Raw genomic sequence first — 566,171 nt, forward strand, 5'->3', positions numbered from 1 at the left:
TAAAAATATGTCTATGGAAAAAGTATTCCTGCATTTGAATAGAAAGTGTGACCCATACTATCTAGTCTCCTGATCATATAGAGCCCAGTAATTAACCTAGTGCATTTGAAGAAAAAAATAAATTTTTAGATTCTAATAAACCTTTAATTCTTACTTGATCACTTGCAAGCATACATACATCTGTCTGTATATACACATGTATATCACTGCAATTAAATGATCAAGAAGAAAAAATGTAGGGACCAATTTTATTTTATTTTTATTTTTTTTACAGAGTCAGAGAAAGGGATAGATAGGAACAGACAGACAGACAGGAATGGAGAGAGATGAGAAGCATCAATCATCAGTTTCTCGTTGCGACACCTTAGTTGTTCATTGATTGCTCTCTCATATGTGCCTTGACTGTGGGGCTACAGCCAACCGAGTATCCCATTGCTCAAGCCAGCAACCTTGGGCTCAAGTTGGTGAGCCTTTCTCAAACCAGATGAGCCCGCCTCAAGCTGGCGACCTCGGGGTCTCAAACCTGGGTCCTCCACATCTCACTCTGACGCTCTATCCACTGAGCCTCCGCCTGGTCAGGCGGGACTGATTTTATTAAAGGATCAAGGAGACAACTATTTTTTGGAATTAGCATACCCATCTAATTCCAATCAACATCACTTTCTACTTAGGTTTAGTGGAACTAACAGATTTGATTTTTTTGGAAGCATTTTTCTTGTAACACCTGAGATTTAAAATTTTAAGACAACTTGCCCCCCATTCCTGTTTTTGTAAAATTTTTAAAACATAAAAGTGTTTGTTTCTGTGATATTGTTACCATAATTTGATGTATATAGTTTCCAAATCGATTTGGAAATTTAGTATAATATTTATTAATGACTGAAATCTTTTGTCTTCTTTGGTATATAGTTTCCCATGCTATATTATGATAGGCCAAGATAATATCCTGACGACTCTTTAAGCCCCAGTGCATCCAGACAGCAGTGGGTCAGGTAACCCTATGGCAGTGACACAAGCAAACTGGCATTTAAATAAAGCCCTGGGACCACTGAGTATATAGCCTCTTGTCTTAAATGTATTTCTCATAGTGGTGTAAAGGAGGTAAGACTTATGGGTCAGTTTTGTACAGCCTTACTTACATTTGATTTTTAAAAACAGACTCAGGGAACATACTAAACCAAAATCTCTTATTTGACTTTTGTGTTTTCCATAGTTTTTGTTTTTTTTATTTTAATTGTTTTATTGAAATGTTTTTATAATGGAATAACATACTGTGACAGTTTGGTAGTTCTTCACATTTCTTAATGTTTTTCCATCGTGGCCTTTTATTTCATAAGTTTCTGAAGTCTGAATTTCAGCTTTTTACCAATTTAATTTGAATGTTTAACTGCTTTAAATTTATACAAGTAGAGTATTGTAAACTTGAGATGAAAAATGTGTTTTCACAGGATCTATATTGTTGTGAACTAAACTAAGCATACTTTTTTGTTTCTTTATTGTGATGTGTCAGTGAGAAATATATGTAATTAAGTATGTTTAAATGTGTGTGTGCTTTTTAAAAAAATAGTGATGTTTAGTGCATTATGGTGAACAGCACAGTGAGTCATGTCCCATCCATACCTGGCACCAGCTAGTCAGATCTTATTTCTCTAATCCAGGCCTTTCAATAAGTAGGCTATCTATTATGAATTGGGGAAAATGGCTGACTGAGTAGGAAGGACAAATAAAGTAATTAAAGTGCAGTGCTAAGCAAGCACTATGATAGTGGCCAGTTCTATGGAAACACTAGTGGGAATAGGGAGAGTGTCTCAGAAGAGGTGTGTGTGGGTGCATGCGCAATGGGGAAGTTTTTTAATTCAAATTCAAGTTGGTAAATGAATACACTGTGGTATATCCAGACAATGGAATATTTATTCAGTCCTTAAAAGAACTGAACTATCAAGCCATGAAAAGACATGGAGGAAACTTAAATGCATGTTCCTAAATGAAAGAAGGCAATTTGAGAAGGCTACAATACTGTATGGTTCCAACTATATGATATTCTAAAAAGGCAGAGCTATGGAGACAATAAAAGACCAGTGATCGCCAGGAGCTAGGGGAGAGAAGTGGGGATGAACAGGCAGAGCACAGAATATTTAGGACAGTGGAACTATAGTTGAACTTTGGGTTTGAACAGGTTCACTCATGCTGTTTGTTTTTTTCCAATAAATACAAGTATTCTATTCTCTCAACTTTTTTTCCTCTAGCTTATTTTATTGTAAGAATACAGTACGTAATACATGTAACATACAAAATGTTATTAATCAACTATTTATGTTACTGGTAAGGCTTCTTTCAGGTCAACAGTAGGCTGTTGGTAGTTAAGTTTTGTGGGAGTCCAAAGTTAATGCAGGTTTCCAACTGTGCAGAGGGTTGGCGCCCCTAACCCCCATGTTGTTCAAGGGTCAGCTGTACTTTGTATGATACTATAATGTCATTATATATTTGTACAAACACACAGACTCTACAACACCAAGAGTGAACCCTAATGTAAACCAGACTTTGGGTGATAATGGTGTGTCAACTTAGGTTCAACAATATACCACTCTAGTGGGGGATGTTGACAATGGAGGAAGCTCTTCATATGAGGTAGCACAGGGTACATGAGAACTCAGTACCTTCCATTCAGTTTTGCTGTGAACCTAAAAGTACCCTAAAAAATAGTCTATTGTAAAATAAACTTTCCAGGGTCCCTAAAAAGTAAAAAAAAAGAATCAAAATATTTATATTATATGCATATACTTTAGAAGTTAGAAAAGAAAGGTCGCTGGCCTCTCCTGTCTTCTTCAGTGCATCCACATTTAAATATTTTTCTGTTTTAATCTATAAGTTTCAAGTAATTAACATACTATTTCTTTTTCTTTTTTTAAAAACTTATTTATTGCCCTGGCCGGTTGGCTCAGTGGTAGAGCGTCGGCCTAGCGTGCGGAGGACCCGGGTTCGATTCCCGGCCAGGGCACACAGGAGAAGCGCCCATTTGCTTCTCCACCCCTCCGCCGCGCTTTCCTCTCTGTCTCTCTCTTCCCCTCCCGCAGCCAAGGCTCCGTTGGAGCAGAGATGGCCCGGGCGCTGGGGATGGCTCTGTGGCCTCTGCCTCAGGCGCTAGAGTGGCTCTGGTCGCAAAATGGCGACGCCCAGGATGGGCAGAGCATCGCCCCCTGGTGGGCAGAGCGTCGCCCCTGGTGGGCGTGCCGGGTGGATTCCGGTCGGGCGCATGCGGGAGTCTGTCTGACTGTCTCTCCCCGTTTCCAGCTTCAGAAAAATGAAAAAAATTTTAAAAAAAACAACAAAAAAACCCCCACTTATTTATTGATTTTACAGAGAGGGGATGGGACAGAGAGAGGGAGACAGGAACATCAACCTATTCCTGTATGTACCCTGACCAGGGATCCAGCCAGCAAACTCCAAGCTTGGGGGATGATGCTCTAACCCACTGAACTATCTGGCTAGGGCTTACCTCATATTATTTTTTACTGTAGCAATTTTAGACATCTCTTTCTCCTGCTCTGGAATTTAGCAAAGAATGCTTTAACACGTAGGCTTAACCATTCAATCATTTTAATGTTATTGCCCCTGAAAATGTCCTAGAGCCTCACTTGAATCTCTAATGCCTTTTTGCTTTGGATTTCAAATAAAGGCATACGTTGGAGATTTGCAGCTTTGGTTCCAGACCACCACAATAAAGCGAGTCTAATCTTTTTTGCTGGTGGAGGGTCTTTCCTTTTATTTGCAAAGACCAGAATAGCTGTGAGGTGCAGTCAAGTGAAGCACAATAAAATGCCATGTGCCTGTACAGCCTAGTCAACTCTAAAGAGAATTGGCTTCCTGTTTCTTGAAGAGGTCAGAATGAAAATCCAGGCCTTTAGAAAAAGCTGCATGATCCTTAGGAAGACATTTTAGAGTAAGCTGCGTATGCAATGTAAATTTATGTTTTTGTGTGCAGAAATTCTCTTTAGTGACTAAGAAGTTGTTGGATGACAAGAGCTAATGCTTTTAACCTTTTGGAAAATAACAGTATTTACCATAATACTAAATTCCCTACACTGTGACAAAATGCAAAATGACTGTACAGAGGAGACCCACACGGGCCCTTGTACTCTTCCTCAGTCACTGAATTTGCTTCATTGAAAATTGTTTCTTTTCATTTTTGACATATTGATGGATATGTTGGATGTGATGGTTAATTTTACATGTCAACTTAACTTGTTTGTGGCACCCAGTTTATTTAGACACCAACCTAACTGTTGCAAAGGTACTTTTTGGATGTGATTAATTTAAATCAGTAGACTTTGAATAAACCAGATTATCCTTCATAATGTGGGTGGGTCTCATCCAGTCAGTTGAAGGCCTTAAGAACACAGGTGGAGGTTTCCTGAAGAAGACAGAATTCTCAAAATTGCAGCATAGAAACCCTGCCAGAGTTTCCAATCTACTGGCCTATCCTACAGATTTCAGACTTGCCAGCCACCACAATTGTGTAAGCCAGCATCTTAAAATATCTATCTATCTATCTATATGTGTGTGTGTATTCTATTGTTTCTATTGTTATATTCTATTGTTTCTGTTTCTAGGCTCACTCTTACCAACAACATGACCTCCCTCACCCTCCACTCTTCATTAGGCACCCACAGACTTTCTCTCTGCCTTCAACTGGGCAGCTGAGTATTATTAGAGTAAATCATACAGCACACCAACACACCATTATCCCAATTGTGTATGTGCTACAATGCATATAACATATCTAATCTTGTCTTGAGGTAGTGTGATATTGTGATTTCTAATAAGAAATATATATTTGGTATTTGTCCCATTTCTGACACAGAAATCCTAAACTTGGGGTTTATTTTTATTTATTTATTTATAATTTTTTTTTTACGGAGAGAGAGTCAGAGAGAGGGATACATAGAGACAGGCAGATAGGAATGGAGAGAGATGAGAAGCATCAATCACCAGTTTTTCGTTGCGACACCTTAGCTGTTTATTGATTGCTCCCTCACATATGCCTTGACCGTGGGCCCTCAGCAGACCAAGTAACCCCTTGCTCAAGCCAGTGACCCTGAGTCCAAGCTGGTGAGCTCTGCTCAAACCAGATGATCCGGCTCTCAAGCTGGTGACCTCGGAGTCTTGAACCTGGGTCCTCTGCATCCCAGTCTGACGCTCCATCCACTGCGCCACCGCTTGGTCAGGCAAACTTGGGATTTCTTAAATTATAGCAAACCCCTTTCAACTGCACCTGAGTTTATGTCAATGAAGTGACTTGGAAAACACGTAAGCATTGGGGCTGATTGCCATTAGAACTAATCGTGTGATCAGAGGGTAGGAACTTTCAGTCCCCCAGTGCCTTAACCTCCAGGGAGAGGAGCAGGGCTTGTGCTAACTGTCAGAGATTTAATTAATTACCGTATTTCCTAATATATAAGATGCAATTCCCTTCCCCCCCCGAAAAATTTGGGGTCTAAAAACTGGGTGCGTCTTATACAGTGGTTGTAGTTTTTACTTGCATTTCCCACTTTTTTGCGCTTGTTTGCCCTCGTTGAAGACAGTGATTTGTCTTCAGACACAGATGAGGACAAGCTAATGGATGTGAGTTTTAACAGTGATGAGGGGTTGTATGAATTTTATGATGAATAAAACGAGTTCAATAACTCTAATACTTTTTTATTTTTTTCAAATTTCAGTGCCCTAAAGTAAGGTGCGTCTTAAACATGGGGAAATACGGTATTCTTATGTGATGAAGCCTCCATAAAAACCCAGGACAGGGTTTGGAGAACTTCAGGCCGGTGACGAGGAGATTCAGGGAGAATGGTGCACTGAACATGGAAATTCTGTGCCCCCTTCCCACGTACCTTGCCCTAAACAGCTCTTCCACCTGGCTGTTCCTGAGTTAATTGTTTGGTGGTATAGGGGGAAAGGAACCCCACACATTGAAAGTGAGATCAAGGATTTTCAAAAAAAAATTTTTTTATTTTTGAAAGTAACATTGATAACTGAGATGAATAGGGAATCAGATGAAGAGAAGCAGCAAAATTAGAATATACCAGGGGCTGGCCGATAGCTCAGTTGGTTAGAGCATCATCCTGATATGCCAAGGTTACAGGTTAGATCCCCAGTCAGGGCACATACAAGCATCAACCAATGAATGCATACATAAATGTACCAGCAAATCAACAGCTCTTTGTCCCTCCTTCCCTCCCTCCCTCCCTTCCCCTTTCTCTCTAAAATCAATTTGAAAAAGAATGTACCAATAAATGTGCAAATGATGAGCAAGGTACTGCATAGGTATTTGATACTTCCCAGAAACTGGAAAACTATTGGAGATGAATGAAAAAAAGAGTTGGGGAAATAGATTCATAAGACCTGAATCCCTGCTTTCAAGGTACTTTAAAGTCAAACTTGGAAATAATGTGGCTGTTACAGATTCTATGAGAAGTGTAAGTTACCATTTGGGAAGGTTAATAAGCTATCCTGTTACTGCTTTGTTGACAGTAGTCATGAAGTTCCTGGGGCAAAAACATAGAACTTGATTACTTATGGTAAAAGAATTAGCCAGGAGTTCATATTTGCATCAGTTCCCCATGCTTCCCAATTCCCACTGGGGTGAGGGAGTCTGGCAGAGATGAAGGGGCAGCATTACAGGAAAAGAATACTAACTGGGATTTGCTGCTTTTATAGTAAAGTAGAAACAAGCTTGCTCCTTGAGAAAGACAGTACTTCAGCTCTGGTAATCGATCACCCCAAACAACCCTAAAAAATGACCCAGATAAAGAGCAGTCAGCATCTTGCATTCTTGGCTACCCAGCAAGAATTTGCAGGGACACCCCTAGCCCATGGCAGACATGCCGCTCCCAACAGTTTGCTGGGTCATGGGTTGGGGTTGAGGATGGGTGTTGTTGGGCAGATAAAATGTATTATGCTCACTTTGTTAAAGAGGCCGTTGCCCAGGTGATATTAATGTGTGTTGAGAATTGTTGTAGCATGAGGCTTGGTTTTGGGATTAAGCCTTTCCCACCCTTTTTGATGAGGGGTGGTACAATCCAATCATGCCTCAGAGAAGTGACTTTGTATTAGAGACTTCCCTATTTTGTATATTGGATTAGAGGTTGTGAAGCTACACTATAAAATAGGGGTAGAACGGGAACTTGCCGCTTGGTTCCTGAGGTTAGCATGAGAGAGCAGAGAGAATAGAGCCAGCAGCGGGAGGAGGCCACGTGGAGGAGGCCAGGAGAAGCAGCCAAGATGGCGGAGTGCTGAGTGAGATGCCAGTTTGTGTAGAGTTTGTATCTGGGATAAGGAAAGGAGATGGGGAACTGAGGAGAATAAGGCTGTTGAGCTAGAAACCTTTGATTCTAGGAAACTCGGATAAATCAGTAGCTTTGTGAGCACTGAATGTGACTGGGTTTTGGAGCCCAGTGTGTATTTTTACTTGCCCGCCGGGTGCAAGCTAGATTAAAGATGACACAGCCCATCAGTTTTTGGCTCCATGGTTTCTTTACCGACTGTCCGAATCCAATGCGAACCTGCAAGGGCTGGGCTGCTCTGATAGTGGCCCTGGCTGTGGCTCCTGGCTTTACAGCCATAGTCTTTAATCCTAGCTTGCACCCGGCGGGCAAGTAAAAACATACACTGGGCTCCAAAACCCAGTCACATTCAGTGCTCACAAAGCCACTGACTTATCCGAGTTTCCTAGAATCAAAGGTTTCTAGCTCACCAGACTCATTCACCTCTGTTCCCCATCTCCTTTCCTTATCCCAGATACAAACTCTACACAAACTGGCATCTCACTCAGCACTCCGCCATCTTGGCTGCTTCTCCTAGCCTCCTCCACGTGGCCTTTCTCTGCTCTCTGCTCTGCTCCCTCTGCTCTCTCATGCTAACCATCCCAGGAACCAAGAGCGCAAGCTCTTGTTCTGCCTCCATTTTATAGTGTAGATTCAAAACCTTTAATCCAATATACAAAATAGGGAAGTCTCTAATACAAAGTCACTTCTCTGAGGCATGATTGGATTGTACCGCCCCACATCAAAAAGGGTGGGAAAGGCTTAATCCCAAAACCAAGCCCCAGGCTACAAGGATTCTGCCTGCCCAGAGAGACATATTAATATCACCTGGGCAATGGCCTCCACGTGCGTGGGCAGTGCCACTTTAACAAAGTGAGCATAATACATTTTATCTGCCCAACAATGGGTAAATTCTCTTGCTAGGCTTGAATAAAGGTATTGAGGAGGTGTTGTTTAAGCTGTGTTTTCTGATGAGTAAATGTTCAAGCAGGCACGGGGGGGGGGGGGGGGGGGAGAAAAGGTATTTCAGCCTGAGACCCAGCCAAAGCACAGGTGTGGAAACTTGATAGGTATGCTCAGAAGACTTCCTAGAGTCTCATAGCCAGAGCTTAGTGTAATAGGTGTGGCTAATGAGGAGGATGGGGGTTGGAGAGCTGTGATCCACTGAGATCAGGCTAGAAAAATAATGAACCATCTTGTTTACCTTGCTAACAAGCCTGAAGGTCATGCAGGCCACCAGGGACCACTGAAGCTTTTTAAGCAGAGAATGCTGTGACCTGGTTTGTGTTTTAGAATGATCACTCTAGATTACCAGGTAAAAATGTTATCTTGAACATAGTCTACATTTTTCAGACCCCCTGAAAAATTACAGTAAAGAGATTTTTAAAAAAGAGTCATAAATCCTCAAGGATAAAGGGAAAAAAAATAACATTCTGGAATCAAAAGCAAAGGGCTCAGTTGATTTGGAAAAGCTAAATTCTAAACCAGCAATGAGCATAGTCAATAAGCAATCCTATTCACCTCACAGAATCTCTAAAATCTCAGAAACTGGCTTCTGGAAATAGGATTGAAGGAGAATTACTAAAAAGATGTATCAGTACCCATCACCCTCGCAACAGCCTAATTCTGACGGCCATTTTTTTGTTGTTCAGGAGAGGGTAAACAGAGGGCCCCTGTATTGGAGGACAACAAGCACAATTGGAGAGTTAAATGATAAGTTTTATGCTTAATTCTGAGACTTCCCAACTGAGTCTTTCTCTCACTTGATTTTCAAACTTATCTCATCGACTCAGAGCTTTCAATAAACTTATAAGCCCCACTTTTAAATGTGAACAGATGATCAAGGATTACCAGAGACACCCCAAAAACCTGCAACATGAAAGATAAGAGTCCTAAACCAAAAGAAGAAAAATGTAGACTGCAAGGAAAAAAACTAAAAAAAAGCTACCAATACCAGAGTTGGAAGATGATATTGTAATAATGAAACAGGAACTCTAGTAGGAACTCAGAGTCAATTGAAACCAAGCAAGACTGAAAAGGCTTTAGGGAAAAGCTGACTAAAAGGATCTGAACTATGGCAGCAGTAGTGGAGATGATGATAGCATTCTAAAAATGCAGATTGTTGGCCTGACCTGTGATGGCACAGTGGATAAAACATCGACCTGGCAATGCTGAGGTCGCCGGTTCGAAACCCTGGGCTTGCCTGGTCAAGGCACATATGGGAGTTGATGCTTCCAGCTCCTCCCCCCTTCTCTCTCTCTCTGTCTCTCTCTCTCTCTCCCTCTCTCTGTCCTCTCTAAAAATGAATTAAAAATGCAGATTGTTGACCCTTCAGGACCTCTGGGGATAGAGGTCTAGGAATGTGGATCTGTGTAATTGGGGACTGGAGAGAGTCTAAATGGGTAGAAGGGATGGGGGTGTCTAGGTTTCTTTACCTAGACAGGATGATAGTACTGTCAAGCAATGGTCTTTGGTGCCAATTCAATGCTACAGTAATCCCCAATTTGGAGTGCAGTGGTACAGGATGCCCACGAAAACAGCAGGCCATGGAATAGCTCTCCAGTGAGTCCTCATTACATAGTTTCTAGTCTCCCGTGGAAAGTGTGCTCCCTGAACCTGAGGGGAGCTGTCCTATGAAGACATAAGTTCTGCTTCTGGTCCCTGATTGGTCTATCCACATGCAAACGAGAACTCCACATGCAAACGAGAACTCCAAATCGTCACAGTTTGACTGGTCAGAGCTGCACAGCTCTGATTGGATGGGGTAAATGTTAGTCCTATTGGTTGAAATAGGACTCCCGGAATTGGAGGGCTGGTTCAGATGGCAGAAACAGTACAGGCAGGCAGCCCAGAGGCTTCTCCACAAAGTGTAATTTATAGGAGAGGTCCCTGTGCAGAAATGGCTGCTAGGCTCTAGTTTTGTTTGTTTGTTTTGTGACAGAGACAGAGAGAGAGCCAGAGAAAGGGACAGACAGGGACAAACAGGAAGGGAAAGAGATGAGAAGCATTAATTCTTTGTTGCAGCATCTTAGTTGTTTATTAATTGCTTTCTCATTATGTGCCTTGATTGGGGGGGGGGGGGGTAAAGCAGACCAAGTAACCCTTTGCTTAAGCCAGCGAGCTTGGGCTCAAGCCAGCAACCATGGAGTCATGTCTATGATCCCAAACTCAAGCCAGCAACCCAACACTCAAACTGATGAGCCCACACTCAAGGCAGCAACCTTGGGGTTTCAAACCTGGGTCCTCTGCGTCCCAGTCTGACACTCTATTTACTGCGCCACCTCCTGGTCAGGCTGTTTTGTGTTTTGTTTTAACCCAACTAGCCAGCAGGAGCCCTTCTTAGGCCTCAGAGTTCACATTCTCCCCCCTTTCATTCAGAACCTGTCAGCAGACAGCATTGATGATAACATCATGTGTCCCATGTTGGTGCCAGAGTGCACTCATTTGTTTTATGCCAATCAAATAGGGTTCTTTTACAATCTAAACTTGAGCTTACAACTCACTCTTTGGCAATACCATCTAGCAATAGAAACCTAGCTTATCCATTACATAAGCACACAAACACACAGACAGCACAATAATACAGAACCCAAAAGACAAATTATGGATCCAAAAGTAAAGGGGCCAATTTTCCTGAGGGAGAGATTGACAAATGGCCTCAGAGGTGAAGCCTGAGCATCAGATGGCTGTGGCCTATCTGGAGACGAAGCTGGAAGGCAGTAGAAGGTAGAGGGTAGGCAAGGTGAGGGGCTGGAAACCGAGGGATCTGGGGTTGTTACAATAAACTTGGTGTTTGAGTTGCAAGCACAAGGGTAAAAGGAAAAGTTTTCCAGTGATCCTTCTTTTGTTCCAGTTTTGCAAGTGCAAAGCAGTTTCCCTTTTAATTTGTCAAGGCATATACTTAATTTAGATTTTTCCCCCCTAAGGGAGGTGCTAGTAGCCTCTTGATTTCCTTAAGAGCTCCTTTTAAAATTATTTTATTGATTGATTATAGAGATAGAGGAAGGAGGAGGAGTGAGTCAGAGAGAGAGAGAGATTGATCCACTTAATTTATGCATTCATTGGTTGATTCTTGTATGTGCCCTTACTGGGGATCAAACCTGCAATTTGGTGTATCAGGATTATGCTCTAACCAACTGAGCTATCTGGTTAAGATCCCAGTTCAAAAACAACAACAAAAACCAGAAAAACCTTTCCATTGTTTCTGGAATGTACAGAATTTTCTTTTTTTATAACTGAACACACAAATAAATAAGCTTTGTGGTTGCAAAGGAAGCCCATCTTGGCCAGCAAAGCCTGATTTTCGTCCAGAGGCCTAGCCAATTGCAATTCTCTGGACCATAATTTTGATACATATAATCAACCAAAGTCCCAAATGGTGGCTGATTAGTACATGAAAATTTAGAGCACAGGTTACCCATGTCGCACTCCTCCTTTTGGGTGGCAGTCCCCATCCCTGACTGTTAGTATGAGTGTCCTCACAAACCTTATGGACAAGGCCTAGTCCCAAGCTGGAGGATACCCTCCCTAGGTACCAAATGTGACAAAGGAAAGCCCCCCTGGAGGATATACCCTCGCTGATGCCAAATGCAACTGAGGGATGCCCCTCTTAGGTACCAAACCCGAATGATATGGAGGGGTCCCCTTGGTCCAAACACATGGACTGAGATCACCAGATGAGAGTTCCTCACATAAACTGAATAAAGCCCAACCTGTAGGGCACAGTGGCTAAAGCATGGGCCTGGAATGCTGAAGTCTCTTGTTCAAAATCCCAGGCTTGTCCCATCAAGGCACATACTAGAGACAAGCTACTTCTACGAGTTGATGCTTACTGTTCCTCCCCCCTTTTTTCTCTCCAATCAATAAATAAAATCTTTAAATTGAATAAAGTCGCCCTGGCCGGTTGGGTCAGCGGTAGAGCGTCGGCCTGGCATGCGGGGGGACCCGGGTTCGATTCCCGGCCAGAGCACATAGGAGAAGCGCCCTTTTGCTTCTCCACCCCGCCCCCCTCCTTCCTCTCTGTCTCTCTCTTCCCCTCCCGCAGCCAAGGCTCCATTGGAGCAAAGATGGCCCGGGTGCTGGGGATGGCTCCTTGGCCTCTGCCCCAGGCGCTAGAGTGGCTGTGGTCGCGGCAGAGCGACGCCCGGGAGGGGCAGAGCATCGCCCCCTGGTGGGCAGAGCGTCGCCCCTGGTGGGCGTGCCGGGTGGATCCTGGTTGGGCGCATGCGGGAGTCTGTCTGTCTCTCCCCGTTTCCAGCTTCAGAAAAAAAAAATACAAAAAAAAAAAAAAATTGAATAAAGTCTCCAAGACCTCAACTGTAGCATGGGAGGTCTTGGATCTGGGAGGTCTTACCTGAGATCCTCAGGTGCCTCCAGAAAGATGACTCGAGCCCAAGGGGTTTTACAGGTGCCAGACAAGTTGGTTTCAGGATGGTGTCAGGAGATTGGTTTCAGTGCCCCAGATGGGCACTAAGGAATGTCTACCAGTGGTAATTGACGCCAATTCAACACCAACAGAGGACAACCCCCATCCCACCCCTAATTTGGGGGTGTGGTAAAGAAGGAAACTTTATTCAATGCAATGTTTACTCAGCACACCATGGAACAACTCTGGGGCCACTGACCCTCTAGCTAGCAGCAGTGTTTCAGCTTCAGCCAGCGAAACACAATCATAGTTTTTCCATGGAAAAAGCCCTCTTTATCCATAGGGGAGTTGGCTTATATAGACAGAAGTCCCTACCTCTGGTCCCCGATTGGCCCATACGCATGCAAATGAGGTCTGAATCTTCACAGTTTTATTGGTCCAAAGACAATGTCCTGATTGATCAGAATAGAGTCACTCTGATTGGTCAAAGCCGCACAGCTTCCATGGGTGATTAAAATAGGACTCCAGGAAATTCTTTATAAGGGCTGGCTCATAGGCAGAAACAACCTTGCAGGCAGTTTGGCATAGAGGCAGTTTAGGCTGTGTGAGAGTCCCCACCCCAACCCAGTATCCTGTATCCTGCAGAAATCGCTGCTAGGCTCTGCTTTTTTTTTTTTTTTTTTTTTTTTTTTTTAATTTGAGCCCAGTTAGCCACCAGGTTCCCTTTACAGTATGTATTCCCAAATATATAAACAAAGATAAGTTACACATATTCTTCCCCAAAGCAACATGATAGTTAAGAGACTTGTGATACATTCTGGAGGTTTCACGAGTAACTGGACATAGCTCTTGGATTGCTGCTAGTTTCTTGCCAGTAACATCTGACACCAGGACATCCTATGCCTTTTTCAAGTTTCATTGTCCATGCTAGGCTGCCTTCTCAGTCCTCCTCCCATCCAAAACATCCTCTCTGCCAAAATCTCATCATTATTGCCCTCTGACACTTGTAGTGATTTACATGTCTATAATAACTCTCTTGGGCCTGACCAGGCGGTGGCGCAGTGGAAAGAGCATCAAACTGGGATGCCGAGGACCCAGGTTCGAGACCCCGAGGTTGCCAGCTTGAGTGCGGGCTCATCTGGTTTGAGCAAAAGCTCACCAGCTTGGACTCAAGGTCGCTGGCTCAAGCAAGGGGTTACTCTGTCTGCTGAAGGCCCGCGGTCAAGGCACATATGAGAAAGCAATCAATGAACAACTAAGGTGTCGCAACGAAAAACTAATGATTGATGCTTCTCATCTCTCTCCGTTCCTGTCTGTCTGTCTCTATCTATCCCTCTCTCTGACTCTCTCTCTGTTCCTGTAATTAAAAAAAAATAACTCTCTTGGGAAACAGATTATTATTTAGGTGTATAGCTTATGTAACTCCCCCTCGAATCTGTATTTTCTTTTATAGCTCCTATTGAAAGTTAAAATTTTCTTAGTTATCGTTTAAATCCGTCTCTTCTAATGAAAATGTCAGCCTTTTAATGACAAGGACTTCATTTGCAGGTTTCATCGCTAGTCTAGTGCAGATTCTCAGAATATGTCGAATGGGTGACATTTACGCACTCTCACGTTTGACAACGATTTTACCTTCCTTCACAACAACCCTAGGAGATATCTTTATCTCCACTCTATGAACACGGAGACCACGAATCAGAATTCAAATATTTGCCCCGACTTTCCTGGCAAACATGAAAGGGTACGGCCCCAAAGTCCTGGCAACCCCTATCCAAAACTCATCACGACCACAACCGGTGTCTGAGCCGAGAACCCTCACCTGCACCGGTTCTCCCCGGGTTGGCTCCAAAGCTTCCGGAGGGGGCGGGGCGGCGCGACAGCGCCTGCTCGGGGTCGCTCGCGCTGACGTCAGTGGAGCGACTCTGAAGATGTCCCGGCTAGCAGGCTCCTCCTGGATCCCGGCGGGCGGCGCAGTGGGCTCTATAAGGCTTTGTGGTGACTGCTTTTTGGTTCTGTGTGGCTAGGTATCTTGAGTGGGCTGCCAGGAGAAGGGTTTGGACAGTCTCGGATCTCCCGCCACCACCTAAGGCCTTCAGAATGGGAGGTGGCAGGAGATGCCATCCGGCAGGGGCTTGTGTGAAGGAGGTGAGTCAGGTACAGACAGACCTGGGGCTGGCTGTGCACAGATCCGCTCAGCTGCCGAACGACCGCTGTGCGTCCGGTTTGAGTCAGTGGTGTCTGGCCGACTGATGTGGTGCAAACACTAAACCGACCTGTGTAATCGGCGGGGTCACCCAGCCATGGACCCTCTATTCTTTAATTCAGATGAAAATAACCCTGCCCCGCCTCCCGCCTAGCCTTATTTCAAAGAGTAAATGAAAAAGTGTTTTGGAAGTTATTATTAAACGTAGTTGATAATGTAAGTAAAGAAGTGATGGATAGGGGGAAAACAAGTTTCTAATCACCGTATTTCCCCATGTATAAGACGCACCCTTTTCCAAAAAATTTGGGGTAAAAAAACTGGGTGCATCTTATACAGTGGTTGTAGATATTTTTTACTTGCACTTCCCGCTTTTTTGCACTTGTTTTTACACTTATTAAAGACAGTCATTCGTCATCAGACACAGATGAGGACAAGCTAATGGATGGGAGTTTTGAGTGATGAGGAGTTGTATGAATTTTATGATGAATAAAACTTGAGTTCAATAACTTTATGTAATACATTTTTTTTTCTTCAAATTTTGGGTCCCCAAGTTAAGGTGCGTCTTATCCATAGGAGCGTCTTATACATGGGGAAATATGGTACTTTGCCGTCTTTAAGACAGCCAGTAAGCATGGGAGGGTCTGCAAAGCAAGAGAATTCGTTGGCACTCCTGTGATGGCTAAATAGCTTCTGCATTTGTAAAATAAGAAATATCTTAAACTAAGTGATCCCATTACTTATACATCATACCTACCAGATTTTGCTTATTTCTTATTCTTGAAATATCCAAGAAATGTCTGAGCATCCAATAAATACGGTATTCTTTGTTGCAGAGAATGTATACTGCTCACAAAAATTAGGGGATATTTCAAAATGAATATGAACATGCAGATACTCCAGTACTTTCAACCTTTTGTATAGTGCATTTTCACCAATGAAATAAAAGCTGGTTTTGCATCTCATTTGTGTAATTGAACCGCTTTCTTTGACTTCTTTGTTTTTCTGATGTTCTTGTTTAATAAAAAAAATCAAATGCTTCTTTTTATCATTTCATGTTCATTTTGAAATATCCCCTAATTTTTGTGAGCAGTGTATTTGATATAGTTAATGAAAATGAAAACCTTAAGAATAGATTTTATCTTAATTTTCTGTAACAACTGGGAAACTAAAAAATAGAAAAACATCTTTATTGTGTGTTGAGTGTTGTGATTTGTCATAAAAATAGCATTAAAAACAATTTAACTCATTTTATAATCTTGACCTTTATTTTGATGTCAAGTAATTTTGGAGTATAACATTGAGTAGATTGTCCTCCAGTGGAAAATTAACTGCTGTCTGTGTTTTTGTATTTAAAAATGCAAATTTTGTTTTGCATTTAAGCTACATATATTTGTAAAAATACTTTAATATATTCTATAGTGCAGGCAGTTTGTTATATATATAATATTTGGCGAGAGTAGCAGAAGATAGTCCTTTGTACTGTTTCTTGCAAAGAAGTCATTCCACATAATTTTAATGCATGCTGTGGAAAGTTTTCCTTATATTTGTCCAGTGATCATTTGTATGTATGAGGAAAGCCTAAAATTTTTATCTTGTGCATCATAAAATAGCTAGTATTTGTAGAAAAACTTACTAAAAACAAACTGTACATACTTAAGTTATATTTTTAAACTTTACATTTAGAAATCATAGTGTTTCCTAACATGAATCTCAGCAGTTATTTGTTCATTTTGCTCTCTGTAGGAATGTCTTATCAATGTTCTCTAATTGATATTAACTAAATGACATGGATGAAAATGTATTTTGAATCAGTAGGGAAATCAGTGCAAACAAGTATGAACAAATTAAAAACCTTGAATAATTAAAATCTTATTTGCTTCTTTTTTTTTTTTTTTTTTTTTTTACAGGGACAGAGAGAGAGTCAGAGAGAGGGATAGACAGACAGGAACGGAGAGAGATGAGAAGCATCAATCATCAGTTTTTCGTTGCGACACCTTAGTTGTTCATTGATTGCTTTCTTATATGTGCCTTGACTGCGGGCCTTCAGCAGACCGAGTAACCCCTTGCTGGAGCCAGCGACCTTGGGTCCAAGCTGGTGAGCTTTTTGCTCAAGCCAGATGAGCCCGTGCTCAAGCTGGCGACCTCGGGATCTCAAACCTGGGTCCTTCCACATCCCAGTCCGACGCCCTATCCACTGCACTACCACCTGGTCAGGCTTTATTTGCTTTGAAATCTGGAATGTAGGGTTCAGAAAACATCACTTTCCCTTCAAGGAAGTACTCATATTTTTTTACTTTTTTATAAAAATTAGTGATTCTTAAAATTTCTTTGATGAAATAATTTCAAATCTTTTTACTTAATCTGCATGGAGAAGCCATGAGAACATTGACTTGATGCAATGTTTTACTGAGTTGTAATACTACATTTAGAGTCTAACTTTAAATGAATTCATTGGCAATTTAAATATCAAATAGAGCAGGAAGAGCTTACTTTTTAACAATTACAAAATGAATTGATGTGACCTGTGTAAAGTATTATACTAAATAGTAAATAGCACAGTTTATATATAATGGACCAAAACTGGATGGATTGTAGGTAGATTTTTTTTCCTTTTTTCTGTGAAAGGTTGATTTTGCTTTCTCCTAAGTTCAGTTCCTAAACACAGACTTTATTTGCATTTGGCAGGTTTTAACCACTTTATCTTAATCAATTTGTAACAATACTAAAAATAAAAAAACATGTGGTACTTTATATTTGGTCTTATTGGTTAAATATATATGTGTGTGTGTGTATATATATATGTGTATATATATATGTGTGTATATATATATACACACACACAATATAATAGGTTAAAGATATATATTTACATTGTAGTCAGAAGAGAGAGAATTCTATATTTCTACCTGTTTCACCCTCATCTGTGTGTACCACTCGGCTCCCAAATTTTCTTCCAGCTGTGACCCAGCATTAGGATAACTGTATCAGATTAATTTTTAGCATCATTGTCCTCAGCAAAGTTACCATAAATAATTCATAAGTTCAGTGATTCGTTAATTGTATGTCTTCAATATATAATTATTTTTGTGAGGAGTGACTATAGAAGTTTCTCTCTTTTCTTCTCCCTCTACCAGGCTCCCTAAAACTCCCTGTTTCCGCACTTCTGTTACCAATGATATTTAAGTAAATTTTGGTGAAATGACTCTTCAGGAACTGGTGCATCAGGCTGCCTCCACTTATTCCAATAAAATAGCTGTATGTTTTGATGAATGTAATGAGCGGCCTCCAGTTTATTACACCTACAAGACTCTAGTTAATGCTGCTTCAGAATTATCAGATTTTCTGCTATCACACTGTGACTTTCAAGGAATTCGGGAAATTGGTCTCTACTGCCATCCTGGGATAAACATACCCTCTTGGATTTTAGGGTAATATATTTTAAAACTAAAAATTTGATATACTCTAACCTAATTTATAATCCTTTAATACGTAGACTATATTTCAGGTTACTGTTCTGTTTACTATTGGATTTTTCTGTATTGCTTGATCAATTCTAGAGAGGCTAAAGGAGTTCATATTTTCCCTAGGATTATTTTTAATTAATTCATCTAAGTTTATTTAGGAGAGACTAGAAGTTTCACTAATAGAACATTTAAATATCTCCAAAATATAAGGGCTTCTTTAGTCTGCCAAAAGAAAAGTCATAAGTTCTGTTGTTAGATAAAAGAAAACAAGAATTTTAGATAATATAACTATATACTTTCCTCTAAGACTTAATTTTTGGTATGCAAGTATTCAGTAAGTGAATGAGTGAATAGTTGAGAGTTTTGGATAATGCTCCATAAAAATTGAGATATGAATTTTGGAAGATACTAATTCAAACAAATATCTGTGTCCTGGTCAGGTGGCTCATTGGATAAAGCATCTTTCCAGTGCACCAGGTCATGGGTTCAACCCCTGGTCGTGGCACACAGGAGAAGCAATGAATACACAACTAAATGGAACAACTAAGTTGATGCTTCTCTCTCTCTTTCTCTTGTTCCCCCTCTCTCAAATCAATGGAAAAAATTTAAAAATATATTTTCAAAATGTTCAATTTAAAATTTTTCCAGAATATTATTCTCATATAGGGATTTCCATATTAGGGTTCTACAGTAAATAAAAGCTGTAAAGACGTTGATATTCATCCCACGATACAGGTGTTAGTAGATTGATTATATAAATGTAAAACAAAAAAAGTTTAATTTTTTTTATTCCATCACTGGCAAGAATTTATTGAGGGGTTGTTTTTGTGTGTGTATGTGTATGAGAAACAAGGTTTTTAATTTTTTTAAATTGGTTTTAGAGAAGAAAGGGAGGAAGAGAAAGAGAGAAACATCAATTTGTTCCACTTATTTATGTATTCATTGGTTGATTCTTGTATGTGCCCTGACAAGGGATTGAACCCTTGGCCTATCAGGATGACACTCTGATAGATCTACTGAACTACCCAGGCAGGGCTATTGAGATTTTATTATGTGCAAAGATCTAGTGTCCACAAAGTGTAACTTCAAAGTACTTTTAGTTAAAACAACTAAGTTATCTTTGATATTTATGCAAGTATTGTCACTTACAAATCTATTTTTTACCTTTTAAGCATACTGATTTTGGTGACATCTCTTTTTTAGTGTGCAGAGTAATAGAATCTGCATACTAATAAGTTGCATGTGGGTATTTAGCTTATTTTATGTTACCCTACATAGATGAAGAAATAACAGTGCTACCTGTTTGGTATCTTTGTTGTATACAGTTAACCAAGTATATTTATGTAATACATTAGCTTTAAAAAAAAATCTTAGATTTTGTCCCGGTTGGGCAGCTCAGATGGTTAGAGCATTGTCTCCATATATCAAGGTTGTGGGTTTGACCCCAGTCAGGCACATACAGGAATCAACCAATGATTATATAAATTAGGAGAACAACAAATCAATATTTCTCTCTCTCTCTAAAATCTATAAACAAAAATAAAAATATTTTTTAAAAATGTAGATTTCTCTAGATTAAGTAATGTTAATTTAAGATAGTAAACACTCAAAATATTCAGTCTTAAGAATCAGGTAAAAATAACTACTTACAAAAATGTGTCAACAAACAAAACCATTGGGAATTTCTGATAAAGTCAATAGTAAATAAAGTACATAGAGAAACAGAAATGCTTAAAGATTATTTTCAACATATATTGTGTGCTGTTTCCTTTGTTTCTTTAGAATCCTTCAAGTCCCTGCTGCATATGCTCCCATTGATCCAGATTCACCACCAGCATTATCAGTTCATTTTATAAAAAACTGTAATCTAAAGTATATCCTTGTTGAGAAACAGCAAATTACTGTAAGTGTATCTATTTAAATTGTTTTTTTATGTATTACATTTTTCTTTCAATTGAAGGGTCTCCCCTTTATCTCCTCTTGATTTCTAAATTTCCTGACTCTGCAGGGTTTCTCAGTCTCAGCATTGTTGACGTTTTGGGCTGGGTAATTCTTTGTTGTGAGGAGTGTCCTGTACATTATGGGATATACAGCAATACCCCTGGTGTCCAGCCACCAGATGTCAGTAGCACCCCCCAGTTCTGACGACCAAAGTTGTCCCCAGACACTGTCAGATGTCTGCTGGAAGTGCCCTTCACCCCCACACTGTTGGGGAACACTGCTCACAGCATGAACCTATCTTGTAGCTTTATAATAATATATTGTGCGTGTTTTAAATTTCCTTTCTCTTTCCACAGTTGTTCCTATACTAGGAAGATTTGTAATACTTGAAACTTTTATATATTTATGACAATTTACAATGGCCAACAACATTAAAGAATTATAAGCAAGCTTAGATTTTGTAAAAGAAATTGGTATGTAGACCAAACTTTTCTAGAAAATTAAATTCATTATATTTTTAAATTTTTTGCCAACCAAAGATCTAGCTCAAAAATACTGCATTAGCCTGAGCTGGTGGTGGTGCAGTGGACAGAGCATCCCAGTGGACTGGGATGCAGAGGACCCAGGTTTGAAACCCTGAGCCTTGAGCGCGGGCTCACTGGCTTGAGCATGGGATCATAGACATGACCCCATGGTTGCTGGCTTGAGCCCAAAGTCCGCTGGCTTGAAGCACAAGGGCTCTGGCTTAAGCCCAAGGCTTGAGCAAGGGTCACTGGCTTGGCTGGAGCCCCCCCAGTCAAGACACATATGAGAAAGCAATCAGTGAACAACTAAGGTGATGCATCGAAGAATTGATGCTTCTCATCTCTCTCCCTTCTGCCTCTCTGTCCCTATCTGCCCCTATCTCTGTCTCTCACTCTCTGTCACACACACACACATACACACAAACAAAATACTACTTTAGGGACAAGCATTAGTAGTATATGTTCAGGAAGCTGCAGCCCATATTTCATTATTATTTTTTTATTTCTTGTTTATGAAATATTGTTTTGCCAAAAAGAAAGGAAGAGCATATAGAACATATATTCAATTCAGCCTGTTTTTACCCATTTCTTATCTGAATTTATATATTTGGGGATGACATAAATATATTTCACTTTTGTGCATGTGTGTGCATCTCTGTCTGTATATAGATAACCATAAGAAGCTATCAAGAGCCTGAGATAGATGGAGAACTCTATAGAGAATCATGGATATTTGAGTAAAGCCTCCAGAATGAGACTACTAATGTATTCATTTGGTTAATAAATAATTTCTAAATAAAAATATATTAGTGTCTGCTCCTCAAACTGATTATTCCTGTTGTTGATGTAAGCAAAACTAAAATGAGGGTGTGACATTCATATTTCTAAACAACCTCAGTGAAAATTTTATAAAAGAGGTGATTGGGTGTGAAAATTAAATAACTCCTTATAGGAAGGAATTGAGCACAGAAAAACCCCATAGAAAGTACCTTACTTCTCGCTGCATGACTTTGGCACTGGTATAAGTGTTCCTCCTTCACTTAATATAGGAGCAATGGGGAAGTATTTACAGTTGATGGGGAACATCAACTGTATATGCCCAGCATCCTCTGGTTCTCAGCTGGGGGTGGTTTTTCTCCAAGGAGACATTTCGCAATGTCTGGTGTTTTTTATTGTCATGATGGCAGTGGGGTGCTACTGGTATCAGTGGGTAGAGGGCAGGGATGCTGTTAAAAATCCTACAAGGAACAAGACAGCTCCCCTCAAAGATTTCTCTGGTCCAGAATGCCAGCGTTGAGCTCGAGAAACCCTGCAGTAGAGTCAGGTTGTCTGGGAGGCCTTGGTATGCGAAAGAAGCCAAAAACCTAATTCTTGCCCCTCAACTTCTTATAATTTAGTTGAGGAGAAAAGGTTAATACTTCCAAACCAATAAGGTCTACATAGTATGATATTGTCCTAAGTGAAGTAAATGCAACCTAGTAGAGATAGGAAAATTTTAATGGCAGGTGTTTTTGAGCTAAATCTTTAGAATATGTAGGTATCTAATTATTTGACTATTACACATCACACCCCACCCCTAATATACACACACCAAAAGAACAGAAAACACTATAGGCTTCTGGGTTTTGACCTTTTTCTCTCATTTATATTGATTTCTTTTCCCTTTTCCCTTTTTTTTTTAGTGAGAGAGAGACAGACAGACAGGAAGGTAGAGAAATGAGAAGCGTCAACTCATAGTTGTGGTTCTTTTAGTTGTTCATTGATTGCTTTCTCATATGTGCCTTAATCAGAGGGCTGCAGCTGAGCCAGTGACCTCTTGCTCAAGCCAGTGACCTTGGGCTCAAGCTAGTGACCTTGGGCTTCAAGCCAGCGACCTTTATGCACAAGCCAGTGACCATAGGGTCATGTCTATGATCCCATGCTCAAGCCAGTGACCCCGTGTTCAAGCTGGATGACCTCGAGGTTTCAAACTTGGGACTTCAGTGTCCCAGGTTGACACTTTATCCACTGTGTCACCACTGGTCAGGCTATATATATTGATTTCTTTAATGAGAAAACTTAAGTTATATTTCATTAAGCTGATTTTTATCAACCTAAAAGGATACGTTCAAAGGAACTTCACTGTTGGCATGTACAAGCTGAACCTAGCATCTTGTTATCCGAAATCAGTTCTGTATTAATCTATTTTTATCTACCAGTGCCTGACACAGAAACTCAGTCTTCTTGGGCTCACTCTCTATACTGAAAGTGACCAAGCCCTACTGATGCATTGCTCACAGACCCTCTCTCTCCTCTCAGGTTGCAATCCCGTTAGCTCAGGCCCATACTGCATATCTGAATTGTTGCAAAAAGTTCATTAAATGGCTCGTACTTATCAGACTCTTGACAGAGTAAAGTCTATTCTGTGTTGTTGCCACCTTCAATTGGATCCCATTGCTTACAGATTAAGGTCTAAACTCCTTAGTGTTGCATATGCAGAGTTATTAAGGGTTACTTACTCATCTTCTGTTAACAGTACTACTTACCTTCTTCCCCTCTCCCAGTTCTGCACCTTGGTGGATGCTTAATGCTCTCCACAACAGCGTTTGGCTGTAATGGCTGTTTGCCTGAAGTATCCCTTCTCTTTATTTGGACAATAACTGCTTATAAACACAAATATTACATAAGAGGAAACAATCTCTGACCTAGGCAGTGAAGCCTCCTCCGTTCCCATTAACAGGTCAAGCATATTTCATGGTCACACTTGACCACACTATACTGCAGTTGTGCTTTTATATGTCTGTTTATTTTGAGGGCACCTTTGAAAGTAAGGACAGCACTTAACCCTTGGAGGCTTCTAATTTATTTATTTTTATCCCTGGATATATAGCAAGTTCTCAAAAAAAAAAAAAAATTTAAAAAGCCACAATGAGCCTGACCTGTGGTGGCACAGTAGATAAAGTGTCAACCTGGAATGCTGAGGTCGCTGGTTTGAAACCCCAGGCTTGCCTGGTCAAGGCACATATGGGAGTTGATGCTTCCTGCTCCTCCTCCCTTCTCTCTCTCTCTCTCTCTCTCTCTCTCTCTCTCCTCTCCTCTCTGAAATGAATAAATAAAATAAAAAATTTTAAAAGCCACAATGAACGAATAATGAATATATTACTTCTATGTAAAAAAGACTTTTAACATTTGGAAATTTTGTTCTCCATTGAACAGAAATTCAAATCTTCCTATGAAACACTGTTGAATTATGACACATTTACAGTAGAACATAATGACCTAGTACTCTTCAGACTTCACTGGAAAAATGTCGGAGTGAACTTAATGTTAAATGATAGAAAAGAGAAATGCAAAAAAGAAAAAATGGCAAACAGCACAAGCTCTGAGAACAGCAGTGAAGACAAGTCAGAAGAGCACATGGATGTGAGGTTAAAGCATTGCTTAGCCTACGTTCTGCATACATCAGGCACCACGGGGACACCCAAGATTGTCAGGGTTCCTCATGCATGCATAGTGCCGAACATCCAGCATTTTCGGTAAGTTCTGTCCTTAGAGTCCTTCAGAACTTGTAACCCCCTGCATTATTCAAGGGTCAGCTATACAAGTTTCATGTGACCTAGGACCCTTCTAAGGAATTAAGACCCAACGACAAGGCCAAATCTGCTTGCTTTTATTATATATTTGGTTGAACAGAGTCAATTGTGGAAAAGTGGCTGAACTATGTGGGGAGACGGAGGGAAGATAAGTATTTTAACAAGGTCTGTTTGTAGACTTCTCTGACTCGCAGCTTCTAGTCCTTTTTTTTTTTTTTGCAACAGAGACAGAGAGTCAGAGAGAGGGACAGACAGACAGGAAGGGAGAGAGATGAGAAGCATCAACTCTTTGTTGCATCACCTTAGTTATTCATTGACTCCTTTCTCATATGTGCCTTGACGGGGGGGGGGGGTACAGCAGACTGACTGAGTGACCCCTTGCTTGAGCCAGTGACCTTGGGCTCAAGCTGGTGATCTTTGCTCAAATTAGAGCAGCCCCCACTCAAGCTGGCGACCTCAGGGTCTCGAACCCGGGTCCTCCACATCCCAGTCCGACGCTCCATCCACTGCGCCACCGCCTGGTCAGGCTCAGCTTCTAGTCCTTAATGACAAGAATGTTACTTCTGGTATAGGAATGACATCCTTCATATGGGAATTGCAGCTCCTATTTTTATGGAAAAAGAGAAAAAGAAGGAACATCAGAGTGTTTTTCCTGTTTTATGCTGTTTTTCAAGTGCCTTCAACTCAAAATAGTCAATATGCCAGAGCAGCAAAGTTTGGGTAGCATGTTCTGAACTTCAGCATTAAAAGGTTGAAACTGGAAGGCTGATTTACCTACCTTGGTAGGGAAAAAGGAGGGTAAGAAAGGTTTCTGTGGGAAGAACAAATACATTTCTTTACAAAAAGCAAAGAGAAGTAAACTTTGTGATAATGTTGATCTGTGCAGGTGAGAATAGTCTTTCCTGCTTCAGGGCCATACAAGTCCCCAGAGGGGATTCTGGTGGGTTTACTCTGTGGTCTTGCTGGGAGGAAAAGCCACCCTGAAGAGGAATTTATGGTCGCCTCACTTCCCAGACGTTGCTGCTGTTAGTCAGATAAGGGATGTTCCAAGAAGGCGCTTTTTTTTTCAACTCTAGGGTTGTGAATGGGGCCCCACAGTCCCACCTGAAAATATTTTGAAGTTAAGGTAATCCCTGCTTTGAGATAGAATGGGTTTTGTATGTTCAAATTGAAATAGTGCCATAGGCTCAACACTGACTACGCATGCTCTACAATATCCTAACTGTGTATTCTCTTCGGCTCTCTGTTCAGCTACTGAGAGAAAATGCCAAGTAGTGGGAAAAGGGAGTCACAGGTCTCTCTTAAGCATCTTTGAATATGTAGGGTAGTCCATATTCCTACCAGGAAGGAAGGAAGAACCAAGAGGATATGTCAGATTTATCAAAAGGAATTGGGTTACAGTTGTGGGGACTGGCCGAGTAACACCGATGTCCGTAGGGTAGTCAAGCAGAAAGGGATGATCTTGAGCAGGCCGGAACCTCATTGGCATGTGCTTGTCCACAAGCAAGTCAGAAAAAAGATCCAGTGGGTAGGGAGAGTAATTGCAGACTCAGCTGCTGTTTTGGAGTCACCAGAAAAGACCACATTCTTTTCAAGGCCTTCAAACTGACTAAATCCAGCCAACCCAGGATAAACTTTAATCATTAAAGGGAAAAATCCCTTCACAACAGCACCTAGATTAGTATTTTAATAACTGAGCTAAAGATTGAGTGCTATCGAGTGCAGCTGTCTTCCTCTGTCTTCTAGTGCTCAAGAGAGAATATCCTTTGTCTTCTACCCTGATGAGAAACAGACTAGAAAGGGAATTCTGGGGACTGTAGTTCAGTCCAGCCAAGCTGACCCATCAGAAAGCGGTGACAGCCCTGGCTGGATAGCTGGGTTGGTTATAGCATTGTTCTGAAGCACAGAGGTTGCTGGTTTGATCCCCGGTTAAGGCACATACAAGAAGAGATCAATGTGCCTGTCTCTCTCTCCCTTTCTCTCACTCTCAAGTCGATAAAAACTTTAAAAAACAACAACAAAGAAAGCTATGACAGATGATGAACTATGTCATGGTAAAGAAGTATATATTGCTTTAAATGGCTTTTAATCCTTATGTTTATAAAGAAGAGTTCTAGAATTAATAGCACCATTTTGGTTAATCTAAGAAAAATAAAAAGCTGGCCTGGATCCAAAAATTTAATAGTTATAAATACTTTGTTAGGATATGTGTTTACCAAATGTCAGAGAATTCTCATAACCACCTTCTATTTTGCCATAGGATACTTTTTGAGATCACACAAGAAGATGTTTTGTTTCTGGCTTCACCTCTGACCTTTGATCCTTCAGTTGTGGAAATATTTGTTGCTCTGTCTAGTGGTGCCTCCCTGCTAATCGTACCAACTTCTGTCAAAGTGCTCCCATCCAAGTTAGCTGCTGTTCTCTTTTCCCACCACCGAGTGACTATTTTGCAGGTACATTTTAGGAACAAGTGAAATGTTTAGTCCTTTATTATTCAATATTTTAAGTGTATAAAAGGATATTTTGCATTCCTGCAGTTCTTTACAGTGGATTAATGATAATCTAGTTAGAGCAGCGATTTTCAACTGGTGTGCGACAGCGGGCATATTGGTGTGCCACAAGAATTTTTAAAACATGCACTACCTGACTACTTAGGGCACTGGCCTCTTCTCCCTTAGATTGTCAAATTAAAAAAATGACAACAGCCAACACAACAATAGCTGTCTGGTGTGAATGAATCAAAATTATACCTATTTTTTTTTTGGTCAGATTGACAAAAAATATATTTTTTGCTGTGCTGCAGAATTTTAGTAGTTTATGTGTGCCATGAGATGAAAATGGTTGAAAATCACAAAGTTAGATTATCAACGCTTGTCTCCTGATTTCATTTGTTTGAGAATGTAAAAAAATAAAATTGTTAATTCTGCTGAGAAAATTATTTTATTATGCATTTTGTACATACTGTAATAACTAAAGGAACTTGACATTTGTTATGATTTAGAGAAATTTAACTTTGTAGTAAGAGTTTGCTTTGCAACTTTTGGAAAATCTATAAACATATGTGAAGTTATTTTTTATTTCTTTTTTAGTGGTGGTTGGAGAGACAGGAAGGGAGAGAGATGAGAAGCATTAACTTGTAGTGTGGCACTTTAGTTGTTCTTTGATTGCTTCTCATATATGCTTTGACCAGGGGCTCTAGGTGAGCCAGTGACAGCTTGCTCAAGCCAGCAATCTTGGGCTTTAAATTATTGACCTTTGGGCTCAAACCAGCAACCATGGGATCATTTTGATGACGCTATGCTCAAGCCAGTGACCCTGCGCTCAAGCCAGCAACCTCAGGGTTTCAAACCTGGGGCTTCAGTGTCCCAGGTTAACCCTTTATCCACTATGCCACCACCAGTCAGGCTCAATTTTTTTCTTTTTTATATTGAATTTATTAGGGTAACATTAGTTACTAAAATTATGTAGGTTTCAGGGATACAATTCTATAATTTATTATTTGTATACCGTATTGTGTGTTCACCACCTGAAGTCAAGTTTCCTTCCATCACCATAAAAGCAAAATTGATACCCACTTTAAGAAGATAATACTGTCGCAGGAGTTTCCCAAATATAATTTGCCATTTAATAAACATAGGCTTAATTTCCATGTGCACTTCTAATATTAAGCTTTGAACCAATCATTGCAGTGTTTACCTTTTTAAAGAAGTGAAGGGAAGAAATAATTTATTTTCGATGTTTTTACAGGCAACGCCCACATTGCTTAGAAGATTCGGATCTCAGCTTATCAAGTCAACTGTTTTATCAGCCAGTACTTCTCTTCGAGTACTAGCCCTTGGTGGTGAAGCATTTCCATCACTGGCTGTTCTCAAAAGCTGGAGAGAAGTAGGCAACAGGACACAAATATTTAATATTTATGGTGTCACAGAGGTATCAAGTTGGGCAACTTTTTACAGGATTCCAGAGAAGAGTCTTAATTCTACTTTCAAGTAAGAGTTTAATTACTAAATATGGTGGGGAGAAACTATTTTTCCAGTATCTTAATACTAACAGTGGTTTTGATAGGCACTGGGGTAATAATTTTAGAACACTATTTTATCTAGAATTTTAAGCTGGAAATTCAGAACCTTTCTTATTATAACTAGTGCTATAGATCCTGCTAGAATATTTTGGGACCAAACAGCAACCAATAACAGATGATAACCTTTCCATCCAACTTTTTATGCTTGACAGTCTTCGAATAATAGTATAACAAAAACTTTTGTTTCTTTATTTGATACAATGCAATTTAAACACATTGGAAAATATTCTAGTCCAATGAAAAATTTTAAATCTGGTTTGGGTTGTTGTGTCTTCGTAGATGTGAATTGCCTGTACAACTGGGATTTCCACTGCTTGGAACAGTAGTTGAAGTCAGAGATACTAATGGTTTCAGAATCCAAGAAGGCAATGGCCAAGTATTTTTAGGTTGTTTTACATTTGTTGACTGGGAATAATTTTTTTTCAAGGAAAAAATCTGTTAATTTTATTATTTCTCCAGTTTTTCTTATGTCTAATATTCTTTTTCAGTGATAATAATTTTTAATCTAATTTTCACAGTGATGAAACATTTAATAAGTTACCATAATTATTTCAAATGACAATGTGTAATACTCTAAGGGAAGATACAAAAGTAATTTAGAAACTGTTACTTGGGCCTTTATATTTATAGCCAAAATTCTTTTTAATCAGTGTTTAAGGATTTTTAAAATCACATTTATGTTTTTAGAAATAAATTCTTTTTATCCTTTTCTTATTTTACTTGAGGTTATTATATCTAATTTTACAATATTTAAAAGTGAGCTTCCACTTTTCTTATTAAAAATTTGAAACTGAACTTTTGGAGATATTATTGATTTGATGGTTTTTAGAGTATTTTACATGGATAACTTTTATTACATTGGTGTTTATATTTTGTGAAGGTGGCCGAAATAGAGTATGTTTTCTTGATGGCGAAATGACAGTGCCACTTGGTACAATGCGAGCCACAGGAGACTTTGCGACTGTGAAAGATGGAGGATTATATTTTTTGGGACGAAAAGACAGTCAGATCAAACGTCACGGCAAACGTCTTAACATTGAACTTGTGCAACAGGTAGAACTATTTAAATGTTAAATATCTATTAATATACAGTATGTAGGGATGAGAGGCAGCCGCCACCAATTTTCTGTGCCAGGATTCTCTATCAGTATCATTTAAACCGAAGATTTTTATATTAGTGATGAATTACAATATAAGTTGTAGATAATTCAGTGTGCCCTTTATTGCCAGCATGAAGAGATAGTTTTTTAAAAATATAAGTGACAAAATGGATTTTGATAACTGAAAATTAATTGGTTTATTTTGCTATAAAAGCTATTAAATGTTAAGAACTCTGTGTGCTGGTAATAGTAATAGCACAATTTAAAAAATCTCTAGTGTATTTCACAATTTAATTTGTGCTGATTTCAGACATGATAAATTTGAGCATTTAGGAAGTTTGCTTTTAAATGTCCTGATTGGCAAATTGGAATAATCTCTCTCATAGGTTGCTGAAGGACTTCAGCAAGTGGAGTCCTGTGCAGTTATATGGTATAATCAGGATAAATTAATTCTGTTCATGGTGTCCAAAAATGAGTTAGTAAAGGATCACATCTTTAAAGAACTGGCGAAACATCTTCCAAGCCACGCAATCCCGGATGAGCTTGTGCTGATTGATTCTCTGCCATTCACATCTCATGGTAAAATAATTTGAAGCAGATGTGTTTTAGTGCCAAGTGATACTAATTGTATTCAAAAATAGTTTAAAGGCCACATAAATTCTTATTATAAGTAATATGGACTATATAGTGGTAAATCCTCTGTTAAATGCTTTGTATAATTAACTCATTTTATCTCCAGAAAATCTTATGAGTGGGTTTAATTATTCCCATTTACAGATGTGGAAAGTAGGCAAGTAATTTTCCCCAAATTACATTACTGGTTATTAGTAGAGTTGAAATTCTGTGTAGGGTTGTTTGACTTCAAAACATTTGCTCTTAATTACAATATTATATTGCCTTCCCAATTTTATCTTTATTTAATAGTGTATTTACTTCAAAATGCAATAATAATTGCTCAGTTAATAGTATCATTTCTTTAATTCTTTAAATGAGAAACATTAGTTAATCATTTTTTCTTTCTTATTTATATATTTATTACCCACTGTATTCTTTATAGCATAGGACTCCCTTTTTTAGAATTGATTATGACAAACTATTTTATAAGATTTCTAGCCTTTACACTGAAAAATGTGTTTATTCTTGTGACTAAGAAAGATAGAAAAAAGCCTGAACAGAAATTTAGGAATTATTTCTCTTCTGTATTAAGGCAAAATTGATGTTTCGGAGTTAAACAAGATTTATTTAAACTACACAAACTTGAAGTCTGAAAATAAGCTCAATGGAAAAGAGGAACTTTGGGAAAAATTACAGCATTTGTGGAAGGTACAACTTTTAAGATACAAGTTTGTTATTGTAAAGAGGTTATTTTAATATCTTTAAGTAATGATAGCATACTAATAAGTCTGATAAAATTTTTTAAGAATATTAATCCTGCCCAGGTGGTAACAGTCTTATCAGAGTTGAGAAATTAGCTAAATCCTGGTATAGCCTGACCAGGCGGTGGCACAGTGGATAGAGCATCGGACTGGGATGCGGAGGACCCAGGTTCAAGACCCGAGGTTGTCAGCTTGAGTGAGAGCTCATCTGGTTTGAGCACAGCTCACCAGCTTAGACCCAGGGTCTCTGGCTTGAGCAAGGGGTTACTCGGTGTGCTGTAGCCCCATGGTCAAGGCACATATGAGAAAGCAATCAATGAACAACTAAGGTGTCGCAATGAAGAACTCATGATTGATGCTTCTCATCTCTCTGTGTTCCTGTCTGTCTGTCCCTATCTCTCCCTCTCTCTGACTCTCTCTCTGTCTCTAAAAAAATTTATTATAATTATTAAAAATACTTATTTTGTATGTCTTATGTTCATATCATTAAGGTACATATTGTTATCTCTCCATATATTACCCTGTAAATGTTGAGTTCTTTTGGTTTTAGGCCTTTATTTCACCATATTTCTCCCTTCTCTCATCTGTAGTCTATTCTGAGTCCCTCAGAAGATTCTCTGGAGGTTCCTGATGAGTCGCTCTTCTTACGTAGCGGTGGAGACTCCTTCAAGTCTGTGCGGCTCCTCAGTGAGATTGAAACACTTGTCGGCACGTCCGTACCTGGGCTCCTGGAAGTGATCCTCAGCAGGTCCATTCTAGAGATCTACAATCACACCCTTCACACTGTGTTTCCAGGGGAAGATCTGACATTCAGCAAGACTTGTGCCACAAAAAGAAAATTCAGCGACATTAATCAAGAAGAAACCAGTGGAAAATCTTTACATCAGAAATCAGTGATGCCTTTAAATTTAGACAGTGAGAGAAATGCTTTTATGGCACTGAGCAGAGGGAGTCAGATTTTGTCTCTGAATACTACTAGGTTTTTAACCAAGTTAGGACATTGCCCTTCAGCCTATTCTTCCGATTTAACTTTACAGACTAATATTCAAAAAGTGAAAAGCTTACATCCTCCATCTCTTACTGGGAAGTCAGAAGATTCGACCTGTGTTGAAAGAACTGAAGATGGAACTCCTGTGATCGGGGCCGAGGCAGTGGGGTTACACGTGAGGTGGAAGTCAGACACGGGCAAATGTGTAGATGCGTCACCTCTGGTTGTAATACCTGCTAATGATAAGCCATCTGCAACGGTATACATCGGCTCCCATTCTCACAGAATGATGGCGATCGACCTTTACTCTGGGAAGGTGAAATGGCAGCAGATTTTGGGAGATCGAATTGAATCCTCTGCATGTGTGTCTAAGTGTGGAAACTTTATTGCAGTGGGTAAGTTTCTGAATTTGAGGCTTATAGAGTTAAATTTAATTACTATATGGTAATGCTAGTTAAGACTAAGTTAAATTTTAAAAACTTACATATGGTGGATATTGTTGCTGTCAAAGAATAGTTGACCATGTGCCGTCTCACTGTGTGGGCTGTGGGATCAGACTCCCTGGATTTGAACCCAGCTCTAAAGCTGTTAGCAGCTCTGGGGCCTTTGTCAAGTTGCTGAACCTCTTAGAACTTCACTTTTCTCTTGAGTTTATAGAAATAATAAATCATGTTGCTGCATCACAAATTGTCCCCAAACTTAATGATGTACAGTAACAAACATTTATTAAACCTCACAGTTTCTGTGGGTCAGGAAGTTAGGAGCAGTTTAGCTGGAAGTTCTGGCTCAAGGCCTCCCGTGTGGCTGCAGCCCCTGAAGGCTTGACCTGGGCTGGAAAAGCGGCTCACTCCCGTTGCTGCTAGAGGAGGCTTTTGTTCTGTGCTGGATCTTGGAAGGAGGCTTCAGTTTCTTGCCACGTGGCCTTTCCGTAGGCTGCTGGAACACTCTCACAGTACAGCAGCTAACTTCCCTCAGAGTGCGCCACCCAGAGAGGAGGAACGCAGTACTTTTATGACTTGGTCTCCAAAGTCGTACACCATTATTTTTGCTCTATTCTGTTTATTAAATCTGTCCCACACTCAAAGCGTGGGAAGTGGGGTGGGGATTAGGCCTTCGAAAAGAAGAATATCAAATAATTTGTAGACAGATTTTAAAACCACCAGTCATCATTGAGCTTTTGAGAGGATTAAATGAGATAACTGCTTATGAATCTGTTAGTACATTGCTAGTCACTAAGGACTAAGTAAATGCTCATTAGGTGTTAACTGCTACTCAGTTTCATGAAAGTATGGGTAACTTTTCCTTTACTAGGAATATGAGGGTCCCAGTGTAATGCCTCTTCTTTTTTTTTTATTATTTTTTTTTAATTTTAGATTTTATTTATTCATTTTAGAGAGAGAGAGACAGAGAGAGAAGGGAGGGAGGAGCAGAAAGGATCAACTCCCATATGTGCCTTGACCAGGGAAGCCCAGGGTTTTGAACCAGCGACCTCAGTGTTCCAGGTCGATGCTTTTACCCACTGTGCCACCACAGGTCAGGCAATGCCTCTTCTTTTTACTCCCCTACTACCTTAGGTTTCACTTTATATGGATCTGGAATCTGTTAGCAAAGCTTTTCAGATTAAGTACTTAGAAATTTATCTCCCTACGTGTGCTATCCTAGCTGGGATATACTTGAATCTGCGTGTGATCCTTCCCTTTTGAACACCTACATTTTGAAAATTGTTCTGCAGGAGACTTCCAGTTCCATGTGAATGATCACGAGCAATCCCCATCCATGTTAGTCAGTTCACTGAGGTTACTCTTTGCGTCCCACGTGTCTCGTCTTGAAGCTTGTGGCACATGGTGGTCACTTAGTACTTTAAACATTTTTAAAATTAATGTATAATTTATACACAGTAAAACTCACCCTTTTTAGTATATATTCTGTGTTTTGACAACTGCATACCTACATATAGCCACCACCACAATCAAGAGTCCATTTTTCCAAAACGTCCGTGATACGTTGTAGTCCTCTTTCCTCCTCCCCCTCACACCCAGGTAACCACGGAGCTGTGTTCCGTCCCTCTAGCTTTGCTTTTTCCAGAAAGTCTATATAAATGAAATCATACAGTATATAGCTTTTCAGTCTGGCTTTCTTACTGAGCATAATGTATTTGAGATCCGTCCATATTATTGCATCTATAGTTTCTTTTTTATTATTGACTATTTCATTGTGTGGATGTACCACAGTTTGCTTATCCATTCACATTTTGGTTATTTCCAGTTTTTAGTAATTATGAATAATTACAATAAGCATATGTGAACATATGTGAATATAAGTATTTCACTTGGGTCAGTACCTTGGAGGAGGATGTTGTATGGTAAATGTAGGTTTTAATTTATAAAAAACAGCCATGTTATTTTCCTAAGTGATTGAGCCACTTTGCATTCCTACCATCAACTTATGAAAGGGTCAGTTGGTCCACATCCTTATCAGCATTTGGTATTGTCAGTTTAAAAAGTTGTTTTGTTTTTTTTAATAATAGCCGTCCTGAAAGGTATGAGGTGATATCTCATTGTGATTTTATTTGTATTTCTCTGATGATCAGTGGTGTTAAACACCTTTTCATATACCATTTAGGCATTTATATGTCTTTGTGTGTGTGTATGCTTTTAAGTGTATTCAGGTCCTTAGCCCATTTTTTTATTTGGGTTGTTTGATTTTTGTTCATATATTGTTTTCTCAGTTTCATTGAATTATCTATGTTCTTTTGTAGCTCTTTGAGCTTCTTTAAAACAGTTGCTTTGAATTCTTTGTCAAAGAACTTGTAGATTCCCATTTCTCTTGAATCAGTCACTGTAAATTTGCTGTGTGGTGTCATGTTTCCTTGATATTTCATGTGCCTTGTAGTCTTACTTGGTGTCTTCACATTTGAAGAAGTATCCATGTCTTCTAGACTTTATGGACTGGTTTCTTTTTTTGTTTTTGTTTTTTTGTTTTTTTGTTTTTTTACAGAGACAGAGAGTGAGTCAGAGAGAGGGATAGACAGGAACAGATAGACAGGAACAAAGAGAGATGAGAAGCATCAATCATTAGTTTTTCATTGCGCATTGCAACACCTTAGTTGTTCATTGATTGCTTTCTCATATGTGCCTTGACCGCGGGCCTTCAGCAGACCGAGCAACCCCTTGTTGGAGCCAGCGACCTTGGGTCCAAGCTGGTGGACTTTTGCTCAAACCAGATGAGCCCGCGCTCAAGCTGGCGACCTCAGGGTCTCGAACCTGGGTCCTCGGCATCCCAGTCTGTCGCTCTTTCCACTGCGCCACCGCCTGGTCAGGCTGGACTGGTTTCTTTAGGAAAAGATCTTAACTTTTGCATTGGTGTGAGGGCACTGGCTTGATGAAGTGCACTGTTGTGCCAGGTATGGTGCTGGGTGCAGGGTCGTTGGGGATGTCAGTTCTGGGGGCACCAGCTCCAAGGGTGTGCATGTGCGGCAATGCCAGTGCCGGGGGAAGCATGGTGGCGCTGGCTCCGGGGGCAGAGTGGCATGGGCTCTGGGAAGCTCTGGCAGCTGTAGTCACATTGTTGAAAATTTTTATTATTTTAGTCATTAAGATACTTATGATGTGGTATTTTATTGTGGTTTAGTTTGCATTTCCCTGGAGACTATAAATGTTGCACCTCTTTTTAGGAGCTATTTGCCATCTGTATATCTTATTGTCTGTTCAGATCTTTTACCCATTTCTTTTGTTGACAGAGACAGAGAGAGGGACAGACAGGGACAGACAGTCAGGAAGAGAGAGATGAGAAGCATCAATTCTTCATTGCAGCATCTTAGTTCTTTGATTGCTTATTCATTGATTGCTTTTCATTGATTGCTTTTTCATATGTGCTTTGACTGGGGGACTACAGCAGAGCTAGTGACTCCTTGCTTAAGCCAGCGACCTTGCGCTCAAGCCAGCAACCTTGGGCTTCAAGCCAGCAACCTTGGGCTTCAAGCCAGCGACCTTTGGGCTCAAGCCAGCAACCATGGGGTCATGTCTATGATCCCATACTCAAGCCAGTGACCCTGCGCTCAAGCTGGTGAGCCTGCACTGAAGCCTGCGACCTTGGGGTTTTGAACCTGGGTCCTCCGCGTCCCAGTCCGACACTCTTTCCACTGTGCCACTGCCTGGTCAGGCTACCCATTTTTTTATTGTTATGTTTGTTTACTTAGTGTGTTTTGAGAATTCTTTATGTATTCTGGATACATATTTGTCAGATGTTTTGCATGTTTCCTCCCAGTCTGCGGCTTGTCTTTTCAGTCCCTTACCATAAGTGTCTTTTGAAAAGAAATTCTTAATGAAGTCCAGTGTATCATTTTTTTTTCTTTTATGGGTCATGCTTTTGACATCATCACATTTAAGAAATCTTTGCCTAACCCAGGTCACTACATTTTTTTCTGGAATTGAACAGAAAGAGATTTTCATTGCCCTGCTCAGTCCTGAGGTGTTTCACTATGTAGGAACTTCTCTTCGCCACATTTAAGCAGACTGTTGGGCAAATGAGTTTGTAAAATTTATGTTTTTTGAGTTTGCTCACTTTTATTGTTAAAAATGGAGCTGGTCTGTGAGGTTGCTGATTGCCTTCCTGCTTGGGAAGGGCCATTGTTATGCTAATGTGTGCTGGAGGAGGGGTTCTGCACCAAAAAGTTTTAAAAAGATCGGAGAAGAAAGAAGAAGGAGGAAACTATTTTTGCAGAGTAGGAAGCTAAGATGGCCAGGTGCTGCAGGAGAAGCCAGTTTGTGTAGAAAGGAGAAGGGAGAAGGTGTGCAGATGGGGAACTGGGGATGACTAAGGCTGGTGGAGACGTTTGATTCTAGGAAAAACCGGAAGAGTTAGTGGCTTTGGGAGCCCTGAGTGGAAAGGGAAGTGTTTTTTCCCCTATGTTTGTTGTTACTCGCTGGCCGGTTGTGAGGCTAGAATAAAGGAATGGCCCACTATTTTTTGGTTCCACTGTTTCTTTACCATCTGTCCGAATATAATGGGAACCTGCACCTGCATGGTCACAGCAGTGACGGCCATGACTACTGGCCATACACAGACCATTCTCTTGGTACAAGTAGGAACTACCAGGAAAACAAAACAAAACCAGTACAGCAGGTGTTCTGGACATAGGGCCTCAAATAAGCAGCCATGATTAAAACCATAGGCAGAACCATCTAGGGCAGTGGTCCCCAACCCCCGGGGCCGTGGACCGGTACCGGTCTGTGGGCCATTTAGTACTGGTCCACAGAGAAAGAATAAATAACTTACATTATTATTTCTGTTTTATTTATATTTAAGTCTGAACGATGTTTTATTTTTTAAAAATGACCAGATTCCCTCTGTTACATCTGTCTAAAACTCATCCTTGACGCCTGTCTCGGTCACGTAATACATTTATCCGTCCCACCCTAAAGGCCGGTCCGTGAAAATATTTTCTGACATTAAACCGGTCTGTGGCCCAGAAAAGGTTGGGGACCACTGATCTAGGGTGTGGTGGGCCAATGCCCAAATTCATCTTCCTCTGGTTTACATGAAGTCCAGGGAATGTGAATGATCTTTGCTTTGTCAATTTTGGCCACTCCTACTTCCACCCGGGTCATTTTGGTTACACCAAGTCAGGAACTCCTGCCCGATCTTCTCATTCAAACCAGCAGTTTGGGAAAAGCAGTCTGGTGTAGCTGTTAAGGATACAGGCTCTGGAGCTTGATTTTTTAGATTCGAAATCTTCGCTGCTATGTTAGCTGAGTAGTTCTGCCCTAGTAGTTTAATTTCTGTGCTTCAATTTTGTCATCTATAAAATGTGATAGAATAGCACTTCATGGTGAGGATTACATGAGTTAATAGATGTAAAATTCTTAGAATAGCACTATTCACAATGTAAAAGCTCAATATATGTTGGTTATTGTTAATGTTAGCATTTCTGAGTACCTCCTTTGCACTGGGCGTTTATCCACATTATATTATTTTAATTGTTGCAATAACCTTGGAAGTAGATGTATCCACATGCAACAGAAAAATAATCCGAGGCTTAGTGACCCTGGGTAATTTGCTCACAGATGGCCAGGACAAGGTTGGAGTCCAGGTCTGTGCAAGCCTCTCTCCACAGCAGCATGCTTCATCGTTTCCTCGGTGGGGAGGCACTTTATAGTACTTTGAAGCAATAAGGTGTACCTGCTAAATAGGTATTTTACACAAGTGATTGCTGTTCAGTGTCTGCTTTACATTGCTGATATTTATTTATTTCTGACAGAGACAGAGAGAAGGACAGATTCGGACAGACAGGAAGGGAGAGAGATGTGAAGCATCAATTCTTCTTGTGGCTCCTTAGTCTCCTTAGTTGTTCATTGATTGCTTTCTCATATGTTCCTTGACGGGAGGGGGGTGGGGTGGACTACAGCAGACCATGTGACCTCTTGCTCAAGCCAGCGCGACCTTTGGGCTTCATCCAGTAACCTTTGGGCTCAAGCCAGGGACCATGGGGTCATGTCTATGATCCCACGCTCAAGCCAGCAACCCCGCGCTCAAGCTGGGTGAGCCCGCGCTCAAGCTAGTGACCTCAGGGTTTCGAACCTGAGTCCTCTGCGTCCCAGTCTGACGCTCTATCCACTGCACCACCGCCTGGTCAGGCTTGCTGATATTTAAATCCGAGCTGAACATAGAGCCCAAGTACACATGAAGAGCAAGTACAAACTGTTATGATTTAGACTAAAGAATTATTTTCTGGGGTGGGGGTTGAGGTAGGGGAGGGGGGAAATGGGGAATGGAAAGAGACTTTGCATGGGGCATGTCAGGGCATGATGTGGCGTGTGGATGGTGTTATATTGAATGGAACACTTGAAATTATGTCAACACAATAAAATCAAAAAGGAATGATTTTCCAGTGAAATACCTAAATCTCATCTTTTATATTTTGTTTCCCAACAGGTTGTTATAATGGGTTAGTTTATGTTCTGAAAAGTAATAATGGAGAAAAATACTGGATGTTTACTACTGAGGATGCTGTCAAAAGCTCGGCAACCGTGGATCCGACCACAGGATTACTTTACTTCGGCTCTCATGACCAACACGCATATGCTTTGGATATTTATGTAAGAACTTACCTCATCAGTCTCATAGGTAGAAGTGTGTGAAAGTGTTAGATGCTCTGGCCTAGGAGCAGGCGGTAACTATTTTCCAAGTTTAGCATTGTAGTCTGGGAAGAATAAGGAGTGAATAAGTCATATCTTAAGACATTTTTACCTTTCTTACCAAGTTTTCACAAGTAAATTTGCTACTCAGAATTATGAAATACAAAGAATTTAGAATTACTGTCTTGACAATAGAAAAGAGTCACAAAGGAAAATATCAATAAGAATGGATTACATGAAAATAAAAAAAAAATTAGAATGACAAAATTTAAAAGAAATAAGTTGGGGGAAAAATGAAACAAATATGACTGTTAAAACTAATTTATATTTATAAATATGAATGAAAATAAAGAGCAAATACAAATTTATAAAGACATAGATTCAGATAGAAAAATAAGTAAAGGACTCCAAAGAAGAAATGGCTAGGAAATGTATTGAAATGTTTTAATTGTTTAATAATCAAAGGAGTGAAAATTAAAAACTATGAGAAATAAATGGTTCAGATTAGAATAATAGTGAATACTGATGAGAGCAGTGGGAGGTTGTAACTAGGGAAGCCTTTGCGGACAGTTTTGCCATAGGCAACAATTTCATATCCTTTGATTCAGTAAGTTATTCTTCTAGGAATCTATCCTAGCAAAATAATCAGAAACATGGACAGATATGTGCACCATGATGTCTGTGTCAGAGTTGTTTATAATTCCAAGTTAGTTCCAAACAATTTCCAATGATAGGGTAGAGAGATAAATTATTTTATGTTCCTATGGGATATTAAGCATTAAATTAACATTTCAAGTTTTACCAAATAAGTGAGCTAAATTAGATACCAAGTGTATATTCAGAATGATCTCAACTCTATTAAACTCTTTGTGTATGTATGTGTGTATCAAAAAGATCCAAGGGAGAATGCTAAAATGTTAACAGTTGATGGCCTTGGTCTTCTTTATATTAATCTGATTTTTCACAGTAAGCATGTATTACTTTTTTATATATTAAAAATAAAAACTTACATTAAATAGACATAACATATAATAGACAGGCTAAGTGAATCTGTTAACCACCAGCAGAAACCAATTCATTTGCTTTCTTATTTGTAGGAAAAGAAGTGTGTTTGGAAGTTAAAATGTGGAGGAGCTATCTTTTCTTCGCCTTGTTTGAACTTGATTCCACATCACTTGTATTTTGCTACATTGGGAGGACTTTTACTGGCTGTAAATCCTGTAGGCATAAAATAATGTATATTTATTTTATTACCTATTTTTCTTTAGTATTCTTTTATTTTCTTTGAATTCTGAAAATTGGAGGTAGTTTCTGTTAGATATAGTCCAGATATCACTGAACCAGAACTCATTAAGAGTGACTGACATGAAGTCTAGAAAGATGAGAAACATCAGTGTTCTGGGCATATCTTTTACCTATTTTTTAAATTGACAGAATTTTCTCATTGATTTTAGAAATTAGAATATCTAAGAATAGACACTTTGTGCTAGTTCTTTCCTGGTTTTATTGCAAGTTTTATCTTAGTTCTCATAAATAGGACTGATTAATTTTATAGCTGTGCATATGTGTACTAGTTTCATTTATAATGTCAGCATGTCATTATAGCATTTTCTGATGTTTTATAGCTTTGCCTCCAGGAGAGTTATGAGTTTGTTGTATACCGGGTAATTGATTAGAATGATTGAAATGCTATGAATTGCTCTTTGCCCATGACAGGCCACTGGGACTAGAGTGTGGAAACATTCCTGTGGGAAACCACTCTTCTCTTCGCCACAGTGCTGCCTACAATATGTTTGTATTGGCTGTGTAGATGGGAATTTACTTTGCTTTACTCACTTTGGAGAACAGGTAAACTTGTCTAGTTCTATTTTATGTATCTTTCTCAAAGAAATAGAAACTGGTTACAACTGAAGTAAAACTTTAAAAAAATTTTTCCCATTGATTTGAGGGGGGATGGGAAGCGGGGAAGGAGGTGGGGGAGGAAAGTGTGTGTGAGAGAGAAGCATCAACTCACTGTTCCACTTAGTTGTTCCATTTTTTAGCTGTGCACTCACTGTTCGTTTCTTGTATGTGCCCTGACTGGGGATCGAACCTGTGGCCTCCACATGCGGGAAGGAAGCTCTATCTACTGACCCACCTGGCCAGGACCTGAAGTAAAACTTTAAATGTCACTATTCAACTCGTGTTGAAAACTATTTCCATTTAGTCAGCTCATAGGTTTATTAATTGGTGAATGGTGCAATAGATTTAAAATATTCTATCCAAATATTGTTATACTTGTGCCATTCCCGTCCCTCAATTTAAAAAATTTACAGTTTTAAGCCAATTTTATTGTAACTTCTGTTGAGGTTCTGAACATTTATTTTTTTTTTTTTTTTTTTTTTTTTTTAATTTTAATGGTTTTTTTTTTTTAATTTTTTATTTATTCATTTTTAGAGAGGAGAGGGAGAGACAGAGAGGAGAAAGAGAGAGAGAGAGAGAAGGGGGGAGGAGCTGGAAGCATCAACTCCCATATGTGCCTTGACCAGGCAAGCCCAGGGTTTCGAACCGGCGACCTCAGCATTTCCAGGTCGACGCTTTATCCACTGCGCCACCACAGGTCAGGCCGAGGTTCTGAACATTTAAAGAAGCCCCTACTTTTTCTATGGAAACCAAAATCTATTGTGTAACCCAAACTTCACTGCACGGAGGTCCCATTTTCAACTTCATGACTGGCAGGGTGGGTTCCTTCTGGCTTGTCTTGTTGGGAACAGTGTCTCCACTTCCTTAAGTCCCATGACTATCATTTATGGCACAACTGCAACTGTGGTTTTGATTTGGGGGATTACTTTGTGCAGTGCACTCGCTCCAGCACAAGTTGGCCCACTGATGGCTAGAGTTGATTCTATGTGCTCTTCATTCTACAGTCACCCTTCATTGCCTACTGTTTTGCTCTGTACAATAATCACTTTTTGATGAAGGCTTTCATTTTGTTCACATAATGTTTTTATTTACAAAGTAATTTGAATATATTTTCCAAGGAGTAAGAAAAGGCAAATGCTATTACTCCTATTTTGATGAACCATAGAAAGATTAAAGTGACTGGGTCCAAGTCAGAGACACAACTGAGAGTATAAATCATACTTCATGAGTATGCCCATTCTTCATTATGCTGTTGTTACTGTGCATTTGTAAACACTACCTTAGACTTGTGCCTTTTCTTCCTGTGTCTTCAGAATGTTGGCCAGTAAGTTTTTCTCTAGTACTGTAGTAGATATATCTACAAATAGTATATATCCATAGGTCAGACACGTTTCATAGCTTCTTGTTTACAGCTTTAAGTTATTGAACTCTTCCTTTCAGTCTACTTCCTTCCTTCTCCCTACATGGGTAGACTACAGTAAGATACAGTTTTTGATAAGATACATTGAAAACTCAATGCAGTTTTGTTTTCGAACTCAGTGTCTCTGAACACAATACTAATAACTCTTGAATGGGGTTCAAATTAATTTTATTTCATATAACGCATACCAATGACTGATGTAAGGACACCTGGTGTATTTTGTGCTAGATTTTACTACTGGGACATAGGTCTAATCTGAGGGTGCTACTTTTTGGAAAAAGCCATTCTTTCTGTATATAGTTACCATTTAATAGCCTATATCTCTCATTTTCATGAAGAATTTCATAAAGCTTTAATGTACAGAATTGTTAAAATGAGATGAATGAATCCTTTTGCCTTTATTGCCCTTCAGGTTTGGCAGTTCTCTACCAGTGAGCCAATCTTTTCATCCCCATGTACTTCCATATCAGAGCAAGAAATATTTTTTGGTTCCCATGATTGCTTTATCTACTGCTGTAGCATGGAAGGCCACCTTCAATGGAAATTTGAAACTACCTCAAGGGTGTATTCAACACCATTTGCTTTCCATAACCGCAATCGTAGCAATGAAATGTTACTGGCAACAGCATCTACTGATGGGAAACTGTGGATCTTGGAATCTAAGAGTGGACAATTGCAAAGTGTATTTGAACTTCCCGGAGAAGTGTTCTCTTCTCCTGTGGTCTGGGAATCAATGCTTATTATTGGATGTAGAAATAATTATGTTTATTGTCTGGATTTATTGGGTAGCAGTGAAAAGTAATCAAGTATAGTCTTTATTAGAATATATCTATGTTTGAAAATATTTACCATTATAAAGTATGTGGCTAGTCCAATTTTATGATAAAAATTATATTTAAAGAAACTTCTCTGTTACACTTCATTGGAAAACAATCTTATTTTATTTCCTGTAGCAACAACAAATATTTTTAAAAGGAGTTATAAAACAAAACACATCAAAATATTTAGTAGCACTTTCTAAAAATTAGGCTACAGATATTTTGTTTTTAATAGAAGACCTCTGGAAGAAAAAATATACCAGAATATACTTGGTGTTTTAAAACCTTATTCTGTGAGGTAGTCGTTTAAAAATTTAGTTTGTGAGGGAATAAATCATTTATTCATTTACACTGAGATTCATAACAAAATATTTTTAAAGGTAGGACCTATTCATCAAATTAGGTTTCTTATTGAGTAATTTTAATTTTTAAAATTTAGTTTATTGGGGTAACATTAGTTAAAACATGAATTTCAGTTGTACAACTTTATCACATGTCATCTATATACTCTATTGTGTGCTCACCATCTGAAGTCTAGTGTCCTGTCACCAATATATGTATATTTTACCCTCTTCATCCTTGTCCACTCTGATAACCACCATTCTGTTGTCTATATTTCTGAGTTTGTATGTTTTCTTTATTTGTTGCTTTTGGTTTTATATTCCACAAATGCATGAAATCATATGGTTCTTGTCTTTTTCCATCTGACTTATTTCACTTAGCATAATACTCTCAAAATTCATCCATGTTGGGCGAATGGTATTCCATTGTATACATGTATCACTTTTTTTTAAGTATAAAAGAAAGTTTATTTAGAAAGTTACAGAGGCAGACAGGCCCTTGGAGCTAAGAAAAGTACACTCGAAAAGAAAATTTGAGTGGGCATGCTTGGGGGGGAGAGAAAGAGTATACTATATGTACTACATTTTTATCCAATCATCCATTGAAGGACACTTAGGTTGTTTCTAAATCTTGACTATAGACTATATATAGAATCATGTCATCTGTAAATAGTGATGGTTTTACTTCTTCATTTCCAATTTGGATGCCTTTTCTTCTTTCCTAATTGCTCTGACTAGGACTTCCAGTACTTTGTTGAACAGCAATGGCAAGAAGGTCATCCTTGTCTTATTCCTGATCTTAGAAAAGGTGAAGCTTTCCATTTTTCACCTTTGAGTATATTAGTTGTGGGTCTGTCATATATGGCCTTTATTGTGTTGAGATACTTCTATACCCATTTTATTTAAGAGTTTTAACATAAATGGATATTGTATCTTGTCAGATGCTTTTTCTGCCTCTATTGGTGTGATCATATGACTTGTGCTTTTTATTTTGTTCATGTGGTATATCAACATTGATAATATACCACATGATTTGCATATGTTGAACTATCCTTGTATCCCTGGAATGAACGCCACTTGATCACGATGTATTATCTTTTTAATGTATTGCTAGTACAGGGGCTCCTCGGGTTACAACAGCCTCAACATACAACATTCTGAGTTTATGATGCTCACTTCCACAAAAAACTTTAAAAAATTGAGTTTCGGCTTATACTGTTAGCACTGTACTTACAGACTATGTGGGTGAACTAGTTTGGCTGCACACGGCAGAAGAATATGCAGTACAGTGTACAGTACGGTATACTTATGTCCTTTTCCATTTTCTGTGGCTTAGTTATGTTTTTATGTTCTAGATTATGATTTTACAACTGTGTTAGGAGAGGTAAGTGACTTAGGCTAGAATGTATTTTGACTTAACACCAAAATTCAGGTTATATCCCTGTCATAGGAACAGAATAAGGTCGTAACATGAGGACCCCCTGTATTTTGTTTAGGATTTCTGTATCAATGTTCTGCAGCAATATTTTTCTGTTGGTTTAAAATTCTCTATTTTGCTTATTTCCACTATGATCTTTATTATTTCCTTCCTTATACTCTCTCTGGGTTTTTTGTTTGTTTTTGTTCTTTTCTAGTTCCTTTAGGTATAAAGTTAGATTGTTTATTTGGGATATTTCTTGTTTGAGGTACATCTGTATAGCTATGAACTTTCCTCTTAGAACTTCTTTTGCTGCATCCTATACATTTTGGAAATGTGTCTTCATTTTCAATTGTCTCAAAGTGGTTTCTTATTGCCTGTTTCATTTCCTCTTTGATACATTGGTTATTTAGGAGCAAGTTATTTAATCTTCATGTATTTGTGTTGTTTCCAGTTTTCTTCCTGTGGTAGATTTCTAGTTTCATGCCATTGTCATCAGAAAATATGCTTGATATAACTCCAGTCTTCTTGAATTTATTGAAGCTTGTTTTGTGGCCTAATATGTGCTCTTTCCTGGAAAATGTTCCATATGCACTTGAGAAAAATGTGTAATCTGCTGCTAGGTAGATGAAATGTTCTATGTATGTCTGTTTAGTTGATCTGGTCTAATGTGGCATGTAAGGCCATTATTTCCTTATTAATTTTCGGTTTGCATAATTTATCCATTGAGGTCAGTGCAGTGGTGGGATTCAAATAGTTTAATAACCAGTTCTTTGCCCTAATGACTGTCTTAAGTGTTAAAAAAAAGATATACCAAAAGGCAGTTTATTATTCTGTGAATTTAATACTTAAATAAGAACAATAAAAGAGGCACACAAAACTAGATATCATTAAAAATGTTTTAAAATTTTAATAAAAAAATACCTAACAAAAAACAATAAAACTGTTATATGAGATATTTCCATATTGTTGACTGGTGTCCTCACTTATAATTTGCTTTGCTTTTTATCCAAGCATCTTCAGCTGTATGATTTATCCTGAACCATCTTTTCACTGTAGGAATAGAGTCCCATTTCTTAAGGGTAGGCCAATTAGACTAACAGTCATTGTGCTTGATATATTAGAAACAGTTAAATATGACAAGCATACTTCCGTCAAATTTTTTCACCTATGGATGGAATGAACATTACTACAGGTGCTTAGAATACACTGTTGGGTAGATGAATGTTAAAAAAGAGTAAGGAATGTAAATTTGTGACTTCTATGTTGGATGGCTGCCCAGGCACCCACCTTAGCGAGAACCCTGATTTTAAGTGCCATTTTAACAACCAGTTCACCGAACTCAAAAAAATTAGGTATTGGTTCTGCTGAAGTGGTGCGAACCGGCTGAATCCCACCACTGGATCAATGAGGTATTTATTAAAGGCCCCAGCTATTATTGTATTACTATTAATTTTGCCATTATGTCCATTAATATTTGCTTTATATAATATATATGTGGATGCTCCTATGATGGGTATGAAGATATTACTATTGGCATATCCTCTTTTTGGATTGATACCTCAATCATTATGTAATGTCCTTTGTCTTTTTAAAAATTCTTAGTTTAAAACCTATTTTGTCAATAAGAGTATTGCTACCTCAGGTTTTTTTGTTCCTCTTATATATGGAATATCTTTTTCCATCCTTTCACTTTTAATCCAGGTGTGTCTTTTTATCTAAAGTAAATTTCTTTGGGTGGTGAGCACACAATGGAGCATGCAAATAATGTATTACAGAGTCGTACACTTGAAAGCTGTATGATTTTATTTACCATTGTCACCCCAATAAATTAAAAAAAAGAAAATGTGAATCTCTTGCAGGCAGCATATAGATGGATCCTGTTGGTTTTTTTATCCCTTCTGCCATATTTTGTCTTTTGATTGGGACATAAAGTCTATTTACATTTAAAGTAATTATTAATATTGATAGTATGTGCTTAATGCCATTTTATTAATTGTGTTTTGTTTTTGTTTTTTCTTGTTCCTTTCTTCTTGACCTTTTTCCTTTTGATTAGCTGATTTTCTTTAGTGTTTGGTTTGGACTCCTTTCACTTTTAATTTTTTTGTAGGTTTTTGGTTGCCATGAGGTTCATCTATATCAGTGGTAGTCAACTTGGTCCCTACCGTCCACTAGTGGGCATTCCAGCTTTCATGGTGGGCGGTAGCGGAGCAACTAAAGTATAAATAAAAAGATAGATTTAACTATAGTAAGTTGTTTTATAAAGATTTATTCTGCCAAACTTAGCGAAAATCCAAAATAAAGTACTTGGTAGCTAATTATTATAATATGCTTTAACTTGCTGCAACTCTGCTTTATAAATTTTATAAGTAAAATTACTTCTCCACTTTATAAATCACCATTACTGTGGAACTGGTGGGCGGTTAGATAATTTTACTACTAACAGATACAAAAGTGGGCGGTAGGTATAAAAAGGTTGACTACCCCTGATCTATAGCAGTTTAACTAGATAGGCATTTAAGTTCAAACTCATTCTAAAAGCACTACAGTTTTACTTCCCCTTCTAGTTTGTTTCTGATGTCACGTTTTGTATCTCTTTGTTTTGTGCAACCCTTGACTTTGTTTATTTATTTATGACAGAGACAGAGAGAGGGAGAGAGAGGGAGAGAGATGAGAAGCATCAATTCTTCATTGCAGAACCTTAGTTGTTCATTGATTGCTTTCTCATATGTGCCTTGACGGGGGGCTACAGCAGAATGACTCCTTGCTCAAGCCAGCAACCTTTGGGCTCAAGCCAGTGACCATGGGGTCATGTCTATAATCCCACACTCAAGCCAGTGAGCCCGCGCTCAAGCTGCTGAGCCCATGCTCAAGCCGGGTGAGCCCACACTCAAGCTGCTGACCTCAGGATTTTGAACCTGCGTCCTCCGCATCTCAGTCCGATGCTCTATCCACTGCACCACCATCTGGTCAGGCCCCCATGACTATTTAGTTACAGTTAATTTAGCTATTTTTGTCTTTTAACCTTTATATTAACTTTTTTTTTTAAGATTTTTAAAGTTGATTTCAGAGAGAAGTGGGGAAAAGAGTGGGAAGCATTAACTTATAGCTGCCTCTTGAGGTAAGCTCAGGGCCTCGAACCAGCGACCTCAGCATTCCAGGTTGACACTCCGTCCACTGTGTCACCACAGGCCAGGCCTTCAATACTAACTTTTTATGTGTGAGTCATTATGTTTATTATGTATTTGTCTTTACCTGTGATATTTTCTTCTTTCCTGTATTTTCTTATTTCTGGTTATGGCCTTTTCTGCATAAAAAAGACCCTCTAACAGTTTCTTGTAAAGCTGGTTTAGTGGTGGTGAACTATAGTTTTTGCTTGTCTGGGAAATTCTTTATCTCTCCTTCAATTATGAGTAGCGTTGCCAGGTACGGTGTGTAAGGTTGTACGTTCCTTTATTTGAGCACTCCCTTCTGGCCTTTAAAGTTGGTGCTATGAAATCACTTGATAGCCTTATAGGGTTTCCATTGTATTTATATGTGACACGGGGCCTCCTTGCTGCCTTCAAGATATCTCTGTATACTTATCACCGTATGTCTTGGTGTGGGCCTCTTTGGTTCATCTTGTTTGCAACTTTCTGTGCTTTCTGAACCTGGATGTCTGTTTCCTCTCCTAGATTAGGAAAAGTTCAAGCCATTATTTCTTCAAATATACTTTCTACCCTTTTTCTCATCCTTCTGGAATCCCTATAATGTGAAAGTTAAACTGCTTAACATTTTCTCACAGGTCCCTTATACTCTTTATTTTTAAAAAGTCTTTTTCATTTTGCTGTTCTGATTGGATGATTCCCACTATTCTGTATTCCAGGTTGCTCATCTGTTTTTGGGTATTAACTAATCCCATTCTTATGTATTAACTAATCTAATATTGATTCTCTCTAGTGTATTCTTCACTTCAGGTACTGTATTCTTCATCTCATACTGGTTCTTTAACATACTTTCTAATTCTTTGTTGAAGTTCTGAGTTTCTCTATTCTACTCTCAAGTTTGTTCAGTGTTCTTATGGCCATTTGTTTGAATTCCTTATCAGGTAAATTACTTACCTGTTTTACTGGAGATTTTTTCTTGTTCTTTCACTTGGTGCCTATTTTTCTGTCTCCCCATTTTGTTTGACTCTGTTCTTATGAGTTAGATGAAATGGCTATCTTTCCCAGTCTTGCAAGAGTAGCCTCTGTGTAGACTGTTGATGGATGGATGGGTTTGGCAGGCTGACTGTAGTTGGAGTGGGCATTTGTGGTGCCTGGTGTGCCATCTAGCCAGAAGGAGCTGGTTCCAGGTGGGGCTGCCCAGTGTGCCCACAGCACACCCTGTTGCTTTATCTAATGTCCGAGCCTGGTCTGGGTGGGGCTGCTGAGTTTGCACGGTGTAGCGCCCGACTGGTTCCACACTTACCTTGGGCAGGGCAGCCCGATGTGCTCACATAGCACTGCCCCACCAGTTCTGCACCCTCTCCAAGAAGGCAGCCCTGTGTGTGAGTACCGCATGGGTTGCTGGTTCCTCACCCTCCCCGGGCAGAGGAGTCCCACATGTGTGTGCAGTCCGGTGGGTGCACGCATCAGCGCTCTGTCATACCACTGTATCAGTCTCGACGCGGAGGAGCCCCGTGTGTGTGGGCTGTGGCACCCTCCTGACCCTGCTGGACCTAGGTCCGGGCAGGGTGGCTAGCGGCATGCTGAAGCGGCCCTGCAGGTCATCCAGAGAGCCTGGAGAGAAGTCCTGCCCGCCCTCCAAGTGCAGGGGAAATGTAAACGGGTGCTCACCAGTTCCTCCGCTCTCGGAGAGCCCTTATGTTTCCCCAACCTTTTCTATGTGGTCTCTCGTTTGTTGTGAAGCGTCCAGCTGGCTCTCAGGAAGCACTGCTCTTAGACATACATTTGATGTATTCTTGGACCTGTCTCCAAAACAGTATTTATCTTAAGGTGGGTTTTTTTGCACCCAATGCAAGTACCTCACTCACATCACTCACTTCAACCTGGTCCAGCCATGTGGGTCAGCAGGTTCTGGCCCGGGGCCCTACGCTGTGTTTCGCACCTGCTTTCAGCTTCTGTCCACGCTGCTGTTCCGTGACCCACACTGAGTGAGGAAGTTGTAGGATCCTCTTGTCTGAGACACAGACCATTTGATTCCAACTTAGGATTGAAAGAAACATTCTATTTGACCCTATTCATTTTTTCTCCAAAAACATCTAATAAAAAATATAAGGTACCATATAAAATGCCTTGAAAATTTTCTTTCTCAACAAATACTATATAAATATGAGCTTGCTTGAAATTAGTAAAAATGTCAACTTGAAAAGGAAATTGTCAGTGCTGGAAATCTCATGGGTATTTTTTATTGAAAGACCATTTTCCTTGAATAAAGAACATTTTACATGAAAACTTTATACAACCAAAATCTCAAAAATAATATTAAAATCACACTAAAGTATTTTCATGGTTAAGTTTCTACTTAACTTTATTGTTGGTAAAAATATTGCAAGACACCTGTAACTCTAGTATTTCTGCTTTAAAATAAGCAATTGAACTAAACTTCACAAGAGACAATGAATATATACTACAATTTGCTGATTAACTGGCTAAAATTATAATAGTAATTTATGTATAAGAAACAATTGCACTTGAAAAATTAAAAAAGTAAACAAAAAACTCTAGTTTTATATATATATCAATATATGTCTATGAACAGAGGTTAATTATCTATGACCTTGCCAGGAGAAGTGTTTGTTTTAATTAAAAAAAAAAAAAAAAAGCTGTGTATTTAACATAGCAATAAGATTTTCTTAAAAGTCTTGAATTTTGTTTTTACAGAATTTCCCCCAGAGCTTGTTGACGAGAAAAGACTGCAACATGACTAAAGCGAAATAACACTTCACTGGTAGTTAGTGCAAATCTGGAGTGATTTTCACATGAAATATTCAACACGTGGCCTTTAGAATTTGTTGGAAGTGCTGTGACTGTGCTTGCTTCAGTATACTCTCTTCTTTTAAAGATTTTGAAGGAAACTTTTTAACTGCAGTATTTCTCCTACTTTGTATGGACTTTGTGGTAGGTGGGCCAGTTCAGAGTGGACTCATCTGCCATTCTTTGTTAATAATCTGATTTCTTTGCTTGTTCCCTGCCATTACTGTGATAGTGCCCAAAGCTGGCAGGACGAAAGAAAAGGTCAATTCAGAAGAATTACTGCAGCACTACAATTCCAGGACTTTAGGCAGAAAAATCCCTATAAAAGTGAGGAAATCATTAAAACTACCAAAGGCCTACGTATTTGAATCAGAAATAAACATCAGTTGGAAAACGTGCAGTGTAATATTGCTTCCCATAGTAATAAAAAATTAAAGTTACATCGATTCTTAACAGTTGGAAGGTCCAGTATATATTAAATCCAACTTGCAAGAGTACAACTATCCAAATGACCACATACGCCAGCTGCTACCATCATTTCTAGAAAGAAAATGCCTTCTATATGGTAAATAACTTTGCTGTTATCCTTTTTTTCCTTTTAAATTTTTTCCCATTGATTTGAGAGAGAGAGAAAGAGAAAGGAAGAGAAAAAGAGAGAAGCATCTACTTGTTCCACTTAGCTGTTCCATTTAGTTACGCACTCATTGGTTGCTTCTCATACATGCCTGACCAGGGATTGAACTCGTGACCTCTGAGCACCAGGATGATGCTCTATTCAGTGAGCAACCCGGCCAGGGACACTGCCATCCTTTCTTTAAGGTAAATGATAGAATAACAGCACAGAAAAACAGCGCATTACCTACTACTGAGCGAGCGTAAAGGAATGATGTATACTAAAAAAATGTGGTTTTGTAGGAAATGAAAAAGGATGTAATCCTCTCCGCACTGGGCAAAAAGATCTGTACTGAGACTCTAGAGTCAGAGCTAAGAAAACGGGACTATGCCAACACCATGAAGTGTGAAGTGAGTAGCAGCAGTGTGTGGGTCTGCTGTGTGTCTGTGTGTCATGTAAAGCAAATTCAGGGAAATAAGTGAATACATGTGGCTTTTAAATTCCCAGGTCCCTTCTTTGTATCACATGTGTATAATAACAAGGCCACTTAAAACTCTGCGATGTTGTTTAAAGGTAGCAAGGTGAATGCTCTAAATTATAAATGCTATTGAATATTTGACTCTAAATATGAATTACTCAATTATGGTACAGAAAGAAACTTCCCACCAGAGGTTCTTAGTACAAAGGCTCCAAATCTGATCTTCCCGTTAACTTTCCCTAAAGATTGAAGGGGATTTTCAGAGATACGCAGTGTCAGCAGCCCCCGGATCTGGTAATAAACAGCTGGTTCGAGGAGGGGGGGTGTTATTATTTTTCCAGTCTCACTTTTGCTTCTTTGGATGAAGTGCATCTCCCCTTCAGAGTTTTAGAAACTAGATTACATTGGAAGCAGTGTACCCAAGGTTCTCAACCTTTGGATATCTCAGAATTCATCTGATGAGTTTTTGCCAGAATACACATTTCTGGCCCTGTCCTCACAATAGGCCTGGGGATGGAGCCTGGACATCTGAACTACAACTGCACCAGATGGGGATTCTCAGACAGAAGGAGAATTTGTAGCTTCTTTTCTTTATCATATTAAATAAAAATGTTCCCTAAGAGCCAAATGGGCCAAATGTTTAACTTATCCTTAGGGAGAGTACCGGTAATAACTGGGACCTAGAGACCACCAGTGTGGTAGAAGTGCGCATGGATTTGCTTTCTGTGTTACAGTTTCAGGTTGGGGAAAATTCATGAAAGCAGACAGGAGCGCAGAGCTGGGAGCGAGACTGTTCCTAGCTATTCGTAGGTACTTGCTACATTCTTATTTCTATCTACATATGATCCTTTCACCATAACTGTAGGAAAAGGCTGAGATCCCCAAACATATGGCCGAGTAAATGTTTTAGTCAAAAGAAATTGGAGTATGGAATCAAGAACCCGTTACAAAGATTGGCAACAGTACATGTTGGATGGTGCATGGGTGTTTCTGTGTGGAGGGCTATGGAAGGGGTGTGGCAGTTTCTCCTGAGGACTTTTAGTCTGGAGATTTTGCTTCACGTGGTCCCTTGGACAGAATCTTCTCTTTAGAACTAGGAGGAGCTCAAGGCACCAGGACCTAGGGTTGTGCAAATACACTCTTTACAAGGAACACCATCAGTTCAGTTTCTAAACATTATTCGAGAGCCTATAAAACATGCTTCTTTTCCCTAGCTTGGTTTCTTTACCTTATATAAAAAATAAATAAATAAAAAGGGCAAGAGAGGAGCCAATAAGTGGGAATAGGAATGGAGAAGAGTCACTCTTTACTTAATAATCTGTGGGCAGTCGCTCCAGGCCTTGGCTTTCCTTTTGGCCAAAGCCAGCCAGGCTGGTTCTGTTGACACGGGGGCAGCGTCGGGGCTGGAAAACCTCTTTGTGACTTCTTTCACCAGCGGTGCTGGGGGAGTCGGATCTGAGATCTCCACTGGATTGCAGTTTGAAGAAAAAGAAGAAAGGTGTAAGTCAGAGCCACATTCTGATTTATCACACATGTGGGATTCAGAAAGGAAACTCAGAAACACTGGGCATCTTCAGTGAGAAGAATGAGGGAAAGGAATCTGTGATCATAAGTGTTACATGCAACATTACAGTGATCACAGCGCAGTCAATTCTCAGTTCAGAGTATTTCTAGAAGTGTTTTATTTTCTGTGCACAGAAGCTATGCCTTCATGATAATAAAACAGCAAAAGGTAGATTTTGTGATTCTAGTCATACAGCCTATCAATTTCTTGAAGAAAAATATCGAGCCGGCTGTTTGAATTTATCAAGCGACTAAGGTTGAAAGTAGCTGCCCCCACCAGACCTGCCCGGCCCTCCCCACTGCGGCCCCAGACCCCGCCGGCTCAGGACGCTCCGCCTTGTCTCACATCTTGTCCTCTGCATCATACCGCTTTCTGTACCACCCCACAAAGGCTTCTAAGGTGAGGGCTCCCATCTTAATTTTGAGTCCAATTTAGTGCCTGTTTCAATGGCCTACACATAGCAGGACTCAGGAAATACTGACAGAGATACAAATACTTCACAAGGAAGTCTTGCTTAATTAACCTGAACCACTCTGAATTGCATAAACCCTTTGGAACGTCTAACAAATCAGGCAGAAAAAGTTGTAATCTCTTTGACTTTGGAGCTTGCACTTTATTTTGAATTAATTCTCTCTGACACACATAATGGATACAACCCTTAGTTCCTATATATTAAAATCAAATGAAATAATACTTATGGAAGAGGTTCTTGCGAAATTGTACAGTGCTCCAAAGTGGTTTTCAAAATATTTTTTCTTCTCACCAAATAGTAAATATAACTTGAATGGTGAGACCTCTTACATTTCCAGAACTCAGCAAGCAGATAACCAAGGCATACAAAAATCCTGGGTCTGGACGCTGCGTGTCCTCCCGAGAACTGAGCTGCCCCATGGGGAAACAGATGCCCTGTTAATGCCCCTAGAGGGAACCTGTTTAGATTCATCCATCCTCCAGGTGATTGTAATAAGCAAATAGTTGGGAACATTATTGGATCATTTTACCTTTTATCAGAATAAAGAATTTTTTTTTAAACAGTGTATGTGTTTTGATGTGTCATGACCATAAAAACAATGCTGTTGATAATTAACATAAAGGACTTTGAGCTGAGTAGCCTTGCTCACTGAGGTCACAGCTGGGTCAGACACATGTCATTTCAAATCGCATCAGTGCAAGGGACCATCCCACTTTGCCTGGAGCAGCTGAGCCACCGGGGTTACTCTTTCAGAAACACAGCTTCTTCTCACCCCAGGTGCAGAGCTCCAGGCAGGGGTTTTCTGATACAGCTGTCACATTTATTTTAACTTTGTAGTGTCAAAGCAAACTGAGTCCACTTTTGAGCTCAGGCTTGATGTCAACCCCTATATGTACACTATACAACCGTGCTTTGTGTTAAGCCTACCAAAACACTGCTCCGTTTCAATTTTACCTAGACTTTGCCCTTTTCCCCAAATCCTGTTATAATCTCTCTTCCTTTGTTTTGAGGTCCCTTTGGTATGTAGTCTCCCTTACTACAGCAAGTTAATCAACCCAGTTCTATTTATTGCACTGTAGGCAGTGGGGCGTTGGAGATGGATCATATCACCTGTTCACTGCTCAGGGATTTAGCAAACCATATTTATAGCCTGACATTGGCCATGGTGGGAATATTTACACAACAGTAAATGGCAAGTACTACATATCAGAGGTCTCTCTACTCCCAGAAGAGCTGATTGTTAAACAGTTACCATCACACCACTGACAGTGGGTATCTGGTGATCTTGAGGAGATGAGCTTTGTCAGTGTCAAAGTTTATAAATGGGGTTGTGAAACAGCCTATGCCTCATGTGCTGTATTATTACACTGGAGGAAGTAAAGCATGCTGTAAGAAGAAACACCTGTAGCCACGGTTAAGTAGAAATGTTCCTGCTCCCACTACCTGTCACAGACGTAGGAAGGGTGTTGGCCTTTTTCAGCTGGTCTCTGCGCTCAAGCCTGGACGCTGCCGTCTCCGCTTTCTTCTCCTCTGGCTGAGCTGGGGGCTTGTGCAGGGAACCGGCTCTGCTGACACTGCTGCTTCCCGGCTGGGGACTGACACTGACCTGCGTGGGCAGAGACAGGCGGGAAAAGTATGTTTTCAACCTAAGCACATGGAAAGACTGACTGCAAGGCACTGGGGCTTCTGCCTGTCAGCCCCTACCTGCTCCCTGACCCCAATCACGAGGCAGCTCAGTACAGATGCCCCTAAAAGGGAACATTACCGTACTTTCCTAGAAAAGCCCATCAAATTAACTATAAAAGCAGGGTCACGGAGGAAGAAGGATATCCCCCCAACTCCCTGCTCTGATACAATCATTTTCACTCTTCTCACATAGCTGCTATACGTGGATCTCTGCTCCTGATTACATCGTGAATTCTGCCAAATCAAGTTACCCTCACAGCGTAGGAAACGGAATCAAATTTCTAACTGAAAATGCTTCCTGGTCTCGCAGCGGTTAATGTTTATTACTCTACCCTTTCTAAACATTCTACGCCACTCCAGCCAGCCCTGCTTGCTTGCTTGCTTCTTTTTTAAAACCCTTGCAGCCACTCAGAAAGAGAGAGCCAAGCTCAGAAAGGCGAAGTTAGAGCTGAAGACCAGGAGACTCACGCTGTCTCTGGAGAGCTTTTCCGCCTGCTTGGCCTCCCTGGCTTGCTTCCTCTCCTCTCGCGTGGCCTGCTGCTCCCGGAAGCCCTTCTGCTTCTGCAGCGCCAGCGTTATCCACAGCGGCTGCGCGGTTTCGGCCTTCTCCGCCACTTTGGACCCATCTAATGAGTGTCTGCTCTGAAGCACCGGCTTTTCTGTGGGGAAAAGAAGACTGATATTGTGATTCAGAGTAAGACAGGTATATTTGGTCTTGGCCTGTTTCTGTCACGGAGCTCCTAAGTGATGACAGCATAAAGGTGCCTCATGTTATGTTAACGAGGCTATTTTGGGACCACACTTAAGGGTGGGGGGCTGGCTGCCCAGTGAACCAGCTATGTGATAAGAGGTTTGGGAGTTTCAGTCCCTCCCTCCACCCTCCCCTCCTGGGAAGGGGAGAGGGCTGAAAGTTGACTCAACTGCCAATGGCCAAAGAAACAGTCAATCGTGCCTATGTAATGAAGTCTCCATAAAAAACTGACAGGAGCCTGACCGGGTGGTGGCGCAGTGGATGGAGCGTCAGACTGGGATGTGGAAGGACCCAGGTTCGAGACCCCGAGGTCGCCAGCTTGAGCGCGGGCTCATCTGGCTTGAGCAAAGAGCTCACCAGCTTGGACCCAGGGTCGCTGGCTCCAGCGGGGGGTTGCTCGGTCTGCTGAAGGCCCGCGGTCAAGGCACATGTGAGAAAGCAATCAATGAACAACTAAGAAGTCGCAACGCGCAACGAGAAACTGATGATTGATGCTTCTCATCTCTCTCCGTTCCTGTCTGTCTGTCCCTGTCTATCTCTGCCTCTGTAAAAACAAACAAACAAACAAACAAAAACAAAACAAACAAAAAAACCCCGACAGGACAGGGTTGGGCCAGCCCCTGGGATGGTGGACATCTGGAGGTGCTGGGAGGGGGGCCACACAGAGGAAGCCGGCACCTCTGCGCCCTGTCCCCTACCTTGTCCGAGGCATCTCTTCCTCTGGCTGTTCCTGGGTCATGTCCTTTTACAATAAACCAGTGAGCTAGTAAGTAAAATGTTTCTGAGTCCTGTGAGCCACTCCAGCAAATTAATTAAATTCAAGGAGGGGGTTTGTGCGAACCTCTGATTTTGACCCGTCGGATGCACCTGGATTTGAAGACTGAGCCTCAACCTGTAGAATCTGACACTATCGAATTGAATCGCAAGACACCCAGCTGGTGTCTGAGAATTGCTTGGTGGTGTGGGAGCCCCTTCTCCCCAACACATACCTTGGGATTGTGATCAGAATTAGTAAAGACAAAAACTGGCTTGCAGTGAAACTCACTGTGCTCTCATCTCAGGACCTGCCCCATAAAACGTGTGTCATGTCAATCAGCCCACTAAACACTCTGTTGTCCCTTTCAAATACAAACTGCTGAAGACGGACTGACTCCACTGGGCAGGAAAGGAATATCGCTGATCCACAGAAAACAAGAGCATTTCTCTTCCCTCGGAATAGAGAAAAATATCTCCAGTGTCATAAAATCCCAGCGTTAAAGGGGACCCAGGCAGTTATTTTGATTCATTTTTCATTGCTTTTTAAATTTTATTTTTGTAATAACTTTCCCCCCCTACAAACAATAACCTGTCTGGAACCCCAAAGTGTCAAAAAGGAAAATGGGGCACTGCTCTGCCTCAAAAGACTGCGGAGGGCAGTGGGGCTCTGGGAAACGCAGTGGGAAACAGTGATTTCGGTTCTTTGGCTCAGTGCCCTCCTTTGATGGATGTGAGTCCATAGGGTCCACAGCCATTAAGTGCCGTGCAGTTCATGTACAAGCTGAAGTTTGAATCTAGGGCTTCTGACCTCCAGTCTGTGCTTCCCTGATGGTGACCGTCTTGTCTACGCAACTGGGAGTAAACACACCTCACAGGTGGGTGGTAGCAGAGGCTGCGCTCTGGAACTGAGCAGACGTGCGTCTGACATTATGTGACCTGAGTAAAGCTGCTTAACCCTCTAAGCTTGAGTTTTCTAATCCATAAAGTGGAGGTGACAATGGCACATGCCTCAGCAGGCTGCCATGAAGATGACAGGGCTCCTGGGTATCAGGAATATTCAGAACAGGGCGCGGCAATAGAAACCACTCTGCACAAGGGACTGTTCTTATTGTGTCTGTGAGACAATGATCCCTTCTTTCCTTTCGGTAAAAAATATGCACATTTAGAGACCAGCATTCTGGTGTTTGAATCCTTTACTATCTTCAAAGGAAAAGAGTTCATTAGAGTCCTGTTCTTTTGAAACCCAGTAGAAGTTTACACTTTTTTTTTTAATTTGGACAGAGACAAAGAAAGAGAGAGAGGGACAGATAGGGACAGACAGACAGGAAGGGAGAGAGATGAGAATCATCAATTCTTTGTTGCGGCACCTTAGTTGTTCATTGATTGCTTTCTCATATGTGCCTTGACCGGGGAGCTACAGCAGAGCAAGTGATCCCTTGCTCAAGCCTGTGACCTTGGGCTTCAAGCTAGCAACCTTGGGCTCAAGCCAGCGACCCTGGAGTCATGTCATCCCACGTTCAAGCCAGCAACCCCTCACTCAAGCTGGGGAGCCTCCGCTCAAGCTGGCGAGCTTGGGGTTTCAAACCTGGGTACTCCGCATCCCAATCCAATGCTCTCTATTCACTGCACCACCGCCTGGTCAGGCAGAAGTTTACACTTTGATCATCCAGACCTCACCAACCAGGGCTCTCTCAGCTGAACTTTACACTGAGAAGAAAGAGCCATAATCAATTCGAATTAGGAATTCAAACACAAGAAAAGGCCAAGTCTGCTTAATATTCCATACCTTTTAGATCTACAGTGCTATACAAAGGAATTCAAATTCATAACAAGCCTTTGGCATTGCAATACACTAATCATCAAAGAAAGATTCAGTTATGATTGAACATGGGAAAGGAAGTATTTAAAAACTGAAACTTCAAAGGCCCTCTGCTTAACCCAAGTCTTACATGTGCTGGGACTAACAGTGACTGAAGGTTCTTTTTTTACTCGAGGGCAGTGTAACACCTGTTTGTAAAATATCTGAAAACTAAATTGCCAAGACCTAAATGATTTCTGTTTAAAGCTAATACGTAAAAGAGAATCCGCGACTAAACTTCTATCTGACCTTGCTTAGAAAGGTCATCAAAGCAACTGGCCAGTTTCCTGCCAGCAACACTGAACGGTGGTTATCACAAGGGTCAAAATATCCTTAAAATAGAATTCCCCCAAATTTATAATTGACTGAAATAACCTGAAAAGACAAATTTCTAGCCAGATTTTAGTTTTCTTAGAACTGTAGTTTGGATAACTCATCCTGGAGATATAGGCCAGGTGTTAAAAAAGATTATAACACACTGTGTAAACCCCACCCTGGGGGTTGCAACTCCCAACCCTGAGGGGTAAAGTGTGGGGCCCCACATTTGGTGACCCAAATTTTAAGACCTCTCTGCCTGAGAGACAGGCCCCCAAACACCTAGCTCTGAAACAAGGGGCCTGTGTCCACGAGACCCACAGGTTACAGGGAGCTGAGGGCCCCTTCGTGATTGGCTGTATCCTTAGGGGCCTGCATGGAGCGTAAAAGAAAAACCACAAACTGAACGTGGGCTCCTCATGGTCAGGACAGACAGAAACCACTAGGGAGAAATAGTGTGGAAGCTGCTAACACGCAGGTCCCAGAACCCAGGCAGCTTGGCCAACAGGATGACAGGGTCTTAGGTAAGGGCAGCAACCAGACCAGGTGTCTCCCGAGGCATAGCTCTTACCTCTGTAACAATCACCTGAACCGAAACAACTAAACAAGAGAAGTAAAAACAATTCCTCCCTAAAACACCTCAGGGGAGAATCTGACCCACACCTGACTTACTGTATAATACAGAAAAGAGAAAGTATCAGATAAAGGTTCCCAGGGGCCCCCAAGCCATCCATGGGCCACAGGACCACGGAGCTGTCCCAAACATCGGGCACAAAGAGACACCAGGGCAGCAAAGAGTAAGGTGGCGCTAAAATTCCTTTGGCGCAGCAGGGATGCATTTGCAGAGCATTGTGCATAAAACGGAGACCAAGCCAGTTCTTCACACAAGGCTCCCCAGGCTGGAGCTGCTGAAAGCCCCCTAACCTCCCACTGTGGCACTGCTACTGCCCAGAGACAGAAGAGCCACTGGTCTAGGAAATCCCAGTCTTTACCACCACTGCCCCTCCCAATGATTAGGGACATCTTCCTAAATTAGGATACTTTATTTCCGCTGGCATCTTTAACTTCTTTCTTTAAAAAAAAAAAGTGAGGAGGGGAGATAGTGAAACAGACTCCTGCAAGTGCCCTGACTGGGATCCACCCAGCAATCCCAGTCTTGGGCTGACGTTCGAATCAACCGAGTTATCTTCAGCACCCGAGCTGATGCTGAACCAATTGAGCCACTGGCTGCGGGAGTGGAAAGGGAGAGAGGGGGGAGGGGGAGAGAAGCCATGGTTGCTTCTCGTATGTGCCCTGACTGGGAATCAAACCCAGGATGTCCATATGCTGGGCCGATGCTCTACCCACTCAGACAACCGGCCAGGGCCAGCTTATTTCTTGTGTTAAGTAAATATCATTAATGGGTATGAGCTGCAGATACACAGCAGTCTGTTAGTATTTTCAAAATGGCAGAGTGGAAAAGTGACGAGAAAAATTTTGAGGTGTCCTAAATTAAATTCGAGTGGGCTGGAGAAGGGGGGAGAGATCTGAGGGAGGCTTGCCAGTTAATGACTGTGGGCAGAAACAAAGGCTGCCTCCATTCCTGAATGAACATGGAAACACTGAGTCAGCATCCAGGTGGCTCCTTCAGCTTTTAACTAGAAGGACTTAGCCAACCGTCCAGATGCCACCACATCTTGCTTAGGCATGAACTTTAGGATTTGTTGCCCCTAGTCAATCCAAAAGTAGCAGATACTCCTTACTAAGGGATTCTGCATCTATCCCAGAACTATCTCTACTTCACCTTTTCAGCTTATCTATAGCCAATGTGAATTCTTTCAAAACCAGCCCTGGCCTGTAGCTCAGTGGATAGAACGTTGGCCCAATGTCCCAGGTTCGATTCCTGGTCAGAACACACAGGAGAAGTGACCATCTGCTTCTCTCCATCTCCATGTCCCCCTTCTCTCCCTCTTCCTTTCCATAGCCAGTGGCTTGATTGGTTCGAGCTTGGTCCCAGGTGCTGCGGATAACTTGGTTGGTCCTAGCACAGCAGCCTCAGGTGCTAAAAATAGCTTAGTACTCGAGCATTGGCCCCCAATGGGGGTTGCTGGGTGGATCCTGGTTGGGATGCATGCCGGAATTGGCCTCACTATCTCCCCTCCTCTCACCTAAAAAGAAAAGTCTTTGAAAACAAGACACATTTGTCCTCTCCACCTAGCCTTGTTGCTGGTGGTTCAGAATGCACGGCCCAGGACCTAGTCCTTCTGGCTAGCATGTGGCTCAATAAACTCTTTCTTTCAGAAAATCTTTGGGCTGCAAAGGCGTTAACAAAAGTAAAAAGCCTCACTAAGACTTATTCCCTCCAGGAATAGCAAATGAGTCTCTCTCTAAGAGAAGTGCTCCAACACCAGCTCCACCGGCTCCTTCCAGCCCCGGGCAGTTCTGTCTTTAGTCGTCATATAGACAATGAGTTGGACAGAAGCAGAGTTTCCCGACCAACAGCTACGTACCTTTCCGCCCGGCCTCAGGTGTTTGGGAAGGCTTCTCTTGTGCGGCTGCAGGCAGAGCTGGGGAAGCAGGCTTCCTCTCTGTTTCCACCTCTTCCTCCTCATCCCTCTTCTGGGCCTTCCTCTCTTCAGGGGGTGCTGGCGAGAGTGCCTGAGGGTCACCACTCTCCTGGCCCTCCTTGCAGGGCTCACTGGGCTCTGGGTCAGGCTTCCCTGGCCGCCGGGCCAGCAGCTCTACCAGGTAGGGCCTGCTCAGCTTGCAGAGTGGGGAGGACGGAGGGGTCTGACCGGCGGGCTTGGGCGCCAGGGCTGGCTTCTGCACCAATGGCACTCTGTTTGCTGCCTTGTGCTCTTGAGCCGGGGTCTGGCTGCTGACCGAGGGGGGCCCGGGCTGGGCTGCAGGAGAGTGGCTGTAAGGGCTTTCAGCAGAGTCCTTCCAGGTGGACGGGGCTTGCTTCCTCTCTGGGGGTAGGGACGGGCCCTGCCTGACAGTCACACCCTCTGTCTCTTTCTCTCCATTTGTGCTCCCTGGTGAAGGCGGCCCCTCATCAGCACTGTCCGCAGTGCTGCTGTTCCTTTTCTTCTTCTTCTGTTCCGTCTGTTGGTCGCAGTGGAAACGCAAGGAATAGTTGGTCCTTCTCAACTTTATTCCAAAAGGTGATGCTTTTTCCTCCCCACCTGGCATCAAGGGGTCTGGCTTTCCTACACCACCAGTGGTCTCGCTGTCCGATGTGGTCACAGGTTCTGCACGGGCCACTGCTTTCTGCAGAGGGTAAGGAAGGCTTGGAACGAGGAAAGATGGAAGGTCTTTGGCAAATTTGCAACCCTCAGTGGTGTCGGCTGGCTCCTGCTGTGCCCCCAGATTCTCTGCAGCCTTCAGGTGCTCGTGACTATCAGCAGCTGGGGGCGGGGGTGCTGCCTCGTCGCCAGCTCCTGGCACGGGTCTTTTTCTCATGTTTTCGGCCTCTGTGTTCTGTTTGGAGGTCTCCGTGCCCCCATCAGAGAATTTCTGCCAGGCAGGCATGATAGAAAACTTTGCATTTACTGGCGGGGTCTTCCGCAGGTTCCCGCGGGAATCACATCGGCCCCTGGGAGGAAGCTCCTCACCAGGCTGAGGCTGGTCTCGCTGACTACGCTGGTCACTGTCTGCATTCTTCAGGATTCTGGACCGAATGGAAGCCCATTCGGCCAGGGCAGCTGCACTACTTGGAGACTCCTGGGGGGCCCTGGCCTTCCCAATGCCTGCCCTGGGGTCTGCGGGAGCTCGGGGCGGGGTCTCCAGGGTGGGGACATCCACGTGCTTCTTTTCTTCTGACAAACCTAGGAGAGACTTGCACGCGGTGTCCTTGATCTGGCTCAGGTTGACAGCGGGGCCGCACAGCTGTGCTCCAGTGACCAGAATGGCCGTGTGGGGGATGCTCAGCGAGGAGGGCAGAGCGTGGGGGGCAGGGCTGGCTTTGGGGGCCTTTGGCTCGTGGGGGGCAGAGGCAAGTCCTGCGTCTTTCACAGGTGTCACTGGGCTCAGGTTGACTTTGGGGAAGAGAATCTGTTTCCCTCCTGATGACACCTGGAAAGTGTAGGGTCTGGGCATGGTCTGCCTCTCATCCACCTCCTGCCACCGCAGCTCCTCCACCTTCCTGTCCGTCTCCGGAGCGGCGCCTTCCCTCCGCCCGGCCGCAGCCGGCACCTCTTGTTTCTGGGGCGCGGCTATGTCAGGTTCTCTCTTTTCCTGACATGCGCCTCCGCCACCTTCTTGCCAGTGAGCGTCGCCCCGCTTTCCCGGCTGTTCTCCCAGCCGCTTGGCCTCTTGGCTCTGCTTCCAGCCAACACTGGGTTCCCCGGCATCTTCCCGTTGCTTCTCGGGTTTCGGGTGTTCTCGTTCTGGGCTCTGTGCACAGGCCCTCTGGGGCGGGCCCCTGTCCTCCGGCTCCTGCTGCCTCTCCTCTCCAGCTCTCGGGGCTTCCAGGGGCTCCCTTCCTGCTCCCTGCTGCTTCTGCGCCTCCACTTCCTCCGGCCTTTGTCTCAGCTCTTCCCGCCTCTGTGCCTTCTCCTCCTCCTCCCGCTGCCTCTGCGCCTCCAGCTCCTGCTGCTGCCTGAGCTCCTCCAGCCTCCGCTTCTCTTCCTCCAGCCTCCGCTTCTCCTCTTCCTCCAGCCTCTTCCTCTCCTCCTCTTCCTCCAGCCTCTTCTTCTCCTCTTCCTCCAGCCTCTTCCTCTCCTCTTCCTCCAACCTCTTCTTCTCCTCTTCCTCCAGCCTCTTCCTTTCCTCCTCTTCCTCCAGCATCTTCCTCTCCTCTTCCTCCAGCCTCTTCCTCTCTTCCTCCAGCTTCCGCTTCCTCTCCTCTTCCTCCAGCTTCCGCTTCCTCTCCTCTTCCTCCAGCTTCCGCTTCCTCTCTTCCTCCAGCTTCCGCTTCCTCTCTTCCTCCAGCTTCCGCTTCCTCCCCTCTTCCTCCAGCCGCTGCTCCTCGGCTTCCTGCCTCTGCTCCTCCGGCCCCTCCAGCCCGCCGAGTTCCTTCAGTTCCTTTTCCTCGCTGTCCCGCTGCGGCTTCCCGGGCCCCTGCCTGCCCCGCATCTGCCGCTCTCCCGGCCGCGCCAGGTTCTGCGGACGTTCAGCCTCCTCCCCTGGACGCTTCTGCTCTTCAGCCTCCTGGGCCCTTCCTCCCTCTGGCTCCGTCTGCTCCTGGCCTTGGCCGCCATGCTCCTCCAGCCTCCTCCTCTCCTCTGCGCCCTGCCTCTTTCCTGCCTCTAGCTGTGGTTCTCTCTCCTCGCCCTCCTCTTCCTCTCCTTCCTCCTCCAAGAGCTCCTGCCTTCTGTTCTCCTCCCACAGCCGCCTCTCCAGAGCCTGGAGCCTCTGCTCTTCCAGGCGTCTCCTCTCGGCTGCTTCAGCCTTCTGCCGTCTGCACTTGGCCTCCAGTTCTCGCCAGTATTCTTCCTGGCGTCTCTTCTCTTCCTCCGAGTCCAGCGGCTCTGGCTCCTCCTCGTGACACAGTGGCTTGTCTTCTCCAGGGTGTCCGTTCTGGTCCAGGGACAGCTGATGCAGAAGGCCGCCTTGTTCACTCAGTCGAGCCTAACGTTGACAAAGGAAACAGAATTAGCCTCCTCCTTCCGCACAGGCGACAGTCACCCATCCTAGTCACAACAGAGGTGGCTCTTCATCTCAGAAGAAGCAGCACTTCTCCTGGTTTGGGGTAAACTTTGAAATGCCCTTGCGTACCCTCCGAGAGCCCTGGGCCCTGGCTGCCCTGCTGCCCTGGGACTGCGGCAAGAGGGCGCCCTTTGCTTTTCCAGACACAGGTCCAGGAACTCAGCCGAGCCCCCTGCCCTTTTAGGTGACTCTTGAGGGTCTCCACTGCTTTTTTTCTCACTTAACAGTAGGACATCTCTTTTGTTACTGCGCAGAGTTGTTTCTCTTTTCTTGGGGGGGGGGGCGTCAAAACTTGGTCATTTTCTCCACGGGTTAACCATGATTTCACTAGGCTAGGCTCCAGGTGCTGTTAGGACAGGGGTGTTTTTTATTCTGTGCTATCGCTAGTGCCTAGACCAGTGTCTGGTGTGTATACAGCGGGTGCTCACTAAAATGTGTTCAGTGAGAAAAATAAAAAAGAAGGGGCAGTTCTCAGTACAGAGGTAGGTAAACTCGGGCTGCGGCACCGAGAGGAAACTGTGGGGTGGAGGGAAGGACTTCATGTTTGCTCTCTAGTCCCTTTATTCCTCGTTCTCCAATTCCCTTAATATGAACAATCGCAGGAAAAGCGAGTCCAGCATTAGAAAGAAGAAAATTAGATTTACACTTCATGTATGTCCCCTGAACCTTGTGCCTTAGAAGTCCACTTTAATTAAATGGAAGAACCTTTTGCTGAAGCCACGCCGAGGAAGGCTGGGCCACCTTGCTACTGCATGGCAAACGCAGTTTCCGGATCCCCTGAAAAGGCAGCCTCTCTCTTTGTGATCCACCGCTCCCCAGCCCCCATCACACCCCCAGAGGCCGTGTGAGAAAGGAGGAGGGAACGTAAATGGGCCTGCTTACCCACAGACACTGCGGCACACTCGGGCCCCAGGGGGGGAGACCCAGCCCCCTTACAGGCCCCTCGCACCACCACCCCACGTGGCAGAGTTACTGCCCGGCATGCAAGGGCAGCTGTCCCGTCTCCCAGGATGGGCTCCACATACCCCGGCAAGTCCAAGCCGCCTGTGCTTCTTTGACACCCTCTGGTTTTTTGGCTTGACGGACAGTTTGTGCTTGGCGGCACTGTTGTCCAGGCGAGCGATGGCCAGGGGGATAGCGTCTAGGTTGACACTTTCGATGGTGCCAGCAGAAGACAAGTGCCTTTTTGGCCGAGACGGTTTAGATGGAGCTACCTATGGTGGAGATTAAAAATATACAGTCAGTTCGGATCAGAAAGCAACCTGCGGGGAACCCGAAGGGGAAGTGCTCTCTGGTGCCCGCGCCTTGCCCAGCCTGGTCCTGGGAAGGCCGGTGAGCAGAGAAGGCTCGCCGGTGTAAGTAATGAGCACTGCTTTTGGCATTAGGAGACAGGGCACTGGTGACTTATTCTGCCAATGTTATTTGCATTAACTCGTAATGGTTACTGAACCTTTCAGGGACTAATCTTCCTACTCTGAACAATATGGAGATTAGATCAGGGTTGACAAAACTTGAACCCTGCCTGCAGCCTGTTTTGGTACAGCCTTGCTGGCACACGACACGCCCATCGTCACTGTCCCTGGCTACTCTCCTGCTACAAAGGAGAACAGAATGGATTGTCTCAAGGTTGGACCTTCTGGCCACAAAGCCTAAAATAAGCAGTAGTTTGCTGAGCCTTGGACAAGCTCATCTCTATACAAAGAACTCTAAGAGCACGCCCACTACCTCTGACACCGGTGAACATACCCCCTCACTGCCTAGCAGGACTGTGTCTTTTTGATCTTCATATCAGCGCCCCTTATGCCCAAGTGGCAAAACTCGTTTGGCCAGTGCTCAATACATATTTGTTGAAGGAATGAAGGGACAATCGTATAACATCTCTGATTAGGGCAGGACATTTCTAACCCACAAAAATGTTTTAGCAGCGTTGCTCCAAAGTCACAGATTGCCAAGTGTCCTGAGAAGCTAAAGGGAGGAGTGGAAACGTGGCCCACGCCAGGGCAGAGGGCAGTTCTTTGGAGGACACACCGTGGCACCTGCTTGCCTGCCGTCTGTAATACAGACGTGATCACTTAAGCACCCCAACCTCAGCCAAACTGTACAGATTCAGGGAGGTTGGAGAGACCTTAGCTCAGCCTGAACCCAGAGGCCACCGTGAGTCAGATGTAAGAAGCCACACCTGTAACCATAGAGCGTGGACAGGTAGGCAGCCAAGGAAGAGCTTGTGGCCGCACTGCACACCACCCTGGCGGGCAGCAGAGGGCGCTCACAGCCCAATGCATCTGACTGAGCTCTGCGTGCAGCATCAGTGGGTTTAACCAAGGGCTCTGCTTTTTGCAATGACCTTGCATATGTATGTACGCAAGAAAGCTGAAGCACCGAGCTCACTCCAAGAGCAAGAGGGATGCTCAGTAAATAGTAATTTATGACTAGAAGCACAGAAGTAAGGAAAAATAATTCCAGCCTTTGGTCCCCTAGCATTTATTTATTTACAGTTGTCTTCATAATACATATCAAATTCCAAACTACTGTTGAAAAGGGAGAGATTAAACATTTATTTCCATCACCTAACAGACACATGAGTGGAAGGAGCTCAAGCCAAACGCGACAGATTTAAGACACAGATGAGCACTAGAAGCTGAGGTTTAAACGCAATGCTTGGTTTCTACTCCTTCCAGCTGGGCCTCCTCATTGTCTGGGGTGGCCCTGTCTTGGGCCATCTCCTTCAGAAAAGCTGGGGACATACTCTACTCACGGTGCTGTCTGGCAGACCCCGGGGGGACCCCTGGACCTCTGTGCAGGTGAAAAGCCCTCATGAGAGTGGACTGGCCTCCACGGGGTCCCCTAGACTCCTGCCGGTGAAGACCGAGGTTTCAGTCTTCACCTGCACACAGAAAAGTTAAAAGGCAAGAACACGTACTATATTGGCAGAGAAATGGTAGATAGGGTTCTTTTGGGGGCCTCTCTAAACAGAATGAGACTTTTTTCCTATAAGACTTGAGTACCTTCAGGAACGTCGTTTGCAAGAAAAGAGTCTTGAAATACACGATACGTTTAGGAAAACTAACAATGTCTATCTAGTCCTCCAAATGCAGGCATGCTGGGAAGATGGCTCATTTTCAGAGCAGGATTCCGTTCCAGCAATTGCATTGCCGTGGAAACAGACACTCCAATATCTACCAGTCGTTGCATTTTGAAGAAATTTAAAGTAATGGTTGAAGGCAGCGTTGATAAATGGGAACATGAGACAAATTTGTAAAAAAAAAAGGGGGGGTAATAAGGAAGCTAAATATCTAAATTTAAATCCCATTACCTTCTCTTCCATCTCACTTCTGGCTCCGGGCAGATTCAGAGGACTCGGGGAACTTGGTGTGTCACTAGACTGCAAAGGTAAAGACAACACGTAAGTCACACACCAGAACAAGCAGTTCTGGGCACCTAAGGAGACAGCGGGTAAGCCTGGAAAGGGCCGCCCCTCCTCCACACAGGGTGCAGCTGGCTTCAAAGGGCCAGCAGGAGTCACGGTGGGGGCCCTGCGAGTGGCCAGATGCCACAGGCACTCCTCAGGCACAGGGTGTGCACTGCCCTCCCCCAAATGTGACCCACTTCCCATCTGGTGCTCTCCACGCTCAGTCTCGCTGTCCTCCCTCCTGCCCAGACAACCTGGGTGCTGACCTACAGCCCCCTTCCCTGGGAAGCAGGCCCCCAGCCTTAGAGCTTCTGCTTTGCTAACTGCCTTCCACTCCCCTCACCTGCCAAACCTCTGGCCTCGGAGCCAGACCTCTTCTCCAGGAGAAAAGAAGGCCAACCACCAATGCCCCATGCAAAGGACTGAGCTGAGAGGTTGAGTGCCAGAAGAGGCAAAACAACTCAGGAAAGAAGGAAGGGAAAGAAAAAGGCTGAAGATCCACCCCGCCCCCCGTCCTGCCCTGGGAACCCCGCACCACGTCACCGCCACCTTCCTGATGGCCCGCTACACCCTCTGTTGCATCGCCAACATTTACAAAAGGGCCTTCCTGTCCCAGGGCGGCAATGCCAGCTCGCCCTCCCTCAGTCTGTTTTCTGCACCACATTTAGAAGCATCTTCAGAAAACACAAATCAGATTATGTCACCACCCCACTTCCGATTGCTCAGAGGCTTCTTATAACGTCCAGAGTAGAATCCACCCACTTCCCATGGTCTCCACGATGGGCCCCTACACCACACTCTCCCCTCCCGCCATCCGTCCCCCATGGTCCAGTGGGCCACCCTGACCCGCTCCTCCTTCAGGAAGCACAGTCCCTTCTCCGGCCCAGGCCTTGCTCCTCCCTCTGCCTAGAACACACCCCATCCCCAGGTCTGCCCAGGGCAGCCCTGACCTCATCGTTCCACCTCTCCCCAGTAAGTCGCATACTCTTCCATCACCCGGCTTTATTTTCTGGGTGACATCTTTCCTGATCTGAAATTATTGACCTATTTATTGACTTATATGTCATCTGTCCTCCTCATCTTGTTCGTCTCTGTGACACCCACAGCTGGGGTAGCGGCCGGCTGAACAAATGAGCCTTCTCTCCCAGGCCGCCGTAACCTGTAAGTATGAGTTTATCAGTAACAGTGAAGTTGCTTGTCCTTGGGAAACCGCTGCCTCCAGGCCGATGGCCCAGCTGCTGCACTGGAGTGGTCGGAGGGGGAGGGACGGCCCCTCCCTGCGTCATCCGCCACCCACAGGTGTGAGTGCTGCGTGTCATCAGGGCAGGCCTGGGCAGAGACGGGCAACAGGTAGGGGCAGTCCTGGCCCTTCCTTCCCCTCTGCGCTCTGCATACCACTCACCCTTTATTCCTACCCTTAGGACATGGTAGCCATAACAAGCATGGCTGCTTGGAGGGGTGGCATGCCCATTTTATTTTTTTTATTTTTTTATTTTTTTATTTTTATTTTTTTTCATTTTTCTGAAGCTGGAAACAGGGAGAGACAGTCAGACAGACTCCCGCATGCGCCCGACCGGGATCCACCCGGCACGCCCACCAGGGGGCGACGCTCTGCCCACCAGGGGGCGATGCTCTGCCCATCCTGGGCGTCGCCATGTTGCGACCCTCCTGGGTGTCGCCATATTGCGACCAGAGCCACTCTAGCGCCTGGGGCAGAGGCCACAGAGCCATCCCCAGCGCCCGGGCCATCTTTTGCTCCAATGGAGCCTTGGCTGCGGGAGGGGAAGAGAGAGACAGAGAGGAAGGCGCGGCGGAGGGGTGGAGAAGCAAATGGGCGCTTCTCCTATGTGCCCTGGCCGGGAATCGAACCCGGGTCCTCCGCACGCTAGGCCGACGCTCTACCGCTGAGCCAACCGGCCAGGGCGGCATGCCCATTTTAATAGCACTCAAGGTAATTCCAGGCGCCTTGGCAGGCAGAGCACAGAGTGCGTTAGGACGGAAGATTCGGTGCCTCGCCTGGGGAACTCCTACTCCAGCTACAGGTCGGGCCTTTCCTCCTGTTGCCATGAGCACTGACGTGTCTTCTGCTGCTGGAAGGGCTCTCGTGTTAGGATATGCTCATAGTGTTGTTTTGTGTTGTTTTTAGTGTCAAAAGGCCAATTAAAGAGAGGACAGTGCTGGACCACTGTGACTTTCCACACTAAGTAGACTTCAGCTGGTCTGTGTAATATGTTATGTCTTGTTGACCCACTTCTTTCTTTTCTTATTTCCCTTTAAATAAGTCCAATCTAACAAATAATTACTCTGTGCTACTAAGTAATCACTAGCAAAGTCTGGGGCAGGGGTACAGAGATGTGTAAGATCCAGTTTTGTCCTCAAGGAATTCAGCGTTTAGAGATGGAGAGAAAACAGTGAGGTGGGCAGAGGAACAGGTGGGCTTCGGGTGTGTAAGAAGAGCTAAGGACGCACAGCGAAGGCATGGAGGAGACAGTCCATCCTGGGAGTGAGGCCGGGTAAGCTTTCCCAGGAGAGGTGGGCCAACCGGAGTCTCAAAGGGTAAGGGGAAGACACTGGGAAGAGCATGTGCAAATGGCCTGTCTCCTCTCTCTCCCTCACCTCCAGGGTGGTCCCACTGCAGATCTTGTCCATGAAGTAATCTCCAGGCCTGAGCTACTCATCAGAAAAGCTCCTCCCACTGCTTCCCCTGCACTGCAGACCCAAGGTCACTGGCTGCCCCTGTCCACTGCCCAACGCCCTCCGGGCTTACTCGCAATCACGCCATCGCCTGGAGGAGCCTTACTCTGTTCTCGGTGTCTGAGAGGATGATGTCCTGTTGAGTCACAGCTTCCATGGGACTGGTCAGGAACAGCTCCTCCTCTAAGCTAGCCTCTCCACTGTCTGCCTTCTTCATGGGATTGGCATGGGGTGGTGGCTGCCCAAACTTGAGGTTCTTGCCCAACTGTCGCTGGAGAGAAACAAGAAAAAGACGTTCTGAAGCAGTGAAGCGGATCAGAGTACCCACAGCCGGGTTCTCCTGCATGCCCAGTGGGCGCCGAGGCATACTCTGCACGCAGCTGCTCTGCAGACAGCGTGCTGCCTCCCCCCGCCCCCGCCCCCGCCCCCGCCCGGCAGTCCTGGAGGGAGCGGGCGTGCTTCCCAACTTCGTCCTTTCCCTTCCCCACCTCTGAGCTGTAGCTTTTCCGTCCAGCCACCTCTTTCCTGGAGATGGCACTTTTCCAGGGGGTAGAAGGACCCATTTCTGAATCCAAAGTTGGGATATATGTCATGACAAAAAATTTTCTGATTGACCTCTAAATTAATTTATATAAAAGTCTTTTAAAAGTATAAAAATTGTATAGAAAATACTACATGGAATGCAGGAACCACTGGGGGAAAGTAGGCCCTTGTGACTGCTGCAACAAGAGAAATCTCAGGCCTCCTTTGGACACATTCCCCCGAATGTTGATGCTTCAACTGCCCTCCCCACCAGCCCCAGGCTTGACTCTCGTGTTCTGGTCACAGGGGGCTCCAAAGCCACGGTGAAGAAGGCCCAGGGCCAGCACGCTCTCCATGATCAGTGCTGAAACCAGGGAAGGGAGAGAATGCTGTCCTGCCGCCAGGACCTCCTCTTTGCCTTGCTGTCACTGCCCACTGTGAACGAGGGGACAGAAGCCACCATGTGGGGAAGGGACAAGATGTAGGCAGCAGAAAAGCACCAAGGGGGGGCTGCTACCCGCAGATGGTATCTAACAGGCCAGGGAAAAGGGATGGAAAAACAGGGGTTAGAAATTAGGAAGGAAGTAGTATTTGGAATTAGAGAAAAGCCAGACCGGAAAAGGAAATATATTTGCTAAAGAAAACTGTATGAATACAATAGCTAAAGACGGGGCAAAATATTTAGAGGGCTGCGGCAGAGCGAATGAGCGGCATTCAGGCAGAAAATGAGTATGCCATCGTCATCTGAAAGACCACTGAACTGGGTGCCTGTACAAGTACTGAGTGTCTGACCTGCAGCACGGTTTCTCTACCTCAGCGCTATGGACCTTTGGGGCCAGATAATTCTTTGTTGTGGGAGCTGTCCTGTGCATGACAGGATGTTTGGCAGCACCCATGTCCTCTGGACACTAGATGACAGGAGCAATCCCTCTTCCCCCTGTGGAGACAACCAAACTTTTCCCAATGTCCCGTGGGGGGTAAAAGCACCTCCCGCTGAGAACCGCTGCTCTGGACTGGGGTACTTGGTTTTGATAGTCCTTTTATACCTCAAACAAAGAAAGAGTACATTATCTGACATTTATCTTTAACAGAGCTAATAGTTAACCCCACAGAATTGCAATGCACTCTAGCAAGTATATAGTCCAAACCATCACTTTGCAAAAAGAAAATTCAGAGGTCCAGTAGGGAGAGGTGACTGGCCCAAGCTTAAGGAAAGAATGAGTGACCCCAGAGGAATTTGAATTTAGGTCTTCTAAAACCACACTGTTATTTCATTGCACTGTATTGCAATGCATTGCACTGTATTTTCATTGCATTGCATTGTTCTTGTAAATCTGACATCACATTTCCTTCTTATGGGGCCAGGAATAAAAACATGATGCAGTATTTTTATACCTTACTGAAGATTTCCTAGCCAAGAACCCTTCAAGGGAAACGTCCCTTCTCCCTCAGAACTCAGGTACCAAATCCACCCGCCCGCCATGTCCAGCTCCCCCTCAGCCTTGCATGGTGGACGGTGAAACTGCAGAGACATGAAAGAGATGAGCCGAAGACTCTCCCCCCACACCCCTAGCACCCCAGCATGCCAATCAGGAGCACAGAAAGACAAGGACTTGTATTTGATCTGCTGGTATTTCAGCCTGAGCCTGGCTCTCCCGACACCACAGGGAAGGCGCACATATGGAAAGCCTGAAGTCAGCCAATGAAGTACAGCTGCGCAGCCTGGAAGGGTTGCAGGGAAGAGACGGCTGAGAAAGGCTGTCTTCTAAACACGAGTTTAGCAGGAAGCAGCAGTTAGTATCTACTCGAAGCAGACCAATAGCAGGCATGGTTAGAAGAGCTGACGGAGTTAGACAGGGGGACACGGTGTAAGAAAGTCACTCTGCTGCCCTGCGGGGAAGGGACAGGAGCCTGGGCGGACCAGTGAGAGCGGCTCCTGTGTGGGACTCCCAGCCCAGCCTTGGGTTTACCAGCTCCCCCTCCTCGGGAGGTGCTGGCTGAGAGCTGGAACTGCTCTAAATCCCGAGAAGAGACCTGCGGGGGTCAGGCTCTGCCGTCTACTAACGCTCCGGAGTGACTAAACGAGGGGGCTTCTACTGCTTACAGGGGAAAGAATAGATCTGCAATGAGCTTCCAGGGAGAACCTGGCCTACCATTATAATGCCACTGAGTTAGGGCAGGAGTCCCCAAACTACGGCCCGCGGGCCACATGCGGCCCCCTGAGGCCATTTATCCGGTCCCCGCCGCACTTCTGGAAGGGGCACCTCTTTCATTAGTGGTCATCTGCATCCTGTGCTCCTGGAGTCCTGTATGTGGCGGCATCACTCACGTACAGTACTACTTCCAGTGACGCGGGATGCACGCGTCACGGCTCCGGAAGCGCGTCATATCACTTGTTACGGCTAGCAGTGACAAATATGGAACCGGACATGGGCCATTTTATTAGCCAAAAGCAGGCCCATAGTTCCCATTGAAATACTGGTCAGTTTGTTGATTTAAATTTATTTATTTATTTTTTTAGAGAAGAGAGGAGGAGAGAGAGAGAGAGAGAGAGAGAAGAGACAGAGAGAGAGAAGGGGGGAGGAGCTGGAAGCATCAACTCCCATATGTGCCTTGACCAGGCAAGCCCAGGGTTTTGAACCAGTGACCTCAGCATTCCAGGTCAACGCTTTATCCACTGCGCCACCACAGGTCAGGCAGTTTGTTGATTTAAATTTACTTGTTCTTTATTTTAAATATTGTATTTGTTCCCGTTTTGTTTTTTTACTTTAAAATAAGATATGTGCAGTGTGCATAGGGATTTGTTCATAGTTTTTTTTATAGTCCGGCCCTCCAATGGTCTGAGGGACAGTGAACTGGCCCCCTGTGTAAAAAGTTTGGGAACCCCTGAGTTAGGATTTCTGCCACCATCACAAAACGGAATGAGCGTGCTGATATTTTACTTGATTAGGCCCTTTTTAGAACACTGATGTGGGTCTACCCTGATACATAGGGGACAAAAAAGAATATGGCAAAATGTAATCACAGTCTCCATTGTGGCCATCGTGGCTACTGATGGAAAAAGAAAGAGAAAATGGAGGGAAAAGAAAACTGAGTAAGAACAGGAGAAATATGGTCCATGGGACAAAGCTGGGAAACGCAGGGAGTGATGTTAAGAAATGAGGTAGAATGTTAGAGCAACCGAGAGGAAGGAGGTGCAGGGGCAGAGGAGACGCACGGAGAGGAGAGCGGCGAGGGCCCCGGCGAAGGAGACGCGCGGAGGGGAGAGCGGCGAGGGCCCCGGCGAAGGAGACGCGCGGAGGGGAGAGCGGCGAGGGCCCGGGCAGAGCCACACACCCTGCGGAGGGTACAGTGGCTGAGGGCAGGGGCACGGGGCAGGCGTGTTGGGGGACGATGTGTGTGGCATCAAAGGGTTAATTTATGTCACAGATATGTTCATGCTGGCAAAAGATGGCTAGGTGGCTTAGGAGGACGGGAGGACACAGGAGGACCAAAGAAACAATGGCCACTGTTTAGGGACAGGGCTGCAAACCTCTCTATCCAAAGGACTGTCTTCACAGACACATCCTGCAGCTGTCAGAAATGAGACCCTGAGGCCAGTTAGGATGGAGGGTCCCAGGCCATGGTGAGTGGTCCTCAAGCTGGCGAGGTCAAGGCTCCCACACCTGCACATTTTCCCGTCTCTGTGGCTTCTGCTCCAAATGCTTCCTTTAGCTGACCCAAAAAAGACTGGGCTGTTGCCACACTGTGCGAATTAGTGGCAATTAAAATGTTACTGCTAAAACCTATTTGGTGATCTTAGGCATTGTATGAATTGAACGCAGGAATAAATGTGGCTTCTTTTGTGACTTTAATTCTGCCCACTGCTCACACTGTTCAGGCACTGCTACCTAGAAACTGTGACACGAGCGATCACTGAAAAACAGACTGCTAAGATGAGCTTGCCCTTAAGTTTCCGGAGAAAGAAACTACTACCACTCCTCCATTTTTTTTTTTTAAGACCCATAGATCCTTACACATATGTGATTATAACCAGAGGGGAGCGGGGAGAGTTGTGCCTATGCTGCGAGTCCACGTAGCTCGTGGCTATGAATGGTGTTACTGTTCAGACTGGAATGTGAGCGAAAAGGGACTATATTTTATTCATTGAAACTGGGCCATTTTGTTGTGATATGGAATGCTGGAGAATGACGTTATAGGAATGCACATCCATATTTATGAGGCCTTTTTTATGGCGTGCCGATTCCAAGCATATCATACTCGGCAGCCCTCACACTGCCAGTGTTTAGAGTGCCCTACATTTTCCATTCTTCAGACCATGCCTGTAAGAATAAAGCAGAGGGAACACAGAGCTGCTGTCTTCCTCAGTGAACTATAGATACTCCCACACTTAAAACATGATTGTTTAAAAAAAAAAAAAAAGAAATGCAAAAGAAAAAGCATACAGATTTAAAGACATCTGCTCTGGAGATGTGGCTAAGAGCAGGTATTTGTTCTTTGTACCCTGGACAGCTGCATGAGGTGTCAAAATCCTCAAGCGTGTGACGCCTTGGCATTTTTGCATGAAATCCAGCTCAGCAGGAGAGAGTAGCTGCTGAGGATGGAGGTTTTCCTCCTGAGCTGAATGGTCTGTGGACTAATGGACTAAGCATTTTCTGACAAAGGTGTGGTATAATTCTAAAAATTACCTGCAGGCGTAGACTGTGGTGTTCCTGAGGTTCTGGTTTTTGGTGTTTTTTTTGTTTTGTTTTGTTTTGTTTTTTTTACAGAGACAGAGAGAGAGAGTCAGAGAGAGGGATAGATAGGGACAGACAGACAGGAACAGAGAGAGATGAAAAGCATCAATCATTAGTTTTTCGTTGCGAAACCTTAGTTGTTCATTGATTGCTTTCTCATATGTGCCTTGACCACGGGCCTTCAGCAGACCGAGTAACCCCTTGCTCGAGCCAGCGACCTTGGGCTCAAGCTGGTGAGCTTTTGCTCAAACCAGATGAGCCCACACTCAAGCTGGAGACCTCGGGATCTTGAACCTGGGTCTTCCACATCCCAGTCCAATGCTCTATCCACTGTGCCACCGCCTGGCCAGGCTGTGGTGTGAGTTTTATCATTGGTTGGTAGATACTTCACAGCCTAGTCTGATCTAAAATAAACAGGTACTTCCCAGATCTGTGCTCTGGGCAGCCATAGGAACGGTCAAGGTCATTGTAGTCCAAATGCAAAGAAGTGCAAACCTTACGAAGCTACTCCATGCTATACCAGATGAACAGTGGTGCAATCATTTTGCCACAGAAGTTTTTGTAGGTGGTTGATTCACTTTACTCAGAAAAGTGTGGGCTTATCTATGCAGTATTCAGTCATCCTGTACTCAATAGAGAGATACTAAGCGCCTACGGTGCAGCAGCATGACTGTTTTCACTGAGATGACTACATGTGGCCAGTAGAGGGCAACCTTTCCAAATGCAGCCATTACAGGCACAGTCTGTGGGCTTCCAAGGGCTGGGAAGTTTCTTAAGTTAGAAAAAAAAATGTTTTTGTTTCGTTCAGTTTTGTTTTAAGTGGCATACCAGTAGAAATCTCATTTCAAAAAATGTCTTAATAACGGTGGCTAATCAGCTTGCCAGGACATTCACTATCAAATAGGTTTTTGTCCCTTACTTCTCTCTCTCTAAAATAAATATATACAGATACACAAAGACAATTCAGACATAAAAAAACATACATGCCTCTGAGTAACTGAACACCCTCATTCCATGCCGGAGTCTACGAGGAGGGGTCTTTTATGCTGCTTACTAAGCACCAATACCAGCATAACATTACAGAAAGATGCAAAGCATTCATGCAATTTAATAAAGGTAACTACTATTTCTATGACTTACCAGGAACATACTGCTTAGTCGACTGAAAAATAAAGCACAGTCCTTTGGGGGTGATACAGTTATAGCTTATGTCATCTTATGTCACTCCAAAAATTACATTTTCTATGATAATGGTCCCTGTTTCATTGAAGAGCAAAGCCTTTAATTTAATAGTTGAACTTATTGGGGTGACACTGATTAAGGTTACACAAGTCTGTAATAAATGCACCATCTGTACACTGTGCCGAGGGGTCACCACCCCGAGTCAGGTCTCCATCGCCATCTTCCCTTGGCCTTCTTCTGCCTCCCCTCAACTGCTTTCCCTCCTGAGATCCCCGTACAGGGGTCTCCTTACATTGACTTTTATTAAAAATATAACTATAGGCCCTGGCCGGTTGGCTCAGCGGTAGAGCGTCGGCCTAGCGTGCGGAGGACCCGGGTTCGATTCCCGGCCAGGGCACACAGGAGAAGCACCCATTTGCTTCTCCACCCCTCCGCCGCGCTTTCCTCTCTGTCTCTCTCTTCCCCTCCCGCAGCCAAGGCTCCATTGGAGCAAAAATGGCCCGGGCGCTGGGGATGGCTCTGTGGCCTCTGCCTCAGGTGCTAGAGTGGCTCTGGTCGCAACATGGCGACGCCCAGGATGGGCAGAGCATCGTCCCCTGGTGGGCAGAGCATCGCCCCATGGTGGGCATGCCGGGTGGATCCCGGTCGGGCGCATGCGGGAGTCTGTCTGACTGTATCTCCCTGTTTCCAGCTTCAGAAAAATGCAAAAAAAAAAAAAAAAAAAAAAAAAAAAAAAAAAAAAAAAAAAAAATATATATATATATATATATATATATATATATATATAACTATAAGGCTATAAGTAAGCTTGTGAATCCATACAGCAGAAGCAAAATTAGGAAAGCCTCATAGGAGGAGATACTGTCAAAAGACAGCACCCAAATTAGATAGTTATTCTGCTTCACTCATATTTCTCTTCTGTATTAATAGAGTTGTAGCTTCAGGGAAGTTGGTTGTTTTATATTTTATTAATCATGAGATCAGACTCTTTAAAATTATGCCGTACTGTTTCACAGGACTAGCAGGCAGTCACATGTTTTAGTGAGTTTCTATGTCTTCCATACCGTAGAATTATGTATCATTCACAGCTCCAAATCCACTTCTTGGAGTGGCAGTGGCATATGCCGTGATGTGATAGAGTAGGTACCATTTCAGGTAATAAATGAACTGTTGCTTAATTTTTAATAAACTCCTAGAAAGCCCTCATAAAATACAGCTGTTCTGTGGACTGCGATCTGTAAGTCACTCCTCTCAGAAAGCAGATCTAACCAGCGCTTCGGAACTCCTAAGGAGGAATAATAATATTCCAGGAATCTTTATGACTTCAAGAAGGAAGGGGGCAGGGCAGTGTCCAAGTTTTCTTTGGCCATCACCACACTCCCCGCTTCTTCCATCTGTGAGAGGTGACAGTTTGCCTTTTCTTCGGAGTCTATAGAACGTGTCACAGCACAGCCAGCGAGAACCAAGAATGCAGCCTGGTTGGGAAACGCTGGGCCTGGAAGGAGGCGCCTAGCTTAGCTCTGAGGGCAGGACTATGGCCGGGGCAGCGGGACCAGCAGGTGGAAAGATCTAGGCAAGTGTGGGCGTGGTCCCAGGGTGTTGGCTAGTTCCCTGCTGGCCATATGCTGTACTCAGCTGAGTGTGTGTGTGGAATATGTGACCTAACCCTGATTACGAAATAGGTAGGTAATGTTCAATAGAAACAAGAACATTCCAAGTCAACAGAAAATTTTGAATAAAATGCTTCATCGTGTCAGTAGCTACTCAAGCCAGCTGTTTTTTGTTCATTTGTTTTGCGCACTCATTCACTCACTCACTCATTCACCGTTGTAGAGTCAGAGACAGATGGAAGCCAGCAAACCAGAGTCCCCTGTTGATAGTCTGGATCGCCTCCAGGCACTCCTGTCTCAGAGAAGTTCCTGCTTAGGCACTTCTGCCGGGTGAGTGAATTCTTCCAAGCCATCGGGCAAACCTGCACAGTCAGATCCCAGGTGTCTTTTCCTGGAATCTCACGATCTGAGTCACATTTAGTGAAGAATTCTTTTATTATACAGTTGACCCTTGAACAATGCAGGGGTTTGGGGCACCACCCCCCATGCGACTAAAAATCCACACAGAACTCTGACTCCCCCCAAACTTGACAACTGTTAGCTTCCTGTTGGTCAGAAGCCTTAGTAAACATATAACCTGTGTTTACTAACACACACTTTGTATGTTATATGTATTATATACTGTATTCTGACAAGAGAGTAAGCTAGAGAAAAGAAAAATGTTATTAAGGGAATCATAAGGGAGAGAAAACATACTTACATAATTGATAAGTTTGTGTATAAGCGGGCCCATGTAGCTAAAAAACGTGCTGTGCAAGGGTCAACTCTATTTTCATTATGAAGGAGTTATACCTAGGTCAATTTTACGTCGGAAAACTGCCCAGTTCTGCAGTGGGAACGGGGGGAGAGGTAAGAGCTTCATGGCACTCCTCTGAGACAAGGGGGCTCAGGGAGCCAGGTTTATAAACACGACAGAGTCAAGTCTCACTCACTGTCTGAGCAGGGAGACACCCGCTGTGCAAACCCTCAGCGGACAGTCGGCCCCGCCCGGTACTTGAGGCTCATGGCCTACACTTAATGGTTAAGAACGCTTCCCTCCCGTGTGAGTCATGCAACTTCTTGTCTTCATGATGTCCACTTAAAAATGAGGGGAACATCTCAGAGAAAGGCGAGGGGGTGTTATGAAGGTGGGTACAATGGTGACAATGTACCTCTCACAGGTGGACAGAAGGCTTAGAGAATTGACTCAGGTTCAAAGGAGCAAAACTTCTCCCCAGGAGCTCCCTCTGGACCCCCCAGTCCCCTCCGCCAGCCCGGGCTGGGCTTTCCCCCCTTCCCTCCACAGCCGGGCCCCCTCCTGCGCTCTGACCTGCTCATCTCAAGCTGTCTTACCTGAAGAGTTTTGACTTTGCCCAGGATGTTGTCCTGTGACATTGCTTGAACTGTCTGCTCACTTTCTGCTCCCCCATCAGGGATAAAAATACTGTCATGGGAAAACGCCCGGCTTCCCATAGAATAGTTGAAGGACCTGGAATGCAAATCATGTGCTTCATTTTATTAGGATGATAAAATGTTTTTGGCCATTAGTTTCCTGTTCCTCCTGATTTGGGGACTCCACCCACATCCCCTGTCTCGCCCGGCACTGTGTCCTTTTCTGCTATGGGTCAGCCAAGTAGCTGGGTAGATGGAAGGTTCCCCCAGGAATAAGGGGGCATGTCTCCAACACAACATCTTAGCGCCACTCACTGACATCTCGGGCAGTTACTGATTTTGTAGAGGACCCGGGACCAGAGCGTTACAGCAAGTTTAATGGGAGGAGCCTTTCTCCTGACGAGCTGTCACTACCAGTTCTACCCAGGTATGTCCTGTCAACCAGAACTTTGTAAGTAACATCTGGATTTGGAACTAAGAGGCAAGAGTTTCTTTTGGAACACAATCAAACCGGAAGACAGATATACACATCTAAACCGAGGACCAGACCTGCTGATAGGGACCACAGGAATAAAGAAGCTCTCACTCAAGCCTCCAGGAGTTCAGAGAATGGGGGGAGAAAAGTATGTTAGGGCAATTCTGCTGGGCCTCGTGCACACTGCTCAGCTTACAGGCAGTGGGTACCCGACAATAAACACGTCAGTTGAAGGCTCGAACTTCAAGAAGTCCAGACTTCTACCTGACAGGATGGTGCAGGCAGGGTGAGCTGCAGGAAGAGGAAGCAGCGAAGCCAGCTGTTCTTACTTGACCTTGGACACAAAGTTATTTCTGGGAAGGAGTACACATGTAGGCTGTCCACAGGGCAGGCAGCAGCGCACCCCCTCCCCCCCCCCCGTGGGGCAGGGCAGGCAGGGTGACGGAGTGCCACCTCTCCCTCTCCCGTCCCCAGAAAGGGGCCCACCTGGAGGCTGGATCAGTGACCAAGTGCCAAATGCAATGGGCAAGGTCCCAAACAAGTGCAGACCTGGCTGGGCAGACTGAGTACTACATTTAATTTGCCAAATTACAGGCAGCAGGGTTTAAAAAAAAAAAAAAAAGCATATGAGGTTAAGAAACAGAGGACTTGGATGTGAGCCTCCTGGTTCCATGATCTTAGGCAACAGCAGCAACAACGGCCATCCTTTCCTTCGATGAAAATACTGTGCTGAGTCTCCCTTGTATCATCTCTCCAACATCTTGTTCCAGAGGGACTCGGGATAGATAACGCTAGCTAAAGTCATCCAAATAGAAGCAGTAGAGAGAGAAACTGAATTCAGATCTGGTGAATACCATCCCATGCTAGCTAGCTGAAGTGTCTTCAAGTGCTGGAAGGTCCTAGAGTATTCTATCCCACGAAGGAAAGGGAGAGGGGTGGGTCAGTGGGAGAGGAGGACAGGATGGAAGTGCCATGTGGGAGGGCTGATGGGAGGGCTGAGGCTACTCGACAGCTAGAATCATGGGCAAGCCTTCAGCTGCCTAGCACCAGACGCCACAGAGCAGCAGCCCACTTTGTGGAATATGGAGCATCATTCTGGGATAAGAATATGAACATGGAGGCAGATGAAACATATCACTGTCTCCCTGTCCTCAGAGAATTTGTGATCTAGATTACAAAATGAACTTCCAGGTTCATCTAAAGATGCTATGAAATATACTTTTCTAAATTATGGAATCAGGCTGTTTAGTACTCTTCTGCCAAAACTTTTCTCCCAGATTCCTGGTCATGATTCAGATGGGAGAAGAGGTAACTGACTTCCTTTCTATACATGGTGTCTTTACAGAGGACTTCTACACACACACACACACACACACACACACACACACACACACAGGCTCTCAGCTATTCGCGCAAACGTACGTACGCACAAGTCCATTTTAGATGCTCAATAAATGTTTAATGATGTCTCACAGTTGTGTGCACACAACTTACACCAGTGCTATGCCAAGTTCCCTTCCGGTTTCTAAGTCAAACTCAACAGAATCACGACGTTCATCTCCCTGCTCCCGTACTTTTTCCCAAATAGGCTCAGAACCGACACTCGCTGCTCTTCTCTGCTGCCCCAAATGTCCTGGTTGCCAACCAGGATTTAATGTCGATCTATTTCAGATGATCACGTTGAAAAATAGAGAAAATGAACACTAAGAAAGATAATAGTAAAGTAATAATTATAATAATAGTGCTAGTCACAGCTAAATTTAGTACTAGCTAAATGTGATCAAGGATTTGCCATGTACCTTGCACATGTTAACCTCTTTAATATAATACTAAATCATTATCATCTGTAACTTTATGTGGTAGGTACTATTATTAAGTCTATTTTACAGATGAGGAAGCTAAAGCTTAAAGACAGTGAGTGACTTGCATAAATGGTTTCCGGCCTCTGTTCCATCGGTCTACATGTGTGCGTGTGTGTTAGCAATTATCTCACACTACAGCAGCGGTTCTCAACCGGTGGGTCGCGACCCCGGCTGGGGTCGAACGACCAAAACACAGGGGTCGCCTAAAGCCATCGGAAATACATATTTTATTTAAAAATGTATTGTATAATAAATATGTGGGTCGTGCCCCACATGTTGAGAACCACTGCACTACAGCTTTTTTTTTTTTAGTATAAGATGCTCTGTGTTTTTGCTATTTTATCTATTTTTTGAGATATAACTCATATAAAGTGCTAACATCGTAAGTACATAGGTGATAAATTTTTACACATGTATGCAATTGTGTAACCCCGGCAAAGATCAAAATATAGCTATTTGCTTCCCCCCAAAGGTTTCCTAGTACTTTTTTTTTAGAGGAAAAAATCCTCAACTATTATTCTGGTAACCACTATTCTGTGGTTTAATGCTACAGATTAAACTATAGCTTTTTTAAAAATTGAATTTATTGGGGTATAGGTTTCAGGTGTGCAACTCAATAAAACACCACCTGCCCACGCATCATGTGCCCATCGCCCCAAGCTGTCCCATTTCCACCCACTTTGCCCAACACCACCTGCCCCTCCTGTCCCTCTGGCTGTCCCCACACTGTTGTCTGTGTCTATGTTATACTATAGGTTTTTTTTTTGTTTTTGTTTTTGTTTTGTTTTGTTTTGTTTTATAATTAACACCCATAAACTCCATTCCTAATTTTTTTTTAAAATTCATTTTGAGAGGAGAAAGAGAGAATGAGAGAGAGAGAGAGAAAGGGGGGAGGAGCAGGAAGCATCAACTCCCATATGTGCCTTAGACCAGGCAAGTGCAGGGTATTGAACCAGCGACCTCAGCATTCCAGGTCAATGCTTTATCCACTGCGCCACCACAGGTCAGGCATACTATAGGTTTTTAATGAGTCTTAGTATCTCCTAGTTTAAGTTCTACGGCTTTGATTCTTTTTTTCAAGATGGCTCTTTTTATCTCTTGGTATTTCTACAATCAGGTTGCCTGGGACAAAGGAAAATTTTTAGCCAGGATCTTCATACAATGTTGAAGAGAAGTGGTAATGATAGACTTTGGCATGTTCTCAAACTGAGCAAGAAAGCATTCAATATTTTACCATTAAGTTACCATATCATCTATGGAATTCTTGTTGATTATATTGCTGCTTCTTTGAAAAGACTGGCAGTCTATCTTTTATTTATAGCTGATTTTAAGATTTTTTTTGTTTGCCTTTGGTTTTCAGCAGTTGTGGCTAGGTGTGTATTTCTTTTTTTATTTTATTATTATTTTTTTTGGTATTTTTCTGAAGCTGGAAACGGGGAGAGACAGTCAGATAGACTCCCGCATGCGCCCGACCGGGATCCACCTGGCACGCCCACCAGGGGCGATGCTCTGCCCACCAGGGGGCGATGCTCTGCCCCTCCGGGGCATCACTCTGCCGCGACCAGAGCCACTGTAGCGCCTGGGGCAGAGGCCAAGGAGCCATCCCCAGCGCCTGGGCCATCTTTGCTCTAATGGAGCCTTGGCTGCGGGAGGGGAAGAGAGAGACAGAGAGGAAGGAGGGGGGGGTGGAGAAGCAAATGGGCGCTTCTCCTATGTGCCCTGGCCAGGAATCGAACCCGGGTCCCCCACACGCCAGGCCGACGCTCTACCGCTGAGCCAACCGGCCAGAGCCTAGGTGTGTATTTCTTATAATTTACTCAGGTGGGGGTATGTATTACTGCTTAAACATGTAGCTTGGTGTCTTTCATCAGTTTTGGAAAATTCTCAGCTATTACCTCTTTGAACACTGCTCCTGCCCCATTTTTCCTTTAGTCCTCCTCTGATTCTTCATTGTTAGAACCTCTCACCATAAGCCATACATCTTTATGTTGTTTTCTGTATCTGTCATTCTTTTCACTTAATATGATTCAGGCTAGATTTTTTTCTAGCAACTTAGCCTTCAACTCATTAACTCTCATTAGTTGTGTCCAATCTGCTGTTAAAACTACCAATTGAGTTCTTAATTTCACTAGTGCTTTTCAGATATAAAATTTTCATTTGATTCTTTTTAATAGATTCCAGTTCTCTGGTGAAATTCTCCATCTTGCCAACTGCTTTGTTAAAGATATTCATCTTAATTATTTTAAAGGCTCTGTCTGAAACTGCAGTATCTTAGTCCCCTTTGGGTTTATTTGTATTATGGTTTTCCTCATAGTCTGTTTCTTAGCTGCCCAGTTATTTTTAATCAAATTCTATACATCATGAATGAAAAACTGGGTTATTTTCTCCTTCCAGAGAGGATTCACTGACTTCTCTAGTGACCTCAATCCATTGATCGCAATCCAATCAGGGACTGAACTAATCAAGGCTGGTAAGCAATCCTGGTAAGGCTCAGATTACCTCTGTCTTGTCCCCACTTCTAGGGTATAGACCTCCAGGAATCTCAACTAACAACCTGGGTTATTTCCTAAGGTCCTCCTCCTGGGTGGGTCCCAAACTCCACTTACTGTCTTTCCAGTACCAGAGACAGCCAGAGAATTCTGTCCTGCTTTTCATCTTCTAACCCATCAACAAATGCCTCAAAAGGAAAATTGTTGTATAGATTTATGTTCAGTCTTCTAGTCTTCCTTTCTCTTGGGGATATTAATGCTACAAATCCTGGCTGTCTGGACAGCTGCTAACTCTTACGTGTTGTGTTCCCAGCCCCATGAGATGGCCCACAGCTATGCTGCCTTCTCCACCTCTTGGAAGTCATCTTTCTGGTCTCTTGCCCTGCACCAAGAGTCAACTAATGCCCACAGGAGAGAAGCAATATGCAGAAAGTTGGGCTCAACTCAACGGGCTTCCCTTCTCTCCAGGATCTCATTGCTCAAGCCTGGTACCTCAGCAGCAATCTGATGCCTTCAAACAGATGTCTTTACTATCCTGTCCATATTTCCAGTTGTTCTTGGTGGAAGCACTGATTTGTTCCAAGCTACTTCATCAAAGCTATAAGTAGAAGTAAATAAACTTTCGGACATTTATTAAGTTTTTATACGTCAGAACATATTTGTTGATATGGCTCTTAAGAGGATTACTTTACAAAGTGACCAAAAATATTTGTACCTTTTTCCTTTTATATTTGGTTTTTGTCCCATTTTAAAGCTCTGACAAGAAACAGTAGAGGAGAATGGTTATCGGTTTATTTAGTTGCAAGAATGAACAATGTCTTCTAAATAATTCAGTTTACATAATGCAAATCAACATTAGATCCTCGTCGGCCCTGGCCGGTTGGCTCAGTGGTAGAGCATCAGCCTGGTGTGCAGGAGTCTCAGGTTCGATTCCTGGCCAGGGCACACAGGAGAGGCACCCATTTGCTTCTCCACCCCTCCCCCTCTCCTTTCTCTCTGTCTCTCTCTTCCCCTCCCGCAGCCAAGGCTCCACTGGAGCAAAGTTTGCCCGGGTGCTGAGGATGGCTCTGTGGCCTCTGCCTCAGGTGCTAGAATGGCTCTGGTTGCGACAGAGCAACGCCCCAGATGGGCAGAGCATCGGCCCCTGGTGGGCATTCTGGGTGGATCCCGGTTGGGCACATGCGGGAGTCTGTCTGACTGCCTCCCCGTTTCCAGCTTCAGAAAAAATACCAAAAAATAAAAAATAAAAAAATAAAACATTAGATCCTTGTCAGTTTGGTTCATTTAAAATATTTGGCAATCATGGTTACCAGTCTTGGCTCCAAATAACCCTACAATATAGTTTATTTCCTATTTTCCAATGGGGAAGCTCAAAGAGTGGGTAGAAACATTGCCCAAAGTTCCAGAGTTTGAGGCAGGGCTGGCATTGAAACCGAACAGTCCACGTGTAGAGATCTCAGCGTGAAGCTATGTTCCCATGAACAAAGAACCTGGTGGAGTCAGTGTCCTTAACCAGCTGAGAACTGCGAATTACATGAGTGGGAGAGGAAGGTTAATTCACCACAAATTGTACCTTAGCAGCGTTCAGCTGGACTTCTTCATTCTTGACATTTAAGGATCTTTCACAAATGATTACAAAGCAGGTCTCTCCTCCCCCTCCTTTTCTTATGAGTAAGCCAAGAGGTGAGGGGCCTCTAAACCTCAATGCTGCAGCCCTCAGACTTCTACAGTGTGTCTGTAAAGTCATGGTGCACTTTTGACCAGTCACAGGAAAGCAACAAAAGACGATAGAAATGTGAAATCACCAAATAAAAGGAAAACTCTCCCAGTTTCTGTAGGATGATGCGGCAGCATGTGTGCATGCGCAGAGGATGACATAACACTGTGTATACAGCCATGCCAGTCGAGATGTGGACGGTACAGAGGAAAGTTCAGTGTGTTCTGTGGCTCACTAAATTCAAATCTGTGACCAAAGTGCAACGTGAATATGGGCACGTTTATAATGAAGCGCCACCACATAGGAATAACATTACTCGTGGGATAAGCAGTTGAAGGAAACCGGCAGTTTGGTGGAGAAACCCCGTTCTGGTAGGCCATCAGTCAGTGACGAGTCTATAGAGGCTATACGGGATAGCTACCTAAGGAGCCCTAAAAAATCTGTGCGTGAGCCCACATTGATCTGCACTGAACAGGTATGAAACTGGGAGAGTTTTCCTTTTATTTGGTGCAGATTTCACATTTCTATCATCTTTTGTTGCTTTCCTGTGACCGGTCAAAAGTGCACCAGGACTTTACGGACACACTGTATATGCTCAAATGGAAGGAATAAAGCTTGTCTGTCGGAACCTCCTCTTCTGATGCTGAGAACACAGAGCAGCCTCTTAATCATGAGGAGAGATGTAGAAAGACCTCTAAAATCCCCCAGATTTTTTAACTTCCAACTGGAGGGTTGCTGATACAGCCATATAACAGTCATTTTGATTTAACTGAGGTTTTTAGTCAAATGCAAGCATATGTGGGAAAAGCAAACTCTAGGAGGGCAAAAGAGACCCACTCAGGAACTTTAGAACAACACCGGTCTCTGAGGAACAGTTTTCAGAAACTTAAGAGAAGAATCACAGACATGACTTAAAGAGGCCAGAAAAATGGTCCTTTTGTACTTGGAGGTCCAGGTAGCAGTTCCTGGGGCCTTCTGGACAGAAGGGAGCTGGCTAAGATGTTGCAATTCTTGCTTCTATATTTCTGTCCTGGCTCTGTTGTTGTCATTGATACTGTTATTGGTAGAGAGGTTTGGATTCCAAACACCTAAAGAGGCTTCTAATCAGCCCATAAAGACAGACAAGCTTTTGGTGTTTCCCCTCAACTCTGCGCGGACTCCTGCGGTTGTCTTCGCAAAGGCATTGAGGCAGAACAGCCTGAGGCTACTCTTCTGGCTTTAACAGTCACTTTTAATAACTGTCTCTCTGACCCCCAAACTACCCTCTCTTCTTCTGCCCACATGTCTCCATCTCCTTACTGGACACTAGGATGTGACTATCCTACTGTCTCTGTAAGCTCAATGTGAATAAAACCAAACTCATCCGAGTTTTCCCTAAAACTCCCATCTTTCCTATATCTTTGTTACTATCACCCCTGAGACTCTGTACTATACGATTTTATAAATGAGGCCAGACTGAGGTTAGGGAATTGGTGTAATATCATTTGTCCTTTCACATTCAAAAGTCCTTCAAAAATAATATAGTATTGCAAATCCTAAGCTCCTGAACCCATTTTAAGGCTGCACTCGACCTTCCTGTCCACACTCTTCTACGACTGTGCCTGGGGCCTGGGCTGCTGCTCTCCACATCTCTGGAAGGTCCTACAAGGAAACTGGGACCAGATGGGGCACTGCTAGTCCAGAGCTGCATCAGCTACGAGGGATGGCATGCAGTCCTCACACAGCCTGCAGTCATTGCTGACTCGGTGGGCTATGATCAGAGTCCACAACTTGACTCCTTACGGACGAATATGAGGTCCAGGATTGTGAAGAGAGGGGCTTGATCAAGACAGAACTGAAACGAGAACTCAGGCTCCTCACTTGCAGCTGATCGAGTCTTCCACGTTAACGCAGTGTTCACAGATGTTTAGATTTCTTCAGGAACAAAGATGCTATGTAAACCACAGCTGCTGGACCATGACAGGACCCTTGGTTTAGAGAGTCCCAGTTCACCCACAGCTGCAAACCTTATACAAAAGGTGAACTAATTCCACTGTTTAAACAGGATGCCAGCATCCATGAATTTTTTCATATTTACATAATATTGACTGAGACTTTTTTATTGTGGTAAAATATATACATCATAAAATTTACCATTTTAATTATTTTTAAGTATACAGTTTACCCATTAAGTACATTCACTTTGTTACACAACGACCACCATCATCCCAAACTGCAACTCCACACTGATTCAACAATAGCTCTTCATCCCCCCTCCTCCCAGCCCTGGAGACCAGTATTCTCTTTCCTAGCTCTGTGAATTAGACTACTCCATGTACCGCATATAAGTGGAATAATATTTGTCCTTTCGTGTTGGCTTCTTTTTTGTGTGTGACAGAGACAGAGACAGAGAGAGGGACAGATAGGGACAGGCAGGCAGGAAGGGAGACAGATGAGAAGCATCAATTCTTTGTTGCAGCACCTTAGTTGTTCATTGATTGCTTTCTCATATGTGCCTTGCCCGGGGGCTACAGCAGACCAAGTGACCCCTTGCTCAAGTCACTGACCTTGGGCTTTAAGCCAGCGACCTTGGGCTTCAAGCCAGCGACTTTTGGGCTCAAGCCAGCAACCATGTGGTCATGTCTATGATCCCATGCTCAATCCAGCGACCCTGAGCTCAAGCTGGTGGCCTCAGGGATTTGAACCTGGGTTCTCTGTGTCCCAGTCAGGTGTGTTGGCTTATTTCACTTAGCATAATATCTCCAAGGTTCATCCATGTTGTAGAACGTATCAGAATTTCATTTCTTTTTAAGGTTGCATAATATTCCACTGTTTGTAAGAATATATATACATGAATGTGCTATATATTTATATATATTTCATTTATAAATTCATTTAATTTCAGTTATGCATTCATTTGTCAATGGACATTTGAGTCATTTCTGCCTTTTGGCGGTTGTGAATAATGCTGCTGTGGACACTGGTGTATTCATCAAGATTTTTAAATAATGTATGAATGTAGCATGATGACTCATAACTAGGTGTAGACATGGCTGAAAGAGTAAGTTGGTGTCCCATAAAGCCCTCATTTCACACCAAAGATCTGACATCACTTCCATATCTTCCAACCAAATTAAACAGTCACTATCTATAAAGGTTAGCAGAGACTAACAGGACAAGAGAAGGAAAAGGAGGAGGGGGAGGGAGAGAATGAGAAAAAGAAGGAGGGGAGTGAAAGGAGGTGGAGGAAAATGAGAAGAGAGAGAAGGAAAAGGAAGAGAATTCCTTCATTTTGCCTAAAACCATGGGAAATTTTGAAGTGCAGTGCTTGAGAAGCTGATCCTGGGGTCTGATTCACAGAGCAACAGCCCCGCCTTCCCACCCCTCCCCGCCCATCTCAGGGGATTTAAGCAACAGGAACTATTAACTGGGGACCAGAGGTTTCTATTCTAAGAGACGGTGTGTTGTAGTAGCACTTACACCCACCTGCAGTGGCTGAGGGGTTCTCTATCTTATTACATTTAAGCCCTTGCACCTAAGTCATTATGGCAGTGGTTCTCAAAGTTTTTGAAGTTGAGGTGCATTTAAAATCCTACAAATAATTGTAGGCGCACTATATACAAATTTATGAGAAATACGTTATAATAATTAAGTCAAATATTAAAGAAAAAAATATAAAGTCCAAGTGTGCTCTTCTGGTAATTAAACGAAATAAATATGACAAAATTAAATTTATTCTGACATTAAAAAACATTTTTATGTTACATTTTTTGAGTTATGCTTTTTAGAATTCGTAAAAAAGAAGGGTTAAAAAATAAAAAAAAAACGACAAAAAAGTTATCTCTTTATATATATAGATACATTCTTAGTAAGATTTTGTAAATTCGGCAGGTCCCGATGTGAATGTGTTAAATTTTTCATTCCTGTGTTTGTGAGAAACATGAGCTGGATGTGTCCTAGCAATTTCTTCAATGTTTGGGCATATATTTGAAAGGCAAACTCTCATTTCCTTGTCAATACATTGAAGAATTCCTCCCTTTTACTCTTAATTGTGTTGAGTGCAGAAAACCCCCACCATACATATCATCTTAACTTTACACCAAACAAAAAGAAACTTGCCTCCAATCTGTCCAGGGAACATGGGGGGTAGTGTAAACAATCCAGCACCATAGTTTAACAGCCTTTTGCAACCTAATCAGGCAAGTGAGGTGGGGGTTTGGGCAGACTGTCAGCTTACAGCCAATTCCACATACCTCTGTCCCCCAAAAATCTAAACTCCAAAAACCCTGTTGGTTTTTTGGTCCCCAACATGCACATATTTCTCTGGAATACCATAGGACGCACCTGGAAATCTTCTAGGGCGCACACTTTGAGAACCACTACGTTATGGCTTGGGGAGGACAGGAGGAAAGAGACGCATGCTGTTTTTCCCTACTCTACCTCCTTCTCTTTCACTTACTCAGAGACAGCTGGACTGACTGTCATCATTCTACCTAGAAACCCTAAGAAGTTATTTAGGAATCAATAATATAGTACTTGCGGGCACACTTTGGCAGCACATAGACCGAAACACAGGGTTGTTCTGAAGGACCTACAAGTTGTGAATGATTGTAGGAACCCCGGCCGAGGCCTGGGCGGGTTATGGATTATCCCCCTGTGCTCTAACACAGTGGTCCCCAATATTTTTTTGGCCACAGACCGGTTTAATGTCAGAAAATATTTTCACGGACCGGCCTTTAGGGTGGGACGAATAAATGTATCACGTGACCGAGACAAGCGTCAAGAGTCTTAGACAGATGTAACAGAGGGAATCTGGTCATTTAAAAAAAATAAAACATTATTCAGACTTAAATATAAATAAAATGGAAATAATGTAAGTTATTTACTCTTTCTCTGCAGACCGGTTCCAAATGGCCACAGACCAGTACCGGTCCGCGGCCCGGGGGTTGGGGACAACCCGGGGGTTGGGGACCACTGCTCTAACACACAGCCTGGATTATTATGCTAATGACCGTGCCAAAAGCAAAAATAAAGTTCATACTTTTTAAGCTTTGCTCAGGAGAGGTTTTTATTTTCATCATTATTTTTTCTACGTTGAAAGCATTTAAGACTTACACAAACACTGAGAGTACAGTATGAAGAGCTTTTGTTTTCCTAGACCATTTTCTAGACCATTTGAGAGTAAGTTGCTGGCATGATGGTCTTGGCCCTGAGCCAGGCAGACAGGGGAGCCTCATACAACTTGTTCTTAAGCACACGGGAAGATGTGAGTGAGAAACCTCAGGAAGGAGTGGAGGGATCTCGGAGGGCAGCTGAAGGGCCAGTGAGTGTATCGTGGTCGCCGCTGCCTGGGTTTCACCTGCAGCCCACTGTAACACGATTAACATCCGAGGATGGTCTCCAACTGAGGTCCTCTTCAATTCTGTTCTCTCTAACCATGTTAATCTTGAAGCACTTAATGTGCCAGCTCAGAAACTTTTGCCAAAATCCTACCAGAGGAAGCTGCAATAGGTGCTTGCCATGCAATAGGTTCTTCATGGCATGGCCCTAAAGGACTCTGGGCAGGCCTCAGTTTCCTTATCTGTGAACGGGATGACAAGCGGACCTACCTCATAGGGAGGATTTCCGTGAGTTACGATACATAAAGAACTTAGAGCAGTGTACGTGCCGGTGTAAGTGTCACCCATGGTTATCAAATGCCAGCTTACTTCCAACCCAGCCACTCAGCCCCCTAGACACCCTCTCTGGGCTCCATCACTGCCAGGCTCTTCCTCTCCGGAAACAGCCCGACACCGATCTCTCAGCGCATGTCCTCCCCACGCTTCCAAGTCCAGCTCACACTTATCACTCCACACGGCCTTTCCTGCTTCCCTGGAAGGAAGGGTTCTCTCCTCCCACCGAGAGCCCCGGGCGGGTCTCCCTCGCCGTTTCATGTTATGGTCACTATAATCATGCCTCAAACGAGAGAAAAAATAAAAGGGTTTGGCATATTGTAAAGTGCTAGGCAGATGTGGCTCTGATAATAACGGTATCTTCTTATCCCCACCGCAGTACCGTGAGCTGCAGCAGGGCAGGGGTCACGTGTGTGATCTTTGTTTCTCCCAAAGTGCTTTGTACAATAAAATTTGTGAGGAAATTTTTTCAATGGAGGAGTAAATGATTAATATTGTAGGGTAGTTAGTTGATCAGATGGGTTTCCCAGGGAGAGGTCACTGAGGGAACGCAAAGCATGACGCAAACGTGTTGACGGAAGGAGGGGCATATTTTCAGACCGTGGGTGTGTTGCAGGCAGGCAGGCTGTGCAGGAGGCCATGCGGAGAGCTCTGGGAGGCCACCGGCTGGACAGGGCAAGAGGATGTTCAGCACCTCATCTCTAAAGGTTTCTCCTATACCTTCTTTTCAACTCAAATTAGGAACCTGCTCTAGGCTTTGCTTTCCACCCTCTGTTTCAAACCTCCCTCTCATCAACTTTTCCTGAGTTCATTCCGCGTCAGTTACAGTTTTTAGTTGCAAGTAACAGAAATATGTCTTGCCCAACCAAAAGAAAATTTAAGGGAAGAACAGTTGGGGGACAACAAGAACGGAAGCTAGCCACCAGGCTTGGAAAAAGACAGGATAAAAGAGAGCTCTAGCGGTCTGGGCATCAGGACCCACAGCAACCACCATGGTGCAGGAGAAGCCTAGGTACAGAAGGTCCTCCTGGTTGTCTCCTGTACATCCTCATCCCACCTGCCAAGCCAAAGCCCAGGAGAGAGAGACTGTTGGCCAGGCCAGGTCACGTGCTCATGCCAGGCTGCAGGGGGAGAGGAAGTGGCCCTTTGGCTTCTATCGAGGAACTGATTCCTTGAAAGGAAATCTGGGTGCTGTTGAGAAGAGGAACCAGATGCTAACAGCTCAATTACCAAAAACAGCCACCACACTGCGCTTTTAGATCTGTGCCCCGATTCTCCTTTCCAGCCTAGCCATTTGGGAGGGCAACTATTTGTACAGCTTGCTGGTGTTTTGATTCTACCTCTCTCTCTTTTAAATTCTTTTATTGATTGATTTTAGAGACAGAGGCAAGGATAAATAGATAGATAGAAAGAGAGAAAGAGAGAGAGGAACAGAGATCTGCTCTTGTATGTGCCCTGACCGGGGATCGAACCGGCAACCTCTCCATGCTTCAGGATAAAGCTCTAAACAACCACGCTATCCAGCCATGGCATTCTACTTCTCTTTTAAGAGGTTGCCTTTCTTTCCTGGTGGCACGTGATGCTGCCTGTGAGCAAAGGCTGCCATACTCCATGCTACTGGGATGCCCAGGCCCAGGTCCAGTGTCCTATGCCCATGCTTATCAGCAGAAGTGACAGAGATAAGACACAGTGCCTGGTGGCCTGTGCCCTAGCGCTCAGGGCGCTGGAAGGTCACAGTGGAGAGAGGGTGAGAAGCAAAGAGAATCACAGGTAGCCCTGCAGTCACGCTATTCCACATGGTGCTGAGGGGAGCAGGAGGAGGTGCGAAGAGCCATGTGCATTTCAAGTTGTGTTTTCTGGAACTGCTGTCTGAGGCAGGGTCTGAGGCAAAAGGAACAGCGGAGAGCTGGGGGAGACGTTCCTGGAAAAGTCCTCCTCATTCCCAAATGATGACACCAGACAGGTAGAGTCCCCTTTCTGTCACAGCTTTCTGTCACCTGCAGTGACACCTGGAACTGTGGGGGGCCATCATGGGTCATAAGGAGATAAACCTGAGAATAAGACCCTACTCCCCGCAGATAAGAAAAGAAGGGGTCAGATTAGATCTTGATGATGTTGCTGGGATGCCTCATTAATGAACTTTGAAGTTTAGAATGTGCTCCAGACTTTCATATACATCAGATAATCATTTCGTTACTGCTAGTAGTGGTGCTTTCTGTTACAGCTGAAATCATCCTACCTGACACAGCCTTCTAGCCACTACTTCGGGCACTGAACACATTCTGAGACCCACGCGGACACCATCTAACCTTGGAGCCTACAGCAGGAAGTTCTCCCCCCTACACACAAAAGGGAGGAGCTTTCTGCAGCTGCCTACTCAACAGGAGTCTCAGGCCAGCCCTCCACCCCCTCCTTATCCTTTGTCTTTCTGGACAAGCTTCAAGTAATTTGGGGTCATAGATATTGGGGAATTACCATAGCAATGATTAGGGATTCACTTCAGGAATAAGGAAATATAATTACAGTCCCATCGCAGCTTGTTTCCATGACAACAGGGGTAATTGCAATCGATCAGCACTTTTCTTCCTAAACAGATCCCTGAGTCTCATTCAAATGAAATGCTAAAGAGCAATTAGCTATCCTCATCAAACAAACTAGAGCTGCTGAAAGAGACTGAAGGAGTCGCATCAAATTCTATGTGGCATCTTGGAGGCTCATCCCCAACTTGAGTATTCTATGAATTTATATGGTACCCAACAGGCTACACAGAGTACCCACATACCTAATAATTACAACAGACACAGGATACATCATAAAAAATTCAAGGGAGAGGAGAAAGCTTAGAACCTTAAAACAGAGACACTTAGAACTGCAAGCCAAAGGTTCCTGTCCTCTAGCCTCCAGGCCGAGTCCTACTACACACAGGACAAGCCATCATCCAACTTGCTTCTACAGCTCTGCCAGGACTCTGGGGGCTCCGTGCTCCCTGCGCTACTCCTCCACGGCCCCACCTGGACAGGCACCTCTTCATAAACATGTTTAGCCATCATCTGAATCAACTAAAGTCTTGGTTTATGCTCTGGAGATAGAAAACTAGTTGTCAACCTCCTCTTTATCTCAGTTAATATTACCCTGCATTTGTAAAGTGCTATCTTAGAACAGAGTATAATGTCACATGCTTTTGTTGTTGTTGTCATAACCATCCTGGGAGATAGCATATCCATGTAACACATAAATGAGCTGGCTTGGCAAAGGGCACACTGCTCACGAGTGAAAACACCTGCACTCACAAGTGGACCCTGGCTCCTGATCTCTTCTCTCCCACATACTGGATCTTCAACAACGCTGTCACTGATTCATCTACCCCCTTTCCCTCTAGACTTATACAGCCCACCTTTATTAATTCTCCTGCTTAGTCCCTAATTTTTATTCATTTAGTGGTTTCTGTACCTCTTCTCTAGTCCCTGTTCAATTTTGGCACATGCCGGGTTTCTGCGGATAGAAGACAACAAGACCAAGTAAGATAAGACCTTCCTGACTTCATCTTCTGGTCAGCAGAAGGCCGAGCGACCTCCGGCACACTCTGGTGGTCAGGGAGCCTGAGCGTCTCTGTAAATTCAATAGTCACATGTGGTCTCATTACACCAGCCGTGTAATTTTCCTTTTCCAGCAGGTCAGAGGGACAGCGAGAAACTAAAGGCTAACTCCAGACAAACACTGACTTGTCCAGTGGGAAGAGTCCAGCAGTAAAAAGCGCAGTATTCATGAACTCATTCATTGAATGATTACTGAATGCCTGCTGTGTGCCAGGCACTGCTCTAGATGCTAGAAGCACAGTGAAAGGCAAGCTGTACAGGCTTATCCTTCTGGCAAGGGAAAGGAAGCTCTGAGAACAATGGCCCAGGCTGAGGGGGGCAGAGAAAGCTTGTTCCACTGAGGAAGGCACATTTGTACAACAAAAAATGAAGGATGACAATGCATTAGCTGGAAGGAGGTAAGAATAAGGGGTGGGGTTGTTCTAGACAAGGGGATTACCATGTGCAAAACCAGCTAACTTGGATTCTAACCACTCTAACACTAATAGCACTGTGACCTCTGAGTCTCAGTCTCCCCGTTTGTAAACTGAAGGTATTAGATCAGGACTAGACATTGCCTTCAACCTTCAACACTGATGCGTGTGTGTCCACTGAATAAGGGTATCAGGTTAGAGCAGGATTTATATTCGCTTGGGGGGGGCAGTGGAGTGCATGAGGTCAACCACAGGCACATAGTTTAAGTAGGCAGTTTCAAACGTGACCTGTCTCTCTTTCCCCATCTCCTCTCTCCACTCGGGTTCCCCACCTGCCAGCCAGCCATGTAGCAGCTCAAGGCCTGTCAGCAAACAGGAGCAGCTGTCGGCCCTTCCAAGCTGGCCTGCTCTACTCCGCAGTGATGTCTTACTTCAACATGGCGCCTTTTTGTTCCATCTCAAACTTTCACCTCCTCTTATAGGGCTTTTGGGGAAGAAAATAAACCCCTACATTCCCCTACAACAGGGGTCCCCAAACTACGGCCCGCGGGCCACATGCGGCCCCCTGAGGCCATTTATCCGGCCCCCGCTGCACTTCCGGAAGGGGCACCTCTTTCATTGGTGGTCAATGAAAGGAGCACATTGACCATCTCATTAGCCAAAAGCAGGCCCATAGTTCCCATTGAAATACTGATCAGTTTCTTGATTTAAATTTACTTGTTTTTTATTTTAAATATTGTATTTGTTCCCGTTTTGTATTTTTACTTTAAAATAAGATATGTGCAGTGTGCATAGGGATTTGTTCATAGTTTTTTTTTATAGTCTGGCCCTCCAACGGTCTGAGGGACAGTGAACTGGCCCCATGTGTAAAAAGTTTGGGGACCCTTGCCCTACAATAAAATTCAGCCTTTTAAAGGTACATTTCAATGATTTTTAGTACAGTCACAGAATTGTGCAACCTTCATAACCACCTAAGTTTAGGAGATATTTTATCATACAATAGGCAGTCTTGTTTAACTGGCATCTGTAGATTAGCATAATGTTTTCAAAGTTTACTCATGTCTTAACAAGGATCAGGATTTCATTCTTTTTTATTCCCAAATAATATTCCACTGTATGGATATATATATATATACACCACATTGTATCCATCCATTCATCTTTTGATGGACATTTGCATTGTTTCAACTTTTTGGCTATTATGAATAATGCTGCTGTAAACATTTGTGTACAAGTTTTTGTGTGGACATCTGCTTTCATTTCTTTTGGGTTTATACCTAGGAGTCGAACTGCTGGGTCATATGGGACCTATGCTTAACATTTCAGGGAACTCTCCAACTGCTGTCCAAGGCAGCTGCAGCATTTTACGTTCCTACCAGCAATGTAAGAGGGCTTCAATTTCTCTACCTCTTCACCCTTACTACTGGATTTGAAGTGATATCTCATTGTGCTTTGATTTGCATTTTTCTAATGGCTAATGATGTTGAGCAAGTGTGTTTTCATATGTTAATGGAATTTTTTATATCTTTGGAGAGATGTCCATTCAAATCCTTTGCCCATTTTTAAAACTTTTCTTTTTTGGGGGGTCTTTTTATATTAAGTTATAAGAATACTTTATTCTGGATACAGTCTTGCCAGATAAGTCATATGCAAATGTTTTCTTCCATTCTGAGAATTATCTTTTCATTTATGGTATTGTTAGTACAAAAGTTATTTTTGATGAAGTCCAATTTATCAGTTTTTCTTTTGTCACTTATGCTTTTTGGTACCTAAGAAATCCTTGCCTAATCCAAGGTCATGAATTTGCTCCTTTGTTTTCTTCCAAGAGGTTTATAATTTTAGATCTTCCATTTAGATGTTATCCATTTTGAGTTCATTTTTGTGAATGGTATAAGAAAAGGGTCCAACTTTATTCACTTGTATGTGGCTATCCAATTGCCCCAGCACCATCTGTTGAAAAGTCTATTCTTTGTCCATTGACTCGTCTTGGCACTCTTATTGAAAATCAGCAGACCACAAATGTAAGGGTTTATTTTTGGAACTCTCAATTCAAATCCATTGATCTATATAGCCACGACCACATTGTTTAGATTACTGTAGCATCATTGCAAGCTTTTAACTCAGGATGTGTGAGCCCTTCAAGGTTGCTTCGGCTATTCTGGGTCCTTTGCATTTCCACCTGAGTTTTAGGACCCACATGTCAATTTCTGCAGAAAAGGCAGGTAAGTTTCGACAGGGACTATAATGAATCTGTAGATCAATTTGGGTAGTACTGCCATCTAAATATTAAGTTTTCTGATCCATCTATTACAGATGCTTTCCATCTGTTTAGAGCTTCTTTAATTTCTTTTTTTTTTATTTGAGTACATACTTAAGTAACTTTTTAAAAATTAATTAATTAATTAATTAATTATGACAGAGACAGAGAGAGTTAGAGAGAGGGACAGATAGGGACAGACAGACAGGAAGGGACAGAGATGAGAAGCATCGATTCTTTGTTGTGGCACCCTAGTTGTTCATTGATTGCTTTCTCATATGTTCCTTGACCAGCGGGGGTGGGGGGCTATAGCAGAGTGAGTGATCCCTTGCTTAAGTCAGTGACCTTTGGGCTTAAGTCAGCGACCATGGGTTCATGTCTATGATCTCATGCTCAAGCCAGTAACCCCATGCTCATGCTGGTGAGCCCGCACTCAAAGCTGGTGAGCTCCAGCAGCGACCTCAGGGTTTTGAACCTCGGTCCTCGGCATCCCAGTCTGATACTCTATCCATTGCACCACTGCCTAGTCAGACTTTGTTAAATTTATCCCTAAGTATTTTATTCCTTTTGATGCTATTGAAAATGAAATTGTTTTCCTAAATTCATTTTTGGATAGATTATTGCTAGTAAATAGAAATACAACTGAACAACAAAAACTCCTATTATGTACCCTGCAACCTTGACCAACCTTGTTTATTAGTCTAATAGTTCTTTAAGTGGATTCTTTAGAATTTTCTACATATAAGATCATGGCATATGTAAATAAAGATAGTTTTACTTTTTCCCTTGCAAGTTTGATGTTTTTTATTTCTTTTTCTTGCCTAATTGTCCTAGCTTTAACTTACACTATAGTACAATACAATATTGAAGAGATATCTTATTCCTGGTCTTAAGGAGAACACATTTATTTCTTTCACCCTTAAGTATATTAGCTCTGAATTTTCTGTAGCTGCCCTTTGTTTCTTTCAATACTTTTTTTTTTTTTTTTTTACAGAGACAGAGAGAATCAGAGAGAGGGATAGATAGGGACAGACAGGAACGGAGAGAGGTGAGAAGCATCAATCATCAGTTTTTTGTTGCAACACCTTAGTTGTTCATTGATTGCTTTCTCATATGTGCCTTGACTGTGGGCCTTCAGCAGACTGAGTAACCCCTTGCTCAAGCCAGGGACCTTGGATCCAAGCTGGTGAGCTTTTGTTCAAACCAGATGAGCCCGCGCTCAAGCTGGCGACCTCGGGGTCTTGAACCTGGGTCCTCAGCATCCCAGTCCGAAGCTCTATCCACTGCGCCACCACCTGGTCAGGCTCTTTCAATACTTTTAAAACTATTTTTATTGATTGGTTTTAGAGAGAGAGGGAAAGAGAGAGAAACACTGATTTGTTGTTTTACTTATTTATGCCTTCATTGGTTGATTCTTCTATGTGCCCTAACTAGGACTGAACCTGCAACCTTGCAACCTTGGAGTATCAGGACAATGCTCTAAACCAACTGAGCTACCTGGCCAGGGAGTGGCTGCCTTTTATTTATTTATATATTTATGTATTTTAGTGAGAGAGAGAGAGAGAGAGAGAGAGAGAGAGAGAGAGAGAGAGAGAAAGAGGGAGGGAGGGACAGACAGGAAGGGAGAGAAATAAGAGCATCAACTTGTTGTAGCGCTTTAGTTGTTCATTGATTGTTTCACATATGTGCCTTGACCAGGGCATGTGGGGCTCCAGCCGAGTCAGTGACCCCTTGCTTAAGCCACTGACCTTGGGCTCAAGCCAGCGACCATAGACATGACTCCATGCTCAAGCTGGTGAGCCCATGCTCAAACCAGATGAGCCCGGCTCACGCCAGTGACCTCGGGGTTTTGAACCTGGGTCCTCAGCATTCCAGGTCGATGCTCTAGCCACTGTGCCAACACCTGGTCAGGCGGTAGCTACTTTTTATTAAGCTGAAGATGTTCCCTTCAATTCTATTTGAATGTTTTTATCATGAAGGGTTTTGGATTTTGTCAAATGCTTTTTCTGCTTCTATTGAGATGATCATGTGCTTTTTGTCCTTTATTTTATTAATATGGTGGGTTATATAGAATGATTTTGGTATGTTAAACTAACCTTGTCATCCTGGGATAAATCCCACTTGATCATGGTGTATAATTCTTTTTAATATTGCTGGATTCAGTTTGCTAGAATTTGTTGAGGATTTTTATATCATTTTTCATAAAGGATACTGGTCTGCAGTTTTTTGTCTTTGCCTGGTTTTTGTATTAGGGTAACACTGGCGTCATAGAGTTGAAAAGTCCCCTCCCATTCTATTTGCCATATTCATTCTTACATGGAAGTCTCTGCTCCTGCCATTCTGGATCTGAATGTCTGTGCCTCGTCTCTTAGCACTCCAAATCCTGCCCCTCATTTGGAGCCAGCTGAAGGGTTCCTGATTCCTGATTCCAGACTCCCCTCCTGACAGCTCCAGTCCCGGAGTGACTCACTGCCCTGGGAGCCCCTTCGGTTCTCACCATGGCTTACAGACGGCCAGTCACTCCAAAGCGCTGCAGCTGTGCAAGCTCCAGCAGATGCTGGGAAGGAGGCAGAGGCTGGAAGCAGGCCGAGTGCAGTCCCAGTGAGCAGGAGAGGAGCCTCAGTCAGGCAGCGCAAAGCAGGAAGACACCTGAGCCTGGTGAGTCGGGACCAGCAAGACACCTGAGGGCCATGCAACCGGCTGCCTAGGAAGGCTGCAGCAGAACAGTGGAAGGTTAAGAATGGACTCTTCACCACGTGAATAGTGGTTCAGCAATTTACCAGCGAGTCAGTCTCTGGCCTCAGTTTTCTCATCTTTGAAAAGGGGATAATAATGCCAATTTCTGAGTGTCTTGATAAATATTCAGTGAGTTCGTCTAGACGAAGCATGCGGTATTAAGTTCAATAAGTGGCCGCTTGAATATATACTACAGGATATTCTCTGGGAAAAAAGGGTTTGTGGTTAACACAGCCTTGGAAACGCTCTACATCACATCCTTCTTCTTGCAGATTCCTAGGGCACATTAGCATAGTGAAGGCTCTCAAAAGTCCCATGTAAAGGATCCTATTTAATTTGTTTTGGCCCAGAATTTCCCAAACCAATTTGCCAAAACGACCCTTTCTCCCTTTTTAAATGTAACATCCATTTAACACACTTTGGGAAACACAACATTAGTTGATTTTAATTAATAAAGGAAGTCACATTAAGTTGTTAAAAATGGATCAAGCTTTACTGTTTTGCTTTTCCCACAGGCATGTATAATTTAAAAGCAGCAGCCTAGGAAAAATGAAGGCTTTTGACCCAGAGAAAGAACAGGATGCTTTAAAAGCCCGAAGGAAATGAGAAATTTCAGGCAGAAGGAGCAGATCAATAATGAACTATTTTTGGCTAGGAAGACATTTCTAGAATTACAGATTCTTGGAGTTAAAGTTCAGCTCCTTTAAATTCCCACTAGCGCCAAAATTCCCCTTCATCACCCCGAACTCTGCTGGCACACGCTCTGTCTTCCCATTTTTACACAGCTCTAGTAATGAGGAAATTCTCCCTCACATTGGGCTAAAATCTGCCTCCTGAAAATCTTTACTCAATATCATGTTAATGGATTTTGTGTGTCGGTGAGGGCTATCCATTTGGGAGATGGCAAATAGAATATGCAGAAATTTTGTGAATCATTACGTAGTGTAAAATAACAAATCCACTGTCGGAGCAGTAAACTGAAAGTAAGAATTGTTGGAAACAACATCTTCCATTTTCTCCATCCATAAACAGGACAAATAATCAGAAGTTCAGCTACACTATAAGCAATAAATGTAATGTTTACTTTGTTGGGTGGACTCATATGGTAAGTGTCAATTTCCTAGGAGAAAGGTGGAATACATTTTTAAAGACTTCTATAGTCCCATCTTTTTTCATTTTAAAAGTATTTAAGGCCCTGCCTGGTTGGCTCAGTGGTAGAGCATCCACCTGGAGTGTGGATGTCCCGGGTTTGATTCCAGGTCAGGGCATACAGGAGAAGCAACCATCTGCTTCTCCACCCCTCCCCCTTCTCTCTCTCTCTCTCTCTTTTCCTCTAGTAGCCATGGCTCAATTGGTTTGAGTGCATCGGCCCTGGGCACTTAGGATGGCTCCATAGAGCCTTCACCTCAGGTGCTAAAAATAGCTCAGTTACAAGCATGGCCCCAGATGGGCAGAGCATTGACCCCAGACAGGGGTTGCCAGGTGGATCCCAACCAAGGTATATGTGGGAGTCTGTCTCTCTGTCTCCCCTCCTCTCACTAAGAAAAAGAAGAAAAAAATATATATTAAAAGAGGCATTTTAAAAAACTTTTTCCAAAGATTATCCTTCTAGTTTCATCATAAAGATAAGTTTTAATGAAAATATAGCACGTTTCATAAATGTAGGTTTGTCACCAAGAGACAATAATAAGAACAGGTGACAGACATAATCTATATTTTATAGAAATGTAGCTGTTTGATCCCAAGGCTTTGTAAAACTTAAAACCTAAAGGAAGTGTCAAGGGGCAAAGGGACAGAACCTAAATGGAAAGAGGACAGCCAGGGTCCAGGTGTAGCTCAGCAAGCCATCAGGGCCTGGGCACACCCACGACAAGGAAGAGCCGTGTTTTCATAGGACAGACCTTCCAGAGAAGAACTTTCTAACAGCTTTGCCATAACTAGGAAACAGATGCTCATATGAATATACATGAACTTTGCTTTTTTAATGTCTACCCAAGAACCCCCAGCTTTTCCTGACAGAATGCCAAGATCTTTTATTGGAATTCTTTTTCCCCCCCAATTAATATTTGGAAAACTTCTCCCTCCTACCCGAGTTAGGCCAAAAAGGATGTTTACTCCCTGGAACTGAATGAGAGCGACATGATAAAGACAGAAAATGTTTGGCCTTCTCTTCTGAGAACCAGCCTCCAGATCGGTGTCTCCTTGGGCAAGTCCATTGTTGCGGTTCTTGTTCCATTGTTTCTAACACTGCCTTGGTTCCCATCTGTTCTCAAGCCCAGGTCTTCAGGCTCCTATACATTCTCTGAGCTCACTCTATCTGTCCAATAAATAAGTAAGTAAATAAATAAATAAATAAATAAAGTCCCCCCCCCAAAAAAAAAAAGAAGAAAAAAGAAGAACTTTATACACTCAGTACCATTTTGCATCAAACGACTTGGTGACATTTTCATATCTGTACCTCATTCTGATACTGTGATGCAAAAAGGTTCAACTGAAGAAACCGAAGTGAAATCAAAACTGACTCATGCTGGACGATGCTCAGTGATGACCAGTCCTGGCATCCGAGCCACTGGGGGAGCTCCGTGCTAGCTTGTGTTCGCCCTCCAGGAAAATACTTTCCTTCAGTTAACTTTGACAGTTTTCCTGCTAGAGACGCTGGAAAGCAAATACCGGTCTGTGCAGGAAAAGGGTCTGTATCGGGATTAACACTGCCAGTGAGCACTGGCAGAGCTTACACACTCTGCTTGCCTGAGGATTTTGTAACTTGTGCTCAACTGTGGTTCCTATTAGAATTTGCTTATTGACACACACCACGGAGGATGTTTTCATCCCTGTCCTTGAAATATAGTAAGAATATCATAGATTACATCATCTATTCCTTCAACATGTACTATAGGACATCACATGGTCGATAGATTCTTAGAAACTGCAAATTTAAGTGAAACAACACATACGGAGACCAACTGTATTACAGGCTGATATAAACAAGAGGTAACGTCCATATTTCTGGTCACAAAAACAGCACTAAGCTCCTAAATAAAGGTCCCAAACACTTCTAACATTAAACATTGAAATAAATGTGAGCTATACAGACATTTTTAAAAAATTAACAACAATGAGTAAAATCATCCTTTTCCAACCCATTTATTCCAGCTCAGGGTGGTGGGTAGATAGAGCCTATTCCTGCAGCTCAGGGTACAAAGCAGGACGCAGCCCTGGACAAGACGCTCTCCTATCAAAGGGCTACTCACAGCCACACTCACACCCACGCCCACTCAGACTGAAGACACGCCAGTTCCCCTGGGGTGTGCGTCTTTGGGAGTCCCTGGGGGAAACGCACACAGGCCTGGGGAGAGGTGTAAACTCCATACACACAGCGGCCTGATGAGGCACCTCTAGTTTTTCCTGGTCAATGTTACAATGAAACGATGTTGAAGGGAACGTTACCCAAGCTCTCGCTGTACCCTATCAGGGCAATTTACACGGTGCCAGGCACTCAGAGGAGACATTTCTGAGCGCCTAAGATGAGGCTGAATAAAACCTGGTCCCTCACTTCACAGAACTAGCAGTCGAGTGAGAGACAGACAAGCAAATCAATAATTCCATACAAGGTGACAAGTGCCAGCTAGTGCCAGGCATGTGGTGCTAGGAAAATGCAGGCAGGGGCGAGCAAATCAGATAGGGGGTGGGGGTGGGGAGCGGGGTGGGCAAGGGCTTTTCAGAGGAGCTGCCTCCTAGGCGGGCAGCAGCAGGACTGAGCCATCTCTGACTCCGACTCCGATTCCCAGCGCTCAGGTGAGAAACTACCTTCGGACCCTGTTTCTTTGAGTTCCTTACACTGTCCCGGTCAGATTTCGTGCCTGCGTTTGCTCTGAGAAAGGGAGGCAGAGGGAGAGAGGAGCACAGGATAGACAGAGCAGAGGTTGAGAGCTCCCTGCAGACAGGTTCTGGAAGCTGCTGGAGATGGCCGGGGGGGGGGGGGGATGACAGGTGACATGAGTGTAACATCTGATCAGTGCCCACCCTTTCTCTTTGCCAAACAAGGAGACACAGAAATGAGGTCTTCTTCGCTCCCGGGAAACTTGCTGAGCCAAGCCAATGCCACGCTGCCTCCTACCACCGGTGAGGGCAGCAAAATGAAGGCACAACCTCTGTGCCGTCCCGGAAAGCGAGGCCACCCTCCTTCACCAACTCCCCAAGGTGACTTCTCCACAGGACACACCCAGCACCCCAAGTCCTCCACCGCCCCAGAGAGGGAACACATCTATGACTCGGCTCCTGCCTCCTGCCTCCTGCCTCCTGCGGGATCCCACTCCCCACCCGGAACTCCACCAAAGTATTAAAAAAAAGAGAGAGAGAGGTGTGAGTTATTACCTTAGACTGTCTTCCAGGGTCTCCTCATCGGAAGAGAAGGTGCCATTGCTGATGCTCTGGGGAGAGTGACCATGCCTTCCTGCTGACACCTCCCGGGAGAACACAGCGTCTTTCTTTTTCCTTTTGCCAAACAACTTCTTAAAAGGCTGGAATTTGCCTCCCTTCTTCTTGTCTGTGGATTACAAGATAAATAGTCGCTGCAGTTTGACAGGGCTGCACCTCCGAGCCTGAGAGCAAATTACAACCGAGCTGCCTGCAGCCAGGGAGCCGGCCGGGGCAAAGGGCAGCCATGGGAGTGAATGCGCGACCAAGCCCCTTGCCAGGAACGCCCGGCCGCCCCTGTCTGCACACAGCAGGCGCAGACAAGCCAACGGCTCGGCCCGTCTTCTGCCGCCTGGGCTCCCAAGAAGCACCTGGGCGCCACATGAAGGGGCTGCAAGCTTCATGGGGGCTGGCACAGCACCCCCTTGTACTTGCCACACAAAGAGAGCGTCTGCTTTCTGTAACAAAGCAGATGGCCTGTGCCCTTCTCCACAGAAGAAGTTGAGAGCAACACGTAAGCCAGACAGTTGTTTAAGAAAATTTGTGTATGTGTATCATCTCTTCTGAGAGTCACTCTGGCTTAGCCTTTAGACAACAGAAGAAAACTGTTAACTTGGTATAAACTTTGGCCCCCAATTCCCTCCATCCCTGTATATTTCTAGTTTCCCTCTCTTGTCTCCTTTTCAAACTACTATAGAGAGCTCCAAAGGAACTGCTATGAACATCCTTCCATACATTACTTCATCCAGTCAGGACCCAGGCTCACGGCCAGCGTGTCCTACAGATATTTCCGGTCAAGCTTTCAGTTAGGGTTCTGCAGACACAAATTCCTTCCTATCACACCATTCCCATCTCGGAAAAGAAAGTATAAATCACCCCACACCAGAAGCATCTTCTCAGATCTTTTCTTTAAGAAGTTTTAAAGAGCCACTTACCCAGTGGTCAGCTTTCTTAAATTATTTAACCCTTACTATGCATCACTGCTCTGAGAATTTTACAACTATGGACTCAATCCTTGCTCCAATTCTCTACGGTAGATACTATTAACACCCTCATTTTACAGATGAGAAGACTGAGGCACAGAGAGATTAAATAACTTGTCTCTGTCATGGGAAACATCTTCGAAGCTGGAGTCAGGAGCTTTGAGGGAAAAGGAAAGTTGAAAATGTACACAATATGTATAGAAAAATACCTGTACAAAACACAAAGGTATGGGCCCCCAACTTACTATCAGAGCCCCCTAGAACTTTGCTGGCCAGAGTCTGCAGAGAGATCTGGGTATAAAAATGAGGTTAATGATGTTCAAGGTAGTCATCTCATTTCCTCTGGGGATCTTCAGTGCTGGCCTTTTGAAGAGAAAATCCGAAGTGAGGAAGAAGTGTTTCAAACCACTTTGCCTTCAGCAGTGGCATCAAACAGCGAGGATGCAGATAAAATAATCACCGATTACAAGAAGACATAGATTGGGGTCCTTAGCACAGGTGCAAACAGACCTTCAAACTTTGGCGGTCCCTGAAACAATGCTGGATTATGTCACTTGTGAAAGGAAAGCAGATTTCTAACATACGAGGCGCCTCCCATGCCCAAGGTTTTGTGCTAGGCACAAAAAAGTTAAACTTTCACTATGTATTACTTAAAAGACAAAGTGTGCAATACAACTGAAATTATATATATATTTTTTATGTGCCTTGATTGCGGGCCTTCAGCAGACCAAGTAACCCCTTGCTTGAGCCAGCGACGTTGGGCTCAAGCTGGTGAGCTTTTTGCTCAAACCAGATGAGCCCTCGCTCAAGCTGGCGACCTCGGGATCTCAAACCTGGGTCCTCTGCATCCCAGTCCGATGCTCTATCCACTGCGCCACTGCCTGGTCAGGCCAATTGAAATTATAATGGTAAAAAATGGTAAAAAAAAAAATCAGAAGGTTTGATTTCAGAGTGTGCGTATACTTTCAGTAGTTACTTATTTAGGAGTACAAGCCCAAGGTTTTCATGACACCTACTTTGGTTCTTAGGAGTAAAAAATCTCCAATGGATCATTTTGAAAAATTATCACTAGTGGATTTTGAAGACCACCAAAGAACATTAGGCAAGTGTTAAAAGAACTGACCTTATGTAAAAGGTCAGTTAATTTATGTAAAAATTAATTAAACATTTTAAATTTAAAAATTTCTGGAAGGAGTCACAGGTATCATTGCATTGTTATATAATTGTTCTTTGGCACTGACTGATAAAATAAGTGAATATTTTCTCTATGTCTGTCCAAGGCTTCAAATATGTAAATGACTCCATTATTGTAAACGGTCATTATAAATGGTCAAATAGCAATTTATGCTACATTTCACTTATTTCTGAGATAAATTCTTCCTTTCTGCCTTTGTATCAGTTGCCTTTTTCCCACTGCAGAAACATCTATCCCAAATTCTCTAATCACAAATATTCTAAAACACCATAGCAAAATTCTAAAAACACCAGTTATGACATCATTACTCCCAGTCTGGGCCCACTAATTCAGCTTTTAAGCTAACTGGAGAATTTTAGATTATGTCAAAATTTGACAGGGGGGTAAAAAACACAGCATAATTTGCTTTACAGTCCAGGCGGATTTGGTGGTGTTCAGTTAAGCTGGAACCAAGGGAGTTAATGACTCTTGAACAGGTTACTTGTGGATTCAACTAACGGTGACATAGTCAGTCAAGAAGGCTGACGACGCCCTTGGAATTGCCTTGGAGTCCAGAATAGTGGCAGCCACCGTATAAAGTATTTGTTAGATTGGTCATATACATCGTTGGGGGAGACGGTGAACAGGACCTGGAGAGAGCTGGATACAAACACAGGGATGGGACACAAACCGCCTTGGGAAGGATGCCGGGACACAGAAGAAGCCTTAGCTCGGAGGACTCGGTGGGCTGCACGCAAGCTCAGAATGGCCGCCTTCAGGGAGGTGAGAGCTCTCGCCTGTGGAGCTGGCCCCTGTGAGGACTGCTTGTGAACCACGCATTCCACCTTGTGCTGTACGTTTTATGGGCAGTGACTTGGCACAGACACATACATATCATCCTGGAAGACGTGCCGAAGTCCGGATGTCAGAGAGCATTCTCCCCAGAAGTGCTTGGGCAAGGCTGTTTCAGCAGCACCTTCGTGATTATCAGGAAGGTACAGGAGCAGTAAACCTACCTGCACTACCCATCCAGCAGCCACACCTCACACAACGAGAGAAAGGGCTTCTGAGTCCTAAGGACACCAGACTCTCCGGAGCAGGGGTCAGAACACAGAGGTTTACCAGTATGCTCCCAAGCCAGGGTCTGGTCACCTCAGTTGTCAAAAGTCATTTCCTGCTTCCTTGTTTTCAAAATCAATAATACACTTTCCTGTCAGAACTCTTTTTACATGTTAAATACAATTTAAAAGTTTATCTTTATGATATGTTTACTGTGGACTGTGACAATTTATTAATTTTCCAGGGTTAACTTTATGAAAAGTCCTAGGAACTACATTTAGGCTTACCCTAAATTCAGACGGCACACTGTGATTCAGCAGCACCAACAGGAAGTGAAACTTGATAAATCAGAGGAGTTAATCCTCTTCCTTACTGACCCCCCAATTTTAATCTCAAAGTTCAGTATATATAAAAAAAAACAAGTGGCCCTGGCCGGTTGGCTCAGTGGTAGAGTGTTGGCCCGGCGTGTGGAAGTCCCAGGTTTGATTCCCAGTCAGGGCACACAGGAGAAGCACCCATCTGCTTCTCCACCCCTCCCCCTCTCCTTCCTCTCTGTCTCTCTCTTCCCCTCCCGCAGCCAAGGCTCCACTGGAGCAAAGTTAGCCGGGACACTGAGGATGGCTCCATGGCCTCTGCCTCAGGTGCTAGAATGGCTCCGGCTGCAACAGAGCGACACCCCAGATGGGCAGACCATCGCCCCCTGGTGGGCATGCTGGGTGGATCCCCATCAGGCGCATGCAGGAGTCTGTCTGTCTGCCTCCCCACTTCTAACTTTGGAAAAAAAGAACATACAAAACGTCCCCCCCAAAAAAAACAAGTACCTAAATTTTAGGAAACATTTGCAATTCTATGCCATGACAACCATTATGAAAACCTGAGCAGTGTCTATAAATATGCATTAAATAAACTATTTTGTGATTAATTAATGATTTGGGGGCTGTATTGAGTCTGTCTCCACAGAATCAACTGGATTAGGTGCACAGTCCTCACCAGCAGCTATTTTCTTGACAAATAACACCCGCAAGTTTTGTGATTATTTTTGTACACATGGGGCCTAAAAGATCAAAGCAATTTTAACAATGCAGTTAAACAGAGCGCTTCTGCAATGCTAATGTAAAATACTCCCAAATACAACTGCCAGGTAGAGGGAGTATCATTTAGCAAAGTTTTCTCCAAAATTAAGAGTATTTGAGATGGCACTGTAGAATTTTACAACACAAATGTACTTTTCTTAGGTGGTTGGTGCAGTGGGGAGAAGCGGAAAGGGGGAAGGAAGAAATGTTCCCTCTATTAAATTGTCTTTATAATTGGCTACAGCTCTAATCAGTTAGGGGTTAAGTATATGGGACCCAGAGATAAGAATAGTTTTGGCCCAAATCCTGATCCCATCTCTTACTGGTTATGAAACATCTGCTTACCAGCCTCTCTGGAAATGTACCATCTTAAGATGTAAGACTGACTTTATTGGGGTGCCACGTGGTCTTAATATTTCATCATTTCTGTGTTGTAATTTCTCACACGAAAGAACCTATATGCGCATATATACTTCCTTCACAGATCATGGTAATGTTCATTCTCTAAGTACTGAAATGAATTAACTTATTTTCATCATCCAATAATTTCTTTAGGAGACTTTTTTCATTAAAAATAGTGCTCATTATCCATTACTTCATAGATATAATTATATACTGTTTTCTGGCTGCATCATCATAATTGCTAGTTTACAGAGAAGATTCTAAAAATTAAAGATCACTGGGCAAGTCAAGCAAATCTGATTTATTTTCCATTTGTCATAAGGATGCAACTCTTACATTCTCATTTCTAAACTTAAAATAATAAAGGCACACAAGTTGTCTTCACTGGATTATTTATATGGTACTACTCCAAAGGAGAAACAGGTTCCTAGCCTAGTTCATCTGGTGCATCATTCACGTTTTAGCCTGCGGTTTCTCAGACTGCTCTGTGTGTTGATAGCAGGTTCTTATGCAAAGACCAGTACATTTGAGAATCCAGGTAAAATAAAGTTAAATATGTCTCTTTACCATGGGACTTTTCAGAGTCTTTGGTATATTGATGTCATTATTGCTCTCTGAAAGAGCAGACAATATGTAGTGCTTCCTAAACTTGTTTGACCATGGGAACTTGACTTTCTAGACATCTATTATGACTAGTGTTCCACTGAACAGACGCTGGGAAAAGCTTTTCTTCCTTTCCTCCCTCCCTCCCTCCCTCCCTCCCTCCCTCCCTCCCTCCCTCCCTCCCTCCCTCTTTCCCTCCCTGCATCCTTCCATCTCTCCATCCCTCTCTCCCTTTCTTCTTCCTTTTAGTTGGGGCGGGGGAGAGATGAGAAGCATCAACTCCTAGTTGCATCACTTTAGTTGTTCACTCACTGCTTCTCATACAATGCCTGACTGGGAGGTTCAATCATGCCAGCAACCTTGGGCTCAGGCCAGTGACCACGGGATCATGTCAATGGTCCCATGCTCAAACTGGCGACCCTGCGCTCAAGCCAGTGATCCTGCACTCAAGGCAGCAACCCCGTGCTTAAGCTGGATGAGCCTCCACTCAAGCCGGCGACCTCAGGGTTTTGAGTCTGGGACTCAGCATCCCTCGTCAACTCTCTCTCCACGTTCTTCTCAATGTGATGAAATTCTATTCAAAGACCTAGGTCCTTGAAGTTTTTCCCAAGTCCCCAAGCTTAGTGATAATCACACCTCCCTCTGGCTTCCGTGCCCTTTGCTCATGCTTCTGTTGTGCCACACCATGTGTCAGCAGCTGAACTGTGTCCCCAAAAAGTCATATGTTGAAGTCCTGAGCCCTAAGCATCTCAGAATGTGGCTGTACAGGAGTCCTCAGGTAACGACAGTCTCAACATACAACGTTTTGAGTTTACCATGCTCACTCCCATAAAAACTTTAAAAATTGAGACGCGAGTGTTTTGGCTTACACCATTAGCATCATACTTATAAACTATGTGGACAAATTAGTTTGGCTATGGCAGCAGAAGATTACACAGTAACATGGCCTTTGAGTGAGGGAGTTGGTGTCCCCCAGTACGCCTACCTGTGCCATTTTGGATTGTTAAAAACGCAAGTGTCCTGTTTGTGTTTTTATGCTCTAGATTATGACTTTACAACTGTGTTAGGATAGACAAGTGACTTAGGCTAGGGTGTGTTTTGACTTACTCCAAAATTTGGGTTACATCACTGTCGTAGGAACGGAACTGGGTCATAACCCACGGACCCCCTGTATTTAGAGAATGGATCTTTAAAGAGATAATTAAGGTAAACTAAGTGGGCCCTAAACTATATGACTAGTGTCCTTATAAGAAGACATGAGGACAAAGACACGTACAGAGGCAGGACACTGAGGGACACGGGGAGAAGATGGCCATCTACAAGCCAAGAAAAGAGGCCTCAGAAGACACTGATGACACTGATTTTAGACTTCTGTGGCCCTTTGTTATGCAGCCCCAGCAAACCACTACACCACATCAGAGCTGTCTGACACTGAAGAGATCACTTCGGACTGCTGTTTCATGCCTTTGTGCCTTCACACCTTTAAACATGTTCTTCTCTACCTGCAATGGCTTTCTCCGTTTGCCTAGAGAACATCTAACACCTTCCAGGTGTACCTTCTCTTGAAAGACATCCTTGAACACTCAGGCCAGAAGGGCGACACCCTCTTCGGTTCTCTGTCTGTGCGCGTACAGACATCTACTGCAACAGCACAGAACATGCTCCAGCTCTGAGCCCACGAGTTCCCTGGGTCCGGGGACTCAGCTTTGTTGATGCTGCCTCTACAGCACCCATCATAATGCCCGACACAGTGCAGACGAACATTAATATCAATCTGATGTTCCCTACCCCTTAGATAGGTTTTAGAAATCAGAATTTTTCAGGGTGTACAAAAGTATATTTAGACTCCAGTGGGGGCCATGAGAACACTGTATAACCAAATGCAGTATTTCTGGAAAACATCACTATTCACATTGAGTTTTGTTACCAAATGAACTTGTGCCAAACTTACAAAGGACTCAGGGGATGGTGATCTCTTTACACAGTACAGACATTCCTGTAATCACACTTGCTTTGAAAATGCAAATTTGTTCCAATGTGATGGATCTATGCTATCTCATCCATGAGAAACACCAGGTGAATGAGGAATATTGCACCCAGCTGAACTGAGGTGTGTAGAAACACACAAAATTCACACACTCATATACACCTCAAATATGTACCAGTTACCCCAGATGGCCGCCTGTTATGAGATACAGCCACACATGTGGTGTTACAGCTTATGACCCAGTTCGGATAACCCTCTTCCCACCGGCTCACAATAACTCACAAGCTGTCACCCTCCAATGGTTTCCTCATTTCACAAGCAGACTTCAAGTCTTTTTCAAGGCAAGGTGCTGTATTTGTTGTAGTATTTATGAATTTCATTACTATTTAACATGTAAAACGGCTATATTTTTAAAGTTAGGTTACTATCCCTTTAAAATGTCACTGATAAAGTTATCTTATATTGTGCTCTTATCCCAGTTCTTCCATTAGCCCTTGGTTTCATTTTGTGGTTTGCGTAACATGTTGATTTTTAGCAACGCATATGTCACATTATAGCAGAACTGTCTATATCTAAATAGAACCCACTGAAATATGTTTGGTCTATATGCAGTATGCTAGGTCCATACAAGGACCTATCAATTAAAATGACCTGGCTGTTTATTGGGCCCTCTATTTCTTGAAGCCACAGCAATTTTTAATTTTTCTAGTTTTTTCCACTGGTCTATCTCAGAATCCCCTTTTATATGTTTCACATAAAAAAGACATAGTATTTAGAAATAGTAATAGAGGCAGATAGGACTTTTATTATTTTTTTGGCTCAACGACCTTGTTTTCCCACTCTTTCATGCCACCAACAGAAGGGGGCTGACCATAGAACAGTAAGGTTTCCACATGTCACATTTTTAGCCTCCATCAGGTCTCACCTGTGGCTTGGGGAACTCACAGAAAGACAAGGTTGTACAACCCCAGAACTTTTCTTTTGGCAGCCAACAATTGGTCACATTGCACGTTTCAAGGTTACAGAGCCCCCCACCCCCAAACATGGGGCAGGAGCAGACAATTCTTGCTCAGAGCTTTACAGTAAAGCCAGAGCAAGTGTTCCAGAAGCTGACATCAGGAAGGCAACCTCTGGAAGCACGTACCCAAGGGACTCCAGAAAACCCTTCACTCTTGGGCCTTTAGGGCTCTTCACTTTAGGTCCTCCTTCTTGGGCATCGGAAAGCCTTTTCTGGACCGCAGAGGGAGGGATGTGCAGCTCAGACAGCTAAGGTGGGCGGGTGGGGAAGCGGAGGAGGAAAGCGGTCCCTTCGGACCCCAGCAGAGGTAGACCATGGAAGGCGAAGGGTTCAAGTCAGGAAAGGCCATTTTCTGGAGTCTGCCCTCTTTCTCCGGTTAAAAACGAAAGCCCGTGATGATAAAGATTATGAGGAGAAGGAAGATTAAAGCCGTGCCTCGGGTCTCGTCCCAGCGGAAGCCCTTCTTAGCCCGATCCTCCTGCTGCTTGCGAAGGGCCTCACGCCGGGCCCTCCGGCGGCGTTCGCGCTCCAGCTGTTCTCCGCAGTGCGCCTGGCAGAAGGCGTCAAAGCTGAACGTGCGGCTGGTGCCTGTCGCGGCCTGACCACGGTCGTGGGGCCGAGCGGCGGGCGGCGGGGTGTGAGGTGCGGAGTCTGCTGAGGGAGTCTGGTAGGGCTGGACGCCAGGTCCGCGCAGGTCCACATGCTGAGTAGGCCGTGGTCATACTTGCGGCACAGGGTGGCACTGCCCAGCGCCTCGTGTGCCTGGGAGATACGGTCACACTTGCGGCGCAGGGTGGCACTGCCCAGCGCCTCGTGTGCCTGGGAGATACGGTCACACTTGCGGCGCAGGGTGGCACTGCCCAGCGCCACGCGTGCCTGGGAGATACGGTCACACTTGCGGCGCAGGGTGGCACTGCCCAGCGCCACGCGTGCCTGGGAGATACGGTCACACTTGCGGCGCAGGGTGGCACTGCCCAGCGCCACGCGTGCCTGGGAGATACGGTCACACTTGCGGCGCAGGGTGGCACTGCCCAGCGCCACGCGTGCCTGGAAGATACGGTCACACTTGCGGCGCAGGGTGGCACTGCCCAGAGCCACATGTGCCTGGGAGATACGGTCACACTTGCGGCCAGGGTGGCACTGCCCAGCACCACGTGTGCCTGGGAGACACGTGTAAAGCGCGGCAGCCCCGGTGCTCCCAGAGTTGCGGTCCCGGTGGTAGAGGAAGCTCTGCCGGTAGTAGGCGGCCTGGATTTGCGCCTGCGTGTCGGTGGAGGGGACGCCCAGCAGCTCATACAGCGGTTGCGCGAGTACGGGCCGTCGCCCCGAGAATAAGTCCTCGCTTCTAGGCCCAGGGATGATATTCGGCTTTGTGGAGTCCCCCGAGTCTGCCATAACCTCCACAATAACAGCCACGGCAACCTCAGATTGTGCTTGGCAGCCATCCTGAATCGCAGATAGGACTTTTAATGAAAAGTCTCAGCGTTCGGCCACATTTCTTCCACACACTAGATGATGTGTGGGTGCTGACTTTTTTCACTGCCCATTTCTGCCACTTGAATTTCGGAGGGTGCTGTGAATCACTGGCCAACTCTGAGTAAAACATCATGGTGGGCGAGCTGCCTGCTACCTGGACTGGCACACTAACTTAGTGCAGAAGCAAACCACCGCGACAAAGGAGAGCCCGAGGAGGGCTGAACACATTCAGTTCATTTCAGTTCAGCACACTGAACACCCAGCACCTGTAGGATTGGTGCGGGCCTGGCTGACAGCACTGATGGATAAAACAGTCTTTAGGGACACCTGAGGCTGTATTGACCAGGGTTTAATTATAGAAGCAGAACCAATAGGAGAGGGAGGGAGGCTGTGTGTGTGTGTGTGTGTGTGTGTGTGTGTGTGTGTGTATTTCATATATATTAGGAAATTGACTGCAGGAATTGGTTAAGGAATTGGCTGAGCAAGCCTGAAACGCACAGAGCAGGTCAGTGGGAAGGGCAGGCTGGAGATCGCAGGCACAAGTTGAAACGGCTGTTCCAGGCGGACTTGCTCCTGTTAGGGCCGCCTCAGCCATATTTTTAATTTACTGAATCAGGCCCACTCAGATTATCTTGAAAAATCTCCCTTACTTAAATCAACAAATTATGGGCTTTAATTACTTCTGCAAAATACCTTCAGAGCAACAGCTCAATTAAGTAATATTTGTGTTTGATTTTTAAATATGGGGACTATAGCCTAGCCAAGTAGATGACACATCAGAATGATCATTACATTCTATCCTTTGTCAACTTGGCGTCCATACACATATCCTTAAACCATACTCATCCTCAAATAAAGTCAATAACAAAATAATATAATCTCTACTAACATGATACAAATATCCCATGTATATCTGAAAACACACTAACACGTTTCCCAGATGAGGCTGCAAAACCCCTGATGATGTTCACACTCCTCCTGTAACATACATACTGAGATACAGAGTTCTTATTTTTTTTTAAATTTTATTTATTTATTTATTCATTTTAGAGAGGAGAGGGAGGGAGAGACAAAGAGAGAGAGAGAGAGAGAGGAGAGACAGAGAGAGAGAAGTGGGGGAGGAACTGGAAGCATCAACTCCCATATGTGCCTTGACCAGGCAAGCCCAGGGTTTCGAACGGGCAACCTCAGCATTTCCAGGTCGACGCTTTATCCACTGCGCCACCACAGGTCAGGCCAGAGTTCTTATTTAATACATCTTATGTCAGATTATAAGAATATGAGAGGAAAAAACAAAATATTTGTTTAATATGGCTACAAACATATTCATAACAAAATAAAGAAGAAACACCCATAACTACCAGAGTTCTTTTTCTGCAGCTGGTCCTGTGGCCGTAGCTGGCCTTTATAACTATCTGCTCCCATTACCTATGCCACATTCCTTTTACCCTCAGCAAGGACAGAGTGGTTCTTTGCCTGGTGAGGTGAGTTAAATGTGGGTTCCTGGAGAACCTGGCCGTTAGCTGTCCTGAATTGGGTTGTTTTGATTACTCCACAGAACACGGGAGTGCTAGAGATGCCCTAAGCCGGGAATCTCTGTATGCCAGGCACGCTCTTCCTTACTTCCACTGTGTAAGAGCAGCCTGACTTTCTCTCGGTAGTCAGGATCAATCACGCTGGTGAGTACAGTCACCCCCCTCTTTGCCTGCCGATTGAGAGGTACGGGGAGCTCAACGGGGCTTGTTGGCAGTCTCAACCACCAGGTCAATGGAATCAGCGCTGTGTCTCCTGCTGAAAGCACGCCTCCCATTGGAACTCAGAACTCTAGACAAGCAGAACCTAAAGTCAGGGGGATGGGAGGCAAGAGTTTTCCTAGAGGTTCACTAAGGTAATAGTGAATGGAGCCACTATCATGTCTACCATTTGATTCCTGGTCCCACGACGCCCGGTTATGAGAGAAATGTCAACATAGATTGGATACTGACTTATACCTCACCCTAGCGGACAGTCCAGCCTTACAAAGTATTGCCGTCTAGCCAGCACTATAACCGAGTCTTCTAAAGGCCACTCCACCATTTGGTCAAGCCAGCAGCTTCAGGATGATGGTGAATTCCATGAGCACAGCCTATCAAGTTCCTTGATCAGAAGTGATGTCTGTGTGAAATACCAATATAGTGATATTACTTAGTCCCATAAGTCCACGGATGATAGTTTTGACAGAAGCACTGCACACAGAAAAGGCAAACCCATAGCCAGGTAAGTATCTACTTTAGTAAGAGCAAAGCACCATTCCTTTCATGATGGAAGTGGTCCAGTGTAATGAATCTGTATGAGGTAGGTAGCTGACCACCCCAGGGAATGATGCTAAACTGAGGACTCAATGTTGGTTTCTGTTGGCCTTGGTGAGTGGGTTAATGTGGCTGAGCTCATGAATAACTTCTATCCCTGCCACCATGGCCATTTTCCATAGGCCCATTGACAAGTGGCTAGGTAAAGAGGCTGACAAACACAGAATAGATCCTCCAATGGACCTAATTATTAAAATCCTACCAAAGTCATCCTTAGGGGAGCATTCACATAAGACACAACTATCCTTAAATCCTTTGCCCATTCCGAAAGGTCTATCTACATCAGGGGTCCCCAAACTACGGCCCGCGGGCCACATATGGCCCCCTGAGGCCATTTATCCGGCCCCCGCTGCACTTCCAGAAGGGGCACCTCTTTCATTGGTGGTCAATGAAAGGAGCACATTGACCATCTCATTAGCCAAAAGCAGGCCCATAGTTCCCATTGAAATACTGGTCAGTTTCTTGATTTAAATTTACTTGTTTTTTATTTTAAATATTGTATTTGTTCCCGTTTTGTTTTTTTACTTTAAAATAAGATATGTGCAGCCTGACCAGGTGGTGGCGCAGTGGATAGAGTGTCGGACTGGGATGCAGAGGATCCAGGTTCGAGACCCCAAGGTCGCCAGCTTAAGCGCGAGATCATCAGGTTAGAGCAAAAGCTCACCAGCTTGGACCCAAGGTCGCTGGCTCAAGCAAGGGGTTACTCGGTTTGCTGAAGGTCCGTGGTCAAGGCACATATGAGAAAGCAATCAATGAACAACTAAGGTGTCACAACGAAAAACTGATGATTGATGCTTCTCATCCCTCTCTGTTCCTGTCTGTCTGTCCCTATCTATCCCTCTTTCTGACTCTCTGTCTCTGTAAAAAATAAAAAATAAAATAAGATATGTGCAGTGTGCATAGGGATTTGTTCATAGTTTTTTTTATAGTCCGGCCCTCCAACGGTCTGAGGGACAGTGAACTGGCCCCCTGTGTAAAAAGTTTGGGGACCCCTGATCTACATTCCTCTTCCCTAGACCTCTTTGCCACCAGATTTTCTGTTCATATTCCTTCTAAGTCCATGACCATCTAGTCAAACCACCTACGAATTGTTATAGACTTGTACCTCCGGCCATTTCTTTTTATAAGCAAAATGAACAATCAGAGCCACCGACTGAAGTTCTGGCCCCTGGGGAGAAATTCCTATCATCACTGCTTTTCAAGGCTGTCCCAGAATGGGGCTAAGGCTCACAGTTTTCAACTGGTGCCTGAATACCACGCAAAACCATCCATAAACCAGGCTGAGAGTTCTCTTTCTCAGTCAACTAGTCATAGAACTGCCCATGAGGTCACAGGTGCAGGCTGGGAGGAGGCAGTGTAGCAGGAGTGGGGATCACGGGTACTTCCACTTCTCTGTGTAACTTATGTGCCTTCAGGGCCTCCTTGAATCTCATCTCATATATACCACTTCCTTAAAAAAAAGTCACAAATTTCATTTTAAAAAACTTCAGTGTACAACACAGAACGAGAATGAGGTAACTGGGTCTTAGTTTAAATAACCAAGACTTGGGATTGGAGCTGACCCCAGGGCATTAGTTTCCTAGGGCTGCTGTTAAAAACAACCACAAACTGGGCAGCTTAAAAACACAGAAATGTATTCTCTCACAGATCTGGTGTCTAGAAGTCCAACGTCAAGGTGTCGGCAGGGCCACAGTCATTCTGAAGGCTCTGGGGAGAATCTTCCTCACCTCTCCTACGTTCTGGTGTTGCTGCACACCACCTCCTCTTGATAAGGGAGCACTGCTGTGCACGCCCAGATTTACGGTGTGGTGGTCAGACAACAACCGGGTCGTGATGGGCTGCTCAGGTCACGTGGCAACTTGGTGGCCCAGGTTTAAGCCTTCAGTATCTACTAATACCCATTAACAGGACAAAGCTGTTTCTCAAAAGGTGAGTAGTTATCTGCAGGGTATGGTGGGGTCTTGCTCCAAAACCATAAGGGCCTGTGCTGTGATTAACCCACAGGAACTGCCCGAAGGCTCCAAATGGCACCAGTGGATCTGCTGGGTCCTATCGCCCAAACAGCAGAGCAGTTTGCACAGCAGCCTGGAGCTGCTGCAGAACCTTCTCCTAGTCCAGACACTATTTTTTAACAAGGAGAAATGTTCTTCATTTCAAGTGGTTGTGTGAAGGTGGGGAAATGTGCCCCGGAATCTTAAAGATCTGTTGTTTATTTAATCATCTCTGCCACTTTCCAGTTTCTTGGAACTTCAGTTTCCACTCCTGTACAATGGGGCAACTAAACTGTATACTATCAAAAGTCTCTCTCTGGGCCCTGGCCGGATGGCTCAGTGGTAGAGCGTCGGCCTGGCGTGCAGAAGTCCCGGGTTTGATTCCTGGCCAGGGCACACAGGAGAAGCGCCCATCTGCTTCTCCACCCCTCCCCCTCTCCTTCCTCTCTCTCTCTTCCCCTCCCGCAGCGAGGCTCCATTGGAGCAAAGATGGCCTGGGTGCTGGGGATGACTCCTTGGCCTCTGCCCCAGGCGCTAGAGTGGCTCTGGTTGCAACAGAGTGACGCCCTGGAGGGGCAGAGCATCGCCCCCTGGTGGGCGTGCCAGGTGGATCCCGGTCGGGCGCATGCGGGAGTCTGTCTATCCTGGTTTCCAGCTTCAGAAAAATACAAAAAAAAAAAAAAAGGCCCTCTCTGTTCTAAAATTCTACAAACTGTTTCTTTAAAAAAACTAGACAAGTTTAGAATATAGTCTGGCTCATAAAACGTATTACTTTTTTCATAAATTATCTATTAATCATATTCACATGCTTTCTCCATTCCTGTCTGGTCTGTGACCATCATACTTATTTAGCAAAAGCAAGGACCTTCAGGGCTTGGCAGAGGCGATTACATAGTCTGCAAGTTGGTGAAAGACAGCCAAGTCATTCCATCTCTTCACGTCAGGATCCAGGTCCCTATTTGTAGGAATGACGATGCTGATGGAGAAGGAAGTGTCACAGTCCTAGAATCTGAATCCCCAGCCTCCACCGCCCCACTGCCATCCTGGGGTCGGACTCAGTGAGATTTTTCTGAGAAAGGTAACTAACGTGTGAGCCTCAGAGCTGGGCAAAACATGTAGACCTGCCTTCAGATACACTTCTAGGACATCAGAGCTGATGTTAGTCACTCAGAGTTCTGAGGGACAAAGTCAGAAGGGCCCGAGACAGCCTCAGACATGATACAAAAAAAGACCATTTTAGTTGCTGACAAATTCTGCCCCAAGAGATTCAGATTTTGCTAGCCCTGATTTGTCTGTCTGCTTACCTTGGGGTCTTGTATATTCAGGAATGTATGCCCTACCTGGACTCTTACTCCACCTTACAATCCTGCAATTTTACATCCTGTCTACTAAACTCAGCTCATCTATGGTAAAGCAATGTCATGCTGTCTAACACGGGTCAGCACTGCCTCTACCAGGGCCCTGTTGCCATGGTAGCCAGTGCAGGTCAGGGACTATGGCTGATCAACAAATATGTACTGCGGTCTTACTGTGTGCAGAGCACTGAGTTAGCACTGGCACATCACACGAGTCATTGAGTTCCTGATGATAGCTAAGAGGAGGAATTAGTCAATTTAATAAAAAGAAATTAATAAGTTGATTTTCAAATTCACAGAGTTTTCAGGATTCTGGCCTCCTATGAGGAAAAGTGGAGTCTTGCTAGAAGAAAAAATCCTGCTAGCAGCTGATGGGGCTCTGCCTGCCTGAGGGTCCGCAGGGCTTGGCAGTAGTGTTGGTCATGATGGTGGTCTGTGTGGGCACGGGGGCCGAGCCACAAAGAGAGTGTCAAGTCTTTCCTCGGGGGCATGTGAAGTGCAGGCAGGTTTGGACAAAAGGAAATCCTAAAGCCAGTGTGTTTCAAAATAGTGGGTGACAGTCCATTTAATGGACCCTGCAATCAATTTAGTGGGCCACAAATAAGAATCCTTGAAAACTAAGTAGGAAAGAAGAGAATGGAGTGGAATACAGAATTGAGTGAGTACTATTTCATGACATTTTGTTTCTAGTTTATGTGTGTGAATACACAACTTGATACACACATCTGTTCTGAGAGAACACATCTTTCTTGCTCTAGATCCAAGTCAAAAGTATCTGAGAAATGCTACTCAAGAAAAATGACACTTCCCGTTAAGTCAGGCATTTCGATGCAAGAGTCAATAACTGTTTATCAACACAAGCCACTGCCTATGTGGCAGTCACTTTGGCTACATGAAGATGAGAAAGCATTGCATGCAAACACAAGCCAAGAGCTGCCAAAGCCATTAACTAAGCTTCCAGACATTGCCAAAGCCGGAGCCCCTGCCTGTGCTGCTGAAATCTCTGCTTTGGCTTTGATCATTTCGATTCTCAAGTACTGAAACTCCATCTCAGAGACCAACAGAACCTCCCATTTCCTAACTGAAGAAGGAAGAAGGCGTTATTAAACGAAAGACGTTGTGGCTGCCGAGCTTGGTTTTGGAGCATAACTTAAAAACTCAGAATTTGGGGCCTAACTTTTAAAAAAGGGTTATGTTTTACCTTTTGTATATGCTCTCCCTTCAATATAAAATTTCATGCAGGAAATCAAATCTGCACGCACCAGATATGTTTCTGCTGAATCTCATCACTTGATATTTTTCAAGTCCCTTTCATAGGACATTTTCAAAGAGTTGGGAGTGCCAGAGAAGTCACTACTTGCTCACCACATCAGATTAGAGAAGCTGAGCTGGCTGAGCAAGGTCAGGTGCCGAGCGAAGAAACCAGGTCCCTGAACTCTGAGCCTGATCTCCAACTGTCCAGCGAGGCAGGTGCTCAGGTCAGAAGACAGACGGCTGAGGAAAACTATTCCTCTCCATCAGTTTCTCAGGGACCACTTCCCTAGACCAATATCCAAAGTACCGATGAAGTCCTAGGGGCGTCAGGCAGAAGACTGAAGAAAAGATCATTGTGGCATTATGGAAGTGCTGTATAAAGCTCCTTCACACATTGTGTGAAAAACTTTAGGACTTGTTATTAACCTCCAGAACTGCACTGAATAAAGACAGGAGTGGATTCAAGAAATCTTTAGATACATTCATTAATGATAAATTCCCAATAGTTATGGAGGACACAAAGATATTTCATAATATGTCTGTAATTAAGTGAAGTTGATACCAGAAGGGGCAAAGGTTCTTTTCCCCATAAATAATAATACTAGTAAACATTATCAAACTCTGGGTAAGTGCTAGGCTTCAAGTTTTACATGTACTATTTCACAATCGCTCTATAAGTTCTTTCCCACTTTTTTTTCCCTTTTCTTATTTTTATCTTATTTTTTTTTGAGAGAGAGGCAGGGAGGGAGAGACAGGAACATCGAGCTGCTCCTGTATGAGCCCTGACTGGGTATCAAACCCGCAACCTAGTTATTTCAGGACGACACTCTTAACTGACTGAGTTAACCGGCTGGGCTCTTTCCCACATTTTATAGATAATGGAGGCTCAGGGAGGTGAAATGATTTGCCCAGTGTTACACTGCAATAAAGCAGCAGTGCTGAGATTCAAACCGAGTCTGTTTAATTCTAAAGACCACACCCTTGCCATCTTGCTGCTTTCTGGAAGTACCATGCTATTTGACTGAGGGCTCACTCTATGTGAGCTCTGCAGTCAGACACTGGGTTTGAGTCTCAATTCACTTACTTATTAGCTGTGAGACTTTGGGCAAGTTCCAGAATCTCTTAAGTCTCTTGCCTGTTAACTAGAGATAATAACAATATACAGCTTACTAACCTGTAAGGATTAAGTTAAATACTGCATAGAAAACATTGAGCAGAATGTCATGTATATAGCAAGTATGAAAAAAAAACTATTATAATGCTTGCTAGTATTAAGAAATCCATTGATTTGTAAAGTATATGATTGTCTAATTACACTATATACCTGAAACTACAAAATAGCACTGAATGTAAACTATAATTGAAAATTTTTAAAAATAAAGAAATTGATTGAATTAATGAATGGATATGTGTTGACCACTAAGGTATTCCTTAGTTATTGTGAAAAAGAGAAAAGAGATGAAGAAAGAAGAGTGGGAAATATGGAAGTGAAATGAGGAAGAGAAGAGAATGAAGAGGAAAAATTAAGAGTTACAGAGCTTTCGATATTTTTCAGAATAACTCAAATTTACTCCGAGATGAAAAAAAGTGTTTTTTATCTTATTTCACGCCCCATCTGAGAATATGCAATCTCGCTGGCATGTGACAGTATTCTGGATAGTGAAAGAATAACAACTCTTTCAGTTGTCTATAATTCTAGACAAACACATAAACAAGTAATGTTTGTAACAGATCAGATACTGAAGTCATAGGAGATACTTATATAATTTAAAATGAAAGTTCAAAGAATCACAATTTAGGGTATTCCTTTTTCTAGGAGGGCTAGAAACCAATCCATGTCCTAAATGCTCTCACTCCACAGGTACGAGGCAGGACTCTGGGGGGAAGGGTGAACAGATGGGTTCTGAGAGGCATCCTTCTCCCTCTAAAATGATCCGAGGGGTCTTCGTAGAGATGGAGACTTCAGCTGAGTCTGAAAGACAACTGCCAAGGTAGGCACCTGGTATTTTAGTGAAATGTAGTGTCTCTAAATAATTAATTGAGCCTTGATTGCATTTTAATATTTAAAAATCCATGCTTATCTCTTCAAGCTGAGTGTAATGTCCATGAGGGCAGTGTTCCTCGGACCCTTTACGTCAGCGGTCCTCAACCTTTTTTGGGCCACGGACCGGTTTAATGTCAGAAAATATTTTCATGGACCAGCCTTTAGGTTGGAACGGATAAATGTATCACGTGACCGAGACAAGCGTCAAGAGTGAGTCTTAGATGGATGTAACAGAGGGAATCTGGTCATTTTTTAAAAATAAAACATTGTTCAGACTTAAATGTATTCAATAAATAAAATGGAAATAATGTAAGTTATTTATTCTTTCTCTGCGGATCGGTACCAAATGGCCCGTGGCCCGGGGGGTTGGGGACCCCTGCTTTACATGACTGACCTACCTGTGGTGTTAGCAAACAGACACTTAATAACCACTTCCTGGCTAAATGGTAGCTCTAGCTCATTGAAAGTGAGCAGCTCCCCAAGGTTTAAAACTCAACCTTTGGTGTCTGAGCGACACTAGTTCCCTCAAATGTGCATTTTTCTCAGGAAGACGCCAGTTCTGACTCAGGACAAGTTATTTCAAGAAATATTTTCTAATGACTCAAATGAAGGAAGCTGTCTGCAAACAAATGGCACTGCGCTGTTCTCTGTGACTCTCCTGACTTTCCAGTGGGAAACAAATTACGCTCCTGGTTTGTGTGCAAGAGGAGCCTGCAGCAGGATGATAAGCTGAGAGTCCTCTAATGGGATCCCACAGCCCTGCCACTTGAAAGATTAATTCCACATTCTGGCGCTGCTGTGATGTTTTATTCATTTACTTATTTATTTTGGGGGGTGTACCACATAGAGTCCTCAGCCTCGCAGACGCCACTCTCCCGTATTATTCATCTTGATAAAATACTGTGGCATGCTGTCAGTACGAAGTTCCCCCCGCGAAACCCAACAGAACTCTCTAGGCGAGTTTCCCTCTCCCTGTTATTAATTGAAAGGCTTCCACCTATGGGGGCTGGGGGAGAGGAAAGGAGTGGAGAGCCCACATGTAACTCAGAAAGCCAAAATGGGCTTTTGCTTTAGATTCCAGTTACTGTCAGCTGCCGCTCCACACTGCTAGGTCATACAACTGCAAAAGTAGCTGATACATATTATCAGTCGCTCACAACCCAGGAAATAAAGCCAGGTGAGAAAAGGCTATCATTGGGCAGGTTGGATCTAGCAAGAGAGACTCAAGAACTTCAAAAGATCCTGATGACATCTGGGCTCCGACTCTTAGCTTATGAGGCCAAAGAGAGCAAACAGTCGGCAGAAGGGGCTCCCGCCACAGGGGTGTTTAGCCTTTCCTTCCCCACCAGCCCCAGGACAGATGGTCGCCGCAGAGCGCACAGCGAGGATCACACGCCACGCCCTTGCCCTAGTGACGGTGCATCTCTGACTCTCACATTCAGTGAAGCTCAGAAAAGGCAGGTAAATTGGAAGGACTTACAAAGGGGCTAACTCTGAATGCATTGCTTTTTTGAGAATTTAGGTACTTGACTGATAATAACAGTGCCTGCGGGATGCACCTTTGTAGAAAATTGCCGTGAAAGAGGCAAGAAGCTAGAGGTCATTCTCTGATATCATTAGGGGAGGAACAAGGAGGGCCTATTTTCTCATTTCCCAATCTCAGAGGATGAGTCCAGGGCCTTTTCTTCACATTCAACACATTTACCTTCTGCGCTGACTGACATCTGAAGTTTCCAAACAAGAGACTCTCCCATCTGTAAATTATCCTAGTCAAAGGCACTGCAATATGGGAAGATGCATGCAAAGCCCCCTTGTTGAGCTCAGTAGGGCATTTGGTATGTTGTAATTAAAATGTCTGCAGTAGGACTCAGGGTAGGTCCAGGCACTGTTGAGTTGGCTTTTGACATAGTTCTAATTCCAGTAAGGAGAAAACGGCCAATGGAGTCTTCAACTCAGGATTCTACCTCTGACAGTTGCTCTGAGAAACACTGTGAACAACAGCATAACTGCCCTCCACACTCCTGAGCCCACTTTCCTTCCCGCCCCTCCCCCCCCCAATTATCTCTACCTCAACTACCTTCATTTCCACTCCCCTCCCACATACGGCCCCAGGTGAAGATACATTACCTTTTCATTAAAAGAGATCAGTGAAGAAGGAAGGAAAGTGAGAGAGATGAGATTAGATGCTTGAGTTCCATTCAGCATTTTCTAGCTTCAGAGGATAGGAAAAAGAGCATCTCAGGGAAATTCTATTTCCCTTCTGTAAGACATAAGAAAGCTTCGCTGAGATCTGCATTGCCGGGCAGGAGACCTGGGGGTGCTCAGGCCAGCAGGGTGGGGCTGGCGATCAAAGCCTTAGGACCCTGCAGGTCTGGCTAATGCCTCCTGCCCAGCCCTCTCCACCAGAACCTACCTAGGGCAAATGCCAGACACTGCTTCCAGGCAAAACGGACCGACCAGAACCTACCTAGGCCAAATGCCAGACACTGCTTCCAGGCAAAACGGACCGACCAGAACCTACCTAGGCCAAATGCCAGACACTGCTTCCAGGCAAAACGGACCGACCAGAACCTACCTACGGCAAATGCCAGACACTGCTTCCAGGCAAAACGGACTGAGTCAGAGTCGTCACGTGAGGAACATATCATAGCCAATATTTTGCCTGAATCTTATTTAAAAGAAGAAAGAAAAAGCAATTAGCTGAATGCTAGGAAGGAAAAATCTGTCTAGACACCAACGACCTTAAGTACAAATTATTTGCAACCTCAACCACTGAAAATTCGATTTTTTACTTCTCTTGTATGAAGGGCATCAGAAGAGTGTTAGAGATCGTTGGTTGCAAGGTACCATTAGGTATTCTGCTCTTGTGCCTGGCCTCAGGAAACACTTGTCCCAGCCAGAGCAATGACTCATCCTCTGTTGCCAGTGTCACAATAGGAGCCTGATTTACTGCAGTCCAGCAAACAGTGCAACACTCCTTAGAAGAAAAACTCTGCTCTAGCATTTCGGAAGGATTTAATTAAAATCAGTGCAGAAAATGGAAAATTACTACCACCATTTTACATTAGAGAGATGACCAAAACACCACTTAAGAGTACCAAAAGCTTTAGTTCAGAAAATCAGCAAACATTTCTGCATTTGTTTGTTTTTGGTTGTTATTTATTTACTTATTGGCATGCAGTGAAATATTATATTAGAGGAATTAGGCCCAGAGAGATGATGAGGAAACCTAAGATTATTCTACACAGCCATTCTAAAGAAGTGATGAAACTCCTAGAAACTATATACCAAAGATAATTGCTAGAGTCCTTTAATTTCAATTCATACTTTCATTTACTCAGCAATTAATTGCCTATCCACTATGAGAAACACTAAATAGAAAGGACAGACCTATCCCCAATACAAGACAGGAAGTGGTATGTTCCAGGAGAAGGGGATGGTTGTTTCAAGGAGGGAATTATTTCAAGACCGGAAAGGCTTTCTGGTAGAAGGGGAAAATGAATGGGCCCTTGAAAGATAAATAAAACATGAGTGTTCAGAAGTCAGGGAAAACTTTCTGAATAAGGAACACAAAGACACGAAGGTGAGAATATGGAAGGAGTCAGGAGGCAGTGAGTAGATCAGACGGCCGGAAGCAATTCGTCAGGACTTAGAAGGAACGGTACCAGGTTTGTGGAAGGTGCTGACACAGGCCAAGCACTTGGATATGTGGGAAATGTGTTCAGCCTTCAGGAACCGGAGGCAAGTTAAATGAAAAAACTGCAGCAATCAGAGCAAACAGGACAGCCACAGGCTAGACACAGGGTCCGTGTGTTAACCTTGGGGCCATGTGTTAACCTGTTAGTCGCTGGAATGTGAGGTGTTGTGGGGCACATCAAGGAAGGGTTACCACAGGAGGGTGCTGGGGGAGGGAGGCCCTCAGGGGGGTGGGAGATGGGGATCCAGAGTATGTATCGGTGAGTGCAGAGTGTTTCTGAATTTTACCAACCAGTACGCCATTCTGGTGTATAGTAGCTGAATTTCAGTTCTGTCTCTGGTATATATACATATACATATACATATACATATACATATACATATACATATATATGCAAAAAGCTAATAAAAGCTTTTGTTTTTAAGATCTGTAGACTAAACCTTTACTTGGATGTCAAACTCAGTATGTCCAAAACTGAACCCATCATATTCCTTACTAAACATGCACCATTTTATGATTACATCAGGAATTGGCACCACGAGCTACTCAGGCACTCATTTGAGAGATCTGGGAGTCGTTACCAGCCTCTAACAGCACTGCCAGCACATGGTCTCCCTTTACCATTGTGGGAACCATCACCGTGGGGATTCTGACGGGGAACCAAGGCCACTTGCTCTTCTTGCCCCCAGCTTCTGACTTTTTGGTCAACTTATATACATATAATATCTTAGGGATTTGGCTGAAATACAGTCAACTGTATTAAATTAAAATATGTTAATTTAAAACAGATTAATTTAATTATGTCTATACATTTAATTAAATACTATTTCAACCTGGAAATACTACTCAACCCTGACATTTTATAATAATATACAAACTGTTTTTGATAATATTTTGGTAATTACCCTTGCTCCTTTCTCACTGTTTTGGAAACTCAGATTAGTCATTAATGCAATATTCTTCACTTTTCTTATTTTTCTCACCATTGCCCATCCTTCTGTTTTCAATTTTACTTTTTGGGAAATTTCGGCAACTTCATCTTCCACATAGTTTTTACTGAACTATCTGACTCTTAAATGATTACTTCCAAGAGTTCTTTATTCTCTGAATGAATAACATCCTGCTTTTTTGTTGGTTTTTTTCCTGTACACAGTATCTTCCTTTTCTCTGTGCGAATTTGAATCTATTCCCTTTGAAGTCTTCTTCTCTTCCCTGCATTGCTCTGATTCCCGAGTTCCCTCTTCCTGTCTCTTCAGTGGGGTTTGCTGACTTTCATGCTGGAAGCTTTCATCAAATGTCTGCTGATTCTTAGCTGTTCTTCCATATTTAATAAGGAAGTACATGGTAGGCTTCACTATAGAAGTATATAGACAAAAAGCCACATTTTCTTTTTAATGTATGTAAGTTAGGTTACATACTAAATTGCTTCAACAAAGAGGCCCCCACACAGAGTGACTCAAACAGGACTTCACTTCTTTCTCCTTTAACATTCCATAGTTGATGGGTGGTGCGGGGCCAGTGGCTGCTGCTACTGCTCTTTCTATTCTATGTGTTGCTCCCCTGACACCGGGGTCCTGTTCTTGCCTGACCAGCACCACATCCACATCCACATCCCATCTGGAAGGGAATGACAGAGAGCGGAAGAAAAGCAAGTTTCTTTAAAGACAGTAAAGTAGAAGCTGCTCGTATCACGGATAAAGAATTTAGCTAGTGGTCAGACTTCACTGCTGTGGGAACCTGAGAAATGTAGTCCTATCTAGGAAGCCAGGTTTCTTGCCCAAACTTGGGGGTGCTCTATTAGTAAAAGGTATAAGAAGGAGAACGGACACGAGGGGACATTAGAGTCTTCTCCAACTTAGGGACTCTCGGGAGTATCTCCAGGTTCTTCTCCGGTGTGGTTCGTTTTCTCTAGAGGCGGGTCCTCCATCTTCTTCTGCATGTTCAGGCTGCTGTTGACCGTCAAGTGTACAAACTAGGGCCCCTCACCCCTACCTCCTCTGGGCCTGAAATCTCAGAGTCTGTCTTCTGGTTTACTTCCTCCAAAAGATAAACTTCTGACTTTAGATGGGGGGGAGGAGGCCCGGTTGCCTGTGTGTGGTACAGGGTACAACTGCTCCTTGGACAGATTTGTCCCCTGAAATCCTCATTCTTGGCTCCCCATGTCATCGCCCTGTCTCCTGGGGGCCCCCAATGCCTCCACTTCTAAGGTTTTCACAAGCTCTTTGGGTACCTGTACTGTGGGAGCTTAGACTTGACCTTTTCGCTTTATCATTCCTCTACCGCTTGTTAATTTCACAAATTCCAGCTCAAGGTTACACACATTTCCTAGCATCCTCAAAGGTGACGTCCGCTTTTCTGTTCCTTGTTCTCTTTATTCTTGAGGGTGTGTGAGAAAGGAGAAGGAAGTGAAAATGGCTTTACTATCCTGAAACTAAAAATGTTTTTTCATCTGGACATGATGCTATCACTGGAAATTTTATCTCAAGCCGCAAACATCCATTTGCTTAAAATTAGAACAGTTTTATTTTTACGTTCGTCCTGTGGGCATATACTCATGATTCTCCACAGAGTAACCACTAATTGTGTTTCATTTTAAAGTGATTTCTAAAAGGCTTATTTGCCATGATATTTAAGACTTGCAGTTGTGAAGTCATTTCCCACTCGCATCCCCCCAAATACTTACTTAATCTATATTGAATTTCTTTGCTTCTTTTGTCAAATGACCTATATAAAAATACAAACCAGCAGTGACAGAGGCAGCTATGGGTTACTGTGTCTTTCCCTAAACAATTGTCTGTAGTTCAAAGTAAAGTCATTGAGAGAGTGCTCTGTCATATAAAAGGTTTTTGAAGACCTGCACATAAGTCAGCTCTCTTTGTTCTGAAAGAGAATTCTAGGAACAAAACTTGATATAAAAACTATAGTTTGGCATAAAAACTGGACCCTCTTTCACTTTCTTTTCCTTTCTTTTATTATTATTATTTTTGGCCTATGTTAGGTCACTTACAGGGCACCCCTCCTTCAGCTTCTTCCTCTGGCTGCCTCCCATTCATCCTTCAAAACTCATTTCTAGTGTCAGCTCCTACAAGAAGCCTTCCTTGACTACCTCCCACAGCTCTCCCAGAGCTGATCACGTGCAGCACCTGTGTATGTCCATAGCGCCCAGAATTTTTACTATATTGTAATCACCAGTTTATATGTTGGTTTCCCCCACCGAACTGTCTATGGGCTCCGGGAGGGCAAGGTCCATGCCTTACTTATCTTTATATTCCTGGCATCTGTCAACCAAGCCTGGAACACAGCAGGTGCTAGTCATAGCTTTACTTACTGAGTGAATAAGAGAAAGGCTCATTTTCAATTAGAAATAAAAATCCCTCAATGAAATCAGAAGCAGAGAAATCAGGAAGAAGAATTCACCTTGGTTACTTTTAATCACTCATTCCTTAATGGCTAAATATTAACTGAGCAAAGAATAGAAACACGTCTTCTACAAGACTCAAGTAAATGGATTTCAGAACTAGATACACCTGGGAGATTGAAGCCGCTGTCTTGCTGGCTAGATAAAAAGATGCATAAACTTGTACTTTGGGTATTTGTTTTAGTCAAGGCCCTTCAGTTGCAATGAATAGAAATCCACCCAGGTTAAAAATGTGGGGTTGGCCCTGGCCGGTTGGCTCAGTGGTAGAGCATCGGCCCAGCGTGTGGAAGTCCTGGGTTCGGTTCCCAGCCAGGGCACACAGGAGAAGTGCCCATCTGCTTCTCCACCCTCCCTCTCTTTCCTTTCTATCTCTCTCTTCCCCTTCCATAGCTAAGGCTCCATTGGAGCAAAGTTGGCCCGGGCGCTGAGGATGGCTGCATGGCCTCCACCTCAGGCACTAGAATGGCTCCAGTTGCAACGGAGCAATGGCCCAGATGGGCAGAGCATCGCCCCCTAGTGGGCATGCCGGGTGGATCCCGGTCGGGTGCTTGCAGAAGTCTGTCTCTGACTCCCTGCTTCTCACTTCAGAAAAATTTTTTAAAAATGTGGGGTTAATGAAACCAGGAAACACAAAAGTTCTGTAATGATCAGTCACACTGGGGAGAGGCCACAGAGGGTAAGCACTCTGGTTCACAGTCTGGCCTTTTCCATATGTCAACCAGATACAGGAAGAAAACAGCAGCTGCTCTTACTTGGACTTTGACTTGTAGATTTTGTTTTTGTTTTGGAGAAGCAGCAAAAGTTAGACTCAGGAGACTATTTCTGTCTTTGCCTGCAATGTAGTTGACACAGGTTCACTGTGATAACTATAATAATTTTACAAGCCAATAGCATACAGGATAATCTGTCTTAATAAGACAAATAAAGAAATACTCCAAACAAATGACAATTAACCACACTACTGTTCCAGGGAAGGGGAGGTGAAGGAATACAGTCCAAATGTAATGAGGTGTACCTTTTTATACAAGGAGGCAGTCGGGACAGCTGGCGACCCACCACGGAGCTGATTTCCAGAGTTGGGAGGTGCGCAGATGAGGAGGGCCCGCCCAAGGCAGAAGCAAATGGCCCAAGGGTCTTTGGAGAGAGAGCTTTCAGGTTAGCAAAGAGTCGCCTTGCCCAAACCAAAATTCTCAGTCTCACAAAGTCTCAGTATTTATAGTCCAAATGCTCCCCTGCCATGGTTCCTTCCCACATGTTCCTATCGATAAGCCCCTAGCGGGGCCCCTCCGCAGCTGGGCTGCACACTGCTTATCAGTGACAACAGGTACAGAATGATGACATCCTGGCACGGCTTACTTCATTCTCCTGTCAAAGTTTTTATTTTTAAAAAATGTTTTCTTCTGTCTTTGTCACTGTCATTAACAAATGGATGCAAGCAACTTCACTTAAGTCACAAACAAGTGAATTTGAAATCATATGAAACCTACACACAACCCAGACTTAACAGCTGACAGGAGACCTGAGCTCCTTCACTGGTTTCACCCATGAGGTGCCATGAAATAGACCCGTGCAGCCAATGTCCCCCAAACCCTGGCAGATGTGCAGATGGACTTAATCCCTGTTGCACTAACAAAACTCTTGGGGGCAGGCAACATATGAATAAGTTTCTAAGATGTAGAGAAATAGGCTAAAGGAGCAGAAGACACACTTCAAAATCTTTTTGTGTGTGTGTATGTGTGTGTGTGTGATAGAAACAGAGACAGAGAGAGGAACAGACAGACTGGAAGGGTGAGAGATGAGAAGCATCAATTCTTCGTTGCAGCATCTTAGTTTCTCATTGATTACTTTCTCATATGTGCCTTGACCAGGGGGCTATAGCAGACCAAGTGACCCCTTACTCAAGCCAGCGACCTTGGGCTCAAGCTGGTGAGCCTTGCTCAAACCAGATGAGCCCATGCTCAAGCCAGCAACCTTGGAGTTTTGAACCTGGGTCCTTTGCATCCCAGTCCAAAGCTCTATCCACTGAGCCATCACCTGGTCAGACTAGAAATATTCCTTTTAAAACTCACAGCTCAATGGAAGAGGACCTCTGTGACTGAGCCTATCCACCTATCCTCTGCTTTGAGTGTGGGTAGTCTGACCAAGCTATCAAGAGGCCAATAGAGCAAAACCTAAAACACATGCTGAGTAAGACTGTGTTGACAATTTTAGTGTGGCCTATTCATTCTTCTCTGGGGTGCCTGCTCCCCACCCCAGTTCGTGCTAGGTGTTCCCCTGGGCCACCCTGTGATACGGCAGACCTTCGGCATATTTCTGCCAGGGTTTGTATTGTCAGCATCCTTGCTGATCTTCCCCGCTTTCTTGAGGTTGGGAATGACATTTATTATAAACCATTTCATACACCTTTCGATGTAAGGAAGGATAGACACATTTAATACATGAATAAATGCCCTACAGCTCTGTATTCTCAGAGCCTAGTATGTGCCTGGATCATCTCAGACAAGTGAATAATAGTAAAAAAAGAATGAATGAAATTAAAATATCTGGACTTGAATTGCTTTAAAAATGTTCTGTACTGCCTGACCTGTGGTGGCGCAGTGGATAAAAGCATAGACCTGGAACACTGAGGTCGCCGGTTCAAAGCCCTGGGCTTGCCTGGTCACGGCACATATGGGAGTTGATGCTTCCTGCTCCTCCTCACCCCGCCTTCTCTCTCCTCTCTCTAAAAAAAAAAAAAATAATAAATAAAATCTAAAAAAATATATTTATATATATAAAAATGTTCTGTACTGAGTCATAGGTTTAATAATTTCTCATGACTTTTCATCTAGTTTAATTTTACACATCAACATCAACAGAACAGATGTTCATCTGTCCTTTTTGAAATTCTTGTATTTCAGAAATTGGTAAGTTTTGAGGTAATTACAAGAAAAGCTTTGTATTTTGGTCTGGTGTTCTTAACACATAGGAGACTGGGGTAGGGAATGGGGGTGGGGTCCGTGGTTTCCTGAAGCTGAATGCTAATTGACCCTGATGGTGGCTGTTTATCACAACGGTTGATTTCACCCGACAACTAGATCTAGGCCTTTTTTTTAGGTGCAAAGATGGCTTGAATTTATTCCAGGTTCAGTCCTGCTTAAATGCACATAGGTGGCATTTAGGCATTTAGGCCACTGCTCATTTCAGCTAAACTTGGAGAAAAGGAAGTTTTGATGTCTCTCTTTATCATTCTTCTATGAAAACAGAGAGTACATATTGATGTTTTACATTAAATATCAATGTCTATATCTGTGAACTGAGCACGACCACACCCATCTCCTGGGGCCACGGTGAGGGATAAATGAGAAGATGGCGTTCACACAGTGCTCCGTACGCAGTAGGTTCTTGGTACACTTTTGCAGATCTGAATTGATTTAATTAAACAGGAATTCTAGTCCAGAGATTTTTTTTTTTTTTTCCTCATGGAAGGCAACTTTTCTTACAAAGAATTTCTTTCTCAGGAGATTGCAGCCGAGAAAATCAGAAGTTTTGATAAAACAATGGGGAACATCAAGTCTGAAACACAGAAAATCTGTATATCATTCCCATTTTCCTCTGAACTGCTCCAAATACACTCAATTCTATTCTGTTTTTTAAACTGAATTTATTGGGGTGACAGTGGTTAACACAGCTACACAAGTTTTGGGAGCCCGATTCTATAACACATCATCTGTGCACCCGCATTGTGTGTTCATCCCCAAAGTCCAGTTACCGTCCATCACCGTTTACCTCCCCTGGGTCCTCTTCCCCCTCCCCCTTCCGCCCCCCCCCCTGCAATCATCACACTGTTGTTCATGTCTGTAAGGTCTTTTTCATTCTTTTTTGCTCGATCCCTCCCCCTCCCTTACCTAGCCCCAACCCCCACCAAACCACTGTCAGTCTGCTCTCTATGTATGAGCCTGTCTCTATTTTGCTTGCTAATTCATTTTGTTCGGTAGATAAATGAATAACAAAGGCTTTGATACATTTACACAATAGATTATTATGCATCCATAAAAAAGAAGGAAACCCTACCTTTCATGACAGCATGGATGGACCTGGAGAGCATTATTTTAAGTGAAATTATCCGGTCAGAGAAAGTCACCACATGACTTCACTCACATGTGGAATTTAATGATTCCACATTCTGTTGAGAAACCCTCGGTCGCCTCCTGCTACTTCTCCTGTCCCAGGGAGTGATGAGAAGACCAAGAGGAGCCAGAGGCATCTTTTCCTCCCTTGTCTGCCAGAGCAACAGATTAGAAAACCATGCTTCACTCTGGGCAGCCTCAGCATCACACAGCCATGCTGAAGTCACTCTGACGTCTTAGTGATGGATTTAGAAGAGGACACTATCAATAAGAATTGAACACTCCAGTGTCCTGTGATACACAAAGAATCAAAGACCATACTGAGGCCCTGGCCGGTTGGCTCAGTGGTAGAGCGTCGGCCTGGCGTGCAGGAGTCCTGGGTTCGATTCCCGGCCAGGGCACACAGGAGAAGCGCCCATATGCTTCTCCACCCGCCTCTTCCTCTCTGTCTCTCTCTTCCCCTCCCACAGCTGAGGCTCCATTGGAGCAAGGATGGCCCGGGCGCTGGGGATGGCTCCTTGGCCTCTGCCCCAGGCGCTAGAGTGGCTCTGGTGGCCACAGAGCAATGCCCCGGAGGGGCAGAGCATCGCCCCCTAGTGGGCATGCCGGGTGGATCCCGGTCGGGCGCATGAGGGAGTCTGTCTGACTGCCTTCCCGTTTCCAGCTTCAGATAAAAAAAAAAAGACCATACTGAAATGTGACCCAAAAAAAAGTCTAGTAACTCTATGTCCAGAGACCATCAGTACCCTTGTCCGGGACATTCACTTTTGCCTGGATGACTCTAATTCACTTATATGCTTCCACCTCCAGCCCTTTCTCAGCACTGTAACCAAGGGATCTTTTAACGAGGTGGTCTGAGGCAGTCCAGATCTCCAGCATTGCTCACCTGCCCTGGCCTTACCTGCCCTCCAGCCGCATCTCTGCTCACTCCCCTCTGGTCACAGCAGTTTCCTTTCAGCTCCTCAAACACATCAGAGTTCCTCTTTTCTTTGCTGCCTCAATGAAAATCTTGCCCCTAACTCTTGCCTAGATATCTCCTACCCGGCTTTCAGGTTTCAGCTAAGTGACACTTCCTTAATGACATTTAAACAGACCCCCTACTTTGTGCTTCACACATCCTGCACTTTTCCTTCACAACCCACTGTTTTCTATTTATGTTTCCCATGGTCACCAGCAGCGGAAAGGCTCCCTGAGGGCAGAGTCCGGTCCACATAGTGTGCCCTGGCCAGGGCTGTCTGCCCAGGTCCAACACAGCGCTTGACTCAACGCTGAGTAAGAGGAAGCAAAAGGCATTTGTCATTCCTATACAGTTTTGTTGGGGATACACTTTGGAACGGTACTGAGAGCTTTTCTAAGATACATTATATACATAAGATCTTCTTCATACACACAGGGTTCCTTTTTACATTTCTGCAAGAATGTTATTTTCAATCCACCATAGTTCCAAATGGAAAATTATTTTAATCACTGCCACATTCACCCAAAGTGTTTACTATCAATTCGACAGTACAGTTTTTTTTAGTTGCAAAGATGACTTGAATCAATTCAAAGTGCTGAGTTACCTGACATAAGCTTTGCATGAGTTTAGAGAACGTTGAATCACTTTGTATCACTGTACAATATTTGGAGTGGCAATATGTATCAAAATCTTAAAAAATGAATGATGCAGATTGTATTTTTCAAAGATGAGAACACAAATGTAACCTTTCATCCCATATGCTCTTCCTACAATGTTGGTTCTCCCTCCAGTGAGAGGAGGGAGTCCTGTGTGTCCTCCTCAGCCTGGGTGGGCTTGTGTAATGGAAGTAGTGTTGCATGGTTTCCAAGGCTAAGCTAGAAAAAGTGACAATGCTTCCACCTGGCGCTCTACTGATATGCTCTATGCTGCTGTGTAACAAGTCTAACTACCCTGAAGTCGACATGCTAGAGAGACCACATCCAAAAGGAAGAAGATATCTGAGGAGGCCCAGCTGTTCCAGCTCCCAGCTGTTTGACCCTGCCCTGCCCAAGCACCACATATGTGAGTGAAAGCCTTCGGAAGATTCCAGCCTCTTACCTTCAAGCCCCCCAGCCTATACCAAGTGGGACAGAAATAACCATGGCAACTGAGCCCTGCCCAGACTGCAGATTCATAAGTAAAATAAGCACTGTTGTTTGAAGTGCTAAGTTCTGGGTAGTTTGTCATGCAGCACTAGGTAACTAGAACATTATATACATATATACTGCTGGGTTAAAAAGATATCTATATACCTATTCATATGTATACATATATAGATACAGAGTTCTAAGGTAGTTTGTCATCTAGTACCAAATAACTAGCTTATTATATATAATATATAAAAATACATATTGCTAGGATAAAAGTGACCTATATCTCTATACATTTATATATGTATATCTGTCTACATACATATAGGTGTACATACAGTCAATTTTTTAACAGCAAATTCAGTTCTAGGAATTAATGCTAAGAAAATATTTGGAAAGTATACAAAAATGGCTACATAGCATTATTAATAAAACAAAATGTTTTGAAACCGTCTAAAATGTTCAGCTACACAGCTGATTAAATATATGATTTTATATTCACAGTCAATTGCCAGGTTGCCGCACAGCAGTGTGGTGAAGTGGAGCTGCACTTCCTGGCAAGACGGTGAGTCATGAATCAAAAATGATCCCTAATCCAATTCTTTGCACCAAGTCCATTTTTCTTATAATGTTTTATAAGACTTTATGTGCAAATAAATGAATGTTAGGTGCAAAAAAACAGACTAATGATGCTCATTATTGGTTCATGCTTGGCTCTCTTTATTTATACAAAGATACTAAAGCATAATGATTGTTTTTTTCTTTTTAACAAAAAGGAATGAAACTCTACAAATTACTCTTTGATTTTCTTTTCTGTTTCATAATATATCATATATACGTTATTCCTCCGGGTCATAGATGTAGACTTAACTCATTCTTTCTAATAGCTGTATCATTTCATTTAACCTTTCTCCCATTAATGGACATTCAGGTTGTTCCAGTTTTTCTTTTACGTCACTATCAGCAGTGCTAAAATAAGTATTTTGGTTCATTTATCTTTAGGCACTGATGCTTTTATTTCTGTAACTTAAGTTCTGAAGAATGGCATTGCTGGGTCAGTGTATACTTAAATTTTATATTCACACAGTCAACTGCCAAAATGTACATTGCTAGATTATTTTCCAAAAAGGTTCTATCGCTCATATTCCTACCAGCAGATTTTATGGATGAGAAATCCCTGCACCCTAAACAGCAACATATTTTCCCTCCCTCCGTCTCTCTCTCTCTCTCTCTCTTTCTCTCTAATGGGTAGAAAATGGTCTAGATGTTATACACTTTTTATATATTTAAGATATAAACCACATGTCTTATGTTGCAAGCTTTTTGTTTTTTTTGCCTTTACACTTTTCTCATGGCATAGTTTGCAGCACAAAAGTTTTAAATTTTATATGGTCAAGTCTAGCAATCTTTTTCCTTCATGGCTGCTTAGACCTTTGTTTTCAAAACTGAATACTGCCAGTGAATTCGCACTTCCGGACATGGGAGTGGCTAACTAAACTCACCGAGCACCTGCAGGATGACCTTCAGCTAGGACTTTGCTGCCACTGTCCAGGGAGACTATACTTGTGTGACTGAGTTCTAGAAGTGGTTTGTCTGATACCTTTGTTCAAAATGAGCAATTCCATTCCTCAAAGAACTGAGCTGTACTGATGGATGTGAGCTGGCAGTTAATGAGTCTGCAGTACTACTAAAAATGCTCATCTATTTCTTGTTCCCCCTAAGGAAACAAAACTCATCTTCAAAATACTCTTTCCATATATCTCACAAAAGGCAAGTTTCTAAATCCCATAATACTTCATTTTTCCTAAACAGAAGCCTTTAGTGGTTATGCAAATCCAGGTTGCTCTGGCTCTGTAAGTCTTATCTGGTTTTGATGAAAGCCCTGACTTTACAAACAGCCTAAGATTTATTGCTTTACAGCACTGGTCAGATACGAGTTAAGTGCTTTCACAGTTTCTTACCCTACTCTTTTTGTGTCTTTTCAAGCCTATAATCTTGCATTTTTTACCTATCTAATGAAAATATGGTGAGGCATTTTATTATTATTTTCAACCCACAGTTTGTAGACACCTTAAAAGTCTATTTTATCATGAAAATATAAATTTGTCAATGAACTGTTGAAAACCGTGCCCTTAAACACAATAGGACTCTACTCTGTGAGTAAGACTGGGGGGCAGGGCCGAGGGCAGAGGGCGTAATTCCCTAGTCGGGCCTGAGAGGAAACCAGAGTGCTCCCCTGGCTTAGTACTGCTTCGGTCATTTCTATACTTTCACTCTTTAAGATTTCACCTAAGTTTTTTGTCTACCAAAACTTTTCCACTTCATTCAAGTCATATAAAAGCAAATTAATTAACATCTCTACCATCTCCCCATTTCAGTCCATGGTAACTCGGGCTTTAGCCTTTACCCCTACCTTCCATTCGCCCCATCAAATCCTGTTGACTTTTCAACCATGTACCGTATTTCCCCATGTACAAGATGCAACTTTTTTGAAAAATTTTGCGTCTAAAAACTGAGTGCGTCTTATACAGTGGTTATAGATTTTTTTATTTGCATTCCCTGCTTTTTTGCATTTGTTTTTGTGCTCATTGTTGAAGACAGTGATTCGTCATCAGACATAGACGAGGACAAGCTAATGGATGAGAGTTTTGACAGTGATGAGGAGTTGTATGAATTTTATGATAGATAAAACTTGAGTTCAATAACTTTATGTAATTTTTTTTTCAAATTTCAGGCCCCCAAATTAAGGTGCATCTTATACATGGGAGTGTCTTATACATGGGGAAATAAGGTATTTATTCAACAAACACTTATTGCACATCTACATTTTTATTGTGATAAAACTACGTAACACCACCATCAATTTCCAGAACCTTTCCATCATCCCAAACTGAAAATCTGTATCCATTAAACAATAACTCCCCATTCCTGCCTCCCTCCTTCCCGACCTGAGGCAGGGCCAGGCAACCACTATTTTACTTCCTGTCTTTAGGAATTTGACTACTCTAGGTACATGATGTAAGTAGAATCATACAGCATCTATCCTTTTGTGACTGCCTTCTTTGACTTAGCATGATGCTATGAAGGTTCATCCTTGTGGTCCCATGTGTCAGAATTTCCTTCCTTTTAAAGACTAACACCCTGCTGTGTATAAACCCCATTTTGCTGTTCCATTCATCTGTCAATGGTTTTTTGAGTTGCTTCCTCGTTTTGGCTACTGTGCATCATGCTGCTATGAACATGAGCGAACAAATACCTATTTACGTTCCTGCTTTCATTTGGGGGGGGCAAATATCCAGAAGTGGAATAGCTGAAGCATATGGTACTTGTTAATTTTGATGACTTGCCATACCCTTTTCCAAAGCAGATGCCTCATTATACATTGCCACCGGTAAAGCACATGGCTCCAATTTCTCCACAGTCTCATCAACAGTTGCTATTTTTTAATATAGCAGTCATCCTAATGGGTATAAAGTAGTATTTTGTTATTTAGATTTGCATTTCCCTAATTATTAGTGATGTTGAGCATCATTTCATGTGTTTATTGGCCATTCATATATCTTTTTTTGAGGAATGTTTAAGTCTTTTGCCCATTTTCTACTCAGGTTTTTGTTGTTGTTGTTGTTATTGAGTTGCAGTTCTTTATATATGCTGGATATCGATCCTTTATCAGACATACGACTTGCAAAATATTTTCTCCTCTTCTACAAGCTATTTTTTAACTTAAGTATCCTTTGCTGCTTAAAAGTTCTTAATTTTTTAAAATTTTTTTAAATTTTAAATTATTTTTATTTTTATTCATTCATTTTAGAGAGGAGAGAGAGAGGGAGAGAGAGAGACAGAGAGAGAGACACAGAGAGAGAGAGAGACAGGGGGAAGGAGCTGGAAGCATCAACTTCCATATGTGCCTTGACCAGGCAAGTCCAGGGGTTCAAATAGGCGACCTCAGCCTTTCCAGGTTGACGCTTTATCCACTGTGCCACCACAGGTCAGGCCAAAAGTTTTTAATTTTGATGAAGTCCAATTTATCTATTTTTTCTTTGTTGACTGTGCTTTTAGTGTCATATCTAAGAAATCACAGCAACAAACATACAAACAATCCAATAAAAAATGGGGAGAGGACATGAAAAGACACTTCTCCCAAGAAGAAATACAAATGGTCAATCAATATATGAAAAGATGCTCATCTTCACTAGCTATTAGAGAAATGCAAATCAAAACTACGATGAGATACCATCTCACACCTGTTATATTAGCTATTATCAACAAGACAGATAATAACAAGTGTTGGAGAGGCTGTGGAGAAAAAGGAATCCTCAATTCACTGTTGGTGGGAATGTAAATTAGTACAACCACTATGAAAGAAAGTATGGTGGTTCCTCAAAAAATTAAGGATAGAACTACCATATGACCCAGCAATCCCTCTACTGGGTATATACCACCAAACTCAAAATCATTGGTACGTAAAGACACATTCACGCCCATGTTCATCACAGCATTATTCACAGTAGCCGAGATATGAAAACAGCTGAAATGCCCTTCAATAGAGGATTGGATAAAGATGTGGTACATATATACTATGGAATACTTCTCAGCCATAAGAAATGATGACATAGTATCATTTATGACAACATGGATGGAACTTGATAACATTATGCTGAGTGAAATAAGTAAATCAGAAAAAGCTAAGAACTATATTATTCTATACATAGGTGGGACACAAAATTGAGACTCATGGACATAAATAGGAATGCAGTGGTTCCCAGGGGGAGGGTGAAGGGGGAGCTGGGAGAGAATGGGGGAGAGGAGGGACATAAAGAGGTACAAGAATCAGGTGATGGAGAATGATCTAACTTTGGGTGATGGGTATACAACATAATCAACTGTCCAAATGATGTGGAATAAAAGTGAAACTAAGAGACATTGATAAGAGTGTGGTGGTTACGGGGGGAGGGGGGAGAGGGAGAGGGAAAGGGGGAGGGGGAGGGGCACAAAGAAAACTAGATAGAAGGTGACAGAGGACAATCTGACTTTGGGTGATGGGTATGCAACATAAGTGAATGACAAGATAACCTGGACTTGTTATCTTTGAATATATGTATCCTGATTTATTGATGTCGCCCCATTAAAAATAAAATTATTAAAAAAAATTGATGTGGAGATATTTGCCCAAAACCTATGTACTCTATGTGACCAATATCACCTTGTTAAATTTAACATCTAAATAAAAAATTTTAAATATTAAAAAAATAATAACTGCAAAATTCAATACCATTAAACTTTTCCTTTTGTTTTAAGTTTTATAGTTTTTTAAGTTGTTTTCTTGGGGTGAAACTGGTTAAGTTTTACAGTTTTAACTCTTATATTGATCCATTTTGAGTTAATTTTTCTATATGATGTGAGGTAAAGCTCCATCTTCATTTCTTTGCATTTAAACATCAAGTTTTCCCAGCCTCATCTGTTGAAAAGACTGCCCTTGCTCCTTTGAATAGTCTTGGCACCCCTGTTAAAAATCATATAACCATATATACAAGGGTTTATTTCTGAGCCCTTCATTCTAGTCCAGTGGTAGTCAACCTGGTCCCTACCGCCCACTAGTGGGTGTTCCAGCTTTCATGGTGGGCTCAACCAAATTGCGGAGCAACCAAAATTTGGTTGCTCAACCAAATAGCGGAGCAACCAAATTATAAATAAAAAGATAGATTTAACTATAGTAAGTTGTTTTATAAAGATTTATTCTGTCAAACTTAGCGAAAATCCGACATAAAGTATTTGGTAAGTAATTATTATTATACACTTTAACTTGCTGTAACTCTGCTTTATAAATTTTATAAATTAAAGTTACTTCCCTACTTTATAAATCACCATTACTGTGGATTCGGTGGGCAGTTAGAAAATATTACTACTAACAGAGATACAAAAGCGGGAGGTAGGTATAAAAAGGTTGACTACTCCTGGTTCTAGTCTGTTAGTCTAGAGGTCTGTCTTTATACCAGTTCCTCACTGTTTTTTATTTTTATTTTTATTTTTTACAGGGACAGAGAAAGAGTCAGAGAGAGGGACAGATAGGGACAAACAGACATGAATGGAGAGAGATGAGAAGCATCAATCATCAGTTTTTCATTGCGACACCTTAGTTGTTCATTGATTGCTTTCTCATATGTGCCTTGACCACGGGCCTTCAGCAGACCAAGTAACCCTTTGCTCGAGCCAGTGACCTTGGGTCCAAGCTGGTGAGCTTTTTGCTCAAGCCAGATGAGCCTGCGCTCAAGCTGGCAGCCTCGGGGTCTTGAACCTGGGTCCTCGGCATTCCAGTCTGACGCTCTATCCACAGTGCCACCACCTGGTCAGGCAGTACCACACTGTTTTGTTTACTGTAACTTTATAGTATGTTTTTTCTAGTTTTATTGAGATAATTAATATACATCACAGTATACATTTAAGGCAGACAGCAGATGGTTTGATTTCCATATATTGTGAAAATTAGAATAGGTTTAGTTAACATCCATCATTTCATATAGCTACAATAAATGAAAAAGAAAAAAAATTCTCTTTGTGATGAGAACTATTAGGCTCTATTCTCTTAACAACTTACCTATACATCATACAGCAGAGGTAAATATAATCATTATGTTGTACACTACACATCCCTAGTACTTATTTATTTTATAACTGGAAGTTTATACATTTTGGCCATCTTCTTCCAACTCCCCACCCCTACACTGTTTTGATAAGAAAGTGTGAGACCTCCAACTCTGTTCTTTTTCAAGATTCCTTTCGTTATTCTGAGACTCTTGAGATTCCACATGCATTTTAGGATGGATTTTTTTCTACTTTTGCAAAAGAAATTGTTGGGATTGCACATCTACTATACTTAAGGCAGTGTTACTTGTACTTATTCCTTACTTTCACTTTCATTGGAAACCTTCTGAATATGATACAATACTCTCCTTGCTAGTATAGGAGGTCCTGGAAAAATGTTTCATTCTAATGTTGATGAGATGCTGTAAAAACTTAACTCTAGTTTACATTAATTAGCCTAGGGTAAAACTGGTATTACTATAGTCGTTACACTTAAAGTTGCAGAACCTATTGATAGTGTTATGAGAACTTAACTATTTTCCTCTCACAACTCTCCACATTTCAATACATTGTATACACTGCTATAAGTATTCCTAAAACATCACATTATTATGTTACTCAGTGGATTAAAGACATATGGTGCTTCTTAGTGCCTGAATATCCATGTCCATGCACTTCTGCTTGGCGTTTAAGATCCTTCATCATGCCCTTGATCTACTTACAGTATTTATTTTCTACCACTTCTTGGCACCAAGCCTTGGCTCCAGTCACTGTGCTTTCCCTCCCCTGTGTTCTCCTGTCATCTGAAATAACCACACTGTCCCCCCCCCCCGCCATGTTTCTACATAACCTGACCCATCCTATGAGGCCATTTCTAGTCCCACTTCTTCTTTTAACTCATCAGTGACAGTACTATGCTCTTCTCTTTTTCTCTCACTATTTTCTCTGTTTTACAAAAAGAAAATTTTGTGTTTTTCTGAAGTGAGAAGTGGGGAAGCAGAGAGACAGACTCTCCCATGCACCAAACTGGGATCCACTCGGCAAGCTCGCTGAGGGCGATGCTCTGCCCATCTGGGGCGTTGCTCTGTTGCAGCTGGAGCCACTCAAGTGCCTGAGGCAGAGGTCATGGAGCCATCCTCAGAGCCCGGGCCGACTTTGCTCCAATGGAGCCTTGGCTGCGGGAGAGGAAGAGAGACATAGAGAGAAAGGAGAGGGGGAAGGGTGGAGAAGCAGATGGGTGCTTTTCCTGTGTGCCCTGGCCAGGAATCAAACCTAGTACTTCCTCATGCCAAGCCAACGCTCTACCACTGAGCCAACCGGCCAGGGCCCAAAAAGAAATATTTTTATTGTAACAACCTAAGTTTAAAATTAATGGAATCACCACACAAAAACTTGTATACAAATGTTCATAGCAGCATTATGGATAATAGTTTAAGAGTAGACACAATAAAATTGTCCAACTGATTTATTTATTTATTTTTTTGTATTTTTCTGAAGCTGAAAACGGGGAGAGACAGTCAGACAGATTCCCGCATGCGCCCGACTGGGATCCACCCAGTATGCCCACCAGGGGCGACGCTCTGCCCACCAGGGGGCGATGCTCTGCCCCTCCGGGGCGTCGCTCTGTTGCGACCAGAGCCACTCTAGCTCCTGGGGCAGAGGCCAAGGAGCCATCCCCAGCGCCTAGGCCATCTTTGCTCCAATGGAGCCTTGGCTGCGGGAGGGGAAGAGAGAGACAGAGAGGAAGGAGAGGGGGAGGGGTGGAGAAGCAGATGGGTTCTTCTCCTCTGTGCCCTGGTGGGAATAGAACCCGGGACTTCTGCATGCCAGGCTGACGCTCTACCACTGAGCCAACCAGCCAGGGCCTGTCCAACTGATTTAAAAATTCATATAATGCAATATTATTCAGCTACAACATGAATGAACCTTGAAAACATCATGTTAATTGAAAGAAGCCAGTAACAAAAGGGTATTTTTAAGTGACATTCTGGAAAAGACAAAACTAAATGCACAGGAAACATATCAATGATTGCCAGGGGCCATGGAGTAGGGAGTAATGAGGAATGATTGCAAAAGGGTATTCATTTGTTTTGGGGGAGGGATGATGAAAATTTTCTAAAATTAGAGAATGGCAATGTTACATGACACCTTGAATGTACTAAAAACACTGAATGGTATACTTTCAAAGAGTGAACTTTATAATATGTGAATTGTATCTCAAAACTTACTAAATTACGGAAACTATTAATAAGCTATTAGGACTAGTAGAAGAGTCTAGCAAGACTGCAGGATACAAGATCAATATAAAAATCAATTGTATTTGATAGTGACAATCAGAAAAATGATGAAAACAACATCATTTGTAAAATACAACCTACTTAAAATAAATCTAAAAAAGGTGCAAAAGACCTGTACACTGAAAAACTATAAAACACTGATGAGAAAAATTAAAGATGACTTAAATAATCAGAGTGATATTCCAGATACACAGATTGGAAGATTCAGTATTGTTGTCAATTTTTCCTTTATAGATTCAACACAATCCCAACCAAATTCTCATCAGGATTTTTTGTTGTGTCGACTGATTCTAAAACTCGTATGAAAATGCAAAGTATCTAGAGTTGCTAAAACAACTTTTAAAAAGATTAACAAAATTGAAGAAATAACACTGCTTGCTTTAAAGACTCATAAAATTACAGTCGTTAAGAAGTGCGGCATAAACATAAACAAATAGATAAAAGATAAACAAGAAGGTTGAAGAGATAAACAGAATAGAGTCCAACTCATATATAAATATACAGACAACTTATTTTTGATAAAGGTGTAAAGAAAGGCAGTTTAATTAAAAAATGTTAGCCTTTTCAAAAAATGATTCTAGAAAATGTGGATATTCATATGTAAAAAATTAACTTTGATCCACATCTCACACCATATATAAAAATGAGGTCAAAATGGAACAGAGACCTAACTATAAAACCTAAAACTATAAATTTCTAGAAGAAAAGAGGAAACCTTGAGAGCTCAGACTTGGCAAAAATGCCTTTAAATACAACATCAAAAGCATGATCAATAAAATAACACATTGGCAAGATGGACTTAATCAAAATTAAAAATTGTTCTTCAGAAGATACTGTTACAAGAATAAAATAAGTCACAGATGGGAAGAAAATATGTTCAAATCATATATCTGATAAAGGATTTGTGTCTAAATTATACAAAAAATTTTGCACCTAAATAATAAGAAAACAAGTCACCCAATTAAAAAAATGGGAAAAGAACTAAAGATTTCACCAAAGTAGATATACAAAAGGTAATTAAACACATGAAATATGTTCAACAAAATTAGTTATGAAAGAACGCATATTTTAAGGCACAGTGAGACACCACTACACACCTATTACATTCACTAAAATTAAATGGACTGAACATACCAACTGCTGACAAGTGGGGCAATTGGAACCATGTACTGCTGGGGGAATCAACTCTGGAAAACACTTTGGCAGTTTCTTCAAAGTTAAGTATACATATCAGCCATTTCACTCCTAGGAATTTCCCCAAGAGAAATGAAAATATACCCAAGAGAAGTGAAAGACTTACACTAGAATGTTCATCCACAGCAGTCCCAAAAGGGAAACAGCTCAATGTGTGTCAACCAGTGAATGGATAAACAAACATGACTGCATCCATAGCACTCAGCAGTTCCACGTGGCAATGGAAAGGAAAGCTATTCATGCACGCTGTAACAGGTGAATCTGAGTTATTCTCAATAATTTGATTGTTTAAAGAAGCCATACAAAAAGGAGAACAAACATACAGTATGATTCCATATTATAATATTCTAGAAAATCTAAACTAATATATTGTGACAGAAAGCAGATTAGCCTGACCAGGCAGTGGCACAGTGGATAAAGCATCAGACTGGGACACAGAGGACCCAGGTTCAAAATCCTGAGGTCGCCAGCTTGAGTGTCGGCTCATCTGGCTTGAGCGAGGACTCACCAGCTCATGGGACATGACCCCATGGTCGCTGACTTGAGCACAAGTTGTTGGCTTGAGCCCAAGGTCACTGGCTTGAGCAAGGTGTTATGGTTCAGCTGGAGCCTTCCGGTCAAGGCAGAAATGGGAAAGCAATCAATGAACAACTAAGGTGTCATAACTATGAACTGATTCTTCTTAGCTCTCTACCTTCCTGTCTGTCTATCCTTCTTTCTCTCTCTAGCCAATACAAACAAACAAACAAACAAACAAACAAACGAAACCTAATATATAAAAGCAAGAGACTTAGAACATTGGGAAGAGGCCTCGATAGCCAGACCCCTACCTACTTAGCCCTGTAAGGTAAACAGGTCCTAAATGTCAAAAATCTTTAAGAGACACTGTTAGAAAACCCTGACTCGATTCAATCCATTCATTTCCCAGAGAATGAAGTTTAAGCAAGGCCATAAAGCAAGTTAGCTGCAGAGTCAGATCTTTTGACATGGAGTCTAAGCTTTTCCAACACAACACTGTTTTTCAATTGAACACCATGCTCTCTAATTACAAGAACAATGCCTTATGCCCCTGTCTCCCACCCAGGCCAGCAGAGACAGCAGTGCTAAAGGCAACTTTTTTAATCAGACAAATGATGTATGGCTGTTATTCAACTGGAAAAGAAGAGGTTACCACCAGGGTTAATTATACACAGAAAAAGCGATGTATATTTCTTGAAAAAGGAGCTAAGGATTATTTCAGTCTTTATACCTAACCTCAGTGGCACCAAAGACATTTTCCAATACCAATAAGAGGAAGATTAAGAAGTTAAACAAAACAAAATAAAAGAAATTAAACAATAAAGCAGTTGAGGTATGTAACGGACTTAAAAATCAAAAGCAGGAAAAGATATACACTGAAGGCACTTCTTCCTGCCCAGAGCAATTAATGTGGTGAACAGATGGTGAGGGAAGCAAATTATTTTCAAGCTTTAAAGAGAAGATAAAAGGCTTGCAGAAATAATAAGCAGTAATCCCACAGGGCATGGGCAAACAGGAGGGCATGTTTTTCTTTCTTCCAGAAGATATTTTTATTGCTGGCAGTAATTGGTCAAAGTTTTATCCTGTTAGTTGTTTTCCATCAATTATGGAGAGATAGTAAGACATCCAGAGAGAAATTGCACAGCAGAGACATCAATGCCAGCAATGGGGGTGAAAACAAGCTCCTGAAATCTGGTACAGGTCTCACCCCCAGCTGAGTTTATATAAAAGCAAGTTTCCCATTACTAAGAAGGTACCACACGTTCTCTAAGAATTGACGCTTGTAATGATGATTATGAAGTGGCACTTGTATCAGGGAAGAAACCTCAGGGTACCTGTTCACTTACGTTTGGGGATTTTCTATTGTGTTGGAGTTACTCCTCCAAACCACACACAGCACAGTACCAGCCCTCTTCTGCCCATTCACACGCTACTGGAACAAGCTCAGCTCCTCTGTCTAGTGTCTCCCCTTACATTCCTTTTGCTCATACCTACCTGCGTATGCATCCTGATTCACCACTGTCATAGTATCCCTGCGCTTTCTGACACAATAGAGAACTTTTTTAATGACTTTGAAAACATGTTTCACATCTATTTTCTCATTTTACCTTCATGACATCTCTGTGATGGGTGCTTGCATGTGACGGATAAATAAATTTAGACTCCAGGACTGTAAATGATGACTCCAAGAATTCATGGTTAATAAGGGTCAAAATGGAAACCTTGAACCTCTGGTTTTCAGTCCATCATTCTTTTACTACAACTTACTTTCCACTAACCACACAAAACACCATCAAATGTCCCTTACTGTCCTGATAGACTGCCCAGCCTCAGAGACGCCCCACCTGGCGCCTTTCCCTGTCTACCCTTCTCTCGCCCTTCTCTCCGACATACACTTGCTGCTTGTTCGTAACAGCACTTTCACCTAAAATGTCCTCCTTTATTCCATTGTAGTAAATTCTATTTAGTCTTCAGGGCTCGAGAAGGGTCTAGTAGATATAATTTTCCAACAAAAGCAATTTATGTCTGAATCACACATTTTCACATTTAATTATATTCAATATAATTTTTAGTAAGGCAGAGATGTTAAATTATATTATACCACGAGTTAAATTATTTTATATTTAATTGTTTAATGTCTTAAAGTCTGGTTTCTGTTAAAGACCACACCTGTTGGTGGTAAAGACAGGCACCATATACATTTACTCACAAGCATGTACCAATGTTTAGAACAGGGTAGGTACTCAATAACAAAGAGTAATGACTTTTTTTTTTTCTTTCAATACAGCGTCTAGCATTATATGAAAAAATTGTCACTGAAATGATGTGGGTAAGGAGAATAAGGCAGAATTTTAGTCTTAGAGGAACTGGGGTACCAGGAGGACTTGCAAATAGGGTTTTAAAACCTGAAACTGGGTACCAGTGAATGCAGCCAGGCAGCGGGCTGAGCCGACACTCTGTGTATGTCTCCTGCTTAAGGCAGAAGACTGGCTTCAGCACTGGGCTAGGACGGAGCACAGGTGGAGGGTAAGCAGCCCCTCAGAGACACAGAGAGCAAGGGGGAGATAAAAAGAGAAAGTGATTAGGTAGTCATTGACGGGCTGTGTCCTAGAAAACAGTTATCTTCTAAAACAGTTTGTGTGTATGATATACGACACCTGTTCCTGATCATGGGAAATGGGATGATCATTTCAAAATTCCACTCTTGTCTTTTTCAAATAAAGTTTTATGGGGACATATCCACACCCTTTTGCGTAAGCACGGACTATGCCTACTTTTACACTAAGAGGATGGAGTAGTTGCAGCAGACCTTAAAATATCTGACCCTGTACAGACATTTGCTGACTTCTGCTCTAAAATTCAGTTCTGCTTCTTATAAGATGATCACAAAGCAACTTTTGGCAAGGAGGACCCAGAAACTATCAGTAGATTCAGAAAGGCCAGATCTTTTCCTTCTGTTACTGACAATTCATTGCTCTGGCCTATGAACCCATCACTTGACCATTCTGTCTTACTGTATTTATTTGTGATGCTGAGATTATTCTATCCATTCCTGAGTCTTGGGTCTGAAGTTTTCTAGCACTTGCACATTGTCTAGCTATGATTATTCCCTAATGCTCATGTTCTTATGAAATGTTAGGGCAGAAAAAAAAACGAGTTGTTTAGCTTGACCAGGTAGTGATGCAGTGAATAGAGTGTTGGTCTCGGAAGCAGAGGATACAGAGGATCCAGGTTCAAAACCATGAGGTTGTTGGCTTAAACATGGGCTCACCAGCTTAAGAGTGGGTTCACTGGCTTGAGCCTAGAGATTACTGACTTGAAGCCCAAGGTCACTGGCTTGAGTAAGGGGTCACTGTCTTGGCTGGAGTACCCTGGTCAAGGCACATATGAGAAGGCAATCAATGAACAACTAAGGTGCCGCAACGAATAACTGATTCTTCTCATCTCTCTCCCTTCCTGTCTGTCTGTCCCTATTTGTCCCTCTCTCTATTCCTCTTGCTAAAAAAAAAAGTGTTTATATATTGGTCAGTAAAAGTAGTTAGAGCCACAACTTTCTTATCTGCTCATAAAAAAGTAGCAGACTTTCTGAGTTTACAAAAGTATATCCTTGAACATTATTATTTTTATTTTATTTTATTTTATTTTCATTTTTCTGAAGCTGGAAACAGGGAGAGACAGTCAGACAGACTCCCGCATGCGCCCGACCGGGATCCACCCGGCACGCCCACCAGGGGCGGTGCTCTGCCCACCAGGGGGCGATGCTCTGCCCATCCTGGGCGCCACCATGTTGCGACCAGAGCCACTCTAGCGCCTGAGGCAAAGGCCACAGAGCCATCCCCAGCGCCCGGGCCATCTTTGCTCCAATGGAGCCTTGGCTGCGGGAGGGGAAGAGAGAGAGAGGAAAGCGTGGTGGAGGGGTGGAGAAGCAAATGGGCACTTCTCCTGTGTGCCCTGGCCGGGAATCGAACCCGGGTCCTCCACACGCTAGGCCGACGCTCTACCGCTGAGCCAACTGGCCAGGGCATTATGTTTATTTTACCACTTCCAGTAGAATCCTTTCTTAAATGGATTTCTTAAAGTATCTCTTAGCAAGAGTATATAAAATATAATTTAATCTTTTTCTTTTCTTTTTCTTTCCTGGCTCAGAATCATCATAATGAAATTATTGCATTACAACCCCCTGGGGCTACTAAAGAATGGAGGTTAATTGAACCAACACAAAAGAGCCAAGAAAACTGATTTCATAGTTTTTTTATCTGCTTTTCTCTTTTGTTCACTCTCAGGAGTCATTCTGCAGTGGATTGCCAAGACTAGAAGGTGACCTAAACCACCAATCTCATGCCAAAATGCCTAGATTAAAACAAAACAGTGCCCATTTAATGGAATGGTCTTCGTCTTGGTCTGTTTGGCTGCTATAACAAAAACCAGAGACTGGATGGCTTATAAGCAACAGAAATTTATTTCTCACAGTTCTAGAGACTGGAAATGTGAGCTCAGGGTGCCAGCACGTTTGGGTGAGGGCCTCTCATCGTAGTCTCACACAGTGGAAGGGGCAGGGATATCTCTAGGGTCTCTTTTATAAAGGTACTCATCATCCCATTTATGAAGGCTCCGCCTCATGACCTAATCACCTCCCAAAGGCCCCGCTTCCCCAAACTGTCATGTTGGACATTAGGATTTCGACATACAGATTTCTGGGAGAAGACATAAACATTTAGACTATAGCAGTCTGATCTGGTTTGATTCACCAAATCATCAAATATTTATAATATGCCTCCTCTGGGCCAGTCATAATCTTATTCAAAGATGATTAAGATGTGGTTTCTGTGCTTATGAAGCATAAGATTTCAACCTTCGTAGAAAGCCCGATGTTCTCCTACAAGATTATAGATAGATAAGAAGGGCCCCGCTTTGTATAGCTTCACATTTTGCTATCTGATAAAGCCATCTTGCTTTACCATATCCACGCATGTGTTCTATTTTCTAACGACATTGAGCAATGTCTAAATAGATAAGAAAGTTCATGAGCAGTTAGCATACTTGCTTCTCCACGATCAGGATTTTGTCTCACCAAGAGCTTTGAGATATGGTTTCCAAGAATAAGTACTAGCTAAGAAGGAAGACTGCTTTGTATTACTCAGCACAACTTCAAAGAATTGTTTTACAACGACTAATGTTCTGATCATGAAGGACTTGCTAAAGGTCCAAGAGGACATTAGGTAGACTTTGACATAACGCTTCCACAGTACTAATTTAAAAATTCTTGTCTTCATTTCACAACAGTGCGCTAAAAGAAAGTCCTAAATATTTCTACTACTCAACAAAGCACGGTAAATCCAGCGGTAAGAATTTTCCTTTATAAAAAGAATTTAACCACACCACGACTCAAAACCAAATATAATACAAAGAATATGGGCTACCTGAGAAAGAGAAAGATGGAAGAGAGAGAAGACAGAAATAAATGAAAGAGAGGTAAGAAGAAATGGCACAGGAAGGCAGAGAAAAATGGAGGCAAGAAGAAAGAAGATAGGATCAAGAAGAAAAAGCCATAAAAGATAAATATTTCATCAAGATGTCTTTATTTAAAAACTCACAATGCTGTGAGAAGATCACAAATGAAGAGCTATTTACCCAATTTCCTTACAAGAATAAGGGTGTGGAGAGTCTAGGCTGGGACTGAAAGGCATGACCTAAGGCTGCACCCTCAGACTCCCAGCCCTCTCTAGATCTGGTACCAGTTGATTACACCTAGCTCCCAGCTCCAGGGCAAAGGAGCCGGTCTGTCACCTGCTGCCTGCTGGTGCCAGAAAAGCTGGATTTAAGCCAAAAGCTATGTGGTAAAATAGTACTGTATTAGCAACTATTTGAGGAAATAACAGATTTGAATCGGAACTAAGAAAGGACTACATCAGACTAAGAAGTTTTTGCTCAGCAAGAGAAACTGATAACAAGATAAACAGAAAGCCAACTAATTGGGAAATGATATTTTTAAACACCTGCTCAGATAAGGGCCTAATATCCAAAATATACAAAGAACTCATAAAACTCAACAACAAACAAACAAACAATCCAATAAAAAAATGGGAAGAGGATATGAACAGACACTTCTCCCAGGAAGAAGTACAAATGGCCAACAGATATATGAAAAGATGCTCATCTTCTTTAGTTATTAGAGAAATGCAAATCAAAACTGCAATGAGATACCAACTCACACCTGTTAGAATAGCTATTATTAACAAGACAGGTAATAGCAAATGTTGGAGAGGTTGTGGAAAAAAAGGACCCTCATCCACTGTTGGTGGGAATGTAAAGTAGTACAACCATTATGGAAGAAAGTATGGTGGTTCCTCAAAAAACTGAAAATAGAACTACCTTATAACCCAGCAATCCCTCTACTGGGTATATACCCCCAAAACTCAGAAACATTGATTCGTAAAGACACATGCAGCCCCATGTTCATTGCAGCATTGTTCACAGTGGCCAGGACATGGAAACAACCAAAAAAACCCGTCAATAGATGACTGGATAAAGAAGATGTGGCACATATACACTATGGAATACTACTCAGCCATAAGAAATGATGACATCAGATCATTTACAGCAAAATGGTGGGATCTTGATAACATTATACGGAGTGAAATAAGTAAATCAGAAAAAACCAGGAACTGCATTATTCCATACATAGATGGGACATAAAAGTGAGACCAAGAGACATTGATAAGAGTGTGGTGGTTACGGGGGGAGGGGGGAGAGGGAGAGGAAAGGGGGGAGGGGGAGGGGCACAAAGAGAACTAGATAGAAGGTGACAGAGGATAATCTGACTTTGGGTGATGGGTATGCAACATAATTGAACGACAAGATAACCTGGACATGTTATCTTTGAATATATGTATCTTGATTTACTGATGTCACCCCATTAAAAATAAATAAATAAATAAATAAAATTATTTAAAAAAAAACTTTAAAGAAAGGAGAAGGTTTAGCCAACACAAAACAAAGGAATTATATGGATAAAAGACTGAAAAAGGGTAGGTTAAATTATCACTATTTATAGATGATATGATGGAAAACCCAAGAAAGTCCATGAAAACCTAGTAAAACAGAAGAGAATTTAGCAAATGTGATGGAGTATGAATCAAGGCCATTCATAATCAACAAACAGAAGGTGTATGGATAAAAAGACTTCAATTATAATAACAGCCAAAACAACAAAATGCCTAGGAATTAAATTACTAGAAATGTGAAGAAAATATATGAAAAAACTTCAAGATACGTTTAAAGGACAGGCAAATGGCCCGAAGGAAAGGCACACCCTGGTCTTGGGTAGGAAATTGACATCATGGAGATATCATTCTCTTTAATTTAACCCAGAAGTCAAATGCCAATTACAATAAAAATGAAGTAAGAAAAGCTCTGGGAAGTGGGGGGAGAGTAATAAAGGAAAACTAGCCCTATCAGACATTAACATGTTTATAGAGTCTCAATAAGTAAAATACTATGACATTACTGCATGAATATACAGATAGATCAATAGAACAGAATAGTAAGCCCCCAAAATAGACTCAAATACATTTGGGGATTTATGATATGAATGGCATTTTAAAACCAGTGAGGAAGATAGACCATTCAAAATACTCTATGTTTTTGGGATAGCTGGATAGATAACTGGAACAAGAGAAATTTGGAATCATGCTCACACTATACACCAAGATAAACTCTAAGTGAAGCAAAGATTAAAACGTTAGAAATGGAAGAAGACATCACCTATGATGTAATCTTGAAAAAAATAATCAAATCTAAATGTGATAGCACCTGGCTCGATCCAACTACCAATTTAAAGAAAATATAGAGAACAGAGAAACATATAAACTACACTTCGAGAATGCAAACAGCAAAATCAGACTATGAAAGACTACAGGACACACTCATGGTGTAATACTGAAGTAAAAAAAGCAAGAAGAGTATGTCTGGTATACATATTTATCATTAGGGCGAGAAGAATATAGATTAGTATATTCTGGTGTATTCATAATTTTTTTTAAAAGAGAGATTCAGAGAAAACTAAAAACATTGGTATCTTGGAGCGGGAGAAATTGGCATGAGAAATGTGGTGGAAAGGAGACTTCACTTTATTTCTTTCAAGCTTCTGAATTTTTGGCCCATGGAAATTTATTACCTATTTAAAAATTAAAGAAAGAAGGAAAAGTTAAAGAACCAATGAATTTGAAAAGAAAAAACAGCAGCTCTTAACCTTGTAATGACCATGATAAAACCTCCTGTGTAGAAGTTACTGAAGAGGTTAACAGCATGCAAAGAATAATGAGCCCCTGAACTAAGGGAATGTGTCTTACTTTTTCACTGGAGTCTTGCTATAGTTTCCAGATTTATTTTCCTGACTTATTTTGCACTTTCCAAACCATATTCCACATGGCTATTGGGATGATCTTCCTAAAATGCATGTTTAAAACTTTCCAGGCTTTCCTCAAAAAAATAAAAACCAACTACCATATGATCTAGCAATTCCATTTCTGAAACTGAAAACAAAATTAAACTTCTGAAAAAAATGAAAACACTTATCTAAAAAGATATCTGCATCCCTATGGTCACTGCAGCATTATTTACAATAGTCAAGATATGGAAACAACTTAAGTGTCCACTGATGGTGAATGGATAAAGAAAATGTGGTGTGCAACACACACATATACACAAATACATCTACAATGGAATACTATTCAGTCATGAAAAAGAAGAAAATCTTGTCATTTGCAACAACATAGGTGCCATTTTAAACAAGGTGAAACTCAAGGACATTATACTAAGTAAAATAAGTCAGACAGAGGAAGACAAATACTTTATGATCTCATTTCGATATAGAATCTAAAAAAAGAAAAAAAATAACCCAAGTTCATGGATACAGAGAACAGATTGGTGAATGCCAGAGGCGAGGAATAAGTAAAATGGGTGAAGGGGTCAAAGGTACAAACTTCCAGGTATAAAATAAGTAAGTCATGGGGATGTAATGTACAGCACAGTGACTATAATCAATAATACTGTATTGCATATGTGAAAGTTCCTATGCAATTAGATCTTAAAAGTTTTCATCACACACAAAAACATTGTTAACTATGGTGACAGATATTAACCAGACTTCTTGTGGCCATCATTTCATAATGTATACAAATATTGAATCATTATGTTGTACATCTGAATCCAATATAATGTTATATGTCAATTATTTCTCAAAAGAAAAAACTTTCAGTGTCTCTCTCTTACCTACAGAATCAAGTCCAACTCTCTAGCATGGCGCAACATTTAACATCTTTCGTAATCTAGCCTAATCTACAGATTTTCAAGAGGTTTGCCGTCACTTTTCACTACAAATTTCTACCCCAATCCCCTCTGAATTACTGATATGGCCAAAATGCTGCATCCTTCGGGCATCCTGTCCTCACTTGCTCAAGCAGCAGTCCCAGGGACCATGCTCCCCTAGTAGAACTAATTTCCCCCTTCCACAAGGTTCACAGAGTGCTTTGTTCAAACACATAATATACTGCATGTCACAGCATGTTGTAACTATTATTTGTTCTAGTCAGTATTTAATAAACAGATAATCATGCCTTATGGCCAATCCAACTCCTTTTCCAAAGGTCCTAAGTTCAAAGAAAAGGATTCCGAAAAAGAATATAAAAAATCAGGCTTGCAAAAAAAGAGAAAAATTACTGGTCCATTGAAATGAATTTATCGGCTCGTCTTCATTCCAGATGGTCCTTGAAATCAACATCCGTAGTGTTCGCACAGCATACCAAGAGCTGCGGCCAGGCTGTGTTCCTCCTCAGCAGGCGCCAGCAGGCTAGCTGACTCCTTCAAACAAGAGCAAGTTCCCTCAGGCTTTTACCAACTAAAAGCCCACCATCTGTTTTCTAGGGAGCAGAGTGAAACTCAAAGAGCTTGTTTATAGACTCGAGTTGGTCATAAGTGCAGAAACTAGACATCACAAGTGCTACTAATTAGATCCCTGTGCTCATCTAGAAAGCAAAGGAAGCCTGCAGTCTTACTGCTTTTTTCTTGCATGTCTGTCCAGGATATATGGGTCGATGGGGAAAGTAACGATTTGGCTGCAGAAACACACAGGAAAGTGGTAAAGATGTAGGTGTGGCTGATGATCCAAGTGCTGGAGCAGACACCCCCCCCCCACACCGCATCCCCCCCCCACACCGGTACCTGCCTACTTACTGTCTCTATGCAAGGTTTATGAGCATTTTCTTGTTTGCACCCAAATACAATCTTCCATGCTCCTCTCTCATATCTCTTACAGCCAAATTTCCCTAGTTAGTTTTCTCATTGCACCTCCCTGCATGCAGTATAACACGGAGACTCAATGCACTGAATAATCACTTATGTTTTTGCAGATTATGCTGAATCTCTTACGCAACACCTTTTAAGACTTCACCCAACACATATATTTGAGCACTGACCTATATCATTACTATCTAACAGTAACACTGGAATCACAGGACTTCAATTGGAAGCTATCTGAGAGACCACTAGGTGATCCGAAGCCCACACTATTCAGTTAGTGTCCAAGATCACGTTACTTAACTGCGAAACAATGATCAGTCTGCTTTTCTACTATCTAATGCAGTTACTTCTGTCACATCAGGCAATTCCCATTCATTCCATTTTATTTCCTTAGTTTTAGATATGGTTTTCCAATTTCTGTTTCATAATAAACTGTGGTCTAGACACCAGAATCCTCAGAGGAATTTCCCGATACCAGGAGCATCTTCTTGAATTCTATTCATACTCCTTCTTGCAGCGTGGAGTAGAAGTGGGGGCAGGGAAAGAACTGAGGGTGTGAGGAGACCTGTGTTACTCATCTTCAATGACACGAATTCATTTTCAATTCATCTACCAGTTACACAGTTTGCAGTGACCTGCCGTCATTGATTTTTTCCTAGTATCTGACATTCAGTAAGCTGTATGTAGGGCAGTGAAGGTCAACAAGCATGCCGGATTCCACCACAAGCACTTGGCCAGATGCAAGGAAAGACTGTAGATTTAATTACTCTGTGTTACAGCCCAAAAGAAATGAAAGGAACAGCATCATTCTAAAATAAATAATTCTTGTGAGGTCTTCCTGTAATTATCCAAAAACAGTTCAGGGCACAAATTATTTGCAACCATTACAAGAAAAAATTTACTGCATATTCAAAAAGGACATCTGTTGTGGGTTGAACTGTGTCCCCCTCAAAAATACATATATGTTGCAGTACTAACCCCAGCACCTCAGAACGTGACCTTATTTGAAGACAGAGCCTTTACAGAAGTAATCAAGTTAAAATAAGGTCATTAGGGCGGGCCCTAATCCAATATGACTGATGTCCTTATACAAAGGGGACATCTGCACAGAGGCTCACGCACCAAGGGAGACACTTTGAAGATACAGGGAAAGCATCATGTCCAAGCACATACATGCTATGATAAGGTTATCATACACCAGGAAAGAGGAATGAAACACATTCTCCTTCACAGCACTCAGAAGGAATCAACCCTGCCAGCACATTGATTTTGAACTTCTAGCCTCCAGAACAATGAAACAATCAATTTCTGTGGTTTAAGCCACCCAGTCCATGGTAATTTCTTATGGCAGCCCTAGCAAACTAATACAACAGCTGATGACTAATGGGTTCCAAAACTCACCCCCGACTCCCACCAATGACGGCAGGAATCAACTTCAGGTTAACAGAGGGACTACCTCTGAACGTTAACGGAAGGTATAAGCAGCTTATTGCAGAAAATAAACCCAAGAGTTTTTCCACTTCAGAATAATTGACTAATTTATACAAAGGCCAATAAATACCACACTGCCACTTTGGCGAACCAGAGTACAGAAAGTGGCCACACACACACACACACACACACACGTGAAGAATATCCCTGGATTTGGCCTTGAATAGATCGGAAGTTCCCACAGTTGCTGGGACTATGATTCCAATAATTCCTGTCAGTTTAGCAGATGAGATTGGAGCAGCTGCATCTTCAATACACATCATTGTCTTAAAAAGATGCTCAGAGTGAATTACAATTAAATTACAGAGCTGTCAAAGAGGGTTATAATTATAGCATTTATTCAGCACATCTACAAGGCCAGAGACATACACACAAAAAGAACTGAAAGCTGAAGAAAGAAAACCCACTCCACATTACTTACCTCAGCAGGAAATCTGGTGGAGGGGAGTGGAGGGGCGAGTTACCATGCAAAGAGCCCGCTGACTGCAACAGCAGTGCTTTGTGTTTCCAGAGGGCCTTCCATTCCAGAAGTCGGAGGCACTTTAAGACATCATCTGGTAGCAACTCATTTCTCTTTCACAACTGGGAAAAGGGGTGCCAGCAAGGTGGCCATGACTCACTGACAGTTACAGACAAGCCAGGGAGGGGCCGGGACCCGAACCAAGAGCAAGGTGACTCCCGCCCGTGGGCTGAACAGGGGAAGCAGCACAAGGGACAGCCAGACCTGCCCCTGTGGTGCTCTCGTCTGGAAGAGGATATTAATTTGACCAGAAACTATTGATCACACAGCTCTTGAAGAGGCCTGAAAATTGTCCTTCACTTCTCCTGCCAAAACCACACAAGGGAAGAGAGAGGAAGAAAATCTTCACCTGACATTTATGCTAGTCAGTTCTGCCCCTAATCAATAATGTATTCAGAACTACCGGAAGAAGGGTACAATTCACTCAGTCATCTTTAAACTCAGTGTGCAAAAAAGAAATTGAGTATAGTAATGCTTATGCAGTCAGCAAACTCCTTGAATAAAAATAAAAATAAAAAAAGCAAGCTCATTTGAGCACCATACACAGTTTCAATCCAGCAATCAACAACGATCTCTTGCACTGTCTCTCTGTGTAAGATATCGTGCTGGAGACTGTTAGGGACACACAGAGGTGTCACATTTAGACTTGTTTCTCAGAGTTCGTAGTTAAAGAGACACAAAGAGAGAAAGTAAAACAGGGCAACACACACACAGTATTTTAAACTACTAATTCAGTCATACAAACAAGTTCTCAGTCATACAAACAAGTTCAGAGCAAGGAGAAAATGAATTCTTTCCAATCTTTTTTTCACCCCTTTCCCCCTGAATATGACCACATAATGATGGCTTTTTGATGTCTTTAGGTGTACCTGAGTGTTCTAAAAATGTATTTCAATTGGTAATTTAAATAAACCTTTCTTTCCACTGTGTGTGCAACATGGCGTTGAGTTGGTTCTGACTCCTGGTGACCCTCTGAGTGAGTCCTGAGCAGCTCTGCTCAACTCCTATCCATTCATGCCTACGGCTTCCTTTCCTGAGCAGCTCTGCTCAACTCCTACCCACTCATGCCTGCGGCTTCCTTTCCCGAACAGCTCTGCTCAACTCCTATCCACTCGTGCCTACGGCTTCCTTTCCCGAGCAGCTCTGCTCAACTCCTATCCACTCGTGCCTACGGCTTCCTTTCCCGAGCAGCTCTGCTCAACTCCTACCCACTCGTGCCTACGGCTTCCTTTCCCGAACAGCTCTGCTCAACTCCTACCCACTCGTGCCTACGGCTTCCTTTCCCGAACAGCTCTGCTCAACTCCTACCCACTCATGCCTACGGCTTCCTTTCCTGAACAGCTCTGCTCAACTCCTATCCACTCATGCCTACGGCTTCCTTCATAGAGTCAATCCATCTGTATTTGGTCTCCTTCTTCTCCTGCTGCCTTCCAGTTTTCACAGCATTACTGTCTTTTCTGAAAGAATTGTCTTCTGATGATGTGCAAAGTAGGACAGCTTCAGTTTTGTCACTTTCTCCTCCAGCAAGGTTACAGGCTTTTTCGTCTTTCTGGAGGTCTGGATAGCCATTGAGCTCTCCTCCAATACCATATTTCAAATGGATCATTTTTTCCCCTATCAGCCTTCTTCCCTGTCCAAATTTCTATCGGTTCATAGAAATTAGGAATACGAGGGTGTGGATGATCTTAGCCTTGATCTCTAGTGACACATCTTTGCTCTTGGTGATCTTACCTAACTCTTTCATTGCTGCCCTTCGAGTTTCAGTCTTCTTTTGGTTTCTTGGCTGCAGTCCCCATGTGAATTAATAAGTTAACCAAGGTAAGCGAAATCTTCAACAATTTCAGTGTCTCCATTTTCTATGTTAATGTTGTGTATTTCTCCTACAGCATGATTTGTGTCTCTAGATGTCCAATCCAAGTGCAGCCCTGCTTTGGCACCTTCTTCTTTCACCTTCATCAGAAGTCATTTACAATCATTGCCCCTTTCTGCCAGTAAGATGGTGTCATCTGCATATCTTAAGCTATTAATATTTCTCCCATCAATTTTTCACTCCTTCCTCTGAGTCTAGCCCAGTTATTTTTCCTCCCTCCCTCCCTTCTTTCCTTCCAGTGAGAGGAGGAGAGATAGACGGACTCCTGCATGTACCTTGACTGGGATCTACCAGGCAACGCTGTCTGGGGCCAATGCTCAAATCAACCAGGCTATCCTCAGTGCCTGAGGCTGATGCTCGGACCAACTGAACTATCCTCAGCACCCAGGGCGACACTCAAACCATTCAAGCCACTGGCTGTGGGAGGGGAAGAGGGAGAGAAGAGGAAGGAGGGGGAGGGCAACATTTCTCCTGTGTGCCCTGACTGGGGAGAGAACCTGGGACATCCACCCTGGGCCAATGCTCTATCCACTGAGTCACCAGCCAGAGCCCCATTTTTCTTACGATATATTCTACATACAGATGAAACAAACAGGGAGATAACACACACTCCTGTCTGATGCCTTTGCCTACAGGAAACCATTGTCTCTCTATATTCTGTCCTGACTTGGCTTCCTGTCCCCAGTACAGGACACTCACCGGGGCAATCCAGTTCTAAGGCATGCTCATTCCAGAATAACCCCCAGCATTTCATGATCCACACAATGTCTTTACTGTAGTCTATAAAACACAGACTAAACTTCTTCCAAAATCTTTGGTATTACCATGTTATATAAATTCCCAGTCATCCCTCAATTTAAATGTTTGCTGGCAGTGGAATGAATCAGTGGGGGAAAAAAGAAAGCATCTCTAACTGCAAGGCTGATAATAAAATCTTAATAATAGAAGTCCTTTCCTGAGTTAAAACTAAGTACAGCAAATACATGACATTATTCTCCTATCCCATGCCCAGGGCAGGTATCACTAATTGATCATGTAATTATTGCCCTGCTCAGTGTGAGGACAGCCCTACTATCCTGCTCAGTACCACAGGAGCCACTGGCTAATGACCAAAATCTACTTGGGAAACGGAGGCCATCTGCAATCAAAGTCAGATTTTTGTGTCTAACTTCCTAGTGTGCTAATTATGCCACACAACATGTAGTGTTCTAGGTTCGAAATGTAATGAGCAGGATATGACCTCAAAGAAAAGTGTGACAGAGGCTATGCCCCAGTGTCTGTTCTCCATTTCCTCAGTGATGTTAAAGTGCATGATTTTCTTTTTCCTTTATTCCTTAACTTTTTTAACTGCATGATTTTCATCTGCGTACCTGACTGTCCACCAAAAAGTTTACGGCTACGTTCTGGCTAGTGGGATGGAGGCAATTTCCAAAATGTGTGTTTAATGGAAAGGCATATGCTAGTTTTGTTCCCCTTCCCCCATCCTGGTGCCCAGGACATGGATGTGGCGGCAAGCCAACTTGGCCCACATGGGGGAACACACACTAGGGATGACCGAGCGGCAAGTAGAAGAAACGCAGGTCCTACGGAATAGAGCCACTGCTATATTGTCCCTGAACTGTCTGGCCCTGAGTAGTTACAAGAGAGAGAAGTAAATTTCGATCATCTTTAAGTTACAGTTATTTTGGGCCTTGCTCTTCATGGTCAATCTTACATCCAAACTAGTGAAATAAACACATATTAATTTACACTAACCTAGAAATTCTTTTATCAGTAACAAAGCGACATGGAAGAGTAAAAGGTAATTTCTAAATAAAAATCAAGAAAATATTCCTCTAGTCTGCCTTAAATATATATTTTTTTATTTTTCCGAAGTGAAAAGTGAGGAGGCAGACTAGATCCCGCATGTGCCTCACTGGGATCTACCCGGCACGCCCACTAGGTGGCGATGCTCTGCCCATCTGGGGCGTTGCTCAGTTGGGGCTGGAACCATTCTAGCGCCTGAGGTGGAGGCCATGGAGCCGTCTTCAGTGCCCAGGGCCAACTTTGCTCCAATGGAGCCTTGGCTGCAGGAGGGGAAGAGAGAGACAGAGAGGAAGGAGAGGGGGAAGGGTGGAGAAGCAGATGGGAGCTTCTCCTGTGTGCCCTGGCTGGGAATCAAACCCAGGACTTCCACACGGCAGGCCAATACTCTACCACTGAGTAAACCAGCCAGGGCCTGCCTTAAATATTTTTAATGGTAAGAATATTATATTCCTATAAATTCTAGATTTATCTAGAGAAAAGATGGCCAGGTACACATGCACACATATTATATATCTTTGTTTATAAATCAGTATACATATAATATGTCTACATTCACAGGCACAATGCTGAGCCATGGGAGTACTGAGCTCTGTTTCAAAACCACAAACTCTGAATTTTTGTCACAAAAATGACAGGCAAATCTGAAACAAACCTGAGGATCTAAGCAAGTATGTAATATATAGCTGACATATTAAAGAATTGTACACCTGAAACATGTATAATTTTATTAAGCAACGTCACCCTAATAAATTCAATACAATTTTTTCTAAAAAGAAAGTTTTTCCTACAAGTACTGAAATTTTAGTTTCTAGCCCTCTCCCCAACACACACACACACACACACACACACACACACACACACACACACACACAAAAACATTTAAATGCGTTTTAAGAGTTTAGAAAAGTTCACGGGGACTTTGTAATCAGTTTTGGGTTATTTTGGCTCTTTAAAGTACACCCCTGGCCTTGGCCAGGTTGCTCAGTTGGTTAGAGTGTCACCATGATAAACCAAGGTTGCAAGCTCAATACCTGGTCAGGGCATATATAGGAATCAATCAATGAATACATAAATAAGTGGAACAACAAATCTCTCTCTCTCTTTCCCTCTCACCCTCTCCCTCCCTTCCTTTCTCTCTAAAGTCAATTAAAAATTTTTTAAAAATTCCAGTATATCCCCGTAGTCCCTGTCCCAGCTCAGTCTACTCCTAGGTGCTACCGCCATCTGCCAACCAGGCTGGATGGTCACATAGCCGCTCGTGTGGCCCTTCCGCTACTTCAAGATCATTCCATGGGAGGAATATACACGGAGTTTAAAAAGCCAATATAAACCGATTTCCATCGCCCATAACTGCTTCTGGGCGTGTGCATTATTTATTTTTGGTGGGTGTGAAAAGGAAGGGAATCTGATGTCCTTTTAATTTTTAACATCAGAGCTTGATTATAAAAAAGCCTCTCAGAACCTGACTTCGCTTGCTCTTTTCCTTTTTCCCCAGTCCTCACCATTCCCTGGCTTATTTTCAGGTAAAGCTGGGCAGGAATTACAGAAGGCTATAAAGATTGTAATTGTTCATTTTTATCTTTTTATATTTCATTACTTTTTACATAGACATATGTTACTTTAGGAGTGAGACCTAAAGGCCCATCGACTCAGAACCGAAAGCTGGCAGAAGAGCCAACTGGACCTGCAGCCTGCTACCCCAGACACCCACTCAGCGAGGCTCGGCAGGGTGACCGGACCTGCAGCCTGCTACCCCAGACACCCACTCAGCGAGGCTCGGCAGGGTGACCGGACCTGCAGCCTGCTACCACAAACACCCACTCAGCGAGGCTCGGCAGGGTGACCGGACCTGCAGCCTGCTACCACAGACACCCACTCAGCGAGGCTCAGCAGGGTGACCGGACCTGCAGCCTGCTACCCCAGACACCCACTCAGCGAGGCTCGGCAGGGTGACCGGACCTGCAGCCTGCTACCCCAGACACCCACTCAGCGAGGCTCGGCAGGGTGACCGGACCTGCAGCCTGCTACCCCAGACACCCACTCAGCGAGGCTCGGCAGGGTGACCGGACCTGCAGCCTGCTACCCCAGACACCCACTCAGCGAGGCTCGGCAGGGTGACCGGACCTGCAGCCTGCTACCCCAGACACCCACTCAGCGAGGCTCGGCAGGGTGACCGGACCTGCAGCCTGCTACCCCAGACACCCACTCAGCGAGGCTCGGCAGGGTGACCGGACCTGCAGCCTGCTACCACAGACACCCACTCAGCGAGGCTCGGCAGGGTGACCGGACCTGCAGCCTGCTACCACAGACACCCACTCAGCGAGGCTCGGCAGGGTGACCGGACCTGCAGCCTGCTACCACAGACACCCACTCAGCGAGGCTCGGCAGGGTGACCGGACCTGCAGCCTGCTACCCCAGACACCCACTCAGCGAGGCTCGGCAGGGTGACCGCCAGATTACAACAATAACCATTTTTCATCACAGGAAAGGGGATTTTAAAAACAAGTGAGCAAAACCAACCAATAAAAACGGTGAAGAGCTACAGCCATGAGTGCAAACCAGAGAAGCCTCGGTCCTTAGGGACCCCACATCAAGGGCTTTGGAATAGCATGTGGCAACTATTAAGAAGAAAGAACATTTCAGCCTGGTGATCTTGCCATTCGGAGCAAGGGAGCAGCCAGATTGTCCCCTAGGCAAGGCAACTTAAGTAGGATTATGTAGGCTGTTTTGTGCATGAGGACGCCCAGCCAGGCATGCTGGAGGTGAATGAAATCCCGCCTGCCTGCCAATCACCAAGTGCCAGGTAGGGCAGTTTTTAAATTATGCACAAGGTTTCAAGTCATGGGCCTGGGTGGGGGGCTTCATCTGCCCAGAGAAGACACTGTAGGATAGCAGAAAATGCCATCACATAATTTACAAAGGTGACCCTCCCCACCCTACACACACACACACACACACACACACACACACACACACACACACACACACCAGAAGAACATGTGTTAACTATTAGAGATAACTTTAGGCTCTCATCAACCTGGAGATGGCACCAGAAGAATTTACATAACAAATCGTACTAACTAGCTCTTATCATCCATTAGTTTCCTCATATATTTGCCTTCCAGCATTTGCTGCTCCTAGAAACTCAAAGACCTTTCCTTTGTATTCTTGTAAACATTTACAGTTCCTTTGCTAAGATGCTACATAAGTCAAAGTTCTAACCACCTCTTGGAGTTAGTCATTTCTGGGTATTCCCATGTGAATGCCACAATGCACGTGTTAATAAATGTGTTTGGTTTTTTCTTGTTAATCTTTTGTCAGTCTAATTTATAAGGCCTCGGACAGAGAACACAGGAGGGTAGTAGGAAAAAGAGCGTTTCCCTTCCCCTACAATGCCTGTCCCTCATTCTCAGAGTAGTTTTGTCCCAAGGTTTAGAAAGCCGGTAGCCCCATTAGGAGGTAAGCACTAGATGACATCAAAACAGGAAAGCAGGCCCTGGCCGGTTGGCTCAGCGGTAGAGCGTCGGCCTGGCGTGCGGGGGACCCAGGTTCGATTCCCGGCCAGGGCACATAGGAGAAGCGCCCATTTGCTTCTCCACCCCCCACCCCCTCCTTCCTCTCTGTCTCTCTCTTCCCCTCCCGCAGCCAAGGCTCCATTGGAGCGGAGATGGCCTGGGCGCTGGGGATGGCTCCATGGCCTCTGCCCCAGGCGCTAGAGTGGCTCTGGTCGCAGCGGAGCGATGCCCCGGAGGGACAGAGCATCGCCCCCTGGTGGGCGTGCCGGGTGGATCTCGGTCAGGCACATGCGGGAGTCTGTCTGACTGTCTCTCCCCGTTTCCAGCTTCAGAAAAATACAAAAAAAAAAAAAGGAAAGCAGGAGGACTGGGATACTATCAATGCACCCTCTCTCAGTGATAGAATCCCCTTGGTCAGGAGGTAAGGTTCAAGTGACCAGAGCCAGATTCTTGGGCATGCAACATATGTAGTCCCCAAGAGTCCCACACTTGTTTTAATGCTTTGCCTGTACTGTCTTACAATTCTTAACCCTTTGAGTAGTGAGTTTTTTTCATGCTCACTGACCCCTGGGAGTGAGCTTTTTTCAAAAAATAAAATTAGTTCCAGTTTTATTAAGTTAAAATCATGTTTGTTTGATAACTAATTTATGAAAACAAGAAGAACATATATTTGTCTTTTCTTAATGTTGCCTTACACATGTACGATCATATTCTGGATTGTCAGGAGGCACAAGGATGTACATGGATGTTTGTACTACTCAAAGGGTTAACTTTTAAACAATAGCCATCACATTTCCATGTTGCACTGGACCCACAAATTATGTCCTCCTTAAGTGCTGAGAAGTTAGAATCTACTCAATGCTGGACAGAATTCAATATGCAATTCTGGCCTTGGGGGTAAAGGGGGGGAAAGGACCCACCTGAAATCTAAGAGCGGATGGTGACAGAGCACCCCAGGGCCTGTCATGGAAAAGGGAAGACTTAAGATGCACTCCAGGGTGAGGAGCTTAAGGTAGTTAACTTTGTAATCCAATTGCTCTTCCTATAATTATGAATATATTGTGAGGATTTGAAACCCTCAGCGAATTACTCTCCACCAAATCATACAACTATTTCAGGTCAGTGACGGTCCTTCCCATTGTCACCAGCCCCTTGATTACTGGCAGGCTGCCAGAACAAGACAGTGAGAGAGGAGCAACAAAGAGAAATTTCTTCACTGGCTGGTTTGGTCACAGATACTTTTACTCCCTTCTTTGGTTGACAACATGAAAATTTAGGATTAGATTGTCACACTTGTCTATCCTCTTAGCTCCTTCTTTCTACCTTTCAGCATTTCTATCCTATTTCTTATTAATAATGTGCAATGTTACTGAAACTAATTATTGATAGGAAAAATTCAGGGAACTTCATGAAGATTGTATGTATACCCCCCATCCCAAGGCTTCAGCAATTTAGACAGCTGACTAGGGTGAAGCATACTCTCATCATGAAAATAAAATCTTTCTAAAATTTCAAAGTGATAACAGAAAGAAAGTTTTAAAATTCAGCCTACCGGCCCTGGCCGGTTGGTTCAGAGGTAGAGCATCAACCCAGCGTGTGGAAGTCCTGGGTTTGATTCCCAGACAGAGCACACAGGAGAAGCGCCCATCTGCTTCTCCACCCCTCCCCCTCTCCTTTCTCTTTGTCTCTCTCTTCCCCTTCTGCAGCCAAGGCTCCATGGGAGCAAAGTTGGCCCAGGCGCTGAGGATGGCTCCATGGCTTCCGCCTGAGCCTCAGGTGCCAGAATGGTTCTGGTTGCAGCAAAGCAATAGCCCACATGGGCAGAGCATCGCCCCCTGGTGGGCATAATGGGTGGATCCTGGTCAGGTGTATGTGGGAGTCTGTTTGCCACCCTCCACTTCTCACTTTGGAAAAATACAAAATAAAAAAAATAAAACTCAGCCTACTATTATCTCTAAGTGATAGAATTAGAGGTAATTTTTAATTAACTTATTTATACTCTTATTTTTTCAAAATATCTTATAATGATATTTACCTTTATGATTAGAAAAAAAATTATTTCAAAAGATTATAGAAACATCTTTTTCTGTAAAATATTTCAACATACTAGTTAGAAATCATTTTTACCTGTTCCTTAAAACTAGCTCCTAAACAACTTCTCATTGACAATACTTTGACATGTCAGCTCAAACTGTTGTATTCTTTCATACTGAAAGCTTAATTAAGAATGTCACTTAATTTTTCAAATTTTGAGTTTGAAGAACACAGATTGGGAAAAAAGTAAAAAAGCACTCATAATTCAATCAATTGAGAGCTCTTATAAAATAAAAAGTAAATTATCTCCCAGTCCCAAAGTTTTCCTACACACAAACAGACATATCTACGAATGCACTCTTTTTTAAATAAAGGGGTGATTTTAATATTTCACATATACTTTTTTCACATAAAAGTATGCACTGAGAAGTACATACATATGTATGTACCTGTCCTTTTCAATGACAGTCTGAACCATGATATACAGTGTGTCCATAAAGTCATGGCGCACTTTTGACCGGTCACAGGAAAGCAACAAAAGATGACAGAAATGTGAAGTCTGCACCAAATAAAAGGAAAACCCTCCCAGTTTCATACCTATGCAGTGCAGTTCGATGTGGGCTCACACACAGATTTTTTAGGGCTCCTTAGGTAGCTATCCCGTATAGCCTCTACAGACTTGTCACTGACTGATGGCCTACCAGAACGGGGTTTCTCCACCAAACTGCTGGTTTCCTTCAACTGCTTATCCCACCGAGTAATGTTATTCCTATGTGGTGGCGCTTCGTTATAAACGCGCCAATATTCACGTTGCACTTTGGTCATGGATTCGAATTTAGCGAGCCACAGAACACACTGAACTCTCCTCTGTACCGTCCACATCTGGACTGGCATGGCCGTGGGCTGCTCCGCTGTACACATGGTGTTACGTCATCATCTGCGCATGCGCACATGCTGCCACATCATCCTACAGAAACTGGGAGGGTTTTCCTTTTTTTTTTTTTTTTTTTTACAGAGGCAGAGATAGACAGGGACAGACAGACAGGAACAGAGAGAGATGAGAAGCATCAATCATCAGTTTCTCGTTACGCATTGCGACTTCTTAGTTGTTCATTGATTGCTTTCTCACATGTGCCTTGACCGTGGGCCTTTAGCAGACCGAGTAACCCCTTGCTGGAGCCAGCGACCTTGGGTCCAAGCTGGCGAGCTCTTGGCTCAAGCCAGATGAGCCCGCGCGGGACCTCGGAGACTTGAACCTGGGTACTTCCGCATCCCAGTCCGACGCTCTATCCACTGTGCCACCGCCTGGTCAGGCAGGGTTTTCCTTTTATTTGGTGCAGATTTCACATTTCTATCGTCTTTTGTTGCTTTCCTGTGACCGGTCAAAAGTGTACCATGACTTTACGGACACACTGTATTTAGCCAAGTTTCCTACTGCTGAGCAATAGACTGTTAACAGTTTCTTGCTATTGTAAACATGGCTTCAACGAACATCTCTTACATATTTTTTATATAATGCTATCATATCACTTCTGCAGAATTCTTAAGAGTGTTATTCTTCAATTAAAGAGGACAGACATTTTGAATCTTAATAAATGCCATCAAATTAGCCTCTTAAAGGTTAATCAATTACACTCTCAAACCATATAAGTACCCCATTTCCACATCCTTTATTGCACTTAACATTATCAATTTTTTTCAACCATTCTTAATCTGATTCTAGAAAAAAATTTTCATTCACATCTCCCGAGCATCTTTTCACATTATTTCGGGCCATCTGTAACACTTCTGTAAATGCGTTCAGACCCACTGCCTATGTTTCTACTGACTGGCTTTCTCTTGTTCACTCATACACTCATTGCTGCGTCCCTCCCACCGATGCTCGGTGAAATCACTCCTTCCAATGTCCAGCGCGGAGTCTGTCTTTAGTTTGAGGGAAGAGCATCATCTAAGGACACACGGGCGTTACTAATTAATGTAAGCTTTCAATGTTTTCACACCTTAGCCCAAAGGAGTAAAAGATATCTATCCACTACTAATGACCAAAAGTCTGAAGCTGCAAGCCGAATTCTGGAACGCTCAATACTAAGAGCGCTGCCTTAATGGAAAACACCACACCACCGCACACGCAGCCATGAAATTATTTTCTTTGCTTGAATAATTTCATGTGCACACACAGCAGTAAGAATCACAGCACACCTCATCACACTGTGAGCAGCGTTAAAGAGACAGAGCCATTAGTTCTCACAAGAAGAGTTTAAAATAAGTGCATAGAACATTCTCATCATTCTCTGTAAAATTATCTGGATAAATAAAAAAACTACAACAAAATACACGAAAAATAGACAAAAAAGTTGGGTTAGAATGGCGAGTTTGGGGATAGTTTTTCTCCTTGTCTTTAAATGTTCTAAATGGTAGTTTAATTTTGTTATTGAAAAGAAAAACTTTAATTTTGAAATTAGAGAGGGATCATGGGGTTGCATAACTCTGTGAATATACTGAAATACACAGACTTGTACACTTTAAAATGGTAATTTTATAAAATGTGTGTTGTATCTCAATAAAGTTGTTGTTTTTCTAAAAGTGAAATGGTTTGGTTCAAGTACTACACTGCGGGGCAAGAAGTAGATGGGCAGGCACTCTGTGCTTTCTGCTCAATTTTGCTGTGAACCTAAACGGCTCTAAAATATATATAGTTTATATATTTTAAACTATATATATTTAAATATAGTTTAAATAATTAAACTGCTAAATAATATAGTTCCTTCTTGGTTAATTTCCCATTAATTTTATGTTTAAAATTCTGGAGGGCAGTACAGTATGTAAAAGCTACAGTCTGGCAAGCCTGTCGCAACCCCTTACACTTGGCAATGGTGTCTCATGAGCAGCTGAAAGTGGCTTCTTGAAGTATCAGTGAAATGAGCATCAGCACATTCAAAAACCTGCCGGGGGACTTTTATCCTGGAACCACTTAGAGACCCTGTGCAGAGTGATCTGTGCTCCCACTCCACTTATTAGAATTAATGATGTTCATTTTTTTGGGGGGGATAGCTATTCCTTCTCACTCTATTCTGGCTTGGCTCTGGGGTCACAGTTGATAATTAATGAAAACTTCATTGAAAAAAATTGTTCTAGGTTAATTAAAAACCCGCAGAGAATAAATTAGTTTCATTTATCACTAGTGTAATGTGATGGATGAGAGCACTCAGGGGGGTGGGAGGAATGTTCTTTTAGAACTTTCTACTTGAGCGCTAAGCCAAAAAGGAAGGGAGAACTTACGACAAATGTCCCATCTAGGATGCTAGATAAGAAGCCAGAGTGACATTAAGATGTAAGTAAGGCCCTGGCCCGTTGGCTCAGTGGTAGGGCGTCGGCCTGGCGTGCGGAAGTGTTGGGTTCGATCCCTGGCCAGGGCACACAGGAGAGGCGCCCATCTGCTTCTCCACCCCTCCTCCTCTCCATCTCTCTCTTCCCCTCCCGCAGCCGAGGCTCCACTGGAGCAAAGATGGCCCAGGCGCTGGGGATGGCTCCTCAGCCTCTGCCCCAGGCGCTAGAGTGGCTCTGGTCACAACAGAGCAACGCCCCAGAGGGGCAGAGCATCGCCCCCTGGTGGGTGTGTCGGGTGGATCCCGGTCGGGCGCATGCGGGAGTCTGTCTGACTGTCTCTTCCCATTTCCGGCTTCAGAAAAATACAGAAAAAAAAATGTAAGTAAGACTGTTTCTTTATAATGAATTTGGTCAAAACAGACTTCCAAATGTTTTAACGTTTCTACTCTTTGAAAGGAAGTAAAACTAAAATCCACTTTTATTCCCCAATGATGAATGGGAAGAGAATATGTTATGATAGGTTCTGGTCTGTGAAAAGTGTCCCTAACTCCCACTTGAGGTCACAAAAGTCAGCAGTTTAAATTAACTTTCAGTGATGTGAAATCTGTTCCCTGAAGCTCCGGGGGAGACTTCTTTCTGGAAGGAAACATGAGAAGTTCTTGGGGAGTGAAGCATAAATCACAACAAAATGTCACTGACCTCAAAGTTAGGGCATAAAGAAATGTCAAGGTGTCTAACCAAGCCTGTTGCTCGCACCTAAATTAATGTACTGCTAAAAGCATAAGAAAGACCTAAACAAGATTTTCCACAAATTTTCAGCACTTCTTTTATTTTCAGTTTTCTTCCTTGATAGTATATTTTGGGCTATCCCTCAGTCACGTGGTTGCTTTTTCGGGTCCTCTCCCCGACAGTGTAACTGAGGGGGGCACCTGTGACTGCAGACAACTGTCTTTAGGATTTGCCTTGTTTGCTACTCATCAAGCTGTGGAGGCTGACCTGCCCAAAAGGCCACTCTGCTCGGGAAAAGCTGAGAAAGAGCCCAAAAAACACAAGCAAAACCCCAGAAGCTGATGAAATACAAGGGGATCCATCTGATGAATGAAAATGTAGGAAACTTTTGACTAACCTAAGCAATCTGTGGCCACTCAGGTTATACTAAATCTGAATCGCCAGTCACCAAGACAAAACTGGTAGCCTGAGGCTAATACTTTGATCTCATTTTAAAGTAATTAATTTTTCTATGATATTTATTTTCCCCTTCAATTTCAAGGTCACAAATCTAGTCTGTCTTTTTTTTTTTTTAAGCCAGCATGGGAAAGAGACAAATTTTCTTTTCTATCCTGTGGACACTAAAAGAACATGGTTCTAAGAAAAATAATACTTGTGAAGTAATGCTAGAGCACAGTGCCTGGCACACTGTAGTTAATGAACTCTCATAAGCAGAGAACCAAAGCTCTGCTTATGAAGGCTTTATGTGTCTAGTTCTTCACAGGTACTAAGTAGTTCGGTTCTCCCTCCCTCCCTCCTTCCTTCCTCCCTCCTTCCCTCCTTCCCTCCTTCCCTCCCTCCCTCCCTCCCTCCTTCCTTCCTTCCTCCCTCCCTCCCTTCCTTCCTTCAGGTTTCTATTCTAAATACTACCCCCTACCCCATCCAAGAAACAGAAATTTCTTGCTGTATCACAGGAGAGTAGGAATGTAATCATTATGGGTCTGTTTCTTCCACAATTAAATACTAAAGTCAACTTCTAATGTCAGAGACCTATGTGATGTTACAACTAATGGAATGGCTGCGTGAAACGATCTGATGCTTCTCTCTCTCTCTCTTTCTCCCTTCCTCTCTCTCTCTCTCTTTCTTAGATCAATGGAAAAATTAAAAGAAAATAAAGACCTATGATAATACAACTTCCCTCAGGAGAACGTGGTCAGTGGGCTACACAATTTCTTATGCCTCAAAGAAATGACAACTGAAAACATGTCAGGGGTGCTGCTTTTAGCTATATGGCAGTATGGATACATTTCTTCCTAACCCAAAATGAAATCTGGTTTATTTGGGGTTTAGATAAGAGAAACCTGAGGAATCGACTCCTTTATACCCCAAATAACAACAAATAACAGTAGCGCTGTGTAGATAAATCACACAGCAATGTAAACCTGTGATTTCCAATGAGGAAAGAAGAAATAATGTAGTCAGGGAATCATCTAAACAAGACAAATAAATACATTTCTTAGAAAAAATCAACCTATACAATAAGGAAATAAGGAGATCTAATAGATTTTGTAGCCTCCCTAGAGATGCAGTAAAAGCTTCACAGTAGGAGTCACGTACATTATTCTGGGACCAGGCTTTCAGAAACACACAGTCAGGCATGCTGGCCGAGGGCGTGTGCAGCTGAGCCGTGGGTCAGGAGGGAGGAAGAGATCACTGCCCGCATAATGCAGCATGTTTCTAAAGCTCGCATTCACCCTCGTTTTTAAAAAATTGATTTTTTAAGAGAGAGGAATGAGGGGAGAGAGAGAGAAAAAGAGGGGGGAGAAGCAGGAAGCATCAACTCATAGTTGCTTCCTGTATCTGCCCTGACCAGGCAAGCCCAGGGTTTCAAACAGGCAACCTCAGCATTCGAGGTCGACACGTCATCCACTGCACAGCCACAGGTGAGGCCAGCCTCATTCTGGTGCATACTTTCCAAAAGAGAGAAGTGTATAACATCCAAATAAGCTAACTTCAGCCTACCATCTTTTTAAAGGGAGAGAGACTGCTCTGCATAAAACAAAAGCATATAACACCCAGGAAATTAACAAGCAAGAATGGACTAGTATACACATATCTTTTTATGGTGGCCAAGATAAGGGGGTGGGGTAAATCCAGTCATTGGTGGTTTCCATTTAACTCATTTGAAAGAATTTGGGGGAAAAATTAAAATCGGAATGTTCTGATAAGCAGTAATAAAAATAGATGTATGTTAGGGCTCAGTCAATACATTATATTTGGATAATTCTTATTTATATGGTATTATTGAAGGATAAGGCTAACTAAATGTTATCCCTATGAGTATCAAAATTTTTAAAAACAAAAGCATTTTAAATAGAAATTTTTATATAATAGGTCATGTAACAAATAGAATGTACACTGTTCTTGATATTTCAGGGATATTACTATGAAATTTAGATGCAATACAATTATATCTTGAGGAGAAACGGAAGCAGAAGTAGGAAACTGATAATCAAGCACGACAGAATTAGAGAATTTCTCAGTGTAGAGCGAAAGCCTAAGATGGTTCCCCCAGTCAGAGGATGAATGGCATCTGTCCTGGCTGCCTCTGCTTTGCTTCGCTCACTGCTGGGTGCTCTGGCTGCGCCCCAGATGGTGGAGGTTAATGGACAAGTCATTTATGGTTAAATCCAGGTATTTCTGTACACTAAACACAACAGGGAAAAGATGGCTACTGTCTCTTTAAGGTGCAACTCAGAGTTTGTACCATACCTGAAACATTGGCACTCAGAGCCTCATTATGGACATCCTGTGTAAGTTTAATTTCCTCCATGGCCATGGCTTTGTTAAGTGTGACTGAAATAAAAAAGCACAGCATGCAGTCTATGAGCACAAAGCTTGTAACACGGGGAGGAAAGCACCCCACACTTACACGGTCTCGTCTGCCCTATCTCCCACTTCCGAGAAAGAGAAGCACTTTATCTTTCAGCAAGTTGATGCAGGTAATATGTCATAAAATGGAAGAGATGGAGGAAACAAAGTGATACCTATAATAAAACACTGAAATTATGATTATATTTCACAGTCTATAAAAACTGCACATTCACTGAATCACAGTTTCCATCAAAATTGCTGACTCTTGCACCGGAGAGACACTGGCGGTGTTTCTCAGACCTGAAAAGGAAAGGCCAGGATGAGTTCAGCGATGTTTCCCTTCTTAGCAGTAAGAGAGTCAATGTTTATCCTGGAGGGAACAACACAATTCCCAAACTATACATAAGAAGACTAGATCTTGCCATATTGACAACCCCCTCGCATTTCATCTCTTCAAAGTGCTCTCTAAAACCCAAAGATACATATTCCGTTATTACAATCTAATTTTTTCATAGTATTTTAGGATAGCGCAATAGGTTTATATCATCATCATCGTAATTCTTTTGTTCCTGCATTGTTTTCCAAGTAATTCAAAATTCTGTCCAGATATTTATTCTCATAGAGGTTGTTTATTAGAGAAAAAATATCCTGTATTGACAACTAAGGCAAAAATTATTTTTGAAACATTTAATTTATATAAAGCCGAATCTTATCCTCCTACTGTGCCAGGTATAACGCATTTCCATTTTAAGTTCTGTTTCTTTAGGAAAATTGAAATTCATGTGCTTTTCTAGCTTATGCCCGTAGGTCCCTTTGACATCCTTCTTCCTATGTGGTATGAATAATCTAAATTGTCTTAATGTTACAATGTCATATGTTTGATCTTCCTTAACATTTTTCCAGGTACATTAGTGAAGCATTCATTTCTCTGCATTTCTGTAAATTTTCTTTTCTTTTTTTTCTATTAATTTATTCATTTTAGAGAGGAGAGGAAGAGACAGAGAGAGAGAGAGAGAGAGAGAGAGAGAGAGAGAGGAGAGACAGAGAGAGAGAAGGGGGGGAGGACCTGGAAGCATCAACTCCCATATGTGTCTTGACCAGGCAAGCCCAGGGTTTCGAACCGGTGACCTCAGCATTTCCAGGTCGACGCTTTATCCACTGCGCTACCACAGGTCAGGCCGCATTTCTGTAAATTTTCAAGTCTTGATCTTTGTCATCTGTACAGCTTTTATGAGCTACACAACATTTTACCATGAAGTATTTGTGCATCTTTCTCCTATCATAGCCATGTGTTGAAAATGCTCCCTTTTGTGCCTTGAAACGCCCATAGTCTGGCCCAGTGGCTGCACTAAGCAAGCTGTAGATGCTCCTTGAACTAAAAACATCCTTTTCATGGCCTGTTCCCTTCCCAGGTCTTATCTTTGAAACCAAATCACTCACCAAAAAATATCCTCCAAAAACATAAAGATGAAAATGAATACCTTTCTTATACTTTTTATCAGCATCACAACAAAAATCTCTTCCTTTAAAAATTCCTAAATTTATTACTTCCATCTTTCTCTTAATGTTATTGAATTTATTGCTATGACAACAAAATCTCAACACAAATGTCATCTCTCCATTTAGACTTAGCCAGATCTAAGAGGTTCAAACCATTGGAGGAGGTCAATCAACTTTCAGAGAACTATCCCTTTCCTGTGTTTTCACTTCTCATTTTGAAACAAACTATAACATTAATGGATCCTGTTTCAATTTTGACTCCCCTTATGTCTCTCTTAGCTGTTTCCTTAGCTTAATTACTCTGTTAGTGGTACCCTGAAACCCCATTATTACTGAAGAACTGAAGCTTTGGAAGCTTCACTATTCTTTTTAAAATTTGTTACCACTATCATATTGCTGTGAATACCACAATTTTTCTCTTGAATGCAATTTCCTGGGCCTGACTTACAAATGTCCTTTATTAGATTGGCCTGAGATCAGTTACTGTTTTCTACTATGGGATCTGTCAATTTGTCTTTTATAATTTATTCCTCTGATCACGAAATGTTAGCCAAGAGTCGGGAAAATACATCAATAGAGTTCATTGCATATGGGAATGTGTTTCTAATAATTTTATGCCTATCCTTTAGAAAAATAGAATTCCATGTGCTCATACTGGTATGTTTTTCTATTTAATCAAAGTCATCAACTACTTATTGAGTGCCCATAAAGTCACAATATTATACTATGCAAATTGGGGATAAAAAAATAAGCATAAATCATAATCTGTTCTCAGCAAATATATAATCTCAACAGAGCCAGGACAGAGAATAAGCTTGTACTAGAATATAAAAAAAAAGAGACATTCTTCCTCCTGATCTTCTAAATCAAACACAGTAGCCTAAAAACACTCTTGATTTAGTATTGCCAATATGATTATTTACAAATGATTCCCTGAGAATACGTATACAAGAGCAAGCAGACAAGAAATAGCAATTTGCGATTTAGTTGAAGAATGATTCTCATTACTTAATATCAACATCTGAATCTCAATATACTTTTGTTGTTCTCTACTCATAATGCATATGGTTTTCAGTGGAAAATTGTATGATGCACTGAAATGAACAATTTGGGAATGAAGAAAATTTCGAGATGTGTCCTTTGAAAATCTCAATAGTCTACTTCATGTCACACTTGTTATCTTTCTTCTCTCATATGCCCCATCCCTTGTCAGTTTCTTTTAAATACTTTTCCCTAAATGAATCAGTGCTGTGGTGTGCATAAGGGATTAACTTTGCAATCATTTCACTTGGTGTTCAACAAACTTGATGGCAACATGCCAAACTATGTGCTAGGGTTGGGGACTCCAAGATTAATAAAATGTTGTCCCTACCCTGGAGGAACTCACAGTTTTATGAGTCATTGTTTTCTGTGTCTGTTGAAGGGAGGCTAATATTAACCAATCTTTTTTTAAAAAAATAGACTTTATTTTTTTAAATGATTTTATTTATTCATTTTAGAGAGGAGGGGGGGGAGAGAGAGAGAGAGAAGGAGGGGAGGGGCAAGAAGCATCACGTCCCAGGGTTTCGAACCAGCAACTTTAGCATTCTACGTCGATGCTTTATCCACTGCGCCACCACAGGCAGGCTGGTATTAATCAATCTTATACCACTCCCCTTTAGTGTCTGACATCATAATTCTATGTGGAATTTCAAAGATCTTTTATGCTTCTATTTTGTAAGATAAAGTTCACTTTTATTGAGACTAGGAAAAAAGACTTCTCGCTCTATGTATTTGAAATCAAATACCTTCCTATGTTACTTGGTTTCCTCTGCACAGGACAATATTTATGTTTATTTTCCCCAAAGCCTTTTAAAACATGACTCATGCCCTGACCGGTTTGCTCAATGGTAGAGTGTCAGCCCAGCATGTGGATGTCCCGGGTTCAATTCCTGGACAGGGCACACAGAAGACCATCTGCTTCTCTACCCTTCCCCTTCCCCTTCCCCTTCTCCCTCTTTTTCTCTTCCCCTCCCGCAGCCATGGCTCAATTGATTCCAGGTATTTTTCTATCCCTTGGTCAGCTTTCTTTTCTTCTCTTGTTAATTTCTCTACTTTTCCTCATAGTCAACCTCTTCCCATAAGTCTTCACAACATCATTAACCTCATCACTGGAGCATGCAGTTGAAATCTATGGGTCAGTGGGCATGGCGTTGTTAAGAGCAAGACTGCCAGCACAATACACCTGAACAAAGAGTAAACACTCATTACAAAATGATGAGTTTTGCTCTTCTTTCAACGTATAGTAGGTTCGTATTTATGTAGACTTTAAAGGTCTTGAAAAACTCTGACAGGAAAAAATCCTAATGGGCATTTCTATCACACGATTTGTCTTATGTACAGTATTGCGAAAACAAGGACTATATATCTGGGACTGTGAGAGAAGAGAGGTTAAGCAGATTCATGTTCAGGAAGGCCAGTCGTGATCTTTACTGTTACGACTGCTGCTGGTAACAATTTAAAAAGTTCACAGTTATCCACTGTTGTATATCAGATGTGTATTTGTTTTGTATCACAACTTAGAATTATTTGCCCTTACAAATAATGTTGTAAGCAGTGGTTGTGGTGTGCCACCCAGATCTCCATCGAGGAACGTAGGGCTTCTTTCCCTAACCTCTACAGAGCACAGATGCTGGGGTAGGTAGAACACTGGCCCCGCACTGGCCACTCTCTAATCCCTGGAAACTGGGACTATGTTACGTTCTACGGCAAACGGACTTTGCAGATTCGATTAAGTTAAGAATGTTGAGATGGGAAGATCATCCTGAATTTCACATGTAAACCCAATGCAATCACAACCATCCCTTTAAAAGGGTGGCAAGAATGTCAGGAGTCACAGGAGGAGATGCAATGACAGAAGCAGAGGTCAGAGAAACAGAGATTAGAAAACACTACATTGCTGGCTCTGAGGGTGGAGGAAGGGGCTACCAGGCAAGGAAAGCAGTTGCCCCCAGAGGCTGGAGAAGGCAAGGAAAGGGATGCTCACCTCAGTGTCTAAGGAACCTCGCCCTGCTGACTCATTTTAGACTTCTGACCTCCAAAACTATGCAATAATAAAATTGTGTTGTTTCGAGCCACTAACTTTATGGTAAGTTGTTATAGCAGCAAACAGGAAACTGATATACACCCTGAAAAAAATTTCCCAGGTTTCTGAGTTCAAACAATTTTGGGGAGCTTTCTTCACTACATATCCTTCACAATGCCTACAGTTTGAGAAGTCCTCTAATGAAGAATCTTGTTTACCTTTGTTTAAACCGGTCCATCAACATTTTTTTTTTTTTTTTTTTTTTTTTTTTTTTTTTTTTTTTACAGAGCCAGAGAGAGAGAGGGATAGACAGACAGGAACGGAGAGATGAGAAGCATCAATCATTAGTTTTTTGTTGCGTGTTGCGACACCTTAGTTGTTCATTGATTGCTTTCTCATATGTGCCTTGACCGTGGGCCTTCAGCAGACCGAGTAACCCCTTGCTCGAGCCAGCGACCTTGGGTTCAAGCTGGTGGGCTTTTGCTCAAACCAGATGAGGCCGCGCTCAAGCTGGCAACCTTGGGGTCTTGAACCTGGGTCCTCTGCATCCCAGTCTGACGCTCTATCCACTGCGCCACCGCCTGGTCAGGCCCGTCAACATTTTAAGGACTATCTTTTAACATTTCTAGGAATTACTGTTCACGGCACCTACCTAAGGAAACAATGGTTTAAGGATTTAAGTGATCGATGTCAGAGAATGAATTATGAAAGAGCTGGCATTTGAATTTGTCCTTTAGGAACTAGGCTCATGACAGAGAGAGACAGAGAGAGAGAGAGAGAGAGAGAGAGAGAGAGAGAGAAAGAGAGAGAGAGGAGAGGGAGGGCATCCTCAAACCACAGCAGCAGGGTGAGCAATCCTACCTATTACAGGTACTGGCCCACTCCGGACCAACGTGAGGAAAGCCAGACAAGCCTCAATAAACCACATAGTTTTCTGTGTGATAATCAGAATTCTAAATGGGGCTTCCAGTTCTAGAAAATTAAATCCCACAAAACACCAATATTTATCACAAATAAATAAAAATAAAATGATACACAGATGCTTTTGAAATACATAAGTGTATATAACCAGATATTTAGTATAAAATTTAAGTTCAGTCTTAAATGCTCCTTTTGGGAGTATTTTCCTGCATGGAATGGACTTTCTAAGGTTCCTTAAAATATGCATCCAATAAAGTTCAGACTGAAAATGATTTTTTCCTTGTCCTGGTAAATCTTTCTGTGGTAAGTATAGCTTTTTTCACGATTCCTTGGACCTCTGAACTTTCAGTTCAGAAGTAGAGTCATCTGTTTAAAAACGTTTCAATGACAATTCTGTGTGCGTGGATGTAACCAAAAGTCTTTGCTTTAACAGTGAATGGTGCAGGAGCTGTGCTGCCATCAGCTTCTGTTTGGTGTCAATTTAGCCTCCCTGGGAGCAGAAACGATCTCACAGTTGGTTCTCTGTAAGCCCAGAGCCCAGCGCAGGGCCTTGGTGTGCGAGAGCCTCAGGGCACGCTTAGAGAAACAGTGAGGGGGTCGCAGAAGTCGACAGGACTTGGGCAGCCCCCCCCCACCCCGAGCCCCAGAATGCACCAACCTGGCACGTGGGTTATTTCCAGCGGAAGACAATCAAGGCCCAGCAGACTGAAGGAGAGCTTTCCCTTCCCCTTGTTTTCCCTAAGACAGGGGTCCCCAAACTACGGCCCGCGGGCCACATGCGGCCCCCTGAGGCCATTTATCCGGCCCCCACCGCACTTCCGGAAGGGGCACCTCTTTCATTGGTGGTCAGTGAGAGGAGCATAGTTCCCATTGAAATACTGGTCAGTTGGTTGATTTAAATTTACTTGTTCTTTATTTTAAATATTGTATTTGTTCCCATTTTGGGTTTTTTTTACTTTAAAATAAGATCTGTGCAGTGTGCATAGGGATTTGTTCATAGTTTTTTTTATAGTCTGGCCCTCTAATGGTCTGAGGGACAGTGAATTGGTCCCCTGTTAAAAAGTTTGGGGACCCCTGCCCTAAGAGAACTGGGATAGGGCCTGTACCAGCAGGAACGCTGTAACCAGGGAAACATGTATCAAAGAGATGTATCTGCGTGGCATGGCAAATGTTTGTTCACCAAACATTTGCTCTTCCCATCTTCCCATGAACCACTTCCCTCCCCCTGAAGTCCCACACCCGACCCCTTCTCCTGAGCTCAGGATGGCACAGAAGCCTCCAGTGCCTGACTGTCTGCGAGCCTCTCAAGTCTCTGTGGGGCTCCTGTGTGTGCAAAACTACATGTGCCTTCCTCCGGTTAATCTGCTTTCTGTCAGTTCAATCACTAGGCCAGCCGAAGAACCTAGCCGGGAAAGAGGGAAAAGGCGTCCTCCTCTCCGCAGTGAAATCTTGGCTCCACTTGAACCAGTTCAGACGAGGACATACAATTGTTTTTCCATTTACTTCAATAAGGAAAAGGAAGGTTCAAATAGATGGTATTCTAAGGGTAAAGAATCCAATAGAATGTTTTGGTGTGGGAGGGGCTTTCAGCCCCTAGAAGAAACAAGGAAGGAAAAGAGTTTTTGGAAGAGATGCATATATTGTCTCTGGGCTTGATCCAAAGCTACTGGCGAATCAAGCAGTTATTTCCTGAAGTTTCATTAAAGAAAGGGCAGGATTCAGGGGATCAAAGGCCCCCCCCCAAAAAAACCACTCCTGTGACCTCTGGAGATTGTGCGCCACCCTTGCTTGTCTGGCAAACACCTTCTCATCTTTCAAGACAGCTCAAATGACGCCTCTGGGAGGCCCCTGGCTCCTTCCGGCTGTTGTTTGCTCTGCCCTTTGTGCCTCCCAGCACTCCGCGTAAAACTCTCTCGAATATCACTAATCACATTTTATCCGGTTATCTGTTTACATATCTGGATTCAATTCAATAAAGTTCTGCTCAGTCAATGCTGGATCCAACACTCACAGGCAGGAAGGACTCTGGCCTTTCAAAGCTACTTCCTACTCTGGGAGACAGACAAGTACACAACTACAGCTCTGTGTAACAGCAGAACATAATGCAGTAGACAGAGAATAGGAAGGAGCGAGTGACCCAGGCTCCTGGGTGCCAGGGTCTTACTGCATATCCTTAACCCTTCTCAAGGTGTCTGGCACTTAACAAGCTCCATGCATGCTAACGAAGAAAGGGAGAAGAGAAGGAGGGAAGACAGGAGGGAGAGAGGGAAAAGGAATCAACAAAAACACCCCACCCCCCTTCACTCTGCAGCTGTTGTCAAACCCACTAATTACGCTCAAGGTGCTATTTTTTTCTGGCTCCTGGAAGAGGTATTTTGGAGCAGATAGTTGGTGATTAAGTCACACCTGGCACATAATACAGTACCTGATAATTACCATTTGAAGGCGACAAGCCATAATTTGTCCTATATGTAACTGTCGGGCCATAGTCCATGTTAATAACACTCCCAGGGGGTCTAAAAAGACTCACAGAGGTTGTGCTGGCTGAACCTACTAGCACTGCACCAATTAATTCTTGGGTTTTGCACTCTTAGACCAACAGGCTCTTGTGCTCCTGCAAAAGGATTTAACTAGAATTTTGGTCCCCTCAGAACCTTGTTTGCCATCCAGTTCGCCATTTCTCTGCCAGCTTCATCTGTGCAGCTCTTCTTGGGTTACGTCTGGCAGATGGAGAGAGGACTCTCATTTCAGGCCTCCGCCGTCTGCATAGCAGAGCCCGCCCTGAGCAGCCTCTATTTCACCGGGGAGAGAAGAGAAGAGGGGGGGGGGTGATCAGCCTCCCCAAGAGATGAGAGTGTAAAGTATTTCTCAAATTTTCATCTTCAACGGCTGGTATCATTTAACTCCCTAGGGGGGGAACCATGCTTTGTTGCTTAAGCTAGCAATATAATCTCCAGCTATCCCAATGCCAAAATATCAATTACAGGTTCATCTGGATGATGGGATAAACTGATGTTCAGACCACTAGACAATGACATAAACTGGAGGTGGGGGGAGAAGGTCCGGGAGGAGGCTGAGTCTCAGGATAGAAAGGGCACTAGGTAAAGTTGAATTCTTCATATCCCTGCAAACTAATTCAATTCTAAACTGCCATTTGTCTCACGAAGAGAACGCACCAGCAACAAACCTGAAGCAGGTTGTTGGGCAAATAAGTTTGTAATATTTGTGGTATTTGGTTTTGCTTGCTTTTATTAAAAATGGTGCTGACCATGTGGGGTGGCTGATTGCCTTCATGCTTGGGAAGGGGCTTGGTTATGCTAATGTGTGCTGGAGAAGGGGGTTGTCCTGCGGAAAAATTTTAAAAGGAGGAGCTAGGAGGCCATTTTGGAGGAGACTACATTGTTGCAGAGAGGAGAGACCATGTTGTTCCAGGAGAGAAAGGTGGTTAGAGGAGGAGGCAGCAAAAATGGAGGCATGTAGAGGGGACTGAGTGAGGCTAATGAGACCTTTGATTCTAGGAGAAACCAGAGAAAGTCAGTGCCTTTGGGAGCCCTGAATGGAAAGGGAAGTGTTTTCCTGCTGTGTGTATTTTCTTGCCTGCTGGTTGCGAGCAGGAATAAAGGTAATGGCCCACCAGTTCTTGGTTCTGTTGTTTCATTACCGTCTGTCCGAATCTAATGCGAACCTGCATGGGCCAGGCGGCTGTGATGGTGGCCACGACTACTGGCTTTACACAGGTATTCCTGAAGAGGTTTTCTTCTTGGAGGTTCTAATTAGAGAGATGCCAATACTCCCGTAAGAGAAGACTGAAATGAAAAATAAATCTCTCATGCAACATAGGGAATCAGATAGTGATTGTTGTTGCTTTTTTTTTTGTTTGTTTGTTTTTGAGAGAGAGAGGCAGGGAGAGAGAGAGAGACATGAAAATTGGCTGCTCCTATACATGTCCTGACTGAGGAATCGAACTGGCAATTTCCATGCTCCAGAACAACACTCCAACCAGCTGGCCTATCTGGCCAAGGCTTAATTTTTATTGACTCTTAGAAAGACAGAGAGTAAGGAAGATGGGGGGGGGGGGGGCGTTCATCCATTGATCCATTGTTCCACTCAGTTGTGCATTCTTTGCCTGCTTCCTGGGTGTGTCCTGACCAGGGATCAAACCTGCAACCTTGTCATTTCAGGACCACACTCTTAACCAACTAAGCTAACTGGCCAGAGCTGAAATATAGAAAAGAAAGGCCCTTAGCATGAATAAGTCTTAGCAGAACTTACTTTCTCTAAAACAAAGAGACTTTTAGCAGGACTTACTTTTCTAAGAAGACTCCCTATTCCTGGCCTTGAGGCTGGCCTCCCAGACTGTGGCCTTGGGCTAGCTTTGCAAGGTTGCAGGTGTTCTCAGAATGTTTCTCCCTGAATTAATCCTACAGATAAACATTGTAAGCAAGCTTGTTTCACTGCTGTGTCCTACTGCTATGCTTCCCCTCCTCCCCACTCCTCAATCAGTATGTAACGTTGTCCTTAAAAGTTAGCCCAGAACTGTGTTCAGGGATGCATTGATTTGAACGATTTAGGTCTCCATGCGGTCACGCCGGCATTAATTAAAGATTCCTTAATTTGGCTACTTAATTGTGTGTGTGGCAAGAGGTCTGTATCTCGCTGTTCCGATACAACAGGGCCATGCTTGATTCCATTAATATAAAATAGCCAGAACAGGTAAATCCATAGGAACAGAAAGCAGATTGGTGGTTGCCAGGGTCACTGAGAGGAAGGAAAAGTGGGGAGCAACTTTGGGTACGGTGTTTTATTTGGGGGTGATAAAAATGTTTGGGGATATTTGGGTTGTACAATATTATGAATGTATTAAATGCCAATGAATCATTCAACTTTCAAATGGTTAATTTCATGTTATATGAGTTTCACCTGAAGAAAAAAATTTAATACATATTTTATATCAAAATATTTTCTAACTAAAGGCCTAACTATGTCTCATTGCTCAACAACCTACTACTACTGGGAAATAAGGAGGATTTTATTCCTCCTCCACAGTGATAAGAGAGATGAAATAGGTTTCTAAACTCTAATATTTGTTACCTTTTGGTCTTTCCTGTAAAAAGCCTGGTATTTTCCCAGAATGACTATAGCTGGGAAGTAATTCAAATCAGTGACCCCTGGCTTGCTTGGCCGCTCACAGTTAGCAGCAGCAGCAACTGGTTATCTGTCGTCACAAAGTGCTGGCTAGATAATCAAAAGTCGATGGGGTGCCCCTGTGTTTGCTGGACCGTGCGCCCCCGGCAGACTCTCGGGATCCAGCCTTGCTCTGGGGAGTGGTGGTGATATCGGACGACTGGAGGCCCCTTTCATTCAATAGAAAAACACAAAGACCTTGCTCTTTCCACACACTTTCAAGATCAAAAAATGAAAAAATCAATTTCAACAAAGAGAAGAAGCATCCTTGGAAGAGAGGCAGCTTTTTTCCTTCCTTTTGATACTGAGAGGAACATATGCTTCAACACACAGATCCAAAGCGGTCAGCTGTTAAGTGGAAAGAGAAGCCCAAGAACTTAGGGGGGGATGAAAACAGATTGAGAATAGAGATGAAAAGAAGGGGCCTTGAAAAGAAACTATAAAACTATGTAACAACAACAAATAATGGCAACCAACCAAATTTGGGAAAAGCTGGTAGGGGACTGCCCAGTTTTACCCAACACCGCCCCCACCCCCACCCTGTGCAGTCAGGGCCGCGGACAAACAGGCCTCCACCCCTCACCCGATTTTCAGAATCCTTCAGTTCGTCTTCCACTCGACTTCTCCATAGAGCTCTGAACTTTCCAGTTCTGATATTATGACCTTTTTTCCCCAAGGATTTATCTCATCTCCCAAACCCAAGGCTTAGGCTTTAAGCATTTGCTTTCCTTGCCCCAGCTTGAGGCATTTCCTCTGGGATCACAGCCTCTGGCGGCGGCATCCACCTCCGACCTGGCCCAGGGACGTCACTCGTCACTGTGCTCAGGAGAAGTATTCAGTTAGGTCCTGCCATGCTCTTCCTTTTCTCAGGTGAATTCCTCAAGGCTACGCCTATAATCAGGCTCTGGGGTTGATTTCTGGCTCACAAATGGCTAGACGAATTTCACGTCAAGAGGAATTATTAAATATAATGAGAGGCCCTGGCCAGGCAGGTCAGTTAGTTAAAGCTGCGTCATCCCAAAACGCCAAAGCTGCAGGTTAGACCCCCCAGTTAGGGCACATACAAGAATCAACCAATGAATGCATAAATAAGTGGAACAACAAGTCGATGTCCCCCCCTCCCCAAACCCCGTTTCCACTTCTCTAAACATCAATTTGAAAGAAAGCAACACATATTCAAAGCTTTCAAAATCCCCTATTTCTACTGCTCTATTCAACTGACTCAGAGAGCCATATATTTTTTCCTATGTTGTGTGAGGGGGAAAATAAAACATGTGGTCCTGTCACAAAATGTTCACACGCCACAGACACTGCCCTATTATTTTTCTGGAAAAATTCCTAAAGGGGGGGGGAAGCATCTGTTTCCCATGTTTGTCGTGCTAAGGAATGAAATGCAGAATGGGGAGTGGGTGGTGGAAGGGGCATCTGTTGCCCTGATAGGAAGGCTGGAATTGAGCATCGATTTTGAGCCGTGTTCAGAGTAGGCAGTACCACATGGACAGGGGCTGCAGTGTTGCGCGTGTGCAGTTCCTGTCCTGAGCCACAGCGATCCCCCAGCCCCTCCCTCCTCACACCACTGCCATGGTGGCGCATGGAAGAATTGCACTGACCTGGCTCTCGTGCTTACTGAATCCGACCTTGGGCATGTCGTTTAAGTCTTCTGAGCCTGTGTCTCCACTTGTAAGATGGTAATACTTATTGTTTATTACTTAAAGTGGTTGTTATGGGTTGAGTTGTGTTCACCCAAAAGATATACTGACGTCCTAATCTCCAGAACATACAGGGTTGTGGCAGATATAATAGTCAAAGTGAGGTTGTGCTGAAGTAGGTAGGCCCTTAATCCAGTGAGTCTGCTACCTTTACAAGGAGAGAAGACAGCCATGAAGAGACAAACACACAGGGAAAGGCCATGTGACAAGAGAGGCAGAGACTGAAGTGATGCAGCCATAAACAAGGAATGCCAAGAGCCGACAGCCACCTCCCTACCTTGACTTTGGACTTCAAACCTGCAAAACTGAGACAATAAATTTCTGTTGTTTTAAGCTCTATGGTCCCGTTTGTGTTGTTTGCTACAGTAGTCCTAGGACACTATTAATACAGTGGCTGTTTTGTAATTTATTTAGTGTGTGTGTGCACACTCACCTGTTTTAATCGTAGAACGAAACACACTAAGAATAAACCAGGTAGACAGAAAGAAAACAAGGTAACTTTTCTTACGTATCTAACACAAGGAAATGACATTATTTATTTGAGAGTCAATAGTGCCTTTTTAAACTCACCTGCCAATACTTTCCTTCCTATTTAATCCGCCCCAGAAGCCTGGCCTTCTGTCTGCACCGAGGGCCTCTGCATCAGCTGCTTCTGCCTGGAACGGGCCCAGGGCTGGCCCCTGACTTCCTGTCCTTCCTCAGTGAGCCCCTTGCCCACCCTGGCCACTCCATTTAAAACTGCACTCTGGACTCCCGCTCCACCCAGCACTCCCAAATCCTCCTACTCAGCTCTACCATTTCTTTTTCCCATGTTCTAATTGGCTTCTAATATCCTAGTAACATGCTTATTTCTCTATTATGTGCACTCCTTATTATCTGTCTCTCTCCACATTCAAACATAAGCTCCAGAGGGAACAAGCATCCAGAATGGCACCAGGTCTAATATGTGCTCAACAGGAATTTTTAAAACTCCATCATTTATTTTTCATTAACCAATGCCTGCCATAATAACTAATACATTACTGATCTTGTCTTCTACTTCTGTCCTTTCCCCTAACTTCCACGAGTAGTTAGCAGATGTCTGCCACCAAAAGAATGGTTTGATGCTGTTCCCAGAGGGGAGGCAGGTGGGAACAAGACAAAGTTCCCGGATCCATAGCACCAAGCTCCATGGTCCAAACACACCGTGAGACACGAGGCCACCAACTAGTCCACAGACTTTTATAACAGCAGCAAAACAATAAACAATGATAATTACGTTTTTATATTACTTTCTTCCATCTGCAAAACATTTTCATACAAAATTTTCCTTTAAGATGAAAGAACTGAGGCTCAGAGAATTGAAGTAATTTTTGTCCAAGTTTACTCCGCTGGTGGTAGAAGCGCTGAGAATTAAATCTAGAATTAGAAGCTCAACAGTGACAAGAATCTTTTAACTTGGTTTTTAGAGAAAGGCGTACTATCCCTTTCTAGAGTTCTACTCACAATAAAGGAAATACTCCTTAGTATTTCTTCTATAAGCTATTTCCCTCCATTCCCCACCAGAGGTAGTCAACCAGTGGTAGTCAACCTGGTCCCTACCGCCCACTAGTGGGCGTTCCAGCTTTCATGGTGGGCGGTAGCGGAGCAACCAAAGTGTAAATAAAAAGATAGAGTTAACTATAGTAAGTTGTTTTATAAAGATTTATTCTGCCAAACTCAGCGAAAATCCGACATAAAGTACTTGGTAAGTAATTATTAGTATATGCTTTAACTTGCTGTAACTCTGCTTTATAAATTTTATAAAGTAAAGTTACTTCCCTACTTTATAAATCACCATTACTGTGGAACCGGTGGGTGGTTAGAAAATTTTACTACTAACAGAGATACAAAAGTGGGCGGTAGGTATGAAAAGGTTGACCACCCTTGCTCTAAACGAATAACTTTCTTACCTTAATAGCCACACGTCCTTTCCTTGTTGGGTAGCTCTCCACCAAAATTTTCTTCAGGTTAAAAAGAGAAGGAGAATTGACCTTCAGTGGTAAGTGTGCCAGAAAACAAGGTACATTTCGAGAAAGCCTGGGACTCGCTGCTCTTGTCAACTGTTCAAAAAAACAAAACAAAATATCAAGAGGTTTATATCTTCAATCCTCTCTGGGAATGCATTCGAAATGAAGCTCTTTTCCATTGTATGGCAGAAATCAGTACAAAAGAGTTTTTCACTGAGATTTCCAATTAAAGTCAGCAATATTACATTTGAATTCCTTAGTCTAAATTTATTCTAGGGCTTTAATAACACTTATTATAAATGTTTTCACTTTTGAAGGGACTAAAAGAATCATAACCATGAATACTGAGGCTCCCATCCTTTTTACAGACAGAATTCTCACACTTATTCTGCATGACAGTTTAGCTAAAATTCAAGGAGCAGGAAGACACAAATTCAACCCAGGAGAAGCAAAGGCTGTAATCATTAGATTACTTCTTCCCCCAGAGATATCAAAGGCACCTTTTTATTCAAATGCCAATCCCAGAGTTAACTAGGTGAACGAGGGCTCCGTCTGGGTAGGTGTGCACAATTCTTTCTAAATATGCCAGAATGAAAACTGTGATGTAGCGACTCTAGAATTTAACTGGAATGGAGGTGGAAATGTCTGAGCAACAATCCGATACTCAACTATGCCCATTACAAAACCCAGGAAATGAACACAACTTTCTGGGGCAATGGTACAGGAGGAAATCAGTTCTAATCTCAGGATGACAGTGGTTGGCTGGCTCGTGCGGGGAAATCACCGCGTGGATTTAGAGAAGGAATCCCCATTCTGGCTCTGAGGATTGATTAGCTTGTACCAGTTCGTCACCTTCCCATTGAACACAACTAGAGAAGCCAGACAGAAATTATTTAAAAAATCTGTTTAAGGACACTGGAGCGTTATGAAGGCAGCCAGGTCATGAGAGGCCAAGATCTTAGGGAGAAGCAGAAAAAAAAACAACTAAGGCAAGTCATGGTTCCACTTTTCTTCTGAAACACCTACTGGCAGAACTGCTGAGAATCACAGTAGAAAGCAGCTGCTCAGAGGCACAGACAGTGAGCCAGCCTTCTGGCAGACTGAGGATCCCTGAAGAGAAGGGGCACGCCAAGGAGCGAGCTGGACATTCTGCCTCTCTAAGCACTTGCTAATTGATACATTGGGTAAATGAAGCGGAAAGCAGCGCCAAGAAGCTGGGGAGTTAAACAGAGCTTTGAGCAGCTTCACAGTGTTGAAGGAATTGATATTAGAGTTCAAGACCCAGCACAAAGAATTGAAAAGACCAGGTAAATAATCCTTGCTTTTAGTTAGGACCCCTGAAGGACTACCCCTACCATGAAAGCCTAAAATAACACCAGAACTGCGCCTGAAATCAGTTTAGTCCCTCACTGGATTAAGGAGTCTACCCTACTATAACTGCCTATCAGAAGCAAAAGTGGCCTCTGGAGGAGTATTTATAACTCTTTACACAAAACGTCTGCATTCAACCAACAATTACTAGGTATACAGGGCATGGGTTCAAGAGCGAAAGAGACGATAAAAACAGACCCAGATATGACCCAAATAGAGTTATAGAACATGGTCTTTGAAATAACTATAATTAATATTTTCAAAGTTATAAAGACTGTAAAATATTTTAACTCACAGCAGAAGCCCCCCAAAATTAAGGATACAAAAGATTTGAACAATGCAATGAACAAACTCAACCACAGTAATCGATATAGAATACAGTACCCACCAATGGTGACTATATATGAAACATTATGGTAGACATGAAACACAGAATTAACCACATGTGAGTCATAAAGTAAGTTTATGGAAATCATAGTGTATTTTTTTGAATTTATGATTTTGAAATAATACAGATTCACAGGAAATTGCAAAAAAAAGTATCTTTTTTTTTAATTGAGGAAAAATTTACATACAGTAAAACATATAATTCTCTAAAGTGTACCACTGATACATTTTTATAAAGCAATCCAACTGTGTAACTGTCAACAAAATGAAAATATAGAGCATTTCCATCACTCCAGAAAGTTCCCCCATGCTCCCTTCCATCTCTCCCCACATCTCAAAGACAATCACTGCTCTAATTTCTTTGTTTCTTAATGTTTATTTTATTGATTTTAGAGAGAGAGGGGAAGGGGGAGAAAGAGAGAGAGAGAGAGACAGGAACATCAATCTGTTCCTGTATGTGCCCAGGGATCAAACCAGTAACCTCTGTTCTGGACGATGCTCTAACCAATGGATAATGCTCTACCCAACTGAGCTATCTGTCCAGGGCCACTGCTCTCATTTCTATTACCGTAGATTAATTCTGCCTGCTCCTGACCTTCTGACAGATGGGCTCACATAGTATGTCCTCTCGTGTCTGGCTTAGTTCACTCAGCATGTCTCTGAGACTCAGCTGCACTGCGGAGTATATCAACAGTTTAACTCCTCTTTATTCCTGAGAAATAAATAGTCTAAACAGTCCATTGTATGAAAATACCACAACTTATTACATATTCACCTATGGATAGAAATTGGGTTGTTTCCATTTGAGGGTTACTATGGATAAAGCTACTGTAAATATTCTTGTACAAATCTACTTGTGAACATATATTTTTATTTCTCTTGGGTAAATACTTAGGAGTGGAACTGCTGGGTTATAGGATTGATAAACATTTAACTTTATAAGAGACTGTCAAATATTTTTCTAAAATGGCTGTATCATCATATACTCTCATCAGTCATACCGTTCTAGTTTACACTGTCATGTCAGCTTTGCTATGAGAAGATTTTAGTCTGAGCCATTCTCATGTAAGGTTTGTTTTTTTTTTTTTTTTAGTATTTTTCTGAAGCTGGAAACGGGGAGCGACAGTCAGACAGACTCCTGCATGCGCCCGACTGGGATCCACCCGGCACGCCCACCAGGGGCGAAGCTCTGCCCACCAGGGGGCGATGGTCTGCCCACCAGGGGGCGACGCTCTGCCCACCAGGGGGCGATGGTCTGCCGCTACCAGAGCCACTCTAACGCCTGGGGCAGAGGCCAAGGAGCCATCCCCAGCGCCCGGGCCATCTTTGCTCCAATGGAGCCTTGGCTGCGGGAGGGGAAGAGAGAGACAGAGAGGAAGGGGGGGGTGGAAAAGCAAATGGGCGCTTCTCCTATGTGCCCTGGCCGGGAATCAAACCCGGGTCCCCTGCACGCCAGGCTGACGCTCTACCGCTGAGCCAACCGGCCAGGGCCTCTCATGTAAGGTTTTGATATTCATTTCTCTGGTGACTAATGATGACAGCTTTTCATATACTTCTTTGTGTAATGTCTGTTGAAATATTTGGTCCATTTTTTTAAACTATAGGGTTTTAATTATTGATTTATAGTTCTTTATATATTGATATATCTTTTGTTAGATATATGTGTTATATTTATTTTCTCCCAGTCTGTGGTTTGCCTTTTCAATTTCTAACAGTCTTTTTTTTTGTTTTTCTGAAGTTGGAAATGGAGGCAGTCAGACAGATTCCCACATGTGCCTGACCGGGATCCACCCAGCATGCCCATCAGGGGGCGATGCTCTGCCCACCTGGGGCGTCACTCTGTTGCAACCAGAGCCATTCTAGCACCTGAGGCAGAGGCCATGGAGCCATCCTGAGCGCCCGGGCCAACTCTGCTCCAATGGAGCCTTGGCTGTGAGAGGGGAAGAGAGAGACAGAGAGGAAGGAGAGGGGGAGGGGTGGAGAAGCAGATGGGCGCTTCTGTGTGCCCTGACCAGGAATCGAACCCGGGTCCCCCGCACGCCAGGCCGACGCTCTACCGCTGAGCCAACCAGCCAGGGCCCTAACAGTCTTTTGATGAACAGATGCTTTTAATATTCATGAGCCCTAAATTATCATTTTTTTCTTTATGTAAAGAAAAGGACATTCTGCTTTGGGTATCCTTTAAGAAATCTTTGCCTACCTCAAAGTCTAGAAGATTTTCCTACTTTTTTTTTTCTAGAAGTTTTATAGTTTTAGCTTTACACTTAGGTCTATGATCTATCTCAAATTAATTTTTGTGTGTGGAATCAGGTAGGGGTAAGAGGTTAATTTCCCCCTCACTTGTTTCAGCAGCATTAGTTGAGAAAAAGTTCTCTTCTACATTGAATTGTCACAGCACCTTGATTGATAAATTGACACATAGCACAGTTTGTTTTCAGTTGAGCTTAGAATTAATACAAAATTGATAATCAGAGAATCCTCAAATGTTTGAAAATTAAGCACTCATCAAAATAATATGGGTCAAAAAATAAATCACAAGAATAATTGGAAAAACTTTTTTTGAATTAAGCAATGAAGTGATGACAAACAAAAAATAAGGCAATGTAGCTTATTTTAAAAAGGTTTTTAAAAAGGTTGCAAATCAAACATTTCTATATCCATCTCAAGGAATAAGAGAAACAGAGAAATACATCCAAAGAAAGGAAGAGGAAGTAAATAACAATCAGGGTAGAAACAGATGAACCAGAAAACCACCAAACGTCGAGAAAAATCAACAGAGGCAAAAGTCGGTGCTTTGAAAAAGACTAGTAACACTGATATGCCCTTAGCAGGTCCTCTAAAGCAGAGCCAAAGCTTTTCATTTCAACTTTATGACCTAAAATTCTCCTCACACTGATTTCAGACAGATTGTCTCCTCAGTTCCCCTGCTGCTCCTCCCAAAGACAAGCACAGAGTCTGTTTTGATTTTATTCTTTACAGAGAAACAAATAAAAAGTAACCGAAATAAACAGGGGAATGTTGCAAAGTTTCCAGAATCTTGATGAGCTCTTTGTCAGTTAGCCTCATTATGAGGTTAAAACAATGTTGACCTAATACTTGACAAGCCATCAGCTCCCAAGATATGAAACTGTCATTAAGACTATCTGGCCTGACCTGTGGTGGCGCAGTGGATAAAGCATCACCTGGAATGCTGAGGTCGCTGGTTCATAATCCCAGGCTTGCCTGGTCAAGGCACATATGGGAAGCAACTACTATGAGCTGATGTTTCCTGATTCTGCCCCAACTTTCTCTCTCTCCTCTCTCTAAAATCAATAGATAAAATATTAAAAAGAAAAACAAAAAAATGAAAAACTGAAATACTGATTTACATCATTATTAGGAGTGAACTTAATTCTAAGTCATATTGTGCTTTAAAAGGGCAACTAACAACACTATAAAGCCAATGTGATTAGCAAAACTTTTTTTTTTTGTATTTTTCTGAAGCTGGAAACGGGGAGAGACAGTCAGACAGACTCCCGCATGAGCCCGACCGGGATCCACTCGGCACACCCACCAGGGGCGATGCTCTGCCCACCAGGGGGTGATGCTCTGCCCCTCTGGGGCGTCGCTCTGCCACGACCAGAGCCACTCTAGCACCTGGGGCAGAGGCCAAGGAGCCATCCCCAGCACCCGGGCCATCTTTGCTCCAATGGAGCCTTGGCTGCGGGAGGGGAAGAGAGAGACAGAGAGGAAGAAGGGGGGGGTGGAGAAACAAATGGGCGCTTCTCTTATGTGCCCTGACCAGGAATCGAACCCGGGTCCCCCGCACGCCAGGCCGACGCTCTACCGCTGAGCCAACCAGCCAGGGCCAGCAAAACATTTTAAAATTAAGTCTCCAGAAAAGAAGAATGCTCATTTACTGCTGATGGTAATGTAAACTGGTACAGCCACCAATGGAAAACGGTATGGCAGTTCCTCAAAAAATTAAGAATAGCATTACCACATACCCAACAATTCCTCTGCAGGGTATCTACTCCAAACCTTTCAAAACATTTATTAGTAAAGATATATGCACCCCTATGTTCACTGCAGCATTATTCTTGGTGGCCAAGACATGGAAACAACATAAGTGTCCTGGAGAAGATGATTGGATAAAGAAGGTGTGGTACATATTTACAAGAGAATACTACTCAGCCATAAGAAAAAAAAAATACTGCCATTTGTGACAACATGGATGGATCCTAAGAATATCATGCTAAGCATAATAAATCAGACAGACAAGGACAAGCAACAAACAAAACTCCTAGACACAGACACATAGTGGTGGTTACCAAACGGTAAGTGGTGTGAGAGGAGGTGGAAGAGGGTAAAGGGGGTCATATATGTGGTGATGGAAGGACTTTAGGTGGTGAACACACAGTGCAATATGCAAATGATATACTTTATTTTTTAAATTGAATCTACACTTTAAACTTGTACAATCTTATAATGAATGTCACCCTAATACATTTAATTTTTTAAAATTAAGGCTCCAGGATGTGCATACAAATCTCTATGTAGTTTTCACTGATGTTGTCATTATGATACTCAATACAATACTTAAGCAATAAGTATTTTCAAATAAAAGACAAAAAGTCACACACCATCTATGAAATATTTGATCTCCTGCCACTGTAAAAATGATTCAAATAATATACACAATCAACCACTTGTATTAATAAATTACAAAACAAAAAACATATGGCAATCAATCTAATTCATTCCTTAATAGTTGAAGAAAACATTAAAGATTTGAGAAAATATTTAAAAATTATTCGACATGCAAAATTTAGAATACTGTTCAATGAAAATGCAGATGTTTCTGTCTCAATAATGAAATACATAAAGAACTAGATTTTTAGTGAGCCACTAAAAAAAGAAGAGCAGAAGAATACATTCTAAGACTTCTTTAATGAAAACCATGTTTCATGGAGAGCCTATGTGTAATGATTGAGTGGAGTGAAGAAAGGAGTCCAGGAAAAGATAATACCACACCTGAAATGCACTCACAGGCAAACTATTATAGAAGAGAAATTGAATTCAGAAGAGCACCAGTGCTACCGAATGTCATGGGCACAGTTAAGTTAGTAGAATCATTATAAAGCCTTGTAATAAGACAGGGAGTGATCATGAAAATCTTATATACTACACAGTGGTTCCTTGATATTGCATACCAGAGTACCAAGAAGAGTTGTCAAATTATGAGTTGCCTCATATTTTTTCTTTTGCAAACTGACAAGTGTTCTAAAATAGACTCACCACTTCACTGATGGCAACTGTCAGTCATACGTTTCAGAAAGAGATATTTTTGGTGAAAAAAAAATGAGCATGCTTATTCTTTTCCCCAAATATTTTCTAAATAGCAATACTGCAGATATCCAGTTGTTATTTATTTTTCTGATAAAGTTAATGCTTTAACAATGAGTGATAAAGTAACTATATATTTTTCAAGGATTTTCACTCTACAAGGAAAGAATACTTTGAAAGGGCATGTTTGAGGACGTTTCCATCAAGTGATTGTTTTGCTGCTGAAAATGATGGAAGTCATCACCTTTAGGAGTCATCCTTGAATACTTTTTCACACTTCCCACCACTAACTGTCAGCAAATCTTGTTTGATCTGCTTTCAGAATACATCATGAACACATCTACTTTCATCTTCTGTGATGGTACCACACTAGTCCTGGCCATTCACATGTCATTTCTAGATTACAGAAACAGTTTCCTATTGTAGTTGAACTTCCTATATATACTCCTCCCCCAACTCCTCCACCACACCACTGCCCCCATGAGCCAGTCACCTTATTAATACCTAAGGATGTAGATCATGATACCCACTTGCTCAAAGCTATCTAATATAATAGTTTCTCAAATATCTCAGGGTAAAAGCCAAATTCCCTACTATGGCCTACAAGTCTCTACATGATTTAATGATTGCCTCACTGACATCATTTCCTGTTAAACCCTTCTTTACTTAATCTACTCTGCCCCCAATGGTGCTGTCTTTCAAAGGGGCCAGGCACAATCTGCCTCAGGGCCTTGCACTGGCTGTACCCTTCACCTGGACTATGTCCTAAGATATTTACCCTCACCTCCTTCAGGTCTTTACTTAAATATCCCGTTCCCATGAGGCCTTCCCTAGCTTTCGTATCTGAAATAGCAACTGCTCCCAACACTTCCCATTCCCTCCTTTTGCTTTATTTTTTTTCTTTAGTGCTTATCACCATCTAATAGTATATTTCAACTATACTACACTTGTTTACAGTTAATTGCCTATCACCCTCTTCCACTGAATTAGGGCAGGACTTTTTGTCTGTTGTGTGTTGACTGCTCTAGCTCCAAAGTCTAGGACAATGGCTAGTACTAACACTTGAAAATGTGAATGCTGAAAGAACCAGTGGACTATAAAACTCTTCAAATCTGCACACTTTAAAAACTTGGAAACAGTTTTCTAAATATTCCAAATGATAAATTTTAATGAGTTTTGCATTGTTTTATAGAAATTAAAAATGCAATACCTTAATAATGATTTGCAAAAATAACTGAATGATATGAGAAAATAAAACTTACTAGTTGAATTGAAACAAAACTCTTGGCATAGCTGGTGGATATGATTGAAAACATTTATTATAATTTACCAAGTGCAGGCAATGATGCCATTCTTGTATCTAAATCAACACCTTTTGTGAGTTGCCTTTCTTAGTTATTGACATCCATTATTGGCCCTGGCTGGTTGGCTCAGCGGTAGAGTGTCGGCACCATGTGTAGAAGTCCCAGGTTCAATTCCCTGCCAGGGCACACAGGAGAAGCGCTCATCTGCTTTTCCACCCTTCCCCCTCTCCTTTCTCTCTATCTCTCTCTTCCCCTCCTGCAGCCAAGGCTCCATTGGAGCAAAGTTGGCCCAGGTGCTGAGGATGGCTCCATGGCCTCCGCCTGAGCCACTAGAATGGCTCTGGTTGCCACGGCTCAATGCCCCAGATGGGCAGAGCATCGCCCCCTAGTTGGCATGCTGGGTGGATCCCACTTGGGCACATGCGGGAGTCTGTCTCTCTGCCTCCCCATTTCTCACTTCAGAAAAATATTAAAAAAAATCAATTATCAAAATAAAGTAAACTTATAACTGCACCATCAAATGCCTGTATCACACAGTGTTAAACCAAAATGATGCAAAATGACATTGAATTACAGTGTTGTAATGGAGCAAAGGGAATTTTTTGTACTGTTAATCAATGAAATTTTAAAATATTTTCTTTATTTCACACTTGAAAATTTCAATTTTATGAATGTTTTAGGATACTCAAAATATTCACACACTCAACATTTGGAAACAAACATTTGTAGGAAGTGAATCTTCATTTATAGCTTGGAAAGCAGTGTGCTCAGACTTGGGAAGGTGGGAGGAGGCACATCTTGTGGGAAAATAATTACATGATTAGGACAGTGTAGCAAGTATTACGATAAAAGGTCCTTCACGACTGAGCCTCTGCCTTCCTCTGTGGCTTTATCCCTCATTATTCCCTTATTACTCAAAGTCTACAAAGTGTATGTTCCAGCAACACCTAACTTCTGGTCATTTCTCATGTACAACTCTTTTTTAAATTAAGGTTTATATATTTTCACTTACTATTTAAAAATATTTTATTGAATTTATTGACATTGGTTAATAAAACTATATTGGTTTCAAGTATACAATTCTATAATACATCGTCTGTATACTGCATTGTGTGTTCACCACCCCAAGTCAAGTCTCAGTGCATCACCACTTATCCCCCTTCTACCCTCGTCTACCTGCCTCACCCCTTTCCCTGTGGTAATCACCATACTGTTGTCTGTGTCTATGAGTTTCATTTGTTTGTTTTGCTTAATTCCTTCGTCTTTTTCATCCAACCCCCCAACCCCCCTCCCCTCTGACAGCTGTCAGTCTGTCTCTGTATCTATGAGTCTATTTCTATTGGTTGTTAGTTTATTTGCATAACTCTTAATTTTGGACCCCTGTGCTTAGATCTAGGGTTGCCAAGTAAACAACAAATAATTTTTAGTACAAGTATAGCCAGTGCAATATTTGGGTGTTGGTATTTTACGTGGCAACACTATTCTATGGAAACACTTAAGTAGGGTCCCTAAAAGACATGATAATTGAAAAGACACTTGTCTCTCATTTCCTTTTCTTACGTGAATGAACTCTTAAAGGGACAAAACATTGGTGGCAATTTAACATTAATAATCTTGGAGGAAATCTTTGGCTACTTTACTAAGATTTTAGAATAAAAATGGAGTGAGAAATCTTTAGATAGGTATCATACTGTATTTGTTAGGATTCATTTAGTTGTAAGTAACAAAAATCAATTTAAGCAAGCTTGAGAAGAAAATAAGACATTTTCTCTTATCTGCTTCCCTGTTCTAATATACTTTCTTCCCTCCCTCTACAAGTCTCTCTACAGCTTACATAAGACAGGCAGAAGATGGTTATGCTGTTATCTTTTAGATCTCTTCTGTTCAGTGGAATATAGTCCAGATTAAAGTTTAAATCTCTTAATTCCCATTCACATTTTCCATAAGAATGACTCTAATTTGGCCAAACTTTGGTCAGTACAATTTATCATGGTCTAAGAGACATATTTACATAATGTAAAAATGGCTGCCAGGGAATCATCCCTGAAGAATTGGAATGGGGACACTGTAATTCCCAAAGAAAAAGGAATTGCCGGTATTGGAACTTAGGCAACTACAAAGGGGCATCCAGCACACCTTCTGTAGACGACACACAACACTCACATTAGCATCACCGTCACCATCACTACCCACTGCCCCCACAACCAACACCACCAGTACCTCCACTACCTCCTCTCCCACCTCTTCCACCACCTACAACCATGACCTCTCCCACCACTCCCACCACCCACCATCTACAGCCACCACCACCTCTACTCGATCTTCATGGTGCACATTCTTCTCTTGATCTCCACTGTTTTTCTCTTTAAGAAAGAGATAAGGCAACGAGAGACTGAGGTATTTGCCCCCGAATATGGCTTCCTAATGTACACTGGATGTCAGTCTGCCCTAAAGAATTACTACAAAAGGACAGAGAAAAGTATCTAGAATCTTTGCTGTTAAAATCAGCCCGACTCCAAAAGGCTACAAATGATTCAGTGTTTGTTTAAATAAATTTAAATAAAAAGCAAGACAGGCATTATTGCTTACCCTTTCCAGTTTTTCTTTGTTTCAGGCTTGCCACAATAAGACAAAAAAAAAATAAACACAATATCCTTCTCAACCACACTCCAAAAATAAGCACAAAAAAAGGAAGTCAACTCAGAAGATGTTTTCTGGTGTTTGGGATCAAAACAATGAGCAACATCGATTTCCCTAAAAAAACATTAAAGGCAGAAAGCAGCAGAAGAGCAAGAAAGGAGGAAAAAAAGATACTCTTCAAAAAATTGCCCTTCTTCTCATCTCTTTAATCTGCTGTTAGTGGCAACTAAGAAAAAAGTTTAAATAAAATCATTGAGCAGAACTTTCTAGGGAGCCTACCCAAATCTACTAATTGCTGAATGAGCTCCTTTCCTGTCCTAGAGAAGTCTCTGTCTCACAGGGTTCAAGGGCCTGGCAATACTTCTGCTTCTCAGGCTACTGGAGCCTACTTAAAGTCTCATGATGTTTATAATTCTCATTAATCATTTGGGATGGCATTTAATATTCACCATTAACCCAACATTATTAGTGAAATATATCTCATTCTAAAGGAAGCACTTGTTTATATGCAGTTGACTCACATTATTTGCAGCAGAAAGTAGCCAGATACTAAATGAATAAGTAACCATGGTTCCCAGGGGAAATACAGGGCTAGGTTCCTGAGAGACTCTGGTCATAACATTCTCAGTACAAGCAATCAGTACATATACATAATCTCATTTTATAGGTGTTTCTGTTTAAAGACACCTTGTTTTATATATATTGTTGATGCATTAACATTGAACTCATGACCAACAGGACTATAACGCAAGCCTGAATGAAGCCCATCTGACATACGTATTTCTCCATAAAGCACATCCCAGCCTTCTTCTTTTATTCTTTTTAATTGAATTTATTGGGGTGACCCTGGTTAATATAATTATACAGGTTTCAGGTGCCCAATTCCACAACACATGACTATACACCGTATTGTGTGTTCCCCCACCAAGTCAAATCTTCATCCATTACCATTTATCCTTCTATAACAGTGGTTTTCAAATTTTTTGAAGTCGGGGCACATTTAAAATCCTACAAATAATTGTAGGCGCACTATATGTAAATTTCTGAGAAATATGTTATAATAATTAAGTTAAATATTAAAGAAAAAATAGATAAAGTCCAAGTGTGCTTTTATGGTAAATTAAACTAAATACGACAAAATTAAATTTATTCTGACATTAAAAAACATTTTTATGTTACATATTTTGTTATGCTTTGTAGAATTCGTAAAAAAGTGGTTAAAAAATTAAAAAACAACAAGAAAGTTATCTTTTTATATATATAGATACATTCTTAGTAAGATTTAGTAAATTTGGCAGGTCCCAGTGCAAATGTGTTAAGTTTTTTCATTCTTGTGTTTATGAGAAATAATATAATGATGTGTTAATAATAAATATAATAATGATATGCTAACAAAAAGAGCAGTATTTCCGTAATGAAATCGTATAATAGAGTAACTATATTTATTTTTATATCTGGGCACATGCCGTGAACCAGCGCAGCTAGTAATTCCAGGTCTCGAGTGGGAACGGTGCAGAATTAAGAAAATATGAGGAATTAAGAAAATATGGTGTCGGGAAGGCCCTGTAATTGCTGCCGGCATAAACAAAGTGCACCCAAAAACAACATCTCGCTTTATTTATAGGGCAAAGTGAGGCCATTAGCAAATCTCTGGTCTCTGATCACGTTTCCAAGGCAACCCAAGAATTTTACCAAGTGCAGAAAACCCCCACATACATATCATCTTCACTTTACACCAAACAAAGAATAGAAGAAATTTGCCTCCAATCTTTCCGGGGAGCATGGGGGGTAGTGTAAACAATCCAGCACCACAGCTTAACAGCGTTTTGCAACCTAATCAGGCAAATGAGGTGGAGGGTTGGGCAGACTGTCAGCTTACAGTCAATTCCCCACATCTTTGTCTTCCAAAAATCTCCACATCCCAGTGCTACACTCTATCCACTGTGCCATCGCCTGGTCAGGCTGTCTTCCAAAAAGCTAAACTCCAAAAACCCTGTTGGTTTTTTGGTCCCCAACAGGCACATATTTCTCTGGAATACCATTGGGCGCACCTGGAAATCTTCTAATGTGCACCAGTGCGCCCTGGCGCACACTTTGAGAACCACTGTCCTATATACCCTTCTCCACTCCCTGACCTTGTTGATCACGTTGCTGTCTCCGTCCATGAGTCTCTTTTTTCTTTTTTTGCGCAGTCCCTCCACCCTCTTCACCAACCCCGCCCCCAACAGCTGTCAGCCTGCTCTCTCTGTATGAGTCTGTCTCTATTTTGCTTGGTTGTTCATTTTGTTTATTAGATTCCACATATAAGTGAAATCCTGTGGTACTTGTCTCTCTCTGACTAGCTTATGTCACTTCACATATTTCTCCAGATACATCCATGCTGTCACAAAAGGTAAGATTTCCTTCTTTTTTATGACCACATAGTATTCCACTGTGTAACTGTACCACAGCTTTTTATCCACTCATCTATTTATGGTCACTTGGGCTGCTTCCAGATCTTGGCCATTGTAAATAACGCTGCAATGAACATACGGGTGCATATATTCTTTCAAATTAGTCTTTCAGGATTCTTAGGATTTTTCTCAGAAGTGGAATCACTGGGTCAAAAGGCAATTCCATTTTAAATTTTTTGAGGTAACGCCATCCTGCTTTCCACAGTGGCTGCACCCATCTGCATTCCCACCCACAGTGTGCAAGGGTCCCCTTTTCTCCACACCCTCACCAACACGTGTTGCTTATTGATTTATTAATAATAGCTGTTCTGACAGGTGCAAGGTGATATCTTGTTGTGGTTTTAATTTGCATTTCTCTGATGATTAGTGACAGTGAACATCTTTTCATATGTCTATTGGTTATCTGTATATCCTCTTTAGAAAAGTGTCTATTCAGGTCCTCTGCCCATTTCTTAATTGGATTGGTTTTTGGGGGGGTTTTTTGGTGTCAAGTTTATAAGTTCTTTATAAACTTTGGATATTAATCCCTTATCGGATTTATCGGGGAATAATTCTACCATTCGGTGGGTTGTCGTTTAATTTCATTGATGGTTTCTTTTGCAAACTAAAAGTTTGCAAAAACTTTTAGTTTGCTATAGTCCACTGTGCTTATTTTTTCTTCTGTTTCTCTTGCCTGAGGAGCTATATCACAGAAAGTATTGCTATGAGAAATATCTGATATTTTACTGCCTGTTTCATTCTAGTATTATGGTTTTGAGTCTAATATTTAAGTCTTTAATACATTTTGAATTTATTCTTGTGTATAGTGTAAGAAGGTAGTCTAGTTTCACTTTCTTTTGCATCTATCTGTTCAATTTTCCCAATACTATCCAGGGGTCTCAAACTCAAAATAAATATTCAAAATATTTATTTTGAACTTTGTGGATTAGTCTGCAGGCCGCTCAAAATTGTTCAGCGGGCCGCGAGTTTGAGACCCCTGGAACAGACTGTCTTTAGATTGTCTTTACCTCACAGTATGTTCTCACTTCCTTTGTCTTATTTATTTATTTATTTATTTATTTTTAGTGGCAGGAACAGACAGACAGGAAGGGAAAGAGAAGCATCAATTCTTTGTTGTGGCACCTTAGTTGTTCATTGATTGCTTTCTCATATGTGCCTTGACCAGGGGGCTTCAGCAGAGCAAGTGAAACCTTGCTCAAGCCAGTGACCTTGAGCTTCAATCCAGTAACCCTTGGCATCAAGCCAGAGACCATGGAATCACATCTATGATCCCATGCTCAAGCTGCCAACCTTGCACTCAAGCTGGTGAGCCCATGTTCAAACCCAATGAACCTGGCTCAAGTCAGTAACCTCAGGGCTTCGAACCTGGGTCCTCAGCATTCCAGGCCAATGCTCTATTCACTGCACCACTGCCTGGTCAGGCCCTTTGTCAAATATTAATTGACTATATAAATGTAGGTTGATTTCTGGGTTCTCTATTCCGTTTCAGTGATCTATATGTCTGTTTTTATGCCAGTACCGTGCTATTTTGATTACACTACTGTGGTCTTATATTATAGTTTGATATCAGGTAGTGTGATTCCTCCAACTTTATTCTTCTTTCTCAAGGTTGCTGTTGCTATTCAGGGTCTTTTGTATTTTCATAGGAATTGTGTTGAATCTATAGATGACTTTGGGTAAATAGATATCTTAATAATGTTAATTCTTCCTATCCATGAACACAGTGTATGCTTCCATTTATTTGTATCTTCTTCAATTTCCTTCTTCAGTGTCTTATAATTTTCTGAGTACAGGACTTTCATATCCTTGGTTAAACTTATTCCTGGGTATTTTTTAGTTTTTGAAGCAATTGTGAATGCGATTGTTTTCTTAGTTTCCCTTTCTGATAGTTCATTATTGGTGTACAAAAATGCAGCTGATTTCAGGTATTTATTTTGTGTTCTGCTACTTTACTAAATTCATCTGTCAGTTCTAGCAGTATTCTTGCAGTCTATAGGATTCTCTACATACAGTATAATGTCATCTACAAATAATGACAGTTTGACTTGTTCCTTTCTAATTATTTTTTACAGGGACAGAGAGAGAGTCAGAGAGAGGGATAGATAGGGACAGACAGACAGGAAGAGAGAGAGATGAGAAGCATCAATCATCAGTTTTTCGCTGTGGCACTTTTGTTGTTCATTGATTGCTTTCTCATATGTGCCTTGACCGTGGGGCTACAGCAGACCGAGTAACCCCTTGCTGGAGCCAGCGACCTTGGGTCCAAGCTGGTGAGCTTTTTGCTCAAGCCAGATGAGCCTGCACTCAAGCTGGCAACCTCGGGGTCTCAAACCTGGGTCCTCTGCATCCCAGTCCAACGCTCTATCCACTGCACCACAGCCTGGTCAGGCACCTTTCTAATTTAGATGCCTTTTATATCTTCTTTTTGTCTGACTGCTGTGGTTAGGACTTCCAGGACTATATTGAATAAGAATGGTAAGAGCAGACATCCCTGTCTTGTTCCTGATCTTAAGGGAAACACTTGTAGTTTTTTGCCCATTGAGTACAATGTTGGCTGTAGGTCTATCATATATGGCCTTTATTATGTTGAGGTATGTTCCCTCTATTTCCACTTTGCTAAGAGGTTCTTTTTGTGTGTGACAGAGAAAGAGACAGAGAGAAGGACAGATAGGGACAGACAGATAGGAAGGGAGAGAGATGAGAAGCATCAATTCTTTGTTGTGGCACCATAGTTGTTCATTGATTGCTTTCTCATATATGCCTTGACCAGGGGGCTACAGCAGACTGAGTGACCCCTTACTCAAGCCAGAGACCTTGAGTTCAAGCTGGTGAACTGTGCTCAAACCAGATGAGCCTGCGCTCAAGCCAGCAACCTCAGTGTTTCAAACCTGGGTCCTCTGCGTCCCAGTCCGACGCTTTATCCACTGTGCCACCACCTGGTCAGGCTGATGAGAGTTTTTAACATAAATAGGTGCTGGATTTTATCAAATGCTTTTTCTGCATCTAATGATATGACCATATTGTTTTTATCCTTCATTTTGTTTATGTGATATAACACATTTACTGATTTGCAGATGTTGAACCAACCTTGCATCTTCAGAATAAACCCCACTTGATTGTGGTGTATGACCTTTTTAATGTACTGTTACATCCAGTTTACTAATATTTTGTGGATGGTTTTAGCTTCTATGTTAATCAGGGATATTGGCCTATAATTTTCTTTCTTTGTAGTGTCTTTATCTGGTTTTGAATTAGGATACTGCCGGCCATCTAAAATGAGCATAGAAGTCTCCTCTCCTCTTGAATTTTTTGGAATGGTTGGAGAAGAACAGGTGTTAATTCTTCTTTGTATTGTTTAGTAAAATTCATCTACAGAGCCATCTGGTCCAGGACTTTTGTTTGTTGGGAGTGTTTTGATTATTGCTTCGGTTTTACTAGCTGTAATCTGTCTATTCAAATTCTCTGATTCTTCCTGATCTAGATTGTATGTGTCTAGGAATTTCTTCTAGATTGTTCCGTTTCCTAGCATATAGTTGTTCATAATATTTTCTTACAATCTTGTGTATTTCTTTGGTGTCTTACTCCTCCTCTTTCATTTCTGATTTTATTTACTTGGGTCCTCTCTCTTTTGTTCTTGATGAGTCTAGTTAAAAGTTTGTTCATCTTGTTTATCTTTTCAGAGAACCAGCTCTTGGTTTCATTGGTCTTTTGTATTGTTTTTTAGACTCTATTTTGTTTATTTCTGCTCTGATCTATATTATTTCCTTCCTTATACTCATTTTGGGCTTTGTTGTTCTTTCTCAAGTTTCTCTAAGTATAAAGTTAGATTGTTCATTTGAGATTTTTGTTTCTTTTTTTTTTTGCATTTTTCCAAAGCTGGAAACGGGGAGGCAGTCAGACAGACTCCTGCATGCGCCCAACCAGGATCCACCCAGCATGCCCACCAGGGGGCAATGCTCTGCCCCTCTGGGGCGTCGCTCTGTTGCATCCAGAGCCATTCTAGCACCTGAGGCAGAGGCCACAGAGCCATCCTCAGCACCCGGGCAAACTTTGCTCCAATGGAGCCTTGGCTGCAGGAGGGGAAGAGAGAGACAGAGAGGAAGAAGAGGGGGAGGGGTGGAGAAGCAGTTGGGCGCTTCTCCTGTGTGCCCTGGCTGGGAATCGAACCCGGGACTCCTGCATGCCAGGCTGACGCTCTACCACTGAGCCAACTGGCCAGGGCCAAGATTTTTCTTGTTTCTTGATGTTGGCCTGTAATGCAATGAATTTCTCTCATAGGACTGCTTTCACTGTGTCCCATAAATTTTGGGTTGTTGTGTTCTCATTTTTGTTTGTTTCAAGGTATCTTTTGATTTGCTTCTTGACCTCACTGTTAACCCATTCATTGTTTAGTAATTGCTCCATAATCTGAAAGCTTCTCTGCCTCTCAGTGTGTATGTCCTTCCCCAGAACTCACTAACAGCTCAACAGTTTGTTCAGTACAATATGGCAGTGAAGGAAACATTTAGTTAAGTACGAAAACATTCTATGTGTGGCTGCCACTTGGACTTCAATATGACTGAGTTACATAACGCAATTAATATGCAGACCATTGTCTGAATGACTGCCATCTTTCCAGGCCCATCACTTTTCCTCTGTGCTCACTGGGAAGAAAGTTCCACGCATACAAACCAGACCAAAGCCACTCCAGAACTCCGAAGACAGTTAGGTCTGATCTCTGCCCCACAGCGTCTCTCAGAGATGCTGCTCTAAGTGGGGTGCTCTACCCAGCAACAGCCGAGAGGCAATGTAACCACAGCTGAGTTTTCATTTCCTTAGAGGTGTTAATTACACAGCTAGTCATTCTTTGATAAACATACAGTTAAAGCAAAAATAAATAAATATATCAAGTGTTGCAAACATTGTTTTTAGGGTTACAAATAAATGTACCCATTAGGCAAACTGGAAAATATGGAGTCTGAGAATAATGAGAATTGACTATATGCATGGTTCCACCTCTGAAACCTGGCCTTCCTTTCAAACTTCTTCCCATTTAGACAGAGTAAATTTCATCACTCCCAGCAAGGTTTTAGCTCAACTGAACCAGCTTCATGGATGCTCACTTACTGTTGAGGTGGCATTTCGGTTTGGAACCCTTAACCCATCTCTATTCATTTTTTCCCTCATTTCCTCAGGAGGAACTTTATAGAACGCCTGAAATGTTAACCATTTGTTTGTAATTCAAGAATGAGTGTATCTTGCAATAATGGGGCCATCTATGTGTGGTACAACACTCTGGAGATCGAGGGGAAGAGCAAGAAGGGAGAAATATGTGATCCTTCAGTGGACGTATTCGAGCATTATTAAAAAGTGGACTTCTCCCATTTGCCATGGCCACTTATAGACAGTTCAGAGCCCCCGCTGCCTGTGGGGTCTACCCTGAAAAACAGGCACTAAAAATCAGTTTCCTGGCCCTGGTCAGTTGGCTCAGTAGTAGAGTGTTGGCCTGGCTTGTGGAAGTCCAGGGTTTGATTCCTGGTAAAGGTACACAGGAGAAGCGTCCATTTGCTTCTCCACCCCTCCCCCTCTTCTCTCTTTCTCTCTCTCTGCTGCTCTCCTGCAGCCATGGCTCGAATGGTTCGAGCAAGTTGGCCCTGGGCACTGAGGATGGCTTCATGGCCTCGCCTCAGGTGCTAAAATAGCTTGGCTGTTGAGCAATGGAGCTGCAGCCCCAGATGGGCAGGGCATCACCCAGTAGGGGGCTTGTCGCATAGATCCTGAATGGTGCACATGCGGTAACCTGACTGCCTCCCTGCCTCTCACTTAATTTTAAGAAAAAATCAGTTTTCCATATTTCAGGCTCTCAGTCCAGCAGGCAGAAAGACCGGGTGTCAGGACCCCATCTCCAGGATTCATTTACGGCTGCAAGTCATGATGCCTGTGACCTGCCACTTGAGAACAGACTGTAACAGAGAAACTACAGCTGAATTATTCGGACGGTTTCTTTTTTTTTTTTTTTTTTTTTTGCATTTTTCTGAAGCTGGAAACAGGGAGAGACAGTCAGACAGACTCCCGCATGCGCCCGACCAGGATCCACCCGGCACGCCCACCAGGGGCGAAGCTCTGCCCACCAGGGGGCGATGCTCTGCCCATCCTGGGCGTCGCCATGTTGCGACCAGAGCCACTCTAGCGCCTGAGGCAGAGGCCACAGAGCCATCCCCAGCGCCCGGGCCTTCTTTGCTCCAATGGAGCCTTGGCTGTGGGAGGGGAAGAGAGAGACAGAGAGGAAGGCGCGGCGGAGGGGTGGAGAAGCAAATGGGCGCTTCTCCTGTGTGCCCTGGCCGGGAATCGAACCCGGGTCCTCCGCACGCTAGGCCGACGCTCTACCGCTGAGCCAACCGGCCAGGGCCTATTCGGACGGTTTCTGTCTGGAGTAGTAACTGTGCTGCTGGTTCTGCCCAGCTGGAATCAGGTTTCTATCTGGGTGACTTGGGCTTTGCAGACCAACACAACACTCTTACTTTGAGCAGTGTATTCTCAGGCCACTCTCAACAGCCATTGGCAAGAGAAGCTGTGACACCAGTCTTGGCTGCTCTCAGCGGACAGCAGGACCCAAATAGTGACACGATCCTCCTTTCCCTCCACTAAGGCCCCCAACTTGACAGCCGCGTGCAGGAGGAACGACCTGAACTTTGGGCCAGGAGATCCATATCCCAGTCTTGGCTGGATGTGAAATTATAATCCGAAGCTGAAAAGAAAAAGATATAAATGACCTCCTTCCCTTTCTCCACTTCCATGCACTAGTGGGAGGAGTCCCGAAAATCTGCAGCTTCTCCATCTCCCGCCTCCCAGCCTCTTACCAAACAGAACTTCTGGCACCATGTAGGCGCAAAACATCTGCCTAATACTGTGTGACTACATCTATAAAGGAAAAAAATCTAGGGCCATTAAGTACGTAAATCATCATCACAGATGTCTTATACATAGGAGTCAGGCTTAGGGTTGAAATCCACCCCTACTCACCCTATCCAACCTCGAATCTTATAATTTTCTACTATTCCTCTACACACACACACACACACACACACACACACACACACCACTTCTTAGCCAAACTACAAGTTTTGGTTTTCTGTAAAGTTGCTGTTATTGATTTCATTTCTCTTCTTCCTTTCACTGTTAATCTTCAGAGACAAATGGTCTAAACCTTTCATTGCAGTATTATTCTCTGCTTAACCCCCAAAATCACTCCTGAGCTCACCATTCTACTTAAATTGCACTTTTGAGAGTCAAAAACGACCTCTGAATGCCAGAGAAAAGTCTTTGCTCAGTTCACTTGTCTTGACACTCACCACTCTCCCTCTACAGTCCCCCAATGCACTGTTAAATGGACACCACCATCTGAAATTGTTTCTTTAGTTTCCTTGATAGATGTCTTCCTGGTTGCTTTCAACCCTCTACATACTCTCTTCCCCCTCCACACATAAATCTTTAAAGCAGAGCAAACATCTATTCCTCAGCAGCTATAGTGACAATACAGTTTTGCTAAGACTGACACCTGTCATTTTACTTTTTCATGCTCATTCGCCCTGCCTGGTTAGTTTTTCTTTTTAAAAAAATCTTATTTCTTTTTTTGACTGTCTCTTTAATCTGTTCTCCCCGTCATCATCCTGATCCAGGCTCTCATCTACTAATGTCTGACATAGAATATTGTTACAATATCCTATTATTCAGTTAGTTTGCCTCTGCTGTGCCATAAACATTACTGCCCGATTAATTCAGCAAATTCTGCTTGCATTAAGTTACTCTCATTCTACAAAACATGCAATGACTCCCCATTAGAGATAGAATAAATTTCTAACCGAGCCTGGCATTCAAGCCCCCCAAAACTGGCCCTACTCAACCTATCAAAGCTTCTTCAATTACCTAACATCTACCAGCCCCAGCACAAATTATCTACTCTGGACACATCATTGGCCTTCCACACCATCACTACCCAGGATGAGTCTCAATTCTAAGCCTTCCTTATTTTCAGTGAGCAGCATAGAATAAAACTTGGTTTTCCCTGGACATTACACTTAACATCCTCACGACCACTGTGATTCATGTTCTCAACAGAGCAACAGCACGTGCATAATCCTCACAAGAGCTCTTCAGAGTTACGCAGATTCTACCAGGAACTCGTCCTCTACTCAAACCAGAAAGCACGTGACAGGCAGGGAGCTGCAAGCCAAGAAATGAAGGGTCCTCTGTGTCTGTACTGTTGGTATCGGGGGCTTATTCCGTTACAGAGGGCGGAGAAGGAAGAGCGGGAAAAAGGAAGGGGTTTTGTTCTGCTGGTCAGTGAAAGTACAAACAGAACCTGAGCATCACTGACTGAACTCATTCAATTCTTTGCAGTAAAGTAGCTCACCAGATAAATACCTCTGCTGGTTGTCTGAATTACAGATGAGTAAACTAATCTGTTTCTTTATTTTCAACTTCTCAAAGGCAACTGTTCACAAGCACATCTTAGGAAATAAATTGCATCTCCCCGATACTTGGCTGGAGAATAAGTGGCTATTAATTTCCTATATTTTTCAAGGAAATCTAAGGTTAAGGCATGAAAGGCTAGGCCTGTTACGGGGTCAGGAACCGTTCCCCTCCTGAGACTAATGACCAACAGTCCTGACCTTTTGAGAGTACTAATCCCTAAGCTAATGCTAGGCACACATGGTTCCAGAACAGATGATAAAAATTATTTATACTTCAGACGTGATGCTAGGACAAGAGTATTCAAATCTGTAACCTTCTTGAAGGCGCTCCTGAATTTCCATTCTCCTTATTTTCATTTTTCCATCTCTTTTCCACCTTGTTTTATCTTGCACTTTCTGACTCAACTCGGGTCTGCTCTTCTTCGCTGTGATTTGAGAATACAGTAGGGAAGCCTCCCTGATTCACTAAAAAGAAACGGCTTAGTGCCTCTCTGTTGGTTCGCTCTCCCGCAGCGAGAACAGACTTTCACTATTCCGTCCGCACTCCAGCCCCTGCTACCGGTTTCACTAAAGCCTTTATTTTATTGTGTGTGCCGCCAACGTAGGTCATCTTTAACCTAAAAAATGTGGTTTGTTTTCTGTGCTGGTTTGTAAAGTCAGTTGTTGAAATGCTGATAGTCGTTTCCTAAAGAAACTATGTGATACATGGTGATTTATTTACTATAAGTGGTTAGGTTCCTGGGCTAGCTCTCACTCCTACTTACCCATATCACTGCCGTAAGTGAAAGAAGGATCCAAGTCCTTCTGCGTTCCTGGAAAGGGGGAAAGGATGGCCCCAATTTCTTCTGTGCCCTTCCAGGGAGCCTTCGCATATGCATAGACAACTATGTATGTGTATGTCTTCAAACCCTTTCTCCCTTTCTGTTTCTTAAGGTAAAAATTAGATACAATACACATTGTCCTACACATTTCTGTTCTCCCTTTATAGGAGAGCGCTGTGTATTGGTCAATACACAGATCAGTCATATTTCCTCTATGGAAATGACAACTTTTTTTAAAAAAAATTATAAATTTATTAATAGTGTAATAAATTGGGTTAAGGTAAATTAAAAATATTTTTTTCATTGTAAAAGCAGTAAATGACCACCACAAAAGAAAAATCAAGAAGTAAAAAAATTTATCCACAATCCAATCCCACTAAAACTATGCTGATGTTGACATTATTTTTTTCCCCCAAAAAAACTGAAAACAGTTTTTGATATAACAAAAGCTCCCAAGTGACACCAACGCTGCTGCTTTGTGGCCACACTAGAGGAGCAAGAGGGACTCTCCCATAAGTGCCAACAAAGCAAAGATAAGAGTGTTTGCTGCACAGCTGTTCTTGCAAAATATTCAATAAGACTCCAATACCATCTTGAGAAGAATCGATCACTTATAGCACGTCTTACATCACAAAATTATAGAGCATGAAAAATAATAAAATGGAGCTACATGTATCAAATCAACATTATTAAAACACACAAAACTGCGTTAAGCATAACAATAAACTTCCAGGATGTTGTGTACAGTCTAATAGCACTTACGTAAAATTTAAAGCACGTACAGTAATATTAAATATTGCTTAAGAATTTTCACATGTGTTGTAAAAGTATAAAATCATGTTGGAGAATGATGACACCAAATTCAGAACAGTGTTTTCAAAAGGAACAGGGAACATAAGGCAAAATGTTACTATCTTGCAAAGATAGGACGGTGAGCCCACCGGTACTTTTTACATTATTCATCCCATATTTCAGAATAAAAAAAATGCTTATTCAACTTAGTGATTTTAATTATCTGTGTATTAAAATGAAATCATACTTGTAAAGGCTCTGATAAAAGTAAAATCTCTGAATATTCAGGTTTTTTTTTAAATTAAATGTTTTTCAATTACATCTTATATTCAATATTATTTTATATTAGTTTCAAACAGTGGTTAAATAATCATGTACTTTACAAACTAATGCCCCTAATGTTTCCAGGCCCCACCTGGCTCCATACATAGTTATTAGAGTATTATCGGCTGTAGTCCCTAGGCTGGACTTTACATCCCCCTAACTATTCTGTAACTACCACTGTGTACGTCTTAATCCCTCTACCTTTTTCACTCAGTCTCCCAACCTCCCTCCTGTCTGTCACTCACCAATCTGTTCTCTGTATCTATGATCTTGTTTCTGTTTTGTTTGTTCGTTTATATTGTTTTTTAGATTCCACATACAAGTAAAATCATATGATCTTTTCTTTCTCTGACTGACTTGTTTCACTTAGCATGATACCCTCTAGGTTCATCCATGCTGTCACAAATATAAAATTTCATCCATTTTTATGGCTGACTAATGCATTGTATACATTTACACAGCTTTTCTTATCCACTTGTCTACTGCTAAGTACTGATGTTGCTTCCAAAGCTTAGTTATTGTAAATAATGCTGCAATAAACATAGGGGTGCATATGTGCTTTTAAAACAGTGTTTTGGGTTTCTTTGGATATAATGATGTAGTTCTTTTAACATAGTGTTCTTAAAGTCTGATGGGTGGAGCGTTCACACCAGAATCAGCTCGGCCTGCCAAGTAAGCAGATTCCAGGGCACTGTCCCATATATTAAATCAGACTTTCTCAGTATGGGGCCTTGGCATTGCAAGATTTATAACTGAAGCTTGAAAACTGTTACTTGAAGGCTCTTTTCCTTGTGTGTTTTAATTGTAGTTTACATGCAGTTTTGTATTCCCATTTATATTCAATTTTTAAAGTTAGTGTTTTATAATAATGTTACTAAATTGTCATTATAATTGCCTGCATAATATTCCACCGAATGAGTGTTTTTTTCTTTCTCCTTCCTTCCTTCCTTCCTTCCTTCCTTCCTTCCTTCCTTCCTCCCTCCCTCCCTCCCTCCCTCCCTCCTTTCTTTCCTTTCTTCCTTCTTTCCTTCCTCCTTCTAAAGAGAAAAAGAAAGAGAGAGACAGAAACGGAGAGAGATAAGAAGCATCAACTCATAGTTGCGGCATTTACTTGTTCATTGATTGCTTCTCATACGTGCCTGGGTAGCTCCAGCCAATCAGTGACCCCTTGCTCAAGCCAGAGACTTTAACTTTCAAGCCAGCAACCTTGGGTTTCAAGCCAGTGACCATGGGGTCATGTTGATGCCCTCACTCAAACTGGTGAGCCCATACTCAAGCTGATGACCTTGAGGTTTCAACCTGGGACCTCAGCATCCCAGGTCGATGCTCCATCCACTGTGCTGCCACCAGTCAGGCCAAATGAGTATTTCTTAACTTATCTTTTCAACTGTTGTTGGACATTTAGGACCATTTATATTTCACTGTCATAATTCTCAGTCTTTCGTACTGTCCTTTTTAAATGAGTAAGTTGTTAAGAGCCAAGGTTAATACTTACAGACAAATTATTCACTTAGTGCCCAACTAATATAACTTGACTTTCATTTAAGACATCTTTATCGAAGCCCGTCATGTCCAAGGTTCACTGGGAAACAACTGAGATGAGAAATTCAGACTCTACCTGTCAGGGAGTTTAAAATCTAGTATTTTGTAATCTAAAAATAATCAGCCAACATTTGTTTACTCTGTTGGTCTTGGCAGGGCTTGAGTTTTAAGCCTCCAAGGCAGCTACCCTAATGACCTGTTTTATAGACGCAGAATCTGAGGTTTAATCACACAGTTGTGTGGAAGAACTGAGATTGAAACCTGGACAGTGGGACTCTAAGGGATTAGAAAACTTTTCTGTAAAGGGTCACAGAGTACATGCTTTAGGTTTTGGGACCACATGGTCCCTGATACAAATACTCAACTCTGCTATGGTAGAGCAAAAGCATCCATAGACATCAATGCAGTCATCTTCCATCGGGGTGCTGCAAGAATTTTTAAAACATGCAATAGCAGACCATTTAGTCAGGGGCACTGACCTCTTTTCCCTTAGACTGTCAAATAAAAAATGACAACGGCCAACACAACAACAGCCATCCTGTGTGAATGAATCAAAATTATACCTTTTTTTGGGGGGGGGTCAGTTTGGCAAAAACTATTTTTGCTGTGCCACAGAATTTTAGTAATTAGTTTATGTGTGCCATGAGATGAAAAAAGTTGACAATTGCTGCTTTAATGAATGGGCAGGGCTAGAACTTCCCTTGCAAAGCAGGCTCTTGCTCGAAGGCAGAGCTCTGTTCTCCCAGGCTACTGGGCTGACCCATTCAGCCAGACAGATACCCTGAGCATCTTCTCTGTACTAGGAAGATACAGGGCTGCAAAAAGCATGAAATGAGCCTCTGCCCTCAAGAAGCTTTAAGATGAGGAAAAGAGCATGTGACCTGGAGTAAGACATTTAATCAAGACCACTGTCAATGATTCCATCTGAAAGCTACAAACAGACCTGTGGTGGCGCAGTGTTTCATGTTGACCTGGAATACTGAGCTAGCTGGTTTCGAACTTGAGTTGGAAAACTTGAGCTTGCCCAGCCAAGGCATATATCGGAAGCAACTACTATGAGTTGGTGCTTCCCGCTGCTCCCCAACCCCTCTTTCTCTTTATAAAATCAATAAATAAAATCTTTTTGTAAAAAAAGGTTAAAAAAATAATAATAAAGCTACAAACATTGATAAGTAATACTTTCCCATATGCCACACAGAGGCTGTAAAGATTAATGGACAGTTTATGTACTGTGGTTTCCTCAGATCAGTGTCTTTTAAATGTCATATTGATGCTTGCTCTTTTAACAGTCCCAAAGGAGATGAGTAAATAAAACCAATCTATCTTTTGCTCATGTGGGAGTCCTCTTATGTTAATAAGCTAGTAATTTTTATCCAGTTTGATTGCTACCCATTTTATATTTATGACATACTTTTTAAATGTTATATTAAATTTTCTACCGAGACCAAAAAGCTTTTAAATTTTATTTAACACAATGGGAAAGAAAAAAATCTTAGTAATTCAGAAACATTGCAGTATGTACTCAGTAAGTTACATATCCACAATACCTCCCTGGTATTTAAAGTTTCTGAGTTATAAAAGTTCTTTGCCTGTATGTCATGGGCAGTCTGACAGTCACGGAGCTCCTATAAAAATAAGCAGGAAGAGTCAAACATTTACTTTGAGGGGATAAAGAGGATGACTTTTAAATTGCTCAAAAATGTATATATGCAGAAATAAGAAGAAATGGACTCGTGGTCCATGCAGCAACATGGATGCATCTCAGAAGCATCCCGCTGGTGAAAGAGGGGCGGGCCGAGGCTAAGTGCTGTGTGAGCCCACTTAGGACATTTGGGAACGCACAGAACTATGGGGACGCATTTCAGATTGGTGGTGGCCGGGGGTTAGGGACAGGAGCCAGAGATTAATGGCAGATACAAGGGATTTTTGGGGGTGATGGAAATGTTCTATACTTTGATTATGATATGGTCACATAACTATACCTAACTCTAAATTACTGTAAAAGGGTCAAGTTTACTGTATTTAAATTAGACCTAAAATTTAGGTCCTAAATCAACCTGTCCAAACTTACAGAGAGTTCCTTGGGCAAGGATAAGTGGAGAATAGCTTGAAAGGTCCCAATAAGTAGGTAATGCTGCAATTTGGGTCCGCGGCACGCCATTTGTTTGCTCTCAGAGCAGACCCGGGGGGGGGGGGGGGACCCGCGTGCTCAGGCAGGGCTGCTCTCTGGGAGCAAGTGGGAGGAAAGAGAAACAGCTTAGGCAGCTGGGCCGTCCTGCCCTACATGGCGGTTCCTGGCCACCCGGCACGGATTCCTGAGCAGCTCCCGTTTCACCAGGTTAAGAAAGTTGAGGGAAACTATATCACTTTCTTCTATGTTCTGTCTGACTCACATCGTGACCTCAAACTGTCCCAGAAAGTGCGAAGTGCTGACTGCAGACACTTTAGCGGTCCTATTACTGCTTTCGGGAGTGTTTCTAGGGCCAGTCGTTTAAAGAATACCCACGGAGAGTCTCCTGTCTACTGGCACTGAGACAGCCGCAAACAAGACTGAAACCTCTGTTCCCCGGAACGTGCATTCTAAAGGGCGGGGGTGGGGAAGTCAATGCCTGTGCTCCTGCCTTTAAACCTCCTGGAGGTGGTCACGTAAACCAGAATACCTTGTGCAGTGTTTCCTCATTATATACTTAAGTAAAATACAAAATAAATTTTTATCGTTTGAAAATTCCAGCTTAAAAATAAAAATCAAATAAAACATGAACACCACTGATTCAAAATTATACTTTTCAACAAAGTAGGTATTTATGGTCTCACCTGCCCTGGTTAGGCTGTGGTTAATGTCAGCTAAAAAAAAAAATAGCAGCGTGCCAGAACACACAGATATCAAGAGTTTTAAAAGGAAGGGATTTCATCTGTCAGAAATGTGAAGATCTGGTGGGCATATGTAACAAAATCATGCTCAGGCCCCAAATTACATCAATCTGTGTGGCTCTCTCTTTTTTTTCATCTCATCCCCAAATGCCAGAAGAAAATGGATGTTTTTTCCACATACCCTCCTAATTTTGCACACTGCCTAAACATGTGAGTTTATGCAAAAGCAGAATGCTATTTCAGTCCTGACAGAATCACTCACAGTGAGTGATCTCCTTATAAAAAAAAAAAAATCTCATGCTGAGTTATACACAAAATCTAAGTCTGAGAACTAGTCATGACAATTACCAGGCATAATGAGCACTTTTCAGCTGATTATTTTTTTTTTATAGATATTAATGAGGTTTTTAAAACAACAGATCTCGTTTAGGATGAGGAATATCTCCGCAGTCTCCTTACAGAGGTATTCTTATATCCAGACCCCCCGGTGAAGGCTTGGTCTGGAGTCCTTTATCTTCCTACATGTTCCTCCAGTACTAGTGCGCATCCTCAGGGTAACAGGCAGGGAGGAACTCTGTGTCAGGTATTCTGGTCTATTTGACCCTCAAAGGAGGGCCCAATGACAGGAGCACTGTGGGCAACGAGTACTGAGATTGAAGCTGGACGGGTAGGCAGGGGTGAACAGCTGCAAACTTATGGAATAGATACATGTATGTGCATCAAATCATTCATTTTTAGAGTGCCTGGAAAAGGTAGGCATAATTGTCGCCATTTTTCTGATGGAGAAATCGAGGCTCCCAAGGTTTAAGCAGCTTGCCCAAGTCACATAGCTGACAAGGGGCAAAAGCAGAATTCAATCTGGATTCGGTGCAAAGTCTCTTTTCATTTGGTGTCCTTAATGATCTGTCAGAGCAGCACCTGTCTTCTGCAAAGTCTGTTCATATGAACATGAACTTTATAAGTAGCTTTCTTTAACAAGCTGGTAGTAGTAGATGAGTGGATAAAGAAGCTGTGGTACATTTACACAATGAAATACTATGCAGCCATAAAAAAGGACATCTTATCTTTTGCAACAGCATGGATGGACCTGGGGATTTTCATACTAAGTAAACCAAACTAGTCAGAGAAAGAGAAATACCATATGATCTTACTTATATGTGGAATCTAATGAACACAATAAACGTATGAACAGAATAGAAACAGAGGCACGGACACATGGAACAGACAGCTGTCAGCAGGAAAGGAGGTGGGGGATTGGATCAAAGACTGTGAAGGGCTCAGCCAAAAAACATATACATGACACACGGACTCAAACAAGAAGGTGGCAACAGCCAGGGGGAAAGGGGGTGGACGGAGGGGGAGGAGGGCACAGGTGGGGGAAGGGGGTGGAGGTAGGGGAGGAGGGCACAGGTGGGGGAAGGGGGTGGAGGTAGGGGAGGAGGGCACAGGTGGGGGAAAGGGGGTGGGCGGAGGGGGAGGAGGGCACAGGTGGGGGAAGGGGGTGGGCGGAGGGGGAGGAGGGCACAGGTGGGGGAAGGGGGTGGAGGTAGGGGAGGAGGGCACAGGTGGGGGAAGGGGACAGAGGAGACTTTGCTGGGGTGTGAGACGGTGTTATACTGAGTCGTCCACTTGAAATCTGTAAGTTGTGGTGAATCAAGTCATTCCATAAATTAATTTAAAAAAAGAAAAGAAAAAGCAGGTAGTAAAACAGTATAAACCTCCTCCCCCCTCAAAAGATGGGATGGTTAAAATATAAAAATATAAGCCTTACCAGGTGGTGGCGCAGTGGATAGAGCGTCGAACTGGGATGCGAAAGCCCAGGTTCGAGACCCCAAGGTCGCCAGCTTGAGTGCAGGCTCATCTAGTTTGAGCAAAGCTCACCAGCTTGGACCCAAGGTCACTGGCTCCAGCAAAGGGTTACTCGGTCTGCTGAAGGCCCACGGTCAAGGCACATATGAGAAAGCAATCAATGAACAACTAAGGTGTCGCAACAAAAAACTAATGATTGATGCTTCTCATCTCTCTCCGTTTCTGTCTGTCTGTCCCTATCTATCCCTCTCTCTCTGTAAAAAAAAAATAAATCAAAATATGGAGGTGACTTAGCTATCAATTTTCCATACAAAGAAAAATTCCAATAGAAGTTGTTTTTAATATTTTAATACTTTAAAAGTCCAGGATAAGAGCACTGCGCCTAGCAGGTTGAAGAAGGGGCTACCAGAGCTAGACGTTGGTGATGACAGCATTTGGACAGCAGTGCAACTGCATTTAGAAAGATGTGTATAAGCTTTACTAAAGAGATCCTCTCTCAAAAAAACACAAAACGAAATAGGAGATAATATACTATAGACATAGTAGTAAGTGCTAGAATATTTCCTCCTCCAGGGATACTAATGATCACTTTTCCTCCTTTGCACGATAACTTTGTAACAACACTTGAAGTGTGACTCTTCCCAGAGGGGTGAGGGGCCACAACACTGTAACATAACCGCAATTAATAACATGCAATACACCACGGCTCCTGCGTGCTGGAGGCAGGAGTGTCCCACAGAGAAAATTACTATGGGCTGCATATGAAGAAAGAGTCAGATTTTTGCCAGATGGGAAAGCAAGAAAGAAAAGAGAAGATCATTGAAAGGTTCAGGAGCAAAAGTGAAAGCTTGTGTGTGTCTCTGGAGGTCACAAAACAATGCTGAACAAAGAAGGAATGCTCCCAGATTTGTCCTGAAATAGTTCTGTCTCTTTCATTGATACGTGAATTTAGACTTCAGCCAGAATTCTTAAAGAGCTGAATGATGGCAGTGCCCGCTCAGTGACATCACCCTCATGGATGTGGCAGTTTGCTGTCACCTTGTGATACATACACCTTCTTCTCTCCGTGTATTGACATATCGCACAGGTGACAGCCAGTCATAAAGATAAGGCATTATTTTCTCCTAAAACAAATGCCAACTAGACCAGTTGTGGGTTTTATGCAGAGATTAATCATCTTCTACAAAAAGTTATTAATAAAACAGTTGCCAACTGAGCTGAAATGATTACAATTCCTCAAAACTGTTCTGTTTTGAGAGCAACAAGCAGAGCACCGACAATGTCGACCTTTACCCGAGAAGGTGAGAACTTATTGGATGATCTCTGCTCTTGATTTTGAACAAGTGATGAAAAACATTAATTTATTTAAAGGGCTTTCTGTAAGGGCCAGGAGACTTTCAGGCAAAAGCACTGTTCTGGCAAACTACAATAAAAGAACACAATAACGGGCCACTCAGTTTCAGAAAGCTATACCTGCACAGTCCAAACATTTTAAGTAACATATTTGTACTGTAGAAGCCACGGGGACAACAGAGACACAGGTCTGGGTGTTTTTACTTCATCTATGGAAAGGAGAGATTTCCTATGCGGTGTCAGTAACCAAATTTAGGGGCCTTTCTATGAGTTGTTTTAGGACTGTAGGAATGTATGCATGCACGTGTAATTATTTATAATTTGCCTCATTCCAATGGGGAAGGATAAATACCAAAGTTACACAGCTAGTGAGTGGTAGAGCAGGGATTTAACCTTCAGGTAGTCCCCAGAATCCACATCCCTATGCACTGCAGTGACTGTCCTTAATAGTAAACGCTCAGGAATGTCTGTTGAGTGAATGAATAGAAGAGAGGAGGACAGAAAGGTCAGAGAAGTAAAAAAATAATAATACTGTAAAGATTAATCAAATCCTTACACTTCCCAGAAATTCTTAATGGTCACAAAGTACATTCAAATGAATTGTCACTGAAGCGTCATTATCACTCCATGAGGTTTGTATTCTGATCCTCCTTATTCAGGGGAGACAGCCTGCCACAGATCACACATTTGGCAAGTAGTGAAGCTGGGTCTCCTGCGCTCTTTCTAAGGCACCTCAGGGGCAGGACAGCCAACTCAGCTTGGTGCCAAGTAAACCTTCCCCGAGGAACAGGCACAAGCTGTGGCTTTAATCCAGTGGTAGTCAACCTGGTCCCTAACGCCCCCTAGTGGGCGCTCCAGCTTTCATGGTGGGCGGTAGCGGAGCAACCAAAGCATAAATAAAAAGATAGATTTAACTATAGTAAGTTGTTTTATAAAGATTTATTCTGCCAAACTTAGTGAAAATCCGACATAAAGTACTTGGTAAGTAATTATTATATGCTTTAACTTCCTGTACCTCTGCTTTATAAATTTTATAAAGTAAAGTTACTTCCCTACTTTATAAATCACCATCACTGTGGAACTGGTGGGCGGTTAGAAAATTTTACTACTGGTAGAGATACAAAAGTGGGCGGTAGGTATAAAAAAGTTGACTACCCCTGCTTTAAACGAACAAGTGGAATTTTAAAGTCACATCTCCAGAAGATCAGGGAAATAAAGAAAAACAAGTAGTAGGCAAATAGTAATAACTCAAAAAGTATTTGAACAAAATGTTTTGCCAATCTGGTGCACTGAACCAAAATGAACCAAATGTTTGCCCATGCATCACATTGTACTGTTTCCAAACACTCAGTCCTCTTCCTGGTTCCTCAGGTATTCCCAGGATATCCCTGGCATCTCCACTGGTTCCATGTGGCCTGCAGGATCCTGTGGGAGGAATTTTTATCCCCAACCCATTGACAATGAGCCTGGACCTGTGACGGTCTTGGCCATTAGCTGATGAGTAGACAGGACACACACAATGTATGCCAATGCATGCTTCCACTGGCTCTCTTTTTCTTCTTCTGCGAGTATCCCCTGCCCCAAACAGTGGCTGCCTCTTCAGTCTGAATAATGAAATGAAAAGACACAGGGAGCAAGAGAAATGCCAATCTGCCAAAGACACGTAAGGTGGGCAAGAAATAATCCTTCTGTTATTATCAAGTCACTGAATTTGGGGACTATTTATTACCACAGAACAGCTGGCTAAAACAGCTACAATGATAATAATTATGATTATTATTGGGTTAAGTTTCAGTTTTAACTCCATAGAAGTTTTGATAAACTGATTTTCATTATTTTTTTTTACAGAGACAGAGTCAGAGAGAGGGACAGACAGACAGGAACGAAGAGATGAGAAGCATCAATCATTAGTTTTTCGTTGCGTGTTGCGACTTCTTAGTTGTTCATTGATTGCTTTCTCATATGTGCCTTGTCCACGGGCCTTCAGCAGACTGAGTAACCCCTTGCTGGAGCCAACGACCCTGGGTCCAAGCTGGTGAGCTTTTTGCTCAAGCCAGATAAGCCCGCGCTCAAGCTGGCGACCTCAGGATCTCGAACCTGGGTCCTTCCACATCCCAGTCCAATGCTCTATCCACTGCACCACCACCTGGTCAGGCAAACTGATTTTTTTTGGAAGTGAGAGGAGGGGAGATAGTGAGACAGACTCCCACACGTGCCCAGACCAAGATCCACCTGGCAAATGCCGTCTGGGGCTGATGCTTCAATCAATCAAGCTATCCCCAGCACCTGGAATCACACTTGGACCAACCGAACCACTGGCTGTGAGAGGGGAAGAGAGAGAGAAGCGGGAGAAGATAGGGAAGAGAAGCAGATGGTTGCTTCTCCTGTGTGCCCTGACCAGGAATCAAACTTAGGACATCCACCTGCCCAGCTGATGCTCTATCCACTGAGTAACCTAGCCAGGGCCAAAAAACTTTTTAAAATCAATCAAAAGTTCCAAGTCATCACAACAGATTTCTCATAACAGATCTGAATGGCTCTAATTCTCACAAATATCTCACAGAAAGATTGTATTCCTATTCTGTACTGATGCTTCTCTTTTTCCTTTACCTGCTGACCCTGTTCCCTGACAAACCTTAGAGGTAATGACAGCATCGCTGCTGAGCTCCCTTCTCCACCCTCCATATGACATCCTCTCTGGGAGCCATGGTTTACAAAGCGGAAGTCGGGAGACTGGCTTCCGAGGGACTCTCTCACAAGCTCCCTAGCCCTGTAAAACAAGCTGGTTCCCATTTTAAAGATAAAAGAATTCTTTGATGCGCATTTCACCATGATTTATTAATAGACTCGCATTGATTCTATTTTCCTATCTCAGCCTTTTGTAGCTTTTAGGAAAATTAGCTTCTAAAACTCATTTTATTCTCTTATATCAACAATAGCATTTAATCCTCCTTCAGGCAAATGCACTGTGTCCATTTCTGGTGGCATTAAGTACTGAATCACTGTCACTCTCGTCTAATAATCTGTTAGCACATGGCACATGCTGCTGTTCTCATGAGCTTGGAGTCTAACGGGGAAAACAGGGCAATAAGCAAGTAAGTAACCAGAGTGCTTTAATAGAGAATATGGGGATGAGATAAACTTAACTGGTAATGACAGAAGAGCCATGGGGGGTGGGGGCGGGCAGGCAAGTCTCCTTTCATGCTCTGAGTAGGAGAGGAGGGATCGCGGATGGTGCAGGTGGGGCCCTGGGCTAGAGCAGAGCTTGGAGCAGAAAGAGCTGAAAAACATGCTTCCCTCGCTCTCCACATTTCAGCAGTGGGGAGGAGAACATGAGACAGGCCTAAAGAGCAAAGTCAGGTCAGGTGGAGCTTTATCAGTTTGGGTTTTATTCTGCAGGGAATGAGAAGACATTGCGGGTCTTCAGCAAGGATGTCACATGATCTGATCGGCACTGACAAAAGAGGTGTTGGAAAGGACTACGCCAAGGCAAGAGGAAAGGTGGAGAAGCCCGTGAAGAGGCCACTGTAAGCATCCAAGAGGAAGGAGCGAGGAGCCAAGGGGAACCGGGGACGTGCAGAGACATGAGGCCTATTCCAGGGGTAAACGCGCAGAACTGGCTGGCAGACTGAAGCTCGGTGTGGGGAAGAGAACATTAAAGGCTGACATTTGGGTTTCTGGCCTGAAGAAGGAGGAAGATGGTGATGCAACTGAACGAGATGGAAAGGACAACGGGTGGACCCATTTAAGGCATGAAGTCAGAAATTCTATTTGGAACAAATAAAATTTAAGATGCCTGTGAGATTTCCACTTGGATATCAGAAAGCATTTTCTGATTTCCCCACATCTGGGATTGAGGCTCCTTCTATTCCTCCCACATCCTTACAGCAGCATTTACAACACTGTGTTTTAACATCCTGGTTTTCTTAACTCCATCCTTCAACAGACCGAAGCTCCCACGTGGTGGAGATTTTATTGTCTTGTTCACCAATGAATCCCCAGTACCTAACAGCATTCTAGGCACATAATAGAAATTCATTATAAGTTTATTAAAGGAATGAGTGGAGTTTAATATTCACATCAAAGATAAAAACAATAGCACCCATCAAAAAACTGTCAGTTAATCTCATCAGGAATATGAATATAAAGCCTGCAGTAAAATATTAATAAGACTGCAAATCCAGCAGTCTAAAAAAAAGAGTGATACATCATGGTCAATCAATATAAAGGAGAATAGAATAATAAGAGAATCGTATATAAACTTTATCCTTAAAATTTTGAAAATGGACTTGAAATAAACAATTCTAAGGCTGTAAAAATGACTCAGTATTAGAAAACCTCAGGGGAAAAATTATATAATCATTTATATAAATGATAAAGAACTTTGACAGACTTTAAAATTCATCACAACCACTCAGTTAATTTAAAATAAAAAGATGTTTAACTTTATATAAAGCATTTTTATAAGAGAACAGAAAATTCAATTATAATGATGAATCAAAAAAGACAAAAAAAGTAAGACAGGAGGAGGCCTGTGAAAACTATTATTGTTTCGAACATCACTAAAAGGAAGCAAGACAAAAAAAGAAAGAGTAAAAATATTGGAAAAAGAGACAAACATTATCTTTTATTTCAGCTATGACTATCTGCCTTGATACTACTTAGGACTCACTGGAAATTTTAATAAGTATGCCAGTCACAAGATGACAACTTCCCCACATTAACTAGTTAGAAAATATATTGAGGGGGAAAAAGTACCATTTACAAAAACAACAAAAATATAAAATTCCTGAGACTTAAGAAAACAAATACAAAACGTAACTAAAGAAAAACTCCCCAAATTAATCTGTAATTTCACTCAAGTGCAACAAGTCAATAAAAATTTTATATTTAGAATTAGATGCTATAATCTAAAATTATTTTAATAAGAGAAGTGACTTATAATATGAAAAAAAATCAATGGAAAGGGGCTTGCCTTACCAGATGATGCAATGGAATGTAACACTGAGACTGAAATAATGTGCTACCAGAATTAGAAATATCAAAAATAATCATGGGGCCAAGCTAGAAAATATATGAATAGATTTTTTTTAATTGCTAAATTTAGGATGGGTGTTTAGCTTGTTAAATTAGTGTAGAAAAAGTCTATTATTTAATAATTTCTCTTCTGACAACCAAATAAACATTTGGGAAAAATTAAGATAGATGATTACTTTGTAAGTTATACCTAAATATATCCCAGATTAAAAGGATAAATATTTTAAAAACTCATAATACTAAAAACAAATTATAATGCTGAAAGATGTAATCTTTTATAAACATGAAAACAAAGCCAAAAACATAGACTGGTAGATATAATTACATAAAAATTTAAATTTCAACTATCATAAAATACCTAGCATAAAAGTTCCTTTTAAAGGTATATCATGAAAAGATATGATAATTCCCAAATTTCTCCAGGATATTTGGAAATAAATTTTGTTATGACCTTTCAGAAGGATACTCTGGAAATGTTCCCACAGAAATAAAGATGAAGAAATGAAATAAGCCTAAATGTCATTATTAGAGAAGTGGTTAATTAAATTATGGCATGCAACAGATGACTATCTAGCCATTAAATATCACAGGATAGATCTATATCTCTTGATATGGAAAGATACACGTGATATATTAAAAATAGATTTAAGAAATAATCTATGTACAACAATCCCTTTGTTGTAAAATTTACATATATATAAAAATAGACAATAAAATGTTAACAATGGTGATTTCTGGCTATAGGAATATAGAAGATTTTTATTTTCTTTTTAGAAACTGGTCTTATATTCTGATTTATTTCAATGAATACCTATAACTTTGATAATGAAAGATATTAAAGCAAACTCAATTAAAACAAGAAAAGTTGAAATGCGTAACATCTCATAGTTAAAAGTAAACATCTAAACTGAAGAGAAATGATTTCTAAGTAACTTTTCTTCCAAGTTCTGGAGTATCTCTTGAAAGCTTTGGTGACAGGTAAACCACTGTGAGATGACGGGTAACCACAACTAAACATTTCCAATGTGTTCTGCAGTCCGCTGTCTAGCAGTCCAAGATCTTCCATCAACGGGTCCAGCTCCATCTTCCCGTCTCCCATCACTCCCTATGTAAACTTTCTGTCAAGTCGGTCTTTGTTTCTTCAGTGGAAAACAAAAAATCTGTTTGGTGTTTATCTCTGGTATGTAGGGTATAAACAATTTTAGTTTTTCTCTTAAATGTTTGGGTTTGGCTCTTCATAAAAATCCCACTTGGTAGCAGTTACCAGAAATAATGGCAGAAAACAGAAGGGAAGTTAAACTTCATCCTTCTCTGATTATCCTGAACCACAATGATCTCCCCTTTCTCTTACTTCTAGAACAATGATGCTGTGCCACCACAACCTTTTACTTGTTCACATACTGGTGGACAGTACTTTTCTCTCATCCATTCACTCACTCATTCATTCATTCATGCTTGCTTGTATGACTTTTTTTTTTTCAGATGGACTCAGCAGCCTGAGAATAGGTATAAGAAAAGCAGATAGTTGGGATTCATCCAAGGTTTAATTCTTTGCTGGGTTTTCATTCTGGGAGGGCAAGATAGTTCAGCATATTGCCAAGAAAGTATTTGTTCGAATGGACTATTGACTCAATCTGGATGGGATAAAAAGGAGGACAAGAGGCCCTGGCCGGTTGGCTCAGTGGTAGAGCGTCAGCCTGGCGTGCAGGAGTCCCAGGTTCGATTCCTGACCAGCACACACAGGAGAGGCGCCCACCTGCTTCTCCACCCCTCCCCCTCTCCTTCCTCTCTGTCTCTCTCTTCCTCTCCCGCAGCCAAGGCTCCATTGGAACAAAGTTGGCCCAGGCGCTGAGGATGGCTCCATGGCCTCTGCCTCAGGCGCTAGAATGGCTCTGGTTGCAACAGAGCAATGCCCCAGATGGGCGGAGCATCGCCCCCTGGTGGGCATGCTGGCTGGTGGACGTGCTGGGTGGATCCCGGTCGGGCGCATGCGGGAGTCTGTCTGACTGCCTCTCCGTTTCCAACTTCAGAAAAATACACACACACACACAAAAAAAAGGATAAGAGAGCTGATAGAAAGTGGATATTTCAAAGAACTTGCCCTATAAAATGCTAACTAGATTTTCAAAATTGTTTTTCATTTATTGTTCATTATCTGGGACTACAAATACACATTTTCAGATAATGGGAATGTTTGTGTGCTCAAGTACTTATATAACATAGGAATATTTATGTCATTCTATTAGAAATAGGAAATTTAGAAACTCAACAGTAGAGGGAAGTTCTTTCAATTACACTTGTTAAGGAAATATCTGTCTCTTATTGAGATGTGCATGCTTCAGAGACTTAGGTTATTAAAATAGCAAGACAAACACAAACTGCAGGAAGCAGCTGTAGGAGACAGTGCACAGGACACCAAAAGAGCATGCTAGTAATGTCCCTTCCCCAGCCCCACTCAGAACCGTCCGCAGGCTCGGCCCTGACCCACGGCAAACACTGAAGAACAACTCGATGCACAGTGGCCGTGTCTGAGAGGCTTGCAGCCCTTCCTGAGCTCAGGCAGCAGCGCACCTCGGGGAGGCTCTCTGCACAGAAGGGCTGAAGGCAAGAGAAAAACACTGGTTCCGTCTTCTGTGACCACATTTTATAAATACACATAGTGAGAAAAAAACTAAACAAATTTACAGTAATCCAGAAAAGACTGTTGCATGCATACAAAATTATGCTCTGTGACACTGACTTGAAAAAACCTGAATATCAAGTTGTATTTACATTACAATTTTTTATTTCAGAATACTGAAAAGGAATGGCAAAGTTAAAATATGTGGGGATGGTTATAGAAATTTTCTTTTTTATATATGTAGTTACACTTGTACAAAAGGTTGCAAAAACACCATTTTTTTCTCCTCTAATGTAAAAATGTTCACACACATTGTACTCCCAGGGACATGTTCTACCAGTATGTCAATCATCTCAACATGCTGAAGCCCTCCCCTTCCTCTCGCAGTTGCTGTCTCATCTGCAAGCGGCCCTCTGAGGTAGTGTGCGGAATCAGGGACTGCGACAGAAAATGAAAACTGAGTGGGCAAGGCCTCCGCGTCCCTTCCAGAACCTCCTCTTTCTTTATCTATTCAGAAACAAAAGGCAGCTCTAACCACTCCAGAGACAAGATGTAAAGAGGACCGCTTTTCTTCTCTACATCCTTGCCTCTGGAGATGTAGTAAAAAGGAGAGAACAGGGCTCTTTCTCAAGGAGAAGTCATCCGAAAGACAGAGACATGGCGGGCAGGGGGGACTTTATTTCCGGACTCAGAAAGAAGAGAAAGGGATAAAGCAATTTTTTTTCCTTGCTCCTAACAAAGCTTTAGAGGCATGAGTAAACTATTATGATATATGATGATTATTAAATATTGAAGCAATTTCACAAGTCCTGTAAGAAAAAAATGTACCACTTAAAGATGTTTGTCAGTGAATATATAAAAGCATCTTTCGGTAAAAGCAAATGTAAAAATAAATTTTCTAGCTTAATTGGGATCCACTGATACATAGACGCCAGCAACAATGTCATTAGCACTTTTCTTCATGTCATCAGTAGGCCTTTCATCAGAAGAATTATTATACACTCTAGCCTGATTTTGAAACCTACTAAAGTTATACTTATTATTGGAGGCTCTAATAATCAGAGCTTTTTGAAATCTTCTGAGAAAAGGGAAGACATCTTCAGGAAGGGATGGGAAACAGGAATCATCAAATGTGTTTTCTTTGTTGATTAAAAGAGGGACAGGCTATTTTTAGTTTCTAGGTTAAAAGGTTTGAAAATAAAGAGGCAGGTCTAGTCTTAAGTAGGGTTAAACCTGTTTAAATGTCATGTTTCAGACTCTTCTGATAGAGGATGATGAGCTGCCCTCTTACATAGAGTTCAAGTGCAGCTACATGGTACAGGAGAGTTCATTGATAAAGTCTGAATTTAGAATCAGAGAACTGAGTGTTAGTGATTTAATATCATCCCTTCATCACTCCACCTATATTTTTTGTCAATGATTTAAAATTTTAGATTATAATCTCAGAGAAAGTCACCAAACACTAATGTGGAACAAACAGGGGTCACAGTCACCTAAACCTAGAAGGGGCTATAATGTCTAATCCTTTGAAACATATATTCAAAGGAAAGGCTTCATCAGCTAAAGTGCACTTACGGCAAAACCTTTCCACTGAAGTTCAGTGGAGAAAGGAACCTTATCCAATTTGTTGTTACTCCTACCCTTAAATCGAAAAGATCAGAATACCTGAAAATAACACACTCTTGGCCTGGCCAAGTAGCTTAGCTGGTTAGAGCATCATCCTGATACACCAAGGTTGTCAGTTTGACCCTGGTCAGGGCACATACAAGAATCAACCAATGACTGCATAAATAAGAAGAACTGCAAACTGACATCTTTCTCTTTCTTTCTCTCTAAAATATAATAAATTATAAAAAAAATATTTCATTATAAATATACACTCTTGTTCTAATTTTTTTAATTCTTTAAAATGTTACCTGAACTGTGGCCATGATGAAATAAGAAGGACCATATTGTTCTTCTCAGAGTAAACAACTGAAAAACTGGACCACGTACATGAAGCAATGTTTTTCTGACACTAGATGACAGTCCGTGCAGGACAGTCCCTTAGGAAAGGGAAATAAAATCGGTGAGCCCAGTATATTGACCAGAGAATTTACAGCCTACAACGCAGGCAGAAAGAGGCCAGATGCAGCCCAGATTTCTTGAATTGAAGAGATAAGAGTTGAGAGTTAGGGAAACAAGGTGGCTGGAATTCAGGGACAGGTAGTAATAAGGGGAGGGCCACACAGAGGGAAATGTCTGACGACCGCTGAGGCTTTAGCTGAGTACTGACTGGCACAGGCATGTGAGGAAACCACCTAAACTGTGGACTACAGAGCAGAATAAGTGGAGTTCACACAAGACCATGAACAGTTCATGTTCCCACCAGTCAGAATGGAAAGACCTTCTAACACATGGAAAGGAGTACAATCCTTTGAAAGGGATTGCCTGGGTCGTGGGATCACCTGAGTACTAGGTACTAATAGTTCCCATCACTAAAGTCAATAGGAAAACATAAACAGATCAACTTTCCCCCAGGAGATCAAACTGTTTCCCAGTTAACTGCATGCTGGTACAAAGTCTAAACCTATTTCAAGGAATTATTTTTTTAAAACCCAGGACTCAACAACATAAAACTCACAATGCACAGCAAAAATTTCAAACATGCAAATAAGCAAAAAATATGACCAATAATGAGAAAAAAAAATCATCCAATAGACACAGACCCAGAAATGATATAGACAAGAAACAGACGTGTTAAAACAGCTAACAGCCAGAGGGTTTGTTTATTGGAGCCTGAGAATATATAAATACGCCCCATCTTTTCCAGAAGGCAGAAGAAAGTAAAAGCATGATAGAGAAATAAAAGATAAAGAATACCAAATCCAACTTCTAGAGATGAAAAGTATGCTGACAGTAGACAAGATAGTATAGAAGAAAGGATTAGTAAATGTGAAGACATAGTAATCAAAACTCGCCAAAACAAAATACAAGGAGCAAAATGACTGAAATGAAGAGAATGAACAAACCAACAGTGAGCTTTGGGACAACATTAAGTGGCCTAACGTAAGTGTAAGTGGAATCTCAGAGGGAGAGGACAGAAGGAAAAAAATACTTGAAGAAAGTAATGGCTGAAAATGTCCCCAATTTCCTGGGAACTACAAATTCAGATACAGTGACTTAAATAAAAACTCAGGCAGAAGACATATGAAGAAAATCATTCCAAGGTCCAACAAAATCAAATTATTGAAAGCCAGTGGTAAAGAGGAAAATCTTCAAATAACCAGAGAAAAAAGATAACAGTATATACAGCAGAATAAAGATTAAAAATGACAGATTTCAATAGAGGCCAGAAAACTGGGAGTATGATATCTATAAACTCTGAAAGACAGAAATTTTTTTTAAAAAAAGAACCCAAAACACTGTTAACTGACAATTCTCTCTCCAATAAAAATATCTTTCAAGCCTGACCAGGCAGTGGCACAGTGGATAGAGCGTCAGCCTGGGATGCTGAGGACCCAGGTATGAAACCCCAAGGTCTCTGTTGAGCACAGGCTCACCAGCTTGAGTGCAGGGTTGCTGGCTTGAGCATGGGATCATAGATATGACCCCACGGTCGCTGGCTTGAGCCCAGGGGTTGCTGGCTTGAGCATGGGATCATAGATATGACCCCACGGTCGCTGGCTTGAGCCCAGGGGTTGCTGGCTTAAGCAACAGGGTCACTGGCTCAGCTAGAGCCCCCCTGTCAAGGCACATATGAGAAAGCAATCAATGAATAACTAAGGTGCCACAACTATGAATTAATGTTTCTCATTTCTCTCCCTTCCTTTCTCTCTGTTCCTGTTTGTGTCTCTGTCTCTCTCTCTCTCTCTCTCCCTCCCTCCCTTCCCCTCTCTCTCTCATACACACACAAACATATACATACATACATACATATATATATATATATATATATACACACACACACACATATCTATGTGTATATATATTTCAAAAACAAAGATGAAATAAAAGTCATCAGCGGCAGAACAGCATTAAAGGAAGTTCTTCAGGTGGAAGAAAAATGATACCAGATGGAAACCTGGATCTATACAAAAGCATGAAGAGCCTGTACAATGGTAAATATGCGGGTAAATACAAAATACTTGTTTTTCTTAAAGTGTCTTTAAAAATAAATGTTCAAGGCAAAAAAATAAACTATATAGTTTATAATGCAAAATCACATAGAAGTAAAATGTATGACAACATACAAAGGTCAGTAGGGGGAAATGGAAGCATACTATTGTAAGATTCTTCTAGTATATGTAAAGTAGTGTAAGTTACTTGGATAAGGAATGTAAGTTAAAGAAGTACACTATATCTTGTAGAGCAATCACAAAAATATAACTAATAAGCTAATAGTGGAGATAACTGGAATTATTACAAAAACACTTAGTTCTGCCCCAAAAGATAGAAAGACAAAGAAAAAAAATGAATAGATGGCAGCTTTAAACTCAACCATATCAGCAATCAAATGAATTCCAAGTAAAAAAAGGAGAGACTTTCAGGTTACATAAAAAAGAAAATAAACTCGTTACAAATATAAAGACAAAGACAGGCTAAAAGTAAAAAAGTGAGGAAATATATACACCATTATAACACTAATCAAAAGAAGTCTAGAATGGCTATATTAACATCATACAAAGTAGAACTGAGAGCAAAAATAGTACTAGAGATAAAGAGGGTCATTTCAGAATGATAAATATGTACCTAATAACAGAGTTTCAGAAAACACGAAGCAAAAACTAATAAAAGTGAAAGGAGAAATAGATGAATTGACAACCAGAATCGTGGATTTCAATATTTCTAATAATCAACAGAATGAAAGAAAGAAAATCAATAAGAACATAGAAGACTTGTACAATGCTATCAACAAACTAGCCTAATTGGTATCTGTGGGACACTTGACCCAAAGATAGAATACAACATGTTGTCTCAAGTGATCACAAATACAAGGCCAAATAAATTTGAAAGGATCAAAATCATACAAAGTAAGTTTTGGACCACAGTAAAATTAAATAGCAATAGGAGAAAGATGTCGAGGATATCTAAAAAGTAAAAAATATACTTCTAACTAACTCCCGAGGCAAAGAAGAAATCAACAGGGAAATCAGAAAATGTTTTGAATGGAATAAGAATGATAACACATCAAAATTTGGGAGATGCTGCTAAAGGCCCGGTGTGGAGGGAGATTTCAGATTATTCATATGGCAAATCTCATCAGCTCGTACACTTTAAATATGTGCGGTGTACTGCATGTCAATTTTACCTTAATAAAACTGTTCAAAAGTATCCTGAGCATTCAACTGTTCCCTGTATTTAACCTACAATTTCATATTTCTTCATTTCAAGCCAATCAAACAACACCTTTTAAAGACATTCAGAAAGTCTCTCTTCATGGTGTTGGCATCCATCCTCGATATATAATTAAAATATGATACATATTTTCCTTTACCAGAAAAGTAGGTGGAGATGAAAAGTCAGGAAATAACAGAGCACATACTTGAGCCAACACTAATTTGGAGGGTGGTGGGAGCGCTGAAAGCAACTGAAGTTTCTTTGTTCTTTTTTATGCCACCTGCGTACCCCTTGGCTGGAACTGCTCTGGAGCTCCCAAAGTCATTCTGTCTTTCTTTCTTTGCCAAATAAGGCGTTGTTCCAAGAAACTGCTTGAGTCGCCACATGGCTTTTAGCAAACAAACAAAAACTATATAACTTAGCATGTTTTCTACTGATGTACTTACTACACACAACTTAAAAAAGAAAAACCAGGGTGTATCTGTTCTTTGCATCTGCACCATAGATATGGCTCAAGTTCTACTCTCTCCAAGGCAATCAGCCTTCTGCAACCACTCTGGGACCCACTGGCATCCTTCTTCCTGATCGCTGATCTCTGTGGAGTTCTCAGATTGAATCATGCAATTTATCATTAAAATGATGTAGGGAGATTTCTATTCCTCTCCCCAAATTTGCCTACAATATGGGAACCTCTGCCCATATTTCTGCTCTCTTAGAAAAGTAATGAGGAAGATGCTTTCAACTCTTACCATTATTCACATTTCCTCCTCTCCAGAGACATACACAATCTGATTGGAGGGGTCAGTGTTCAGGCAAACGCAGCTTCTGAACAGCCCCTTCTCCCCAACAGAGCTGCTGGCCCATGAGCAGAGCACAGCTCCCCTTTAAGTCAGCATGCAGTTTTCCAACTGCTGTGCCTCCAAGGGAGCAGACAGGAAACTGAGGAGAAAGGGGAAATGCTGTCGGACTCATCTGGCCTGGGGTCCCAGCCACATTCCTCAAGCCAGCTTGAGCAGCAATACCGCTGACAATATCCCAACATCAACAGGTGTGGAGGAGAGGTATGATTAATACCACCGCCATCTGGAATGCCTTTCTTTTATTCGACTGTCAAAATGTCTTTCTAGGCTGACATTTTATTCATGGAGCCTTTCGTAATCCTTGAGGTCCTAATGAATCTTTTCCTAGTCTTTGCCGCCAAGTACTTTTTTTGTACCCTTTCTACAATATTTATTCTCCTCGGCATTCTAGTTAGTCTGAATATATCTTTCAACACTAAAATTATAACCTCTTAAAGAAAAGAAGCTGGCTATGTCATACTTACCTTTTCATCAACTCAGTTTACCTTTTAAAGACATTTAATTTGGATCACAGTTGTAATTACTTGTTTACTGTTTGTTTTTAGGCAGACTGTAAGTTCAGTGGGGCAGGGAGTCACTTCTTGCTAACCACTGTCTCTCTTCACTTCTTGTTAACCACTGTCTCTCTTCCAAGGCACAGGGCTTGACACAGAATAAATGCTCTGTAAATATTTATTGAATTGTACATTTTCTCATACACATTTATATAAACGCCTAATAGGTATTTGTTGACTGATTAACTTATTCAGTAGGGGAGGTGAGCTGTGAGAGATGAGTCTAAAATCAAAGTGTCATCTTATTTGATTCCAGAATGACTAAAATCAGACGTCATCAACAACAAATAGGTACTTCCTTTGAAGGTAATGGTAAAAATGATGAAAATCATTCCTTTACCCACACTACACATTGTCCTTTGGAGTTTTCATTCCTATAAATCACTAAGCTATTTAGTGTACTTAATATAAAGGGTAAACATCCAATCTGAATAATCACTGATTGCTTTTGTTTCTAAATGATCACTTTCTAATGAAAAATAGGATTTTTACATCACAGATATAAGGAAATCTTGGACACAGAATCCAGCCAATCTATTAGTTCCGAAATAGTGACTTGGCAAAAGAATTTGCAAGCTCCAAGGACAATCTGACCTCCAACAGCTTTTTGCTGTATTGTTTGCTATTGCAAAATGAGTCAGATACTCGGGCTCTGTGGCCCTGGGCCAGTGGCAATTGGTGCATAGAAGTCCCTTGACTTTCTTTCAGTAGCTCAGTAGCGTTACAGCAAACATTTATCTTTTATGTTCACATTTAGATTTATTAGCTATTTGATTAGAAAGGAAAGGGAGAAAAAGAAAAGTCCAAGAAAGTGCCTAATATCTTTTTTAAAAGTATGCATCTAGTTAAGTAACTGCTGATTGTCCAGTCTTAGGCTGGGTGCTTTGGGAAGAAAGTATCTGTCCTCTAGAAGCCCACAGTATGTTTAATTTATGTTGAAATAGGATAGCCTATAGTATGATTGATTTATACTGAAATAGGATAGCCTATAATATGACTGATTTATACTGAAGCCACACAGAACAACGTGATTGGAATATAAGAAGAGTGAGAGTCTGTGGTTTGGACAATCAGAACAGTGAAGAAGGGTAAGAGCCATGTTTCATGGAGAGCCTTGAAGAAGAGAACGTGGCAGTAATATTGGTGGAGATGAACAGGGATGCTCAGGGAAGAGGGCAAATCCAAGAGCTACAATCTACTGGCAGTGAGCATACTTTCGAAAGTCTACCTTGAATCTGATCTCTCTCAGAGTAGGTAACAGTCCACTGACTGATCTGTCTGTCAAACACAAACCTGATTAAGACTCTCCTCAGGGGCTTCTGAGTGGGTTCCTATTTTCAAGGACCATCTGAAATTGTTGTCATCACTAAAGGCCAGGAAAGGGACATCCCACAGTTGATACATATCTAACAGGGCATTTACCATAACTATCCAATGGTTATTATTCTACTGCAGCTTTTCTGGAGAAAGACGCCAACTACTGTACTGGAAACCAGGCGCCCCTGGGTGACGGGGCTGTACAGACTGTCCTGGGCTAAGCTAGTCCTCTAGAGCAGCAGCTCCAGCTGGTGGGAAATAGGAAGTTATTCCGAGGATCCCAGTAAGTTCATAGGAGCACCGAGCACTGTCTGAACACCTTTTAGATTATGTTTCGCACATGTTCCAAATGTAGAGAATTACTATTTTTAATTTTTAAATATCTATTTTAAAATTCAGTCAAGTTCATAGCCAGTTTCTTCACTACTGTCATCTAGGACTCCTCGGGAGCTTAAAGATAACTATCTGACCAATGAGAAGTCTAAGGAAAGAGGCACAGAAAAGAAGTCCATCCCCCGGGGGGGGGGGGGGAATGGAGGCGAGGTGCCAGCAAAGGCTTTCCAGAGGGCCACTTGAGTTAGTGCTTCTTAGAGGGGGAAGGTGCTGCACATTTCTGAATATTTTCTGTAAGATATTTTTAGCTTATATTTTTATTCCAGTAACAGTCCTAACATATATAACATATGATATATTCTATATGTGCATATATATACACAATACATATTATATACACACAATATATATTATATACACACACCCATAATGTATATGTGTGTGTGATATGTACATATATTCTGGATAACCTGGATGCCTATCTTGTCAGTGAGCAGGGTAGCCAGGCAAGAGAGGGATTTCAGTTGCAAAGTGGTCAGGTGCCCAGTCATTTGAGTTGAATTATATCTAAACCATTGGATGGTTTAAAATAAAAGTGACACAATCTGAATTACATTTTTAAGAGATGATTCCTATGAATGTGTGCAGAATGGATTGTGCAGAGGGGCAAGAGTAGTAGCAGAAACACTAGGTAGGGTAGCTTTTAGAGTCGTCCTGACATGTAATAATGATTGTTCAGACTGCAGGGGCTAGGGCTGAGGCTGAAGGAACTGGATGGATTGATTGATGTCCAGTTCCTTTACAACAGTGGTCCCCAACCTCGGGGCCGCGGACTGGTACCGGTCCATGGGCCATTTGGTACCGGTCCGCAGAGGAAGAATAAATAACTTACATTATTTCCATTTTATTTATATTTAAGTCTGAACGATGTTTTATTTTTTAAAAATGACCAGATTCCCTCTGTTACATCCGTCTAAGACTCACTCTTGATGCTTGTCTCGGTCACGTGATACATTTATCCGTCCCACCCTAAAGGCCGGTCTGTGAAAATATTTTCTGACATTAAACCGGTCCATGGCCCAAAAAAGGTTGGGGACCACTGCTTTACAAGGAAAGCCTAAGTCTAAACTCAGGCCTAAAGGATGAGTAGTTTGCCAGCAAAGGGGTAGAGAAAGGAGGACTGCGGGGACAGTGAGAGACAGTATGGTACATTGGAAACCGTGAAAGAAGGTCAGTTGTTGAGGATCTTAACAGTGAGTGGAGAAGCATGGTAAGAGATAAGCCTCCAGGCAAGAGTGGGGTCAGATGCGGCCACATTAAGGAGTTTGAACTTCATCCAAAAAGCAATGAGGAAACAATGATTTTAAGCAAAGAAGTGACAATCTTTTCAAGAAGGATGTGCACGGAGAAATGCCTGTTGGGTTTAGTAACAAGGAGTAACCCGGCAAAAGGCGCCTCCTGGGTGGAGTGCAAGTCAAGTTGGCACGCAACCAATTTTGTTTCAGGCAAAGAAACAGAAAACTGCAACTGTTGCACATTACGTACTAAACAACTAGATGATGAAAACATTAATTAGAAGGCACAGTTGTTGTTTTTTTAATTCCAAGCTACCTAGAAGTCCTTAATTCTGATAGATGATAAACTATAGACAGACAGCAAATAAAATAGACATAAAGCCTGACCTATGGTGGCACAGTGGGTAAAGTTTTGACCTGGAATGCTGATGTCACAGGTTCAAAACCCCGGGCATGCCTAATCAAAGCACATATGGGATCTGCTCCTCCCCGCCCCCATCTCATCTTTCTAAAAAATGAATAAAGAAAATATAATAATAATAATAATAATAATAATAAGAGAACATTTCAGATAACGTTTGAGCATAAAAGATTTTTTAAAAAGTAGACATAAAGAGGCCCTGGCCAGTTGGCTCAGTGGTAGAGCATCAGCCTGGCATGCAGGAGTCCCGGGTTTGGTTCCTGGCCAGGGCACACAGGAGAAATGCCCATCTGCTTCTCCACCCCTCCTCCTCTCCTTCCTCTCTGTCTCTCTCTTCCCCTCCCGCAGTCAAGGCTCCATTGGAGCAAAGTTGGCCCGGGTGCTGAGAATGGCTCTGTGGCCTCTGCCTCAGGCGCTAGAATGGCTCTGGTTGCAACAGAGCAATGCCCCAGATGGGCGGAGCATCGCCCCCTGATGGACATGCCAGGTGGATCCTGGTTGGGCGCATGCAGGAGTCTGACTGTCTCCCTGTTTCCAGCTTCAAAAAAACAAACACACACACAAAAAATAGACATAAAGAGGTAAGGACCCAGTGAGTTTTGATCTTAATTGATTTAGGGTAAATTTAAGGTAGTTTTAAACCAAGATTAGAATAAAACTGATCAACAGTGGGAGATTAACCAGAAGATAAATATATTAGACCTTTATATTCTTTTAAACATTGCTCTAAATAATTTTCCTACATGTATTCTATGAATGATTATTTTCAGTAATTTAGAGACTTAGAGTAACTGGAATTGAAGTTTACGGTTACAGTTTTACAGAAAAACACAAGTAACGTAAGTCTTGGAATCAGTTATCTGCAAGATTTTCTTCACTTTGACCGAACTCATGGTCCTTCCTCAAGGTGCGGCTCAGATCCATCTTCCTTAAAGATTAATCACGCCCTGGCTGGTTGGCTCAGTGGTAGAGCGTCGGCCTGGTGTGCAGAAGTCCCAGGTTCGATTCCTGGCCAGGGCACACAGGAGAAGCGCCCATCTGCTTCTCCACCCTTCCCCCTCTCCTTCCTCTCTGTCTCTCTCTTCCCCTCCCGCAGCCAAGGCTCCATTGGAGCAAAGATGGCCCGGGCGCTGGGGATGGCTCCTTGGCCTCTGCCTCAGGCGCTAGAGTGGCTCTGGTCACGGTAGAGCGACGCCCCGGAGGGGCAGAGCATCGCCCCCTGGTGGGCAGAGCGTCGCCCCCTGGTGGGCAGAGCGTCGCCCCTGGTGGGCGTGCTGGGTGGATCCCGGTCGGGCATATGCGGGAGTCTGTCTGTGTCTTCCCGTTTCCAGCTTCAGAAAAATGCAAAAAAAAAGAGATGAATCACAAGTTTTTTTCTTTGTCCTTCTGTAGAGCTGGATGCACAATTCTATCACTTTACTGGTTCTGTGTCTTTCATAGGCAGGGGTTCTGTCTTACTCATCTTTGCATTGTCAGCACCTAGAACAGTGCTTGAGGCATAGTAAGTTCAAGAAATGCTTGTTAAACTGGTCAGTCACTGAGATGCCTTCCAATATGGACCACACAGCAGTGCCTAGGCACCAGCATCCACCTGGTGGCAGCAGCCCGACAGCACGCCCAGGGGGAAGCACCGAGTTGGGGAGTTCCTCTAACAGGCCTAAAAACCTATCAAGTCATAGCAAATCCACCTCTACTCCATACTTCCCCACCTCCTCTCCACCTCTCCCCCACCTAAGTATCTGAACCCATATAGCAAAAGCCAGTTGACATAAAGTTTTAACGTTGTATCTTCATTTTCTTAGAATCAGATTCTTAGGGTAAACATTAAAAGAAAACAGTTTTATAAGTAGGTAGAGAAAAGTTCAGCAGTACAGTCAGATTTTCAACAGATTCCCAAAATACTACATGAAGAAATTTTACCTTGTTGTTTCAAACAATATTAGTCAATATTACCGTTCACAATTTATCTTAAAGTATCTTTAACACTTATCCAGAAGACGATCTTATCACAGAATATGGTCTTTGGTATTTTTCAATGTAGGAGAGAACATTTTTATGTGTGAAGTTGAAAAATAAGAAATATTTTTATATCTATCTTATTTTAACTATTACTTTTATCCATCTAGTTCACGAAAGTCAAAATTGAAACTTTGCCAATTGCTTTGCCAGTTTGGCTGAATCTTGAACAGCAGAAAATGATCCAATCACCCTTGTCAAAAAAGCATTTTCAGTGATGGAATGAGGGACCTGCCCAGCAAACAAATTAATTACAAGACCGGGCTCTGGACTAAAGAATCCCAAAGTCAGCAGTGACTAAGGATTCCTTTACACACAAGGGGAGAGAAACAGGAACTGTCTCATCCTGACAAAACTCTGAGATCAGAGTAGGTAATGCTTTGAAAAGCAGTAAGTTAAAATCAACTATCATTTTATAGACTCTCAGTCTAACCAGTGTGGGTTGAAATCATGCCTACATTTTAAGTAGCTTTTTTCCCTAGCATTATTTAACACCTCGCCCCTTCTACACCACCACCACCCTGTACACACACGCATACGCAGAGAGAGGGGAGAGAGAGAAGAGCGAGAAAAGGGAGAGAAAGGCAGTCATTTGATGTTACACTCAGTTGTGCATTCATTGGTGCTTCCCATGGGTGCCCAGACTGTGGATCGAACCCGAAACCTTGGTGTTGCAGGTGGCCCTCGATCCCACTGAGCTAATTGGCCAGGGCCTGACAACTCCCATATTATTTTGCTCAAATTCTAGTGCCTCTCTGTACTCTCTCTTCTACTACAAGAAAACACTCCAGAGAAAATGGTAACATTTCCCTCTTCCACCCATTGTGATCCAAAGACAATGTAATAGAAGTCTCTCTTTGTGCAAACAACATCTACAGACAGCTTTGAGATGGGCTGCCTCGGAGCTGGCTTTGGCTCCCTGGAGCAAGGCGGAGATTGAAGGAGGCTTTCCAGACTGAAGGTCATGGGGTGCTGAATAACAGTTTCTGCAGAGAACTATATATTACTCCTCTGACCTGCATATGGCTCACAGACAACGGACACACTAACAGAAGACACTCGAGGACCAATGACCGCGTTCCACAGAGTCAGCCACACATACCCAGCAGCCATCTGATGAGACCCTAAGACAACAGGTGCTGCATTGTAGGCAAATTTCCTGTTCCCAGGTAGAAAACCTGTATAATCGATTCATTTCCCAAAACATCATGTTTGGCCTCTGCCTCGAAAATGATCAGCTACTTTTTATATTAAATATTACTGTGGATAAAGCAAGAAGAGAAATTCTAGAAAACATTTCAATAACAAAGAATTCTATTCTTTTTAAACTGGAAAACTCAGGTGCCCTGCTTCTATGGACTCTTGTTCTTAAAATAAAAATCTACTTCTCTCTGCACAAGGCCATTCTTTTCATTTGAAGTTTCTTTTCTCAATACGTTCCAGAACTACTGTGAGATATAAGTGAGGGCAAACCTGTTCTTTTTCACGAGAATAAGGACAAACAAGCCTGACCTGTGGTGGCACAGTGACTAGAGCACCGATGTTGCCAGTTCAAGACCCCGGGCTTGCCCGGTCAAGGCCCATACAATAAGGAAGAAAAGAACTAAAGTGAAGCAACTGGCAGTTGATACTTCTCGCTCTCTCACTCTGTAAAATCAATAAAATAAAATCTTTGAAACAAACAAACAAAAAACTCTAGAGTCTAGCTTGTTTCTGTTAGTGTGTAACCTTAAGGAAGTCACTTAATCCTTTGCTAACCCCAAGATTCCTTATCATAATACGGCAGGGTTGAAACATAACCTGGGACATAAGGGAGGCTTCATATAGATGCTGGGCTTTGGAAGCCCCAGAACTCCAAAAATTGTATGTAAAATTTCTTTTGTGTATGAGCATTTTTCCAGGGCTAGAGTCAACTTTCATCAAATTTTCAAAATGGGCCTGACCTGTGGTGTCACAGTGGATAAAGCATCAACCTGGAATGCTGAGATCGCTAATTCAAAACCCTGGGCTTGCCTGGTCAACGCACATATAAGAAGCAACTACTATGAGTAGATGTTTCCTGTTCCCGCCCCCCTTCCTCTTTCTCTCTTCTAAAAAAATCGATAAATAAAACCATTAAAATATTTTTTTCAAAATAAGCTGAGACTCAAAATTGGTAGAGAACTACTGGCTAAAACAATTTCTAAGTAAAAACTTGTAAACTGAGGCATCTACAACTCCATGATTCATTGAGAACTGCAGAGAAGGTAAAATCTTAAGTCAGTGAGAAAAGAGCCTACAAATTTTCATCCTGAAAGAAGAGGAAAAACTAGAAATACTGTTCATTCAATCACTGACAAACCTGAGAGCTCTAAGTGTTGTCTCAAGGATCTGCTACCTCCCCCTTCATCCTCAGCCAGAGACTTACAGCCATGTCCAAAGGGCCATGGAAAGTAGCAGTCTGCACACCTAGCGCCCAGATCTTGGTTTGTGAATACCATTTGTCACCACAGAGGTGGGAATGCTTAAAGAAATGGCTGAGTTCTAGTCTGGAGCAGAGAAAACCCACGGTGCCCCAGGGACAGCTGGTGGGCTAGGAGGCAAGCTAGTCCTCAAAGACTATTTGATTATGTTAAAGAATGACAGGAACTGGTTTGAAGGGGATCCCGCTGGCCAGATCTGGGCAATATGAACATCAAAAAGAATGATTTTAATCCTTTACCAAAGGATTAAAGGATTAAAAATATTAAAATTTTAGGCCCTGGCCGGCTAGCTCAGTGGTCAAGTGTTGACCCAGTGTGTGAACATCACGGGTTCAATTCCCAGTCAGGGCATACAGGAGAAGTGACCATCTACCTCTCCTCCCCTCCCCTTCTCTCTCTTTCTCTCTTTCCCTCCTGCAGCCATGGCTCAATTGATTCAAGCACATTGGCCAGGTGCTGAGTATGGCTCCATGGAGCCTTTACCTCAGGTGCCAAAAATAGCTTGGTTGCGAGCATGGCCTGAGATGGGCAGAGCATCAGCCCCAGACTGGAGTTGCCAGGGGGATCCTGGTCAGGGTGCATGCAGGAGTCTCTCTGTCTCCCCTCCTCTTACTTAAAAAAAAAAAAATTAAAATCCACGATACAAAGTGATAAAAGAGAGGGAGTGTAATCAGAGAGCAAATGAGAGAAAAAAATAAGGAAAGTTTCTCTTTACAGAAGGATGCCAACTGATAAATGTAGAAGAAACAATAAAGTCAGAAAAATCACCCTTTTCCGCCCCCATGCAGTAACTTATATAGGCAACAATCATCAATGTATGTAAAAAACACTGGGTAATATTTACATGGTCTAAGAATCACCCAACATATTCTTACTACCAAGATGTCCATTCCCTGAATCTAGATTTTTAAGAATAAATATGGCATTGGATATTCTAATTAAATGATAGTGTGGTTAATTGAGATTAATTTTATAGAACGTCTGTAAACCTACCGCTTTGCAAAGAATTAGGACGTATAACAATAGATACTCACATCATTTGAGAAGTATTTGAGGATTCATAGGCATTCCTTACTAAGGACTGAATTCCTTACTAAGTAATGGTTCCTTACTATGCCTCTTTTTTTTTTTTTTTTTTTTTAATCAGTATGAACATAGAAGAGGAAAGAATCACTGCACAGGAAGAGGTCCTCGATAGCACATCAGGACTGACAAACTGGCTGTTGTCCCTCCTGCTTCCCAGGGGCCAGTGGTTCCTCTTCGGGATATCACAGTCCACAATTGTTCTACTATCCTGTCCTTGGCTTTAGGGAATCAAAAAGCAACTCTTTCTCACACAAGGGTAGAGAGGGACAACATAGAAAATGCTATAAAACAAATGACCGTGTTTCCTCAACTAATGGTAAGAATGAACAAAAAGGGAGAGGAAATGCTTATGGATTAAAAGAAACTCAAGAAACCTATCAACCAAATAAATGCACTGTTATCTGAATCCTCATTCAAACAAATCAACAATAAGTATATATTTATAAAATAGGAAAACTTGAATACTAACTAGATAGTAGACATTAATTTTCATTTTTTGGTGTGGTAACATAATTAAGGTTATATTTTCTTAAAAGAGTCCTTTTAGATAAGACATATAATAAAGATTTTACACATAAAATATTATGGTGTCTGGAATTTGCCTTAAACTATTCCTTCTGGGCTGGCAGTGGGAGGATACAGAGGAAACAATACTGTTCATGTGCTAATTGTCAAATCTGAGTTACCAGCTTCCCAGGGTTCAGTTTACTATCCCCTCTAACTTTACATATGTTTGGAAGTTTTTATCTTGAGAGAATTTTTTTTAAATAAGGAAGCCCAGAGAATTTTTTTTAAATAAGGAAGCCCAGTTATTGATATGGACAAACTGGGGTTAGTCAGGATGTGTGGTTGTTCAAATTCTGGATTTATGTATAACTGATTTTAGTTTAGTAATCATTTCTTGTGTGCCTGTTGGGTTCCAGCATTTCTAGAACTTGCTGACACCCAATGATCTTTTTAAGTACCATCGACATGTAGGGGTTAACAGTATGGTCTCTGGAGGCAAGGTATCCAGAATGGAATCCCAGCTCTGCCACCTACTAGCTGTATGATATGGAGAAAATTGCTCGATCTCTCTATGCCTCAGTTTCTTCATCTGTAAAATGAGGATACTAAGAGTCCCTACCTCAGCAAACCCATGTGAAGTACTAATAAGAGTGTCTCACACAGAGTAAGCACTCGACAAATACTAGCTATTATTCTTTGGTTGACCAGACCAAAAGGAAACCCACCACTTCTATTCTACTGCCATTAAAATCCCATGAAAAACACCGTCTTACTTTAATCGGCATTAAACACTTTAATGCCATTCCAGAATTTCTAAAATTTAATGGATGTGGCATTTGGCTGTGACACATCTATGCTTATAACAGTTTGAGGAAACAATATGTTCCTTCATCTTAACTGACAAAAAAAAGATACCAAGATGCAGAACATCTAGAAGTCACCCCAGCTGCCCTTTAGTGAACCAATTTATTTGGAAACATATTTTGTCCTTAGGCAATACATCAGTGATATTTATCTGTAGATTTAAGGTCACACCATCACCAGCAGGGCTGGGAAATGCATAACAGGTTGCTTCCCCAATAACTGTTTCTGCTATTGAGATTTTGAAAAGTAATAGAGCCAAAGCTTAGTTAAGAAGGACGACCTCCTTCCACTTCTCTGACTGCGAGCATTTGGTGAAATTGCTAATGTTACGAGGATGGGAGGAATGAAGGCCAGAAGAGAAGGCTATGGGAGACTGCTGAATCCAGGACAGAGGTCAGACTCCACCTAAACAGATAATGCATGTTGATCAGTGTAGGTTACAATGAGCGGAAACATGAAAGAGAGAAATCAAAACAACAACTCAAGACTGATCAGTGGTCTCAAGCACAGGCCGGTGGGAGTGGGGTGATTCGGGTACAGACAATAAGAGGATGTCATGTCTGTAGATGATTGTAAAGCATGGATAAACTGTCTGAAACTCAGTCTGCTTTTATCATCATCACACATTGCCAATTCAAAACAGTGTCAGTGACAAAATACTCTTTCCCCCCAAAATATTTTGTTAGTCTAAATTCTAAACAGTTACTGCAGTCATTGTCAGGTTTTAATAATGAATATGTAAGCTTCAAATTAGCACATTTTATATTTTGTTTCTCTAATAAACATTTTTTCTATGTAGAAGTAAGTTTGGAGAATGCCTATTTATACATCTGAACAAGTGGGTTCAGACTCACAGATTCATTTTCAGAACAAGTCTGTAATAGTCCAGAATTGTTTAGAGCAGGCTTCACAGCCCATGTGACCTCTGTCCTGCTGCATGTTCCCACTCTTTTTTATTTTATTTTTATTTTTTGTATTTTTCCAAAGTTAGAAGTGAGGAGGCAGTCAGAGAGACTCCCGCATGTGCCCAACTGGGATCCACCCGGCACGCCCACCAGGGGTGATGCTCTGCCCCTCTGGGGCGTTGCTTCATTTTTGATTGGAGCCATTCTAGCACCTGAAGCAGAAGCCATGGAGCCATCCTCAGCACCCGGGCCAACTTTGCTCCCATGGAGCCTTGGCTGTGGGAGAGAAAGCAAAAGAGACAGAGAGAAAGGAGAGGGGGAAGGGTAGAGAAGCAGATGGGCGCTTCTCCTGTGTGCCCTGACCGGGAATCAAACCTAGGACTTCCACACGCCAGGCTGACACTCTATTGCTGAGCCAACTGGCCAGGGCCATGTTCCTGCTCTTAACCAGCAGGTTCAAATAAACAACGATGCCTGACATGTGGTGGCGCAGTGGATAAAGCATCGACCTGGAAATGCTGAGGTCGCTGGTTCGAAACCCTGGGCTTGCCTATTCAAGGCACATATGGGAGTTGATGCTTCCAGCTCCTCCCCCCTTCTCTCTCTGTGTGTCTCTCTCTCCTCTCTCTCTGTCTCTCTCTCTCCTCTCTAAAAATAAATAAATAAAATTAAAATATTTAAAAAAAAACAAAAAACAAATAAACAACGATGATCTAGTGCAGGGGTCCCCAAACTTTTTACACAGGGGGCCAGTTCACTGTCCCTCAGACCGTTGGAGGGCCGGACTATAAAAAACTATTAACAAATCCTTATGCACACTACACATGTCTTATTTTAAAGTAAAAAAACAAAACAGGAACAAATACAATATTTAAAATAAAGAACAAGTAAATTTAAATCAACAAACTGACCAGTATTTCAATGGGAACTATGGGCCTGCTTTTGGCTTATGAGATGGTCAATGTCTGGTTCCATATTTGTCACTGCTAGCCATAACAGGTGGATATGACGTGCTTCCGAAGCCATAACAAGTGCATCCCACGTCACCAGAAGTAGTACTGTACGCGAGCAATGCCGTGCTTTGCTCTCACTGACCACCAATGAAAGAGGTGCCCCTTCTGGAAGTGCAGCGGGGGCAGGATAAATGGCCTCAGGGGGCCGCATGCGACCCGGGGGCCATAGTTTGGGGACCCCTGATCTAGTGGTTATAAAATGAAGAAATCAAGTTTTAGTTATTTCATTTCTGTTATTTATGTGACCATTTTAAGCTTTAATTTGCACTTAAAACAGTGAAACAGTATAAGCTGCAAAACGTATTATTTTTATTTGGTAAGTGCAACTTTTATTTTACACAGGAAATATTTTACTAAATATGAATAATACATTTAAAATTGAAATTTATTATTGTTTATAACTTTGTTTAAAGAAAATAATTCTTTGATAAAACTATTATTTGCTTATATTTTAATGATCATTATATAACAAACAGTGACTGTTATTGATAATAATTATAATTTCCCCCCCCCACCGAAGCTGGAAATGGGGAGGCAGTCAGACAGACTCCCGCATGCACCCGACTGGGATCCACCCGGCATGCCCACCAGAGGGCGATGCTCTGCCCATCTGGGGCGTCGCTCTGTTGCATCCAGAGCCATCCTAGCGCCTGAGGCAGAGGCCACAGAGTCATCCTCAGCGCCCAGGCCATCTTTGCTCCAATGGAGCCTTGGCTGTGGGAGGGGAAGAGAGAGACAGAGAGGAAGGAGAGGGGGAGGGGTGGAGAAGCAGATGGGCGCTTCTCCTGTGTGCCCTGGCCAGGAATCAAACCCGGGACTCCTGCACACCAGGCCGACGCTCTACCGCTGAGCCAACCGGCCAGGGCTGATAATAAATTATTATTAGCAAAAATAACTAGGTTACATAGAGGAGGGAGTGTTAAAAATGATCCATCCCAGGTTAAATACACTAGGCACACCACTGTCAGTGATACTCTTCTCTTCTCTAATTAATCACTTAATAGTACATATTTAAAAACCTCAAACCGGCCCTGGCTGGTTGGCTCAGCGGTAGAGCGTCAGCCTAGCGTGCAGAGGACCCGGGTTTGATTCCCGGCCAGGGCACACAGGAGAAGCGCCCATTTGCTTCTCCACCCCTCCGCCGCGCTTTCCTCTCTGTCTCTCTCTTCCCCTCCCACAGCCAAGGCTCCATTGGAGCAAAGAAGGCCCGGGCGCTGGGGATGGCTCTGTGGCCTCTGCCTCAGGCGCTAGAGTGGCTCTGGTCGCAACATGGCGACGCCCTGGATGGGCAGAGCATCGCCCCCTGGTGGGCAGAGCTTCGCCCCTGGTGGGCGTGCCGGATGGATCCCGGTCGGGCGCATGCGGGAGTCTGTCTGACTGTCTCTCCCTGTTTCCAGCTTCAGAAAAATGAAAAAAAAAAGAAAAAAAAACAAAAAAAAACAAAAAAAAAAACCCTCAAACCTTGTAGATAAGTATCAGAACTAGTTGCATTGATTGGTACTATGTTTTAGCTGTGAAATTCTAATTAATCTCTGTTATTTTGTAATATCACATGTATAAGTCAACATGTTTTATAAAGGCAGGACAATTTAAGTCAAATAGATAATTGTCTTTCACAAAAGATGAAACAAGAGCCACACTGCTTACTGCTGGTATTAAGGCTACTGAATACATGTTCATATGTGCATTCCCCTAGTTATAAACATTCCCCTAGTTACTATGGTGTACTATCTGTCTTATTTTCACATCATATTTTACTTCTTTTATCCAGAGTAGTTGTTAGGAGCATGGACTCTGAGAGAGACAGTCCTAATGCTGTCACTCAGAAGCAAGGTGATCATAGGCAAGTAACATAATCTCTCTGGGCCTCAGTTTCCTTATCTGTACAATAGGGACATCACAGTAACCACCGTGTATGGTTTTTGTGAGAATTAGATGAGATGATGCACATGAAGTTCAGTGTCTAACACAAAGAAAACACTCAATAGGGTGTTAGCTACTATGATGGTGCCAATGATGGATTTTACTACAGTTCTGGCCATATGGCAGGGACTTAGCAAATACTATCTATACTATTCTATTTGAGTTTAAAATATACTTTCATCTTCCAATGGATGGTCCATATAAAGAGTGTTTTGTTGATCTGAGTAAAAAATAATTCAGTCTATAGTAAAAAAAAAAGACTGAGCTAGCTCATTCTCTCATTATGTACATACAACTGTCATTACAGAGAGGAATTTGAGAGGTTACTGCATTCTTACACTCCTTCCCTATTGATAGTAAGTACAAAAACAATCTCTGCTCTTTTTGTACTCTAAACATTCTAAGTATCCATGAGCAAAATTAAAATAAAACCCTTAATTCCCTAATCATTCACTAAAACAAAAGATGAAAATATTTAGGTATTCATCACTGTATCCTTGGGGTCCAACTTAGTACGTATCATGTGGTAGATATTCAGTAAGAATTATGAACTCACTCACTTAGGAGCATGCAGGACAGGGAAAGAGAAAATTTAGAATTGTATCTAATAAGGTGGGGGGGGGCAAACAATCCCTGTGGTTCCTTCTGGGTCCATGGATGATTTGCCTACAGCTGATGTATCTTATTATAATGTTATATATTATAAATATAATCCACTGTCACTGATGATGAAAATCGGTCAACTGACTAGGGTAAATGATATGGAAGATGAGCTTTGTTTTTAGCCCATAAAGTATTACTATTTTTATGGGAAAGCAATAAAAAAGAAAAAACTCAGTCACTTAGAAATAGCCAAGAAAAAAGCTATATGGCACTTATTTTTAAATTGTGTAAGTTTATTTACAATAAGCAAGCTGAAAAAAAACAGGGCAGAAGTTGGACAAGTTTGATGAGAACTGAAATTGCCTGTGACTATCCAGTCCTTTTAAGAAATCTATTATTAAGCAAAGAATCCTTTCTAATATCCTATATGATCACCATGGTGCAGTACTAACTAGAAGGAAAAGGATCTGGGATTGAATTACAGCTCCATTATTTATTCTGATCTTGTAAAATGAAGACAAGAATGTCTATCCCATAGAAATGAAGATAATAATACCTATATTAACTGTGTAAAGCGTCCACCCTGCCATGGCTAGGCTATGGGTAAAAATGTGGAGATTTGTTTTGCTTTGTTTTGTTTTACAAAAGTCCCTTTTCCCTGGGCTATTATTATGAAGCCAGAATATTGGTTCTATGCTTCCTGAGTCAAAGAGTAGGAGTCGTACCATTCACAGAACTGGATACTATCAATGCGTGCACATCATAAAGAAAATTTACTTTAATCTCTTACAGGATAAGACTGGTGTAACTTATTACCTTCTGTACTACACAAGAGAAGATGACTAAACTTGTTGATTAAAGCAATTATTCAAGAGTGCAGGCGGTGGAAAACAAGGAGCGGCAAACACCTAACACTGACTGGCAAGGAGACAGATTGGCTGATCTTTTGATTCTGAAAATGGGTCACTGTATCCTCACCAGTAACCTCGGAATTCTAATGACTGCAGAGCCCAGAGAATGCTGACCAAAGCAACAAAGCAGTGGGGATGAAAACAATTAATGTTGGTAGCTCTCACTACATTAGTATCAAATAATTTACAAGGTGTGAAATCATTCTATTCCTAGCGAGAATGTAAGGTCCTGAAATGGCATTCTCCTGGGTTCTCACTTTCTCATCTCTCTCCAAATCACTAACTGGAGACAGCAAGAGTCTAGGCAGTCGCCGACCCAGGTTGGGTTCCTGGCCTATGCTTCATTACTTTAATCTCTTTGAATCTCCACTTCCTCAGTATGAACTAGGTGAGATTGGGCCACATATCTCTGCACTATCTTCCAACACGAAAACTCTATGAGTCTAGGAACACTTTTGATTTTTAAACAAATGTTTTACTCTGTTAGCAACACCAATCTCATATTTCTGTAATAGCTTTGCCATTATCTTACTGGAAAAATGATGGAGCACAAATATGATACTATTTTTTCCAGGAAGATAAGAACAGCAATTACTATTTGCAACTTGGGAGTAAAAATGATTTATCTAAAAGTCACCCTGATATTCTGGGGTTTAGAAAACGCAGTCATTTTTTTTTTAAAGAGACAAAATAAACAGGTCCAGAGTGAAATAAAGGTATTCTTAAATTTTTTATAATTCTGAGACATCTTGATTGCAAGGTCACTTAAGAGTTCTGAGGTGGACACAAGCAGTTCTAACAGAGGCATGAACAAGGCCAGTGCATTACAGGGGCAGATGAAACGGAGGGCCCTCTGACCCTTCAAGGCTCAGCCCTTCCAACACCACTCGTTTCAAGGACCTTTCTGAACCTCCGCTCCCCTATGCCTGCTAGAATGACGGTAAATCCAGCTCCACTGACCTTCCATGGCACTTTTTACTGGTATTTTATACAGCACATATGGCTTTCTCTCTGCATTACAAACATTCATGTGTGCTCGCTTCGGCAGCACATATACTAAAATTGGAACGATACAGAGAAGATTAGCATGGCCCCTGCGCACAAACATTCATGCACATGCTTTATCTCCTCTATCATAAATTCGCCATTTACTCCCAGATTGCTTGTAATAATAAATACTTGTAAAATCAATGATTCTCCAGAATCATGGCTTTCAAAGTTTTTGGCTATAATGCACAGGTAAAAAGTATTTTACATTGTGACCCAGTACCAATCAACTACATATAAAAGTAAACATAAATGAAACAAGTGTTTCATAAAATATTTGCCATAATGAAAGTGAGATATACTCTGATATTCTCTATCCTCTTTTATTTTACTCTACTTCATTCTTTTCAATCACGGTAGCAACTGACCACATTGATGTTTATGAACCTTTGAGCCTCATTTTACAGTTTGTAAAATAGTGCTCCAGAAGAGCTATTTAAAAAGAAAAAAAAATTAAAGGAAGACTTATTTCCTGAGAAACATTTTATAGTTTGATTAGCCAGAATTCATTCCCAGTCTACTTACTCATTGTCTCCCTACAGATGCTAAAAAGCTACATACGTATCCTCCCAGGCTCCCTTGCAGCTATGCACAGCCACGACCCACTTCTGGCCAATGAAAGGTAAGCAGAAGTCACTAAAGTATTTTCTAGGAAAGTTTTTTAAAGGAGCCAGATTCTCCTGGCGTACCCCTTGTGCCCTCTGCCGTTCTTCCCTTTCTTCTGGCCTGAACTGTACAGGGAACATCTGGAGGTGCAACTGGCACCTCCTGACAAGCATGAGAATAAGGCCTACACAGAGGAATAAAGAACCGACGGAGCTAAGTCCATGATGACATCCTGAAGCCACCAGATCAGCCATGGGCTACCAGGGCTACCAAGCCCACGCATTTTATTATGTGAGACAAAGTTCTCACTTGCTTAAACCGCTGTCAGGTTTTTTTTTTGTTTGTTTGGTTTTTGTTTTTTTTGTATTTTTCTGAAGCTAGAAATGGGAAGAGACAGTCAGACAGACTCCCGCATGCGCCCCACCAGGATCCACCCAGCACGCCCACCAGGGGCGATGTTCTGCCCACCAGGGGGCGATGCTCTGCCCCTCCGGGCGTCGCTCTGCTGAGACCAGAGCCACTCTAGCATCTGGGGCAGAGGCCAAGGAGCCATCCCCAGCGCCCGGGCTATCTTTGCTCCAATGGAGCCTCGGCTGCGGGAGGGGAAGAGAGAGACAGAGAGGAAGGAGAGGGGGAGGAGTGGAGAAGCAGATGGGCGCTTCTCCTGTGTGCCCTGGCCGGGAATCGAACCCGGGTCCCCCGCACGCCAGGCCGACGCTCTACCGCTGAGCCAACCGCCAGGGCCAACCGCTGTCAGGTTTTTAATTACACACAGCTGAATATATTGATCACATGGACCCTACACTCGAAAAACATGTTTAAACTCCATGATCCTCCAATAAGAGGTCAATTTTTCAAAAAAGAAAGAGCGTCTTTTCTGAAATTTATTTTGGAGGATCGCAAATGCTTTTATTTATACAAGAAATGATTTGGAGACATGCAGAATGGAAAATGCCTCCAGTGGTCAGTTTACACAGGAAAGAATCCTTTTTGTGAAAATATTTAATGGTGTGTTCATTTAGTTTCATCCCTAGGCTCAGTGCTAGTCACTGAAGATGCCACGAATAGAATCCAACCCCTATCCCTCAGAGGCTTATAACCTGGTGCGAGAAGCAAATAAAGGACAGGCTTGTCCAGTGCCATGAGACAGACACTGTGATGGCACCGTCAGGGCACCGGGCGGGAACAGGTGGGAGGCAGAAGGGGTTCACGGGGTCACGGGCAAAAAAACCAGCATATTCTCTTCAATCATCTTAGCACCATCATTTCTCCTCTAAAATGAATTTTTAAATCCTCCTTAGGATTATTTTTTAGTGAAATAATGTGGAAAAATATCTTCCCATGGTTCTAATGGAATCCTTCTGTGATCACTAGAAATATCCCACGGGAAAGAACTTAATTTTTTTTCAATTAAGTCTTCAAATGGCTTTTGCAAACTAGAAGACTTAATGCCTGTCGTCATCTCACATTACATTTATTTTTCATTTGCCAGTTAAAACTGGTGCAATTGTGTATGTTGACTGACTTCTATTTTAGCACTTTGAAAAGATCAACAACTATAGATAATTTTTATTCTTCAACACACTCCAGAACAATACAGTAGACTAGAACAATCAGACATTAAATTCTGTCAAATAAAGAAGATAAAGACAAAAATTGAAAAGAACACAGACGAGAGACTAGAATTTTCATTAATATGGAGACAATTAATTGAACCAAACTATTAGAGCAAAGTGACAGCAATACAGGGTGTCACACAACCCCCAGACTCTAACAAACACACAGGCCTACTTTCCAGTGTTTAAATTTGTTTGTTTCTAGGATATATAACACCTTTACTTGCAATGAACATATTTTCAAACCAAAAATTGATGGAGCTTAATTGCTGAAATTGAAACTAACCAAAAAAACCCCCAAACAAACCACCAATAATTATCCCAATAACTACCATGCCTGACCCCCACCTTGCAAGAAGAAACGGTAATCCAAGAGAGAGTAAAAGATTGTGTTAAACAGATTTTAAGCAACATGGTCTAAGTGCAGTTTCTATTTTATCCCATGAGTGTCTGTTTTTTCCTCAAAGAAAACAAAAGGCTTTTGAAAAGCTTTGGATACCCAGAACCAATGGCAGGCTGTCATGTATGCGAAGCTAGTGCTCCCTCTAACCATGAGTCCTTCCATTGCTTTTGATCACTCCGTCTCTTACCTTGTCCAGTCCATAAAACATTCACTTCTCTGGGTAAATTAAACATTTAAAACTTTCCAAATGGCTTACATTTGAGGAATTAGTTTTCACTTTTTTATTTGCTAGCTTTCCTTTTTTATATTTGTGTTTCCTTTAATACCAAAGTTGTACCAACAAGTAGTTTAAATAAAGACTCAAATAGTTCTACATGGCTCATTAAGCAAAGCAGCAGTGCCTTCCCCGTCCCGTCCCGTATATGCCACTTTCCAGAGGCAACCACATTATAATCTTTTCAGTTGATTCTTTTGGCATTGACCTCCACATCTTCAAATGGAATGGACTGTTGCTACCCTTGATTTTTTTAGTTATAAAGGTTGAACTTTTGACTTTCTATTACGGAAGTAACCCATCTCTCTAATTCACACCCACATACCCACACTTCCCATCCTCCCACTATATGTATATTACCATTTTGTATGGTTCTATATTCAATGCCTACACTGTTACTACTTAATTGCTATTTACAGCTTAGTCATGTGGAATATCAATGGTTATTTTCTCTTTTCTTGAACAATCCTATTCTCACCCTAATCCCATCTAGTGGGATAAGTGCCTATTTATTTTTTTAGGTTTTTTTTTTTAATGCATTTAACACCAATTGTTTCATTCATTGGTCAATTGATTTTTGAGAGAGGCAGGGAAAGAGTGAAACAGGAACATAGAACTGCTCCTGTGTGAGCCCCGACTGGACCGGCAACCTCCACGCTCCAGGACAATGTTCCCACCAACTGAGCTGTACAGCCGGTGCTACTTATTTTATTTATTTTATTTTATTTAGTTTCCATTTTTGAGAGACAGAGGAAGGGAGTGAGAAGGGAGGCAGAAGGGAAGCATCCACGTGTTGTTCCGCTCCGTCGTGCTCCCATCGATGGCTTTCCCGTGTGTGCCCTGGGTCGGGGGTTGAACCTGAAACTTTGATGTTAGGACAACACTCTTAACTGACTGAGCTAACCAGCCAGGGAAAACACCAATTATTTTGAAAATTCTCCATAAATTGTTTAAATCTTCTCTTAATGAGATAAATAAAAAAATTCTGTCAATTTCACCTACTTGGAGAAATGGCGCCTGAAGATTTTCTAACGTCAAATTTGGGCTGTTTCGCTCTTTAGGCTACTGTAAAGCCGCCGTCTTGAGGTTTTCCTTTACCACCATCTGGGGATTCCCTTTACCTCACTTTGTTTAAATCCACTATTTCTTGCTTTCCATGTTTTTTTTTTTCTTTTTCACATTCTTTGAAGAAGCGTATCTTCAGGTAACATTCCGAGAAGTAAAACTTTTGAGACTCCGAATGTCTGGAAATATATAATATTTATTCCATCTTCATATACTGTTTGCCTAAAGATAGATCCCAAGGCTGAAAATACTTCCCTTAGAAGTTTGAAAGCATTGTTTCATTTCTTCCTGTGCTCTATTGCTTTACTGTCTGTGTTTTTCAACAGTGCTATTAAAAAGTGTGATGCCATTTTGATTCTTATCTTTGGATATGTAACCTGTGTATTCTTTCCCCTTCCTCAGAAAGCTTCTTTTTATCCCACATATTTTGTAATGTCACACCAGTAAGCTTTGGCATGGGTCCACTTGGAACATATATATTGTGCTGAGTGCTTACTGGGCCTTTACAGGATGGAAACTTGTATCTACAGTCCTGTGATTTTCTTGACTGGTGTCTTTGCTGACTTTCTCTTTTCCATTTCTCCTTCCCTGTAGATTTCCTGTGATTGGGTCCTCTAGTAATGATATTCTGATTTTCTTGTATTTTCTATCTTGTTGTCTTTCTTCTCTACTTCCTGGGAGTTTTCATCAATGTTAGCTTCCAAACCTTTTTATTACATTTTAAGATTTATCTATGGTATTTTAATTTTTTTTAAATTTGATTTTTTATTGATTTTAATTTGTTGTGTTTACACAGTTACAAGTGTACCCCTGAATATATCTCCCTCCTTCCCTCCTTGTTCTTCTTTATATCCCTTTTGCCCCTCCCCCCACCACCTTCCCCCTTTTCCTCCATTCTTTACTATCCTGCCCTCTATCTCTCTGTGTTATGTGTATATTTATACTTTCACTAATGTCTTTCCTTTCTTTCTTCCCCTTTCCCTCTGGACTCTCTGACCCTTTCTCTGCCTCTCTTCCATTCCTCAGTTCTCATTGTTCACTGGATTCCTCATATGAGTGAAGTCATATGATTATATTCTTTCTCTGCCTGGCTTATTTTATTTAGCATAATAGACTCCAGGTCCATCCATGTTGCTGCAAAAGGTAAGATTTCCTTATTTTTCGTGGCTGCGTAGTATTCTATTGTGTATATGTACCACTGCTTTTTAATCCACTCGTCCACTGACAGACACTTGGGCTGTTTCCAGATCTTGGCTACTGTAAACAATGCTGCAATAAACATGGGGGTGCATTTCTTCTTTTGAATCAGTGATTTGTTATTCTTAGGATATATTCCTAGAAGTGGGATAGCTGGGTCAAAAGGCAGTTCTATTTTTAATTTTTTGAGAAATCTCCATATTGTTTTCCACAGTGGCTGCACCATTCTGCATTCCAACCAGCAGTGCAGGAGGGTTCCCTTTTCTCTGCACCCTCGCCAGCACTTATTATGTGTTGTTTTGTTGATGAGCACCATTCTGACAGGTGTGAGGTGGTATCTCATTGTGTATATTTGATTTTTAAATAATTTTATATTTACATAAAAGTGGAAAAAATTTTACCAGTTCCTATATACTTTTCATTCAGCTTTCCCTAATGTTAACAACCTATATAACCATAGTACAATTATTAAAACCAGGAAGTTAACATTAATATATACGATTATCTAAACTACAGACCTTGTTCACATTTCACCAGTTATTAATGACCCTGTTCTGCTCTGGGATCCAATCCAGGACCCCACACTGAATTTAGCTGTTGTGGCTCCTAAATCTTCCCCAAGCTGTGACAGGGCCTCAGTCTTATCTTTTCATGACCTTGACACTTTGGATGAATACTGGTCAATTATTAGTATTTTGTATATTCTCTCAATTTGAATTTGTCTGGTTTTTTTTTCCATGATTATATTGAAGTTTTGCATTTTTGGCAAAAATATCAGAGAAGTGATATTGTGTCCTTCACAGTGTATCCTACTGGGGTATTAATATCTTGTATTGTTGGTTGTGTTAATTTTTGACCACTTAGTTAAGGTGATGCCTGTCATGTTTCTCACTATAAATATATTTTTCCCTTTGTCATTGAAAAAAGGCAGCAGGCAAGCAGGCAACTAAGCTAACTATCCCATTTTGACCAAAAGTAATTTGTCTGGATTAACTAGTTACTGTTTTTCATGCATTTCATATCAAACAAAAGAAAAAGACATTTTTTTTCTTTGAAAACTTCAAAAATAAGTAGTTCTCCAGAGCAGCGGGACTCTGAGCATCCTGGGACCTAACACAGTCTGGGGAGCCACATACAGTGCTTATGACTATGGTCCCTTTTGTCAGATGAGACGGAAAGTTTGGCAAGCAGCTAGCAATGGCCTAATGTTTGAATCCTGACAGTCAGAGATGTAGGTGCCTCCCTGAGGAGAAAAGAATTCATATACAAATGTGTCAGTTACTGGCCTACAATAGCATCCCCATCTGAACCAACACTCCTTGCCTCCCAGCAGGAAGTGCCCGTCTCACCTTCCCTAAGCCTGAATGAGCCCCTGGGTTCCATGATCTGAAGAGGGATCTCAAACTTGGAAACTTCATAAATGGAAAAAACAGCTCATTTCACTACAAGAGGTGGCCCTGAACAGAGCAAAGGGGCTGCCAGGTTCCGGTGGGCCCCTGGGAGGTGAAAGAAAGAAAGAAAGAGAGAGAGAGAGAGAGAGAGGAAGGAAGGAAGGAAGGAAGGAAGGAAGGAAGGAAGGAAGGAAGGAAGGAAGGAAGGAAGGAAGGAAGGAAGGAAGGAAGGAAGGAAGGAAGGAAGGGCAAGTTGGAAAATTGAAGGAAAGAGGAGATGAAGAAAGTGTCAGGTTAGAAATAAGAAGCAAGCACAAACGGAACAGCAGTAGCTGCAATTTATATGCCATTGTTCTGAGTGCATAATAAACACAGTAACGACCTTTAAGGTAGGTTCTGCCCTTGCCCGCATTATATACAGGGGAAAATGGAGGCACCAAAAAGGTAAATAACGGTTCAAGGTCACACAGAAGCGGCTGGTCCAGGACAGAATCCCAGGCAATTCCACTTAGGCATTAATGCTCTTTAAATATTATATGTATAAACTGCTTCCATTAGAAGTTCATGTGTGTGGTTGGCAAGTTTCCGCAATTACCTCTGGTGCCATCCAAGGTGTTACTCGTTCTCTCAGATGCATAGCCTCAGCGGACATAGAGCTTGGCCTTAAATACGCCTTGCGCTTTTATGTTTGTGCTTTTCCACCAGGACAACCAGCACAGTTCCACAGTACTTATTAAATATTCTCATGTTCTCGTACAACCTAAATGAGATCTGATTATTAAAGCCCAAGCAATAACAAAGAAACCAAGAAAAATAAAAGAAAAAAAGAAATGATTTCCTTCACTGCATTCAGATAAGCCAAGCTAATATTTGCTTTAGGGAACTATGTGACTTGCTCTGACTATAAAACAGCTTTCTTATGGCTAATGAGAAAATTTCCACACAGCTAACACTGAAAAGCTTTGCAGATTGGAATAAACCAATCTTGCCGGCCTTGGAACTTTCTAAATATATTATTCAGATTGACAGGGTCAGAAAGGTCAAGAAAACCACAGATCTCCCTCAATAAGAATGAGTGCCTTTCAACATTAGCAGTCTCCATTGTTTAGTTTTATAATTCTTGAGAGTAGGAGCTATTTGTGAGACACGAACTCCCTGTCTCCTCTTACTGTGTTCTCTCAGCTGTTTATGTTGTATAATTCTGAGGCTCCCCAGGCCCTTCCCCAACTCCTGCAGAAGTCTAAAGGACAGAGAAGATCTGTCATGAGGATGTGTGGCCTGCCTGGGAACAAATGAGATTATAAAGAGCTTTAAAAAGACAAGAAGCTCAGACTTCCAGGGCCATGTGGCCTCTGTATCAAGGCCCCTGAGTAGGATATCAGAAAGGACGCTGCCCGGAAGAATGCCCTGTGCACCATTTCACCTGGGTATGAAGGTCCTGCCACGGGAGACCAGGCTACACAACAGCGTCTTCAATACCCACCCAGCGATGTTCCAGATGGCAGGTTTGAAGGAGGACAGGAGCAAGTAGTCGGAATAAGAATCCTGAAGAAGGTTAGAAGTCACAAAAAGGGTAACTTATGCCTGGCCTGTGGTGGCACAGCGGATAAAGCATCGACCTGGAACATTGAGGTCGACGGTTCGAAACCCTGGGCTTGCCTGGTCAAGGCACATATGGGAGTCGATGATTCCTGCTCCTCCCCCCCTTCTCTCTTTCTCTTCTAAAATAAATAAATAAAAATCTAAAAAAACAAAACAAAACAAAAAGGATGACTCAGAGACCCAGGGATGGGTCTGCAGAGTAGCAAGAATGGTAAGAAGGGTGTAGGAGTAGATGTGATAAATATCCAACAGACACCATAGACATTTCACATTTCGAATTATATTCCAGCAATCTGCAGACTCAAAGACTTTTGACAAAAAACAAAGGTATTAGAGGTTAGAAAGGATGTCTCTTCACTGAAAAAGACACACAGTCTTGCTATATTAAATGACATTGGATAATAGTAATAACAATAGCATAACTAACTATGTTATGTGGGAGCTTCTTATGTGGGAGGCTACAAACTCACTTATATCACCTGGTCTAGGCCTCACACAACCACATGGGGCAGGTCCTTTCATTTCAGCCAGTGGGTCCTGTTATTTCATTAAAAATGAGAAAAGATTTAACTCTGCACTTGGCCCCAGCCACTCCGCTTCTCTGAGGAAGAGAGCTCTGCAGAGGGAAGCTAAGAGCACACAGATGTGGGGGAGAAGGGGGAGACGAGGGCCCGGTCCAGCAGACAGGGTTAAGCAGTCTGACTTTCCAACGAGCGACGGGTTTTCAATAAGGAGGTGAGGGTGAGGGTTTTCAGAAAATTCAGATATGACAAAATCACGTGTGTCATCCTCACATACTCTAATTTAACTCTTCTGATCAGTCAGGTTAACCCTGAACCCTGCTCTTAGCAACACAAAAAAGGTAATTCATCCAAAAGCAAGTTTTGACTATTTGGTAAAGTAGAAAGAACAGTGGCCTGGGAGTCACTCCCATGATGCTCAGTTATTGTCTGTTTGGGGACCTTCCACAAGTCACTACATTTCTCTAGCCCCGTCTGCTCCTTTGTAAAATGAGGAGGGAGACACCTAGGACCACCCACTCAGTCCATTCTGGCTCTGGGACTCTAATTAGAAAGAGAGGGAAAAAGACTGACTTTACAAAACCCAAGTGGCCAATAAACGTGGGAGAGCCAACACTACTCATTCACAACCGAAAGTAAAGTGCATTAGACTGGCACCGAGTCCTCGCTGGCAAGGATGTGGAGCAACAGGAACCCACACTACTAAGTAGGAGTGTAAGTCGGTACAACCACTTTGCAGAACAATCTGGCAGTATTCGAAAAGACTGAAAATGCACACAACCTATGACATAGCAATCCCACCCACACATACATACCCGAAATAACTTGCACACATATGCACAGGAAATATATAAAAGAATATTCATGGCAGTCATTTTGGAACTAGAAACAGCCTAAATATCCACAAGAGAATAGGGAAATGTAGTCTATTCACAATATAAAAAACTAAATAGCAGTGGAAATGAATGCAATGGAGCACTATATACAGTAACAAGGAGGAATCTCAAACAAAACTGAATGGAGTAAAAACAAATTGAAAAAGATACATTTAATAAGATACTTTTTACATAATGTTATGTGTACAATGATACTATATATGGTTTGGTAATACATTCATTTTTTAAATAGAAATATATATTATATATACACATAGATATTATATATAAAATACATACATAAAAGTTATAGAGATATACACATATATATACACATACATATATATTATTATAAAATGCTAAATTCAATATAGTACTTACTTCTGAGAGAAAACAGGGAACTATGACCAGGAAAGGGGCTTTAATTCGATTGGTAATATTTTAATAGCTTAAAGTGGGTGGTGGATACATAGGTAATTATGTTATTCTTTATGCTGTTTTGTATGTGAAAAATATTCTTAACATGGAAAAAGAAAGGACAGAAGGAAGGAAAGAAAAACACGTTGTTTTCTAAATCTATTTTGCCAAAACAAGAATCTGATTAGGCCCTGGCTGGTTGGCTCAGTGGTAGAGCGTTGGCCTGGCATGCAGGAGTCCTGGGTTCAATTCCCGGCCAGGGCACACAGGAGAAATGCCCATCTGCTTCTCCACCCCTCCCCCTCTCCTTCCTCTCTGTCTCTCTCTTCCCCTCCCGCAGCCAAGGCTCCATTGGAGCAAAGTTGGCCCGGGCGCTGAGGATGGCTCCACGGCCCCTGCCTCAGGTGCTAGAATGGCTCTGGTTGCGACGGAGCAATGCCCCAGATGGGCAGAGCATCGCCTCCTGGTGGGCATGCCGGGTGGATCCCGGTTGGGCGTATGTGGGAGTCTGTCTGACTGCCTCCCCGTTTTCAACTTCAGAAAAATACAAAAAATATATATATCAGTATTTGGGGAGCACAATTCATCCCATAACAATAGGAAATAAATCTTCATACTGACAGGCTTGTGGAAGGAGGTAGCAAAATTCATTACTAATTTAAATTTATTAGCCACTCTAATAGTAACTGTTTACTTCTTATCACTAAAATATCATGCTTTTTCAATTTCACACAGAGATGAGGATAAAACTGAGACTTAGGGACAAAGACAAAAGTGAAGTGGGTACCAGGGAGAAGTGAACATGGGGAGGAGGAATGGGACACCGGGGGGGGGGAGGGTATAAAGAAAAACAAATATAAAGTGACAGAAAAAGATCTGACTTTGAGTGATGGGTGTACAACATAATGAACAGCTCAAATGCTATAGAAATGTTCACGTGAAACCTATATACTCTTATTAATCAATGTCACCCTGTTAAAGTTAATTTTCTAAATAAATTTTTTTTTAAAAGTCATCCTTTTTTCATAATTAACCTAGGAACAATGATTAGATTTAGCTATTTATGCTATTCCAGCAAGGTTAATGCTTTCTGATGTTGAAATTAAATAATGATTTTTTTTTCCTTAACAAAAACTCATTCATTTTCTAGAAATAATCTATAGTTGGGAAAACACCACACAACCGATTTCCAAGGACTAACATCTGATGCCAAAAATGACATATATATGATTACTCCAGCTTATTATTTCAATAGGCTCTGCTCATTGAGAGACATCACTGCTTCAGAGTGCATAGCACTGCTTCAGTCCATAGCAATACATACAGTATTGTACGATGTACAGTGGGCCAGTTTGTCCCACTTCCAGCATGCTGCTCACTCAATTTAGCCCAGTGAGTGACAAATTGAACCTTGTTGGCTTGGCCTGTGGAAGTCTCAATGTCTGCTAGCCCACACAGAGCTGCTTTTCTTTTTTTTTTTTTTTACAGAGGCAGAGATAGACAGGGACAGACAGACAAGAACAGAGAGAGATGAGAAGCATCAATCATCAGTTTCTCGTTGCGCGTTGCGACTTCTTAGTTGTTCATTGATTGCTTTCTCACATGTGCCTTGACCGTGGGCCTTCAGCAGACCGAGTAACCCCTTGCTGGAGCCAGCGACCTTGGGTCCAAGCTGGCGAGCTCTTTGCTCAAGCCAGATGAGCCCGCGCGCAACCTCGGAGTCTCGAACCTGGGTACTTCCGCATCCCAGTCCGACGCTCTATCCACTGCGCCACCGCTTGGTCAGGCAGAGCTGCTTTTCTTGAGCCAGTAAGTCATAGGAAAGAGAGCCAGGTCTCATTAGGACAAAACCATCAAAGGACGCTGGGAATCATGGAAACTGGCCATTTCTGAAGAGTCAATATGCCAAAGCCTAAAATGCCCCATGTGGGCAGCTGGCAAATACTGTTCCTTAAGCCAGAGACACATCTATTTTTAACTCAGGGAAACTTGTGGTTTTGGCCAAGTCATACCTTTCACCCAAGGCAGGTGAGTACATCATCAAGGCATGTCCCAAATGCACAGGTATTTATAAAGTCTAACTTCATTTGAAAAAATAAAGGAGCCAAAGGAAACAGAGAACATCGAATACTAATGTCAGATCCTAGCCCTAAAAAATAAATGGTACAGTCTTGAATAAGATAATCTCCAGCGAACAGATAAAAGTCCACTCTACTCAAAGTTTTCCATGTTGACTCTAAAGGTACCTACAATACTCTTGAAAGATAATGGTCCAAGTTCTTCAGAAAGACTTTGATGATTCAGACTGAGGTCCACACAATTACCTATACCTTCAAATGAAACTAAACAGCAACCAGTTCCTCTATGCAAATGTTCTTTCTAACATCATTAACACTCAGAAATTCAGCATAATTCATGCTGTTTACCTTGATCAGGAATATGATATCACTTATATGTGGAATCTAATCAACAAAATAAACTAACAAACAAAATGGAAACAGAGTCATAGAAGTGGAGAACAGACCGACAGCTGTCAGAAGTGGGGTGTTGGGCGACTAGGTGGAAAAGGTGAAAGAGATTAAACAAAGGCAAAAAAACTCACAGACACAGACAATATGTAGGGACTGCAGGAGGGAAAAGGGGTGAGGGGAGGTGGAGGAGGGTAAGGGGGCCTAGATGGTGATGGAAGGAGACCTTACTTGCAGTAGTGAACACACAGTACAATACACAGATGATGTACTGTAGAGTTCTTCACCTGAAACCTAGATAAACTTATGAACTCATGTCACCCCAATAAATAAATAAATAGATAGATAGACAGACAGATAGATAGATAGATAGAATCACTACTCGTAGTAGGAACATGTTTAAACATGGAGGTCTCCTAGGAAACAAGTTGTTGACTCTTGGGAATTACCCTGTTGACACCTTAAGTTTTTGTTATTATTAAGTGAAAGAAGTGTTAATTATATCAGTTATTCAAAATGAAGCAATCATGCTCTAAATCTGTGACAACAAAAATCATTCTTAAAGTGTTAGAACAAGCCTCTGTATTAATATTCTTTTTAAAGTTGACCACACTTTGTAGAATTTCCCAAGACAATAACACTTACTTACATTTTTACCAAAGTAGCATAAGTATACGCATACATAAGGAGTTAACATTAAGCTTATGTCATCATATGTGAAAATAAAAAATTGATGCAGATTTTCCAACCTGTCCAGAAAACCTCAAGTCCTTCACGCTTTTCATGATCTGCTTATGTGCCAGCTAGTTTTACTTCAATTTCAAAGCAACTTTATTATGTTCTCACGTGCTACAGTAAAACATTCAAGTCAGTGTGCAAAGCTAGCTTAAAGCACCAGAACTTCAAACTAGAAAGTCTAAATTCACTGGATTTGCCAAAGGCATTCTGAAAAATATTTTAACGGACCAGCAAAACACAGCAAGACATTATGGTTTTAAACTCTTTTTGAAAACTAACCATACATATAAAAAAGAACTGTTTTCACTATAGAGTTCCTTTAGAGAAATTTAAGTGTTGATTTATAGAATATTAACAGCTGGGGTGAGATAATTCTTTAAAATAACTGCCAGCTAAAAATCAAATCAAAAACAAAAATGTCACTTCTCTAAAATCAGTAACAGCAACTCCTCCAATGCAATTTCCTATCACTTCCTTTTTTCCCCCTCTAAGTACCTCTGTCCTCAATTCCTTGACCATACTGTACTTGCAAGCCGTTGATTTGAAGGGTTTTCATCCATCACTCACTATTTTCTTTTCCTCTAATATCTTCTTAGCCAGCTTAGATCCAGAATCCATCATAATAATCACTTCCAGTTACACACCTTTACCTCTCTAGCCTCTCTTCTCATTCATCCTATTTACCTATCGGAACACTAAACCTAGCTAAACCCAATCCTTACCTCCTCCACAACAGTACAAGTGTTTTTGAACTTGACTAGAGAAAGACATTCAACTAGATGAAGTGGTCCCATTTTCAATTCATGACTGTGAACCTCAAGCAGCAGAGCCCCCAGTGTGATCTGACAATCCTACCATATTATCCATTCTTCCACTCTCCTGGACCACTGTTCCATACCTTGCCCCTCCTTCCTCAAACCTCTAACAGGGCCTCCCCACACCCTAACTCTAGGCTAAAGGAGTAGAGGCAATCAACTTCTAAAGCCTTCACACTGCATCTACTTACGTGCCTGCAGCTGGTCCCACATACAGTGTTCTCTCTTTCCTCCTATTACTGTGGATGTCTGCTTCCCTAAGGCCAACCCTCCCACTCTGTGCACTAGATCCCATCCACTCTTATCCATCCAAGTGGAAGGCTCCAGCAGCTCTCCTTGCTTCCCCTACATCATTAGTTTCCCACTCACCTTAGGCACCCATGGGCTTGTATGGGAACATATAAACATGCTATATTTCCCATCTTAAAAAACAACAACAACAAAAAAACCTCTTGACTTTTGTTTCCCTTTACAGTTTCTGTCCCATTTCTCTGCTCCACATTACAGAAAAACTCAAAAAGTTATCTCTATTTGCTGTCACCAATTCAACTCTTTCTATTATCATTTAAACCTCTTCTAATCAGTTTGCCACCACCACCATTCCACTAAACTGCTCTTGTCCGTGTCCCCGATGATCTTCACACTGGTAATTCCAATGGCCAGTTCTCAGTCCTCATCGTTCTTGACCTCTTAGCAGCACTGGAGACACTGGATTATTCTTCCTTTCTTGAAACACTGTCTTCTCTGGGCCCCAAAACTTCATCATCACTACCTCACTGGAGACTTCTCAGTCTCTGCTGAGTGCTCCTTATATCCCAAGTCTCTAAAGATAGATGTGCTCTTGAGATCAGTCCTTGAACCTCCTCTTTTCATGATTTAGACTCATTTTCTGGGTAACTTCATCCAATCTCATGGCTTTAAACACCAACTACATGCTGATGTTTCCCATATGTATATTTCCAACCTAGATCTCTCACTGCTCTTACCCAAGTCACTCTACTTCTTCAGCCACATGGTCTTGCTGTTCCTTGAACAAGCCAAGCACAGCCCCAGCTCAGTGCCTTTCCACAGGCCCTGTCCTACGCTTGGTTCACTCTTTCCCATAGTAGCAACACACTACCACCTCCATTTCTTCAATTCTTAGCTCAGATGTTACCTTCTGAGTGCCTTTTCACTGCTTTTCCTCTGTGGAAGTCATAGCCTGTTTCTCCATTGCAACTCTAGATAGTACTGATAAACTATATGTGCTTGATTTTGGTTTATTATCTGCCTCTCTCACGTGTAAGTTCAGGAAGGCAGGAATTTTTGTACACAATACATCCTCAGAGCCCAGAAGAGAGATTAAATATTGCTGAAGGAAGGAAGGAAGGAAGGAAGGAAGGAAGGAAGGAAGGAAGGAAGGAAGGAAGGAAGGAAATCACATATATGATTTAAACTACATATTATGTTTTTAATTTGATGTAGTCTAATATATATCAATCTTTTCTTTATCTATGTTTATTATGTTATGAATTTAATATCTTGTTTAAAAAATCCTTTCATAGCTTTATGTCATTTCTTGAGTAAGAAACAGAAAGTACAAATCATAAAGGAAGGAACTGATACGTTTCCTCATTTCTTCCTGACTAAAGACAACATAAATAATTTTAAAAGGCAAAGAACAAATAGAAGACCCAAAATATATAGAGACTTCCTTGACATTGGAAAGAAAAAGACAAAAACAAAACGCAATTAAGTAATGGGCGACACTGATGAGACAGTTCATGGAAGAGGAGGTTGAACAGGTCAGTAAGCCTAAGAAAGGATGCCCAGCCACACTGCTGGTCAGAAAGTGCAGGTTAAAGCAACTGTGAAATACCATTTCACATAAATAAAGTAGACGAAAGTGGAGCTAGCTGTCAGGTGTGAGTGGTGGTAAGGAGGCCGCTGTAGGGCAACTCCCACTTTCTTAGTGGGTGTGTAAACTGGTACACAAAATAAATTACATCTCTACTTTTATTACAAGAAATGTAATTTTAAGATTTCTGAAAGATAATTCTGGTAAGTGTATATAGAAAAGTGTACATGGAACTATGAAATACATATAAGTGAATATATGTATGCCATTCTATAAATTCCTTCTATATTTTCCAATGTCAACATTTCCAACTACATGACTGCAATAGCCAATGGATTAAAGTCTCAAATATTATTATGACGTATTAGTGAAGAAGGTATATGCTCTTGAGACACCTGATTCAAAAGAAACAAACAGTAATGGCAAGAAAAGATATATGTAAACCAACCCAGCTTTCACTGTTTCAAGTAGTTTTAATACTATTTTAAATCCCTCAGATAGTTAATAAAACAGTAAATCACTTTCTAACACTGGACTCAATAAATATTCTTTTTAAAAAAATAGTTATCTCTTTGGGTTTTATAAAAACTTTATTATTTTAGAGAGAAGAAGGGAGAGAGAGAGAGAGACAGGAACATCGATCTGTTCCTCTATGTGTCCTGAACAAGGATTGAACCGACGACCTTTGCATATTGGAGAATGCTCTAACCAACCAAGCTATCTGGCCAGGGCTCAATTAATATTCTTTGACTTGAATTAAAATTCAAGCAAACTTCTCCATGCTATAAAATTGACTTTTGGTGACCACCTGAACATGAAGCCAAATTCAGTCCTCCAAATACTTTAAAGTTTCCTTATTCAAACCAAATTACCATGACTGCCAGCATCCGGATCTGAAGCCCAGGAGCTGCTGGTCACAGTGCATATACTACTGACAAGGAAAAAGAGACCACCTCAGAAGGAAGACCTTTGTGTTTCTGCAAAAATAAGAGCCCTCTGACAGATAAAAAAAGGAATAAAAAAAAGTAAACTGTCCATAGTAAACAAACACAGAAACTACAGCACTACCCCAATGAGTACTCAATCCCCCATCAGTCTGAGTCCAAAGCATTGGCTAATCCATCCATATGAGCACTATCCAAGAGAAACAGAATACGAATCACAGATATAATTTAGAATTTTCTAGCAGTCACATTTAAAAAGTAAAAAAGAACCAGTGAATTTTTCAATCAGGTGTTTTATATAACCAACATATCAAAATATTATCAATATATTGTATAATCAATATAAAATATAAAAAAATCATATAAAACTAAAAAAGGAAGTTTTTACTTTTTTGTTCTTTCCTATTTGTAGTAGCCACCTTTAGTGCTCAACTGCCGCTACAGCTAGGGGCCACAGTACTGGGACAGTGCAGATCTGTACCTGGTGACGCCCATAGCAAAGAGACTGCTCCTCAGGGTCCAGTTCTAACAAGAACTCCCGGCCTCAGAGCTGGTGCTATGGGGAGGCGAGTTCCTGCACGCACCGCATTTCCTTCTTTCCCTGGGTCAGGTGCATCTACCAGATAATGTTCCCTCTTCAGTGATGCCTTCCCTGACCCTGGAATCCCTCCCCACCCCACACCCCCACTCACCCTCCTCCACAACATCCTTTTATGTTTCTTTCTGTTGTATTTTTCTGAAGCTGGAAACGGGGAGAGACAGTCAGACAGACTCCCGCATGCACCCAACCTGGATCCACCCGGCATGCCCATCAGGGGCGACGCTCTGCCCACCAGGGGGCGACGCTCTGCCCCTCCGGGGCGTCGCTCTGCCGAGACCAGAGCCACTCTAGCGCCTGGGGCAGAGGCCAAGGAGCCATCCCCAGCGCCCGGGCCATCTTTGCTCCAATGGAGCCTTGGTTGCGGGAGGGGAAGAGAGAGACAGAGAGGAAGGAGGGGGTGGGGGTGGAGAAGCAAATGGGCGCTTCTCCTATGTGCCCTGGCCGGGAATCGAACCCGGGTCCCCCGCACGCCAGGCCGACGCTCTACCGCTGAGCCAACCGGCCAGGGCCCCTTTTATGTTTCTTGATGGCAAATGCCCTTAACTAAATTATCTGTTCATTTATTTGTTCCCTGTTTACTGTCCATCACCACCCACCTAAAATTTAATCTCCATGACAACAGAACCTTTTCTGTCATCTTTTGTCACTGTTGCCGAAGCTCAGAACAGTGCCTGAAATGTAGAGAAGGTATTCAAAGAATATTCGTTGTATCAATGACTTGCTATAGCCAAAGGGCAAAAAATTCTCTCCACCAGCTAGGAAATGCATTTGACATAGAAACTATGTCATATGGAAGTTAGTTTCCCAGACTCAACCCCCAAAGTCTACTTAACCCAGAATGTAGCTGAAACCTGGGAAGAAGGAACAGAGCAGACGACAGTGTCAGCAAGTGGTTTAGTAGCAAGCAGATGCGCCTCCAAGGCCCAGTGCCCTGCTGTCACTTCCACTTCCTGGTAGCACCCCAGGACCACAGCAGGCCTTCTGTGTGAATGGGAGAATCCGTTCTAAGGAGACACAGAAATCAATTCTAGCTACACCGTGGGTTCAACGATCATTTGTGGGCTACCCTGGGACTCTAACTAACAATTAACACTGTATAAAAATGCTGAGACTCCGCCTGACTCCTTAATTTAGGTTAGGTCCCTGTGCTATACCTGTCTATATTAGAAAAAAAAAACTGCTCTGGGATCATACAACAGAAAGCCAACCCAATCTACCTTAGTCAAAAACAAACAAATAGCCTGACCTGTGGTGGCGCAGTGGATAAAGCATCGACCTGGAAATGCTGAGGTCGCCGGTTTGAAACCCTGGGCTTGCCTGGTCAAGGCACATATGGGAGTTGATGCTTCCAGCTCCTCTCCCCTGTCTCTCTCTCCTCTCTCTGTCTCTCTCTCTCTCCCTCTCTCTCTCCTCTCTAAAATGAATAAATAAAAAATTAAAAGGAAAAAACAAACAAACAAATAAATAAATAGGAAATTCACTGCAAAGATTCTGGGTACGGTATGCAGGTTGGGTCTCATAAAGAACTCCAATCAGAGACCCAAGCACTGCCAGAGCATTCTCTCCATCTCTGGTATCCATACCTCTGAGAATCGTATTCATTTCCTCCCACTCCTTTCCTGTGGCTTCCTGCCCTGCTCCAGGCCTCTGGCGACCCTGAGCTCCCATGCCTTCACAGTACTGTTTAGATGCCCACAAATTCCCTGGCCTTCCTGCCCTGCTCCAGGCCTCTGGCGACCCTGAGCTCCCATGCCTTCACAGTACTGTTTAGATACCCACAAATTCCCTGGCCTTCCTGCCCTGCTCCAGGCCTCTGGCGACCCTAAGCTCCCATGCCTTCACAGTACTGTTTAGATGCCCACAAATTCCCTGGCCTTCCTGCCCTGCTCCAGGCCTCTGGCGACCCTAAGCTCCCATGCCTTCACAGTACTGTTTAGATGCCCACCAACTCCCTGGCCTTCCTGCCCTGCTCCAGGCCTCTGGCGACCCAAAGCTCCCATGCCTTCACAGTACTGTTTAGATGCCCACCAATTCCCTGGCCTTCCTGCCCTGCTCCAGGCCTCTGGCGACCCTAAGCTCCCATGCCTTCACAGTACTGTTTAGATGCCCACCAATTCCCTGGCCTTCCTGCCCTGCTCCAGGCCTCTGGCGACCCTAAGCTCCCATGCCTTCACAGTGCTGTTTAGATGCCCACCAATTCCCTGGCCTTCCTGCCCTGCTCCAGGCCTCTGGCGACCCTGAGCTCCCATGCCTTCACAGTACTGTTTAGATGCCCACAAATTCCCTGGCCTTCCTGCCGTCGCTCCATTTCCAAAATTCCTGGAATTTGGACAGGTGCTCATTTTTCAACCAATCAACTGTGACCTCAACATTGGTTCAACTTGTACTAACAGTACCATATGGGTGAATCAGTTTAAGGGTGACTCCTAGAAAAGGGGTACCAGGCAGAAGACCTCACAGCTGTCCATTACAGTGCCCCTAAACCCTGCATTTCCCATTTTATTCTATTCCCCACACGTGAATATAACTACCTGTTTGAAGTTTACCTTTCAGATTAAGCCATAATAAGTTTAAGGAAGCCTGAGTATTTCTTAGTCTCTATTCTATCCTCTCACAGTAAGTAGTTTCTAAGAACAGAGATGCCCTTCAATACATCTCTGTTAAATAAATGAAACTGTTTTAAAATGAAAATTTAAGGTGAAGGCACACAGTAAATGTAAAACTCGTCATCAAGAACTTTTTATACATTAATGATAAGCTGAAACTCTATCAGCCCATGAAATAAATCCTCCTCCTTTTATAGCGAGGCACCTGGAGACTTCAACTGGGTATCCAGTCATGCAGACCATAAAATCCTAAAACACCCCCACCAATACTACTTTTTCCAATGATTCCTGGACACACACTAGCTAGGTTCCCTGTGGGCAGTAAAGCCCATCGGCGGCAACTTAACAGTAGACATTCTATCAAGAAAAGTGATAGGGCTCAGAAAAAAAAATCTGCAAAGTGAACCCTCGGGTAACAAAAGCAGCAACAGGGCAGTGAGGTAGAGGGAAGCATCGTGTGTACAGCTGAACAAAAGGAAGGATAAGAAGCCCTGTGACTGGAGCAACACAAGCTCCTTTCACTCAGAAAGTGACCCAATTTAGCTGGCACAGGAAAGCCGACTTCAAGTGAAGGCATGAGCTTTTCAAGGCATGTAAACTTCTACTCTCAAATTTTTATGGGACATTCTAAATGTTGCACTTTACTGGTGGTATAAAATATTAAGTTGATTTAATCTTTAAATTTCGAGGAAAGCATCTCTAGGTTGTAAAGAAGTTGAGGTATAATACTGTGAAAACACTACAATCGTTTGCCAGAACCTGGTCTCTGAGGTGTATCCACATGGGCAATTTCAAATGAGAAACTAAGTAATAGGTCCTATTCGGATAGCCCTTAGGCACTCCCACATGCACTAGACAGTTTGCGCAGTTATCATCACGCTCACGTGCAGAGGAGAAAGGCTGAGAGGGAATAAGTGACTTGGCATGGATCAGTTTAGCTGGAAACAGCCAAAGAACAATCCAACCCAGGACTTTGATACTGAGTCCATTGTGATTTCTACTGCCTCAAAAATCAGATGACAATTTGGATAAAAATGAGTATCTTTTAAATTTACAACTGCAAGTTATTGTTTCATTCCGCATATATAACTAGGTGTGCAAATACTGACAATATCTCAGTTTTCTTGCTACTCTAGCAATATAACACTGAGCGAGGTATTTACTGTTTCTTTTGAGCTTTAGTTTCTTCATCTGCTGAATGGGTAGAATAATGTCAATTGCACAGGGTTACCACAGAATTAAAGTGGAACCTGGCCTGTGGTGGCGCAGTGGATAAAGTACCAACGTGGAACGCTGAGGTCGCTGGTTCAAAACCCTGGGCTTGCCTGGTCAAGGCACGTATGGGAGTTGATGCTGCCTGCTCCCCCCTTCTCTGTCTCTCACTCTTTCTCTCCCTAAAAATGAATTTAAAAAATTTTTTTAAAAGAATTAAAGTGGAGGGAAGCTCTGGGATTCAATGAGAAACAAACAAGATTCCTCTGTCGTAAGGCAGACAGATACAACAAATAACAGAGAGAAGTGGTAAGAGAGAGGATGCACAATGTGTGAGCACAAATCGGGGCTGAGTTTGAAGTCCATGTCGAGTTAACCAGGAACAAAGGAAAGGCACAGGGAGAAGAACGGAAGTTTGAAAGAATGTGGACCGCTCCAGGCACTTGAGAATATGGTATTCCTAGAAAGGAAAGTGGACAAAAAGGGGTGAAGAAATGGGTCTGGAGAAGTGAGGGGCCAGGTTACAGAGAGTCACGTAGCACACTGAAGAGTTTGGATTTTATCTGGTAAGTGATGGGTTGCCCCTGAAGAATCTGAAGGCACGTGACATGTAACAGGTTTGAATCTTTGCTAGGGTACTGAGGGGAGGGTGGAGGTGTGCAGGACAAAACTAGACAAAAAGATGGCGGAGGGGGGTGATGAGGACCTGAATTAACAATGTGGTAGCAGAGTGTGCATCTGAACCTAACACAGACTAATTCTGAATATGAACTGCAATGGGAAAGCAAATTTTAAAAAATGATGTGGTAGCAGAGGAGGGATACAGAAGAGGAGCAGTTATGAGACAAAATCAACAGCACTTGCTGAGTGGCTGGGCGGGGAGGGGCAGGCAACAGAGACATGTCCGGGTGTAGGAAGATGTTCATGTCTTTGGCTTGGGTGACTTGGGTAACTGAGTTGGGGAAACGAAGAGCTTCAGGATTGGGGAGAAGGTTTGTGCACTTTGAATCTTGTGGTGTCTGTAGTTTTCCAGCAGCATCTGGCTGAGGGAGCGTGAGGTTAGGAGAAAAGGTTGGGATGGAGATGCCACACACACAGAGGTGACAGTTAACTCAAGAACGAACGCAACCGGCTCAAGAGAGCATGTAGGAGAAGAGGGTTTTGGGAAACGGCGGCAGAGGGTGAGCCCAGGGAGGCAACGACACAGGGAGGAGCAGTGAGAAGCAAGAGAAGGATCCGAAAAGCAGTAATAAAGCATTTCGGTGTGTCAATGGCCAACAGTCTCTGCAACAAAGACGTTCAGTGAGGACGGGACTGAAAAAGTGTCCGTTCCACTTATCAGTGCTGAGATCACGAGCGATCCTCCTGAAAGAAACAAAAGAGGCATGGAGGCTGTGAGCACCTTACTGCAGCGAAGGAGTGAACGGAGTGAAAACGTGGTGTTCTGCCTTCGCCAACGTGCTGCTGAAGGACAGAAGGTAAGTGTTCAAAATGGTTCTGGAATCAAAGCCCCGAAGTCCACGGTCAAACCCCATGACATTGATGGGAGCCAGGCCAATTCACCAACTGCATCAGCACACAGTGGGAAAAGGTAGGAAGAAATCCACTGGGCCCTGGCCAGTGTCTCAGTGGGTAGAGCATCGGCTTGGCGTCTGGATGTCCTGGGTTTGATTCCCAGTCAGGGCACACAGGAGAAACGACCATCTGCTTCTCTCTCCCTACTCTCTCCTTCTTCCCCTCCTGCAGCCAGTGGCTCCGTTGGTTGGAGCATCGTCTCAGGCACTGAGGATAGATGGGTTGATTGGAGCACTGGCCTCAGATGCGGTTTCCAGTGGATCCCAGTCACAACATATGCGGGAGTCTGTCTATCGCCCCTCCTCTCACTTAAAAAAGAAAGAAAGAAAAAAGAAACTCACTGGGCAGTGTTCAGAAGAGATATGGATGGACAGCTGCTGACTGCCATGGCAGCAGAGAAGAGGAGAACACAGGAGGGGCCCAGGTGGGGGAAGAGGCTGAGGGAAAAAGAGGAGGCTGGGGTGGGTGGACGGCTGCTGACTGCCATGGAGGCAGAGAAGAGGAGAAACACAGGAGGGGGCCCAGGTGGGGGAAGAGGCCGAGGGAAAAAGAGGAGGCTGGGGTGGGTGGCCCATTGCTTGCTCTTCTGACTCTTGCCCCCCAGGAAACCAGAACGCTGGCACATTCCAGTATCGGCTAAGGAGACTTTTGAAATAGAACTTTGGGCCATTGGTTTAAATGTGGATAACAGGATTCAACACTATCAGAAAGGAAAGATTGAGGTGGTTCTTACCATTCACTCCCCTTCCTCCCCCGCCATTTGCTGCCCCCCCCCCAGAATTCAGAGTTACTGGGGTCTGCCTGTTCAATAATCATTTCTTTGCTTAGGCCTCCAGGAGCAATAAAATGACTTTCCCTTGTTGTAAGCGAAAGGTCACATCTCCATCTGCAAAGAAAGCCGTTCCTCCGTCTGCTTCTCCTGGCAAGTTGTCTGCAATAGGAAATTTGGGGAGTGCCAGGATGGGTAAACAGCAGTAGACTGGAGAGCTGAAGAATGGGAGGTAAGAGGGAAATCAGATTTAAATCCAGGATATTACAAAAAGAAACTACCACGAGTACGTAATATTTAAAATAAAACAAAACACAAAGAAGCAAACAACCCCCTTGCCTCCGGGATCTGCCCTTCAGCCTGTTCCTCCGAGAACAGCACAGCGGAGAGCCAGAGCTAAAACTCCCCCTTTCATGCTTTCCTCTCCCTTTCTGTATGGAAAGGTCATCACACTAAGGGGGTGGGGCAAATCCAGCCTGCAACCTGCATCTGTGTGGCCCAGGAGCTGAGAGCGGTTTTTCTACTTTTTATGGGTTATAACAAACATGTAAAACCAAAGTAGAATATTCAACAGAAACCACATGTGGCTTGGGAATTCTAAAATATTTACTTTCTGGTCCATTCCAGAAAAAAGTAGTCAGCCCCTGGTACAGATGAAGACTTTGGTGACCAGCAGGGCACACATTCCTTAGGCCACCCAGCTGACCAGCAGCGGGCTCACACAGGAGTCCATTTCCTAGGCTACAGTCCGGGCATGCTCTCAACCACACTCAGCAGCCAAACAGACCCGCAAAAATTCCCACTTGAAGGTAAAAATAAAAATAAAGGAGAAAAAAGAGCCTTCAGGGTTTCTGAGAGAGCCACATAAATAAACTTTAAAGATTCTATCAACATTTTTAAAGATTCCTGGTTGAGTAACATGAAATGGGAAGAAAACATTTAGTGACAGGCTACGCACATCTCAAACTCTACCTTTCAACTCTTTTCCTCTTAAAGTGCCTCCTGAAATCTACTCTTTGTCACCTGGACAAGAATGTCGGTAGAGAAGGTATGTCAGGAAGTACGACTGGTTCCTGGCCCAGCACCCACACTCAGCACAAAACCAAACTGTGCCGCTCTGTGGCCGCCTACAGGCACCCCTATGGTGAAGGCCATGCCCGAAAGATACTTCATGTGATTAAATGCTAATGCAGGTCTAAATGTCTTTCTTTTAATACCTGAAACACTCTCATATAGTCCATTCACCTAACCTCTGATTAAGTTATGTGTGATAATCAAAACTCACCTTGAAATTTCCAAGAAAAATTCAAATGGTAATGCTTCCTGCATAAAACTTGCCCTGCTAACCGGCTCATTCTCTGTTGTAGTTCTCTGTCCTGAATCACCACACATAAACAACTCCGTGTGGCAGCTATTTTTTTTTTTTTTCTACCAAATATTTATTTATTTTTTTTTTAATTTTTTTATTTTATTTTATTTTTTTTAATAAATTTTTATTAATGGTAATGGGATGACATTAATAAATCAGGGTACATATATTCAAAGAAAACATGTCTAGGTTATTTTGTCATTAAATTACGTTGCGTACCCCTCGCCCAAAGTCAGATTGTCCTCCGCCACCCTCTATCTAGTTCTCTGTGCCCCTACCCCTACCCCTAACTCTCTCCCTCCCTCCCTCCCATGTCCTCCCTCCCCCCCCCCACCCTTGGTAACCACCACACTCTTGTCCATGTCTCTTAGTCTCATTTTTATGTTCCACCAATGTATGGAATCATGTAGTTCTTGTTTTTTTCTGATTTACTTATTTCACTCCTTATAATGTTATCAAGATCCCACCATTTTGCTGTAAATGATCTGATGTCATCATTTCTTATGGCTGAGTAGTATTCCATAGTGTATATGTGCCACATCTTCTTTATCCAGTCTTCTATTGAAGGGCTTTTTGGTTGTTTCCATGTCTTGGCCACTGTGAACAGTGCTGTGGCAGCTATTTAGTATCACTCACTCAGAAAGAGTAGCGATAATGTTTCTGTCTTTATAAATCGCAACGCATCCCCAGTCATCTCATCAGACATTTCTGTACCCAGGGCCTCGTTCCACCCTGGAGCTGGCAAGAGCTGACTGACCCTGACGGGAAGCAGTGTTGAGAACATCACCAAAAGTACCCTAAAAGGCAAGAAGCCAGGCCACAGAGACAAATGCAAATTTCATATTGTGAATTATTTTAGCATGTTAAATTGAAATAAATATGAAAATCTAGTCTAGTTTTTTTTCTCTGAAATACCAGGACATAATCATAAATAACAGAACCAAGGTGTGGTATCTTAATCAAATGTTCTTCCCATGTCCTTTTAAGAAAAATATCCCATAAGAATATGAATAAGAATAAGAATTAGAATAAGAATAAGCCCTGGCCAGTTGGTTCAATGGTACAGCATCAGCCTGGCATATGGAGGTCCCAGGTTCAATTCTCAGCCAGGGCACACAGGAGAAGCATCCATCTGCTTCTCCACCCCTCCCCCTCTCCTTTCTCTCTGTCTCTCTCTTCCACTCCAGCAGCCAAGGCTCCATTACAGCAAAGTTGGCCTGGGCACTGAGGATGGCTCCACGGCCTCCACCTCCAGGTGCTAAAATGGCTCCAGTTGCAACAGAGCAATGGCCCAGAAGGGCAGAGCATCGCTCCCTGGTGGGCATGTCGGGTGGATCCCAATTGGGCACATGTGGGAGTCTGTCTCTGCCTCTCCACTTCTCACTTCAGAAAAAATACAAAAACAAAAACAAAAAAGAATGGAAGGAGGGAGGGAAGGAGGAAGAAGAAGAGGAAGAAGAAAAAGAAAGAGGGGTGAAGAGGGGATAGAAAGAATAATCCTCAACCAAATGTACATCCTAACTTTTCAGCCCAGTACAGATCTATATAGCTTTTATTCTTTCTCAATTATTATCTTTTTAGTTTTCCATTGATTTGAGAGGAAGAGGGGGATGGAAAGGTGGGAGATGAGGAAAGAGAGAGAGAGAGAAGCATCAACCAACTTGTTCCACTTAGTTGTTCCTTTTAGTTGGGCATTTATTGCTTCTCATATTTGCCCTAAATTGGGATCGAACTCACAACCGTGGCACACTGAGATAACACTCTATCCACTGTGCCATCTAGCCAGGGTCTTTCTATTTTTTTAAATTATTTTTATTATTTTTACTAGAGCTTCACTAGCTTTTTGGAGTGAAGCAGAGTAAAGGTCCCAATAATGTACCTCCCCTTACAGTACACCTAGCATTCCTCTTGGTCTTCTAATAATACATTTATCTAAAATCTTGTTCCTCATGTCTCCCTGCTGAACTGATTCATTTATACCTTTCTCTGGATTTCTAGTAATCACATTTTTAACCAACAAGTTTTAAGAAAATTAATGGGTCTAGGATAAATGTAGATCCAATAATCAAGCAAAAAACCTCAAAATATGTTTCTATTCTAAATGCAGCCTATTAGTATGTTGAAAAATTCAAGCCCTGGACAGTTGGCTCAGCAGTAGAGCAATGACCCAGCATGTAGAAGTCCCGGGTTTGAAAGCTGATCAGGGCCCACAGGAAACATGACCATCTGCTTCTCTACCCCTCCTTCTCCTCTTTCTCTCTCTCTTCCCTCCTGCAGCCATGGCTCAAATGGTTCAAGCAAGTTGGCCTTGGGCACTGAGGATGGCTCCATGGCCTCAGCTAAAATAGCTCAATTGCTGAACAAAGAAGCAGTGGCCCCAGATGGGCAGAGCATTGCCCCATAGGGGGTTGCCCAGTGGATCCCAGTCAAGGCGCATGCAGGAGTCTGTGTCTCTGCCTCCCTTCCTCTCACTTAAAAAAAAAAAAGAAAAAGAAATAAAAATCCAGGTGGGTTTAGGGTATGGTGTAGTATAGTGTGGAATGTATGCATATATTTGCTGTGCATTTGTTCATCTATTTATTTCTGCAGCTCAACTTAACCTATTAAATGGACAGTTGACTTCGCACTCTTTCCATTAAGGGGAAAAAAACCCTTTTGAGAGCCTCTTTTTTTACAGAATAAATAATTGTTCACTGCTACTGACATATTTTTCAGGTCATTATTGAACCTACTGCTTAGCTAATAATAAATCGAAAAGACCATTTCGTCCTGGAAACATTTTAGGATGCAAGATTGCTCACTGATAACTGAATGAAATAAAAACAATTTTCCCACTTCTGAAAAAGATTTGGTCCCATTTGCCTTTGCTCGGTCTCTTGGTATCACTTCCATGGTTAATTACAATAGAGAAAAAGTGTTCTGACCTCCTTATAACTCCAGCATCTCTCTTCAGGTCTAAGTGTAGAATGCAGGAGAATGCGAAATCTGTGTGTCTGTCCTTTGTGTCTCAATTTTGAGTGTCTCTTCTGTTTGTAACTTTTCTTTCTGTATCTCTCCATCTCTGTGTCTTTCTCGGACTTCCTTATTCCTCTGTTTCTATTCATCACTCTTTCTTCATTTCCCCAAACTTTCTGGTTTACTTCCTCTCCTAACAGATCCTAGTAAAAATATACTATACATTTATAATGTTTTAAATTTACTGAACAGAATTTGGTGTCCTTTGTTCTTAGAAACAGTGACTAAAAACTTGTTTTAACCAAAACCTAAAAGTCTATCCCAGGCCTGACCTGTATTGGCACAGTAGATAAAACATCAACCTCGAACATTGAGGTCACCGGTTCGAAACCCTGGGCCAGACTGGTCAAGGCACATATGGGAGTTGATTGCTTCCTGTTCCTCCTACCTTCTCTCTCTCTAAAAAAAAAAAAAAAAAAAGGAATAAAATCTAAAAAAAAAAGTCTATCCCATACACCATGTCTATTCCTACTACCTCTATAATTAAACGTCCTGGCTCCTTTTCTCCAAATCCTAGTCTTTCTTCAAAGTTCATCATTCATCCACTTGCTTAAGCCAGAAATCTCCAATCATCTGTGATTTTATTTCCTCACATTCCATTTCAAACCCATTAGCAGTCCTGTAGGTTCTATACCCAAAACACATCTCAAATCTATCCATCTCACCCATCCGTCCTGCCGTCCTCCTTGGAAAAGACACTATAATTTCTTCCTTAGACTTCTACAGTCACTCCCTAATTTGTATCCCTGCTTCTGCTCTTGCCATCCTTAAATCCATCCCTTACACAGTGATCACAATGAAATTTTAAATCATAAACTACCCCCTGTCCTCCTTTGCTTAAAGCCCTCCCATGGTTTACCATAGTAATTAGCATTTAATCCAAACTCTTTATCAAAAAACAAGACCTACATGATTTGGTCCCTACCAACCCTTCCGATCTCAGTGTTTTATTCCTCTAACATATCAGCTCCTTCGTGCCTGAGGGCCCGGTCGCTGGTGTCCCTCTCATGCCCAGATCACTGCAGGGTTGGTTCCTTCTTGCCATCCAGATCTCCATTCAAACACCACACCTTCAAAGCAACCAACACTGACCAACAATCTAAAATATCTTCCGGAGGCACTCTATCATAGAACACTATATTTAAGTTCTGTGGGGTCATTATCAGACATTTCTTATTAAACAGATTTTTTAAAAATTTATTGTCTTCTCCCACAATAAAGCAAGTACTTTGACAGCAGAGAACTGGTCAGTCTTGTTCGCTGCTATAGGCCTAATACCTAGAGAGGTTCCAGGAACTTAGTAAGCTCTCAATAAACTTTTCATAAATGAATGAACAAAAATCCTGGTCTTCCCAAATACTCTTACCTCTCTTACCATTGTCCTATAACAATATTTTTCCTCTATGACTTCATGGCATTATTTCGACTCTTAATGTCTTGCTAGATCTCTTACACTGATGCTTTTAAATATATAACTTTTCACAATGTCATCATTATCAACCATAAATATTAAATAGGTACCTCCTCTAGTTAAATGAATAAAGGCAGGAAACAAAAAATGCCTTTATCAGGTAATTAATTAACCCTTTTACCTGAGCACTCTACCTCAATGAGATCTTTGTATTTCTGGCTGTTGTGCTGTACAGATACTTAAGTCATTAAAAATAAAACTGCGAGATGACGTCAGAGTAATGGCGGAGTAGGAAGCGATACCGATAAATCTCTCCCAAAACTCAACAAGATCTTCAACCAGAAACAGAAAAACCTATACTTGGAGCTTCCAGATTCTTCGCAATACACCCAAAGGTATGATTGAGTGAAAAATTGGCTCAGAAAACCCCCACTCCAGGAATTACTAAAGGGGGTTCTCCAATCAGATACAAAGAACAAAAAAAAAACAGAGCCACAAGTAAAAGCTCCAAGAAGAACACAATAAAACCAAATTTAAACTGTGACAACAACAAAAAGAAAGAGGGGGAGAAGACGGAGATTAACAGTAGCAAAGGACGATGGAGTGCAAAAGTACTCACAAAATAGTTCGCTACAATGAACAGGGTAGGGACCCTTTTCATTACTCAAAGGTAACCACCATTGAAAAACCACCACAGAAGCACATGAGATAAAAAAGATAGCAACAGAGGAAAGATGTATGGAATACAACCAAATAAAAACAAAAGATAGAAAAACGAAAGAGAAGGATCAAACAAGACACAAAACTAACAGAAAGCAAGATATAAAATGGCAATAGGGAACTCACAAGTATCAATAATTACACTAAATGTAAATGGATTAAACTCACCAATAAAAAGGCACAGAGTAGCAGAATGGATTAAAAAAGAAAATCCAACTGTATGCTGCCTACAGGAAACTCATCTAAGTAACAAGGATAAAAACAAATTCAAAGTGAAAGGCTGGAAAACAATACTCCAAGCAAATAACATCCAAAAAAAAGCAGGTGTAGCAATACTCATATCAGATAATGCTGACTACAAGACAGGAAAAGTACTTAGAGACAAAAATGGCCATTTCATAATGGCTAAGGGGACACTGAATCAAGAAGACATAACAATTCTTAATATATATGCACCAAACCAAGGAGCACCAAAATATATAAGACAGCTACTTATTGATCTTAAAACAAAAACTGACAAAAATACAATCATACTTGGAGACCTCAATACACCGCTGACGGCTCTAGATCGGTCATCCAAACAGAGAATCAACAAAGACATAGTGGCCTTAAACAAAACACTAGAGCACCTGGATATGATAGACATCTACAGGACATTTCATCCCAAAGTGACTGAGTATACATTTTTCTCTAGTGTACATGGATCATTCTCAAGAACTGACCATATGTTGGGCCACAAAAACAATATCAGCAAATTCAGAAAAATTGAAGTTGTACCAAGCATATTTTCTGATCATAAAGCCTTGAAACTAGAATTCAACTGCAAAAAAGAGGAAAAAAATCCCACAAAAATGTGGAAACTAAACAACATACTTTTAAAAAATGAATGGGTCAAAGAAGAAATAAGTGCAGAGATCAAAAGATATATACAGACTAATGAAAATGACAATACGACATATCAGAATCTATGGGATGCAGCAAAAGCAGTGATAAGAGGGAAGTTCATATCGCTTCAGGCATATATGAACAAACAAGAGAGAGCCCAAGTGAACCACTTAACTTCCCACCTTAAGGAACTAGAAAAAGAAGAACAAAGACAACCCAAAACCAGCCGAAGAAAGGAGATAATAAAAATCAGAGCAGAAATAAATGAATTAGAGAACAGAAAAACTATAGAAAAAATTAATAGAACAAGGAGCTGGTTCTTTGAAAAGATCAACAAAATTGACAAACCCTTGGCAAGACTTACCAAGGAAAAAAGAGAAAGAACTCATATAAACAAAATACAAAATGAAAGAGGAGAAATCACCACGGACACCGTAGATATACAAAGAATTATTGTAGAATACTATGAAAAACTTTATGCCACTAAATTCAACAACCTAGAAGAAATGGATAAATTCCTAGAACAATACAACCTTCCTAGACTGAGTCAAGAAGAAGCAGAAAGCCTAAACAGACCTATCAGTAGAGAAGAAATAGAAAAAACCATTAAAAACCTCCCCAAAAATAAAAGTCCAGGCCCTGACGGCTATACCAGCGAATTTTATCAAACATTCAAAGAAGACTTGGTTCCTATTCTACTCAAAGTCTTCCAAAAAATTGAAGAAGAAGCAATACTTCCAAACACATTTTATGAGGCCAACATAACCCTCATACCAAAACCAGGCAAGGATGGCACAAAAAAAGAAAACTACAGACCAATATCTCTAATGAATACAGATGCTAAAATACTAAACAAAATACTAGCAAATCGAATACAACAACATATTAAAAAAATAATACATCATGATCAAGTGGGATTCATCCCAGAATCTCAAGGATGGTTCAACATACGTAAAACGGTTAACGTAATACACCATATCAACAAAACAAAGAACAAAAACCACATGATCTTATCAATAGACGCAGAAAAGGCTTTCGATAAAATACAACACAATTTTATGTTTAAGACTCTCAACAAAATGGGTATAGAAGGAAAATATCTCAACATGATAAAGGCCATATATGATAAACCATCAGCTAACATCATATTAAATGGCACTAAACTGAAGGCTTTCCCCCTTAAATCAGGAACAAGACAGGGTTGTCCACTCTCTCCACTCTTATTTAATGTGGTACTAGAGGTTCTAGCCAGAGCAATCAGACAAGACAAAGAAATAAAAGGCATCCATATCGGAAAAGAAGAAGTAAAGGTATCACTTTTTGCAGATGATATGATCCTATACATCGAAAACCCCAAAGAATCCACAAAAAGACTACTAGAAACAATAAGCCAATACAGTAAGGTCGCAGGATACAAAATTAACATACAGAAGTCAATAGCCTTTCTATATGCCAACAATGAAACAACTGAGAAGGAACTCAAAAGAATAATCCCCTTCACGATTGCAACAAAAAAAATAAAATACTTAGGAATAAACATAACAAAGAATGTAAAGGACTTATATAATGAAAACTATAAACCATTGTTAAGGGAAATCGAAAAAGATATAATGAGATGGAAGAATATACCTTGTTCTTGGCTAGGAAGAATAAATATAATCAAGATGGCTATATTACCCAAAGCAATATACAAATTTAATGCAATTCCCATCAAAATTCCAATGACATTTTTTAAAGAAATAGAGCAAAAAATCATCAGATTTATATGGAACTATAAAAAACCCCGAATAGCCAAAGCAATCCTAAAGAAAAAGAATGAAGCTGGGGGCATAACAATACCTGACTTCAAACTCTATTATAGGGCCACGACAATCAAAACAGCATGGTATTGGCAGAAAAATAGACACTCAGACCAATGGAACAGAATAGAAAGTCCAGAAATAAAACCACATATATATAGTCAAATAATTTTTGATAAAGGGGCCAACAACACACAATGGAGAAAAGAAAGCCTCTTCAATAAATGGTGCTGGGAAAACTGGAAAGCCACATGCAAAAGAATGAAACTGGACTACAGTCTCTCCCCCTGTACAAAAATTAACTCAAAATGGATCAAAGATCTAAACATAAGACCTGAAACAATTAAGTACATAGAAGAAGACATAGGTACTCAACTCATGGACCTGGGTTTTAAAGAGCATTTTATGAATTTGACTCCAATGGCAAGAGAAGTGAAGGCAAAAATTAATGAATGGGACTACATCAGACTAAGAAGTTTTTGCTCAGCAAGGGAAACTGATAACAAAATAAACAGAAAGCCAACTAAATGGGAAATGATATTTTCAAACAACAGCTCAGATAAGGGCCTAATATCCAAAATATACAAAGAACTCATAAAACTCAACAACAAGCAAACAAACAATCCAATAAAAAAATGGGAAGAGGATATGAATAGACACTTCTCCCAGGAAGAAATACAAATGGCCAACAGATATATGAAAAGATGCTCATCTTCTTTAGCTATTAGAGAAATGCAAATCAAAACGGCAATGAGATACCACCTCACACCTGTTCGATTAGCTGTTATTAGCAAGTCAGGTAATAGCAAATGTTGGAGAGGCTGTGGAGAAAAAGGAACCCTCATACACTGTTGGTGGGAATGTAAAGTAGTACAACCATTATGGAAGAAAGTATGGTGGTTCCTCAAAAAACTGAAAATAGAACTACCTTATGACCCAGCAATCCCTCTACTGGGTATATATCCCCAAAACTCAGAAACATTGATACGTAAAGACACATGCAGCCCCATGTTTATTGCAGCATTGTTCACAGTGGCCAGGACATGGAAACAACCAAAAAGCCCATCAATAGATGACTGGATAAAGAAGATGTGGCACATATACACTATGGAATACTACTCAGCCATAAGAAATGATGACATCGGAACATTTACAGCAAAATGGTGGGATCTTGATAACATGATACGAAGCGAAATAAGTAAATCAGAAAAAAACAGGAACTGTATTATTCCATACGTAGGTGGGACATAATAGTGAAACTAAGAGACATTGATAAGAGTGTGGTGGTTACGGGGGGGAGGGGGGAATGGGAGAGGGATAGGGGGTGGGAGGGGCACAAAGAAAACAAGATAGAAGGTGACAGAGGACAATCTGACTTTGGGTGGTGGGTATGCAACATAATTGAACGACAAGATAACCTGGACTTGTTATCTTTGAATATATGTATCCTGATTTATTGATGTCACCCCATTAAAAAAATAAAATTATAAAAAAAAAAAAAAAAAAATATTAGCAAATATTGTACATACAAAAAAAATAAAATAAAATAAATAAATAAAACTGCACATGATACATTCTCTGTAGAACACACTGCTGGATATTAGGCAAAGTAGTGCTAAGCACAAAGTGGTGTAGATATGAAAGAATCTGAACAAAAGACAGTCATGCAGGTATTTAATTTGATCTAAGGTAGCAAGATAATTGGGGTGAGAGAGAAAATGAGTGGAAAGATCAAAGGTAACTTCAGAAATAATATATTTTTAATTAAATTTATTGGGGTGACACCAGTTAATAAGATTGCATGTTTCAAGTGTATAACTGTATAATGCATTATCTATGTATTGCATTGTATACATTTGAAAATTTTTTGTTCCCTAAATATATCAGTTGTCTTTGTTAATAAAGGTCTGGTGTCCGGGTCGCTGGTCAATAAAGAATAGGTGCCTTTAAAAGCAATAAATATTTTAAGTCTTGTCACCTTGACTTTGCCACTGAAACTACCCGTTGATGAGAGAGGGGCCTTTATTTTGTAACTATATCTTCTAGAAAACTGACCTTACTAATGAGTTGGCAAGCTCCCACCATTTACCACGGCATATGCAATACTCAAGTTCAAAGGAAAGTCCATAAAAGTGGGCACCACTCTTTGGTTTATGATCAGAGACTGTCTGACAAACAAAACAAGAATTCTTTAGTCACCCATGCAGTAACATAGTAACATATATGTGTGTGTGTTGTAATGGCATTGTTAAAAGAATTTAAAAATTATGTAGGACTTCTTAAGCAGAGGTGATATTTGATCTTTTCACTTAGGCCATACTAGGCCCTTATGATGAGTGAAAATCTGGTGCAATTTAATATCTGACCCAGTGTACTTGGCTGCCTAAAATAATGTAAGATGGTTTATGGACATCAAATTTAGAATTGTTTAAACCATCAACCAAAAAAAAAGAAGGCATTTTATGGGCCAGAACACATAATCATATTTCCAACAAATGCTACCACTTTGAATAGTGCCTCTTAGTTTTTTTTACCACCATTTAAAAATATTTTATTTTAATTTTTACATAGAGTTGGTATATAATATTAGTTATACTAGCTTCAGGTGTATAATATAGTGATTGGACAGTTTTAATGCCTTCCAATGTGATCATCCCTCTATTTCTAGTAATCATCTGTCACTGTGAAAACTTCTCATGATATTATTACCACCATTTTAACATAGTTATGAAAGATATTTTAAAATATTTAATACTCAACTAATAACACAAACGACAGTGTATCAGAAAGCGGTGTTCCTAAGCCACAGAGCTTCTTCTCCTGCTGCATCTGGGCCGCGCGTGTCTCCTGTAGGGCTCATGTCCTCACCCTGCAAACTACCAAACCATTCAAATGGTAATCCCACACTTCTTTGTGGTTGGGGAAAAGAGTAATCTATCATTGCACAAAGTTCAGGTTTTTACATTTATACCAAAGAGAATGAAGATTTAAAAAACACTAGGGATAAGATTGGTTTTGACCCAGATTAAATAAATAATTGTTCAGCAAAAGAAACAAAGAAAAACATTCTTTGCAGGGGGAAAAAAAAAGGGATGATTCAAATATAAAGTAATTTTAAATCACTTTCTAAAAACTCTTCCTTCCACAAATAAAATCAGAGACATCTTCGCATCTACCCCGTTAGAGCCGATCGTCACCTTAGCTGCATCACAGGGAACTGAAAAGCCTATTCAGCCTCACTTTTAAAGTTGTTTTGGGAAAACCTCCAAAGCCTGGTGTCTGGGCCGGCGTGGTGCCTTTCAGTGGCTTCCCCTGCCCTGGCAAGACACGCTGGACTCCACATAAAAGGAACCTTCCACCACCAGCCAAGTGTCTGCAGACTGGTTTCCTGTTCAGCCCGCCTTCACCTGCCCTGTTCCGTGCTCCGTTCACAGGACCTGCCGTGCCCTCTGAGAGGTCCATCTGTGGAGTCTTCCGTTTTAACTAAGAATCCGCTCTCCCCCGGGTCTCTCCAGCCACCCTTTTGTCTCACCTTCTTGGCTGAATGTACATCACCACTAGTCACCTGCTGGGAAAATGCTCTCTGCTCAACCAGGTTAAAACACAGCCACACACTTGAGCAAGGCGTAGCCCCTACCAGGCCTATCCTGGACTCCCAGATGGGACCCAGTCAACGGAAACACAACGGAAACCCTTGGGTCTGTTTATCAAAGAAGGAACCAAGTTGTACCCTGTTCTGCGCCCTCTACAAAAAAAACTAATAACAATTTAGTCAATTAGGCAATACTAGTTTAATCTGGCTGTTAAATTAAGGACAGATATGGGCAATAGGAAATAATTCAATTCATTGATAAACTAGTCACATACTTTTATTTCATTTTTAGTTATGAAAGTAGGGCAGCAATATTAAATTCTAAAAAAGAAAAAAAACTACTCCTAATTCTACAACCATAAAACACCATGTATGCAACTATTCATTTGGGGATTTTCCTTTTCAGTGTTTTTGCCACAGACATATTCATTTTTAAACTAGATATTCCATAGATTGATGCCTTTGTATATTTCTTTCCCACTTTTCAGCTGGTAAATTCCTACTCTCCTTTCAAAATGCAGCTCGTATATGGTGCCTTCCCAAAATAGCTGCAGGCAGAGCAGCTATGGGCTTGTCAGGCTGCAGTCTGCTCCTATCTCTGTGGTGGCCCCGCCCCAGCTGCGGGAGAACGCCTCTGTCTGCCTGACTCCTCTTCAATAAACTACACTCCATGCAAGCAGAGGCCTTGCTTAGTCTTCTTATATCCTAGGACCTAACACACTACCAGCAGGGTCTATGTGAAAAGACGGAACAAAACAATGACGACCATGGTGTACATTTAATTTGGTTTGGGGGGGGGCTTTTTTTTTTTTTTGCTTTTCAAAAAAACTTTATTAAATTTATTGGGGTGCTATTGGTTAATAAAATTATGTAAGTTTCAGGTACACAATTCTACAACATATCATCTGTATAGTGTGTTCCCCACCCCAAGTCAAGTCTCCCTCCATCACCATCTACCCCCTCTACCCTCCTCTCCATCCCCCCATGCCCCTTCCCCTCCTGCAATCACCACACTATTGGCCCTCGCCAGGTAGCTCAGTTGGTTAGAGCATTGTCCCAATATGCCAGATTGAGGTTTGATCCCTGGTCATGGCCCATACAAGAATCAACCAATGAATGCATAAATAAATGGAACAAACTGATGTTTCTCTTTCTCTCTTCCTTCCTCTCTCTAAAATCAGTAAATGAAAATTTTTTTAAACAATATTCATATTGGCCCTGGCCAATTGCTCACTGGTAGAGTGTTGGTCTGGTGTGTGGAAGTCTCGGGTTTAATTTCTGGTCAGTGAACACAGAAGTGACCATCTGTTTCTCCTCCCTTCCCTCTCCCCCTCCTCTCTCTCTTTCTCTCTTCCCTTCCTGCAGCCATGGCTCAATTGGTTCAAGCACATTGGCACCTGGCGCTGAGGATGGCTCCGTGGAGCCTCTGCCTCAGGTGCTAAAAATAGCTTAGTTGCAAGCATTGGCCCAAGATAGGCAGAGCATCAGCGGAAGATGGGGGCTGCCAGGTGGATCCCAGTCAGGGCTCATGTGAGAGTTTATCTCCCCTCCTCTCATTTGGAAAAGAAGGGAAGGAAAAGATATTCATATTAAAAAATATAAACACAAAAATATATATATAAATACAGACAACAAAGTACGTTTAATTTGGATTCAGCATTGTTAACTTTGTCCATCATCCATCTCTACCAACTGCCAAAAGGAAGAAGGAATCTGTTTGTATCCCAATCTCCAATAAGAGGTTACTGGGAAACCAGAACAGGACTAGCAGGAGGCTTTTGTAATGTGGTAGGCAGTATGAAAACCTTTGGAGCACAAGTCAAGGCTGAGTCCATTGTACACACACATGTACACAGGCATACGTACATACACACATAGACATGTATACATACATGCCACACTGCCAGACTGGGAGGGGGCCTGCAGCACAGTGCAGAGACCCCACTAGCATTCTTTTGTACTCAGAGACAAAACCAACCCATTAGGACAAATAATTCAGATGAATTATTGAGAAGCGGCATGGTATCATTCAGAAAACCGAATGCAGATGCTAAAAAACTAAGTTGAAGTTACTAGCCATGATCTGATTCATACATTAAGAACATATCCTGACACTCTGCTGGATGCTGGAAATTCAGATTTGAAAGAAAGAGCTCCTACTTACAGGGCTACCAGTGTGGCAAAGAAAACAGACAATAAATAGGCAACTGTTTGCTGTACAGTCCAGGCGGCACCATGGCGGGGAGCCACCGAGTGCCACGGAAGTGTGCTGGAGGTGCGCAGGTCTCCCGGAGGAAGCCATGCCCTGGAAGAACTTAGCAGAGCAAAGTGGTGGTTGGTACGGAATACGAAAGTGTCTTTCTAGGCAAAGGGATCAATGTCTGTAAATGTCCATCTACAAAACAGGAATCTTAATACCTAACCAGCATGTAAAGCAATTTTGATGTACAAATTAGATATTGATGTGGAGGGGTAAATTTCTTTGCAGATAGTACTTAATAAGAATATAAAATTGAGAACAAATTTTGCCATTTTTTCAATTAATATAGAGAATCAGGAAGAAACAGGCCTGAAGTAGACAGATTAGAAATTGGGGTAAATTATTCTGCATCAATGTTTCACAATCTTTTTGTCATTATCACCCCTCTATTAGGGGGGTCAGGGCTGCCATAACAAGCTACAGCAGGCTGAGTGTCTTAACAGAAGTTTATTTCTCCACAGTCCTAGAGGCTGGAAGTCCCAGATCAAGGTGTCTGTAGAGTTGGTTTCTTCTGAGGCCTCCCTCCTTGGCTTGTAGACAACCACCTTCTCCTTTCGCTTTTAACCTGGGCTTTCCACTGTCCTCATCTTTGTCCTAATCTTCTCTTCTTATAGAGACATCATTTAGTTGGTTATCTATTTGTTTTATCAGTTTCTTTTGCTGTGCAGAAGCTTAATGTTTACCTGAAACCTATGTACTCTTGTTGATCAATGTCACCCTGTTGTATTTAATTTTCTAAAATAAAAAAAAAAGGCATCAGTTGTATTGGGTTACTTAGGGCCCATCCTAATGACCTCATTTTATCTATAAGACTTTATATCCAAATACAGTCACATTCCAGGGTACTAGGGATTAGACTTCAACATATGAATTTGAGGGGGAGGAACTCCCCACAAGGAGCCTTTTTAGATATTTTTAGATATTTTTTCCTAATAAATCCCCTCTCCCATGACATTTAAATCTGTTTATATACTATGGCCCTTTGGAGGGCCACAACTCATTGTTATAGCTAAGATTTTAGCCCCCAAGAATCCAAGTCTGTCCTCTTGAAGACAATATTACTTTTGTTGAGAATGTATGTTCCGCATTCAACACTGAACCAGATCAACTTTTAGGAAAAGGCATGAGATAGTAACTAATTCGGAAGTAAAATTTCATGTGATCCCAATGTGGTTAACAGAATAATTTTTCATTTTTTAAAATACTTTTCTGAGTTTCATACTTTTTTTTTTTACAATGACCAGGTTGCATTCTTTTCAGTCAGGAAAATAGGCAAACTATGCTTTTTTTATTAACCATTTATTCATTCATCTCATACTAGCTTGTGATCTTCTTGTAGATCTTGGTAGTCTGACGCCCGCACAATGTAGACAGCATAGAACCCAGTACTAGGAAACGGTCAGTGTACACAATTGCTTACCAGTGGTTCATAAGGGTAGTGTTGGGAGGTCAGATGGTGGGACTCCGGCCCCTGCCATACCGTCTCCAAAGATCCTCGACCAGATAAATGAACAAGCCACTGACCGGTAAGAAGTCACCAAAAGGCAGACTGGGGGGATGCGTATGGGACTGGAGAAGGACCACCCTGTGTGTACGCAGGTCTCAGGGTTTATTTCTGTAACAGCACCAGAACATTTAAGCATCGCCTCTACTGCCCGGCCACCAGGAGCCGAGACCCTCAGAAGTACCTGCCACAGCCTGAAGTCAGGTCCTACTGCTCGCTACAAAAATACTTCCAACGCCAAAGCGACAAAGGTTGGTTCACTTTGCAAACATTTTTTTTTTTTTTTTGCATTTTTCTGAAGCTGGAAACAGGGCGAGACAGTCAGACAGACTCCTGCATGCGCCCGACCAGGATCCACCCGGCACGCCCACCAGGGGGCGATGCTCTGCCCACCAGGGGGCGATGCTCTGCCCATCCTGGGCGTCGCCATGTTGCGACCAGAGCCACTCTAGCACCTGAGGCAGAGGCCACAGAGCCATCCCCAGCGCCCGGGCCATCTTTGCTCCAATGGAGCCTTGGCTGCGGGAGGGGAAGAGAGAGACAGAGAGGAAGGCGTGGCGGAGGGGTGGAGAAGCAAATGGGCGCTTCTCCTGTGTGCCCTGTCCGGGAATCGAACTCGGGTCCTCCGCACGCTAGGCCGACGCTCTACTGCTGAGCCAACCGGCCAGGGCCTGCATACATTTTTAATTGGGGTTATAAGAAGTCATATCACAGCCACCGACAGATACAAAAAGTTCAGCAAAGTGTGCTAGAGGGGGAAGGGGGAGGAGGGAAAAAAGGGAAGAAAGAGGGGGAAAACATGAAGGGGTAAGAGGAAGAGGTAAGAAGAAAGGGGCAGCAGGAAAAGGGAAAGTCGGGAGAGAGGGGAGAAAGGAGCAACTGGTCCGAATAAGGCGAGCAACCCTGCCATCCTCCAGGCAGTGAGCATCTGTGCAGCGAGCGCTCGAGAAAGGAATGCGAATCTGTCTGGAGCCAATTTCTACGTGTGCTGAAATTCTAGCGTTTAAAGGTGGTTTTCACATAGCAGAGCCCCTAAATGAAAGCTCTTTCAGCTGGTCCTCAAATACAGAAATTACTTGGATAAAAACTGGCTGTATTGAACCAATTAAAATTGGTGCTTCGTCTCCACACTGCACCTTCCTAAGAATCTTCCGGGGTAATTGTACCTGCATTTGTTTTGTGCTTTTCCAACTGACTTTAATATCTAATCCAATAAGAGACAACTCCACATTACACGATTTAAAATGCCCTCTTTTTTTGTAATGGGAATTTTAGAAGGAGAGGAATAAAGGCACATTAATCAAGACACTATGGCACTGGGATAAGGATATAAAAAAATGGAATAGAACTGACAGTCCAGAAATAAACCCCAACACTTATGGTTAATTGATTTTCAACAAGGGTGACAAGACAAATTCAATGAGGGGAAAATGTCTTTTCAACAAACAGTGCTGGGGCAACTGCACAGCCATATGCAAAAGAATGAAGTTAGAGCCCTACCTTATACCATATACCAGGGGTCGGGAACCTATAGCTCGCGAGCCAGATATGGTTCTTCTGACGGCTGCATCTGGCTCACAGACAAATCTTTAATAAAAATAATAATAACATTAAAAATATAAAACATTCTCATGTATTACAATCCATTCATTTCCAACCGCTCATGTTCATGGTTGCGGGTGGCTGGAGCCAATCACAGCTGTCCTCTGGGACAACACCAAATTTTTATTGGATAATGTGTAACATACACGGGTTGTTGTATGGCTCTCATGGAATTACGTTTTAAAATATGTGGCATTCATGGCTCTCTCAGCCAAAAAGGTTCCCGACCCCTGCCATATACAAAATGAACTAAAATGAATCAAAAACCTAAATGTAGGAGTTAAACTATCAAGTTCTTCGACTAAAACATAGGAATAAATCTTCATGACCACAGATTAGGCACCGGTTTCTTAAATACAACACCCAAAGGACAAATGGCAAAAGAGAAATAACCAATAGTACTGTTTCACAATTTAAAACTTTTATGCTTCAAGAAAGGCCATCAAGAAAGGGAGAAAACCCACATTATGAAAAAAAATATATTTGCACATCACTTATCTGTTAAAGAACTTGTATCCAGACTCTATCTAGAAAACTTTAAAAACAATTTAAAAAAGAACCCAACCCTACATAAAACTGGCAAAAGATCTTAAACTTTTCTTCAAAGAAGGTATACAAATGGCCTTTAAGCACATTAAAATGTGCTCTACAGCCAACAGCCACCGGGCAAATGCAAATCAAATCACACTGAGATACCACTTCACAGCCGCTAAGACAGTTCTAATCCAAAACACTGGTGGTAACACGTGCTGGCAAGGATGCAAAACAGCAGAACCCTCACACACTGCTGCTGAGCATATAAAATGGTGCAGCCACTCTGGGAAAAGGCCTGGCGGTTCCTCAAATTTTAAACATACAGTTACCATATGATCCAGCAATTCCACTCCTAGGAATAGATCCAAGAGGCAGAAAACACACATGCACTCAAAAACTTGTCCACATGTCCATTATAGAAAAAAAATGAAAGTATGTATCCATTTACTCAAAACTTTAATGAACAGCTTCATGGCACACAAGATAAAAAGTCTCACATAAGAATAATTTATGAGAGTGAAAGTATAAACAGAAACATAATTTATGTTTCTTATACCATGACTCTTAGCCAGAGTTCAGAGTTTATTTTTTTATTTATTTTTTATTTTTTTATTTTTTTTTTATTTTTCTGAAGCTGGAAACGGGGAGAGACAGTCAGACAGACTCCCGCATGCGCCCGATCGGGATCCACCCAGCACGCCCACCAGGGGCGAGGCTCTGCCCACCAGGGGGTGATGCTCTGCCTCTCCAGGGCGTCGCTCTGCCGCAACCAGAGCCACTCTAGCGCCTGGGGCAGAGGCCAAAGAGCCATCCCCAGCGCCCGGGCCATCTTTGCTCCAATGGAGCCTTGGCTGCGGGAGGGGAAAAGAGAGACAGAGAGGAAGGAGGCGGGGGGGGGGGGGGAGCAAATGGGCGCTTCTCCTATGTGCCCTGGCCGGGAATTGAGCCCGGGTCCCCGTCGGCACGCCAGGCCGACGCTCTACCGCTGAGCCAACTGGCCAGGGCCAGAGTTTAATTTGGAGCCACATATTCAAATTCTGCAACTTCTGTTAGGAATTAAAAAAATAAACGCAATTTGTCGTAATGGTAATCATTACTGTCAGACATTTTAAGGTAGAGGAAAACAATCTAGATTGTCTATTGACAAGGTAAATACAATTTTAAGAGAAGAGCAAAGGTAAATACAGGAAGACAAATCCTTCTTTACTCTCACCAAGGACACTGTGGTATTTCTCAGTCCTTGAAGCAAGAAAGTGTCTGTCTGAAAAGATACTGGTTACCATGGGCACGCATCACTGTTATCAGTATCTTTCCTGCAAGAAATCAATTTCTCTTTTCCTGGGTTATCTTAAGTTTATCCCAGTGCAAAAACTTTAGGAGAATAAAGGTCTTACCAAAAGAAGTAAGCTATTTGATTCTTAGGAGTTGTCCATACAAAAAGGGTTATTACACTAGCTATTTTAATTCCGATAATATTATGAGAAGGGACCAGGTTTAAAGTATTATAAGGTCTTTTTAAAACAAGGTAATACATAATGGCAAACTGTCACACAGGCCATGCCATAAACTTCTGTTAGCAGGGTGTATTCAGGGAAGCAGCCAAGCAAAAAAGATGTTTTTTTCTTCTGCCCAAGAAACCATAGGTGTACACACACCACCCAGTTAGTGTCCTGGGAATCATGATAGAGAATTTCAAAGAAGAGAGTAACGTGACGAGGTAGGTAGGGAAAGCATTTGCAGGTGTCGTTTGAGCTGTGAACAAGTGCACAGCCCTGTGCATAGAGAGGTGGACGGAACTGCAGGCAGAGCGCACACGGGGAAAGCACGGAACCTAGCGGGACGGACGGCGCGCACAGAGGACCGGGGGTGACTGCAGGCACTGGCTGCAGCGGGCGAAGAACTGTGATAGAAACGGAGTTGGAACCAGAAAGCAAACCAAGAAGTCGTCACTGATTTCCCTTTTTTTCTGCATAGCTTAAGAGAATTACTGTTGGTTCCTGAATATTTGAATCTCAATTTCCTTATCTGTAAAATGAAAGCTTAGGATTAGAAAATAGCTATTAACTAATAATAATTACATGGAGTTGCTCACCCATTATACGTAGAGCTGTATGCGGAGCCTGTACACACATTATCACATTAATTAAGCCCCTTCTAGTCTCAACCTGCTATGACTATTTGAAAGACTATCTCTCTAATTGATTCTAATTCCTCCTCTGATCTGGCATATTCTCCCTGTTAGAGGGAGAAAAGGACTGAAGACTCAGCTTCTCGGCTTGCTCCAGTAATATCCTGGCAGCTCTCGACACTCATTCTTGAATAGGATAAAAATTCCTCCCCTGACATAAAATGTCCCCTGATGGAAGACATCTGAAGTTAGTATAGAACAAAAGCTAACAGCACTTTAGAAGTAGAAGATCTCTTAACTTAATACATAATTTTCCCCCTTGATACTAAGAAAGGGAGAAGATCCAGGGTCCTCCCCACTGCCACACCCACACTTCTGCCCAAATGACCTCACTGGCTAGTCTTCCTCAATCCTCCGCACCTGCCCAACCTCTGAACGCAGGACACCCCGGGACTTGGTCTTTGGACCTATTCTCATCTTGAGACACTTTCTCTGGGGAGAGGATCTCATCCACTCTCATTTCTTTTAAACATCACCTCTATACTGAAGACTCACAATTTTATATGTCCAGCCCAGATCTTTCCACTGAAATGTAAATTCATTGGTCACTTCAACATCTCCACATTGATGTCTGCTGGCATCAGTATTTGTTTCCTAGAGTTGCCATAACAACGGAGCACAAACTTGGTGGTTTAAAACAACAGAAGTTTATTCTCTCACAGTTCTAGAGCCAGAAGTCTGAAATCAAGGTGTCAGCAGGGCCATACGTCTTCCCAAAGATCTAGGAGAGGATCCTACATTGCCTCTTCCAGCTCTGGGGGCTCCTAGCAATCCTTGGATTGTGGCAGCATAATTCTCTGCCTCTACCTTCATAGGGTCTTCTCCCTGTGCGTGTGTCCTCTGCCTCCAGAATATGTCCAGAATCTGACACTTCTCCATCACTGTCGTTCCTGTCCAAGCTCTGAATAACCTTCCCAATGGTCTCCCTGCTGTTACCCTCTTCCCCTAAAGTCATGCCATACTGATGCTTAAACCCCTCCAGTGTCTCCCTATCTCATACGGACCTGCCGATGGTCCCCACAGCCGAACGGAGTCTGCTCCAGCTGTCCTCAGACCTTTCCCCTGCTACGCTCTCCTTTCCTTCGGCCAGGGCTGCAGGGACTCCTCGCTCTCCTCCACAGGGCAGCAGGCTCTGCCTCCGGCCCATTGCACTTGTTGCTCCCTCTGTCTGAAATGCTTATCCTCCAGAGAAGCACACGGTTTCTTGCTCCCTCACCTCCTTCAAACGTCAGCTTCTCAGGAAGACTGCCCCAACCACCCTTTCTGATATTGCCAGCATCTGCCCCTCTCATGTAGCCCACCCTTACTGCCAGCCTTTCCCCCTCCAAACCTAAGCATGAACTGAAACGCTATCTATTTTACTTACTCATTTGTTTATTGTCTTCCCCCTCCACATACACACTAGAATGTGAGCTATATAAGGGCAGGGAGTTCACTCTGTTTTGCTCACTTTTGTTTCTCCAGGATCTAAAATACTCTGGCACACAGTAGCCACTCAACAACTATCTGGGAGTGAATGACAGAATCCAGGACAGCGATCTGATCTGAACCATGAGGTGGAGAGAACTGGGCTCTTCACACCATGAGTTGGAGAACCAGGACCAGCTTTTCTGTAAAGTGCTTTACGATAATTAAATCCATTAATCCACGTGAAAAGCAGACTGCCCCTCCCAGGCAAAGAACTACATTTTTAAGAGAAAAACTTTAGAGTTGGGCATCCAGATCCAAAGTGACAGAAATTTGAGTATTTTTGACATGTTCGGAGACAGAACAGATTCTTCAGCAAACTGAGTCACACCAGCAGCCCTGCAGGTCTGTTTTATAGCACACAGAGGCCACTGGATGAAGACCCACTCTTTCCTCAAAAGGCAACCGTCTCATCTAACCTTGTGACCCAGGCAATCCTTGCTCTATATTGCCACTTTCCGTCTGAGCCACCTTGGCTAATTCTGACTCTCTTATTAAACCTCTTTCCAATGTACTGGCTCTAATTTTTACTTTTTCTGTCTTAACCCATTTACTTTCCTCTACTTTCTCTTCATCACCATCTTCTTTCCTTCTCTATACTGTTTCTCCGTCACCTACACCCAGGTGCTCCTTATCCTCATGGGTTCATTTGTTTTTTTATACTTTAATTCTGTGAGCTATTTATTCTCTTCAAAGTAGACAGAGATATAACAGGCCTTCCCTATAGTGTGTGTGTGCGTGTGTGCGCGCGCATGCATGTTCCAGCTAGATATGAAGGGCCAGAGCAAAACCATTCTGCTTACCAAGGAGAGTGGCCACTATTCACCACCTCCCTGAGTTATATTGGTGGGAATGATGACTGCAATTAAAATTGCAAATACACTACTGATCCCTAAATGAAATGGAAAATTTCTCATGCAGAACGTTGGAGCTCTGACACGTATTTAACAATGTTCCCAACATAAAGATGGAGGTAATAATACTATTGTCTAGTTTCTTGTCTCTGAAAAGGGTATTCAAAATGAACCCCCTGCAGTGGCTGCCTTCTGACGTTTATAGAGAACCAGAGCCCCTGGTCTGCACCTTCGAGACTGCAAGCCCCGCACGCCAGCCAGGACAGCACACTCTCAGAGCAGAGACGGGCTGGCTGCGCGTCACGTCACCGGCAGCTGCAGGGGTTACAGAGATGTCGGGACTCACTTGTAGGCACATGAGGGAAAGGCCTCATCCCACAAACAGAAGGAAGGTGATGAATCATGGAAAATGATGGTTCCCTGTCACCTGTGTGATCAGAACAACTCGCATCACAAGGTTCCAGAGGCACGTCATCACCTCCCTCAAGGACTCAGAGCCCCTGCCAGCCCGCTGCCCGAGAACCACAGACAGCCATCCCGAACCACAATGCCACAGCCTCGGAGGACTTAAGTTATCTCTGAGGGTGGGAGTCACTTCCTGTGTCTGTGCCTCGCCTGTCATCAAACACAAAGTGTTAAAAGGGCCCTTTTCAGGGGCTGTGGCTGAAAATTTGAGTAACTCAGTAAAAAAAAAACAGGTCCGTTCATGAAGTAAGGAATTAGTGGAAAATGTAAAAATTAAGGTTGAGATGTGAGGCTAAAGTTATGAAAATCCTATGAGCCAGTAGAAGGAAAAAGATGGAACGGCATCCTAACAATGGAGTAAGCCTTGCGAGCTTTCTTGTGTGTGTTCGTTTTTTAGTAATCAGCCAGGCCTAAGAGTATTTGAATCGAGAAGGAAAAAGCCAATGGGAGAAAGGCAAGCATCTAAGACCAGAGTGTCTGAGGAGGAGGGAAGGAAGCAGGTGAAGAGAACAAACAGGTAGCCGGGTTGTCATGGGAACGGAAGTACCTGAGGAGAGGAGAGAAGCGAGCTCACGCTGACTTTGCTGAGAAAACGGAGAGGCTAAGTCAGTCAGAACGAAGGCGGATGGGAAGTTTATGGAAAAGGTTTGAAATAGTTGCTTTGAAAATTCTGTTGAGGAGTGAAGCCAATAAAGTAACAAGTCACTGCAAGTTTTAATTAGTATTTTTATTGGAAACCGTTCAGTCCTGACCAACAGTGCCGGCTCAGTCAAGGACAGGCGCTATAAATGTGCGCCAGGACCGGTGACGAGAGCTGGAGCAGCGCGGGGTCAGTGTGCGCAGGGGCTGGGGTCCCGGGCGGGGGCTCACGGGGGCTGGAGAGGCGCTGAGGCTGCTGGGTTGCGCACGGAGCCTCGGCTGCACGTGAGGGTAGTAAACTGCTCATGGGAGACTGATATACTAGGAAAATGAAAATGGGGGAGAAAGGAGAAAGCCATCATGAAGGCAAAAAAATCTATTTTGATGATAAGCAAAGGGTGTGGTTGAAAGGCAAGAACATTGCTGTCAAAGAAGGGAGCTGCAGTCTGTAGGCTTTGGAGCAAGAAGTCCACAGCATGCTGGTGGGCGGGGATGAGTCTTACAGCTCATTGTTCAATCAGGAACCCTGGCCCTCTCTACTCTTTAAACAGCACTGAGCAATTTAGCGATGCTAGAGGAAACGAAATCTGACAAGGCCAGGGGCTGGAAGCCTCACTCTCCTGAAAAGGGAAAGTCTGTATTGATTTCTTCTCTGTGGCAAGGAGGGTGGTGGTATGGAATTCACTGTTCTTAGCTCTGGGACAGATGCTAACACATTCCTCAAGCTGAAAGAAAGGGGCCAGAAAATACGGCAAGGCTCTCTAACCCGAGGCTAGGTACAGAAACAGCCCGTTTCTTTTACACTGAAGCACTCACTACTCAGTGCACTTAAACTCTGAAATAGCCTCTGAGGAAATACCTGTTTCTTTATTATCTTTCTAAAGATACTGCCTCTCTAACCAATTTACTACAGATATACAATTCTGAGAAACTATTTATAAATAAGACTACACAAAAACTAAGTCATCAGTATACACACATACACACACACATACACACACACACATTTATACACATAAGAAATTCAGTAACCATGAAATTATTCCAGCAGAGCAGCTTTGTGATGTTATTCTTCCACTAACTAAAAATAAAGATTCAACTACATCTGAGAGCAACTCTTGTTCTTTCTTAGGAAGACAAAACTGCCCCTCCTCCCAAGTCTGTACTGGCTGAACCTATTAGTGCAATCCTGGGATCATGAAGCGCATCCACGCCTGAGACCCGAGATGCGTGCTCGCTACCCAGACCCGCAGTGGCACCCTGGGAGAGGAAAGAGGATGTGATTAAAAGCTCTATTTTTGCTTTACATCAACCTATTTGTCAGTGTTAATTCCACAGCTCACTACACTTCAAGTTGACCTCTTGCACAAAAAGTGGGCTCTTCTATGCACTCCTCCTTTTTTTTTTTTTTTTGTATTTTTTTTTCCTGAAGCTGGAAACGGGAAGGCAGTCAGACAGACTCCTGCATGTGCCCCACCGGGATCCACCCGGCACGCCCACCAGGGGGCGATGCTCTGCCCATCCAGGGCGTCGCTCTGTTGCAACCAGAGCCATTCTAGCACCTGGGGCAGAGGCCAAGGAGCCATCCCCAGCACCGGGGCCATCTTTGCTCCAATGGAGCCTTGGCTGCAGGAGGGGAAGAGAGAGACAGAGAGGAAGGAGAGGGGGAGGGGTGGACAAGCAGATGGGTGCCTCTCCTGTGTGCCCTGGCCAGGAATCGAACCCGGGACTTCCGCACGCCAGGCCGATGCTCTACCACTGAGCCAACCGGCCAGGGCCCCCTCTTTTCAATTAAAAACAGAAATGTAGACGTTAGTATCTCTGCACCTCTGCAGAGACAGACACATCTCCATTTCTAAACTTCTTAATGACTTCCATTCTCCAAAGAATGTGTTCTGTTTTGATTTTAGTTACTAGAATTAAAGACAAAGGACCACATCCTGAAAACTTACGCTGTCCCCTCCTGCTATTTCTCCGTCTCCCACACTGTAAAGATGATTTCCTGAAAATATGCCTTGTAAGTTTTTTGCTTACTTACTCAGCTCCGTATATCACCACAAAGTACTACCTGCCAGACTGAGAGAACCAATAAGTAGCACTTGTGCTTTCTTCCCAGTGTCCTAAGTATGGGCGTGGGGAGAGAAGTAAAGGCAACTTTCTTCAACTTGACACGTAAAACCAGAAGCACACCACTGAAGCGTCAAGTTGTAAGCAATGACAATTCCAGTAAAAAAGGCAAGTTTCTTGAAAAAGTTGGAATAGCAGTTGCAAACACAAGACTTATAATAAAGAACATTTTGTAGACAAAATTGTAATGCATAATACCATCCCCAAAAGTAATAAACAGGGTGAGAAAGCTTTTCTTACCAAAATGAACTATGGGCACATTGGAACAAATGAACAATTAGCAAACTGTATAACGAGCACAGAAGGATTATGACAGGGAAAAGCAGGTGAACACCTTGGACAGAATATCAGTGCTGAATCAAAGTGGATAGAGAGATCAAGAAGACTAGAATATGAGGGTAATCAGCAGAGCTTGAGAAGCAGCATGGAGGGGAAATACATGAATAACCAACAGCTGATCCCACTGTGTCAGATGACCTGACTGTAGGAAGCTCTACATTTCTCAGGACTCACTCGTGGTCTTGCCCACTGGCTTCCCAGGAGAACCACACATACACTCTCAGGGAAGCTGAAATCAGACTGTAACTAAGAAACTTTGGTCGTCTTGTCTTCTCCAGGGAGCTTTCATCAAATAGCAGCAACATTACCATCTACTTAAACAGCTAGGTCTGTGTTTGCTGCTTGCTTTTTATATTCATTCCCTTTCACATTCACGTATAACTCTTATAGTTCTGAAAGTATGTGAACAGTATCAAGAGAGTGAAAAGACAACCCACAGAATGAGAAAAAAAAAACATGGAAAATCACATATCTGGTAGATGATTAATATCCAGAATATATCAAGAATTCCTATAACTCAACAACAAAAAAGCAAGCATCCCAATTCAAAAATGGGCTAAGAGGAGAGGATTCTGAGAAGATGGAAGAGTAGAAAAGCACCAGGAATCTGCCTCCCCGCCTAGAAAACAACTACATTGGCAGATTCTGTCTGATAGAACTATTTTGGAACTCAAGTCAATTGAAGGCTTACAACTTCCAGGGGAAGAGCTGGAAGACTGTAAGTTGTGATTAATTTCAGTCAGCTCTTCCACAGTGGCAGCTATACATCCCCACTCTCCCTGCCAAATGGCAGGCGCTGTGCATGGCTCCTGGAGCAGCTTGCACACAGCCCAAGGGAACCTGGGTGGGCAAAGGAACTGTCTTCCAAATACTGGGGATGCCTGCTCTGATTGCTGTGTCTTATTACAGAGGTACCGAGAAACAGGCTGATAGCCACTGCTGTTGTACCTCTCACCATTCTTGCAAGCCCCACCTCCTCTGGCTAAAGTGATTTTCAGGGAATTTAAAAGACCAGAGCTCTTTCGCCCTTTGTTTTTCACTTTTTATCCTTTGGGGAGCCAGACATTAAAGACTAGGACATTAAAAAATGATTGCACGTATGAGAAAAGTCAGAAAGTGACCAGACATGCCCAAGAAAATTCTCAGAAAAGAGCTGAGAAGACATAACAGGCCCTGGCTGGTAGCTCAGTCAGTTAGAATGCCATCTTGAAACACCAAGGTTACAGGTTCAATCCTCAGTCAGGGCACATGTGGGAGGCAACCAGTGAATGCACAACTAAGTAGAATAACGAATGCTTCTCTCTCTCCCCTTCCTCTTCCTGTCTCTCTAAAATTAGTCAATAGATCTTTTAAAAAAGCAATAACAAAACACAGCAAATTCTAGGGAGGGGGAAATTTGTTTTCCAGAATTATCACATCATTAGATGCAAATATCCAGTGTTCAACCACAAAAAAGATCACAAGGCACACCAAGAAACAGAAAAGTATGATACATTCAAAGGAAAAGAATAAACCAACAAACTGTCTCTAAAAAATGTCTAATGGCAAATTCACTAGACAATGACTTAAAACTGTCTTAAAGATGCTAAAGAGAGATGAGTAGAACTAAAGAGAGATGTGAAGAAAGTCAAAAGAAGAATTGTGAGCAGTTGATACAAACAGGGTAAAAATAAAATGAGACTATTCATAAAAGATAGAAAATCTAAGAAGAAACCAAAAAAAACTCTAGAGCATAAAAAGTTTAACAGACATAAAAACTTCACTAGATGAATTCAAAGGCAGATTTGAGCAGGCAGAAGAATCAGTATGCTGGAAAATAGGGAATGGAAATTTGAGGCTGAGGAATAGAAAAAAAGACATGGAAGCAAAGTGACTGGAGCCTAAGGACACCATTAAGTGGACCAACACACTCCTCGTGGAAGTCCAAAAAGGATAAGAAAGAAAGGGGCAGAGAGAATATTTGAAGAAATAATGGCTGAAACTTCTCAAATTTGATGAAATACATGAATATCATCGTTCAAGAAATTCAACAAACTCTAAGTAATTTGAACTCAGAGAACCCAGACAGACCCACACTGAGATACATTGTAATCAAACTTTCAAAGGACAAAGAGAAAATCTTGAACACCCCAAGAGAGAAGTGAATCGTCACATGCAAGGGATCCTCAATAACATTAACAGCAGATTTCTCATCAGAAACATTGGAGGCCAGAAAACAGTGGGCCTCTATATTCAAAGTGATAAAAGAAAAAAATGTCAACATTAATCTTATAACTGGCAAAACTATCCTTCAAAAGTGAGGGACAAATTAAAACATTCCCAACAAACAAAAGTTTAGGAAATTCATGACCACTACACCAGTCCTGCAAGAAATACTCAAGGGCATCTTACAAGGTAAAATGAAAGGACACTAGACAGAAACTCAGCACTGTATGGAGAAATAAATATGTCAATAAAGATAAATATATGGGAAATTATAAAAAGCTAACAATATTGAACAAACAAATCAAGACTTCAAAGTGGCTACTAGGTAAGGAGACTACAACTGGAACGAGCCTGCAAGCCACAGACAGAAACAATCAGAAGACAGAGAAACATAAGTCATATGCTTCAACAAGATAAATCCTCAGAAAAAGACCTGGATGAAACTAAAATAATCAAATTACCAGATGCAGAGTATAAAATAGTGATTGTTAGGATGCTCAAGGAACTCAAAGCTACAATGGATGGACTTAATGAACACCTCAATAACAAAACTGTAAGTACCTGACCAGGCGGTGGCGCAGTGGATAGAGCATCAGACTGGGATGCAGAAGACCCAGGTTCAAGACCCTGAGGTCACCAGCTTGAGCACGGGCTCATATGGTTTGAGCAAAGCTCACCAGTGTGGACCCAAAGTCACTGGTTCGAGCAAGGGGTTACTTGGTCTGCTGAAGGCCCACAGTCAACACACATATGAGAAAGCAATTAATGAACAACTAAGGTGTCGCAACAAAAAACTAATGATTGATGCTTCTCATCTCTCTCTGTTCCTGTCTGTCTGTCCCTATCTATCCCTCTCTCTGCTCTCTGTCTCTGTAAAAAAAAAAAAATTGTAAGCATCAAAAAAGACATGGAAATCATAAAGAAGAACCAGACAGAAATGACAAACACAGTATCAGAAGTGAAGACTACATTAGAAGGAATTAAAAGCAGGCTGGATGAAGCAAAGGATCAAATCAGCGACTTATAGGGCAAGATAAGCAAAAGCATGGAAGCAGAACAGCAAAAAGAAAAGAGGATCAAAAAGTCTGAGGAAACTCTAATAAGAGAGCTCTGTGACAACATGAAGAGAAACAATATCTGCATAATAGGGGTTCCTGAAGGAGAAGAGAAAGAATGAGAAATAGAGAACCTGTTTGAAGAAATTATAGCTGAAAATTTCCCTAAATTGATGCAGGAAAGAGTCACACACATTCAAAAAGCAGAGAGAACCCCATTAAAAATGAACCCAAAGAGACCCACACCAAGACACATCATAATGAAAATACCAAAGCTAAGAGATAAAGAAAGAATACTAAAAGCTGCAAGAGAAAAACAGTCAATCACCTACAAAGGAAACCCCATAAGGATGACATCTGACTTTTCAACAGAAACACTTGAGGCCAGAAGGAAATGGCAAAAAATACTCAAAGTAATGCAGAACAAGAGCCTACAACCAAGACTTCTTTATCCAGAAAGACTATTGTTTAAAATTGAAGGAGAGATAAAACACTTCCCAGACAAAAAGAAACTCAAGAAATTCATCACAACCAAACCAATGCTGCAAGAAATGTTAAGGAGCCTACTGTAGACAGAACAAAGCAGGGGAAAAATCTAGTAAAAAAAGAGTGTAGATTTAAAGGAAAAAAAATGGCAATAAACAACTACGTATCAATTATAACCTTAAATGTAAATGGATTAAATGCTCCACTCAAAAGACATAGGGTAGCTGAACAAATAAGAAAACAGAACCCGTACATATGCTGTCTACAGGAGACCCACCTCAAAACAAAAGATACACATAGACTGAAAATAAAAGTATGGAAAACAATATTTCATGCAAATGAAAGTGAAAAAAAAGCTGGGGTAGCAATACTTATATCTGAAAAAACAGACTTTAAAACAAAGACTATAGTAAGGGATAAAGAAGGTCACTACATAATGATAAAGGGAGCAATCCAACAGGAAGAGATAACCATTATAAATATCTATGCACCTAATATAGGAGCACCTAAATATATAGAGCACACTTTGATGGACATAAAGAGCGAGATTAACAGCAATACTATAATAAAATATACATTCTCTTTAAGTGCACACGGTACATTCTCTAGGATAGACCACAAAATAAATAAATAAATAAATAAATAAATAAATAAATATATATCTAGCAATATTGTAACAGTGATTTATAACTATGCCTTTTGTTTACTTTCTACATGATTTTGGAAACTAATATATTTAAAGAAAAAAATTATTAGTATAAAAGCTAGTGTTGCTGTATCTTTGAATAATAACTCCAAACCTTGTTTTCTATATAATTTAGGGACAAATACATTAAAAGAGTTATTAATTTATACTTTTTAGCACAAATGTATAAAAATGTAATTTTGTGACAACAACCATGGAAAGTGGTGGGGACAGAGCTATAAAGGAGCAGAGTTTTTACACATTTTTGAAGTTAGACTGGTATAAAACCAAATTAGCGTGGTATAACTTTACGATATTAAATGTAATCACCATGGTAACCACAAAAAATAGTCTATCAAATATACATAGAAGGAAATGAGAAAGAAGTGTATACATTTCACTACAAAATATCAACTAAACACAAAAGAAGACAATAATATAGGAAATGAGGAGCAAAATACCTATAGGGCACATGTAAAATAGGTAGCACAATGACAAAAGTAAGTACCCCTTTATCAGTAATTACTTAAATGGTAATTGAATTAAACTCTTGAATCAAAAGACAGAGATTGGCAAGGTTAATAAAAATATATGATCCAATTACATACTATCTACAAGAGATGCACTTGAGAGCCAAAGATACAAACTGGGTAAAAGTAACATGATGGAAAAAGATATTCCATGAAAATAGTAACCAAAAGAGAACAGGGATAGCTGTAGTATTGGAAAAAATAGATTCTAAATCTATAAAAAATAATAAGACAAAGGAGGACATTATATATTAAAAGGTTTAATATAGGCCCTGGCCGGTTGGCTCAGCGGTAGAGCGTCGGCCTGGCGTGCGGGGGACCCAGGTTCGATCCCAGCCAGGGCACACAGGAGAAGCGCCCATTTGCTTCTCCACCCCCCCCCCTTCCTCTCCATCTCTCTCTTCCCCTCCCGCAGCCAAGGCTCCATTGGAGCAAAGATGGCCCGGGCGCTGGGGATGGCCCCTTGGCCTCTGCCCCAGGCGCTAGAGTGGCTCTGGTCGCAGCAGAGCGACGCCCCAGAGGGGCAGAGCATCGCCCCCTGGTGGGCAGAGCGGCGCCCCTGGTGGGCCTGCCGGGTGGATCCCAGTCGGGCGCATGTGGGAGTCTGTCTGACTGTCTCTCCCCGTTTCCAGCTTCAGGAAAAAAAAAAAAAGGTTTAATATAGCCTGACCTGTGGTGGTGCAGAGGATAAAGCGTCGACCTAGAATGCTGATATCGCCTGTTCAAAACCCTGGGCTTGCCTGGTCAAGGCACATATGGGAGTTGATGCTTCCTGCTCCTCCCTCCCCTTTCTCTCTCTCTCTCTCTCTCTCTCTCTCTCTCCCTCTCTAAAAGTTAATAAAAGTAAAAATTTTTTTAAAAAAGGTTCAATATAGCCAGAAGATATAACAGTATTGTAAAACCACATCAAATGACACACCATCAAAATATATGAAGCAAAACTGACAGACTAAAGGGATAAAGACATTTCTATAATACTAGTTGGAGACTTTAATATCCCACTCATAATAATAAATAAAACAACCAGACAGAGGATAAGTCAGGAAACAGAAAACTTAAGATAATAAAGCAACTAGATCTAAAAGACATATAGGACACTCTGCCCAATAATAGCATATACTATACATTCTTTTCATAATGGGATATTTTCCAGGATAGACCATATGTGAGACCACAAATTAAATCTCAGTAAATGTTATTTATATTTTTTAATTTTTTTCCTTTTTATTGAATATATTGGGGTAATACTTGTTAATAAAATCATACAGCATTCAGGTGCACAATTCTACAACACATCATCTTCACACTGTTTTGTGCTTTCACCACGTCTTATACTAAAGAAATAAAAGGCATTTAAACTGTAAAGAAAGAAGTAAAATAATCTGTCTGCAGATCTTATATGTAGAAAATCCTAAAGACTCCACAAAAAGGTTGATAAAACCAATAGATGGATTCACCAGAGTAGGATACAAAGTAAACACACAAACATTAGCTGTATTTCTATACACAAACAATAAACAATATAAAAAAACTACAAAATAACTCCAGTTATGATAGCATCAAAAAGAATAAAATACTTAGGAATTAACTTAACCAAGATGGTGAAAGACTTATATAATGAAAACTACAAAACGCTGCTGACAGAAATTAAAGATGACATAAATAAATGAAAACATATCCCACGTTTATGGATTGGAAGACTGAATATTGTTAAAATGTCAATACTACTCAAAGTGATCTACAGATTCAATTCAATCCCTATCAAAATCCTAATGATTTGTTTTGCATAAATAGAAAATTTTGGCCCTGGCCGGTTGGCTCAGTGGTAGAGCGTCGGCCTGGCGTGCAGGAGTCCCGGGTTCGATTCCCGGCCAGGGCACACAGGAGAAGCGCCCATCTGCTTCTCCACCCCTCCCCCTCTCCTTCCTCTCTGTCTCTCTCTTCCCCTCCAGCAGCCAAGGCTCCATTGGAGCAAAGTTGGCTTGGGCACTGAGGATGGCTCTGTGGCCTCTGCCTCAGGCGCTGGAATGGCTCTGGTTGCAACAGAGCGACGCCCCAGATGGGCAGAGCATTGTCCCCTGGTGGGCATGCCGGGTGGATCCCGGTCGGGCACATGCGGGAGTCTGTCTGACTGCCTTCCCGTTTCCAACTTCAGAAAAATACAAAAAAAAGAAAAGAAAAGAAAATTTCACCCTAAAATTTATATGGAATATCTAGGGGCTCTAGAGAGCCAAAACAATCTTGAAGAACAAAAGCAAGGACTCACACTTCCTGACTGCAAACCTTACTACAAAGATACAATAATAAAAACGGCATAGTATTAGCATAAAGACAGATGTGTTTACCAATTAGATAAAATAGAGAGGTGATATAAACCCTCACCTATTAGGTCAAATGATTTTTGACAAGGGTGCCAAGACCATTCAATGGGCAAAGGACAGTCTTCAACAAATAGTACTTAGAAAATGAGATATGCACTTGTAAAAAAATGAATTTGGACCCTTACCTAACACCATATATAAAAAGTAATTCAAAATGAATGAAGGACCAAAATGCAAGACCCAAACAATAAAACACTTTGAAGAAAACGTAGGACAAAAGGTTCATGGCATTGGATTTGGCAATGATTTCTTGGAAATGACACCAAAGGTACAGATAACAACAACAAAAATAGACAAATTACAATTTATAAAAATTTAGAAATTTTGTGGATCAAAACACTATCTGCAGAGTAAATAGGCAATGCACAGAATGAAAGAAAATATTTACAAATCATACAAGGGATTAATACCCTGAATATACAAAGAACTTCTAGAACTTAACAACAAAGAAACAAACAATCCTTTTCAAAAGTGGGCAAATGCCCTGGCCAGTTGGCTCAGTGGTCAGATCATTGACCCGGCATATGGATATCCTGGGTTCAATTCCCAGTCAGGGCACACAGGAGAAACAACCATCTGCTCCTCTCCCCCTCCCTCCCCTCTTTCTCTCCCTCTTTCCCTCCTGCAGCCAGTGTCTCAATTGGTTTAAGTGTTGACCCCAGGCGCTGAGGACAGCTCAGTTGGTCCAAGTGTATCAGTCTCAGGTGCTAAAAATAGCTTGATTAATTCAAGCATCTTCCCAGACAGGAGTGCCGGGTGGATCCTGGTCAGGACATATGTAGGAGTCAGTCTCACTATCTCCCTTCCCCTCACTTGGAAAAAGGAAAAAGAAAATAAAAGTGGGCAAAGGAATTGAATAAACATTAATAAAAAAGATATAGGAATGGCCAGTAAGCTCATGAAAAAGATGCTCAGTATCACTAATCATTAGGGAAATGCAAATCAAAACCACAGTGAGATATCACTTCATACCTGTCAGGATGGCTATTATCAAAAAAGAGAAAAAAAAGACAGTAAGTGTTGGAGAGGATTTGGAGAAGCTGGAACCCTTGTGCATTGTTGGCAGAAATGTAAAATGGTATGGCTGACATGGCAGCTCCTCAAAAAATTAAAAATAGGGCCCTGGCCGGTTGGCTCAGCGGTAGAGTGTCGGCCTAGCGTGCGGAGGACCCGGGTTCGATTCCCGGCCAGGGCACATAGGAGAAGCGCCCATTTGCTTCTCCACCCCTCCGCCGCGCCTTCCTCTCTGTCTCTCTCTTCCCCTCCCGCAGCCAAGGCTCCATTGGAGCAAAGATGGCCCGGGCGCTGGGGATGGCTCTGTGGCCTCTGCCCCAGGCGCTAGAGTGGCTCTGGTCGCAACATGGCGACGCCCAGGATGGGCAGAGCATCGCCCCCTGGTGGGCAGAGCGTCACCCCTGGTGGGCGTGCCGGGTGGATCCCGGTCGGGCGCATGCGGGAGTCTGTCTGACTGTCTCTCCCTGTTTCCAGCTTCAGAAAAATGCAAAAAAAAAAAAAAAAAAAAAAAAAAATTAAAAATATAATTACTATATGACCCATCAATGCCACTTTTTTTCAATACCCAAAAATATTGAAAGCAAGGTCTTGAAGAGGTATTTGTACATCCTGTGCATAGCAGCATTATTCACAATAGCTAAAACATAGAAACAACCAAAACTCCATCAACAGATAATTAAGAAAAAAGTATATACATATAATAAAATATTACTTGTTACAACAAGTAAGAATAATAAGTGAGACTGTGGAGAAATTGGAAACCTTGTGCATTGCTGGTGAAAATTCAAAATGATATAGAAACTATGAAAAACAGGCAGGCACTCAAAAAGTTAAACACAGAGTTACCATATGAACCAGCAATTACACTCCTAGGTACGTATTCAAAGGAATTGGAAACAGGGACTCAAACAGGAACTTATACATCATTATACATCAATGCTCATAGCAGCATTATTCACAATACTCAAAAAGTGGATAACAACCCAAATGTCCATCAACAGATAATAGATATTTTAATTTTTTTAAAGACTTTATTCATTTTAGAGAAGAGAGAGAGAAGGCTGGGGAGTAGCAGGAAGCTCCTCCCATATGTGCCTTGACCTGGCAAGTTCAGGGTTAAACCGATAACCTCAGTGTTCCAGGTCGATGCTTTATCTACTGCACCATCACTGGTCAGGCGCAGATAACAGACTTTTAAAAAAAAAATTTATATACATACAATGGAATCTTATTCATCAGCCATAAAAAGAAGTAAGGCCTAATATATGCCACAATATAGATGTACCTTGAGAACATTATGCTAAGTGAGATAAGTCAGCCATAAGAGGACAAATGCCACATGATCCCACTTATATCTAGAATAGTCAAATTCATAGAAGCTAGAATAGAGGTTACCAGGGGCAGGTCAAAATGAGTTATTTTTTTTAATACATACAGAGTTTCTGCTTGGGATGATTAAAAAGTTCTAGAAATGGATAGCAGTGATGGTTGTGAGACTTTGAATGTACTAATTACTGTACTACAGTACTGTACACTGTACTGTACTAATGAATTGTACACTTAGAAATGGTTAAAATGGTAAATTTTGTGTTATATAAATTTTACTATAAAATATCTTAATATTTGAGGAAAAACCAGAATATTAAAAATTCAGATATAAGTAAATCAAACACTAATATGACATGTTAGTACAATGTTCAAACTGACTTTCCTCCCTCCCTCCTTCCCTTCCTCCCCCCTCCTTCCCTTCCCTTCCCTTCCCTTCCCTTCCCTTCCCTTCCCTTCCCTTCCCTTCCCTTCCCCTCCTTCCCCCTCCCTTCCCTTCCCTTCCCCTACCCTCCCCTACCCTACCCTCCCTTTCCTTTCCTTTCTCCCTCCCTCCCTCCCTCCCTTCCTTCCTTCCTCCCTTCCTCCCTCCCCCTCCCCTCCCCTCCTTCCCCACCCCTCCCCTCCCTCCCCACCCCTTCCCTTCCCTTCCTCCAGCTCTATACCATATAACTAAACATTCTGGGTAAGACAAATGCATGAAGGAACTATAATGAGAATTTAATTTTTAAAAGATAAATCATGTAACAACAGGGACTGGCAGAATGAAGTAATTTGGGCAGAGATTATAAACAACCAGAAGGCAGAACCAAAGACATCAGAGGTACTTCTTTCTTTAGTAAAAGGGAAAATGAAGAACAAAAATACATGAGTAAGCCCCAAATTTGTAAGTCACTCAGTTCTATAACAATTTCTTTTAAGTACCTTAAAAGATAGTGCGATTTAAATAATTCAGAGCAGGGCCAGTTTCACTGGCTGTGAACTACTAAGCAAGGAAACAAAGCAACATAGCTTGGATTCCAGGCCAGTGTAAGGTCAGGGATCACAGCTCACATTGTCTCTAAACTACAGTCTTCCACTCTAGCTTCCCAACCTGCAAACGCAATTTGTGGGAAATCCATTTAAAATTCTATGGCAATGGTCCTCGATAAATAAAATGGTAAGTACAGATCTCCCAAACTAATACCTCATATAAAGAACAAATCAGTTTTAGGCATATTCTCCTGCTGATGACTATCTCCAAGAAAAAGATTTGGGGCCTGTTGGTCAAATTAGTTTGTAAATATGATATATATGTTTGCTCACTTATAGTTTGCATTGGGTGTGGGGGACAGGCTGTAAGCAGGCAGGGTCCTTACAGCCTAAGGCTTAGTTTTAATACTAAGCTTTTCTCCACACCCTTGACTGATTGCATGATGTGGGGTGGTGCACTCTCATGAGGAATCCCAGTATACCTCAGATAAGTGACTGTGTATCAGAGACTTCCTTGTTTATACATTGGATTAAAGGTTTTGATTTCTACACTATAAAATGGGGCAGAGGAGCCCATGCAGGAGGAGAGCAGAGAAAGGCCACGTGGAGGAGAGGAGAAGCAGCCTAGATGGTGGAGTGCTGAGGGAGAAGCCAGTTTGTGCAGAGTTCGTGCAGAGAGAAGGAGATAGGAAACAGAGGTGAATAAGGCTGGTGAGCTAGAAACCTTTGATTCTAGAAAACTCGGATTAGCCAGTGGCTTTGGGAGCCCTGAATGGAAAGGGAAGTGTTTTCCCACTGTGTGTATTTCTTGCCTACTGGGTGCAAGCTAGGATTAAAGCTAATAGCCCACCAGTTTTTGGCTCCGTTGTTTCATTACCGTCTGTCCGAATCAAATGCAAACCTGCACCGCCCAGGCAGCTGTGATGGTGGCCGTGACTACTGGCCATACAGGGCCAAAGAAGAATGTTTGCATTCTTCTGCCTTTCACTTGACAAGAATCATCTAGAAACCAAACTTTAAGACCTCAGGGAAGACTCAGATTATTAATGATTCTTTTTAAAAATCAAAATGCCACTGTTATGGTTCTGACAGGCAGAAATGGTCTCCTAAGATGCTTTCCAACTCTAATTAAAGCAGGGCTGTCCCAGAGCTCCCACTTAACTTTAATTTATATGAAAATACCTTGGAAGAGCTATTCAACATATTGAGCATTTACTACCTTAAATCTGGTCAGTTAAATGTTAGCACCACTCCCTTTCCAGAAGCCGTAGAGGTTTGAGATGGCTAATATGCTGAGGGAGACGGACAGCATCCAAATTACCAACACAGGTGGCATCTTTCCAGAACACCGAAGAAATTGTTTTCTAAAATGCAATTCCGCTGTACCTAGCCAAGCTATATTTAAAAGGTACAGTGCTAAAAACAGTCTGCCCATCAATAACCATATATATCAGTGGAACTGTAAGAACATCTACATGGAAATTGATTTAAATCAGTATTGAAGAGATTGAACTCCCAGAGCTGTTCACTTAATTACACCTTCAGTTTTGTGAAGCGATTCCAAACATTTCCATGGCTTCTTCCACTTCATTCAAAGTTCTCCGGCTGCTCTGTCTAAAAACAGCACCTCATTTTCCTCTGCTCACTCAGTTTTACTTTCTTCAAAGCTCTTCTCAGGAGCTGCCAGTCTGCTGTATACTGATTTGCTTACTGTTTCTCGTCTGACTCTCCCGGCGTATCACCTCCATAGCACAGGGGCCCTGTGTTTGCCCTGCGTCCCAGCACCAACAACAAACAGCACCAGGCACAGATCGGGCCCTTAGTAGCGACTGCGTTTGTTTACTGATAGACTGAATAACTCCTGCCCAAACCTGTTATGTCATACCTGAGTTTATTTGAGGCTCAGAGGAGTGAAGTACTTGCCCAAGGTCACACTAAGCTAATTAGAGGGACAGCTGACCTTGGAACCAGGCCTCTTAACTCCCATTCATCCTTCCAAAGGAGATGCAATTATGCCATTCCCTGCTTTTGATAGCTCCCCGTTGCCTAATAAATGTCAGCTCTCTTTGCCTTCCAAATCTCTCCGGAGTTTGCCTGACTCACTTTTCTAGGTTCACCTCCTGCCACTCCCTTCCACGCCCGAAGTTCCTGCCGCCTCAGCACCCCACAGCTTCATGCTGGCGACATCCTCGCTCACTCTGTTTCCTCCCTCTGGAATAGCTTTCCACCCCCTTTCCATCTCAAAATTCTACCTATCTCTCAAGACCCAACTCAAATATCACTTCCTCTGTGAACTTCCTCCTTATCCTTCCTCATTCTACCCTGCTCGTCAGCATACTAACTCCTTACTGAGTCCCAAAGCGCTATGACCCCCTCTCATAGCACCCTTGACATTCTGCTGGGTCTTTCTTTTCTACTAGACTGTGGGTTCTTTTCAATTTCATATCTACTGCCAACTCCACAATGCCTGTATAAACAGCTGGAACCGTGAGAAGAGGAGGAAATACAGGGGCATGTGCTATACCCTTCCATGCTCAATATGATCCCCAATGTGATGGCAAACATCCCAGTACCCTGATCAACTACCCCAGTACTACAGAGGGGAAATCAGTTAGTGCTAGAAATGGGAGATGACATTTAACGTGACAGCACAGGAAATCGCTAGTGGAGTGCATAGTATTAATCATAATGCACTTGTTCTACGTGTTCTGTAATAATGCTACATTCTTTTCCCATATTAGAATACAACAAAAGTTATGAACGCTTTGGGCTGATGTCTACCATTGTCGCATTCAAATGATCTGTACTCCCCCAAACTTCGTTCTTTTCCTGCTCTGCTCATGGTGCCCAGCATATGGTGTGTGCTCAGTACACGTGTGCTGACACGACATAAACGGGGTTTTTGTTGACTCGGGCTGGATGGGATGTGGATGGTCGTGTCACTTTGCATTAAACTTCATACCAAAGGGGACAATTACTTTTTTGACTTACTTAAAGGGAACCATTCAGATTGCTATCTTGTTTTGTTATTCTGTACCTAGGATCAACTGGGGTTGTTTGTAACAGACAAAAAGCACAGGAAAATGACAATCTGGAAATGTTTTTATAAGCCACCATTCTGGAATCAGTTACGTACCTTCTTTCAACCTCCATCAAACCCTTCTTGAAGGTAAATTCATGCACACTACAACCTAGTATGGATGATGAAATTAATTGAAATATCAGAGGTTGCCTGACAAAGACCTTGTTCATTAGTTGTCCTTGGGTCACTGATTACAACCTCACAATGACTTAGAACTCTGTGTGGGTCAAAAAGAAAGACTGGATTTGAAGCTGCATAAAAGGAACATATTTAAGATGTTAACTTGAGCTACCTATACTGATTTGGAAAACAAAAATCAATTGAAAATAAGAAATCTGGTCCTGGGGTTTTCTTCCTTCTTATCTGTGCCAATTAAAGACCACGTTTTCACAAAACTGACAGGAAGCCCACAGGGGTTTGCAGCAGTGAACTCTGGCTATCTCTTCCTTGACTGGGACATCAGGAGCATCCGCGGTTCAGAGGTAGTAACTAACTGCTCATTAACCCTTTATTTAGAACACAGGCTAAGCAATCTCTTCACTCAGCTTGCCTCCATCTAAAAGAGATGCAGCCTGCTTTTCCATCCAGGTTCAATCAAAACCATCTGAAATCTTCTTTGTGATAAGAAATACAGGCCCTGGCCATTTGGCTCAGTGGTAGAGCTTCGGCCTGGCATGTGGAAGTGCCAGGTTTGATTCCTGGTCAGGGCACACAGGAGAAGCGCCCATCTGCTACTCCACCCTTCCCTCTCTCCTTTTTCTCTGTCTCTCTTTCCCTTCTGCAGCCAAAGTTCCACTGGAACAAAGTTGGCCCGGGCACTGAGGATGGCTCCATGGCCTCCACCTCAGGTGCTAGAATGGCTCCAGTTGCAATGGAGCAATGTCCCAGATGGGTAGAGCATTGCCCCCTGGTGGGAATCCTGGGTGGATCCCGGTTGGACTCATGCAGGAGTCTGTCTCTCTGCCTCTCCAGTTCTCACTTCAGGAAAATAAAAATAAAAAGAAAGAAATACATACTAAAGCACCCATTTGAATGAGCAACGTATCTCATTCATCCCAGAGTTACAACTGTTAATGTCTACTATTTTAATGTTCTTTTCTCAGAAGTAAATAAACCTGTAGGGCCTCTGACCTACATAGGAAGGTAAAACTGAGCCTAAACATTAAAAAAAAATCAAATCCCCTTTCTACGTATGTCTGTGCACACAAACATATACACACGAACTGGCATGAGACCTAATATGCAATGACTCAGGCACAGATCTTACAACATATGGTAATTATCATGGACTAAATGGTCTTAAAGTGCTCCATTTTCCTGAGCACCTAACCTATTAGCAGGGAGAGGTTACAGGCAATGGAAGGAACTTGGCTCAGTTACTTAAATTCTGAACTTTAGCCTTCTTATCTATAAAATGATGGGTTGTTCTAGAACAGCAGTGCCCAATAGAAACATAATGCAAACCACAAATGTGAGCCAGATATGTAATTTTTCATTTTCTAGTAGGCATACTTTAGAGTTAAAAACAAGTAAAATTAATTTTGATGTTTTATTCAATCTAACATCACTAACACTATTTTCATATGTCATCAATATTTTTAAATTATTAATGACATATTTTTTCCATACCAAGTGTTTGAAACTTATAGTATGTCTCAGTGTGGACAGCCACATTTAAATGCTCAACAGCCCCATGGAACCAGTGGATACTGTATGAGACAGCACAGGTCTAGATGACTTCTGACATTTCTCTTAATACTATAAGTGATTTTAATAAAGAAAATACAAGATGTGTATATCAGGAATACTTAGAAAAACTATAAAATGTTTCCCTGAAGATTCTCAGTGTATTTATTCTCATTCAAAATGGCCCTTTGCCCTGGCCGGATGGCTCAGTAGTAGAACGTCGGCCTGGCGTGCAGGAGTCCCGGGTTCGATTCCCGGCCAGGGCACACAGGAGAGGCGCCCATCTGCTTCTCCACCCCTCCCCCTCTCCTTCCTCTCTGTCTCTCTCTTCCCCTCCCGCAGCCAAGGCTCCATTGGAGCAAAAGATGGCCCGGGCGCTGAGGATGGCTCCTTGGCCTCTGCCCCAGGTGCTAGAGTGGCTCTGGTTGCGACAGAGTGATGCCCCATATGGGCAGAGCATCGCGCCCTGGTGGGCGTACCTGGTGGATCCCGGTCGGGCACATGCGGGAGTCTGTCTGACTGCCTCTCCGTTTCCAGCTTCAGAAAAATACCAAAAAAAAAAAAAAAAGGCCCTTTGCTTTCTTTTAACTTTTATCTTTTATTTCAGTGGAGTGGATCTGTGGCCAACTGAGTAGGTGGCTGGTCTCCTACTTGCAGACTCACCCTGATCTTGCCACCACAGCCACTGTCCTACAAACCTAGAGGGAGGTTAAGGACATTCAGGACAATGTACAACTGCTGAATGAATGAGACTTCTAAAAAATCCTAACTCGAGGAAAAAAAACTTAAAATGCGAGTTCAACAGAAACAAAGAAAAATATTTGACAACCAGTACACATTAAGATAATGAATGAAACACAAATTTGCACATGCTTTTAGAATTGTTTCTCTAATTACACAACTTGCACTGAGAAAGCTTCATGCTGCTCCTCCCACACTGTCTTGCTTATTAGTCCCTTTGTGATCAATGATCTGCCTATGCCAGATGGCTGGTCTGGGTGAAGAGTTCCACGTGAGATCAGAGAACAAAGCAAAGCTAACTGGCCTTCCCAGGAATTGAACCTGTGTCCCTGACCTCATTAAGTCTAGAAAACAGTTAACCCATCACAAACATGGCTGGGGCAGCTTCACCAAAAGAGCCAAGAAAGCTCACTACGTCTGTCACAATGATATTTTGGTAGACAAAAAGTCACCAAATTTATTTAAAACTGTTAAAGTGAGAAAAACCCGGAATGCAATCGTTTCGAGCAGCCTGGAATTCATCAGCAGTGTCCTCCCAGCTCTGTGGAATCTGTCACAAACTTCCCTAAGAACATCAGCTCTGGCCCCCACGTGGGAACATAAATGGTTTTGACAATGGAGTGCTGATGTTTCCTCTTCCAAAAGAAATGATCTTGGGACCATGGCCTTTTGTTTTGATTTCTCCCAAGAAACATGGGCTAGAAAGTATATGCAAGAATTTTCACTGATTACTTATTGAAACCAGCTTACCCTAGATAGCAATAATAACCATAGATAGCAATAATAACCAAGTTTCTCTGTTGCACCTCCTCCCCTTCTCCCACTCAGTGGCAGCCAATCACGCTCCAGGTGAGTGGGGCTCAGCCAGTAGAGCTGTGTGGTCTGTTCTTACCTTCCCTGGTAAAAAGCGCAACACCTTTTTAGCACGTTGTCCTTCCTTTCTTGTTACTGTAAATAATTCCTCTAAGCAGCTGCTATATGTTCTTGAATTCTATTCTAACAACCTGTCTCTACTGAACTAAGCACTTCTGATTTAAATATTTCCCAGTGTTTCAGAGATCAAGTTTCTGTATCCTTTCCTAAACCACTTAATATCTACTACTGTACTGGTTTCAGAAGCAAGTTTACTGAAATTTCCACTTATGCCTCAAAGTATACTATTTGAAAAATTCTGCCAACATCTGGAAGAGCTGATCAAGATTTTAAAATCTGAAAATATTTCTGCTTTTCACTTTTGACGTTTTTATGAATCACCTTTTATATACAAACTTAATAGAACATAAAAGCTATTACAAATGGTCGTGCTATTTGGCTTCTTAAATATTTCTGACAACATGACTATAAGGAATTCAATATTTCTTCAAGGTTTTTACTCATTTCTTTTTTTATTTCCACAAAGTTATTTAAAATAATTTTTAACCTATGGATTAAGAGTTTGTAAACCTGCACTTCTCATATGTTTGTGGAAATCATACACATACGTAGACCTAAAATATGCATACATATCTGCCTTCAAAGCTACTGGCACGAGTTGATTTTGCTTTTATCTCTTAAGAATGTTCACATCAAAAATGAAAGGAGTACAAAATGTAACAGTAACTGAGTTTAGTATCTGCCTAAATATACAAATTACAGCAAACATTCAATTGCTGGAATGTTCCTGGACGCTCACAAAAACTATACCAATCCATTAGGGGCTGAATGTTAGACAAAAGGAATACGGTAATCAAATAAGCATAAAACATAAGCATAAAACCACATTTGTACACAATTTCATTAGGAGCAAAACAATTCTCTGAGGGCTACCCTAAGCACAAAGTCTGATATTCAACAATAAACAAAACAACACATTCAGTCTTACCTAATTTTCGTAGAAAATGAAGACTGATAAAACCGATTCTCAAACCACATTGATAAACCATGAAACTGCTATTGTCTAAAATATCATCATAACCTACCCAAACTCTGATGTCAAAATTAGCAATTTGAAAAGAGTAGCTTTAATTCAACAAACTCTTTAAATATATGATTAGAAGTGTAAAGCTCCAGGCACAGAGCAGCAATAATGCAAAAGCAGGAGCATGTTTATATGTCTTTAAGCACCTGATAATCATCTTATTTATAAGGCACACTCCTACATTTCAACAGCGATGTGCAAACCAGACAATACAACAGTCAATTTATAAGATATAGTGTGAAAGAAAGTGGCCTTTGCCTTTCCGCTGTCATTTAAAATAATCTATTTGTGCATTCTAAGTACTATTTATAAAATGTATTTCCTTAACATTCTTGAATTCTATCTCAATATTTTTAAAATAGCAGGAAAGTCCCAGAAATGTCATTAATTTAAAATGAAAATACTGCTAACTTTTAAGAAACACTTGCAGAAATTGAAACACCCACACACAAAAAAAATTAGTAGGACAGTTAGTGGTGGTTTCTTACAAGTATTTTACAAAATAAATACTTTACTGTCTGGTGATTTTGAGACAAATCAATATACTATAAAGTACTCTTTGTAGTTCTGAAGTCTTCATTTTGTGCCTTAACAAAAGCTGACAATCATTTATAATAAAATCCTTTTAGAGTTACATAGCTTTCATGTCTCTTCTGAAGACATATTAAACCATCGGATGGTCAATAAAACTGACCAATTGACTCTCCCATAAAAACCTGAAAAGGTATTCTAAAGTATTTACATCAAAGACCAGCGAAGTCAAAATAAGTTACTAGTCTATCCAGTAAACTTGCTCACTTTATTTACTGAGAAATTCCTCTTTCAAAGGAAACTATAAAAGATGTACCACAACACATAAATTCTCAATATTGCCATTCAAATGTACCTAAATTAAGAAATGATGCCTGACCAGGCAGTGGCGCAGTGAATAGAGCGTCAGCCTGGGGCACTGAGGACCCAGGTTCAAAACCCCAAAGTCACCGGCTTGAGCGTGGGCTCATCCGGCTTGAGCACGGGTCACCAGCTTGAGTGTGGGATCATAGACATGAACCCATGGTCACTGGCCTGAGCCCAAAAGTAGCTGGCTTGAAATCCAAGGATATTGGATTGATCCCAAGGTAGCTGACTTGAGCAAGGGGTCCCTGGTTCGGCTGTAATCCCCTGGGTCAAGGCACGTATGAGAAAGCAATCAATGAACAACTAAGGTGCCATAACTATGAGTTGATGTTTCTTATCTCTCTCCGTTCCTGTCTCTCTCTCTCTCTCTCTCTCTCTCCTCCCTCCTCCTCCTCCTCCTCCTCCTCCTCCTCCTTCTTCTTCTTCTCTCTCTCTCTCTCTCTCTCTCTCTCAAAATTACTGAGGGAACATCAGAACAGAGTATAGAGGAGAACGGAGAGCTCTGAAGTCAAACAGAACTCAGTTTGAATTCTTGCTTCATCTCACTAACTTATAATGTTGAACAAGTTATTAAAACTTCTTTGAATCTTACTGTCAATTATCAAATGGAAACACAAGGCCAAACTACAGGCACTGAATCAGAAGACATCTAATAATAGATTGCTTAGCCATACCTAGACCATAATAAATGGTCTCAATGAATGACTGTGACTACTAGGACGTGTTTAATAACCCATATTGAGCATAATTTAATATTCAAATTCCAACTGATGTTATAAATCATTAGAAGGAAATATATAAAAATTTCATAACAGATTTTTCTTTAATGCACTTAACCTGATTATCCTTTACATTAGTGTTTTTCAAACTGCAGGTGCGAGCCCATTAATGGGATTTAAATCATTTGGTGAATTTCAACTAGCAGTTCTAAATAAAATAAAAATATAAGAATGCATGCTCCGTCGGTCTAGCGTGCGGAGGACCCAGGTTCGATTCCCGGCCAGGGAACACAGGAGAAGCGCCCATTTGCTTCTCCATCCCTCCGCCGCGCTTTCCTCTCTGTCTCTCTCTTCCCCTCCCGCAGCCAAGGCTCCACTGGAGCGGGGATGGCCCGGGCGCTGGGGATGGCTCTGTGGCCTCTGCCTCAGGCGCTGGAGTGGCTCTGGTCGCGACATGGCAACGCCCAGGATGGGCAGAGCGTCGCCCCCTGGTGGGCAGAGCGTCGCCCCTGGTGGGCGTGCCGGGTGGATCCCAGTCGGGCGCATGCGGGATTCTGTCTGACTGTCTCTCCCTGTTTCCAGCTTCAGAAAAATGAAAAAAAAAAAAAAGAATGCATACTCCAAGGAAGTCCAAGTATTGACTCATGAATTCTTTTTAAAAATTAGATACATTTGTAACGTATCTGTATACCGGAGAGCAAAGTAAATCGCATCTCTCATTGTGCAAAAAAGAAGGTTGAAAAGCCACTGCTTTACATTATATCATAATAAGAGTAAAAATAATTAGCTGACACTGAATGCTTAGATTCTCCCAAACACTGTGCTAAATACACATACTATTTCATGTCATCCTTCTCAAATCCTATAAGGTAAGTCTTAAACTCCCCCAATTTTACTGAAACTGAGGCTCAGAGAGATTATGTCACCTGCTAAGAATGCAGAGCTAGTAAAGGGAAATCCAGGGTTCGAATTTAGTCACCAGACTCCAGAACTTGCACATTTAACCACTTCATAAGTATTAGGCTGTCAAATGTACCTTTGTCTTATATAGAAGTTACTCAAAAGGTGGGTTTTTTCATGAGGCCCAACTCCAGAGTGATTTTCTGGAGATGCAATGTATCTTGGAGACGGCAGTGCGACTCGCGGCAGAAAGCATGAGGCATGAGATCCAGCTTCGGTCCCTGGCACTGCGCTTTGGTGGCAACGAGTTGGCAAGTCATTTAATCTTGCTGTGTCTGGATTTCCTCACCTACAAAACGGGAATGATAATATCTGCCCTGCTTCCCCACAGGCCATTGTGAGAAAGTATATGTACACATAACAAGTGGAATGTTCCTTTGTGCTACTCGGTTATATGAGATGATCATTACTACCACCCAAGGGGCCCCATTCGTCATAGAAACCCATCGCATATGATCAGAAAAGGAAGGTCATCAGGATGTTATAAACTGCTTGTGGAAACACTCCACGCCGTTCCTGGCACACAGGAGGCCTTCAGTAAATGTTCATTAAACTAGCAGAAGTGAACCAGTTTGATTTTGTATGCATGTTTTACCCGTTTGTGTTTTCTTTTTCATTAATTTGTCCTTTCTACAACAATGTATTGAATACGTACATACTATTCACCAGATTAGAAATGTGGGTTACAAAAAAAAAAAAAAAAGAAAAAAAACGACTAAAAGATCATTCTTTGCCCTGGAGAATCTCATATTAATTTTAATTAACTTTTCCAAAATCGTGTAAGAGAAAACTAAAATACAGCTTCCTCATCTAGTAACAATGAACTTAGGTTTATTACAGTGCTTTATAATTACAACGAGCTACAGGCAAACCTCGGAGGTACTGTGGATTCAGTTCCAGACCATGACCTCTTTTTGTAGGTGGAGGCACTTGCTTTCAATTTGTAAAAACAAACAAACAAACAAAACGCAACACCTGTGAAGTGCAATATAGCCAAGCTGGCTAAAACGAGGTATACTGTGTGTGGCATGTCTGTTTCTCACACAGGCTGCCTCAGTATGCCGTCTCTATTACCTTCCCAACTCCAGCACCAAGTATGGCTAAGTCTTTAATGTGCAAGTTTCTCAATGTCAGAGGTGTGTAAAAATAAGGTTTTAAAGAAAATACATTTTAAATTATACTGGAAAGGGGAGATGTGGTAGAATGATTGCTCTCCGTTCACATTTCTGAGTTGAAGTACTCTATAATGTAACCATATCACTTATATAAGATGCGTTTTTCAAAATGTTTTTCTTTCAAAAACCTGCCTTTCAATTCTTTTTCTTACAGGCAATTTTCTGTTGAGTATCTTGAACTAGAATTCAGTTTTCTCTTAGAATAAAGGAGGTAGCTGTAAAGGCGTCCTTCCTTTGTTGACTTAAAAATTACTCAAAATTGATTGTTGTATTCAGATTCCTGAGTCACATACAATGCCAAATAATTGTTAGCCATTTTATATATAATTCAACAACTACTGTAGGTGATTTTTACAGGGAAACAATGATTTAATGACAACTTAATGAATTGAAATTTTGCTCCAGGAAATTTACTAAGAACCTTTTACTAAAATTGTATTATCCTTTGTATTCCAAAGACTCCCTCTCCATCACCACCCCCACCCCGAACACACACACACACACACACACACACACACACACACACACTCCCTCATCTACACCAGATCAGTTTCCGGGCTATTATTCATAAAACCATATTAAAATTTCACAACACATGGTCATAGTAACTAGGTGTTGTTCTCCCCCCCCCCATCCACGGAATCAATGTGCCTTTAAATATACATATTCTTTTTTAAAATTCAGAAACCAGAAAATGATTCCGATGGCTCTGCTGAGAGTATCTAATATTAAATGTGACCGCTAGCCCTTTGGTTTACTGATAACCATGAATAAAAGCGTACCCCACCCACCGTCTCCGTAGGGTTAGGAGGTGCAATCTCGCCGCTACAGACCTCTGCAAGAAAGGACGGTTATAGAACCAGGAAAACCATCGCCAGAACCTCTGGGAGAAGATAAGGAAAACACATTTTACACCACTGGCAGCATGTAATCTCCCGGTTCCAGCCCTTGCTAAAGAGGGGGAACCTTTGTCTTGCCTCAGCCATCACACCGCGGGCTCAGGAGAATTGGGGCAACAAGAGTTTGTGCGAAATGACTTGGCAGAGGTTAAACAAAGCCATGCAGCTCCGGCGGGGCGAGGGCTGACCCTGGTCAGCGTCCCAGACCCCGGACGGCGAAGTCTCGCTCTGTCCCCCGCCTCCACCGGGAAGCCGAGCCGGGGACCCCGGGGCAGGAACCCGCGGCGCGGGAAGGAAAGAGGGAATGAGAAGGTCCTGTGCTCTCGGCGAGTTCCCGGGGCGCTGCCCGTCCTCAGGTTCCCTCGAGTGGGATCCAAAGCGGCGCACGCCGCGCGCCGGTTCCTCGGGGAGTGTCCGCACCGCACACGCGGGGACGCCGCCCCGAAGCCCACCGCCCGCCGCGCCGATCCCACGTTCCCAGGGCAAGGGCAAGGTCGGGAGTCTCCGGGCACCCGGTCGCCTCGGGAGCCGGGCCCGGGGGGTCGCGAGCCGAGGGGAGAAGCCCACCCGCTGCCCCATTGTCTGGCCCCGGCCGCGAGCCGAGAGGGCGCTCACCTGAGGTCCTCGCCCCGCGCCGAGGCTGGAAGCGCGGCTGCACAGTGACGAGCGGTCCCGCGCGGGCGGCGGCCGCGACTCCCAGCCCGCGGCTGCCCGCAGCACCAGCAGCCCCCGCAGCGGCACCAGCAGCGCACCCGCCTCTCAGGCGGCCGCGGCCTCCATTGCTCTGCCCGCCGCCGCCGCCGCGCGGCACTGCGCGCCCGGCCCCGCGCGCCGTGGTCACATGCTCCGCCGGCTCGGACGCTCGGACCCGCGCCGCGGCCCCACCCGCCTTCGCTCCTTAACCGCTGGGCGCCTCGGCGAGGAACCGGAGGCCCGGGGGTCCCTTCTGCGCCCTCCCGGAGCGGCGCGCCCCGGCCGGCTCCCTTCCCGAGGGGTGCTCAGAAGCCGGGAGCCGGCCACCGGGGAGGGTGTGGAACTGTCCCTGCCCTCCCCACCACTGCAAGGGGCAGCCCGGGGGGCGTCCGAACGCGTGGGGTCTGAGGTTACTGCGATAGGTTCACTGCGAGCCAGGCTGACGTGGGGAAAGAATCCGAGACCATTAGTCACCACCTCACGGGATGCAAATGAGACGGCGGTACCTGGATGAGCCAGAGACGGACGGGAGCGTCCTGGACTCCAGAGGGAGTTTCGCTCTACCGAGCCCCGACAGTGGGGAACGGCACTGGGACTTCTGCAAGCCGAACAAGTGGGAAAATGACACAGAGAAATAGAAAAGCTCGAAACCGCTTTGCTGAGTCGCTGTGCATCAGAACAGAGTGACACTGACTGACATTCGGCATTGTTGTCCCCAGCCATAGTGAAATTAAATATTAACTTTGATGTTTTAAAGAAAATATTTATCTTTTCCTTTTTTGGCCTAACTAGAAATACTAAGACTTTTTCTCCATACTTTTCGCTATGACTATTTCAGTGTGTTAGCAAACTCAGGGGGTTTGGGACTTTCAGATGTTCTATTCAAGAACTAGATGGGGTTGTCCTTCGGTATTTTATTTGCTTGCAGCAAGTCGACAGGGCGTCCAAAGCTCTGTCTACCAGAAGGGAGGCTCCTACTTGTACATTATTTGGTTAATTAAATGGTGATTTCTTCTTTGCAGTTGGCTGGCTTATCAGTTTGGGGTCCTGGATTCAGGTCAAGCTCATCCTGTTACAGCTGCTTCTGCAAAATATTGGGCTACCTTTTAACAATGAACAAGAGTAGCATTTAGGAAGAACTGCCCAGGTCTTGAGATTTGTCCTGTCTAACCAATGGACCTCTTGGAAATTAGTGTCTGGTGATCTTTTCCTTCATTATTCAAGCAAAGATGCTAAAAATAATTTAATATTAAACAAAAAATTTAAAACAAAGCAAAAAAAAATCTCAATGACAAAGATACAAAAGATGAAAGGTAACCCCAAAAGGTACCCAATCTTAAACCAAATATCTCAATGCCAAAAACAGAACTAATAGTTTTAATGCAGATGCATGAATTAGAAGGAGCAGCTTTGATACTGTAAGAATCTAGTGTATGTTAGCTTATCCAACTGGTTTCTTCTAGATAAACATTTAAATTAATGCCAGCATAAAATATGGTTGTGTGTTTCTGTGAATATAGGTATCATTCAGTTATTCAGTGCTTATATATCCTAGAGTGCGTCTACTTTATTCCAAATAAGAATAGTGAAGACTTTTATAAAGGGTTGAGCAAGTCCCTTTCGATTTGATCCAGTAGCACTAGAAGTTCCCCAAGGCCCCAAATTAATCTGTATAGAACATAAAACTGGGGTCTTTTTCTTGATATGTTATAGACTTGCCAATTACATGAAAAACTCAATAAAAATTCAAATTTACATAAATCAAGTGTGGGTCTACTGTCTTTTTAAAAAAGATATTATTTATTGATTTTAGAGGAGAGAGAGAAAACGAGGCAGGAGGATTGGGACACATCAGCTTGTAGTAATTGCTTCTCATATGTGCCTTGACCTGCCAAGCCCAGGATTTTGAACCAGCAACCTCAGCACTCCAGGTCAACACTCTATCTACTATGTCACTATAGGTCAGGCTGGGTCCCCTGTCTTTTTATTTTTCAGGGCAAGGTATCCCAAATTATACACCCTTAAAATATTGAAAGCGTTCTAGAAAACTTACGCTTATATTAGAGCTTTCTAGCTAGACTTTGTGTCTCACGGGCCTCAGAAACCAGAGCACCACTTTAGACAGATTCTGTTTTTCTCTCACTTTTCAAACACATTGGTTCATTATTACTGCACATAGGGCTATATAATAACTGTGGCATATCAAACCAGGTACCAGTCCACATTTCCACTTTTGAAATAGCTAACTGCCTTTCAGTTAAGACAGACTGCCAGAGGCCGTAATACAATATAAAAGAAAGATGCAGAACATTAGGAATTCAAAACATATCTAATTATTTGTTTGGGTGGTATAGAAAGGTTAGGAGAAAGAAATTATATAGTTAAGCCAGTCATTCCAATTTTGGGTAATTTTTGTCCTCTAAAAAATGTTTGGCAATATCTGGAGACATTTTTGGTTGTCACAACCAGTGAACAGGTACTACTACTGGCATCTAGTGGGTAGAAGCTGCTAAATATTCTACAATACACAGGACAGCCTCCACAACCAAGAATTATGTAGCCCAAAATGTCAGTAGCAACAAGATTAAGAAACCCTGAGTTAGACAACGGGTTTTCCAAGCCTATATTTCACTTTGTCTGCTTATCATTTCTTTCTTTGTGTATCCACATGGCATTTTTATTTCATACATTATAAAATAAAGAGGTAAACTAAGTATATAACTAAAGAATGAAAATAGGAACAAAGTAAACAGAAGAAGGAAGGAGTGAAAGCAAAAGTTAATGAAATAGAAAACAAATCAAACAACAAATTTGCTCAAGAAAATAAAAAGTTGGTTCTTAGAGGGGAAAATCGACCAGTCCTAGTCATACAGTGAAGAAACAGAAAAAATTAAAAATTTCACAGGAGAAATAACTAAGGTACGGATTTCTTAAAATCTAAATAAAACAAATTTTCCAGAAAAACTGAATTACCAAAACTGACTAAAGAAAGGGGAGAACATTTGAATAGATCGATATTTGTAAAAGAAATTGAAAAAGTGGTAAAACATTTTCCCCTAAAAAGTACACTTATCCCGGTGATTTCGTGAGACTGCAATAAACTTTTAAGGAGCCAATGGCTCCCACGTAATGCAAAAGATTACAGAGTATGAAAAAGGAGAAATTTCATTACTCTTTCTAGGAGTAAGGATAATCATGACATCAAATAGACAATACTTCTTTCCACAAAAGATGACCATGGCCCAATCCTATCTATGAGCACAGATAAAAATCTGAATAAAATACTAGAAATTCCAAACCAGCAGTACATTAAAAATGATATTATAGTTCTGGAAATGGGTAATGGTGATAGTTGCAAAATGTTGTGAACGTATTTAATGCCACTAAATTGTACATTTAAAAATTGTTAAGGCCCTGGCCGGTTGGCTCAGTGGCAGAGCGTCGGCCTGGCGTGCAGAAGTCCCGGGTTCGATTCCCGGCCAGGGCACACAGGAGAAGCTCCCATCTGCTTCTCCACCCCACCCCCTCTCCTTCCTCTCTGTCTCTCTCTTCCCCTCCCTCAGCGAGGCTCCATTGGAGCAAGGATGGCCCGGGCGCTGGGGATGACTCCTTGGCCTCTGCCCCAGGCGCTAGAGTGGCTCTGGTCGTGGCAGAGCGACGCCCAGGATGGGCAGAGCATCGCCCCCTGGTGGGCAGAGCGTCGCCCCCTGGTGGGCGTGCCGGGTGGATCCCGGTCGGGCCCATGTGGGAGTCTTGTCTGACTGTCTATCCCCGTTTCCAGCTTCAGAAAAATACAAAAAAAAAAATTGTTAAAATGGTAAGTTTTATGAGTAAATATACATATACCTCAATAAAACAAACAAAAACCATCACCAGCATTGGGAGGCAATTCTCCGCGGAGCTCTCCTTTCTACATGTCTTTTTAGCAAGAGGCATGACGGTTTATGTCTCAGACTATCTTTTTTAAGAGTGTTTGTATAGATTTGGGAAATATGGTGTCGCCCCGAGCAGAGGGTGGATTTGTTTGCTATTCAATATGAAAAAATTAACATCTCCCTCCAGGGCAGAGGTTGGGTGGGTTTGCTGGAACTCCCTCAGGGATGAACATCCAGTTCCTCAGCTGTGATGTAAACCGCTGCACGTGCAGCGTCCAGCATCCATCTAGGTCTACCTGTGTGGCCCATGGGATCTGGGGACATGGGGAACTAGCTGGTGCAAGGTTCATGCTGCCTGCTTGCAGTAATCGAGTTTTGTTTCTGGGCCAGAAGTCTTTGTCTTTTGCTGGTTCTCGTGCACCTGTAGCAGGCTAACTCGCAGGGTTGGGAGGTGGGCAGCAAGTATAGACTACTGACAGAGGTGACTATCTGGAAGAGAAAGGATGCGGTTGGGGGGAGAAAAAGATCAAATGGAAAGTGATAGTGAATACTTTCCACCCAAGTGTAGGGGAGGAAATGGGGATCCCTGCCTGTTCGACTTGTTAGTGAATATTTAAAAGCTGAGCAATGTGAGGCTGGATTGAAATGAGCTGTGTGAATGGTTTTCTCCTCCTCAGGTGGGATAAGAAAAGAATGTCATTGTGATAATGCAGCAAGCAAGCAGTGAGGCTCCAGAAGACAATTTGATTATGGCTACTGAGTACAGGGGTCTCTAAAGCTGACATAAGTGGTGCAATGGTGGGATTCAAATAATTTAACAACCGGTTCTCTGCCCTAATGACCGTTTTAAGTATATATAAAAAAAGATATACCAAAAGTTACATTATTTCATGCATTTAATACTTAAATAAGAATAAAAGAGGTATACAAAACTAGATTGTTATAAAAAGTTTTAAATTTAAATAATACCTGACAAAAAAACTGTTACTTAAGATATTTCCAATGACAGTTGTCACCCCCATATCTTTATGTCATATGTTTGTTTACTGAAGTAACAGACACGATGAAATTAAAATGTAGTATTTCATCAAAGGTATAATGAATTTTCTGAAATTAATAAATATTACAAGCATAGTTCCATCAAATTTTTTTCACCTATGGACAGAACGAACATTGATTGCTATGGGCACTTAGAATACACTGTTGCACAGATGAACGTTAAAAAAGTAAGGTCTGCCTGACCAGGCGGTGGCGCAGTGGATAGAGCGTAGGACTGGGATGCAGAAGACCCAGGTTCGAGACCCCGAGGTCGCCAGCTTGAGCGCGGGCTCATCTGGTTTGAGCAAGGCTCACCAGCTTGAGCCCAAGGTCGCTGGCTCCATCAAGGGGTTACTCAGTCTGCTGAAGGCCCGCGGTCAAGGCACATATGAGAAAGCAATCAATGAACAACTAAGGTGTTGCAACGCGCAACGAAAAACTAATGATTGATGCTTCTCATCTCTCTCCGTTCCTGTCTGTCTGTCCCTGTCCTATCCCTCTCTCTGACTCTCTCTCTCTGTCTCTGTAAAAAAAACAACAAAAAAACCAGTAAGGAATGCAAATTTGTGATTTCCACATTGGGCAGCTGCCCAGGCGCCTGCCTTAGAGAGAACCCTGATGACAAGTGCCATTTTAACAACCAGTTCACCAAACTCAACAAAAAATTAGGTATCGGTTCTGCTGTACGGGTGCAAACCGGCTGAATCCCACCACTGCCCCACTTCATAACATCATCACATTGGGGAGTGCAGTTTCCACAAGTAAATTCGTGGGGGACACCTTCAGTCCGCAACAGATGGAAATCTGATCTTTGTTCTTTTTAGGTGACCTGTTTTCACTCTGAAGCCTTTTAGTTTTCTTTGTCTTTGATGCCTTGTTTAACTCTGGGTTTTTTCTTCCCTATTTGGCTTTCTCTGGACCTTTTTAATAAAGGCCTCAGGCTGTATCCTTCTTTGATTTGGGGATGTTTACCTCTATTCTTTCTTAAAATATTTTCTATACTTCTAATTTCTCTCTTTTAAGGCTATTATCTGGATATTAGCACTTCTACACATATCCTCAATAATGAGTATTTTTTCTCTGATATTTTCAATATTTTTCTGGTGCCTTCTGGAAGAAATCCTCAATCTTCTTTTTACGTGTACTAATTTTTTAAAAAATTGGGTGTCTATACCCAATTACCCAATCCTTTCTCAAAGGAAGATAGGACCAGTATCAAATAAGGACAAACATGAAAAAAGCACTAAATGGAAAGAAATATTAACCGTGAAAAAGGTAATACTGGCAATGAAGTACACATGAATTATTTAACTGGAGCTATGAGACTAAAGAATGATTAGAGAAGTTCAAGAAGGAATGGTGGGTGTAAAGGGGGGCGTGGGGTCAGTATACATAACTCTTTTAAAGAAATTTTTGCAATAAAGTGTGCGACAATACAATAGCAGGGTCTGGAAGGATTTAAAATGGGAGAGATTAAAAATGGGAGGTGTTCCAAGAGGATATACAATACAAATGGCCAACAGATATATGAAAAGATGCTCATCTTCACTAGCTGTTTGAGAAATGCAAATCAAAACTACAATGAGAGTCCACCTCACACCTGTTAGACTAGCTATTATCACAAGACAGGTAATAACAAGTGTCAGAGAGAAAAAGGAACCCTCATTCACTCCTGGTGGGAATGTAAATTAGTATAACTATTATAGAAAAAAGTATGGTATTTCCCCCCAAAATAGAACTACCATATAACCCAGCAATCCCTCCACTGGGTATCTACCCCCAAAACTCGAAAACACTGGTACGTAAAGACACATGCACCTCCATGTTCATTGCAGCATTGTTCACTGTGGCCAAGAGATGGAAACAAAGTGTCCCTCAATAGAGGACTGGATAAAGAAGATGTGGTACATATATACAATGGAATACGACTCAGCCATAACAAATGATGACATAGCAACATTTATGACAACATGGATGGACCTTGATAACATTATACTGCGTGAAATAAGTAAACCAGAAAAAGCTAAGAACTGTATGATATCACATATAGGTGGGATATAAAACTGAGACTCATGGACATAGATAAAAGTGGTCACCAGGGGGAAGGGGATGTGGGATGTGGAGGAGGGGTGGGGGAAGGGTATAAAGAGGGACAAATATAAGGTGAAGGAAAATGATTTGACTTTGGGTGATGGGTATTACAACATAATCAACAGTTCAAATGCTATAGAAATGTTTACCTGAAACCTATGTACTCTTATTGATCAATGTCATTGTTAACTTTCTAAATAAATTTTTTTAAAAACGGGAGGTGTGTATGTGGGTGAGAACAAACCAATAAAACAAAAATGACTCAGGAATGTAGGGTTCATTGCAGGAGTCCTTTGAGTAGTACAAAGGACTGCTCCCTTTTCAGTTCAGAGGGACGTGCCCCAGCTGGACACTTCCACATGATTTATCACAATTCTATCAACAATTATCACACAATTTATTTTTATGCAATTAAAAGTCTCCAAACACTCATACTACTCAGCCCCTGAGCCTTCCTTGACCAAATCACTAAAGCATACAAGGAATGAATTCTGGTCACAATTAGATGGAATAACTGGAGGGTAGAGATGGCTCATGTTATAATAGGAGGGAAGGAAATTACATGGATACAGATGTGTCACTAGATCTGAAGAGTGAAAAAGTTCTTGTTCCCATTTTCTCAGAGAATAAAAAAACCTGAGAATGAGAAGAAGGAGTGATAGATCTGAGTAGAGAGAAGGTGTGAAATACTGGGGGAGAGGTTAAATGTGAATTGACTAGGTACTAAGATTCTCACAGTGCTTTGGATCCTTGATGTTTCAGGGCTATGAATTTCAAGTGAAAAGATTCAGCACGGTTAGTTTTTTTTCCATTAAAATTCATTTAGCTGTTTAGTTTACAGATAGGAAATAATTAAAGTAGTTGGAGATGAAAAAGATTTGAGTTTTCAGTTCAGAGGGATAAAAGAATTTACATGCAAGTATGTCCAGTGGTGGGACTCAAATAATAACAACCGGTTCTCTGTCCTAATGACTGTTTTTGTTGTTGTTGTTGTTTTTTTGTATTTTTCTGAAGCTGGAAACGGGGAGAGACAGTCAGACAGACTCCCGCATGCGCCCGACTGGGATCCACCCTGCACGCCCACCAGGGGCGAAGCTCTGCCCCTCCGGGGGGTCGCTCCTCCGCGACCAGAGCCACTCTAGCGCCTGGGGCAGAGGCCAAGGAGCCATCCCCAGCGCCCGGGCCATCTTTGCTCCAATGGAGCCTTGGCTGCGGGAGGAGAAGAGAGAGACAGAGAGGAAGGAGGGGGGCGGAGGAGAAGCAAATGGGCGCTTCTCCTATGTGCCCTGGCCGGGAATCGAACCCGGGTCCCCTGCACGCCAGGCCGACGCTCCACCGCTGAGCCAACCGGCCAGGGCCATGACTGTTTTAAGTATAAAAAAATGACATACCGAACGGTAGTTTATTATTTCTCACATTTAATACTTAAATAAGAACAATAAGAGGTACACAAAACTAGACTGTTACAAGAGTTTTAAAGTATTAATGGAAAAATATTAAATAATACCTGACAAAAAATGATAGTATTCTTTATTTCCATATTACTTGATTGGCATCCTCACTTGCAAATTTTTTTTATCTATGGATGAAATGAACATTCCTATAGGTGCTTAGAATACGCTGTTGCACAGACGAACATTAAAGAAGAGTAAGGAATGTAAGTTTGTGATTTCCACATTGGGTGGCTGCCTGGTTGCCCACCTTAGAGAGCACCCTGATTACAAGTGCCATTTTAACAACCAGTTCACCAAATTCAACAAAAAATTAGGAATCAGTTCTGCCAAACCAGTGCAAACTGGCTGAATCCTACCACTGTGTATGTCTATGCTAGATAAAGAGAAAAGGGATAGTGATGGACTTACAAAGGGATACTGTAGTGATCAATTATGCAGGCTTTCCAGTTGAGTTTTCCGATTGATGAGGAAAACTCAATTGGAAAGCCTGCATAATTTATATATAGAGTGACTTAGAGGGGTAAGTAGGATGCTAGAAGTTGAGACATTGGAGGTAATGACAAGATACAGAGTACTGTTTTCAACTATCGGCTGAGTTCCATTACTGGGTCATGAAATCAATTTGGTCAGTTTCTCAATTAGTATTTTAAATTCTTGCTGCATGATAGAAGAATCATCTAAAGAGCCAAGAAAGACAAAAATAAAATAAAAATAAAAAGCCTACACCTTACTCTCAGCGAGTCTAACTTATTTGGATGGTGTAGGTTTCAGAAGTCAGTTTTTCATTAAAATTGTCCAGGTAACTCCAATGCGCATGCCAGCTCAATAACCATTGTTCCAAGATACAGACATAAAAAGATTGATACAATTAATTGTAGATTGTCAAGAATTGGGGAGAGGGTTATGAAATGAGATATGTGATACATTGTAATCAGTGAGGTAGCAGGTGGCATAGTCAATGGTAATTAATGTTCTCAACAAAAAGCAATTGCAAGAGAGAAAAATGTGTGCACACCTAACACCTGTTTAACCATTTTGTAGATGAATTTCAAACAAAATGTAACTTCATTTCTTATATTTTTGAACTAATTGAAAATAAATGGGCCCTGGCCGTTTGGCTCAGTGGTAGAGCGTCAGCCTGGCGTGCAGAAGTCCCGGATTCGATTCCCGGCCAGGGCACACAGGAGAGGCGCCCATCTGCTTCTCCACCCCTCCCCCTCTCCTTCCTCTCTCTCTCTTCCTCTCCCGCAGCAAGGCTCCATTGGAGCAAAGATGGCCCGGGCGCTGGGGATGGCTCCTTGGCCTCTGCCCCAGGCGCTGGAGTGGCTCTGGTCGCGACAGAGCGACGCCCCGGAGGGGGCAGAGCATTGCCCCCTGGTGGGCGTGCTGGGTGGATCCTGGTCGGGCACACGCGGGAGTCTGTCTGACTGTCTCTCCCTGTTTCCAGCTTCAGAAAAAAACAAAACAAAAAAAACAAAAAACAAAACAAAACAAAAAAAAATAAATGAACGAAAAGGGAAAAAAAAGTGCCTAGTACCTAAATTCAAGGATTTCTTCATATCTCACTATAATAAAGTTTGAGTTCAATAAACTGTACTTAATTTTAGAATTATGAGTACTGCTAAAATTATTTTTTAAACTATTGGTAAGAAAGAAAATATAAATTGACTGAAATGTTTATTGGAAAATCTATGTCAAGATCCATAATTTAAAAGTATTTAAAACAAATTAAAAACATCTATAAAAGCTTAGAACATTCAGAAATTTAAGATAAAACAAATTTTAGAAAATTTTAGTATCATGGTTATAAAAACAATTATAGCAAGCTATACATTTTTCTATACATTTATAGAAAACATTAAAAATAAATAAATCTAACAAAATATGTCTTGCTGTTGTTTGGGGGCAAGGTATGAACAAATATTTTATTTACATGTATTTATTAGAAGATTTTCCATTTGACATTGCAAATAGTTCCATTTCTTTTGTACTTTGCTGTGTAATACATGAGTTCACACAAAGGAGATGGAATACATAAAAATATAGATGGTGGTAAAGTAAGCCACACCACCCCAAAATATAAACTGAATTATTGCAAAGCGCATAACTCACTCAAACAAGGCTTATTAGTTTTAGAAAAAGAGTACTGCCTACCCCAGCTACACACAAGTGCACACACACCAGCTCCACTTTATGAAACCACAGGAGGAAACAAAATGTATCACAAATAATTAGCCTTCCACTTTCCTACCTGAGTTTTTAAGTTCTTTTTCAATCATAATGAAATCTACTAACAGGATTTTCTTCATATTTGTATTGGTGCAATCACGATTAATTTTTGTATCTAATATTTTATTTTGTACTACTGTTCTTTTATTAATATATGCATATATTTATATTCTTTAAAATTAAAACTTTGAAAATTAACTGCAAAAAGCTGTTTTCTACTTAATATGCCATAGTTCAGTGTTTATATATCATTCTGGAAGACTGATTAAATTACAACATACAGGTTAGAAACAAAATCTGATATTATTGACTGTATGTTGAAATTTTAAAAACACGTTTCACTATATTTATCTCATATACTTTCATATTCTGAAATTTTAAGATTAATAGTAAAATATTTTATTTACTAAAAAAAGTCCCAAATTTCTGTTCTATGGTTTAAAAAAATTTTTAATACAGCTTTTGGTTTGACTCTGATAAAATCTGCACTGTGTAAAGTCCATGTGATAGTGAAAATAACATTGTACATAAGATCTAAATGTACCTTTCCCATCACAGTTCTCCTAGTTGGCAACAATAAATTACATATGGTAATCATTATTTTATCAAGACCTTGGCTATTATAAAAATAAACCTGAATATATTCCCCTCAGTGATAGACAGTAAATTGGTAAATAATTAATTTCACATTTAGAAGAAAAAAGTTAAGTGTGACAGCATAACATCAAAGTGATAATCCTTTGTGAACACATTAAAGGTACGGGTTATAAACACAGGCATGAGAACTAAAAACACTTTAAAAACAAGTACTATGAGAATATTTATATACAAATATCATGGCTCATTAAGAAAAAGGTTATTAAAGCATAATGTGAACAATATGTTATATTAATTCACAGTATAAACACATTTTGAGGAGTAATTTAAGTCAGGAATAATAAAAATACAGATAGAACATCAGTTAGCACTATTAATACTTGTTTTTTTCTGCCATATGTATGAAAATATACATAGATACAGCTCTTTTAAACTAAATTTTTTACATAAATATTCACTGATTTAAATAAAAGTTGACAGAGGTAGAATATGTGTCAATATTCATGATTTTTCAGGAACAAGTACTTCAAATATATTATTACTGTTCTGTCCTTTAACAAGTCCACAGAGCCAACTCACTGAAAGTCGTCATTCTGAAAAAGAGAGGAGGGAAATGTGGATTAAGAAAAAAAAAAAGATAGGCCTGACCTGTGGTGGCGCAGTGAATACCGAAACCCTAATTGCTATTTTCTCTGGGTTGTAGGATTAAAAGTAATTTTGAGCTCTGGCTTAGCTGGTTAGACTGTCGTCCAGCTATGCCAAAGTTGCAGGCAGGGCTCAAAATTACTTTTAATCCTAGAGTTTCGGTATTCTTCATTTTGTATTTAATCTGTAATTAACATACACATGCATAAACATACTCTGATAGAGATCATACTCAAGATAGTTTTTATCCTGTTTGTTTTGTTCTTTGTGGTTTTCCCCCCTGATGTTGTGAGGATTTATTGAAATCATTAAGAACATTTTCAAAAATACCATTTTAAAATATTCTGGGATTTATTTATCATTTTCCTTTTATGGGACATATACCTTGTTTCCTATTTTTTTCTCAAATCAGTAATGTTTTATATCAGTATTAGAAAACATGTCTATAATATCTTCTTAAGTGTGTCCTCCTAAATATGGAAAAATATGATTGCTTTCTCAGTGTATCCATTATGGGATTTTTCATATTTTAAAGTGAATATTTTAATTGGGAGGATGATTAGATACACATAAGGTGAAAATACTTTGAAAAATATCTGACTGTCCATAACATTTTAAGACTCAGATAACATAATTTTTAGTACTTATTTATAATTTTATTAAACCTAGACATCAGCCTGACTGGTGGTGGCACAATGGATAGAGTGTTGACCTGGGACACTTGAGGTCCCAGGTTCAAAGCCCTGAGGTCACACTGTCTTGAGCACAACCTCACTAACTTGAGTGAGGGGTCCCTGGCTTGAGCCCAAGGTCACTGGCTCAGCAGGAGCCCCCCAGTCAAGGCACATATGAGAAAGCAATCAGTGAACAACTAAGGTGCCGCAGTGAAGAATTGATGCTTCTCATCTCTCTTCCTTCTTGCCTCTCTCTCTCTCTCTCTCTCTCTCTCAAAAACAAAAAACCTAGACCTTATATTATCCCTTATTTTGAGTGATTTTTTTCTCAATTAATATGCTGTATTATTTCAGTCCTCATGTATTTTAATGTACTTTGGTATTGAAGGGACTTTTTGAGATAGAGAACAGTACTTCTTACCCACTAAATACAAATATAACTTGATTACAGGCAACGGTTTTATTAATAAGAGTATAATTTCAATTAAAGCATTACTGATTGTTTTGTAGTTCATCTTCCAGGAAGAGTTCTTTCATCTTAACCCTTCAACGGGTCTCCTTGAGTTACAGAATAAAGTCTACAATCTCTAATTTAGTCTCACATTAAACAGTTCTATATGTCCCACTCTACCTTCCACGCCTTTCTTCCTCATTATTCCCCAACCTGCCATCCCAACCAGATTCAGCCTTTGTGCCACATGCATTCCTGTCTATCACTGTCCATACTTTAGCACTGATTATTTATACCTTGGATTTGGCACTTCATAAAGTATTTCTCTGTGATGTCTCATATTGTCACAATGATTTCTTAAAATTGTATATACCCACATAACCATCACCACCAAATAGAACATCCCATCTTTCCCCAAAGGTGGGAATCCCACTTTTGCAGGCAATCTCCTGGTCCCACCCCGAACACTACTTCCTGAATTTTTATAAACACAGATTAGTTTTGCTTGTCCATGGCCTCATACCTACCTTTCTGATAATGATCAGTTTATGTGTTCAGGAGAATTTAAAGGAGACCTCCGAGTGGAGCTAAGGGGTGGAGTGGGAAGACCGTGTCGACGCATCTCCTGGATTGCTCGTTCTCTGTCAAATCAGATCAAGAGATTATACCAAAGAGGGTCATACAAGTATAATGGGCTGCTATTGTTAAAATTTTCTACTCAATTAGCTTCTATTTCTACTAAATTTAAATCCTATGTCCTTATATGATTTTTAAGTAGTAGATAAAATATTTCAATTAAAGGAATTGTATTATGAGACTGCTCAAAAACCTTGAGAAGAGATTTCCAAAGTTGGTGGTTCCCCCTTGCCCCTCCCTTACCCACCTCTTCTTGCACATAAATCTAGCCCTCTTCCTTCTTTCTGCCTCAGATTCCCAAATGTCAGAAGTAAAAGAATCCATTCTCTGTGTTAGGCTTTCCTTTCCTGTGTCTGTATTGGCTCCAAAAAGCATGGGGACAGCACTGCCACCTCCTTTGTTAGTCTCTGGCCTAGATGTTTTCTGCCTTGAGTTCTTCAGTGCCCAGGATTTCTACCTAGTTGGGTGTTTTATGAATAACTTTTCACAATTATTTCTCTAAGGACATTTTTAAAGATATCCCGCCCCCAAAGTATGCCTACAAACCACAAAATTTTAATACTTAGTTACATTGTTTACATACTGTGGTCCCTTTAGAGAGCCATACATCACTGTAATACCTAAGGGTTTTTTTGCCCCTCCCTTTCCCCCCAAGAACCAATTTTGTCACACAGGGTGGCACTACTGCCCTTCTAAGAATGCATGATTTAGCCCTGGCTGGTTGGCTCAATGGTAGAGTGTTGGCCCAGTGTGTGGATGTCCAGGGTTCAATTCCCAGACAGGGTACACAGAAAAAGTGCCAATCTGCTTCTCTCCCCCTCCCCCTCTCTCCTCTCTCCTTCCTTCCCCTCTCCTCTCCTTCTGCAGCATAGCTCAATTAGAGTGAGTTGGCCCTGGGCACTGAGGATGGTTCCATGGCCTCCGCCTCAGGCACTAAAAAACGGCTCCGGGTGCAATGGAGCAAAGATCTCAGATGGGCAGAGCATTGCCTCCTATTGGGCTTGCTGGGTGGATTCTGGTCAGGGCACATATGGAAGTCTTTCTCTGCCTCCCCTCCTCTCACTAAATTAAAAATAAAAAAAATAAAGAATGCATGATAAGCCCTGGTTGGTTGGCTCAGCGGTAAGCATCAGCCCAGTATATGGAAGTCCTGGGTTCAATTCCCGGTCAGGGAACTCAGGAGTGACCATCTGCTTCTCTAGCTTTCCCCTTCTCTCTTTCTCTCTTCCCCTCCCACAGCCATGGCTAGAATGGTTTGAGCAAGTTGAGTACTGAGGATGGCTTCATGGCATAGCCTCAGGCACTAAAATAGCTCAGTTGCTGAGCAACGGAGCAGTAGCAGCAGATGAGCAGAGCACCACCTAGTAGGGAGCTTGCCAGGTAGATCCTGGTTGGGGTGCATGTGGTAGACTGTCTCTCTGCCTCCTCATCTCTCAATTAAAAAAAATAAAAGCAAGCATGATCTAGCTGGATGATAAGAAGGAGAGACATGGCCACGCGGGTCAAGGTGTCTTTGGGCACTGGGGTAAGAAAAAAGGAGAGAAATCAAGGGGTTCTATAACCTTGGGCAATAGAAAGCTTGACTTAGAACCCTTGAATTGAAAGAATTTAAGTTAGGAAATGGAAATCATATATGTATAATTTAGCATTTTAAGAAACTAGGTCATTTCAATGACAAGAGATTAAAAACAGTTTTCAAGACACTGGTGCAATCTCAGGCTTCACTCCTCACTGAAATCCTAAATATTGAATTCTTAGCAAATTCAGTCTGTACTTCAAATAGCACATCACTCAAGTTTTTATATCAATGGATAAGAATAAGAGAATTCAAAAATTGATCTAATAAGCAATTTGACCACTATTGGAGAATGCCCTCTCAGAAAGCTGGGATACATATTTACGGTACTGATACAGTAGGAAAGAGGAATGGAAGAGGACCTGACGACTGATTTGCAAATCAGACTGTAACTGTTAAAGCAGGTCTCATCCTGTTTTTAACACTCAGGGGCTAAAATTTTTAACATAGTGAAACAAATGAATGAAAATATAACTGAGTATGAAAATTAGTAATCTATAGAGAATATATCCTACAGGTTAGTAACACAGGCTTTAAAATTAGGCAGACCTGCCTAAATTGAATTCTTGACTCTGCCATTTACTATTTGTACCATCCCAGTTTCCTATAATATAGGCTTAATAATAGATTGTTAGGATTATCAAATATACATATAGTATCTGGTACATATTTGTTAACCGACCTTATTATAATCATCAGCATCATCACTTATTTAATGATTTGTATTTAGAGTTTCCCACTGGACTACATTGTTTTGGACTTTTTTTTTTTTTTGACTCCTGTGGAATCCTTACTAGCTTGCTCATTCCCTCACTTCCTAACTATATTCTCTGAAATAATGCCCTAATTTTGCCTTGAAAAATACTATGGGAAACAGTTATATAATATTTGCTACTTTATTTACTGTTGGGATATTATCTTTCACAACACTTGTTGCCTTTTTAGAAAGAATTACTAAAGAAATTTGAGTATTAATGCTAAAAAAAATGTTTGCTCTTTGTAAGCCACATTAAATCCTTTTTGGAATAGGATATGAAATAAATAAAAACACAGTCTAATGCTACAAATTTTCTTACCGTTCATATCTTTCAGCTGAAATCTGCCTTTTTAGTGCATCAAGATCTGTTTGTAACTGCACCACTTTAGTCCGAAGCATGGTATTCTCCCGGCTTTGACTAGTTCTTAAAAATAAATTTTAAAAATTAAAGAAATAAATAACAAATGTTCTGTTTTGTAGAGTTAAGTGCTATAAATTCTTTTTTTTTTAATAAATACAAAGGAGATGATACTTAAGGATAAAAAAAAAAAGAGAAGATCAAGACTTGCAACAAGAATTCTCTAGACTTCTGGAGTTTCTGTCCCAAAGTTTTCTTTTTCATGCATTTTATTTATTTTCCTGTGCCTCTAGCATGTGCATGGCACTGCAGGATTGCTGGAGATGCGAATTTGAATTAGACGTGGATTATAACATCTAGTTGTAAAGTATCTTCACTGGCTCTTTCTCAACTCCTGCTTCGGAAAGAAATATTTCTAACTCTTTCTTAAAAGTTAATTATTCCACTTCTACTATCTACTCTGAGTTTCCCCTCTTCTTCCAACAAATTCGTCTAAATCTCTCCATCCTAGTAAGACACGATCATCAATCTCCAAAAATGTAATCAATACACAAGAGGGTCAAATTGCACAGCTTTTCTGGAGTCTTCCCTAATGCACAGCATGAGACACTGTGGACACTCCCATCCTGAAATGCTCTCTCCTTTGTTGACTCCGCTCTTCCCTGCTCCAATGTAGGCAGTTTTCTAATTCACTCATCCACTTCCACAGGACCCATTTCTATGGTAAAGATACACAAATCTACATCTCCAACACGATGTCTCTTCTGAAATAAACCTTTTAAACTTCCAAAAGCAGCAGCCACATAAGTAAAATATTTTGGTTTTATACCACCCTTAACACTCCCATCCCCTCCTCTCTCCAAAATTAAAAAAAATGTTTTTTTGTTCCTCCATTGTTTTTTGAATCATTTGTTTTATGCTACAAGTCTATAAAATTTTATTCGTTAAAGATTATTTTTTGAGAAGCTATTTTCCTCATATAGATACACTTGTGACACTTACAATTTGCTTTCTGAAAGAGTTAACTTCTCCTTAAGTAGCTGAATTTCTGTATCCTTCTCGTGAGAGGTTAAATGAGAATGAAATTCTTTATCTCTATTTGTAGCCAGCAATGACTCAAGGTTTTTAATTGTATGTCTCTCACTTAAAAGTTGTTTTTTTAACAGCTCTGATTCTGATTTTATATTTTCTAATTCCACCACAACCTACAGAGAAAACAAAGTAAGATTACTTCAGTACAATTTTATACTTACTCTGAAAAATCATCTGCAAAGCTTCATAAACATACATCAGCTCCTTCATTCTCGGTACCACTTAAACACTTTGAACCACTTTTTTAAGTATAAAAAAAATCTAATTTTCAAAATAATCTTTGCTATTTTTAGTAAGGGCTTTTTTTCGGTTATGAGAAGTACTTCAACCGTCAAATAGACTTCTCTAGTACTACCATAGTAGGAGAGGGTCATTAGCAAAAATTTTAAAATTTTGCCACCCCATCAGCAAGGAGGCCCTTCTGGTCTATTAAATCTGTTTCCTCTAACTACACAGTCAAGCCAGTACTTGAGCTTCTCAGTACCTGAAAACAGAGATACTAAATGAGTGAAAATTAAAAACACCAATGCTTGACTGAAAACACACACTGGGTTATTCAGTTTGGGAATGAGAAATACCAGCTACCTAGACTTTTAAAGATTTAAATGCCTTGAGATTTTTATCAGGAAAAAATGTTCTACTTAGGAAGCAGTGAAATGCTCACACCTCCATTTAAGTGTTACCTTTAAACAGAGGAAGAATGTACTGGGACATGCTTCTCTGTAAAAGACTAACATTCTCCTAAATACCCATCCATTCTAAAACAGACCAGCACCTAATTTCATCACCATGTTTGCCAGAGAAATCTAGTAGTCAAATTTGGTTCTCAAAATCCTGGAGTCAAATGTAACTACTCTAAAGGTGAATAAATATATTAGGCAATAAAGTAAAAAAAATAGAACAGGGTTCAATGAAACAATGTGTTAACAATAATACTTTTTAAAGTTCTTACCCTCTCAAATTCAAGGCTTTTAGCATTCAATTGTTGGGTCAGAATATCTTTGCCTGAATCAAGCTTAATACAGAGTTCTCTAAGAGATGACAAGTCACTGAATACTGCTGCCTTCTCATCTTCCTGATGTCTCAGCTCTCCTTCTAATCTGGATATGGCTTTTGCCATTGATGAGATCTGAGATTCGTAAGCATGATGCGCATTTATGTGCTAAAAGTAAAAAAAAAAGAAACAGGTAAAAAGTAACCCAATAATTTTAAAGGCTGGAATCTGTGTACCTACCACCTCACCTTATAAAAATATAACAGCCAAATTTTGCATGTTTTCAGATACTCTCAAGAAGCTGTGTGCTATATTTAAAGATGGCCTATTTAATGCTTAACAGAATGAACTGCGTATAATTACTAATCATAATAACTAAGTATTCAATACTTCACATATATATTTACAAGGTGCAGCATGTAAATTATTGTTTTAGGGTGTTCTGAATATGAGAGATTTCTTTTTTTCCTTTTTTTTTTTTTTTTTTACAGAGACAGAGAGAGAGTCAGAGAGAGGGACAGACAGGGACAGACAGACAGGAACGGAGAGATGAGAAGCATCAATCATTAGTTTTTCGTTGCGTGTTGCAACACCTTAGTTGTTCATTGATTGCTTTCTCATATGTGCTTTGACCGTGGGTCTTCAGCAGACCGAGTAACCCCTTGCTGGAGCCAGCGACCTTGGGTTGAAGCTGGCGAGCTTTTGCTCAAACCAGATGAGCCTGCACTCAAGCTGGCAACCTCGGAGTCTCGAACCTGGGTCTTCCACATCCCAGTCTGACACTCTATCCACTGCACCACCGCCTGGTCAGGCAATATGAGAGATTTCTAAAGTTATATTAAATTTTTCTTTATAAATTCTTTCTTATGATAATTACTTTTCAAGAAAAAACATATTTACAGGGTGGGACAAAAGTTTACAGTTATCGGTATGGGAAATAATACAATAATTAATAATAGTACAAGTATAATTCTGTTTTGCATACTCACAACTGTAAACCTACTTTACCACACCCTACACTTATCACTCATCAATAGTCTTTAAATACTGAATTTCAAAAATGGAGTTTGCTTTAAAACAAAATACCTGAAGTCATATTTAAACTTAATTTAATAATAATACACTACTTTATAACATATTAATAACTGAAATAATGAACAAAGTTTGAAATACTAAGATATTTTTACTTTGAAAAACCCACATTTTAAATTTCTTACACTTTAGAGTTTGAGTGATAAATACAAACTGATTTAAATTCTATTTCTAGAGTTTAAGAAGAAGCAAATACTTGCAAATTAATTCAAATAGGCTTTACTGAAATTAATCAACTATAAAAATCAAATACTGTGTGTAAAGATTTAATAAATGCTGCCCTGGTCAGGTAGCTCAGTTGGTTAGAGAATTGTTCCTATACACCAACATTGCAGGTTTGATCCCTGGTCAGAGCATATACAAAATTAACCAATGAATGCATAAATAAGTGCAGCAACAAATCAATGTTTCTCTCTCTCTCTCTCTCTCTTCAAAAGAAATAAATTAAAACATTTTTTAAAGATTTAATGTCAACAGTTGCAGAAAAGTAAATATTTGGATTTTCCAAATATGAATGAGTTAATAAATCAATGGTTCCCCAGAACAAACTAAATATAATATATGAATCAATTTAATCAATTCCATATACCACATAAGAACATGGACAACATCAGAGAACTAAAGAATAGTTTCTCCTGATAACTCTTTAAAGGTTGAAAAGCATGCTTTTATTTTTTAAATTTATTTATTGATTTTAGAGAGGTAGGGAAAGAATATTGATCTGAAGAGGGGTCAAACCTGCTTTGCATATCAGGATGATGCTCTAACCAACTGAGTTAGTTATCCAGCCAGGGCAAAAAAGCATGCCTTTAGTTACTATATTCTAAATAGAAACAGACATAGTGTATTAGTTTCCTAGGACACTGTAACAAATTACTACAAATTACTGCAAATTACTGGGTGGCTCACAACAATGGAATCTATTCCCTCTCAATTCCGGAGGTTCCAAGTCTGAAATTTAGACATCAACAGTTTGCCTTTCCTGGAGGTACTGAGGGATAATTTGTTCTTTGCCTCTCTCCCATCTTCTGGCGGTTGCTGCCAATCCTTGGAGTTCCTTGCCTTATCTGCATATCACTCCAATCTCTGCCCTACTTTTTTTTGTGTGTGACAGAGACAGAGAGAGTCAGAGAGAGGGACAGATAGGAACAGACAGGAAGGGAGAGAGATGAGAAACATCAATTCTTTGTTGTGGCACTTTAGTTGTTCATTGACTGCTTTCTCATATGTGTCTTGACGGGGAGGGGGGGCTACAGCAGAACAAGTGATCCCTTGCTCAAGCCAGCGACCTTGGACTCAAGCTGGTGGGCCTTGCTCAAACCAGATGAGCTCGTGCTCAAGCTGGCAGCCTTGGGGTCTCAAACTTGAGCCCTCTACATCCCAGTCCGACGTTCTATCCACTGTGCCACCGCCTGTCAAGCCTGCCCCTATTTTTGCCTGGCACTCTTCCTTGTGTCTTCTGTGTCCAAATTTCTCTTTTAAGACAGCAATTTTCAACTGTTTTTTATCTCATGGCACACACAAACTAAATACTAAAATTCTGTGGCACACCAAAACATGTATTTTTGCTAATTTGACAAAAAAATAGCATAATTTTGATTTATTCACACCAATGGCTACTATTATGTAAGCTGTTGTCATTTTTTTGACAATCGATCAGTGCCCCTGACTAAAGTGTCAGGTATTATACATTTTAAATATTCTTATGGTGCACCAGTTGAAAATTGCTGTTATAAGGGACACAAGTCATTGGGGTATGGCCTGTGCTACTGTTGTATAACATCATTTTAACCTGATTTTAACTGCAAAGATACTGTTATCAAAAAAGGTCATAGTCACAAGTACTGGGGGTTAGGACCTAAATAAATCTTTTAGGGGGCAATAATTCTACATACTATAACTATATTTATTTTAGCAGAGGAAGGGGTGAGAGAAAGAGATAAAGAGAGGAAGGGAGAGAGATGAGAAGCATCAACTTATAGTTGCGGCACTTTAGCTATTCATTGATTACTTCTCATATGTGCCTTGACCAGGGGGCCCAAGCCAAGCCAGTGACTCCTTGCTTAAGCCAGTGACCTTGGGCTCAAGACGGTGACCTTGGGGTTCAAGCCAGTGACCATGGGATCATTTGGACCTCAGCTCAGCATCGACATTATCCACTGTGCCACCACCTGTCAGGCTCTATATACTATAGATAATATTTCCTTCTGAAAAATGAAGACTGCAATACTGTATTAAACACACACACACACACACACACACACACACACACACAAATCTAATAGCCAACTATTCTAAATAAATATAACTTAGGGTCCATATATATATATATATATATATATATATATATATATATATTTTTTTTTTTTTTTTGTATTTTTCCGAAGCTGGAAATGGGGAGGCAGCCAGACAGACTCCCGCATGCGCCCGACCAGGATCCACCTGGCATGCCCACCAGGGGGCAATGCTCTGCCCATCTTGGGGCGTCGCTCTGCCGCAATCAGAGCCATTCTAGCGCCTGAGGCAGAGGCCACAGAGCCATCCTCAGCGCCCAAGCAAACTTTGCTCCAGTGGAGCCTTGGCTGCAGGAGGGGAAGAGAGAGAAAGAGAGGAAGGAGAGGGGGAGGGGTGGAGAAGCAGATGGGCACTTCTCCTGTGTGCCTTGGCTGGGAATCGAACCCAGGACTTCTGCATGCCAGGACGATGCTCTACCACTGAGCCAACCGGCCAGGGCCGGGTCCCTATATTTTAACTGAATTCAAACTTTATTAAATTATTAGATTGTCTTTTTGACAAGAGCTTATTTAAATTCATATACAGAAGAATGAATTGGCACCCTTATATCGTACACAAAAGTTAACTCAAAATGGATCAAAGACCTTAACATAAGAGCTAAAACTTATACAAGTCTTAGAATAACATGGAGAGAAAGCCTCATTATATTGAACTTAGCAATCATTTCTTAAATATGACACCAAAAATACATGTAACAAGAGCAAAAAAAAACTAAATTGGACTTCATCAAAATGAAAAACTTCTATGCATCAAAGGATAAAACTGAGTGAAAAGTCAAGCTACAAATGAAAAAAAAATTAGAAAACATGTATCTCATAAGAGATTTAATATCCAGGTTATACATATAATTTCTACAACTCAATAACAAAAAATAACCTGATTTAATAACAAGGGGTGGAGAGGATGTGGAGAAAAAGGAACCCTCATTCATTGCTGGTGGGAATGCAAATTATACAACCATTATGGAAGAAAGTATGGTGGTCTTCAAAAAACTAAGAACTATCATATGACCCAGCAATCCCTCTACTGGGTATCTACCCTAAAAACTTGAAAACACCAGTACGTGAAGACACATGCACCCCCATGTTCATTGCACTATTGTTCACAGTGGCCAAGACATGGAAACAACCAAAGTGTCCCTCAGAGGATTGGATAAAAAAGATGTGATACATATATACAATGGAATACTACTCAGCCAGAAGAAATGATGACATATTGCCATTTACGACAATATGGATGGACCTTAGAACTGAGTGAAATAAGTAAATCAGAAAAAGCTAAGAACTGTATGATTTCATACAGAGGTGGGATATAAGATTGAGACTCATGGACATAGATAAAAATTAAGTGGTTACCAGGGAGATGGGTGGGGGAAGGGCATAAAGGGACAAAAAAACAGTGACAAAAATGGTTTAACTTTGGATGATGGGTATACAACATAATCAACAGTTCAAATGCTATAGAAATGTTTACCTGAAACCTATGTATTCTTATTGATCAATGTCACCCTGTTAAATTGAATTTTCTAAATAAAACAAAAAATAACCTGATTTAAAAATAGGCAAAGGATCTGAATTTCTCCAAAGAATATAAACAAATGGCCAGTAAACACACAAAACAATGCTCGACATTACCAATCATTAAGAAAATGCAAGTCAAACCCTTGCCAGGTAGCTCAGTTGGTTAGAGCATCATCTTGATAAAACAAGGTTGCAGGTTCAATTCCTGGTCAGGGCACATACAAGAATCAACCAATGAATGCATAAATAACTGGTACAACAAATCGTATCTCTCTCTCCCCTCCTTTTTCTCTAAAATCAAGAGGAAAAAAAGGAAAGAAAAGAAAATGCAAGTCAAATCCAAAATGAGATACCACCACTTCACTCCCATTGGGATGGCTATTATAAGAAAGTATAAAATAAGTGTTGACAAGGATGTTGAGAAATTGAAATCCTTACACTGCTAATGGGAATATAAAATAGTGTAGACCTTGTGGAAAACTGCATAAGAGTTCTTCAAAAAATCAGACAGGGAAATAACCATATGATCAGGCAATTCCACTTTTGGGTATATCCTAAAGAATTGAAATCACCTGACCTGTGGTGGCACAGTGGATAAAAGCATCAACCTAGAACACTGAGGTTGCTGGTTTGAAACCCTGGGCTTGCCTGGTCGAGGAACATATAGAAGATGATGCTTCTTGCTCCTCCCCACCATCCATCTCTCTCTCTCTCTCTTTTGTGTGGCAGAGACAGAGTGAGTCAGAAAAAGGGACAGATAGGGACAGACAGACAGGAAGGGAGAGAGATGAGAAATATCAATTCTTCACTGCGGTTCCTTAGTAGTCCACTGATTAATTTCTCACATGTGCCTTGACCGTGGGGCTACAGCAGACCAAATGACCCCTTGCTCTAGACAGCAACCTTGGGCTCAAGCTGGTGAGCCTTGCTCAAACCCGATGAGCCTGTGCTCAAACTGGCAACCTCGGGGTCTTGAACCCAGGTCCTCCACGTCCCAGTCTAACACTTTATCCACTGCACCACCGCCTGGTCAGACTCCTATCTCTCGCTCTTTCCCTCTCTCTCTTCTCTAAAATGAATAAAAGCGTAGGAAAAAAAAGAATTGAAATCAAGGACTCAAACAGATAATATATACACATGTTCATAGCAGCATTATTCTCAATGGTTAAAGATGGACACAAACCAAATATCCTTTGACAAATGAGTAGATAAACAAAATGTGGTTTACACATATAATGAAATATTATTCAGCCCCTGGCTGGTTGGCTCAGTATTATAACATTATTAACCTAGCATGTGGATGTTCCTGGTTCGATTCCCGGTCAGGGCACACAGAAGAAGCAACCATCTGCTTCTTCACCTTTCCCCCTCCTCCTTCTCCCTCTCTTCGCCTCCTGTAGCCATGGCTCAATTGGGTTGAGAGCATCAGCTCCAGGTGCTGAGGACTGGTCCAGGGAGACTCTGCCTCAGGCGCTAAAAACTGCTGGGTTGCAAGCATGGACCCAGATGAGAATTGTTGGGGGGATCCTGGGCAGGGTGCATGTGGGAGTCTATCTCCCTTCCTCTCACTTGGAAAAAGAAAAAATAAAAAAGAAACATTATTCACCTTTAAAGAGAAATGAAAGTCTGACACATGCTATATAACATGAATAACCTTGAGGTTAAGTGAATCTTAAGGCTAAGTATAAAATAAGCCAGTTGCAAAAAGATATATATTGTATGATTCTTCTTACAGGAGGTACATGGAGTATCACATCCATAAAGCAAGCAGAACAGTGGTTGCTAGGGGTGGGGGTGTGGAGACTAGGGAGTGAGTGTTAAATAGGTAGAGTTCCAGTTGAGGAAGATGAAAAGGTTCTGGAGTTAGATGGTGGTGACAGCTGCACACTAATGTGAATACAGCAATTGCCACAGAACAGCACACTTAAAATTGGATAAAATGGTAAATCTGATGTTAGGTCTATTTCACTACAATAAAAAAAGTAATGGTGCTCCTAAGCAAATTATTAGAATTCATGACAAAAGATCACAAAGCATTGATTTTATCAATGCTTAACCATCGCTTTAATTAAAGTACCTTTGAATGCTTTCTTTTCTATTAAGTAAAGTCTTCACAAGACAAACAAATGAATTACCTCCTGAATTTCCTTTTCCAACAGGTCCACTCTCTCACGAAGGTGTCTGCGCTCCGTGTCAATGGAGAGAAGCTCCAGCCGCACAGAGCTGCTTTCCCCCTCGGCCTGGTGGGCTTTGACCTCCCAGTCCTCAGCACGGCTGTGAAGCATCTGAAATCTGTCTAACAAATCTTGATTTTCTTTCTCCTGGTTTAAGCATAAGTAAATTGTTTCTAAATTAGTACCGGAATACCCATGTCACAAACATGCACACACACAGGGAGTTTTGTTTTAATTTAGGAAGCATAAGCTATCTGCGCAGACACTACACTAAGTCAGATCACTGGGGAGATATACAAAGACAGGCAGGGTCTCTCATCTCCTATGTTAATAATCTAATACAGGAGGCAGAACACAGAAATATAAAAAAGTAGAACAACAACAAACAATCAGTCTTAAATCCAACCTAGACAATGTCTCCTCACCTTGGTGGCCATTAAGCTCTCCCATCGAGACACCTCAGTTATGTAGTTATGAACTCGACTCTTCATTTCTTCTTTTTCTTGCACTGCTGCTTCCAATTCCAGTGAGATTTCCTATAAATCAGAAAGTTGAAGATGAATCTAAAATGAGCAGAGCAGCTAATGAGCTCTATTGTATTCAAATAGCTACTTCTGAATTTGGAGAATAAGAGAGAGTAGGAAAAAAGGAAAGCTGTTCCTGAATGTTTCGTGCATTTATTTTTCCTAACTGATCTTGACTTTTTACCCAAATATTACCACACATTTTTCATAATAATCCTAACCATGTATCTGGCTCATTGGCATTAAAAAAAATTCATGTATCAGCAAAATGCTTTATACAAAATAATGTTTACTTTTTAAAAAAACAAAATATTTAAAATATGATAATTACTGGTCTTCTGGATATAATACTTTAATAAACCAGCACAACAAAACTTATACCTTTAAGTATTTGACATCCTAAAATATTCATTAATTTACTTCTATTTATAAGGAAATTAAGCCACTGGAAGTAAGGACAAATCATTAAAATCTATCATGGGTCTTTAAAACACAGCAATTTTAGCCTGACCAGTGGTGGCACAGTAGGTAAGAGTGTGAAGAAACTGTACAGGCTCACTAGCTTGAGTACAGGATTGCTGGCTTGAGTCCAACGTCGCTGGCTTAAGCCCAAGGGGTCACTGGCTTGGCTAGAGCACCCCTGGTCAAGGCACATATTGTAGTAAGGTACCAAAAAGCTGCAAAATTAATATTGATATTCTAGGAGGAAAGGTCAGGCTTTCCTGTCCCGTCCTTCCTTTGGGGAGGGGGAGAGAGAAGACTGAAGAAGTTTCTGGCTTGCAAGGACAATGGGTCATTTAGTTTTAAAACTAAATGAAGGTTAACTAAGAAACTTCTTCTCTTTCAATGGGAGACAGAATTTACATACCACCTTACATTGACTGTAGTTCCTCCCCCCTTTCTGGAATCCTGAGAGTAACATACCTCTAGGCAAAAGAGGGACAATGAACCCTGAAAGATTATAAATGTTTTTTATTGTGTTGCCTTGAAAGTCTTAATGTTCTTGTGTATCCCTTAAACCAGGGGTCCCCAAACTTTTTACACAGGGGGCCAGTTCACTGTCCCTCAGACCGTTGAAGGGCCAGGACTATAAAAAAAACTATAAACAAATCCCTACGCACACTGTACATATCTTATTTTAAAGTAAAAAAACAAAACGGGAACAAATACAATATTTAAAATAAAGAACAAGTAAATTTAAATCAACAAACTGACCAGTATTTCAATGGGAACTATGGGTCTGCTTTTGGCTAATGAGATGGTCAATGTGCTCCTCTCACTGACCACCAATGAAAGAGGTGCCCCTTCCAGAAGTACAGAGGGGGCCGGATAAATGGCCTCAGGGGGCTGCATGTGGCCCGTGGGCCATAATTTGGGGACCCCTGCCCTAAACAAATGTAAGCTTGTGCTATGATGTCATGCTCTCCCCAGCCCGTGTGTGATCAAGGGTATATAACCAGTAACCAGCCCCTGAGATGTATTTGGTGCACAGGATTTGGGTCTGCAAATGCCCCGTGTCAGCTATATGCGGCCAGCATATTTAATAAATCTCCTCTTTTAATAAAACCCTTCAAAATTCATCTGGACTTGGTGTCTCTATGTAAACCCGCAGAAGTGAGGTACGGTACTTTTCAGCATCTGGGGTACAGTACTTTACAACAATATGAGAAGCAATCAATGAACAACTAAAGTGCTGCAACTATGAGTTGATGTTTCTCATTTCTCTCCCTGTCTGTCTCACTCTCTTAAAAAAAAAAAAAAAAAAGCACAGCAACTTCATCCTGGAAGTGATGTTGAGGTCCTCACCCAGTAGGGTGACAACAATTTCTGTTATAGGGAATAAATACCATGCTAACAGCTTTAGGAGTCCTTATAATGAAGATGAAAATGGTAAGGAGACCACAGTTGTACCTATTAGAACCCCTACAATGTATAGCAACATTCTAAACAATAATTTTTCTTTTAGTGAGTGAGAGAGAGACAGACAGAGACAGAAAGGGGGAGAGGTGAGAAACATCAACTCATAGTTGCAGCACTTTAATTGTTCAATGATTGCTTCTCATATGTGCCTTGACCAGCGGGGAGGGCTCCAGCCAAGCCAGTGACCCCTTCCTTGCTCAAGCCAGCAACCATGGGATCATGTTGATGATCACACAATCAGTAGGATGACCTCACGTTCAAGCTAGCAACCTTGGGGTTTTGAACCTGGGACCTTGGTGTCCCAGGTTGACACCCTATCCACTATGCCACCACCAGTCAGGCTAACCCACAATTTTAAATACCTTTATAAACATCATTATCAATAAATAAATAAATATTATTCTTAAAAAATATTATATAGGCCCTGGCCGGTTGGCTCAGCGGTAGAGCGTCGGCCTAGCGTGCGGAGGACCCGGGTTCGATTCCCGGCCAGGGCACACAGGAGAAGCGCCCAATTGCTTCTCCACCCCTCCGCCGCGCTTTCCTCTCTGTCTCTCTCTTCCCCTCCCGCAGCCAAGGCTCCATTGGAGCAAAGATGGCCTGGGCGCTGGGGATGGCTCTGTGGCCTCTACCTCAGGCGCTAGAGTGGCTCTGGTCGCAACATAGCGACGCCCAGGATGGGCAGAGCATCGCCCCCTGCTGGGCAGAGCATCGCCCCTGGTGGGCGTGCCGGGTGGATCCCGGTCGGGCGCATGCGGGAGTCTGTCTGACTGTCTGTCTCTCCCCGTTTCCAGCTTCAGAAAAATGGAAAAAAAAAATATTATATAAATATTGTTGATATTTATGTTATTAAAATTTTAACAATACTTCCAAACACATTTTATGAGGCCAACATAACCCTCATACCAAAACCAGGCAAGGACAGCACAAAAAAAGAAAACTACAGACCAATATCTCTAATGAATACAGATGCTAAAATACTAAACAAAATACTAGCAAATCGAATACACCAACATATTAAAAAAATAATACATCATGATCAAGTGGGATTCATCCCAGAATCTCAAGGATGGTTCAACATTCGTAAAATGGTTAAAGTAATACACCATATCAACAAAACAAAGAACAAAAACCACATGATCTTATCAATAGACGCAGAAAAGGCTTTCGATAAAATACAACACAATTTTCTGTTTAAGACTCTCAACAAAATGGGTATAGAAGGAAAATATCTCAACATGATAAAGGCCATATATGATAAACCATCAGCTAACATCATATTAAATGGCACTAAACTGAAGGCTTTTCCCCTTAAATCAGGAACAAGACAGGGTTGTCCACTCTCTCCACTCTTATTTAATGTGGTGCTAGAGGTTCTAGCCAGAGCAATCAGACAAGACAAAGTAATAAAAGACATCCATATCGAAAAAGAAGAAGTAAAGGTATCACTTTTTGCAGATGATATGATTCTATACATCAAAAACACCAAAGAACCTACAAAAAGACTACTAGAAACAGTAAGTCAATACAGTAAGGTCACAGGATACAAAATTAACATACAAAAGTCCATAGCCTTTCTATATGCCAACAATGAAACATTGGAGAACGAACTCAAAAAAATAATCCCCTTCACAATTGCAACAAAAAAAATAAAATACCTAAGAATAAACATAACAAAGAATGTAAAGGACTTATATAATGAAAACTACAAACCATTGTTAAGGGAAATAGAAAAAGATACAATGAGATGGAAGAATATTCCTTGCTCTTGGATAGGAAGATTAAATATAATCATGATGGCCATATTGCCCAAAGCAATATACAAATTTAATGCAATTCCATCAAAATTCCAATGACATTTTTTTAAAGAACTGGAACAAAAAATCATCAGATTTATATGAAACTATAAAAACCCCCGAATACCCAAAGCAATCCTAAAGAAAAAGAATGAAGCTGGAGGCATTACAATACCTGACTTCAAACTATATTATAGGGCCACGACAATCAAAACAGCATGGTATTGGCAGGAAAATAGACATTCAGACCAATGGGACAGAATAGAAAGTTCAGAAATAAAACCACATATATATGGTCAAATAATTTTTGATAAAGGGGCCAACAACACACAATGGAGAAAAGAAAGTCTCTTCAACAAATGGTGCTGGGAAAACTGGAAAGCCACATGCAAAAGAATGAAACTCGACTACAGTTTGTCCCCTTGTACTAAAATTCATTCAAAATGGATCAAAGACCTAAATATAAGACCTGAAGCAATAAAGTACATAGAAGAAGACATAGGTTCTAAACTCATGGACCTTGGTTTTAAAGAGTATTTTATGAATATGACTCCAAAGGCAAGAGAAGTGAAGGCAAAGATAAATGAATGGGACTACATCAGACTAAGAAGTTTTTGCTCAGCAAGAGAAACTGATAACATAATAAACAGACAGCCAACTAAATGGGAAATGATATTTTCAAACAACAGCTCAGATAAGGGCCTAATATCCAAAATATACAAAGAACTCATAAAACTCAACAACAAACAAACAAACAATCCAATAAAAATATGGGAAGAGGACATGAACAGACACTTCTCCCAGGAAGAAATACAAATGGTCAACAGATATATGAAAAGATGCTCATCTTCATTAGTTATTAGAGAAATGTAAATCAAAACTACAAAGATACCACCTCACATCTGTTAGATTAGCTATTATCAACAAGACAGGTAATAGCAAGTGTTGGAGAGGCTGTGGAGAAAAAGGAACCCTCATACACTGTTGGTGGGAATGTAAAGTAATACAACCATTATGGAAGAAAGTATGGTGGTTCCTCAAAAAACTAAAAATAGAACTACCATATGACCCAGCAATCCCTCTACTGGGAATATACCCCCAAAACTCAGAAACATTGATATGTAAAGACATATGCAGCCCCATGTTCATTGCAGCATTGTTCACAATGGCCAAGACATGGAAACAACCAAAAAGCCTTTCAATAGATGACTGGATAAAGAAGATGTGGCACATATACACTATGGAATACTACTGAGCCATAAGAAATGATGACATCGGATCATTTACAACAAAATGGATGGATCTTGATAACATTATACAAAGTGAAATAAGTAAATCAGAAAAAACCAAGAACTGCATTATTCCATACGTAGGTGGGACATAAAAACGAGACTAAGAGACATTGATAAGAGTGTGGTGGTTGGGGAGGGGGAAGGGGGAGAGGCACAAAGAAAACTATTGATAGTTAGAAGGTGACGGAGGACAATCTGACTTTGGGCGATGGGTATGCAACATAATTGATTTACAAGATAACCTGGATATGTTTTCTTTGAACATATGTACCCTGATTTATTGATGTCACCCTTGTAAAATTAATTTAAAAAATAAAGAATACTAGGAGATATAGGTAGTATTATCCTCTTATACTATGTGAATAAAATATTAGTAAAATGCATGATGAGATTTGGATTAAAATATTCTGACTCAAAAAAAAATTTTTTTTAAACATATTTAGAGCTTTAAGATCTGGAAAACAAAGAATTTAGAATAAAACTGTATACTAGAACAGTGGTCCCCAACCTTTTTTGGGCCACGGACCAGTGTAATGGCAGAAAATATCTTCATGGACCGCCCTTAAGGTGGGAGGAATAAATGTATCACGTGACCGAGGCAAGCGTCAAGAGTGAGTCTTAGACGGATGTAACAGAGGGAATCTGGTCATTTTTAAAAAAGAAAACATCGTTCAGACTTAAATATAAATAAAAGGAAATAATGTAAATTATGTATCCTTTCTCTGCAGACTGGTACCAAATGGCCCACGGACAGGTACCGGTCCGCGGCCCAGGGGTTGGGGACCACTGTACTAGAAAACTATCAAAGTGTGTACATTGTATTCATACCTGGTTTTCTCTTGCCATTGTAGTCAGATCATCTTGTAATCTTCTGTTTTCCTTCAGAGAGATTTCTTTCGCTCTTCCTACTTCATCAAGCTCTTTCTTGCTTGCATCTAGCTGGCGCCGGAGGCTGCTTATCTCACAGTCCCGATTAGTCAGTGCTTCCTTTAGCTGGCTGTTATGTGCGTGATGTGAAAATAGAAAAGAAAGCTTTTTGGAAAATTTAGTTCATTTAAAAAAAAAACTGTACTCTAAATCAACTATACTAAGAATACAATAAATTATAACTACTGTGTTAAGATACTGGTAAAGCAGACAATTTAGTTCTCTACCGCTCATTCTGAGCACATGAAGACAACATAAATTTCTTATTCCAAAAGTCAAGTAAAAATAGAAGACTGTCAAGTATTAGGAAATTCATTTGGCAAATGATAAAATAAGAACAGATTCTACTGGCAAATCTTTATTTACTGTTTAGGTCTCCACAATTACATAATTTAAAAGGGTACACAGAATGTTATTAGTGACTTCTGTCTTGAAGTAGAGACTAGACATAAAATGTAAAATTTTGTTCAAGATCAGTTTAGATGTAGAATAAATTCAAGACTGGCTACTACTAAAATAAACTAAATTTTAATAATTAGAGCCTGTTTAGGGTAGTTACAGTAGAAACAAAGAGAAAGTAGGCATGTAAAAAAATAATAAGACATAAGTGTTTAGAGGTAGATGAAGGAAGATGGCAGAAAGTTAAAGAGGATAGTATTTTCACGCAGGAGACTGAGAAAATAATGCTTCTGCTATTGGCAAAAATGGAGAAATGGAAAATAAAATTTTTTTTATTTAGTGAGTGAAGGGGAGAGAGACTCCCACATGCACCCCAGCCAGGATCTACCCAGCAAGCCCACTAGGGGGCGATGCTCTGCCCATCTGGGGCCCTTGCTCCACTGCAACCAGAACCATTTTTTGGAGCCTGAGGAGGAGGCCATAGAGCCATCCTCAGTGCCCGGGGCCAACTTACTTTAATCAAACCATGGCTACAGGAGGGGAGAAGGAGGAGGGGGAGGGTGGAGAAGTAGATGGGCGCCTCTCCTGTGTGCCCTGACAGGGAATCAAACCCAGGACATCCACACACCAGGCTGATGCTCTATCACTGAGCCAACCAGCCAGGGACAAAAATGAAAATTTAACTATTGACTGATGCTACTTAAACAAAACTGCATTCACTGAAAATTTCTTAGAAAGCTGGATGTCACTACACTATTTACCTCAGAGAAGAGTCATATTCTGAGAATGTTTTCTTCATCTGAGCAATAGCTTTTTCCTATAAAAATTAGAAAAATTTAAGATTCAAAACAATTCATATAAGAATACCTTTAGTTAAATATACATAATTTATCACATTTATTCAGTTCAAATCCATTTATATAATTTATGCTATAAATGAAAGCTCCAAGTAAACATTTCCCTGTCCCAACTGTACTTCACATATTGGCACATTTCTACTCATTCTAAAAACTTAAATTGTTCCTTGAGGTTGTTGTAATCACATCAGACATAATTACATTCTAGAAATAGAACTTTTGAAGATTCAAAATATTAAGTTAAAATGAAATTTAAGGTATTAACTTGTACCAGAGAATGAAATAATCATTTCTGTTCAGATGCTGGTTAACAATATTTAAGTCACATACTTTATTAGCAAGGTTTTCTTGCAATTTTGCAATCTGTTCTGTCTTCTCATCTACAGTCTCCTGAAGAAAGTCTTTTTCTTTATCAATAACACCAATGGTCTTTTTCATTACATGAGCCTCTTGATCCTGCGAAGTCATCTGAAGGTGCAGTTGACCTACAAATGAAAGGAAAGATTTGTTACGCAAAGTAAATGAGGATTAGCAAAAACACAATTTAAAGACACTGACCTATGTTTTCCTCCAGTATTTTAATTTGTGCTTGAGCCGACTCCAGTTCATCTCTTTTTATAGAAAGTCGGTGCTGATAATCATCAAGTGACCGTTGTAGCTGCTCATTTACTATCCTAAAGAATCAGTGGACAAAAACATACGGTATTCTTTATCTCTGGTAGAAATAATTTTTAAAATGTAAGAGATCTCAAAAAATTTATTTTTTTAAATATTTTGTTTGTTTTTCTTAGTTTTAAAGTTTCTCTTATTATTTTCAAGCTCTTCCAGTATAACTAATGGCATTATATTATATATTATTTCTTGCTATGCACCATTCTTCTTCAAATGCTTCCATCTTTCTAAAAATAATATAGTATAAAAATCAAATTGTGTGCTCTTTACTAGAGACTCCTGGTAGTTTTAAAGCTCTTCTCAGTTTCCTAATGTCAACCCTCTTTCTCTTAAAAATCTATTTCCAGCCTTGAGGTGAAAAGAAAGTGCCAGGCCACTTCAAAAGATCATCCATAAATCCTGACCATCCACACCAGTGAGCTTTAAATTTTGCATCCTTTGGTTCAACATACGTAAAATGGTTAACGTAATACACCATATCAACAAAACAAAGAACAAAAACCACATGATCTTATCAATAGACACAGAAAAGGCTTTCGATAAAATACAACACAATTTTCTGTTTAAGACTCTCAACAAAATGGGTATAGAAGGAAAATATCTCAACATGATAAAGGTCATATATAATAAACCATCAGCTAACATCATATTAAATGGCACTAAACTGAAGGCTTTCCCCCTTAAATCAGGAACAAGACAGGGTTGTCCACTCTCTCCACTCTTATTTAATGTGGTACTAGAGATTCTAGCCAGAGCAATCAGACAAGACCAAGAAATAAAAGGCATCCATATCGGAAAAGAAGAAGTAAAGGTATCACTTTTTGCAGATGATATGATCCTATACATCGAAAATCCCAAAGAATCCACAAAAAGACTACTAGAAACAATAAGCCAATACAGTAAGGTCGCAGGATACAAAATTAACATACAAAAGTCCATAGCCTTTCTATATGCCAACAATGAAACATTGGAGAACGAACTCAAAAAAATAATCCCCTTCACAATTGCAACAAAAAAAATACTTAGGAATAAACATAACAAAGAATGTAAAGGACTTATATAATGAAAACTATAAACTATTGTTAAGAGAAATCGAAAAAGATATAATGAGATGGAAGAATATACCTTGTTCTTGGTTAGGAAGAATAAATATAATCAAGATGGCCATATTACCCAAAGCAATATACAAATTTAATGCAATTCTCATCAAAATTCCAATGACATTTTTTAAAGAAATGGAACAAAAAATCATCAGATTTATATGGAACTATAAAAAACCCCGAATAGCCAAAGCAATCCTAAAGAAAAAGAATGAAGCTGGGGGCATTACAATACCTGACTTTAAACTATATTATACGGCCACGACAATCGAAACAGCATGGTATTGGCAGAAAAATAGACACTCAGACCAATGGAACAGAATAGAAAACCCAGAAATAAAACCACATATATATAGTCAAATAATTTTTGATAAAGGGGCCAACAACACACAATGGAGAAAAGAAAGCCTCTTCAATAAATGGTGCTGGGAAAACTGGAAAGCCACATGCAAAAGAATGAAACTGGACTACAGTCTGTCCCCCTGTACTAATATTAACTCAAAATGGATCAAAGATCTAAACATAAGACCTGAAACAATTAAGTGCATAGAAGAAGACATAGGTACTAAACTCATGGACTTGGGTTTTAAAGAACATTTTATGAATTTGACTCCAATGGCAAGAGAAGTGAAGGCAAAAATTAATAAATGGGACTACATCAGACTAAGAAGTTTTTGCTCAGCAAGAGAAACTGATAACAAAATGAACAGACAGCCAACTAAATGGGAAATGATATTTTCAAACAACAGCTCAGATAAGGGCCTAATATCCAAAATTTACAAAGAACTCATAAAACTCAACAACAAACAAACAAACAATCCAATAAAAAAATGGGAAGAGGACATGAACAGACACTTCTCCCAGGAAGAAATACAAATGGCCAACAGATATATGAAAAGATGCTCATCTTCGTTAGTTATTAGAGAAATGCAAATCAAAACTGCAATGAGATACCACCTCACACCTGTTAGATTAGCTATTATTAACAAGACAGGTAATAACAAATGTTGGAGAGGCTGTGGAGAAAAAGGAACCCTCATACACTGTTGGTGGGAATGTAAAGTAATACAACCATTATGGAAGAAAGTATGGTGGTTCCTCAAAAAACTAAAAATAGAACTACCTTATGACCCAGCAATCCTTCTACTGGGTATATACCCCAAAAACTCAGAAACATTGATACATAAAGACACATGCAGCCCCATGTTCATTGCAGCATTGTTCACAGTGGCCAAGACATGGAAACAACCAAAAAGCCCGTCAATAGATGACTGGATAAAGAAGATGTGGCACATATACACTATGGAATACTACTGAGCCATAAGAAATGATGACATCGGATCATTTACAGCAAAATGGTGGGATCTTGATAACATTATACGAAGTGAAATAAGTAAATCAGAAAAAACCAGGAACTGCATTATTCCATACATAGGTGGGACATAAAAGTGAAACTAAGAGACATTGATAAGAGTGTGGTGGTTACGGGGGGAGGGGGGAGAGAGAGAGGGAAAGGGGGAGGGGGAGGGGCACAAAGAAAACTAGATAGAAGGTGACAGAGGACAATCTGACTTTGGGTGATGGGTATGCAACATAAGTGAACGACAAGATAACCTGGAGTTGTTATCTTTGAATATATGTATCCTGATTTATTGATGTCGCCCCATTAAAAATAAAAGTATTAAAAAAATTTTTTTGCATCCTTTTCTGACTTTTTCTGGTAGGTAATAAACTGAAGGTCACAATAAACTTGAAAAGTAAGCATTTATTGTAATGCAATAAAGATTTAAGATTTAAGATTGGTTTCAGGGAGCAAAAGAAAGGACGTATGGAAGAAATAAAAGATAATTTCAGGATAATTTCTTACTGATCAGTGAGATTATTTTTCAGAGTAACAAGAATTTGCTTTCCTGTCATCTAGAGACCATGGAATGCTTTTAGCCTGACCCAGGAGTTCTTCACCCTGACTTGTTGGGAAGATCATGCTCTCGCCTCAAGCTATTTACTGGGAACTCCCAAGGTTCCTTTTAGGGTTCCTCTGAGGAGAACACAGGGAAGATACCAAAGGTGGCTTAGCTTAGAACTGCCTAACGGGAAGGAGGTTTGCATTCGGGAACCACGGGACAGCTCCATGAAAATCAAGTTTTACTGGCAACAGTGAGGTGTTTGGAAAGGTAAAAGACATGACAGTGACTGCTCTAAGGTCAAGTGAATGATGACTCCGAGGGAGGGAGGAAAGTCAAGTTGAGGATGACTTCTTTAGATTGTACAATACAATAGAATCCAGGGAGAAAGATTCTATGTTCGATAAGTTTTATTTCATAAAATTGTAAGTCTAGGTGACTGCACTGTAGTCAAGCTATTCTTTTTTTGTTTGTTTTTTAGTTTTTTAGTCAAGCTACCCTTAAAAGCTACAGCTATTGCTCTGAAGGATATAACCATAGAACTCTGTACTGATACTTTATATATACTTACACATTTATTCCTAGAGCAGTTCCAGAATTAGAACCAGTATTCCAATTTTATAGAAACAAATAACTACTAACTTGTCCAATGTAACAAAACAAAGAATAGATGTAAATCCAGTCTAGTCTAACTTGATATCAATGTTTTTCTACTATATTGCACAGAGAGACCAACCTCTTCTATGTGGAAGGGAATATACCTGCCGATAAGCTATACAGAGTCTTTTCAAAATAGAACGGCCCACTGAGCCCCAAATAGTTGGCCATGTTGAAATCCTAAGTAGAAATATAAAGATTTCTTTACATGTAAGTTCATTAGCAGGGTTAATTCCTAATACCAGTGTTGATAAAATAACACCTTGATTGATTATACATATAAAGGATGTTTTTGGTGAGTCTTAAGAATCACTTTGTCTTTTCATATTCTACTGAAGATAGGGAAAGGGACAACAGATTCTATACCAGACTTTGTACATAACTTTTCTGACAGAGCACTGCTGCTAAGATAAAGGTCTTCACAATGAAAGAACTGAGGTATGCTACATGGTTTATCAGGGAAAACAGCTGAGTGACAATCATAAAATATTTGTTCATCATGGTGTCTGAAAAGGAAATTTTGAGTACCTTTTGAGAACTAAGTTATTAGGAAAATTCAGCCAATTTCTGAAAGTGCTATAAACAAAGCAAAGAGAAATGATTTCCTACCAGAACTGAAAATTAATAAAACCACTTAGAATCAAAGTGTTAGCTCTCTACTACCCATGTGGCTGTATAGGACCATCTCTCTGAACCTCAATTTCCTCAACTATGTTACATTATATGCAGGTACACATGCTTTCATTTAAGGGGCAAATTAATTACTTCTCTTTATAATGGACAGCATCTTAAAGGGTCCTTGATTCATAAAAAGTGTTCAAGTTCTAAAATGGAGGTGAAGCTCCATCTAAGAGGGATAGGCTTGGAATTTTAATGGCCTATTAGAGGAAACAGAAACTGATACGGTATTACTGCCTGCTTTATTTTAGAAGTCTGTAAGAGTCTGTGGTTATGGCCCACCACTACCTGAGAAAGACTACTATTAAGTATTGCCAGAGAGAGGAAGGAGTATCAGGACTGGTTATCTTTCACCTGGCCGCAGAGGAGGATGATTTGTATCTGGTGGCCCGAGGTCCCTTGGCCCTTTCAAGTCCAACTCTATGAGCTCAGCTATTGTCACTTAGGCACTGGTTCTTCTTCTTGTCCTGGTAGAAAAATGTTAGGCATGCCCAGGAGACAGCTTTTAGGCATCCCAAGGAATCTCTGAGACTTCTTCTCCTTCTCTACAATGGTTTTCAATTCCCTTAACAAATAAATACTTCTCAGGGAAGAACAGTTATATTTGGTTTTACAAATACAACTAAAACCTACTGTAATAACTGATACTTAATGCCACAATATTAACTCTTAACTAGAGTTTATGGGCCCTTTCAAGGAAAATCTGCTAACATACTTATTTGATCCTGGATTAAGTATATAACCATCTAGTTTTGAAGAATGTTCACAGATAACTAAAGACCAAGGTGAACTGAAAACAGTCTGAAGGTATTTTCAGCTATAGGAATCTAAACGTTTAGAGCCTCACAGCTAGCAACTGTGAGAATCAAAGCTGTTTAGTATAGGGCTGAGAAAAGTTAGTTGTCTAACTAGGCTAGAAACTATTTATTCTCAAACAGGTGTATGCAAAATATGGCCTGCTACCAATATTTGTAAAAAAAAAAAAAAAAGAGCCAGGAATGGTTTTTACATGTTCATATAATTGAAAATTTTTTTCAACAGAAGATTAGTATTTTGTGACATGAAATTTATATGAAGGTCAAATTTTAGTGTTCATAAAGTTGTACTGAACCACAACCACATGTCCTCATTTATATATATATTGTCGATAGCTGTTTTTGTGCTACAAAAGCAGGATCGAGTATGTGCAACAGAGACTGCCTGACCCGCACAGTCGAAAATACGCACTGTCCTTTTACAGAAAAAGTTACTGACCCCAGCTCCGGAGGATGGCTGGCATCCTCAGGGGGGTAAGGCCATCTTTCCTGGAGAGAAGGAAGTTGCTTTATAGCATTTTTGTTATGAAGTTTTGATTTGGGGCATAGACTGCTAGGTCTCAAAATGCTACAATTCAAGGGAGACAGCAATCACTTCTTTAACTTGAATGGGCGGTCATAAAGTGGAATTCTGCATTATATCCTCTGGCGCTGCACCAGACCAGACCAAAGACCTCTATTTGGACAATTAAGAGACTATACTTGAAATAGTGTGTTTTGTGAAAAGAAACAGTCTTTCTTGGGTGGTGGGGGTGGGGACTGTTTGGCAGCACTAAAATTTGGTGAGAAGTGCCTTACTCAGGAAGGGAAAGAGAAGATGGGTCCACTAAGTGGATGGAAAGGAACACATGGTTCATCTATCTGAGTACCAACTTCCTAAACAGCTTCATGTCAAGGGAAAGAGAACCTGATTGTTAAAGGGGTAGCAAGATCTCTATTACAACGGTGGCACGAGGTTTGAAAAAAGTGGCTTTGCTTCCATAGAGTGCTTGATATTATGGTTTGTATTGAGTTTAACTTTGGATTTGGACCTGACTGCTTGAACTCATGGTTTTACCAACATAAACTGATATGGAGAACATGACTGATATGCTTTCCTCAGAGACAAGATAAGTAAAATTTTTCTGTCAGAGCAAAACAAAGTAGTGGAAGCATACAATTTCCCCAAGTTATATAAAGTAGAAAACCCCTCATGATTCTGTCCTATAACAGTGACTGAATCACCCACAGATGAGAGAAGTAGCAGATGGAGCTCAGGGAAGAAAAGGGTATTAGTTTAACAAAGAAAACACCAAAGGAGCTATAGGCTAGCACTAGGGTATCCAAGAGAGGGCACTGAAAGCTCTGCCTTAGGGCTTCAGACTGCTAAGGACCTCCTAGGAGGGGAGGGAAGGAGAGGGGAGAGGGGGAAAAGCAAAATGTCTGAAGGAAAAAGCAAAATGGATTAAATTCCAGATGCAGTCAGCTGCTGGTCCAAAGGGAAAAGGGTACACTAGTAATTCTGCATAACAAAAATACACCATGGTACTTGTAGTTTGGAGTTGAATATAGACATGAACCAGAACTGGGGCTGATCCATGCAGTTAGCTCTCCTGCATAGAATGTACGTAGTACTTGGAAAAAAAAAAAAAAAAAAAGTAAAGAAAAAAAGAAAAACAAAGGGGGAAAAGCAGCTTCTACTTTAGTTATTTACCTAACATCCAACTTATCGAGACTTGTAGTCAGAGCAGCAAAAGAGCAAAAATTAAATATGCCCTGGCCAGTTAGGTCAGTGGTAGAGCATCAGCCCAATGTATGGATGCCCCAGGCTTGATTCCCGGCCAGGGCACACAGGAGAAGCGCCCATCTGCTTCTCCACCCTTCCCCCTCTCCTTCCTCTCTATCTCTCTCTTCCCCTCCTGCAGCCACGGCTCCATTGGAGCAAAGTTGGCCCAGGGAACTGAGGATGGCTCCATGGCCTCTGCCCCAGGCGCTAGAGTGGCTCTGGTTGCAATGAAGCAACGCCCTAGATGGGCAGAGCATCGCCCCCTAGTGGGCATGCCGGATGGATCCTGGTCCGGCACATGCAGGAGTCTGTCTCTCTGCCTCCCTGCTTCTCACTGCAGGAAAAAAAAAAAGATGCCCCATGAGTCTCTGCTATCGCATTCCTTAATTAAATAGACACATCTAGCTCTGAAATCATTTCATTAAATTTTGTTCGATAATCATGGACCCCTTATAAATATAATCTCAGGCATTTCTTTTCCTAATTATTCCACTGATTTTCAATTCTGCTGTTTATTTTACTATATATTTTAGAATTCTCAGTGTTTGTATATTAGATCCATGTCTTTTTTGCTCATTTGTTTCTATCCTTCTGAGTTCTGAATTCTAGGTGAGTTTCTTGAGTTTGTTTTCTATTTCACCAACTCAAGTTTTCTGAAATATCTATTCTGTTCACTAACACAGTTTTAATTTATCAATCTTTTTCTGTAATGCCTGGCCAGGTGGTGGTGCGGTGGATAGAGTGTTGGTCTGGGTCACTAAGGACCCAGGTTCGAAACTCCAAGGTTGATGGCTTGAGCACGAGCTCACTAGCTTGAGCATGGGGTCGCCAACTTGAGTGTGGGATCATAAATAAGAACTCACTGTCACTGGCTTGAGCCCAAAGGTCGCTGGCTTGAAGCCCAAGGTCACTGGCTTGAATAAGGGGTCACTGGCTCAGCTAGAGTACCCTGGTCAAGGCACTTATGAGAAGCAATCAATGAACAACTAAAGTGATGCCGCTATGACTTGATACTTCTCATCTCCCCATTCCTGTCTGTCTCTCGCTAAAAAAACAAAACAAAACTTTTCCTATAATGATCATTACTATCATCATTTCTGATCTCAAGTTGTTACTACTTCTTGGCCAATTTGGTTTTACATATGTAATGTCATACTGACATCTGAAAATCTTTTCCTGCTTCTCTCTGCAAGTGTATTTACAGAAGTATTTCCTCTGATTCTTCACAGTGGTGCTCTTCTTCCGATTTTCAGTGTCTTTTACTTATTGCAGCTGCCTAGTCCAGAAAAAACCTAACTTTGTTTCCTTCAGGCTTCTGCATTCTAAATTGACTTGTGGCTGACCACCCGGTATCATCAGGTAAACATTCTATAATACTGTATCTTTTTCTCATCTCCATATAATTCATCCAATGCTTTTGATTTTCTGTGAGAAATGTTTCCTAACTATGGCCCCTGTTCTCTGGGTCTTTGCCACTGTTTTATGCAGACACCTGGGCTCTATTGTTTGCTATCCGCCTCCTAAGACTCCAGATCCAACCTCCCTATTTCTGCCAGAATTCACTTTTTAAATGGGATGCTACCATGTCACCCTCTGGGTTAAAAATGTTTGTTCTCTGTTTATAAGGTAGAATCCAGACATTCTTGGTTATCATACCAACTTCTTCATAACCTAACTCTGACCTGTAGATAGAGCCTATTTTTTCATAATGACCTGCTTCTCAATTTTTCAGACACATCACCTTTTTAGACTCTGTATTTAAATAGTCTGATTTTTACATTTCTTTGAGAAAGGACAATGGCATAGGTAACAAAAAATTCTGTAATTTTCGTCAACTGTATACTATGGAGTACTGAAGTATCATTTCAGGGAGATTTTAGAAAAAGGTAGGTACAAAAAAATTGACTGTAATCATATCAATATAAGAAAGTCTAAAAATACAGATACTCCAAACCTACCCAGACTCACTCAGTGAACAAGAACTTCCAGAGATCAGCCCCTAAAGCCACACTTTTCAAAAGCTCCCCGGCTGATTCTGCAGCTGCAAGGTCAACTTTGGGTACTAACATTCAAAGGGTATTACCAGAGGTGAAATAACAAAACCTTCAACGAACTTACCTAAGTGAGTTCATCTCTGTTTTCTGAAGAGATGAGTCACCAGTCACGTGGCTCAGTTTCTGAGCTTGGAATTTGGCTTTGTTCTCTAATGACTCCATTGATTCTTTCATTATTAACATTTTAGACTTTATTTCACAGTTTTCATTTTCAAGCTATAATTTAAATTTTAAAAATTAATAGGTATATGTCTCAGTTTTGTTTTCCTTAAGCATATTTTAATAACATTTCTGGGAGAAAACTAAGGATATAAATTAAATTTATTTAAAAGTCCTATAAAACTTATGTGTACATGGCCTGGCCAGGTAGCTCAGTTGGTGAGAGCATCATTCCGAGATACCAAGATTGTGGGTTCAATACCTGGACAGAGCACATACAAGAATCAACCAATGAATGCATGAATAAGTGAAACAACAAATTATTGTTTCTCTTTCTCTCTTTCCCTTCCCTTCTCTCTCTAAAATCAAAAACAAATTTTAAAAGTCATATATATACTTTAGGTTCTACAGGTTAGAATAGACATACACATTTCCCTCTCCTCAGTATCACCTAAATAAAAGAACAGATACAAAAAAAACCAAGAAAATAAAAAAAGAAAAAAATATATCCATAACAGCAATAAAAACAAAAATAATTAGCAGAGCAAAAATTTTGAGGAATTTCTATAAAACAGTAAGTAGATAGGCTTGATTTGAAGAAAAATCATAGCAGAAAATACTGTAACCCAAACAAAATACGAGCAAGACATATGAAGAAACTAAAAATTTCCTGAAGGGTAGAAAACAAAACCTGACTTAATGTAAAGGTACACCTGTTTCTGAATGGGAACACAATACTGGAATATATTAAACTTCCCCAAAATAACTGTAAAGTCAATGAAATTTCAGTAAGAATCCTAATAGAGCCTTTTAAAAATAAGAAGGGTGCCTTAGATTTTATTCTAAAATTTATGTAGGAAAAAAAAATTTAAGAGAAAACAGCTGTATCTCGTGGTGGCCGTGGCTTCAGGACGAAGCTGCACATCTTTCCCAGCCACTGGCTGCTGGGAACTCACTGAACGCATACTTCGTACCTGTAATGAGAAGCGGATGGCCACAGAAGGTGCCGCTGATGCTCAGGGAGAAGAATACCTGGAAGGGTTATGTGGCTCGAATCAGTGTGGGAATGACAAGCGAGGCTTCCCCAGGAAGCAGGGCATCCTGACCCACTGCCGTGTCCGCCTGTTGCTGAGTAAGGGGTATCCTGTTACAGACCAAGGAGGACTAGAGAGAGGGTGTAAATCTGTTCGGGCACACTGTGGATGCCAGTCTCAGTGCTCTCAACTTGGTCATTGCAAAAAAAGGGGAGAAAGACATTTCTGGTCTCACTGATACTACTGTACTTTGTGGCTTAGGGTCCAAAACTAGCAGAATCCACAAATATTTCAATCTCTCTAAAGAAGATGATGCCCACAAGTATGTTGTGAGAAAGCCCCAAAACAAAGAAGGTAAGAAACTTAGGACAAAAGCACCCAAGATTCAGTGTCTCTTTACTCAACACATCCTGTAACACAAACGTTGTACTGCTCTGAAGAACAGCGTACTGAGAAAAACACGGATGAGGCTGCAGAAGATGCTAATCTTTAGGCTAACAGAATAAAGAGGGCCAAAGAAAAACACCAGAACAGATTGTCAAGAGACGTAGGCAATCAGAGAGCTTCTATTGCTGTGTCCAGTCAATAAAGAGATTTTCTATGAGGAACAAATAAATAAGATCAGACATAAAAAAAGAAAAGAAGAACAGGAAAAATCAGGGATGGGAAAAGAATGCAAACAGACTTGCCTTATGAGATATCAAAATAAATTAGAAAGCTACTGTAATTAAAACTATGAATTTTACATAGAAACGGACAAGCAAATACACACAGATGTGAATTTAGGAAAGGCAACATTTTAGAAAGTGGGAAAGAATAAACTCTTTAAAAATAGAGTTGGAACAGCTATGCACTGGAGGAAAAAAATAGGTTGATTTCTATTTTATTTTATGTACAAAGATAAATACGAAATGGAATAATAAAGTACATATAAAACTCAAAACCAAAAAATATTAGCAATAAATATAAGTCTTCCAGTTAAAACTGTAAACTGGCTGCATACATTTGATCTCCTCTCCCTCTAGAAACATTGCTAAAATGACAATAAAGGAATAAGAAAATTATATGCTCAGAAGGACATAGAGAACAAGACAGAAAACAAGAGTTGGCAAATTACTTCAGCACCTTATGGACGACAAGGAGTAAACTAAATAATGACTTAAAATGCAAGAAAGACAGGTGGTGGCACAATGGATAGAGCATTGATCTGGGATGCTGAGGACCCAGATTTGAAAGCCCAAGGTCACCAGCTTGAGCACAGGCTCATCTAGCTTTAGCATAGGATCATAGACATGATACCATGGTCACTGGCTTGAAGCCCATGGTCGCTGGTTCAAGCCCAAGGTCTCTGGCTTGAGCAAGGGGTCACTGGCTCAGCTGGAGCGCCCCAGTCAAGGCACATATGAGAAAGCAATCAGTGAACAACTAAGGTGCCACAACGACGAGTTGATGCTTATCTCTCTCATTTCCTGTCTGTCTCTGTCTGTCCCTCCTTCTTTCTCTCTCTAAATTAAAAAAATAATCATCTAAAGCAGTTGCTGAAGCTAGAAACTACTGACATTTGGGGCCAAATAATTCTTTGGCAGGAGTGGGGAGTGCTAGGCCCTGGCCAGGTGGCTCAGTGCATAGCGCACTGCGCAGTGTGCTGAGGTTGTGGGTTCAATCCCCAGTCACAGCACATACAAGAAGCAACCAATTAGTGCATAACTAAATGGAGCAACTAGGAGGAACAAGGTGATGCTTCTCTCTCTCACTCTCTCTCTCCTCCTCTCTCTCAAATCAATAGAAAAAAATTTTTTTTTAGAAAGTATAGTTGTTTCTTAAATATTTAAGGCTGCAAGTAACCTTGAACTGATTTGGTGGTGTGATATGTTGAGTTAGAATCCAATTACTTTTTTGTTTTTTTTTGTATTTTTCTGAAGCTGGAAACGGGGAGGAAGTCAGAAAAACTCCAGCATGCGCCCGACCGGGATCCATCTGGCACGCCCACCAGGGGGCGATGCTCTGCCCATCCGGGGCGTCGCTCTGTTGCAACCAGAGCTAGTCTAGTGCCTGAGGCAGAAGCCATGGAGCCATCCCCAGCGCCCGGGCCATCTTTGCTTCAATGGAGCCTTGGCTGTGGGAGGGGAAGAGAGAGACGGAGAGGAAGGAGAGGGGGAGGGGTGGAGAAGCAGATGGGCGCTTCTCCTGTGTGCCCTGCCCGGGAATCGAACCCGGGACTCCTGCACGCCAGGCCGACCGTCTACCACTGAGCCAACCAGCCAGGGCCCAATTACTTTTTTATACACATGTATATGAATAGCCAATTATCTTAAAACAATTACTGAATAATCCATCCTTTCCCCATTGATCTGAGTGAGTCCTTTATATATATATCGTTTCCATATATTTGTGGGTTTTGGATTTGCTCTTTAGTGGGTTTTATCATTCTCTCTGAATCCCTGTGTACTCCCACCCTTTCTTAATTACTGGTTCTAAAGTCTTTATATCTTACAGGACAATTTCCACACCACACTATATTCTTTTTTTTTTTTGTGAGAGGAAGGGAGGCAGAGACAGACTCCCACATGTGCCTCGACCAAGATCTACCTGGCAAGCCCGATAGGGGCAATGCTCTGCCCATCTGGGGCCCTTGCTCAGTTGCAACCGGAGCTATTTTTTGGCACCTGAGGCGTAGGCTGTGGAGCCATCCTCAGTGGCTGGGGCCAGCTGGCTCCAATTGAGCCATGGCTGCAGGAGAAGAGATAGTGGTAGAGAGAGAGAGAAGCGAGAGGTGGGGGAGTGGAGAAGCCCATGGGCGCTTTTCTTGTGTGCGCTGGCTGGGAATCAAACCCAGACATCCACATGCAGGCTGATGCTCTACCACTGAGCCAACCCGCCAGGGCCTCATCTTCTTTTCTTTAAAAATTTCTTTGTGATGGCTCTAGCCAGGTGGCTCAGTGGATAAAGTGTCATTCTGGCACACCAAAGTAGTGAATTAGACCCTGGGGTCAGGGCACACGTGAGAAGCAATCAATGAGCATACACCTAAATGGAAAAACGAGTTGATGCTTTTCTCTCTCCCTCCCTCCCTTTCTCTTTCTCTATCAAATCAACGGAAAATTTGTAAAAAAAAACCACCTTCTTTGTGATTCTTGGCTCTTTGCTTCCATGTAAATTTTAAAATCTATTGGCAAGTTTCACACACACAACCTTCTTGGGATTTCAGATGGCACTACATCAACTCCATAGATCAGTTTAGGGAGAATTTTCATTCTTTTTAAAACATGATTATCAGTCACCTTTTTTATATAAACCTGATATAACTTCCACTTCTCTGGGTCTTCTTTAATGTCTTTCAATAGGTTGCATAATGTATTCTATAAAGATCCTAGAAATTTACACACACATATCTTGTATTATTTTTCAAACTACCAAAATTCACTGTACATTCTGAATCCAAGGATCCTTGTTTTTATAATACCCGTAAATTATCAGTCATTATCTCTTCAACTGCTGCCTCTCCTCCTACATTCTATTATATTCTCCTAGAATTCTGACTAGATATATATTAGACCTTTTCACTATATTCTCTGAGACTTTAACTTATTTTATATTTTCTCTTAGTATTTTTACAATGATTTCTAGTACTTTAGATATATTTTCCAGTTCATTAATTCTCACTTTCAGCTTCTAGGCAAGCTGGAGTGACAAGAACCCGTCTACCTGTAACTAAAAAGTGGAAAAAATATATAAAAACAATGGTTTTCAAGACACTGGCATCAGGCAACAATGGACAGTGACCCAAGAGACAGGAACAAATGAGACAAGTCCTATGGTTGCTCCAGATTACAGCCTGAAGAATTCCCAGGCTGTGGCATGGGGAAAGGAAGCAGGTGGAGTCTAGTGGTCTTCAGCTGAGCAGAGTTCAGAATCAAGAATGCACCAAAGCCAGGGGAAGAACCATCAAAGAATTAGAGGGAACAATACTCAGGACTCATGCAAGGCCAGGAACGGTTCCCGTTCCCACTAGTCATTCAAAAACAACCTAATTCGTGGGGCACCATGAAGTGACTCAAAAGAGTTTTGTCTCAATAGTGAAACAAAATTAGTTAAAGATTAAATGCTACTCTGGTCCCACCCAATGAAGCTTAAATGTAAAAGTGAAAAAAAAAATTAAGCTACCTCCATCTGACTTTATTTCAGAACAAACCTCAAGCATATTAGTAGGAATACAAGCTATCCAGCAACCCAGAGGGTAGAATTCACAATGCCTGATATCCAATCTAAAGTTACCAGGCATGCGAAGAAGCAGGACACTACAACTCGTGATGAGGAGGAAAAAAATCAACCGACCCAAAGTTGACAGAAACAGGTGAAAGAATCAGTAGACAAATAAAAACAGTGAAGACATAGTCAAGGAAACTAGCCAAAATGAAACACAAAGAGAAAAAAGACTGTCAGAACTCATACCAATTTGTTAATAATCCTATTTCTAGAGAGAGCAATAAGGAAGTAAATTTTACTGTGTATGCCTGCATATGATTTTTTAACAAGAGCAAAACAACAATAAGCATAACTAACACCTACTGAGTGCTTATAATATGCCAGTGACTCTTCTAAGTTCCAAATATGTACTAATTTAATCTCCACAAATTAAGTACTAGTGATATTCCTGTTACAAATAAAGACATTGAGGGATGGAAAGTTTAAGTAACTTGCCTATGGGTAGTAGATGACAGAGAAGGTTGGATCCCAAGCAGTCAATCTTTAGAGTACACACTCTGTAATTATTATACAGCTTCTACAGCAAACTATTTTGTAATATCAGGACTATACAGTATATTAAAACTACAACTGACATAGTCATTCATACAACACAATATACTCAAAATCCAGTTTGATAATTACCTGGTGATTAACATATGTTAAATGTTCAATAGTTTTCTCTAATTCTGATTTTCCAAAAAGACTCATTTCTTGGAGAGTCTGAAAGAGAATTTAAAAAGAAGATGTTTATTCACATCAGATAATGCAACAAAATTACCAAAGTAAGTAATACAAGTCTCCAGTACCATTCTACTTTTTAAAAATAACAGAATGTTTTAAAAAGAAAATCATTAGAAATTATACAAAAATTATGCTTTTGTTAAAAAAAAAAAACCCACAGCAAAAGCACTCTACCTCCGTGTGTTATTGTAACAGAAGACACAGATTAGTATGGATTCACTTATAAAGATTTACATAGATCAATTCATTAGCACAAGCATAAAGGGAGAAAACCAGCAGATTAAGTCAGTTCAAGAGTATGTCTTCACTGAGGAGATGCAAGAGGAACAGAGTGGAAAGGAAGGAAAGATAAGAAAGACACAGAAAACAACACTACAGGGCTATGCAAGTCATCAGTTTCAAGGATGGGGTGGTCAACAGTGTACACAGTGCTATTTTTTTGTTATCCAACGCTTGCTGGTGCTAATTCTAGGGCAAGTGATAGGCTCGCGTTTCCTGAGACTTTTTCTAGTGTAAATTTATACTTTTTTTCCCCAATATTTTTTAAGTGAGAGGCAGGAGGCAGACAGACAGACTCTGGCATGCACCCTGAGCAGGATCCACCCAGCAAGACGCCCTCAGAGCAGTGCACGACCCATCTGGGGCTGCTGCTCCATTGCTCGGCAACTAAGCCATTTTAGCACCTGTGGCGAGGCCATGAAGCCAACCTCAGCACTCAGGGCCAACTCGCTTAAACCACTTGAGCATGGCTACATGAGAAAGAAGAGGAGAGATAGAGAGAAAGACAGGGAAGGGGTAGGGTGGGGTGGAGAAACAGATGGTCACTTCTCCTGTGTGCCCTGACCAGGAATCGAACTCGGGACTTCCACATGCCAGGCCAACGCTCTACCACTCAGCCAGTGGGCCAGGGCTACGAGTTCATACTTCCATCCACATTACTCATTACAAATAACTAAAGACATCTGATGTTTGCATTACATATTTGGTTGAGTCACTGTGCCGTATAAATTTTTTCATTTATTAAATCGTTTAACCATTATTGAGTATACTATATACCACACATTGAGCAAGGTTTTAGAAATACAGTAGTGAGCATCATAGTCTCTGAAGTAGAAAAGGCAAACCTTAAAAGATATTAGAATAAAATCCATGCATATTTTGCTAGAAAAGGAACTTTATGGCAACATATTAAAGAGGAATCTAGTGTCTAGGATTCATTTTCTGTTAGAAAACTATTTAACCTGGCTCTAAAGGATGACTAGAAATTAGCCAGGTAAGGGAATTGAAAGGGTAAAGGATTTTTCAATAGCCTATGCAGAAAGCTGGTGCAAGAGAAAGTTCATAAAGCCTGGAGTAGAGAAAAAAAAGGGTGGGGAATAGGGGAAAAGAAGTTAGAACTTGAAGTAGGCAAAGGCCAATCACTGAAATCCTTGAAAACAGTTAATGGATTTTAAATGGGAAGCGACATGACTGGATTTATATCTTTGAAAGGTGACTCTGACTTGAGTTTGAAATATAGATTTGTGAGGCAGCTAACAACCTAATGCAGTTGAGAATAATGGCCAGGACAGAATGGCAGCAAGGGAACACAAAGAACTAGACAGATTCAGCAGAAATTCATGAGACCTTGGGAGCCAGACTCCCTGTGACTTCATAGGGATCTGGCAAATTGGTTAAACTCACTGTAACTCCAAGACCAAATCTGTAAGCATTACTTACCTGAAAAGGCAATGCCAAGGTTTACTGAGAGACCCTGGCTGGGTAGCTCAGCTGGTTAGTGTCGTCCTTGTACAACAAGGTTGGGGGTTCAATATCTAGCCAGGGCACATAAAAGAACCAACCAATGAGCCTGACCAGGCGGTGGCGCAGTGGATAGAGCGTCGGACTGGGATGCAGAGGACCCGGGTTCGAGACAGACCCCGAGGTCGCCAGCTTGAGTGCGGGCTCATCTGGTTTGAGGAAAAGCCCACCAGCTTGAACCCAAGGTTGCTGGCTCCAGCAAGGGGTTACTCAGTCTGCTGAAGGCCCACAATCAATGAACAACTAAGGTGTTGCAAGGCGCAATGAAAAACTAATAATTGATGCTTCTCATCTCTCTCCGTTCCTGTCTGCCTGTCCCTGTCTATACCTCTCTGTGACTCACTCTCTGTCTCTGTTAAAAATAAATAAATAAAAATTAAAAAAAAAAACCCCCAACCAATGAATGTATAAACAAGGGAGGAACAACAAAATCAATGTTTCTTTCTTTCCCCCCACCCCCTAAAAATCAATCAGTCAACAAAAAAATTTTTAAAGGATTTACTGAGCAAGTCCATGTAGAAAAGCACTTAGCACAGAGCCTCCTACATGGAAAGGACTTAATAAAGGTTAAATATCATTTAAGAGGTAGCACTAATAAGACTTGATGATTAAAGGATATGAGCTTTCAGGGAGGGAGGGGGTCAGTGATGATGCCTGAGTTTGACAGCTGGGAGGATAATGGCATAACAGGAAACTATTAGAGAAGGCTTCAGGACTGAGATGATTAATTCTGTGTTTAAGTAAAAGACCTGTTGTAAACTCCTAAATCCTGGCTCCTACTATCCAGAAAGATTCTGGTAATATGAATGCTACGGTAATATGAATGCTACTTTTCCTGAGTTTCCAGTACTACTGCATTATTTTATGCGGCTGTATTTTTTAAATTCTATTTTTATATATATTCCTTGGTCACTTCAACAGATAAGGAAAAGGATAAATCAGTTGTTTGTACTAAAAACTGTGATAGTGCACATAAGTTTCCCGTTTGGTAAGTTTAACACTTATTTTTACAGGAAATTACTAGCAGAAGGCAGTATTCCAAAAGATCCCAACTGAAAGTATTCTTTCGGTATAAACCTTTAACTGAAATTATGTGATATAGAAACTACCCTAATAATGCTTAAATATTCTTATTCCTAATTTTAGCTGCTAATTTCTAAACATTAATTCAACAACATTTTTTGGAAGTAAACTATAAACTCTGTAATAGTAACAATAATAGTTAATATATATACTTTCTTACTGTGTGGTGAGAACTTGTTTTATATATATTAACATATTTAATTTTTGGCAATTATAGAAGGAATTATAAAGGACTGCCCCTAGATGTGACATCAAAAGCAAAAAACAGGCCTGACCTGTGGTGGCGCAGTGGAAAAAACATCGACCTGGAACGCTGAGGTTGCCAGTTTGAAACCCTGGGCTTGCCTGGTCAAAGCACATATGGGAGTTGATGCTTCTCACTCCTCCTCACCTCCTGCTTTATCTCTCTCTCTTCCCCCCTCTCTAAAATGAATAAATAAAATCTAAAAACATATATATATATGTGTAGATATATATATATATATATATGGCACAGAAACAACAAAAAACAGATAAATTGAACTTCTTCCAAATTAAAAATTTTGTGCTTCAACAGACACCATTAAGAAAATGAAAAGATAATTCACAGAATGGGGGAAAGTATTTATAAATGCTATTTGACAAAGGGGATTTTATTGAGAATATATAAAGTACTTTTACAACTCAATTTAAATAACCCAATTAAAAAATGGGCACAGGATGATCTAAATTGCAATTTCTTTAAAAAAAAAAAAGGTATGCAAATGGCCAAGTAAGCACACAAAAAGATGACTGACATCATTAGCCTTCAGGAAAAGGTAAAATAAAACTACAGTGCATACTATTCCCCACCAGCATCACGATAATAAAGAAGGCAGTAACCAGTGTTGGTGAGGATGTGTACACACTGCTGGTAGGAATATAAATGATATAACTGCTTTGGGAAGTGGCCTGGCAATTGCTCATATGGTTAAATATAATCATCCTATGAACCTAGGTATATATTCAAGATAAGTGAAAACATACATCCACACAAAAGGTTAATATTTATAGCATCATTATTCTTTATAGCCAAAAAGTAGAAACCACACAAATAATAAATGTTTCTCTACTGACCTGTGGTGGCGCGGTGAATAAAGTGTTGACCTGGAACGCTGAGGTCGCAGGTTCACAACCCTGGGCTTGCCTGGTCAAGGCACATACAGAGAAGCAACTACTATGAGTTGATGCTTCTCATCACCCCCAATTTTTCTCCCTCCCCACTCCTCTCTCTAAAATCAATGAATAAAATCTTTATGCTTGACCAGTTGTGGCACAGTGGGTAGTGCGTCAACCCATGACACTGAGGACCCAGGTTCAAAACCCCAATTGCCAGCTTAAACATGGGATCATCAACATAATCCCATGGTTGCTGGCTTGAGCCCAAAAGTCACTGGCTTGAAGCCCAAGGTCTCTGGCTTGAACCCAAGATCACTGGCTTGAGCAAGGGGTCACTGCTTCAGATGGAGGCGCCTGGTCAAGGCACATATGAGAAGCAAACAATGAACAACTAAAGTGATGCAACTACAAGATGATGCTTTTCATCTCTCTCCCCCTTCCAATCTGTCTCTCTTGTCTCTCTCTCTCACTAAAAAAAGAAAATGTTCATCTATATGATGGAATATTATTCCACAATAAAAAAGAAAGTATCAATACAAGCTACAACATGAATGAACCTTGAAAACATTATGATAAATGAGAGAAGACAGGCATTAAAAACTGCATATTAAATGACTCAATTTATATGAAATGCCAGAATACGCAAATCTATAGAGATAAAATCAGTCCTCAGACTGAGTTGGCTGGAGGGAAAGGGAGAGCAGCTTTATAGATTCTTTCGAAACAATGAAAATGCTCTAAAATTGATTGAGGTGATGGTAGAACAAGTCTGTGAATAAACTAAAAACCACTTGAAATGAGCGACGTATATGGAACGTGAATATCTCAAGAAAACTGTTTTACAAAAAGAAGATAATGTTTCTCCTCATAAGAACTCGTCTATTGAAATCAGAGGTTAGTTATTTCCCATCAAGAACCAGATAATAAATATTTTCAGCCTTACGAGCCATTCAGTTTCTGTTGCAATTACTAAACTCTTCCTCTACAGCAAAAAAAAAATAAAAAAAAAGTCACACAGAACAAGTAAATGAACGAGCATTGTATTCAGTAACATTTACCAACAATAAAATTTGAATTTCAAAAATTTCATGTGTCATAAAATGTTCTTTTTGATAATTTTTCGATGATTTAAAAATATAAACACCATTCTTAGCACACAGGCCATACAAAAACATCGTGGTCTGAATTGGGCTCACGTGCCATTGTTTGCCAACCCATGATGTAGTTGTACATTCTCAGTCACTTCACAGGAAAACATATAGAAAGACCTCCCTATTTCATAATAAATTACCTTTCAAAATAAGTCAATCTTATTACTTACTTTTAACTTGTCTTTTAATGCTTCATTTTCTGCCATAATACTTCTTAAATCAGATATTGCATCTTCTTTTTCCTTTTCCATAAGACTAATAATATTATGGGAGACGGTGCCTTGGGTGGATTGTCTTAGTGAAAATAATTCTTCCTGAGCCTTAAAGAATTGAAAGATATACATAAAAACCACTTTGGATATGCTCCCAGTTCAAAAAGGCAAGCTAAACACGTGTTACCTTTGTCTTTCCAAATCCCCCTAAAATAAGAGTAAAACACTGTCTCCTTCCCGTCTTGAAGTAGCAGGAGGGTTGAAATGGGAACAATTTTAGGTGACAGATGCCATGCCTTGCCCAGAGTCACTTTGGCTTTTGACAGCTGAGGCTTTGTAACTGGGCCAAGCTGTATCAATTCCCTCTTCCCTACTAGGGCTTAAGTCTTTAATATCCAGTGTGTCCTGTCTGACCAGTGGTGACACGGTGGATAAAGCATCGATCTGGAACAGTGAGGTCCCAGATTGGAAACCCCTACTTTGCCACCTTGAGCGTGGGTTCGTCCGGCTTGAGCGCAGTTCATCCAGCTTGAGTGCAGGCTCACCAGCTTAAGCGCAGGGTCACTGGTTTGAGGCTGGGACCATTGACATGATCCCAAGGTCTCTGGCCTGAGCAACCCCCACCCCTGGTCAAGGCATGTATGAGACGCAATTAATGAACAACTAATGTCATGCAAGTATGAGTTCATGCTTATCTCTCTCTCTTCCTGTCTCTGGCACTCTCACTCTAAAAAAATAAAACAACATCCAATATGCCCCAATAGTGGACGCTACCCACTGTTTGACATATTCCCAACAAGTCTGAATCCCAAGGACTGACTTGGCTCAGAGTCAGTCTAACACCTGCTCCAGTTAGTTTTAGAAGTAGATTATCTCTGATCTTACAAATAGGCTAGAAAAGATGAAGAATAAATGTGAAAAAAATAATAGAAATTTCTGCTTTGGGAACAGGATGATTGTAGACACTACTACTTATAATCCTAATTATGAAGGAATACCATAAGGTCCATATATTACAATAATTGAAAAGATATATACATTGCTTCTATTATATTTAACTAGTTCTGTATAATCTGTCATCTTAATTATAATCCTTACTTCATTATACAAAACACTTAGTTTATCTCTTTCTGCTGTCAGTAATTTAACATTGGACTGTATCTCCTCCATATGTTTTTCGAATCTTTCCAGCATACGCTGAAGTTCATCTCTTTCTCTTGCGATCAGATGAATTTCAGAATTGTAATCACCCTGAAACATAATGTAGAAATAGAAGTTATTGTCATAATTACCACAAGGTTGTCACAGGGATGCTGGTGATGAGACTGATGGAAAGATGCTAATAGAAAACTCCCCACAAGTTCCATTCATGTCATTAAAGAAGACAATTTTTAACCTACAGTGAGAGCAGGAGATGAGAGTGCTGGCAGTACAGGGGCAAATTTCCTGGCCTGCAAGTTCCCAGGAAGGGACCAGCTGCCAATGACACTGTTTGATCAGATCCCATCATTCTCCCGGAGTTTTTTATACTGGTTGTATAATCCCCAGACCAGAAGTATCAGCAGCATCTAGGAACTTGTTAGACATGCAAATTTGGGGGCCCAACCCAGACCTATTTAATCAGAAACTTTGGAGACAGGGCCCAGTAACTGGTTTATCAAGCCCTCTAGGTGATGCTGGCACATGCGAACTGTGGGAACCACTAGTTATAACCAACCGTCTCCACGCAGCGACGAAGAGGCACTGTGTGCCTGCTCATCTAGCACGTGCACGCTAACTGTAACAGCCTCGCACATTCCTGTGTGTCCTGTGACGATCTAAGAGCAATGTCCCAGACACAGTAACCTCCAACTGCCCCAGCTTTTAACCAATGTGAGCTTTATTTTTGCAATCATATAAATATTTCTACCAAGCAGTATATGTATGTTAAACAATTACTGCTAAAAATTTTTAAACGTTTTTAAGATTATACCTATTATTCCAGACAATTAAAAAGATCCACTATTTTCAGAGCATTTGTAGAAAATAAAGATAGTATATGCAGACTTGGGACTTACGAAATCTTACTGCTGAAGTACTAAACTCAGAAGCACAAGGTAGGGAGAGTCTGATAATTTGATATACTGGAAATCATCCTGATCTGTGTTAGTCAACATTTACTGTGCACATGTCATGTCTAATGTAGTTAGTAAATGGCAGGTATAGGTGAGGTGCCCCTCACCTGCACCTTGAAAATGAATTATCCTCCTGGTTAAATAATCAAAATCAAGGCAAAATGGATGATGTTAGCTATCTGGACACGTTAAAGGATAAAATGTCTTACAGGACAAAAGTAGACTAGGATTTGAGAACTTAACCAAGGCTTAAATAACTATAAAAAAATATGTAGGCTGATCAGGTGTTGGCGCAGTGGATAGAGCATTGGACTGGGACACAGAGGATACAGGTTCAAAACCCCAAGGGGGCTGGCTTGAGCGTGGGCTCACCGGCTTGAGCGTGGGTTCACCAGCTTGCGCGTGGGTTTGCTGGCCTGAGTGTGGGATCATAGATGTGACCCCATGGTCGCTACCTTGGGCCCAAAGGTTGCTAGCCTGAAGCCCAAGGTCACTGGCTTGAGCAAGGGGTCACTTGCTCTGCTGTAGCCCCCAGGTCGAGGCACGTATGAGAAAGCAATCAACGAACAACTAAGGTGCTGAAATGAAGAATTGATGCTTCTCATTTCTCTACCTTCCTGTCTGTCTGTCCCTATCTGTCCCTCTCTCTCTGTCAAAAAAAAGAAAAAGGAATATCTGTAATCTAAATAAAAATATCTAACAGAAAGGAGGTGGTTTGCATAGATTTCAGAAAAGGAGCACTCAATGAGTAAGGCTTTGACAGTCTATTTCCACCACTAAGTCTCAGCTTAAATGTCACTTTCTCTAAGGAGTCCTTCCAGATTCTCCAATCTAATTTAGATCTCCCTCTATATGCTCATAGCTTTCTGAATCGTTCCTGTATTCCCCCTTCATTAACACTTATTATAATGAGATTATAAAGTTACTTACAGGATTATGTGTTAAATGCGTCTTTGCTACTAAACTGTAAACTCTATGAGGAACACAGTAGGTAATCTGCCCTTACTGACCGCATCTTCAGTGTTTAGTATGGTACGTGATAAACTGTATGAACTCCCTAATATTATTCACTGGCCTTCTTAAGCAGGAACTCTAGCTCTTTCCTAAATGTATCTTGTACGTATTTATATGTGTTAATATAGGATTGTTAATAACTCCCTTTTATAACTCCATTATTTTTAACACACATGTGCGAAATGTTCAAGGATACGAGGCACCGTAGTGTCTCAGTATTATCTGCTGAACTGAACCTGATGTTCAACATAGACCGGATTTGCTTTGAGCCAGCAAATAAGAAAATGAAAAATTTACTAGGAACTAGATTTATGCTAGACCCTTTTGTAAACTATCTCATATAATTTTCACAAGAGGTTTTAGTTACTTTCCTCACTTTGCAAATAAGGAGACTGGAGTTCCATGAGGTTAGGTACCTTATCCAAGATCATAAAGCTAATTTGTGGAGTTAGAACCTTTATCAGGCCTTCACCGCCAAAGCACTTTCCACTCCACTATACTCAGACTCACCACTGAGCACGGTGAGTACAGGTGAACGGGGGACCACGCGCCCTGTCCACAGAAAACAGAGATCTGACAAGTGCATTGATGATAAAGACCACTGGTATTTAAAATGTCATTTTTTTCTGACTTATTGTAATTCCAAAGACTGTGCCTAAGTTTCCCATAAGGGAGGGGTTGAAAAAGGAGAGCTTATACCAAATCCAGCTTTGTAGTTTTCTTTGTTGTTTGCCAACAAAGTGTTTCTAAATATGTTTTTACAATCTAATTTTGATGGGAATGCACTCTCTAGTTCCCAGCACTCATAACTGTCTTACACACCACCATCTCACTAAGGTACATGCTTACTTCCCTACCATGCTTCCAATTTGTTACGGGACTCTAAAATGCTCTGAACATCTCAGCTTCTAAAATTTGGAAAGTGAATTATCTATGTCAGGTAATGTTAGAACATTTCAAGAAAGTTTAAGTTGAAGGAGGAGAAGTCTCACTTGATTTTATCACCAGTATCTTACCAAAATCTCTCATTTGTCTTTTGTGACAATTGTGAATCTGCATCAAGTTGTCTTTTGTGACAATTGTGAATCTACAGCAAGCAACTGAATTAAATATTTAGGTTAAAAGCTTTGAGGTAATTATCTGCTCAGTTCTATTTAATAAAAACTTGATTAATCAACTCTTTTTGTGGAAGGTTCTCTACAAATAAAAATGATCAACTCAGTGACTTATTTTTCATGAGTCTTTTAAGTACATATGGGAATCAGCCAGTGAGGTTAAAAAATAAAGACTAATCGGAAAATGACTCAAGGCCCTGGCCAGCTGGCTCAGCGGTAGAATGTTGGCCTAGCCTGTGAAAGTCCCGGGTTCAATTCCCAGTCAGGGCACACAGGAGAAGCGACCACCTGCTTTTCCACTCCTCTCCCTTCTCTCTCTCTTCCCCTCCCACAACCATGGCTTCAAAGGTTTAAGCAATTTGGCCTGGGGCGTTGACGATGGCTCCACTGCTTCGCCTGAGGCACTGAAATAGCTCAGTTGCCCAGCAATGGAGCAGCAGCCCCAAATGGGCATAGCATCACCCAAGAGGGGGTTGCAGGTGGATCCTGTTGGGGCACATGCAGGAGTCTGTCTCTGCCTCCCTCTTAATAAAAGAAAAAATAAGACTCAAAAACCATTTGATAATTCACAGGTTCTTCAGGAAAAAGATGATGGAACTGGCCAATTCCGCCAAGTCTGAAATCAAGTTTTGAGTTCTAATGGCTCTACTCCCAACTTCCCTTAATTTTATCTAGTGTGTAGTAATGTTAGGGTAATATGAGCCTCCGGGACTCCTACAGCTCCAGAGCCTAAAAAGAGAAAAATCCAAATAACTCAAATGATACTCCTCAAACATTGAAAATAAGACCTAAAATGGAAAAACATGATTTTAATCTCTCATGAATCATGATTAACTTGACCTAATCTACACCTTTAGATCACCACCTTGCAAATGTGGTGGCTGTAGAAATGGGATGACCTGCCAGCATCCACCTCCACTTATGACTTTCTCCTGATGTGTGATTACCGTCAAAGATGCCTGGTCTGTACAATGTGACTCACCTCTCTGACTAGTCCAAGGCAGGGAATGGCATGACACCATGTTGCCTGCCATGTGGACAAAATCACTCTGCTTTGGGAGAGAAAACACAGCTGACATTGAAAGTAAAGGCTAGAAAGAGAAGAAATGTCCAGTGGCATGAGTTCTTGGTCCCAGTTTCTGGAAGCTCAGATGCCCTGCACTCCTACCATGTATGTGATAAGCTATTCAATCTTTCCTTAATTTCCAAAAATCAGTATGTCACACCTTGTTCTGAAGTAGCTTTCCTAATTAATGCAGTGTTCCTATAGTATAGGTCATGGAGAAAACAAAGACCAAAATTAAGAAAGACTTTTTAAAAGCAAGTATGAACAAAGTTACATTTAATACAGTAATAATGAGAAAAGTTTGTTCAAAAAGATACTCTCTTGCCTTATCAATTACTCTTATAAAGAGATATTACCTTTTCTAGCATTTTAAATGTTGGAACTTTTTCACGTGCAGAATAATTTGTAGAGCAAGATCTTCGTTGTATTATATGCTGGAGTCTTTCTAGCTCTTTCTTATAAAAATCTCGTTCTTCTTCTATACCTTTCAGAAATGTATCTAAACGAGAAGGCGACTTCTCTCGACGTTTTATTCCGTGTTCGAGCCGCATCCTCTCAACTTCCAAAGTAAGTTCTCTTTCTGAAAATGAAAATAATTAAATCTTTAAACAGTGTTGCATTTAAAATGTATAATTAGCCCAACAAATTATATCAGTAACTTTTAGAATGCAAACTACTAAAAATCATTAACTGTTTTGTATATTGCTATAACTGCTATATATCAAAAAAGGTAAATATTGAGAGGAAAAGAGAAAAACTAACCTCTTCACCTATGTGCTACTAGTTTGTCTAACTAGAACAAAGATTCCACAAGAGCAGGGACCTGGTATATTTTGTTTAACATCTTATATACCAGTACCCAAAACAGAGCCTGCACATACCAGGCTCATACACATTTGTCTAATGAATGAATGTATCAATTCTTACATGTTTCTTAAAATATCTCATTTAGAACTGGGACCTGGCAGAAAGGTAGCCTATTTCAATTGCATGTGTGTGTTTACTTTCAGATGATACTACTGCATTTCCTTACAAAGATTCTGCTCTTCGATTTTTCACTTTCGCCTCCCCTGTGGTGCCACAGTGGACAGAGTGTCAACCTCGAACACTGAGGTTGCATTTAGAAACCCTGGTCTTGCCAGGTCAAGGCACATATAAGTCAGTTAACAACTAAAGTGAAGCAACTACAAGTTGATGCTTCTCTCTCGCGCTCTCTTTCCTCTTTTTCTAAAATCAATAAATTCTTAAAAAAAAAAAAGGAATAGTCTTCCCCTTAGTCTTAGTTATTTCTATTATCGGTCTGCCTCAAAGAATATACTTCTATTGGAAAATATTCAAGCAGGGTAGTCAAAGTAAAAAGAATTCTGTGAGGCTGGTACTTGACGGAGCTTTTATACTGTATTTACAGTGTCCTGTGCAGTTTCTATTATACAGCAAGCACTCTAAAAATACCTACTAAATGAATGAAGATCAGCTACTAAAAGTAATAGATCAAGAGGAAACCACAACCACTTTTTAAAAGTTATCAACATTTTACATTTTACCTGTAACTGCAAAACTTTCCATTTTTTTGCTAAGTCTTTGCTTTTCTTGTTCAAGCTGATGAACAACAGTTTCCAGGTCTGACCTTACACGGAGTTCATCACTCAGTCTCTCTTTTTCTTTATGGCATAAGTTTAACTCCTGCAAATTTTAATACTATAATTAAGAGATCAAACACTTTATAAAATATTATAGCACTTAAAATATGTATTTTTAAAGCATACAAACATACATATACAAACACTTTGTTAGTCAAATATATGGTTTCAACTAAAGTTAATTATCAATTATGGTTAAAAGTAACCAAAAATCCAAATGTCAACAGTGTTCTTTTCTGAGTAGAATTATTATATTTCATATTTTAAAAATTTGTTTCACAAATTGTCCTATTTTTTCTTTTTCTTTTTTAATTGATTTTATTATGTTTACATAGATTCTAGTACAAATTGTCCTATTTTAAAAAATAAATATATACTTGTGTAATATAAAATTGTTAAGCTTTTTTATTTTTAAAGGAGGGTAGAAGAAAGACATAGTGTTCTACGACTACCACAGGTCCCTATAACGATGGTGGTCATTCCCTCAGCCACATCTGCACAGTGGGGATAGGACAAGTGACTGGCCACTGAGGAGTCACCGTAAGAACAAATCTATAGATGTGAAGCACTCTGCTCAGTGTCCAGCACATGGCAAGTGCTTACCAAATGTTAGCTACAGACATTCATTATTTATCTTAAAAGTACATAGAATATGGCATTAATAGGAAAGATAAGACAGGTCAGAAAGTAACTTTAGCAACATCTTACTGTCAGCCAATACTGGTAAAATTTGCTTATAGTCTGAGACAAGCACTCTGAATCACATTCAACTGTTTATGGTGTGTGTGCAAACAGCAGCAAACCAACAGCAAAAATCTCTGCCCTCGTGGAGCAAACATCATCAAACATATAGATGTTTGTCTAATTTCTGTTTATTGACCTCATGGAGAAATTTACAATATCTATGAGACTCTAGAATAGATGACATTTAGCAGGTTAGGCTAATTCAATTATTTAATATTGAATTGAAATAAATACCTTCAGTTGAATAAAAAAGCCATTGTGATATGTTGTCCATAGTGAGTATATAAAAATCAGCAAGTATTTGAGCACCTTCTATATGCCTACATATCATAATGGCTTCATTTTAAAATTTGCCTTACGGCCCTGGCTGGCTGGCTCAGTGGTAGAGTGTCGGCCTGGCAGGCGGGAGTCCCAGGTTTGATTACCGGCCAGGGCACACAGGAGAAGCGCCCATCTGCTTCTCCGCCCCTCCCCCTCTCCTTCCTCTCTGTCTCTCTCTTCCCCTCCTGCAGCCAAGGCTCCATTGGAGCAAAGATGGCGTGGGCACTGAGGATGGCTCCATGGCCTCTGCCTCAAGCACTAGAATGGCTCTGGTTGCAATAGAGCGACGCCCCAGATGAGCAGAGCATCGCCCCCTGGTGGGCATGCCGGGTGGATCCCAGTCAGGGGCATGCGGGAGTCTATCTGACTGCCTCCCCGTTTCCAACTTCAGAAAAATACAAAAATAAATAAATAAAATAAAATAAAATTTGCCTTATGCCACCAAAACCATGCACACTAGATTGTATATACAGAATACATAATGAGAATACCTGGAAATTATTATTAGTCTTTGTTTCCAATCTTAGGAGAAACTCATCCAATTTAACAGGCTATTAAAAAACTCCTTAATAATCTTTTGTGTGACCACCCAGGAATTTGCACTGTAACCAAGACATTCTACCATTTCTAGGTTATATAAGGACAACATTCTATGTCTAGGCTTATGTTGGAATGATTACTCTTCTGATTTGAAGACTACCAGGACAAATAATATGACTAGGAAAAAGGTTTGCACTACCAAACAAAGCTACTAAAAGATGATTGAGTGCTTTTAATAAAAGTCAACAATGTCATCAATATCAACTTCAGTTTTAACACTTATAAACTGACAACTCATGAAGTAGTTAAAAGAATATAAAATTCCTAACAGATTTTTCAAATTTGGATTTAACTTGCCAACTACTGTACATGAGATTAAGAATTATAGAAATATAAATCAAATGAAATATATCCATACTATGGAATATTACTCAGAAAAAAAAAAAAAAAGGAAGCACTGGATACATGCTATAAGCATGAACCTTGAAAACATTGTGCTAAGTGCAAGAAGCCAGGTGCAGAAGGCCACACACTGTATGGTTCCATTCATATGAACTGTCCAGGACAGGCAAATCTACAGACACAGATAGATTTTAGTTGTCAGGGGTTGAACAGAGGAAAGTGGGGGGTGATGAAAATGTCCTGTTATTAGACAGTAGTGATGGCTGCACTACTTAAGAACTATACTAAAACCACTAAATTATACATTTAAAAGAACAGATATTATAATGCGTAAATTATATCTCAGTGAAAAATACTTATATAAAATAAAGCATAAAGATTTTCTTGCCGGAACTTCTGGCAATTCAATATGACATGTACTTACCAGTTGAAGTTTTGTCATTGTTTCTTCAAGATTCCGCATTTCAGAAAGATTTCTTTTAATTTCTTTCTAGGAATAAAAAGCCTATTAGGTAAACACCTAAATGTCAGGAATCCTTAGCACAAAGTTCCATTACAAATAAGACCATTTTCCAATTACATGTTCCCACTCTCTAGTGAGATCTGAGGCTCTAGCCCTAAGCCTCAATTTCAACAAAGAGGAAGCAAAATTGAGGTTTCTCTTTAATTTCTTGGCATCCTGAATGCTCACAGGGACCTAATTATAACACTGAAACAAGAGGGCCAGTTGAAGTCTTTTTTTGCCTATATACTTGTAGGACATTCCTTGAACCCTGGTTTTTAGAACTCATCGTAGGGCACTCTGATTTCCTGATTTTCCTATCCTATTTGCTTTCTCTCCACCTGCTTCTACCAACCTGGATCCTCTGTACTGCAACTGTCTTCTTTAATTTCTTTTAGCAATATTTTATAGTTTTCAGTGTACATGTCTTTCATCTCCTTGGTTAAGTTCATTCCAAAGTATTTTATTCTTTTAGATGCTATTATAAATGGGATTACTCATTTCCTGATTGGATTTTAGTTACTAGCATATTGAAATATACCTAATTTTTGTGTGTTGATTTTGTATCCCGCAACTTTGCTGGATTTATTAGTTCTGGGGTTGGAGTGTGAGGGTGTGTGTATGTGAAATCTTTAGGATTTTCTACATATATGATCATGTCATCTAGAAAAATGATTTTACTTCTTTCTTTCCAATATTAATGTCACTTATTTCTTTTCCTTGCTTAAGTGCTCTGGCTAGAACTTCTAGTACTATGCTAAACAGAAAGTGGTGAGACCGGGCATCCTTGCCTTGTTCCTGATCTTAGAGAAAAAATTTTCAGTCTTTTACCACTAGGTATGATGTTCGCTGTGGGCTTTTCATATATAGCCTTTACCTTGGAGGTAGTTTCCTTCTATTGCACTAGTTAGTGGAGGTGACATTGTATTAACTTAATTCAGTGATATACAGTAATAGTGGCCTTCAAACTAGGTTCTTCCCATTCCTGAGATAACATGAAGACTTTCCAAATACCATATACACATGGTTTTAAGAATCAATATCCGTATTCTTAATTGGTATTGTCCTTCTTAAATATTATTTACCTGAGAACCTGCTGTGATCTAGGTTATGTGAGTTCCTGTCCAACATTCTCTCTCACAACTGCCTTTCTCCCACTTTTCAAAGCAAAGGCATACAGCTAATATCTCACTGTCTCAAGATATGAAAAACTTTTGAAGCACCAGACAAAAAGACAATCTGAAATGTCTGGAGCTGGCCCAAACCTGTAATTATACTATTTTCTCCCATTATATCTTTTATTTTTAAGTGTGAGGAGAGATAGAGAGACTCCCGCATGTACCCCATGTGGGATTTACCCAGCAACCCTGTCTGAGGCCAATGATCCAATCAACTGAGCCATCCTCAGTGGCCTGGGCCTGATGCTTGAAGCAATCGAGCCACTCACTTGGAGAGGGGAAGAGAGAGGGAAGGGGGTGAAAGAGGGGAAGAGGAGCAGATGGTTGCTTCTCCTTTGTTCCCTGACCAGGACTGAACCTCGGATGTCTGCACGCTGAGCTGACACTCTATCCACTGAGCCAACCAGCCAGGGCCTTCCAATATATTTTATTAAGAGATGTATTTCCAATAAAATTTTAGTTTTTTATTTAGTAAGTATTTATAAAAATTTGTGATATATTTGTCATTTTGATCCACTGAAGTATAGTCAGAGTAAAATGTTAAAACTTTGAAACTTAAAATTACAGGACATTTTTAAAAATAAAACTTTATATAATTTTTGTTGCAGAGGTATCTGATATGGTAATCATAAAAAGATATTCAAGCAGAGGATAAATTTTGGTGAGGATTTCAGAAAAGAGTCATTTGGGTTCTACTGGCTACATTTAAAAGAATGATGTGATAGTTTTATTTTACAGGATCAATATTTACAACAGATGAAATTACATCCTTTGCATCTCCTTAAACTTTAAAAAATATATTAGCAGCCAACTTAAAAATGTGCAAGGACATACGAAGTTCTTTTCTTTTTTTAAACCCTTTAAAGGGTTTATGAGCACAAAATGACAAAGATGACAAACTTCCATAGTTCTCTCACAATGCAGAGTAAAAAGACAGATGGAAATCCTGAAGGAAAACAAGACAGAGTCTCAAGAACTATCTTAGAAACAGGTGATTCAGAAACACACACACACAATTAGAACAAGTGCAAGCAAGCATTTAGAGGGTATGAACATCACTATAAAAAACCTGAATTAGAACACAAACCAAAAAGCCTGAATCAGACGTCAGAATGGCTCAAGCTCACTGTGTTGGAAGAGAACTAAGGACTCTCCCCCAGCCCGGACAGACCTTTGCTTCATCAAGTTCTTTATCGGCAGTCTCAAGTACTTCTTCTTTATGTCTTTCCAACTGCTGTGCTAACTGGTCTATTTCAGTTAATTCTTGGCAGAGTTTTTCATTTTTGTTACTTAAATTAACTACTTCAGTAGCCACTGTTTCCTTGGTTTCCATGAGCTCTCGGATATGCTTCTCCAGGTCTTTATTAGCTTGCTGAAGAAAGTCAACCTAAATTGAATTTGTAATTTGTAAGAAATATGAAATGAAAAATTATCCTAAATAACAGACTTGCAAAATAATATTTTAAAATACTATGTTTTTAAAATAATATATAGCCACTGGCTTTAGATTTTCAAGCACGGAAGGAAAGTAAAAGTAAAACAATTGTGAACATTTCCCCAACATCGAACTCCAAAACTCCGATGAAAATATCACTATAATGATACTATTATTACTCCAGACTGTGCTCTCCACTGTAGTAGTGGCCATGAGCATCCACACATGGTTACCGAGCACTTTAAATGTGACTAATCCAAAACAAAACGTGCTATCAATGTAAACACAAGATTTCAAAGACTCACACACAAAAATATAACGAATGTAAAATATCTCAATTATATTTTACAACACAGAGCACATATTGAAATAATATTTTAGATATATTGAGATAAAAACATTATTAAAACAATTTTACCTGTTTCTTCTTACTTTTTTAATCTGACTACTAGCAAATTCTGTTACATTCGTGGCTCACAAACTATTTGTACTGGACAACACTCCTCTGGAGCTACTGCTGATACTGGGGCCTCCCTCTGTTCTGGGTCATCCCAGGCAGCACTGACAGGTCTGAATTCCTAAAGGTCATGTGTCACGCTTTATTTACGGACCTCCTCTTTAACTTTTAGGTCTAATGCATGGTGGGGAATCCATTAGACAATTAAAACTATAAGATTAATTTTTGTATTTTTTAATCCTTTTTACATTATAAAAGAAATATATAGTCACAAAATTTTGAAAATAAAGAAAATCATAAATAAGAATATTGCATCCCACAAAGATAAACTTATTTTGGTTTGCTTTCTTCCAGTGTTTTCTCTGAGTTCATACATATATTTTTTAAAAGCAAATTATATATCACATTGTATCCCTAGTTTATCCTCTTCATTTAAATATTTAACATTAGGACTTATAAAATAATATTTTAAAATACTATTAAATATTATTTACAAACATGATTTTTCAATAGCTATCTGTTATAACAGAATAATCTGACTCTATAAAAATTTTCCCACTGTAAATAACACTTCGATGAACAATCCTGTCACTTAACAAAGTCATGCACCATTATAAACACTTAGGAGTTTATATACTTAGTAAAATAATGATCAAAGTCATTACCTGAATATTTAAATGAGCAATAAGCTTTTCATTGGTTTTATTTTTACTCTCCAGAGACAGGATATCAGAGGAACGGCCACCATCCAATGCAATGGACAGTCGTTCTATCTCTCTTTCTCTTAGCTCAATCTGAAGATATAAAGTCATAATATTTTTAAAAATCTAGTTTTGAACGAAAATGATTAATGCTGAATAAACACTTATGACTATACTTTCATTTTTCTTATGTTGAACACTGTATACAAGAGATCATATATGTACCCATACTTTTATGAGATTATGAAATACATATATGTAGAGCAAAAATAAAAAAACACAGAAAACATCAACATAAGAACTGTCAATATAGCTTTCATAAATAGTTCTACTGGATAGATTCTTCGTTAGTTTTTGGATATTTTCCCTTCTCTAAGATTAGGCAGTGTTTATATAAAAAAAACTATTGGGTACTGGAACTGAGTCTGAACTACCTCAGTGCCTAGTGGAATAAATAAAGAATCAACAAATGAATTTAAAACCCGAAGAAAAATAAGTTGCTACTGAAACTCAATATTAAAAGGGATAAAAAGCCTGTGTGCGATTAATTATTAAGCATTTCAAAAACAACAGCTGTATAATCAAAAAGATCACTATCATCATGAATTCACACTTATGCACATGCAAAAATTTGGAAAAACCCAAACTTTCAAGCTTTGGTATATATACAAAAACAAACAAACTGAAAACAGAAACCAAGCATTCAACAATTATTGAACACAGTCATAGTATACAAAGACAAATAAAACATGATCCCTGATTTTAAGGAACACAACCTTATAGGAAAACTAGCAAGTAAATCAATAATCTGTGTGCTATGTTGTTTAGAATAAAGGTACAATAAAGGAAATAGGTATCTGCCACCAAAGTAGTTAAGGGAATAAAGTGATTTATTCTTGAGGATGTGTGCATATCTTTGGAAATTAGTGCAGGTCTTATCAAATATATGCTCAAAAAGGTAACATATAATAATAATAAAAAGGTAACAAATGAGGTTATGAAGAGAAGGGGGATGTTCTAGGCAGTGACACAGAAGCATAAAACATGGTATGTTTGAAGCAATAGAAATGGCGCAGTATGAATGGACCATAATACTCAAGGAAACTAATGGTTGGAGATGAGTCTGAAGAATAAGTAGGGACTAATTAGGACCAACACTGAATTCTTAGCCAAGCAGAAAGATTACTCTGAACTAAAGGTGAATTTGATAAAAATGAAACCAGAGGCAGAAACCTTTCGTAGGAATGGATGAGAGATAATGGCAGGCCTAAAGTAAAACAGTGGGTTAGGGTAGAGCAGAACAAATAAATTTCAAGAGTGCTTAGGTGGGAGAACTGACAGGACGTGGTGAGCGGTATGTGAAAGGAAGAAAAGGAGATCTAGAAAGACCACAGAATGTTGCCTTGGGCCGACGGTGATGGCACCAACCAAAGTTGGAAACAGAGGAGGGAAAACAGATTTAAGGCAAAAGGTAACTAGTTCAGTACTAGGCATGAGTACAAAGAGCCTTTATCCAAGCTGAAATACCCAGTGTTGAGAATATGGATCTGAAGCTCAGGAGAGAGGTTCAAGCCAGAAAGAGCTTGGAGGAAGTCATCAACATACAGGCAGTATTTTAAATCAAGAGTGCATGAGACCACCCAAGAAAACATACTGGGACAGGTGAAATGGGTCAAACACAGAATCTGAGAAAACAGTACTATTTCAGGGGATGGGCAGAAGAAAAAAGCAAAGAAATGACAAAAGGTTAAAAAAGCAAAGAAAAATGAAGTCATGTAAGAGTTTCAACAAAAATTATCAATAATGTCAAATACTATATAGTGGATCAAGAAAATAAAAACTTAAAGTATCCTTCTGGATCTAGCAATTAATGTCACTGGTGCCATTAACCAGTAGGGGGCATTAGCCAGACTGCCATAGGTTAAGGAGTGAGCAAGACGTAAAGAAATAGAGACAGAAGAGTAAGGTGCTCTAGAGAAGTCCGCATGAGAGAGAAGGAACATCATTAGCAAGTGGTAGAGGAAGTTAAGAGATTTTTTAAGGGGTGGTAGTGGTGACTATCATAGCACCTTCTCATGACTGTTACGAAGATTAAAGGAATAATTATAAAGTGGCCACATTAGTGTTTGTTAAAGAATAACTGATTAAAGCAAGGTCTTAAGGAAAAGAGAGGAAATGGGACCAAAAACAGAAACAGAAAGACTAAAACTGGAAGAACATTATCCTACCCATTAAGTCTTGAGAGGCTGAGGTGAATACTGCTCATTTTAAAGGTAGAGACAGAAAGTCAAAATAAGGTGATATCCTGAGTAGGAGAGAATTACAGGCTGGGGAAAGTTTGAGAGGACAGCAAAATCTAGAATATATGTTGAGAATAACAACTCAAGCAAAAAAAAAAAAAAAAAGAAAGAAAGAAAGGCAGCAGACTTAATGAAGATTAATAAGCACATCAGCTGGCTGTTTCCAGTGGCATGGTCAGGCTCTTTTCCCCAAATACCTCAGCCACTTCACAGAGATGGTGAAGACCAGTGGTTTTATGTTCATAAAGTACTTCAAAAAATGTAATGATAATGTGATTAAATATTGAGAAATACCAATATTAAACTCATGTGCATAGTTGATACTTTCAACATCCTTTCAGAGAGTAAGTTTTTTGGCCAACATTACTAGTTCCTTTTAACTCCACTTTTATCCAAATAATCTTCAAAGTACTTTATGAATGTAAGAGTTACACCAACACATAAGTTAAATCTATATTTGTATGTGCAGTTCACATCACTCCAAAAAAAGGCAGAAAATAAAAAAATGTGTTACCCAATTTAAACTTCAGCAAGCATATTAAGAAAGCAAGCCTGTAATTACCCAAATCAGATTTTAGTCAAGACACCATCAGAAGGTAGGAAAGGACAAAGGTTGTACATTGCGATCTAACTCTGTATCTATTAATTCCCTCACTTCTTCAGAAAACTGTTTTACAAGATATTATTGTTTGTAGAGAAAATACAAAAAAATATGGCAACAGAAGCATAACATAACTTTAAATGACAAATCTATAGGTTTAGAGTCAAAATCTGTAAGTTTAGAGTAAAAAACAAAGGCCCACTAACTATAAAGCCTATCAGACTTTTAAAAATACCTCCTGAGATGAAAACTGTAATATGGTGATAAAATTATATTTGGGGAAGTAGATGATTCACCTAAAAAAATAAAAATAACAACAACAACCCCCCCCAAAAAAAACCTACTATTCACCTAAATGCATAACGAAGTGAATGGATTAGAATTGCTCTAACGCCATCTAAGCCATTCCAGCTATTAATTATATTAACAAATTGATGAAAAAGATAAAAGCTGTATGAAAGCTCAGTATCAGTAATATAAAATATAAACCAATTCTGTTTATAATCAAAGCATACCCTTCTTAGTTCCTCCTATGCAAATAAACAAAAATCATACCTGCTTGTTATAATCTCTCAGTCCACTTTCCATTATTGCTAATTTTTCTTGTAACTGATGGACTTCCTGTTGAAGTTCTTGAATTCTGTAACACATTCATAACTAATGCCAATACACTTTTGTTAAGAAATACAAAATAATAAGAAATGAAACTAGATATATTCTTTAGTAAATTCTTTGTTTCTCAATAAATTATGAAGTATTGTGACATGCATAAATAGGAAACACCATCCTGTAGAATTAATTTTATAAAAACAGCTAAAAAATTAAGTGGTAAATAATTTGAAACTCAGATACATTATGCAATAAAAGACCTACTATTGCATTGTGATCCTTAGGACAATTCCTTGAATTGCTGCTGCTAGTTTTTAGGTTCAGGAAATTGAAGGTATAGTACAAACTTCACAATATTATTAAGTGAAATAAGGACCTTCGAAGGGTTTTCTGATTCTAACTAACCCTATATTTCTAACAAGCTATCCTATAACCCTGGAGAGAAGAAAAATGTTGAGAAATACTACAATTTCTCAAGTAATCAGAGCAAAACAACTACTCTTTTCTGGAACCTGTTAATTCTGACAGATACAAGATTTGTCCAAACACCTGAATTCTACAATTGCCAAATGTATTTGTACTACATCCAACCTTTCCACTCATTAACATATATATGATACAACCACATTCACACTGGAAAGAAAGCCTAAAGCCAGGTGTGTTTTCAAAAAAGATTTTCCATGGGTGAAGTAAGTGAGGTTGGACACAGCTTGTTCCTACTATTACCGGAACCAATATTTTCTACTAATCTAGGTTTAGGGAAAGAGTACATATGCAACTGCACTCGTATGTATGTACAAATGACGAATGCCAACACAGTATGTACGTGCAAATTAAAACAACATAATCAAGAGACTAATGTCATCTACAATGGTTTGATAGAAAGAAAAAAATGATAAGGAGAAAGATAAAAACAGAAAATAACATATATGCAGCCAAAAATAGCTCCTTAAATAATACTAACACCTTGTCTAAGAAGCCCTAGATTATACTGTGACAGAACACAAAATATTTCACTGTTAAGATAAATACAGGTACATAATACTATATTCCATGAAAATAACTGAACTAAGAGATCCTAATGAGTACCTCAACCAAAGTTCTTTTTTAGATTATTATATTGAGATTAATAAAGTGGAAAAACTGCCCCATATTCTCTGCATGATTTACAAAATTAAAAGTTATCTGCATTATTTCCACTGGTGTATTCCATATTTTAAAATGTTCTCCAGTTATGACCATAGAAGCTGTTACCAGAGCTCTCTTGCTTCTTCTTTGAACCCCTTAAAATTTAATGGCATTTTGTGTATTTCTCCTGTCTCATCTTCACTACCAAAATGTGAGCTCCTCAAAAGCAGCAGCACCATCTCATTCATTTTTATAACACTTCCATCATGCCTTTCCTAGAAAGCTTAACGAAGTTTTAATAGAAATGAGATGTTTCCAATTTAAGCAAATACAAACATATAGAGCTAAAAAATCATAAAACAATCATTTCAAAGCCAGTTATAAATCTACCTATGCTCATCAGTGTTTGACATAAATTTGAAGTAACAAAGTCTTATAAAAGATAACCTTACTTTGGATGATGAAACTAAACATCAAAGCAAGTCTACTGAAAAAAGGTTCTGATGGCACTAAACTATTTTAAAACAAATATGGACAGAAACATCAGGCATATCATCTATCTGAAATCAAAGTTTCAAGACAAGTAAAGACATTCTATATTCAGAATACATCCAAAAAGTTATTTACTGAGTACTTGGGCAAAGTTCTGTGGGAGATACAACAATTAAGGAGACAAAGCTTTAAAGTCAAGAAATTTACAGTTAATCAAGTAATCAATTAATTAAAATCAACAAAAAATTACTTAATGCACCTGTTATCAGCCACTTGCAGGAGGTCTGCAATGTAAGGGTCATCTGGCTGAGGAACTGGATAGGAACTGACTTCAGAGGGAGGGACAGGTTCGTCAATCTGCATACGCTGGCGCCTGAAAGCAATATTTCTTTTCTTGCCACCTGAAAAAACAAATGTGTATTTCAATAAATTAAAAAGAAACAAACAATTGCCTTAAAATTAAATATTTGAGAAGGTTAGCATTTTTGTTATAAACTATGTCTCTAGCTCATATTATATATGGATAAAATATTTTCTCCCCCATATTTAAATACTCACCCTGATCTTTAACCTTTAGTCTTCCTAAAAACCTCAACTGACATGGATATGAAATGTTTTATTTTCTGCGTGCTTGGCATGTGTGCCCAGATTTAATCTGTTCCTCCAGTAGATGGGGACCAGATATTGGCAACATTAAAACTTAAGCATGGTCCTGGCTGATGGACTCAGTGGTAGAGCGTTTGCCTGGTGTATAGATGTGCAGGGTTTGATTCCCAATCAGGGCACACAGAGGAAGTGAACATCGGCTTCTCCACCCATCCTGTGGCCACGGTTCAATCGGTTCAAGCGCATCAGCCCTGGATGCTGAGGATGGCTCTGTGAAGCCTCCTCCTCAGAGGCTAAAAATAGCTCAGTTACAAGCATGGCCCCAGAAGGGCACTGCCCCAAGACAGGGGTAGCTGGGTGGATCCCAGGCCCGGTGCATGCAGGAGTCTGTTTCTCTTATCTCCCCTCCTCTTAGTGGAAAAGAAAAAAAAACCAAAACAGAAAACTTAAGTGTGCCTTGTGGCATTTACTACTGTGAGCACAAGAAGTCACCTCCAATAGAAAACTATCAAACAAGGAGCTTATGGCGTGAAAACTGCTTTAATACATATGCTTATTAAACAATGCCTGAAATTTTAATTAATAGAAGTAAAATTTTAATTAGTAAAATTAGTATCTAAGGGAATGCCAGCTGTAATTTAAAATCATGCTCTAACCAGAATTAATAGGGAATGTTTTACTAATTGTCCTTAAAAATAGCAGAAGTAATTTACTTTTTTCTTTTTTCTCTTTTAGTGAAAGACAGACACAGAGGGACAGACAGGAAGGGAGAGAGATGAGAAGCATCAATTCTTCATTGTGGCACCTTAGTTGTTCATTGATTGCTTTCTCATATGTGCCATGACCAGGGGCAACCGAGCCAGTGACCCCTTACTCAAGCCAGTGACCTTGGACTCAAGCCAGCGACCTTGGGCTTCAAGCCAGAGACCTTTGGGCTCAAGCCACTGACCATGGAGTCATGTCTATGATCCTATGCTCAAGCCAGTGACTCCACACTCAAGCTGGTGAGGCTACACTCCAGCCAGTGACCTCGGGGTTTTGAACCTGAGTTCTCAGTGTCCCAGGCCAATGCTCTATCCACTGCACCACTACCTGATTAGGCAAGAGTAATTTCTTTGAATGAATATATCCTGTCGTACTGCCACCGTATGGATAATATACCTTTTCCAGAATCTAGCCAAGATTAGACATGTATTTAAAAAACTCACTGATCCTCATGAAGAAAAGCATAACCCACAACTCTTACCTTCCTTAGAATCCTAACAAGTTTGGTATACTCTTATCTCTCACTTTAAGGATGAAGCAACTGAGTCAAAAGTATTTAAATGATCTGGTTATAGTTATATACCTAAGCAAAAAGAATCATATTCTTCTTTATCTACTGATTTTCTTCTTTGCTTGCTTTTCAGTTTCTTTCAATGAACTCTTAAATACCTTTCCTAGGGTCTGTCTTTGGTTCTCCTCTCTTTCCAGACTACATAATCTCAGTAGACAATTCCTACCACACCCATAGCTTCAATTCCCAAGATACTCTAATGACTCCCACCTTGAAGCTCCATCTGGAACCACTCTTCTAAGAACAGATCTACTTATCCCACTGCACACTAAAAATCTCAATGTGAATGTCCCATGGGTGTAACACCCTCAACACATCCAAAACTGAACTCCTGTTCCACCTCCCACATTCTCAATCTTAGGAAATAGTACCATCATTCACCCACTGAGTCATCTGAAACAAATCTCAGAATTCTTCTTACCTGCCTAGTCTACCACATTCAGTTACCACATTTTAGAGATCACACCTCCTGAATCTCTCTTGAATCTGTCCCACTCTTTTCTCAGGAAACTAGATCATCCTCCTTTTTTCCTCAATCTCCTAGTTACTTCTAAGATCTTTCTCACATTTCCCCATGTCTTCTGCCGTTGGCTCACAGTCTGCCCCTCCATCTCATTTCCTGCCATCCTGAACTCGACTGACTCTTCCCTGGCCCAGCCTCTCAGTTCCACATCTGTCAACTCTCATGAGTTTCCTCTCCACTTCGCTTCAAGCACACAACACGACTGTGCTTGGACTTTGTCACCATTTAACTATGCTAGCTTCTAGATCTTCAACTCTCTTCTGATCATACATTCATCCTGGCCAAATACCAGATCCACACCATGCTCTTTAATCTCTCAATCTCTATCTCATCTCATAATCCTGCACTTCCCTAGGCCTCATTTACTTCTATAACCTTGATCCCATGCTTTAGACATCTCAACGATCTTGTCACTAGTACTGGACTTTCTTCCAGCAACTTTATACCTAGACAACCATCAACTAGGATATGCCCCATCATCATTTTTTCTTGCTCAAGAACTACTGAGCATAAAGCTAAAAACAGTAAAATAAACTAAGAAAGTATGTTTTTCCAAATTCTTTGAGTATGGATCACTTTTCTAACTAAAATAATAATAATGGTAATAGAAAAGAGAATTTAAAATAATGATTAAGAAAATAATACCTGGCCTGACCAGGCGGTACTGCAGTGGATAGAGTGTCGAATGGGATGCGGAAGACCCAGGTTCAAGACCCCGAGGTCGCCAGCTTGAGCATGGGCTCATCTGGTTTGAGCAAAAGCTCACCAGCTTGGACCCAAGGTTGCTGGCTTGAGCAAGGGGTTACTGCTGTAGCACCCCGGTCAAGGCACATATGAGAAAGCAATCAATGAACAACTAAGGTGCCACAACAAAAAACTGATCATTGATGCTTCTCATCTCTCTCTGTTCCTGTCTGTCTGTCCCTATCTGTCCCTCTCTCTCTCTCTCTCTGTCTCTGAAAAAAAAAAAAAAAACCTTTAGAAAATAAATAAATAAAATAAAATAAAACCTGGACATTGAAGTTAAATGTTTCATATCTAAGAAGATACTATTATAAGTATATGTAAGAAATACTACCTGGATATGCAGAAATAAATCAAAAAGTTTATGCAACTACCCAAATACATAGAGTATTTTCAAATACTAAAGTCTAAGTATGAAAATCCAAAGTCCTAAAAAAAATAAATAAATAAATAAAATCCAAAGTCCTATTTCAGTTAATAGTTTAAATATCTTTAAAAAATTAAGATGTATATAATTTGTTCGGAGAAGGAGCAGACTTACCTGGAGTTTGTACGACGGCATGCAAATTCTTTTCTTGAAGTTGTTGAATTTTTTCATTCTTAGCTTTGCTCTCTTTCTCCAAAAGTTTGAGTTTATGAACATATTGGTTATTCAGAAATTTCAGATCAGCTGTTTCACATGCACACTTCTTCAATGTAGTTTTCAACTCTTTTTTTTTTTTTTTTTTTTTTTACAGAGACAGAGAGAGAGTCAGAGAGAGGGATAGATAGGGACAGACAGACAGGAATGGAGAGAGATGAGAAGCATCAATCATTAGTTCTTCATTGTGACACCTTAGTTGTTCATTGATTGCTTTCTCATATGTGCCTTGACCATGGGCTTTCAGCAGACCAAGTAACCCCTTGCTCGAGCCAGTGACCTTGGGTCCAAGCCGGTGAGTTTTGCTCAAACCAGATTAGCCTGCACTCAAGCTGGTGACCTCGGAGTCTCGAACCTGGGTCCTCCGCATCTGTCTGATGCTCTATCCACTGCGCCACCACCTGGTCAGACTAGTTTTCAACTCTTAAAAGATTCAGAGACTATTTTACAGATCAAGCAGTCTATGGGTTCTTCCACTTTACAAATATAAAAAATCATCAATTTAAAAGGTTCTACCTCCCTGGCCGGTTGGCTCAGCGGTAGAGCGTCGGCCTGGCGTGCAGGAGTCCTGGGTTTGATTCCCGGCCAGGGCACACAGGAGAAGCGCCCATCTGCTTCTCCACCCCTCCCCCTCTCCTTCCTCTCTGTCTCTCTCTTCCCCTCCTGCAGCCAAGGCTCCATTGGAGCAAAGATGGCCCGGGCACTGAGGATGGCTCTGTGGCCTCTGCCTCAGGCGCTGGAATGGCTCTGGATGCAACACAGCGATGCCCCAGAGGGGCAGAGCATTGCCCCCTGATGGGCATGCTGGGTGGATCCCAGTCGGGCGCACGCAGGAGTCTGTCTGACTGCCTCCCCGTTTCCAGCTTTGAAAAAATGCAAAAAAAAATAAAAAATAAAAAAAATAAAAGGTTCTACCTGATTTTTACACATGCTTTTTTGAAAAGCTATTACCTTTTCTACCACAGTAACAAAACTGTGAAATAAGTCATTAAGCACAAAAGGAAATCATATTTTTTTTCCTGCTGTATAAGCCTAATATAAACCATGGCTTTTGATCCATGTAACTAGAGTAGGAAGCTTTTGATCCATGTAACTAGAGTAGGAAGCTAAGAAATCAGGGCTTTCAATAGAATGTAAGAAAAATTTATAATAATATAGCTATATTGCCTGACCTGTGGTGGTACAGTGGATAAAGTGTCAACCTGGAACACTCAGGTCACTGGTTCAAATCCCTGGGCTTGCCTGGTCAAGGCACATACAGGAAACAAGTACTACGAGTAGATGCTTCCTGCTTCGCCCCCCTTTCTCACTCTCCCTCTCTTTCTTTCTCTCTGTCCAAAAATCAATCAATAAAAAAAAATCTAAAAAAAAATAATATAGTGATATAATCACCCTTTTCCCAATACTTTTTTTATTGTACCTTCTAGCTCAAAGATGGGGTATTAAAGAATCAGAATGATGTGTGGTTTTTACTGCACTGTAATCCTATTTTCAGTACAGGAAAAACAAAAGTTGTTTTAAGAACATTCACTCTGTTTTAGCAACTAATCTTTCCTATAGCGATTGTAAATCTAAAATTTAATCCAGATATAATGTAGACAAATATGGATATGGAATGAAAATTTATTTTATTTCTTAGGACTCTTCAACAAACCCTACAGAATTTCAGGAGCTGTTAGCAAGATGATGATCACATTTTCTAGTAAACAGTTTTAAAATGAGATTAGCCCCTCCTACATATAAAATCAAAGGGACAAAAAAATAAGGCATTAAAAAAATTGTACCTTTAATGTGTTGGGCTGATTGTTCTCTCAGTTTCATTAATTCCAGGTATAATTCATTATTTTCCTTACATAATTTTGTATTTTCAAGTTTATAAGGTTCCAAAACAAAATCAAAATTGGCACTTTCTTTTTCAGCTTTCACAGTAGATAATTTTGATTTCCGAAGACTTTCTGTTGTATGAACTAGGTCACTAGAATTAAAGAACAGAAAATGTAAATACAAGGAAATATTCTATTAACTTTCTTTCTTTTTTTTTTTTAACATTTTTCCGAAGCTGGAAACGGGGAGGCAGGCAGACTACCACATGCTCCCGACCGGGATCCACCTGGCATGCCCACAAGGGGGTGATGTTCTGCCCATCTGGGGCGTCGCTCTGTTGCATCCAGAGCCATTCTAGCGCCTGAGGCAGAGGCCACAGAGCCATCCCCAGCGCCCGGGCCATCTTTGCTCCAATGGAGCCTTGGCTGCGGGAGGGGAAGAGAGACAGAGAAGAAGGAGAGGGGGAGGGGTGGAGAAGCAGATGGGCGCTTCTCCTGTGTGCCCTGGCCGGGAATCGAACCCAGGATCCCTGCACGCCAGGCCGACGCTCTACCGCTGAGCCAACCGGCCTGGGCCTCATTAACTTTCTAATAACAAAAATATATATAATTACAAAAGGCTTAAATACGTTAATGCTAAGTGAAACCAAATCCAAAAGCAAAGACTAGGAGTCTTTCAAGGTACCAGGAAGTATTAAAAATGTCTTTCAACAAGGTTGATTAAAAGTTAAAAACTAGATCACATCATTATAATCATCTTCAAATCTCCCCTCTCACTCATCCCATGTCCAATCAGTCAACTGATCCTACGGAATCTGTGAGTTATTTGTTCATTCAGCAAATATTTAATGAGTACCTGCTCTATGCTAAGTGCTAGGTACACAATAAATAAGAATGAGTTCCTAACCTCAAAGAACACAGACCAGGGGAATATTTACTCCTACAATATTTATTGAGCAGGGAACACAAAAAAGGATCCATTACCTTGGTGCTTATATTCTAAGGATATTTTGTCAAAAAGTTATAATACTATGTGATAAATTCAAGAAGTATTTCAGTGTCAACTATGTGCTCAGCTCGTCTGAGGTATAGCAGTGATAAAATCTAGTCTCATGAAGTTTGAATTTTTTTTTTTTTGGCAAGAGTGTGAGAAGGAGAGGGACAGACAGAGAGGAAGGGAAAGAGATGAGAAGCATCAACTCATATTGTAGTTGCAGCACCTTAGTTGTTCATTGATTGCTTTCCCATACATGCCTTGACTGGGTCTCCAGATGAGCCAGTGACCCCTTGCTCAAGCCAGCAACCTTTGGGCTTAAGCCAGTGACCATGAGTTCATGTCTGTGATCCCACACTCAGGCCGGCAACCTCAAGTTTTTGAACCTGGGTCCTCAGTGTCCCAGGTCAACACTCTATCCGCTGCTCCACCATCTGGTCAGGCTCACGAAGTTCGAATTCTAAAGGGAAGTCATAAAGGAGTTTCCAGTAATAAGTAGTAAGGTGGCACGTAACAGACAAGATAGAGTCCTGCAGACCATATAGCTAATCAAGCCCAAGAACAAGGAAGAGGAGGAAGGGATTTTACAGCCAGGGAGAACAGCATGTGGAGACACCAGGGCTGAGTGTACCTGTGGTAGGGAGCTTAAGTGGTTCAACACATGGGAGATGAAGCTGCAGGGATAGATCAGGAATGGTTTGGAAGGCTGTACTGAAGACTGTAAAATATTTTTCATCCATTCTCTTTTCCATCATTTCTTATAGTCCTATTGCAACAATTTGCAACCTTCTCCATCTCACGGCACACATAAATTACGCAAATTCTGCAGCACACTATAAAATATCTTTGCTGATCTGACCAAAGAAATAGGTATAGCTTTGATTCATTCACACCTGACGGCTATTGTCATTTTTTATTTGACAATTTAAGGGAAAAGAGGTCAGTGCCCGGACTAAATAGTCAGGTATGGCATGTTTGAAAACTTCCTGCTGCACACCGGTGTGCCTGCTGTGGCACAACTGTTGCAAATCACTGTCCTATTGCAAAAGCTCCAGAAGCAATTTCCCTGCTCCAGGCTCAAACCACAGTGAGAGAGCTCATATGAAAAAGAAAATCACAAAGGATCTTTCAGTTAAGGTAACATGTAATAGCTAAAGAAATGACTAACCACATTATTGGAAAACCACTATTAACATAATAATAATTAAAGTCAGTGAGTGAGGCTGACATAGAATTCCTAATTATATCAGAAAGCCACATTAAAAAACTATAATTCTATTCATAGAGAAAATGCTCAGAAATGCTTACCCTGGAACGTAAAGCGTGAATGGTAACCCTAGAGTTTTGCAATGTGGAGGCCCTGAATTGATGATAGAGGAGTAGGATCTAAGATGAATTGATGCACTTCAGATGATTTAAGAACTTTTCAAAAATCTACCCATTTCTGCCTGACTGATGGTGGCACAGTGGTAAGAGCGTCAGCCTGAGATGCTGAGGTCCCAGGTTTGAAACCCTGAGGTTGCCGGCTTGAGCACAGGATTGCTGGCTGGAGTATGGGATCATCAACGTGACCTAAGGTCACTGGTCTGAGCCCAAAGGTCGCTGGCTTGAGGCCTAAGGTTGTTGGCTTGAGCAAGGGCTCACTGGCTCAGCTGGAGCCTCCCAGTCGAGGCACATATGAGAAAGCAATCAATGAACAGTTAAAGTGCCACACTAGAAGTTGATATTTCTCATCTCTCTCCCTTCCCTTCTCATCTCTCTCTCTCTCTCTCTTAAAAAACAAACAACGAAAATTGCTCATTTCTTTATTGTAGCATGAAGTTCAATCACAGTCTATAAATAGGATTAAGGATCATAGAGGTTTAGAACTGTATTTTCATCTTTACCTGAAAAGTTTTTCTACCAAAGGTAAACACTCCACTGTCAGAGTTTGGCGGTATCCCAACTGATCCAATCTTTTTCTAATATTGATATACTTTCTTTCTGCAGCTGTATTCATCTTGTCTTCCAAAACTAGTTTTCTTCCCTTCCAAAAATTAAAGTCCTAAAAGAAAAGAGTGAAACATCATTCTATTATTATAGCTATTGTTATTGTTTTATGATAAAAAAGGAAAGATTTTAATCAGAAGCAATTATATTTGTCTTTTTAGGTAGGCAGATTTCTGCATATTTAGATTGATTTAAATAGAATTCTTATAATATGCATTAAAATGAAAGACATTAAAATGAGTATCTGTTCACAAACCTATATGTAAAAAAGAAAATAAAGCTTCTAGAAGAAAACAAAGAATATTTTCCCAAACCAGAGGTAGGCAGAGAATCCTTAGAGAAACCTCTTTAAAAAGCACTAATATGCCTGACCAGATGATGGCGCAGTGGAAAGAGCATCAGACTGGGACACAGAGGACCCAGGTTCAAAACCCTGAGGTTGCTGGCTGGAGCACGAGCTCATCTGGCTTCAGTGTGGGCTCACCAGCTTGAGCGCGGGGTCGCTGGCTTGAGTGTGGGATCATAGACATGAACCCACGGTCGCTAGCTTGAGCCCAAAGGTCACTGGCTTGAAGCTCAAGGTTGCTGGCTTGAGCAAGGGGTCACTTGCTCCGCTGTAGCCTCCCCAAATCCCCATCAAGGCATATATGAGAAAGCAATCAATGAACAACTAAGGTTCCCCAACAAAGAATTGATGCTTCGCATCCCTGCCTATCTGTCCCTCTCTCTGACTCTGTCACACACACACACACACACACACACACACACACAAAAGCACTAAATATAAAAGAAAAACTTGAAAAACTGAATTTCAAAAATTAAAAATGTCTGTGTATCAAAATATTCCATTAAGGAAATAAGACAAACAAAAGTGGGAGAAAATCTTCATATACCTAACAAAGAATTTGTATAAGGAACATATAAAGAACTTTTGCAATTCAATTCTCAATAAAGACATATAATCTGGTAAGAAAATGGGCTAAAGATTTAAATAGGCACCTTGCAAAAGATACTGAATGGAAATAGTCATATGAAAATGTGCTTAACACCATTAGTCATCAGAGAAATACAAATTAAAACCACAATGAGATACAATTTCAACCATACTAGAATGGCTAAAATTAAAAGTATAATACCAACAGTTGTCAAGGATTTGGAGCAACTGGAATCCTTATCCTGTTGTCACTAGAGTATAAAATCATTGTGGAAAATATCTGGTAATTTACAAAGTGAAACATACTTCTATTGCATAACTTAATTCTATTCCTAGGTTCTATTCAAGGAAATGAAAATGAACATTTACAAAGAGACTCTACAAGAATATTCATAGCAGTTTTATTCATAATAGCCTCAAATTGGAAACAAACTATACATTCATCAATAGCAGAATAAATAAGCTGTGACCTATTTATACAATATAATACTACTCAGGAATAAAAGGGAAGGAACGACAGATACATGTCAACCACATAGATGAATCTGAATGACATTATTTCAGCAATAGAAGCCACCCGTATGTACTGTACGATTCCATATATATAAAGTTCAAGAACTGGCAAAATCAGACTATGTGTACAGAAATTAGAACAGCAGTCAACTGAGGTCATGAAGGTGGGTGGAGATTTTGACTCACAGTGTTGAGAACTTTCTGGGGTGATGAAAATATTATCTTGATTGGGGTAGTGGTTACACAAGTGAATACATTTACCAAAACTCTTCAATTAAGGACACTTAAGATCCGTGTGTTTCACCATGTAAATTCTACTGCGATTATAAAAAACACACAAACACGTAAGTATTCCTATACATGTTAACCCTGTCTTTTAAAATATTTATAAACATATTCTCTATCAATCTGCTCTAAAATGTAGTTATCCAAAGATCATTTCTTTAGAAACTCTGCTCTTTACTAACCTTTGCCAGGAAAATGTAGTCTTAGTACTACTCTAAACCAAATAAAAACTTTGTCTTACATCTTACTGTTCTTCACAATTTGTAAACCGTGAATACATGCAAAATCTGATCTTCACAGCTACTGAATCAGGCAGAGGAAGCCAACACACTACCTCCCTATTCAAAGATGACTAAACGCTGTCCCCCAAGACAGTGAGTCTCCCAAACCACACACTACAAATTATATAGATAAGCAGTCGGGTCTCTGGAGCCCTGGTCTAGCACCGTGCCACCTCAACCCACAAATCACTTGTTCGTCTCCTGATTCCTCTGTTCTCTAAGTCTTTTTCCACTCTCCCTAATCTTCTTTTCTGAGTGGTGTCCCCCGGGCCTTTCTAGGTTCCTTCCACAGAGGGACCTGTCTGACGCAGAGTATTTTAAAGGAACTCCTGGAGACATCAGAAATTCACCTGTCACACCAAGAACAAGCAGGGCTTCGCCACTCAAACATATCCTCTCTTTGTCTGGTACCAACTTTGGCTACCCAGAAATAATACTTCCTCACACCCAAGAAAGGGAGAGAAGAATGGAGAGAGAGGGTGAGAGAGAAAATGAATGAATGAATGGATGGATGGATGAATGAATGTCAATTAAAAAATCAACACAGGACAGATAAAAAAGATTAAAATCCTCCCAAGGCCAAACGCACATGTATTAGACTTGACTCATCCATGAAGGTACTGTCTCCAGCCCCCGCCCAAAGTCTATTATCAAATATTTTGGCTATACTGAAAGTTCTTAGCAAAACAACACAAAAATCTAGGTTTGCAGGTCCCCCACGTAGACGTGTTTAATACTATCCACCTGCTTAACTAGGAGCGGGGCGGTGACGTCTGAAAGCCAGTACATCTTATTTTACTAAAGTCTCCTGTGTGTACGCATACGCACAGGGGCTAACTCAACCCAAAACACAGCCTTACGCACAGGGGCTAAATCAACCCAAAACACAGCCTTACGTACAGGGGCTAAATCAACCCAAAACACGGCCTTACGCACAGGGGCTAAATCAACCCAAAACACGGCCTTACGCACAGGGGCTAACTCAACCCAAAACACGGCCTTACGCACAGGGGCTAAATCAACTCAAAACACGGCCTTACGCACAGGGGCTAAATCAACCCAAAACACAGCCTTACGTACAGGGGCTAAATCAACCCAAAACACGGCCTTAAGTGAGGTTGTCTCCGAGTCCTTTCCCGCTTAAACAGTAGAGACTGGAAGGTACAGAGGATGTACTCCAAGGGGCGGGACACATTAACATATGGCCCTCGTCCTAAGCTTCCGGGCATCTCTGTGTTTGCAAAGAGCAAGTATCATTCTTAAACGAAGAGAGCATTTTCACTTTGACGCCGACCCGTCCGTCAGAAGCTGCCGTGTGCACGGAGAGCAGCAGCGCCCGCGGCGAGCCGGCCGGGAGGCAGTCCGGGGCTCGCAGCTCCCCGTCGTGGGGGAAGGGATGGGGTGTCGGAAGCGCAGCCTCGGGGACTCGCCGCGCCTCGCCCGGGCCCTCTTCCTCCGCGGCCGCGCGGCCTCCCTCCTGGCAGCGCCCGGGCCCGGCCCGCGGGCACCGCCCGGGAGGCGAAGGCGCCGCCGCCTCGCCGGGCCCTTCCGCGCCCGCGGCCGCACTCACCCGCAGCAGCGGCCGCCTCTCCCTCCGCCTGCGGTCGCATCGCCTTGGAGCCCGACTCCCTGGCTGGCTCCTTCCGCCCCCAACACTGGCTCCGGCGCTAGGACAGTTTGAAAATGGCGCGGAGAGGGGATCCCGGCCGGCGCGGAGGAGTCGCCGCCGTTGTCCCGGTAACAAGAGCGGCGGACAAGGCGACGCGCGGCTGGGGGCGCGCCGGCGGCGATGGCGGCGCGGCCCCGGTGCCCGGAAGCGGATCGGCCAGGACGGCGCGAGGCTACGGCGCCCCCAGGCGGCCAGCGGACTCCGAACCTGGGCGGATGTCAGCGAGGGCGTCCTCCTATTGGCCGGTGCGTTGCTATCAGCACCGGGTTGAAACGCTGCCCCCGCCTGGTTCCTGCAGAGGATTATTAACCTTTACCACCCGCTCACAAGGTAAACTCCAGCTTAAAAGTCACATTGTGTTTGCAGCTTTTCCGGACAGCCACCAAAGCGATTGTTGCTTCCGCACCACGGCTCAATGAGGCTCCGTGTATACAGCAAGTCTTGACTTATCGCCGTGAGTGGAAGCAAAGGGGTGTATAACAAAACCAACTCACCATAGACTAATTGTTATAAACAAGTTAAGTTGCTACTACATATTTCCGGTCACAAAAACATCACCAAACTTCTCAAGAAAACCCCAAAACACTTCTAATATTAAACATTGAAATAAATGTTATCTAAATATATATACTTAAGAAAGATTAATGAAAATTAGTAAAATAATTCTTTTCCAACCTCCTTATTCCAGTTCAGGGTGGTGGGTGGCCAAAGCCTATCCCAGCAGCTCAAGGCACAAGGTGAGAACCCACTCTGGACCGGGTGGCCTTCTATCGGAGGGTGCCTCACACCCATACTTTTAGATGGAGACAATGTAGATATCCCAGTTAACCCAACTTGCACATCTTTAGGATGTGTGAGGAAACCAGAGACCCCAGAGAAAATATGCGCAGATACAGGGGGAACAAACTCCACACAGATAGTGGCGCCAGCCAGGAATACATACATATGTTTTTCTCATCAATGTTATAACAAAAGGACCTTTAATGAAATGATGTTACTTAAGGACCTGCTGTATCATCTCATCAAAACATAATTATCTGTTTATAAAGCCGCCCACAATTGTGAATTCCTTTAGAGATTATCTTACTCAGTTATGTTTCTTTAGCACCTACCACATTAAACACTTGTGAATGGAACTAAATTTAAATAAACTGGCCCTGGTGGTTAGCTCAGTTGATTAGAGCATTGTCCTGATATCCCTAAGTTGTGGGTTCAATTCCAGGTCAATCCCTAGTCAGGACAGGTGCAAGAGTCAATCAATGGATGCAGGTATAGGTGGAGCAACATGCGCCTCAAATCAGTAAAATAAATTTAAAATTTTAAATAAACTTTTTGAAAATTTTTATTCATTGATCGATTTTAGAGAAAGAGGAAAGGAGAGAGGGAGAGAGAGAGAAACAGCAATTTGTTGGTCCTCATATTTATGCATTCATTGGTTGATTCTTGTATGTGTCCTGACCAGGAATCAAACCCGCAACCTTGGTTTATCCAGACAATCACTAACTGAGCTACTGGGCAGGTAAATAAACTGGTTTTAGAGAGCCTACTCACATAAGGAAAACACATGGTCAAATCCTTTTTCTCCCTGGAAATCTTGTAGCTGATCAGAGAGGAACTGAATTCCTTTCTGTTTACTACTTTCCCAAATAGAGCTTCCACTCTGAAAATGTACTAACTCTTTGTCTATCATGTAACTGCTTTATAGGTTGTGAATAATTTTATAAACATTCTTATATTGCTTTATCATTTCTGCTTTGTGTGCCTTGTCTGTTTTCCTGCCTGCCTTTATGAACTGTTTCATGGAATTTCAGGAGGCCATGAGTTAGGTTCTATAGATGGCTTTTGTAGTCTTGAACAGTACAATTATTTTCTGCTGATCAACAACTTTTTTTTCTTTTTTAAACAGGGAGCCATAAATAAATTAATATCATAGCAAAATACCTTATACGGTAGCCATCCAGTCTAGCTAACTCTTTGCTGCAAACACATAGCAATCAGAAAATGTAAAGATGAGATCCTTTCACAGTTCTGGAGGCCAAAAGTCTGAAATCCAGGCATCATCAGGACCACACTCCCTGTAGAGCGGGGAGTAGGGAAGAATCCTTTCTTGCTTTTTCCAGTTTCTGGTTGTCATTCTCTGCGTCCTTGGCTTGTGACCATATCACCCCAAACTCTGCCTCCATCTCCCTATTGCCTTCTCTGTCAAATCTCCCCTATATCTCTCATCTAAGGGCATTTATCATTAGATTTAGAGCCCATTGGGATAACCCAGATGATTTTTTAAAATTTTAGGTCCTTAATTGCATATGTAAAGATGTGTTTTTCCAAATAAGGTAACAGTGACTAGTTCTGGGGATTAGGAGGTAGACATATCTCTTGGAGGGGATACCATTCAACCCACCACACTTTACTAGTTCTTGGTATTTTTACCAAGTCGGGGGAGCAAGAAGACAAAAGACTATGTCATATAGTCTACAGAGCCTTACACTTGCATAGAGATTTTTCATTTGCATTTCCTTCCTTCCACCCTCTCTTCCTCCCTTTTCATTTCAGTTAAAAGCCAAGAATTTCCCATCTTTATTTGTTTAGTTGTGGCTGCAGGTAGGAGAGGGATGGGAAAGCTGTCCAGGTGAAAGTGAAAGAATTAATGAAGTGTAAAGGCAGCACAGCAGAATATGAAATAGCATCTTATTGGAAGTTAAGCTGTAAAGCCAGCCTATAAGGCAAATATTATATATTATCAAATTCATATTAAATACTAGATCACATTCTGTGGAGGAAACTGCGACTAGTAAACAGGAGAATTGCATCTTTATCTCAGTTTCCTTAGGGGATAGTAAGTACAATAGTGGGCACAGCTGCCCAAATTATTCAAATTGTGTTTTTCCTTTCTTCTTATTTCTAGGTGTCTTGGCTTAAGGGCATTCTGTTAAATTTGTGTCAGTAAATACCTTGTGATAAAACTCCTTTATATAGTGTTATGTGTTGAATTGTGTCTTTCCCAAAATTCGTATGTTGAATTACTGAGTATCTCAGAATGTGACCTTATTTGGAAATAATGTCATTGCAGCTTTAATTGGTTAAGATGAAGTTATATTGGAGTAGGGTAGGCCCCTAATCCAATATCTCTGTTGTCCTTATAAAAAGAATGCCATGTGAAAAGAAAGGGACACGAGGATAGGACAATGGGAAGACACAAGATTGATAGTAGAGAACAAATGTCACAGGAATTCATAAAAGAAAAAATATACTCTAAGGAGAAGAACAACCATTCAAAGTTACACTGTGCAGATCACATACCATTTTTAATAATAAAAGTGAGCAAACTCAGAAAATCATATTTTACAAACTCATTTGCCCAACAGACTCACCAAATGTTTGATTTCAGTGCTTGAATTTTACCCACTATGTAATGGAGAGTCATTGAACATATTAAAACTGGAAAATCACACAATGAAATTAGTGTGGGGGGAAATTATTCTGAGTGGTAGAAGGATGGAACGGTGAATGATGCAGAAAATCTTACTATGTAGGACAAGAGTTAGATGATTATTTAAATGATGAGATAAAAGATTTGAGGGAAATGTGAAAAATATTACAAAGGAAGAATGAGCAGGGCATAGTGAGGGACCAGCCTCTGAGTGAAGAAGTGTTAAGGCTTCGAGTTTCAGAGACTGAACATTGTGTTTCCACACAGACCCTGAGGTGGTATTATCAGAAAGGCATCTTGGAATGTGCTGGAACAGGAAAGGGACAAGGGTAGATAGTAAGTTTGTTTTGTGATATAATGGAGTTGAAGTGATATTAAAAAAAGGTCTGGGTGTGGCATAATAAGAGTCTTTGTCCCTGGATCCTGTCACAGAGCTCCTGTTTCCTTGGAATTTCCCTGTGACAAGGGCAATAGGAGGATCTTTTGTTCTAATGAGGTGATTCTCAGCAGGGCCCAAATAAGGATAGCTTCAGGATGAAGGCTAGTCCTCAGATAGACCAAGCCTTGATGGATGGAGGCTGGTCACCAGATAGACCAAGCCTTGATGGACAGAGGCTGGTCACCAGAGAGACCAAGCCTTGATGGACGGAGGCTGGTCCCCAGATAGACCAAGCCTTGATGGACGGAGGCTGGTCACCAGATAGACCAAGCCTTGATGGACGGAGGCTGGTCCCCAGATAGACCAAGCCTTGATGGACGGAGGCTGGTCACCAGAGAGACCAAGCCTTGATGGACAAAGGCTGGTCACCAGATAGACCAAGCCTTGATGGACGGAGGCTGGTCACCAGATAGACCAAGACTTGATGGACGGAAGTTGGTCTCCAGAGAGACCAAGCCTTGATGGACGGAGGCTGGTCACCAGATAGACCAAGCCTTGATGGACGGAAGCTGGTCACCAGATAGACCAAGCCTTGATGGATGGAGGCTGGTCACCAGATAGACCAAGCCTTGATGGACAGAGGCTGGTCACCAGATAGACCAAGCCTTGATGGACGGAGGCTGGTCACCAGAGAGACCAAGCCTTGATGGATGGAGGCTGGTCACCAGATAGACCAAGCCTTGATGGACGGAGGCTGGTCACCAGAGAGACCAAGCCTTGATGGACAGAGGCTGGTCACCAGATAAACCAAGCCTTGATTAGAAGCTTGGAACTTTCAGCCCCATTCCCCAACCTCAGAGAGGAGATAGGGAGGTTGAGATAACCACCACTTTCCAATGCTTTAATCAACCATACTCATGTAATTTGACCTCCATCCACATCCTCAATGACAGGAGTTGGTGGATCTGGGTTGGTGAACATACCGAGGAGCTGGGAGGGTGGAACACCTGCAGAGGGCATAACCTGTGTCGTCTGCACTAACTCTGGGTTGTCCATGTCAAAAACAAACCCTGGGCCAGGGAGTGTCTTGACAGTTAGAGAAATACTTTTGTAAAAGACACCGTGTGTGTGGTGTCTGTAGTGAAAAAACAAAACAAAACAAAAAAAACCCCTCTCATTAGGTGTCAGAAGTGTCGTGAGTAAAAATAACTCACCGGGAAACAGCTGGGTGTATGCAGGTAACATACAGGAGAAACTTCATAGAGGCTCTTTCCCAGGTTACTTCTCTGTATTTTCAAAACATATTCTGTGTCTGAATGTTGTTAATTCTGCTGCTCTACTGTAGTCATTGGTTACCCTGTTTCTGTCTTTAGACCACACTCTTTACAGTACACAGAAGACTAATGTGTTCTTCTTTGTACCCATAACCCAGTTGTTCTCAAAGTGTGCGCTCTAGAAGATTTCCAGGTGTGCCCTATGGTATTCCAGAGAAATATGTGCCTGTTGGGGACCAAGACCCAACAGGGTTTCTGGAGTTTAGATTTTTGGGGGACAGAGGTATGGGGAATTGGCTGTAAACTGACAGTCTGCCCAACCCCCACCTCACTTGCCTGATTAGGTTGCAAAAGGCTGTTAAGCTGTGGTGCTGGATTGTTTACACTACCCCCCATGTTCCCTGGAAAGACTGGAGGCAAGTTTCTTCTATCCTTTGTTTGATGTAAAGTTAAGATGATATATATGGTGGAAATTTTCTGCACTCAACACAAGAGTAAAAAGAGAGGAATTCGTCAATGTGTTGACGAGGAAATGAGAGTTTGCCTTTCAAATATATGCCCAAACATTGAAGAAATTGCTAGGACACATTAGGCTCATGTTTCTCATAAACACAAGAATGAAAAAACACATTCGCGCCGGACCTGCTGAATTTACTAAATCTTACTAAGAATGTATCTATATATATAAAAAGATAACATTTTTGTCATTTTTAAAAATTTTAACCCCTCTTTTTTACAAATTCTAAAAAGCATAACTCAAAAATGTAACATAAAAATGTTTTTTAATGTCAGATTAAATTTAATTTTGTCATATTTATTTCATTTAATTACCATAAAAGCACACTTGGACCTCTTTTTCTTTAATATTTGACTTAATTATTATAACATATTTCTCAGAAATTTGTATATAGTGTGCCTAGAATTATTTGTAGAATTCTAAATGCACCCTGACTTCAAAAAGTTTGAGAACCACTGCCATAACCCAAGCAGAGTGTTGGGAGCTTAATAAAAGATCAAAAAGTGTGAACTGAATCAAGCTGAATTGAACAGAACTGAACTGAACTGAACTGATTGAACAAGGCTTTCTGACACCAAGCCTAGTTAGTATGGTAGTTGCCTGCCCTCAGTGAATAGCCCAGAGAGAGGGCTAAAATGCCAATGTTACCGCCAGCTAATATAGGTCCTTTTATTTAAGTAGCAGGGACTCAATTTCCCTGGTGCCACAGGTGGATGGTTTGGCTTGCAACCTGATTATTACTGGCAGATAAGGGTAATGTGATGACAGTTCCCGTCTGTCTGGAGCCTGGCAGCCCAGCGTCCGTCGTGACTTGGCTACAGAAGGCACTCAAGCTGTGGAAACGATCAGATGGTATGAGAAGCTGTTCTTTAGCAGCAGAAACACTGGAAAGTAATTCTCAGGAAAGGGTCCCTCTTAAAAGCACAATGCTAAGGCATCTTGATGATATAGCAGTTTATTGTGTGTGTCCACAAAGACATCAGAAATTTTCATTTCATAATGGCGCTGCAAAGAATTACATCTTTTAATCACCTTTGGAGTGTGTAAGAGTGGAGATAAGAGGAGGCTCTGCATGAATGAACAGATTGATGAACAGTTATATGTAAATATATTTTTAAAAAACTCCTACATGTCAAAACTTCTGTGGTCAAAAGAGACAAAATAAGCTGGGAAAACATTTATGACTATTACCATAGACCTAAAATGCAAAGAGCTCCCGTAAATTGACAGTGAAGTGACTAACAAACAGTAAGATATATTAGGAAAATAATTTTTAAATGGGCAATGATATGAAAGTGTAATTCGTCAAATGGCTCTTTACCATATGAAAAGAGACGGACACCCACTGAAAATAAGAGGCGTGTAAATTAAAACTGAGGGAGATGTGAAAGATGAGTAAGTGGCCAAGTGAAAGATGGAGAAGGACAATGAGCAAAGATACTAAGAAACTGATAACAGCCATTGTGTAGTGAAAGCTTGTGAGGGCCTGTCTGAAGTGCTGCTTTACAGGTGCTGTTTCAGTGAATCACCATAAACCCTAGGAAGCATTGGTATCTCCATTTTATAGATGGGATTCAGTAGTTTGCCACAAGTTACAAAATAAGTGAGACAGCTTTGACTTGTACTCTGGAAGTTAAAACAATTCTGAACTTGGCAGACTGCTCAGGAAGGGAACTCTGTAGGACAATAGCTGATAAAGAGAATATTCAGATGAGGTTCAATTAAACTTTGTGAAGATGTAGAGTTGCCAAGCTCCTAATAAGTCAGCCAGATCAACCTCTCACATGAAACACAGATTTCCGGTGCAGCCTCTCCGACCCATGGCCATCCCAGCTGCAGATTTCCGGTGCAGCCTCTCCGACCCATGGCAATCCCAGCTGCCATCTCCTGCTGCCAATAGGAGAACGTACTGCGTGTCCCCATGTATAAGACACACCCTTTTTTGAAAAATTTGGGGTCTAAAAACTGGGTGCACCTTATACAGTGGTTGTAGATTTTTTACTTGTATTTCTTGCTTTATTGCACTTGTTTTTGCGCTCATTGTTGAAGACAGTGATTCGTCATCAGACACGGATGAGGACAAGCTAATGAATAGGAGATTTGACAGTGATGAGTTGTTTGAATTTTATGGTGAATAAAACTTGAGTTCAATAACTTTATGGAATACATTTTTTCAAATTTCATGCTCCAAAATTAAGGGGCATCTTATACATGGGAGTGTCTTATCTTATACATGGGGAAATACGGTACTTCTGTTCAAAACAGCTCACTGCATTGCTGAAATATTTGTTAGAAAAATTCTTCTTGGCCCTGACCAGTTGGCTCAGCGGTAGAGCGTCGGCCTAGCGTGCGGAAGACCCGGGTTCAATTCCCGGCCAGGGCACACAGAAGAAGTGCCCATTTGCTTCTCCACCCCTCCGCCGTGCCTTCCTCTCTGTCTCTCTCTTCCCCTCCCGCAGCCAAGGCTCCATTGGAGCAAAGATGGCCCGGGCGCTGGGGATGGCTCTGTGGCCTCTGCCTCAGGTGCTAGAGTGGCTCTGGTCGCAACATGGAGTCGCCCAGGATGGGCAGAGCATCGCCCCCTGGTGGGCAGAGCGTCGCCCCTGGTGGACGTGCCGGGTAGATCCCGGTCGGGCGCATGCGGGAGTCTGTCTGTCTCTCCCTGTTTCCAGCTTCAGAAGAATGAAAAAAAAAAAAAAAAAAGAAAGAAAAGAAAAAAAAAAAGAAAAATTCTTCTTTATATGAAGCTAAAATCTGCCTCTCCGTGTGAGCAGTTTGTCCCAAGCAACCACATGAACGTGAATCTTTCCATCATCAATGTGGTGGTGCCCCGTATCCTTCAGCCTTTGCTCGCATCACATGGTCCCCATGCCCATCACTTACCTGGCTTCCTCCTCTGGAGGAGAAACAAGCTAGTTTCTCAGTTTTCTTACTGAAATCTATACCCAGAAGTGACTGGCTCAGATTAGGGTGAAGCACTGGGATGTATTTATTTCCCTTGATATATCTGTACAACATATTCAATGTATAGCCACACAGGCTAGTATCACATTAGCCATTTTAGCAACTGAGTTTCACATATTTTCCAGTGAAGAAGCATACACAAGCCTCTTTCTCTGGCTATGTTTTTAATATCTATTTTATTTGTTTATTTTTTTGACAGAAACAGTCAGAAAGAGGGACAGACAGTGACAGCCAGACAGGAAGGGAAAGAGATGAGAAGCATCAATTCATTGTTGCAGCTCCTTAGTTGTTCACTGATTGCTTTCTCATATGTGCCTTGACGGGGGGGGGGGGGGGGGCTACAGCAGAGTGAATGACCCCTTGCTCAAGCCAGTGACCTTGGACTTCAAGCCAGTGACCATGGGGTCATGTCTATGATCCCACACTCAAGCCAGCGATCCTGCACTCAAGATAGTGAACCCGTGCTCAAGCTGGCAACCTCAAGGTTTCAAACCTGGGTCCTCCATGTCCCAGTCTGACGCTCTATCCACTGCACCACCACCTGGTCAGGCAATATCTATTTTAATTGTAAATATGAGATTTCAAGAGCAGAGATTGAAGTTACTACTTACATCAATAACTATTGGTTCCCTTGCCCAACACCCCGCAGTGATATGATGAGAACCAGATGTCACTCTATATATACTGGATTCTGTACTGCATAGAGAAAGCCTCCCTCCTCCCCCACCCCATTCCTACAAATTAATAATCCGAGAGTTTATGTATGAGAGGGATAGCTCTCTCCCTTCCCCTCCTGAGAAAGGGAGAGAAACCTTTACTGCCCAGGGTACACTCATTTTCCCAGGGAAAAGAAGGGGAAAGTTCTGAGTTCCTACCTTTGGGAATGTAAATAAATGTCTCAAGGGGGAAGACAAGACAAGCCTTTCCTGGTTTCTAGCGCCTGTCACCTTGATTCCAGGTTTTGCCCCCACTTTGAAAGGTAAACACACTCCAGGGAGGTAAATCTCTCCTGAGTTCTCTCTCTATTCAGTCACAATTTAACTTCTAAAGCTTGTCCTTTAACCCAGATCCCACTAAAACTTGCTCCTAATGTTTTAACTGCAGAAACAGGAAAATACTCACTGTTGACTTGGGCTTGTTTCAAATCTTTTCCGTTGGCCCAGTCTCTCAGTCTCTCAGTCTCTCAGTCTCTTTCTCTTATAGTTTCTCTCTGTCTCTGTCTCTCTCCACAGGTTGTAGGGACTCAGCCTGAGTATCTGTCAGCATGCATTTGCCTGCAGATACCAGCAGGCCTGAGTAACAATTGGTTAAGTAATAAAAGCATGTTGTGGTCTCACTGACAAAACAGTGGCAGCAGAGGGCACTAGTTTGGTTTGCAGATCAATGGCACTGTGGGCAGCAGAGGGCACTAGTTTGGTTTGCAGATCAATGGCACTGTGGGCAGCAGAGGGCACTAGTTTGGTTTGCAGATCAATGGCACTGCCAAGGGCCTGGCCACTCTTCATCTGTCCACAGTCCCTCCTCGTGGGAAGCTTGACCTTTTGCTCCATGGTCACAGAGTGGCTGTCACAATTCTAAGAAACAGGTCTGTACGCAGCCACGCCCAAAACAAGAAGGGAGGGCAGGGGACAGGAATTTTGTGACAAAAGAAAAACAGGTTTTGCCTCGGAGGCTTCTTTCTCATGGGGAGGAAGATGTCCTGGGGTCCCTAGTAGAGTCCCCTCTAGTGGCCGGAACTGGGTTCTGCGCTCACCTCTAGAGCAGTCACTGGCAAAGGGGCTTCAGTCAGTTATGATTTATTTCCAGATCCAGTTAGAGTTCTTCAAGTGTAAATTTTAAAATTTATCCAGGAATTTTTGGAGAGCTTCTCTCTTCATCTCAAATCGAGAGGGGATTTAGAGAGACCACTTAACGTGTACCCTTGAAGTGAGGGAGAATCCTGGGTGACACCCTCGTGGAGTTTGTTGTATCTTTTCCACAGCCAGGGATGAGCCTCAGGGAGAGAATACTTTGGGTTCCTGTAGCGGGACCCGTGGGCTGCGTCCCTTGGTGTCCACTCCAGGCTCCTGGTGTCCCGTCCCGTCCCATGTGAGACGCTGCAGAGCTCGGCTGCATCCCCTGAGCCAGGCTCCGCTGCCAGCGGGCACTGTGGTAGGAGCCAGCTGAGGGGGGGGGGGGGAGAGCCTCAGAACACGGGGCATCCTTTTGGCAGGGGCTGGGGGTGGGGAGTGGGTGGCAGAGGGGGCATCAAGAGCTTCCTGCACGCTGGTGGAAAATGATCGCAAAGGAGCTGTGACCCTGGGAGTGGGAGCTGTTTCTAGAAGCTTTACCTACCTAGAGCCTGTTCTTCTAGCGCTCCTAACCCCTGTTGTAAGCCTCCTACAGCCTAGTTCAGTCCCGTTTTACTCATACTCTCTAGAGGGGTTTCTGTGGGCTGCAACTAAAAACTAACAGAAAAGGGTCTTCTCCAGGAAGGCCTCCAGGGAAGGCATGCGGTATTCTGAGAGCTGGAGATAGTGCCGTCGCAGGGGTGGGGGCCGTGCGCCCAGGTCCCCGGCCATAGAGATGCACTTACTCTTGGCCAAACAGTAAGACCCTCTGGAAAGGGAGGAGGGTGCCCGAAGCACCCACAACTGAAACAGGTAGAAACATCTAGCAGGGCAGGAGGGCATATGCCAGTTCACTGCAATACTGTTCAAATAAGAACTGCCCTGCTCTCCTGCCCCCTGCCTCCGCTTCCTCCATTGGCAATTTGGGTGGAGGAGGAATTGGAGTTGGGAACCGGAAATGAGGAAAGCGATGACCACTTCCCTTTTCTTCTCTGTGTGCAGCAGGAGGGAGCTAGGGAAGGGTGAGAGCATTGACCACTACGCCACATTTAAAGTTTTGGTTATGACAGCAAACTAGACATTTTAATTACTGACCAAGGACTTACTCTACTCTGGAGAGACCAAAAGAGTCATGGACTCTGCCTGCGTTATCATCCAGGGCAAGAAGAAAACTGGATTTAAGGAAATAAAAGTTATGTTTTAAGTCATTCTGAGCAAATTATACTTATCTAATCCTTGAACATAAATGTACTCTGGCTTTTTTTCTTCTTCTTCTCAATCCAGGGAAAAGCCATCTGAAGGGGAAGATCCTGATAAACAGAACCAGCCTCACTGCTCTCTGCCTAACTCACCCAAACCGGATGATAAAAAACAGAACTTTCAGAAATATCCTTATAGAGACTTCAAACCTCCAAGAGATGGTGCAGATGTATAAAAATTTTCAAGAAGTGGAGAAATCAATGGATGCCAAATAAGTAATGGGATATTATGAGAAACTGGTGATATTTCATTGAATCCCCTTAATTTTCCAGTTGACAGGACGCAGTCAAAATCAGCCATACGCCCTCTCTCCACGTCTGCACCCGTGCTCAGGTTTCCTTGGGAAGACCACGCCCTGGGCTGGACGCTGATGGGTCTGATCCAACACAGCAATTAGTGTTGCTGCGGAGGGCTCCCATAGCACCCTGGGCTTCTTTTCATAGCATTTAATACTCGGTATTGTAATTGATTTTTAAATTTATTTAGCAGACTGTGAATTTAACTCACACCACACACATCTCAGAAGTATGGAGAAATCGTAGTCCCTTTGTTATCTTATTCAGCCTTCTCAATCCCCACCTACCTGTAAGGAGTAAAAATAACTGGTATGTAAATCCTTCCCTGTTTAAACTTAATCTGATCCAATAATTTAAACAGTCCCTTTAAGTCAGGGGTCCCCAAACTTTTTACATAGGGGGTCAGTTCACTGTCCCTCAGACCGTTGGAGGGCTGGACTATAAAAAAAAACTATAAACAAATCCCTATGCACACTGCACATATCTTATTTTAAAGTAAAAAACAAAACAAAACAGGAACAAATACAATATTTAAAATAAAGAACAAGTAAATTGAAATCAACAAACTGACCAGTATTTCAATGGGAACTATGCTCCTCTCACTGACCACCAATGAAAGAGGTGCTCCTTCTGGAAGTGTGGCGGGGGCTGGATAAATGGCCTCAGGGGGCCACATGCGGCCTGCCGGCCGTAGTTTGGGGATCCCTGTTTAGGTGATGTTAGTTCTGTCTAGGAAAACAAAGAGCTCAGTCTGTCAGATTTCTTTCCCATTTAGCTCCAAGGTGTTAACGGCGTGTGTGCATATGGGGAGGTGTGGGGTTGCCTGACCATGGCAGGAAGCAGAAGACTGTGGTCCTTGGGACCTCCTTTACCCCTGTCCACCTGATTGCTCTCAGTGCTGCTGCATTGCAGCTGAAGCCTTGGCCAGTGAGATACATGACTCGCTCGCTCTCCTTCTCTGATGGCCCTCTCTGACTCACTCTGCTTCCCCCGAGCTCCTCTCAGTATTACATACTCTTTTGACTTCTGGCTGTGACCCCCATTTCAGCTCGGCCCCTCTTGCAGTTTCTCACCCACCTCACCTGCACTGTGGATCCCCAGCCAGATTCTCAGATACTGTCACAGGGGCCCGTGTAATAAGTATAGGAGACTCTAAAGTTAAACCTCTTGACCGTCCTCCACCTGGGCCTGCTGGCCCCACAAGGATTGACATGAAGCAGCCCGCAATGAGGCTTCTTCTCAGAATCTCAAGTGGGGAGTCAGGGAGAAGAACCCTCTTCTGCCCTCAGTGTCCCTCTCCCCCCACTCACCTGACACATAGTTGCAACGTGTGTCTGACCGCTCTGCCCCCCTCTGCTCTCGCCTTCCCACCAGCCAGGGCTGACGAGGAAGGCTTCCCTCCCTGCTTCCTTATCAGCACCCCTTCCTCATGCCACAGAGTAGTCAAAACCCTCTGTGGAGTGTCTTCTCTACCTCAGGAGGAACCCTCGTCCGGGCGTGGTTTCTAATGGATGGAGGATGACAGCGAATGAGAGAATTTAGAAAATCCCTTCCCAATTTAATAGCCTGGTTTTTTTGTTTTTTTGTTTGGCTGCACAATCTTATTTTGAAGGTCAGAAACTAAATGTTAATTCTTTCTGTCTGCATTCTAGGTAAATTGCTTAGAACAGGTCCCAGCACCCAGTAAAGTCAGTGCTCTTTCTGTATCAAATCTCTCTTACTTTCTCTGAGACCAGTTGGTATCTTGGACCAAGTAGGAAAAATATGTGCTAGGAAAACAAAAGGTAAAAATTAAGTTAACAATTTTAAGATACTAACTTTATTAACATTTTCATTTTACCATATTTTGAAATGACCTAGTATATGCTTGTATAAGAATTCAAACAATGTAGAACTATCAAGATTACTAAGTGAAAGTCCCCATTTAACTTCTAATAGTTTCTCTGTCCTGGCCCCCACTCTACTCTTTTCTCTAAAGGTAATGTCCGTAGCATTTTGGTTGAATCTCTTTATTTATTCATCTCCCCCATTACACTGTGAGCTTTTTGAGCTGGTCTCTGTAGTCCCACAGGCCATCAATAAATATTTGATGAATGGATAAATGATTGAATAATGAATAATCAAATAATATAGAGCAAATGAACTAACTTTAAGAAAAACTTTACTATTATATAAACTTGTTAAGACATCACTTAGTTTTGAGTTTTCTTGATAGTCTTATATCTGATTAAACTAGAACAGAGAGCCTGACCTGTAATGGATCGACCTAGAATGCAGAGGTCACCAGTTCAAAACCCTGGGCTTGCCTGGTCAAGGCACACACGAGAAGCAGCTACTACATGTTGATGCTTCCCATCCCCCCCCTTTCCTCTCCATCTTCTTTCTCTAAAATCAATAAATAAAATCTTCAAAGTAAAATAAAATAGAGATTAAATTATGAGACCTCATTTTTTCTAGGCTCCGGAGACAGAGAGGAGAATCAGAGGTAAGATCCCTGTTTCTCAAAGAGTTTACCTTCTAGTGGGGGGTGTTGGTGGGAGATAGAAAAGAAATGAATTAAAAAAATAAGTGGATAACTTAACTTGAGATTCTGATAGATGACATGAAGCAATGAGACGGGTAATGTGGAAGAGTAATGCGAGGAGAGCTGCTTTAGATTGGGTGGTCAAGCAAGGCTTCTCTGGGAAGTGGCATAGGCGCTGAGATCTGAATGACTAGGAAGCAGACTTATAAAGGTCTGGGGTCAGAGTATTTCAGGGAGAAGAAATGAATTGAGTTCATGAAATAAAAAAGCAGGTGTGACTGGAAGACAGCAAATGAAGGTGAGAGGTAAGAGATGAGTTAGAGGCAGGTGATGATATCCAGGTTGCCCAGGGAGGGACCTATGGGCCATGATAAGGAGTTTGAGTTTTTCAAAGAGCAACGAGTAACCATTGAAAGCTGTGGCAGATGGAGTTTTCTAAAGATAGCCGCACCAATATATACCCCATCCATGCTCTTACAAAGTGAAGGAAACTCTACCATTGAGAGGTGGGGTCTATGGTCCCTCAATCTGAGTCTATGCATGGGGCTGGTCACTTCTCTGACAAACAGAATAGAGTACAGCTGAAGGGAAACTATGTGACTTACAGGTATACCGTAACAAGAATACAGTTTTTCCCTGGTTCTCGCTCAACTCTTTCTCATGGAATCTAGACACCATGCTGTAACAAAGCCCAAACTAGTATTCAAAGAGAGATTACCTGGAGGGCCCCTTGTGGAGGGGTAGTGAGCTCCCGGCCAAAAGCCAGCATCAACCACCAGTCATATAAGAAAATAAATCCGGAGATCTTTATAGAATAAGTGTATGGACAGTGGCTGTTGGTAGGACCACTGGAATAATTTACTGTAACTCCAGTGTCTTCATTCCACCCAGTGTCACTCTGATCAAGATTCAAATTTCAGGCAGGGGCAGAGAGTCTGATGGGCCCAGTTAGTATAGCTATCTGCCTAATCCGTGTCCCCATGGGGACTGTGATGGATAGTCACCAGGATTCAGAATAATTCTGTGACATAGAATGAGCAATAAATAGTACAATTCATTTCTGGAGTATTTGGATAAATTTTATACCCCCTGATGAAGAACAGTATAATTTTTCAGGCAGGAAGAACTGTGGTCCAAAGAAAAGGCTGAGAGGCAAGAATTCATTTTAAAGACAAGGAACTCTGACAACCTAGAAATCACAATTCTTATGATGCCGTAGGGAGAAACACATCACTTTGGGCTTCATCAGTAAAAGTCAAAGTATTTGATCTATTATACTCTTATTAAATGTCCAGACTCTTTCTTCCATTTAAAGAATTATTTACTGTGATAAATTTTATGGCTTGATCAATCTTACAGCAGATTTGCCTCTTGAATCAACAAATATGAAAATGAATTTTTATGAGCACAAGTTAAAAGTAGTTCACTTATGACTATTGTTAAAGTAAACTTGTTTTATAAATTCCAAGTAAAGTTATAATAACTTTTAATACAAACCAATTCAACATTTTTTTTCAAATTAAGTTTTAGGGCCTACAAACTTTCTCATGAAAGCATGTGGTATTTTGGCTTAAATGTTGTATTGTGCTACTTAGAAATCCTTTTAGAAAGTTTCTCTAAGTGCTATAATATTGACTGGTCAATGCTGAGCTCAAAGTAGTTGCAGAGAATCGATATTGGCTTAGTTATAGCTTAGCAAAGCCAAGAGGGTAAACTATTAGGAGTTATTGGATCAGAAAAACCATTCAGGGATAAAAAGCTCTTTTTAAAAATATAGAGATGTATGATATGTTAAATCTAATGAAACAATATAAAATTTCTTCCAAGTAACCCTCAAACCTTTCTGCACATGTTATTTAAATCACCTACAAAACACAAAAAGATTATGATTGTCTTTCTCAAGACTCCAAAATGTTAAATCACTTGCTTAAAGATACCCAGTAAATTAGTGTAAAAGTTTGGGCAAAATTTTTTCATCGTATATTTAATCCACTATGCAATGAGAGTTAAATAGGAATCTCTAATAATGTATAGTAATATGTAGCCATTAAAGAAATTAAACTTAATCCTCTAAAACTACAAATGATTGTACCTACTCTGTTTATATACGTTATTTTTTACATAGTTACTATTAATGCACACATATACTTCTGTGATCTACATTTTTCTTTGAATCCTCAGTATAATTCTAATGCTTCTTCATATTGGACATCAGGAAACCAATCTAATCCCTCTCAGTTGAGGCTGCTCAGCAGGACATATGTATTTTAATACAGTAAGATTTTTAGTTCATCTTTCCTTCCCAACTGAGGGCATATATCTTCTGTTGTTAACTTAGTCCTAAAGTACTAATGGGCACATGACTTTACAACTAATTAGCTAGTTGAGAACAGTAACTGGATACTTCTCTAGAGTAGTAAAATTAACTTGACAAAACTATTGATGAAACAAAATACTAACCTTTTTTTTTTTAAATAAATTTTTATTAATGGTAATGGGATGACATTAATAAATCAGGGTACATATATTCAAAGAAAACATGTCTAGGTTATTTTGTCATTAAATTGTGTTGCATACCCCTCATCCAAAGTCAGATTGTCCTCTGCCACCCTCTATCTAGTTCTCTGTGCCCCTCCCCCTCCCACTAACTCTCTCCCTCCCTCCCTCCCATGTCCTCCCTCCCCCCACCCCTGGTAACCACCACACTCTTGTCCATGTCTCTTAGTCTCGTTTTTATGTTCCACCAATGTATGGAATCATGTAGTTCTTGTTTTTTTCTGATTTACTTATTTCACTCCTTATAATGTTATCAAGATCCCACCATTTTGCTATAAATGATCTGGTGTCATCATTTCTTATGGCTGAGTAGTATTCCATAGTGTATATGTGCCACATCTTCTTTATCCAGTCTTCTATTGAAGGGCTTTTTGGTTGTTTTCATGTCTTGGCCACTGTGAACAGTGCTGCAATGAACATAGGGCTACATGTGTCTTTATGTATCAATGTTTCTGAGGTTTTGGGGTATATACCCAGTAGAGGGATTGCTGGGTCATAAGGTAGTTCTATTTGCAGTTTTTTGAGGAACCACCATACTTTCCTCCATAATGGTTGTACTACTTTACAGTCCCACCAACAGTGAATGAGGGTTCCTTTTTCTCCACAGCCTCTCCAACATTTGCTATTACCCGTCTTGTTGATAATAGCTAATCTAACAGGGGTGAAGTGGTATCTCATTGTAGTTTTGATTTGCATTTCTCTAATAACTAATGAAGCTGAGCATCTTTTCATATATCTGTTGGCCATTTGTATCTCTTCCTGGGAGAAGTGTCTGTTCATGTCCTCTTCCCATTTTTTTATTGGATTGTTTGTTTGTTTGTTGTTGAGTTTTATGAGTTCTTTGTAAATTTTGGATATTAGGCCCTTATCTGAGCTGTTGTTTGAAAATATCATTTCCCATTTAGTTGGCTGTCTGTTTATTTTGATATCAGTTTCTCTTGCTGAGCAAAAACTTTTAATTCTGATGTAGTCCCATTCATTTATCTTTGCCTTCACTTCTCTTGCCATTGGAGTCAAGTTCATAAAATGTTCTTTAAAACCCAGGTCCATGATTTTAGTACCTATGTCTTCTTCTATGTACTTTATTGTTTCAGGTCCTATATTTAGGTCTTTGATCCATTTTGAATTAATTTTAGTACACGGGGACAGGCTGTAGTCGAGTTTCATTCTTTTGCATGTGGCTTTCCAGTTTTCCCAACACCATTTGTTGAAGAGGCTTTCTTTTCTCCATTGTGTGTTGTTGGCCCCTTTATCAAAGATTATTTGACCATATATATGTGGTTTTATTTCTGGGATTTCGATTCTGTTCCATTGGTCTGAGTGTCTATTTTTCTGCCAATACCATGCTGTTTTGATTATCGTGGCCCTATAATATAGTTTAAAGTCAGGTATTGTAATGCCCCCAGCTTCATTCTTTTTCCTTAGGATTGTTTTGGCTATTCGGGGTTTTTTATAGTTCCATATAAATCTGATGATTTTTTGTTCCATTTCTTTAAAAAACGTCATTGGAATTTTGATGGGAATTGCATTAAACTTGTATATTGCTTTGGGTAATATGGCCACAAAATACTAACCTTCTAATCTGCAATAGAGTGGCTGTGTCCACATTTCACCTTCTAACTTTAATTGCATATAAATGAAGCCAGACTACTGATGATTATTCTTTTTCTTTTCGTAGAATGCTTCCAGAAAGCAAACAAGTCATTATCCAGTTATAGATCTCATATTGTACTTTGAGTGGTATGTGGAGATTCTAAAGTATAGTTTATGAATAAGATTTTTAATTATGATTACTGTGCCTTGGAAAAGCTTGAGGTCATATATAATAATCAAATGTATTACTGAATATTATTTTTGTTCTTTTAATGCAATGGACCAAGAGGAAATTTCTGGGATAGAGCAGACATGTAATAGGATGTTAGCAGGCTAACGCTGATTGAGTGCAGTGCCAGGCTCTGTGCTAAGTGCTTTCCACATATTGTTTCATTTAATTCTCACAATAGAGTTATGAAATAGACACCATTGTTTTTATAGGAGAGGAAGGAAAACTTAGAGAGCCATGCAACTAGTAACAGTTAGGGCTGGGATTTAAACCTAAGGCTGTCTGATGGCAAAGTGCATGCTTTTCACTGCTACACATCTGTTGTGATAAATGAATGCATTTATGAATGAAAGAACATGTAGGGGTTATATTGCAAGTAAGAAAAGAAAATGAGTTACATGCAAGTCACAGAATAACTGATGAACAGTGACTTAAACAATGAGGACATTAAATCATTTCATACAAGCAGAAGGCTGGGCAGATTCAGAGTTAAGCAGACTTGCTTTATTTGTTCTGTCGTCTCACTGTGTCAGCTGTGTCTCTTCATGATCAGAGCTGTGGCAGCTCTGACCATCTCCTCCTGTCACAACATACCAAGATGGAGGAAGAGATAGAGGCGAAGATTCTGTATATCTTAATTAACTTCTTTTGCCAGGTTGGAAAATCTTTTCTAAGACCTCTTGGCTGTTTCTCTTACATCTGCTGACCAGAACTGGGTCACACAGATGCACAGCCTTAAACCAAATATGGGCAAAGGAAAACGGGATTTTCATGGCTGGCTTGGACCTGTGCGAGCATGCTGTCCATTATAGGTACTCGGGAGGTTTATAAAAAATCCTGGCCCCGCTGAGATTCTTAATTACTCGTCTGGTGTGGGATGCACATAACAGTATTTCTAAACATTTCCCCAGTGATTTGAATAAGCAGCAGGTTCAGTTCCAATAGTTTATGCCAGTGTTGATTTATCACATTAGCCTGGCCATGTTAGTGCCCTATTAAAAGTGAGCCGTTACCAGTGGACAGTAGGAAGACCCCCAATGCCCACAGTGTCTACCAGAGGAGCTCACAGAAGTAGATCTAGAGAACCCTCCTCCCAAAGGGAGCATATCTGAATTCTACATAAGAGATTGTTCCATGAATTTAATTCATCAAGCATTTGTTGAATTTATACCACATAAATGTGCAAGATTGTCATGTGTATGGAGTAAAAACTGGGAGCAGAGCACAATTTTTCTTTAGCTTGCGAGTTAATTTCCTTATAAGAATTCCTTCACTCGGCACCAAGGAATATTAGTCTTTAACATGTGGAGCAAAGCAGCACATTAGGCACTGGGCGCAAGCAGTGAACAAAGCAGGCAGAGCCTCTGCCCTGTTGGAACCTGCAGTCAGGTGTATGGTCATGCTCTAGACATCGAAGGGACAGTAAAGAAATATGAGTGACAGTTTCCTTCTCCCATAAACTAACAATTCAGGTTTTCACCTTTTACTTTTTAAGCTCAATATTTATTAAGTACTTACATGTGCCGGACAGATACTGGTAAACAGAATGGTCTTGATCCATTAGTAAAGGTTGCAGCCGAAGCAGGGAGACAATACCAAAGAAGTAAAAAGACAAACAGATATATTTCAAATTATGGTAAGTGCCACAAAGAAAAAGAACAGGCTCTTATGAGAGAATTAATTACAGGGCAATGCACTGTAAATCGAAGGAGATCAGGAAAGGCTGTTTAAAATGAAATGGAGACAAGTTTGAAATTCATATCAGAGCACATCTTTTCAATTATTTTTCTTTCATGATTAAGATTTTATTGGTTGTTTTCCTTTCAATTTCTTAATTTCTCCTTTCCTACCTTCTCCTCTAGCCAAGAAGGTAAAATATTTAACCTCTAGAAAGACCTCCATCTTGCACAGGCAATTAAAACTGAGACACTGATCTAAATGAAGAAGCTGCTTTTTCAAGATTGCTGGGCAAGCAGTTTCCTCGTACTGCTCGTGGGTTGATGTTACTTTGTCTTGCTGTATTCCCCATTGCTCCGTAGCACCTGCTTTGCTCACCTTTAAAATATATTTTTCTCCCAGGTCCCATCTTCCCCGCTGCCTGTTGACCAGTCCCCCGTGCTCTTTTGAAAATATAAGTAGCTCCTAAGTGCACTTAGCACTACTCACTGAGGAGTTTAGGTAAGTGAGCATTACATTGCAGTGCCACCAAATTTAACAACCTGAGAACTCTCTAAACCACAATCATTAATGTCAGCTATCTCCTAAGGGATTAAAAAGACATAACCCTGATTTGTTTGGGGGTATGAGTGATAGAACTCTACATTATGCAGTTTTGCATTTCAAACTGTAGACTACGCACATATGGACAGCAGCGCTGATAGTAGTTGGGGTCTTGTTAGAAATGCAGTGTCTTGGACCACATCAAAACCTGTTGAATCAGAATCTGTATTTCAACAAAATCCCTGTTTGTTTCGTGTGTACACGGAAGTGGGAGAAGCACAGACACTGAGGATCCCAAAGCAGACAGTTAGGAATTAGTCATCTTCTCTACACCACTCTGATATTACATATTTAACTTTACTGGCATAGCCATTTTCACTTTCCCAGTACTCTTCATCCACAGCTATTCTCTAAATTATTCTTTTTAATGTTTTTTTTCAAAACTTCTATGTGTCTGTTTGCCTATCCTTTCTAGCAAACACTAGCATAGGTCTTTACAGTCTAGAAAACTATAGCTAATGAAAGCCATCCACTACCTTTTAAATAGAAGCCCTGCCACCTCAGTTGTTAGTGGAGATATTAGACAGTGTTTGGTCCTTACATGTGATATATATTTATACCTGCATCATCCCTGCTATGAGAAGAGGAAAACACCAGCACTTTGAGAAGGAATTAAGTGTTGTATGGAGTATCAGCTCTGTTAATACTTGGCTTGGATCTTGATCTTTTAATACTTTGGCTGCAGATTGTTATCTATAAATGTTCAGTTTTATTATATATAAAAAACATACACACAAATTTGATTTAAAGTTTTTACTATATTGAACTGATATAAAATAAGATTAAAAAGGTATGTGTAAGGCAGTGGTTCTCAAAGTGTGCGCCAGGGCACACTGGTGCGCCCTAGATTTCCAGGTGCGCCCTATGATATTCCACAGAAATATGTGCCTGTTGGGGACCAGAAACCAACAGGGTTTTTGGAGTTTAGATTTTTGGGGGACAGAGGTGTGGGGAATTGGCTGTAAGCTGACAGTCTGCCCAACCCCCCACCTCACTTGCCTGATTAGGTTGCAAAAGGCTGTTAAGCTGTGGTGCTGGATTGTTTACACTACCCCCCATGTTCCCTGGAAAGACTGGAGGCAAGTTTCTTCTATCCTTTGTTTGATGTAAAGTTAAGAAGATATGTATGGTGGGGGTTTTGGATTGATGATTAAACATAAGGAATTGTCTCTTGAAGCCTTTTGAATTTCTATAAAAGAAGAATATGTGGCAATATCTAAAAAAGCATTGAACATTTTACTATAATTTTCAACATCCTATTTATGTGAATTAGGATTTTCTACCCTCAACACAATTAAGAGTAAAAAGAGAGGAATTCTTCGATGTATTGATGAGGAAATGAGAGTTTGCCTTTCAAATATATGCCCAAACATTGAAGAAATCACTAGGACACATCAGGCTCATGTTTCTCATAAACACAAGAATGAAAAAACTTAACACATTTGTGCTGGGACCTTGCCGAATTTACTAAATCTTACTAAGAATGTATCTGTATATACTATAAAAAGATCACTTTTTTGTCATTTTTAAATTTTTTTAACTCCTCTTTTTCATGAATTCTAAAAAGCATATCTCAAAAATATAACATAAAAATGTTTTCTAATGTCAGAATAAATTTAATTTTGTCATATTTGTTTTGTTTTATTACCATAAAATTACACTTGGACTTTATTTTTTCTTTAATATTTGACTTAATTATTATAACATATTTCTCAGAAATTTGTATATAGTGTGCCTACAATTATTTGTAGGATTTTAAATGCACTCCGACTTCAAAAAGTTTGAGAACTACCTGTGTAAAGGATTGAAATATCCTTGTACAATGAAATCCACGTACCCACTGTCCAGTTTAAGAACATTACCGCGTGTCTTTAAAATCCTGTGTCCCTGCCAGATGCTAATCTTTCCCTTCCTTCCTCCAATCACCTTTCCAGAATGTTGCCATCATTCCCTTGCTTTTCTTTTTAGCATATTTGTAACTAAATAACATTGTTTAATTTAGAAAAATTTTGAACTTTTATATCTATAGGATATTGTTTTAATTCTATTGATTTCCTTTTTTACTTGAAATTATTTTCCTACATTTCCCTACACTATAATATGTAGCTAAAATAGATTTTTTATTTACTTGGATTAATAGCTACAATATTTGTTACTGTTTTCTATTTGTTGCCCTTGTTTTTTGTTCCTAGTTTTGTCTTCCTTGTTTTTTTTCATGGCTTTAACTGATTTTATGACTCCATCTTCTTTCCATTTTTAGTATATCAATTATACTTCTTAAAAAATTTAAGTGGTGTCCCTAGAGTTTGCAATATACAACTTATCCAGGTCTTCTTTGATATCACCCTATCCTGCTTCATGAACAGTAAGTGTACTTATACACTTATTCATTCACTCCCATCTCTTGTATCATTGCTATCATTCATTTCACATATACATAAGCATACATAAGTACATGTATATGCATACATTATTGAATACATTGCTGCTATTATTTTGAAAAACTGTTATATGTTAGAAAAAGTAAGAATATTTTATTTTGCTTTCATTTATTGATTCTTTGATTTTCTTCCTTTCTTTCTGTAGCTCTGAGTTTCTGACCTATATCATTTCCTTCCATTTTTTTTCCTTTCTTTCTGCAGCTCTGAATTTCTGACCTATATCATTTTCCTTCTCCTAAAGAAGATCTCTTAATATTTCCTGTAAGGCAGGTCTACTGGCAACAAATATCCTCACTTTTTTTTTTCTCTGAGAAAAGTATCTCTTATTCACTTTTGAAGGATAACTTCACAAAGTACAGAAGTCTATGTTGCTGTTTTTCTTCCTCTGAATACTCTATTTCACTCCACTCTCTTCTTGTTTACATAGTTACTGAGGAGGAGTCATATGTAAATCTTAGCTTTGTTCCATAGGTAAGGTGTTTTTTACCTCTGACTTCTTTTAGAATTTAAAAAATTTTATTCTTGATTTTCTGTAGCTTGAAAATAATATGCATAGATGTAGTTTTTCAGTCACTCATTCTGCTTAGTATTCTCTAAGCTTCCTAGATTTGTTGGTTTGTAGGACATTAAGTTGGCACAATTCTCAGTCTCAGATAGTTCTTCTGTACCTTTTTTTTTCTGTATTCTCATTACATGCATGTTACACCTTCCGTACCCACAGGCCTTGGGTATTGTTCTGTTTTTTCCTGCCTTTGGTCTCTTTGCTTTTTTGGTTTTAGAGGTTTCTATTGATATATCCTGTACCTGATTTTTTCCCTCAGCTATGACCAGTGTTCTAATAAGCCCATCAAAGGCAGCCTTCATTTCTGTGTTTTGGTACTTCAGCATTTTCTTCTGGTACTTTTTCAGAATTTCCACTTCTCTGCTAACAATGTCCCATTGTTCTTACATATTGTTTAGCCATTACAGTGCTTAGTATATTAATCAGTTATTCTAAATTTCTGCCATATCTGAGTATTATTCTGATGCTTGCTCTGTCTCTTCAAATTGGTTTTTTATTTTTCATGTTTTGCCTTTCAGTATGTCTTGTAATTTTTTCTTGATGGTTGGAGATAATGCTGGGTAAAATGAACTGCTGTAAATGAACCTATAGTAATGCAGTGAGGAAAGGGGAAGTGGTCCACTGTCCTATAAGTGGATCTTTCTTTTAGTAAGCCTTTGCCTCTGCACTGTGAATGTCACCTATGCTTTTCAGCCCCCTGACCCCTTTAGGTGGGAAAGGACAACTAGAGTGGGTTGAAGTTGGGTATTTCCCTTCCTCCATGTAGAGTCCTCAGCCAGCTAGAGTTGGGAATTGCCTTTCTCCCAGGTTAGGCTCTGGTTCAAGTTTCTCCTGAGGGCAGAACTTGTTAAAACTAGAAGGCTCTGGCATATTTCAAAAATGGTTCCTTTCTTCTCCCCTTGCCAGAAGCACAGATTTTTCTCTTGATATTCACTGTGTGACCTGGTAGAATTACAGGAGGCCAAAATAAAAAAAAGTGTGTGTGTAGGGGGGTCCCAAGGATTGGGTTCCCCCTGGGTTTTTATTTCTCTGACTTATTCACACACAGCCTCCAGCAATTAGTCAACTAGTTGATGAGTTTTACCTGCCTCAGCGCCGGTTCCTGTGGGTGCTCTGCTTGGTTGTGGTTCTCTGTATTCTCCGGCCATCGCTCTAGTTGTACGGTACAGCGATTCACCTTGTGACCCACTTTTCTCACCAATCTAAGAGTTGATTTTTCAGTTTGATCAGCTTTTTGCTTAGTAAGAGGATGGAGAGGCAACTTCCAAGCTTCTTACATGCTGAACTGGAAAGCTGCATGAATCTTTAAATTTGGGAACTGCCATACCTACTATGTTATGCGTTCTTATCTAGCAACATGAACTATCCTCCACTTAATTTGGCCTTCTTTGGTATCTTTCAGCAGTTTCATAATTTTCTCCATAAAGGTCTTAAACATCTTGTATTAGTTCAGGCTTTCCTAACAGAATACTATAGATCGGGTGGCTTAAAAAATAGATTTATTTTCTGTTTTGGAGGCTGGAAGTCCGAGATTAGGGTGCCAGCATCCTGGGTTCTGGTGGGAGCTCTCTTCCTTGCCTTCCTGTCTCCTCAGATGTCTGAGAGGAAACTCTGGTGTCTCCTCTTCTAAGGGCACCAGCTCTTCTGGACCAGGGCTTCACCTGTATGACCTCATTTAGCCTTACACCCCTCCTTAAAGGCCGTATCTCTAATACAGTCACATGCGGGGACAAGCCATATGTGAATCTTAGGGAGGGATACAACTTAGTCTATAGCATGTTTTGTTAGATTTAGACCCAAATACTAAATATTTTTATGCTATTATAAATTACTTTAATTTTCTTATTACACTTTTAAGTGTTTTATAGTAAATGGACATGTAATTAAATTTTGTGTTTTGTGGTAACTTTTTGTGTATTGATCTCTTAAGCATATAACAGCTCTAATACCAAATTTCAACTTTTTTGAAAATTTATTTCAGAATCATTGTTACATAGTCACATAATCCTCAAAATCCAAGTTTACAACTGATCATTACAAGATCCTTTATCCACATACACGTTAGACAGAAGGAAAAAATTCTGTACAATGTTTAGTAGTTACATGATTCATAAGCAATAGTGGAAGCTGAAAAACTCCCAATGCATTACTCATAGAATAACCACTCACAAATATAATAGCTAGGCAATAAAGGAGAATTTCCTGTTCAGCCATAGAAAAATGCTAAAGGCGTTTTATAAGATAAATACTTTAAAGTTAATACACAACCTATTGATCAAATAAAACTGTTATATAAGTTAGAATTTTGCTCTTGAATATTTGTAGTATGGTATTATCCATTTGTCTGACATTTAATACGACATAAATGTATTTCAAGTCTGAGTATTTCAAGTGTGGGTTCTCAAAATAGTTGCTGAAATTTTTGATAGTGTCAAGTATATTCAGAGTGCTTTCTTCATTTATCTTTTGTCTTAATGGGACTGAGCAATGCTGGAGCAATAATCCAGAATGTCCTGAATAGTGAATTCCATTGTAACACCAGACCCAGGATAACAGCGAGCTATCAGACCTTCAAAGTGCTTGTACTGGCGTATAAATTCATCTTGCATGGAGTGCCATACTACCTATTATAAAAATGAAAATAAAAGTCATTCAACTATGAACACAAATAATATACAATCAAGTATTCAGAAATAATGTTAAGACATATTTTAAGAATGAAGCAGAGTCTAATAGTTAAAAACATACGTCCTGGCTCCTCCTACTTCTAATATGTGACCTTGCATATGTTATACCATCACTCTGTGCCTCACATTCTTCATCTGTAATTTGGGGTAATAATAGTAATATCTTCCTTATAAGTTTCTTGTGAGGATGAAATGCATGAACATATGTGAAGTGCTTACAATGGGGTTTGACACAGCACTCATTACATTTTAGCTATTGTTATATCTATTACAGTATCCAGCACAGATATGGAGGTGCATAACTATGTATGGAACTAAAACTAGTGACTAAATGAAATGCAATAGTTAATGCTTACGTTTCATTTCAAATGAAAGTTTAAAAATTTCATCTAAAATTGATGATACAAAACATTGCTTGATTCTATGGTGGACACCAAGAAGAGACAAATGGATTTATTTGCAATCCAAGGAATGTATATATATAATCTTTCCAGGCATCCCCAAACTACAGCCCGCGGGCCGCATGTGGCCCCCTGAGGCCATTTATCCGGCCCCCTGCTGCACTTCCGGAAGGGGAACCTCTTTCATTGGTGGTCAGTGAGAGGAGCACTGTATGTGGCGGCCCTCCAATGGTCTAAGGGACAGTGAACTGGCCCCCTGTGTAAAAAGTTTGGGGACTCCTGCTTTAGACAGTCATCGGAGACAGAATCTGCTGCACACATTGACATTAGCTAATACTAGTAGGTTACATATGTTGGTATTGACTTTGTATCAGCACAACACAAAGTGCTTTCTGTATATATTATCCTATTTAAGTCTCACGACAAACTGGTGGTGGAGGGTACTATAATCGTCATCCCTGTCCGACAGCTGAGGAGGTTTTTCCTGGTAAACCCTAACTCTCATAAATCCCAAATGCCTGTCAGTTTAAGACCATTTACTAAATAGTATTACACTTTTTGCTTTTTCATCTTTTAGCTCATATTATTTGTGTCTACCTCCCCCTTTATCTGTTAAATCTGAATTTCAGAAGCTAACACATAAAGACTTTGATGATATTGAAATCAGAATTATTCTCACTTTCCTCTGGGCCTTTCAGTATGGATTATAAAGAATAATGGCTATATTTGAGGTTTAAATCTGGCTCTCCCATCCATATGCCATGGAATCTTGGTCATATTACTTCCACTTCTCAATCTTTGATTTTCTCATCTATAAAAATAACAATGACAATAACAGTAGTATCTACTATATGAGAGAGGTATTATTTCTACTTTTAAAATAAGGAAAACGAGGCTCAAAAATGTTAACTAACTTGCCCAAAGTCATGTAGCTTGATCTAGACCCAGATTACAATCAATTTTCTTTTATAATTAAAAAAATTTTCCCCCATTGATTTGAGAGAGAGGAAGCTGGGGGTAGGGAGGGGGAGCAAAAGAGAAAGAGAAGCATCAACTTGTTCTACTTAGTTGTTCCATTTAGTTGTACACTCATTGGTTGCTTCTTATATATGCCTTGACTGGGGATCCAACCAGTGACCTTGGTGTGCCGGGACAATGCTTAATCCACTGAACCACTGGGTCAGGGCCATGAACACATTTCTAACTCCAAACCCCATGATCAGAATCACTCCAACGTATTATACTATATAGTCCACTTCTCTAAAATATAAAAACTCCCCCAAACCCACAAAAACCCATCCCTCAATAAAAACAACTTAATGCCTCAAAACAGTAAAACATACATATAAAATAAACAGAAAAGCCACATAAACTTATATAAATATTATTCCTTTCTTCCTCAGAATTTATTAGTCTGGTCTATACTTTATGGAACTTTCCTCTTGTACAAAGATTAGAAACAGTATCATTTCTAGAGGACTGTCTTGGAAGAAAGCAATATATGTAAGGTTGTGCAATCTAGGATGGTTACAGGAACCAAGCATACCTGCAGTAAGTTTTCCTCTTCACATAAATGTTTATCAACCTTCTTGTAGAGGTTATCCAGACCTTTTTTCACTTCCTTTCCGGGATACTCTTTAATAACTTTTCGAAGTTCTTGTTTATTAAACGCAAGTTGATAACTTACTTCCTCCTCTCTTATACCCTGTGCTACACGAGCTTCAACGCCTTCAAAGAAATGCTTCAAGGAAATGAAAAGAAATAATGGCAAAGAATTGCTATTATTTTCACTTAAATTTTTTAAAAATCCATAAAATAGTATACATTCACTATGTAAAACCAGGCAATGTATAAAAGTATAAATGATAAAATAGCAATCACCTATTATGATACTACTCAGAGATAATCCCTGTTAACATTTTAGATATTTTTCTAGTCTTTTGATGTGTGCGTACATAAATGAAGATTATAATTTTTATGTTGTATTTTTCATTTATTATTTTATTTTTTCCTGAGTTTTACATTTTAATGGCTGCACTGTATTCCATCTAATGACATAACTACAATTTATTTATTCATTTCTCCAGAATTGGATATTTAATATTTTTCACCTTGTTTTCAGAGTTGGCAAAATCTACTCAGATTTAAAACAACCTATTATAAATACAGTTGTCATAAATATCTTTTGCACATAAGTATTTACCCACATTACTGTTAACTTTCCAGCATAAATTACTAGGACTATAATTCCTCAGTTGAGGAGTATACTTGTAAAAGTATTCTAAAGATTTTTCATATACACAAATTGCTTCCAAGAAAAGTTCAATCAATTTATATTTCTGTCAACATATGAGGCTGCTATATGACCATACTATCATGAGCATTATTACAATTTAAAAAATCGTTGCCATTTTGATGAATGAAAAAGGTTTATTTATTGTTTTAATTCACAATTTTTTACTATAAATGAAGTTAACGTGCTTTCATATGTTAAGTGGTATATTTAGAATGCTTGCCCATTTATATATTGGTGTCTTAGTACTTTGCTTATTTATTTTCAAAAGATCTCTTATATTAAATATACTGACTGTTGTATTGTTACAACTAGTCTTCTGAGGTTGTCTTTTAAGTATATTTGTTTTCTTATTATGTAATTTTATTAATTAGTATGCCTTTATTTGAGCACTAACACTATGAATACTGACAAGTCAAATCTCCTCTCATACTTTCTGCTAAAATTTTCTTAGCAATTATTATTTATTTTTCATTAAGATATTTTTTGACAAATCTATTCCTGGGGCTTTTAAAATTTTGTTTCTACATAAACTTTTAATTAGTTATGATATAGAGGAAATAGTTTGTTGATTTTTTTAAAAATTATTTTCCAAGTGAGAAGAAAGGAGATAGAGAGACAGACTCCCACATGCAACCCAACCAGGATCCACCCGGCAACCCCGTTTGGGGCAGATTTAGGGCCATTCTCGTAACTGAGCTATTTTAGGCACCTGAGGCAGAGGCTCTACAGAGCCATCCTCAGCACCAGGGACCAATGTACTTAAACCAATTGAGCCATGGCTGTGGGAGGAGGAGAGAGATAGAGAGGGGAGAAGGAGAAGTAGAGAAGCAGATGGTCACTTCTCCTGTGTATGCTGACTGGGAATTGAACCCAGGACATCCAAATGCCAGGCCAATGTTCTACCACTGAGCCAACCGGCCAGGGCTACATTAAGTTTTAACGTTGATAGAGTGTATGATTAAGTGAAACAATCCACTGACTAAGTGAAATGATGCACAGTGAAACCAATTTCACCATAGGATAATTAATATAAACCAGATTAAGTTCCTGGTATCTCACAGTTATAAAGAAACATTACTCAAATTTTCTAAAGCCATTTCTTAATTTTAATGATTGAACTTGCTCTGGGGAATGATTCAAGTCAGGAAAGGAAAAGGCAATGAACAAAAATAATTTTTGAATTTTCTTTTATCTTGATAAAGTTTCAAAATCTTCATCTGCACTAGTAAAAAGAGTAGCCATTTATGAGGTATGAAATGGGAAAAGTCTGGTATAAGGTCAAAGCCTAATCTAGGGTTTGCCCCCTGCTTTCCTTTCCATTTCTTCATTTGTAAAATAGGGAGAATACTATCTTACCCACATCATTGTTTACAAGAATTAGAATAAATGTATATAGAGCATCTAGCAGTGTCCTGGTGGCTTTAGTCACTTACTCCCTCCTTCTTTATCGTCCTGCACCTCCACATGAACAAACTTAGTATGTATCGGTTGTGTTTTATTATGTAACGTGTATGTGTTCAAAACCAGGAAAAATATACTAAATGAAAATACACTTACATTTAGTTTTTCCAGAGGTTGTCCTAAAGAGTAAATGACATAAGACTGAAGGTGATCTGTGTATTTTTGTTTGGCTTCTTTTTTCTCAGCTTCTAGACATGAGATTTTCAAACGAGAAAGTGTTGCAAATATGTGGTGGAAATTTTCCATCATAACTACATCCCTGGGGGTCTTCTGGCTTTCGTTTGCTACTTTCTCCACTAAATAAAAACAGAAAAAAGAATTCCTGATATGAGTATGAGTATATTTAGCTATAAAAATAAATGATGTTTTCATCTGTAAGTTTAAGAAGTAAGCATATTCCTGGAATAAAATATTTTCACTGAAGGATCTTCACACCCACCGAAACCTGAAAAAAATCATTCTAAAACAGTCCAACGTATATTAATATATAATAACGGTGGCTATTCAAATTTGTGGGGAAATGATGAATTATTCAAAATGTGTAAGGACAACCAGCTGGTTCTTTTGAATACATTTGGATTACCGTTCCACATCCTTCAGCCAAATAAATTCTAAATTGCTCAAGTACTTAAAATGTAAAAAGCAAAACTAAACCAAAATAAATTTAAAAAGTGAATACAATTAAAAGAACTAAGGAAAATTATATGTAATTAAAAAATAATAATTTTGTGATGGTATGACCTTCCTAAGAATGTCCCAAAACTTAGAAGTCATATGGGAAAGGTAGACAAATTTGATACAAAAGTTGAAAGCTCCTGCATGGTAAAAAACAAAACAAAAAACATAAGCAAATTAAACATACAGCCTGTTAATTAGACAAAGAATAAAAAAAATGATAATACCTAGTAATCTTCACCTTTGCAGCAGATCTAATAGAAACTTTCACCAACTGTTCATAGCACTAAACTGGTATAACCTCTCTGAATGGCAATTTGGCAAAAGACTTGAGATTTATATAATAAACCTTTTGACCCAGTAATTCCATTTCTAGCAATTTATCCTAAATAAATTATTGGACAAATATACAAAAATATACGCAAGAAACTGGAAGCAAACTAAATGCCTACTAATAGGCAATTTGGTAAATAAATACTGATAGATGGAATACTATGCAATCATTAAAAATGATATAGTCCAGCCTGACCAGGCAGTGTCGCAATGGACAGAGCGTCAGCCTGGGATGCTAAGGACCCAGGTTCAAAACCCTGAGGCCGCCAGCTTGAGCCCTGGCTTATCCGGCTTGAGCATGGGCTCACCAGCTTGAGCATGGGGTTGACAACTTTAGCGTGGGATCATAAACATGACCCCATGGTTACTGGCTTGAGCCCAAGGTTGCTGGCTTGAGCAAGGGGTCAATAGCTTGGCTGTAGCTCCCTGATCAAGGCACTATGAGAAAGCAATCAATGAACAACTAAGGTGCCGCAACTGAGTTGATGCTTCTCACCTCTCTCCCTTCCTGTCTATCTGTCCCTCTGGCTCTTTTATAAAAAAAATTATATATATTGTATTTTGAGAGAGAGAGAGAGAGATATATATATATATATCTAAAAAAATGACACCATACACACACACACACACACACACAGTCCAGCAGGACTGTTTATACCAAAACAGCTAAGGTATAATGAATTTTTCTTATCTTAGAGAACATATACGTACAACATATGCACATTTATAAAAGGGAGAGAGAAATATTAAAAAGTTTATAAGAAGGATAAAATTGAATGGTACCTCTGCATGATGAAATTATAAATTATCTGATTTTTAAAATCTGTTTTCTGATTTTTAGGGTTGTGTAATGAGCAATGCTACTTTAAAATCAGAAAAAGCGAGGCTACTTTGAATATTAAAAGAAATATCAACCATATAAACACTGAATCATATAATTTATCTATCTTTCCCCTGGACCTGCTTCCACTGAAAATACGTTACATCTAATTGGTCAGATGATCCTACTTTCTGTCAATTTTATTTAGCATTTAAAATTCCTGAATATATGCAATTAGGTTATTTATTTCAAAATAAATGACACATCCATGCTGTTTCTCTGTAACCTAATTGTGGGATCTGACACAGGGAGTCAGTGAATTATAGAAGTTTAGCATTAATCTACCTCATGTGACAGATATGAAAACTGAGGCCTACAGAAGTGAATTGAGTTGCTTCAGGTCACAGACATCATTGCCTATCCTCTTCAGAAGACTTGCAAAAATGTAAATGTAATCTGGAGGGTCATTTTTTGTGTTTAAAAAAATGAATTCAATTTTGCATCATGATAAGCCCATATGAACCCTAAAATCTAAGTGGTCCCTGTTCAATATGAATGGGTTTTATGTACTGCTTGTGTTTTCAAATTAAGAAGTCTTTAATTTCAGAAAACTTAAAAAAGACTATAGAGTATGAATATCAGCTTCTGAGTTACCAAAAATAATATATAGAAACCAACCAAAAAATTATTTAGACCAAAACAAGAGCTTACCATTAACAAATACTCCTCTGATGAGCTTAGTATAGGCTTTATCCAGATCTCCACGACGCTCAGCATTTTTAAAGATTGATTCTGCAAGTCCAGCAAATTCTTCAAATTCAGCAACAAATGGAAGAATTCCCACTTTACTCTTCTTTGAGATCTTTACCTCTTCCATCTGCCTTATTTGGTTACTCTAAAGTTAGGCAGAAAGCAAGGGAGAGATAGCCAAGCAACTTAGAAACAACATAATTATAACCAAATGTGTATGTACCTCATAAAGGAAGGATATAATTTAGTAGCTAGAACAATTTGGATGCTTAATAATTAAAAATTAATAAATAGGGATAACTAAGAAAAACTATTTCTATAGATTAAAAAGTAAATATATTTTATTTAAGAAAATGAAGCCAAGGAAAAAAATTCAAACCATTTAAAACAATATGTAATCAAGGCCTATGACCTTCAAGTTCTTTTTCAAAGTAAAATCAACCAATAAAGATTTTTATCACTTATTAATGATAAGTATAGGTAATTGCCCATTTGGGGCACAGCTGATACCAGAGCACACCCATGGGACACAGGATTGCTCCAGGTCTCCTCTGGCTGGTGTCCACAGGGCCAAGTTTGAGAACCACAGCCATTTCCAATTCTTACCAGCCTAAAACTTGTTTAGATAGGCAAGCTGTGTATTTTGGGGGTGTGAGAACAGAGAAAGAGAATAGGCATTTCTACTATGGATTTAGATTATATAGAGATTATATAGTCTGTTTTCCAAGTATATTTGTCACTTGTTCTAAATTAGTTTGCTAAAGTACTTGTGTACGATGGAGACAAAGTGCAAAAGGGATGGTTCATACACAGAATCCAGATATCTGCATTCATAAAGATCCATGGATTCAACAGGGGCTCCATGGACTTCTCCAGGGATATAGATCCATTCACAGTAAGAATTATACTGCCAAATACTGTTGGATCATTTTCAACTTCTACCTAAAATTTCATTCTGTTGAGATTTTGTAGGTATAATTTGAAAACCATATGACATGTGGATTAGAAAAGTAATTACTTAGGCTACAGGCATTAGTATAAGAAAATCCTGTGTTTACTGCCAACTGTTTCATATTATGTTTACTATTATTCCACTTCCTCAGTATTGATAACAGTGAAGAATAAAAATGGATGCAGTACAGGAGACAGTGTAAGATTCTAGGTACTGAAACCAGACTGTGGGGTATGAATACCAACTCCATCACTTTTTAACTGTTGATCTGGGTAAAGTAACATAATCTCTCGGAGCATCTACCTTATGTGGGAGGGAGGAGGTTGTGAGGATTAGATGACATAATGTGTACAAAGTATACCAGTGCCTGGTATATAGCAAGCTGGTCTATTGTTGTTAGTAAGCTACATGAAGAGTTTTCTTCTGTGTGGCATGTAAATGCATAGAACATATGACAGCTGTCTTCTCTGGCTTTGTAACTGGTAAGACAGAAATCGTTCCTTCTTTTAAGAAAAGAGTCATTACAGCCCTGGTCGGATAGCTCAGTTGGTTAGAGCATCATCCTGATATGCCAAGGTTACAGGTTAGATCCCCAGTCAGGGCACACACAAGAATCAACCAATGAATGCATAAATAAGTGGAACAACAAAGCAATGCTTTTCTCTCTCTCTCTCCCTTCCTGTCTCTCTAAAATCAATCAAAAAAATAAAATAAAGAGTCTTAATGAACTAAACCTCATAAAAATAACACTTCTCTCAAGCTAAAGGTATACATAACTTCCAGCTGATTGCCCATACTGCCATCACCAGAAGGGTCTGGAGATTATTGAGTGTCTAGCTACAACTTCAATGTTAGCCACGTATCACTGTATAACTTGTTCATCCTTTGTCCATGACAATTTAACCAAATCATATTATTCTCAAAGGTTTAAGAGCACAAATTCATGTCATTATAGTGTGAGAAATCCTGAAAAGCCCATTACATGCGGTCAAGATATGCTCAGGACTAGAGATTACAGTTTGGGTAGTACTTGATGTGTCAGGCACTTTCTCATTTTAACTAGTTCAGGCAAGGCTAGCTTTCTTAATCCTGTCCTTTAGAGAACACCACATACTTTGGGCTTGGCCACCAGCTGAAAAGAACCAAACTTGGGTGCTGTCTCTTCCACTTCCTATAGCCATCTGATATTCATGCTTTTGGGTCAATATACACAGACCCATTCATTACTTCTTTATTTTCTTAAGTGAGAGGAGGGGAGATAGTGAGACAGACTACCACATGTGCCCCAAACGGGATCCACCCAGCAACCCTTATTTGGGGTCGACGCTCGAAACAACCGAGCCACTGGCTATGGGAGGAGAAGAGAGAGAGAAGAGGGAGAAGGAGGAGAAGAGAAGCAGATGGCTGCTTCTCATATGTACCCTGACCGGGAACCATACCTGGGACATCCATATGCTGGGCTGACCCTCTATCCACTAAGCAAAACAGCCAGGACCCCCTTCATTACCTTTTCAAGGTATGTTCTAGGTCCTGGTCTTGTCCCAAATACTGAGAGATATACCAAATACCGAAACATGTAATACTTAGTGAACACACACAGTCTGCCAGACCCTGCGAGAAGATGTGAGTTAAAACAAGAGAAGAGACGAGATGACAGGCAACAGAAGGAACCGTACTTTCCTTAGTGACAAATGGAGATCCTTTAGTAGTACATTCATGTTAGGAGAAAATATGAGTTTATACCATTTTCTAGGTTTATTTTACTTCCTTTCTCTACTTCCCTGACTTGAGAGTAACATGAACATCTTCAATAAACTATTAGTAATTACTACTACTATTAGTATCATCATCACCACCACAACCACCACTGTCATTATGAGCTAGCAGTCAGTAAGCTCTTATTCTGGGCCAGGCAATGTGCTAAACATTTCATTTGAACTTATGTCTACATCTATCTAACACTACATCCCATTCTTTTTTTTTTTTTTTTTTTTATAGAGACACAGAGAGAGTCAGAGAGAGGGATAGACAGTGACAGACAGACAGGAATGGAGAGATGAAAAGCATCAATCATTAGTTTTTCGTTGCGCATTGCGACACCTTAGTTGTTCATTGATTGCTTTCTCATCTGTGCCTTGACTGTGGGCCTTCAGCAGACCGAGTAAGCCCTTGCTTGAGCCAGCGACCTTGGGCTCAAGCTGTGTGAGCTTTTTGCTCAAACCAGTTGAGTCCGCGCTCAAGCTGGCGACCTCAGGGTCTTGAACCTGGGTCTTCCACATCCCAGTCCGACGCTCTATCCACTGCGCCACCACCCAGTCAGGCCTTTTTTTTTTTTTTTTTAAGAGAGAGACAGAGAGACAGGAATATCGAGCTGTTCCTGTATGTACCCTGACACAGGATCAAACCAGCAACCTCTGTGCTTTGGGATAATGCTCCAATCAACTGAGCTATCTGAGCAGGGTGTAATTTTTTTTTTTTAATTGGTTGATGAGTTTAAGAGAGAGAGAAGAGGGGAGAGAAGGGAAGCATTCATTTGTTGTTCTACCTAGTTGGGCATTCACTGGTTGCTTTCTGTGTGTGCCCTTACCGGGGATTGAACATGCAACCTTGTTGTCTAGGGATGATGCTCTAGTCCAGTAGTAGTCAACCTGGTCCCTACTGCCCACTAGTGGGCGTTCCAGCTTTCATGGTGGGTGGTAACAGAGAAAACAAAGTATAAATAAAAAGATAGATTTAACTATAGTAAGTTGTTTTATAAAGATTTATTCTGCCAAACTTAGCAAAAATCCGACATAAAGTACTTAGTAAAAAATTATTATTATATGTTTTAACTTGCTGTAACTCTGCTTTATAAATTTTATAAAGTAAAGTTACTTCCCTACTTTATAAATCACCATTACTGTGGAACCAGTGGGCGGTTAGAAAATTTTACTACTAATAGAGATACAAAAGTGGGTGGTAGGTATAAAAAGGTTCGCTACCCCTGCTCTAGTCTGACCAACTGAGCTAACTAGCCAGGGCCCATGCTTTTTAACAGTTATGCTCTACTGCGTTGAGAGGTATATAAAGTTATATTTTACTGATAAAAGCAACAAAGCTTTCCTATTCTGGAGATGTATCGTGTCCTCATGATTTAGTGTTCTAGCTGTCACATGACTCATTGTTTTAGCCTTTGGTAGCTCTTCCTTTCAGCTTGCAAGCTTCCAGGTTTACCATCACCTCTCAGAAGGTGGGAGAGGGCAGAGGATAAGTCTTAAATGGTCAAATTTAATAGTATTTCAAATACCAAATAAAATAATTCAGTAGGAAAGGAGGATTAACAAGCCTACTGAGGCAACCGTTATCTATAGTGGACAGAGATTACTTTTATACATTCAAAAGCAATATATTTTATTGTTTTAAACTATGAAAAATTATATGGATTTTAATTGCCCATAATATTTTTATCTACTATTAGCATATGAATATTCAAGGGCTCACTATACCTTAAAGGTTACATAAGAGAAATATTCATGATACATACGTACTTTTACATACCAAATACATGAATAAAATTTTTTTTTTTTATAATCTTGCTCAGCCCAATTCATACCTACAAGCTTACCAAAACCTGACATACAAAGTAAAGTTGTTCCCTGGCTGGCTGCTCAATGGATAAAGCATTGTCCAGCATGCCAAGGTCGCAGGCTCACTCCCTGGTCAGGGCACACAGGGGAAGCAATCTATGAGTACACAACTAAATAGAACTAAGTGGAACAAAATGAGGCTTCTCTCTCTTCCTTTACCCTCTCTTCCTCTCCTCTCCTCTCTCTTTCTCTCAAATCAATGCAAAAAATTTTTAAAAAGTTGTTAATGATTTTTCCTTTCACATTAGGAGGAGGAAAATGATTTCTGGAAAGTATAAGAACAAATCTTAAAGTGATATGATTATTAATTAAAGTTTTAAACATAAAATAAACTAATTTAAACAAAATAACCCAGTTATTAATTTTCTTATTAGAATATATGGTATTAGAGGAACAATAAATCCAAATGACAGTTTCAATTGTTCCATTAACTCTGTGGTCACTCACTAATCAGTTAACTGAGATTTCAGTTTCTAAGCCACCTACTCCAGACCTTGCCAAGATTCAGTGTAGAAGAGAAGCTAGCTGGCACAGCATCATCCGGCGCCCTCTATTCAGATCTACTGCAGCCAATACCTGTGTCAAGGCTTTGGGGATGTGAACACAGATTCCCCCATGGAAACCTGGAAATCTCCTACTTAAATACATTTATCTATTTTTTGGCAATAATTACAATTCTGAGTTATTTTTTAAAAACTTACAATGCATTTGTCAAAGTTCCTTTTGACGGTAACCAAAACATTTCCCAATGTAGTACTCAGAAAAGAAGCAGGGTCTACATTTTGTGCAGTCCATACATGATGACTCATTTTGACTAGCATGTAAAGGGAATTAAAGCTATCAATTTTGTCTCCTAGTGCAATTAGGTTGTTCAGTTCTGGCTCAATGCACCGAAATATTTTAGTCATCATTTGGCGGATCATATCTTTCCTGTTCAGAAAACATACAAAATATAGGAAGTTATTATAAGCTTCAGGTGTATTCATTTTTAACTTTAATCTATTGGGTATATACAAAATGACTAAAATAAGATATTTTCATTAAAAATGACCAAGTATGATGAACTAATTATTCTATAGCAGTTTCCAATATAAAGATATTTTTTGAAGTTAAATTTATCACTCAAAATAACTGTCATTTGGAAAGCTGGATCCTGAAATGTGCCTTGTAATTTCAAAGAAATACATGGCAATTCAAATGCTACTTCCTACCAGCAAACATCAAAATTGATGGCTTTTTTTTGGTGATTACTAGAGCAAAGAAGAGCTGTAGAGTCCTACAACAGAACCAATTTTATTTCAGTTCGATGTTAATAAGATACTGGGCACACATGAGTGCTACCGGGTTACAGAGAGCCATCTGGATGCCTCATTGAGCAGCACTCTGCTATGCTAAACTGAAAGTTTATTTTTTTCCAGAATAAACAACAGATGGTAACAAACACATACTCTGATGAAACAGGCAGAGGTGTGCCAGGATTATGTTGTCTTGATAAAGTTCCTCCATCTGGGTCATCTGCTTCAGTCTGCAAAAAATTATTAAGGTACTTTACATAATAAAAAACCAACAATTAGACTAGTTTACACGGCAAAGCCTGCTCAGTCTTAAAATTCCTACAAGAGAATACATTGTGAAAATAATGTATTTTTTAGAGGTAGCATTACTGATAAAATATGTAATTTAGTGTAGTTTTTAAGAATACTCATGAAATGCTTCGTTCTTACATTTTATCTGAGAATTGTGGGTGAGGCTGTGTCTGTGGACACACGAGGGGGAAGTAGGGAGAGGAGGTACCAGAAGCTGGAGGGCAGAGGTGGGAATGAACAGGTAGCACAGCAAGAAAACATCTAGAAACAACTTGCAATAGAGAATTTTGAAAATTAAAGAAATCTCATCAATCATTCTAATAAAACTCTGGCATTTAAAAAAATGCTATAAAAAATTCTTATAGAAGCCTTGGCCGGTTGGTTCAGTGGTAGACATCGGCCCAGTATGTGGAAGTCCCAGGTTCGGTTCCCGGCCAGGGCACACAGGAGAAGCGCCCATCTGCTTCTCCACCCCTCCCCCTCTCCTTCCTCTCTGTCTCTCTCTTCCCCTCCTGCAGCCAAGGAGCAAAGTTGGCCTGAGCACTGAGGACGGCTCCATGGCCTCTGCCTCAGGTGCTAGAATGGCTCCCGCTGCAGCAGAGCAATGCCCCAGAGGGGCCGGGCATCACCCCCTGGTGGGCATGCCAGGTGGATCCTGGTAGGGCACATGTGGGAGTCTGTCTGCCTTCCCTCTGCTTCTTACTTTGGAAAAATACAAAAAAAAAATTCTTGTAGAAGATTAAGCAAATTTACTACTACCACCACCTACAACAACAAACCCCCACCCATTAGAGATAATAATTTCTCATTCTTTTTTAAGATGACCTTACAGTAATTTTAAAATCACCTTATTTGCATTGCACTTTTAAGTTCTTCAAAATATTCTAGCAAATATTTCATTTTATTTTCTTAAATTTTTGCCACCTGAGAAGCACACTGAATAGGCATTATTATCTCCACTGAACACATAAGAGATGAGAAAACTGGGCACTGAATAATTAATTGGTTTAAGGTCTCATAGCTAGGTAATAACAAAGCCATAGAAAAAGTCAGATTTCAGGCCTCTATTTTGCTTCCTTCCTTTTTAAAAATTAGACCATTGTACATATATACTAAAACATCAAACATCTTTTTATGGAAAATTATATTTTTTTCTTGATGACTACTTAAATAATGCTAAAATTACTTTTTAAATAATGTCTTCCACAAAGTAAATTCAGTCATTTCCTCCCTCAGTAAGTCTGGAATATTAAACTAGATGCACAAACTTTATCATTGTTGTTATTATCTTGTGATATGACAAAAATTATTTTAAAAGTCCTTGCATCATAAACCCTTTCCTTGTCTGTTCTGATATTGAAATTGTGTCATTTTCATTAGGCTAATTATGTTACAGATCAAACATACTAGCCAATAAATAAACATGAGTCGTACCACAGATCCAGGCATACTTTGATGTTGCTGTAGTTTGAAAAATTTACTTATGAAGTCTTGTTCTGCTAGACACAAGGGCTCCAGTTCACTTAGAACCTGTTCAAAGATCTGAAGAAAACCAAAATGAAAGAACTGCACCAAATACTTGAAATTAACATTCCACATTTAATTCACTTTTCTGCAGGGACCGTAAATGCATTATCCATAATCCCAGTAGAATCCCCAAAACCAACTCTTTTAAGACTGACAAGACAATGCAGTATATTAAGGCATAACAGGGCCAGAAAATACCTAAAATAAAACTCACAATAATTATTCATTTGAAATCTGGAAAGAGGAACACAAACTTTTTAAGCTTATTTAATACATTGCAGAGAACAGTTCAGCTTCATAAAAGCTGTTATTTCCTCTTTATAGTTGCTCAAAGAACTTAGATTTGAGAAGCATTTTATGATTTTTAACAAAATTTAATAAAGCTATGTTATTTAATTAATGATTCATACTTTAGTTGCTATTTCACTAGTATAAATATTTTTTTCAAATTCAGAATCGGAAAGTAACACATGTTTAAGAGAGAGCCCAAATCTTTGAACACACTTAAAACAATAACGAACCACTGTAAGATAACTAATATTAATGTTTAAGAGTACCTGTTATTTTACCTTATCAAATTTGGTTCTGTCGGCAACATCAAGATCAGAGGCAGACATGTTTCCCATATCCAACAAGGAAGAGGACTGAGATCTGCGATTCCCTGAACTCTGAACACTGAGTTTATTTAGACTAGAAGTAGATCCAGTTAACTTCCCAGAACTTCCATGAAGACCTAAGAAATAATAAAACTTTGAAAGTTGTGACCTTCATTAATAACGGACCCACAGCATAAATCAGGGGTATCTTTCCCTGTCCTGGTCTTCCAGAGCTCATATTAATTAGTGCAGTGGTTTTCAACCTTTTGCACTAGGGGACCAGTGAAAATAGAATTATTTGGGGAACTAATAAGGCAGAAATAACTCTGAACATAAGAGATTTGACTAAGATCATTGGGTCTATAATCTTCACACAACATCAAGGTGGTTAACTCTTTCATGGACTGGCACAAAATTTCTGGCAGACCAGTCCCTGGGAGTGGTTAAAAAACATCGAATTAGTGTACAAGTTTTACCACATGGGACAGGTTGTAGAGTGTCCTTTTCTTTCATTAACATTTATATCCTATTCTTGAGCAAATTCTAAAGAGTAGCAAAACTATACAGATTTACAGAATAGGAGTGAAAGGGATCTTAAAAATCACAAAATCTATGCCCTGCCTAATTTCATCATAAAGTTGCCTGATGATATCTCTAAACTAAAGTAGATGAGGATTTTCTTCTCATTCAAAAGACATGAATAAGGATGATCACTGACTCCCTAATACAATACTAGCTTAAGCTACTTTGTTATATTTCTGAAGAAAACTGACATATCCCAATATTACCCACCTTCAAGTTAAATTAACATATTAGGTTGTACCATATGAAACTTCCCATACTTAATCATTCTTGCCGTATAAAAGTCAATTACATACAATTCAAGTTAATACATTCCTGAACCCAGAAACTCTGCTTTTATGTTAAGTGAACTGATTAACTGAAGTTCTTTAAAAATAAAAAAATGAGAAAAAAATATCCTTAAAACTTGTTGTAGTTAGCCTGACCAGGTGGTGGCACAGTGGATAGAGTGTTAGACTGGGATGTAGAGGACCCAGGTTCGAAACCCTGAGGTTGCCAGCTTGAGCATGGGCTCATCTGGCTTGAACCCAGGGTCGCCGGCTTGAGCATGGGATCATAGACATGACCCCCATGGTCACTAGCTTAAGCCCAAAGGTCTCTGGCTTGAGCAAGGGGTCACTCGGTCTGCTGTAGCCCCTGGTCAAGGCACTTATGAGAAAGCAATCAATGAACAACTAAGGTGCCTCAACAAATAATTGATGCTTCTTATCTCTCTCCCCTCCTGTCTGTCTATCCCTATCTGTCCCTCTCTCTGTCTCTGTCACAAACAAAAAAAATAAAAAACTTGTATTTAAAATACAACTAAAATATATGATACCACTATTATTAATATAGGACATCTGTTAGGTAAAAACATAAGTACCCATCATAACCATGCAGAAAAATTAGAACAATATCTCTACATATCTCACAGAATGAAAGGATTCTATTTTTATAAGGAAATGTGATACTTTTATTCAGAATCAAATATAAATAAGTGAAAAGTTTTAAATTCTTCTTGAATATCTCTCAGTCAACCTGTATTATTTGCTGATGGTCAGAAGGGACAAATGAAGATACAATAAGGACAATAAAGACAAATTTAGTTTCACTATGCAAAATCTGACTATATGTAAAAGAATTTTTATAGTTTCTAACCAGAGCCTGAAAACAGAAGTATAATGGTTAAGTCTTTACATAAATTTCTGATTACTCACCATATATTTTTAGCTATGTTAGATATTTCTTTGATGTATCTACACCACTACCATCATGTTTGTTTTCTTTCACCAATACCTGGCAGCGACTCAGAGCAATCAATATTTCTGGTGTAACTTTTTCAAGACAAATAACTAATTTCTAGACATTAAACAAACATGCATTGAGAATACCTGCTAATACACTAAGCATACTCACTCTCTGTTTCCTGTTTGACAGCACTTTCTTTTCGAGGAAGTGTAGCTGTGATGGATTAGGTTGCAAGCATCAAAGACAAAGACAAGTTAATAAACTGCAATTTGCACAAACCATGCACAAGAGGAAGTTAAGCTCTAGTTTAAAAGACACATGCAGAGAACCATGAGCATCAAGTAACAAGAGGTGCAACATACGTTTAGTTGGTCAGGTACTGTTTGAAAAATTATATGAAAGAAGATATTTATCTTTTCATGAATTATTTTTACTCTGATAAAAATATCTATACTTATAAAATCCCCCCCCCATATTTTTAAATGATTGTTTTAAGTTTATGAAGCCAGTATGCTTAAATTTAAAACGCTGTATTTGCAGGGTTTGGTTTCTGAAAAAAATATGGTTCAAGTAAATAATTTAATGCAGTGGAAATTTACTAGAATGAAGTTTTGGAGTTAAGCATTAAGTGCATCGATAATTTCAGATTCCCTGAAAGCTCCTGAAAGGAATCTCCACTGTACTAAATAATTTTATATTAATCTGATAAAAAATTATATGACTGGGGTTTAAAAACCATTTCAAAATATTAAGCTGCACTACTTAGTAACTGGCTTTATGAACACCTATAAAATTAAGTTTATATCAAAATGCTACTTATCAGAGATGAGTGCATGGAAGGGTAAAGCTGAGGAAACAGGTTTAATACAGGAATGTGAGCTTTTTAAAGGATCATTTAGTTTTATTCTAAAACTTCTGTAGATATAATATTTATTACATAAGTTGTAGAGATCATCTTGTAAAACATTTTAAACTCAAATCAGAAGTAGATATAAAAGGCAAAGAAAGAAATTATAGAATGAAACGGAAAATTAAAGAACAAAACCTAGCAATATTTTTAAAACAAAAACAATGTGCCAACTCTCACTGCCAAACTTCAAAGCAAAAGCCCAAGTATAAGCTACTAACTTGTCACGCCAGTGACATGCCCATCTTCCCAGACTCGGCTAACTGAAGTTCCAGGGAACGTGAAACAATATGGCTGAACATTAAAGTGGCAGGCAAGGATCATGCTGGAGCTATGAGCTGGCCAGTTAACAGTACCTTCTGATGGCCTGAAGGAGTCACACACTAAGTCACCAGTTTCAAAGCAAGGCCTAATACTTCATATGCCCTTTCTTTTTTTTCATTAGACAATAAAGAATACAGAATTACAAATAGTGCCTATTAGCTATAATTTGGGGCTCATAAAAATCCTTATTTATCAGCAACAAGCAATCATTTTCAGGTAAATGTTTAAATATCTTTAAATAATCCCCAATAAACTATAAACATCATAAGGGAGGATCTTTGTTCATTACTGCTTTCTCAGCAGTGTTTATTATAAAATAGGTAATTATAAATATTTATTGAATCTTCTAGCCACCCATGAATTCAGTCTTGTATTCAAGACTTTCTTTGCAATTAACAAGATTTCTTAGTTTAGTGGAGAAACACAAATAAAAAATAATAATTTTGGCATACTATTTTAAAGATTTTGGAATATTAAAATAAATATGAGAGAGGCAGTAATTATGTAAATGCACATTAATGAAATGTGTATGTGTGTTAGCTGTAGAAAGAAAAAAAATGGTGATTTAAAAAATAATTACTAAGCCCTGGCCGGCTGGCACAGTGGTAGAGTGTCAGCCCAGCGTGTGAAAGTCCTGGGTTCGATTACCAGCCAAGGCACACAGGAGAAGCTCCCATCTGCTTTTTCACCCTTTCCCCTCTACCTTCTCTCTCTCTCTCTCTTCCCCTCCCACAGCTAAGGCTTCACTGGAGCAAAGTTGGCCTGGGTGCTGAGGATGGCTCCATGGCCTTCACCTCAGGCATTAAAATGGCTTCGGTGCAACGCCCTAGATGGAAAGAGCATCGCCCCCTAGTGGGCATGCCAGGTGGATCCCGATAGGGCATATGCGGGAGTCTGTCTCTGCCTCCCTGCTTCTCACTTCAGAAAAATACAAAGAGAAAAAAAAAAAGATTGATTTAAACATAATTTGAATCATTGAAAAGATATCTTTTAAGATTTTTATTTTAAAAAGTTTATATTCTACCTTATTTAGAACTTATCATTTGTATTTAATTTGAAATTTATTTTTAAATGCTGAGTAACAAGTTAGATCTTCAAAGATAAACCAAACTATTTTTAGCCTCTGAATTGTTTTAGTTTTTTCTTGTTATAGCCAATATCAAAATAACTTGAAACTACATAATTTCTTGGTACTATCAACTTCCACAAAGTACTCCACTATTCCTCATTATTGAATAGATATTATAGAAGAGATGTAATTTTAAGTTTTAAAATTATAAATGTGCCTTCTACACTTGTGTTTTATGTTAACATAAAAATATTTTCAACATGATAATTTAAGAACTTTTCAAGGAATAAGAAATGAAAAAGTTCAGGTTTCAGGTCAGTACAATGATACCATTAAGATACTATTGTACTTAAATTATATTTTTATTATGTCATTTAGGCTTGATGATTTATTGTGATACTGGGATTAATGACCTCCTGAGGAGAGAATTTTAGAGTTCCCTTTTACCTTCAGTTTCATATACTATAGAAGAGTACTCTCAAAATAAAATGATTCAATAACAAGTTGTGACAGATAAACTAGATGAAAACATTAAACATGTAACTGCATTAATAATATGTGTTTACTAAAAAAAAAGCATAACATATTCACAGTGAAACATTAACAAGGATATAAACACACTGCTGTTTAATAACAATTAACCTTTAGGATGAGTTAGCATTTCTGTTTCCAAAAGCCTATTGTCCCAAGATTTTCATCAGTATCTTTACCTAAGTGTTATATACTTGTACACAGATTCAAACCATTTCAAAAGTCTGGACTTGTATAATAAATATATTAGTTTTGTATTAAAAACAAACAAACAAACCATCCAGTGCATTACAAAATAATTACCCACTAAAGACAGTCTTCTCTGTCCTAAAGAAAAGAATGGAAAGATGAGCTATCAATTTCAATCCTGTTTCCTGATTACTGAAGTGGCTTAGGGCATAGGCTCCTTTCAACAAGCAAATGCTAAGCTCATTTTTCTAAAGGGGCTACACAGACACACTGAGGAGTACACATTGTAGCCACTTAAGGCCAGGTTTTGACTTGATAGGCACAGAACTCCATCCATAAGGAACTCCAGAGATGGGTACATGCAAGAGCTGAATGTGGCCTTTGCAAATCACCTTCCTCACAACTTGATACTTTTCACTGGTTATCCTTTCAAATGATGTTTTTTTGTTTTGTTTTGTCCATTTAACATATTTAGAAGCAACAAAAGTTAACATGCTTCAAAAATACATCTTTGGAAAAATAAGATTATTACAGAAGAAATTATAGTGACATATTTATAGCCCCTTGGCAGGGTATAAAACACAAACTTTCTTTTTGATTCAAAATAGCCAGTGAGAAGTAAGAAGCCAGGAATCACTTTCATTTCCTTGTGGAGAACAACGACTTCAGAAAGAGATCCGTGATTTGCTCACAACTGTTAAATAAACGTCTTTAAGAAGTCAGAAACTGACTCTCAACATGTGTCTCTTAGTCTAATACTTTCTCTACCAGACTGCACTTCATTTTCTTGCCAACTGCTTTTCCTATGAATATAATTTTAATTATAACAAATATATAATTGCTGTCAGATTCACATTTTTCAGAATTTTAATTAGTGAAAAAACGTATTTACAGATATAAATATTTCTTCTATAGGCCAAACCAAGGTATCAGACTTTTTCATTAATTCTATTGTATTCTCTTCCTTGCTTAAAAAGTCTTAGAATTAGTTGTCATAAATAAAACCATTTTTAATAGACTAGAAAACAATGAACTGAGACGCCCATGCTTACCAAACTTCTTGCTTTCTTTAGTTGTGCCAGTCATCTTGATCTTTGCAACTTCAAAGAAATCTTTAATTTCTCTCTCATATAGTCGAGATAAATAATCCATGTAATTCTTAAATAAAATAACATGTACTTTTAATTAATAAAGCAAATATAACAATTTCCATTTTTATGCTCCCCAAATCCTTCATGCTTGTTTTAAATTTTGTGATCTAAAATTTGGATACACTTCACAGGATATAAAAAGTAGGTGGTTTTCTGTCTTTAAAAATAAATTGAACATTAACAATTAATAAAAATATGAATTGGCACATGATCACATTTTCATCTTTATGCGTTAACTTTCACATATTTTATTATTTAAGATTTTAATTATTGATTTTAGGGAGAGGTGAGAAAGAGAGAGATAGAAAGGTGTTAGGAGGAGGCATCAACTCGTTGCTTCTCATATGTGTCTTGACCAGGCAAGCCCAGGGCTTCGAAGTGGCGACCATAGCCTTCCCCATCCACTTGCACCACCACAGGTCAGGCAACTGTCACATATTTTAAATATAGTTGCAATCATACTGTACAGAATATTTGAGCCAGAAGAGTCACACTTCTCCTTATTGACTGCACACTATTATGCTTTGTTGATGCACCAACCACTATTTAGTAAACTAATTCCTCAATATAGGTCACTTAACTCGTTCCAATGTTTTGCTATGAGAGACAATGTTAAAATAAACTTTTCATCTTCAATAAACTGTTTCCTTGGAATAATTTACTAAAGGTGGAATTACAGGGCCAAAGAGTATAGGAATCGTTATGACTCTTCCTTCATACTGCCATGTTGCCTTAAAACAATACCAATAGACAGTGTCAATGGCAATGAAGGAGTACATTCAGTTTCACTGTACTCTGTCAGCTTTGGGATATTACCCCAAATAGGTTATTTTCTTTTCTTTTTTTTTTTGCATTTTTCTGAAGCTGGAAACAGGGAGAGACAGTCAGACAGACTCCCGCATGCGCCCGACCGGGATCCACCCGGCACGCCCACCAGGGGGCGATGCTCTGCCCATCTTGGGCGTCGCCATGTTGCGACCCTCCTGGGTGTCGCCATGTTGCGACCAGAGCCACTCTAGCGCCTGGGGCAGAGGCCACAGAGCCATCCCCAGCGCCCGGGCCATCTTTGCTCCAATGGAGCCTTGGCTGCAGGAGGGGAAGAGAGAGACAGAGAGGAAGGAGGGGGGGGGGGTGGAGAAGCAAATGGGCGCTTCTCCTATGTGCCCTGGCCGGGAATCGAACCCGGGTCCTCCGCACGCTATAGGTTATTTTCAATAAGAATTTAATTAGTACATCTTACAGTTTTCATAATTAAATAATTTTTTATAAACAAATTAGATTTATTCTAGCTCAAATGAAAACATCTATTAATGAACACACATATTCATTTCTTCATCATATCTACTCATTATTAAATACACTCAGGAAGGATTCTTCAGCAGTGGGAGACCATGTATTTTTCCAAGTCCGAAGTTAAATACCATAGAGTTTGACTAAACTTAAATCCATAGCAGAAAAATTGTACATAGCTATTCTTCTAAATTTATCATGGAATCAAGCTTCAATGTTCTTTATTCTTTCAGATGAATATATTGTTTTAGAACAGATTTACCTTGCTTTAAACATCAGATGCACTTTTCAAAAGGTATTTATATATTATATAAATAGTTGTATATGGATTCACAGTTCACCACTGATTTTCTTAGATATTTTATAAATATAGCCTTATAAAATAGTATTTGGATAAAACATAATATAAATTCTGCTTTTTTCAATTTACAGGCCCTATTACTTTCTATAAGAAAAGTTACTTACATAGGCAATTGTTTCCCATAATCTGTGCATAACTTTAAAAGCAAATACAAATTAACATATACCCTAAAGTTGATTCCTAGTTCATTGGGCTGTGTCTCCCTTTTTCAGCGTCTTATTTTTTATTTTATTTTATTTATTTTTATTTTATTTTTTTAATTTTTTTAAAATTTATTCATTTTAGAGAGGAGAGGGAGAGAGAGAGAGGAGAGACAGAGAGAGAGAAGGGGGGAGGAGCTGGAAGCATCAACTCCCATATGTGCCTTGACCAGGCAAGCCCAGGGTTTCGAACCGGCGACCTCAGCATTTCCAGGTCGACGCTTTATCCACTGCGCCACCACAGGTCAGGGCTTTGCAGACAGAGGGGGAGAGTGAGATATATTAACTGATAGTTGCTTCACATTAGTTGTTCATTGTTTGCTTGTTGCTTGTCATATGTGCCTTGACCGGGCAAGCCCAGGGTTTCAAACTGGCAACCTCAGCGTTCCCGGTCGACGGGTTACCAACTGTGCTACCACAGGTCAGGCCAGTGTCTCGTTTTTCAGTTTTAAATTCTCATGGAAATATTGATCACTGCAAATCAGTAAATAACTGAAAAAAGGGAAAGTAAGCTTTGCATTATTTGTAAAATAATCATTAATGAGTTTCTACTGAAATCAGTCAATATAAGAAACATTTCAATACTCAATTTTTTTTAAGTGTGTAATACTACCCAAGCAATTAAAATGGTTTCAAAATAGCTATTTTGTTATCTAGAAAACAGTGACTTGAGTGGACAATTGAAAATCACCTTTTTCAATAGGACTCAAATGACTGGATACATTTTCTCAGGTACTCAACAGAACTCACTGGGGGGCAAGGCCACAGACACGTGTGACTATCAGTTCACTCATTCACCAAATTCTGAAAGATGTCTCTTACTATGAGTATATATTCTTCCTCTAAGCACTTTATATACAACAACTAACTTGAAATTTAAACTTAAAATTCAACTATCATGAGTTCAAACCTTATCTCAGGCAGTTTTTTTCATTTTTATTTTGTGCTAACTATAGTTTTATGGAGACCTCCACATTTTACTTTTTCTTTAAACAAAAAGGCAAATTTCACACATGTAGGCCAGTGGTTGAAAGAAGATGTCTGAGCAGTCTTCAAGACTGACTACCAACCTTAGGAAGTTATTAGGAAAGGAAAATTCACTTCCTATGCAAGCACAGATGGACCATCTCTATGCCCGCCATGCAAAACCCAGAACTTTTCTTAGATTCAACCAAAGCAGAGATGGGTCAGTACCTAGTGATTCTTATCCCTAAAGAATCTGAAACAGGCTTTTCTTGTTCTGACCATAAAGTGTGAGCTGTGTGCACCAAACCAAGTGCAAAGAGTATCTGGATTTATTTTTTTTCTTAGTAAAGAAACATTCATTTGTCTGTTTTCTTCTTTCTTTTCTTATTTCATTCCTTTCCTGCTTCTTTCTTTTTAAATAAAATTCCTGTTTTTTGACAACATTTCAGCAACCAAATTAGACTGAGGTAAAATCATAGTCTGTTGAAAGTTCAAACCATAGGATCAAGTAACATTCTTGGGGGATAAGTCAATTTCATTTTAAAAAGCTCATTAATATTGTCAATCCAAAATATACTCTAAGCAGAGAAACGTCCCATAAATCATCACTAGGTTGGCTATAATCTTGTTTCTTTACTTTAAATTACATTCATGAGTACTGCATAATATATAAAGATAGGGCAATAATACTGAGAACACAATTAGGGAAAAAGCTTATTGATTACTTATTTGAATATTCACTAGGGGACAAAGCACTTGTTGGCACAAAACTCTTAAGGAGATATACTAATGTTTAATTATTCAAAATATTAATCCTCCTAAAATTCAAAAGGCAAAGAATTCCAGTAATGAAATATTTTTTCCTTAAGATAGCTCCAAATCAGACTTCTGTTGAATGAAAAGAAAGAAAATACAACACAACAGTAGAATTGCATAATACTTAAAAGACTAATTCTGAGGAACAATAATAACTTAACTAAAATAACTAGCCAGATAAGATGTATGTAAACACTCCAGGATATATATAAAATCTTTTTAAAAAGCATTTTTAATTTTAACTTAAAAATATTTTTACTAACGTTTATATCCAATTTCTTATGATCACAGTTTAGAAGAAGATGCCAGATACTACTTTAAATGGGAAAAGACACAAGAGATAATATATGAAAACTGATAAATAATAATGCCCAATTACCAATGTATGTTGATATCAATGCATTGATAGGAATGTATAATCTGCCTTTTTCTTACGATCATACTTCTCATAAATTTCTACCTAACTTATGCCTTCTTATGAAACATGAACCAATGATCCAGGACAGGATTTGCAATAAGTATTTCAATAAGTATAAAGATAAAATGGGTTTATGTAAAAACAGTAATTCTCTGGAAATAATCTTCTCTTATGAAATATTCTGGAAGAAAGCCAACCAATTAGGTAAAAATTAGGAAAAAAACTTTCCTAGCAAAACATAAGACTATTTTACTATCTAAATTCTTTGTTAGAAGATTTTTGGTTACAAGCACAAGCATAGAGGGGAAGAGCCGTTTCATTAACAATTCCAATATTGTCACTCTACAGAGACAAAACATATCACTCTTTCCTATTCAAGAACATCTTTAAGGTCATATTGTCCACATAATTAAATTATTACTAGGTGTTAAAATAGCTATGCATTACCTGGATTTTCTGTTTTTAAACTCCAAATTTGTAAAAAGTTACAGATAAAATATCCTAAATGTTTCTCAGAGTATTTCAGAATTTTAACTGAATTGCTCTTATATATTATCTAGAAATATAGCTACTTATATAGTTGTGTTAGATAGCAACTTTTTTAGCTCCCTAAGTGACAAGGTCCATTTCAATACTAAGGTCACAGTATAAATGCCAGAAAAGTACTATACATACCCATGGTCTCCTGCTACAATAGCCATTTATTAAATCTAAGTCAAATCATGTCACTCCATTGCTCAAAGCCTAGTCACACCCCCTCTACTCCCAATCCCTCCCGGTAAAAGCCAAATTCTTACAACGGCGCACAGTCCCCTCCAGTCTGCCCTGTCCCATCCTATCTTTCCCTGTCCCATTTGCTCGTCTAAGGTCAGCCTGTCCCATGTGCTGTGCCCCAACCACACTGGCCTCCTCAGCTCCAGCCATAGGGCACCTTCACAGTGACTGAAAGCTTACCCCCAGTAACTCCCACTGCTCACCCCTGCTTACTTTCAACTCTGCTCAAATGTCACCTTCTCTGACCATCTGATTTGAAACTAACCTTCCCCCAGTCCTGGCATTTCCTGCTTCATTTTTTTCCAGAGCACTCAGCAGCATCTTCTAACATACTATATAAATGACACTTTGGTCAGTCTTTCTCCATCAGGATATTGCCCGTGTACTCCAGTGCTGCCTCTCCAGCACTTACAACAGTGTTAGGTTAGAATGGAACAGTGCTCCATTCATTTGCTGAATGAACACAGGAGTGAATGCGTCTTTTCTACCCAGAGGCTGATGTTCAGTCAGTGATATATAGCACTGCTCTGTAATCTCCAAGCCCAGCAATTTGGCATCATCCTGTCTCTCCTGTCTCTGGAATCTCTCTTTTGGTTCATGTTCTCTCTCTATTCCTACCACCATCCTGATTCAAGATTTCATTTTATTAGAATTACTGCATTAGGTTCTTACTTCCTCCATCTAGTGTTTTCTAATGTGTGTGAGGAATGCTGTTGAGTCTCACAGCTCATCTTTTCAACATAATTTTGCACTGTTTCAGAATATGAACTCTCAGCTTCCCACAGGCTTGCCTCCTCACTGTCCCGGGAAAGGGACCTTTTCCCAGCTCTGTCCAGCATTTTGCTCACCCCTGGAATGCCCTTCCTCTTATTTCTGGTAATCTAACCCCATTCATGATTTAAAATTCAATTCAAGTCCAATATCTTCCGTCAGGTTTCTCTCCACAGCTTCAGGTCATGGGTTTTCCTTCTCTAAACTGTCACGTATTTAAACTAATTTCCAGTTTTGAACTTAAGTTTTTGCTGATTCTTTTCAGTGTAACTGTCTTTCCCAGTCAAACTTAAAGCTCTTCATAAGGAGACACCTGTTTGTTAGGTCACATGTGCCTGGAATAGCAAAATGCTCATTTAATAGAGAAGTATTCTGTACTTGTTTGATAAAACTGATTATAAATTATTAAAGGGTGAATGGCTTTCTCACACGTCTTCATACTCTCTAGTTTCTGTATTGCACATAAAGAAATTCAGGAAATATTTACAGCATTTAACTAAATGATGCCTCTAATGACACAAAGTATGGCCTAATACTGTACTATACTGATATTCAAAATTTAGCTCTTCTTTATCTAAGTAAATAAATAAATAAATGTTCTCCCTCATTAGTGAGCACTCAGAAACTCAATTATTTTCTGCTTTGCTAAGAATGTACTAAAGTATTTCAAATGTCAGTTGGGGAACATGAATGCATAACCTCTTGATTCTAAAATATGCTCAATACCCAGTGATGTCAAACTGATACAGAATCCATACCTTTGTTAGTCCCTCATATTTTCCGTAGTCTGTACTCTTTAGCCACTCCATCAGCTTGGCATATCGGAGCAAGTCTCTATGAAATGGATGATGATTGGGTAAAGTCAGTTCGACAGAGTGTTGAGCAAGAGTTGAACTCTGATCATGACCCTAGAGTAAGTAAATTAGTAAATAAATATTGATAGTATAAAGAAACATGGTTGTAAAATTGAAAATTCTAAACAATGACCAAATGTGGCCAAGCAAAGCCAACAGAACATAGAAAAATAAAAAACAAGTACTTACTTTGTTCCTTTTATCGTTCTGTATTTACCAACTGAACACCACGACCATAAAATAATCATAAACACTCAAGAATGGCACTTTGATAAGTCATTTACTCATTTCATCTTCTAAAGGAGTTGAGAATGAATGTTTTAATCAAGCTTTCTCTCCTATACCATATCATTTTACAACTTACCAAGCAAATAAACACCATGATATAAATTGTATTAAGAAAAACACCAACTAAGGAAGTAACTTTAGACAAACTGTCGACATACATGGTGTTTCCATTAGAGCCTATAGTATATATTTAAAGTAACTGATAAAAACATATAGGATACAGAATGTTAGAACTAAGAAAGACTATAGATGACTATATCCTGGGCTTTCCACAAGAATCACTAATGATAGTATGTATAATTTTAATTTTTCTATTAATTTGTTAAATAAATAACTGCAGTATTTTACTTTTTAAACCTTGATAAGACTTTTATATAAGTAAATCAATAAGTTATCAAACAGCCTTAGACAGATGATGTATCCAGACTTTTGTTTTAGAAAATATAGACCTGGTAGATTAATCCAATAATCTTACTTTCTAGAAGAACAAATTGAAACTCAGAATTAAGTGATTTACTTGGGTCATATGAAGGAAAGCTAGAATTGGAACCTTAGTCATGTTGAGTTGTACTTCGATTTTCTTTTAAAAACATGTCAAGCCCTGGCCGGTTGGCTCAGCGGTAGAGCGTCGGCCTAGCGCGCGGAGGACCCGGGTTCGATTCCCGGCCAGGGCACATAGGAGAAGCGCCCATTTGCTTCTCCACCCCTCCGCCGCGCTTTCCTCTCTGTCTCTCTCTTCCCCTCCCGCAGCCAAGGCTCCAGATGGCCCGGGCGCTGGGCATGGCTCTGTGGCCTCTGCCTCAGGGGCTAGAGTGGCTCTGGTCGCAATATGGCGACGCCCAGGATGGGCAGAGCATCGCCCCCTGGGGGGCAGAGCACCGCCCCTGGTGGGCGTGCCGGGTGGATCCCGGTCGGGCGCATGCGGGAGTCTGTCTGACTGTCTCTCCGTTTCCAGCTTCAGAAAAATGGAAAAAAAAAAACAACAAAAAAAACAAAAAAACAAAAACATGTCAAACAAAATCATTTTAACCAGACTCAAAAATTGCAACTATCTACTAGTTACTGGTATATATATAAAAAATAAATAAAACAATAAAAATCTTCCCCACTCTCTTTTGAGACAATCTAGCTTTCCTTCTCTGCTACGAGGTCTACATCTCAGACACTAACAGCCAGTGTCTAGAGATGGAGAGTTGGACGGTAAGAGGAGTAGATTCCCCCTGAAAACTGAAGTTCCCACGAATAAGGAAAGGGCAAAAAAGGACATTTGTTTGAAGTCATTCTGATTCATTCCGATTTACCTAGATAGAGGTTATTTGTTAGTATTTTGTGAAAACTGTATTAAAGTGACACAGACTGCTGGAATTTTGGAGTTGGCTAACTCATTTCCTGGTAAAGTTACCTAAAGCTAACCAATGTGTACTATACTAGCTCACATACATTAGCTTATAAAGATTTGAATTTAAAGAATTTAAATTATTTTAAGAGATTTCTTTCTTCTATGTAATTTATATGCTTTATTATATATACAAAAAATAATGTAGTGATTATGGATTTTTTAAAACAGTATCTTTTAAATACAGAGAGTATCCAGAAAGAAAAATTCATTGTCTATGGAAACAAAGTTCCTTAGTAATTGTAAAGCACCTTTAGAGTAGGAAAGATGGAAGTATTAAATACACTAAGTACTAAAACCAACATTATCTGAGTCCCTTCTTCATTAACGTTTACAAATAAACAGGTTGGAGAGTTTTCTTCTTCTTGCACTATATCCCCAATTTAAAACAGCTAAAACAAAAAACAAGGATCTATTACATAGAAATTACATCTAAAACTGTATAGAACCAAAATATTTTTAAGGTTTGTCTAATTGATATCTACTTAGGTTAACTTGGGAAATAGGCCCAGAGATAGCAGAAAAGTATCAAAAAATTAGAGTGAACAATTCAAAATAACAAGAACCAGAAGATCGAGGTTCACAACTATCATAGATGCTATATACAAGGTATATAAGGTCCACAACTCCTTTCTATAATTCTAAAACCCAAAAAGCTCTAAAAACTCAGTTTAAGTTTGGTACAAACCATTTTGATGGCAAAAGCTGAGCTGAACTAATAGAAGGCTATTTATAGTGTTTAATGTGACAATTTCTATTTTTTGCTGTAGAAACATTGTGTGCTTGATTACAGGGCCCTGCTCTAGCCCCTGCTGGAATGGTTATATAATATACAGCAAATGCACTGTATTATTAAAATCTGAAAAATTCAAAAAGCAGAGCTAACACCAGAGGTTTAGATAAGGGAGCACAGACCTGTGTGAACATTCTTTTCTGGATAGCTGACTAAATATAAAACAATCACATCATCCAAAGAATTATCCAGCATTAAGAGCTACAGTGTTGAAAATGGAACTATTCTATATATTTGGAATGCCTGGGCACTTACGTCATTTCTGTGAAGTAAAGGCTAACAATAAATATGAACAAAATTAATAATATTAAATAAAACATGCAGATATTACCAGCGGATTATACAATGCCTCTAATTATAGTTGCCAAAGGTCAATATAAACATTACGTTACAGAAATGTTTTTTCATGACCACATGAGAAGGATGCTTAGGATTGAATTTAAAATCACAGGTAGCAGATACTAAGCATAAATAATATCAGAGTTTTAGGTCTACTAATGTTTCCAAATTGTGTCTTAGTTAGTTACACTGAAGAAAGGAGAAAAATATTTGACAGACATGTTATAGCTTATAAATGTTTTCTAAATAGTCTGTCTTTATTAATAACAATATTAGATCTTTTTTTGTTACCCAAAAGAATTCTACTCATTAATTTTTCTTGATGATTCAAGACCCAAAATTATTGTTTATGTTCTTCTACCACTGTTTACTCAGACTACTCCATATTAAGTTACATTATTTAATTTAGTGTCAGGAAAGTCCTTCAATTAAAAACCTCTGCTCCTGAACATGGGAAATTAGTTATTAACATTTGTAGAGGTCTTACAATTTACGAAGCTCTTTCATATATATTACTATTCAAAGCTTTCTTTTATAAACAGCCTTTTTAAAAATTTATTAAATTTAATGCAGTGACATTGATAAATCAGGGTACATATGTTGAGAGAAAACATCTCTAGATTATTTTGACATTTGATTGTGCTGTATACCCCTCCCTCAAAGTTAAATTGTCTTCTGTCACCTTCTATCTGGTTTTCTTTGTGCCCCTCCCCTCCCCCAACCCCTCTCTCCTTCTTCATCCCATCCCCTATCCCCCCACCCTCCACCCTTTGCCATCACATTCTTGTTTATGTCTCTGAGTCTCATTTTTATGTCCCTTCTATGTATGGATTCATATAGTTCTTAGTTTTTTTTCTGATTTACTAATTTCATTTCCTATAATGTTATCAAGGTCCATCCATGTTATTGTAAATGATCCGATGTCATCATTTCTTATGGCTGAGTAGTATTCCATAGTATATATGTACCAAAGCTTTTTAATCCACTCGTCCTCTGACGGACACTTGGGCTGTTTCCAGATCTTCGCTATTGTGAACAATGCTGCCACAAACATGGGGGTGCATTTCTCCTTTTGGAGCCGTTCTATGGTGTCTTTGGGGTATATTCCTAAAAGTGGGATAGCTGGGTCAAAAGGCAGTTCGATTTTCAGTTTTCTGAGGAATCTCCATACTGTTTTCCACAGTGGCTGCACCAGTCTGCATTACCACCAGCAGTGCAGGAGGGTTCCCTTTTCTCCACATCCTCGCCAGCACTTACTCTGTGTTATTTTGTTGATGAGCGCCATTCTGGCTGGTGTGAGGTGATATCTCATTGTGGTTTTAATTTGCATTTCTCTAATGATTAGTGATGTTGAGCATTTTTTCATATGCCTATTGGCCATCTGTATGTCCTCTTTGGAGAAGTGTCTATTCATCTCTTTTGCCCATTTTTGGATTGGATTGTTTGTATTCCTGGTGTTGAGATTTACAAGTTCTTTATAAATTTTGGTTATTAACCCCTTATCAGACATATTGTCAAATATGTCCTCCCATTGTGTAGTTTGTCTTTTTATTTTGTTCTTGTTGTCTTTAGCTGTGCAAAAGCTTTTTAGTTTGATATAGTCCCATTTGTTTATCCTGTCTTTTATTTCACTTCCCCGTGGAGATAAATCAGCAAATATATTGCTCCGAGAGATGTCCGAGAGGTTACTGCCTCTGTTTTTTTCTAAGATGCTTATGGTTTCACGGCCTACATTTAGTCTTTTATCCATTTTGAGTTTATTTTTGTGAGTGGTGTAAGCTGGTGATCTAGTTTCATTTTTCTGCAGGTAGCTGTCCAATTTTCCCAACACCATTTGTTAAAGAGGCTGTCTTTACTCCATTGTATTTCCTTACCTCCTTTGTCAAATATCAGTTGTCCATAGAACTGTGGGTTTATTTCTGGGTTCTCTGTTCTGGTCCATTGATCTATATGCCTGTTCTTATGCCAGTACCAGGCTGTTTTGAGTACAACAGCCTTGTAGTATAACTTGATATCAGGAAGTGTGATACCTCCCACTTTATTCTTCTTTTTTAAGATTGCTGAGGCTATTCGTGTCCTCTTTTGGTTCCATATAAATTTTTGAAGTATGTCATTGGTATTTTAATTGGTATTGCATTGAATTTATAGATTGCTTTGGGTAATATAGACATTTTAATGATGTTTATTCTTCCTAACCATGAGCATGGTATATGCTTCCACTTGTTTGTATCTTCCTTGATTTCTTTTATCAATGTTTTGTAATTTTCCGAGTACAAGTCTTTAGTCTCCTTGGTTAAGTTTACTCCTACTTTATTTTTTTGGTTGTAATTGTGAAGGGAATTGTTTCCTTAATTTCTCTTTCTGACTGTTCATTGTTGGTGTATAAAAATGTCTCTGATTTCTGAGTATTGATTTTATATCCTGCCACTTTGCTGAATTCATTTATCAGGTCCAGTAGCTTTTTCACTGAGACTTTAGGGTTTTCTATATACAATATCATATCATCTGCAAATAATGATAGTTTTACTTCTTCTTTTCCAACTTGAATGCCTTTTATTTCTTCTTCTCGTCTGATTGCTGTGGCTAGGACTTCCAGGACCATGTTAAATAAGAGTGGTGAAAGGGCGCACCCCCGCCTTGTTCCTGATCTTAAGGGGATTGCTTTTAATATTTTCCCATTGAGTATGATGTTGGCTGTGGGTTTCTCATAGATGGCTTTTATCATGTTGAGGTATGCTCCCTGTATTCCCACTTTGCTGAGAGTTTTGATCATGAATGGGTGCTGGATTTTATCAAATGCTTTTTCTGCATCTATTGAAATTATCATATGGTTTTTCTCCTTCTTTTTGTTTATGTGATGAATCACATTGATTGATTTACAAATATTGTACCAGCCTTGCCTCCCCAGAATAAATCCCACTTGATCATGGTGTATGATTTTTTCCATATATTGTTGGATCCGGTTTGCTAATATTTTGTTGAGGATTTTAGCATCTATATTCATCAGAGATATTGGCCTATAATTTTCTTTCTTTGTGTTGTCTTTGCCTGGTTTTAGAATCAGAATTATGCTCGCCTCATAAAAGGAGCTTGGAAATCTTCCTTCCTCTTGAATTTTTTGAAATAGTTTGAGAAGGATAGGAGTTAGTTCTTCTTTGAATATTTGATAGAATTCCGTTGTGAAGCCATCGGGCCCCGGACTTTTCTTTGTTGGGAATTTTTTGATAACTGTTTCGATCTCATTTGTTGTAATCGGTCTGTTTAGGTTTTCTGATTCTTCCAGATTGATTTTTGGAAGATTGCATGTTTCAAGGAATTTGTCCATTTTATCTAGGTTGTCTAGTTTTTGGCATACAGTTCTTCATAGTATTTTCTTACAATATTTTGTATTTCTGTTGTGTCAGTTGTTATTTCTCCTCTCTCATTTCTAATTTTATTTATTTGAGTCCTCTCTCTCTCTTTTTCTTGGTGAGTCTACTTAAAGGTTCATCAATCTTGTTTACCTTTTCAAAGAACCAGCTCCTAGTTTCATTGATCCTTTGTATTGTTTCTTTAGTCTCTGTCATTTATTTCTGCTCTGACCTTTATTATTTCCTTCCTTCTACTACATTTGGGCTTTACTTGCTCTTCTTTTTCTAATTCTTTTAGATGCAGGGTTAAGTTGTTTATTTGAGCTTTTTCTAGCTTCTGAAAGTGTGCCTGTAGTGCTATGAACTTCCCTTTCAGCACTGCTTTCGCTGTGTCCCATAAGTTTTGAGTTGTTGTATGCTCATTGTCATTCGTCTCTAGGAATTTTTTTATTTCTTCTTTGATTTCATTCTTAATCCATTCATTATTTAACACCCTGCTATTTAGTTTCCATGTGTTTGAGAATTTTTGAGCTTTTCTGTTGTGGTTCATTTCTAGTTTCATGCCGTTGTGATCGGAGAAAGTGCTTGATATGATTTCAGTCTTCTTAAATTTGCTGAGAGCACTTTTGTGCCCTAACATGTGGTCTATCCTAGAGAATGTACCATGAGCACTTGAAAGGAATGTATATTCTGTTGCTTTAGGGTGAAAGGTTCTGAAGATATTTATTAAATCGAGTTGATCTAGTGTTTCCAATAAGTCTTCTGTTTCTTTGTTAATTTTCTTTCTTGAGGATCTATCTAGTGATGTTAGTGGGGTATTGAAATCCCCTATTATTATAGTATTGCTGTTGATCTCGCCCTTTAAATCCATCAAAGTCTGCTTTATATATTTGGGTGTTCCTATATTAGGTGCATAGATATTTATAATAGTTATATCTTCCTGTTGGATTACTCCCTTTATCATTATGTAGTGGCCTTCTTTATCTCTTACTATATCCTTTGTTTTAAAGTCCAATTTGTCTGATATAAGTATTGTTACCCCAGCTTTTTTTTCATTTCCGTTTGCATGAAATGTTTTTTTCCATCCTTTTACCTTCAATCTATGTGTATCTTTTGTTCTAAGGTGTGTCTCTTGTAGACAGCATATGTATGGGTCCTGTTTTCTTATCCACGCAGCTACCCTATGTCTTTTGATTGGATCATTTAATCTATTTACATTTAAGGTTATTATTGATATGTAGTTGTTTATTGCCATTTTCTTCTTTAAAGATGTATTCCTTTTTTGCTATATTCTTTGCCCACTTTGATCTGTTTACAACAGGCCCCTTAACATTTCCTGCAGCATTGGTTTGGTTGTAATGAATTCCTTGAGTTGTTTTTTGTCTGGGAAGCTTTTTATTTCTCCTTCGATTTTAAACGTTAGCCTTGCTGGATAAAGTAGTCTTGGTTGTAGGTTCTTCTTCTGCATTACTTTGAATATTTCTTGCCATTCCCTTCTGGCCTCAAGTGTTTCTGTTGAGAAGTTGGATGTCATCCTTATGGGGGCTCCTTTGTAGGTGATAACTTTTTTTTCTCTTGCAGCTTTTAATACTTTCTCTTTATCGCTTAGCTTTGGTATTTTAATTATGATGTGTCTTGGTGTAGGTTTCTTTGGGTTTCTCTTTAATGGAGTCCTCTGTGCTTCTTGGACTTGTGAGAGTTTCTCTTGCATTAATTTAGGGAAGTTTTCAGCTATGATATGATTGAACAAAGTCTCTATCCCTTGTTCTTTTTCTTCTTCTTCAGGAACTCCTATGATGCGGATGTTATTTCTCTTCATGTTGTTACAGAGCTCTCTAAAAGTTTCCTCTGACTTTTTGAGTCTCTTTTCTCTTTTCTTCTCTGCTTTCATGCCTTCATTCCAGTTGTCCTCTACCTCGCTGATTTGATCCTCAGCTCTATCTATCCTGGTTTTAATTCCTTCCATTGTGGTCTTTATTTCTGATATTGTATTTGTCGTCTCCAACTGATTCTTTTTTATACTTGCTATTTCTTTATTTAGGTGTTCATAATGACCATCCATTGTTGTTCTAAGATCCTTAAGCATCCTTATAATCATTATTTTGAACTCTGCATCTGGAAGTTTGATTATTTCCATATCACTCAGTTCATCTCCTGAAGGTGTCTCTTGTGGTTTCATTTGGATTGCACTTCTTTGTCTTCTCATTTTCTGTTTTTGGGTGTTTTATTTGTAGAGTTGGTTGAGTCTAGGTTTGGAGTTGCCTGCCTCCAGTTTTCAGTTGTGTTATTTCTAGGTCTTCTTGGGTTGGTATCAGCTGTTATCTGTAATCCACTTTCGGATTTGAGCAGCTTTGAAGTCTTGATTTGTTTGTTTTCTTAACAGGTGATAGTCTTGTTTACTGATCTCAGCAGGGGGCTTTCTTGAAACTGTATCCAGGAATGCGATGGGTGTAACCTGAGACTCTGAAGGCCTCTTTAGCCAGCTAATCTCACTGGGGGCAGGGTGTTTTCTCAGCTTCAGTAGGGGAAGGTGTATCTCAGATCTCCATGGAGACCTGAGTTACTGCCCCTCCTCCCCACTTCTTGTTTTCAGCTGTGTCTTGTTGCACTGATTGGAGCTGGATAGATGTCCGGAGATCTCTGATCCAGAAGCAATTCAGCTCTGTTTTGTGAAAGGTTCAGACCCTCCCCCAGCTATGGCCGCCTCCAGCACGGATGAGTCAGCTTTTTTAGTTCGTTTCCTGCATTCCTTAGCCCCTCACAGTCTGTCCCTCTCCCTGTCCTTTCCACTTGGGAGATAAGCTGGTCTTTTCAACACACCTCGCTCCCTGGTTGCCAGGCAAGTGGCTGTGAGCAGTAGTTTCTGCTCTTTTCCCTTGTGTGAGATCCCCTCTGGGCTCTAAGCCTCTCCCCCCACCCCCATTCCTGTAAGCAGGGGAGATTCAGGCACTCCCTAACAGGTTTGTTGTGGCTTCTTCTTTGCTCCTTGGTTTTTGAGAGCTGTTCTTGCAGTTCAGAGTTGGTTTTTCATGCTGATTTTTCCTAAATTGATTTGTATTCCAGTTTGGTGGTGAGAGCTGGGCATCTGTGCATCCGCCTACTCTGCTGCCATCTTTTTCTCCTATAAACAGCCTTTTAAGATCACTATTTCCTGAAAAACTCACTTCTAATATGAAGAACATTGTTACCTTAAAACCACTATTATTCAGCTAGATTAAATATTATCAGTATTAACAAAATGATTTAATTTTAGAGAAAATGGTTCCAAAGTAATTACACAAAATAGGAAAATTAAATATTTAATTATATTGTTTAATAATATTGATAATTATCACATCTAGAACTCTAATGTGCAAAGAATTTTATTCTTTATAGTTTTAAAATTAAAACAGTTTAAAGTTTCTTATTATAAATAAAAATAAAATAGTAACTAACAATTTACTGAATACCCACTACCGTGCTAGGTACTAGGTATCATATATATGTGTGTGTATATATATATATGTATATATATGTATATATATAATATAACAATTTTCATAATAATCTTGTAGAGAACTTTTCTACTCATTAAAAAAATAGCAAACTCTATCATTATAATATAAAAATAACATGCTAGGTTTTGTCCAAATTAATCCAAGACTAATATATTTTCTAAAAACTTAGTGAATTATAAATTTTCATTGGTGTATATATATTACTAGAATTTATAATAAAATTAGCTAATATTGAACACTTTGCTATAACAAAGCACTATTCTAAGTACTGAACATAAAACATTAATCCTCATAAATACCTTTTGTGGTAGATATGTTGGTTATCCTCATTATTCAGATAAAACAACTAAGGTGGCACAAAGACCTTATTCACTTGACCAATGTCCCCAGCTAGGAAGTAACTGAGCAGAGTTAGGGTTTCGAATCCAGAATATGTGGTTCCAGTGTCCGCACTCAAATACTTGCTGTACAGACAGTCTAGCACAAATGATATGTTCATGTGAAATGTTAAATACATTGTCAAAATTTGGAAACTTTCTATTTTATGTCATGTTCATTTTAATATTTTTAAAGAAAGCAAAGTTCCAACAAACATCATGAAAGCTGATCTTAAATAATCATAATTTTTTCTAATAATTTGATCATCAATCTACGTGAAATGTGCTTAAGGAAACAGTTTTTGTGACATAAACTGAATACTGGTGGTCAGTTATACAGGTTTTACTTTTACTAGATGATGTTTTTATAAATATACATTGAAAGAAAAATTTCCAAATTTAAGCATATAGCAAAAAGCACCACAATTTGTTTTATCCTGATTGTCCTTTTTAGCTGAGTGCATAATCGGTTTCATCACGTTGCTGAAGGAAAAGGATAGAGTCATGAGGTCTCGGCAGAACCAAAGCGGGAAAAGGGGAGGGCAGTGAGCAGTTCCTCTCAAGACAAATCTTCTGAAAACAACCAAAAGAATGTAAAAAAAAAAAAAGAATGTAAAAGGACATATTTTTTATGAAAATATTCCATCAATTTTGTTAGCCTTAATTTGACTGTGTGATTTCAATATCAGACTCCTAATTAATGTAACTGGCTTGAGTCTCCTAAATCTCTTTCTAGATATTTGAATCCTTGGTAAACGTAAAAACAAGTGAGTCCAAAATTTCAATGGAAACCGAGATGTAAGAAGAGCTAAAAGAACCAAAACAATCTAGCCAGTTTTAAAAAATATTACTCTCATAGTATATATATTACATAAAGAAGTGAATATTAAATAAAATGCATTTTGGGCTTAACATATAGCTATATAGAAGTACAGTGTATCCGTAAAGTCATGGTGCACTTTTGACCAGTCACAGGAAAGCAACAAAAGACGATAGAAATGTGAAATCTGCACCAAATAAAAGGAAAACCCTCCAGTTTCTGTAGGATGATGTGGCAGCATGTGCGCATGCGCAGATGATGATGTAACACCGTGTATACAGCAGAGCAGCCCACGGCCATGCCAGTCGAGATGTGGACGGTACAGAGGGAAGTTCAGTGTGTTCTGAGGCTCACTAAACGAGCCACAAAGTGCAACATGAATATCGGCACATTTATAACGAAGCACCACCACATAGGAATAACATTACTCGGTGGGATAAGCAGTTGAAGGAAACCAGCAGTTTGGTGGAGAAACCCCGTTCTGGTAGGCCATCAGTCAGTGACGAGTCTGTAGAGGCTATACGGGATAGCTACCTAAGGAGCCCTAAAAAATCTGTGCGTGAGCCCACATCGAATTCCACTGAATAGGTATGAAACTGGGAGAGTTTTCCTTTTATTTGGTGTAGAGTTCACATTTCTATCGTCTTTTGTTGCTTTCCTGTGACCGGTCAAAAGTGCACCATGACTTTACGGACACACTGTATTTTCATAAAAGTTGCAGCACAGCTAGCACGCTCTCCATTAGTGATTCCCAAACGTGAAGATGTTTTTACTGGCCTACAGCAATAAGGCAATGGAATGATGGGAGTAAGCTTCTCATAGAGGTAAATGTATTAATTTAAAAAGTCTGAAATTATGTTCTTTCTTTACATTTAGTGCCAAAACATCATTTTTAAAATACAAAGATACTGAAAAGTAGATAGTAATATATATATATATATATATATATATATATATATATATATATATATATATATATATAAATTTTTTTTTTTTTTTTTTTCTTGGTAAAATGAAAAAATTATGACTTGGTCAGTCTCCAAATTTTACTCCTTTTAATTACTGATGTGTGAATTTTTTTCTTTTTTTTAGCAAAGGAGAGCAGGGGAAGAGAGAGAGAGAGAGAGACAGACAGACAGACAGACAGAAAGGGAGAGAGAATAGAAGCATCAAATCGTAGTTGTGGCACTTTAGTTTTTTCATTGATTGCTTTTCACTAATTGCTTGACGGGGGCACTCCAGCTGAGCCAGTGACTCCTTGCTCAAGCCAGTGACCTTGGGTTCAAGCCAGTGACCTTAGGCTTCAAGCCAGTGACCATGGGGTCATGTCTATGATCCCACGCTCAAGCCAGCAACCCTGCACTCAAGCCAGGTGAGCCTGCACTTAAGCTAGCGACCTCAGGGTTTCAAACCTGAGTCCTCTGCGTCCCAGTCTGACGCTGTATTCACTGCGCCACCACCTGGTCATGCCTCATGTGTGAATTTTAAAGACTGGGAATCAGTGCTCTTAAATCACTGTTATATTTTGATCAGTAAGTTATTTACCTGGATTTTTCTATACAGTGGTTATAGTAGTTATAAAATGTTATAATAGCTATACATTCGCTATACACTGCAATGCATGGATTCTCTTCGAGTCTTATCTATGATGCCACATCTGACTATTCAGATCCTCAGTCTCACTTTTAAACCTCGTTAGCACTTATATATATGATATATGTAATTATACAATTAGCGATTTAATATACACATTGCTGTAGAGCCTGAAGTAAATTAGCCTCCTTATAAGCATCTTGAGGGTGAGGATATTTCTTATTCTTACCTATGGACAACAGTGAGTACATAATATGTACACAACAAAAATTTGACAAAGAAATGTACTGTAATAAGGTAATCAAATTTTCCCAGCTAGTTTATCTCACAACCAGGAATAGAAATACCCAGGTTTCACAACTCTTTTGCTAGTTGACTTGATGCACTGAATTCAACACATAGGAAATCTCCTTTCTGTAGTTGGGATATCCTCTTCCTCCTTCTTCAGCATATCCCAGGTTATTGCAATATTGTGGTTTTTAACATGCATCATCCACAGGTTAACAATACATATTAGATTTTCAGAATGGCGAAGCATTCATTTTAAACAAGCCATTAGTTTATAAGGCAAAGAAGCAAAATCATAAATAAATGCATGTTACAACAAACAAGGGTGCAGAAAGCACTGTTTACAGACTGATGTTTGCAATACCATTGACAAATGCGGATAACATTACTGTCAATAGTGTCATTTTTAAATAGTGTAGTAATAGATACTACTGAAATCATTCTGTAAGAAATCTGTGAATTATTATTTCCTATGTGACTTTTAGGTTTACTTTTTTCTTGACACCTTTAAAGTCAAGTGAAATGACAAGAGTCTTATCCGATTTCCCCCTCATGTGCCTTGTTAGGTCATCTTTTACACTCCCATTTACCACTATCATAACATTTATCGTTCCTGAGTGTCTGTCTCCCTCCCCTCCCCAGACTGTGAGCTAGAGGGTAGGATGAGCTGCTCATCTACCTCAAATAAATGTCTGGTGTGAATCTCAATCAACTGTAAATGACTTCTAAATAAATGAAGGAGTGAGCAGGTAAAACAATGACAGGAAGAAAGGCAAGCAGAATGAGATTAAATGCCTTTTTGGCCAAAAGCAACTTTTGCTTTGGGACATTAAAAATTGGCTACAAATATGGTTAAGAGGTAGCTTAAATCAGCAAGTTATAATCTATAAAGATTTTGCTGCTGTTAAGTTTAGCTAACTTTATAGAAAAAAAAAAAGAATCAGAGAAGCTTGAGCCAAATTTGATGTACTCACAGGCACCGAAAGAAAGTAGGACCTGTTATAGAGTTGAAGGAGGGCCTGAGTAAACTAATCAGAAATAAAATAGAGTAAATACAGTTGTTTCAGAATATGCAAAGTGAAAACAAAATAAGGGTCCAATGTTTCAGACAGCATTTCTTAGTAAACAAAATTTCCCATTAATTTTTTTTTGCCCAGTAATCCTAATAAAAGAGATGAAGAACATAAAAAACCTAATCCATTATATCAAATATTGAAATGCTTTCTATTCAAATCTCCCTAAGGTACTCTTAGTATTATTAATATTAACACTATCACTACAATCTTAAGTATAACATCCTTTTCCATATAAAAATGGAGACAAATGGTTTATGTAAGATTAAATCAACTGGAATTTACAATTGCACTCTAGTAATTTTATCATGTATATAAGTACACAGAACCAATAAAACATTTCATACCCTGAATCAAGTCCTGGTTCTCACCTCAATATTAAAAAATAAAACAGGCTAAACAGTAAACATGCACCAAGTTTGGACCTGTTTTTATAAATAAGACTATCGTAATGGTATATACAGTAAGAAAGTAGTTATTTATGTCATTTCTAGAATCAGAGAAGTTTAGCTGAAGGAACCAATCAATTGTCTGCTTACAGAGGCAGCTGAGCCCCAAAATACATCTATGAGCAAATATGCATATATTTAAAAATCTTAAAATCAAATGAATGTGTGAAGAATATGCTATGATCCCAATGAAATACATGAAAATTTTTTGTGGGAATTTAAGTTTAAGATAATATATAAACAAGTTACAGGAACACGTCAGGATTAATAATAAAATAAAATTACCTGTTGAACAAAAACATTGTTGAGATGACTGGCCAGTCGCCGGGCAAAATGCTCTCGCAAATCACCAAACCGCTGCTGTTGCTGTTTGACGGCCAGGAGCATGTCATGGCCTGAAATCAGAACGTTTCTTGACTGCTTTTGTGGGTAAAATGACTTCCCTGATGTTTCATGAGTGTATTTATAATAGTATCCATGTTTTGGTTTTGAAGTACTCAAAGTTTTACTGGCTTGTTTGCTTTTATAAAAGAAAGGTAAGGGGAAAATAGCATAGCACAGTAGTTCTCCGAGTGGTGCTTCCTCAACACCACTAGGAAATGTTAGAACTGTGGATTCTAACGCCTCAGCTCAGACATACTAAATCTGGGGGGAGAGCCAGCCTTCTAGGTGGTTCTGACGCAAAGTCAAGTTTTGGAATCACTGGCCTAGCAAAACCTTATGCTCTCTGGTCTAGCCAAAGCATCGGCTTTGCACTAGGTTCTGTGGACTGTACTGAAGAAAAATCATGGCGTTAACTTGGGTCACTGATGGTCAATCCGAAGGAAATGAAATAGAAAAGTGCCAAATGAAATATGTTTGGTGCCAATAGAAATATATTTGGAAATAAGTGAAACTGGTTTGAATAGCTAATGATGTAACCCTAAACCACTTGCCCCATATATTTCTTGTCAAAAGCACTGTGCTAAGTTACAAGCTTAGTCTCAGATTCTTGGTGACATTTTATCACCTCCAATGAACATACCTGGTCGAAGAGCTACATTCATGCACTGCAAAAGGGCATCGGCGGCATTGGTACAGGCCTCAATGCCTCTAGAAGCAGCAAGGTCTCCATCCTGAAGGGCCTTTATATGACCTTTGGCCAAGTCCATGTGGTTCTGGAATATGTACAGACAACATTTGCACATGTAATTTTGGGAAATTCACAGGTGAGTGGCTACTCAATCCTATCACTAGGTCTTTGTAGTTACTTTAAATCTTGCTATCATAAGGAAATTAGCAAATGTTTACAAATGAGTTTTACATATTACCCCCCCCCCCAAATTTACATAGATTTTGTTGTTGTTGTAGTTATCTTACTGTTGGTAATTCGCAGTCATACTTACCACAAGGAACTCTATCTCAGACAGAAGTTTTACATTATTAGTGTTACTGAGATGAATTAGGTGGTTGCTTTCAGAGATCTGATCCATTTGTTCTTTTACACTTTGGAGCATCTCCTCATAACTGCTGAGTTTAAATTCAATCTGATCCACCTCCTTTAGAGCCTCATCCAACAGCTTCATCAGGATGTTCACTTGCTTTTCAGAGGCCATGATTGACTGGATGTTAGCCTACAAAGTTAAAAACAAAGGTAACCCTTCAAATTATTTAAATGTGAAAGAAGTATAGAGATAAAGTACTGCCAAACCTCTTCGACAGCAGAGTAACAAAGATTGACATGTGCATCTACACAACTCCTTTAGTACTTATGTTTACATTCCACTTTTTACACAGCATTTAAAGAAGGTGCACTTGCAGTGATGTCAAAGTTAGGGACCAGGCCTCGGTATTTTACATGTGCACAGTCTGCAAAAATATGGTCTGCCCCATCAATAATGTTATATTCTCATCTCTGTAAGTTGAGGGGTATTAGACTCTGACATCTCCAACATTTCTTCCAATTCTACTGGCTATAGATATTTTCTACACTTCTGTACAATTATGTAAGACCCTAAAAAAGCATAACCACCTATGTAATACCTTATTCAGACTCTAGCAGTGGTATACCAGTCTTTGAAGGTTACATGGAACTAATTTATAACTGGGGTATAATTTGTACTAATAGGATGTGGAGCATATGGCCAAAGATAACTCCTTCTATGCTCTTCTTTCTTTTCTCTTTCATTTCCAACTACATTTTTATCTAGGAAAAGCAGTTATAAACCACCATCCCCTTACCACAGTTTTCTAAATGTTTCTGGTTATTGATTCTCAATTCCCTGATATATGGAATTTGCCAAATCAAAATTAAACTGCAAAGCAATTATGATGACTTGAAGCATATATGCAATATTAATTAGAAATTATAAACTACCAAGCCACATTAAGAAAGCAAGTAACATGGTATGAGAGAAAAACTTAGACAAGGAATTAAAAGAATATCACTGGCCCTGGCCAGTTAGCTCAGTGGTAGAGGGTCGGCCTGGCGTGCGGGAGTCCCAGGTTCGATTCCCGGCCAGGGCACACAGGAGAAGCGCCCATCTGCTTCTCCACCCCTCCCCCTCTCCTTCCTCTCTCTCTCTCTTCCCCTCCCGCAGCCGAGGCTCCATTGGAGCAAAGATGGCCTGGGTGCTGGGGATGGCTCTGTGGCCTCTGTCTCAGGCACTAGAATGGCTCTGGATGCAACAGAGTGGATACCCCAGATGGGCAGAACATCGCCCCCTGGTGGGCATGCCGGGTGGATCCCGGTCAGGCGCATGCGGGAGTCTGTCTGACTGCCTCCCCGTTTCCAACTTCGGAAAAATTAAAAAAAAAAAAAAAAAAGAATATCACTGTATGGCTGATGCTGTAATTTCACACATGTTATTTTGTATAGTATTTATAATAATGCAACTGTAAGCGCAGCCCAACAATAAAGTCAAGAGGGCTCAGAAACATTGCTGTCTTAAATACAAGAGCTGGGGCTGGAATTTAGCCAGGGAATTTCCACTTTAACATCTTGAAGTCTCTTCTAGGCTTTACTTCTAGTTAGTCTTGTAAAATTGTAAGCTTGGATCATTTATGTAATCTTTGGGCCTAAGTTCAACCTTATAACTTCTGTACCTTTTATGTATAAAATACCAAAATTCTTTAATTCTTAAAATATTCCTCATTCTCTGAGGGTTTTCTTGAAATGTTTACCTTGTCTAAACAAAACAAAACAAAACACCCCACTGTTCATATTAGATTTTTTCATATCAGCACTGTTCTTTTTAGCTTTTCACTGTCTAAAGATGTGCATTTAGATACAGACTCAGAAACTCTGCATACAAATGAAAGGATCTATTCCAAAACATTTCAGCAGAGGAGTCAAACATCCTTCTTCCCTGACTCTCCTGTTTTCACTACACTTATTCTGCTACCTTTTGGCAAATGCTTCACTTATTTCAGCCCAATTTCTTTCCAGTTTGTACGTTTTTTCCCCAACCACAAAAATGCTATTCTTTTGCACTGAACTATTCTGAGGTGTTTCAGAGGCTCGGGGAATCAACTCCCAAGTTAGTTTCTGGTTGACTACCTTTTATTTCCATCACTTCATATCAAAAACCTCTCAAAACCTAGAATCTTAGCTAATTGCCTTCATTGGCTCAACTAACAGGAATGGTTCGCTAATTGATCAAGAATGGTGAAAAACTGATGGCAGCTGATAATGCACTTACAGAGAAAGATAGCAAGAATCACACTATGAGGCAGTAAAATACGCCCACCAGTCTTCTCAATCCACTGCACATCACTAATCGTAGATTATAAGATAGCCTTACCCCATCTAGCACCTGCAGCTCTCTGGACAACCTTTCTGCAAAAGCCTCAGCATTAGAAATTGCGTATTCACAGCCTTCCATCATTATTTCAATGTCCTGCTCTTCTCTCGCATTTAGCTCTTGGTATTCATCTCCTGCTTCTTCATCACCTCCGGTCACACTCTGGTTTTCTCCACTTGGAACAGATTCTTAAAGAAGGTAAAAATTAAAAATAAAATAAAAAAGTAGGAAGGACAATAAGATGGCACTTACAGGTAAGGTCAATTATAAGCACAGTTCACATTAAGTGGCTGAAAAATAGGAATGATTCAAAATATATGATAAAAAACCCTTACTTTAATAAAAATGGCATGTTAATATGTTTATTATAATAAAAAGCATGCAGCCTAATTCACTGACTTGTGTTAAAATAGCCTTTAGTTGCAATTTCCCAAAACACAAACTAAAAAACAAATACAAAAACTGAAACAAAACACATGAACAAGCCTAAGCTTTTTTTCCTATCTGAGGTCATTGCTGCTCTAACAAAATAACATATATGAATTCAGGACACATGAAAACAATTTTCTCTCCTTGTTTTCCCCAGATAACAATTTTCTTCTGTTATTTATACTCTTTTTGTCTTTGTAACTTTATTTTCAGTAACTTTTACTTGAAATGAAAAATGTATCTACAATTCACAATTTATTTTGGGTACTGAAGATATTAACTGAATTTTCCATTTCTTTGTTTAAAAAACTTCACAGGCATTTATAAAATTTCTGAAGATCAGCTATAGAAGCTCTCCCAATAACGCAATAGTAAAAAGAGCTGTTGAAATTACAAAAATTTACATAGGTCTTCATGCTTCACAACAAAAGATCAAGAGGTCAAATTTGAGGTGCTTTCTAGATAAACATTTCAATTCATTTTTTTAATACACTCAACATATGAGATTTATATAAAGCTTGTGGTTAAAAGAAGTAAAAATGAAAAAATAATTTTCACCCCTTAAATAAAGTTACTGATTTTCATAAACTTAATGGGACACAATTTAAACCACATGCTCTGGATACTTTAAGTATTATTTCCCATGCAAATGAATACTTACATTCGGTATGACTTGACATATGTTAATTCGTCCAAGAACAAAAATCAGCTATTTCAAAGTAACAAATTATTTACTCTTAAGAATTGTAATGAGGCAGATTAAGATGACATCCCAGACAAACAAAAGGAGGAGACTAAATCTTCTGGTACAGGCAACTGTACATTACAGTACTTTAAAGAGGCATCAGTCACCAAGGTCCTTGTCCTTTGAATGAGTCCATTTAAGTTCACCGTGGAAATGCTAAACTGTCCTGTGTGACAGCTTATTAGCCACTAGGAAGCAGAGACTGCCTAAAACATTCAGTATAGCTCTTTACACAAGTAGATATTTAAAATAAACGACTATTTTTAAAAGTTCTCAACTGCTTCAGAAGTATTTTCTCTCCCATTAAATACTCTTTTGGAGGTTAATAATTAATAGTATGATTAATTTTATCATTATATGGATTTTGTAGTAATAAACTTGTCCCTGAACAAAATTTCATAAAATATGCAACCAACAGTACATAACAATGACAATAAAAATATACAGAATAGGATAAGAAGAAAAGGTGTTACGCACCTTCTGTAACTTTAGGCAGTTCTGGAGAGTAAAAAGGTATGAAAAAAGCAGAGGAAAGTAAGCAAAGAATATTAGCTGGGTAGAAAAGTATACAGGTTTAAATTTTTAAAATACTACCCATATTTCATTTGAACTTCATGCTAAATCAAGGTTTAAAAGACAATGTCAAAATTAGCTACAAAGAGGAAAGATTACTAAGAAGCTAAATTTCAAAAGATCATTTCCTTATTCATTTTCTGACAATTACTAAAAATACATTTATCTTTCTATTTTCTCTTAGTCTTTTAAGAAACAGCATTGGCTAGTCCTTGGAGGAGAAAACTGGGAAACGGGTCACTTCCTGGGGATTATTTTTAGGTCAGCTGTGACTCATGCATTTAGTCTAATTATTTTCACTCAAGGCCCAAAATCTTTACCTGAATTGACACATTCTCACAATGGATTAGTCATAAAACATTGTTAGAAAGGACAAAATTGAAACAATTAAAGAACACAGTTCAAGCTGGCACTTAAAGATTCAAGTCAGAATTTTTTTTAATCTGGTCACAAAATGAAAAAGAAAAGGCCAAACAAAAACTTCAGTCTACTTCAACTGCTAACAAAATCCTCTTTTAAGAATCGTATTCTGTTGAGAAGTTCCAATTATTAGCATAAACATTCGACTGTCACCAATAAAAACTACTAACCTCACCACTGCTAACACTCACAATGAAGTCTTACTTGCACGATTACTTATGTCTTAAAATGAAATGGTGATAATTTCTTTTCTAACATCACCCAAAGCTTAGGGAAATCTATTTTTTTAAGTGGAAGTCAATGGCAAAGACTTTAAAGTACAGTAAAACATTAAAACATGTTTGTAAACTTTAAAACTGATCTCAATTTGGGTTAATATTTATAAAAATGAAAATGTCTACATCTTTGTTTAAGGCCCTGAAAAACTGAATTGCCTTTTTTACTTTTTAAAGCAGATACTTCATTCTCAATAACAGTAATACTCTCCTCATTGATTTTGGTAGTATTTCTTAATAAGGTAAATATAAGTAGGCTATATATTTTCCTATATTGTTGACTTAATATGTTGGTTAAAATACATTTTAGGCAATAAATAACTTCTATAGATATAGAATATTTGAAAAGAGGATGGCAAACTTTTAAATTCACTTAACGAATGTTCAACTCTGAAATGGTAAAAAAATAAATAAATAAAGGCCACGAAAAAAAAATTAACCCACTATTCAAAACTACCCACTATGAAAAACTACCATAAATTTTTTGAAGATCATTCCCTCAACACACTCAATCACTAAGACAATGGGCTTAACGGTGGTGAGTGGGCCACCCTGAGGCTCCTACACAGGGCCAGCCTCCCTGCAGGGAGGAGCACAGGGCCTGACAGATGTGACATGTCCCTGCCAGTTCCAAGCAGGAAGCCTGAAACTGTAACAGGTGCACTAATTTATAATTGAAGAGAGAAAATCCTACGTTTAAGGAGAGAAGGATTCATGGCCAAACAAAAGGAGTAACTAAAACAACAGAGAAGAGACAGGCAAGTGACTAAGAGGAATAGTGTGAAGCCCCTGAAACCGATCTGATAGGTCAGAATGGTTGAATACAGGCGATTTCAGATGTTTCCACCTCACAGAACAGAATCTTCTCTTTTTAAATGTTAATATACAACTTAGGACAAATCTAAGTATTTTTTTCAATAAAGAGGAGCAACAACTCTTCTTTTAACTGCTTTCATTGAGATAAAGAATACAACACAAATTGTATCTACAGGCATACAGAACCATTTTCTTACAATGTTTGTATCTTCATGAAAGAAATTTAAAAAGAATAAAATCTCATCTGTTTTTAACAATTAACAGAAATTTTTGTTTTGTAACACAAACTAATATCTAGTAACATTCCTGTAGATATGCAGATCAAAATTATCCTCATTAACTTCATGTCTAAAGATTTTTACCCTGATAAAGCTAATATACTGCTCACAAAAATGAGGGGATATTTCAAAATGAATATGAAGCGATAAAATATCCCCTCATTTTTGTGAGCAGTGTATTTACTGAGTACTATGTATCTATGTATCTGCCACTGTTCTCATTATACTTATATATTAAGTAATTTAACCCTCACTATAATTCTCTGGGGCAGATCCTATTATCATCTCTGTTTCTGCGATAAGGGACACTGGGACCTAGAATAACAAAGCACACAGCCAGCAAGTGACAAAGCCAAGGTTGGAACCCAGGCAGTCTCCCTCCAGAGTTGTGTTCTTAACCACTACACCTACACTTTGCACAAAAATACAGCTGCAAAGGTATCCACCTCAGAGTCCTTTTAAATAAGCAAAGATTGGAAAATTAAAAATAAATGATTAAGGCCCTGGCTGGTTGGCTCAGCAGATCAAGTGTCAACCTGGCTCACCAAGGTCGTGGGTTTGATTCCCCGGTCAGGGCACCTATGAGAAGTGATCAATGAGTACACAACTAAGTAGAACAAGCTAATGCTTCTTCTCTCTCTTTTTCTCTCTCTCTCTCTCTCTTTCCCTCTCTCTCTGTCTTTCTCTCAAATCATTGGAAAATATTTTTAAAACATTTTTAAATGATTAACTAAACTAGAGCATATCCATATAATGCAATAAGATGGATAAAAATATTAGGTAAGTATTTAATAACATAGAAAATGTTCATGAGGCCCTGGCTGGTTGGCTCAGCGGTAGAGCGTCGGCCTGGCGTGCGGGGGACCCGGGTTCGATTCCCGGCCAGGGCACATAGGAGAAGCGCCCATTTGCTTCTCCACCCCCTCCCCCTCTTTCCTCTCTGTCTCTCTCTTCCCCTCCCGCAGCCAAGGCTCCATTGGAGCAAAGATGGCCTGGGCGCTGGGGATGGCTCCTTGGCCTCTGCCCCAGGCGCTAGAGTGGCTCTGGTCGCCGCAGAGCGACGCCCCGGAGGGGCAGAGCATCGCCCCCTGGTGGGCGTGCCAGGTGGATCCCGGTCAGGCGCATGCGGGAGTCTGTCTGACTGTCTCTCCCTGTTTCCAGCTTCAGAAAAATACAAAAAAAAAAAAAAAAAAAAAAAAAGAAAATGTTCATGATACAGTATATAAAAAATTATATTAAGAAAAAAAAATCTAAATTTCTTTAAAAAAGTATTTAAGCCTGACCAGGAGGTGGCACAGTGGATAGAGCATTGGCCTGGGACTCAGAGGACCAAGGTTTGAAACCCTGAGGTCGCCTGGTTTGGGCGCAGACTCATCCAACTGGAGCATGGGATCTTAGACATGACCTCATGGTTGCTGGCTTGAGCCCAAAGGTCGCTGGCTTGAGCCCAAAGGTCGCTGGCTTGAGCCCAAGGTCGCTGGTTTGAGCAAGGAGTCACTCGCTCTGCTGTAGCCTCCCTCAGTCAAGGCACATATGAGAAAGCAATCAATGAACAACTAAGGTGCCACAACAATAAGCTGATGCTTCTCATCTCTCTCCCTTCCTGCCTGTCTGTCCCTATCTATCCCACACTCTATCTCTGTCTCTCTTGCTAAAATAAATAATAAAGTATTTCAATATGCATAGAGAAAAGACTAAAAGAATTTTAACAAAATGTTATCTCTGAGAATTAAGTTATACGTGATTTTTATTTATTTAAAATCTATCCATTTTCTATAATGATCATTACTTTTGCAATAAAATATTTTTAAATTCCTTTACAAAAAAAGGTAATCCAGTGTTCTAATTATGTTGAATAATGTCAAATAATACACATACTCAACTATCAATATACCTGATTTCACATGTACATTTTTATTTAACTTTACCTTCCAAAAGCTGTGAACTGACATTGACAAAATCAATTTTCTTCCGGAGATAGCGTTGATTCAATTTCCAAATGCATGAAATGAAAGCATTCTTTTCAGCAGTGCTGCTGGCAACCCATTTATATATTTTTTCAAAATGTAAATCAAATTCAGGATTTTCCTAAAATGAAAATATACAAGACATTGTTTCTGCTCATATCCCATTTTTATTATTGTAAAATCTACATTTTAATAAAACAAGAAGTTGAAGCTGTTCTAGAAAAAAAATCACCATTAAAAATGAGTTAAATGACTGGCAGAGAATTCAATTTATAGCAAAAACATTGTTTACCTCCCAAAAGAAGCTGGATAAAAATAACATAGTAATTTGGTAATTTTCTTCCTATCCCCTTGAAGTCTATGAGTAAAAGTATAATATATCTACTTCACAGCTTTGTGTCTCAGCTTCCTAATCTTTAAAATGACAAAGGTCTCTAGTTTACATGTAGACCTAATTTTTCTTTTTAAATTGTCTATGGGTTTTAGAGTTATACCTCTTCTTTGAAATGAACTATTATTTATACTATGATTTGACACTAATTCCTTGATAAAGAATATATCTTCCAATTGTAACATATGAGAAAAAAATAAAATATAATATACATATCCTGGTGTGGTTTTCAAGAACAAATCAGTTAAAAAGCACAGACTGCCCCTGTTTTCAATTCTGAAAATATACATTAAAGGTGTCTCAAAAGTGAAAAAGAAGCTCAACTGACGTGAGGGAATTACACTAAGCTCTCTCTCTCTATGTCTCTTGAGCCACATTACAGCAAGGATTTCATGCCAGGCTAATTCTCCCTTGAATGTAGAACTACTTGATTACTATGTAAAAATGAAAACTTATGGACATACACTTTTCTTCACATCCAAAGAATTGAAAAATAGGCTCAAGTGTTAACATTCTACAAAAGGCTAAAAAATATTCAATTAATTTAAAGTGTTATTTAGGGGGAATAAAATATAAATAAAGACCTTAAATGCCTGACCAGGCAGTGGTGCAGTAGACAGAGCATCCATCTGGGACACTGAGGCTCCAGGTTCAAAACCCAAAGGTTGCTGGCTTGAGTGCAGGCTCACCAGCTTGAGCGTGGGGTCACTGGCTTGAGCCCAAAGGTTCCTGGCTGAGTCCCAGGTTGCTGACTTGAGCCAGGGTTCATTCAGCAGGAGCTGCCCTTTCCCCCGCCCCGTCAAGGCACATATGAGAAGTAGTCAATGGACAACTCAAGTGCCGCAACTACAAGTAGATGCTTCTCATCTTCCTCCCTTCCTGCCTTTCTTGATCGCTTTCTCTGTCTCTATCTCTTAAAAAAAAAATAAAAATAAAAAAAAAATAAAAAAATATCTTAAAGCTAAGGGAAGTTGTATTAGGGTTTTACTGTGAAGACTCGGGACAACTTAAGGATCAGGACCTGACCTGTGTATGGAACAAGTACAGTATAGTAGCATGGAACTACTAATTTGTTCAATTTAATATCTTAATAAACAGAATTGAGCATGAAAAGATTAAAAATCTATATTTACAATGAGAGGTAGTTGCATTATTGCTTATAAAAAAAAACAAAACACCTAACAGTATTGGCAACTAATATGACACTTGATGGGAAACAGTCTCTTTCCTGGGAATATTTCCCATAATGCCATAAGAGAAGCTGAGTGCTCCAGTGGCAACACTCACACAGATCAATGTGTGATACTAAATGGCTACCGTTAGGCTATGTATAAAAATTTTATGTTTTATATCCATATATAGCACACACACACATCAAGGTGCTTACATAAAATAAAAACCCATTAAGCAAGTCAACAATGAGGCGTCAGCTGTGAGAAAGCATTCAAATGAGCAAACAGCCAAGTTAGCAAATTATGCAAGTCAATGAGGTTATGAAGTGCAAAACTTAATGAAGAAAAATGGGCTTTTAAATAGAGGTGTGTTTCTAAAAAGCCCTTAAGTTTTTTTGCTTATACAGAAACCAAACAAAAAGTCTCTACTCTTGATCCTTCCCTATGTAACAGAAATTATTAGTTAAATAATATATTAAAGTATTTTTAATCCTATTTTAATTGTCTTTTAAACACATACACTCAAAGCAGCTTCAAACCATTTCCACATTTTTCAAAAAATCAGGTCCTCCTTACGGATAAAAGCAAAGGCCCAGTTTGCCTAAAATACTTAAAGGCATTCTATATATTTGAAAGAAATCTGCATTCTACAGATATGCAGGCCTCTCCTAAAGTTGTTTTTGCTTCACTTAAAAATGATTTTGTACCTGACTCATCTGCCTGTCATTTTGTCCAGCTTTTAGTTCCTCATAGGTTTATACTAGGGTAAGAGTAAAACCAGAATTTTATGTTATCAGATTGTTCTATAAGGTAGTTTTTACTTCTTTGTGCCTTTTTAATAAATGTACAAGGGCCCTGGCAGGTTGGCTCAGTGGTAGAGTGTTGACCCAGCATGTGGAGGACCCAGGTTTGATTCCCGGTCAGGGCACACAGAAGCGACCATCTGCTTCTCTCCCCCGACCCCCTCCTCTACTCTCTCTCTGTCCCGCTCCCGCAGCCATGGCTTGATTGTTTTGAGCACATCAGACTTGGGAGCTGAGAATGGCTTAGCAGAGCCTCCACCTCAGGTGCTAAAATTATATAGCTTGGTTGTGAGCAGCCCCAGATGGGCAGAGCATTGGCCCAGATGGGGGTTGCCAGGTGGATCCCAGTCGGGGCGCATGCAGAAATCTGTCTCTCTATCCCTCCTCTTCTCACTTCAATTAAAAAACAAAACAAAACAAAACAAAACTGTACGGCGCTTGAAGAATTAAATCAAAGGGCACCTGTAGTGACTTTAATGTAAGCCTTGCTATTAGTTCCATCAACAGTACAAGTGGATGTGGTACCAAGCATTCCCTGGGGCTCTAGAAGTGCCTTTAGGCAGCGTAGGAAGTTGAAGGACAAACTCAGAGGATGTGGAAGGGGAAGCACCTAATTCAACCAGAGGAGCTCTATTTGATTTCTTAGAAAACGGTATTGAATTGTCAGGAATAAAGGTGGTCCTCTAACATGATTATCTTCTTATTCAACTTTCTTAGAGTTTGAATATGGCTTAAATGAAAGGTATAAGATTTATGTTCTTATATCTTATTCTTTAAATTCCTTAAAATAAGGTGTGTAACTCAGTATTATTTCTTACACTTGGGCCAAAAATATCAGACTATGGCCTCAAAAGACAGTTTGGCTGCCTGAGCTGGTGATTCTGCATTAATTCACAAGGACTAACTAAGAAAGACTTACTCTGCTTACATTATATGTGATTTTGAACTAGGTTTCACTGGAACAATGATTAAAAAAAAAAAAAACATTCACAGCACATTGCTTTAAAATCTGTGCTAATGTATGAATTTTATACTAAGTATACCTAACTTAAATACAGAAATGTATACTTCAAAGGTTACTTTGCTGTAGTTTATGTAGTTTGGGCACAAACATAGCAATAGCTCAAAAAAATCAAAAACAATGAAACAAACATACACAGCCTAAGAGCAGAGAGTAGGAGAAGGGAAGGTTGATGATACAATTTAGACTAATTCTTGGCTAGGTGATGGACCAATGGGTCACAATATAACAAGATTAGACCATTTAAAAAGACAATAAATACTATGTTATAAAATGAAAGACACTTTTTGAAAACAGGTTAAAAAAATAAAAACTAAAAAAAAAAACATACTTTAATCGCATCCTTGGCATCTACCACAGCAAGGTCTCGAAGGGCCCAAGCAATCTGCCTTTTATAGAAATCTCCTTTATCAGATTTCTTGACTTTAACCACCTTCACCTGCACAGGGCGTTCAGTTGTCACTGTTGAACAAAACACACACTTTCATTAGAAATATTGTTCACTTACACAGTTTTCATTCATTCATTCACTCATTGTAAATATAGCTGTCAGGTGCCTGTACACAACACTAAGAAAGGAGTAGATTTCATAATAAATGCTATGAGTGAGGAATTCTCAGGATACTAATGAGATATTCTAAAGGGGCAGAGGCAGATAGATACCTTGAGAAGTAAAACTCTTAAAACTCAACAATAAGAAAAAAGATCTAATTAAAATATGGGCCAAAGACCTTAACAGACACCTCACCAAAGAGGAGACACAGATCATAACAAAGCATATAAAAAGCTGTTCCACACATTAAAACAACAGGATAACACTACACACCTCTTAGTGTGCCCAAAATCTGAAACGCTGACTACACCAAATGCTGGAGAGGAGGTGAAACAACAGGAACTCTCACACGTTGCTGGTGGGAATGCAAGACTCCTATCATACAATCCAGCCATTGTCTCCTTAGTATGCACCCAACAGAGCTGAAAACGAACAACCTTCACAAAACCCTTCACACAGATGTTTATAGCTGCTTTAGTCATAATTGCCAAAACTTGGAAGAAACCAAGATGTCCTTCAGTAAGTGAGTGAATAAACTGTGGTACATCCAGACAATGGCATGTTATTAAAAACTAAAAAGACATGAACTGTTGTGCCATGAAAAAACATGGGGGAACTTTAAATGCATATTACTAAGAAAAAGAAGCCAATGTCAGAAGGCTATACACTGTATAATTCCAACTATATGACATTATGGAAAAGGCAACACTATGGAGATAGTAAAAAGACCAATGGTTGCTAGGGTTACGGGAAAGATGAACAGGCAAAATGCACAGTGGACTTTTAGGGCAGTGAAGATACTCTGAGTGATACTTTAATGATGGACATATGTCATTATATATTTGTCCAAAACCATAGAAAGTGCAACATCAAGAGTGAACTCTAAGGTAAACTATGGATTTTGGGTGACTGTGACATGTCAATGTAGGTTGATTCTTGGTAACAAATGTACCACTGTTGTGAGTGGTGTTAATAAAGGGAGAGGCTATGTATTTGTGGGGAAATGAAGGGGTGAAGGGAAATCTTTACCTTCCTCTCAATTTTGTTGTCAACTTAAAAGTGTTCTTAAAAATAAAGTCTTAAAAAATGTACTAAAGCTAATGAGTTATTATCAGAGTATCAAAAAATCTAGGAATAAAGAAATACCTAGGAATAAATACAACAGCATATATGCAAAGCCTTTAAAACTATAAACCTTATTGAAAGGCACTAAAGAAGACATAGGTTAATGGAGAACTGTGCCATGTTCATGAACAACACTCAATTTAAAAACACAAGTTCTCCCCAAAGCTATAGATTCAAACAATTTCAATCAAAATTCCCACAAAATCTGGAACTTGACAAGTCGATTCTAAAATTTAGGTTAAAGAAAAAAGTACCAAAACAAGACAAAATAAATACTGGAAATAAGAAAGAACCCAGAAACAGATACATTCACATTCATCACTACAAACACAGACACAGACAAATTAAAGACTAAACTGTAGAAGGTAAAACTATAAAACTTTAGAAGATGACATAGGTAAATACTTTTATTCCTCCCCAAGGCAGGGAGGAATATCTTAAGTAAAACTAACCAAAAGGGGAAGTCTGAAAAAAATCAAATTAATTTGATTTCATTAAAATAATAAATTCCATTAAAAGACATCATTAAAAGTGAAAACACAGGCCACAAACTGGGATGTATATAAACAACAAAGGATTAGTATAAAGAACAGGAATCAGTAAAAGGATAACCAATGCAATAGAAAATTGAGCAAAAGGCCTTAACAGGCAAATTTCTTACACAAGGAAACAAAATGGCTAATAAATTTGTGATAAGAGACTCAATCTCATTATTAAGGAAATACAATTTAAAATCACAATGAAATACTACTTCAAATCCACCAGGTTGAAAATACTAACAATCTGTCAAAGCCCAAGATAGTGGTATGATTAGTATTCACACCTTATATATATGTTATAAAATTTCTTCTGTATCTAATCAATATTTAATTTAAAACAATTTAAAAAATGAATTTGCCAGCCCAATTGTTTTTCCAATTATAGAGATAATGAGAATATTTAAAATGAGGAAAAGTCCCCTAGAGAATGAAAGAATGCCAAATAAAACCATTTTCTTACTAAATACCCACCTGTGGCACACAAAAAACAGTTCTTTTTCTTTTTTCCTGCTTTGCAGACATTGACAATACTCAGCAGGCGTTCATCATTTGGTGTAAAGATATCTCTTTGTAACGCATGTTTGATTGCTGTCATCTTTACTTAGCTGAAAAATTTGGGGTATAGATAGTAAGTTCATTCTCAAAAACACTGTATCTTACATTGTTCAGTTTATTATTTTAAGTTATCTCATTCACGGTTAATAAGCATAGGAAGAATGATTTAATTCATTAATACACTTATATCATAAAAATAAAAGGCTGCATATTTGGAAAAGAAATTAGAGTTAGTGTTATCAAACTCAAATTTTTGGAAGTGCTCACAAAAACTATAGTACAAAAAAGAGATTTGAGAAAAAAATTAAAAACCCATGCTCAATCTTAAAATATATATTTCCAACATAAAGAACTCCTACAGTCAATTACAACTCAACAGTAAAAAGGTAAACAGCCCAATTAAGAACTGAGCAATAGAATTTTTAATCACATAAAAAGATGTTCTACGTCACTAACATTATGGAACTCTATATCAAAACCACAATGAGATACCTACCACTTTACATTCACTAGGACGGCAAAAGTAAAAAGACAAGTGTTGGTAAATATGTGCAGAAAAAGGAACTCTTATACTGGTGATTGTAAAATGGTGCAACCACTTGGAAAACAGTTTGGTAACTCCTCAAAAAGTTATATATGGAGTACCATGTGATCCAGCAATTCCGCTCCTAGATATACACCCAAGAGAACTGTCAACTTATGTCCATACAAATATTTGTACATGAATGGTCATAACAGGGTTATTCACAATAGCCAAAAAGTGGACACAGCTCTAATATACATCAAATAATGAACTGATACCACAAGCTGACATGGAATCCATACAGTGAAATATAATTCAACCATAAAAAGGAACAAAGTACTGAAGGACACTAAACATTGAAGAATCCTGAAAACACACTCAGTGAAAGAAGCCAGATACAAAGGACCTCATATTTTATTATTCCATTTATGTAAAATGTCCAGTAGACAAATCTATAGAGACAGGATGATTTGTGGTTGCCAGGGGCTGAGGTCAAAGACGAATGGGAAGTGACTGCGAATGGGTATGGGATTTCTTCATTGTGAGATGAAAATGTCCTTGAATTAGATGGCAGTGACAATTGTATAATCTTGTCAATATACTAAAAAAACAGAGTTATACACTTGAAGAGGGTGAGTTTTATGGTGGGTGAATTCTATCTCAATAAAGCCATTATAAAAAATAGGCTTCCATTTATCTCCTTTTTCTCCTTTATCATGTAATTCAACATCTTTTTAAAAATATCAGTTTAAGTTCAATATTTTTAAAAATCTCTTTTCAATCTTATTTTTAAATATATATTGTATATATATATTTATGTAACTATTTTCCTATGCAAATGTAGTATTTCATATATGTGAGTTTGCTTAGAAAATTAACTTCTAACACTGTTTCTATGGGAAAATGAAGGAATTATGAATTTTAAATAAAGGACTTAGAATGAATTTTTATAATACAATAACACTTCTGTAAACTAAGTATCTCCTTTATTTTACTCAATCTGTGAAAATTTTATCTTTGTTTCAACTAAAATTGTTTTTCTCACAAAACTCAGATCCTCAGATCTTCCCCCTTCCATCTAATCACAGCCTCTAGTCTTCTGACCTCACTCTCCTTCCTGTTTTCTGTGTCTGTGTGACCTCTCCAAGCTTCTTTTCCAACCCAGCCTGGGAGCAGTGTTCATTTCTCTACACCCAGCTACCCCCCACCCCCATTTTCTTACTCTATCAGTTCACCCTGTTTATAAATCTCCATAAACTGTATTTTTTTCTCCAATTCTCTTAGTTTACTATATGCCACTTAAGAAGGCCACATGTCCTATTCATTGCATTCATTACAAATATCTAAATCCAATCAAAGCTAGACTTTCAATGTTACTCAGCAATTCTTCAACACACTTTGATGATTCCTCCTACTCCCCATCAGTGTTGTTGTAAATCCTTATTTGTCTCTTCCAACCCTCAACTCTAGTGTCAGCCTCCTCCCTCTCTGCAAATGACTTCACCATCTATTCTGCAGAGAATACAGAAGCCACAAAGTACAATTTTCACCAATTTGCTTTCTTTTCCATCTTTACTACATCTTCACCCATCTTAGCTTCCATTCTGCTTATTACAAAATGTCTTCATGGCCCTGGCCAGTAGGCTCAGTGGTAGAGCTTTGGCCCAATGTGTGGAAGTCCAGGCGTGTGGAAGTCCAGGGTTTGATTCCCGGCCAGGGCACACAGGAGAAACGCCCATCTGCTTCTCCACCCCTCCCCCTCTCCTTCCTCTCTCTCTCTCTCTCTCTCTCTCTCTTCCCCTCCTGCAGCCAAGGCTCCATTAGAGCAAAGTAGGTGTGGGGCACTGAGGAACACTCCACGGCCTTCACCTCAGGCGCTAGAATGAATGGCTCCAGTTGCAATGGAGCAATGTCCCAGATTGGCCGAACATCGCCCCCTAGTGGGCATGCTGGGTGGATCCTGGTCCAGTGCATGTGAGAATCTGTCTCTCTGTCTCCCTTCTTCTCACGTCAGAAAAATACACACACACACACACACACAAAGAAAAGAAGAAGAAACAAAATGTCCTCGTAACCAAATCCTTAATATGTTCTATGGAACACAGACTGTGTTAAAAGCTCTCCTCTACCCTATTCCCAAGCCACAGGTGATACTGGACAGTTTATCTCTGGGTTTTGTTAATGCAATTCCTTTTTCTGGAATTCTTTTCTCTGTGGGAAAGTCCAACCCATCTCTCAAAATCTGTAAAGGATAGGCCCTGGCTGGTTGGCTCAGCGGTAGAGCGTCGGCCTAGCGTGCGGAGGACCCGGGTTCGATTCCCGGCCAAGGCACATAGGAGAAGCGCCCATTTGCTTCTCCACCCCTCCGCCGTGCTTTCCTCTCTGTCTCTCTCTTCCCCTCCCGCAGCCAAGGCTCCATTGGAGCAAAGATGGCCCGGGCGCTGGGGATGGCTCTGTGGCCTCTGCCTCAGGCGCTAGAGTGGCTCTGGTCGCAGCATGGCGACGCCCAGGATGGGCAGAGCATCACCCCCTGGTGGGCAGAGCATCGCCCCTGGTGGGCGTGCCGGGTGGATCCCGGTCGGGCGCATGCGGGAGTCTGTCTGACTGTCTCTCCCTGTTTCCAGCTTCAGAAAAATGCAAAAAAAAAAAAAAAAGAAAAAAAAAATCTGTAAAGGACACACACACACACACACACACTAATTCCCTTTCTACTTCTCTAACATTTCCTCTCTACTCTGTTAACATAGCATTTAATACCATATTTTTAGGTAGTCATATTCCCCCTACCCCATTAAAAGTAGCTCCTTGTAAACAAGAGTCATGTCTTACTTATTTTTGCATTCCTAGAACTTGGCAAGGACATAGAAGGCATCTAATAAATTAACAAAATGATAGTACCAAATACCATGACAATGACAGCTTATCCAAATGTGGTTCCCCCTTTCCAACTCTCACAACTGTATACAAATGTCCAAGTTCAAAATCTGTCATAGCTGATCCTCCTCCATTGTCATCATGAAATCTGCTACCACATTTTGTTGCTTTCCCCCCATCCACACATAACTTGTCTTATTTTGTTTCCAGTGTCAACACACTAACCCACGTTCACATCAACTATAGTTATTTAACAGTACGGTATCTGGTTATCTCTTTGCAAGCTTCCACAATCCAAAAAACCCAACAATGGACAGGTAATATTAAAACACAGCCTTCATCACAACATGCTCTTGCTCAGTTTTACTACTTCTTACATACAAACGTTCCTGTCTGAGCCTTGTTGTTCATTCTGGTCTTTACATCTCTGCTTGGGTGCTTTTCCATGCAGGAGATATTATTTATTCAAATCCTAATTGTACAATATTTCACAGTTTACATAAAGTTGATTAATAAAGATCTTAATCCAAATTGATCTCTCAATTGCTACAGCACTTAGTATATTTACTAAGCAATCAAGCTCTTGCTGCAAATCGCTTCAGGCAATCATAAGCTTGTGGATCTCAAGAACTCTCTTGAAAGAGAAAGGCAGAGAAGGGAAGAGAGGGAGGGAGGAAGACACACTTTGGCATAGTTTTGTGTTCCTTACTAGGTACACAGCAAATACCTCTCGAGGTAACCTAAACTGAATAGTAAAAACTGGAAAAAAGAATGACTATTATTGGCCAACGTTTATACCACAACCCCTTTTTGGTTAAGAGCAACAGCTGAGTATACGGTAAGCGGTAAAACGAAGAGAGGATTGGCCATACCTCATAAAGGAGGCAGGCATGACGAAAGGCCCTACGTGACCCTCATTCACTCAGCAAATACTATGTCTGCTAAGTGCGAGGCACTGCTCTAGGTTACTGCAGTTTGACAAACATGGTCAGGAAGCCGAGATCACTAGGGCCTTCGTGGCATCTCCATTCTCCGTTCTAAAGGTTAAGTGATTAACTCTATAGTCTGTACAACGTACTCTTCTGTTGAGACACGAGAGAAACTCTAAAGCTGTTTCCCAGACTTAAGGGTCTATGTTTGACCGCGTTCCAGAGGCAGACACTGCTTACGCTGTGTTGGTTCTCGTTTCCTTAAACTCCGTCGGATCATTAACACTGAGTGACGGCTAGTCCGTGTGGGTTGGGCCCGTTTGCTATGAAGACATCTCAGCGCGTGGAGCACTGTCATCCCGAGGGGAAAACTGTGCGCGCACACAGGGGAATGTACTTAAGGGATTTAGAAGAAAAATGTATATTTGGACAAAGAAGGGGAAGGCGCTGTCACGCCCTCCCGTCCCGGTCCACGCCAAAAAGCAAATGATTAATCATTTGCCCGAATGAAATATGGTTCCGATGGGATGTGTGAGGATCGGTCTCCCGGCCCAGGGCGGCAAGGAGCTAGGGGATGCTCTGAGCGGACTCTGCGCCTCACCCAGAGAAGGGGAAAGGCTGGGAGGCCTGACAGCGGAGGGAGAGGCGCCGGGCCTGGGCGCAGAGCCAGCACCGGGACGGACGAGTCGCCATCAGACCCTGTCCGCTCGTCTGTCCGCCGCCGGGACTACTGGGCAGCCGCGGCCCAAAGCTTACCACAAGGCCGGACCGAGCCCGGCTGTGCCCAGGCGGGTCCTCCAAAACCGAGACGCGACGGGGCGGGACAGGTCACCGCTCCTAAGACGCGCCCCTCAATTGAGGAGCGAACGGGAAGCGGGAGTTCGGCCCCACTTCCCGTATCCGGGAACGTGACGTACCTCCACGCCGGAAGTCAACTCTGCAGAGAAGGCCGAAGAGGCAGCGATGGGCGTGGGGGGGCGGGGCATGATCCTGTCCGAGGGGCGGAGCAAGTCCTGCCCAAGGGGCGTGACTAGGACAGCAGTGGCGGGCCCTTCGTCCCACAGATACTTACTGACTTAGGACCTGAGGGTTTGACGCTGCTTTCTCAAGAGGAGTTATTTAATCTGATATTTTCAGCAATTTATTTAAGAAGAGATGCGATTGTTAATGATATGACGCCTATGCACAAAGTTTGAGAAGCACAGATGATACCAATGTTGCTGGGTGCCGGGCAAGCGATTCATTTACTCCATAGTTTTGGCATCTGTTTTATGCCGGGCACTTTAATGGAGGTGCAGAGGTGGTTCAGATATAAATCCTATCCTGAAGAGGTTCACAGTATGGTAGGGCTTAGTAAGATATACACAAAAAATATATACAAATTAAACAGACTTTGTCGGATAGCTCAGTTGTTCAGAGCATCCTCCCGACAAAGTGAGGTTGCGGGATTCCTTTCCCAGTCACGGGACATACAGGAATCAACCAATGACGGCATGAATAAGTAGGACAGCAAATTCATGTCTGTCTCTCTTGGTCTGCCTCTCTCTACCTTCCTCTCTCCCTAAAAAAATCAATAAACAAAGAAAGAAAGCAAACAAAAAATAAGTGACCAAAATGAGGTACAGGACAGATATGTGTGCTGGGAATTCAAAGTAGCAAATTCTTTGCTCCTGGGAGAATCAGTCCTTTGCAAGGGTTCTGCAGAAATATATTCATGCATGCATGCATTTATTCGACAAACAGTGCCACCTCTTTGACAGGCGCTGTGTGAGGTGCTGGAAATGCAAAGACATGGACCCTACTCAGCAAAGGGCACACCCTCACTGAGGGGACAGAATTAAATAGGTGGATAAATTACAGTCAAGTGACAACGGAGGTAGGAAAAAGAGATTAAGTTCCATGGGAATGCAAAAGGTAGTAACTCACTTGTCAGGAATGGATTTAATGAGAGACATTAAAGTGTAAAGTGCCTTTCAGTGTTTACCTAGATATAATTTGGTGGAAAAATCAGCAGAAATAGGACATGTTTGCTACTGATATCAATATGCTCTAGTCAGTGCTATTTGGAATGTTTTTAATTTCATTGACTAACTTCCCTTTAAGAGTAGATTCTGTATCTACTCCCATTTTTACAGAGACTGCTTAGGTCCTTCCTGTTTGGTCACAAAACTCTTCCTATGGAAATTCTTTAAGTGACAATTGCATGTGTGATTGTCTCCCCCCCCTTTTAACCTTTATGTTTACATCCTTTTTTTTTTTTTTTAACAGACAGAGAGAGAGTCAGAGAGAGGGATAGACAGGGACAGACAGACAGGAACGGAGAGATGAGAAACATCAATCATTAGTTTTTCGTTGCACATTGTGACACCTTAATTGTTCATTGATTGCTTTCTCATATGTGCCTTGACTGCAGGCCTTCAGCAGACCGAGTAACCCTTTGCTGGAGCCAGTGACCTTGGGTCCAAGCTGGTGAACTTTTGCCCAAACCAGATGAGCCTGTGATCAAGCTGGCAACCTCAGGGTCTTGAACCTGGGTCCTTGGCATCCCAGTCCGATGCTCTATCCACTGCGCCACCGCCTGGGCAGGTCATCTTTTTTTTTTTCTTAATTGATTAAAAAAAATTTTTTTTAGGTGAGAGGAGGGGAGATAGTGAGGCAGATTCTTGCATGCGTCAGGACTGGGATCTACCCAGCAACCCTCTGGGGCCAATGCTGGGGTACTGATTAGTGCCTGAGGCTGACGTGCATGGAACAACTGAGCTGTGTTAATCGCCTAGAGCCCCATGAAACCATGAAGCCACTGGCTGCTGGAGGACAAGAGGGAGAGAAGAGTGGGTGGAAAAGCAGATGGGTGCTTCTCCTGTGTGCCCTCAACGGAATCAAACCTGGGTGGTCCATATGCCAGGCCAAAGCTCTATCCATGGAGCCACCTGCCAGGCAGCTACATACCACTTTCTTCTTTTATTCTTCTTCTTTTTCCAAGTGAGAGGACAGGAGACAGAGAGCAAGAGACCCCCACATGTGCTCCAACCTGGATCCACCTGGCACCCCTGTCTGGGGCCAATGCTCTGCGCATCTGGGGCCATACAGGCAACCAAGCTATTTTTAGCACCTGAGGCGGAGGCTCCATGGAGCTATCCTCAGTGCCCTGGTGCTCAAACCAATTGAGCCATGGCTGCAGGAGGAGAAGAGAGATAGAAGGAGAAAGGGGAGGGGTGGAGAAGCAGATGGTCGCTTCTCCTGTGTGCCCTGACTCGTAATCGAACCTAGGATATACACATGCTGGGCCGATGCTCTACCACTAAGGCAACTGGCCAGGGACCCTACATCCCTCTTTAAAGTTGGAAAGCAAGTTGCATTTCAGGTGCCTGGATTTCTTCCCTGCATATCCACTGCCTCCCTAACTTTTCCACTTGGATATCTGTTAAGCATCTCAAACTTATGTGTTCATAAATTAAATTCTCCTCTTTTCTTTCCCCTCCTGGATTCCCCAAAACATAGAGGCTAAAACAAAGGCTATGTGTGTAGTTTATTTGAGGAAAATATTTTAATAGTGGCTCTTTAGTCTCACTTAATACATTCATTTTAACATTTCTGCTTCCCTGATCTTTTCATTTCTTTCTCAATATTCATTCAAATTGTTCTAACATCTCATTTAGCACAGGTCATCATCATATCCAAGCTTTAAGGAGATGCCAAGGCTGTGTATTAGGACTGACTCCAGATGTTCATATCAAAATATTAAATCCAGAATCACAGGTAAATGGCCCATGTCATAACTTCAGCCCTGTCCAGCCTTATAATCTGATTCCTCTGGTTTAATATTCTAAATCAGGGGTCAGGAACCTATGGCTCACGAGCCAGATGTGGCTCTTTTGATGGCTGCATCTGGCTCGCAGACAAATCTTTAATAAAAAAATAATAACAAAAATATAAAACATTCTTATGTATTACAATCCATTCATTTTCTACCACTCATGTTCATGTTTGCGGGTGGCTGGAGCCAATCACAGCTGTCCTCCGGGGTCGTTGTATGGCTCTCACGGAATTACATTTTAAAATATGTGGCATTCATGGCTCTCTCAGCCAAAAAGATTCCCGACCCCTGTTCTAAATATTTACTCTCACACATATTTCCCCAGTTTCTATTGGTACATATTGGCCAGTTCTGTAATTCCTTTATTCTTTTTTTTTTCTTTTTCTTTTTTTTTTTTAGCAAGCGAAACAGAGACAGACAGACAGACAGAAGGAAGAGAGATGAGAAGCATCAACTCGTAATTGTGTCACTTGAGTTGTTCATTGATTGCTTTCTCATATGTACCTTGACCAGGGGTGCTCAGATAAACCATTGACCCCTTGCTCAAGCCAGAGACCTTAGGCTTGAAGCCAGTGACCTTGGGTTTCAAGACAGTGACCTTTCAGCTCAAGTCAGTGACCCTGCGCTCAAGCCGGTGACCTTGAGGGTCCTCACCATCCCAGGTTGATGCTCTATTCACTGTGCCTCCACCTGGTTAGGCGGTAATTGACTTTGAGTTAGTTTCACTCAGTGGTTCTCAACTGGGAGTCATTTTGACCCCCAGGGGATGGGTAATGTCTGGAGATATTTTTTATTCTCATTCCTGTGAGGGTTCTACAAGCATGTAGGTAAATGACAGGGATGCTACTAAACAAACTATGATACGCAAGGCAGCCCTCCACAGCAAAGAATTATCCAGCCCAAAATATCACCAGTGCTGAGATTGAGGAACCCTGGTCTAGTTCTTTCTAGAACAGGGGTTGCAATCCCCCACATGGGCTGTGCTGAGATCTGACCCAGCTTACAGGTTCAAATCAGTGAGGGTAATGGGGGTGGATATTGAGGAAAAAAGGGTCATATTGGGAGTCACTTGCCTCAGATATATTCTTTTCAGCCTTTACAGACTAGGATGGGGTGCTTTCCTTTCTCAAGACGCAGGAGACTGTTGGCATAGAGCAGGGGTCCCCAAACTACGGCCCGCGGGCCACTTGCGGCCCCCTGAGGCCATTTATCCGGCCCCCACTGCACTTCCGGAAGGGGCACCTCTTTCACTGGTGGTCACTGAGAGGAGAATAGTTCCCATTGAAATACTGGTCAGTTTGTTGATTTAAATTTACTTGTTCTTTATTTTAAATATTGTATTTGTTCCCGTTTTGTCTTTTTACTTTAAAATAAGATATGTGCGGCCTTCTGAGAGGACACCCGCCACCGTGAGGAGCATGCTGCTCAAGCTCTGGGCTCACTGACTGGCTCTTACTTGCTTGTAGCTTTGGCAAGTGAGTATTGTTCTGTGTCCTAATTTTTCCATCTGAAAAGAAACTACTGAAATAACAAGAAGAAAATGTGCAAGTGAAAGTTTCTTTCTAGAGGTTCCAAGATGGCAGCGGAGTAGGCGGACGCACAGACGCTCAGCTCTCAACACCAAACTGGAATACAAATCAATTTAGGAAAAATCAGCATGAAAAACCAACACTGAACTGCAAGAACAGCTCTCAAAAACCAAGGAAGCCACCATAATCCTGGTAAGGAGTGCCTGAATCTCCTCTGCTTACAGGAACGGAAGGGGGGGTGAGGCTGAGAGCCCAGAGAGGATTTCACAGAGGAAAAAGAGCAGAAACTACTGCTCACAGCCACTTACCTGGCGACCAGGGAGCAAGGTGGGTTGAAAAGACCAGCTTATCTCCCAAGTGGAAAGGACAGGCAGAGGGACAGACTGTGAGGGGCTAAGGTATGCAAGAAACGAAATAAAAAAGCTGACTCATTCATGCTGGAGGTGGCCATAGCTGGGGGAGGGACTGAACCTTTCACAAAACAGAGCTGAAGTGCTTCTGGATCAAAGATCTCTGGACATCTATCCAGCTCCAATCAGCGCAACAAGACACAGCTGAAAACAAGAAGTGGGGAGGAGGGGCAGTAACTCAGGTCTCCATGGAGATCTGAGATACACCTCCCGCTACTGAAGCTGAGAAAAAACCCTGCCCGCAGTGAGATTAGTTGGTGGAAGAGACCTTCAGCATCTCAGGTTACACCCACAGCATTCCTGGTTACAGTTTCAAGGAAGCCCCCTGCTGAGATCAGTTAACAAGACTATCACCTGTTAAGAAAACAAACAAATCAAGACTTCAAAGCTGCCCAAATCGAAAGTGGATTACAAATAATAGCTGATACCAACCCAAGAAGACCTAGAAATAACACAACTGAAAACTAGAGGCAGACAACACCAAGCCTAGACTCAACCAACTCTACAAATAAAACAAAACAAAAAAGAAGATGAGAAGACAAAGGAGTGCAATCCAAATGAAACCACAAGAGACACCTTCAGGAGATGAACTGAGTGATATGGAAATAATCAAACTTCCAGATGCGGAGTTCAAAATAATGATTGTAAGGATGCTTAGGGAATCTTAGAACAACAATGGAGGGGCAGTTTGAAAACCTAAATAAAGAAATAGCAAGTATAAAAAAGAATCAGTTGGAGACGACAAATACAATATCAGAAATAAAGACGACAATGGAAGGAATTAAAAACAGGATAGATAGAGCAGAGGATCAAATCAGCAAGGTAGAGGACAACTGGGATAAAGGCATGAAAGCAGAGAAGAAAAGAGAAAAGAGACTCAAAAAGTCAGAGGAAACTCTTAGAGAGCTCTGTGACAATATGAAGAGAAATAACATCTGCATCATAGGGGTTCCTGAAGAAGAAGAAAAAGAACAAGGAATAGAGACTTTGTTCAATCATATCATAGCTGAAAACTTCTCTAAATTAATGCAAGAGAAACTCTCACAAGTCCAAGAAGCACAGAGGACTCCATTAAAGAGAAACCCAAAGAAACCTACACCAAGACACATCATAATTAAAATACCAAAGCTAAGCAATAAAGAGAAAATATTAAAAGCTGCAAGAGAAAAAAAAAGTTATTACCTACAAAGGAGCCCTCATAAGGATGACATCCGACTTCTCAACAGAAACACTTGAGGCCAGAAGGGAATGGCAAGAAATATTCAAAGTAATGCAGAAGAAGAACCTACAACCAAGACTACTTTATCCAGCAAGGCTAACGTTTAAAATCGAAGGAGAAATAAAAAGCTTCCCAGACAAAAAACAACTCAAGGAATTCATTACAACCAAACCAATGCTGCAGGAAATGTTAAGGGGCCTGTTGTAAACAGATCAAAGTGGGCAAAGAATATAGCAAAAAAGGAATACACCTTTAAAGAAGAAAATGGCAATAAACAACTACATATCAATAATAACCTTAAATGTAAATGGATTAAATGATCCAATCAAAAGACATAGGGTAGCTGCGTGGATAAGAAAACAGGACCCATACATATGTTGTCTAAAAGAGACACACCTTAGAACAAAAGACACACATAGATTGAAGGCAAAAGGATGGAAAAAAACGTTTCATGCAAATGGAAATGAAAAAAAAGCTGGGGTAGCAATACTTATATCAGACAAATTGGACTTTAAAACAAAGGATATAGTAAGAGATAAAGAAGGCCACTACATAATGATAAAGGGAGTAATCCAACAGGAAGATATAACTATTATAAATATCTATGCACCTAATATAGGAGCACCCAAATATATAAAACAGACTTTGATGGATTTAAAGGGCGAGATCAACAGCAATACTATAATAGTAGGGGATTTCAATACCCCACTAACATCACTAGATAGATCCTCAAGAAAGAAAATTAACAAAGAAACAGAAGACTTATTGGAAACACTAGATCAACTCGATTTAATAAATATCTTCAGAACCTTTCACCCTAAAGCAGCAGAATATACATTCTTTTCAAGTGCTCATGGTACATTCTCTAGGATAGACCACATGTTAGGGCACAAAAGTGCTCTCAACAAATTTAAGAAGACTGAAATCATATCAAGCACTTTCTCCGATCACAACGGCATGAAACTAGAAATGAATCACAGCAGAAAAGCTCAAAAATTCTCAAACACATGGAAACTAAATAGCAGGGTGTTAAATAATGAATGGATTAAGAATGAAATCAAAAAAGAAATAAAAAAATTCCTAGAAACGAATGACAATGAGCATACAACAACTCAAAACTTATGGGACACAGCGAAAGCAGTGCTGAGAGGGAAGTTCATAGCACTACAGGCACACTTTCAGAAGCTAGAAAAAGCTCAAATAAACAGTTTAACCCTGCATCTAAAAGAATTAGAAAAAGAACAGCAAGTAAAGCCCAAATGTAGTAGAAGGAAGGAAATAATAAAGATCAGAGCAGAAATAAATGACATAGACACTAAAGAAACAATACAGAGGATCAATGAAACTAGGAGCTGGTTCTTTGAAAAGGTAAACAAGATTGATGAACCTTTAAGTAGACTCACCAAGAAAAAGAGAGAGAGGACTCAAATAAATAAAATTAGAAATGAGAGAGGAGAAATAACAACTGACACAACAGAAATACAAAATATTGTAAGAAAATACTATGAAGAACTGTATGCCAAAAAACTAGAAAACCTAGATGAAATGGACAAATTCCTTGAAACATACAATCTTCCAAAAATCAATCTGGAAGAATCAGAAAACCTAAACAGACCGATTACAACAAATGAGATCGAAACAGTTATCAAAAAACTCCCAACAAAGAAAAGTCCGGGGCCCGATGGCTTCACAACGGAATTCTACCAAATATTCAAAGAAGAACTAACTCCTATCCTTCTCAAACTATTTCAAAAAATTCAAGAGGAAGGAAGATTTTCAAGCTCCTTTTATGAGGCGAGCATAATTCTGATTCTAAAACCAGGCAAAGACAATGCAAAGAAAGAAAATTATAGGCCAATATCTCTGATGAATATAGATGCTAAAATCCTCAACAAAATATTAGCAAACCGGATCCAACAATATATGGAAAAAATCATACACCATGATCAAGTGGGATTTATTCTGGGGAGGCAAGGCTGGTACAATATTTGTAAATCAATCAATGTGATTCATCACATAAACAAAAAGGAGAAAAACCATATGATAATTTCAATAGATGCACAAAAAGCATTTGATAAAATCCAGCACCCATTCATGATCAAAACTCTCAGCAAAGTGGGAATACAGGGAGCATACCTCAACATGATAAAAGCCATCTATGAGAAACCCACAGCCAACATCATACTCAATGGGAAAAAATTAAAAGCAATCCCCTTAAGATCAGGAACAAGGCAGGGGTGCCCCCTTTCACCACTCTTATTTAACATAGTCCTGGAAGTCCTAGCCTCAGCAATCAGACAAGAAGAAGAAATAAAAGGCATTCAAGTTGGAAAAGAAGAAGTAAAACTATCATTATTTGCAGATGATATCATACTGTATATAGAAAACCCTAAAGTCTCAGTCAAAAAACTACTGGACCTGACAAATAAATTCAGCAAAGTGGCAGGATATAAAATCAATACTCAGAAATCAGAAGCATTTTTATACACCAACAATGAACAGTCAGAAAGAGAAATTAAGGAAACAATCCCCTTCACAATTACAACCAAAAAAATAAAGTACCTAGGAGTAAACTTAACCAAGGAGACTAAAGACTTGTACTCGGAAAATTACAAAACATTGATAAAAGAAATCAAGGAAGATACAAACAAGTGGAAGCATATACCGTGCTCATGGTTAGGAAGAATAAACATCATTAAAATGTCTATATTACCCAAAGCAATCTATAAATTCAATGCAATACCAATTAAAATACCAATGACATACTTCAAAGATATAGAACACATATTCCAAAAATGTATATGGAACCAAAAGAGGACACGAATAGCCTCAGGAATCTTAAAAAAGAAGAATAAAGTGAGAGGTATCACACTTCCTGATATCAAGTTATACTACAAGGCCGTTGTACTCAAAACAGCCTGGTACTGGCATAAGAACAGGCATATAGATCAATGGACCAGAACAGAGAACCCAGAAATAAACCCACAGTTCTATGGACAACTGATATTTGACAAAGGAGGTAAGGAAATACAATGGAGTAAAGACAGCCTCTTTAACAAATGGTGTTGGGAAAATTGGACAGCTACCTGCAAAAAAATGAAACTAGATCACCAGCTTACACCACTCACAAAAATAAACTCAAAATGGATAAAAAACTTGAATGTAGGCCGTGAAACCATAAGCATCTTAGAAGAAAACATAGGCAGTAAGCTCTCGGACATCTCTCGGAGCAATATATTTGCTGATTTATCTCCACGGGGAAGTGAAATAAAAGACAGGATAAACAAATGGGACTATATCAAACTAAAAAGCTTTTGCACAGCTAAAGACAACAAGAACAGAATAAAAAGACAAACTACACAATGGGAGAACATATTTGACAATACGTCTGATAAGGGGTTAATAACCAAAATTTATAAAGAACTTGTAAAACTCAACACCAGGAAGACAAACAACCCAATCCAAAAATGGGCAAAAGAGATGAATAGACACTTCTCCAAAGAGGACATACAGATGGCCAATAGGCATATGAAAAAATGCTCAACATCACTAATCATTAGAGAAATGCAAATTAAAACCACAATGAGATATCACCTCACACCAGTCAGAATGGCGCTTATCAACAAAACAACACAGAATTAAGTGCTGGCGAGGATGTGGAGAAAAGGGAACCCTCCTGCACTGCTGGTGGGAATGCAGACTGATGCAGCCACTGTGGAAAACAGTATGGAGATTCCTCAAAAAACTGAAAATCGAACTGCCTTTTGACCCATCTATCCCACTTTTAGGAATATACCCCAAGGACACCATAGAATGGCTCCAAAAGGAGAAATGCACCCCCATGTTTGTGGTAGCATTGTTCACAATAGCGAAGATCTGGAAACAGCCCAAGTGTCCGTCAGAGGACGAGTGGATTAAAAAGCTTTGGTACATATATACTATGGAATACTACTCAGCCATAAGAAATGATGACATCGGATCATTTACAGTAACATGGATGGACCTTGACAACATTATATGGAGTGAAATAAGTAAATCAGAAAAAAAACTAAGATGAATCCATACATAGAAGGGACATAAAAATGAGACTCAGAGACATGAACAAGAATGTGATGGCAACAGGGGTGGGGTGTTGGGGGAGGGGGGATGGGGTGAAGAAGGAGAGAGGGGTTGGGGGAGGGGAGGGGCACAAAGAAAACCAGATAGAAGGTGACAGAAGACAATTTAACTTTGCGGGAGGGGTATACAGCACAATCAAATGTCAAAATAATCTAGAGATATTTTCTCTCAGCATATGTACCCTGATTTATCAATGTCACTGCATTAAATTTAATAATAATAAAAAAAGATATGTGCAGTGTGCATAGGGATTTGTTCATAGTTTTTTTATAGTCCGGCCCTCCAATGGTCTGAGGGACATTGAACTGGCCCCCTGTGTAAAAAGTTTGGGGACCCCTGGCATAGAGGATGACTAAAACCCACAGTTTAAGATTATAGCATGTCTGCACAAATGTCCACATTCTAGATCTCAAGTTCCTGTCATTTTCCTAGTAGGGCCCTGGCTTTGACAATGGGTGATGTTTCAAGGCTGTGCATTCAGACTTCTTTGCAGCTCTGCCACCTTTATGATTATATATTGGGGCTGATTTTTAGCACAGCCTTCTCAGTGGCTACACTGCCCTAGAAGTGTACTTTCACAGTGTGCCATGATTTGAGTGTCGGCTGAACTAAAGCTGTCATTTTCTTTTGTTAAGATCTTCAAAGTAGTTAACGGAAGTAAGCCTACCTATTAATTATCATTGCTTCCATAATGCTCAATATAATCCAATGCATCATCTTCTGTCTGCACCTCATTCCAATCTGCTGCAATTGAGTAATTGTGATGCCACTGTGTGTTGGGGACAATCACCACTTGCAATTTACCACAAACATTTAAAACCAGCTGGGGTCCTTAATGTCTTGTAATCAGTTTGTAGGCTGAGCTTCCAAAATTTCATACTAAGGGTTTGCTTTCTACAGCCAGGTTTGGTGGCCAGCATTCCCTTGACATCAGAACTCAAGACAAAGGTAGTTTATTTGAGAATATGAATTTAGGGACTAGAAGAAGGGGCTCAAGGGAAACAAAATAAAGAAGAGAAGGCTTATGAAATGTGTCTCTCAGTTCTTTTTTTTTTTTTTTTTGTATTTTTCTGAAGCTGGAAACGGGGAGGCAGTCAGACAGACTTCTGCATGCGCCCAACCGGGATCCACCTGGCACGCCCACCAGAGGGCGATGCTCTGCCCATTCGGGGCTTCACTCTATTGCATCCAGAGCCACTCTAGTGCCTGAGGCAGAGGCCAAGGCGTCATCCCCAGCACCTGGGCCATCTTTTGCTCTAATGGAGCCTTGGCTGCGGGAGGGGAAGAGAGAGACAGAGAGGAAGGAGAGGGGGAGGGGTGGAGAAGCAGATGGGCGCCTCTCCTGTGTGCCCTGGCTGGGAATTGAACCCGGGACTTCCGCACACCAGGCTGACGCTCTACCACTGAGCCAACCGGCCAGGGCCCTCTCAGTTCTTTACTGGAGTGAAGAGGAAGGATGAGAAAGGATTTATTCATCAGCTCTTGTCTACCATTGGTCAAGGCTGCACCACATGCTTCTAGTTGCACATGTGCGAGGAGGGCTGCTTTCTGCAGGTATCCCATGTATTAGGCAGGGACTTAGAGAGGCAAGGTGACATTATATTGCACTTGAGAGGAGCTGGCTGATACTTGCACAGAGTTGATCATTGCACAATACCTGGAATAAGAGGTGAAGCTAGAAAAATATAACAGGATGCTTGAAAGATTTCTAAACACTGCTTCTCCCTAAGTCTTCCCTTTTTGAGTTAATAGTATCTCTCTTTTCAGCCACTCAGACTAGTCTTTGACTCCTCTCTCTCACACATTCCACATCTAATCTTGCCAGAAATCCGATTGGTTCTACTGTCATAGTATGTCCAGAATCTGACTACTTCTCACCATTTCCACTGCTACTCTTTCTCTGATTATTGCCAATATCATGTCTCCTCTGAATCACTGCAGTGCAAACTGTCCCTCATAGCCATCTATAGCTCTGTTTTGCTACCCTTCCTACAGTCAATTCTTTTTTAAAATCTTTATTTATGTATTTAAATATTTTATTTATTCATTTTAGAGAGGAGAGAGAGAGTGAAAGAGAGAGAGAAGTGGGGGGAGCAGGAAGCATCAACTCCCATATGTGCCTTGACCAGGCAAGCCCAGGGTTTTGAACTGGCGACTTCAGCATTCCAGGTCTTCACTTTATCCACTGCGCCACCACTGGTCAGGCCACAGTCTATTCTTTTTTAAAAAAGTTTTAGGCCCTGGCCGGTTGGCTCAGCGGTAGAGCATCGGCCTGACATGTAGAGGTCCTGGGTTCGATTCCTGGCCAGGACACACAGGAGAAGCACCCATCTGCTTCTCCACCCTTCCCCCTCTCCTTTCTTTTTATCTCTCTCTTCCCCTCTCACAGCAAAGGCTCCATTGGAGCAAAGTTGGTCCAGGCGCTGAGGATGGCTCCATGGCCTCCACCTCAGGTGCTAGAATGGCTCCAATTTGCAGCAGAGCAATGCCCCAGATGGGCAGAGCATCGCCCCCTGGTGAGCATGCTGGGTGGATCCCTGTAGGGCACAGGTGGGAGTCTGTCTGTCTGCCCCTCTCCTTCTCACTTTGGATAAAAAAAGTTTTATTTATTGATTTTTAGAAAGAGAAGAAGAGAGATGGAGAGAGAAAAAAATGGATTTGTTTTTCCACTCATTTATGCATTCTTGTATGTGCCCTGACCAAGGATCGAACCCTCAACCTTGGCATATTGGGACAAAGCTCTAACCAACTGAGATACCTGGCCAGGGCCCCACAGTCTATTCTTAACATAACTGCCAGAGGAATGCTTTTTAAAACATGAGTCTAACCATGTCACATTTTGCTCAATACAATACTTTGGTTTCAGAGTAAAAATTAAAGTTCTTACAATGACCTAAAAGACCCTATACAAGCAGCCCTTTCCCCACCCACCAGGACGTCATCTTCTACTACCCTCCTTGGTCACTGTACTCTGGTTCCTTAGACCTTTGTTGTTCCTTGAAAAGTTCAGGCAAACTAGATCTTTGCACTTGCTTTTTCCTCTGCCAGAAATAATTTCTTATTAAACATTTTCATAGCACATGACTACATCCCTCTTAAATCTTTGCTGATGTGTTACTTCAGTGTGGTCCTCCATGACTGCCCTACTTAAAATAGTGATGCAGCCTAACCTGTGGTGGCGCAATGGATAGATCGCCAACCTGGAACGCTGAGGTCACCAATTCAAAACCCTGGGCTTGCCTGGTTTTTGCTCCTCCCGCCATCTCTTCTCTCTTTAGATCAATAAATAAAATCTTAAGAAATGATAATAATAAAAAATAAAATAGTGCTCCAACCTAGCATTCTTTCTCCTCCTATTTTTCTTCATGGGTCTTATTACACCCTGACATACATTTGTTTGATGGTTTATTTATTTGTTCTCTCTTTTTCTCTAGAATGAAGCTTTATGAAGGAAAGGACTTTCATCTCTTTTGTTCACGGATGTAATCTCAGTTCCTAGAACTCATACTAATGCACTTGTTATGTCCTTTCCCTGTATTGACATTTAGTCCTCACAACAACCTGATGAGGCAGGCATCTTTATTATCCTCATTTTAAAGACTAGATAACAAGAGGCACAAATTAATTATTTAGCCCGAGGACACATAATAGGCATACAGTAGTATTTCAGTGAATATCTCTTTCTGTTACCACAGTTATTTGCATAAATTAGACTTGGGAAGCAACATAAAATAGTGGAAAGTACATGGTCACTGGGGTTATGCAGACATGCATTCAGATCTAGTCTTTACTGGCTCAATGACCACAAGGCAAGTTACTTAACTTTCCTGAGCCTCCATAAATTCAAAATAATAATCCCCATCTTTTGGGACCTAGTGCAATTTGCTATTTCTTGTAAAGCACTTGACATATTGCTTAGTACATAGCAAGCATTGAATAAATGGTAGTTATTGTTATATGCAGGTTAGTTTGGAAGATTAAAGTGGATAGATTTATAATACATTCTTAAACGATGTATGGTCGTCACTCAGGCCCTGAGCTCCTGCTCTCCTTTGGTAGACTGAAGGCTGCACATGTCATGTACGAGGCAATCTCATAGTTGGATAGCCTGAAATAAATTTTTTATTGTTAATAAGCTCCAAGGGAAAAGCCTCTTCTAAGTGGCCAAAAGTAGTGAATATTGATGATTTAACAATGTTGGCAGGATTACTGGAGTTAATAGTATCCTCAGAGAAATCACTCGGTACTCTGCACAGAGGAAGCAGAGGTGAGAGACGCGTGGAGACCTGGTGCTCCCAGAGCACTCGCAGTAACCTGCACTCCTTTCGTGCCTGTCAGAGGATAAAAGGAGTCCCTTTCCCTCAGCTTCCAAGCTCTGAGGAAGGCAGGACAGGACAGAAGTGTCCTACAGCCTCCAGGGATCTGCCTGATGAATCCCCAGTGATGGGGAGTGCAGCTGGCTTTGTGGGCTTTGTTTAGTGAGAAACTCCATAGATCTCACGGAAGAGGGCTTTTGTACAGTTCACTTCTACTGTGATCCCTACTGTTCCCTCATTTAAGTCTGATTTTAATTTGGGTATGAAGCCAAGAGGGTCTCTATATGTTTGAGAAAATTGTATGGGTTCATATGATTTTATTTTTTTCTTATTCCTAATTTGGAGGGCTTTAATGATGTCAGTCACTTTGATTTTTCTCTTTTTGATTTATTAGCATTGTTTTCTTGTAGTTCAGTTATGCATATTCTTATCTAAGGAATGAACAATTTTTCAGACATGTCAGACCATTAGTATCAACATAAAGAAAACCAAGTAATTTTTATTTATTTATTTTTTTGGCACAGTATCACAGTGCTCTACTTTTCAGAATCTTTCTTTATAAATGGCTTTAACAGTGACAGGATGAGAAAAGGGCTTCTACTGTTATGCACATACAGCAATTATTTTAGGCTTTATTAGAGACAGCTGTTAAATATACCCACATATACTTTCTGTTTATTTTTAGCTTTATAGAAGGAAGTCAGGGAGCCACTAAATGAGGATGGTAATTATCTGTGTCACTATTAACCAGATGCATATCCAACATAGAGAATTAATACAATAAGATGTACAGATATAAGAAAGGCAAAGATTGACTTGCAAAAACACATTGTATCTCAAAGCTTTTTTTTTTTTCTTTTTTAGGTGAGAGGAGAGGAGATAGTGAGGCAGATTCCTTCATGAGCCCTGCTCAGGAACCACCAGACAACCCCATCTGGGGCTGATGCTCAAGTACCAAGCTATTTTTAACACCTGAGCCTGATGTGCTCCGGTGGAGCTATCCTCAGTGCCTGAGGCCATGGAACCAATAGAGCCACGGGCTGCGGGAGGGAAAGAGGGAGAGAAGGAGGAGAGAGGTATGGGAAGAAGCAGATGGTTGCTTTTCCTGTGTGCCCTGACTGGGAATTGATCCTGAGACCTCCATATGCCAGGCTGACAGTGAACCACTGACCAGAGCTCAAAGCTTTTTTTAAATACAGCTGCCTTATTCAATGTAGATATTGTGGGATATATTACAACAACAGGTACAGTGTTAAGCTCCCTGTTAACATTTGGAGAGATCCTCTTATAAGTGCAGAAATAATCTCTCACATAATTCTGAATCTCTCCTGGGAATTGGATACCATGGACAATAGTCTACATATTTTAACTTGAAGTAGAGGTTAATGAAACTCAGCATGACTTTGTTAATAGACTTGGGTCAAGCACTGGCCATTGGATTTTCTACTCTCTGCACTTGTGGAATTCAGGAACAATGCCACAGCAAACCTAGACCTGCACCCTAGAAGTATAAGCAGATCAAGATAAATGCAAATGATTACACAGGCTTGACCATCTTCATTTTTGCTGAAAATCAGAATTAATGTTAAATACTCTGCTTTATATTAATGCTTTTTCTTTATCCCAAAGAGTTATGACTTTTTCATCATTTGTATAGATATAATTCAATGGGAAGACATATTTTCACATATATTAAAGTGTTTAAACAACAGTTAGTAACTTCCTGACAGGTAGCACTTAAACTGTACAAAGATAAGGCTATGGTTATTGCAATTATTTCTTAGATATATGATGTTTTCTCAAATAATAAAGGTAGGAAAAAATGAGGATCATAGAAAATCACCAATAAAAATATCAAAATAATATTGCTGCAGGCAAAATCTTCTTGGAATTTTACAGTGTTGAATCTTATATTCAAGTCTTTAATCCATTTTATTTGTTGTGTGTGTGTGTGTGTGTGTGTGTGTGTGTAAGATAGGGGTCCAGTTTCATTCTTTTGAACATAGATATCTAGTTGTATCAGATCCATTGTGCAAGGGATTATTCTTTCCCTTGTGAATGAGGTTGGTACTCTTTTCAAAAATCAGTTGACCATAGACGGTGGGTTTATTTTTGAACTCTCAATTCTTTTCCATTTGTCTATATGTCTATCCTTATATCAATGCCACACTATTTTGATTACTGTAGCTTTGAAGTAAGTTTTGAAATTGGAGATGTGAGTCCTCTAACTTTGTACTTCTTTTTCAAGATTGTTTGGCTACTTGGGGCCTCTTGGAATTCATATGAATTTGAGGATAAGCTTTTTCATTTCTGAAAAAAAAAATCCATTGAAATTTTGATAAGAATTGCAATGAATCTGTGGATGGCTTTGGGTAGCACCGGCATCTTGACAATATAAAGTCTTCTATTCATGGATTTAGGATGTCTTTTCATATATTTAATCCTTTTGGATACTTCTTGATACTCTTTAGTAGAATACTAATTTAGGCAAAACCATCCAACTCCTTCCAAAATTAGCAAGGAACACATAGGAAAAATCTCAAAAGATGAATGATTGCATTTAAACACATTTATTGCAATTCACAAAGCATCTCTTATTTTCATATAAATAAGTCATTGACAAAGGGAAAAAATCATCACTACCAATATTTACTTAGGAAACCATTTTCCTAGAGTACTGATGAAAGAAAATGGTATACATCTTTAGAGTGGCAAGGGACACAGAGACAGGCACAACAGATTGAAAGCATAAAAGCATATTCTCATAAGAACCAAGCAGTCCTTGTTGTTGGAGGACCAGATAGAATCATCATTGATGTAGGTAGAATCAAAGTTCACAATCTGTAAGTCCTTCTTAAGATATGCATGATTCAGCTTATTTACAGTTCGAGCAAAGGCATATTTAGAAGCACAACTATATGCTTCTAAACGGTACACTTTCTTGAAGTGCAGATCAAAAAATGGATTGTCCTAAAAGAGAAAGAGAGACATGATTTCGATTGCAGTGAGAAAAGTAACTAGATTTCCTGGATTCCCTCATCTTCTTTTGCATATGCTTGTTGAATATAAAATACTAGTACCAAATATATTTCTAAAATCTACACATCAGCTTTCCAAAGCTACCTGCTTCAAACATATTGCTTCTAAAAAGAACAATAAGGATTATTTTTGAAGCATCTGTAATTTTTCAATTATACAAATAAAACATGTCACAGAATGAGAAGTTATCAGCTCTTCCCAGAGTAGTGAATTTGAGAGGATGGGTAGGGATGGAGAAAGAGAATAAACCCACTTACAGACTTCTAGAGGGGAGGAAAGGTTTCTCCTTTCTTTATTAGGAGGTTGGTTCTTTTTTCTAGTCCAAAGGTAGGAGGGGAAAATATATGATGGCTAATTAACTTTTGGTATACTATACATCATCAACTTACTGATTTTGGAGTTTATAGCAAATAATTAAGTAAGTAAGGCAGAATTACCTTTAAAGTTAAGAACAAGGATCATCAAATCATTGGACTGAAACTGAAAAATTACTAAACACTGCCTCTTATTGAATTGCTCTAAGATTTTGTTATACTTCTAGTGGAGATGTTTTGAGAAAAAGCAGACATCAAACCCAAACCAGATCTAAGTCCTGTATGTTAAAATAATACTTGCTACTGTTAACTAATAACAGTAACAACAATGTCTTGCATTTATAAAATGCTTTTTAGTTTACAAAATACTTTTACATTCATTATCTGCCTTACTCCTAACTCTTCTTGAGCCTAGAGGGTTTGAATGATTTATCTTTGTGTTCATGGTAACTACTAGGTTCTCAAAAAGTGTGTGTTGAACTGATCTGAAAGAGAAGTGGAAGTAAACATTGCCTTTTAACTGACAAGGATGCAGAAAGAAACCAAACAAGAGGATGAATAATTTGTTACCATGAAGTGTGTGAACATTAGATACAAATAATAAAAGTATTTGCAATATCTTTTTTAAATGGGAAAAGTTTTGCATGAGGCAGGAAAAAGAAGATGGGGTTTGAAGTTAAACAACCATTTTGAATCTCTGATGTAACCACAAAGTATTTATGTGATCTGACCCTCACTTTTCCCCTCTTTTTGATAGGGTTGCTATGAAGTTTATATGAGATTAGTCATATAAATTGCATAGTATGGAGCTTAGTAAATAATAGTTCCCTTTTCCAAATCTACCCACAGAGATGGTGATGCTGGTATTAATACCACCTTGCTTTATACCATTAACAAAATTTAAAAACAAAACAACACTTTTTAATACAAAGGTACAAAGTGATATGATTTTTTGTGTGTGGCGGAGACAGAGAGAGTCAGAGAGAGGGACAGATAGGGACAGACAGACAGGAAGGGAGAGAGATGAGAAACATCAATTCTTTGATTGCGGCTCCTTAGTTGTTCATTGATTGCTTTCTCATATGTGCCTTGACTAGGGGGCTACAGCAGACCGAGTGATCCCTTCCTCGAGCTAGTGACCTTGTGCTCAAGCTGATGAGCCTTGCTCAAACCAGATTAGCCTATGCTCAAGCTGGTGACCTCGGAGTCTCGAACCTGGGTCCTCCACATCCCAGTCTGACACTCTATACACTGCGCCACTGCCTGGTCAGGCCAAAGTAATATGATTTTTAATTGCAGTGTTCCCCTAGTCACACCTTGTAAAATTTTTCCTAGCTGTCAGAATTGCAGCATGAAAGACACCTACCTGTGCCAAGAATCTCAACAAAAAGAAATCATATTCATTTTATCACCAAATACTAATCACACTACTTATATAGTTTTCTCATTGAAACATTTATTTCTTATCATGTAGAAAATATCCTTCATCCTTTTGAGTTACTTGGAGAGGATTAATTTTTTTCCTTTAGCCTAATAACTGAAGCCTAAGCAGGCATACACATAGAATATACAAGTCCCTTCCCTCCCTCCCTGTCTTTTTTCCTTCCTTCTCCTTCCTTCTCCTTCCTTCTCCTTCCCCTCCCTCCTTCCCTCCCTCCCTCCCTCCCTCCCTCCCTCCCTCCCTTCCCTCCTTCTTTCCTCCCTTCCCTCCTTCCTTCCTTCCATAATGAATTTGAGAAGATGGGTAAGCATGAAAGAAGAGAATAAACCTACTTACAGATTTCTGGAGGGGATTCTCCTTGATGCCAAACACACCAAACTTTGGGATTCCTCCCTTCCCGCCTCCCTCCTTTCTTCTCTCTCACCCTCTCCCCTCCCTTGCTCTTGATAGAATCCTCGAGCTGAAAGGGGATCTCACACAGCATTCAGTGATCTCTTGTTTATAGTTAGGATAATAGTTTCCAGAGAGGTGAAGCCCAGGTCACAAATGAAACTATTGGCAGAGCCAGGACAAGAAGCAAGATCGCAATCAACCCAACCCCAATTTTTGCTACCTCATTCTCTTTCCTGTTGCATCCTGCCAGTCTCCAAATCCCCAGACATTTTGATGACTGCTTTATAAATTGACTTCAATTTCAATTCCATTTCTTTTTAAAGTTGACAACTTTCTGGCTCGAAATGGCTCTATTTAAAACTGTATCACTGTTATTGAAATATATATACATAAATGCTGACTCCTGGGAATTCAATTCCAAGAGAAAGGAGAAGTAAAAATTCCCAGAACAACTGGTGTATTTTTACTTCAACTATATAAAAGAAATCTTTAAAAGAAGTGCTTCTTGGATTTTTATAGATTTTCTTCTGGCAAAATGATGAGAAAAAAATATTTTTTTGTATCTAGTTCACTATCAAAGGTAATGATCTAAGAGCAAAGAGAAGAATCAGCACTGTCGGTATGAAATTAAAGGCTGGGAAGCTGAGAAGAAAGTTGAACACAGCTACTTTCGATGACTCTAAGTTGACAGGCTTCCTGAATGCATCTCCAGACACTGAACAGACTTCTAGAAATAATTATGACATCATGAATATTTTAGAGCTTTGGAAAAAATAAGAAAATAGTTAAGAAAGAGGTGGGGATGGTTAATTCTTAAAACTACAGATAAGTGAACTTGACATGATTTTTTTTTTTTTAATGTTCATTTTATTGATTTTAGAGAGAGGAAGGGAGAGAGAGAGAGAGACAGGAACATCGATCTGTTCCTGTATGTGCCCTGACCAGGGATGGAACTAGCAACCTCTGTGTTTTGGGATGATGCTCCAACTATCTGGCCAGGGTTTTTTTGTTGTTGTTGTTGGTTTTTTTTTGTATTTTTCTGAAGCTGGAAATGGGGAGAGACAGTCAGACAGACTCCCGCATGCGCCCGACCGGGATCCACCAGGCACGCCCACCAGGGGCGACGCTCTGCCCCTCTGGGGCGTTGCTCTGTTGCGACCAGAGCCACTCTAGCGCCTGGGGCAGAGGCCAAGGAGCCATCCCCAGCGCCCGGGCCATCTTTGCTCCAATGGAGCCTTGGCTGCGAGAGGGGAAGAGAGAGACAGAGAGGAAGGAGGGGGGGGGTGTGGAGAAGCAAATGGGCGCTTCTCCTATGTGCCCTGGCCAGGAATCGAACCTGGGTCCCCCGCATGCCAGGCCGACGCTGTACTGCTGAGCCAACCGACCAGGGCTGGCCAGGGTTTGACATTGATTTTCTTTTCCTTTTTTTTTTTTTTTTTTTTTTTTTAGTAAGTGAGAGAGACAGACAGATAGGGGCAGACAGACAGAAAGGGAGAGGGATGAGAAGTGTCAGTTCTTCACTGCAGCACTTTAGTTTTTCAATGATTGCTTTCTCATATGTGCCCTGACTGGGGGCTCCAGCTGAGCCAGTGACTCCTTGCTCAAGCCAGCAATTTTGGGCTCAAGCCAGCAACCATGGGGTTATATCTATGATCTCACACTCAATTCAGCCACCCTGTGCTCAAGCTGGTGAGCCCACACTCACGCTGGTGAGCCCAGGCTCAAGCCAGTGACCTTGGGGTTTCAAACCTAGGTCTTCTTCGTCCCAGGCTGATACTCTATCCACTGCGCCACCACATGGCCAGGTTTGACATTGATTTCTGATAAAATTTAGTACAGTAAAGAAAATCTGACAAGTACATAAAAATATAAAGAAAATAATTTCCCTGGCTGGTTGACTCAGTGGATTGAGTGTCAGCCTGGTATGCGGACGTCCCAGATCCAAACCCTGGTCAGGGCACACATGAGAAGCAACCATCTGCTTCTCTTCCCCTCCCTCTTCCTCTTCTCTCTCTCTTCTCCCACAGCCAGTGGCTCCATTGGTTCAAGCATCGGCACCAGGTGCTGAGGATAGCTCAGTTAGTCCTAACATCAGCCTCAGGTACTAAGGACAGCTCAGTTGATTTGAGCATCTGTTCCAGATGGGGGTTGCCAGATGGATCCTGATCTGGGTGCATGTGAGAGTCTGTCTATCTCCCCTCCCCTCACTTTAATAATAATAATAATAATAATAATAAATTTTGTAATCCTATCACACAGATAATAATTATTGTTAAAATACTGGTTTGTTTCATATATACATATACATTCCTATGTGTATTTTTATATTAAAATTTCAAGTTCAGATTTCAATTTTAATAATATGATAGACTAAATATGCAAAATGAAAATATTGTAGAAAAGTTTTGTATTTGGCTGACTTTTTAAACACATTAAATGGTAAACAATTGTGTTCTGAGGTATTCTTTTGGGGACATGATTTGTGTGTATGTAATATTCCAGCATACTGATATGCAATAATATATATTCAATTATTTCCTAAGTATTTCCTAACATTTATGTAGAATGTATGGTCAGAAAAATGCTATATCAATACTTATGAAAGAAAACAATAATATCTTCCATGCTTTTGCCAAGCATACTAAATTTTAAAAATAGGATTCTTACGAAATAAGTTAAGAAAATAGCAGATAGCATATATTGATTTCAGTAAAGATCTTAAGGACAAAATGTAAGTATTCAGACTAAATAAGTAAGTAAGAAAGGCCGAATTAAGGCTTATGTATGTCTAATTCTCCAGTGTAGACTAATAGTTTGGCAGGGCATGATATATACCATAAATTCTCAATGAATGAATGAAAACATATGAATCTGTAGAGATGTTCAACAAGCAGTCCAAATTAATAGATTTCTGGGTAAAGTCTAGCTCTATCACTTAATAGCTATGTAAACTTGGGCAAGTCAATGGAGCTATGTCTCATTTTTCTCATCTGTAAATGCAGAGTAATAAAGAACTTAACTCATGAGCATTTTGTGATGAGTATGTAAAATTATAGGTGGAAAGAACTTCATGTGTTTCCTGGCACCTGATAAGAGTTTACTAAGTATGAGATGGTAGCAGGTAGCAGTTCTACCACTCATAGAAATAATAGTAGCAATGATAACCTATTAATTACCTAGAGGTATGCACTTGGCCTTGACTGCTTCATCATTTTCATTATTGACTTGAATGAAGCCTTAAATGTGGGGTTCATTATATTTGCATCACACAACAGTGACTATTTTAAAAATCATAATATTAGGATATTTGAGAAGCCAGACTAAAAATATGACATTTAGTAGGATTAAGAATAAATTAGCTTAAATTCTAATTTATCCAACAATGACACAAATATTTACTGAGTGCCTAATATATGTCAGGTCGAAAGGCTACAGTAAAAGATGAAAAGTCATGATCCTAGTTTTTTAGAAGCTTTCCATTCATAGAAGATGCAGAAAAAGCCAACAATTGCAGTTTGTAGGATGATGGCTATAACATGTTTATAGCCACACTCATAGGGTTTGGGGGAGGGAGACACGGGTAGGACTTCACCCAATGGAGACTCTGGGGATGGAGTGACAGACCAAGGCGACAGGGCATTCTAAGCCTCAGAGTCAGTAGTTACACATGGTGGATGTATAAAGTTTAAGGTGGGATGACCAGAGATAAAGAAGCCAGATCACCAAGGACCTTTATTCAGATTTTATTCTATGTAAGGAGAGGGTATGGCAGGTCAGATTAAATGGCAATTCATGCACAAAAAACCTGAGGTTTCAACTAAGTGTTGAATAGAAACAAGGAATCCAGATCAAAGGAAATACAAACCAGTCGCCTTAATTCTAAACTGTACTGCATTTAATTCTGGGAAAGCAGAAGCATTCCAGAAGACAGAAAATAGTGTAGTGAAGAGTGTTGAAGCAATGCCATGGGAAAAAATAACAGCACTGCTACTACCTCTTAGTGTTTATACTGTCCTGTCATATTACATTATGTGATTTCATACGAAAGTTGTTTAAAGGACAAAATAGGTACATTTAACCTAGAAAAGGAAAATCTTGAGGAAACGTTATAACCACCCTCAAGTATTGGAAAGGCTGCAATACCAAAGGAGGATTAGATTTGTTCCAAATTGCTCCAGATGTCAAAACGAGGACCGATGGGTGGAGATTTTGTTAAACATAAATAGGAAATGTTAAAATAAACTATGGCAATTCAGAAATGGAATGGACTTCCTTATGTGGTAAGGAGTTCTCCATCAATAGAAGAGTTTAAGGAGGCTAGGAAAACCACTTGTCACATGGTCATGTGGAGAAATTCAAGTATACATCCTTTTCCTTGCCTTTCAATTTTAAGGTTGTAGGATTTCCAAGAATTATTGATCCTTCTGGAGGAGCAAGCGGCTGACAGTAAATTTGAAGAAGATGAGGGAAGGAATCCGCAAAGCTTTTGGAGGAAGTTAGAGCTGGCAGAGTGGTGGTGGGAGCATCATGTATTTAAATTTTCAGGATTGACAGGGAGATTGTGTTTAACCTGTTAAAAAACCCTTAGGAAATATGCTCTTAAAATTAATAGACAAAATTCAAATTTATCTCATAAAAACAGAACAACAACAAAAACCCAGTACATAATCCCAGCAGATTAAACATTATCGCTTAAGAACAATATGTCATCTTAAAACTTAGTTACATGCCAAGAATATATGAAGTAGGATAATGAACATAAAGGTTTCCAGTGTATCGACCCCACACCTCCCTTACAAAGTGTAACACTTACAGTATCTGCTTCTTTTCCATCAATCATCTGCAGATCATTCAAAGACCACTTTTTTGTTACTTCATATTTTTCATCTAAACCTATTCTGTAGTGTTTCACCATAATTATTTTTACTTCTTCACTTTTGGTCACTGTAGGACAGAAAAACACTCAGTTTACATAAACTCTTAGGAGGTAATAAATTATTCATCATCGTACTTATCAGTATTTATGTATCCCTTTTTCTTATAATGAGCTTGAACCTACATTATATCTGCACCCCCTTTCTGAACCCTGATGTATCTGAACCTTCACTAGGATGCCCCCAAATTTGCTCAATGTGTTAACTTTATTTTTGCTACACTTGTGGTTACATACCACCACAACCATGTCTGTCAGAAACAACACTGAGATATGTACTTTCAGCTATGAGCTTTGTGGTAGGAATGGGGTTCAACTCAGGGCAGGGAATATGAGGCTTAGTGTTGGCATATAGTCAGTGCCAAAGCGTTTACCAGAACAAGTAGAAATTTTAATTTGCAACAATATAAGTAAATGAGGTCAGGAAAGCAAACAGTTTTGCTCACACAGCAACCCAGAGTTAAAGAGTGATCATGAAAATACTGTGAATGCTTTCTTTTAACGTCGGGGTGAAATTTTTGAGGTAGAAATGCTTGCATCACAGCTACTGTTAACATGTTTGGTATTTCTGAGATTTTTAATCCTCTCTGGTGTGTCCCTCAAATTCTAGTATTCAAAATGTGTCACTGAGACAAAAAAAAATTCAATACTATGCTCTGAAAAGTGTGGAAAAGCATTGCTTATTTTATGTGAACAAAATTAGGAAATAATTTCCTGGCCTTAAAATCATTGAACTTCCACCTTTACTGTTAGATCTCCTGAATGGAAAATTATTGATGAGTTAATTAAAGAGTATTTATTGTCTGCTATTTACTAGACAGAACTATTATAGATGCCACAGAGGGTACAAGTGTGACACATGGTTCCTGTCCTCTAGAAATTTATGGTTTTGTTGAGGAGACAAAGCTAACAGACACGAGTTACATAAAGTGTGTATTATAAATGTGTATAGGTATATGGAGCTGGCAGTCAGAATCAAATACCTTAAATTTTCTTTCAAGATGGATGATATCCCTTAGTTATAAGCAGGTTCTGTATTCTAAGAGTGAAACTGAAATCTACATTTAGTGAAGACTCTCTTTTGATTCTAGAAAGTACTACTTTGACATGCCTCCTAGTTAAGAATATCTAAAGCATTATATTACAATGTAATCGCAGTGCTAGATAAGTGATGAGAAGCAGACTGTACTCTCAACAGGAGTTCTGAGAAGGGAGAAGAATTGGAATAGCGAGAGAAGGAGTTATAAAAGAGATATCATTTGTGCTCTGGCTGGATAGCTCAGTTGGTTAAAGCATTATCCCAAAGTACAGATGTTGTTGGTTCGATCCCTGGTCAGGGCACATACAGGAACACATCAATGTTCCTGTCTGTCTGTCTTTCTCTTTTCCTCAAATTAATAAATAAAAATTAAAGAAAAGAAGTATCATTTGAGATAAAGCTTTAAAATGAGTTCTGGTTGGAAAGGCAGGGATGATACTGAAGGCATTTCCAGGTGAAGGACAGCATGTGATAACGAACGAACAGTAGAAGCGGAGCTGGACCAGGCAGGTGTGAGGATATGGTGGGCAATCAGACCAACTAGGTTAAGAAGGTTGTGAAAATGTTTTGAGTGACTCTGGATTTGGAAAGTGACAGAAACCACTGTAGACTGGTGGTGTCTGAATCCCTGCTCTGGTGGGAGGGAAGGGTGGCTGGCCTGGACAGTGAGGGCTCCAGAACTGGGGCAAGTGAAGGGATTACTTGTTCTAAAGGTGTAGGTGTACTGAAATGAAGCCAACCAGTTGAGCTGAACATTGATGATGGAGCTTAGCTCAGTGCCCCAGAGAAATGAGTGCGAGGAGGTGACAAATCTAAGAGGGCGCTATGTCAAGTGGTCAGTGAAAGCTCAGACAGTCATACGTAGTTAGTAGGTCTCCTTCCTCCTTGAGCAGGAGACTATTACAATGGTGTCCTGTTAAAGGAGCATTTTTCTGGAAGCAGAGATACATGGGATACTTTGAAGAAGAAAAGAAAGAGGAAATGGAGGTCCCTGGAAGAGGCAGTGTGATTTAATGGGCTCTGGCCTTAGACATTCTGGATTTGAATCATGACATTAGAAATTCATCATCAACTTGCCCCAGTTCTGGAGCCCTCACTGTCCAGGCCAGCCACCCTTCCCTCCCACCAGAGCAGGGATTCAAAGACTAAGAATAAAGAATATACATGAGGGCAGTGCCTGCTTTATAGTAATTGTTAAAATGTTTAATTTTGCTTCTTTTTATTTTATTTTTTAATATTTTATTTATTGATTTTTAGAGAGAGGGGAGAGAGAGAGAGTGAGAGAGAGAAGGGGGAGGAGCAGGAAGCATCAACTCCCATATGTGCCTTGACCAGGCAAGCCCAAGGTTTCGAACTGGCAACCTCAGTGTTCCAGGTTGACGCTTTATCCCACTGTGCCACCACAGGTCAGGCTAATTTGCTTCTTTTTAAGAGACTATTGCTGTAGTTTAGGCACAGAATGTGGGCTATGGAAATAGAAGTGGTAAGTCCAGGTAAGATTTAAAATGAGGCACCAAAGACACTGGATGGAAATAACACTAGATGGAAATTAGAGTATGAAATTATGGCAGGTGAGCTGGTTGGGTGGAATAATGATGTATCTCAGAAGAGAAAGAGATGGAAGTTCATAGTTTAAGAATGGGATGTAGACTTGGGATTGTTCTGTGTGGATAGGTTTGCAAGATGAGGTGTGTAGGGAAAAGAGCAGAGGAAAGAGGTGAGACAGAGTGGAGAAGAAATTCATGCCAGCATCGTGGTCTGAAAAGGGGCCATTGTGAAAGAGACAAGCCTAATAGTGCAATGCTGTGGAAATCAACAGGACGAGCATTTCAGAGATTCAGAGACAATCCTGTGAAGTCACTTTGTTGGGTAAAACAAGAGATCAGTCCAGACACTGAATCTGACTTGGCGAGGATCATTGGTTTCTTCCCTGAGGGCAGTTGCTCTAGAACCATGAAGGCAGAAGCCCGCTAGCAGACGACTCCTGGCACTAACACTGAGAGCATCCTGTTTACCAGTTCCTGCCCAAGGTAGGATTAAAAGAAGAAATAAGAAGAGACTAAAGGCTATGATTTAGGTCACATATTCCAAGAGTTTAGGAGAGTAGGGATTCATATTTGAGGGACCAAGGGCATGACAGAGGGTCCTGTCCTGGAGAAGACCGAGAGCAGATCTTAACCAGGGGTCACAGATGGCTCAGTTCTGAGACTGTGTGCAAAAGTTGATGGGTTTCTGTCCATGTATATGTCTCCAGCCCTAAAAAAAAGGTCCATTTGTGGACAAAAAAGGCAGTTGTGCCTGTCCAGACAAAGGCTCTGCCTCAGAAACAAAAGACGATGTTCTTGTTCTGCTTAGCTGTCTTACTTCACTCCTTAGGGGGAGGGCAAGGGTGGAGATGGAGAGAAAAACAGCATGCTGTATGAAACTGTCACGTGAAGCAAATTCCACTGCCTCATCTACATGTTATGATAACCTCACTGATTGATTATAGGCCCATTGATTCGTTGAGTTGGTAAGTGTTTGAGTGCCCTTTTGAATAAAGCCCTGTGCTAAGCACTGAAATAATGAATTCCCATAAGGCACCACTCCTGCTCTCACTGAGATTACAGGGCGTGGAGCTTCACGAGGGAAACACATAACCTAATCACTTTGTAAATTATAGAAATATCTAACCATTATCCTGTACACCTGAAACTAATATAAATTTTTAAAAAACTTACATAAGGTTAGTGGATTAGTTGATAGTAATGGGTCAATGTTAATTTCCTGGCTGTGATGGTTGTATTGTGATTATATAGGACGGCAATTTTCAACCGGTGTGCCAGAAGAATTTTTAAAACACGAAAAAATAAACCTGTTTAGGCAGGGGTACTGACCTCCTTTCCCTATGTCAAATAAAAAAAAAAATGACAACAGCCAACCCAATAGTCGTCTAGTGTGAATGAATCAAAATTATACCTATTTTTTTGTTAGATCAGCAAAAAATATATTTTTTGGTGTGCCACAGAATTTTAGTAATTAGTTGATGTGTGCCATGAGATGAAAGAAGTTGAAAATCACTTACGGAGGAGAATGTCCTTGCCTGTAGCAATTATACACTAAAGTTTTGGGGTGGGCACTGGGGAATCGTGTTGGCAGGAAGAAAGTTATTTGTGCTATTATTGTTCCAACTCTTTAGTAAGTTTGAAATTATTGAAAAAGAAAAATATAATTAAAAAAAAGAAAACACATGATGGCAGTGCTGTGAATGAGGCAAAGACAAGGTAATCAGGAAGACGGGGAAGGGATGTCTCCATCTGGGGTCAGGGAGAACTTCCAGAAGGAGGTCATCTGAGCTGTAAAGGGAAGTGGAAGTTAGAATGAAAAAGGGGTAAAAGAAGTTCTGGAGCAGCAGGTGTACAAGAGCATGAAATACTTGGCGCTTTTGAGTTATTACAGGTATTCGTTATTGTTGGCTTGAAGTGTGGGAGTGACTAGGCGGGACCAAGGAGAACAGGAAGGAGCAAGTTAGGCAAAGGAGTTTAAATGCCATCCTGAAAACTACGTGTGTGGGCAGTTGGGGAAGGGTTATCACTAAAGGATTTTAAGTGGCTAGATAGGAGGAACTTTAAATTTTAGCACTTTTTTTGGGGGGGGGGAGCAGTACTGTAAAGAATGGGTTGGAGGGAGGGAATGGGGACAGAGATGTTAAGATAAGATCTTCCAATTATCAAGTTTTCTTACATTAATAGCCATTGACCCATTAACATAAAAATAAAAAAAAATTAGAACATGCTTTAAGTTTTTAATCTTTTGGTACAATGATGCAGCACAGAGACAGTCCAGCTTCCTTAATTTGGCATAATAGCCTCCTCTGGAACGAATGAGGTTCCAAGGTTGTCTTTAGCCAAGAGTCAAAGAAGTCTACTCGGGCTGGACTGGGCCCAATCCCTAATTCCCACTCTTGAGCTGTGCCGCCAGCCAAAATTAAATGGCCATATCCACACTAATGGAATGGGAAAGTGGAAACTTGTCACATTGTCTTAAAACAGAAATGTGTTTATACAGTCAAAAGGTTAGAGTTTGTTTCAGTAACACCAGAGGTGACATTGAATTATTTGGTGAGTAATGTCTATGAAGTCATGGAAATTCAGAATAAATCTGCTTCAGCTTTAATATTTTAGTTAGCATTTTCAGAATTACAATCTTAAACCATACCCACCATTTATTTTCACTTTTAATTTCAAAATAAACATTGTCATTCACAGCTGCCTCTATGACATGGCAGCATAGTGATTGGAAAGAAGATTGGCCAATCGAACAAACGTAATTTGTCAGAATAGAAGAAAAAGCCGCTCATGAGGAAGCTGCACAACATTTTAAAGAAACAAATGATTGTTACTTCAGAACCCTAGTGTTTATGATTGTTTTCATCATTGAAATTAAATAATAGGGAAAAATTACCAAGAGTTATCAAAGACAAGAAGCTCCAATGAAAATGTTTCAGTGTATTGATGATGTCTTGGGGTCATTGAGAATGCTGTTATTGATTTCATCAAAAAAGTAATTTTCACACACCATTTTTTTCTAGAAGTATTTTCATAAAACCAATTTGGGAGCTGTATTGGAAACTATAGATAGGATGTTTGCATCTCCCAACCAAATTCAGGTGCTGAAATCCTAACCCCCTAGGTGATGGTATCAGGAGGCAGAGCCCTCGTGAATGATGGCACTACCACACTTGTGAATGGACCTTAGAGGGATCCTTTACCCCTCTGCCAAGCAAGGTCACAGCGGGAAGACTATCATTTATAAGGAAGTGAGTCCTCACTAGACATGAGAACTGCCAATGCAGTTCCATGATTGTGGACTTGACTACCCAGCTTTCAGAACCATGAGAAATACGTAAATGTTTGGTGTTTATAAGCCGCCCAGCCTCTAGTATTCTGTTTATTTTTCTTAACTTTTTAAATACTGTCATTGTTAACATTCTTATTGTAAGTGATTTGACAAAACTGTTAGATTCTCTGGCTCTCAGAATAGTACTATTCTGGCATCAAAATGTAATATGTGTGGAGAATTTATGCATACTCTTTTCATAATTATATAAAACACCCATTATTTTCAAATTAATATCTACAAATAAAAAATGTCTTTCTAAATATATGAAAATACCTAAAAATAACCTGACTGAATAGGTATATAATTTTTATTTATAAAATACATAATTTAATATGTAGTTTCTTTATTATATATTTAATATATGTACTTATATATGTTTACTATAAATTTTATTTTCAATATAAATACCTACAGTATATACTATTTATACCTATATATTTCAGCATATATTTTCACAGTAAATATACTTTTTCTGTATATTAAAAAATATAACCCTACCTTTTATTTTATTTATTTGAAATATAATTTGTCATGTTTGTTTTTTCCTACTTAGCACTTAACAGGAGAGCACTATGCACAATGTAGGTGTTATTTTTTCCATTTTAGAGATGTCAATACTGAGGCCGGAGAAGTTAGTTATTTTGCCCTAAATTTCACAGCTGGAGGTAGGCAAAGCCGAGTTAACTTTCACACCAGTTCTGTCTGCTTCCAAGCCTTCTGAGGTTCATCCCACCATGCCTTGCTACTCCTGACTTAATGACGGTTTATGTTTTAAATGCTATTTTAAGTCCGTCAGAATTTCTTTAATTCATGTGCACTCTCATCATTGCACAAGTGACTTAACCTTTTGCATGCCCACATGTAAGAGAGCTACTTCCTTCCTTCATAAGAAGATGCTGCTTTTAACAGCTAGGGATAATGATGTTCCAGGTGAGAGAAAGCTATTCTCAAGGAAAAATGACCATACAAACCCTGAGGTGGGAGAGAACTAAGATGCCAAGATATCCCCGGTGTCCATCCTAGCAAACTACAGAGGGAGAGTGATTGATCGTATAGTATCTGACTTCTGACATCAACCGGGTAATGTATCAAAATAACAGCATATTGCAATCATCTGCTTGTGAGACCCCTGAAAGCGGCATACTCTGATAGGATAAATAGAAAGTTTAAGTTATTTAAGCATATCTTTTAAAATTTGAAAACTGCACGATGGGATTTGACTACTCTAGAACTGTGGTTCTTAAAATTTTAGAACTGCTGTGCTATAGGATATAAAAGGAAATCATAACTATGTGTCCCTCTACTTCCTGGAGGTGACTAACATTCAAAATCTGGAGTTCCCTGCCTCAACAATTGTGATATGACCTGTTTGATTCATATCAGTGGAAATTTTTGGAGTGAAGCATGGTCAAAGATTTAGGACTGTCAAGCATCGCATTGATTTTACCTTAAATTACTGTTCTGTCTAAATGTACTTGAAACGGTCATAAAGAGACGTTGAAGTTACATTTGGGGAAAGTGCTTTTAACTTGATGGATGTGATATATAGGAGAGTTGTATAAAGTTAGTGAACTAATATGACTTATAATCTTTAATCTGGAATATCACAATATTGTCTTCTCTTCCTCACATCTGAGAGGCCCTTGTTTTTCCTTGCTTCTTACATGACAGAATAATTGCACTTTACTAATGATGGTCATCACCTACTTGGTCATTTTCCAGATAAAAAAATTGAACCTTAAAGGGGTTGCCTTCACACATGGTAATAATGCCAACACCTTGACCCTCCAATCCTACCTAAAAGGATTCATGTCATTTATGAAAAAAGACAGCAGGTGACCCCTGCCCATGGTGTCTTGCTCAGAATTCAAGGATACTGGGGAGAAAAAAAATCACATCCATATCCAGAAATTTAATTCTAGGAGACTTTTTTTCTCTTAGAGTAAGTTTAGTTAATTATATAGTTGAAGGGCAGCATTAAGATACATATGGCAAATTAGATATATAATTTTTATGATTATTTTATTTTTATAAGTTTTTCTTTAAAACTTCTTGTATACTAATGTTACGTGATGAGTAATTAACTTTATAAAGGAAGATCTCAATAAGTAAAAAATTACTAAATGTTCATTTTGGAATAAGCATCTTCTCTAATATACTAAGTCAAAATAAATTAAGATTTGATGATTAGAATAAAATACAGTTTCTAAAATTGTTTCATTGGACTTTTTTTTTACATACTTTGAATTCTTTTTCTGGGCCAATTAAGCTTTTTACTTTTCTGAAATACCGCCAAGTCCCCACACTTTGTATTTATATATAGCAAAATATGCTAGGTAAAGTGTTAGATGTCTATATATCACTGTTTTTATTATTGAGTAAATACTATACTTACTAAGTTTGATAGAATTTTAAAAAATTCTTAAGACTTGTTAATAGATATTTTATATCCCTTACTTTACTTCCTCTTGACATATTTAGAAAGTCCTTCTAAGCAATTACCAGGAAGGGAATTATAACAAGTTGTTTTCTGAAAATGCTAACGTGAGTACCTTATAAGGGAAGTCCACAATAAACACTTAGAACTTCTAAGCTCTTTTCTCCTGAGCCCCTCTAAAGTATTAAAAGGCATGGATTGGGAAGAGGAAATACTGTATATAAAATTCGTAATTGCACAAGTATTTCTGTCTAAAGTCAGCGCAAAAATTACCAGTTAGGCAAATCATACAAAAGCCTCTTTCTACCTTTGGACAATTTTCATGAATTTTAAAACCTTGAGGGAAAATATTTTAAATAGTTTAGACAACATTCTCTTAACCTTAAAGTTCCATGTTCATGAACTAATTTCTCCCAGTAAAGTATTATTTCTGTGATCATACTTCCAATAGGAGAATTTTTAAAAAGATCATTCTTTACTCAAAATAAGCCTTCAGAAGAAAACCTAAGATCTTTTTTCTTCCTGCCATGCAAAGTGAGAACCCTTGTTGTTCTGACTAATTGGAAATGTAGCTATATAACTCAATTCTCCAATGTATTTAAAAATATACAGAGAGCTCTCTGTTGAATTTTTAAAAATGAACTCTTCCACAGTAAAACTGCTTGCCATGTAAGTGAATTACATAAAAGATTGAAGACAAAATAACCAAATCAGGAAAATACATATCCATTTCTGAACAATTAGCCAAAATATTCTTAATACAATATTCTTTTCTGTCTTTCATTTTAGCATTTATAAATTTCTATTGAATCCAAATTTTTGAACTTGGCACAGTTAAGTCTTATCATGAGTGCTGGTATTGTATAGGAAAATAAATACAAAACATGTCCCTCTATTACCCAAGCATCTTGGGTTTAGTTAAGCTTAGAAACGATAACAGAAAGAACACATTACCTGACACACAGAGGTAATACCTGTCCTGGACCGAGAACTCTATTTCGATAAATTCGTACAGATTCTGTGAGAGTGGCTTAAACAGTTTCTTCTCCAAGTCCTCCTTTACCAATGATGACATTTCCTCCAGTTCCACTTGGCCTGATATCTTGGCTCAAGCTCACCCTTTCTCTCCTTTTCTGCCTAGATTTCTTGTTTTGGTTTGCAGCTCCTAGGTGAGTCCCACCCACCTCCCAGATCGCACTCTCACAACATCTCGCTCCCAGGCAGACCCAGGCTCCCAGAGCGCTCAGCGCGTCAGACCCCGCGCTGCGGTATCAGCTCAGTGGCAGCGGCGGCAGCAGCAGCAGCAGCCAAAATACAGCAGCAGCTCTGGCCCCACCGTCACGCCTCAGCGTCCAGGCTCCCGCAGGCTGTTCTCTGGAGCTCTCCCGTGGTTTGTTGATGGGGAACATATTTATCAACACCAGGAGATATACTTGTGGAGTCCCTGGTTGTTCTAATCTAGCAGCCTTCCCCTTTTTCATGACTCTGCAGAGGAAGACCACTATTCAGCCTGATTCCATTATGTAAATCAGCTGTCTGGCTCTATTGATTGGGATCATCGTCCGTTAAGAACTTTGCTGTCATCGGTGAGAGAAAAAACACCCGTGTTTGCTCCTGACACTTCCAACAAGTCTCTTTCCCTCCTTTTTCCCCCCTCCAGCAATTCATTCAGATCCTTGCTTCTGTGAGAGCCAACACCAATTCTTGAGTCCGAGTTATTTTTAAAATGAATTCATTTTAATGTTATTTATTCCACTACTCACAAAGAAAAATTTGCTAGGTACTTACTGGGGCAAAGCATCTGTTTCTTGGGAGGGTGACTTTCCTATCCTCAAAGAGAGCCCATAATCTAATAGAGATGAGTACACTATTGTCATAAATGTTTAAAAGTGATAAATGGCACAAAAGAGAACATAGAAGAGATATTTGTTTCTGGAAAGTGTCAAAGATAGTTCTATGGGTGAAGAGCTGGAGTTTGAAGAATGAAAGTATTGAGGTGGAGGATAGGAGCATATTCTGTGGGAGGAACATTGTGAGTCAAAGCCCTGAACCAGTCAAGCACAGGGAGTATTTGGGAGGACAGGAAATCGTCCAGTTTTCCGAAATTGTAGCATGTGTGAAGGAAGATAAGGCTGGAGCCAGACCATGAATGGCCTTGAATGCCAGATTAATCCTTTGGACTTTATTGACAGAAGTAGAGTGACTCTGAGGATTTGGGGGCACTTATTTATTCAACCAGTATTTTTCAAGAGCTGACTCTGTACCAGATTCTACTCTAGCACCTGGGAATATGGCAAATGGAAAGTAAAATAGACCTGTTAGTTGCTCTTGTAGAGCTTAGTGGGGTAGATGGAAGGTACAGAAATGAACGAGGCACTAGTCTGTTCAAGATGCATTCTGCTGCAAGTAATAGAATTATGACATAAAGTTGTAAATAAGAAAGACTAAACAATCTCTCATAATAAGAGGTCTGCAAGAAGGTGGTCCCGGGGTTAATGCGTAGATCAGGGATCCGTGTGCTTTCCATTCTTCTGATCCTCCATTCTCAGATGTTCAGGCTGCTGTTGCTCAGCTCGAAGGACAAGGAAGAAAGTGGCTGGGGGTAAGGAGTAGCTCTACTTGATTTCTCTTTTTGTCAAAAGCAAACCGTGTCACAGAAACCAGGCAGCACACTTCCCTTTATACCTGGTCACATGACTATGCTGACGAAAGCAAGTATTTGTCATTGTTGGCTCCTATCATAGGAAGATGAATTTTCTAACGAGGAAAAAGGGGATGGGCATGATTGTAAGCAGGAAAGCAATTGTGTCTTCCTTGGCTGCTCTAAAGAAAAATTATTGGCAAGTCTGTGGCTAAGCTGAATTGTGCATTCCTAGGTGAGTTATTTGCCTTTCTGATCCTCAGTTTCCTCATCTGAAGAATGATTCCCAGGGCCTTTTCCCACTTGAACATTCTCCTATTCTGCTTGTGATCTGAAAGTCTATTAAAATAATTTGGCTAGAGGACCAGAGAATTAATAAGCACTATGCTTTTGGATATGGAAATGGAGAAGAGTAGATAAATATAAGATATATTCAGATAATAAAATCAATTAGCTGGGGCATATAATTGAATATGAAAGATGGAGTTAATATGACACAACTGCTTTTTATTTTCATGTAGGGAGTTTATCAGTGGATCCATATTTTAGGAGGGAGGTTTCCAGAGGGGAAATTATTTCTAGCTTTTACACATAAAAAATTATTTTCTGAATGTTTAAGTCTTCATACAGAGAGAGAAAATAAAAGACTGATATGGCAATCAGACCGACTCATCGGAAATATTGTCATTGAAATTTAATTAGATATTTATTTATGTAATTCTTTGTTTTATGTTTTTCTCCTCTGCTAGACATACTTTATCAATACTCATTTGCTTTTGTTGCCAGTAATGCATGGTATTTAGTTGTGAGAATTTCAAGTGCACTCCTGCAGGAAATACTACAACTTTATCTGGAAGTTCTTAAGAAAAGAAAGACTATGTATGCCAGTATGGTCTTAAATAATATTGAAATTAAAGGCTCAGAAAGTGACAGAGTGACCTTTAGTTCCAAAGTAAAATGTTTGCTACCAGTTAAGCATGCTCAGAAATGATTTGCCAATTGGTTTGAATATTCTTACAGTATCAATTTGATTGACAGTCATAGGGGAAAAGTCATGTTAAAATGCTAATAAATGTCTTCCTTAAGGTTCTAATTAATTCTATAAGAATAATCTCTTAAAACGTTATCTAAGTAGCCTGACCTGTGGTGGCGCAGTGGATAAAGCGTCGACCTGGAAATGCTGAGGTTGCCGGTTCGAAACCCTGGGCTTGCCTGGTCAAGGCACATATGGGAGTTGATGCTTCCAGCTCCTCCCCCCTTCTCTCTCTCTGTCTCTCCTCTCTCTCTGTCTCTCCCTCTCCTGTCTAAAATGAATAAATAAAAAATAAAGAAAAAATTAAAAAAACAAACAAACAAACAAAAAAAACGTTATCTAAGTATAAAACATAATATACATATTATATAAATATACATATAATATATTATATAATTTAAAACATATAATATACAATTAATATATAACAAATACATAAAATTTCTGTATGGCGTAATTTTATAATGAATATGTAATGAAGAAAAACTGTGGGATCTTTTGTATTAAAAAAATTAAGCAATGGAGAATCAAAGTATTCATCCTTAAAGGAAGTGCAAATAACAATTCATTGAAAGTGAAAATAAAATCTTTAGAGACCCTAATTTCTTTATTAATTAGGAGAAATACAGCATTAAACCTTGGAAAACTAACATCAGCAGAAGAGGTAATAGAAAAATAATAAATAGACCCAAAAAGTGTTGATTGGAATATATAATGGAGCTATTAAAATGTTTCCTCAAAGCCAAAGATTATTCTAGTCTGTAAATTTATTTTCTGAGTTGCTATAAAATTGTTAATGGAGATGGCACTTTTCTGGAAACACTTATTTTTAAAATTTCAACACACCCTAAATGGATTTCCTACAGGAAGGAGTTTTTAATTCCTAATGTTTCACTAATGAGGCCCAGCTAGTCCACCATCCTGGGTAGAGTAACGAAGTGTGTGTCTATGTAGATATAGCCCAGCTGGTGTCCAGGGAGGCAAAATATTCAGAAGAAAAGACCTCCTTGTATCTAAGACTCATAGATTAATCTTTGTGTTAACTAAGGAACAGACGTCTGAATTCTAAAACCCGCACAATTAGAAGAGTGGACTATAATTTTTAAGTCTAAAAATAATCCAGATCTATTTTTATTCTTACTAATTATTTTTCAGAGGCTGAGGAACAATTCTTTCTTTTAATTTTCAGTTTTGGGATATTGACTTAATCACTACCCAACCTAATCTTTAACATTTTTACATTCTTATGCAACCACAAGATTATTGATTTGCTTAAAAAATGTGGGCATAAGATTCCTACCTGTCCACAAATAACAAGATAATAATGTGTGCATATTATTCTCCCTTTTGCATATTCACAAATTAAAGGAATGGTGGGTTTACACGGAGCTCAGGGCTAAGGCACTTAATTGGTCCTCTGGAAATACGAAGTTGGTCTAATTGGGTGTTTGCTGAAGCAAAGTTCTGTTCTTCCCAGGGCTGCTCTAGGTGCATGAGTAGGTAGTGGTAGATACTGTGAAAAGAGGCAGGGCCCTACCTTCTTTGTGTTCTTTCAAACCCACAGTCCAAAGCCCTCTTGCTTCAGCAAAAGGCTGTATGGTGTGTATACCCTCATTATATCCAGGAAGAGGGGAAATAATATTTACCAGCACTGATCAATGACAGACTCTGTGTGGGCCTTTGAATATGCACTGTTTAATTTAACCTCTTAACAAAGCTGAGAGGTAGATATATGATTGGCCCATTTTCCCTATTAGGACACACTATTCTGTGAATACATGGTAGCTTATCTTGAACTTCCACAAAGGGGATCACTCATCTTTGCATCATACTTATTGCTTCTACCTTTGATAATAAAATGTTACTGTAACTAAATGTTTTTCATTAATAAAGTCCTGAACTTGATGCTATTTTATGTGTGATTTAATAACAGATTGAAAAATGCCAGTTTTGTGTTGTACTTCTTAAACTTTTAGTTGTAGAAGTCAAGACAATGTTGGCATCAAGATATTTATTCTCTGTTACACACATACATTCTGTTAATATATCATGTCATAGTTAACTTAATCCGAGAGATATGTGCTCATTAATCAAAGTACTTCCTTGGTAATTCGAGAGCAGGTGGGTCTGGTGCAGTGGGCAAGAGCCCGGACTGTGGAGCAGAACTGCACGGGTTCAAGTCCCGCGTGTGCCACTCCAGAACATGCCTGCCTGCCTTGGTAATTCTAGTTTAGGGACATTTTGTTTCTGTATATATTTTTGTTGTGTACATTTTTTTGTGCATGTGATCATGTACAATGAACTGAATGTTTGTGTCCCCCTACATTCATATCTTGAAATCCTACCCCTCAATGTGATTCGTTAGGACATGAGGCCTTTGAGAGGTGACTAGGTCATGATAATGGAGCCCTCATAAATGGGATTAGTGCCCTTATAAGAGAGGCCCCAGAGAGGGTCCTCCATGTGAGGACACAGTGAAGGAACCAGGAATCAGGTTTTCATCAGAAACCGAGTCTGCTGGTGCCTTGATCTTGGACCTCCTAGAAGTGTGAGAAGTAGATGTTTGTTATTTAAGCTACCCCGTCTATGGTATACTGTTACAGCAACCCAAACTGACTGAGACAGTGTGTGCATGTGTGTGTGTGTATGTGTGTGTGATGATTGATGATAAATTCCAAATGGATGTATTTTGTGAGGTGTTTCCTACGTCCCCGTTTGTTTTGTTCTGGTTTTGGATACTCCAGATAGTCCCGTGAGTCTGACTATCGTAAGAGTTACTAGAGGACACAGTTCCTTCTTTTTGTGACCACGCCCCCTGACACTCTCACCTTCACCCACGAGGACTTGCTCAGGTACTTGATATCTCAGACTCCAGATCATCACCAGTACTGCAGAATTGTCACAACAGGAAGGCTTCGTGGTTCACAGTCAGTGCCAGAGTTCTCATTAGGAAAGGATGACTCTGACTCAGCCAGAGATGGGGTACATTTTTTATTTGGAATGTTCTAGTACCATTTAAAAACATTTGATTTACAGAGGCAGTTTCCTTTTAAAAGTGAAAACGAAAAAGAAAATTTAAAAGTACTTCATGTAAAACATATTCTTTTGACTATATATATACACACACATATATGTATATATACAGCATATATACAGTATATATATACATATATAAATACATGTATATATTCAGGGAAGCTATTGTGTTTTCATACAATTTGATAAACATTTAAAGACAGGTTATAAAGAAAAGGTTTGTATTTTCTCCAGGATGATACAGAATAACACCGAGAACACATTTTTGCTCACTTTTTTCTATTGTGTCCCATGAAATACACAATGTATGTTCATAAAGAGGCTTCAATGTCATAAAGTAGTAAAAATGGAGTTATTTCTATAGCATGGCCTCTTTTGTCCATGCTAAAATATATATAGCAGCTAGACAGATGTTTTCAAATAAGTTTTTTCTTATTTTGGAGATAAGAGGACTTTAAATTAGTTAATGGAGAGAAAGTCACATAACTTGAGATTTGATACTATTCAATTCATAATAATGCTAATAGTCATATAGTACTTACAATGAGCCAGGCACTGTTCTAAGAGCTTTATAGATCTTAGCTTATTTAATCCTCCTAATGAGGTAGGTATTATTGTTGTTCAAATTTTACAGCTGAGTAAACTTTGGCACAAGTTACCAGTTAGTCTTCTAATGTTACACTGCAGTGGAGCTGATCTGAATGCAGTCTTGCTCTATAATCTGTGCTTTGAACTACAGGGCCATACTTTCTTGTTCTAGTTCAGGGGTTGGGAACCTATGGCTCGCGAGCCAGATGTAGCTCTTTTGATGGCTGCATCTGGCTTGCAGACAAATCGTTAATTAAAAAAATAATAACGTTAAAAATATAAAACATTCTCATGTATTACAATCCATTCATTTCCTACCACTCATGTTAATGGTTGCAGGTGGCTGGAGCCAATCACAGCTGTCCTCCGGGACAACACCAAATTTTTATTGAATAATGCTTAACGTACATGGGTCGTTGTGTGGCTCTCACGGAATTACATTTTAAAATATGTGGCGTTCATGGCTTTCTCAGCCAAAAACGTTCCCAACCCCTGTTCTAGTTTGATCATGAATAGTATTTAAAATTTTTGCTGCAAAGTCATAGGCACATTTCTTAGAACATTTTAATCTGTAAATATGGGTACTATGTTCTTATCTCAACCTTTTTCCAATTGCCTCTTCATTTTTAGACCTTATAATTCTGATGTGTCCACAAAGATGCTAGTATTTCAGGATTAGAAAGGATGAGGTCCTCTCATAGTAGGTGTTTAATATATTACATGTCTCTTAAATGAATGAAAATGCAGTTATTGGTCTTAAAGAAAGGCCTTAAAATTTTCTGTCCTATACTAATATCCACAGATGGAACCAGACATTTTGAGGTCAATATGAAACTTTTCTTTGCCTAGCATTCTTTCTTCTCTTCTGATAGAAGGATCCATCTTTTCTATGGAAAAAGCCATTCCAAGTGAAGGTATGGGGCCACTTCCCCTGCCACTTTCTCAACCACAGCACAGGCATGGCCATGTGACCCTGGCCCCATTTTAGCTAGTGAGAGTCTTCCTTCTCACAGTCACAGTGATTATTAGTTCAGGGCTGTGCATGTGATCCAAACAGGATGGGTGCCTAATTTATTGTCTCTCACTTCCAAATCCAACCTTCTGCACCTTGCTTTGTAATCTTGGAGCTGGACCCTGTGAACATTTCTCTTTTTCCTGCCAATGGAATGGTGACCTTCATCAGTAGAGGGCAATGGTGTGACCTGAAAGGCGATAGCAAGAAGAAGATATTTCCCTTCCAGGTTCTGGCTGTTTGTTACTCTTGCAGAGGGTGGTAGCCTCAAAGCTGCACAGGGGGTTCTAGGGGGTCTGCCCTTGGCCATGCTGTCCCCATTAGCACCCAGCCATACCCTCTGGCAACAGTGGGCTGTTTCTATAGACCAGCAGCCTGTCCACATCCTCCAACAACGGCAAGCTGCCTCAATAGACTTGCCCTGGACAGTGCCCGATGACAAGTTAGTTTGCCAACAGCAGGCTTCTGCTTCCTGTGCAAGCCATACAGCTTCAAAGAGGCCTGAACTTAGTCATCCTTGGGGGGGAGAGGGCCCCTTTCATCCTTAGTCCTTTATTTACATATTTTTAAGATCTTATTTATTCATTTAAGAGAGGGGGGAGAGAGAGAGGATGAGAGAGAGAGAAGGGGGAAGGAGCAGAAAGCATCAACTCCCATATGTGCCTTGACCAGGCAAGCCCAGGGTTTCAAACCAGCAACCTCAGCATTCCAGGTGGACACTTTACCTATTGTGCCACCTCAGGTTACACCATCCTTAGTCCTTTATTTTTTACTCATTCATAGTCTCAAATTAGTAGCTGCTATTTTGTACCTGGCATTTCTGGACCCATTAGAGTCCCTTTTTTGTTGTTGTTTTATTTAACAACTTACAATTTTTAAAAGGTGGTTAACTTTACATAAACGATTTTTACTGTTCTAGTTAAAAATTGTTTATGTTAAATTTTCCCCATTTAAATAACTAATATGGTTTCTGTCCTGACTGGATCCTTATTGATAAAAAGGTTCACAAATTTCTCTCTGAAATTTTTACAGAGACTCAGGGACAAAAAGGTTTCTCTATAGTTACTGGGTCAAGAGCTTAAGAACAAGTTAAACTGGAGCTGCCTGAGGCCATTGTCTCAAGTCACAGGGAATCTATTTTTAAGTTAAAAAAATGAGATCATGCACAGAGAGAAATAGTTTTGAGAATCTAATGAAGATGGACAGAATTCTGATGACATCATTTGACCCCTTAGACCCAGTCATGCGGAAAGCCAGTTTCATTCATATTACTGATAAATATTCTTTTCTCCTTTAAGTTTGAGTTGAATTTGTCTCTTGAAATGGAAAGAATACTAATTATGATATGAAGTAGCTTTATCACAAATGAAGTAATCACTTTCTTTCACTTTTCATTTTTGGTTTTAATAGTACCTTTAATTTTTTTAAAAGATCACTTATTTATTATACTTTTATTTACAGTCTCTTCAAGGCGTTCTCTGATGGCTGCGTGCTGTCAGCCCTCCTTCACTGAAGGGGCTGGGGTGAGGCATTGCTCTCTCTACTGCAGGGTCACCTACCGACCATAGTCTGAGGAATCAGAAGAGGGCCAGCCTACAAAAGTGACCACTGAGCTGATGCACATGGATGTGTTCTAGTTGGCCAACTCCAACAAAGATACAGAGTTAAAAAGAAGATGTATTAACATGATCATCCAGCACTTATGGAGTCTCTCCTTATTATGTGCAAAGTATTGTGGTGGGTGCTAGGAATACAAAACTAAATACACCTCCCTACTTTTAAGGAGATTGCATTAACCATGAATTTTATGTTCTGTATCCTGATGCTTTGACATCTGGGGCCTTATTGACTCTGCAACAGTGGTAGTCAACCTGGTCCCTACCGCCCACTAGTGGGCGTTCCAGCTTTCATGGTGGGCAGTAGCGGAGCAACCAAAGTATAAATAAAAATGTAGATTTAACTATAGTAAGTTGTTTTATAAAGATTTATTCTGCCAAACTTAGTGAAAATCTGACATAAAGTACTTGGTAAGTAATTATTATTATATGCTTTAACTTGCTGTAACTCCGCTTTATAAATTTTATAAAGTAAAATTACTTCCCTACTTTATAAATCACCATTACTGTGGAACTGGTGGGTGGTTTGAAAATTTTACTAACAGAGATACAAAAGTGAGCGGTAGGTATAAAAAGGTAGACTACCCTTGCTCTAGCGGAACTTCCTTTCCAGGGTTAGCTAAGTCCTGGAGATGGTAAACAACCCATCTGTGAGTGCATCTTTCAAATGCAAACTAACCAGTTCAGAGCTTATACCCCCAAGGCCTTTCTTACTAGGCTCTCACACATCAGCCACCTGTCCTATCACCCTACGGCCAAGTACTACACCTCTAGGGACAGCCCCTACATCCCTAAAGCCCTCTAACATTATTCAGACTAGCACATCCTGAGCTTGCTACCCTGTCTCACTGTTTCTTCCCATGGAAACCACAACAAAGGCTCTTGCCCATGACTTTCCTCTCTTCCTCTGCCTCTTGGCAGACCCTGGTGCTTCCCTGTGTGGCCCCCATGCTGTGACATGGCAGGCCACCTCCTCTGGAAACCTGTGAATATAAAAAGCATCTTTTTAATGGTTATTGTCTGTCTCCCATCTGTGTGCCTTACGTAACCTCCAATTTTCTATTGCTACACTATATTTTAAAACGGAGACTATATTAGGGAAACTTTAAAATGTTCTCCTATTCCCAACTAATATAAAGCTCCTTGAAATCAGAGGTCCCACCTGCCTCATTCACCATTGTGTATCCTCTTTAGTAACTCTCAGTTACTATTATAATCATCCCATGTGGATTTCCAAGCATCGCTTATCTAATACCATGAGATTCATCTGTTCTTTCTGATTTCTACAAACTCCATTTTATTTCAATCTCTTATGACAACTAATCAAGCTCATTTTTCTGGTCACTCTTTTCATCTTTCCTTGGTCCAAATTTTTACTTGTGGTCAGTTAAAATGGCACCACATTTTCTTAGCCTCTTCTCCCTCTCAACCAGGTATAGGCCTTCTATTTTGTAACTGTTACAATAATTTGTTTCAACCTTTCATTGCACTCGCTACTTCTTGTTCTAGTTATATGTGCCCTTGTCTCATCTATCAGATTGTAAGTCCCTTGAAAGAAATAACTGTGTTTCAATACCTCTGTACTATTTCCTCCTAGCACAAGGTCTGAGAGGAGGTGTTCCAAAGCTATTTGTTGAGTATGTAGAAAAATGCTGGATTACACACTACTTGAGGGCAGGGACCATGTTTGCCATCTCTTTGTGTATCCTGGAATACTTATCACAGGATCTCGCCTACAGATGATCTACAAATATTTTGTGAATTGAGTGAGCCTGTAAGGTAAGTAGAATAAGTGTTATTAATAATCCCATTTGACAGATAAAGAAACTGAGGCTGAGAAAAGTGAATTATTTTCCAAGGTCACTAATTTAGTACAAAGTACTGTAGCTAGATTAGAACTCAGGTACTGTCCTACCTACTCCAGAGTGATTCTTCTGTGCTGAAAGATAAGGATGTCATTGGGAAATTTCTCACAGGGCAAGGTCTTATTGTCTTTTGTATATATTGTTTTGGACTTAACGTTTATGTCTTTTCAAAATTCACATGTTAAATCCTAACTCCCAGTATGATGGTATTAGGAGGTGTGGCCTTTGGGAGGTAATTAGGTCATGAGGGTAGAGCCCTCATGATGGGATTAGCACCCTTGTAAGAAGAGGCTGGAGAGCTAGCTCACTCTCTTTCCTTCATGTCAGCGTACAAGAGAAGTCAACAGTCTGTAACCAAAGAGAGAGTTCTCATCAGAACCTCACCATGCTGGAACTCTGATCTCAGACTTCTAGCCTCCAGAACTGTGAGAAATAAGTCACCCAGTTTATGGTACTTTGTTATTGAGTCCCAAAATGACAAAGACATATATTGAAATCCTCTTGATTTTCATAAGATTAGATATGTATCATGACCTTTATTGACAACAGTAACTTGGATATGTCTCCGGTATTGATTTGATAAAAGGTGAAGACTTAGAATATTGTTGCAGCATAAGAGTAGGAATTGGAAAGTATTAGGAATTTTGCATTATTTTCTTGAGAATGACACATTGTAAGTTGATCTGAATCTCTTTGGTTTCCCAGAATTTTTACTGGCTGGGTTTATTCCATGCACACCTCCTCCCCCTACCTTGGCAATATCTCAGGAGCTATTGATAAATTATTAAGCTCTGATGCAAGCCCAAGTGCTAGGATTAACCATAAAATGGTGTATTCATCAGGGTCTAGTCAAGAAGCAGAAAACACAATAGCTATTGTGACAGAGAAAATGTAAGATAAAGAATTATTGACTAGATATAAAGAATCTTTACCTAAAACAGTAAAAGAACTCTGGCTGTAGCAACTACTGTCCCCTAGGACTGAGGAAACAAAGAGGAGGGGCCCTGAAGAGCAGAAAGTTCTCTGAGGAAGGGTGCTGCTCTGAAGGTGTCTTGAAAAATGTACCTAAGTGAGAGGCGGGGAGGCAGGGAGGCAGAGAGACAGACTCCCGCATGAGCCCCGACCAAGATCTACCCAGCAAGCCCACTAGGGGGTGATGCTCTGCCCATCAGGGGCCACCGCTCCATTTCTCAGAATGGAGCCATTTTAGTGCCTGAGGCCAGGCCATGGAGCCATCCTCAGTGCCTGGGGCCAAATTGCTCAAATGAGCCATGGCTGCAAGATGGGAGGAGACAGAGGAGAGGGAGAGAGAGAGAAAAAAACAGGGGGAAGGGTGGAGAGGTAGAAGGTCGCTTCTCCTATGTGCCCTGATTGGGAATCGAACCTGGGACTTCCACATGCCGGGCCAACATTTTACCGCTAAGCCAATTGGCCAGGGCTACCTGGGACTGTTTTTAGGCAGGTATGGTAAACATGCAGACATGGAAATGTTCATGCAGGAAGATGTTTATCCTCACAGATAGCTAAAAACAGGAGGCACAGTATTCTGCCATAAGAAAAGATGAAATATTACCGTTTGTGACAACATGGATGCATCTTAAGAATATCATGCTAAGCAAAATAAGTCAGATGGAAAAAGTCAAGAACCATATCACTTCACTGATATGTGGGATATAAAATAGAAACCACAAGTGAACAAACAAGAAAAAAACACAAAACAAAACTCATAGACACAGACGACAGTGTGGTTACCAGAGGGAAGTGGGGTGGAGTGGCAGTAAAGAGTAAAGGAGACCAGGGGCCCTGGCCAGTTGGCTCAGTGGTAGAGCGTTGGCCTGGCGTGCAGCAGTTCTGGGTTTGATTCCTGGCCAGGGCACACAGGAGAGGTGCCCATCTGCTTCTCCACCCCTTCCCCTCTTCTTCCTCTCTGTCTCTCTCTTCCCCTCCCGCAGCCAAGGCTCCATTGGAGGAAAGACGGCCTGGGCACTGAGGATGGCTCCATGGCCTCTGCCTCAGGCACTAGAATGGCTCTGGTAGCAACAGAGCAACGCCCCAGATGTGCAGAGCATCGCCCCCTGGTGGGCGTGCCGGGTGGATCCCGGTCGGGCGCATGCAGGAGTCTGTCTGACTGCCTCCCCGTTTCCAGCTTCAGAAAAATACAAAAAAAAAAAAAAAAAAGAGTAAAGGAGACCAAATATATGGTGACAGAAGATGATTTGACTTTGAGTGGGGGCACACAATGCAATATACAGATCACGTATCATAGAATTGTACACTTGAGACCTATATAATCTTATTAACCAATGTCACCTCAATAAATTTAATTTAAAATTTTTCATGTTTTACAATCACATATTACACGTTTCTCCAACATATAATAAGTAAAGGAATGTATCATTTAAAAAAGTTCTATATTTGGTCAAAATATTTTTATGCCTATAATTATAGTAATACATGCACCATGTTCAGAGAAAGAAACTGAGGCATGAACAGCCAGTTAAATAACCTTCTTAAGTATGTACAGTTAATGAGGATCTTTTTGTGTCTAGGAAAATTATGGTTTTCTTCTACATCTATCTTCTGGTGGTGATAAGGTGTCCACTTTCTTGAGAGGAGTCCAGTTTAGGAAGGAGATTTTGAAGCAGAACTGTTATCATTTGTAATTACTATTTACTGAGCCTCTACTAAGTGCCAGGATACATGCAAATGCTTAACACATCTTGTCTCATTAATCTTTATAATGATTCTCTTTCTTTACAGACAAGAAACTGAGACCTAGAGAGGTTAAGCAACTTGCTGAAATGCACAGAACTTATAAATGCTGGAACTAGGTTTGGAAACCAGGTCTCTGACTGTAAAGCTCAGGCTCTATCCACATGAAGCTTCCTTTCGGGCACAGGTTAATAGTTTAGTCTTATGGTGAAATGGAAGACACAGGCAATTACAACACTGTGATAAGGTCAGCAGTGGGGTTACAGTGTAGTGTTACAGCCTGTGGGAGGGGAATCTGGAAAAATTACTGGAGGAAATAATCTAATCAGAGACCCAGTGGAACAGGAAGAGCTCTCCAGGGAAGAAAGGGCCAAACAGCATTTCAGGCCTAATGATCAAAGAGACATTTCGGTACCTAGGGATAACCAGAGTAATTTAACAAGCAGTTGGGAAGGAGGCATGTGACAGGAGAGATGGCGAGGGAAAAAGAAGGTGAGGCAGGCCAACTAGAAAGATAAGCTGACCAATCGTCCTCCTTTAGGGATGACAATCCTCTTTTCTAAGTTCCGTCCTCCCTCGAAAAGTGTTCTCCTGTAAGTCCTTGTTTCTGATATTGGAAGACTAATCTGTAAGTGTTCGTATTCGATCGATACAGAGTCGATCCATTGCGTGATGTGACGTCTTTGTATTTGACCTGACGATTCATCAAGGATCAGTCCAGTGTGGCGAGACATGATTATGAGACGCATGCGCTCCTCATGGGAGACCTTGAGAGTGTGCATGATATACCGAGCGCGCAAATGCCTTTGTGTACTTCTTACTGAAACATGACACAGCATGTACGGCACTGTAGACTCACGATTATTTCTTTATTTTATTTTATTTATTTATTGCGTTTACATAGATACTAGTGTCTCCCTGAATGCATTCCCCCTTCCCTGTATTCCTCTCAACATCTCCCTTACCCCCTTCCCAAGAGCTCCCTCCCCCCTTCCCTTCAGGTTTAATTCCATTGCTCAGTTCACATTGTTCCTTGGATTCCTCAAATGAGTGAGGTCATATGATATATTTTTTTCTCTGCCTGGCTTATTTCACTTAACATAATAGTTTCCAGGTCCATCCGTGTTGTTGCAAAAGGTAATATTTCCTTTTTCATGGCTTCATAGTATTCCATAGTATATATGTACCACTGCTTTTTTTTTTTTTTTTTTTTTTTTTTTGCATTTTTCTGAAGCTGGAAACAGGGAGATACAGTCAGACAGACTCCCGCATGCGCCCGACCAGGATCCACCCGGCACGCCCACCATGGGGCGATGCTCTGCCCACCAGGGGACGATGCTCTGCCCATCCTGGGTGTCGCCATGTTGCGACCAGAGCCACTCTAGCGCCTGAGGCAGAGGCCACAGAGCCATGCCCAGCGCCCGGGCCATCTTTGCTCCAATGGAGCCTTGGCTGCGGGAGGGGAAGAGAGAGACAGAGAGGAAAGCGCGGCGGAGGGGTGGAGAAGCAAATGGGCGCTTCTCCTGTGTGCCCTGGCCGGGAATCGAACCCGGGTCCTCCGCACGCTAGGCCGACGCTCTACCGCTGAGCCAACCGGCCAGGGCCTGTACCACTGCTTTTTAATCCACTCGTCTACTGACAAACACTTGGGCTGTTTCCAGATCTTTGCTACTGTGAACAATGCTGCCATAAACATGGGGGTGCATTTCTTTCTTTGAGTCAGTGATATGGTGTTCTTGGGATATATTCCTATAAGTGGGATGGCTGGGTCAAAAGGCAGTTCCATTCTTAATTTTTTGAGGAATCTTCCACAGTGGCGGCAGCAGTCTATATTCCCATAAGCAGTGCAGAAGGGTTCCCCTATCTCTACATCCTCGCCAGCACCAATCATGTGTTGTTTTGTTAATGAGCACCATTCTGACTGGTGTGAGGTGGTATCTCATTGTGGTTTTAATTTGCATTTTCTAATGATTAGTGAAGTTGAGCATTTTTTCATCTGCCTATTGGCCATCTGTATGTCCTCTTTGGAGAAGTGTCTATTCATTTCTTTTGCCCATTTTTTATTAGATTGTTTATATTCCTGGTGTTGAGTTTTACAAGTTCTTTATAAACTTTGGTTATTAACCCCTTATCAGACATATTATGGAATATGTTCTCCCACTGTGTGGTTTGTCTTTTTATTTTGTTCATATTGTCTTTAGCTGCGCAAAAGCTTTTTAGTTTGATATAGTCCCATTTGTTTATCCTGTCTTTTATTTCACTTGCCTGTGGAGATAAATCAGCAAATATATTGCTGCGATAAATGTTGGTGAGCTACTGTCTATGTTTTCTTCTAAGATGCTTATGGTTTCATGACTTACATTTAAGTCTTTTATACATTTTGAGTTTATTTTTGTAAATAGTGTAAGTTGTTAGTCTAGTTTCATTTTTTGCAGGTCGCTGTCCAATTTTCCTAACACCATTTGTTAAAGAGACTGTACCTCCTCTGTCAAATATTAATTGTTCATAAAGATGTGGGTTTATTTCTGGGTTCTCTGATCTGTTCCATTAATCTATATGCCTGTTCTTATGCCAGTACCAGGCTGTTTTGAGTACAATGGCCTTGTAGTATAACTTGATGTCAGGGTCAGGAAGTGTGATACCTCTCAGTTTATTCTTCTTTTTCAAGATTGCTGAGGCTATTCATGTTCTTTTTAGATTTTATATAAATATTTGGAATATGTGTTCTATATCTTTGAAGTATGTCATTGGTATTTTAATTGGTATTGCATTGAATTTATAAATTGCTTTGGGTAATACAGACATTTTAATTATATTTATTCTTCCTAACTATGAACACTATTATATGCTTCCACTTGTTTGTATTTTCCTTGATTTCTTATATCAATGTTTTATAATTTTCCGAGTATAAGTCTTTAACCTCCTCGGTTAAATTTATTCCTAGGTACTTCATTATTTTGTTGCAACAGTAAAGGGGATTGTTTCCTTAATTTCTCTTTCTGACAGTCATTGTTGGTGTATAAAAATGCCTCTGATTTCTGTGTATTAATTTTATACCCTGCCAACTTGCTGAATTTATTCATCTGGTCCAGTAGTTGTTTGACTGAGACTTTAGGGTTTTCTATATACAGTATCATATCATCTGCAAATAATGATAGTTTTACTTCTTCTTTTCCAATTTGAATGCCTTTTATTTCTTCTTGTTTGATTGCTGTGGCTAGGACTTCCAGGACTATGTTGAATAAGAGTAGTGAAAGGGGGCACCCCTGCCTTGTTCCTGATCTTCAGGGTATTGCTTTTAATTTTTGCCGATTGAGTATGATGTTGGCTGTGGGTTTGTCATAGATGGCCTTTATCATGTTGAGGTATGTTCCCTGTATTCCCACTTTGCTGAGAGTTTTGATCATAAATGGGTGCTGGATTTTATCAAATGTTTTTTCTGCATCTATTGAAATTATCATGTGGTTTATATTTTTCCTTTTGTTTATGTGATGAATCACATCGATTGATTTACAAATATTGTACCATCCTTGCCTCCCCAGAATAAATCCTACTTGATCATAATGTATGATTTTTTTCACGTATTGCTGGATCCAGTTTGCTAATATTTCGCTGAGGATTTTAGCATCTAAGTTCATCAGGGATACTGGCTTATAATTTTGGCCTAATATTGGCCTTTCTTTGTGTTGTCTTTGCCTGGTTTTGGAATCAGAATTATGCTTGCCTCATAAAAGGAGCTTGGAAGTCTTCCTTCCTCTTGAATTTTTTGAGATAGCTTGAGAAGGATAGGGGTTAGTTCTTCTTTGAATATTTGGTAGAATTCATTTGTGAAGCCATAAGGCCCGGGGCTTTTGTTTGTTGGGAGTTTTTTGATAACTGTTTTGATCTCATTTGTTGTAATTGGTCTGTTTAGGTATTCTGATTCTTCCAGATTGATTTTTAAAATATATATTTTAAGGAATTTGTCCATTTCATCTAGGTTGTCTAAGTTTTTGGCATACAGTTCTTCATAGTATTTTCTTACAATCCTTTGTATTTCTGTTGTGTCAGTTGTTATTTCTTCACTCTCATTTCTAATTTTATTTGAGTCCTCTCTTTTTTTTTTGTGAGTCTGGTTAAAGGTTCATCAATCTTCTTTACCCTTTCAAAGAAACAGCTCTTGGTTTTATTGATCCTCTGTATTGTTTCTTTAGCCTCTATGTCACTTATTTCCACTCAGATCTTTATCATTTCCTTCCTTCTACTACCTCTGGGCTTTACTTGCTGTACTTTTTCTAGTTCTTTTAGATGCAGGGTTAGATTGTTTATTTGAGCTTTTTCTAGCTTCTTACGGTATGCCTGTAGTGCTATGAACTTCTCACTCAGTCCTGCTTTTGCTGTGTTCCATAAATTTTGAGTTGTTTTATGCTCATTATCATTCGTTTCTAGGAAGTTTTTATTTCTTCTTTGATCTCATTGTTAATCCATTTGTTATTTAATAAAATGCTATTTAGTTTTCATGTGTTTGAGTATTTTTCAGTTTTTCTGTTGTGGTTGATATCTAGTTTCATGCCATTGTGATCAGAGAAAATGCTGGATATGATTTCCATCTTAAATTTGTTGAGACCACTTTTGTGCCCTAACATGTGGTCTATCCTAGAGAATGTACCATGAGCACTTGAAAAGAATGTATATTCTGCTGCTTTAGGGTGAAAGGTTCTGAAGATATCTATTAAATTGAGTTCATCTAGTGTGTCCTTTAAATCTGCTGTTTCTTTGTTAATTTTGTTTCTTGAGAATCTACCTAGTGATGTTAGTAGGGTATTGAAATCCCCTACTATTATTGTATTGCTGTTGATCTCGCCCTTTAAATCCATCAAAGTCTGCTTTATATATTTAGGTGCTCCTATATTAAGTGCGTAGGTATCTATAATGGTTATATATTCCTGTTGGATTGCTCCCTTTATCATTATGTAGTGACTTTCTTTATCTCTTACTATAGCCTTTGTTTTACAGTTCATTTTGTCTGATATAAGTATTGCTACCCCAGCTTTTTTTTCATTTCCATTTGCATGGAATATTTTTCCATTCTTTTACCTTTAGTCTATGTGTATCTTTTGTTTTAAAGTGTCTCTTGTAGACAGTATATGCATGGGTCTTGTTTTCTTATTCACAAAGCTACCTTATGCCTTTTGATTGGATCATTTAATCCATTTACATTTAAGGTTATTATTGATATGTAGTTGTTTATTGCCATTTTATTCTTTAAAGCTATATTCCTCTTTTACTATATTCTTTCCCCCCTTTGTTCTGTTTAAAACAGGCCTCTTAACATTTCTTTTTTTTTTTTTTTTTTTGTATTTTTCTGAAGCTGGAAACGGGGAGAGACAGTCAGACAGATTCCCGCATGTGCCCGACCGGGATCTACCCGGCACGCCCACCAGGGGCGACGCTCTGCCCACCAGGGGGCGATGCTCTGCTCCTCTGGGGCGTCGCTCTGCGGTGACCAGAGCCACTCTAGCGCCTGGGGCAGAGGCCAAGGAGCCATCCCCAGCGCCCGGGCCATCTTTGCTCCAATGGAGCCTTGGCTGCGGGAGGGGAAGAGAGAGACAGAGAGAAAGGAGGGGGGGGGTGGAGAAGCAAATGGGCGCTTCTCCTATGTGCCCTGGCTGGGAATCGAACCCGGGTCCCCCGCATGCCAGGCCGACGCTCTACCGCTGAGCCAACCGGCCAGGGCCCTCTTAACATTTCTTGCAGCATTGGTTTGGTTGTAATGAATTTCTTGAGGTTTTTTTTGTTTGGGAATTTTATTATTTCTCCTTCAATTTTAAACGATAGCCTTGCTGGATAAAGTAGTCTTGGTTGTAGGCTCTTGTTCTTCATTACTTTGAATATTTCTTGCCATTCCCTTCTTGGCCTCAAGTGTTTCTGTTGAGAAGTAGGATGTCATCCTTATGGGGGCTCCTTTGTAGGTGATAGCCTTTTCTTCTCTAGCAACTTTTAATATTTTCTCTTTATCTCTTAGCTTTGGTATTTTAATTATGATGTGTCTTGGTGTAGATTTCTTTGGGTTTCTCTTTAATGAAGTTCTCTGTATTTCTTAAACTTGTGTGACTTTTTCCTGCATCAATTTAGGGAAGTTTTCAGCTATGATTTGATTGAACAAGGTCTCTATCCCTTGTTCTTTCTCTTCTTCTTCTTCTTCAGGAACTCCTATGACATGGATGTTGTTTTTCTTTATGTTGTCACGGAACTCTCTTAGAGTTTCCTCAGATTTCTTTCATTCCCTTTTCTTTTTGCTGGTCCACTTTTGTGTTTTTGTTTATCTTGTCTTCTAAGTTGCTGATTCAATGCTCTGCTTCATCCAGCCTGCTTTTAATTGCTTCTAGTGCAGTCTTCATTTCTGATATTATATTTGTCATTTCTGACTGGTTTTTTATTATTTCAATGTCCTTTTTGATACTTGTTATCTCTTTATTTATGTGTTAACTGTGACCATCCATTGTTGTTCTAAGATCTTTCAGCATTTTAGCTGGGTGTGGTGGCACGTGCCTGTAGTCCCAGCTACTCGGGAGGCTGAGGCAGGAGGATCGCTTGGGCCCAGGAGTTCTGGGCTGTAGTGCGCTATGCCGATCGGGTGTCCACACTAAGTTCAGCATCAATATGGTGACTTCCCGGGAGCGGGGGACCACCAGGTTGCTTAAGGAGGGGTGAACCGGCCCAGGTCAGAAACGGAGCAGGTCAAGATCTTTCAGCATTTTAATAATCATTATTTTAAACTCTGCATCTGGTAGTTTGCTTATCTCTGTCTCACTCAGTTCATTTTCTGGGGATTTCTCTTGTTGATTTATTTGGATTGCACTTCTCTGTCTTCCCATTTTCTGTGTTGCCCTGGACTTCCCTGGCAGGGGCCTGGGGTAGGTCAGTGGGGGTCACTGCCTATGACTGGTTCTTATCCACCTTTTGGGAGCTAGAGGTTATCCAAATCTGTGGCTGCCTCTGCTGAGTCCAGATGCCATTGTTATTATCAGCTGCACTCCTAGGCTTGCTTTTATCTACTCTTGGCCTAGGAGAAGTTTCTTTAAAAGTTCAAGTTCCCCTAAAATCTGCTTTCTGTTGTCTTTTATTGCTGGCTAGATGTTGGACTCAGTACTGTAACTCAGTGATTAGGTATGGTATTAGATGTGGCCTACTCCTGAGTCTCGTGTCATTCTATCCAGACATTTTATTTATTTTATTTTGATTTTTTTTGTTCTTTTTGAGCACTCAGTAGGGCATAGTCTCAGCCCTGTCCTCCCGTTATGTGGTCTGTCTAGCAGGCTACCACTGCTGTTGCTGCCCCGGGCTTTTGGGCTCAGGTGCTGCTGGCTCCAGCCCACCTCCCCGACCACGCTGCCCTGGTCAGGCTCGCGATTGCCCTCGTGCCTGTTTGGACTGCTTCCAGGGCTGCCTTGGTCGGCTTAGATCTCAGCGGCCACCTTGCGGGGGGGGGCGCACACCCTCTCGGGTCACCACCGAGGTTGCCTTTGCTTTCACTGTGGCTGGGGGTGTGCCCACACCCCGAGCAGGTTTGCGCACCACTTGGATCCCGGCAGCAGCTGGTGCGACTTCCACCTTCGCTGGTAGGCTCGTGCTTGCGGGTGTGTTCCCCCTCAGCTGATGCTCGGGCCTCCTTCCCCACTCGGATCACTGTCAAGGGCGTGCCCCACCCTGGGCAGGTTTGCGTGCTGGCTGGGATCCCTGCCACAGCCCAGCCAGCGCTACCCGTGCATTCCCCCTTTGATGACTCTTGGGCCTCCACGCCTGCCAAGGGTGGGCCACTCAGCGAGCAGAACTGTGCATGAGACCGGGCTTCCTGAACGGCAATGGTGGCTCCCGGCTCTGCGGCCCGCTTGCAAGTGCTTGCTCGAACCTCCACAGCCGCGCCCTGCTGCCTCTGGCCTGCCTTCCCCCGGCTAGCACTCAGCAGTGCAGTGGGTGTTGCAGCCTAGACCTCTGCACTCCCTGTTTGTGTCCCTAACATGGTACCTGCTCTAAGCGCCTTTGTTCTCTCTAGGGTAGGGGAGCCTCCAGTGGACCGGGCACATTCTTTCCTTTGCTGGTGATGCTGGTTCACTTGAAATTTGGGGAGTGACTCAGCCCAGGGGTTAGGGTGTCCTCCTGGAGCTCCAGGAAAGTGGCTGTGAGCAAGGCTTTCTGTGCAGTTCCTTTAATATGAAGCCTGGGTCTGAGAGTCCTGCTTCCTTCTCTCAAACCGTGTCTAGGCCTTTTTCTCAGCCAAATATAGTCCATCAGCCCCTTCCAGGCTCCAGGGCTTTAGGCTGGGGTTCTGGTTTTGGGGATAAGGATCTACAACTTGCTGGACAGCCCTCCCCATTGCAAAAGTTCCTCCTGGGTGCCGTACCCCACTCCCTGCTCCCAGGAGTGGGGCAGCCTTTTCTGCGTCTCTGCTTTTCCTACCAGACTCAGTGTGGTTTCTTTGGTGGTCCTTGGCTGTAGAATCCTCTTAGTTTAGTCCAAAATTTGTCTTTCATGATGAGTGTTCTCAGATTTAAGTGTAATCCACCTTGGTTCTGGGAAGTGGGAGTTGGTGCATCTGCCTACTCTGTGGCCATCTTGGAAACCCCTCATGATTATTTCTTTTTCAGTGAATATTCAATCATAGACAATTCATTATCTATTTAATAATTTCCAAACATATAATTTTATTTACAAGTAATTTCCCAAAATTCGAGTTTTAAAGTGGAAATCTAACCTCAAACCTGTTTATTAATAACACATTTTGATTAAATAGTTGCATAAAACAGATGTTTTTAATAAGAAAATGATAAATATACCTGCATATCACTCCAAATTAGTGGTTTTGTTTGATATATAGTTTTACTAAATGAGTACTTTTTTCTTACAATTATTATTAAAAATTAATAGGCATGTAAGCATAATTACAATATAAAATATTACAAATGTTTTATTATGCATTTATCATATTATAGTGTATTATTGTTGCAATGAATAAAATGTTTATTTTATTTACAATATTATTTTCTTCAATTTATTTTTTTCCTCTTCCTCATTGTAAAAAAGTTGGTCATCTAAAGAAAGAGACTTTAAAATCTAATGAGGGAGTTAGGCGTTTATCCTCAGGCCAATGGGAAACCATTTAAGGGTTTCTAACAGGAGTTTAAGGGTTTAAACACTTAAGGGTTTTTTATATTTAGCACTGTGCAAAACTGCATTTTATAAAGATCATTCTGGTAGTTCAGGAAGAATGGATTTGTGAGGGACTGAAATAACAGAGGAATCAGGAATGATTCTCAAATCTCTGTCTTGCACAAGTGGACAAAGGGGTGCCAATCACTGAAATAGGGAACAGCTGCAGCAAAAGTCCGTTACAGAATCTAGGAGAGTGTTCTCATTCATTAGAGCTGATTTTGCACAAGAAAGTTAGAGTATATTTAGAACTAATGGATAGACCATTAGTTCATGATCATTATCTATGTCAGGTTCAGAATCAACTTAAATTTAAAGAGATTTGAGTATGCTTGTACTCTACTCATCACTGTGCCCTTCCCGTTTATTTTTTTAAAACTATTTTACACATGGCTCTTTAGAAAAATGAAAGTGAGTTATACAAACTTTCATAGATTTACTATTTAAGATGAATTTCCACATAAAGAGGAAATATCAACATGAGATTTAAAACATATATATCAGTTTTTCTAGGTACTGATAATTACTAAAACTACAAAACTGAAAGAGAAGTGAAATTACACAATTCAATTTTTCAAAATGAATGTGACTGCATGATAAAGAAAATGTTGCCTAATGTAATATATTTGTTCATTGATTCCTTCCTCTAATATTTATGATCTTTAGAAAATGTACTGTTGGTTGTTCTGGGCATTCTGTAGAATATACAATATTAAATACAGTGTGTCCATAAAGTCATGGTGCACTTTTGACCGGTCACAGGAAAGCAACAAAAGATAATAGAAATATGAAATCTGCATCAAATAAAAGGAAAACCCTCCCAGTTTCTGTAGAATGATGTGGCAGCATGTGCACATGCGCAGATGATGACGTAACACCGTGTATACAGCAAAGCAGCCCACGGCCATGCCAGTCAGATGTGGAGCTACAGAGGAAAGTTCAGTGTGTTCTGTGGCCCGCTAAATTCGAATCCGTGACCAAAGTGCAACATGAATATTGGCGCATTTATAACGAAGTGCCACTACATAGGGATAACATTACTGGGTGGGATAAGGAGTTGAAGGAAACTGGCAGTTTGGTGGAGAAACCCTGTTCTGGTAGGCCATCAGTCAGTGACGAGTCTGTAGAGGCTATACGGGATAGCTACCTAAGGAGCCCTAAAAAATCTGTGTGTGAGCCCACATTGATCTGCACTGAATAGGTATGAAACTGGGAGTTTTCCTTTTATTTGGTGCAGATTTCACATTTCTATCATCTTTTGTTGCTTTCCTGTGACTGGTCAAAAGTGCACCATGACTTTACGGACACACTGTATAATAAAATTATAGAGCTGGAAGAAGTTCAGATAATTTAACTCTCTCATTTTACAGTTGAGGAAACTGGGCATCAGAAAGTATGATTTCACTCATATGGGATCTAATGAACAAAATAAACTAATAAACAAAATAGAAACAGACTCATAGATACAGAAGACAGACTGACAGCTGTCGGGGGGGGGGGGTTGCAGGGCTGGGTGAAAAGGGAGAAGGGATTAAGCAAAAACAAAAGAACTCAGACACAGACAAAAGTACAGTGATTACCAAAAGGAAAAGGGTTTGGGGGAATAGAAGAGAGTAGAGGGGGAATAAATGGTGATGGAAGGAGACTTGACTTGAGGTGGTGAACACACAGTTAATTGGGATTTTAGGTAATCGTTAGAGAAAATGTCCTTATAATAAATAAAAACTCATTTTCTTGGAGTTCATTGACCACCTGATCCTTATCTACCACCTGTGTTAATAGAAGACAAACCCAGTATCTTCTCTACATGACAGTACCTCCCATTTTTGAGGACACCTCTCATGATCCCTTTCATTTTTTCCTTCTTCAGGCTCTGGTCTTTCCCAGGATATCCACAGGCTATGAAGTGTTTCTCTGCTCAGTAGTTTCCAGGCTGCTTTTGTGCCTCTTGAAGTGTGGAACCCAAGCTGAGAAGTGGCCGTGTACACCTTGTCTCTTCTTCTCCTGAGTTATCTGGCTTCTTTCTCTGTGTTCACTCACACTTATAGTTAGTTAATCCTACTCTGGTTTTTGAACCACTACTGACTAATTTAGGAATTAAGCAGCAATAAGTTTGGAATTACATCATGTACTTCAGATATGAAACCTTAGAATCTAGACACATTTTCTGGTTTCTTAAGCATCTTCTAAGGGGCCCCTTTATTTTGAGTCAGACCTGAAGCCTGATGCACCAGAAACAGAGTCAGGATTCTCCAAGTTTCACCCATTCCAGTCAATCCTTAGCATTCCCTATGTTTGTAAACTCTCAGAGTTACTTACCTAGAGTCTGCTCCTTCATATCTGATTGCATAACACTGCCTAGTCCAGGGGTCCCCAAACTTTTTACATAGGGGGCCAGTTCTCTGTCCCTCAGATTGTTGGAGGGCTGGAGTATAAAAAAAACTATGAACAAATTCCTATGCACACTGCACATATCTTATTTTTAAGTAAAAAAAACAAAACGGGAACAAATACAATATTTAAAATAAAGAACAAGTAAATTTAAATCAACAAACTGACCAGTATTTCAATGGGAACTATGCTCCTCTCACTGACCACCAATGAAACAGGTGCCCCTTCCAGAAGTGCGGTGGAGGCCGGATAAATGGCCTCAGGGGGCCGCATGTGGCCCGCGGGCTGTAGTTTGGGGACCCCTGGCCTAGTCCACTAATCCTGATTACACCAGATCATCCTCTTTGAAAGACTTTTAGATTCCAGGCACTCTTGCTTCTGGATACACCTTCGCATAGTATATTACATACATCACATTCATTCACATTCCATGTTAAATATTATTTACATGTCAGTATAAAAACATTAGATTGCAGCTGACTTATTAAAATAATGGTATATTAGTTTTAATATTGTGATTTTCTTTATGTATTTTGGAACCAACAATTTGTTTAAGACCCTTAAGAAACTCATAGCATGTAGACATTTTGCCTATAATGCTTGATGGCAAAATGATTTGACCGGACCCTAGATACCAATAGGTCTCCAGTGTCCTGCCTGAGTTCTCCTTCCAAGCCTTTTTTGTTTGGAATATATCCAGTTTCTCTTAAATTTCCCACTGGTGGCAATCCTATTGCCATTGCCAGATCTCTTGATTCCGATTGGCCCATCCTGACTTCTAAATTAGCCAATCACCTGAAATTTTGCAAGATCAAGTTGCCAGTCATAACTATCTCCTTGGGTTGTCCAGGTGCCTTCTCTGAGCCTCTGTCTGGTCCTATTCTGACTTTCTCTATCATTTTTCTGACCCCATGCTGATATGATCTTCATGTGTTTTATGCCATGCCTGTTCCTCTCATGACGTTCTTGGTGTGGGTGGCTGGCAAAGATCAGGACTTTTCTTATTCTAGTCATTGGTTTTCTATTAAACCAGCACAAGTTCAAATTTGCTCTTTGATAGTCATCCTATTATTTTTCCTTTGGACTCAAATATAGGATCTAATATTGTCACCATTAAATTTTATTTTTTTATTTTTATTTTTTGTATTTTTCTGAAGTGAGAAGCAGAGAGGCAGAGAGACAGACTCCCACATGCGCTTTACCAAGATCCACCTGGCAAGCCCACTAGGGGGCGATGCTTTGCCCATCTGGGCTGTTGCTCTGTTGCAACAGGAGCCAATTTAGCACCTGAGGCAGAGGCCATGGAGCCATCCTCAGTGCCCGCGCCAACTTTGCTCCAATATAGCCTTGGCTGCGGGAGGAGAAGAAAGAGATAGAGAGAAAGGAGAGGGGAAAGGGTGGAGAAGCAGATGAGTGCCTCTCCTGTATGCCCTGGCCAGGAATCAAACCCGGAACTTCCACACGCCGGGCCAATGCTCTACCACTGAGCCAACTGGTCAGGGTTCCATTAAATTTAATCTAATTTAATTTGATTTGCTGTTCTAGCCTGTTGAGGTTTTTTGTTTGTTTTTATTATTCTTTGCTCACCCTCTTAGTTCATGGTAAAGTTCAAGTTCATGGTCAAGTTGAAGATCAAGTTCAAGTTCAATCATGGTCACAGTCATGGTCACAGTCAGGTTCATGTTTCTGGTCACGTTGCAGCTGTGGCTATGGCTTAGGCTCAGGTTTGATTAAGTTTATGGTCAAGTTTAAGTTTGAGGTCAAGTTCAAATTCACAGTCAAGATCATGGGCAAGTTCGAGTCAGGGTCTAGGTCAATTCACCATCAAGGTCACAGTCACATTCAGGTTCACGTTGCAGCTGCTGCTGCGGCTCAGGCTGAGATTTAGGTTCTTATATTTAGTAGAAATCTCATTACATTTGTATTTGTTGGCCTGGTGTGTAGAAGTCCTGGGTTTGATTCCTGGTCAGGGCACACAGGAGAAGCAACCATCTGCTTCTCCACCCTATCCCTCTCCCTTCTCTGTCTCTCTCTTCCCCTCCCACAGCCATAGCTCAGTTTAAGCAAGCTGGCCTCGGGTGCTGAGGATGAGCAATGGAGCTGCAGCCCCTGATAGGTGGCTTGTCAGGTGGATTCTGGTCAGGGTTCATGTGGAAGTCTGCCTCTGCCTCCCCACCTCTCACTTAATTTTTTTTTAAAGTGTATATTAGTATCACTTTATGGGAGAGGATTTTTTAGAAGTTTTATCCCTGATTGAAATGAATGGGGAATTATTCATAACATCTGGGCTACCCTCATGGAGGTTACCATTTTTTGGGATGATCAAGTGAGGACTCAGATATTCAGTTTTTCATTCTCCCTTTAAAAAAATCTAGCACTACAAATATTGATTGACTTACGACCTATGCAACTTACGACCATTCGACTTTACGACCACAATCGCTAGCCATGACTGCTCCGTGTCTGGCAGCACAAGCATTGCCCAGCTGGGTGTACGACAGTGCGGACCAGCTTCCGGCAGCACTACCATTTCCGCGTGCACCATTTCAACTATTATCCCAGACTCAGTACAGCAATTTGTGTTTTGTGTCTTGGATATTTTTCATCAAATCCCTCCCAAGATGTCTACCAAGAGGAAATTGTCTTTGCAAATATTAAACCAATTGTACTGGTAATGCAGTGTTTTACTTAAACCTGACGAATGTAAAAATAAGAAACAAAATGGTGTAGAGATGATACAAATGGCATAAAATGAACAAAGAAAATGATGATATATAACAATAATGAAAGAAAATTATGATAAAATATGACTTAAAGATTTTTATAACATCATTTCACAGTACTGTACATATAGCCTACTCAACTTATGACCAAATCATGTTATGACCGGTCTGTTGGAACAATCGTGGTCGTAAGTCGAGCACTAGCTGTACTTTACTGCTAAGGAAAGAGTGCCCTTCACAGATTTATAGACTCAAAGATTGTCTCTTTGACTTCTCCTTTTGAACTCCAAAGCTGTCTTTGATGTTCATTTTAGGGTCTGCAGAAAACTTAACGGTTCACACACAGGGAATGGTTCACAGACAGTTTCACCATCAGTTCTAAATTTGATAAACACATCTTTTATCATTATTTTCATGATTGAGACCTATGGGGAATGGTAGAGACAAAAACAGTGCCCTGTAACACTCTCTTGGCAGAAATCCTGCAGGTTGATATCAAAAGTCTAATCAGCATTTTACAGGATGGCACCATGATTTATTTATTTAATATTTGCTTAATTGTTCTAGCCTTGAGTCTGCATCTCTATATTTACCACATTTTCCTGGGTCACTGATTTTGCAATCCTATCAAGTAAGAAAGAGAGGTTACCAATGTCACTCCAATACATTCAGTTAAAAATAATTAAATAAAATGCTAAATTACTACTGTGTCTTGGACACTACATACTATTTCATGAAAAAAACAACAACCTGGTAACTTGAATCTTCATGTTCTTTTAATGTAATAAAAAGTGGAAAATAACATGCTTTCGTGGAGAGGACTTGAATTGCTCTTAAATATATCATCCGGTCTTAGCATTTATTTTTAGGTGGAATGAAACTTCTCTGCATGTTGCTTTGGAAAACAATAACATGAATTGACTTCATATTAAAGATGGTAATAGCATCTTTGTGAGGAAGCTTCCATAAATTTCTGATAGCACAGATACACTTCAGAGAGATGGTGTCAGAATTGAGTTAAACTGTAGGACACCCAGTTGTTGTCAGAGGGAATTGTTTGGTGCGGGGAAAAAACCCTCCATACGTTTGGTGACCAGTAGTGAAGAAGTGTTTTGTGTGAGTAGTAAAGAAGGAATACAGGAGAATGTAGATTTTTCTGCCCCACTATTTCTCTCCTAGGGCCCTTGCAGGCGTCCCCAAACTACGACCCGCGGGCCGCATGCAGCCCCCTAAGGCCATTTATCCGGGCCCCCGCTGCACTTACGGAAGGGTCATCTCTTTCATTGGTGGTCAGTGAGAGGAGCACTGTATGTGGCGGCCCTCCAGTGGTCTCAGGGACAGTGAACTGGCCCCTTGGGTAAAAAGTTTGGGGACCCCTGTGAGGGTCTTTTGAAAGAACCTGACTCTTCATAAACCTTTAAACTGTGTTGTAGTAATATAATGTTATAGTAATTAAATATAAAGAAATATAAAAAATATGGAAGATATATAAAAGTAATTAAGATATAATATTAAAATCAATTAAAGAAATTAAATAAAGTTATGCCATCTGGATAGGAACTAATATAGTGTGTACAAATATGATAAACAGACTCTGACTTTTGAGCAGGGCCCAGTTAGTGTGTGTGTGAAGTTATACATAGATAAGAAGTGGCTTGATGTCATAACTCCATAAGTTAACATAAACAAGAAGCTTCCCTAGGAACATCTTAAAAGTGGCTTGATGTGACTTTTCAGTAGATTAACATAAAAAGGGCTCCCTGCGAGGAACTCCCAAAAAGGTGGTTTGACGTGATAACCGTGATAACCGTGTAGATCAGTGGTCCCCAACCTTTTTTGGGCCACGGACTGGTTTAATGTCAGAAAATATTTTCACGGACCGGCCTTTAGGGTGGGACGGATAAATGTATCACATGACCGAGACAAGCGTCAAGAGTGAGTCTTAGACGGATGTAACAGAGTGAATCTGGTAATTTTTAAAAAATAAAAACATCATTCAGACTTAAATATAAATAAAATGGAAATAATGTAAGTTATTTA

General features: G+C 40.7%; 5 protein-coding genes, 1 non-coding gene and 2 pseudogenes across 29 annotated transcripts; 3 read left to right on the forward strand and 5 right to left on the reverse strand.

Annotated features, from left to right (window-relative positions):
- The first annotated feature begins 14,597 nt into the window (after window positions 1–14,597).
- AASDH (aminoadipate-semialdehyde dehydrogenase) lies at window positions 14,598–43,493 on the forward strand. Of its 10 annotated transcripts, none has more exons than XM_066279327.1 (16): window positions 14,612–14,826; window positions 16,792–16,979; window positions 18,019–18,312; window positions 20,131–20,251; window positions 24,009–24,328; window positions 26,646–26,838; window positions 28,133–28,374; window positions 28,746–28,852; window positions 29,347–29,519; window positions 29,953–30,145; window positions 30,774–30,889; window positions 31,533–32,325; window positions 38,864–39,027; window positions 40,164–40,286; window positions 40,783–40,914; window positions 42,801–43,462. In XM_066279327.1, the coding sequence occupies exons 3-16, from the start codon at window positions 18,083–18,085 to the stop codon at window positions 43,188–43,190; spliced, it is 3,297 nt and encodes a 1,098-aa protein (XP_066135424.1). In that variant the 5' UTR covers window positions 14,612–14,826; window positions 16,792–16,979; window positions 18,019–18,082; the 3' UTR covers window positions 43,191–43,462. The 10 variants fall into 10 exon arrangements, with proteins under 10 accessions (XP_066135423.1, XP_066135430.1, XP_066135424.1 ...); XM_066279330.1 differs by having other exon boundaries at window positions 14,612–14,676; XM_066279331.1 differs by having other exon boundaries at window positions 14,615–14,705.
- A 6,852-nt stretch (window positions 43,494–50,345) lies between these two features.
- Window positions 50,346–328,026, reverse strand: CRACD (capping protein inhibiting regulator of actin dynamics). Of its 5 annotated transcripts, XM_066279323.1 has the most exons (12): window positions 327,885–328,026; window positions 191,603–191,752; window positions 106,137–106,308; window positions 80,528–80,663; window positions 71,252–71,416; window positions 68,356–68,424; window positions 66,068–66,256; window positions 64,129–64,964; window positions 61,904–64,080; window positions 56,203–56,393; window positions 55,492–55,654; window positions 50,346–53,479 (listed from the first exon to the last, which is right to left on the reverse strand). In XM_066279323.1, the coding sequence occupies exons 4-12, from the start codon at window positions 80,645–80,647 to the stop codon at window positions 53,319–53,321; spliced, it is 4,071 nt and encodes a 1,356-aa protein (XP_066135420.1). In that variant the 5' UTR covers window positions 80,648–80,663; window positions 106,137–106,308; window positions 191,603–191,752; window positions 327,885–328,026; the 3' UTR covers window positions 50,346–53,318. The 5 variants fall into 5 exon arrangements, with proteins under 5 accessions (XP_066135420.1, XP_066135417.1, XP_066135418.1 ...); XM_066279320.1 differs by having other exon boundaries at window positions 61,904–64,964; window positions 327,885–328,025; XM_066279321.1 differs by lacking the exon at window positions 327,885–328,026 and adding an exon at window positions 316,865–316,882 and having other exon boundaries at window positions 61,904–64,964.
- Window positions 114,854–115,922, reverse strand: LOC136306794 (dnaJ homolog subfamily C member 30, mitochondrial-like; annotated as a pseudogene).
- LOC136307133 (U6 spliceosomal RNA) lies at window positions 254,183–254,284 on the forward strand. Its single transcript, XR_010725820.1, has one exon. It is a non-coding gene; the product is annotated as a U6 spliceosomal RNA (small nuclear RNA).
- A 10,058-nt stretch (window positions 328,027–338,084) lies between the features above and the next one.
- On the reverse strand, window positions 338,085–413,338 carry CEP135 (centrosomal protein 135). Of its 4 annotated transcripts, XM_066280758.1 has the most exons (26): window positions 413,033–413,335; window positions 409,347–409,504; window positions 406,428–406,618; window positions 404,545–404,712; window positions 401,054–401,195; window positions 399,121–399,205; window positions 395,629–395,757; window positions 394,243–394,458; window positions 391,816–391,881; window positions 389,289–389,427; window positions 388,101–388,324; window positions 383,534–383,686; window positions 382,394–382,543; window positions 376,954–377,031; window positions 370,935–371,086; window positions 361,784–361,899; window positions 361,556–361,710; window positions 361,130–361,185; window positions 359,871–360,039; window positions 353,936–354,046; window positions 353,472–353,657; window positions 346,388–346,597; window positions 345,346–345,548; window positions 344,305–344,409; window positions 341,544–341,657; window positions 338,085–339,839 (listed from the first exon to the last, which is right to left on the reverse strand). In XM_066280758.1, the coding sequence occupies exons 2-25, from the start codon at window positions 409,457–409,459 to the stop codon at window positions 341,558–341,560; spliced, it is 3,417 nt and encodes a 1,138-aa protein (XP_066136855.1). In that variant the 5' UTR covers window positions 409,460–409,504; window positions 413,033–413,335; the 3' UTR covers window positions 338,085–339,839; window positions 341,544–341,557. The 4 variants fall into 4 exon arrangements, with proteins under 4 accessions (XP_066136855.1, XP_066136856.1, XP_066136857.1 ...); XM_066280759.1 differs by lacking the exon at window positions 346,388–346,597 and having other exon boundaries at window positions 413,033–413,338; XM_066280760.1 differs by lacking the exons at window positions 406,428–406,618; window positions 413,033–413,335 and having other exon boundaries at window positions 409,347–409,484.
- LOC136338057 (small ribosomal subunit protein eS6-like) lies at window positions 371,224–372,652 on the forward strand (annotated as a pseudogene).
- Window positions 413,339–439,218: 25,880 nt separating the features above from the next.
- On the reverse strand, window positions 439,219–502,345 carry EXOC1 (exocyst complex component 1). 8 transcript variants are annotated; one of them, XM_066280517.1, is made up of 21 exons: window positions 502,195–502,345; window positions 497,029–497,162; window positions 494,672–494,802; window positions 490,915–491,074; window positions 487,102–487,122; window positions 485,451–485,638; window positions 483,054–483,281; window positions 482,693–482,825; window positions 481,954–482,063; window positions 481,121–481,174; window positions 467,310–467,459; window positions 460,857–460,962; window positions 456,953–456,997; window positions 454,949–455,112; window positions 454,287–454,394; window positions 452,715–452,791; window positions 451,968–452,196; window positions 446,650–446,833; window positions 444,207–444,406; window positions 441,900–442,094; window positions 439,219–439,889 (listed from the first exon to the last, which is right to left on the reverse strand). In XM_066280517.1, the coding sequence occupies exons 2-21, from the start codon at window positions 497,150–497,152 to the stop codon at window positions 439,737–439,739; spliced, it is 2,760 nt and encodes a 919-aa protein (XP_066136614.1). In that variant the 5' UTR covers window positions 497,153–497,162; window positions 502,195–502,345; the 3' UTR covers window positions 439,219–439,736. The 8 variants fall into 8 exon arrangements, with proteins under 8 accessions (XP_066136614.1, XP_066136617.1, XP_066136615.1 ...); XM_066280520.1 differs by lacking the exon at window positions 456,953–456,997 and adding an exon at window positions 459,919–459,942; XM_066280518.1 differs by lacking the exon at window positions 487,102–487,122.
- A 17,122-nt stretch (window positions 502,346–519,467) lies between these two features.
- EXOC1L (exocyst complex component 1 like) lies at window positions 519,468–536,572 on the reverse strand. The gene is made up of 3 exons (XM_066281250.1): window positions 536,280–536,572; window positions 526,849–526,979; window positions 519,468–519,818 (listed from the first exon to the last, which is right to left on the reverse strand). The coding sequence occupies exons 1-3, from the start codon at window positions 536,398–536,400 to the stop codon at window positions 519,552–519,554; spliced, it is 519 nt and encodes a 172-aa protein (XP_066137347.1). The 5' UTR covers window positions 536,401–536,572; the 3' UTR covers window positions 519,468–519,551.
- Window positions 536,573–566,171: the final 29,599 nt, after the last annotated feature.

The sequence above is a fragment of the Saccopteryx bilineata genome, chromosome 5 (genome assembly GCF_036850765.1).
Source record: "Saccopteryx bilineata isolate mSacBil1 chromosome 5, mSacBil1_pri_phased_curated, whole genome shotgun sequence".
NCBI classification, from domain to species: Eukaryota; Metazoa; Chordata; class Mammalia; order Chiroptera; family Emballonuridae; genus Saccopteryx; species Saccopteryx bilineata.

Coding starts and splice junctions, on each gene's coding strand:
- AASDH (XM_066279326.1), top strand. CDS start 18,083: ATGACTCTTCAGGAACTGGTGCATCAGGCTGCCTCCACTTATTCCAAT. Junction 29,520..29,952: donor ACATTGAACTTGTGCAACAG/GTAGAACTATTT, acceptor TCTCTCTCATAG/GTTGCTGAAGGACTTCAGCA. Junction 39,028..40,163: donor CATATGCTTTGGATATTTAT/GTAAGAACTTAC, acceptor TCTTATTTGTAG/GAAAAGAAGTGTGTTTGGAA.
- CRACD (XM_066279320.1), bottom strand. CDS start 80,647: ATGGGAAGCCGGGCGTTTTCCCATGACAGTATTTTTATCCCTGATGGG. Junction 71,417..80,527: donor GCAAAGTCAAAACTCTTCAG/GTAAGACAGCTT, acceptor GTTTCTCTCCAG/CGACAGTTGGGCAAGAACCT. Junction 53,480..55,491: donor CCTTCCTACGTCTGTGACAG/GTAGTGGGAGCA, acceptor ACTGCAATCCAG/TGGAGATCTCAGATCCGACT.
- CEP135 (XM_066280758.1), bottom strand. CDS start 409,459: ATGAATACAGCTGCAGAAAGAAAGTATATCAATATTAGAAAAAGATTG. Junction 404,713..406,427: donor ATCAGCCCAACACATTAAAG/GTACAATTTTTT, acceptor AAAAAAAAAAAG/AGTTGAAAACTACATTGAAG. Junction 360,040..361,129: donor GAATATGACTCTTCTCTGAG/GTAAATAGTGTA, acceptor CGCACATAACAG/CCAGCTAAAGGAAGCACTGA.
- EXOC1 (XM_066280517.1), bottom strand. CDS start 497,152: ATGACAGCAATCAAACATGCGTTACAAAGAGATATCTTTACACCAAAT. Junction 482,064..482,692: donor GAATGTAGCTCTTCGACCAG/GTATGTTCATTG, acceptor TTCTGATTTCAG/GCCATGACATGCTCCTGGCC. Junction 452,197..452,714: donor CCTCTGCCTGTTTCATCAGA/GTATGTGTTTGT, acceptor TTTTCTGAACAG/GAAAGATATGATCCGCCAAA.
- EXOC1L (XM_066281250.1), bottom strand. CDS start 536,400: ATGTCATCATTGGTAAAGGAGGACTTGGAGAAGAAACTGTTTAAGCCA. Junction 526,980..536,279: donor GTATTACCTCTGTGTGTCAG/GTAATGTGTTCT, acceptor TCTGTCCTACAG/TGACCAAAAGTGAAGAAGTA. Junction 519,819..526,848: donor ATGGAAAAGAAGCAGATACT/GTAAGTGTTACA, acceptor TTTCTCTTTTAG/GACAATCCATTTTTTGATCT.